This window comes from Maylandia zebra, linkage group LG17 (assembly GCF_041146795.1).
Source record: "Maylandia zebra isolate NMK-2024a linkage group LG17, Mzebra_GT3a, whole genome shotgun sequence".
Lineage (NCBI taxonomy): Eukaryota > Metazoa > Chordata > Actinopteri > Cichliformes > Cichlidae > Maylandia > Maylandia zebra.
The window spans coordinates 20,127,664-20,593,919 of NC_135183.1; the positions used below are offsets into that span (position 1 = coordinate 20,127,664).

The window sequence follows — 466,256 nt, forward strand, 5'->3', positions numbered from 1 at the left end:
AGAAGGACAGTGTTCTCCTCTAATTGTGGCAATGTTGTGAAGAATCACACATGCCACAATAATGTCACATGCCCTTTCTGGGGTGACCCTGAGTCTTTGCAGGCACTGGAACCGGGCCTTAAGCATTCCGATAGTCATTTCAATTCTGGCTCTTGTCCTGCAATTAGCCAGATTATATCGCTGCTGTGGGCCCGGTTCAGGGTCAGGGTAAGGGGTAAGCAAATAGGGTAAACATGGATACCCCCTATCACCAAGCAAGTAGCCAGTGAACTCTCCTAAGACAGAAGGATACACTTCAGTTCAAATGTCCCTGAAGCAATTGGTCTTTATATATTTTAAAGTATTCTCAACTCACCATGTCCAAATTTTGTGCTCAGTGTACATTCACGGAATATTTGTGAGTCATGGACAGAGCCTGGCCACTTGGCTTCCACATTTGTGATAATGTTGGCAGCATCACATATGATCTTCACAGTGCAGAGAACACAAATTAGCATCCATTACTATAATGAAATAATTTGTTAGTTTGAAATGCTACAGGGAACTATGTACCTGTACATTGATGCTGTGGAAAGACTTCCTGTTCACATAGTCTCCTTCATTTACTGAAGGAGCAATGATTGGAATGTGAGTGCCATCTATACAGCCAATCACGCCTGGGAACCGTGAGAATAAATGTAAAATTTAAGTAGTAGTTCAAGTATCACCACATCATGAATTAAGTTTTGTTCATCCTGTTACCTGCAATTTTGTGGCATCCCTCTTTGATAAATCTTGTGGGTCTATGACCGGGGAACACCACAAACGAGTGCAGGAGACGTTTCAGTGCAACTGTAACATTCCTGACTGCCCGACAGACGGTAGCCTTGGAAACGTGCTCAGCGTCACCAATATTATACAGAAAGCTCCCGTTTGCAAAAAACCGAAGTGCAATACAAATAATATGTAATGAACTGAGAGCATGTCCGCGATGTGTCACATGCGTAATTTATGGCCTGAGGATGTTATCCAAATAACTTAGAGATTGTGCTGAGAAACGGTAACGTTCGCACAGAAAATCATCAGGAAATGATAAAATGTCCAAACGCGCTCTAATCACTCTCTCCCAGCGGAGAGCTCTGCGGAGAATTTGTGCTTCACGATCTACTGGCTCTTCAAGGAAGGGGCACGCCATGTCTGACACTTCCTACTGTCAGGTTTCCGACAAAGAGGCGGGGACAGTCAGGGTTAGTTGTAGTAAACCTGCTAGGGGGCAGGTTAGCTTCACGGAGTGTGTCGTCATAGTGACTCACTGAGGCTTCATCTGAACTCGCTTTGTGAAACCGAAAACCCGGAGTTTTCGTTAACTCAGGGTATACTTACTCAGTTTTTCCACTAAACCGGCTTCCTGAAACAGGGCCCAGGTCATAACTTCTTACCTGAAGTTCAGTTCCTCTGCCACTATGACCGGTGGCCGCCTCGGGTCTCTCCTCCTCTTGCCTCCCCTTTCCCTTATCCACCTGCTGGCCTCCACCACTTGCTGATGTTGCTAAATCTGTGGAAGCTATGCCATAGCTACCGCCAAACACTTCAGTTATTTTTACACATTTGGCAGCGTCTGCCTGAAGGGCTTGTTTCTTTTTGGCCCTAATTTTTTCTGCACCTCCTTTCCTTTTTTTGTTCTCCATTTTCTTTAGTTGCTAAACAAGGGGGAGGGTGCATCCGACCTCCTCGGCTGTAATTGGTCCAGCCCAGAGTCGATCATGACCAATTGGCCAATCCAACACCTTTCATTATTTATACCCTTCCAAAAAAAAAAAAAAAAAACGATCAGCCCATAAAAACAAAAAATCGCCAGCGGCCCACCGGGCAAATGCCCGGTATGCCCGATGGCCAGTCCAGCTATGGTCGGGGATGAGTTCCTGCCCCAAGTGGAGGAGTTCAAGTATCTTGGGGTCTTGTTCGCAAGTGATGGGAAAAGACAGACGGACTGGTGCTGCAGCCGCAGTGATGCGGATGCTGCACCGGTCCGTCGTGGTGAAGAGGGAGCTGAGTGTAAAAGCGAAGCTCTCTATTTACCGGTCAATCTACGTCCCTACCCTCACCTATGGCCACGAGCTGTGGGTAGTGACAGAAAGACAAGCGGAGGAAATGAACTTCCTCCGAAGGGTGGCTGGCCTCTCCCTTAGAGATAGGGTGAGAAGTTCGGCCATCCAGGAGGGGCTCAGAGTAGAGCCGCTGCTGCTCCACATCGAAAGGAGCCAGCTGAGGTGGTTCGGGCATCTGACAAGGATGCCTCCTGGGCGCCTCCTGGGTGAGGTGTTCCGGGCATGTCCCACCGGGAGGAGGCCCCGGGGCAAACCCAGGACACGCTGGAGAGATTATATCTCTCGGCTGGCCTGGGAACGCCTTGGTGTTCCCCCGGATAAGCTAGAGGAGGTGGCTGGGGAGAGGGAGGTCTGGGCTTCTCTGCTTAGGCTGCTTTCCCCGCGACCCGGCCCCGGATAAAGCGGAAGAAGATGGATGGATGGATGAAATTATCAATCCATCTTCTCCAGCTCCTTCGGGGAAACAGCGTCCCCCCTCTTGGTAGGAACACCTCCACTGTGGAGCAGCAGTGGCTCTACTTTCTCTGAAGCTGCGCCCTGCCACCCTTCAGAGGGAGCTCGTTTCCATGAAATATCTAGATTCAAATTACACAAAGCAAACCGGACAGAAGGCGTTTTATAGTTCAACAGCAACTTCGCTGAAAAGAAGCAGAAAGAAACTGGCTGCAGGAATGCATTTAAACCACTCGATGGCAGCAGAGTTCTCCTCACGTCACAACATGAAGCCATAACTCCAAAAGATGACTTTAATCTCCAGAAAATGTCCTCAGCACAATTCACAGCTAAAACATCTACCTCGGGGACTTCATGCTCTTTTAGAGGATTTTATTTACAAACAATGAGATAATGCATTTTACAGCTCTTTAAAATAAAAATAAAAACTTGCACAAATCACGTGTGCAAACAAATCATTGTGTGTTTCCAAGCTGACAAACTCAGAGGCTGCCTGCCTTTAAGCTGTAGTCTGTTCGTAGTTTTAATGATTGTTTATTTGAATTCCTGGAGTTTCAGTTTATCCCGGCCAGTCCGTGTTCTTTTGTGAGTCACTTCCTAGTTTTGGTCACCTGTGCTTTTAATTGTTTAACTTCTCTTGACTCATTATTCCTAACTTGTGATTCACGCATGTTTTCCCCTACACTATCTACCTTCTGTTGGCTATTTATTGTCTGAGTCTCCCCTTTGCTGCAGAGCAATGTCGTCCCACATTGCTCCGTGTTTCCTGGTTCCTGGTTTTTAGTTTTCTGAATTTTTGAACTTTATAGCAATAAAGCTGCGCTTCACTCTCTGCTTCTCCAGTCTAGCATTTGGGTCCTTATCTCGTCTGACACTTGATAATACTTTAAACATCTTTCCTCCAAGCTCCAAAACTCCAAAACAGTTTCCATCAGCATCATCAGTGCTGCAGATTTGTCCAAATGTAAACTGCATTTAAACAGAATCACTAGGAGACAAATGATGGTTAGACTGTAGAGCTGCTCTTCAATTTCCACATTAAACATCCCGCTTTAAAGCTTCCTCTGACGAGGAGTTTAAGGTTCCACCAGCCGTGATTCCTGCAAAACATGACATTCATTCTGCACATGCTGGGCAGCTTTCATCTAATCTCTGTGTGTTATTATTCACCACGTTATTCAAACAACAAAAGATTGACTGTCAATAAAAAACACACCTGAGTGCAAAGGTGTGACCAAAGTCAGACCCACCCTGGAGACTGGGGTCATTTTTTAACTGCTAGAGTTTCAGTTTGGTTATGTCTAAGTGATACCAAAACATTGCGGTTTGGGTTAAAATCGTGGCTCAAGAGTTGGGTGTTCGTCTTGTAATCAGAAGGTTGCCGGTTCGAGCCCCGGCTCAGACAGTCTCGGTTGTTATGTCCTTGGGCAAGACACTTCACCTACCGCCTACTGGTGGTGGCCAGAGGGGCCGATGGCGCGATATGGCAGCCTTGCTTCTGTCAGTCTGCCCCAGAGCAGCTGTGGCTACAACTGTAGCTTGCCTTCACCAGTGTATGAATGTGAGAGTGAATGAATAGTGGTATTGTAAAGCGCTTTGAGGGCCCCGAAAAGCGCTTTATAAATGCAATCCATTATTATTATTATTAAAATAAACTCCTTGTGATGATTAGCACATGCACTTATTCATAAGACTGCACAAAGTGACAGAAGACACAAACGTCGACTGCTTTAATTCTTTTAAACCAGGAGAGGCTGGTTGTTATTACTGTTAATCGAAACTCATTCAGTATAATTTTTAGTAGAGCCATGAATGACAAACTGATCTGCGTGTGTGTGAGAGAAAGCTGCCTGATGAAGAGCAATGCTGGAAATAAACTGACCTCTGGCCCGACAAATTTGACACCCTGTATACACGTGCGCATGCACACACACACACACGCGGTTTTCCATTTGTCCTGAACTCAGAGACCCTCTGAGCAGATCAGTGTGTGCCTGCTGAAGTCTATATTCAATTATACAGACAGACGGGGACAGAGGCAGGTAGAGAGACAGTTTCCATGGCTGGTTTTATATTTAGGGGTTTAAACCCTCGAGGGAAGGTAAAATATTTGACTGAGACCAGAACGCACAAACTCCACTGGTCACTCGGAACATTCAGAGCCAATACTGAGTTGAATAGTTTTGTGTCTGCACTGAAACACTGAGACAGAAAGTAGACAGCATAGTTTTGTGCTGCAGAAAAGCATGGCTGCTTCTAATATTACAATGCATTCAGATTACAATGGGTTTGGAATTGGTTTAGATTGGGACAAAGGTTATAAGATATCCAACCTTTAAGAGCTTTTTAGTTTAACTTTTGTATTTAGTAAGCAAAAAAAGCAGGCAAGCACATACAAATAAGTCTTGAGCTGCTCTTAAAAAAATTTCACAGATCTCAAATGTAATGGTAGTTCCAGTGTAGAATGAGGAACCACCAACAGATTCCATCGGTGACTCGTTCCTGTTCCACAGTTTCCAGCCCTTCTAAGCAAAAGAGAGTTCTGGGGTCAGTTTTGGTTCAGAATGGCAAATAGCTATACGGAAGAAATATAATGGGGTTAAAATGTGTTTACAGATTGCAGGAAGGGCTGCGCTGTATCATATCATCACATCAAGGGTTTAAACTCAGATAAAGGCTGGGAATAATGGGTTAAGAAACGTGTAGGGAGTCATGTTGGGGGTTGAATTGGTTAGCTTTGGTAAAGAATACATATAAAGAGGTTATGGTATCAATTTAATGGCATTAAAATGGTTTTAGAGGAAGAAAGAGTTAGAGCACAGAGGAGGTTCATGGATGTAGTGAAGGACATGGTTGGTGTAACAGAGGTGGATGCTGGGATAGGTGATGGAGGCAGTGATTCATTTATTTATTTATTTTTTCCTGTCCCGTTTGGTTCTTTTGCCATCAGAATTATTGTCTAAAGGCAAAGAAAGATGCCCAATGGATTTACTTTACCAAATGGACCATCCCAGCCTTGCTGTATTGGTCTATTTGATTCACCTTTGCTTTTATTGTTTATTTTATTTTATTTTCACTTTGCTAAACACGGGACAGACTTGCCTGGGGAAAGTAAAGGGAGAAAGAAAGAGGGAAAGAAAAACAGCAGGGAAGAGGAACGGTCATAAAGGGCAAAAAACAAAAACCAACAAAACAAACAGACAAAAAATACACATATCAATCACCTGGATCATCTGTTGAGAAAGAAAAAAGAGAAAACAAGCAAAAATAAAAAGAGAGCAATATAATAAACATCATCGCGATGATCTATGGGAATATAACAGTAAATACTAAATATTGAATATTATTGTACAGCACGTAAGATCGACAGCGCACAGTGTGCTTTGAGGTAGGAGCCAAAAAGGGTGTAGTTTGTGTGTGTGAGCACCCGTGTGTACACCTGTGAGCATGAGCGCGCTTGTATTTAAAAGGTTCCTTCATGTAATGATCTGCTAGAGGGTGTGGGGAGCCACAGCCCCGTCCTCCAGGGCATGAAGCAGGTATGGAGGAGATCCAGGCTCCAGACATCCAGAGACCCCCAAAGCACAAGAGACCAAGGAAGACCAACGGAGGGGCACCCGTGCCACTATCCCTGAAAGAGCTGAGGAGAGCCCAGTGATTCATTTAAAGACCACTAAAAGAAGCAGCTCAGTGCAAACTGAGAGAATGGAATGCTTCTTTTTTTTTTTTTTATGTTTTTTAATAGTTTTTTTTATGACTTTTGTGAGAATGTACTTAATTTCACTTTGCATGTTGCATGTTATAGTCATACTAAAGATATTCTCTTTTATGCTATTCCTTAACTCTGAGCTCAGACCTCATTCTTTCAGTGATCACCCAGAGCTTATAACTGCAGCTGAGTCACAGGTGAGGGCTGGTGTGCAGGTCAGCTGGCGAACTGAAAGCTTTTCTTGCAGCTCTTTCTTCATCTGAATTACTGCTGGTGCTGAAATCCAATGCCACACTTTTACTTCACCTTTCCAGCCTTGGGAACAAGATCCATCCAAACTATTCAACTCTGTGAAGTGCAAACCTTCACCTCTATTGAACTACTTGTCTCACATGAGCCACGCCAGATGCACACAACAGGGGGCGCTGCAGAAAGAGGTGAGCAAGCACCTATCATGGCTGAAGGTTAGGGTTTGTTCTGCATGAATTACATTTTGGGGTAATGGGATTCAACAGATTCAGATTAGATTCAGTTATCATGGTTACACTGGAAATAAGAGGGTTTTACAGTAGTATGAATGGTTAGTTACCATGGCAACGGCAGGACAGTGGTCACAGCACTGGCGTCTGTTCAAGTGTAAGAGCCGTTACCAATCCTCATCTGACTTGAACCCGCTAACTCTACTTTTCTCTCCCTTTTGTCTTCGTAATGTAGGTCTGTGGGTCAGAGACCCCCACCTTCTCCACCTGCTCATTTATCAGCCCAGATCATGCTGGGAGAGCTGGAGGGCTGAGGGTGTGGGGGCTGCAGAGTCATCTTTCTGACATCTACTCATATTTCTGCCTGCAGAGCGTCTGCATTCAGGATCAGTTAGGATGAAGCTCACATATACACCAGCTGTTTGTCCCAAAGCAGAATGTAAAGACGCCTAAAATACAAGATGGAGGCAGAACCTGAACTCACGGCTGATTTAAGGAGAGAAAACATCCTGTTGGAGGTCTTCATTGTTCTGCTCAGAAACAGGAAATGGTCTGAAAGGTGAAACAGTGTTGTTAGGTTGAAGATTATTAAATACAAAATGACATCCAGTTTATAAAATACATTTCAAAAGTGCATAAAGCAGGTCCTGCCCGAGGATCGGCTTACTTTTCTTAAACTTAAACTTACACACTACCCTGCCCTTCCCTTTAATCTTATCTGTGCAGGAAAGCATGTTTCTGGTAGTCCGTGGACTGTGTGCTGATGTCCAGGTCACTGTGCACATCCACTAGATGTTGACATGTTCCAGTCTGAACCTCACCTAGTTTAAGTGAAAGGTCTGATCAGAAAAATCCAAGAAGGAATTCATGAAGTTTAAAAACCTGGTTTCCAGTTTTCCAATCTCTGGTTCAGGGTGATTTTCTCAGTCATGTTGAGACCGCTTCTTTCTTCAGTTCTCCGATACTCGCACTCTGCTTTCTGTGATTTCACAACACCACAAACCTCTGCAGAAAACAAACATTACCTCTTGTTTAGAAACTGAGCTGTATTTCACTTAAAGGATCATTGCTGCTGATCAGAGCTGGGAATCCAGATAGAAATGAGATGTTTTCCTAGATTTTATCTGAAGATTCCAGCTTCCAAGTCTGAGAGAAGTGAGACCAGGAGAATGGCTGCTGTGCTTCAAGAATTCATTCCTAGGATGATCCCTTCAAAGTTGATTTCTTCTGTAGAGTCTGAGAACATTCAGAGGAAATGATCTGATCTGTGCAGGCATGACATCATCCCTCATCAAACTTAGCTTGGGTGGGTACTCCTTCACTAGCCACCCTCGGACGTCTAGTCGAGAAGGGGGTCTTGCTGTGGTGTATCGAAGTCGGATCTATTGTCGCTCATTAATGGTCAAGAATTTTTCATCGTTTGAACTACAGCTGGTTAAAATTGGAAATAAAGATCCGTGTTACTGTGCTGTAGCCTGTAGCATATCGTCCACCTGGAACAAATGGTCAGTTCTTAAAGGAGTTCAGTGGCTTTTTATCTTCCACCCTGAAGCTGTCCAGACTGGTTGTAATTGGGGATTCTAACATACACATTGATGATGACTCAGACCTCTTTGCCAGAGGTTTTTTTTTTTAGCATCATAGACTCTTTTCATTTTACACAGCATGTGTCTGGCCCCGCACATACCAAAGGACACACACTGGTCCCTCTCTCCTTTTCTGATGTTTTTCATTTAGTCTTGTCTGTCTCTAATGATGTTGATCTTTTTAATAGTCATTGTCTCTCCATTTTAGATAATATTTGTCCTGTTAAATCCAGATTAGCTCCTGTCTTAAAATCATTCCCCTGGATAAACGAAAGCATTTGCTGCTTAAAGCGTGCATGTGGTAAAGTGGAGCATTTGTGGAGAAAAACTCAGTTACAGGTTCATCTTCTTCATTTAAAAGACCTTTTAGCTTCTCTTAACACTTCAGTTCGATATGCAAGGGCTGCCTATTTCTCTGACTTAGTCTCAAAGAGCTGAGGTAACCCCAAGGTACTTTTTGATGCCATTAGTGATATTGTTGCTCCTGCTCCACCTGCTGTCCCAATTTCATTGAATGATGACTGTGAAAACTTTCTTTCATTCTTTGTTGGAAAAGTTAGCAAGGTGGGGAACAATATCTCTCCTTCTGTGTACCTCTTGTCTGCTCCAAATTCTTTTAGGCCTGTTACTTTAGAAAGGTTTTTTATTAGTGTCCTTACCTGAGGTGGTCAAATTAGTTGATTCAATTAAATCGTCCTCCTGCCCTCTTGATGTTTTATCTGGACCTTGGTTTAAAAAGGTCTTTCAGTCCACTGGTCCTAGTGTGCTTACAATGCCTCTCTGCTTTCTGGTCAGGTCCCTGTTTTTTGTAAAAGCGCTGTTACCATTTACCATTTACCATTTATTGCCAAGATTTTAGAGAAGGTTGTGGCCAAGCAACTCACAGTGGTTTTTGATGAACATTCTTGATCATTTCCAATCTGGGTTTCATAGAGCTCATTCCACCGAAACTGCAATTCTTAGAGTGTCCAGTGATATATTGATGAATTATTATGCTGGCGAGTGCACTGTTTTACTGTTGTTGGAACTGACCCCAGCCTGTCGGCCATCATATTCTGCTAGACTAAAACACTGGGTGCATATATCAGGAACTGCTCTGGAGTGGTTTAAATCCTAGAATCCGTTCATCTTGTGTGCACGATCCTTCTCTGTGGCTACCTCCATGTCCTCTCTCACCTCTCTTGCCTATAGTGTGGCACAAGGTTCTGTCTTGGGACCCATATTGTTTTTGTTGTATTTACTCCCCCTTCAGGAGATTCTTAGCACTGTTAAAGTATCATTGCTATGCAGATGATATTCAGCTATATATCTCCTTTAGGCCATATGATGTTTCTAAACTTCAAATCTTGCAGAGATGCTTAGATTCTATCAGAGGTTGGATGGCTGATAATTATCTTCAACTTAATGCTTAGAAAACTGAAGTCCTAGTCTTTGCTCCTGATAAATTTGTACCTTTGGTAGTAAAAAATGTAGGCCCACTCGGTTCTTCTGTTAAATCTTCTATTAGGAATCTTGGTGTTACCTTTGACTCGCTCTGTCCTTGGATATTCATGTTAAATCTCTGGTCCGCTCCTGTTTCTACCACGTAACAATCATTGCTAAGCTGAGTCCTATTGTGTCATGTTCCAAACTTGAAATGATTATACATGCTTTTGTTTCATCTCGTTTACACTATTGTAACTCGTTGTTTACCTGTAAGGCCTCCTTGGAACGTCTGCAGGGTGTTCAAAATGCTGCTGCAAGGCTTTAGACCAAGGCTTCCAGGTACTCCCATGTCACTCCCCGGCTGATCCAGCTGCATTGGCTTCCCATTAAATTCAGCATCCATTTTAAGATTATAATTCTGACCTGCAGGGCTCTGCACGGACTAACTCCAATTTACGTCAGTGATCTTCTTCATCCTTATATTGCCAGCAGGTCCCCGAGGTCGTTTGACGAGAGCTTGCTGGTTGTCCAGCACACTAGATTGAAAACAAAAGGTGACAGAGCCTTTGTTTCTGTGGCTCCCAGACTCTGGAACTCTCTTCCATTGAGTTTGAGATCTGTAGACTCTGTAAGTTCTTTTTAAAAAAAAAGTTAAAAACCCATCTTTTTAAACTTGCCTTTGGTTGATGCTGTTTTATGTTCTAGCGTCTGTGAAGCACTTTGTGATTTTATCTTGAAAGGTGCTATATAAATAAAATTTTACTTTACTTAAGACCCATGCAGAGTGATCTGAAACTAACAGCTGCACTGAAGTCCAGAGGTGCACAAAAATCTTTCACTGTATTTTCCTCAAGTTATCGTTCAATATCCCTTATAAATGTAGGCTCTCTCAAGAGATTACAGACGATAACCCCCCTTTTAATTCATCCTGACCAAACCAGTTTCATAAAAGGCGGGCACTCATCAACAAATACACGTAGATTACTTAATTTAATAGACTACTCATGCAGTAAAAAACATTGAAACCACAATATTATCTCTAGATGCAGAAAAAGCGTTAGCTGGAACAGTTAACTTGAAATTTTTATCTAAAAATGTTTGCTATTTTTATCGAGCCACTAGCAGCAGCAATTAGACTGGCTATAGCAATTAAGGCCATAAGATGCAAGAACGTAGAACATAAAATCAGTCTCTATGTGGATGATGTGTTGCTTAATCTCCAAAACTCACAAACCAACGTTTCTGAAGTAATTACGCTAATAAACTCTTTTTCAAGAGTTTCAGTTTATTCAGTTAACTGGTCAAATTCTACAGTTCTTCCAATTAATTGCTCCTTCCATAATTCTTCTTCTACCCCACTGCAATCTTGAAATATTAAACATTTAGGTATTAATGTCTTTCCTAAGCTTGCAGATTTAACTAAATTAAACCACATCCCACTTCTAAAGAAAGTAGAAGGCGATTTGGCTTGATAGAAATCTCTACCCACATCACTCATGGGAAGGGTCGCCTCCATAAAAATGATGGGACAAACGGGACAGACAAAATATAATAATAAATAAGCTATGAAAAAAGAAAAATTAATACAGTTATACAAACTATGATTAATGAGATAAAAGGCTTGGCGAAACTAATTCTCCAACTGGGTAACATCAAACTGACTGTAGAAGAAGAAGAGCACATTAGAATAAGACACACATGCACTATATGGACAAAAGTGTTGGGCCATGCCTCCCAATCTTTGCCACAGATGTGTAAGATCAAACATTAAGCCATGCTGTCTTCCTTGTCTTCCAGCTTGTTCTAAATAGCTTGGTGCTGTAACAGGATTCTATGCTGAGGTGTGCAGTGCAATAAAGCTGCCAGCATTGTCTGGCATTAACATCAGCACAAAAACTGAGTGCTGGGAGCTTCATGTGTCAGTAGGGATGGGTATTGAAAAGATTTTCACGATTCCGATTCCATTTTTGATTCTGTTTAACGATTCGATTCTTTATCGATTATTTTTTAAAAAGGAGAACACTGAGGTCAATTAGCTTAGAACTTTGTTTGATATCTTCTCTTTGAACAAGATAGAAATTTAGGAGTAACATGGCCTTACAAACCCAACAGTGAGATCTTAAGAGATCCACAGCCTATGGCTCTTCAATGGGGTGTCACGGGGTCCCGAGGAAAAAATTGTAAATGTAAAACAATTAAATAAATATTCGTCTGTAGCAATAACAAAGTATAACATAAATTATTCTGTAGAAGTTACACAAGAATATCCAGTAATGTCCAGCCTACAATTAAACACATTCACTTACCGAAAACTGGGGGCATCTGCTGTGGCAAATGGGTGCAAGCCTTTGACCACAAACTTAGTCACTGCTCAGTGACATTCGTCTATCCTGGCCTGAAAGGAGACGCTACTGGTAGGCTGCAGCGAGAACTGCCAGCATCTGAGCCAGCCAGACTCTGTCTCTCTCATCATGGTCACCTAAATGCACAGTAATGGCAGGTTTTGTAATAAGGCAGATTGCGCTAACATAATATGCACTGTTAGTTGATTATTTACCTGCCGCATTAACGGGAGAGGACGTGCAAATGTTACCGCTGCTGCTGGGTTGAGATTCACGAGTCCGGAGCGAATTAAAAACACGACATTCATTTAAGGTTATCGCGTGTTTTGTGAGCAAATGCTTTTGCATATTTGTAGTGTTTCCTCCCTTAAATGAAATATCTACTTAGCAAGTATTGCAAGTTGCTCTGTTGTCATCCATTCTTGTAAAGTATAACCAAAGTTTTGAGGCACCGTGTTTACTGCCAGGTAAATGATGCTCCGCAACGTGGTGACGTCATTCGGGGCGACTGGAATCGATAAGGGAATCGTTTGCAAAAATGGCAAACAATTCCAAGGAATTGAAACAGTGGGAACCGGTTCTCAACAAGAACTGGTTTTCGATACCCATCCCTATGTGTCAGCAGCTCCATATAGCTTAAAAAGCACAACCTATACAAAGGTCAGTGCCATTTTTTGTCATTTTAAATAAAGCTCCTTGTTACGTCCCTCTGCAGCTTCTAATCGTCTCAGTGTTTTCAGCTGGTGCTAATTGGCCACACCTAGTCAGGTGTGGATAAAAGCATACCTGAGGCAAGCTTTCCGGCAGTGCACTAGTCTTTGCCTTGGTGGTACCAGCCATTTTAGCCAACCTGGTTTTCCATTTTCAGATGAAACCTCTCCTCACCCACACTCTGTTGTTCGTCTCCTTTTTTTATGTTGCGGCTTTTGAGCCGGGTCGTAACATAAGTGGTGGCTCGTCCGGGATCTTTGGACATTTTAGTGGAGACTGAATGTCAGTTTGTTTTGCTTTTAAGTGGGTGAGTGATGGTGTTCAGTGTAATTGTGCAAACTCCCTTTAGTAAGTGTGTTTCAGCTGGGTGGCTGTGCTGCCCTTCCATCGAAGCACTTGTTTGTTGTTTTGCTTTATTGTTTTAGTTTGTGTTTGGTGGCTATCCTGGGTGGGGGTACGCTTCAGAGTTTGGTAGGAGACTATATCTCTGGTCTGCTGCCTGCTCTCGAGTTCGCGTTTAAAGTTGCCTCGAGCCTGGTACACTAGGGTAGGTAAAGTTAGGGTTTTGTTGTTTTTAGTGTTTTAGGCTGGGAGTTGCACATAGTAAATCAGTGGCACCAAACTCGTTGGCATTGTGTGTACGCCATGTGTGTGCATATGTCAGTGTTGATGGATGCTAATGAGATCCTTGTGAGGTGAGTGTTTTGTGATGTGACCTTTTAGTGTTGTGGGGAATATGGCTATTTTGTTGGATCACTTGTGAGTGTTGTTGGCCAGGTGATGGCAATAACACTGTGGGGTGCTGAGCCACCCTTGATGTGATCATTGTGTGGCCATAGCTCTCCAGTTTGTGGTTGGTCACTAGTGTGCTTGATTTACTGAACTTCTTGGATTAAAGTAACTTGTTGTGGTATAGGGCCACTTGTATGTGACTGTTTGTGTGGTGGAGACAACAGATCACTTAGTTGTGATTATTTGTTGCTACTTTTGGTTTTGTGTTGCAGCAGATCAGGTAATCATTTTGGGTTTGACTGTTGTGCTCCTTTGTGTTGGTCACATGTTACTTTTTGTCTGTTCAGTGTGGCAACTTCAAATCCTCATGCCCATCCATGCTTAGAGATGCCAACTATAACGTGAACACTGTGCTTCTGTTAGCTTTAACTTTTATTTATTTAATTATAAGGAACTGAAGGCTTCAGAGGGGCTTTTAATAAATTTAAGGGTCCTAGAGGAACCCTTTTAAGGGAGGAGGTGTTACGTCCCTCTGCAGCTTCTAATCGTCTGTGTTTTCAGCTGGTGCTAATTGGCCACACCTAGTCAGGTGTGGATAAAAGCATACCTGAGACAAGCTTTCCGGCAGTGCACTAGTCTTTGCCTTGGTGGCACCAGCCATTTTAGCCAACCTGGTTTTCCATTTTAGGATGAAACCTCTTCTCACTAGGGATGGGTACCGGTGTTCTGACATAAACGGTAGTAACCAGACCGAAAAGCAGCGCACATTTCGGTGCTTTATTTCGGTGCTTTTTTTTTCCTGAGCTGTGATACACTTTAGATTCTAGCCAATCATTTTACGTTTCCGAGGATAGTAGGCGGGGCCAGGTACGTACGTTCTTTTATGCAGAGCTACAGATTAAAAATGCCCAAGGCGAAGCGGTCAAAAGTCTGGCTGTACTTCACAGCAAAAGATGCAAACTCAGCAGCCTGCAACAAGTGCTTTAAGCTGATACTGTCAAAGGAGGTAACTCCTCAAATCCGATGAAACACCTGGCGACGCATAGCGTTTTTTTTTGTTTTTTTTTCTTCCCAAAAACCAAGAAATGCACTGTATTTGATAGCTTGCTGCGAGACCTCACACCGAGCGCATCTACTGCGGTGTGGTGCCTGTTATCGGACCCGGAGTTAGCAACATATCCAAAAACACGAAGAGGAGAGTCCTGGCCCCTAGCCCTGCCAGTGTAGCAGAAATGATGATGGCAGCAGCAGCAGCCGTTCTTCTCTGCGTGAGTAATTTACGTTGAGTAGGCTAACCACGTTATTAAATTAATGCATGTAAGGTGAACTAGCAAACATCATCATAGCTACATGCGGCTGTCTTCTTGTTTGATGGCAGATACTCCCTTCACCCTGGCCAAAAAGGCTAAAATGACCAAAGAAAAAGAGGGGAAACAGCTGAACATGAGCGGTTTTTGGACAAAGTTTGTGTTTTTTCCATTGTTTATGCACTGCTTCCAGCCAAGAGTGATACCATATATGCCCTATAGCTGCAGAAAAGGCTAACATTGTTATCTTTTTACAAAAATCAAATCACTTTTATTGTCACATCACATGTGCAGGTACATTGGTACAGCACATGTGAGTGAAATTCTTGTGTGCGAGCTTCACAAGCAACAGAGTTGTGCAAAATACAATAATGTAAACAAGCAAAATACAAGAATGGCTACATCTGAAACTAATAAATATATGTACAATATATAATAGTATATGCATTTCTGGATGTGTATAGTAAATATTTTCCCGTGTGTGTGTGTACACATATTTTACAAATTAAATAGAGTAAACAATATATAAAATATACAGAGTTGAGACATGTGGAAAACAGTGGCATTACTGTACAGTATGGAGTGCATAATGTTAAAGTTCCAGTAGTGAAGCTGAGGTGTCTATGACGTGTTCAGCAGTCTGATGGCCTGGTGAACCAGCTGAACATGAGAGGTTTTTGGACCAATTTTGTGTTCTCCATTCTTTAAGCACCGGTTTGAGCACCGTTTAAGCACCGGCACCGTTTCAAAAGTACCGATTTGGCACCGGTATCGGATAAAACCTAAACGATACCCATCCCTACTTCTCACCCACACTCTGTTGTTCGTCTCCTTTTTTTTATGTTGCGGCTTTTGAGCCAGGTCGTAACACTCCTCCTCTCCTACATGTGTGAAACTTGTGCCCAGTAGTTTTTATGTAATCTTTCTGATAAACATCAGCAATGAGATTCTTTGTCTCTCGTCTGGGCAGAAACATAATGCAGGAATGGCATGTGGGGTAGTTTCTTCATCGCTCCACAGAGAAATTTGATGTTTTTAATTTCGCTTCTCGTTTTTCCGGAGCAGCAGCATAAGTTTCAGTAGACGTCATTATCTGCCACATCTGTTCCCATCGCACTTTCTTTAACGCTCAGACAGTTTCACCGCAGTCAAAAGCTGTTTGGATAATTTCATGCAAAGTACCTAAAAACAGCTGGCTTGAAACCCAAAACTAAAGGCCTAAAAGGTGAAGCAGTTGAAAGGAGGTGGAAACAGAGACAACAAAAGAATTTACAGCAAGCCATGAACGTCATGCACGAACAGCTGCTGCATTGTTGAGTATGCCGTCTGTTTGGGTGAACATTTGTACAGTAGGCGATATTAATTTAGACCCATAATCCTTTTCAGCAAGTCACAGCCTCTCAGATTACCTGTGTGTGTGTCTGCGTGGCCTTCATGACCTCCTGCAGAGTCCTGAGCCACATCCAGTTTTAAGCAGACGCACAGACACTCTTCTTTATTTGGTTCCTGCCGCAGCCACGTCTGGCTTGTCAGGCTTGAAACAAAAACAACAGAGTCCAGATTGACCTCCATCGCCACATCCCTGCTTGCCAGCTCAGAGACGTTCACTGACTCAGCAGCCACTCGGGGAAACTGTGACGGAGGTTTCATGGAAGATAATCAACATGTGTAAAGTTCCATGTGTCTTGCAAGCTGCCCGTTAATCCAGACATAAGACTGTAAACACGGAACAGTGTGGTATGCAGTTTAGTGATGTTTCGATAAGAATTGATTGAGCAATAAACAGAACAAAGTCCAAAATTATGAGCAATAAGAGAGGGTTAGAATGAAAAATTAAAATGGACAAACATAACTCCATTTAGGTCATTTCTTAGCATTTTGAGTCAACTTTAAAATATCACATATTTCACCATAAATGAAGTAAAACAGAGCTTAGTCATTATTTATGGAACTGTACAGTCTGTGTTTTTCCCATTCGCTTCAGTAGTGTTTTTAATGCTGTGACGTCACTGCTGTCTTCTGTTTCTTGTGCATGCCAGCTGCACTGTGTAATGCACAAACACGTACATGCTGACTCACCTGCACCTCTCACTTTGCTTTTCCGACTACCACCAAGTCTGATTGGCTGATCTGGCGGACTGGGCGGGTCCAGGTAAACAATGCCACGTTTATTTTGGAGATTAATCCGACGGCTGAGAGGGTGAGTCACTTCCCTCCTTCTCATCCTGATCCTCTCAAGCACCTGTCGTCTTCAGCAAAGAGAGACTCGTCACTCAGGGTGAGACCGAGCTCCTTAACTCACCTGTCACACCTGAGAACCTTTAATTAACAATCACTAATATAACTTCATTTTGAGGTTGTCAGGGTGTGAAAAATGTGACTCCTGGTGAGTCATTAATAAACGTTCCCAAGTTTTCAACGTGCCGATGAACAGTTTAGACCTGAGACGTCTATTGGAACTGAATCCATGAGTCAGTCAATGACTCACATGATCAAAAGCACCTGCAAAGATTTTGACAATTATTAATTTAAGTACTTATCTTGCAGTAACCATGTGGTGAAAAAGGTAAAAATGAGAGTAATTCTCCATTATTCAACGTTTGGGAATCACATGTTGTAGTTTTTCAAAGTCAGTGACGTCACCAATATTTGTAAAAGGTGTGCGTTGGCGTTGTGATACCAAATCCCACGAACAAACACTTTAGTTTGATAGCGCATCAAAGGACTCGGTGGCACCTCAGTAAGGTGCCACGCCTGTCAAATAAGAACAGGAAACTGAGCCTAGAATTCACACAGACTCACCAAAACAGGGCAACAGAAGATTGGAAAAGTTGCCGAGTCTGATGAGTCTTGATTACTTTTGTGACATAATATTGTCAGAATTTGGTGTAAACAGCATCAAAGCATAGATCCATCCTGCCTGGTATCAAGAGTTCAGATTGCTATTGGTGTAATGGTGTTCTCAGTGCACTTTGGGCCTTTTAGTACCAGCTGAGTGTAACTGAATGTGTGTCCCTCTGTCTATAAATAGATGATCTATACTGCTGGCCCAAGTGCAATGTCTACAATATCTGAATCTAGGGCTCGTATCAGAAATCTCAGACCTAGGGCCTTCTACTTTAGAGTCATCACAGGTTTCCTCAGATTTGCGCTCAATGATCTACTAGGTTTGGGAAGGAGATTGGCAGTAGCAGACTCTGTAAGAGCAAATAAGACTTCCAACCCACATAACACGCATAACCCCAGGTTTGTGAAACAAAGTTTGAGATGGATGGATAGATAGATAGATAGATAGATATAGATCTATATCTATATTCATATATGTGTGTGTGTTCGTGTGTGTGTTCGTGTGTGTAGGGATGGGTACCGGTGTCCGGTGCCATAATGGCACCGGTTCTGACATAAACGGTAGTAACCAGACCGAAAAGCAGCGCACATTTCGGTGCTTTATTTCGGTGCTTTTTTTTCCTGAGCTGTGATACACTTTAGATTCTAGCCAATCATTTTACGTTTCCGAGGATAGTAGGCGGGGCCAGGTACGTACGTACGTTCTGTTAAAGCAGAGCTACAGATTAAAAATGCCCAAGGCGAAGCGGTTAAAAGTCTGGCTGTACTTCACAGCAAAATATGCAAACTCAGCAGCCTGCAACAAGTGCTTTAAGCTGATACTGTGATACTGTCAAAGGAGGTAACACCTCAAATCCGATGAAACACCTGGCGACGCATAGCGTTTTTTTTTTAAAAGCCCAGAAATGCGCCGTATTTGATAGCTTGCTGCGAGACCTCACACCGAGCACATCTACTGCGGGTGGGTTGCCTGTTATGCAACATCCCCCAAAAACACGAAGAGGAGAGTCCTGGCCCCTAGCCCTGCCAGTGTAGCAGAAATGATGACGGATGATGATGGCAGCAGCAGCCGTTCTTCTCTGCGTGAGTAGCTTAATGTTGTTCGTAGGCTAACCACGTTATTACATTAATGCATGTAAGGTGAACTAGCAAACATCATCATAGCTACATGCTGCTGTCTTCTTGTTTGATGGCAGATACTCCCTTCACCCTGGCTAAAAAGGCTAAAATGACCAAAGAAAAAGTGGAAAACAGTTAAACATGAGAGGTTTAGGACAAAGTTTGTGTTTTTTCCATTGTTTAAGCACTGCTTCCAGCCAAGAGTGATACCATATATGCCCCATAGCTGGAGAAAAGGCTAACATTGTTATATTTTAACAAGAAACAGCTGAACATGAGAGGTTTTTGGACCAATTTTGTGTTCTCCATTCTTTAAGCACCGGTTTGAGCACCGTTTGAGCACCGGCACAGTTTCAAAAGTACCGATTTGGCACCGGTATCGGATAAAACCTACACGATACCCATCCCTATTCGTGTGTTCGTGTGTGTGTGTGTGTGTGTTCGTATATATTCATCTTCTTTGGATCAGTTCCCTTTGCTCATTTTCAATGTAGAGATACCTTCAAGTGCAGTAACAATCTCAAATGCATCACAAAAATAATTGAAACAATCAAAATAGATGTAAGACAAGAAAGAAAATACAATATTTCAACACCCCCAAAGAAAAGGAAAATGTGGTACCACTAGACTTTTACTGGTTGTCAACCGTCAGTTTTTATGATATGAGTTTCATTTAGTTACCAGTTTATTTGGGTTTGAGAACAAAAAAGAACCAGGCGAAGAAAAAATAAAAGTAGCAAAAGAAAATGATAAGGTATCTCTCAGGTGGACTTCCTTTTTGTTTTTTCCCTACCGCCTTCCTGGTACGGCAGGTATCACGTGTCCGCGTCCTGATCCACAGCAGTAATGGTGCCTTAAATCTGCGATGGCAGCTCCTTACACAGCACACATGGAATTGTCCCTCAAAAAAAAACCAAAAAAAAAACCCAGTCTGCACAGAAATATGCAGAACATTAGATGTCCATATTCCTTAAATGTCTTTGTTCCTAATGTCCTTGGTTCTTTTTAAATATTAAAATAAATTTGCATCTTGTGGCACATAAAAAGTAAATACACTGGCATTACTCTGCATCACCCGCAGTTACAGCTACAGCACAGCTATTGCACGTGAACTGCGTATAACCACTTAGCTGGCAGCGGCAGAAACTAGCAGGCCTAAGAAAGGAAAAAACAATAAACACTCATAATAAACAAAACTGTCACAACATCGCAATACTATGAAAACACATCTTAAACATCATTAAACAACATTTTCTACTATTCTGACTGGTTAGTTTTTTTTTTTTTTTTAGTGCATTGAACTGCAATTGCGGTGCTAAGTGAGCTAGGCTAACTCACAGAATAGTTCAAAAAGTTCGAAGAAACACTCCGACTCCTTCGAGGTAGGTACCCGTCTGCGGTTCACCGCTAACGGCAGCTCTCTCACAAATGTTAACCTCTTTTTTTCCTTTTAACTGGGAAACCGTGCTTCGCGGCAGCATGGAGTTTTTCCTTGCCATCCTTTTCCCTCTACACCACACCTTCACACACACCCAGTGTTGCCAACTCCTCAGTAAGGAAAATCACTATTGCAAGGCAAATCCAGCATGTCCAAATTAACACTGTCGGATTTGATTTCAACACTATTAAAGTGTCTATATGGGTCCACACCAGAGAGTGTTAATTTAACTCTTTTTGGAGAGTTGGTACGTTAACTCTGATTTAGTGTTAAACACCAAATCTGTCTGGAGTTGATAATTTAACACTTGGTGTTAAGAGTTTATATATTAACTCTCAAAGAGTATTTTCGTTTAACTACATAAGAGTTATCTTCTAATTCATTCTAAAAAGCGGGAATTTTACTGTTCTGAACTTCTAGAAATTTATTTTGGAAATAAACATTTACTAAAAAGATGCAATGGTTTTTGAAAAACATTTATTCTGAACTGTGCACCACAATTTCAAAACATTTTCTGAAAGATGTAACAGTATACATGTTCTCACTTTCATTAGAATTTTGTTTATCAAAAGGTCTGACATGGTAAATGCAAATAACAGCATTCTCATCACTTATTTCTTCAATACAATATGCATGTCCTTCATTCATCCCTTTGTGGAACTTCAACGCACTTCTGCTCTCCCCCATATTCCATCTTCACAAGCATATCCTGTGCGGAGATTGAATAAAAATTAGTTGACACTAATTAATGGCACAAATAATCCAGTAAACAATTGCAGCACAGTAAAAAAAAAAAAAAAAAAAGGAATCCTCTTTGAGCCATTACTTGTGTAAAGTATTTTCCCAAAAAACAAGGACGCAGGCAACAGGTAATACTGAACTAAATGTAAAACCTCAACCTTTTTCATTTTTACCTAATAGAATAGAATAGAATTCAACTTTATTGTCATTGCACATGCACAGGTACAGGGCAACGAAATGCAGTTTGCATCCATCCAGAAGTGCTTTAGTGATATAGATATATTACAATATATATTAGCAATAGTATAGATATGTAAGTATATTACAGAAATGGGTCTATTATGGTATGTTATAATGTACACGGTATGAAGTATGTTGTGAATATTCTATAACTATAAGTATGTACAGGCTGTAGTGAGTACAAGCTATGAACAGGATATAAATATGAAAAACTATACAGAATATGAAATAAATAACTTTACAGAAATCTGAGATATACAGCTATACAGAAATGTGAACTATGGAAGTTGTAAACAGTTGTAGAATTAAAGATTATCGAATGTACAGAATGATTATTTACACAGAGCTATACAGTAGTGCAGTTAAGATAAGTGAGGGTGTAGATAGTTTCTACAGAGGCTATATAAAGTGCTAGTGGTTGTGAGTGGTGGTTCAGTCCATGTTATTATTGTGTGTTTGAGGGTACAGTTGTCCATTGTGGGTGTGTGTATGTTCAGTCCATATGTTAACGTGGGTCAGATGTCAGGAGGCAGAGTTCAGGAGTCTGACAGCTGTGGGGAAGAAGCTGTTCCGGTACCTGGTGGTCTTAGTCCGGAGGCTCCTGTAGCGCCTCCCAGAGGGCAGGAGGGTGAAGAGTCCATGTGATGGGTGACTGGGGTCTTTGATGATTTTCCCAGCCCTTTTCAGACACCGCTTCCTGTAGATGTCTTTTATGGCAGGAAGTGGTGCTCCGGCGATGCGCTGGGCAGTTTTCACGACCCTCTGCAACGCCTTCCGGTCCGAGGCAGAGCAGTTCCCGTACCAGACTGTTATACAGTTGGTCAGGATGCTCTCGATGGTGCAACGATAGAAGTTCACCAGGATGTCTGAGGACAGGTGGTTCTTCCTCAGAGTCCTCAAGAAGAAGAGGCGCTGATGAGCCTTCTTGACCAGCTTGGAGCAGTTGGTCGTCCAGGTGAGATCCTCGGAGATGTGGACTCCCAGGAACTTGAAGCTGCTCACACAGCCGTCCCCTTAATGTGGATGGGTGGATGTGGGTCAGCATTCCTCCTGTAGTCCACGATGAGCTCCTTGGTCTTCTCGGTGTTAAGCAGCAGGTTGTTTCTGTCGCACCACTCAGCCAGACGATCCACTTCCTTCCTGTAGGCGGCCTCATCGTTGTCACTGATGAGGCCAATCACTGTGGTGTCATCTGCAAACTTAATGATGGTGTTGGAACCATCAGCAGGTCTGCAGTCGTGGGTGAAGAGGGAGTAGAGGAAAGGGCTCATCACACAGCCTTGTGGTACACCGGTGTTCATTGTGATGGTAGATGAGCAGTGGTTATCCAGCCGGACATGTTGGGGGCGGTTGGTCAGGAAGTCCAGTAACCATTTGCAGATGAGGGAACTGATGCCCAGGTCTGTCAGTTTCTTGACGAGTTGTGAGGGGTGGATTGTATTGAATGCTGAACTGAAGTCTATAAACAGCATTCTGGCGTAGGTGTTGTTGTTGTCCAGGTGTGAGAGGACAGAGTGCAGTGCGATGGAGACTGCATCCTCTGTGCTCCTGTTCTGGCGGTATGTGAATTGGTGGGGGTCCAGGGTGGGGGGGAGACAGGATTTGAAGTGTGCTAGGACCAGCTGCTCGTGTGCACAAAACTCTGGAGGGATCTATGCTAACGTAGAACCCAGTCAGGACGTCTGCTACTGCTGTTTGCTCGTTTTTGGGGTTTTTTTTGTTTTTTTTATGGGCGATCGTTTTCAGGCTTCAAGTAGCACCATTATACCAACATTTCACATTCTAGACCTTGTTTTAGGTGTATTTGACCAAAAGTTTGACTGAAAATTCACATGCAAGCTTTTTTTCAAGGCTGTGGTATTTGCCCACAAACAATACCTTTCAGCTAACTAAAACAGAATATTATGCTATCAGCGAGCAACATGGCTAATGCCTTTCACACAGCTTTGTCTCAACTCCAAAGAGCCACAGAAGTAAAAGCTCATAATAATAATTGAAACAATCTTTGAAAAAATGACTTACCAAGCATGGCAAACAACTCAAATATGTAGAGCAAAATGTTCTGAAACGGCTTCCCTTCAGCTTCGATTGGAGCCGTGCTGGGGGCGGAGTCTGTGAATTTACTCTATTGGTGTCATAGCCCCTCTAGGAGTTCAGAGTTAAGAGGTCAAGAGTTAATGTTTCCATTGTAACACCTCCAGATTTGACAGAGAAACACTCATTTTTAACACTCGATTTTAACTACTATCATTTTACACCTCAGAGTTACATTAAAAGAATGTGACTCTGCTTAGAGTAAAATTAACTCTACTTTTGCAAGAAGACTATTAACACCAAAACATTTAACACTTTTGAATTTGCTGTGTGGTTGTCCTAAAAGTTGCTAGAAGTCGCTAAATGACGTCATCGCCTAATTTGCATAATTGGTCATGTTAATCCAATTGTAACCTATGTTAGAGAGAGAGAAATAACATCGTGGAAGAGACATAAAGTGAGTAAAAACGTCCTAAATGCATTTAGAGTTTATTTAGAACTACAAATTAAATTTCTTTTAGCAATTATTGGTTTTTTTAATGTCACAATTCCAACCCTGCTCCTTTACCCGGGCTTGGACTGGTAAAAGTGACCCGAAATAGGCACTCTGGTGGAGTTACTTTGTGTGTGTGTTTATAAGTAGTTTTAAACCTTGTGATGCACAAAACAGCAAAAGAGTAAAAGAAGAACTGACTGCGTTACAGCACCCGCTACTTGTTGAGAGTAAAAGCGATACGCACTTTCACGTCTTTTTTTAGCGACTTTTTTCAGAAAAAAACAAACAAAAAGTCGCTAAGGAGTCTGAAAACTCGCTAAATATAGCGACAAAGTCGCTAAGTTGGCAACACTGCGTACACCGAGCTGCAGGTGATGCCTTCAGGGCAAGCCCGGAAATTTAACGATCAGACAAGAACTACGATGCATTCAAAGAACCCTGTACTTCTGAATGCTGTAAATCTTACCAGGGTTACATGAGCATCATTTAAAATGCTACAACCTATCTGAGTATTGTTGCTGACCATGCCCATCCTAAGACCTTTTCTCCCTGGTCTACAGTGGTGAAAAGAAACCTGGAGTTGTTTGATTGATTTTTATTCTGAACACTAAAGAAAATGGTGCTCAGTCAATAAGAAAAATGAGATTTAAGTTATCAGCCTGCTGTCAGTCAGCGAAAAGTCAACCTTTCACATGCTTTAGTTTGTTTTGAGCAGCAACCCCTCCCAGGTGGTGATATAACTGTTTTAAGTTTATCCAGAACGCACGTTAAGTTTTGAATTATGAGGAAACCACTCAAACATCCAGAGTAGACCTTGATTTGAGTCCATTTCAAAGTAAATGAAGAGAAAACCAAGCATCAAAACTTCCACAAAATTTTGATTTCTGGTTGACTTCCACTTGCATTATGGCTTCTCTGAACACCTGCCCTTGAGCCAGGCAGCAGCTGCTCCTGCAGGACTTCTTTGAGCCATTAGCATGTTAGCCTGTTGCTTCAGCTGCTATAATTAGCAGCCATGTCCTTCCTGCTAATCTCCCCCTGCAGCCTTAAACAGAGCACAGCTGCTCCAATCACATGGTTGTACTTCGTTACCATGGCAAACTAATTATCTTGTTAATGACAGGCGAGAAAGAAGAAGTGTCGAAAATAGGAAATGTGTATGCATGGGCGCAGATGTGACAACCTCTGTGTGTGTGTGTGTGTGTGTGTGTGTGTGTGTGTGTGTGTGTGTGTGTGTGTGTGTGTGTGTGTGTGTGTGTGTGTTTAATATCATTATAGGGACAAACATGCTTTCTGGGAACATGGTGATTAACTCAAACTTAACTTTTAAAGAGTCTACATGGGTGTACTGTGAAAGACCTGGAGACGAACCAGCCACGTCCTCAGAATGAACAAGGATGCCATTAGAGAGGTGGGCAAACAAAGACTAGAAAGACCAAAGCAGACAGAGAAAGACAGCTGAAGATGAGATAAAGCCATTGGGTCATATGTGGGCACCTATTGGGAGGCTGGCTAAGGAAACGCCTAATGAGCAACTGGAGTAATGGGTGAAACCAACCTCTGATTTCATTGGGAACTTGCGGAACAGCCAACTGTAAAGACTGAGAACATGACTCTGGGGAGATGAGTTGAAAAGAGGCTCTGTCTATTAGTGGACGTTTTTGAACTTCATTGTGTGTTTCTTCTGATCGTTTGTGGACATTATGTGCACAGCTGGTTAAAAGGATTGGCTCCATAGCCATTTCCTTTGTATAGCTCACTGGGTATAACTAAGCTTTTGTTAGACTTCAAGCATCGATCAGTCAGTATTAACTTGCCAACTACTCTGTACTGCTACTGTCTGGCAGCTTGTTTCAGATTAGAAAGTTCTTAACAAGAAAACCTGTAACAACCAAAAACCAACACATACTGTTACTTGGTGTAAAGAAATATTTCACACTCAAGACATTTTGTGCCCTTTGTTAAATTACAGCCTAACAAAGACATAGTTTCTGTTTGTGCTGCATATTTCCTCGTTCTGTGGAAACGTGTCTTGTGTGTCCCACACCCAGCAGCAGGTTACAGAGTCTAAATGCATCTTTTCTGGAAGCATTTCGACATCAATAATCTGTGTGGTGTAAAAATCCCCAAAAAAGCCTCCAGCTACCAGAGGGCAGGAACAGCTGTGCTTTCAGTGAACATGCCCAGGATTCTGTGAGTCACGAGGGAGGCAACAATGGGAAAAATGTCCAATCTTTACACCTTGTTGGACACGCCCATTGATTGTTACTGGAAAGTTACAGCTCTGTTCATACCAAGAATGCCTTTAAGGTTTTAAAAACTGAGTCTAAAGTGTTCTTGAGACCCAATATTACAAAAAGAAACAAAGGAATCGCTAAGATTTCGATCACGACTCTTTCATAGGAAAAAATCCAAACAGTGCAGCAACCTATTAATGACTCGCCTGGTGTTGTGGATAGATCATCTCAGACTTTGTCATCACATGATGGTGTTTGTCTCCGCCCACCAAGAACTACCATTACTTTCATTATGAACTTTTTTTTGTTAAACACCTGTCCTGTCAGGCAGTTGTAGCAAGCAGAAGCATGTTCTGAATAGTTTGTTGTGCCAAACACATTTGCTTTCCAAAGAGAAGCATTAAAAACAGTCACCCTCTATTGTCCTTAAGCTAATGTGTTTATATTACTCTAAGCTGTGTTGCTAGCTACCAGATAGCATATCATTATTGAGGTTTTGCAGTCATGTGACTACTTACCACACATCAATAATTTTTTTCCACTATTTTGGACATGAAACCGTGTGGAGTTAAGACTCCAAGAGTCCAGTCTGCAACCATCTGGCAACCACTTATTGCTAGAGAAGAAAATACTTTTGATTGCTTTAGTCCAGTGGTCCCCAACCCCCCGGCCGCGAGAGTTGAGGCTCAGGTGTGAAATGTATGGTTTTCAGGGTTTTTATCGTTAACTCTGTTTTCCTGGGTCTTTTCACGTGTGTTATGAATAAATCTTTTTTTCGGTACCGGTACTAGTTTTATTTTGTTGTATTTATCTGCAACACCTTAAAGGCCAGTCCGTGAAAATATTGTCGGGCATAAACCGGTCCGTGGCGCAAAAAAGGTTGGGGACCGCTGCTTTAGTCGACTAATCTGAAAATACTCAGAAACTATTCACTGAGCAGGAGTGAAACTGGAATTGATAACATTTAAAGTAATGCTGAGGATCACATTTTACTTTGAAAAGTAAATTTTCTTCCATACAAATTACAGATGGCCGCTGCGATCGGCATCCAGTCAAAATCTTAATTGTGCAATAAACCAATACAGCCAAAGGTTCTACTATTTTAGGAACTAAAGAACTTGAAGAAGCATGTTGGTTTCATTTTTTCCCCCAGACAAAACAAACAAACAAACAGCCAGTAAATGGTTAATGTTGATTAGTTATCATAGATCCTCTTGTTTAATGTGAATTTGGAGGTTTGACGGGTTTTTATGGAGGTAATTAAGATATTTTGGTCCAACAGAGTAAAACATGAGAAGTACCGTGCTGGTTTTAGGCAACAATAATGGTCATTTTTGAGCTGTCTGATCATTTGTATACTTGAGAATTCAATTAATTATTAATATCAGGTGCATTTTGGATGAAAACTATTACTTTGTGTGAAGGACCTCCAGTAACTACAGGCTCTAAAAATAATTCTGTTCAGTCTCTACAAGGCCACAGCACAGAGGATCTGATGGCTGATATTATGAAGAAGAGGGGTAAATCTTCTCTTAACTTGCTGCTTCTTGGCATCTGTCCTTCACATGGCTCTCATAAGTAAATTTAAATGTAAATAAAGACTTTTTTACACCTGTGACACCTTTACATCCTGTGTGTTCTGTATTCTAACACTTTGTGTTGTCGGCGCTAATCTAAACAGCGCTAATAACGCCGAGCTGGTTGCCATGACAGCGTGCCTCACAGTTTCCTGGCTCCTTGTCGCATGTGATGTTACGTCCTCCTCCTTGAAAACTCTGCATTCATTAATACTTTGGAGACTGTGTTGTCATGGCAACCCCCTTCTAATCGCTCAGCTTCCTCCACAGACTCCTGCAAGTCATTAAGTGTCTGATGGATTTCTACCTGAGATGGAAGAAGAGGAGAAACACTCAAACTCCAAGCTGAATTGTTCTCTGTTTCCAGACTGGAATAAAAAGTTTGTATAATTCTAACTAGCTTGAAATGGATTTATTAGGACCATTCATTCTTTAACACAATATGGACTCTTAGGCAGATGTCTTGCGTTGTCCAGCCTTCTAGAAAGACATTCAATCCTCTTCTTTGCACATTTCTGCCTTTTGTACTATTTTCTGTCACGATGATCCCACATTGGTCCAGTAATGTTGAGGTCCAGGTTCTGGGGAGGCCAATCCAAGACTTTTCCTGCATTGGCAACTCAAATTTGATTCTTACGTGCTTTGTTTCTAGTTTCCATTTCTTACCTCATTTTCCTTTATTACTTTCAGCTGTTTTTTGTTACTCCGGAGTTTCCACTCTACAGAGGCACCGGGGTTGTCAGACAAAGTCTCAGTCTCAGTATGCTTGTGCACCTTGTGGGGTTGTACTACCTTTTAGTTTAACTTCTAAATAACTCTTAGTGTTCTCATGTTTTGTGCCTTTTTTCCATTTTTTGTTTGCAATTTAAAAGTGGGCAGAAAGAGGCACATCTATCCCATTCATTACACTCCGACTCACAAAAAGACAGAAACCTAAAGACGAACAATAAAACTGTTTTATTAATAATAATCCTTTTCTTGCACCACAATAAAATTTAACAAAGGCTCACTAGAAAAGTCAACTTCTGTGTTCTGTACAGTAGATACAGTACGTTGTAAAACTGGCTGCGGCGTGGCACATCAGCGCATTTAACCCCCCCCACCCCAAAAAAACAACTATTATTCAAACACTTTGCACATTATTTACAGATAAGATCCACAATAAAAACCAGCTGGCAAATATCACAGAAATACAGCGCAGCTTCAAGCTATCAGCCGCTAACCTCTGGCTGCAAAGACTCCCGAAGAGAACCTAAATGGCTAATGGGATTGTACATTAACTGGCTAGTGTAGCATTGAGCTAGCAAGATAGCCAGGCTATAGTTGCTGTCCCCTCCAAAATAAAAACAAACAAACAAAAAACCCAACTGGTTGCTACCGGAGGTTATTTAAATCAAACATCATGAGCGTGACTGCAGCCAGTGACAATATTTAGAAAAACAAAAACAAAACAAAGCAATTCATGCTCTTTTGATCTCAATAACAACAGCTGCTTCTCACTCAATCGCCTTTCTGTCCACTTCCCCTTTGCGTTCTTTCATACTTCCTGCCTACCTACCTGCGTGTCTATCTGAGCAGCTAGCTCTGAGCTAGCTTTGTAAAGGAATGCACTTTGGTAGAATCAACCAAATGCCCTGGGTGTTAGTGACAGCGGTTATAATAATAATAATAACTGAGCGATCTGAGGTACGAATATTTAAATTTTAAAAAAAAACAACAACAACAAACCTTTAAAACCACATTAATGCTAATGCTAACAGCTTGCACGAGCACCCTCTGTGTAGAGCTCAACGCTAGCAGGTAAAAATGTGCTACTAGCATTTATTTAGCAATAGGCTAGTGTTAGCATCACTGCAAAGAAAACAAACGTCAGTGCAGCAGCTAGCGGCTGGGCGCTAGCAGTCGAACGGCTAGTGTTAGCTTAGCCCTCTTGTCAGCAGGTGTCACTGGTCTGTACCACAGTGACAGATGGCGACAGTGGGCTGATATGTGTCTATACATTGTGCAGCCATGTTATACATCCCCTGCCCACCCCAAAAATCATCTTATCACACACACACACACACACCTGTGGATGTCGGTACAGGTTAGCTTAAAGCTACTTTGGCTGGTAAGTTGGCATGTTCTGTAATGCAGCAGATAGCAATAACAGGGAAACCATTCACAGGTGGATACAGGTACTGAAATATGGTGGCACTAATTTAGTATTACTACATCGTTTTTTGATTCATTCACAACTCCGGGCCCCATATGGTCTTACCTATGGCAGGAAGTTTGCCATTTATAGTGGGTCAGGACTCAGAGTGACTATACAGAAAGCTATAAATCTGACTTGCTTACAGTCAAAAGTATTAAGAATCAAGAGTAAAACCTCTAAAATGTATCCAGGGCTTGGGATTTGAGCAAAACAGCGGTTTCCTAGATCAAAATGAAAGCCGGACTGATTTTTCACAAGAACACCTCCACAGGGTCAAATGTGGGCGTTTTGGTGTTTGTGTCCACTGTTTGAGCTTTCTGCTGCACTATTGTTTGCTCTGTAAACTGTGCTAAACATGTGTTTGAGTCTCCACTGACCACAAAACCATTGTATCAGATCAGTGAAGACAAGCTGGGGTTTAGAGGTCAAAGGTCACACGGGTTCACAAGGTATCTTTGGGCTTTACTGAAACAAACCAGGAACTGATCAGCATCCAGACTCTAAGCCATTAAATCTCACCATGCTGGTGTGAGTGGCACCAAAGGATACTGACGGACTTCCTGGGAGGTTTTGTTGTTCATTTTTGTTATTGATGCTATGACATCACCTCTTTAAGAGTGTGTGTGTGTGTGTGTGTGTGTGTGTGTGTGTGTGTGTGTGTGAGAGAGAGAGAGAGAGAGAGAGAGACATGGCAATGAGATACTGAAGGCACACAGTTATGACTCTCTGCACTTCATCTCACTGAATTAAAAAAATAAAATAAAACTCAACCAATCAAGTCCTCAGAAAAAAAAACAAACCAACATCAGAGAGGATCCCCCCTTTTATCCTCCTCTTCCTCCTCCAGAAGGGGGACAAAGCTTCCCCTGAGATGGGTGGAGCAGGTAGTGTCTGTTTTTTTTTTTTTGTTTGTTTGTTTTTAAACAAGAGTTCCTTCTGAGCATCATCGTCCACTTCCTGCGTGCTACATTACATCACCAGGCTGATGGTGCACACAGCCAACTGTGGGCCAGCTTTTCTCCTAGTCGTCATCTTCCTAAGTTTTAGAGTGCGTTCAGATACAGCTCTGTGTGTGTGTGTGTGTGTGTGTGTGTGTGTGTGTGTGTGTGTGTGTGTGTGTGTGTGTGTGTGTGTGTGTAAAAGTATGCAGGGTTGAGGGAACAAGCTTTAGAAAAAACCCAAACAAACAAAAAGACCCTTTATACTGCGCACGCGCATACACGCACAAGTACATACATTCAGCTCACACACATTCAAGTATACAGTATAAACTGCACGTAATACATAGATTAGATTAATAAATATTAACGTGTCGCAAATAAATAAAATCATCTCCCGTCCCATTATAAATTTTTCAATAATTAACTCTGATCCGTGTATCAGCAAATGTACTTCTTTTTGGATCTATATAATCAATAATCATTAAATTAATCTGTAATTTTACTGCGTCATTCAGGGCCAGATGCAGTGGCTCACTATGCTTAGGTCCCATTGGTATTCACCTTTAATCGCTCACTGACTGCCGCAAGTTTTAAAAAAAAAAGAAGAAAAAAAAAAGAAAAGGCTGAACTTTAGATGTTATTGCTCGATCCATTCTGACGTAGATGCTCCTTAACTATTCTTTGTTACTTTTTTAAAAGGGTATTCACTACATATCATGCTCCAAATGGCTCTAAAGGCTGTGGTTTAAAACAACCTCGCCATACTTTGAGAAAAACCAAATGGAGGAGCTTAGTAAACCTATGGTACTTTGAAAATCAAAGTTGCTTACACTCATTTTGTTGCACATGAGGATTTGTGTACAAGTTAATTTTAGATAAACTTTTTTTTCCTGGGCTCAGGTGATACGTCTACCGCGTAACGGTCAACAATCATCTTTTATTTTCTCTATACAATGACAAATTATTATTAAATACTATTTAAAATGGCTATTTAAGAAAATTCTTCACTGTCCCCTTTGGTTTACAACATTAAATGTATTTTTTTTTAATCCATGCTCTTTGCTGTGAGGTTTATAATGTTACTATTAAACCAGCTCCTCTCCCTCAAACCCCATTTCGTGCCCTCAGTGCTCAGTTTTGATTCATTACAAAAGGAAAAAACTGGTACTTGTTTACTTCAAACCTTCTTTTCAGGCATTATTTTATCCCCATCAAAAAACAAAGTGTAGATATTAAAAATCTTTTTCATTCTGTCTGTGCTTCGTAAGGCTGGGCAGTGAAGAGCTAACGAGCTATGGCTAAAAACCGGCTAAGGCTAGCCGCCAGACTGCCAAAAAAGGCAAACGTGGAGCCAGCTATAGCTAGCTGACAGATTTAAAATTTGTTAAGCTAACTGCTAGCCAGTCAAAAGGTAAATAGCTAGCAAAGGGACAGCTAAGAAACATGTAGCTGTCCAACAACAAACAGTGCCAGCTAGCAGTTAGCCAGCTGACAGGCACTATGCTAGCACGGTAAAAAAAAGGCTAGCTACACTGTAAAACAAAAGCTAACTAACAAAGTTAGCTACCTAGCAGGGAGTGGGTTCTGCTGGGCTTTTAACAAACACCACCAATCTACCCCTAACTAAAACCCAACAAACTTTTTTTTCCACTCTGACATAAAACAAAGACTAGAAAGCTAATCACTGCACAACTATACCTTTAGAATTAAAAGGATATATCAAACTTAACTGTCAGTTAACCTCATAAACCTCCTTCATAAGGCCCTACACTGTGTTTGGATATAACCTTGTAAGACTGAAGCTGTTAAATTGATTAATCAAACCAGCTAAAAAGATTCTGTACTAAAAACGCTTTAAAAACAGCCTTGTTCCCCCGTCAGCACCATGTTGTTGATGTGTTTGTGAGTTTGGAGCTACAGAGCGGTATAGTGAGTTCTGATTGTCTGAGTGGCGCTGCAGTCGGGTCCAAACAATGTGCGGTTACTTCGTGTCTCACTGCTCAAAATGTAAAACTGAGGATTTGAGGCATTCCTGAACGCAAGCAAGTTCATCTAACTGGGTTTTGTGCGGCGGAGTAGCCAATCCGCACATTTCCATGCCGTGTTTATTCTGAATGCACCCCAACAACGCTGAAAAACCAAACGTTTGTCAAACTGGACGAAACCATTTTATTCGGCTGGTTTGCCATCCTCCCTGCAGCGAGTGGGGTGCATTCACTCTCAGCTGACCAGTTTGGGCAGCACTGTCCTCGGCTGGATGTTTCCGTTGGCGTCCGTGATAGCTGCTAAGTTAGTCCTGGTTTTTGAGGAGGATGACGTGGTGGTGAGCTTTGAGATGGAGGTGATGGCGCCATCAGTAGTGGTCGTGCCACGTTTGGACGATGAGGTCTTTTCTCCAGCCGTGGTTCCTGACGGAGGCTTTGGAAGCCGCCTCCTCAGCCACGGGTGCCGAAGCGCATGACTGGGCGTGATCCTGAGTGCCGGGTCCCACTCTAGACACTGTTTGAGGAAGTCGATGAAGTGCACGTCATCGCAGCCCTTCAGCGCCGTGCTCCAGTCCTTACTGCCCGGGGGGCCGCGCATTTTTCCCCGCCGCGAGCGCCCGCTGTTCAGCACTGTGGTGCCATCGGGTAGCGTGGTCACGGTGCAGTACCGTGGGTAGCCTTTTGATGACACAAAGTTTTTCGCTCTCTTGGAGCCGTCAAGGAGCTTCTGAGTGGGCATTCCCAGGAGTTCGATGATGCAGGCAAGCTGGTCAGCTTCATCTTCGCCCGGCAGCAGGGGGTAACCAGTGAGCAGTTCGGCAAGGATACAGCCCAGAGACCACATGTCGATGGGCATCCCATACCTGGAGCCTGGAAGAGAAGAAAGAGGGTCACCATCAAATCCAGCCTGTGTCATTATTGGCTAGTCGGTCAAACAAAAAGTAAAGCAGTCACATTCAGGAAGTCCAAAGACCGTTTCCTGCGATGAACTGCTTTCAAGAGTTTCCTGAAACATCAGAATGCAAGTAATAATAACTATATCTATTATTAAATTGCAAAGATAACTTGATGCACATTAATTTTAAAGGGAAACGTTCGTTGTTGGTTTTTTTTGTTTTTTTAAGTCGCTGGTTGGTTCTCATTTAAAGTCAGAATAACAAGCTTTTATTCTGTACATTATCTTAAAAGTGAAAAAAAAAAAAACCTCTGCTGTCAGAGCTCAAAAGCGATGACTAGTTTGGTTAAAAACCTTTTTTTAAAAATTAAATACGTAATTTTATATATATTTTATTACTATTTATTTAAAATGTTTAAATCAGTTTCCCTAAATTCAGTCTTCTTCTATATTTTTAATATTATTTTTTATTTAATGGCTTTTATTCCTTTATTGAGTAACTTATAACGTGCCAGTTTATTTTGTCTTCCATATGCGAAAGGAAACGCTGCTCTCAGTTTTCTCAGTGTTTTTCTTACCCAGAATAACCTCCGGTGCTCTGTAGAACCTGGACTGGATGTAGGTGTAAACCCTCTGATGTTCATAACAGCTGGAACCAAAGTCTATGACCTGAGGAGAGAAAGAGAAGCAGTTTGAAAGGGTCTGTGAAGTGAAGAAAGGGGATTTTCCTCTGATTTGTTTACAGCAGCTGACCTTGATGCCGCTGCGTCCCTGCTGCTTCAGTAAAATGTTCTCGGGCTTGAGATCGCAGTGGATGATGCGATTCTTGTGCAGTGCATCCAGACACTGTAGGATGGAGTGGGCAAACTTCCTGACCAGCGGGAGGCTGAAGCCCTGAAACTTGTTCTTCTTGATGAGCTCGTACAGGTTCATGCTGAGGAGCTCGAAGGTCATGCAGATGTGGTTTCGGAAGGTGAAGTTCTCCAGCATGTGAATGACGTTCATGCTCGAATCCTTGTCCTGCTTCTTCAGGTGCTCCAGGATGCGGATCTCCTCCGCTGCCTGCCGGTGGAAGCGCTTCTCGTTGCGGACCATTTTCAGAGCCACATGTGTCTGAGTCTTGTGGTCAAAGGCCTTCACCACCTGCAGGAGGAAAAGGAAGAGCATGACGCCGTCATTAATCTTAGATTAGATATTCTTGATGTCAAAAAACAAAAAAACAAACAAAAAAAAAACAAAAAAAAAAAAACCCCAAAAAACCCCCACCAACTAAAGTCTCGGAATAGAGTATGCAAAGATATTTTTAATATTCATAGTTTTCCTGGTTCTATTCTACAACTGTTATTTCTCTATTAAAAAATTCATCTTAAAATTAAACATGAAGACTCATAACCTGATAACTAAAAGCTCCTTTTGTCGTGGCATTCCTTTATAAAGCAAACAAAGCTCAGCTGCTAAGCTGTGTAATAACCATCTCTACTGTCTTTGCTACAAACTACAACATCATCTGGAATCTTCTGCAGGCATTAAGGTTAAAAATTATTACCACAAAGACGCTAAAACTTGTCATCACTCTTAAAAAGTCAGGAACTAAACATAACCGCAAATAAAATTTAATAAAAAGTCAACAAAAATAATCTTAAAGAAAAAAAAAAAAGGAAAAAAAATTCAGAGACTAAAAAAAACAGGAAATTAGGGGGGGGTCAGCAGTCATACCTGTCCAAAGCTGCCCTTGCCGATGACCTTCAAGACTTCATAGCGATATGCGATGTGGTCATGTGGTACATGGATGTAAGACCCCTGATCATCGTCATAGCCCCCGTTGTTGGCTCCACCGAGGACCCCCTGCCTCTTCTTGGCATTCTGGCCAACAAAATACACTGAGGAGGAAGCAGATGATTGATCAGTTATTGGTGGTTCTCTCCTGTCAATACACCCGACCTCTAATCAATCAGAACGACCATCTGCAGGCGGAGTGGTTAGGGACACTCACCCTCGGGATAGCTGAACATCTCGTGTTGCTCGAATGACGAAATTTTGGACATGAACTGCTTCATGGCCTGCTCCGGGGTCATGGGGTTGACCTTCGGCTTGCTGTCCGTCGACTTGTTGGAGGCTGCGCTGCTCTGGCGGTGGTGGTGGGCAGGCTCTGACGTCGAGGTCTGCCGGTCTGGCAGCGGCAAGCCAGGTCGGGACGAGCTGATTGGAGCCAGCCCATTGGGCTGGGAGGTCAGCACCGGGCGTTTGTTGGTGTTCTCCTCATAGAGCTGAGTGACATGGCCCTGCGACTGCGATGACAGCTGGACGGCATCCGACATCGCAACTTTAGAGCCTCCCTGACCGAAAACAGAGGGAAATATTGGCTAAAAATAAGAGAGAGTCCTCTGCAAGTTGAGCCGAGGAAACCGAGGTTTATTTAAAAACAGTAACTAGCAGGTGGCCACTTTATGACCACTTATGTCGTCTTTGGTTTAAGTTTAGATTCTGGGACTTTATTTTTCTCCTTTTAATTATTCATTTTCTGATGCGTGTCATCCAAATATGGACCTGGACGTGCGCTCTCAGAGAAACGTGGATAATTAACACCCAGAAATGAGTGAATTAGACAAAAACTATTCCCGGAAAGATGAACTGTGTCCGGGAAATTATCCCCCTCTGATTAACAGGCGCCTCCGTCTCCGTCTCATTGTCTCCCTTTGTCTCCTGCTCACTGAGTCACTCCCCGTTGCTGTGGTGACCAGCACACCTGGGTCCTTTCAGATAACAGAGGTGCTTTCTCACACTCACACACACACACACACACACACACACGGCAGAGCGGCTTGGTTCAAAGACCTGGTGCTTAACACAAAAACACAGTAAGTGTGTGTTCTCGTGACCCGGCAGCTGAGGACACGGTGGCACAAACATGAGGATGAAAATCAGGAGATGAAACACTCACACAAACAGGTTTGTGTGTGTGTCTCAGCAGCTACAGTGACATATAAGATGACATGTGGCTCTGCTGACTCCTCCCTTACCTGACTACACCTCGACTCAGTCAGCCAAATGTTGCTTCTTTCCTTCAAGGATTTCCATTATTCATTAATCTGCAGATTATTTATTTTTATTATTAAACATACATAAAAAAGCTAGGTGTAATATTTCCATGTTTTTAAATGGTTTTATATAAGAGGGCTGGGAAATGAGTTCTTTCAGGTGAAAGGTTAGCCACTGGACACCCATCTTGAATTGTGTCCAGGTACATATTCAGGCAGTTATTTTGAAGAATAATCAACATTTCTGTTCATTTCAATCGTTACTGAGAAATAAAAACTGCCGGTACAGAATTATCAGTCAACTGTGATTAAAGAATTTGCCCCAATATAAGATTTTATTTCTTCCAGGGTTCACTTGTCGTTAGGTTGCCCTCATTAATATAATGCAATAAAATTCTTAATGTTTTTATATGCTGAGCTCTAATTTTATTTATTTTTTCTTTTGTGTACCATATTTTTCAGACCATAAGGCACACTGTATTTAAGGCACACTAATGCAGGTAAATTACTTGAGGCTGGAAGATCAGTTTCTGACAATTAATATTTGCTCCTTGATTAAACATGTGACTTTTTCCAAGTGATAAGAAGCCTCCGATTTGCCGTCCTGGACATCAATGTTAATGTCTGGTAAGAGATTCCACTGACGTGCCACAGGAAACGTCATTATCGTGTACAAAAGTGGCGATAAAATAAACAGAGCAAATAAATGATGCATTATTTCTTTTATAGCATTAGTCTTGTGTGTGCGTGTGTCTGCTCTTCACACCAGCCTATAAACCATTTAGCTGTTTAAAGCATCCTGGCACAGGAGGCTATTATTAGCCATGTGGCTGCAGCAGGCTGGTGCACAGAAGTGCTGCTTCTTGGCGCTAACAGTATGCTAACACGCCAACACCGACAGATGACTTCACCAGCTTATTTCTCCCAACGATGAGCCAAGATGAACGGGACAAAACCCTGAGCTGCAGAATCTGAATCAAACTCAAAAAATCACGACCTGCACGAAGCTGCTGACCACAAAGGTCTGAGCAGAACATCTGCCGCTAATCTGTTCATCACTTTTTCTGTTATTCACCTGCTGATGACTATCAGAATAAAACCATGTACCTGAGGCACACTAGCAGACTTAATGTTTATAATTAAACTGGATCAGATTCACATTCTTCTTGGTAACAGCTTCACAGTTACAGTATTTATTTTAAAGTAGGCATTGGTGTAGGGCTGGGCGATATGGCCTAAAATTCATATTGCGATATAATTTGAAGCACGTGCGGTAACGATATATATCACGATATATTATTTTCTTCTGTATAACATATTTTCCACACTATAAGGCACACTTAAAATCCTTTAATTTCCTCAAAAATCGAGAGTGTGCCTTATGTATGAATGCTGGTTGTGCTTACTGATCTCGAACTGATTTTGGCGTGCAGAAATCTGTTAAAAAATGTTTTAGTACAACTTTGGTAAGCCGCACTGCTTGATGGATTGTCAGAGCATTACGGCTGCCGTAGTGAGGAGCTTCGCAGAGCAATCTGGGTCCAAAACTCCGTCCACTTCAGGTCCCAAAGCCAAACGAACACTAAGAGTTAAAAACGGTCTAAATTCTTTCATCTTTAATTAAATCATCAACGTTGCTGCTTTATCGGGTGTAACAATTAAGTTTTACATCCATGAAAACAGAATTTATTAAATTTAACGGAGTTAGAAGTTAACAGGAAGTTAGCTCGCTAGTTTCCACCTAAACATCTCATACCATGTTCTGACTGAGAGATTTTTGAAACTAATTAAAACGTACAGCTCTGCTACCACTTCCGACATAAATGAAGACAGAAAACTAAACAGCAGTGGCGTTTGCAGGGTTACTGAAGTTGGACTACCTGGTATATAATGTTGTGCTACGTGATTGCTAGCGACACAGCTATGTTAGCATAACATTAGCACAGTGAAGCTGGAGGATGAACGCTAACTTTTTTCCCCCACTCAATAAAAGTTAACGTGACAGATTCTGGTGGTCAGGGACAAATGCAATCGCATAGCAGAATGCTATACACGGGCCAAACTTCAGTCAGGAGAACAACTGAGATTATTCATCCACAATACGAGGTTAGTTATTAATATACTGCAACAACGCGGGAATAGAACAGCTGCGAGAGAATTCAACATTAATGAATCAATGTTACGGAAGTGGAGGAAGCGCAGTTTTTGGCTTTCCCCATATTTCAAAAGTGCTTCATCTCTTTACTATGACTGTCGCCCGCCATAATTTGCAGATGATAATGGTTTTAGCCGCGGTGTCACTACCCGATCCGTACCGGAAACCCGATCGGTACCCCGCATGCGCAAATCTTACGTCACTTCCTCTCTTTGCCAACATTGCGACATTCAATATATTTGAATGATACTGTTATCGCCCAGTTAGCTCCTAGCATTTCTCAACAGCTCTGCCTCCTTTTCGACTGCCCGGGACATTTAAACAATGGATAATCCGTATACAAAGAAATTCATGCTTTTCTCCTCAACAGAGAGCGTTCCCCGATTGAGCAACAGCGCCGTAAAATAAGAAGAATGGCGCCTAATTACAGAGTTAATAATGCAGACTTTGTAATATCTCACGTGTAGATTCATCAGCCAGATGAAGTGTTTACTGACAATTGACAGTGATAGCGGACATCATCATCACTATTCCAACAATCCTCTCCTCACAGACAAGCATAAACACACTCGACTATCACTAAATCAGATTTAACACACGTTTGTAATGACGATAATTCAGTTTATAATAGGGTTTATTCGCTCGGTCAGCAGGTGGCGGTATCCTCGTACACTGGGGAGTAAACTGCCATTAAACGAATAGAAGAAGAAGAAAACATCTGCACATGCGCGGTACGGATCGGGTAGACCCGATTTGTACGGTCAGACTTTACACATGCGCAGTAAGGATCGGAGAGTCCTGATCCGTAACTTTCTTTTTATTTTTCGTTTTTGTCTACATTGTACTGAAATGCTTCATTATTGCAAACATTTTAAGATATACTTGTTATTCTTAACATTTTAACAGATACTCTGACTCATAACTATCGTAAAACGCTACGACCGGAAGTAGAAACCTTTCACGCATGCGGGGTACCGATCGGGTTTCTGGTACGGATCGGGTGGTGACACGCTGCGATGCTTTCGACCAAAACAGGCACAGCTTGATGACATCATCAACATGCGCGATAGAGATTTTGACTATAACGCTCTATCGTTAGCCAAATTTATATCGTTTCTATCGTATATCGTTTATGTCGCCCACCCCTACATTGGTGTAGTTCATCCACTTCCTTTAATCTCCTGATTGGCAGCCTCCCACAAACAGAAGATCTGAACAGCAGGAGGAGAGTGGAGCTTCTATTCAGCTCAGCAGACTGCTCAATTTTAATTTTCATGTGTATTGTAAGGTAAAGAACCCCAATGGTCAGGTGACTGCCTGTGAGCAAGCACTCTGTGATGGTGGAAAGGAAGAACTCCCTATTAACAGGAAGACACTGTTGGAGGGGAAGCCATCAACCCCGATTTGTTGAGAGCGGAAAGAGAATAGGGAAGAAAAAAAAAAAAAAAAAGGAGAACCACACAGTAAAAGAGGATATAAACTAGTCTGAGGTACTCAAATGACCTTATTAGTGACATTCCCTATTCGTGACATCACACAGAGCCAAGAGCAGATAAACAAATATAAAATAATTGCCCTTTAGGGATAAATAATGACTTTCTGATTCTGATAGAGCGATCTGAATGACTTCTGCATGCTACCATCGTTGTTCAAAACCTTGTTAGGCAGCTTTTTTTCAACTTTTTCTATCATCATTATTATCCTGCCCTTGCTCTGTGGTTCATCCTCTGTGCTGATAGACTACCGAGTCTCACCTGCGTTCACATAAAGCCAATTAGGGCGGCGCATGGCTTGCTCTCTCCCCTCGCTCCCTGACAGCCTGCTGCGTGCAGGGTTCATAGTCTTTTTCTTCTTCCGTTTGTTTTACCAGGCGGCTCTTTGAAAGCTTTTGTATAATAAGGGCTTCCTAGAACTGCAGCAACACTGTCACCTCAAACATTAAAAGTAGGTAAAGCATAATTGGCCTAGTTGGAAGAAAAATTTTGTATTTTGGTAAAAGAAAACACAGTTTGAGTACTAATTTCATCAAAGCACATTTACACAGTTTGTGAATTTTGGTTAAACCTAAATGAGCAAACTACTCACAGTTCATCTAAGTTTTAAAGATTCTGAGATCAAGAGGAAGAAGTCCAGATACTTAGGCATGATATCCGCTTTATGCTCTTCACATGTGTTATTTTGAACACAACAATGACAAAGAAGTGAAAATAATAAATGATAAAGCAGTGTGCAGCCATACCGTCAAATGATGGTGGTTACTGTTGCGAAGTGGGGGCAGGGCGGCAGGCGACGTGGCCTGAGAGCCGTTGTGACCGGGAGAGTAGACCGGCTCACCCGTTTTGCCTGAAAGAGTGAGAAAAGATGATTATATGACAGCTTTGTTATTGTCATGTGTGTTTTAATGCCTTTTACATCATAAAGACCAATGCCTGTGTTTCAACTAGTCCTGCTTGGACAACAAACAAACAAACAAAAAAAAAAAAAAAAAAAAAAAAAAGAAAAGAAAAAGAAAAGAAAATGCTTGGAAAAAAAAAAAAAGTTTCTTAATTTGAGTGTTTTAGCCTCAGGAGGAAGCCAAGATGGATTTTTTTTAAGTCATAGATGGGAAACCTGACGAGTTACACAACCTTTATTGGGCAGTATCACGAAAATGAAGACTAAAACTGTGGTTTTAAGAGGTTTTAGACCAACTCAGCACTGTGCTGTCTACGAAGATAAAATGAGCTGAATTCACACCATGGTGGAGGAATGGGAAGAATGGAAAAACCTCCAGTTATTCCAGCAGCACAGGAGCTACAGTTATTAACTAAATATCTTGAAACAATATCTGTAAACATTCTACAGACGCAGCTTCACATATGTGAAGATCTGCTGATTTTTATGCAGTTTTTGCAAGAAAAGTTAATCTGTAACTTTTCTTGCAAAAAACTGTCATAAAAATATCACCATTTACTTACTTATTTTTAAATCTGAATTAGCTTAGTATATCATTTTCAATTTTTACCTACTTAGACATGCTGATAAAACTGATAAAACTCAAACAGCTTAATGCCCCAGTTCTCAATTTTAAAGAAAGTTATCTGCATTTGATAAGAGCTGTACGAATAAACTTAACTCTTAATCTTCTTTTTTATTTCCTGGAACAAGAGAAATCTGACTCCACAGCTTTTTTCTGTGATGCTGTAGTCTTTGACCTTGTGTACATTTCCTGTTTGTATTGTACCATCTAATCACTGCACCAAAAACCCTTTTCACGCTGCCACAAGGTAACAAAGATGATGTTCTTCTGGTTTTTGCAGTTGAATTGCTGCGAGTAAACTGCTTCTAACATTTATTTTTATTTAATTGTTATCCAATTAGCTAATCACACAGCAGCACCCCAAAGCACTCAGACATGGTCAAGATGACCTGCTGAACTTCAATCAGGAAAGCAGTATTTACTCAAATAACCACTCGTTACAACCAAGGTATACAGAAGAGCATCTCTGAATGCAAAACACGTTGAAACTCGCAGCAGATGAGCTGCGGCAGCAGACCAGCTGCGGCAGCAGACCAGCAGATCTTTCGCATCCATTTCTTTAGATCCTGGGATGATTTGTTGCTTTTTGAGATCTTTTAGGCTACTTCACTTTATCATACAGGTTCTATTTAAGCAATTTAATAATTCAACAGATCTGGCAGAAATCAGACAATAAAAGTTAATTTATGACTTAGAGGGGGTAATTACTTTTTCACATGAGATGAGTTAGCTTTGGATATGTTTTTTTTTTCTTAATGAATGAAATAATCATTTAAAAACTGCATTTTGTATAGCGATCGAAAATGTGGCGTCATTTCCAGGGTAAAACCGCAAAGGATTGTGGGTACAAGTGGCTAGCGCGCACAGGCTTTTACAAGACAGCAGTCACACCGAGATAAACAGACACAAAAAATGGCAAGAAGCTGTTGTATTATTAACTGCTATAGCCAGTCGCATGACAGCCACTGGAAGCCAACGGGTAAAGCAATTTGGTTTTTATCGGATTCCTTCGTGGAAGAAAAATTGTTCAAGTCATGTTTCCGAAGTCACGAAGAGGCAACGGAGGGCTTGGATTGCGGGGTAAATCCCGAAATGCACGGTGGTACAAGAAATCCCTTTCACTGGAAAAAGCGACTGTCGCTGCCCCCTCTCTCTTCCAGTACTCCAGAGCGAAGATAGCCTTTTCGTCAAGTCTGTCTTTGTACGGACCTGCCGTGTTCTCCTTTCATTTTGTACATAACTGTTTTCAGAGCAAATAAAATGCAGGTAGGGATTAAAACCGCAGAATTAACGGTTACTGGTGCTGGAAATGCTATTTTTGTCCAAGATTAATTTGGTACCCGAAACATGTAAAGGTGACGAATGTGTAAAAACTTTGTGTTGACACATACACAAACATACACATGTGCCAAAAATAAACCTGTGGGAAACACTGCAGTCTGTACAGTACCATGTAAATACAGCATAAGAAAGCTTGAAGTGGCTGAAAGCTTAGCTACCAGTCCGCATGTAAACAGCTCATTGACCGTCCTGCTAAATGCCTTCAAATAGCTCTGGACTGGACTGACCCAAAGCAATCCTGTTCATTCTGGAGTCAGTCCTATAGAGTCTAAGGAGGATGAAGGTTTTAATTTAGCCTCGTAATCTCCAACACAGTGCCTACCTCTCTGCCTCTCCCTCTGCAGCTTCACCTTCTTTAATAGCAACATGACGACAGCAACACGATGCACGGGTCAGAGGTCACAGTGTCTTCTTAACTGAAGAGCCAAAAGTTTAAACAGCCGCTGGGTGATAAAGCATGTTGGACTTTAAACAAGACACTTATCAGCTTTTGCCGCTGTCAATGGTTCACGGCCCGACTCAGAGTGACGACGTGAAAAAGGAGAAGCAGGAAATCAAAACTCAGCAACCAGCAGAGTCTGTTAACTTAAGAACTGCCTCTGAGGGAGCAAAGCAGTCACTTTCACATCACTTTTAAAGGGGAACCAGTGATATAAACAAGAGCAGGCCAAACATTACCACATACTGATTGCACAGGGTTAATACGCAGATTTCAAACAGCTCTGACCTGAACCCCCGAAAACGGTGACAGGACTCCAAGGAGTTTAAAGGGAAAAGGTGTCTAACAACAGTCAAAGTTTTCAAGTCTTCTCTGCCACTTTGGGTCGTTCACGGGAAACGTAACTAATAAATGAAAACATAAAGCAACAAAGAGAAGTTCAGTGGCTGACTCTTCTCGCCTCCACACAGCCAATCAGGACTTTACGCTGTGAGCTTCAGATTGTGTTTCAGGAGGTTATAGACACAAATGCCTGCAGCACAGATGGACGTGGTACAGGATACTTCCATGTGCTACCTGGGAAATATCACATGTAGATGCTCAACTTTCTCAGGATAAAATATTTTTAAAGCCTCATTCTGAAGTAAAATCAGCATTTATCAGATTTCACAAGTAAAGTTGGTTTCAACAAAAACAGCCCAAACTCTGTTTTAGATGGCTGATCAGTAAGCTAACCCACCCATTATGTTGAGTCGTGCCTGTGAGCTTATTTCTGTAATAATTCAATCATCGGTGAATCAGAAAGCTCCAGATCATTAAAATATTTTCCGAACAGCTGGAAATGAAAATCAGAATCTTCCGCTGGCTCGTCATGGAAACAATAAATGGATAAACAAAGAGGACCCTTGCAGGCCACCGTCCGGTGACTTTATGTGTCGGTGCAAGTTGAAGCAGGCAGATGGACCGTACTGCTGCTCTCCGCCTCTAATCCAAACTTAATCCCGCTAATGAGGATGACATGGAGGGTGAGGCAAAACCACATCGGCAAGCCCACAAGGCATGACGCAGGACGCCGAACAACTGCATGATGAAGTCGGAGACTGTGGACTAATTTTTGTTAGTCCAAAACTAAAACTTTTATGTCACACTGGGATTTTAAAAAGCCGCCATTTTTGCCTATTTGATTACATTTTATTGGAAAAAACTTTTAATCAGTTAGCCAGAAACACTGTAGTCAGATCAGGGCTCTAGACTAACTTTTTGCCACAGTTGCACTGTTGCGCCCAACTTTTTTTTTTTCCCCCCTTTCTTAGGTGCACCAGCACAAAAGTTAGGTGCAAACAAATTTTTCATCCGCATCGCTTAACACCGCAGCTTTACACATTCCTTTTTTTTTTTTTTTTTTTTTTTTTTTTTAAATTGCTGTCCATACAGAGAATATTGATTTCTAAATGATTAATAATCTTGTCAACTAGGGCTGCCACAAATTATTATTTTGATAGTTGATTAGTCACCAATTATTTTTGCACTTAGTCGACTAATCAGATCATGCATCCATTGGACATAAAACGTACAGCTTATTGCACCAGCATGCATCTGCTCTTATATAACTATCATTAGTTTACAGCTTTAAGTGTTTAAGGTATGTGCTAACTAAAAATAAAGACAAGATGATGGTTTATTAAATTTTAATGACAACTGCAGATTGTTTCGGTGGAGTTTAATAAACTCAGCCGTCTGCTCCTTGCTATCTAAAATATAACTGGACAATGGGAAAGAGCTGGATGAAGAAATCACTGAGAAGGTGTGGTATGAAACATGGAAAGAACATAAGAATACAACTCAATCATTAAAGTGGAGAGAATTCATCTGAAAAAATCAAATTTGCTACTTTATTACACCTAAGATTAAAAATAAACAAACCAATATACAACAAATGGCCTGTATTTATATAGCGCTTTACTAGTCCCTAAGGACCCCAAAGCGCTTTACATATCCAGTCATCCACCCATTCACAAACACATTCACACACTGGTGATGGCAAGCTACATTGTAGCCACAGCCACCCTGGGGCGTACTGACAGAGGCGAGGCTGCCGGACACTGGCGCCACCGGGCCCTCTGACCACCACCAGTAGGCAACGGGTGAAGTGTCTTGCCCAAGGACACAACGACCGAGACTGTCCAAGCCGGGGCTCGAACCGGCAACCTTCCGATTACAAGGCGAACTCCCAACTCTTGAGCCACGATCGCCCCCAACAACAGTGTTGGAGGCTGTGTGGATGGGATGAACCAGACCATACACACATTTTCTGGAAATGCAGAAACATTCACACTTCCTGGGTCAAAATTCACTCAGCTCTCTGTGATATATTAGTTACATAATTCCCAGAACTTGCCTTGTTTTGTATCTAGGATACTTGGAAGGTACTGTAGATGTAAAGGATCGTTACTTGGCTAAGATTCTCCTTTCAACAGCAAAGAAGGCCATCACCAAAAACTGGCTTAAGACAGAGACACCAGGAAAGAAGCAGTGGAGGACATTATGGAGATGGAGAACTTTACATATAAACTGAAACTGACGGAAGAACACTTTTTGAAGGACTGGGGGGAAATGGCTAACGTACAACAAAAAAAAAAAAAAGCTGAATGAAGATGGACATACAAAAAAGAGGATTTGAAATGAATGATTGAAATGTTTGACACCGCAGGTAGGGTTGCACGATTTTGCATAAAATGAGAATCACGATTTTTTGGCTTAGAATTGAGATCACGATTCTCTCACGATTTTCTTTTCCAGTATAAATATTTATTGCACTTATTAACTGCACATCAACTCCATAACAGTTGAGACTGAACATAAAAACAATAAATAAACATTAAAAACAACAAATGTCTCACGTTTTTCTGTTGCTGCAAAATGTTGTACTGCTTGAAATCCCGTCTCCACCGTTGCTCGACACTGCGTGTATAGAGCAGGTAGTGCAACAAAATAATAGAAAAATAGTTGCTGGACGGCACTGTGTAGCGTTTGTCTAGGGTGTTGATCATTTTCCTAAATCCCTCGTTTTGCACAGTGTTGATGGGAGCCATATCTTTGGTCAGGTGATAAGTGATAGCCTCCGTAATTTCTTTGTGCCTGTGAAAGTTCGACCTGTATAGGGAAGCGCTGTATAAGGTTCCTGTTATTGATGTTTTGGTGGTTGACCGGGACGGATTTTCTCCTGTCACTTTCTCGTCATCCCTGACGTGCTCTCCGTTGTTTTTTCCCTGCTAATTTTAGCATCACACCACAGCTTCTGTATCACGTGGTATAAGGCTCCGCCCTTGTCATTTGTTGAGCAGGAAGAGTGAGCACTTGTTTTCATGCAGATTACGTCCTGGATCAAAATGCGGTACAATCGTCGTCGTCTTTTTTTTTCTTTTTTTTTTTTTTTTTTAAATCGTCGTAATTTGGAAATGAGATCGCACATAAGTATGAATCGAGATCGCGATTTTCTAACGATTAATCATGCAGCCCTAACCGCAGGCATGTTTCCTTTTTTTTTTTCCAATTATCATTTTTGATAAGATAGTTTGTTCCTTCCCCCCCCCCCCTCAAGTCTGTTGTCTGCTTGACGTTTATTCTGCTGTGTAAAAACTATAACTTTAATCTCAGCCAAACCGATTTACTCAGGAACAAATAAAATACTGAAAAAAGCCAAACAATAACATTTTTAAGTTATCTAAGTGACTTGTATATCATGTTTAACCTGAGTAGCGAAAGACGGCGGTGGGTTTGAAAACGATTTGCTGGGAGTCTGGTGTTCTCACCGGCTTTAGTGAGCCTTGAACCCCGGCTAGCCATCGAGCTGGTGGGTAACAGACGTTTTGAAAATATGCGGTGTCTTGATAAACTGAGCAGATATTTCAAGTTTACACAGCTACATCCTTGCCTCAAAATATGTTACACATTTATTTTGTGACCCAGAGAGAATAATAACAGTAATATTAAAACTAACTAGCAGCTGCCATAGTTGAAAATTGAGCAGGGCCACACTATGAATTCTGGGATAGGCTGGGCCACGAAGTATACACCCGACCCATCCTTCAAATCTGGGGAAATCAAGGGCACATTTGTGGGCCGCATTTGTCAGTCTTCGAATTTGGACCGTCTTCGTCGTGTCGCTGTAACGTAATCGGCCTACAAATGTGAGCACAGAAGGATGCGGTTCCTGAATTTGGACACAGCTACGATACCGGACACAGCTTCTTCTTCTGGGTTTAACGGCAGCTGGCATCCTTGTACATGCAGTGCTGCCATCTTCTGTTTCAGTCCGTTATTACACTCTTAAATCCTACTACTTATTCCTGTGTCTTTTGGGATCTTACAAAGCTTCAAACGACGCGTCGACTATTAGTATTCTATGATTTTGATAGTCGACGTAATCGTGACTAGTCGACTAATCGAGGCAGCCCTATTGTCAACACAAAGTTCTCCTGACTACAGTAGCTGTAATGCTCCAACAATCCATCAAGCGGTGCGGCTTCGTAGCTTACCAAAGTCATACTAAAACATTTTGACAGATTTTTGAGCGCCATGTACTACATAAAATCAGTTTGTGGTCAGTAAGCACAACCAAAATTCATACATAAAGCGCACTTTTGAGGAAATAAAAATATTTTAAGTGCGCCTTATAGTCCGAAAAATACAGTGCTGAAAAAGTTATTGTGCTTAAAGTGCTTCAGTGAGCTGAAATTTAAACTTCAAATATCTCAAGATATATAAAATAAACAGATAGTCCAAGTAAGATATTCAGTTCGAAGCTTTTGAGGCACTTTTAATTTTGACTATCTCTGATTGGTTTAGACCACGATATGGGCATAATGTGTGTCTGTTGTTGGCCACACAGAGACTTGCTGAGACTTTTCAATGATCAGAACATAGCATAAGCATAGCAAACAAAAGATCTCCGGTTCGATTATTGGTTACCTGTCATGAGTAAAACCCAATTAGCTTGCAGAAGTGTCCACAGTCTGAAAAAGTTCCAGTAAATGAACGAAGCTGCTGTTTGAAGCCAAAGATGCTAATAAACATGACATCCTCTCTGTTTGAGTCACAACAGCATTTGAGTAATGGCAAACATGCATGACGGTAGGTAACGTTACACTAAAAATACTTGAGGAATGCACCTTACTGTGGAGACAGAGGCGTCTGTCCCCGAAGCATCTCAAACTTTAACAACCTGTTCTGACTGACAGACCAGGCCCTATGGCAGACACAGCCAACCTGAAGAAATACATGCCAGGGCTACCCACAGCCTCCTGCTACAAGCAATTTGAACAAGCTCAAGGCATAATCACAAACAGAGAAAAGGAGCACAGTGGCCAAAGCTACGCTAACAACAAGAATGGACGGTCATACTAGCAGCTAAGACAGCAGGCAGCCACAAAAAACAGCTCAAAGTTTAATATTTGTTTCTTAGTGGAAAATGAAAGTGCTTTAATACTACTGTTATTGTTGACTTTTATCTAAGAAGACGCAGTACAACATGTAAAAGTGACAGATTCAGCCATATTTATCACATCTGGCTCATAAAATATAATAAACAGGAAATGAGCAAAAGCAAACAGCAACAACCAGGGATGACAGAAACTGTACAAAAACACATACAAGGCATTTCATCATGGAGAAACAACGGAGCAAAGAGAGCCCTTACTGCACATTATGACAGCATGTACACGGACAGAAATATACCTCACTGTGAAAACTGTTTTTTCTTGCATATAACCATTTTTGACATCCATCAAAGAGACTATGGATTTTACCCAAAGGAAAATCACCACGACTGTGATCACAAAACGACTTTTATTTTTACATACAGTTTAATTTACTGAAGCTTGAAATACATTTATAAATAAGAGGAAACATACGAGGAAAATGCACTGATGGTTACCCCATTTTTATAAGATGGATAGTGTTTTTCAGAGGTTCAGAGCAGATATTGTACAGCGATACTTTCTGAAGCCGACTTGGAAACAGTTTTAGTTTAGCTGCAATTCATTGCAATAAACTTTGCAAACATTTTTTCTTTTACTCTGAACGTGGACAATTAGATTTAATATTGAATGCCAGTGTATATTTGTTATCAGTGTCTGATTACTTATAATCCATGTCTCTGTCAGGCCTGAAAATACAGAAATCAGCTGACTCCTAATGTTTACTACAACTCTTACTTAACAAATTTGAAAGAAACTTAACCCTTTAAGACCTACCATACAACCAAGTCCGCCAGAGCTTATATTATATTTTTACATGCTGTAGTGTCATTTTCGGGAGCATTTCAAGTTGATATACATCAATACAACCATTATAGCCCAAATTTTAATAATATGTCTGCATTAAGTCCATAGTAATTACATAAATTGCAAAAAAGTGCAATAAACTCCAAAAAAAAAATTGAAAATCGTTTTTTTTTTTTTTTTTTAAAACATACATTTCTAGTTAGAGAAATTTAAGGGGCTTATCCCTCAAAACTGTAAATAGGGCTGCTCAATTAATCGAATTTTAATCACGATTACGATCTGGACTTTCAACGATCATTAAAAATGACTGAGCCGATTATTAGCCCCTCCCTCATTTATCCGCGACACCTTAAAGGCCAGTCCGTGAAAATATTGTCGGGCATAAACCGGTCCGTGGCGCAAAAAAGGTTGGAGACTGCTGATTAAGAGGAGCCGAGGAAGATCTGAAAGCTAAGCAGAAACTATTTGGAGAGGAGAGTGACTGCCGTTGGTTGAAAAGAGAGGTAAAAAAAACTTCAGTGGTGTTGCACACTATTTTATATTATTTTTTAAAGTCATTGTTAACCCTTTAAAGCCGGTCAGAGCAGCACGCTCCGTTTTGTGTAACTATTTTTAAATCCCCATAGAACCTGAACCGTGTAAGCTAGCGCAATAATTTGTTTTGCATATGAAACCGGAGGAGTTGTACTTACATCTTATGCCATCAGCTTGTCCTCGGTCATGGTTTCCTTCCACATATAGCTTTGCAAAAATTGCATAAAAAGCGCTTGCAGGAACAAAAACATAATATTCCAGAAACACGCTTTGCCGATCCGATCAGCTGTTCGTAACACTTCCCACAGTGAAACAGACGTCAGTGTGAACTATTGCATGTCCGCCATTTCCTGGCCGAAACCGGAAGTGACGTCATCATAGGATTGTTTTTTCGTTTTTCCTGCAGTATATAAAAATTGGTGTATCTCCAAAATAAAACTATGAAGACACTCAAAATAAATTTCCTGTTGTAAACTATTTTTTGCAACTTTTTTGTATTTAAAGTTTTGAGGGATAAACCTCTTAAATTTCTTCAAGTAGAAATATATGTAAAACAACCAAAAACGATTTTCAATTTTTTTGTAGTTTATTGCACTTTTTTGCAATTAATGTAGTTACTATGGACTTAATGCATACATATTATTAAAATATGGGCTATAACAGTGGCATAGCAAATTGAAATGCTCCCAAAAATGGCACTACAACATGTAAAAAAAAACAATATAAGCTCTGGCGGACTTGGTTCTATAGTAGGTCTTAAAGGGTTAAATAAATATCGTCAAATAACCGCGATCTCAATTTCAGTGAAAATAATCGTGATTATCATTTTTGCCATAATCGAGCAGCCTTAACTGTAAATACAAAAAAGTTGCACAAAATAGTTTCCCACCACAGGAAATTTATTTTAAGTGTCTTCATAGTTTTATTTTTGAAATACACCAATTTTTATATACTGCAGGAAAAATGAAAATAAATATTACAATGCAAATTTGCAAAAAAACAGCATATGCATCAAAATAAACTATTTCCAGCAGTGCAATTTGAGCTCTAAGCATCCCAGAAATGACAAAGAAAGTCATAAAGTCAAACATAACTTTTAAAAACACCAGTATAGGCTTATGAGGCCCTGATGGTAAAATAAAAATACATTTCCGCGAAAGTGACATCACTTTCGGTTTCGGGCCAGGTAATGGCGGATAGGCGATAGTTCGGGCTGACGTCTGTTCCAACGTAGGAAGTGTTACGAACAGCTGATCGGATTGGCAAAGCGTGTTTCTGGAATATTATGATTTTGTTGTTGCAAGCGCTTTTTATGCAGTTTTTGCAAAGCTATGTGTGGAAGGGAACCGTGACCAAGGACAAGCTGATGGCATAAGATGTAAGTACAACTCCTCCGGTTTCATATGCAAAAAAAATGTTTGCGTTAGCTTACGTGGTTGCAGTTCTACAGGGATTTAAAAATAGTTACACAAAACGGAGCGTGCCCGCTCCGACCGGTTTTAAAGGGTTAAAGTCCTTGCTTCAGTCAGAAAAATAAAATTATCAGCCAATAAAAGCATTAAAAGCAGAGGTTAAATCTGCAGAGCAGCTCAGGCTCTAACTCAGACCATCCAGTGTCCTGCTGGGCTCTCAGCCCTTCATCAACTCTGCAGGGGCTCCTGCAACACGTACTGATAGTGTAACAGGGATCTGTACTGAAGGCGCACACAGCCTGCCTCGATGCGAGCCCGACAAATGCATGCTACCGGAGTGGAAAAGCAGCGCTCTGAATGCAAACTCAACACCGAGCTGGAAATGCCAGAGAGCCGGCAGGCATGCTCGGCATGCTGCTCAACCGGTCGAGTGGGAAAGTCAGCGCTGTGACGCTCAGCAATGTCACAAGCCAGCAGAGGTGCTGGAGATATAAAAGATGTGGGTAAAAAAAAAACTACGAAGCTCCCAAAGTCACAGCATGCTGTCCCTCACAGGGTCCTGTAGATGACTCACTGATATTTAGTTGAACTTCTACACTATTCCCTACTTTTAACACTGTAAAAATAGTGAGTGAAGTATCATAAAAAAAATTTTTTTAAAAACAGACGCCCATGGCTGGGTGTTAATGACACCCAAATTTAGCAGCACATACAGCTGTGGAGTCAAAGTCCCTCAGTTTTGAAGCTGCCGATTGGCTGTTAGGACTCTGGTTGGGCAATCCACTAATGTAGAGGTGTCAAACATGCAGCCCGGGGACCAAAAGTGCTCAGCCAAATGGTCCAACAGAACCTGGGTGGCTTTACAAAGTGTAAAAATTGCAGTAAAGCCATTAATTACTTGTATGTTTTTATCAACACATGCTGCTGTTCCTTTGGTGGTGTGCTAACATTACTATGCAGGAGGGTAAACAAACTGTTTCAGTCATGAAGATGTAAACTGACTTGTACTGCTGCTGTTCAGTCACACATGTGAAGACTTTTCAAACTGTAATTCATCCAAACTCTACTTTTAAAGAGCAGCGGTTAAACCAAGAGCTGGACTAAAGCATCAACCTATCGCCTCAGGAGGCAGGTATGTGCTGGGTATTCATGTTTCTGTTTAATTATGGAAATCGGATGCCGTCATCATACTTATTCAGGCTGCCTCGCCTTTTTTACTTTTCACTTCCCTTTCAGCAGCATCTTTTTATTTTAAAGCCACAAATTCTGCCACATTTTCACTGTTTGGACTTTGAAACCTGATTTCTGGGTAAAATCACCAAGAAAATTAATATCAGAAAATTCACAATTTCACCTATTTTTGCCCTTTAGAAGTCAAAACTAGTCACTTTATGGCACAGACACTCAGATACATGAAGATAAAGACAGGGAAACTGGGAAAACTCGTGTTAAGAAACAAGAATTAAGCAGTAGTGCATTCAAATGGAAAACAAGAACAAATCAGCCCGATGACATCCAAACCTTTCCATTTCAGAATCACTGTTAATTAGCAGCAGCTGGTAAAAACCCACATTAACGAGGTTTGTCGATCTATCTGCGAGAGTGATGATCAGCACTACTTGTAAACAAGCAGCTGTGATGTTTTCAAAGACAGAAACTCTCTGAATGTGGGTATTCTGATAACCAGGCACCATCTGCTTTGACACAGATAACCGAGACAGTTGCAAACTCCGCCCTCCTCTCAAAAGCACCTTTTAAAACCCCGTGTGCTGCTGCAGCAGAGCCAGTTTAACAGACATTTGTCAGCACGCAGCGTCAACACTACGACATCCACCCCATGCTTGTTGGTGTACAGTGAGAAACTGGGACACAGATCTGGAAACAGTGCATGAACTGGCACAAACTGCCAGCACACAGCAGGAAACAGACTCTGATTCAAGCAGCTAATGAACTGATTATAAAGCAGGTGGTTAGACGAGGATGAGGGATGAGCAGGGAAAGCTTGCTACAAGTCTGACAGTTTAAATGACAAAAACAGGACTGTGATCACAGAGTAATTATACTCTGTATCAGTCACTGTTTAAACTTCATTACTGACAGCACATCGCTGGCTTTGAGCAAATGACAGCAATAATATCAGAGCTATGTTACATCTGGCTGCCTGCCTCTGTTTACATCACTGTAACTGAATACAGCAATGTGCAATCAAACTCAACTGCAATGTCTTAGTTCCTAAAGATAGCATAATACATTGCAAAGCATATACTTCATGCTACTACACATAACACCCTTACATTATCCACAAGACAAGCTTCAAATAAATTTGGCACAACTGCCTGACATACACCTTGCTGTATATATGAGGCCTAAAAAGGTTAAATTACCTGTTATTTATTTCATGAAGCACGTGATATTTCTTTTAAATATGTTTATTGTAGAATTAGAGTGAAGATGAGTTAACACTAGGGCTGGGCCATATTATACCGTTCACGGTAATACCGGTATAATGTTAGGCAACGATAGGAAAATGAAATATCGCGATAGAATGGGAGTAAAACGCGCATGCGCAGTGCCTTTGTTTTCATACGCACATGGCCGATTGTTGAGTGAAACAGATGAACCAGAATTGGTTTGTAAAAATGGTGCAACTTCCGTGATGTGGAACTGGTTTGGTGTTTGTCCGTCAGATACACAACAAAGCACATTTTTTTGCAGAACATGCAAGCAGCCGTCGTTATTGTCGTATTTGTCGGACTAAGATGCTCTTAAATCTGGGAGTAATCTGGGTCCTAAACTCCGTATACTTCAGGTCAAACAACACTGCAGCATCACTTAGAGTTAAAAACTGTCTAAATTCTTTCATCTTTAATAAAATGATCAGCATTGCTGCTTTACCAGGTGTAACTATAAAGTTTAACTTCCAGGCATCCATGAAAACAAAAGTTATTACATTTAACGGAGTTAGAAGTTAGCAGGAAGCTAGCGGAAGTTAGCTCGCTAGTTTCGCTAGTTACCTAAGCATGATATAGCATGTTCTGACTCAGAGATTTCTGAAAAAAATCAAACGTACAGCTCTGCTATCACTTCCAACATAAATGAAGACAGGAAACTAAACAGCAGTGACGTTTGTAGGGTTACTGAAGTTGGGCTAGCTGGTATATAATGATGTGCTACGTGATCGCTAGCGACACAGCTATGTTAGCATAACATAAACAGTGAAGCTGGAGGACGAACACTAACACTTTTCCACTTATAAAAGTTAACGTGAAGGTTCTTCATGGTTAGAGACAAATGCAATCGCATGGCAGGATGCTGTAAACGGACCAAACTTCAGTCAGGAGAACAACTGAGATAATCCATCCACAATACGAGGTTAGTCATTAATATACTGCAACAACATGGGAATAGAGCAGCTGCCAGAGAATTCAACATTAATGAATCAATGGTACAGAAGTGGAGGAAGCAAGAAGAATGAGTTTAATAAAGTTTGATTTATCTGACTGCTTTGTTTCGCTTAATGTGCCTTATAATCCCGTGCACCTTATGGTCCGAAAAATGCGTACTGCACACTGCAGTTTAATGTTGCAAAGCACCTCTTTTTAACTTCAGTGGATATTATACATGGTTCTGCTCAGGATATGTCAGCCCATTTCTACTGGAAATGCCTTTTGGTTAAACTTTCAGCAAGGAATTTGCATTTGCACTGTTACATTTTTATAAAGCTTTAATGTACATAAAAACCAGCTTCTTGTTTAAGTGAAAATAAATGGAAGGTTGTCTTTTTGCGCTAGTAATGTTGTGGAGTTGTATTTTGTCTCGCATCAATTATATCGTCGGTTATATCGTTATCGCAAATTTTCAAATATATATCGTGATAAATATTTTTGGCCATATCGCCCTGCTCTAGTTAACACAGTTTGAAATAAACTTGTGAAAAACAACTTAACAGTAACAATAGTTGGGTTGTTATGTAAAAACAAACAGAAACAGGCAGCACAACAAAACCTAGATATTATTACCAAAATGAGGTATATGCCAACACCAATCAAGGAAGTCAAAAGAACTACTACTACTGTGCCAAGTTAATAAGAGCAAATCTTGAAAACAAGAAATACTCGTTTCACCTTGCACAACACATCCCTACGTTATCCTCAGATGCCATAAGGACGTACATACATGCATGTGTATGTATACACATACATGTGTATATATAGCCTGTTTCAGTTTAAGCGTTGTTTTCAATAAATTGCATCCTCAAAAAAATGTTTTGTCTCACTCCCATTTCTTCTTGTTGAAGCTCTACTTGAAACCTTGTTAAGATCCAACAATGCAAAATACAAATCCCACCCAAGTGATCTTAAACTTTTGTCTGGGACTGTAGTTTGTGTATGTGATTCTACTCTTAAACAAGGGTTGTTTGAGACTGGTGTGACTGTTACTAATGCTCAAAAAATCCCACAAGGATTTTTTTGTTTTGTGCTACCAGTACGATAAAGAGTAAAAATAGTATGGTCCACAGTACACGACAGTAAACAACACAGTCAAAATAAAATTGCCACAGGTGACCAGTAAGGGCCTTATACTATGAGAGACTGCAGAAATTGTTCGATTTACAACACTGACAAAAAAAAACAAAACACGAAAAGTAAAAATGAAGTTAAAGGTGTAATTTTTACTTTAAAGGTAAACCTCCATTTACATTTTGTGTCGCACTTTTCAGCGTTTTAGCAGCTGGATGAAATTTGTACACAAGTCAATTCATTTCCACTGAAACTGTGACTGCAGCAATCACAAGTTTTTTGCACACTAGTCGGGGTCTTTTACCCTAGCAACAGGTGAGTTGCCAGGGGACCTACGTGACTGACTTTAGCGATCATTTTTCCAACGATTGCCATAAAAATCCACAAATTGCTCACAAAAATGATATTCATTTTCCACCTCACAACTGGGGTGATCGGGGACTTACTTGATCCCTTCCCTTAGTTATCACACATCTAGAATGGTGGATAAGTTAAGTCACATGGTTAGTGGTCAAGAGTCTCCAAAACCTCAATAAGCAAAACATAAAGCCTGTTTTCCAAAACCCAGTAACCCTGGTTATCACCTTGTCAACCAAGCTAGTTGCTGAATAGTTCCCTAGGTAACCCCTCCTGTGGCTACCATTAGCTTTTACATCCATGTGTGTATATTTAAGGCCCATTTTCACTAGCCAAGATTAGACTACCATTTTATATCACAGTGTGAATTGGTACCTCGCTAACCAGGCTAGCTAACAACTTCCTAGCTCAAATATAAACACATTTTCCATGAGCAAAAGTTAGAACTCCATTTAATATCATGATGCTAGCAAGCGCTAACATCAGCTAACAACTCATTAATATTTTTAAATGCCTTTTCAGCACCCTATTTAACAAGAAAGTAAATTGTACATATTATACATTTGCTCCAAAATAGGGTCACGTCCTTAAACAAACAAACAAACAAACAAAAAAAACAGCAACAAAGGTTTAAAGTAGTAGAGTATTAAAGTAGCTAACCAAGCTAACAATTTCCCAAGTCTGCCCCACATCCGGTTTCAAGAAAACATCTAAATGGGCCAAAGCTGTGGCTTCAAAACAGCAGACCAAAAACCAGCGGCTGTCTATATCCAACATGTCCAAAAGTCTATGAATACACCAGCCAAAAATAGCATCAGTGTAAATAAAGGAGTTTATGGCTAATAAAGCTTCAAAATAACCACTATGGCCAACCTTCAGGCTTCAAAACAACAGTCCACGCAGAAATGGATGGCTACGCCCTTTAATCTGTTTATACCATAAGTAATTTCTGCTGTGACTTCCTCACACTAACAGCATTAATGCAATGCTAATATACCAATCAGGCTCATCACGCAAAATGAAACTGCCTCCAACCATCAAAGTATTTATTGACATTAAGTGTATGATAAAAAAAATAAAAATAAAACCAAGCACAATCGTCAAACCTCTGGAGAGAGAATTAATCTCGTATTAATGGTTCAAACACAGACGCCAGGAGTGTATGAAGAGCTTCCATGCTAGCACAAAGCCACTGAATCCTTATATGAATATAAAGGCAGAATATCAGCTGTAACGCTCAGCGTGAGGCTGTCAAGCTCCTTAAGATTTTAGGAAGTGATAGGAGGGGGAAACCATACCTTTAATGTGGAGCATACCAACTGACCTCTGACCGAAGATTTATTTCTGTCCGTGGAGCCGGAGGCCAAGAATTACCCGGCAACGGAAAACACGCAAAACACACAGAAACCAGCAAAGCTAACATCACACACAGGGCACCAGGAGAGCCAGGACACCGAGGAGTAGCACGGTGACAAAGGCAGCTTGACGGAGAGCAGAAGGAATAACCGAGCAAGAAGAGACTGTGGGAAAAGCTACTGCTGCTGTCACTTCTCATCTGTTTGCTAAAAATTAACCTGACGGACAGAGCTGATTTTCCTTCCTTCACTTCTCCCGCTGTCAGCCCAGCTAGCTCCCAGCTTTTATGCTTAATTTAAAGAGCAGAGACCGAAAAAGGCGAGCCTGGAGGGCTGCTCGTACTGGAGCCACTTAGCTAGCACAGTCCCCAGCCCTCCCCGCTCTGCTCCTCCGTGTCTCACTCACTACCTGCCGTTAAAGACAGCCAGAGAAACACTGGGGCATCTCCTCAACCGTGGCCCGGCTCAGGTGCCTTCTGTCGGATACAAAGGGTATGCTCACCCGTCGGAAGGACCGAGGTTACGGGCTTCTTGGTTAACATGGCGGCCGCTCCTCTCCTCTGGACTCAACTGTGCAGAACACCTCCTCTTCCTCCATTAGCCACCCCTCCTCTTCCTCCATTAGCCACCCCTCCTCTTCCTCTACCTACTCCTCCCACTTCTCCTCCTCTCGCTCCTTCAGACCCCGAGACAATTAGAGACGCATTAGTGCTTCCATCGCCTCATTTAAATATAAACAAACAAAAACAAATAATAAATTAATTTTGTTATTTATAATAGTTTACTGTTAAATCACCGATATATGTTACAGTAGTAGTAGCAATAAATGATGATGATAATAATAATAATAATAATAATAATAATAATAATAATAATAATAGTAATAATAACGGATTATATTAGATTTTCAAATGATAAATAGTACATTGGTGATGATGAATATTAAACACAGTAATTAATCATGTAAAAAACAAATAAAAATGTAAAAAGATAATGTAAAGAATAAAGAAATATATAAGAAATATAAAATGTGAAATAATATGAGATAATATTGAATATTTCTTCATTATATTCATTTTAAAACATTAATCTAATCTAATCTAATCTATTTTAATTTAATTTAACCTCCTAAACCACCCGAACTCTTCCACGGCATGCATTTTTAATTGACCTAATTTAGCTAATTTTTGTTTCTAAGAAAAATGAGAGCCACATATTAGGATATTCATTTAAAATTTCGATAGAACAGTAGTAGTATAATGTCCTCGTAAGCAATGTTCCCTCTAAGCTGCGTGGGTGAGCAATTGCGCACTGCTGACATGGTCTCTGCACAGAAAATCTGCGTTGGGCGCAAAAAATTAAAATTAATACTTTAACAATTCTGTTTTGCAGTGTTAGTCAGTAAGTGACTGGCTGCTCCCGTATGGGATTAGAACGATGCCACTTTATCCCATAGTCCAGCCAATTCACATTCATATATAGGCAGCTAATCAACGTCGTTGACAGGCTATGACAGCGTCCTTATGTGCCGACACTGTTTTAGCTAGCAAAGCAGCGTGGCTGATGTGGAGTGAAGCCACGTGGCTTCTGATGATGACAAGCCTAATGACAATGTGTACAACCAATGGAGATGTGAGCAGGACAGACCGAACAATTGACGGAAAAGTGTGGACTTTATACCAGTTTTTAAATTGTGTTGATAGGCCACATAAAACCAGAGTTATGATAAAAATATTTGCAATGTTTGGTTTTCTTCCTGAATACTATCGTTGTTTATATTTACTGCAGGAGAAACAAACGGCCTTTTATAAGTAAAACGCTCGAAAGCACTCTTCGCCTGTGAGCAAAAACAACGCCCAAAACCCCCACCCTTTCCTATTGGTCGAAAAATGTACCATGTTGACCAATCAAAAAATGATATGGCAACATGGCATTTGGTTGTTTAGGAAGGGGGGATGTTTTAGGAGTGACAGCGGTGTTTTGAGATGTGAGACATTTGCGACGTTTAGCGCAAATCTTGTGTAGTTAGTGTGTAGTGTAGCCACTGTTTTGTTGTGTGTGTCAGAACAATGAGGCGGCTGCTGAATGTTACAGGTGTTACAGGAGTGATACATCTCCTGTTGTCAGGCCTGCAGGTATCAGACTGTTCTCCTTCATCTCATAGTGGAGAGAAATTATTTTTGGGAGTTGCACAAATAATTTGTGTGGCATCAAATTTGATGCAGAACAGCTGATTGTTCTGTAAATAGTTTGAAATGTTTGTTTAAAAAAACGCCTTGGCTGCATTTTTAGGTAAACAGCTGCAAAAAACTTTGTTGTTTGCATAACTCAGTTACTTTTTTGAAGAAGTAACTATATAATTAATTGCCCAACATTGGTCATTGTTTACTGTATTTTGCAGACAGAGAGTTACAGGACTCTCTCCCAGACCACAGACTCATGCTCATAATACGAGGCAGAGCTTTTTTACTTCCAATAGTGTTAACATACTGCACAGGTCATGAACAACATTTATTTTAAATTTTCATTGTAAGTGGGCTAAAGCAGTTAATTAAAAGTAGTCTAACATAAATGTAAATGCTGTAATTTGATTATTCTAATAAACCATGTAACTTGGATGGATTTGATGCTGGCGTGACCACAGTGCACACATCTGCTGTTGCTCACAGTGGTCCACGGGATCGTTCAGGGAGTTTGTGTGTTCGCTCAGACACATGAAAAATTAGAGGGAACATTGCTCATAAGTGGATATCAGGCCCTTGTAGAGCAAAGTTGAGTATTTTGGTCTAAGTAACCCAAAATGTGATGTCCACATATGCAGTGTAGGGACTAACGCGTTACAGTAACTACGTTATTACTGTGGTAACGAGCACGGTAACTAGTTATTATGCCAAAATCAGGAACGCGTTAATCATTACTGGGATTTATATAGGGTCGTTATTCGTTACTTCTTGCGGTGGCTATCGCAGAGATTCCACAGAGGCCAGCAGGTGGATGAGGGAAAGGGGAGGTAGGAGGAGCAGAGACCCGAGGTGGCCGCAGGTCCGAGTGTCAGGTGAACTGAACTTCAGGTAAGAAGTTATGACCTGCAGTCTATCTGGGTCAGATATGAACCAAGTTGAGGTGGAGTTTATTTTCGTTATGCTGACTTTTTCGTACTAGCTAGCATGATGGAGTTTCTATACAGCTGGGTGGGTGCTATGATGTTACTGATGTTGAACTGCTGGTCATGATAGCGGTTTGGATATGTGGTGAGAGGGAAACATGAAGATGAAACCAGGAGATGTCCTTACTGAATCATCAGAGCTGAACAGGTGATGGAGAAACAGGTTTACCTTTTAGGTGACATGAATGAGTTGAAGGGAAGTTATGAGCTGTTTCTGAGAGACAAATAACCCCAGGATCATTTTTTAGGTAGCTGACAGCTGGTAACTGTGCAGGTGCGGATCTAGCAAAGTGTTGCCAGGGGGGCATGTAGGGCATTAACAGGGAGAGGGGGGCACAAAGAAATACTTTTCTTTCTTATTCTCATTTAAAATGTCTAGCTTTTAAAAAATAATTATCTGAATCTTACAACAAATGATTCATAGATTGATGCATATATACCATCAAAACAGTGTACATCACTGTCACAACAGTGTTTGTTTTCATTCAAAGGCTTTACGATTATTCCTGTAATGGTGGGCCGGTCTCTAGTCAAAATGCCCGGGACGATTTTTTGTCCCAGTCCAGCCCTGTATGCAGCTCATCTGCAGTCTGGTGTTACCTACATCTTCCTATTCGGAGGGCAGAATTTCCGAGTTCTGAGTACAATCGAAAGCACCACGACTGCAGTTTTCGTGTTGGATGTAAAAAGCGTACATGACGCTGTGACGTAGGCTAGAATCATGGCGGCGGTCAACGACGGTCTAGGCGTGGGATTTCTCTCATGGAAATATGGACATTATTTTTTCCTTTCTATTGGTAGGTGGCACAGTGCACTTGTGGCAAGTAAGCAAGCTAGAAGACTGGCAATCTTGCTGGGTATCCAATTACGGAAGCAACACATTAACAAGAGAATTCTGAGTAAAACCAAAGTTACTTTCCCTAGTAACTAGTTACTTTGAAAGTAGCGAGTAACTTGAAGTAACTGAGTTACTTTTGACAGAAGTAACTAGTAATGTAATTAAGTTACTAATTTAAAGTAACTTACCCAACACTGCACATATTTGGACGCCAGGTCCTAGGAGGTTAGCATAATACAAAATATGCACTGTTATGACTGTTATTTCGTCTTCTCATCATCATTATTATCATTAAAAAATATATATATGAACATTTATACTTTATGTATTATTTATATTTTAAAAAAGAAACAACTTGTGTCCATAACTATGTTTTGTTTGTTTGTTCATGTTTTTAATTGGTGTTTTTAGTATTATTTTTCATAAACACAATAAAAAAAATCTAAAGTCCTGGGAATTTGAGGGTTTGGTGCAGTATCTTAGCTGTTACGAGGCCTGTGCTCTTCTGGACAGAGACCTCTGATCCTATTTGGACTTTACCTTCCACATCTGCTCCAGTTGTTCCTTCTGCCCCTGGTACTTTCTCTCTCTCTCTCTCCGTGGCAACAATTTTTTTTCAGTGTATTATGAATACACGGAAGTGTATATGTATAAGTGTAATGTTCTCCTATTTGAAGTTGTGTATAATCCATATTATTGGTAGGTATAGCATATGAGATATATTGTTTATCATGGTATGCTACTTTCACTTTAAATGAGTGATCACTGTCTATGTTACACCTGCACAGTGAGCAGCAGTCTGCTACAGGTCTGTCATAAAAGACAGTGACAGAAATGCGCAATGTTACTCATGTAAACAGAACATTAGAAACAAATCTAAAAATAATCTTGGTCAGATTATGAGATAGTGGGCACAACCTTGTGCACAGCCACCATGTCTTTTACACAGAAGAAGAGAGACAGCCAGACTGAAAGATACTCTTTGTGGTCATCTTTTTTTTTTTTCATTTGGTTGTGCCTTTTTGGAGTCATTGTGTAGCTTGAGTCTATGCAACCAGTTTGTATCTATTCATGTACATTGATGTGCAGCTTTAATCAGAGGTTAAAAATAGATCAGTGAAAAAGAACAAGAACATCCTCGAAAGAGTGTCCTTTATCCTTAAGATGCAGATGGACTGCTGAGTCTTGTCCTGTGGACCCATAGTCAGTAGCATAAACTCAGCCACTTATAACATTGCTAAACACCTTGCTACCATCCTTGCTCCTCTCGTGGGGAAAACCCCACACCACATCAAGAACTCCACCGACTTCACCGACAAGGTCCAGAAACTTACCCTGGATCCAGATGAAACCATGGTGTCCTTTGATGTAGTCTCTCTCTTCACTTGCATACCCACCACGGAGGCTGTGGAGACTGTCAGAAAACGACTACAAGAAGACAGCTCCTTGGAGGACAGGACCAACTTCACACCCGATCAGATTTGCACACTGTTAGACCTCTGCCTCACCACTACATATTTCAAATACAACGAAGGCTTTTACAGACAAAAACATGGCTGTGCCATGGGCTCCCCCGTGTCACCTATTGTAGCCAACCTTTACATGGAAGAAGTGGAAAGGAAGGCTCTTGGCTCTTTCAAAGGAAGAGTACCCAGCCACTGGTACAGATATGTAGACGACACCTGGGTCCTTCACTGCGCACATTAACTCTGTGGATAAAAACATCAAGTTCACCAGGGAAGACACAAAGGACGACTGTTTGCCTTTCCTGGACTGCGCTGTGCACATTGAAGAGAATGGCAACCTCAACATCGAAGTTTACCGGAAGCCCACACACACGGACCAGTACCTCCTCTTTGACTCCCATCACCCTCTGGAACACAAACTTGGAGTAATTAGGACCCTACACCACCGGGCAGAACATGTTCCCTCTAAGCCTGAAGGAAAAAAGAAGGAACACACACATGTAAAGGAAGCACTCAAAACGTGCGGCTATCCTAAATGGGCGTTCTTAAAGTCAGCAAAGAGGCACAGAAAAGAAGATCAGACACCAGCGAGGGAGGATAAGAAGGACAGACGCAACAACATTGTCATCCCCTATGTAGCCGGTGTATCAGAAAAACTCAGGAGAGTTTTCTCCAAGCACGACATTTCAGACCCAGCAACACACAGACAAAAACTGGTTCACCCGAAAGACAAAACACAAACAGAGAGGACAGATGGTTTGAAAGAGGAGTGAAAGAAGCCATCTATGTCCACTGTGAGCGACCATCTTTGAACAGAGGCGGGGGTTTACGACACCAACTCTCTGCCATCTATAATCCAGTTTTGAGATCCCTTCCCAGACGCCTTAACGCCCACTCACATCCTGGGCCATCTGATCTCAGGAATTCGCATGATAAGGTGGGGCCAGGTTTCACAATGAACTCACCCGAAACTCTGGCTGATTGGGACCCACACCCAGTTTCACACCTTGGCTCAGGCGATTAGAGGATCATCAGGGGTCCTTTTGTCCCTCTGTGGGGGGTTACTCCCACTAGGTTTATATCTGGGACTCTCCATCATTTGACCTTAGAACTGAAGAAGCTTCTCGGATGAGAGGTGAAACGTCTTCAAGCAACTTAAAGAAGTCCAGACGCTTTTCTTTGCAAGCTCCTTTGACAACAAGAACAGTGAACATTAATAAATGTGATGCCCATGTACTCACCAAGTAATTCTGACCAACTTGTTTTTCTTTGCTGTAAGTCCCAGAAAGCTGTCAGTGATGCTGAGGAGAGCGACGCTCTTCATCAGCCGCAGTCTTCCATATGAGGACATCATCACTTTACAGGCTGTGTGTGTTTATGAAGCTGCTTGGAGACCAAAAACATGTTTATGTGACCGACAAAGAGAGGTTTGTTGCTGCTGCTCCTGGGCAGTGTTGTGTAGATAATAAAGTTTGTTCAGTCACTACGTGAGTGTGTGTGTGCATGTGTGATCTCAGGTTTCATGGCTTTTACTTAAATTACACAGTGTAGCATGCTTGTGTAACACACAGACACACACACAATAGGTCAATTCAGCAGACTGGGACCACACCCAGAATATTCTCAACACCGACTTTACTAATTTTAACCAAGTCTTGCTAATCAGGTCATGATCCCAGACTACAGCTCATTCACCAAAAACAGCCTCCTACAGCAGAGCAGTATCAGTTACCATCAATGAACTGAGCAAAGATGTATCAGAGTGAACTTCCAGAAGAATCGTTTTAAAACACGTTTTTGAAGGAAAGTCAACACTGCTCAACATTAAAAATGGAATTGAATTTGGATCATTCAAAAATAACTGTCCAAATAAGTGCCCGTATTTGTTTCAAGATGGCTGTTGATTCATTGCGTCCAGGTGAAGTGGTTTGATCACATTGAAATGGATCTCCTGATTATCTGCTATACACTTCTAAAATAAATTAAATATGAATCCCTGAGTAATTTGACAAGATTTGCAATAACACAATAGAACTTGTACGGCTTTCTTGAGAATAGAGAATAGAGGTACTTGATTTATTTATTTTGTTTCACACGTGGTACAGCAGTAAAGAGAAATAAGAGAAAGAGTATTAAAAAGCATATCAGGGTGTCAAACTCCAGTCCTCGAGTGCCAGCGTCCTGAAACCTTTCCATCTGTCCCTGCTGCGACACACCTGAATAAAATTAGTAGGTCATTAGGAAGACTACAGAACTTGACTGCATGTTGAGGTGACATGCACTCCCTAATCCTACTCAAGTAAATTTAAATAAATGTAAGTGTTTGCAACAATGTACTTACAAATTACTTTTATTACTCCATGTTCATTCACTGATGAGCTGCTGTAACATGAATCAAATGGCTGAATTGTCACCTCAGCATGCAGTCAAGTTCAAAAGTCTTGCTAATGATTTACTAAATTTATTCAGGTGTGTTGCAGCAGGACCACATGTAAAGGTTTCAGGACACCGGCCCTTGGAGACTGGAGTTTGACACCGGTGGCATAGATATACAGGGACCCAAGTGAAGGATGCCATTGTTAGGGGTAGAACAAACTTATGGCTGTTAGAGCCACCTCTGTTGGGATAAAACATGTGCACAGGTAATGGTAAATGATTAAAAACGGTAGAATAATGCTAAATATTTAAGAAATGCTGCATGAATCTGTGGAGCTGCTCAGTAGTGATGGGCAGATGAAGCCCCATGAAGCACTGAAGCTTTTCATCCAATTGGTTCACCCCAACGCGAAGCTTCATGAAGCTTCATTTGCTCTAGCAGGACACCTACTGGACGTAAAAATAATAGCTGGCATGAATTTGAAGAGTGTGGCATTTTGCACACAGCCTGTAAATGTCAACAACAAAAGGAGTGTGTAAAACACCTATAGTGTAGTGATGGCAGTATACTGTGTATATTTATGCTGGCAGTATGGAAAATGATTATTTGCGGCAAAGTTCGAACCGCTTCATGAACCAGTCACGTGGTACAGCCGGGCAGCGAGGCTTCGGACGTCATCATTTTCAGCTCCTCCCATAAATGAAGCAAGCCTCGATACGCGCTTCGCGGAAACGCCCCCTCCATTACTCGACACACGCTCCGAAGCCTCGATACAGAACGTCCCATCACTACTGCTTAGCCAACGCGTGGCTGCCATCTAGTGGTAAGGCTCTTATTGTGAAGGTGAGAGCTGTCCGGAAGCCACGGCCTCATTGTGAACGCGGCCAACAGCTTCAAACGGATCCATCATGGCGGAGAAAGAGAGTGAAATTTCCCGCAGCTTTCCCCAGACTCAGAACAAGTGGAACCAGCCAGTTCTGGAGAGACTGCAGCAGGGTCGCGGAAGAGGACGGCCTGGTCCCGGACGGCCAGGTCCCAGGCGACCGAGCAGAAGACAGACCGGTGGCCGTAGGTGGCCGACTTCAGAGTCCCCAAACCAGAGGCAGTGTGGCGGGAACGAGCCCCGGTAAATACCCCCCCGTTAAGTTAATGTATTACTGAATTAAAATTTTGATTAAAAATGATTATGATTATTTTTCTCGTCATTTTTAAGTAGATGTCGAGAAGCACCGACAGACAACAAAAAAGCAGAATTTCCCAAAGTGAACTTGGTGGAAAGGTAAGCTAACCAGTGTTGGACAAGTTATTTTGAAAAAGTAGTTATATTTACTTTCATTTCACCTTTAGAAACTATTTATCTTGTCTTGTTTGGTATCGTTCTTTTCAGGACAAACGCACATATCTGAATTTACAGTTAGTTTTTCATTTTGACATACTGTATTAACACAATTTGGTCCAGTCAGACTAACACACAAAATCAGAATAGAGAAAATTTATTTTTACTGTAACAACCACAAACATGTTTTAAGAGTCAATAAGATGCCACAGAAATTATTTGAGTCACTCCAAAAAATAATTTCTGTCCACTATAAGATAGAGGAGCACTTGACAGCAGGTGGTGTATCATTCGTACTGTTTCCCACCTTGAGCCAGCGTTTACACCAGGGGTGGGCGATAAACAAACAAGAGAGACAGGACTTGCGTCAGAAAAGCCGATCAGCTCATCATTGATCAGTTTCATGATTGAAGTAGAAACAGGAGAGGGAGGGGAGAGAATGAGAGAAGACGAAGCAGCATAAAGACACAGAATAACTCCAGCTTTGTCTTTTTTCATTCTAGCTGAAGTCCGGGACAAACTGTATTCCTTTACTCAATATGAAACGCGTAATATTTTCTCTGAATACGAGACAATTCCATTTTTTACGGGACAGTTGGAAACTCTACTAACTAACCTTATGAATAAAATAAAGTTCGCACAACGAAAATAAACTCCACCTAAACTTGTTTTATATCTGACCCAGATAGTCTGCAGTCATAACTTCTTACCTGAAATTCAGTTCACCTGACACTGGGACCGGCGGGCGCCTCGGGTCTCTCCTCCTCCTGCCTCCCCTTTCCCTCATCCACCTGCTGGCCTCTGTGGAAGCTCCGCCATAGCCACCACCAAACAACTGAGTTATTTTTACACATCGACCAGCATCTGGCCAATCCACCACCTTTCAGTGTTTATACTGTTACAAAAAAAATAAAAAATCATCGGCCCATAAAAACGAAAAATCACCATCGGCCTGATGGCCAGTCCAGCTATGGTCGTGTCATCAGTTAACCCTTCGCGTGCCAGCTGTGTCACGTGTGCCTAGGGTTGCCGACCCCTGGTTTACGCTGTAATCTGTCTTGGTGGCTTTTTGGCAGCAACAGTGACGTTCAACAGTCACCTCATTGTTCTGACACACAAAACAAAATGATTGTCTTCACAACCCACTAACTACACACTCCGAAGATGCTAAGTGTCACAAATCTCTCACATCTCAAAACACACTCTCTCGCTTTCTTTGTCTTTTCCTTTTTTTTTTTTTTTTTGGTTGCAAGATTTCTTGCAAGCGCTTTTTTTAGAAAACAGTTTTTCCCTTTTTTTCAGTAGACATAACCATAATATTCAGGAAAAAACATCACAAATATTTTATTTTAATCATAACTCTTTTTTTTTTTTTTTTTTCCCAACACAATTTAAAAACTGGAATGTTGTTTAAAGTCCCCACTTTTAACACAAAAAGACACTCAGGGTTGTCTTGGGTTGACATAGCATCTTGTTGCTATGTCATCTTAAACTGGTCATGTGATTGGTTTGCCATGACTACTTTATTCCTCCTCAGCCAATCAGCAGCACTTGTGTGCTGCCAGGAAGCTGTCTTCAGCTCCTAGTTAGCTGAAGACAGCTTCAATAGTCTGTGTGTTGAAAAATAGTAACTCGTCTGCATCACATTTTCTTGTTAGTAACAGTAACTTCATTGTAAGTTGCTGTGGCGACCGTGGCTCAGGGGGTTGGGAAGCGTATCTGTAACCGGAAGGTCGCCGGTTCGATCCCTGGGCTCTCTGTCCTGGTCGTTGTGTCCTTGGGCAAGACACTTTACCCTACCGCCTACTGGTGTTGGCCAGAGGGGCCGATGGCGCGAAATGGCAGCCTCGCTTCTGTCAGTCTGCCCCAGGGCAGCTGTGGCTACAACCGTAGCTTGCCTCCACCAGTGTATGAATGCGAGAGTGAATGAATAGTGGCATTGTAAAGCGCTTTGGGTGCCTTGAAAAGCGCTATATAAATCCAATCCATTATTATTATTATTATTATTATTATTATTATTATTATTATTATAATAACAATAGAAATAGTAATTAGTTAAATTACTAGTTTCTGAAAAAAGTAACGCTGTTAGTAACGCCGCTACTGTTAATGCCGTTATTCCTATCACTGAAGTTAACATTGACTCTAATGGCAATAATGGAATCAATACTGTAGATATTTGGATCAATCTGCCCACTCCCAGGCCGCACAAAGCCCAGGATAACATAACTGAGGATATTTGGACTGTGAATCATGCAAAATCATGCACAGTAGGGCTCCTTTAAAAGGTACAAGTAAATTTTTGCGACCGGCACAAAAATCCTAAATTTCTGTGGCCTCACCGTGTTTTCTGCTCATCTTTTCTCCAGGATGCCGTCTGAGATTCTGCACAAGATTCTGTCGTACCTGGACGTGTCCTCGCTGTTCTGCATCAGCCACGTCAGCAAGCTCTTCTACCAGCTCACCAATGACGAGTAAGACGAAGCACACCTGCACAGCCTTGCATCAGATGGGCTCAGCAGTATATCCTGAATTTTACGCGCCCGGATTTCCAGCAGTGCCTGCATCTCAGTTTAGTTTTCATTAAATGTGGACTGTGTTAAATATGCAGGGCTCTATGAAGCAGCTGAAAGTGCTTAATACTTTTTAAAAATGTAAATGCAACAAACAGACCTGTGATTGTTTTCTGTCCTAAAAAATTGGGAGGACGTTTTAAATTCACAACATCAAAACCTGCCGAGCTGCAACATGAACACAGCCTAGAAACACTTGGAGTAATACACCCTTGCAGCCAGCAGGTGGAAGGATTCATCTACCCACCAGGTGGTGAGATTAGAAGCTCCTGCACAAACAGCAGAAACATGCAAAAGAAACATTTTTCTCTCCAGCGTCTTGTGGTACAGGATCTACATGTCAGAGTTTGGGTGGAAGCCAAAAGCGGCGGGCAACGTGGCGGTGAAGATGGAGCCAGCGGAGGATCGATCGACGAGCTGCTGGAAGTGGATGTACCTCAGGATGATAACTGGGCGAGAGATGAACAAGTGGAGAGGAGAGCTGAGAGACATCGGCCCATTCACCGGCCTGCCCCAGCAGACTGAGTGGGTGCTCAGGTACAAGCCGCTACCTCTTCAGGTTATTCCAAAAGTGTTTCTGTTTCTTTATTTCAGGCTCGATTAGTCGGTTTCATGAGTTTGTGACCCATAACTGGATAAATGGTTGTTTAAGTCACTAAAATGGTTCCTGGTTGAACTCCGGGGCGGCCCGTGTTTCCTGTATGTGTAATAAAGATTTATTCACTGGATTTTTGCAGGAACCTGAATGTGAGCTGGGAGCTGATGCTGCACACTCACTGGGGTCAGGTGGTCGTGCTGGAGCAGACCCGAGGGCACTACTTCGAGTCCTCCATGATTGTCCACTGGAGCGGAGGCCGCCTTCCATCCTACCAAGACATCAACAGCATCCAGCTCTACGGAGTCAGGAAGGAGAAGTAAGACGGCCACAGAGCTGTATCTCTGTGTTATTCTCTATATTTAAGAATAATAATAAGACAAAACTGGAACCCAGGGCCGCTTTATACAAAAAGTCAAAGGTGTCAGTGAGCAGGCAGCATTCAAGAGCACTGAAGGCTGTCTCTGAAAGACTGCAGTCTGAGGGTTGAATAGTAAGTTTTTATCTGTGGAAGGTAGAATCTGAGATGGGATGTAAGAGAAGATCAGATAAATCCTGGGAGGCAAGAGCATGGAGGGATTTATAGGTGAGGAGAAGGATTTTAACCCTTTAAGACCTACCATAGAACCAAGTCCGCCAGAGCTTATATTATATTTTTACATGCTGTGGAGCCATTTCTGGGAGCATTTCAAGTTGCTATACATCAATACAACCATTATAGCCCAATTTTTAATAATATGTATGCATTAAGTCCATAGTAACTACATAAATTGCAAAAAAAGTGCAATAAACTACAAAAAATGTGAAAATTGTTGTTTTGTGTTTTTTAAACACATTTTCTACTCTAAATTTAAGAGGTTTATCCCTCAAAATTTTAAATACAAAAAAGTTGCAAAAAATAGTTTACAACAGGAAACTTATTTTGAGTGCTTTCATAGTTTTATTTTTGAGATACACCAATTTTTATATACTGCAGAAAAAACAAAAACCAATCCTATAATGCAAATTTGCAGAGAAAACAGCATGTGCATAAAAATAAAATATTTAAAGCAGTGCAATTCGAGTTCTAAGCATCCTAGAAACTATTCAGAAAAGCATAAAGTCAAACATGACTTTTAAAAACACCAGTAAAGGCTTATAAGGCCTACAAGTAAAAAACTACATTTTCCACGAAAATGACATCACTTCCGGTTTCGGGGAGGTAATGGCGGACATGCGATAGTTCGCACTGACGTCTATTTCAATGGAGGAAGTGTTCTGAACAGCTAATCGGATCAGCAAAGCCCGTTTCTGGAATATTATGTTTTTGTTCCTGCAAGCGCTTTTTATGCAATTTTTGCAAAGCTTTATGTGGAAGGAAACCGTGGCCTAGCACAAGCTGATGGCATAAGATGTAAGTACAACTCATCTGGTTTCATATGCAAAAAAAATTATTGCGCTAGCTTACGTGGTTCCGGTTCTACCGGGATTTAAAAATTGTTACGCAAAACGGAGCGTGCCTGCTCCGACCGGCTTTAAAGGGTTAAAGGAAATTTGGGAGTTTAATGACAGTAGGGCTGCCACAAACGATTATTGTGATAGTCAACTAATCAGATCATGCATCCATTGGACTTAAAACGTACAGCTCATTGCACCAGCATGCATCTGCTGTTATAACTATCATTAGCTTACAGCTTTAGGTGTTTAAGGTATGTGCTAACTTAAAAAAAAAAAGACAATATGATCGTTTATTAAACTTTTAATGAATTTTGCAGATTGTCTCGGTAGAGTTTTAAAGTCAGCCGTCTGCTTCTTGCCCCCTCAAATATAACAGGACACCGGAGTAAATTCGCTACCATCTCACACTTCTGTTTAATCTGTGTTCTGTTTGATTCAGCTATGTGAAAACTATAACTTTATTCTCACCAGACCAATTTACTCAGGAACAAATAAAACACTGGAAAAAAAAGCCATACAATAACATTTTTGTGACTTGTATATCATGTTTAACCTGAGTAGTGAAAGACCGCGGGGGGTTTGAAAACGATGTGCCGGGAGTCCGCTGTTCTCGTCAGCGAAGGCATGTAAGACCTCAAAGCAAAGTCCTGAGCTAAGTGCAGCATGTGGAGGGCTTTGATAGGCAGAGCACTCCAGGCTGGAGGTGATGAAGGTGTGATTGAGGGTTTCGTGCCTGAGAGGACGAGCAGAGTCTGGAGATGCTCTGTAGTTGCTAGCAGGAAGTTCTAGACATGGATTTAATGAGGTTCAGACAAACAGGGTTGTGGACCTCTGGTGATGGTTAGATGGAGTATCCACCCATATTAAGGAGCAGATCGACCATGTTCCAGAGTAACGACGCACCATCATTGACCTTTAAAACTGCAACAGTGAGCTGACGTCGTCAACTGATCACAAAAAGTGAAAACTGATACTAAACACCTTCATGGAAAGAATGCTCTGTTAATGTTAAATGCTTTTACTTTTATTTAACTGACTTCATTTTATTTTTTGTGTGTGTGTGTGTGTGTGTGTGTGTGTGTGTGTGTGTGTGTGTGTGTGTGTGTGTGTGTGTGTAAAAATATCTGGTAGTATGAAGCCCTCACTCTGGGCCTTTAATACTTTTATGTCATTTATCAAATTCATTCATCCTTTTGAATTCTGTCAGTAATTAAATTTGATGGTCAGGTGTGCTCTCCTCCTCCTCCAGGCTGGCCTGGCGCTCTCTGATTTTAAACCTGGATATGAGGACCCATCCGTATGAGCTCACTGGCAAAGACGGACAGATCAGGCTTGCGTGTCTGTCGCCGGGAGTCGTCATCGGCTTCTGGAGGGTAAATATTTAACAAAACTCTTTAAAGGAACCAAAACGTTTCTGTGGCTCTGGAGTTTTAAATGCAGGTGTTGTAAGTTTAGATGCACATTTTATAATCTGTTTAACATCTCATGTTTATCTGCTGATTATTAAATTACTTTTAAATCAAGGTGGGAATTTAACGTGTCAATTGCAATTAATTTGAAGAAAGGCGTTTTCCAGTTAGGTCCTTTCGAGACGTCAGTCTTTATTCAGTGGCTGATGAGCTGCAACACATCTCAGCTGCGGCTTATGAGGCAGACCTGAAACACAGGAGAAAAAGCTCTCACATGGGGAGAGCCTCTAGAGGTCAGCGACCCTAACAGTCACATAGTAACAAATAGGAGAACTGCACTGAGCTCTGCGAATGTGAACAGTCTAGTTTGTCTAAGTTGACAGTAATTGGCTGAGAGAAGGACCGTAAATGAGAATGGAGGTATTGTGAGTCCAATGGGGTTTTGTTGGTTGTTTTTGGTTTTTTTTCCACTGAAATGGTCGATGATCACACCGTTTTAACCTAATGTACAAAATAAAGTTGGCTAAGGTTACTCGGAGTTCAAAGGTGAAGCTGGTCAAATACCCTTTTGTTTCTGCGTTTTTTCTTTTTCTTTTTTTTTTTTTTTTTTTTTTTATTAAGAAGAAAAACTGCACTTTATGTTGAAATTTTTATTATTTAAAGACAATACCATTTTGAAAATGTACTTAAAGTATTTAAAATAAGTCTGCTTAATTTTGGCTAGGGATGTTATATTTTTTTCTGTTTTGCATTGAAATGCAGTTTTTCTTATGTGATGAAATGTGATTGTTCAAGATTAATTACTTAATTATAAAGAGTCCCACCCCTAGTTTTAATTCCTGAGTGAATTTCTGTGCGTTTTTAAATGCAGTTTTTCCTGTTAGTGTTCCTAAAATAACAGAACATCTTTAAGTAGTTCTTCTGCAGTGAAGCCTCTAATTCTGTAACGTTAACTTGTATGTTTTTATTAGAATAAAATGAATTATAAAAGTAAAAGAAGATTCTGTGTGTAGGGTCGGGGCAACATAGCCTTCATCATGATCAACCTGCACTTCCACAAGCTGGTGGAGAAGATTCTGCTGGGATCTCCAGTCTGGTAAGTTTAAGGAAGTGGTCCTGCTTTAAAACAGAGGCCAGCATCAGTAGCCTGGCTTTCCTGTGATGCCAAATAATATTAACAATAAATGGGCCGGATTTGTACGTCTGTCATCAGTTTAAGAGAAACTTTGTTTAATATTCAGTTTTGTGTTAATGCTCATTTGTCCCTTCCTGCAGCCCATATTCCGAACCTTTGGACCCGCCCCCCGTGGACGACCGTGACCCTAAATTTGGTCTCCACGGCTACACTCTGCACTTCGTCCTGCACAATACCAGGACCCAGATCATGTCGGGACACTTTTGCCAGCTCTCCTGCAGCACAAGTAATCACGGAGTAATGAGATTACATTCCCTGTTAAGCAGGGAGTCTTTCACAAAAGAGCAGATGTAACTTTTTGTTTGTTTGTTTGTTTTTTTTAATTTAAAACGAGCCAAGAAACTGCACTTTAGACTCTGATCTTAGGATTTACACTCATTTCTGTTTCCTTACATTTGTGCTGCGTTGAGTTATACATTGACTTGTTCTTATAATGTCAGGTAAAGACTAGGGGTGGGCGCCATGTTGTCTGTCGAGGGTTGTTGTTGTGTTTTTTTTTTTTTTTTTTGTTTGTTTTTTTAACAGCTGTTTTTCCACCGTATGTAACGACATCGGTAACTTCCATCCTGTCACATGGAGCGCGGATGGTCACACTTGGTGGATTCACATTATGGAAACTCTACAATCAACAAACTGAGGAGTAAGTGAAAAATTTTAAATCACCAACACTCTCTGGCCTGTGGTCAGTTCAACAGGGACTTGCTGAAATGAAGGTCATCAGCAGGACTAATGTGTCCCAGCACCGATCACTGTCTGGAAGCATCCGTGTGCCCTGGAAGTGGGAGAAGCTGGAAGGCTCGGTAGAGGTACAGCCGTCTGACACACATGATTCAGAGATTTATAGTGCTGTGCAGAGGTCTCAAGCTACCTCTCAACAAGGTGACATAGGATTTTGAAATGCCAGTGTGTATTTTTTATTTATTTATTTTTTAAGGCTTTATCTTCCATTTGTCCAGTTTGCTCTTTATTTTATTTATTTATTTATTTTTTTAGAGACTCACTGCAAATCATGCTGAAAGACATTTTTTTTGGCTAACAGCTCTCTGGGAATCACCTTGGTGCAAAAATACAGTTTTATGTCAGTTTGTGTTGTGTGTTTGGCTAAAATGGTTTCCTTGCTGAGTTGGATGTAGACACAGTACAGCTTCATCCTGTGAGCTTGAATGATTCACAGGTCGGTGTGAATTGCCCTAACAACGGAAAAACCTTATAACGCCAAATTGCAAAGAAATGAGGGTTGGCTCAAGACTTCTGCACAGTACAGACAAAGAAACCAAATGTTTGAACTCGTGCAGACGTGTTTTACACATGTGATGTCTGAGTTTAAGCTGCAGTTAAAGTGTGGTGTTGCGTGTGTTAACGTCGTTGTGTAAGATAAGATAAGATAAGATAACCTTTATTAGTCCCACACGTGGGAAATTTGTTTTGTCACAGCAGGAAGTGGACAGTGCAAAAGTTATGAGGCAAAAATTAGAATACAATAAGAATAAATACAGTACACAGCTGTACAGAATAGAATAAAATAATATACTATATACAGTAGAATAAAATAAATATACAATAAGATAAAAATAGAATACAAATACAAATGTGTGATAGGTGGTGTGATGTTAGTGTGAATAACTTGGCGCGCCGTGACGTCTTCAGAACTGCTGCGTCATGACGTTGACCCTGCTGGACGAGTTCCAGAAACCCTTCTGGTGCGTCAGCACCCCGGTTACCATCTCCGTGGTGAAGAAGTCGCAGTCGTTGGGCTACAGCGGCACCAACTTCCTGATGGTGTACCGCAGCTCTGAGGGGCAGGTGAAGATGAAACTGGTCCGGCTGAAAGAGCAGCAGCAGTTCTTCCTCGTCGGCCTCACGCTCTACGTCTCCATCCTCAAAGTCAACGCTCACTTCAGCACCAAGTACAAAAGCTGAACTGGTCCAGTTTCACATGTTTGTCTGTTTTGAATTAAAAGATAAAAGTTTTTTATTTTAATTTCAGAGAAGAGATTCTGGTGTTAATTTTATTCATTGAGACTGTGAGTGCTTTTGTTCTGGCCTATGGTTTGACGCACAGTCATGTGACAGGATCTCATGTGTAGAATAAACTGCACATTTATTTCATTGGAATTGTGTTTTTTGAGAAGCACTTTGCAGATTAAATATAATTTACATTAAAACCTTCTGTTGTTTGTCCCTTTATTTTATCCTAAATGACTGAAACTGGGAATTATGGATCCCAGTCAGTGGGAGAAAAGCATGGGGGGGGGAAACTCTGGACTGAGGACAGGTCGAGTTCAGCCAGATAATCCAGAGGTCATGTCTGAATCAGTCCAGCTCATCTTCCTTTTGCTTCAGACTTCTTTAAGAGCAATAGACTCAAAGGTTTAGCCAGTAAAGCCAGTCAGATGGCTGTATGAGTGTAAATGTGTGAAGAACTCGCTAAAGATCCATACAAAAAGCTGGAGCTTCAGATGTGACATGCTCTCTGACCTCCACGTCTTCATCATTGACTGATTCTCATTGAAGGCTTCCCTCATCTTTGGGGAAGTGCAGTCAATCTGATCTTTATTTCCTCCCTCAGAGGTCAAAGGGTTGGTGTCAGCTGCATTTAAAGAACTACAAAAGGCTCTTTCTGGTTTCACGGTCAGGCATGAGGCTTTCTATGCTTTAGCGTCAGCAGGTGCTCCTATCACATCTTCCTGCTTCCTCAGTTTAATGATCTTAGGAGGCAGAATGGAGTGTGCAGACAAACCCTCAGACTGAGGTCTGCAGTTCAAATAATTTGATGAAGCATGGCGTCTGTACGCCTCAGCAGCCCATCTGTGCAGCAGAGTTAACAACAGAAGGCTGACGAATTATTAATATTTTTAGTTTGATTCGCTCTTCAGTTCCTGATCTTACATGAGAGAAGAAAACTGAAGGAATAAGGGCGTACAACACAACTGCAGCAACTTAAAAGTCAAAATTGACTTTAAAAGAAAATTCAACAAAATAAGAAAAGGGGTTTCCAGTTACATGTTTGGATAAATTTCCTGCAGACGTCTGAATTGAACTTTAGTCACACAACTCGCACATGCTGTTACTGGACAAAAGGTGGCGCTGTTCTTAAACCACAGCTCAGCTGGGTTTTTAAACTGTCACACAATCCATGTAGATGTGTAAGAATAGAAAACTGGCTGTGTCAATTTAACAAGTTCAGAGTGTGAAACTTACAGTTTTCTATTTTCTCATTTTTAATGTAAATGCTTTTATTTTCGCAAAACAAGTTTTTATTTAATTAAAATATTTTTTTGCATCTCGTTTTGGTTAATGATAACTAGCCTGGTGTTAAACAACAAGCTGGGCTTAAACAATGAATACAGGACAGGAAGTGACTCATATGCATCATTAAATTATTTTTTGGTGAGCAACACTCGATGGTGTTAAATGGAGACCGCTTCGTTTTTGTTGGCAGACGTGAACTTAAAACATCGAAGCAGAAGTTGTAAAAACTCTTTGTGGACAGAGAGAGATGGAGGAGCTGTGAGACTTCACTTATAAACAAACGCTGCTCCAGAGCCCGTTTGTGTACACGAGAGAAAATAATGTACTAAAGCCGAGCTCTGTTTCACTGGCTGCTCAAAATACAGTTTCAGAGACAAGGTTTACCCGCCAAATAAACAAAAATCTCCCTGCATCACTCGATGCTCGTGCTGCAGTCTGCAGCTTGTTTTTCAGAGAGAAACAAAGCTGGAAGAGGCTAAAAAGTAAAAATGTTTCTGAGCTATCACGTGTAATTTAGAGAGTAGCTCTTTATGCAGGGGAAAGTTTAGAAGAATGATTTGTCACATCCACACAGACTCTGTGCAGGTCCAGCGAACTGCAGCACTCTTCATGGCTGTTTTCTCTCACAGGTGATGTGTTTGTTCAAGATGATGAGATATAGATACAACTCATCCAGAAAGTGTTTACAGAGCTTCAGTTTTTCTACATTTTGTTGTATTTAAACCGTATTTTTTATGTTTTATTTTTAATAAAAAGGACGCTCACGCAGACTTTTTTCCGTGTTGTCATTTTGGAGTATTGTCTGGAAAATATTGAGGTGAAATACGGCAAAATGTGGAACAACTGAAGCGCTGTGAGTAGTAGTGAAGGGAAACAGCCATGAAGAGTGCTGCAGTTTGTTAGACCTGATTTCTGTCCCATCACTGAAGTCTGCAGAGTTTTCAGACCTAACACAGAGCAGAGCACACACATGGTCAGTCTTAACGTTCAGCTGTTGTTTTAATGCAACATGAAGTCATTAAAAACATTCAGTGTTTGTTCATTTATGTTTACAACCTCTACTTTTTCAACCTTTTGTAAATACTTGAATCAGGACAAGTGAACTCTGTGTGTTTTCTGGGACTGAGTAGATTTTTAAAGTGACCTTTGAGTGACTCAAAAGTATCTGTAGGATTATTTTGTGTCTGTGTTACAGCCCTAGCAAGGCCTCCTCCTGAAGGTGCCTGTGTGGGCGTGTCCTACAATCTCTTCTGCCTGAGGTGCCACCTTTCTCTTTTACACAGCTGACTCACATCAGTAATTAAAGGTATTTAAGCCCAGGGAAAGGTGAGCTCTGGGCCAGAGTGCCATGTTAGTGGTTGCAGCTGATGAGCTGTGTTTTTGCTGTTTACTGCGTTTGGTGATTGTTTAGTCCTGCCAGTGTTTGGTGACTAAACTCTTTTTTTTTTTGACTTACTCTTCAGTTTATTGACCAACGCCTGAGTTTTGTTTTGTTTCTTTAAATGGTGATAGCGGCTTGACCGTCTCTTTTAGTTAGTATTTGATAGAAACTTTAATAAAACTCTTTAACCAGTTTGCCTCTGTCTCCTTTTTCTGACCCGGACACTTTTTGTTACTTCCCCTTCATCGCCTGGACCCTTTTAGGGGAACGTAACATCTGCACTAAATCATTGTGTGTGTTTATTAATAAGCTTAAAAAGTTTGGTGTTGTCTTCTATCTAAGGGCTGCGTGATTCCTTCTTGACAAGCAGAAATGTGAAAAACCTTCAGCTTTTATAGGCTCGAATAAAAACTTTAGATTTAAAATCAGCTTTAAAATCATCTCAGCTCTTTTTGAGAAATTTTCATCGGTGTCGTCCTGCTTCAGAACTACTAGAACGTCTTCAGCTCATCACGTGTCATTTCCTTCAGAGTGTTTGAAAGAAATAGTTTGTAATTTAATTTTCACATTAGTTAAAGTTTACAAGAAAATCCCAAAAGGTTGATTCTGTCCATATGGATGTAGCACAAGTCCATTAATCAAAGACTGATCAATGGCTATGAGTACCATTCACACAGTTGGGGAATGGCTGCAATCGCTTCATTGTAAGGTGGCGAAAGATGTACCAGAAGTCATGGCAGAGCCTCTGCCATGTTTAACACATGGCTGCAGACACTCACTGTTGGACCTCCCTCCTGGCCTCCTCCATACATACTGACAATAATGTGAGTCAAAAATTTCAAATATGTTTTCATGACTCCATCAGACCTACTGCCACTGATTTTCAGTCCAGTTCATATATAATTCAGCGAACCTCAGGTCAGAGTGAAGCGGCTTAAACAAACAAAAATAAATAATTCTTCTAAAATGGTCCAGTGTAAGGACTGGAAAGGCAGCTAATGTCTGACAAAAGAAGCTTTGAAAGACCTTCAAAAAGCTGAAGAACTACTGCTCGAAACCACTTTAAGGAATCAGTAGAAAGTCTGGCTCCTCGGACACAAATTATCAAGAGATGAGGGGTGGCTCAAGACTTTTGCACAGCACTGAATACCAAAAATGTGAGTCATCTGCTCAACAGTTGAAGCTTGACTCAAACTGGGTCATGCAGCAGGTGAACAACCCCAAGCAAAGCAGCTGATCTCCAACAGAATGACTGAAATGCTGCAGGACCCTCGAGCAATGCTGTGAACAAGAGGTCCAAAATTCCTTCACAGTGATGTGAGACGAGTCACAAAGGGAAACAGTTTCTGCAGGTAGTTACTGCTACAGCTACTGAATCATTGACTGTGGACTCAGTTTTCCACAGCACTGCAGAGTCCTGTAAGAACAGATTTAATCAAAAATGCAAACGCAGCCCTGCTGAATGACTAAAAGGATTGAAGTCTGCAGTTTGAAACACAAACCAGAGACTTGAATGTCAGTTTGGAGATAAAGTCTCAGATAATTGTGTTAAACTTTCTAATGAGCTTCACTTCAGCTCACACAGGGCTGGTGGGCCAGTAATGGCCGACGTCAAGGACTGCAGGGTGTTTTCATGAAAACGTGTCAGTAAGTCATGGCGGTTAACTGCAATACACAAGACCCAACAGTACTGCTCCGGCATCTAATGATGAAACCACGCTCTATCCTCTGGTTGGTGTTTTCTGATTTTAGTGCTACTCAGTTTACTGAAACATTACATCAGGAAGTGCAGCACAGAGGCTCGTTAGCACAGCTGGTTCCTGTTGATTGAATCATCTATTGCTCCAGCTCAAAGCAGGTAGTTTTTGTTATTACTGTACAGTTTTATGTGTCCTGGTGATTAAGTTATTTTGTAATCAGCTGCCCATCGTGTCTTTATTACTTTAGGAAGTTTGCATACAGGTAACATATCAACGCAGTCACTGAAATGAAAATGAAATACAAAGGGACTCAAATACGAAGGGAAACTGCAGCAATTTTTTTTTTTTTTTTGGGGGGGGGGGGGGGGGGGGGGGTGCTGCTAATGTGGGACATAAAAAAAAGACTGATGACATTATCCATCTTTATTAAAGTAAAATTCAGTGTGGATCTTTTCTAGTAAACAGTAAAGATGGCTTTCTTGAAGAAGAAGAAAAAAAATGTTTGAAAACAAATCATTTACACCAGGTGTGTCAAAAATAAGGCCCGGGGGCCAGATTAAACTTTTACTGGTCACAGCTTTTCCTACTGATAAAGACCTCACCCACTGCCATTTGTACTCCAAATGAAATGACAGAACACTGCTGTTGTTGATTTTTTTTTAGCATTTATCAGAGAAAAATCTGTATTTAAAAAATTAAAAATCAGAATTTTAACAAAATCTTCACTTTTGAAATTACAGGAGAGTCTGGACAATGAGCTGCCAGATCTTCTGTAAATTTACAAATTTATTTATTCCATCTTAAATCAGCAAACTTTTTAAAATTTTATGTTTGACCATCTCTGATTTGAACAAAAAAATATTATCATCCAAAGTTTTACCGTATATAATGACCACAGAGAAACTTCAGAAACCTTTTTGTCATCCATCAACCCACTTTCATGTGATTTCAGAATGATTTTGTTAAATATGTGTGTCTTTTTTTAGACCACGGTCGTTCAGATTTTAGGATTTTTTTCTGTTGCTCCTGTCGAGCAGAAGATGGAATGACCCAACAGCAATATTTCTTTATCATGCAGAAAAACTGAGGTGTACAGTTAAAACGGCACTTCTTTGCCTTATATTAAGATGTGTTGGTGTAACTGTGTAGTTACACTGACAGAAAGGTCAGTTTCACTGGTCTGATTCACTTAACATCAAAGTAGCTTATGACAAAAGGAGTCTGACATCCCTGCTCAAACACAGAAAGAAAAATGAAAGTAAGCACTAAGTGAGTGGTGGCATTGCACAGTGGACTAGGAAAAATGTCTCTATGAAACACCATCAGAATAAGCATGAGGAACAAGAAGGTGACACTGAAGAAAAATGTTATGGATGAACTGGACAGTCATGATATTTCCTGTAATAATGTATTTAAACTAGTGTAGTGCCATTTTAAAGGCACTACACTGTCTATATTCTTTGATACTATCAGTGGGAAAATTGAAACCATGTCTGCTCCATTTTGCAAAAAGAGGGCATTAGAAAGTATGAGATCGCGGATGGTGAAAGACGCGCCTTTGTGAGACCACAGAGTCTAAATGTAGAAAAACCACACCTGCATTTGAATGAGTTTTTCTCCTGCTAGCTGCATGCAAAGTTAGAATGGTTGCCGTCGCAGTTTGGATCCCCCCCACTCGACATGCAAGTAAAACATGATCTGCTGGAGGGAGGAGATGTTTGAAAAATGACTGTCTGTGTGTTAAATAAGACCCTGAAGGCTGAAAACCAGTCTCTCTCTGATTGTGCGGGAAGGTTTTTCTTCTCTAGAGTTTAGACCAAACCCTGAACTTTTAGAGTAAAATATGACACCGAACCTCATGTGCAGTGGTCACCGGCATGGTCTTAAATAAGCTCAGGCCAAAGTTACCTGTTCAACCATGTAACTGAATGCCGAGAATAAATCTGTCAGGGAACACTGTACTGAGCGTAAAACTGTGGCCCTTCTGTGACACCTTCCACAAGATCACAACTAAGAACACACAAATCTAAGTTTGAAGGCTGTAAAACTGATGATAAAATAAACAATTCAAACAGCCCCATATGACACCATCTGTTTAACGACTGGAGACCCAATCCTGATGCTGCTGTGTGACATGGGGTCGGTGAAGGGTTGATTACATTTTTGTGCTATTCAGAGGGCCACACTGGACCCTCTGAATACTACAAACTATATTAACCCCTGAACACTCCCATCGGGTTAACAGTGAACCACTCAAATGTTGGCTGAGGGTTTGGTGTGATAAGTCTGTCACAGTCATCTGGACCTTTTGTTTTCAGATGTCCACTTAGGGGTGATAAATAAATAAAGGTGGAGAAGCTGACGACTCTATGACGAGTCTCACGCAGTTGTAAGGATGATTGATCAGATCTGACAGTTGCCGTAGACAGGACAGATGATGAGCGGAGTGGAGTTTTGGCCACCATGAAGAGTCCCGGGGCTGAAGAAAGGGCGGAGTTTCTCTTTGAAGGAGCAGTCAGTGTAGCAATGAATGAGTTGTGCGGATTCAGCATTATAAAAAGAGACCGAATGATTCTCATAATCCACAAACACTCCCACTTTCTTTGGCTGAGAGTCCACACTGAGATGGACACGTGAGGCTTTGTACTCTCCTGCCCTTAAACATATTATCCAGAAGCCGTTCTTGGGGCTCACATACATTGATCCCTTCCTATTTATTGACTCTTTAACGACACCTAAATCCCAGGAGGTTTTCTCCTTAACCTGAACTTCATAGTAAAAGCTTTCTGAAGAGAAGCTCTGATTTCCCACAACATTAATAGCACGGTCAAATCTTTCTGGGTTGTTTGGGAGAGTTTGTGTTATGTCACCACAGCGAACTTGTTTCCCGTCCTCAGACAGGATGAGGTTGGGATGTGCTGTGTCTGGATCCAGTGTCACATCCACTGCAAACTGCCGGAGCCTGTTCAGCTCAGTCACAGCGAGAAACATCTCCATGTCTTTGCTGAGTTTTTCCTTCAGCTGAGTCACAGTTTCTTTGTAAGATGGCTGGGGGAACCTGGCTTCTGTCAGCATCTCATTTGTGAACGAGAAGCTTGGCAGGAAGTCACGTTGGTCTTTGGTAAGCTGCTCCACCTCTGCGCTCCTCTTGGTCAGCTCAGAGATTTCCTGCTCTAGCTGCTGGATTAATCCTTCAGCCTGTTTCTGTGTCATTTTCTGCTTTTCATCGATCTCTCCAATGATTTTATCCAGACTGCTCTGGACAGAGGCCACCAGCGCTTCAAACGCCCTCCTGCTGTCTGAGGTCTGTCGCTCTGCAGACTTCCTGCTGAGCTCTGCTGTGCGTCTGACTTCACAGATCTTCATCTGCTTCTCCTTGATCCTCAGATCAATTTGGGCTTTCATCTCCCTCAGTTTGGCCCTCCTTGTCTCATCATCACGTGGGAGCGCTGCAGAGATCTTGTGGTCTAAAACAAGCCAAAACAGGAAAAGCTGTAAACAACTTTTTTATTGAGGATTTTTCTCGAGCTGTATTAAATGCAATCATTCATGCAACTAATGTGAACCTTTATTTTTCAGCTCTTCATATTTTTACCTTCATTTGACTGGTTTGACAAATCCTGAACCAGATCATTTCTGTTTATCTTCCTTAAGATCTTCATGGTTTTTTGCACAGCTCCTGGACAGCGGTATTTTTGCACCATCAGATCGATCGTATCCAACCTGTCCGCTCCTTCCAGTCGGGCCTCTGGGATGGCTGGAAAACCGTTTTCCATATCCCCCTCCTTCAGGAACCACTTAAAGTTCTTGAACTGTTCAGCTGTCAGATGCTCAAGAGTGCGCCAAAGAGCTTCTTTAGTAGACGTCATTGTGGCTTCCTGATAAACCAAAAAGCAGAAATAGATGGGATGTTTGTGTTATTCTTGTATGAATATGAGCATTACGCTGCTGTGATAAAAGCTTCTTCTTGTGAATTTGTCTGCTCGCATACTTTAAATAAATATTAGAGCAATATTAAAGTGCAGTTAAGACCTAAAATGATTCAGTTTGCTTTGATTATGTCCTAAGTTTAGCTTTTGCAGTGTTGATAGCCTTCTGGATTCTTAACAAACGCAGCAGTGACACCAGATCACCGGATGCAAACTCAGTGTTTTTAGTCCTTTTATCGTTTTAGGGGTCAGTCACTGTGCTGCTGTGTGTGTTTTTGTTCACTCCACACGAGTGAACATTTACATCCATGCATGGACTAATTTGATTGAAATTTCCACTAAATGTAGGAAAAATTGCTGTATAAATCAGGTAAATGAGCAAAAGTTTGGGTGTTTTCTTCTAAAGAAAAGAAGACAATCATCTGTGTCGGGCTCTGTGAGACGAGTCCTGACATGCTGAGTCTCAGAGAATCCAGATTATGTTACAGTTCCTTACATTTTTCTTTAATGCTCCACTGAAATTAATCATTACATTAAATATTTAAGTCTTCTTACCACTTCCAACGTGCCCAGAGAAAGTCACCACAGCTTGCTTTCCTTCCCTGCTTCTTACACGTCACATTCACAGCCTGAAAAATGTCAGTATGACATCACTCCGGACCGTCCTATGAGCTGCGCTTCATTTAAACGGTAACTCAGGTTGTTACACACCACGTGTAAGACGTGTACGGGCAGACCAGACTGCACTATAAGAGTGCAGGAACAGGAAGGACAGCATGTGAGCACATGGGGAACCAGCAGATATTTCCTAAAAATAAGAAAACACTCAGTGAGAAGACAAAGAATGAAACATTTAATATTTCATTAAAGAATAAAGCTTAAAATGACCCCCAGTTCTTTTGACAACGTATATAATCTCCAGCCAAACTTTGAAGAATAGTTAGACGGACCTTCAGCAAAAGGGAGAAGGTCAGGGTGGATAGAGGGTTCAGAAGACCATTGCTGAATAAATGATGGGAAAAACAAAACTGGCAGAGAAAAACCAGCAACGACTCAGAGACTCGAGAAGGCAAAGAAGTGGAGAGCTGATCCAGAGCGGTTCAAGGATTTTTCAAACACCCCAGTTTTATTTTAAATGCTCACATTATTTTCTTTACACACAGAAACACATCGCACATGTCCCGTGAATCTCTCCAGTTCCTTCAGATTCAATGGCCTTCTGGTACGGACCTTGGTCTTCAGTTCACCTCACACATTTTCAGTGGGAGTGAGGGCTTTGTGGAGGTCAGCCAGTAACGTTCACAGTATTCCCACCAGCGTGGTTCAATGTTGGGACGCTCTACTTCGGGTTGTACTTCTCTCGCTTTTCTCTTTAAAAACAACATAAGCTGCGTCTCTGTGACCAAAGAGCTCCAGTTTGAGCTCATCTGAGTAACGTACTCACTTCTAGCATGAATAATCTGTCTCCAGGTTGTCCTTAGCACACTTTAGTCTCTTCTGCAAAAGTGGAGTTTTTCTTGGTCTGCGACCTCACAGTTAATTCCTGTGCAGAGTCTGAGTGATTGTTTTCATTAGCTAACTCCTTCACGAGTGTCTGGGCAGTTACTCTGAAGTCTTTAGATGTCTCTCACTTGTTTTCTTTCCAGGGTCTTTAAATTTTTTTTGCATCCTACATCTGCCAGGCTTGTTCTGTACTGTGTGGCTCTCTTTGAATGACACTTCTCACTCCAGTTCCTGACACTTGGATATCAATCTCCTCCTGTATGAGCATCTATTCTTTTAATTCAAGTCTAAACTGACGTCTTTTGTTTTAGCATTGATGCCTTCTTAGTAACAGCTCAAACCCTCGTGTAATTTTTTTTATTTTAAAAGAATCCTCAGCAGGGGTGGCTCTAGAGAAATTTTCTTAGGGTGGCAAAATCAAAGCCTTTTTTTCCCCAAACACATATGTAGGTGTTTACTTATAGTTAAAATGATTCAAATGCAGTAAGTATACACGTTTTTTCTAAAAATATAGTCTAATTCAATTATTTTCTGTAGCCCACATAATTAAACACTTTAGTTACATAAAAAATGTGAGTTTTGATTTTATGTACTGTGTAGCCTGGTATGATAAATAAATATGTAGACCAATAAGTATAAAATCCAGAAAGCTACACAACATGGGGCGGTTCATTTACAAACACAAGTTCAACTTCAGTTTCACTGTTTTTTGTTAGAAAAAAATCAAATTGTTACATACTTAAATTACACAAAATGTCAGAAATCTGCACTGTCACGAACAAAAATTTACACTTAATTTTTCATGATTTGTTGGATTAACCCACTGAGGTCCAAAATATAACTGGCCATTGTTGAGGCGACTTGATTTTACATTTGTATTTCACCCTCAAATTGTTTTCATTTTATTTTTTCCCCTTGCCTTATTTGGTTTCATTCTTTGCAGCACAACCTCACGACTTATCACACCAAATTTAGTTGTTTTTTCATTGAAATACTTAGTATTACTGATCTGAAATCACACAGGAAATTTAAAATCCTGGTAGTATTTTTCTACTGTAAAAAAAAAAAAACCCAGACATGTTGAGTCAGTTATTATTTTTATAACTTGAAATGCAAATATAAATTGTACATTTTGAAAACTTATGCACACATTTTGTAAAAATATACAACTATTTATCTAAAAATGTGTGCTTTTGTGACATTCCCTCAGGGGACATTCGTTAGTCCCCTCACTGACACACAAAACAAAACAACGACTACACGACAGACTAACTATACTAACTTCACACTAAACGTCACAAATCTCCCACATCTAAAAACTGTCTCTCTCTCACTCGCTCACTCTGGCTCTCTCCTTTACTGTCACTCCCAAAACTCTCCCCTCCCTCTTCCGAAACAACCAAATCCTACATGACTTTAAAAAAAATTTGGTCGACATGGTACATTTTTCCACCGATAGGAAAGAAGTGCCTTTTTTTCTTTTCTTTACTGTTTTCGAGCCGTCTTTAGAAAACGCTTTAAATAAACACACACACACACACACACACACACACACACACACACACACACACACACACAAAACCGTGTTTAGAAAAAAAGCATGGCTTATATATATTTAACATAACTTCATAACTCCATAACTTTAATTACTGGCCTGTAATTAAAATTTAAAAACCGGTGTATACTTTGAAGTCCGAACTTTCACTATGAGCTGAAAAACCGAGTCAACGTGGCTGCAGCTTGTTGCTGCGTCAGCTTACATCAGTCATGTGATTTGGAGGTGCAGCGTGTCCGTGGACCACAGAGGGTTAATAACACTCACCTTCATTCCATTTCCAGAGTGTAACATCCAACCACCTGTGCGAACTCTGAAATCCCCATGGTGTTGTTCAGAATGTGCTCTGGCACAATCATAAGCATTGCTTACTACTGGAAAAAAAGAAGAAGAAGAAAAAAAAAACGGTCTGCGCGATGGGCTGAACCATTTGTTAATGGTGGAGGGGGGTTACACTATGCAATATATTCAGTTTTAGCATTTATATTCACTGTTAACTGTAACTACGCTCAAAGTGTTAATGCTATCTTATTTTAATAAACAACACTGTTATATGCAAAACTAGGGTGGCACTTGGGATGGTAAGAGATCATTTTGGGGTGGCACTTACCCCATGCCACCCTTCTAGATCAGCCCCTGATACTCAGAACCTTCAGAAACAATGACCAGACACAGGTGTGAGGGTATCTGTGAGCTCACAGACAGTGAAGGGGAAGCTGGAGTTACACAGGTGTGCACTCACTCTGCTGTATTTTCATACAGCTGCCGTTAGATGGCGACTTAAAAGCACATTTTACTGACAGAACTTCTCAACAACTATGTTTAGTTTTTATTTAATTCATTCATACTCTATAAGATTAAAATAGGCTAATGATTCACTACACATTGAATGCCCTTCTTCTAAAGGAATCAGCTGGTTTGATAAAAACTTTAAATATGTTTCGACTGTTGGTGTTTTCATTCTAACACCAACAGTATATACAAATATATGCAAAGTATCTGTTTGCATATATTGAGGAAATTCTTTATTTTTGTGGGGGGGTTTTTCAGTATGTATAGTTATAGTAGTTTATATTATAGTAATATAAAGTGAAAGTGATTGTAGTTAGTTAATTTTTACACTGTCTGCTGGAAATTAATACCAGTCTGAGAGGCCATTAGTTTATCGTTTTCTTCCATTTTCCACTGCTTCCTTTAGGGGATGATCCGCGGGTCACTACCGCGGATCATCTGCCTCCATCTCACCCTGTTGCCAGAATCTTACCCTCTGCATGAACCTCTTCTGGGAAATTTAAAATTACAGGTGAGCTGGGAATGATTTGGACTTTTTAAATTACACTAAAAGGTTAAAATAGTTGTGATGATAATATGTGTAATAATCTACTGACACATAAGGTGGCTGATTCTGAGATGAGTGAGAAAATAAGTTGTACCTCTGTGTGTGGGTGTTAGGTCAAAACCAGAGGGAAAGACTCACTAGGGTAGAACAGAAAATCCAACAGTGACTGGAGAAATCCTGGAGGGGTAATCGGGTACAAGGAGGCAGGTGCACTGATTGGGAAACTGGGAACAGGTGAGGAGTGAAAGCCTGGGGAATAGAGTGTACCTGGGAGAGGCCTGAGTGAGTGAGTGAATAAATGACAGAACGGAAACAGAAGGTAATGTGAATGATTAATCTGCCATCTGCTGGTTTACACTGAGGTGTAATTTGCAGCTCGCTGCTTTGTTCTCATTTATTGTCAGATGTGTGATAGAGGAACCAGGAGGAACACTATGCACAAATTCGGGCACACAAACAAATGAAACAAGAACCTGAAATAAGTTTACTTTTCAGTGTGGTGGCCTGGTGTCTTCAACTATGTATAAAAGAACCGGGGTCTAAATTGTGGTTTGGTGATCTGATTTTACCCTGAAACCAGGCTCCGCTGATGGGGAAATGACTTTGTGAGGGTTCAGGAGTTTATGTTTGAGTGAAAATGTACCAAGCAGCCTCTAAGCTTGGTAAAATGTGGAAACTCCAGAGAAGCTAGGTTGTCGCTTTCCTTACCCACCCACCTAAAAAGAAAAAAAAAGTCCTGCAGCTGGAATCAGAAACACCCACTGTATTATCCCTGCAACTGAAAGCCACCTAATCAGGATTTTCTGGCTTTTGTTACAGGTTATTTAAGACTAAAGAACCTTCTCATGCTTAAACTAATCCCATTAATCTTGCTGGAATTTTGGCTTAGTGGCTTCTTCTTGGGTAAAGTCAGATTTATATTGCTGGTTTTGCTGATGTCGGGCAGAAGATCATTCAGATCATCGGATGCTGCTTTACAAGTATAAAACTGATACAGATGGATGTGAATGTTTGAACACATCTATCCATACAACAGCAGTTGACTTATCAGAAGTCAGAACTTACGGATGAAGTGAAACAGTTTGTTTATCCTCCTTTATCCTAGTTGTTGAAGTATCATTCAGATTCTCGTCTCAGCCGAGCAGTGAGTTTAAACATGAGCTCTTTCCATATGTTGATCTTAATTTTATCTGATTATAGTAAACTGGTGGGGGAAAAAACGAGGGAATCCTGCAGGGAAAATGAAAATATAAAAAAAAAAAAAAAAAAGAGGAAAAGAGAGAGGAGATGTGGAAGCAGGAGGAGGAGGGTGCAGTGAGGGACACACCCTGAATGGGTGGAAACAGTAGAGCAGGCTCGTGTGTTTACTGATCTGACAGACTGTGTGTTCACTGTGCAGGAAGCTCGAGTCCTCTGAAGCAGGCGGTCGACGTGAATCGAGGGAAAAACCATGGCTGTTAACAAGTGTATCAAATACCTTCTCTTCTTCTTCAACCTTCTTTTTTGGGTGAGTATTTAAGACAACTTGAGTTCTTACAGTTTATTCACAGGTGATGGATTGGGCAGGTGTTTGCAGGTGGCGTCTGAGTTTTTGAGGCTGTTCAACAGATTTCAACTGAGTCTGATTTAAAAGTTTGCAAACCTGCCGGTTTTATTTGATTTGTGTTTGAAGCATTCAGTTTGTTTAATTTGGGCCTCGTCCCTAAATCAGTTTGACAACTGGCACAGTAGGTGTGGCATGCTGGTTTAGGAAGCTGTGATGCAACTTTCAATACTAAAGTTATTATTTATCTATTTATTTATTTCCAATATATTTCTACTTTTTCTAACTTGATTAAGATTTTTCTTAAATTTGGTCTCTTTAACCCCCAGTCTTTCCCTTTTCTGCATTCTTTGTGTGTCCTGACCTCCCTCTGTCTTTCCATCAATTGAGTAAAACTGGTTGTATCAGATTTTTCTGGCTTCACAAACAGGTATTTGTTCAGTTTCTGGGCATGGCTGTCCCCTCCACCCCTGAGTTGAGCAATTCAGCATGATGGCGCTCCCTGGATGTTTTTGTTTTTTTGCTTGTTTTTAAACATCGCTGTTTGTAGGTCTTTGGAGGTTCACTGAAGTCTTTCTAAAAAGCACTGTTTGCATATTTTCTAAGCAATGTTTGCTCCATCCCACAGATTCTGTGCTGCTAGGAGCCCAACATGTAGCTTGACTGAGTAATTTTTGTTGTTGCTCAACACCAACCTGGTGGTGGCAGGAAACATACATTATCTCTTTTTTTTGTAGGCGGAACAATGGAAGGCCTTTATCAGCTTTGGAGCTGAAGTATTTGAGTTGCCGCTCCCACTAAAAACTTTAAAGACTTTAAGAGCACGTATTTGTGCAAGGCAAGAGTTTGTTTTCCCCGTCAGAGCCAAAACTACAAACGCTGGTGTGCTGGAAACGTAAATCTTAGTCTGACTTCACATGTAATTGTGAAGTTTTTCCCCAACAAGCGAATTGTGCTGTTAGTCAATGAGAACAGCACAAATAACCATAATTTTTCAACCATGACGTGATCAAGATTTACAAAACAGACTTTTTCTTCAGCATCACCATGCAGATAAACCCAGCAGTAAACTGTTCACAGAAGTCTGGTCAAAAACTCAGGTTTCCTATAAACGTTTTCAGGCCTCGAAGTCTTTTTGAAACCACAGCTGTCACCACCTGGTGGCCTTCAGAGAGAATCCAGATCTAAAAAACTTCTTCAGTGACTTCAATGGCTAAGCCATGTTTTTATTTTTTAAACTGGTCTTTGTTTGACAATGAAAGCCAAGGCTGTTGACAATTTAATTTTATCGTCAGTTTGAAGATCAGGCAGATTAAACTGTGTGAAATAAATGACTGCAAGTCTTATTGTCTTCTGAGTCACTTCAGGTGTGTCAGCAGACCGTAGTTTCAGTGAAATCTGTGGGTTTTTAGATTATGGTGTAAGATGATGAACACTGCTCATAAAGCTGGCTTCATATGCTGTACATGATCTGCACTTGTATCCGTCTGGCCAGCCCGTTCTCACTCCCGGGGCGTACCATACCGAGGTTTTGTTGCGTCCCGCGGAACGCAAAGGTTATCTTCCGCGTTCTTATGGTACGCGTCGGGTTGTGGGTGAAATCCAGTGGAAGGACAGTCCCGTGGTAATACACGTTCCAGCCCTATTCTTAACCTTAACCAGCACAGAAATGACATAAAATTGTGTTTTCCAAAGCGTTTTTAAGAAAATGAACGAACATGTGTAGATTGAGTCCAAGCGGTTCTTGTGTTTTCTCATTTTTACAATCTCGTCATTTAGGAACGTGTTGGGTATCCGAAAGCGTAAAATGTTGGCGATTTGTCACCTAGCATAAAATATTACGCGTAAGGAGTAAGAACGTGTTGGTCTGGCCGAGTGGCCCAGTTATGAAGTCATTTCTGTCGTTACAGCCTGACGAGTCGGATACGTCATTGTCTTTGGAGCACAGCCAGTCAGAACAAGCAGAAGCATGTTATCATGTTCATCTCGTGTGTGTGTGTGTGTGTGTGTGTGTGTGTGTGTGTGTGTGTGTGTGTGTGTGTGTGTGTGTGTGTGTGTGTGTGTGTGTGTTTGCTCGCAGGTTTAAACGTTATTCGGTCATAAACTCATGCATGTAGCTTCTGGCATTTTGTAATCCTCATCAAGCAGTGCGTCCTGTTTGAAAGGTTTCCTCCTGCAGCCTGCTGTGGTTATTTTCAGGTCTTCTCTCAGATTCCCAGAACTGAAGTCAAATCGATCCCAACTTAATTACAGCCACTCAGCGGATGTGATGTGTTTACCTAATGATGGTGGCGAGGGTTGAGCAGGCCTCTTATTTTCTGTGGAGCTCGTTTAATGCTGGTTTTCATATTGTGCTCTGCTGAGAAACATCAAAGAAAGATCCTCTTTCACCACCTATCTGCTCAAACACGACTCCGCCTTGTCCTTCAAGGAACTTTTAAGGTCTTTCTGTACAGCACTCAGCCACAGAAACCACTGCAGACCAGCCCTCAGGAAGCATTACTGCAGCACTCAGCACCGACCAGAGGCACAGAGCCGAGTGGCATTAGTGTTGAGCTTTATCAATGTTTTATGTATTTTTCATAACAAAGAGGACGCTTGTATACATTATTATTAAAGCAGCTGTCAGTAAACCTGCTGCTAGAACTGAATATTTCAAAGGAAATCTAATAAGCCAGCCGTGGATAATGGTGAAGTGAGGCACAGATATGGTACCACAAAATGGGTGACCACTCTCCTTTGGGTTTTTTTTTTCCATCTTATAGATTGAATAAGGTAAAAAAATGATTAGATGATGATGAGATTTAGAACATCCTGAATGACCACAGAGACGAACTAGAGGAAGATCCAAATGCAAAACGGCCACACAGCTGGCTCTCCCCTGGGTTCTGTGTCTGTGAGGCCTGTTTTGTGTCCTTCCTCTATTATCCTTGCCACCAATCCAGCTGATTCTCTGTGAGCACTTTCTGAATTTAATTTAATTGAGTTCAGAGACAACATTTGTACAAATCAGTCCAAGTGTCACCTTTTGTTGGGATGTTTGAACAAGTAAAAAAGAGGAACTGTACTGTGTCATTTTAAAATGTTGCTTCCTTGTTTATGTGAAGAGCTTCATTATTTCCTGAATAATAATAATAATAATAATAATAAAAAAACTTAAATAACTGGAAGTTTGGGTGGGTTACCATCGGATATGACTTGACAGTCCACTTGAAGCAGTGTCTCGGAGACCTCACTGAGGGAGGCGTTTACAGTTTCGGTGGTCACATGGCATTGCAAAGCTCTGTGGTTACTAGTAGCCACACTGCAGTGTGTGTGTGTTGTGAAATGACGATGAGTCTCCAACTGTGAATCAGTGCTAAGGAATTAACCACCCTCATTCCTTGCTTTTGGGAACATGCCCAATCATGACGTACTCACTGGTTTTACTCCTGATTTAACCATCTAAATTCTTTTAGTCGGAGTCGATTAAATACCAAACGATTACTGTAGACTAAATCTAAAGTGTAGAAGTCTGTCATGTTTTTACTGATGAGTTGCTCCACATGGTTTATTCTTCTTGTCTTTGACATTGAGAAATGTGTTCACATGTCTCTCTTCTCTTCCTCCCACGCGTTGACATTTTGTCATGCTTTTATGAGAAACAACTTTTGATTTGCGGACTTCCAAATTCCTCTCACCTTTCTGCGTAACATAATTACTCTAGGTGGATCTTGTTTGTCTAGAATATGTTTGACTCGTTTTTCTTCAGTGACAAAAATGTCAGTACATAGATCCAGCACGTATCAATTTGATATGATACCGACGTTTGTATTTGTTTTTTCTATAATATTCAGCACTAATAGTCTGAGGTCAAGATTAACCTGTGTGCATGCGCCCTGTCACTGGGATCTCTAATCTTAATCTTTGTTGGGTTTTTCCCGTTGTGGTGGAGTAATGGTAAATAATTAACAGGCAACGTTACCCTTGAAAGGCACTTAAAGGTTAAGTTGTGCATGTCGTGAAATTACTCATAAAAAGGACAAAACTGTGTGACGACAACAACACGTGAACAGACTTCAGTGGTTTCCCATTACATTAACAGAGCTAAGAGGGCCCCACGTGTCTGCCTCTGTGGGTTGTGGTTAAAAAGGTTTTAAATCAGAATCTGAGTACTTTATTAATCCCTGAGGAAATCGTGTGGTAAATGTGAGAAAGAATAAGTTGGGATGAATTCCTGACGTAGTTTATAGTTCATATAGGCTTCGGCCTTTATTTCCGCTGCTCCCTGGGGCGGGTTCGTCTCTGATAGCATGTTGCTCTGCAGGTTTTCTCCTAACAGAAAGTCTCTCTGCGTGTATGTGCTGTGATGATCCCCTGCAACCGTCGCCAACGCCTCCCAAAGAAAACAATGACTTTGTTTGGGTGTGTTGTTCCACTGATAAAGCAGGTGAAACACTCCTGTGCTGCACGCCCACTCACCTGACAAAGGACGGTTCCCAGTTATCGGTACTGATTTGCACACACTCTCCTGGAAGTTGTGAGACCCAGAACCAAATGTCTGACTCTGCAGGTGGGACACGTCTGTGTTTTTGGCCTCTATTCGTTCTTTACTACATGAGGGCAGATGTCTCAACAGCAAATGTAGAGTCCAAAAACTGAGTTTTGTTATGTTTCACCTCGGGCAGTATCGCCATCAGCAGGGTTTTGTTTGTTGTTAAACCAGACTGAACGTCACTTTGCTGTCATCTGCCCAAAAGATGTCTACGACTTGTTTGTGTGTGATATCGAGGACGATTGAAAGCACGGGAAATGACACAGAGCGTTTTTTTTTTTTTTTTTTTTTGGGGGGGGGGGGGGTTTTGAGGAGCTCCGACTTGTTTTAATTCTGCATATGTTATGAGTTTGTCATTTTTGTTAATCTCATAATGATCTGTACAGCTTTCCTCTGTGCACTTGGTCAAGACTTCTCCCGTCACAGATTTTCAAACAAAATGATTTTAAAAGGGGAAAGCAGCAGCCCAAATATGACAAAACTGTAAACCTTCTCAAGCTTTCACTGCTTCTAATCACCAGTTTTACTTTTTAAGTGAATTAAATGACTTTGTGTGTCAATATGCAGGGGTTACAGCTAAAATGCTTTATGAGTGGGAATATGAGAATATTTTAAATGCTCAAACACTTTTCAGTATAGAAAATGTTTGTGCAGAAAAGGTTTCCCCATAAAGAACTTGAAGTGTGTGTCCTTCCTGCCGTTATGAACTTTTAATGACTTTGTTCTTAGAAATGAGCACGTCCCTCCGACTTCATCTGAAAGTCCATCTTTTGTCTTTTAAATCTAATTGTAGCCACAAGGAGAAAACAACCTCAATGTGTTTTTCAGTGTACAAAATGTACTATAGGAAACAGACGATCTAGGAAGTCAATGCTATGCTGCTGCTTAACATTCCTGTGATTGACTGGAACCTGACCCTGCTGTATATCTGTGACCTTTTTAATCACGGAAATCTACTTTCCCCCAGCTGGGCATGTTTTCGAGGAACTGACCCAGAACACGTGCACAGGGAAAGAGCTGACTGTAACTTTAAATCACTAATTGTGACCTTTTTAAAGTTAACCAGGGTTTTACTTTTAGAGATATTTGAGCAATGTTTGTTCCAGCCGCCTAAATCCTAGACACAGTCCACACGGATCAGTACCAGGGAGATAACACTACTAGCTGTTATCTCAGGTGCAGTTTGAGGTGTTGCATCCTGAGAAAAAAAAAAATACACACACACACACCTACCTTTTGTTGGAGTGTAAAAGGGTTTTTTCATTCCTTTTTGCTCAGTCCCATCTCCCTGTTCTTCAGTTAGAAATATGTGGTTGGCGGCGAACGTTATCAAACTAACCAGACAGATGTGGCTTAATTTGGTTCACAGCTGTGACAATCTCTGCTTACTTATGCACATGTGATCAGGACCTCACATAAAAAACTCTGGAAACATGAGAAGTGTCAGATTTATTTATTTATTTGGGGGGGCGGCAGCTCAAAGTAAGCTGGATGTGACAAAGGATCTTATGGTAACTGGTAGATGTTTTGGTAACCCTAGTCAAACCATTTATTGATTTTTATTTATTTGGACTCTGTCCCTCTATTCCTTCTGTAAGTGTTCTCTTATGATTTTTATCAAATGTATTTTAAATGTATTAATCTTATTCTAATCAGTATGATTGATGAAAATAAAGGACAATGTTGTAATTTTTACTTTAACATGATTAGGCAGTGCTGTGTCATGTCTAAATGTGATGCTGCTGCATAGCTTTGACTCTCATTACTGGAGGACATTGATAATGGCAGAATCAGAAAATCAAAATTAAAACATTAAAAGGTAGATATAAAAAAAAAAAAATTTTTTTTTTCGTCATTTGCACCAAAATAAGCAATTTCAGCAACACTACACAAACAATCTTGTATTTACAAGAAAGTCACCTTTGAGTAGATGTGTCCATTTTATTCCTGCTGGTAATTGTCTGCCCCATGTTAAATATTATCATGTGTATATACCTGGAAATATTGCCATGCATTACAAATTCTGAAAACTTTTCTTTCCCCTGACTTGGATGTTAAAGGTAAGCTTTAGAGCTTTTTCCTCCAGGGAAGATTGAAGTGCTTGTTAAATGTCACAATGTCTATTTTGTTATTGCGCTGCTGCAGAGTTTCACCACCAGATGTCGCCAGATTCTGTAAAATTGGCTCATTCGGTTAATCTCCATCTTCTTCTCCCTCCAGCTGAGCGGTTGCCTCATCCTAGCCGTCTCCATCTACCTGAGAGTCAGCAAGGGTGGAAACCAGGTGAGCCAGTGATGGACTTTAAAGAGACTGCAGTATTGCATAGATGAGCACAGAAGTGCATGTTCTAAGGCTTTGTGCAGGCGATGGTGTAGTATAGTGGTGTGACAGTGGGTCTCTTCAATGGATTCCAGATGATGTGTGGACCTCTCATACAAGAATAAGTCTTTACTGTGTTTATATCATCTGTGGTAACACTCAAAAGGTGACTTTGTTTCATTCTTCAGGGAGAATATGTGGTAAATAAAACTTACTGTGATTCCAGCTTTGCCTTCAGAGCTTTATGTATCGCATCAGAGCTACTCTCATGGTCAGCAACCAGGACCAGTCATCTGAAACGTGCACTCACTTCACATTGCCTTTATCCTTGTGTATTTTCCCATCTGTCACTCAGACATTCATCACATTTTCTCTGATCACACGTAAACTATTCCATAAAGACAAACTTCAACATCCTCTCTAACACATATAGGTGCTTTTAAAACTTTAGATCAACCTTTGACTTTGCCTTTGACTTCCACCTCATCTGTCCACAGATCACCGATCAGTACTTCCCTGCAGTCAACCTGATGATTGCCATCGGCACGATCATCATGGTTCTCGGCTTCCTGGGCTGCTGTGGAGCCTACAGAGAGAGCCGCTGCATGTTGCTGCTGGTGAGCATCACATTTTGATTATTTTGGGAATGTTTTTGGAGGGAGGCGAAGCAAAACACATTACTTAGTTAATGAAACCTACACTGAGGGATTGTACCGACACACATACCTGATGTTCAGTAACTGAAACTTTTGCCAAATGCTGGTGGGTTTCTATCTATGTTGAAGTTATTTCAGCTAAGTTGTAAGATTAAAAAACTGAAATATGTTGGTTTGTTACTATGACACAAATGTTTTTGTCAATTAAAAAGATGTGTGAACTTTAGGTGGACAGAACACACATTTTGCTTAACTTTTCGCCTCAGCAAGTCTTACAAAAATTGTTGATCTATATCATGTGTGTTCCCTCAGTTCTTCATCTTCCTTCTCATCATCTTCATCCTCCTGGTGGCAGCAGGCATCGCAGGAGCTGTGAGCCAGAATAAGGTAAAAATAGTGACTATGTGACTACTTAATTTTATTTTTGATGAGGCTCAAACGTCAAGTTGCGTTTCTGTTTGCAGATGGAAGACTGGGTGAACAAGCAGTTGAAAGATATGTTGCCACTTGCAAAACAACCTGACACGGTGAAAAGTGACCTGAAGAATCTGCAGAAAGATGTAACTAACACACACAGTTTTTCTTCAGTAATACAGAAAGACTTTCCTAGACGCAGTCAATCAGATACACGAGTTAACCTAAATCTTGAAACACACTTGTGGTATTTGAATGTGCTGGTATTATACAGGGTATCTCATTGTATTTACATTTCCTGAAGCCCAACATGTAACCCAAAAATGAATAACCAGTTGCCTGCTGCTCACACATGACCAGGGGGAATAAACTAAAATGCTGGGACATCAAATTTAAGATGAACTGCGCCTGAATACAGATCTACACGTCATGAGATTGACTGTGCATACTGCACACATCCACCAGAGGGCACTGTGCATTCAACTGCCTGCAAGTCTGTCAGTGGTATGATGCAATGTAAATACATGGTGACAAATGTCAGTTTCCCAACCCTGAGGCATCTCTATCAGGTCTTGAACATCCCACGGAGCACTATTCAAGTGATCATTCAGAAATGGAAGGAGTATGGCACAACTGTAAACCTACCAAGACAAGGCCGTCCACCTAAACTCACAGGCCGAACAAGGAGAGCGCTGATCAGAAATGCAGCCAAGAGGCCCATGGTGACTCTGGATGAGCTGCAGAGATCTACAGCTCAGATGGGGGAATCTGTCCATAGGACAACTATTAGTCGTGCACTGCACAAAGTTGGCCTTTATGGAAGAGTGGCAAGAAGAAAGCCATTGTTAACAGAAAACCATAAGAAGTCCCGTTTGCAGTTTACCACAAGCCATGTGGGGACACGGCAAACATGTGGAAGAAGGTGCTCTGGTCAGATGAGACCAAAATGGAACTTTTTGGCCAAAATGCAAAACGCTATGTGTGGCGGAAAACTAACACTGCACATCACTCTGAACACACCATCCCCACTGTCATATATGGTGGTGGCAGCATCATGCTCTGGGGGTGCTTCTCTTCAGCAGGGACAGGGAAGCTGGTCAGAGTTGATGGGAAGATGGATGGAGCCAAATACAGGGCAATCTTGGGAGAAAACCTCTTGGAGTCTGCAAAAGACTTGAGACTGACCCTAAACATAAAGCCAGGGCAACAATGGAATGGTTTAAAACAAAACATATCCATGTGTTAGAATGGCCCAGTCAAAGTCCAGATCTAAATCCAATCGAGAATCTGTGGCAAGATCTGAAAACTGCTGTTCACAAACGCTGTCCATCTAATCTGACTGAGCTGGAGCTGTTTTGCAAAGAAGAATGGGCAAAGATTTCAGTCTCTACATGTGCAAAGCTGGTAGAGACATACCCTAAAAGACTGGCAGCTGTACTTGCAGCAAAAGGTGGTTCTAGTATTGACTCAGGGGGCTGAATAATTACGCACACCCCACTTTTCAGTTATTTATTTGTAAAAAATGTTTGGACTCATGTATGATTTTTGTTCCACTTCTCACGTGTACACCACTTTGTGTTGGTCTTTCACGTGGAATTCCAATAAAATTGATTCTTGTTTGTGGCTGTAATGTGACAAAATGTGGAAAAGATCAAGGGGGCCAAATACTTTTGGAAAGCCTCTGTATTGTGACAGGCTGAACAGCAATAAGGGCTTTACTAGAACTATTACACTAGTTCCAATCCTATTTGTATTTTCTTCCCAGCTCAAGTGTTGTGGTCTTGTGAACGGAAAGACAGACTGGTCTCCAGATCCATTCCCAGAATCCTGTCGCTGCAACGTCACCAACAGTCCCACCCCTGTCCCCGGTGCTGAGTGTGGCTCAGAAGGTTACTACAGCACGGTAAGGCTGTGACTGCTGAACACTGGATTGAGCATCCCAGCAGGAATCTGATTTCACTTTATATCTGAACAAGAAATCCACACTCTTACTTTACTCTCATCGCTGAGACACAGTTAAATGAACCATAATAACCCACGCTGCTCTGCTCTCACCCTGCAGCCCTGCTCCACCCGAATCGTCAACCTGATGAAGGAGAATATGGTGATAGTGCTGGGAATTGCCTTCGGCATCGCCGTCCTGCTGGTGAGCTGACACATACAGTCACCACATCACTTCAGGGGACATTTGAGTTCACTCGATTAAAAAGTCATACTCTAATTTTTAAGTTTTTTTTTTTCTCTTGATAGAAAAATTGTAGAACATGCAAAAAGCAGATTAATTAATTAATTGGCATTAAGTCAATTTTATTTATATAGCGCCAAATCACAAAAACAGTTGCCTGGGGGTGCCTGATTCCTCTTGTAGAACCAGGTTTAGGGAGCGCCAGCTGTCTGCTGCGACCAGCTGGGGGTGAGGGGGAAGGGGATGGGGCAAAAGACCCGCCATGTGGAAGAGACCCAAAGATTAACAATTACCATTTTTATATTTTCTTTTGTCTTATTTTATTAAAGTTTTAATAATGAGTCATTTGTTGTTCCTGCAGATTTTCGGCTTGGCTTTCTCCATGGCTCTCTACTGTCAGATCAGCAAGAAGGACGGACCTACCACCAACGCCTGAGGCACCATCATCTCTGCCCAAATGTAACCACAATATATCCTCTGCTAATCTAACTCATCCTGTGCTTTCACTGTGAAGAAGCGCACTGAGATTAAAGCCTCTTATACACTAGTATGGAGTCCCAATGGTTACCAAAAAATACACTCTATATAATCTGTATTTTGTGTAAAAGGCATTATGTTACCTGAAATGATAAAATAGTTTGTGTCTGAGAAGCAGGCAGCTTTAGAAATTACCCAGTAAATGCAAAGTAAATAACTGTAATATAATTAACTGGTGTTGATTTAGAATTTCCCAAACCTTTAACTGTTATGAGTATGTTGGTTATGATTTGATTGTGTATTTGACGATGTACGGAAGCCAGTTTAAGCCAAAAATATTTAGTCAATAGCCAAGTTGGTGCACAAAATAAAAATTAGTTTCTCATGTTCTCTTAAAAGTGACTTTTTGCTTGTTTGTCACGTTTCCTTTTTTTTTTTTTTTTTTTTTAAACTTTTGAAAATGTCAATCTGGTTTATATGGTTTATTTTATTTTTTTTTAAGGTAAGTGTATAGTCTGGATTTTTCATTTTAGTTTTTGTCTGTTTTTTTATAATCATATTTCTGGTTGTAACTGGCTTCCATATTATTTATATTCTTTTGTGTGTGTTTGTTTGTTTGTTTTTGTTTTTTGTTTTTTTTTTTGAAAATTATTGCAAAGACAATCCTCAGGAAGTTGAAATTGTTCTAACATACCTCTCAGTAAATCTCGCACTCAATCATGGTTATTATTGATATAAAAGTTGTTTCTTCTTTCTCCTGTTAAAAAACTTTCACTGGGTAATAAGGCATGGTGGGATTTAGGTTTGGGTTTTTTTTTTTTTTTTTTTTTTTTTTTTTTTTGCGCGGGGGGTGTCTTGTTTGTTTTTATATCAAATGTCAAGCTTCTCAAGTGTTCCAACATTTGCTTAATTTGCTTCATTTATTTTGTAGTCCATTTTAGGAAAGACGTTTAAAAAAACAAAACAAAAATAAATTCAGCCAACTAAATAAAACTTTCACGTATCCCATAATTATTAAGAAAAACTGAATCCCGAGAATTTACAAGTTTTTGTTTTGTTTTCCCATGGAAGCATGAACGTCAAAAAAAAATGTGATTGATTTTTTTTTTTTTTAAAACCAAAGATTAATGTCCTCAGGCCTGAGGATGCTCAGTGTTTGCCTGGATGAATCTGCTTTGTTCCTGATGCTGTTTAAAGTGGTTTTAATCACTATATCACCTGTCAAACACAATTTAAAATAAATAACAATTTAAACAAATCAAGAAGGGAAATTCAGATTGAAGATAAATGTTCTTCTCATGGGCCATATACAATCTAACCAAAGGTAAGTTTGTTTGTTTTTTGTTTTATTTTTTATTTTTGTCATGAGTTTGAGTTTTATGGTAGTACCAGCTGATTTGCTTTAATTGTATTCAAGAAATGCAGAACATTTTACTGTGACAGGAAGTGGCCTGTTTCCGCACACTGCTCACATTTCCTTCCTTCACTTCCTTCTCATTATAATTGCAAGGAACAGAAACCTTCCTAATGTGTTTTTACTTTTACTCACTCTAATCAACTATCAGATGGGGAGATCAAAGTGAGTTAATGATGGACTTGATCTGAGAAAGAAAATTCTAATATATTAAACCATTTTTATTAATATCATTATGGAGTTGTCACATTTTTGTGTTTATAAACACAATTTATAAAAAATGTAACAATAGAAATGACATTTAGAATTCCAAGTGGATATCACACAGATTCTGGTTACTCCCAATAATTCTGAAATCGGATAAAGAAAAATCTACCTTTGTACATGGACAGAAACAGGACTTTTAAACCCAAAATAAATTAAGTTGTGGAATGCATTTCCAAAGCTTGATGCCTTAACTATTTACCCAATAAAGACAAAATCTGACAACCTTCCCTGTGAGTTCTGACACCTCAGTATATAGAAACATTTGTTTATTTAGCTGCATGTTCCATGCGAAATGATGTGATAGCTCTGTTTAGCTTAGCAATTCAGTTATACTTGTATAGTGGCAAATCACAACAGCAGTCGCTTCAATGTGCTGTGTTGTAAGTTAAAGACTAGGAATGGGAATCGACGAGAACCGTTCCTAGTAGTCAAATTCCTTGGAATCGTTAGTCTGTTTGCCTATTGGTACTGCTTATTGGTTCTTGTACTTGCGCTGCTATCAGCTGATTTCAGTTATCGAGGGAGGAAAATAGCAGGATAGTTTATAGCTGTAGCTCAGGTGGCAGAGCAGGTCAGCCACTAATCAGAAGGTCGGTGGTTCAATCCCAGGCTACCTCCTGGCTGCATGCCAATTATCCTTGGGCAAGATACTAACCCCGTGTTTGCCTACTGGTGGTGGTCAGAGGGCCCGGTGGCGCCAGTGTCCGGCAGCCTCGCCTCTGTCAGTGCGCCCCAGGGCAGCTTTGGCTACAACGTAGCTTGCCATCGCCAGTGTGTGAATGGGTGAATGACTGAATGTAGTGTGAAGCGCTTTGGGGTCCTTAGGGACTAGAAAAGCGCTATACAAATGCAGGTCATTTACCATAGCATGGATGTGGACCTTACTTTTATTTTTATTGCACAAAAGGACAAGAGCATAATGTTGAACTGCAAACTGCATCCAATGACAGAAACAACGGCATTATTCTGCTAACTAACACTTTCAACTATTTTTCTCCCTGGAGTAATTAAATAGCGTAGTGCATTACTTTTAATAAATGTGTTCTGTGTAATATCTGTAACCGGAAGGTCGCCGGTTCGATCCCTGGGCTCTCTGTCCTGGTCGTTGTGTCCTTGGGCAAGACACTTTACCCTACCGCCTACTGGTGTTGGCCAGAGGGGCCGATGGCGCAATATGACAGCCTCGCTTCTGTCAGTCTGCCCCAGGGCAGCTGTGGCTACAACTGTAGCTGCCTCCACCAGTGTGTGAATGTGAGAGTGAATGAATAGTGGTATTGTGAAGCGCTTTGGGTGCCTTGAAAAGCGCTATATAAATCCAATCCATTGTTATTATTATTATTATTATTATTACATTACTTTTTTGAGTAATGACCCAACACTGAGGAAATGCATCCAAATGACAATGACAATGTGCAATGACAATAAAGTTGAATTCTAATTCTAATTCTAATCCTAATTTGCACAAATGTAATGTTTGATATGCTGCTTAGTAATGGTGGTAACGCTCAAAGCGGAGCGGGCAAGAACCCAATGAGAATCAATAAGAGAACTGATAAGGAATCGAATCCTTAAGTGATATCGGTAAAAAGGTATCAGAGTCGTTAAATTCATCTAAATTCCCATCCCTAGTAAAGTAATAACAATAATACATAGAAAATCCCGACAAATATATGATGCCCTGTGAGCAAGTGTTTTTTGAGAATTAAAGTACCATCAAGAAGAAACTTCCAGCAGAACTAGGCACCTTAAATAACTTAACTCGTACCTCGGGAAGGATGGGGTTTGTGGGTGCCTTTTTAGGTGATGAAGTTTAAAGTTAAATATTGGATTAACTTCATACAGCATTTGGTTACTGTTTAAATTACGGAACTTACTTTTCAGGCAGATCTTCAGTAGGATTATGTTAACATAACTTAAAGATAACGAGTTAAAATTTTGTTTTCATGTTACTTCAGCTCATTACTGTTTTCTGGAGACCCGTGAAGGTTTTACTTTAACTTAACTGTAGAGAGCAGAGGTGATGCTCGAGTCTGTTGGAAGCTCTGGACACATCACATATAGCAGAGCTGGACACACTGGCTTTATGCTAGCTAATTTAACTAATGTTAACCTTCAAAATATATGATGCTAGTGGACCATTTAACGCTCATGCACCTCCTGAAGCTCCATTGTTCCACTGAAGGAAAAAGCACCCCAGATTAGTGATGTGCAAATCATGAAAAGTTAAGTGATTCTCAATACTCGAGAATCACTTTACTGACTCGTGAATCATGTTTCACACCCCAACTGACTCACTGACTCATCCCTGTTGCTGACTAATTTTATTAGTAGAAATATATCTAGCTTACCATTAAAATTGTGGGGAAAAAACAACAGCAAGTTTCTTAACAAAAACATTTCTGCTCTGAACTGGAAGAAAAAACCCTCCTTTCCTGAGCTAAATCGTAGCATAAACAAATAACTCACTTACTCACTCACTCACTCCTAGGGTTGCCAACCGTCCCTTAAAAAACGGAATCGTCCCGTATTTAGAAACAAAAGTACATGTCCCGTATTGAGCTAATAAGGGACGCACTTTGTCCCATAATACAGTGAGAATCAAAAGTAGTCTATAACTTTTAATGGAATTAACGCTTTGTTTTAAAACATAATTCCCAGCCCCTCTCCTGCTTTGTGACCAATGAGCTGGCAGCACACTTATGACAATTCGAGTATGACAATTCAGATTACCGCTCATCTCATTGGTCGAGGAAAGGTCGCTTGCGGAGAAAATACCGGAACACAAAAGATGACCACAACAAGAAGCATGGCCAACAGGGAAACAAACGCCGACACTGCGGTGCAAGTCTCGGATGACAGTACACCTAATGCTGGGCAGACACTCGCTTGTGTCCAGATCACGCCGTCTTTTTCACCGACGTTTACGTGTTTGCGCGTGAGCAGTGTGAGCGCCTGTGGTGACACCCTCACGAGCGATTGATGATCGGGAGCTGGTCGTGAGGTGTTAATCACTTCTCTTTACCCCACGTATACTACACGACGCACGATGAAGGCCAAAATCGGTCCGATCACTCAAAAATCGGCTCAAAATGGGCCTAAAACCGCACAGTGTAAGCCCAGCATTAGAGCAGCAATGTTTGTTTCCCTCAGAGAAAGGGAAGAATGGGAAAAGGAAAACACCTGGCTGGAAAAAGTTAATATGGGCATGTGCAATGAATATCAGCGCTATGTGGCCAGAAGTGTGATAATATAACTTATTTTGTGTAATAAACAACTGCAAGGATAGATGATTACAACAAATTGATGACTAATACATAAAAGTAATACATAGATGAATAATGATGATAAGTTAAGATGCGTAATCATGGGAACAAGCGGGTTTACAAACAGGAGCAGCTGATTAGCATTAGAAAAGCTGAAATAATACCTTAGCTGAAGCCAATTGTACTAAATGCACTAAATGTGCACTGTTACAAGAATGTTTTTCTTTCTATTGTTTTCTATTATTTTAAGTTAAGCAGGACAGAGTTCTTTTAAAGAAAGATTTACTTATATTCTCAAAAGTTAAGCATGACAGGCTTCTGTTTAAGAAAGAGACCTGTTTTAGTGTGTTAATGTTGTCATTTTGAGCTAAAAATAAATGGCTAAATGATCATTTGTTTCACATGTGTTCATATCACAAAGAATAGAATATGCATCTACTTAAATCAACTTCAAGTCAAATGGTTAAAAAAATAATTTCACACACAAAAAAAGAGCTAGAAAATTCACCACACTGGGAAGGGTGAAGACAACTGGGTCGCCCGGCCCTGGCCACGAGGTGTCCCTTATTTATTTTTCAGGGAGTTGGCAACCCTACTCACTCCCTTCTGTGATGAATCGTAGCATAAACGAATCACTCAGGACTCACTCAACGTCAGTCCTGGCTCACAGCTCCTTCTTCTTCTTGGTTGGCAACCAATGTTAAGGCGCATTACTGCCCCCTGGCTCACAGCTCAGTGGACATTTAAAAATATATATATATTTGACACATTTGAGGAAAATACAAATAAAAATAAATAAAAATAAATAAAATAAATGTTCCCTTTAGAAATCTTTTTTTTGTGCTTTTTTTTACTCTATAAAAATAGTTGTTTTTCTTTTTCAATCACTCATCTTAGCAGTAGGATATACATGAAAAGAGAAATAAATTAAGTTTGAGTGAAAATGTACATTTTTTGCACTCTCTGGGCAACTGCCTCAGTGACTCAAATGACTCAAAAGAACCCGATTCACTTTGGTGAGTGACTCATTGAAACTCAATTCAGTAAAAAGAATCAAATTTACCACCATTACCCCAGATCATTATGGCGCCCCCATGCAGGATGGTGCGTAGAAAACATCTCACGTTGGATCTGCTTGTCTTGCCATGTTGGAAACCATCAGGACCATCAAGGTTGCATTTTTTCTCATCAGAGAATAAAACTTTCTTCCACCTTTCAATGTCCCATGTTTGGTGCTTTCTTGCAAAGTCCAAATGGTCAGTTCTGTGGTGTTCAAGGAGACAAGGCCTTTGGCGTTTTTTGTTTTTGAAGCCCTTCAGTCTCAGATGCCATCTGATGTTAAGGGGCTGCAGTCAGCACCAGTAACAACCTTAATTTGGGTCAAGGATTGCCCAGAGTCTTGACAGACAGCCAAATGGATCCTCCGACTCAGTGCTGTGGAAACTTTTTTGTCTTCCACTTGACTCTTATATTCCATAACCCATTAAAAAAATTCCAAATGACTGTCTTACTGCTTTCCACCTCAGATGCGATGGCATGCTGCCAGAGACCCTGCTTATGCAGTTCAACAACCCGACCACGTTCAAAAAGGGAACTTAATTTTGTTTTTGCCATCAGAACATCATAACAGTGTGACTATCAGACAGAAAATGAAAATGAATCCATATTTTTGCACAGATTTGTCGAAATGGAAAATCTGTAATTGATGTTATATAAAAATGCTATCATTAGTCTCATTATATATGAGCTTATTAATCAAGGCTAAACCATTTAGATCTGTATCTATAAATTACATAATAATAAGGCATAATGCTTTATAAATGAAGTATTCACCATTATCTCACTAATGCTTAATACAGTGCGGTTATGTGTATGTTTCAGTGTATAACTACCATCGGGTTAGATATTTAGCGAGGGATTGCAGATGAAAAGAAATAACAGTGTTTATTAATCTACACTGTGCCTGTTAAAAATAAACAAATAAAAATCAAAATATGTAATGTAATATAACAAAGTAAGGAATTTTTTTTAAATATTCATTTTATACTTTACACTTTCAATCTGAGTACTTCGGGTGTTTAAATTGACAGTGAAGTTTTTATCTATTTCTTGACATCCATAATTAAAGAAAATAAGATAGCTGACTACCAAACACAAATGACAGGACAAGCAACACCACTGTTCTTAGTGAGTCAAAGCCAAACTGTGTGATGGCGTGAAATTTGGAAACTAAACCTGGCCCCTCCCCTTCTGCATAAAATTTAAATTCCTCAGAAAGAAAACCACCTGCGTTCAGCAAAAACAATCAGGAAGGTGTTGCAGAAACAGCTTGGAACAGTCAGAATAACAAAGCAGCCAAGCCTTATGGTATTAATTGCTCATAGAACAAGAGTTACGTCTGGTATCTCACAGCCGCAATGGATGTTTACACTGCACACGTCATTACCACTGTTTTGGCTAATGTGGCTGATTCCAGAGATATTTTTATATTTCTGCCCAAATCTGTAAATGTCTGCTGGGAAACAACCAGGGACACTGTTTATGACTGTTTCTCTAACACACATAAGTTTGGCCATAAACACACTCTGCTGGTCCATCCCCTGCAGCTATTTTTAACCTAAAGTCAACACAGCACCCAGTTTAATGACTCTGCTGGATTCCAGTCTATTTTACTCCCGTCCTGGTACAGCACTTACTACAAAATAACACTGATATGAAATTGAAATATTATTTTGATAAGTCCAAGCAAATAACTTGATCACAAATATACAAATCAAACTGAAGCCAAATTAACATCTTATTGTAGCTGACTTTGTGCATCAAGATCATGGAATCCAGTTTTCCATAGCAAAACTGCATCAATCACAGCTAGAAGATGTTCCTGGTATCAAAACATAGGTAAAAATAATGGAAAATGTCCAATTTAACTTCGGCTAAAACATCCTTCCAAAAAAATCCTGGAAGCAGTGGTCTAAATCAGTTCAAAAAGATAATCACTTTTGGAGGTCGTATGTGCAATGGCCCATAACAGTATTTCTTAAAGACACACACAAACTGATCCACTAATATAACAACCTTCTGGTGTGTGCTGAGAGTTTGTTATGTGTGAACACATAATGACAATAAAGGATACTTCTTCTTCTTCTTCTTCTGGGTAACGATAATTGCAAGAAATTTAAGTTTGCAGCTCACCTCTCCAGGTAGAACGATGATTTATGCTCAGTTGAGATGCTTTTGGCCCATCACATGCTGTTCTGAACAGTGCTGAAAGGACAGAAGGAAAAGGTGAAGGAAGGAGTTGTGGAGCAGGATTGTTGGGTCTGCAGTTGCCATGCAACAATGAAGTTGGGCTGTTGCTGCTGTGTTTGTTTATGGTGTAAAAATAAACACGTTTTCACATTAGAAATGCTATTTGTCTTCCCTGTGTCCTTTCATCACACTTGTTACTTATTTTCCTCCCTTTCCTCCTGTCACTTTCACTTTCTTTTTCATACTTCTTTGTCATTTACCTTCCTGTTTTCTTACTGACATTCATATCTCTATTTCAATCACCCTCCACGCTTAATTAGTTGTTATTGTTACCTGGAATAACCTCTCCTCTCCTCTTCTCCCCTTCTCTCTTTTCCTCTCAGCCAATCTTCCAAACTTGGTCATGTTATTCGTTCTGCCGCCAAACACGGAGCTTTAAACAACATCCATCACACAGGAGTGGGCTCTGGACTTTACTCTGTTTCTATTTTAACTGGACTCGCTCAGACAGCAGCCATGGCTCGCTGCAGGAGCTACTTGCGAGGACTTGCCATCTGTGTTACTGTGTTGCTACTGGTAAGCACACTGCTAATTGTTAACTGCATGTTTGTGTGGGCTGTCGGAGGTGATTGGATCTTTAAAAAATGAAAATTTTAAAAAGGTAATCTTAAAAAATTCTAATGGTCTAAAATCTTAATCTACTATTTTTGAAATACACAGTGTGTCATTCAGGTGTTGATTACATGTGCTAATTAATGAATTTCAATGTAACTACAGTCTTGTAAACAGAAGGTGAAAAGCAGAAACAGTATGTTTGTTTTTAACTTTTTTTCTTTTACTTATAATTTTGTAGACATGTGATTATTTTGCGTTGAGCACGTACAAAATTTAGTTTCATTCTGGGTTCAAATACATATTTGTGATAATTGTGGTAATAACTAGCAACTGCTTTCTGGTAGCAGGTGCAAGATTATATTTGTCTAATTTTTGGCAACTATTATATGTTGCGTTTAAATCCAATCAATCTTTATTTATAAAGCACTTTAAAATACCCAGCACAGGACCAAAGTGCTGTACATTAAATATGTTAAGAACAATAAAATAAAACAAAACAATAAAAATAAAACACATAATACATAAAAACTTAAAGCAGCCCTATATTTAAAACGAGAGAAAACAGCATAGAATCAACTTTTTTTCTTGTTTTTTTGGGTGAAGTATTTGTTTTCATGTATTCTTAATACTTATCTAAACATTAAAATATTTTAGGTGGTGTGTTATGTTGCCAAAATCTTGCACTGTGTGGTACTCAAAAAGATTTTCTTTTATTTAAAGTAAACATTTAGTCTTGATTTAATCTTTTTATTAATAAATCTCTCTTCACTACACTAAAACACTAAAATAATGTGGAGGTCTTTTAGCAACAATTTTAGAACCTTCACTTTTTAAGTTCATAAGAGGAAGGAAGGAGGCAGGGGACTAGGGAGTGTCATAACCACGGTCTAGGACGAAACAACAAAGATCCATGAGTACATCAGGAAGATGGCCTCACAACTGATAGTGTGCTTAGTGAATACCTCAGGCAGCAGAAACCAGAGAAAGGAGAGGAGCAAGAAGAGGAACCATCATGGGAGGACAAGCCCCTGCATGGTACAGTATGTACCACCAGGAGATAGAAGAAGTGGCTGATATCAAGAAATCCAACTGGTGGTTAAACAAAGCTGGACTGAAAGCTAGCACAGAGCCACTAACCATGGCAGCACAGGAAAAAGCACTAAGCACGAGATCCATACAGGCTGAGGTTTACCAAACCAGGAAAGATTCCAGGTGCAGGCTGTGTAAAGATGCCCCTGAGACAATCCAGCGAATAACAGCAGGGTGCAAGATGCTAGCAAGCAGGGAAACACTGAATGCCATAACCAAGCGGGTGCCATAGTATACAGGAACATCTATGCAGAGTATAGCTTGGACATCCCAAGGTCAAAATGGGATACACCCCTAGGGTGGTTGAGAATGACCGAGCTAAGATCCTGTGTGACTTCCAGATACAGACAGACAAACCAACCGGGCATAGCAGTGGTGGACAACCAAAAGAAGAAGGCCCTCAGTGAAAGATGTAGCTATGAAGCTGTGAAGTACCAACAGCTGAGAGGAGCTTGAGAAGATGTGTAGGGTGAAGCCAACAGTGGTCCCTGTTTTCATCCGAGCACTGGCTGCAACAAATCCCAGGAACAACCTCTGAGATTTTTATCCAGATGAGCGCAGTCCTAAAAACAGCAAAGGTACTGTGGAGGACCCTCAAGCTCCCAGGCCTCTGGTAGAGGACCAAGATCGAAGCAATTTTTTATATATGCGAATACATTTGTGTTATTAACAGAAATTTCATTCCACAGCTAGGCTGATGATATACTGCTATATGTGGTCTTTGCTCCTGATAATTCATGACCAATTGATGCCCTCCTTTTTAGATATAGTTTTAGATTTATTTAGGGAAAACAACCACATCTTTAAAGGAAAATATTTTCAAAATGTTTCTTATAACTTTTAAGTAGCTCAATACTTTTATTGCTTATTTTAACTGTTATTTTATTTATGTCCATTTTTTCAGTGTCTTTGTGCTTTCTTGTGTTTCAGTGAAGCACTTTTATTCTTACAAAACATTAGATAGAAGTAAAGTTGACCAATGCAAATCAAAACTTTGTAGAACAGACGTTGTCAAAGATTATCTTTGAGGCCCCAGCGTTGTTAATATAGCTCTTATCCATCAGAGAACAGTTTCACTTTCCATGTTACATTATAACTTCTTATACAGCAAGTTCATACACTTTTAAACCTAAAAGATTTAAAAAGTAAGTTTTAAATAAAATGTGGATAGAAAACTTGTTAGAGGTTCATTTTGTCCATTTATAAAATCTCTTTTCCTTAATTTACTGTTGTTTATTCACTCATTTGTTCTTCATATATTGCCATCGTGTTTCCCCCCTTTGCCTTGAGTCAATGATTTTATCTGCTTTTTTATTCCTCCTGTTGTACTTCCCAACTTCTCTTCAACACCTGCAATCAAATTTAATGCCTAAAATGACAATCTGTGGTATGATTACAGCAGCTTTTGTTGCCAGTTTGCAATAAATAGAGATTATTTCACAAACACTCCAACATGGGAATTTCTTTCCTGTTTCCTGCTTCGTTACGTATATATATATATATATATATATATATATATATATATATATATATATATATATATATATATATGTGTGTGTGTGTGTGTGTACATATACTGTATACATTTTGCATCTCTGTGGTTGTGAATGCTGGGGCTCAAACTCAGGAGCTTACTTGGTGCTCCACTAAGTTTAAGCAACATCTAGAAATAATAGAAATAAATGTGTGAGTGTTTTTATTGTTTTTTTCTGTTCATTTAAACTGCGTAAGACAAGTTGCAGAGAGAATATTCACTAAGTAAGCCAACAGAGGCTGGGAATGTGGAAGTCAAAGAATGAGACAACCATGAGTGTTTAAGGTGTAGTTGGACTGTTTTGGAAAGTTTCAACTTGCTGACTGTGAGACAGATTACATTTGTGATATAAAGCTGTCAGAGTTCCCAGTCTCTCTGGGGAAGAGAAGGCATTTCACAGGAATGTTTCTGCTGTTAAAGACTTCCTGATCTGTGAACCCAACCAACAGCCACTTTTGTGTAAACCAGTTTGAGTCATTGCCTTTTACTATTTTTATTCTTTATTCATTTTTATTATGCAGGTGTCTGGGTTTGTGATGATTGGTGCTGCTTTTTCCCCCATTGATGATATACCTGTTGCAGAGGTAAAATGGGATTTTTTTCACCACACTTTTTTATACAAGAATCAACTATGTAGTGAAACAGCTCTAATTTCACATTATATTTCCTCAGACTCATAGTTGACATTTTATAACACAACTTCTACTTTCTTGTAAGATTCTGGTGCATACATTATCCACAATGCAACTGTGAGCCTGCCACTTGTAATGTAGCTTGGACTCTAGCACTGATAAGAAGGAAGATAGATAGATAGATAGATAGATAGATAGATAGATAGATAGATAGATAGATAGATACATAGATACATAGATACATACATACATACATACATACATATCAACGTGTATGATTTCCAAAGTTCTTTCTATTTTTTGCTAAAAACAGACTATGGTTAAATAAAGGCATATTTGAATATATATAATAATTATAATAATATAATTGTGTATTGCTGTGCTGTTATTAGTTACTGCATTTAGTAGTTATTTTATACATTTTCATTTTTACATATTTTATCTTTTATATTATTGCTAAATAGTACCCATCCCCCGTCATTTGGTTATAGTTTGCTTCCAAGTAGCCAGACCTTCTTGAAGTCTTTAGAGTGGTCTTTAATATAGTTTCCCAGGATTTCTGAGGGTCTTTCAAAGTTTTCTTTGGACACTGGCTGCTTTATCCTCACTTTCATTCCAGCCAGTATACTTGACAATTTTAGAGGATTGATTTCTTTTTTTAGCCACAGAAAACCAACTTAAGAATAATTCAAGCACAAAAAGGCACCTAACTCGAACAATGAATCAGTGTTATGTGACAATCAACTTCACCAATAAATTAATTTTCAGTAGCATCTTCAAGCACTTCATTACCGGAAGTGTGTCACAAACATGTCCCTTTTTCCTATTTCTTTTGTTGAATCTATAAAAATGCCAAAGATGGCACAGTTTTACAGACATAAAATGATATTTTTGCACCAACAAGGTGATTCCCAGAGAGCTAGCAGCTGAAAACTTGGCATATCTCAACATGGTGTGCTATGTGTCCTTAAAATATCTGAGGAACCTGGACAAGGAGTGGGCAAAAGAAGTGCCAGGCCTAAAGACTAACAACAGCAGATGAGTGGTATCTCAAAGTCATGTCCTAAATAGGAAAAGGACTTGCAAGGATCTGGCACATAATCTAAAAGATGCATCTGGACCTTCTGCTCCACACTGCATCACAAGTGTGTGATTGTGTGTGAATGGGTGAATGACTCTATGTCGTGTAAAACACTTTGGGGTCCTTAGCGACTAAGTAAAGCGCTATACAAATGCAGGCTATACCATTTACCATTTCTGCTGATCCTGTTCATTGCCTCATTAGAAATGGTCTCAGATACTGTTCTGCATATTCAATAGTTGTTATTATAAATATTTGTTATTTATTCCTTTTGTTTAGGTTAAATAAAATATATTTGTTATCTGACGTTCTCTCTTTCAGTTGTTTGACCAGCTGTCCATTAGTAATGGCTTACTGGTCCTGCAGGTGTTTGGTCCACTCACAATGGTTTTGTCTGTTCTGGGCATATCTGCTGCCTCTTTGGACTACAAATCTTTGCTGTTGGTGGTGAGTAACACAAATTCATACATGTGTTTGTTAAAATAAGATAAGATGAGATAAGATAAGATAAGATAAAATAAAATAAACTTTATTAGTCCCACGGATGGAAAATTAGTTTTGTTAAAGCAGTAAAGCAGATAAGATAACATAAAATAAATTTGTACATTTTTTCTATGTACAAAGTTGCATAGAAAAAAATAGAGAACAAACACTGGAATAAGATATCCATAAGATACTGTACACAATAAAATAGAATAAAATAAAATACTATATGCAATCGAATAAAATAGAATACAAATGCTATATACAATTGAGTATAATACAACGATGCCAGAAAAAGAGTAATGCACTTAGTGTTGTTGCTATTGCACATGTGTGGATGTGTGTGTTTGGTCAGTTGAAGTCTTTGTTGTGGAGTCTGACAACAGTGGTGAGGAAAGACCTGCAAAATCTCTCCGTCCCACACCGTGGGTGACGCAGCCTGCCACTGAAGGAGCTGCTCAGTGCTGTCAGAGTCTCCTGCATGGGGTGAGAGATGTTGTCCAACAGGGATGACAGCTTAGCCACCATTCTCCTGTCACTCTCCACCTCCACTGGGTCCAGAGCGCATCCTAGAACAGAGCTGGCCCTTCTGATCAGCCTGTTCAGTCTCTTCCTGTCCCCAGCAGAGATGTTGCCGCCCCAGCAGACCACACCATAAAAGATAGCTGAGGCCACCACAGAGTCATAGAAGGTCTTCAGGAGTGGGCTCTTCACTCCACAAGTTCAAATGTAGCATCTTTGTGAGGATCCTAGCTGATACAAGTATTCCCAACCCCTAATCCCTAATTGCATATATACGAAAACATAATTTTAACCCAAATTCTAAAGCTAAGTTTGAAGCTGCTGTCCCTAAATGAGGCTGACCCCCAAATGCCCCTGTGTTCCAAAAATGTCCTCACTACAAAGGTTATTGGTCCAAAGTGGTCCCCCAAAACATACACATACAAGTACAAACACACACACTAGAGTAGTGGCATTAACCTGTAATCTTTTTTCCAGTTTTCTGCTCTGACATTTGTGGAGTTTGTGGCACTAATGATCGTTGCCTCACCCCTGGTTCAGGTTCAAGCTCAGGTAACTACCTGTTCGTTTCACTTACTGTATTTTTAGACAGTCCTTGCTTTCTTGTCACCAGTGCCCCCTGGAGGTATGCAATGACTATGAAATATGAAACCGTTATCTTTGGGCTGTAAACTGACTAAATAAGTAATAAAGTAATACAGATGAAAGTTAATTACTCTTAAAACTCTGCTTGTGTTTGTGTATCACTCTTCAAACGTTTATATTATTTACTGTAGATGGACTTTGCCGTGGATGAATTGTTTCTCAATGTGACACCCCTACACAAAGCAGCAGCTGACATCCAGAAAGAATTAAATAAGCTTCAGACGTCGGTAAGTGAAACAAAGAAAAAAAATAAGGATAAAGAAATGAAAAAGTGATATAACTTTTTAGTTTTTCCTGTTGTCCTGTTGTCATAGCAACAACTATGACCTAATTTTATAGACATATATGACCTGAATGAGTAATTCAACACCAAGACTAATGATAACCTTGAGCTTTAACTGATGATAATATTTGTGTGTTTTCAAGGACTCCTGTTGTGGTTTGAGGAAATTTGAAGACTGGGATAATCAGCTTCCTTTTTCCTGTATCTGCACACCTCCTACAACCACCTATACCAGTGAGTCAAGGTATGTTAAGACTGGATTTTAGATAGATTAGCTGAATATTGAATTGTAGAGTCATTTTTTATCTAATTTTTTAAAATAATTTCTATTTCATACGTTTAGAAAATGTGTCATTTGCTTGAGTTTTTAGCTGTTTTTCCGAATAAGGTAGGGTACACCCTACAATATAGGGTCACAACAACAGAGGCGACTGTTGTTGTGATTTGCCACTGTATAAATAAAATTGAAATGAACTGAATATTTAAGTTTAATACATTTTTAAATTATTTAGCTGTCGATCAACGTCCCTACCCTTACCTATGGTAAAGAGCTGTGGGTAGTGACCACTCCCCCTGCGGCCCGGCCCCAGCGGAAGAAGATGGATGGATGGGTTGTCTTGGCTCTTAAATTTTGGCTTTCTGTTTTTGCCCACAGATCTCAGCCTGGTAATTCCAGCTCATATGAGCCTTGTGTGATGGTGGGAAGTAACCAGCAGTTTGTGCACTCCAAGGTAAATATTTGCTTCAGGGTTTTGTTCTTCTTCTATCATTAATTTTCACACAGTTCTACTATTTCCTCAGCATCTTTCTTTCTACAATTCTCCAGTGTTTTCTCCCTTTCTCTGGTTATTTTTTCTTTTTTCTTGCTCTCCTTTACTAGTTTTCCTGATTATCCTTTTTTCTTATGTTTTGTTCTATTTTACTATTTTCTATTATACTTTTAAATTTACATTTTCCATCTTCCCACTGTACATCTTCGATCCAGTGGCAGTCTGGTTTAGTCTTTCTATTCTTTAGTTCAGTTAATCTTTTATAATGTTGTTTAGTTATAAAGACAAACAGAAGCAAATAAACGCAAAGGGAAATTTGACTTATGTACGCCAAAAACAGACGTTTTTTTAATCATGTTGATTCTTCACCTTTATATTTTTGGCAGCCCTGTGGTCCCATCCTAAAGAGCTACCTGAGTTTCCCAGTCAAGCTCAGAATAGGAATCATTTCAGCTTTCGCCACCATTGCAGTAAGAAAAAAAACACTCAGCTTTTTTTTTTATCTTACTTTAAAACCAAGATCCATATCTTTTTTTAATATATAAAGAGTTGAAAAGAGAACAAACTCCAGCTGCTTGAAGAAATTAACAAATGCATGAATGCAAAAATTCTAAAATCTAAAAGTTATGATTGTAGATATGTTTGCATGATTGAGGAAGAGGCTATATGGTTGTTCTATACCCATATAAACGTGGTTTATATGGGTATAAAAGGATTAGAGGAGAAATTTAAGTTCATAGAAGTTCCCAAGACATGAATTTTAATTTCTGGAAATGTCTAGTTTATATATGTGCTTGTCTAGAATTTCTGGAAGAGTTTCTCTGATAGTGTCCATCCATTCTAAAACACTGGAAGTTTCAAGAAAAGCTTTTACTCTATGATTTCATTGCAAAATTGATTGTTTGGAAACAGGTTGACCCTAATGGTCCACCTGTGCAATCGCCTTGCAATCAAAATCGTTTGCTCAGATTCAGGGTGTTACACAGAAATTTGATTTCAGTCTCAACCAGCCAAAAGTGCAACAAGAAAAAGTCACCAGGCAACCACTGATTTTTCCCTTTTGCAAGGCAATTGCAGTGCAATTTTTACTGTGATGAATAATGATGTATAAAATATTATACACAGTGTGTGTGTGTGTGTGTGTGTGTGTGTGTGTGTGTGTGTGTGTGTGTGTGTGTGTGTGTGTTGCAGATAACAGCCATTGCTCTGTGTCTTGCTTTGGGTCTGGAGAAATACTGGAAGAAGCCTCCAGTTGAAACTACAGTCGACGACTACGACAGAGTGAAATACCAACCTAAACCTTCCCTCACCTGACCTCTGACCCCCTTTCACCCAAAATTAAGACAACGATACTAATGCGCTTCCACTCTCTGGGCTTCTGGTGCTGATGAGATGGTCCAGAATGAACACATGGTGCTTTATGGAGCTGTTGCCTGAAAATGCTAATTTGGTGTATATGGTGTAAAACATTTCCTTCTTGAAATGTTCATCTTGTGTTTAATGGAAGGGGATCAAAACAATAGATACTTAAACTTTTCATTGTAGCAAAATACTTTCATGTATTCAGTAGCAGAAGCAAATTTCTAACAGCAGCATCCTGATGGCATCAGCTTTAACCACTACAGCTGCTTCCCATATCAACATGGAAATTTCTGTTACTGTTTAAACATGCTTCTGGTATCTAGTTAGCACAAAGCAGGTGCCATCATTAATCATTAATCTTTAGCAGCTAACTTGTGTTTTTGCAGAATGACAGTCTTTTATGGGCATAATCATTGTTTTTTGGAGGAAAATCTAAAGGATGTTAGTCTGTTTTAGACATTTTTTAAAAATAAATTGGCAATCGCTCTATTTGCAAAAACTAAAATAGGAAGTCTGGGTTTTTGGGTCTAGAATCAGTTATAAATAATTATTTTAGTCTTTTAACTCCATTCAGAGGACTGCTTTAGGACTGTTTTGCAAATGCCTCTGGACAAATTGCCACCATTTTCAGAACAATCACAGTAACAGAGGGTGTAACGGCTCTCCTGGATCTGCTCCATATTAATTCTGATTGGTTGTAAAACTACATTTTTTGGGGTAGGCAAATGTTATTACAGGAGCATATTTAAACAGTGGCTTATTTGTCTTGTCTCACAACTATTTAACGGAACTTGTGACCAGTTGTGATGGCATGCCACACATGGTAAGCTCCACACCTCATCACCCGTTGATTCACTTTAGTTTAATTTACAGTCACTACTTTAAAATATTCTATTTATTGTTCAATATCGTTTCTTTATTAAATATATTCATTTTTCCATCACACCTTCCAATGTTTATATGGCGTGCACACATATTAACCTTGCAAGGTCAAAGTTCTGTTTTATGTTATATTAATACATCTTTCTTTGTTTGAGTTACCTGGGGGTTGGTGTCTCCTCCTGTCTGGCAAAAGGTGTGGCAAAGGGCTGGGAGACCTGAAGTACTGCTGACAGCCTAATTGGATTGCACCACATGCTTCATTGCCTGGGGGGTGTTTCATGTTTGTTTAAATGTTTTGTATTAGTTGGTTATATGGCAGCCATCTTGTTTTCCCCCGTGTGTGTCATTTGGTTTAGCTAAACCAGTATTTAAGTCCCCCTGTGTGTCATTTCAGCAGGTCAGTTTACCATATGTTTGTTTGAGGTTTTGGTAATTATGATCTTGAGTTTAGTCTGTTGAGTTGACCTCTTTTATTGGTCTGCCTGTTTAAGTTTTGGCTTTGTTAAATATATTTTCATATTTTTGGGTCAATAAAACCCGTTTTTTTGAATTAAAACCACCGGTGTCCTTTATGCTTTACTGCTTGGTCCCTGACACCAGTGTTGGTCAAGTTACCTGAAAAAAGTAATCAGTAACTAATTACTGATTACTTCCCCCCAAAAGTAATCCCGTTACTTTACTGATTACTTATTTTCAAAAGTAATTAATTACTTAGTTACTTTTTAAAAACACGATTTACAACCTGAATAGGTAATAAAGTGATAGATCTTTCAGCCCAATTCTACTTTTTCTACATAATCCATCATACAAAATGTAATCAAATGGAAAAGTCTCCTTTTTTTAACTTGTGAATTTCCCATTACGTCGTAGCGCACTCGGTGCTTGCTTGGAAGTTTAGGGTTTTTTTCGCTATAAAAAGAAGTTTTCTTCCCACTCACAACGGACACTAATGTTTTTGTCACTTTTTACGGAATCAAACTCAAAGTAAGGTCAGTACTTCCACGCTTTAAACGCTGCATGCTCATACTCTCTCCCGTACTCGATATATTATCCATTGTTGATCTGCACACAGCTGTTGTCACGAACGTCGCACTCGCTTACGTCATTGTCATGAGACATTATCGCAAAAAAATCACGGTTTTAGTAACGCAGTAATGCAGTGTTCCTACAGGAAAGTAACGGTAATCTAATTACCGTTTTTGCGAGAGTAATCCCTTACTTTACTCGTTACTTTAAAACAGTAACGGGTTACTGCCCATCTCTGCTTGTGACACATTAATAAGTCTCTAACAGACTATAATATTTTTGCTGTCATTTAACGGTATGCGCTAGGTGTAAGTTTCTTTTCTCTGTATTTCAGCATGTTTGAAAACTTTCTCCACTTGTGGTATTTATGTGATGTTTGCAAAATCAGTGCCAGTAACACAATCAGCTGTACTGAAAGACTACTGGGGCACAAACATACCTCTAAATAAGGAGGCAGATGCTAAAAACAGCTTTTATTTTCAATATTTGAAGAGTGATTATTATTATTATTATTATTATTTCCAGTATACAGGAGTTCTCTCCTACTCGCCTGATAGCCTGCATCATCTGTGTTTGTTTGGCATTTCAAGCTGCAACCTGAAGATGGCAGCGATGGACATTTTGCAGCAAGTCAATGTGTGGGTGGTGTGCTTTGTAAAATTAAATTCTTAAATCTGAACTTGTTTCTAATCATCTTCAGTGACTAAAACCCTCAAGGAAAAAAGTTTGAAAGTAAAATGTTAATTCCACATGGAAACATTTCTTTATAAAGAACATTACCACAAACAGACATTTACTATTTTATCCAACTGGAAGCCTCTCCTTTTATATACAGGGCTCAAAGAAAATGGGAACACTTTTTAATCAGAGTTCAGCATTGAGCCAATTAAACTTGTGGATTATTGACCTGGTTGGTTAGGTAGTAGAAGTTTTTTTTTTTTTTAATCTGTTTAAGCTGCTTTGGTGCAATAGAGAGACAACAGTGAGACAACCACCAGAACAGGAATGGTTTTACAGGCGGAGGCCAATGAGTCTTTTTTCCTCCTCATCTTTTCTGACTGCTTTTTGTTTTTACTAGTTTTGCATTTGGTTAGGCTCAATGTCACTGCTGGGGTTATGAGATGATACCTGGAGTTTATATAAATAGTCCAACTCCTCCAGGATGGCACATCAACAATACTTGCCATTGCCAGAAGGTTTGCTGTGTCTCAGCACAGTCTCAAGAGCTTAGAGGAGATTCCAGGTGACAGGCAGTTAGTCTAGGAATGTCATGGATCGCTGTGTGGCAGGCAGGATGAGGACCCAATCGCAAAACTCACACACACGGGGATGAACTCAAAAAACACAGCTTTATTGCTGGCCACGAGAAACAATACAAAATAAACTAAACTGGGAAAACTAAAGCACAAGGAGAGAGAAACAGGGAAATCCACACAGCATGAGGGAGAACGCGACGCCGAACAGAGGGAGATGCAGACAGAAATACACAGAGGGTTAACGAGGAAAGTGGGAACACACGGGGAACACAGGTGACACTGATAATCATAACGAGACAGGGCGGGGTGAACTGAACATGACATGTACAGGCGTGAGAGTCACAAAGTAAACAGGAAGTGCACAGAGGTTCAGACAGGAAGAGAGAGAGCACGGGGAAAACACAGACATAACGGGCTGGGGAAACATGAAACAACCACAAAGGGAGACGAGGGCTCATAAATACATAGAGGGCACACAGGGGGAAGAGAGAGCACGGGGAGAACTTAGACATAAGGGGCAGGGGAAACATGGAATAAAACATAAGGAGAGACGAGGGCTCACAGATACACAGAGGGGCACACAGGGGGTAAAAGCCATGAAGGGAAAACACTTAGGGAACAACACAACAGGGCAACCCAGAAAACATGGCCTAAGCAAGGAACAAAATACAAAAATACAAGGAACTAAGAATACTGGGCCCACATGGCCCAGGACCATGACAAGGAAAGCTGGATAGGGTTGTAGAAGGCCCTTAGACCATCAGCAGGATGGTATCTACTCCTTTGTGCAAGGAAGAATGGTATGAGCACTACAAGAGCAAGAATATGACTTCAAAATCAGATACAAACTTCATAACAAGCAGTGTAGACTGGGCACAGTGCTCACTCTGGAGCCCAAGTAGCATTTGAGATAGAATACCAGATTTGAAAGGTCCAACACTGGCCACCCAGCGGTCATAGGAGTCATATCCATGGAGCCACACACAGACACCCTACAGACTAGGCAACAGGACTCTACTGTTAGGTATCAGGATGGACCTATTTTTAGATTCTACTCTCATGTAGTAGGTCCCGAGTTCCCCCTGGTGCACATCAATGCCTGGCCTTGTGGCAGCCTGTAAAAGACAGTTACAGTTCATGGCGGATGAAGGAATTGATATCACTGACTAGGGATGGGTATCGTGTAGGTTTTATCTGACACCGGTGCCAAACCGGTATTTTTGAAATGGTGCCGGTGCTTAAACGGTGCTCGAACCGGTGCTTAAAGAATGGAGAACACAAACTTTGTCCAAAAGCCTCTCATGTTTAGCTGGGTTTTTTTTTAAAAAAGATAACAATGTTAGCCTTTCCTGCAAATATAGGGCATGTATGGTATCGTTCTTGGCTGGAAGCAGTGCTTAAACAATGGAAAAAACACAAACTTTGTCCAAAAACCTCTCATGTTTAGCTGTTTCCCCGTTTTCTTTGGTCATTTTAGCCTTTTTTGGCCAGGGTGAGGGGAGTATCTGGCATCAAACAAGAAGACAGCCACATGTAACTACAACGGTGTTTGCTAGTTCACCTTACATGCATTAATTTAATAATGTGGTTAGCCTACTCAACGTAAATACTTGGGTTGCAGTCACGTGGTTCTGATGACGTGCGGAGGCAGCGCGATTTTTGAGTGGAGGGCGGAAGTAAACATGGAGGACACTGTGGAGAGTCAGGAGAGCAGCTATTGTGCAACTTTAGACCCCGTTTCTCGGGAGAGATATAAACAGATAGTTAAAAAATATATCGGACGTGATCCGTATTCTTTGAAAATGTCCGAATACACCACAGAAGTAAAGGATTTGCCTACTATCGACGCTGTGGATATCACCAACTACTTGGTCCTCCAGACTTCTTACTACACTAGGGAGCAAATGAAAGCTTTCAAGAGTCTGGAGGCGTACAATTTTTTTGTCAGCGGGTGGGTCCACAACCTTGGAACAAAACGTCTCCGTGATGGATACAGTTTGGTGTTTGCAAGGGTGAGTGTTTGTTCTTATATTGCTTTATCTTAAACACGCTAACAGTTAGCGTTAGCGGCTTTAACGTCAACAAACATGCCAAATCCTTAGGACTTCGTTAGAGTGACAGTTGTTTGTTTCAAGGTAAACCATTCTCAGAGGTCTAACGAGACACCTCTGAAGACTTGGGTAATTGCAAAGGAGGATGGAGAAGTGATTGCAGCCCATTGCAATTGTATGGCAGGGTTAGTAGCCTAATTAAGTAGGATGTTATTGCAATGAGAACACACACATACACACACACACACACACACACATATACGCATAGGGCACTGCTAGCATTTTGCAGGTGTACTTCAGTAGTAGTGGGGAGAGAGTGTTTTCTTTTAGCTAAGAATTCATCAGCTAAGAATTTGTGTGATTGCCTTAGATCCCTCATGACACTCAGATGCATTTTTCAGATAGAGGGTAGAACTATTCAGTCATGTCATCACCTAGATAATGATTTCTCTATAGGCTGTTGAGAAAGAGTTAATGAATAAACATGTTACTTCAAATAAAGTGCCATTGCACATTAGTATTAGTAAGCTATGCATCATCAAAATGTACTGTAAATATTGCATTTCATGTTAAAAAGATTATGTGCTCTATTTCCAGACTATCAGAATCATGCTCGCACGTTGGAGCTGTTCTTTTTGCAGTTGAAGCTGGGGTGAAAATGAGAGCGACATGCACATCAGAGCAGTGCAAGTGGCTGATGCCATCTCATGTTAAAAAGGTAAGCCAAAAAGCAAAATGTAGGATAAAGAATGTTATATTGGGACTTCATGTGACAGTAGGATAAAATATCTTCCCCTATACTGCTACCTTGTCGTGGTGGGGAAGCTTGAGTGCCTCAATGACCCTGTAGGCTATACCGGCGGGGGCTTCAAGCTCCTAGTAGATCTAATCAAGCCGGGCATATATAGCGTTTTGGAAAAGAGCTTTTTAAATTTTAATGATCTTCTTTGGCTTAATTTTTCCAGATTCCTGCTTGCCCAGTAACTCTGATTGACTTCTCTTCAGCAAAGTCAAAAAAACGAAAGCTTGAGTGTTCCATTGATGGCTGCACAAGTACACAAAAGGTTGGGAAATCACTTCCATGCCCAAGAGTGCAGAGAGATTCAGAGACATACTGTAGGTTTTTTGAGAGTTTAAGCAAAAACTGTCCAAGGAGTGCAGCACTGATGTCTAGGGAACCTTACCACAAAGAATTTGTCCCCCAGTCTAGCATGCTTCCTAAAACTGTGCCTGAGTACAGAACACCAGAGACACTGCAGCTCCCCCCCAAAGACCTTGAAGAGCTATGCCTGGACTTCCAGCTTGAAGAGCTCACCCTGTCCCAAGTCCAGGCTGTAGAGAGGGCGACTCGAAGTCAGAGTGCAAGCAGTATTTGGTTTAGGCAAAGAGCTGGACGCGTAACTGCCTCTAAGCTGAAACAAGTTCTTAAGACCAACCCCCAGCAACCATCAAAGAGCTTGATCAAGGCCATATGCTATCCAGAGGCATATAGGTTCACCACAGCTGCTACAAGGTATTTAGGGTTTGATGTAGGGTAAGGCAGAGTTAAGATTTGGGGTATGAAACTGTCCATAACTGTAACTAAAAAAGTGTTATGAAGATGGAGGTTAGTTATAGGCTTATACGGCTAGGGTTATACAGGGTAAGAACTAAGTATAGTTTAGGGTAATGGCATATTGTATAATACATCACTTTACTGTTTTACACATCCAATACTAAGTAATAATTTCCTTTTCATGTTTGGCATGTGTACTGTTTATAGTTATGGATGCAAACATGAAGCACAAGCCAGAGGAGCATATGAGAAGCTTATGAGCCAGGAGCATGCAGGCTTCTCATGTATGGACAGCGGTCTCTGGCTGAACCCCAAGTGGCCATACATGGGGTCCACCCCTGATGGGATAGTCACTTGTGACTGTCATGGAACTGGCATCTGCGAGATTAAGGTATTGACTCTGTTGTAGTCAAGGCCATAGGTGTGACATCTTTCCATAAGAATCAGTGAACTGAGTAAAAATGCAGGAAATACCTTTTCTAATTTCTAATCTATTGTTCAATTAAGATAAGATGAGGCTTTATTGTCTGTCTCAAATAGACATTTGTTTTGGGCAATGAGAGATTATGATAACACAGACCACACCCATCATCTTTGCTTCTTCACTGTTTCATCAGATAAATCTTGATTGTTGTTCTCATCACTGTGATTTTAGTGCCCACACTCTCAGAGAGATGCGGTCAACCTGCGCATGCGTGCTGGGGAGAAGGGCTTCTGCCTCATCAGTGACGGGGATAATGTCACACTGGACCCAACTCATGACTACTATTACCAAATTCAGGCACAGCTTCACATTGCAAATGCAGAGTACTGTGACTTTGTTGTGTGGAACCGCAATGACATATTTGTTGAAAGGATTTTGCCTGACCTTGAGTTTTGGGATGATGCGATTCCTAAAGTTGAGTGTTTTTTTAGAAACAGTATACTCCCAGAAATACTGGGACAGCAAGTTACAAACATACATGTGTAATGTGATAAAAGGACGACAACATAATGACATTTTGAATATTGTTATGACCTGATGGTAGTCATTATGAGTTCTGGCTATTGTATTTGCTCTGACGTAGCATTAGAGCACAGATTGTCATTTAATTTTATTGTACATTTAATTGTGTCATTTAAGTGTTGTGTAACACTACACAATGATTAAATGCTATTGAGGCAGCATAATAATACATTGGTGGTTTATTTACAAGATTAGACTTTTAAACAAATAAACAAAATAGATTGCAATCCATCTCACAGTATAATACTGTACAAACTGCCAGCACAATATGACAGTTGGAGAAAAATATTTCATTTGAAAACATTTACAGACTAATCAGGAGTCAGGACTTAGGTACTACTATTACTCTACCCTGTTCTACTTATCACCAGAGCCAAGCAGCAGATACTGGACACTACTCTTCCTCTCCACCCCCTTCTGTGAGCCGTGACAGTGACAAGACATTTAATTTTTTTTAACTGATTGATTACCACCCACCCCCCTTACTCCAGTGGGACAACAGACTCGGAGAGATTTGATAAGGCACAACAAATTACCCCAATCTTGTCGATCAATGCATGTGTCTCACCTGGCTTTGTGGACATGTTCTCTATTGGCATAGCCCTGCTCTGCAGAATTTGATATTTCCTCCTGACTAAACCTATGACTCGCTCAACATGGATACGCAAATTGGCTATTTTCCTTGTCTCTGCCACTTCATAGGCTGACAGCTGTTTTCTCCCTTTAGTGAATGCCGGTGTCTGTAGTGAAGCACAGTAAAACCCCACATTATCGCCAATATTGAACCCACGATCTGCAAGGACAATATCTCCAGGTAACAAGTTCTTTAGGAGGCCACTCTCTATTGTGATCTGCTTATCGCTAATTCTCCCTCCCCAGGCAGAAGATATGTAAGTGACGTAGCCTTGGGGGGCAACACCAATCAAAAATTTTACAGTGTGATGGTGCTTGTAGTTGGACCAAGTTTGAGCTTGTGCAAGAAGATTAGATGGTCTCTCAATAAAGACTTCAAAGCAATCAACAATCACAGCCACTTTACATCCAAATGCCTGTCTGAAACTCAGTGGCATCGTAGCTTGAAGAACATGTCGCTCTGGCCACTCAATTAGGAACTCTAACCTTTTATGAAGTATGTCAATTACTTTATGCCAAACTCTAGAAGCAGTGGACAGAGAAATATTGAACCTGAAAGCTAAATCTTTCAGGGGCAGATTTAGTCTCAGCCTCAGCAAAACTAGTATGAATTGTTCAAATTTGGACAACAAAGACATAGGTCCCGAGGTGATATAGGGCTCGCACAGTTCAAAAATCCGAATTAAAACTAAGAAGTTGGGGAGCCCTGTGTAGAACTTTGTCTTGTCTTCATTTTTTTCAAAAGCCTCCTGGCTGAACTGTGTGTCCAGAGCCTTGCTCCGAAGATCAACCAGCTCTGCTGTGTTCTGTCTCAAAACATCCTCCATCTTCTCGATGTCATCCATCGTCAGCTCTGTCTGGCATCCAGCATCCGCACAGCCTGCAATATAACAGTGGGGGAGCATAATCAGCATAATAGAGGCAACCTCAATTTTTACTCATTTTCACTGTAGGAGTTTTTTAGTGGGCTATTAGAATCTGGTGTAATGTGTTTAATTCACTATGTTAATTTAATGTAATTATTTTTTTTAATCAACAAAAAAACATGTTGCGTCTAAACAAAAAATATATTTATATGTTTCTCACCACAGAAACCTTACATTACGGATATCTTTACTTATCTGTGAAAGGAGACTGTCTGGAATCTGGCAATATAAGAACCACAGCAGTGTACAAAAACCTGTGGTGTGTGCCTGACGGTAATAAGTGCCACTTTTTCTTTTTTTCTGAATAAAATGGTATGGATTTACTCTGTGATTAAAAAATCACAAACATGTAATATGTAACTTGGACCATAATCATTACAGATAATGGCATCTTTTTCTCTTTGACATGATTCTTGTTTGTTTTACATCTCAGCACAATATCTTACCTGGATAAGTGAATGTCTCATTCACACTGAAGTCTTCTGGTTGTGGATTCTCAGCTGGAAGCTGCAGTTCGGGGTTCTCCACTGTCACTAGGCTCAAATCCGGGCTCTCAGCCGTCTGTTGCATATCCAAAATCGCCTCTGCACATCGATGCTGTTCTGCCTTAAGCTTCATTCTTTTATCTCGTTTGAGAACTGATTCCGATCTGGGTTTTCGTTCGTAGCCGAGATTGACCGTCGGAGCCCAGTCCTCCGACTCTTCGTCATCCAAAGCACTTGGGCAGCCTATAGTCCCAATCAAGTCAATATTAGACTACTAACTTAAAAGCACTAAGTAAACGAGAATTTAACGACAACATAATGCTAATAAGTTCGTTTGCAAACATAACATTACCTCTGACGAAGTGGTCGCTGCAGACACGGGCATTGGCAGACTCTGCTCCTCCCGACTGTAAACGTAAATTTAAAATCCATTTTTTCCTACGTTTTTCGGTTAGAATTTTCCATTTTTCTCCTCTTCGTTGGGCTATTTTTGGTACCCTAAAATACCGTTTATCAGTTTCTCGGGTCGACCTACTGGAGCATCCGTAAACACAACAGGACAAAGGCATTTTGCGTACTGTCTGTCTGTGATTTTGCGCTGATCTTTTTCACTTCCGCCCTCCAGTCAAATTTCGCGCTTTACGTCGACGTCACGTCTAGGTCAAATGAAACCCAGCTATTACACACGGACAACATTAAGCTACTCGCCCAGAAAAGAACGGCTGCTGCTGCCATCATCATTCATCATCATTTCTGCTAAACTGGCAGGGCTAGGGGCCAGGACTCTCCTCTTCGGGTTCTCGGGGGATGTTGCTAACTCCGGGTCCGATAACAGGCACCACACCCACAGTAGATGTGTTGGTGTGAGGTCTCGCAGCAAGCTATCAAATACGGTGCATTTCTCGGCTTTTAACAAAACGCTATACGTCGCCAGGTTCGTCATCAGATTCGAGGTGTTACCTCCTTTGCACAGTATCACAGTATCACCTTAAAGCACTTGTTGCAGGCTGCTGAGTTTGCATCTTTTGCTCTGAAGTACAGCCAGACTTTTGACTGCTTCGCCTTGGGCATTTTTACTTTGTAGCTCTGCTCTAAAAGAACATATGTACCTGGGCTCGCCTACTATCCTTGCAAAGGTAAAATGATTGGCTAGAATCCAAAGTGTATGACATCTCAGCAAAAAATGCCATCCCTACCACTGACTGCTCCCTCACCTGACCTACATCCAATAGAACTCCTCTGGGACGTTATGTTTCGATCCATCCGATGGCACCAGGCTGCACCTCAGTCTGTCAAGGAGCTCAGTGATTCCCTGGTCCAGCTTGGGAGAAAATCCTTACAGCACTATACATCATCTGACTAGAAGCATGCCCTGACATTATCAGGCATCATTTTGTTGCATCACTTTGATTTCAGGGGTCTTTTTGAAATTCAGCCCACTGACGGTTGATCTTCATACATCCTTTTGTTCTTAAGACATTACCCAGTCAACACCAGTGCAGATACCCTGGATGATTTTTTTCCCATTGAAATCATTGATTTGTTGTTTTTTTTAAACAAAGTATATAGAACCAGCTTTCCAAAGAAATTGAAGACTGAAAGTACAAAACAAACCTCTCTGCATTGAATCATACTTGTTATCAATCTCTGGCTCTCTTCCTTTCTTTTATCCTGTCTTCCTCCTCTCGCCCTAACCAGTTGAGGCAGATGGAAGCCCCACCCTGAGATTGGTTCTTCTGGAGGCTTCTTCCTGTTATAAGAAAGTGTTTCCTTCCCACTGTTGCCAAAATGCTTGCTCACAGGGGATCATATGGTTATTGGGTCTTTCTCCGTATGTATTATTGTAGGGTCTACGTTACAATATAAAGCACCTTGAGGCGACTGTTGTTGTAGTTCGGCACTGTATAAATCAAATAAAATTGAATTAAATTGAATTATTAACATCTTTATGTTCCATCAGGTAATGACAATAAAGAATATAATGCAAGCAGGAGCTACTGAAGGGGTAGCTTCCGCCACCATGGACGAAAATCATTGTGTCAGAATGCCATTTAAGCTGTCCATTAGTGAAGACATATAATACAATAAACTCTTAATTGTTTTAAAATCTATCTGCCTATGTTAAAATAACCAACACATTGTTGTGGTTTGAAGTGTTGTAGTATCATGATAGATTTATTTATAGCACAGAACATAAAGCAAAAGCTGAATAACATTTAAAATGAAGTTAAACTGAAAGTACTTATTTGAAAAAAAAAACTAAATAAAAAGAATGATATCTAACTATATGAGTATATACTTACACCAGTATTTACATTGTCCTTCATTAAAAGCATCAGTATTCATATTTTTTCATTTATACTTATATTTGTAAAATTGATCATTGGTTGTTATAATAGTACTACTACTACTACTACTACTAATAATAATAATAATAATAACAACTGTGTCCCTTTCCCCCTTAATAATAACTGTGTCCCTTTCCCCCTTGATGCGTTTTTTCTTCAGTGCAGCTGTTAGAAGAATACACTTAGCATACTCTTAGAAGAGTTCACGCTCCAGCACTAACAGTCATCTAGACTTCTTCTCTTTGGATGAAGCTTAACTCTCCATTTCACCTCCCAGTAACGCACACGTTGCTGCTGCTTCAGTCTCTCGGGATGATCAGGACACAGCTCATCCACTCACATACACTGTCACCATTGCCAAGATCATCATTCCCAGCTGTAAATCAGAGAAGAACCGGAGATTAATATTTTGTTTACGGAAACTCAGTTTATTCGCTTTGTTGATGAAGCACCTCCAGTAAAACATGCAGCAGAGGAGCAAATGTGCGGTGTAACCGCTGTCCTCTCAGCTCTCATGTTAAGATGTTGGAGTGAATATATTGAACTTCACACAGAATTTCTACATCAAGTTTGTTTCACTCAAATTCACAGTGGAAATGAACCGATGAGAATCTTTAATACTTCATTGCACTTTAATGATGAGATTCTTGCTGTTTAAATGAAACAAAGAATTTCTGTGCATTAATGAACATCTCATCAGCTAATAAATAAACATGCAGGCTCTCACTGAATATATCTAGATGAAGCCACTGACGGGGAAAAAAATGCAAATGCAACTCTGAACTTCAAAAGAACTTCTGCTCTGTATGAAGACTAGATGCAGATACTAGATTATTAAATGTAACAGTGGTTCTCTGAACAACAGTCCGCAGATTTATGCTCCCACACTCTGATGAATGAGAACCTGTTTCTTTAAATCTTATAAGACTGTCAGCTACAATCCAAGTTTATATCCTTAGACTTGAACACAAAAACAGCAATCATCTTTACAACAACTCAAACACATGCTCACAACAAAAGCTACAGTAGGCTGCAAAACCGGCAGAGGGAGATATTTAATGTCAAGCCATCATCATCATCATTTTTATTTATAAAGAACCTTAAAACAAACATAGCTGATGCTAAGTGCTATAGATTGGAACTAAATAATAACATTTACACAAGATATAAATGAAAGCCAAATAAAGGAAAAAAGTAAAATAATTAATTAGTTAGTTAATAACTAATTTAATTCAAAGCCAACACTTGGATGATAGAGATTTACAAGAAAATTTTGATTATATATGTGTTGACCTTTCATAATAACTGTGTTTAGTACAATACCAATCAACCTTTACTAACCTTGGGGTATCCAGTTTATAGTGTAGACTCCTCACAAGTTTAGAGAGTTGCTTAACGTCTGAATCCTGCAGGTTGTTGTCACTCAGGTTCAGGATTCTTAGATGTGAAGGACTGGACCTCAGAGCAGAAACCAGTGCAGCACAGCTGATCACTGACAAATTGCAGCTCCTCAGACTGGATAAACAATAAAACATCTACATATAATCAGTGATAAATTATATCAAATGTGTTCAGGTTACTTCCCCAATTTTTGTCAGTATGTAAACTGTACTGCACGTGGGAAAAGCTACTGAATAAAGTCTACTCCAACATTAAACAAGGATACAGCACCATAACAACACCCCACCTGTGCTAGTTGGACCAAATATCCTTGTTTATGTTACCAGCCTGCCTACCAGAAGGAGTACACCACATCTATACTCTGCTATATCTAGTACTGCACAGACACCATCACCACGGCATCTGGGTGTATGCCAACCAAAGGTTTGGAAGGCAAGTGCAGTTAGGACCCTGTTGAGGAACAGAAACACTGCCTTCAAGTCTGGTCATGTGGAACTGTACAGTTCAGCCAGAGTAAATCTAAAAAAGGGCATCAGACAGGCCAGGCTGGATTATAATAATAAAATTGAGGACTACCTCCACAGCAACAACTTGAGTCGGCTGTGGCTGACTTATTAACTACAAACCCAGACCCAATGCTGTTGATAGTGACGCTGTGCTTCGGGTTGTTGTCACTCAAGTTCAGAACATGAACCACTTCTTTTGAGAAACTGGCCAAAAGTTATATCATCCAAGGACTTCCACCCATATTCGACAACACCAGTTTGCATGCAGGGATAAGAGATCAACAGACGATGCCATAGCCACAGCTCTAAACAGGACCCTGACCCATCTGGAATACAAGGATATTTATGCCAGGCTTCTTTTCATCAACGTCAGCTTGGCATTCAACAAAATCATCCTTAAGAGACTGATAACAAAACTTATCAACGTTAGCCTCCCACACTTCATTTGCCTCTGCATTAGTGGCTTTCTCAGAAACTCACCCACATAGAGTCACAGTAGGGTCTCACCTCTCCCCAACACTCAGCCTCAACGTCAACTTAAAACAGGGATGTGTGCTAAGTCCCCTACTGTATACGCTACACCCATGATTGCACTCGCACCCACCGAAACAACTCTATCAGTTGTATGTTGTTAGGGTTGTATGTCCACTTCTCAAACTTGTGCAATCAATAATCAAGCACACACACATATCTACATATGTTAATATGTACATATTAACCTCCTAGGACCTGGCGTCCACATATGTGGACATCACATTTTGGGTTATTTAGACCAAAATACTCAATTTTGCTTTACAAGGGCCTGATATCCACTTACGAGGACATTATACTGCTACTGTTCTATCGAAATTTAAAACGAATATCCTCATATGTGGTGCTCATTTTTCTTAGAAACAAAAGAGAAATCAGAAATCAAAGAGAGAAATCAAAAATGCATGCCATGGAAGATTTCAAGTCTTAGGAGGTTAAATATGTACATATTTAATCATGCTTATACTGTATTTATTTATTAGAAACTCTTATTTTCTATTTCTATATTGTTATGAATAGATTGCTTTCTTTGCTTTCCTTGTTTTTCTTTGCATTGAATAGAACAGCATATAATATCAGTGTGTTTTTTGCATAATGACAATATAAAAAAAGATTCTAACGATTCTGATTTAGCTAAACATTATTTGTCCTTATTAAATGAGCAATCCCTAATTTCTGATTTTCTTTGTATCTGTGTGTATCCATAATGTAATTATGTATTAGAGAATTACAGAAAGTGAACCGACCTCAGAGTCTCCAGTCTACAAAGAGGAATCTCCAAAAAACCACAGAGATGCTTCACTCCTGAATCCTGCAGCTTATTTACACCCAAGTCCAGATATTTCAGATTGGAGGGGTTGGCCCTTAAAGCAGAGACCAGAGTAGCACAGCTGATCTCTGACAAACTGCAGCACCACAGACTGAACAAAGAAAAAAAATGTGGATAAAATCAGATACAATTCAGCCACATATGGACAGTTTTTAAATTTGCACATAAACCATACGTTCCCTCATCAGTAAGAATTTCTTATTCATTAATCATTATCATTTTCCTCAGTTTTGAAGGAGGAAATTAACTATACTATACACATAAATTATAAGATTTTGTGATAGCAGACAGTAAGCAAACTGACATCAGAGTCTCCAATCTACATAGAGGAATCTCCAGAAAACCACACAGCTGCTTCACTCCTGAATCCTGAATCGCGTTTCCACCCAAGTCCAGATGTTTCAGGTGGGAGGGATTGGATTTAAGAGCAGAAACCAGAGAAGCACAGCCAATCTCTGAAAAACTGCAGAGCTCCAATCTAAATAGAGAATAAAACATGCAGATAACATACAGTATATTTTGGTCATTTATACATGGAACTCATGGAAGTCTATCAAATTTAGGTTTATCAGTAGTCACAGAATAGGTTAACTGACCTCAGAATGTCCAGTCTACAGTTTGAACTCTCCAGAAAACCATATAGTTGTTTCACGCCTAAATCCTGCAGGTCATTAAAGGCCAGGTCCAATCTTTTCAAATGGGAGGGGTTAGACTTCAGAGCTGAGACCAGAGCAACAGTGCTTTTCGGTGACAAACCGCTGAGCTCCAATCTAAGTAACAAATAAAACAATAATAAACAAATTAGATGTGGAAAGGTTGGTAATTTGAAGTTCAGGGAATCTTCTGTATACGGATGTGACTGTTTAGCAGGCATATGAAACATTTATTTAATTTAATAACTAACAGTGGCTATTCATTTTAATATCTGTGCCCAACACTAGTCTTTAGTGACCACAGAGCAATTTATATTCCAATAAAACGTTGATTTTTAAATGGATGCTACACAATGGAAATGAATTAATAATGAAATTTATAATAGTAACAGAGAGTAAATGACCTAACCTCAGAGACTCCAGTCTACAGTGTGGACTTTCCAGAAAACAACACAGCTGTTTCAGTCCTGAATCATCCAGGTTGTTGTTGTAGCTCAGGTCCAGATCTTTCAGATGGTAGGGGTTTGATTTCAGAGCAGAGAATAGAGCAACATGGCTGATTGCTGACAAACTGCAGCTCTCCAAACTGAATCGGGAATAAAACACGTTATTATAATATTTTTACCTTCTCTCAATCAAACGAGTACTTAGTATCTGTCTTTCTTTCACTTTCACTTTTATACTCATGTTTGGTCAGAGCGTGAAAAGGTGTTTGGCCCCTTCCTATTTTATTTTTTTAATTGCATATTTGTCATACTTTAAATATAAAGTGATTTTAAATTATCTCTTTAGTTTTAATATTACACTGATCTATTATTCAAACAATATTATGCACACCAACCTAGTCCTTTGTGAAAAAAATAATAGACATGGGTTTCATAGAGAATTGTGAAGCTTTCTGTGGAAAAACCGGTCTTGTGGGGAAAGCTGGCATTCATCCTACTTTAGATATAAATGACATCATTTCTATCACATCATTTCATCATTTGGTCAAATTAATAACAAAGTGATCATCCTGATTTGGTACCAGGAAAGAGAGTTGCAGTCTCACACACCTCTCTGAAGTTTCCCTCTTTATTTTATCCCCACAGAGACTGTGTCTGCTCTCAGATCATCATCAAACAAACCAAAAATGAGCATATTAAAAAATAATAATATAACACCCTAAACTGCTTCAAAAACTAAAACAATTAAATGTGGACTATTAAACATTAGATCTCTCTAAGTTACTGTGAGTAAATGATTTAATAATTGTTCAACATATTGATTTTTTCTGCCTTACAGAAACCTGGTTATGGTATAATGAAAATTTAGTTTGTATAAATCAGTATACTGAGTTCAACTAACTTTCAGAATCCTCAAATTTAGTCCAGTTCAATTAGATTTTATTTATACAGAGCCAAACCACAAAAACAGTCACCTCAAGGCAATTGATATTCTAAGGTAGACCCTAGAATAAAAAAGCACAGGTTGAGGAGGAGTGGCTGCAATTTTTCAATCCAGATTATTTATCAACCATGTTTATGAAGCCAGTTTTAGTTCTTATCTATTCCCCTCCTGGTGCATACTCATACATACAGAATACCTTTCAAAATATATTTTGGTTGGTCTGTCAATTTACTTTCTGGCCTTTATTTTGCACTCTAAAATTTGAGTTAATGATTAAACATGTATATCTTTAAAACTATTGACTGAGTTGAATATTTAACTGGTCTTAGCATAAAAATTAATTTCAGAAATTTGTGATGGATACATTTAAAAAACATTTGAGTATTAAATTAAAAAAATGTAAAATAAATTCCAGCACCCCAGCAAATAAAATCACAAAACAAAATATCATTGTTTTAAGTTTTGAGTACTGTGTCTGTCAGGTTTCCTCTTTCCTTTTGATAGTCCTTGTCTCTTGTGTATAACGTTCAGTTTGCTTCCCTTTCCTCTTATGTCTAATTTGTTCCACCATGTTTCCCAGCTGTCTCCACTCCCTAATCTTCCCCTTGTATATATACTTTCTCAGTCTCTGAGTATGGAGGTCTGTATGGGAGCTGTTAGTGCAGAACACCACATGAAGAAACTAAAGGCAAGACAACCTGACACATGGCATTGCATCAGGTAATGTAGAGTGTAGGATTTAACCTATTAAACTATGTGCACAATCTGGTGCCGAAATTCGAGTCCTGGATACCCAAAACCAACATACCGTAAAGGAACTGGAAAAAGATGGGTCACTCCATCTGACAGCTCTAGAGTCAGGTTATAAGGGGAAAGCTTTACAGTTCAATTTATTGAAATATCTTCAGAAATAGTAATCAGCGAACTAACCTCAGAGTCTCCAGTCTGCAGTTTGGACTCTCCAGAGCAGCAAAAAGGTTTTTTGATTCTAAACCCTGCAGGTTGTTTCCATTCAGGTTCAGCTCTGTCAGGTGGGAGGGGTTGGACATGAGAGCTGAGGCCACGATTGCATAGTGAGTCTCTGACAGTTTACAGCCAGAAAGTCTGTGATGACACATATTACAGAACAAGTTATTATAAAGAACTAGTGTTTTGTGTGGCATGTTCCAAAGTAAGATGTTATTGAACAAAAGAAAAAGAGCACAATGGTGCAAACTGAATCCAGACAGAGACAAATTAATATCAGCTCTTTCCACACATCTGCAGACAGAATGCTTACACAAACCTAGTGAAGTATACGATGTGCAGCCAGAGGCGGAGTTCAAGTAGTACCAATAAAATCGGAATAACACCTCTGAGCGCAAATTGGATCACATCTTGGAGAAGCTCACCGCGTTCGTGAGTTCTCAGAATCGGCTCTTTGAGCACAAGAATGACGAGACCACGGAACGTAAGTTTGATAACATCATGGAGAAGCTCACGGCTCTCCAACGGGAGATTGAGAGACCAGTGTTGGACTGTTAGAACAGCTTTGAAATTCATATGAGTTGTTCGCACTAAAGAAAAAAAAACACCATCACTTCATGCGGATACCCCTTTGGCGCCAGCTGCGGTCTCAAGGCTGGAGCTGAACAAAAACACCCTGATAACGACTGTGTTTAGACTGTTCTTCACATTCTATGCAAGGCCACCTGGGTTGGCTGGAAGTAGGGCTGGGCGATATGACCCAAAATTCATATCTCGATATTTTTTAGCTGGATGGCGATATAAGATATATATCTCGATATTTTTTTAAAGCCATAAAGTAAGAACAAAAAGAGAGTTCTTAGTCAAAGCGGTGTCCCAGATGTCACACAGGCACTTTTATTAACATACAGCATAGATGTACATGAAAAAATTACTCAAAAATAAATTATGAGCATTTATTAAATAATAATGCTCCATAAATAAAATAAAACAATGTTGTTTTTATGCATAACAAAGAGCTCACAATTGTGCAGTCAAAATGTAAACTAAAAGACGCTGAGCATAATAACAAAGCCAGATTTCTCAGCTGCTCTGTTCCCAACTTCTCCTGCGTGACTGACAGCCTGGAGTTTGAAATCCGCTTTGTAACCATGTCTCTGAATAGGTGCCATTTACACACACAATATGGTAATATTACGTTGAAGCACAGTACGTATCACTCCCCGAGGTTCCTCTGTAGCCGTAATGCTCCGACAATCCATCAAGTGGTGCAGCTCCGTAGCTTACCAAAGTTGTACTAAAACATTTTTTGACAGATTTCTGCACACCTTGTACCACTTCAAATCGGTTTGCGGTCATCAAGCACAACCAGAATTCATACATAAGGCACGCTGTCAACTTTTGAGAGAATGAAAGGATTTTAGGAGGGGCTGCACGGCATTAGCGTGGTTAGCTCGTTAACACGTTAACGCCGTCCAGCCCCACCGACGGGGCGATGCGCAGTAACTCGTTAAAGGAGATTTGCCGTGTCCATCTTGTCGCTGCCTGTAGGTGAAGCAATGGGGGAGGAGGGGGAGTTGTGTTCAGTGAAGGAGAGAGGCGAGGCGGAGTAACGTTGCATAGAGACAAAAGTGGACGAAAGAGAGGCAAACTTGTGGCTCCACAAGTATAATTATAACGTAACATAGACTATATCGATATAAAGGATTTTGTCACATCTTATATCTCGTATAAAAATATATCGATATTTTTAAAAAACTCGATATATCGCCCAGCCCTAGCTGGAAGACTGTTTACTTAGCCTGGCAGGGCGAAGGACACTGTCTCAGCTGAACTCTGGACACACACACACACACACATATATATATATACACATACAGATGTACAGTACACTCACCCCCCTCCCGCTCCAAACGCCTTCGACACTTATTCCCCTCCGATGCTGACAGTGGATCAAGGAGAACAGCGCATAGGCTGCAGGCCCGGATGTACTGTCTACATTGGCTGTCTCTCACCCTTTACCCACCCCTGTTGCTTGTCATGTGTTTCTTTGGTGTATTAAGAGTTTTTTCATGCTATGTGGAGAGGTGTTTTTTTCTGTTCTCAAACTGATCTCCCTATTGCAGCTCAGTCTGGGGGAGTTATTTTTTTCTCCTTATCTTTCCTCATGTTGTGCTTTTTCCATGTTATACCCCTCTGACCTGTCTTCCCCATGTGATGTTTGTGTAATGTATGTATGGTTGGAAGGGTAAGATGACGCTGCCACAGCTGGCAGCCTTAACCCAATTTCCCTCGGGATGAATAAAGTATGATCAATCAATCCATCCATCCATCCATTCGCTTCCGCTTATCCTTTTTCAGGGTCGCGGGGGGCGCTGGAGCCTATCCCAGCTGTCATAGGGCAAGAGGCAGGGTACACCCTGGACAGGTCGCCAGTCTGTCGCAGGGCCAACACACAGGGACAGAAGGGACAGACAACCATTCGCACTCACATTCATTCGCACATTCACACCTAGTGACAATTTGGATTATCCAATTAACCTATCCCCACAAGCTGCATGTCTTTGGACAGTGGGAGGAAGCCGGAGTACCCGGAGGGAACCCACGCAAACACGGGGAGAACATGCAAACTCCACACAGAAAGACCCCGGCCTGGTGTTGGAATTGAACTCAGGACCTTCTTGCTGTGCGGCAACAATGCTAACCACCGTGCCACCGTGCTGCGTCAATCAATCAATCAATCAATATTGATGAGCAGTTAGGCTTGTAGCACTGTAACCTCAATTTCTAGGTACAATCAATATGCCTATTTTAAGTCTCTTTGCACAAGATTTCATCTTTGTTTTTTGTTTTTGATGCTATGCTTAAACATTAACAACAAAAACACAGACATTAAATAAAGTTGTTAACTGTGTCCTCATTAGGATCGAGCAGGGGTAGGGAACTCCAGGCCTCGAGTGCCGGTGTCCTGCAGGTTTTAGATGTGTCCTTGATCCAACACAGCTGATTTAAATGGCTAAATTAGCTCCTCAACATGCCTTGCAGTTCTCCAGAGGCCTGGTAATGAACTAATCATTTGATTCAGGTGTGGTGACCCAAGGTGAGATCTAAAACCTGCAGGACACCGGCTCTCGAGGACTAATGTTCCCTACCCCTGGGATAGAGATTTGTGTTAACATGTGTAACATGAAACAATAATTCTCCTCAGTCTCTCTCAGACCTGAAGATTTTAGTGCAATTTCACATTTAGTCTATTTACTGTGGTCGTAATTAGTTAAAGTTTGTAAGCAAACAGTAATGCGTCGTTACAATGCATTGTTACAGTAATTCTTACTTAAAAAACAAACAACATTTTCAGAGCAGCTCAACAGCATCTGTGAAAATCTAACCAGTGTATTGTTTGCAATAGAAAAAATGGAATTATAAGAAAGAACAATGTGAGCATTATAGTAAGAACTTTTGAACACCTTAGCTACAAATTTACATTGATTTACAATGTTAATCAGATATTTACTCACTGAGCCTTTCTACAGTTCCTCACAGCAGGAATCAGTCTCCTTCGTCCCTCATCCGATGTGTTATACTTCTTCAGGACAAACTCATCCAAAACCTCTGACATCTGCAGCATGTAGGCCAGAGCTGAGCAGTGGATCTCAGAGAGCTCCTTCTCTGATCCGTTTTTGCACTTCAGAAACTCCAAGATCTCCTGATGTACCGTGAGTTCATTCATTTCCATCAGACAATGGAAGATGTTGATGCATCTGTCAGGAGAGGTATTCTCATTGGTTATCTTGCAAAGGTTGCTGATGATTCGCTGTATAATTTCTGGAGTGCTCTCTGTCTCGCCTAGCAGACCTCGTAAGAGTCTCTGGTTGGACTCCAGAGAGAGACCATAAAGGAATCGGACCAACAGGTCCAGGTGTCCATTTTTAATTTGGAGGGATTTCTGCATGACTCTGCTCAGAAAGACATCTAAAGACGAGATGTCACCACAATAAACATGTTCACCATTCCCTAGAAAATGCTTCAGCACTTCTGTTTTTCTGTTAGTATGACAGTGAAACATGTAGACTGCAGCCAAAAACTCCTGAATACTCAGATGAACAAAGCAATAGACTGATTTCTGGAATATCACACAGTCTCGTTTGAAGATCTCTGTACAAACTCCTGAGTACACTGAGGCCTCTGTGACATCCAGACCACACTGCTCCAGGTCTTCTTGGTAGAACATTATGTTTCCTTTCTCAAGATTTTCAAAGGCCAGCCTCCCCAGCTTCAGAAGAACTTCACTGTCAGCCTCTGTCAGCTCTTGTGGACTCGTCTCATATCCCTCATGGTACTTGTGCTGTCTCTTTGTCTGAACGAGCAAGAAGTGTGAGTACATGTCAGTCAGTGTCTTGGGCAGCTCTCCTCTCTGCTCTGTAGTCAACATGTGCTCTAGGACTGTAGCAGTGATCCAGCAGAAGACTGGGATTCTACACATGACGTGAAGGCTCCTGGATGTCTTCATGTGGGAAATGAATTTGCTGGACACCTCTTCATCACTGAATCTCCTCCTGAAGTACTCCTCCTTCTGGGCGTCAGTGAAGCCTCGTACTTCTGTCACCCTGTCAACACATATCGGAGGGATCTGATTGGCTGCTGCAGGTCGGGAAGTTATCCAGATGAGAGCTGAGGGAAGCAGATTCCCTTTGATGAGGTTTGTCAGCAGTTCACTGACTGATGACTTCTGTGTGACATCAGACACAAGCTTCCCTTTAGTGAAATCCAATGAAAGTCTGCTTTCATCCAGGCCATCAAAGATGAACAAAGGTTTGCAGACAGTGAGCTGCTCTGCTGTGACCTTCTGTAATGTTGGATGGAAAACATGGAGCAGGTCCAGAAGACTGTACCGGTCATCTCTGATCAGGTTTAGCTCCCTGAATGAAAGCAGAATCACCACACTGACACGTTGGTTCTCCAAACCTTCTGCCCAGTCCAGAGTGAACTTCTGCACTGAGAAAGTTTTTCCAATGCCGGCAATGCCATTCGTCAGAACCACTCTGATGCATCTCTGTTGGTCAGGCAAGGCTTTAAAAATGTCATGACAGCTGACTGGAGTGTCATGGAGGGCCTTGTTCATGGAAACTGTCTCCAGCTGCCACACCTCATGTTGGGTATGAACCTCTTCACTCTGTCCTTCTGTGATGTAGAGCTCAGTGAAGATCCTGTTAAATAGGGTTCCACTTCCTGTTTCTTCAGTCAAACATTTACATCTCCTCTCCAGATTAGCCTTATGTTTGTCTAACAACTTCTGCAGCAGACGACTATCTGCTAAAAGAATGAAAATCAATGAACATAAAGCAAAATATATATTATAACTGGATGTTATAGAAAAATGGACGGGGGGAGACAGGGAAAAGGAAGTTTCTTCTCAACCAGACCAAGGGGGAGGGCTACGCCTCAGATTTTTGGACCAAACCAGTCCCTCTAGGCTGGTTGGTGTAGTTGAATGCTGAATGACTTTGCAGGCCTAACGGATAAAGTCTATTGGTTTTCCTTACCATTTATGGATTTGGACCATTTCAGCTGTGCATTTGTGAGTGAGCTTTATGCAATGCACTAGAAGAAGACAAGCCACTATAGTTGCTGATGCACTTGAATTGTTGTTCTTTTTTTTAGAATTCAATTTGTTAAGAATAAAGGCCCTTTGGGTATATTTTGTGCTTTGTCCTTTGCTCATTTGGCAAGACACCAGATTTTATTTTAGCTTTTAATACCTGAACAACACAAGAAGTCCAGCTTTCAGAAATGAAATAATCAGACAGAGCTTACTTTCATAGTTTCTCTGAATGCTTGAAGAGCCTTCTAATGAAGCAGACTGGTGCAAGGTGATGGACTGTCTGCATCCACAGCTGGTAGAGACCAGATCCTTTTTAAAATCCTGATAGGAAGTACAGCAGGACATCTGCTCCTCCACACTGTGAAAACCACGGAACAATTATTCTGATCAAAACAAAGCACAGTAAAGCCAGAAGTGCTAAAATTTGATACTAGCACTGACAAATATATATCACGGTCATGATCAGTCTGTAGTTCGCTGTTGGAGCCAATCACAAAGCATGGAAAGGCTGCAGAGACTAATTTAATTGAGAGGGGAAAAATGCAAGCTTTCAAGAACAAGCCTGGAGCCTTATTTAAGACCCAGAATGGATATGAGTATAGTTGGATGTGCTACATGGAAATGTGGTTAAACTCACACTTCTTGGAACATAAAATTTCTAGCACATAGAGTAGGACACACCTACACACACCAGAGATGAAGGAAACCATCAGACTGAAGAAGAACTCCTGTTGGGCTTCGGGAGCATGGAGTGTCTGACCCATTGCTAAGGGCCATTCGAAACTGAATTTTCCCCTTGTCGAGTTTTCTCCCAGTACTCTGGCTTCCTCTAACAGTCCAAAGACATGCAGTTAGTGGAGTTAGGTTAATTGGTGATTGTAAATTGCTCATAGTAGTCTGTCTCTTTGTGTTAGCTTTGCGATTAGACTGGAAACCTTCCCAGGGTGTACCCCACCTCTCACCCACGACAGCTGGGATAGGCTCCAGCTTTCCCATGGCCCTGAATGGGACAAGTGGAAGTGAATGGAAGGGTTTAATGGCCCATCTTAAGTTTGTCATTGAGCATCTCAATGATTCCAAGAAGGCTCAAGTAAAAGTCCTGTTTCAGGTGAAACCAAAATCAAGGTCTTTGGTGTCAACATGACCAACCATGTTTGGTATAAGAGAAATGTTGAGTAGGACCCAAAGAACGGCATCCCCACAGAGGCAGAAACAATATGCATTGGGGCTGTGTTTCAACTATGTGTACAAGACAGCTTCAAAAGCAGTGTTGGATAAGTTACTTTAAAATAGTAACTTAGTTACATTACTAGTTACTTCTCTCGAAAGTAACTCAGTTACTTCAAGTTACTCGTTACTTTCAAAGTAACTAGTTACTAGGGAAAGTAACTTTGGTTTTACTCAGAATTCTCTTGTTAATGTGTTGCTTCCATAACTTTGCCAGTCTTCTAGCTTGCTTACTTGCCACAAGTGCACTGTGCCACCTACCAATAGAAAGGAAAAGATAATGTGCACATTTCCATGAGAGAAATCCCACACCTGGACCGTCATTGACTGCTGCCATGATTCTAGCCTACGTCACAGCGTCATGTGCGCCTTTTACATCCAACACAAAAACTGCAGTCGTGGTGCTTTCGATTGTAGTCAGAACTCGGAAATTCTGCCTTCTGAATAGGAAGATGTAGGTAACACCAGACTGCAGATGAGCTGCATACATGGCTGGACTGGGACAGAAAATCGTCCCGGGCATTTTGACTAGAGACCGGCCCACCATTATAGGAAAAATCATAAAGCCTTTGAATGAAAATAAACACTGTTGTGACAGTGATGTTCACTGTTTTGATGGTATATATGCATCAATCTATCAATCATTTGTTGTAAGATTCAGATAATTATTTTTTAAAAGCTAGATATTTTAAATGAGAATAAGAAAGAAAAGTATTTCTTTGTGCCCCCCTCTCCCTGTTAATGCCCTACCTGGCCCCCCTGGCAAAACTTTGCTAGACCCGCCCCTGCACAGTCACCAGCTGTCAGCTACCTAAAAAATGATCCTGGGGTTATTTGTCTCTCAGAAACAGTTCATAACTTCCCTTCAACTCATTCATGTTACCTAAAAGGTAAACCTGTTTCTCCATCACAGCTCTGATGATTCAGTAAGGACATCTCCTGGTTTCATCTTCATGTTTCCCTCTCACCAGATAACCAAACCATATCATGACCAGCAGCTTTTTTGCAGCTGTGGCTCCAGAAAACATCAGCTGATACTAGAAATTAATATTAAATAAATTCTAACAACAGCTGATCAAGCTTAAACGTGCTGCTGTTGTTTAGCGCGACATACGCTGGTTTCCTCTTTTGGCGCAAAGTGAGCGATAAACAAACAAGAGAGCCGATCAGCTGATCATTGATCAGTTTCATGATTGAAGTAGAAACGGGAGAGGGAGGGGGGAGAATGAAAGAAGAAGAGGCAGCTGTGCAGCAAAGACAGAATAACTCCAGCTTTGTGCCTTTTTCATTGTAGCTGAATTACGGGACAAACTGTTCCTTTTCACCTCAATACGAAATGCGTAATATTTTCTCTGAATACCAGACAGGACGGTTGGCAACTCTAATAACTTATGAACAAAATAAAGTTCAACATCATTAACTTCATAGCACCCACCCAGCTGTATAGAAACTCCGTCATACTAGCTAGTACGCGGTACGGAAAAAGTCAGAATAACGAAAATAAACTCCACCTAAACTTGGTTTATATCTGACCCAGATAGACTGCAGGTCATAACTTCTTACCTGAAGTTCAGTTCACACTTGGACCGGCGGCCGCCTCGGGTCTCTGCTCCTTCTGTGTCCCCTTTCCTTCATCCACCTGCTGGCCTCCACCACTTGCTAATGTTACTGAATCTGTGGAAGCTCCGCGATAGCCATCACACGAAGTAACGACCCTATCTAAATCCCAGTAACGACTAACGCGTTCCTGATTTTGGCATAATAACTAGTTACCGTGCTCGTTGCCACAATAATAACGTAGTTACTGTAACGCGTTACTTAATAACGCGTTAGTCCCAACACTGTTCAAAAGTGGCCAATGGGTGGGGCCATGTAGTGCAAAATCTTAGACAAGGACTTCCTTCCTTCAACCAGAACACTGAGGATGGGTCATGGTTGGGACTTCCATCATGACAGTGACTCAAAGCATACCTCCATGTCAACAAAGAAGTAACTAAAGAAGCACATTAAAACTCGAAACTCAAGTCTTGGTTTGAAACAAGTTTGCTCAACCAGTCTACATGTATTTTGTGCACTTTTTCGAAGGTATCAACTTCTTGGTTTGTCCACTGAAGGATCCTTCAGGAGAATGGAGTATATGGCCCATTACTATGGGCTCTGCAGTGTCTACATGTTGCCTATAGCAAGAGCTTGGTTTGCATTTCAGGGAATAAGTCAAATATTCTAATTTGTGAAGACTTAAAGTTTACTGTATTTTACTATACTGTACATACTATATTCACTATTTAGGATACAAAGTCTACTAAAAACAAAGGTTTATAATTATGTATTGCTTAATTTGTGTTTTTGTGCAGTTGTTTGTTTTGCTTTGTTTTGTTTTAACCATCATGCCTCTAAAGAGACTAAAGATTTGAAATCTTTATCATCCAAAATCTGATCTTTATGTCAGGAAATCCTGCTTACTTATATTTAACTGTGCATGTATACAGATACATTAAAATAGAAGAACTCCTTATCAGTGAGCTTTTCACATCAGATACCCACATAGCAAAATTGGTATGGCCCGGATCTGGCCCACACGATGTGCTTACACATGGCCCACATACCGCAAAGAATGACGGCCCTTTGTGGGCCCAGATCTGGTTTGCCAGAGGTGGCCCACACATGGGCCAGCACAAGGCCAGTTGCAGACACACTGGTGGTCCTGTGCTGGCCCAGAACAGTTTCAGGTCTGGCCCCAGCTGTCAGCCTAATGTGTACCTTAATTAAGCCTTGTAATAACAACATGTGCATAATAGTGCAAACGTAACATGACAAAACTCTGTTCAGACAGTGAACATACTGATTCTTATAAAACATTTTTCAACTCTCCCAGATTACTCAAAGTGCTCTATACAACATGCCACATTCACCCAACCACACACTTTCTCTTAACTGAGTGCTTCCTAACTACATTCATACACATTCACACTCACGACATGCAGACTGGAGAAGCCAGGGATCGAACCACTAAGCCACCTGAGCTACAGCCACCCACTGGCAAAGATGAGTAAACCCTCACTAGGTTTTGGATAAAGCGTACAGTCACAAAGCTGTCAAACATGGCATTTGGGTCTTCTAAACAAACAAACATGGCATTTGGGTCTTCTAACTAAAATAGGAAAATAGGAACATAAATAGTGCATCATTGCTAGACATGGCCCACATTTGGTTGACATACACCCTGCCATAACACCAGTCAGTCAGAAGTGCCGGCTTGATGCCGGATCCCGGCCAGAGCTGTTTTCTATGGGCCTGGGCCAAATTAACCAAACCAAAATCCGGCCAGATATGGCATGCCATCGCATAGACAGGAGCGTCATTGCCAGACCTGGCCCACATCTGGTTGACATACACCCTGCCATAACAACCGTCAGCCAGAAGTGCCAGCTTGATGCCGGATCCTGGCCAGAGCTGTTTTCTATGGGCCTGGGCCACATAAACCAAACCATAATCGGGCCAGATATGGCATGCCATCGCATAGACAGTGCCATCTATGCCAGGCCTGGCCCATATCTGGATGACATACGTCTTATCATACCAGAAGTCAGCCAGCAGTGCTGGCTTAATACCAGATCCGGGCCAGACCTGCTTGCTGTGGGTAAGTTTTTTTTCGTGTGGGGAAATACACAGATTTTCAACATCCTCACAGAAGATTTGCATTGTTAGAGTTGAGTGAAGGTGGTCTAAGAGTTACTGTAAAACAACAGTGGTTCTCTTATCATGAATTGTCTTCAGCTTCATTTACAGAATAAACACTGCCTTACTTTGTGTTTGAGAGTCCAGGTTCTTTACTGAAGATTGGGTTTTCATCTTTGGACTGGTTAGTCTTCAAAGACACACAGCTGGATCTTGAAAGCTCTGCACTGTGTCTGCGTTGCTGACTGCTGGAAACACAAACAGAAAAAATCATACATTTGTCTTGTGCATGTTCCTGTTGTTTGGTACTGAGCTTCTTCTCCCTCAGGGTTGGGTTTATGAGGCTAAAACATGTGATGTCTTCAGTAAATGTTTAATCTTTTCCTCTTCAATCCTAATCCTAAACTCTGATCATGACTGTGTAAGGACTGAGAAACAGTGAGAGTGTAGTGCTGAGAGAATAGTATTACACTCTGATTATTACCGTCCCCTGTGTAGTCTTTCTGATCAGACCCAAATCTTTGAAGCAGCAGCAGAAAGAATTTCCACTGAGCAGCCTTTATATCATATAAAATCTGACGTTAATGCATGTTTTTATGTTATCCTGCTCACTTCTCCCACCGTACTTATGTGCTTGCTTGTGTATAGTTACAATGAAACAGAAGCACTCCTTCACTCCTTTGTCAGTAAGTTTATGTTGTGCTTTTTAATCCAAATAATAGTATCTCCTGCCAAATGATTCATCTTCCCCTTAGTTTACAGAAGAATCAGTGTCCTACTTTATGTCTGAGGGTCCAGGTTCCTTCAGTTCACTCATCGTTAGTCTGAGAAAGAAAGCAGCGAAACAAAGAATGAGCACAGAACAATTATCATAATAAACATGTTTGTCACACCCAATACTGGTAGCACAAGAATTACACACGCACGCACACACAGTAAGTCAATATTTTCCTTTGGGCAGACAATCAAACAAACATTTTTGCTGACTTTCTTAAGTTTTATTCCAACTTGAGAACAGTCAGAAACTCAAAAAAACGTTTTTGATTATTCTGACAGAACATGCAGTCGCAGTTACACTCACCTTGCTTTATTTCTCCTGCTCTGTCAACTGATCTCACTTTTAGTTTCGTTCTCAGCTGAACGGAGCAGCCACTCCCCTCTACATTTAATCACCTGACTACATAACAGGTGTGCGATGCAAAGATTAGCTTCTGTTCTTGCACTTTGGCATGAGGCCTTGGTCTGCATTACTGTGGCTTCTTACCCTCTTCATCAAGTATGTAAACAAAGGCACAGACACAGGCCCTTACCTCATTTGTGCATTTCTAAAATTGTGATTGAACCATTTTGCTTTTCTACTTGTGCTGTGTCTTTGTCTTCTTTCTTATTGTTATTTATTTCTTCTATTTTCTCCCATTTTCTTTTTCATTTGTGTCTTTTCTTCTGCCTGGCATCACTGACATTGCTATATTCCACATGTACTGTGAATAATAGTAAAATAATAAAAATAGAAATCAATAAATTGGTAAAAACAAAACAACAAAACAAGACAAGCAAAAGGAGCCTATAAAGAGTTTCTATAGCGTTTGATGGAAAAGCAAATGTTTGAGACAACATTACAGTGAGATCATAATTTTGATTGCAAAGGCTGGCGGGCAAGATAAAAAAAAATGAACATCTACACACTGCCAGCCATCAGACACCCTGCTGGGATAATAAGCTGGCCAAAGGAGGCGATAGAAGCCACATTAAGACAAGGGAGCTCCTGACCATATGTGATGAGACAAGTCCAGCACCTAGAGACTGTACACTTAGCGGGAGGAAGGAAGCTGAGAACTTGTGAGTACACAGAACCACTATCCAGGATGAAACAACAAAGATCCATGAGTACATCAGGAGGATTGCCACAACTGATCATGTGCTTAGTAAATTAATGAGAAATCAGAGAAAGAAGAGGAGAAAGGAGAAGAACCACCATGGAAGGACAGGCCCCAGCACGCATGCACCCCTGTTAGATAAAGAAAGTGGCAGATATCAGAAAAATCCTAGTTGTTGGACAAAGCTGGATGGAAAGACAGCAAAAAAGGCATTAATCATAGCAGCAGAGGAACAAGCTCCATAAAGGCTGGGGTCTACCAAACCAGCCAAGACCCCAGGTGCAGGCTGTGTAAAGTAGTGATGTGTCTTTGAAGTGAACGACGCAAGCCGGCTCCATGGGTTGTTTTTTTTTTTTTTCCTTTCTCTCACCCTCTCTCTCTCACACTTTTTTCCGCTTCACTCCGCACGCGAGCCTTGTGGTTTTCGCTGGGCAGAGGGGGGAGGGGCGGTAGTTACACTCCAGGAACAGAGTGGGAGGGAAAGAGAGAGAAAGAGAGAGAGGGACAACAACTTCACATTAGAAAGGTGTAGTAATCATCCACAACTATTTTCGGTTGTGGATGATAAAGGATTCAGAAAGTTTATTCATGCAGGTCCATATGACAGAGAATGTGCATCTTCTTTTTGTTTTCATATTTTAATTTATATTTAATTGTGTTGTGGTTTGCAGTGTTTTGTGTTGTTTCACTTTTAAAAGGAAAAAGCTGAAAATTTAAATAGTTAAAAGTTGAAACGTAAATAGTTGGTTTTTGTATTATATGATTTATTTATTACATTTTATGTGGAATGAATGAATAAAAGTATATTTACGGTGGCCCCTAGAGACAAAGCACGTACAACTCCAAAACACGTACAAACTCCAAAACACGTAAAAACTCCATAGCACGTACAAACTCCAAAGCAAACTCCAACAGAAGTGCTCCAGGATGCTAGGGGCAGTGTTGAGCTTTTTTTTACTTAGAGGCTGCACAAGCCAGGAAGTACCAATGACTGGATTTGGTGTGTGGTAGTAACAGGTAAATGAAAACTTTTTCAAATTATTTGAATATATATAAATGCTTATGTATAAATACACAAACAATACACATATGCTTTCAGTTGTGTAATTTAAGTGATCTAGGTAGCTCTTTTGCTACCTGATTAGCAGTTTTGGAAGTTCAGTTAATGCTAGAAATGTGTTTTGGAGATTGTACGTGCTTTGTCTGTAGGGGCCACCGTATATATTTATACATAAACATATGTAAACAAAACCAAGTTTTTTTTACATCAGTAATTCCTTTTGTGCATAATTTTCTATTGTTGTTAATAATAAATTAATTAAAGCAACAAAATAACCTGAAGAGCCGGTTGGGAGCCGAAAGAGCCGGCTCTTTTTAGTGAGCTGAGCCAAAAGAGCCGGTTCTCTATAAAGAGCCGGAGATCCCATCGCTAGTGTAAAGACGCCTCTGAGACAATCCAGCACATAACAGCAGGGTGCAAGATGCCAGCAGACAGGGCATACATGGAACGCCATAACCAAAGTCCCAAGGTCAAAATTGGAGATGCCCCCTACAGTGGTTGAGAATGACCGACCTAAGATCCTGTGGGGCTTCCAGATACAGACAGACAAATCAATTGGACATAGTACTGGTGGACAAGCGGAGGAAGATAGCCGTATTGACAGACGTAGCTATACCGACTGACAGCAACATCAGGAAGAAGGAAGATAAGAAGCTTGATAAGTACAGAGGGATCAAGGAGATGTGTAGGGTAAAGGCAACAGTGGTCCCCATGGTATTCAGAGCACTCAAACCCTTAAGCTCCTATGATCAGGGCCACTTTCCTCTCCTTGTGGGCTCCATAATCTCCCACTATGGTGATCATCATAGTGACGGCGTAGAAGATGAAGAGTTTGATGGTGCAGCCCTCCAGCAGCAGACTGATGAAGGAAGTGTCATGAAGAGTTTACTTGGCTTTGTCAAAGAGCATGTTTGTCTTTTAGATACATCACTTTGGGATTTTTTATATTTATTTACACTAAGCAATACCTGCAGCTCTAAAGAACCGACTCCAAAGCTTAATACTGAGCTCAAGTATGAGAGATCATGATTGTTATTGGCCTTATAAAAGTTTCTTGATTATGGTGGAAATGAGTTTGAGGCAGCTGTTGATATGAGCCATGTTTGCAGCTGGAAAATATAGTAAAAATAACAGCACTGCTCCCAGAGTGCAGAGGAGTTTTATTTCTCTGGGGAGAAGGATTTCCAGTAAACCAAAGAGAGGGGCACGTGTTGGTTGGATTTGAAAACTTCTGTGAATGTAGGGCCAGTCTGAATATGACCTCCTACGATCAAATCCAGATGTGGAAGGAGAGTGAATTTACTGGAACACTGTAAGCACATTTTATTTTTTAAAATAACACATTTACACATATAATTAAGTACAGTGATGTAGGTTATGTCATTTTTATGCTACTTATTTTCATGGAAAATGTCTGGTGTTCACATTAATTACATCTTCCATATCAATAGTACTGGTAATGGGTTTTGACTGTCTGTACAATTATGCATACAACCTGCTGCAGTTGTTTTTTGTTTGATTTGTGTTGGAAAAAGTTCCTTTACAGCAGTGAAACAGAAAAAAATTTCAGACCAACAAGGTTTCTTTTTTCCCCTTTTAATCCTGTAACATGGTTAGATTTACAGTTTTAATCAGAAGAAAACACGACACATAGAGACGTCAAAAATGCAAAGATATACAAAAATATTTCCCTTATAAACATTTTTACAAGCAGCTGCATCATCACAGCACTCAGGTTTCAAACTGCAAGCTTGGAAGATTCTGTCCTACTAACAAACTTCACATGAGGTCGCAAAAGAATGTGGCTTTTCTTTTAAATACATTTAATTTTACCATGACAAATCGAATCAGTAACATTAACACTGCCTTCCACAAACACAGCAGGTTACACGAGTCCAGCTGTGAGTGGTCTCAGGGATCTCAAGATGGCTGATAGCTGGTGGAAGCTGCCAGCTCTGTTCAGAGATGGAATGCAGGAAATTCTGTGAAAGAGATTTTAATTTAGAGATTAAAGACTGTTTTTACAGTAATGGTAGTTAAGGTGAAGACTTTAGAGCCAAAAGTAGGTGAATTTTCTTCAGCAAAGAGTGAAGAAGCTGGAAACTAAAAGGGTGAAATTGTACAAATTTCATTTTGAATTTAAAAACTTTTTTTTAACACAAACACAGAAAAGTCCACGTGAAAAGAATTATTTCTATGCATCAAAGCAATTTTGGCAGATAAGAAATTAAGAAATAAAACTGCCATTTTGGGTGATATTATGCTCGATTCCCTCCTGAAATGTTGGGATGGTGTTATTCAGACTAGTGGGCTGGAGAAAGCAGTTAAGCTATTGAGATGGATTTCTTATGACTGACTTTTTGGCCCAATATTTACGATAATAAGTTTAGTATATGGGTCTCAAAAGGTTTAACTACTTATTATTCTCTTACCCATGAGGGGGCATTCTTGAGCTTTGAGACATTAAGACAAAAATATGGACTAGGTCAAGACCATTTTTACAGGTATTTACAAGTCAGGCATTACTTTGATGAAAACATTAAAATTATAATAGAAAACAGTGAATTGGGCTTTGTGGAGCACTGTTGTTATCAAAAAATTAAAAATTAAAAACAAAACAAAAATTTTTCATGCTGCTTGAAAAATATTTCACTTTGAAATTCAAGAAGAAAAAAAAACAGGACTGTATGAAAGAAAAAAAACAATGCATCGTACTTTGGCTAGTATGCCGGGGTGTTGTGCAGCTCCTCGTATTTTGGTGGCATCATGGAGACCACAATGGTGTGTCTGTTTGGGTAATACAGCTGGTGAATCATGATGGAGGACAGAATCATGCCAAGCAGCTGTCGGGGAACACAGGAAGCTGAGTTAAACATCTGCAGGTTGTGAAATGTTGATTCTGATTCTGTATTCATAATGAACTAATATTATAATGAACTTAGACTCAAACTGCTATGTATTTACGTACAAGATGATTTTTCACAAATTTAGATTTTAGTACTAGTTTACTTTTTGTTCCACTACAGATGCTGTAATTCTTCAACATTTGATGGAGAAGATGGAGAATTCAAACTTTGTAGAAAAAATATATTACATGTATACTATGACTTTCTCATTGTCACATAAATAATAGCAGGGACTAAATGCAGAGAATGCAGATGTGACATTTATGCTACCGAATCCTTGAATAATTGATAATACTCACAGCTAGAACAGCCAGAGTGAAGCTGACCACAAGCATGATGTTGTAATGAAACTGAATGTGGTCCATGATCGTGGGAAAGCAGGTCTGAAAATAGAAGGAAAAATAAAAACTGTCAAGTTCTGATATAAACTGAGGAATGATTTAAGCTTTTCAAAAGGGTGCTGGGTCGCTCACCTTAGTGTAGACGGACATTCTCTGCAGCATGAAAGTCTGGAAAATTTACAGAAATAAAGACGTTACAAACTGTGACACACCGTGACCAGTGAAGCAAGTGGGTGCATCGATACTCACGTTGTTTTCGACAGTCTGACACTTGCCCTCCTTCTCCTCCTCCTGGCTGCATACACAAGAGTCGGGGATGTTCTCCCAGTCTTTGTAGCTGAACAGACCACAGCAGTGAAACTACAAACACCAGCAGGAGAAGAAAGAAAGAGGAGAGTTACTCATCTTCAGGAGGATCATCAGCTGGAAATAAACGTTAAAAAGTGTGTGAATTTTTTTTTTAGAAAAAAGTGATCAAATTACTTGTGGACAGTTTGCCTGCTCTTATTCTGAAAGCTCACTTGCTGCCAACTATCAACTGTATATAAATAATGGCACAGTGTATTATGTCATGTTTCAAAGGTCATCTGATGTTATTTTACATCATCACCAGTTTGCAAGTGCCAAATCTTTTATGCCCTGATTGAGTGCATCTTTTTTCCATGAATGTAACTTGTATTTAGCAACAACAAAAGAAAAACTCATTTTAAAAAGATTAAGAGATTGCAGCGAGCAAGTTAGAATAGCTCACCTTCTCCTGAATGACCTCAGCCATGTTCCTCACATCCTCTGAAGATTTGTCCAGAGGCACAAACCTCCTGAAAGTCTGCTCCACGATGCCTTTGAGCTGCAAAAATCAAATATTTTTATAGCATGTATTACATTTATATTTTAAAAATTAAAGCATTTTAATGGTTATGAAAGATAATATGGGTAAGGTAAAGTAATGAAAAAGTAATGTTGATTATTTTAAAAAAAGCATGATTTAAAAAGTTTTTCCAGTTAAATCAAATAAATCTCTTCACATGACTTCGTCCAGCATCCTGCCTTTACCTGAGGATGAATGATGGCAGCAGGGATTCCAATTATGAGCATCACCAAGCATCCAATGACCATAAACACCAGGAACTGCAGAGGAAAATTCATTCATTTTCTTAAACACTTGCATTATCAAATCATGACTATTACATTTGTCACAGATGGTCTTCATTAAGCAATACAAACAGCCCATAATGGAATGAGACTAACAACCCATATGGAAAAGATATATATAAATCTTATAAAGTTTGTATCTGTCTTGTGTGAAACTTGTATGAAAAGCATACAAGAGTGAAAACAGATATAAGATCCCTAGAAAAATTATATAAATGAAACTTGTATGTTTTGGATACTTACTAAAACAATATATGAAAGTGGCTACTTTCATGGGTAAATCATATAAGCCTTATATGATTCATTATATGAAGTAGGCCACATCTTATGCAAGTCTTTTATAAGTTTTTTCCATTTCTTTTCAATGTGGGAAGATAAGAGAAAGCAAAACTAAACACAGCAAACAAGATGGGAGACCACCAAAATAAAACCGTTCTCTGCTGCCTGTTGGAGCGGGGGGCCTAGGAGGAGGAGTTGGCTGTCCGATTGGGGTCTGGAATGTGGGGCCTCCCTGCTGCTGCCGAGTCGGGTCGGTCTGCTTCTCTCCACCCCAGGGAAAAGGGAAACACTACCTGGGTCTGGGTGCAGTTTCCCCCTCCAGGGGCAAGGGTATCTAGACCTGGGGCTTAGAGTACGCTTGGGGAGTGTGATTGTGTGTACAATGTCTCTTTGTGTCTGTCTCCACGTTGGGTGAGTGATGAGTAATTGCATATGAGAGCATGAGGGTGGGAATGGATGTCTGTATCTGTGTGTGCCTGTATGTCTGTGTCTACATGTCAGGTTGGGTATCAGACGCCACCTCTCTAGGGACATCTCAGGCCCTCCAAGGTATGGAGGCCTATCTCCCCCACCACTTCCCCTGCCAGTGGCAGACGCCCTCAGACATCAGTGCATTGGTTGTTCTTTGTATCCGGGCATGGGCGTCCAGGTACACACCGGCTCACTCCTTGGTGGCTGCTTGTCGGGGCCTGGAGCCTGGGTCTCGCTCGGGCCACTTCGGGGGTGGGGTGCCCTCAGCCTCTCGACCTGGGGCTCAGTCACTCTGGCACAGCTGGCTGCTGGCGGAGCTCACGGGCATGTCACTGCAACCCCCCCTGGCTTCTGCTCCACGGCTGCTGAGTGGCCCTTCATCTGGGGCTCTCATCAGCTCTTTCTGGGACAGTGGCGCGGCTGCCCCTCTGTTGGTCTTCCTTGGTCTCTTGTGTTCTGAGGGCCTCTGGATGTCTGGAGTTTTGATCTCCTCCATACCTGCTTCATGCCCTGGAGGACGGGGCTGTGGCTCCCCACACCCTCTAGCAGATCATTACATGAAGGAACCTTTTAATACAAGCGCGTTCATGCTCACAGCTGTACACACGGGTGCTCACACACACAAACTACACCCTTTTTGGCTCCTACCTCAAAGCAGAGCACCATACTGTAATGCAAAGATAATAAAAATGAGAAAAACCCAAAACATCCCCAAAACTTAAAACCAATGACAGTCTGAACTCACCATGATCAGGGCCACTTTGCTCTCCTTGTGGGCTCCGTAGGCTCCCAGCAAGGCGATCATCATGGCGATGCAGCCCACCACGTAGAGGATGAAGAGTTGGGTGGAGCGACCCTCCAGCTGTGGACAAAAGTGTCACGAAAGGTTAGTGGGCTTTGTCTGTTTGTTCCCACATGTTACATTTATGTTTGAATGTGTCCTCACGTTATATCCTCGAACGTCCATGAAGAACTGATACCACAGAGCGAGGGCGATGGCTACTCCACCAGCAAGCTGAACAAACAGAAACAGTCTGGTTAGAGCTGCTGGATCCTTTAAACACAACCAGGATATGAAATGACTGCACAGCCACACACGTGGACGAGCACAACAACAAACTCTGAAAGTAAGAATAAACGTGTTGAGTTGATGTCGGTTTATTTTACTCTTCTAAGCTTCGGTTTCATTTAATTGTAAAAAAGGAGGCAAATGTGGTTGTTTTTGACTGCTGCGTCTGCCTGCTGACTGGTTGATGTCTTTAAGGAGATTCTGGATTAAAGTCTGCGATTATCATTTCCTAAATAATCTCTTTACTCACCATGAAGAATATGTTGAAGACAGTGAAGATGTGTTTGAGGCAGATGTTGATCTGAGCCATGTTTGCAGCTGGAAAAGTCCAAAGCCCAAAGTCCAGATGAGCTCCGACTGCAGCGAAGTGAAGTGAAGTGAGAGGAGAGCAGCTGAGTGAGCTGCTTTGAAGGGTTTCAGGGCTTTGCTGGGCGGGACGTCCGATATGTTAGAGGTGGAAACTTGTGTGGAATGCTTGTTTAACAAGGGGAGGTTCAAAGCAGGGTCTTCCTCCTTCCAGTAAATCCAGCGGAAATAGTTGTTGCTGTGAGCAGGGACGGAAGCTGTTCACAGACTGGCTGGAGTGGAGGAGAGGGCGGTGTTATGCCCCGTTTAAAACAATCCAGATGTGGAGACATGACTCATTTTACTTTTATGAGAATCTGTCGTCAGCAGGAGGAGAGATAACTTACCGAAAGTCAGTTTATTCCTCTACAGCTCAAAGTAATTTTTACTGCATCTGCACACAATGTACTCAGAGTTTTCTTTTAATAAATGAGATATGTTTATAAGGGTACTGCAGTTAAGCACAAAGATTTGTATATAACTTTTTATGTTGTATCATATCTGCAGTGGTTTCAAATGTAAAGCAGTATGAGTACTGCACTCAAATACAGATTACATCGTCTTTAACTTCCCTCCTTATTACTTTTATAGTTGCATCTTATTAAATAATACTTTTTGTTTTATGAAGTAGGTTTTGTAGTTTTTTGTGTCTTTGTAGTTTTTTGTGCATATCACACTTGATTTTTTTTTTTATTGATTCCTAATCATTTTTCATTGTGGAATACTTCGACCCACAAAGACTTTGAGCGTCCACAGAGCACTTTTAGTCCTCCGAGTGTGAACGAGCTGTCAGACAGAGCAAAGCAATGCAAACACTACCCTGAGTCCCACGTCACTGTTTTGGAATCTGCAGCTGTGAAAAAAACAGAAACTTGTGAGATGAAAAAATGATCACTGAATGTAAAATTTGGAATTGATGCCTACAACATGTTGCAGCGGTTGATTTGATTTGTGTTGGATTTTGTAGTTTGTGCCATCATGCAGTTGTTTTTAAATCCTTTCTGTCTTCTCATTTTATTTCTAAAGTTGTAAAGTTTCATGTTACCCTTTTGCGACCCTTTCCTGTTCAGCAGTCAGCACTAGAGCAGGGCGAAATGACCAAAAATATTTATCACGATATACATTTGAAAATTTGTGATAACGATATAACTGACGATATAAGTGACACTAGACAAAATACTTTACAACTCCACAACTTTATTTGTGCAAAAAAAAAATCAACGTATTTTCACTTAAACAAGCAGCTTTTTTTATGTGCATTAAAGTTATATAAAAAGTTAACAGTGCAAATGCAAAATCCTTGCTGACAGTTTAACCAAAAGGAATTTCCAGTGGAAATTGGCTGACATATCCTCAGCATAACCATGTATAATATCCACAAAACTTAGAAAGAGGTTATACACACACAATACCGTAATATTATGTTGATGCACAGTACGTATCACTCCGCGAGGCTCCTGCCTACGATGTCCGTAATGCTCTGACAATCCATCAAGCGGTGCGGATTCGTCTTAGCAAAGTTGTACTAAAACATTTGACAAATTTTCGAGCGCCGTGTACATAAAATCGTTTCGAGGTCAGTAAACACAACCAGAATTCATACATAAGGCACATGGGATTATAAGGGGCACTGTCGATTTTCAGAAAAATCAAAGGATTGATTTTAAGTGCGCCGTATTTTCCAAAAAACAAGGTAATAACGACGGGCCGCTAGCATGTGCTACCAAAAATAGTGCTTTGTTGTGTATCTGACGGACGAAAGCTAAACCAGTTCCACACCACTGAAGTTGCAGGATTTTTACAAACCAATTCTGGTTCATCCGTTTCATTTAACGATCCGCTTTCGCCCTTCTCATTCTCCACCATGCTTTTTCCGCCATGTGCGTATGAAAACAAAGGTACGCATGCGCGTTTTACTCATATTCTATCGTGATATTTCATTTTTTTATCGTTGCCCGACATTATACCGGTATTACCATGAACTGTATGATATGGCCCAGCCCTAGTCAGCACATTTAAAAACTGCAGTTGAGCCTAAAGTGCTGTTTTTCCTTTTCAGGACAAAGATATGTAGGAAGCTAAAGAGCAGCAGAGAAATGCCAGGAAAGAGAAATTGAGGGAAGGAGGGACAACTTTCCTTGGAAGTAGACATGTGGGAGGTACGAGATTAAGTTACTGTGACGCAGCTCAGAGGAACAACAATGAAGGCTTTGTGGGGTTTAAAGGAGAAACGTTATTTGCAGGACAGGAAGAATTCATGAAACTGTTTAGTCGTCTTGTGTTAATCTAATAAAATAATAATTACAAATATATTATTATTATAATATTCCACGATGAGCTGGAAGTGGTATTACTGCAAAGTGGGATTATTTAGTTTTAATTTGGGACAAATACATAAAGTCTCATGCTTTATACTGGATTGAACAAATATGATGAGTTGCACCAGAAAAACAAAATTAACAGTCTCACTTATAAATAATCCTGTTGTTTTCAGATGTTACTCTAATTTAAACTTAAAATAATCCTGTTGACTATTTTCATATTTGTTTAACTTTTGAGACCTGAGTAGTTTCTCTCACATCATCAAATTTTTTAAATAAGTATCTGCGATTTGCCGAAAGAGTTATATATTGATTACTTTTCTGTCCGTCCACCGATTTTAAGAAACCTTGTCCTCGCCGGTCAACTCACCATTCTCTTTCTCTCTCCTCTCTGTCATGTGTGTCTATCTGTTCTGGTTTTGGTGCAGAAGCAGGACTGTGTGAAGGCAAGGCAAGGCAAGTTTATTTATATAGCACAATTCAACAACAAGGTGATTCAAAGTGTGAGGTTTCCCATCTTCTGCCTTCACACGCCTGGATTAATCACGCACCTTTTCCTGATGCCCTCGTTGTGGCCTCTCCGTAAGGGAGCGGCAGCTCTTGAGTACTTGCTGGATTGTTGTCCTACTAAGTTAGTGCGACCCAAGTACAAGCCAAGCCTTGAGCTTGTGTTCCCACTTACCTGTGAGAGAGATACTTACAGTTGTACGTTCCTCTTCTGAAGTCTTGCAGTCATTTTCACATAATTTCAGTCTTCTCATTTTATTTCTAAAGTTGTGCCTTACCATTTTGTAACCCTTCTTGTACAGTAGTTCATACTGTCAGGTTCCGTAGATCGGACTCACGCGCAGACCGCTAGTGTCTTCAAAAGGTGCATTTATTTACAGTGTTTCCTACAGTGGAATTCATATATACACATAATAGTGTCAAAGGAAAAAGGGGCCGGGGTTCCAGGGTCCAGGAGTGAAAGAGGCAGGAGTCCAGGAAGGGAAAGTTTCCATTCAGTCCTAGCACATCTCCTCTCCTTTATCTCTCTTGCTCCCGTTCAGTCGCCAGGCACAGGGGAAGAACAAGTCCAGAGGCAATCTATGCACAGGCAGAAAAAAACCCATTAGTCTCCTGGTTCAGACATGCTCATAAATTGACTTTACAAAATACAGGACGACTGACGCTGATGACTCAACGATCCAGCGACGAGTAGAGCAGACTCGCCCTCTTAAGAAGGGTTCCAATCTTTCATGATCAGCGACAGATGTGCTGATCACCTCCAGGTGCGTAGGCCAGGGGCAGGAGCCCATACTGAGCTCCGCCCCGGCAGGAGAAAGAGAGAATGGAAGAGGGCGAGAGAGAAAGGGAGAGCAGAGGTGAGAGAGAAAGGTAAACAAAAACAAAACACCTGACGGCTGTCAGCTGACGAGGAGCGGAGACCATGACAGTACCCCCCCCTCAACGGGAGCCCCCCGGCGACCCACCAGGCTTGTCCGGATGCAGGCGGTGAAACTCCCGGAGCAAGGGCACATCCAGAATGGCCGCCCGAGGGACCCAGGAGCGCTCCTCCACGCCATAACCCTCCCAGTCAACCAGATACTGACAGCCACGCCCACGGCGCCGAGAGTCCATGATGCGAGTGATGGAGTAGGCCGGCAAGCCATCCACGAGCCGGGCGGGAGGAGGGGGCCTGGAAGGAGGGCACAGAGGACTAGACCGGACAGGTTTGAGTTGTGAAACATGGAAAACATCATGGATTCTCATATTGCGAGGGAGTTTTAACTTCACAGAGACAGGATTGACCAAGGCGGAGATTTCAAAAGGGCCAATGAAGTTTCTTAGATTCAGTCCTGACCGGAACAAAGCGGGTAGAAAGCCATACCTTCTGGCCGACAGAGTATTCGGGTGCTGGAGTCCGGTGCCGGTCTGCGATGCGTTTATTGTTCTCCTTCGTGCGCAGTAGGGCCGCTTGAGTTGCCCGCCAAACTCTGCGACACCTGCGCAGATGAGCCTGGATGGAGGGTACAGAGTGCTCACCTTCCACAGCAGGAAAAAGAGGAGGCTGATATCCCAAGGAAGCTTCGAATGGAGACCGGCCGGTGGCAGAGGCAGTCAAGCTGTTATGGGCGTACTCGATCCACGGCAACTCCTCACTCCAGATGGTTTGATTGGTGGAGGCGACGCAGCGCAGGGCGGTCTCCAGTTCTTGGTTGGCCCGCTCGGATTGGCCGTTGCTCTGAGGATGATAACCCGAGGATAGACTGACCTTTGCGCCCAGGGAGTTGCAGAACTCTTTCCAGACCCGAGAAGTAAATTGAGGCCCTCTGTCGGACACTATGTCTTCCGGGATCCCATGCAGGCGGAAGACGTGAGTGGCGAGTAGGCGTGCAGTCTCTAGAGCTGTGGGAAGCTTAGGCAGAGCAATGAAATGAGCCACTTTAGAGAAACGATCGATTATGGTGAGAATGACAGTGTTACCTGCTGATGGAGGTAACCCGGTGATGAAGTCCAGTGCTATGTGAGACCATGGCCTGGAAGGAGTGGATAACGGATGGAGCTGACCCGCCGGGGGTTGGTTCGATGGTTTGTTTCGGGCACAGACCGTACAAGCAGTGACGTATTCCCGAGTATCTTGGGTGAGTGAGGGCCACCAGAAGTACCGCTGGAGAAACTTGACGGTGCGATGTATCCCTGGGTGGCATGAGAACCGGGCCGTGTGAGCCCATTGCAGAACCTGGGATCTGACAGAGCGCGGAACATAGAGTCGGTGGACGGGCCCCCCTCCCGGATCCGGTTCGGCTATCTGAGCCGCCCAGATGGCCGCCTCGATCTCCCAGGTGATGACCCCAATAGTACAGGTTGCCGGCAGAATGGAATCCGGATCCGCCTTTTCGTCAGCAGCGGAAAACTGACGGGAGAGAGCGTCCGGCTTGACATTTCGGGAACCGGGTCTGTAGGTGATTGAGAAGTGAAAACGGGTGAAAAACAGGGCCCATCTGGCCTGTCGAGCGTTGAGACGTTTCGCCGTTTGAAGGTAGGCCAGGTTTTTGTGATCGGTCCAGACCACGAAGGGTTGAGTGGTGCCCTCCAGCCAATGCCGCCATTCTTCCAGGGCGAGCTTAATCGCCAAGAGCTCCCGATCGCCCACGTCGTAGTTACGTTCTGCAGGGGTGAGACGACGGGAAAAATAGGCACAAGGGTGCATCTTACCTTCCCTCTGTTGGGAAAGGACGGCCCCCACCCCTGAGTCGGATGCGTCGACCTCTACCACGAACTGAAGAGTGGTATCAGGTTGGACCAGGATGGGCGCTGAAGCAAACCGTTTCTTGAGCTCCTGAAAGGCTGATTGGACAGCGTCACTCCACTGAAAAGCAAGCTTGGGAGAGGTTAACTGAGTTAATGGTAAGGCAATCCTGCTAAAGTCCCGTATGAATCTCCTGTAGAAGTTAGCGAAGCCAAGGAAGCGTTGCAACTGGCGACGGTTGTTTGGTTCTGGCCAGTTCACAACAGCCTTGACTTTCACAGGGTCGGGTCGAAGATCTCCCCGCTCGATTATGTACCCTAGGAAGGCAACCGAGGGCACATGAAACTCACATTTCTCGCTTTTGACGAACAGCCGGTTCTCCAGAAGGCGTTGCAGCACCAGCCGGACATGGGTCTCGTGTTCCGCCTGGGAGGAAGAGAAGATCAGAATGTCGTCTAGATAGACAAACACAAATCGGTTAATAAAGTCCCTTAGAACATCATTGACCAGAGCCTGGAATACTGCAGGTGCGTTAGTGAGGCCGAACGGCATGACCAGATACTCAAAATGTCCAAGGTGGGTATTAAACGCCGTCTTCCATTCATCGCCATCCCGAATCCGGACCAGGTGGTAAGCGTTTCTCAAGTCCAGCTTGCTGAAAATGACGGCGCCCTGGAGAAGTTCGAAAGCGGAGGTGAGCAGAGGCAGTGGATATTTATTCTTGACCGTAATGTTATTGAGTCCCCGAAAGTCAATACAGGGTCTGAGGGTCTTATCCTTCTTTTCCACAAAGAAGAAACCTGCTGCGACGGGTGAGGAAGAGGCCCGGATAATGCCGGCAGCGAGAGATTCAGTTATATATTTCTCCATAGCCTCCCGTTCCGGCAGCGAGAGGCTATAGAGGCGGCTGGTTGGTAAGGGAGCTCCCGGCAGCAGGTCTATGGTGCAGTCATAGGGCCGATGGGGTGGCAGCGACTGGGCTCGGTCCTTCCGAAACACCTCAGCGAGATCGTGGTAAACAGACGGCACATCTGCTAAGTCGGAAGACCGCGGTGGCTCTGGGCCGGTGACAGATTTGTTAGGAGGTACGGCAGCCTTAAGGCAAGTCATATGACACTCCTCTCCCCAGCCCGTAATGCCTCCTTTCTGCCAATTAATCGTGGGGTTGTGTTGCTGGAGCCAGGGATGACCGAGAACTAACGGCGTCTGAGTGGAGTGAAAAACAAAAAAACTAATCTCCTCCGAATGATTGCCAGACAGTGTGAGGGTGAGCGGTTCAGTGATGTGTGTGATGTCGGGGAGGCGCTGCCCTGATAAAGCCGTGACGCGTAAGGCGTGGGGTAGTGACTCCACAGTCACACAGAGTCGTTTAGCTAGTTCAGAGTCAATTAAATTTTGTTCTGCTCCAGAATCAATAAGCACAGAAAGTGAATGACACTCGGAATGGACCAGAAGCTTAGCCGGCAGGGCTAAACGTGGAGGAGATTTATCCTGATTCAAACCGCCCACCAGTACTCCTACCATCACTGGCGGGCGCGGCCTTTTGCTCGCGACGGACAGGAGGCAATCATGTGTCCCTTATTACCACAATACAGACACTCACCGGCTGTGATGCGTCGCTGACGTTCTGCAGCAGTTAGGTGAGAGCTGCCGATTTGCATGGGCTGTACCTCTCCGTCGGCGCCCCCTGATGTCCGGGAGGACCGGTAATCGGCCGAAGCCTCCGCCCATCGCGGCCCTGCGGCCTCCTGGGAACTGGAGTTCCGTGCTTGCCTACGAGCTCGTAGCCGCTCATCCACCTTAATACATAACGACATCAATTCGTCAAAAGCAGTGGGTAGGTCCCGCATAATCAATTCATCTTTCAGATCTTCCCGGATGTTATTTAACAATGTGCTCCTGAGCGCATCCGGTCCCCAGCCGGTTTCTTCTGCCAAAATCCAAAAGTCGATTGAATAATCTGCCATACTCCGCTTACCTTGCTTAAAGTTAAGGAGGCGGAGCGCCGCAGCCTCGACTCCAGAGCCCTGATTAAACACAGTCTTAAAGTTAATCACAAACCTCTCAAAAGAGATCTCCGGGTTGGAGTTTAACACGACCTGGGCCCATTTCAAAGCCCGGTCACGAAGCATCTGTACCAAGAACGCAATCTTTGCCCCGTCATTGTTATGAAAACGCCGCTGTTCGCGGAAAATCAATGAACACTGGGCCAGAAAGCCAGAGCACTTCTCTGTCTCCCCTGAAAAGGGCTCAGGCGAAGGCAGAGGACCGTCAGAGGATGGGGTGGCTGCCGATGAGGGACCGGCCGTAGCCGCCGCGAGTGTCTCCTGCTGGGCAGGGCGAGCCGGCTGGGAGGTCCCTGGCTGTACTCCCCCTGGCGTAGTCAAACCGGAAACAGCTTGAGTTAGTGCAGCGATCTCACCTCGCAGCTGATGTAACATTTGTTCGTGGCGAGTCAGCGCCGCTTCTTGGGCAGCCAGTGCCTGACCGATGGTATTCTGATCTGCTGAGTCCATGTTGTGGCTGGATCGTTCTGTCAGGTTCCGTAGATCGGACTCACGCGCAGACCACTAGTGTCTTCAAAAGGTGCATTTATTTACAGTGTTTCCTACAGTGGAATTCATATATACACATAATAGTGTCAAAGGAAAAAGGGGCCGGGGTTCCAGGGTCCAGGAGTGAAAGAGGCAGGAGTCCAGGAAGGGAAAGTTTCCATTCAGTCCTAGCACATCTCCTCTCCTTTATCTCTCTTGCTCCCGTTCAGTCGCCAGGCACAGGGGAAGAACAAGTCCAGAGGCAATCTATGCACAGGCAGAAAAAAACCCATTAGTCTCCTGGTTCAGACATGCTCATAAATTGACTTTACAAAATACAGGACGACTGACGCTGATGACTCAACGATCCAGCGACGAGTAGAGCAGACTCGCCCTCTTAAGAAGGGTTCCAATCTTTCATGATCAGCGACAGATGTGCTGATCACCTCCAGGTGCGTAGGCCAGGGGCAGGAGCCCATACTGAGCTCCGCCCCGGCAGGAGAAAGAGAGAATGGAAGAGGGCGAGAGAGAAAGGGAGAGCAGAGGTGAGAGAGAAAGGTAAACAAAAACAAAACACCTGACGGCTGTCAGCTGACGAGGAGCGGAGACCATGACACATACAGCATTTTAGAGTTGACCCTAAAGTGCCGTTTCTCCTTTTTAGAGTGAAGAGATCTAGGAAGATGTGGAAGCTGAAAAGCTGCTGAGAAATAAGCAGTATTCCATTTAAAACGATGCTCAGTTGGTGCTAAGGAGCCCAGTGTGCCAAGAATACATATCCTGCACACAATTATCAGCAGCAGCGTGAACCACTGATAAAAGGCAGGATGGATCTTTTCCTGTTGTTTATGTCAGATTCTGACTACAACATCTGAATGTGGGGGCAGAACTCATTTTCTACTGGAGTTCGCCTCTGCATCATGTTTAAACACTCCACACAGGATGCTCTGCAGACTGTGACAAAGCACAGCTGTTGCTGAATATAAAAGGCCCCTGTGGTTCACTTTTTATTGCCTGTAGTTTACAGTATAATGACTAATACTATAATAATTAAGTAATTGTGACTCTGACAGTGAAGAAAGTGAACCTGGCATGTTTGATGGAGATTTAGCGCAGCTGTTCAATTCAGAAACAGAGGATGAGGACTTCGATGGGTTTGATTGATGACGATTACCGGTAAAATAAATGTGAATACCAAATTCAGTTTTGCTCCCGCTCCATTTTTAAATACGCAGACTTGTATGCTTGTGTCTGTTGTTGTTGTAAGGCGGACGTAGTAGAGGACACCATGAGAACATTAAAGGGGGAAGTGTGGGCGTAGATTATATATAAAACCCACACCCTATAATCAGGTGCGCCTTATGTGTGTGTTAAATACAGTAATGGCACACATAACTGAGACTGCGCATTTTAGTACCGTGCGTGAAAATACGGTATCTGGAAGATTTTGCCTCTGAGGAAGATTTTATCTTTGATTGGATCTTTGATTATGGAAATCCTATAAAAACTGAGAGAAGTACTCAAAATGACTAAATAAGTAATGTAATCTTAATGACTTTTATAAGGTACAAGGGGAACAACAAGTGAATGTCAGTAATTCAACCATGAAGGTCACTGGCAAATTTGTTCACTCGAAGATAAACTTCTACTCTTCATGTGTAACTTCACACTTGGTTGGTTGACTACCCTCTCGGTAGAATCACAGCTGTCTCTGATCGCTGAGGTGAGAGGGCTAGTGTTCACTGCTTTGATCTCAGAGGACGACTTTCTCTCTTACCCTTCGTGTCGTCAAGACACATTAAGCAATCTTCTAATTGCAGCAATTCAAGAGCCTGCTGAAGATTATTGTTTGCTGAATACATACCAGCAATCATGTGATAGGTTTAGTTATTAATAGGAGCTGACTTATGATGCATTACTAGGAGTAGCATTCCAAGTTAGCACAGTGTCCACTCTGCAGCTGGACTGAATTTCTACAATTCCTATTCTGGGTCTGATCCATAAAATCCTGCTGGAAAAGACAGACTGATATCTGAAATGTATACCTTATGCTGAGTACAGCATAGGGTATACAGGTGTGCTCTCCTTTGATTTGATTCAAGCCCTTGACAAAAGTGGAAAGGAAAAACTAATTTTTAAAAGTCAGAAACCTCTGGTAGATCCAGGTTCCCGGAAGGGGCAGCTGCAGCTGGAGTTGTTGGTTTTTAAATTTACTGGCAACGAAGTTTAAAGCTGAATTTGACTGTATAGTTACTTCTTCATAGCTGTTCCTTTATTAAAGAAAAGAAAACATAGGGGTGGATATGAGGGAATATTCCTGCAGATTTCCCATGTGTGGGACTAATAAAGGTTATCTTAAGTTAGATGTGTTTCTGATTATTAGGTAGAGAGTATAATTTACTCACTGCACAAAGTGATGTCAGAGAGACATCTTATATAAGTCATTTTTGCATGTTGAATTTTGGTCCACTAAAGTGGTTGTTTTGTAAGGCTAGGCGACGTTGTGTTTTTTTTAACGTGTAATGAATGTCTGGCGTTATCTTCCTCTCATTGTAGCAGAGGCTCTCAAACTGGTGTTCCCAATCCACAGATTGGGTATAAGCAAAAAACCTATGGTGGCACCTAGATACATGTGCATCATCCGGGGTTGAGTTAATTAGCGCAATGGACAAATATTTAAGTCCATCTACTTCATCGAGTAATGCAAAAGCCAAACTAGCTAAAGTATCACAATAATTAATTTGTATTTGGCTTTATCGAGAATGACAATGGCAGACCAAAGTGTGTTTGTGTCTTCAAGAAGTAAAAAAATAAAATAAATGAAGCCAGCAAAGCTAAAGCAGCATCTCATCACAAAGCACCCTGAGTTTTATCAGAGTTAGGATTATAAGAGGCCCTTTAACACACTCTGTTAGGGAGTTTTTATTGTTTTATTTGCTTATGGTTCAAAAGTTATGTTACACATATTTCACCAGACACAGTTTTCTGTAGAAACAGGAAGCTGACCCTGTGACACTGGGATTTACCGCAAGAGACCAGCACAGAAATGCATATCCGCAGAAGTTGACTTGCATTATATTATTCTTAGAAATTGACTTGCAACACACATACTTTGTGACACACACACACAGCTTACACACACAGACAGCATCAGGACCTGCGTAACAGGAAATGTTATTATATTTGCATATTGACAATGTAACCTATAAAAATAAACGAATACTGCAGTTCGGTGTGATTTGCTCTGAGCTTTTCACCCGTGCAGCACGTTAACCTACACAAGTGTCTAAGTGTTGATTATTCACCTGACTGTTTGTTAACTGAATATCACCGACACACTCACTTCCTCTTACAAAGCTCAATAAAACAGGATACTTGTAAAAATGAACCCTGAAGGGTTTTAAGCCCTGAGAATTTCAGGACAATATATCCTGTAACTTTGACGTTATGAGGGGAAACATTGCATCCGTAAAATGCCATAAAATAGTAAAAACTAAGGTGATGTTCTCTAATTCATATGTAAATAATGAGATTCGTGGAAGATTTCAAGTGCTTTTTTTCACTGTTGACTGTGTGCCTTTGTGTAAACCTGAGCAACAGCTCGGCCAATGACAGGCGAGGAACAGCACAGCCTTATTTGCATACAGCGGAAATAAAAGAGCCACTCTCAGCTGACGAGCACATTCTCCGCTGTGAGGAAGTGAAGTAAGAAAATGCCTGAACCCGCCAAGTCAGCGCCCAAAAAGGGCTCCAAGAAAGCCGTGACCAAGACCGCCGGCAAGGGCGGCAAGAAGAAGAGAAAGACCAGGAAGGAGAGCTACGCCATCTACGTGTACAAGGTGCTGAAGCAGGTCCACCCCGACACCGGCATCTCGTCTAAGGCCATGAGCATCATGAATTCGTTCGTCAATGACATCTTCGAGCGTATCGCCGCTGAAGCCTCCCGCCTGGCCCACTACAACAAGCGCTCCACCATCACCTCCAGGGAGATCCAGACCGCAGTTCGCCTGCTTCTCCCCGGTGAGCTGGCCAAGCACGCAGTGTCTGAGGGCACAAAGGCCGTCACCAAGTACACGAGCTCCAAGTAAACTGCATCTTTACTTAATCCCGAACAACGGCTCTTTTCAGAGCCACACATCTCTTCTAAAGCGTACATGTCCTGACTTTATTTAATTTGTAGCTGTCATGATGGTGAAACATAAATTACAGCTTGTGTTACTCTTGTATGCTTCGAATAAAAAAAGAAGAGAGATTTCAAGGACTTAATGATGGACCACCTGACCAGAACAGTCCTAACGCCATCACTATATCATTTAGCATTATTACTATTTGGTTTTGTAGTTTTGTTTTTTTGGGGGGGGGGGGGTCCAGTTTTGTGGTCCCTTGTCTGCGAAAAGCACTGAATAAATACACTTGTGGGTTTCTCAGAAATAATGACATGTGAACAAGAGCTTATTGAGCTCATCCTGGTGAGGCAAATGTTTGGCTTCAAATCACAATTCTGATCGTAAAATCCTGGACAGGATTACAAATACAATAAATAAACGCGATTCGTTTCAGTTTCACATTTCAAACTACAGTGACATCCTCCGTGTGTGTGTGTGTGTGTGTGATCTATACATGTGTTAATCGTTTTAATGTAGTTCAACACTTATGCTAGACTCTGGGTGAAACGTTAAGAGGGTGTGTGGTTTTTGTTACAAATACGGACACTTGGGTTTAGTTTGAAATAAAAATGTGAACTCCACTCAGACATTGTGTGTGATTTGGTGTGAGTCTCCCTTCGGTTAGACTTAATTTGTCATTTAACAAAAGACCACATTTCCACATTTAGAAAATAGAAGAGTGGGCGGAGCCGCTGAGCTTCGAGTCGCCGTCACACCGTCTGTTTTCTCTTACGTCCGCCGAGCACACATAATAACACGGCTCCGTGGAGTTTAACTTCATTCGACTTTGCTCGTTCAGAGAAGAAATTATAACCATGAGTGGAAGAGGCAAAGGTGGCAAAGGACTCGGGAAAGGAGGCGCCAAGCGTCACCGTAAGGTGCTCCGTGATAACATCCAGGGTATCACCAAACCCGCGATCCGTCGTCTGGCTCGCCGTGGCGGAGTGAAGCGTATTTCCGGTCTGATCTACGAGGAGACCCGCGGAGTGCTGAAGGTGTTTTTGGAGAACGTCATCCGTGATGCTGTTACCTACACGGAGCACGCTAAGAGGAAGACTGTGACCGCCATGGATGTGGTGTATGCTCTGAAGAGGCAGGGCCGCACTCTGTACGGCTTTGGCGGTTAAACTCAGTCGCCCTAATCCATCAAACGGCTCTTTTAAGAGCCACACACTTCCCTTTAAGAGCGTTGTTCTGCGATCTTTTGGTTTTTGTCACTTTTTACTGCCTTTTTGTGTTTTCTTTTGCACTCTGAATATCTTATACGCCATTAGGTGATGAGAATTGTCAGGTAGGAAATACTGTACTGCATGATGGTGGACTGCACTGGTGCACTTGAGGGAGATACCCGCCCATGTTGACGTGCGAGCATTAGTGATGGGATTTCTGGCTCTTGTTAGAGACCCGGCTCTTCGGGTTATTTTGTTGCTGTAATTTATTATTAGCAATAATATAAAACTATGCACAAAAGGAATTACTAACGTAAAAAAGTGGTTCTATTTATTTTTGTATATAAATATATGCGGTGGCTCCTAGAGACAAAACATGTACAAACTCCAAAACAAATTTCTAGTGTTAACTGAACTTCAAAAACAGAGCCACCTAGATCACTTAAATTACACAATTGAAAGCGTGTGTGTGTATGTGTATATATCTGAGCACAAGATCCATAGAGGCTGGGGTCTATCACACCAGGCAAGACCCCAGGTGCAGGCTGTATAAAGATGTCCCAGAGACAATCCAGCACATAACAGCAGGGTGCAAGATTGCTAGCAGGCAAGGCATACATGGAGCGCCATAACCAAGTGGCCGGCATAGTGTACAGGAACATCTGTGCCGAGTATAACCCGGAAGTCCCGAGGTCAAAATGGGAGATGCCCCCAAGGGTGGTGCAGAATGACCGAGCTAAGATCCTGTGGGACTTCCAGATACAGACGGACAAAATGGTGGTGGCTAACCAACCGGACATAGTGGTGGTGGTAGATAAACAGAAGAAGACGGCCGTAGTGATCGATGTAGCGGTTCCGAATGACAGCAATATCAGGAAGAAGGAACACGAGAAGCTGGAGAAATACCAAGGGCTCAGAGAAGAGCTCGAGAGGATGTGGAGGGTGAAGGTAACAGTGGTCCCCGTGGTAATCGGAGCACTAGGTGCGGTGACTCCCAAGCTAGGCGAGTGGCTCCAGCAGATCCCGGGAATAACATCGGAGATCTCTGTCCAGAAGAGCGCAGTCCTGGGAACAGCTGAGATACTGCGCAGGACCCTCAAGCTCCCAGGCCTCTGGTAGAGGACCCGAGCTTGGAGGATAAACCGCCCGCAGGGGCGTGCTGGGTGTTTTATATATGTATATGTATATATATATGTATATGCATGTATATTCAATTCAATTCAATTTTATTTATATAGCGCCAAATCACAACATAAGTCGCCTCAAGGCGCTTCATAGATACAGAGGAAAAACCCAACAATCATATGACCCCCTATGAGCAAGCACTTTGGCAACAGTGGGAAGGAAAAACTCCCTTTTAACAGGAAGAAACCTCCGGCAGAACCAGGCTCAGGGAGGGGCGGCCACCTGCTGCGACCGGTTGGGGTGAGAGAAGGAAGACAGGATAAAAGACATGCTGTGGAAGAGAGACAGAGGTTAATAACAGATATGATTCAATGCAGAGAGGTCTGTTAATACATAGTGAGCGAGAAAGGTGACTGGAAAGGAAAAACTCAATGCATCATGGGAATCCCCCGGCAGCCTATGTCTATTGCAGCATAACTAAGGGAGGATTCAGGGTCACCTGGTCCAGCCCTAACTATATGCTTTAGCAAAAAGGAAAGTTTTAAGCCTAATCTTGAAAGTAGAGATAGTGTCTGTCTCCTGAATCCAAACTGGAAGCTGGTTCCACAGAAGAGGGGCCTGAAAACTGAAGGCTCTCCCTCCCATTCTACTTTTAAATACTCTAGGAACAACAAGTAGGCCTGCAGAGCGAGAGCGAAGTGCTCTAATAGGGTGATATGGTACTACAAGGTCATTAAGATAAGATGGGGCCTGATTATTTAAGACCTTGTATGTTAGGAGCAGGATTTTGAATTCAATTCTGGATTTAACAGGAAGCCAATGAAGGGAAGCCAAAACAGGAGAAATATGCTCTCTCTTTCTAGTCCCTGTCAGTACTCTTGCTGCAGCATTTTGGATTAGCTGAAGGCTTTTCAGTGAGTTTTTTGGACATCCTGATAATAATGAATTACAGTAGTCCAGCCTGGAAGTAATAAATGCATGAACTAGTTTTTCAGCGTCACTCTGAGACAGGATATTTCTAATTTTAGAGATGCTGCGCAAATGGAAGAACGCAGTCTTACATATTTGTTTAATATGTGCATTGAAGGACATGTCCTGGTCAAAAATGACTCCAAGGTTCCTCACAGCGTTACTGGAGGCCAAGGTAATGCCATCCAGGGTAAGAATCTGGTTAGATACCATATTTCTAGGCTTTTCAGGGCCAAGTACAATAACCTCAGTTTTATCTGAATTAAGAAGCAGAAAGTTAGCGGCCATCCAGGTCTTTATGTCTGTAAGACATTCCTGCAGTTTAACTAATTGGTGTGCGTTATCTGGCTTCATGGACAGATAGAGCTGGGTGTCATCTGCATAGCAGTGAAAATGTATGCTATGTCTTCTAATGATACTGCCTAAGGGAAGCATGTATAATGTAAACAGAATTGGTCCTAGCACTGAACCCTGTGGAACTCCATAATTAACCTCAGTGTGTGAAGAGGACTCTCCATTTACATGAACAAATTGGAGTCTATTAGATAGATATGATACAAACCACTGCAGCGCAGTACCTGTAATACCTGCAGCATGTTCTAATCGCTCTAATAGGATATTATGGTCGACAGTATCGAATGCTGCACTAAGGTCTAGCAGGACAAGCACAGAGATGAGTCCACTGTCAGAGGCCATAAGAAGATCATTTGTAACCTTCACTAAAGCTGTTTCTGTGCTGTGATGAGCTCTGAAACCTGACTGAAACGCTTCAAATAAACCATTCCTCTGCAGATGATCTGTTAGCTGTTTGACAACTACTCTTTCAAGGATTTTTGATATGAAAGGAAGGTTGGAGATTGGCCTATAATTAGCTAAGACTGCTGGGTCTAGAGATGGCTTTTTGAGTAAAGGTTTAACTACAGCTAGCTTGAAGGCCTGTGGTACATAGCCGATCATTAGAGATAGGTTGATTATATTTAAGATCGAAGAATTAATTAATGGCAGGACTTCTTTGAGCAGTTTTGTAGGAATGGGGTCTAAAAGACACGTTGATGGTTTGGAGGAAGTAATTATTGAAGTTAACTCAGAAAGATCAATTAGAGAAAAAGAGTCTAACTTAACATCAATGGTACTAAGAGTAGCTGTAGATAATATTACATCTGTGGGATGATTACTGGTAATTTTTTCTCTAATGATAAAGATTTTATTTGTGAAGAAGTTCATGAAGTCATTACTAGTTAACGTTAAAGGGATTGTTGGCTCAAAAGAGCTCTGACTTTTTGTCAGCCTGGCTACAGTGCTGAAGAGAAATCTGGGGTTGTTCTTATTTTCTTCAATCAGTGATGAATAGTAAGATGTTCTGGCTTTGCGGAGGGCTTTCTTATAAAGCAGCAAACTATTTCTCCAGGCTAAATGATGATCCTCTAAATTTGTGACACGCCATTTCCTCTCCAGATTACGAGTCATCTGCTTTAGGGTACGTGTTTGAGAATTATACCACGGAGTCAGGTACTTCTGATTAGAGACCTTAGTTTTCACAGGAGCTACAGTATCCAGAGTCGTACGTAGTGAGGAGGTGAAATTATTAACAAGATAATCGACCTCTGTTGGGGTAGTGTTCAGATAGCTGCTCTGCTCTATGTTGGTACAGGGCATTGAAGATGATAACAGTGGGTGGATTATATTCTTAAACTTAGTTACAGCGCTTTCAGAAAGACATCTACTTTGATAAAGTCTACTCTCCACCGCTGTGTAATCAATTATTGTAAATGTAAATGTTATCAGGAAATGATCAGACAGGAGAGGGTTTTCAGGAAACACTGTTAAATGTTCAGTTTCTATGCCATATGTTAAAACAAGATCTAGAGTGTGATTAAAGTGGTGGGTGGGTTCTTTTACATTTTGAGAGAAACCAATTGAGTCTAATAACAGATTAAATGCCATGTTGAGGCTGTCATTTTTAGCATCTACATGGATGTTAAAATCACCCACAATAATTATTTTATCTGAGCTCAGAACTAAATTAGATATAAAGTCTGAGAAATCAGACAGAAACTCTGTGTAAGGCCCAGGTGGACGATAGATGATAACAAGTAAGACTGGTTTCTGAGTTTTACAGCTGGGGTGGACGAGGCTAAGCATCAGGCTTTCAAATGAATTAAAAGTCTGTCTTGGTCTTTCATTAATTGATAGGCTGGTGTGAAAAATTGCTGCCACACCGCCCCCTCGGCTTGTGCTTCGAGATTTCTGGTAGTTAGAATGACTCGGGGGTGTTGATTCATTTAAACTAACATAATCATCCTGCTGCAACCAGGTTTCTGTAAGGTAGAGTAAATCAATTTGTTGATCAATTATTAAGTCATGTACTAACAGAGACTTGGAGGAGAGAGACCTAATATTTAATAATCCACATTTCACTGTTTTACTCTTTGGTTCAGATGTGGATACTTTATTGTTCTTTCTTTGTAATTGTTTATGTTTAAGTTGTTTGTTGCTGGTTTTTAGTTTGTTTTTTGTCTGTTTGGGAGCCGACACAGTCTCTATGGAGATGTTTTGTTTTGTTTTTTTTTGGGGGGGGGGGGGGGGGGGGGGGGTAGCAGGAGGAGAGAAGCTGCAGAGGGGCGTGTAAGACTGCAACTCTGCTTCCTGGTCCCAACTCTGGATAGTCATATTTTGGGGGGTTTAATAAATTTGTCCATATTTCTAGAAATGAGAGCTGCTCCATCCAAAGTGGGATGGATGCCGTCTCTCCTAACAAGACCAGGTTTCCTCCAGAAGGTTTGCCAATTATCTATGAAGCCCACATCGTTTCTGGGACACCACTCAGACAGCCAGCAATTTAAGGAGAACATGCGGCTAAACATGTCACTCCTGGTCTGATTGGGGAGGGGACCAGAGAAAACGACAGAGTCCGACATTGTTTTGGCAAAGTTGCACACCGATTCAATATTGATTTTAGTGACCTCCGATTGGCGTAACCGGGTGTCATTACTGCCGACGTGAATTATGATCTTACTGAATTTACGTAAGATCACATGTATGTATATATATATATATATATATATATATATATATATATATATATATATATATATATATACAACAACTGAGATAATTCATCCACAATACGAGGTCAGTCATTCATATACTGCTGCATGGGCTGGGCTGTAGTTACATCATAAGGGTTTAAAAATTGAGCTTTAAAATGATTGGCAGTAATAAAAGCCGAGGAAGGCCAACAGTGATCACTGACTGTTTTTAGGAGCTTTTTGAGATTAAATAGAAGAAAATACATAACATTAAACATGTTAACAACACAAAAGCCATATTGAACACAGACTACTTTAGGCCCGGAAGCAGGATTCGTCACGTCATCACTTAAAGACTGGCTACCTTTCTAATGTGAAGTTGTTGTCCCTTTCTCAGTCTTCTTGGCCTGCATGTTGGGCAGCACACCACCCTGAGCGATCGTCACTCAGCCCAGCAGCTTGTTCAGCTCTTCATCGTTGCGAACGGCCAGCTGCAGGTGGCGGGGGACGATTCTGGCAAGAGCATAGATTTGGTTTTGGCATTGGTGGGGGACGGATGATTCAACCACCGAACACTGCCCTGCTTTTGTCTTTGCTTCTTGATAAAAAGAGGAGAAATATACTTGCCTACATATGCTGTTCTACATGATTTTAAACCATTTAAAAGTACAATTCATAGTTTTATATGTGAATTATATAATGTCAAATTACTATTAAACAAATGACTAAGAATTGTAGACTTTAGTTTACTTCAGCCATATTCCATCATAGTAAATCAGGTATCATACAAAATAAAATTAGCTTCAAATACAGTGATGACAATAAAAGAATATGACTTTAAGGACTTAACAACATTACTTCAGTTATAATACACCAACATCTCTTATACATTAGCACTAAGGGAACACTGAATGACCTGGTGGTTTTTGTCCATAAAACTACTCATCTAAGATTACCACAAAGTAAAAGATCTCTCAGCAACATTGTGCAACATTTTATGCACACTATTGCCCCTATCAAATAAGTGAGCTGGGATTTTTTTATTCTAAACATGAACTCCTGTTACAGCAACAGACATGGATTACTGGTGCCCCACACAACAACTCAATGTCCACTATGTGAAGGAGCCAAACACATGCCTGCTCCTCTCGTTAACTGAGATAAACTGCTGGCATATTGGTTTTATATACTGTCCAGTCTCTCCTGGTGAACATGGCCTACAGTAGCATTGTTTAATCTCATTTGAGTCATTGTTGATCTCGTTTTTAGTCTTGTGAGAGCACTGAAGCTTCTTTCAGCCTCAGCCGAGGATACTGGGATGACTAAAAGCAGCCTGACAATTGTCACGATAATAAATACTAGTTAATCTATAGCACCAAATCATCAGTCAGTCACCCGTGACCTCGCCTCTTCACCTCAGTCCGAGCTACAACATGGCAGAGCTGCCTCTGTCACCTAATAAATAACAGGGAGACATTCCAAATACATGCAGTCACACATGTGCTTCAAAAACAGTAATGAACCACCAAGTCATCCTCCAATTTCACCTGTGATCTTGTATCACCATTACTCTCTGTTGGTTCTTCTATCACCTGACAAATAGGACATACATGACAATAAGAATAAAATGGGTAGCTGCTTCAGTGTTTCTGTCACTTTGTGTAGATCTTGACTCATCAGTAATGTTTGTAGGGTGAGTGCATTTTTAAAACAGTTTGTGCAAACTGCACTACAAGGTGGAATATTTGCAGAAGCATGACGACCTCATGATATTTTGTCTCAAAAATTAACCCTATGACTATGTCAGTACCATTAGGATGAAATTGTGTCACCAACATTTTAACATTAGACATAAATTTAACAGCCTCTGTACACTAATGTTAACATGTTAGGCTTACTGGCATGTCCATAGTATTTATAAAAAAAAAATAAAAAAAAAGTAAATAAGTAAAGGAGGGAGACATTTAAGGATAGAACAATTCATGCTAAAAATTAATGAAGCATTTTTGTAACTGAAGTCAGTGATTTCCACGTTCATGCCGACTGTAGTTTCTGGTATAGAAAGAGCATGAAGATTAAAGTGTGACTATAATATTGATGTAATAGTAAGAAAGGAGCGAGCTCTTGGTGGGAGGGAGGTGGCTCTGAAAAGAGCCGTTGTTTGTAGGTGAGCGAGTAGCTTAAGCTCTCTCTCCGCGGATGCGGCGAGCCAGCTGGATGTCTTTGGGCATGATGGTGACCCGCTTGGCGTGGATGGCGCACAGGTTTGTGTCCTCGAAGAGACCGACCAGGTAAGCCTCACTGGCCTCTTGCAGAGCCATAACGGCAGAGCTCTGGAAGCGCAGGTCGGTCTTGAAGTCCTGAGCGATCTCGCGGACCAGGCGCTGGAAGGGCAGCTTGCGGATGAGCAGCTCGGTGGATTTCTGGTAACGGCGGATCTCGCGCAGAGCCACGGTACCGGGCCTGTAACGGTGAGGCTTCTTGACGCCTCCGGTGGCCGGGGCGCTCTTACGGGCAGCCTTAGTGGCGAGCTGCTTCCTGGGGGCTTTGCCGCCAGTAGACTTGCGAGCGGTCTGCTTGGTTCTTGCCATTGTTTCTCACTTTTCTTTTCCTGTGTTAAGGGCAGATTTTGTAGCAAACAGAGGAGACTCGCTGCTCTTAAACTGTGTGTGTCTGTGACGCGGTGCCTCCCCGGCTCATGATTGGTGAGGGGCTCCACGTGGTGCTCAGCACCGTTCAGAGGAGCACCGCCCCGCCTCGGTGTGTGCTTCTCATTGGAGAAAAGTGCATTGTAATTGCGCGCTGCCGCAAGCCTCTCTGCGATTGGTGCGTGACGAAGCTGCGCGCGCTCTGCGGAAATATAAGCGAGGCTTTGAGCCGATCAGGCCACATTTCTTTTGAGTGTTGATACTACGAAGAGAAGAACCTGTCAAAATGAGTGGACGCGGAAAGACTGGAGGCAAAGCCAGAGCTAAGGCCAAGACTCGCTCATCCCGTGCCGGGCTTCAGTTCCCCGTGGGTCGTGTCCACAGACTGCTGCGCAAAGGCAACTATGCGGAGCGTGTGGGAGCTGGCGCCCCCGTTTACCTGGCAGCTGTGCTCGAGTACCTGACCGCTGAGATCTTGGAGCTGGCTGGCAACGCGGCCCGCGACAACAAGAAGACTCGTATCATCCCACGTCACCTGCAGCTGGCTGTGCGCAACGACGAGGAGCTCAACAAACTCCTGGGGGGAGTCACCATCGCTCAAGGTGGTGTGCTGCCCAACATCCAGGCTGTGCTGCTGCCCAAGAAGACCGAGAAGCCCGCCAAGGCCAAGTAAATGCAAAGCGTTCAGCTTCACCAAAAAACGGCTCTTTTAAGAGCCACACACACCTATCTGAGCAAACCTCCTTCTTGCTGTTACTGTCTGTAACTGGGATATGTAGATTATGCATCTTGATTTATTTTGAAATGTACGTTCATTCATATCACCTTACATGGTCAGGGACTGAAATCCACCTTCAAAATATACTATCATGAGTGCTTAAGCAGTGTTTGTTTTATTCACAAGAATAGAGGGTCTTAGTATAAAGTCAAAATTAAAAAAAGTCAAAAGCTCTCAGTCTCTCCTGCTGTGTGGTTAAGGCTCATGCCTTGTTCAACCTCATTTACATTAGGGATCAGCTGTTAAGCGCTGCTGCAGGGTGCAGCTGGGCTACCGGCAGACAGACCCTACATCCCCAGTGAGGGAAGGAAACGGGTGATGTCTCCCGAGGACACCTCGGATAAAGTACAAGAGATACAATCAGTGCTTTGTCAGTGTTTACTCAGCAGTCAAGGACAGCAATATTTGCATAGTATTTTTACTGACATGTAGTGCACATATGTTTTGGGCAAAAACATTTTTGAATATTAAAATATGAACATTTGTAACAAAAAATTGACAAATTAGCCAGTTCCAATGTAAAACTTTATCTGCCTATTTAAAAAAAAAAAAGAAAAAGAAAAAAAAAAGAAGATAATCTTCTCACAAACTGGTGTTTGATTTTGAAACAGGAAAAAAGTGGGGAAACAACTGAAAAGACTAACATTTGAATAAAACCTGAAAGCAAGTAAATACTTTCTATGCTGCCTTATGGTAAACTTTGGTAATATTGATAAAGAACAACACTGGCTGACGATGAAATACAGTCAGCTGGCATGGTGACACTGCCAGTATTAACCTGCAGGGCTGGACTGGGACAGAAAATCGGGCATTTTGACTACAGACCGGCCCACCAGGTATTAAAGCCATAAAGCCTTTGAATGAAAACAAACGCTGTTGTGACAGTGATGTACACTGTCTTGTTGGTATATGTATGATTTCTATACATTTGACATCAGATAAAAACTTTGGTTGTAAGATTTAGATAATTATTTAATAAAAGCGAGATATTTTAAATGAGAATAAGAAAGAAAAGTATTTCTTTGTGCCCCCCTCTCCCTGTTAATTCCCTACCTGGCCCCCTGGCATAACTTTGCTAGATCCGCACCTGCACAGTTACCAGCTGTCAGCTACCTAAAAAAGGATCCTGGTGTTATTTGTCTCTCAGAAACAGCTCATAACTTCCCTTCAACTCATTCATGTCACCTAAAAGGTAAACCTGTTTCTCCATCACAGCTCTGATGATTCAGTAAGGACATCTCCTGGTTTCATCTTCATGTTTCCCTCTCACCACATATCCAAACCGACATCATGACCAGCAGCTTTACAGCTGTGGCTCCAGCAAACATCAGCTGATACTGGAAATTAATATTAAATAAATTCTAACAACAGCTGATCAAGCTTAAACGTGCTGCTGTTGTTTAGCGCGACATCTGCTGGTTTCCTCTTTCTGGCACAAAGTGGGCGATAAACAAACAAGAGAGAAAAGCTGATCAGCTCATCATTGATCAGTTTCATGATTGAAGTAGCAACAGAAGAGGGAGGGGGGAGATGAGAGAAGAGGCAGCTGTGCAGCGTAAACACACAGAATAAATCCAGCTTTGTCTTTTTCCATTCTAGCTAAAGTTCGGGACAAACTGCGTCTCTTCTCAGCTCAATACCAAACGCATAATATTTTCTCTGAATGAGGGACCATTCCATTTTTAAGGAGCCGTTGGCAACTCTACTAACTAACTAACCTTATGAATAAAATAAAGTTCACTATCAGTAACATCATAGCAACTGAACAGCTGTACAGAAACTCCGTCATGCTAGCTCGGGCAGTATGAGTTATTGCAACTGACGGTAAAAAGTCAGCACAACAAAAATAAACTCCACCTAAACTTAGTTTATATCTGACCCAGATAGACTGCAGGTCATAACTTCTTACCTGAAGTTCAGTTCACCTGACACTCGGACTGGCGGCTGCCTCGGGTCTCTCCTCCTCCTGCCTCCCCTTCCCTCATCCACCTGCTGGCCTCTGTGGAAGCTCCGCCATAGCCACCACCAAACAACTGAGTTATTTTTACACATCGACCTGCATCTGGCCAATCCACCACCTCTCATTGTTCATGCCCTTAATAAAATTGTTCATGCCCAACCTCAATGCTCATCTTACTAATTTAGAATAAATAGGATAACACTAATTATTAGCTTCATAACTATGACTGTAGACACTCATCATGGTTCACTCGCTTGATAATTAAAACTGTTTCTACGCTCATGGAAACGGACAACACGTGGTACATGACACATATGGCAAGATCACAAACCTTGTCAAACACAATAGGAAATCATAACATGAGGAGCGGGACAGGTGGAGTTCTTTGGTGCTGCAGGAACTATCCAGGTACAGAGGGAGGAAAATGTGGAGCTGTTTGCGACATGTTCAGCACTGCTACTGAATTCGGGACATTTTGCAAAGTCACTTACGTCTACGCTTAGGTTTGTGTCTATTGTGAGTACAATAAAACAATGATTACAATACAATGTACTTAGGTTTGCTTAGATGATAGGGGGCAGCTGGAGATCAGAGGAACAGAAAATGATTCGTAAGTGTTGATTTTGTTAGAATGACTTTGTCAACCCCTGTTTTAAGGACAATAGTGGATTTGTGTGCTCGAAGCATTTCATGCGACCTTAAAGCTCTCAAGAAGGACATTGAGTTGCTGAACCCTGACCTCTAACGTGCCAAATCAGTTGGCTTATCTATAAACTTTTTCCTTTGAGTGTCGATACTACGAAGAAAAGAACCTGTCAAAATGAGTGGGCGCGGAAAGACCGGAGGAATTGGTTATTAGTTATGTAATCATGCCCCCGTATGCCCCATTATCGTTTGCTTCAAACTTCAGCAATTTATGGGTGAGACTCAAGTACATCGGAGACGGGGACCCCCCGACCCGTGATTATGTTGCTGAAGAGCTGATATTGCAAACATCATGGCTGAATGTGCAGGACATATACTCCTTCATTGCTCTCCCCAGTAAACGGGATTTTGAGCTGTGTTTCACCGAAGAGGCACCCTTACGTCGCTTCTTAGAGATCTCCCTTTCCAACGCATCACATCCGAAATGGAAAGACTGGCAAGTGGAGTCTTCTGTCCAGGTAGAGGTAGTGACTCTTGTTGTTAAGTTCTGGACTGGAAGGATTCCAGACCAAGATATCGAGTTATATCTTAAAAGGTATTGCGAGATTCTTCAACCCCCAGTCAAGCCAGTGGATAAATTCGGATTCTGGTATGGAGTCCGAAAATACAAAGTTCGGATGCGTAGAGACGAAGCTGGACATATAATTTCTATTCCGAATTCCATCTCGTTGGGCCCCTACAATGGCAGGATTATTTATCCGGGCCAATCGGTGAGGTGTTTCATCTGCCAAGGTCCAGACCACCAAGCGAGAGAATGCCCCACTGTCAAATGTTGGAAATGTGGTGAGCTGGGCCACAAGGCTAAAATTTGCCAAAACGAAAGTGAGTGCTCCCTCTGTGGTGCGAAAGGACACACTTTCTTTAAATGCCCCAAGTCTTTTGTGAATATACTTAAATCTTCCCAACAACCTCGACCTTCTGCCACCATGGATTTCCCTTCTTTGGTGGACCCTTCCCAAGTCTTGGATCCCCCTGTGAATGACCAGGTGAGAGAGCCCCCTCCCTCTACTCCTCCCCACCTTCCTCCGACAACTACCTCACTGTCACTCCCAGTTTCGCCTGGATTGGACAATCCACAAGTGGATGAACAGGATACCCAGTCTAGCCCTGTTCAAAATGAGTTACCATCTCCACTGTCTCAGTCAAGTAAAAAAAGCGACGAGAGTGATGAAGAGCTAGATGGTAACCTAATCATAGAGACATCGGATGGTGAAGAAATTGACAGCGAGCAGACACCTGAGGACGACGGAGATAGCGAGGACCATGGATCCTTCCCTCTCTCAGAGGCGGCATCTCTGGCTCTTGCTTCGCTGCCCGGGGAAACGAAAGTAAAACGGAAGATCTTCTTTAGTGGAAGTCACCCGGCCCTCAACGAGCTCGTCAACGAGGATACGAGAGGAAGCAGAAAAAGGAGCGTTTCTGCTTCTAGCTCTGGAAGAGATAAGCGGAAGGATAATAGACCAAGTCCTCCGTGAGTAATATTTCTGAGATGGTCTCTCCTTTAGTAAACCTATGAGTAACATCAAAATAATAACATTTAATGTCAGAGGTCTCCAATCAGATAAGAGCAGGAAAAGGAAGGTTGATTTCTTAAAAAGACTTGATTATGATATTCTGTGCCTTCAAGAGATGAGATTAAAGACACACGTAGATGTATGTGAATTAAATAAAATGTGGAACACTGCCCATTCAATAATATCGATAGGGGAAGACAGCTCTGACGGAGTGGGTATTTTCTTTAAAAAAGATGCGGTGAATATAATCAAAAGAAGAGACATAATACCGGGACGACTCCTCCTTGTTGATTGCTGTTATTACGGGCAAAGGTTGCGTATTATTAATGTTTATAATGCACCGGAACGAACGAAAAAGATACAATTGTTGAAAAAATTGAAGTATTTATTAGAGATTGGTTTTAATATAATTCTATGTGGAGATTTTAACATTGTTACTGAAGCAACTGACAGAATATCCAAGGTTGAATTTAGAGAACTGCGGGAAAGCAAATTGTTGGTTAAAGTCTGTAAGGAAGCAGCACTCCGTGATTTATACAGGCACTTGCATCCACATACCGTCCACTACACTAGATTCGATTCGTTAACTAAAACAAGGATTGATAGATTCTACATATCACATAATGTTCAAGGTCTGAAATATGACACTCTTTTAACAGACTTTTCTGATCATATGGTGGTTATAGCAACAGTGTCGTGTTGTCCCCATGAATTTTTGAACTATTGGAAATTGAATACATCCTTGTTAGCAGACGAGTTGCTTGTGTCCGAAGTTAAATCTGAAATTAGGAAAATATTACATCTTAAGATTTTTACTACTTCTTTCTCGGAACTTTGGGAGCTTCTTAAACGACGTATGTGTCAATTTTTTAAATTTAAAGCAAGAGAATTAAATCATGCAAAGAATGTAAAATATAACGAAGATGTGTGTAGATATATATATTTAAGAAATAAGAAGGAGAAGGAAGAGGAGGAGGAAAATCAAATGATGTCTCTTAAAGAGGACATTGATCGAATCAATAGAGAAGTTTTATTTAATATGTTGCGACGTACTGACTTTCACGGGAACAGTGATTATATGATTTTTAATAATCAAAAGAAAAGTCGGAATGACTTTATTGTCTCAATTAAGGATAAACATGGAAAGTCAGTTTTTAAAGAAGAGGGGAAAAGACAAGTGATTAGAGACTATTGTTCGGAGATGTTTTCATCCATAGTTACAAACAGCGACGCTATTAACAATTTTTTGAGTGAGGTTGAACCATTAGATTCTGTCATTTATGAAACTTTGACTGGAAAAATTAAAAGAGAGGAAGTGGAGTCAGTAATTAACCAACTTAGTACCGATAAAACACCTGGTCTGGATGGACTCCCCTCTGAATTTTACAAAACTGTGAGTAAAGAACTGTCTGAATTGTTAACTCAGTATTTTAATGAAGGAATAGAAAGAGAAACAATGGGTAAATCGTTTTATGAAGGAGTTATGTGTTTATTATATAAGAAAGGTGATAGAGAAGATATTAACAATTATAGGCAACTGACAATAATGAATGTAGATTATAAGATTTTTGCTAAAATAATTATGTCTAGACTAGAGGATGTATTAGATATTATCACTGAAAAAGAACAAACATGCGCAATTAAGGGACGATTGATGTGGGATAATTTAAGTATGTTAAGTATGTTAAAATAAAATAAAAAAACAAGTCACCGGGCACATGCCCGGTATGCCCGATGGCCAGTCCAGCTATGTTAACCTGAAACCAAATCTGCAGCTCCATACAGCAATGTTACGACTTAGATTATATCTTATAACGCATAACTCTTATGTTAGCTGCCCTCAGTAGCATACTGTCTGAAATATTCGACGGCTGCAATAATTCTTTAAGTGTTAATTTTTCCTTGGTATTCTAATTTCACCGAAGTTTACTAAACTCAACAAACTTAATATTACTTACCGGGACATTTATTCTGTCCTCATTTTCTTTCACCGAAAAATTGTTTCCTGCAGTGCCGTCTTTCCTGCTTGGCTCTCCTACCTTTGCTAACGTGATGCACATAGCGCAGAAGCAGATGCTGCATTCACTTACACTCGGATATCTGAGCTTCACCGTGAAAACATAATCTGACATTTGATATTTGATTGAATTGTATTGTTTTGCCTTTGGGGTGGCACCTGGGGTGGCCAGTCTGGTTGGGGGGGGTGGCCTGTGCCCCCCCAGGCCACCCCGCTGGACACGCCATTGTATGTGACCCTATCATACAAGAAATACACCTTTAAAAGTTATCACCTACATTTTAAAATATTCTGTTAAAAAACAACAAATGTGATGGAAAATATTACGGTTATAGATGCATGTTATTATCTATATATGAGATATGTTTCACTTGTATTTTTATTTTTTTGAAAGCCTTGGAAGTACAATGTATAGTTTATTGATACCTAGCCAATATAATCCATTTGAAATGCTTTACTCAACAACCTTACCTGACTAAATCTAGGCCAGCTGAATTGATATTCAGTGATTTTAGGGACACACATTTTACTCCAAGCTGAACCCAGACAGCTATTTATTTTACCATGTATTTATTTCATTACTAATTTCATAACCAATTTGATTCATGTACATTTGAACAAATTGAGTTCTGTTGGGTTAAGGGTGCGGGGAAATCTATTATTTCAAAATACAATGTTGAGGTGTACTTCTTGACCTCACCGATCCTTTTGATATCCCAGCTTAAGAAGAGTCCGGGGCTGGCCTGTGTCCCCCTTCTCAGTAGTTTTCCACTAATTCTATTGTTCAGTGTCGGGGGGTTGTCCTCTCCCCAGGCTAGTAACTGTGTAACACTCATTTTACGACAGGCAGACCCCCACAGTCAATAAATTCTTCCCAACACGCCAAAGTTTATAGATAAGCCAACTGATTTGGCACGTTAGAGGTCAGGGTTCAGCAACTCAATGTCCTTCTTGAGAGCTTTAAGGTCGCATGAAATGCTTCGAGCACACAAATCCACTATTGTCCTTAAAACAGGGGTTGACAAAGTCATTCTAACAAAATCAACACTTACGAATCATTTTCTGTTCCTCTGATCTCCAGCTGCCCCCTATCATCTAAGCAAACCTAAGTACATTGTATTGTAATCATTGTTTTATTGTACTCACAATAGACACAAACCTAAGCGTAGACGTAAGTGACTTTGCAAAATGTCCCGAATTCAGTAGCAGTGCTGAACATGTCGCAAACAGCTCCACATTTTCCTCCCTCTGTACCTGGATAGTTCCTGCAGCACCAAAGAACTCCACCTGTCCCGCTCCTCATGTTATGATTTCCTATTGTGTTTGACAAGGTTTGTGATCTTGCCATATGTGTCATGTACCACGTGTTGTCCGTTTCCATGAGCGTAGAAACAGTTTTAATTATCAAGCGAGTGAACCATGATGAGTGTCTACAGTCATAGTTATGAAGCTAATAATTAGTGTTATCCTATTTATTCTAAATTAGTAAGATGAGCATTGAGGTTGGGCATGAACAATTTTATTAAGGGCATGAACAATGAGAGGTGGTGGATTGGCCAGATGCAGGTCGATGTGTAAAAATAACTCAGTTGTTTGGTGGTGGCTATGGCGGAGCTTCCACAGAGGCCAGCAGGTGGATGAGGGAAGGGGAGGCAGGAGGAGGAGAGACCCGAGGCAGCCGCCAGTCCGAGTGTCAGGTGAACTGAACTTCAGGTAAGAAGTTATGACCTGCAGTCTATCTGGGTCAGATATAAACTAAGTTTAGGTGGAGTTTATTTTTGTTGTGCTGACTTTTTACCGTCAGTTGCAATAACTCATACTGCCCGAGCTAGCATGACGGAGTTTCTGTACAGCTGTTCAGTTGCTATGATGTTACTGATAGTGAACTTTATTTTATTCATAAGGTTAGTTAGTTAGTAGAGTTGCCAACGGCTCCTTAAAAATGGAATGGTCCCTCATTCAGAGAAAATATTATGCGTTTGGTATTGAGCTGAGAAGAGACGCAGTTTGTCCCGAACTTTAGCTAGAATGGAAAAAGACAAAGCTGGATTTATTCTGTGTGTTTACGCTGCACAGCTGCCTCTTCTCTCATCTCCCCCCTCCCTCTTCTGTTGCTACTTCAATCATGAAACTGATCAATGATGAGCTGATCAGCTTTTCTCTCTTGTTTGTTTATCGCCCACTTTGTGCCAGAAAGAGGAAACCAGCAGATGTCGCGCTAAACAACAGCAGCACGTTTAAGCTTGATCAGCTGTTGTTAGAATTTATTTAATATTAATTTCCAGTATCAGCTGATGTTTGCTGGAGCCACAGCTGTAAAGCTGCTGGTCATGATGTCGGTTTGGATATGTGGTGAGAGGGAAACATGAAGATGAAACCAGGAGATGTCCTTACTGAATCATCAGAGCTGTGATGGAGAAACAGGTTTACCTTTTAGGTGACATGAATGAGTTGAAGGGAAGTTATGAGCTGTTTCTGAGAGACAAATAACACCAGGATCCTTTTTTAGGTAGCTGACAGCTGGTAACTGTGCAGGTGCGGATCTAGCAAAGTTATGCCAGGGGGCCAGGTAGGGAATTAACAGGGAGAGGGGGGCACAAAGAAATACTTTTCTTTCTTATTCTCATTTAAAATATCTCGCTTTTATTAAATAATTATCTAAATCTTACAACCAAAGTTTTTATCTGATGTCAAATGTATAGAAATCATACATATACCAACAAGACAGTGTACATCACTGTCACAACAGCGTTTGTTTTCATTCAAAGGCTTTATGGCTTTAATACCTGGTGGGCCGGTCTGTAGTCAAAATGCCCGATTTTCTGTCCCAGTCCAGCCCTGCAGGTTAATACTGGCAGTGTCACCATGCCAGCTGACTGTATTTCATCGTCAGCCAGTGTTGTTCTTTATCAATATTACCAAAGTTTACCATAAGGCAGCATAGAAAGTATTTACTTGCTTTCAGGTTTTATTCAAATGTTAGTCTTTTCAGTTGTTTCCCCACTTTTTTCCTGTTTCAAAATCAAACACCAGTTTGTGAGAAGATTATCTTCTTTTTTTTTTCTTTTTCTTTTTTTTTTTTAAATAGGCAGATAAAGTTTTACATTGGAACTGGCTAATTTGTCAATTTTTTGTTACAAATGTTCATATTTTAATATTCAAAAATGTTTTTGCCCAAAACATATGTGCACTACATGTCAGTAAAAATACTATGCAAATATTGCTGTCCTTGACTGCTGAGTAAACACTGACAAAGCACTGATTGTATCTCTTGTACTTTATCCGAGGTGTCCTCGGGAGACATCACCCGTTTCCTTCCCTCACTGGGGATGTAGGGTCTGTCTGCCGGTAGCCCAGCTGCACCCTGCAGCAGCGCTTAACAGCTGATCCCTAATGTAAATGAGGTTGAACAAGGCATGAGCCTTAACCACACAGCAGGAGAGACTGAGAGCTTTTGACTTTTTTTAATTTTGACTTTATACTAAGACCCTCTATTCTTGTGAATAAAACAAACACTGCTTAAGCACTCATGATAGTATATTTTGAAGGTGGATTTCAGTCCCTGACCATGTAAGGTGATATGAATGAACGTACATTTCAAAATAAATCAAGATGCATAATCTACATATCCCAGTTACAGACAGTAACAGCAAGAAGGAGGTTTGCTCAGATAGGTGTGTGTGGCTCTTAAAAGAGCCGTTTTTTGGTGAAGCTGAACGCTTTGCATTTACTTGGCCTTGGCGGGCTTCTCGGTCTTCTTGGGCAGCAGCACAGCCTGGATGTTGGGCAGCACACCACCTTGAGCGATGGTGACTCCCCCCAGGAGTTTGTTGAGCTCCTCGTCGTTGCGCACAGCCAGCTGCAGGTGACGTGGGATGATACGAGTCTTCTTGTTGTCGCGGGCCGCGTTGCCAGCCAGCTCCAAGATCTCAGCGGTCAGGTACTCGAGCACAGCTGCCAGGTAAACGGGGGCGCCAGCTCCCACACGCTCCGCATAGTTGCCTTTGCGCAGCAGTCTGTGGACACGACCCACGGGGAACTGAAGCCCGGCACGGGATGAGCGAGTCTTGGCCTTAGCTCTGGCTTTGCCTCCAGTCTTTCTTTTTTTTTTTTTTAAAACTTTATTTAAAGTAAACAAGTTTACATATAAAATGCACATACACATACAATTACATATACAAAACCTTGAGCACATACAAAAGGGAGAAACAAGGAGGAAAATCTAGCATCTGAGTCCACACAACGCTCACAAGACTTACAGTTTTAATTCGTTCCAGGGGAAAACTTTCCCAAGTTTCAGGTCCATTGTTCGTCTTCTCCGAAGGTCTGTAATGATATGTTTACTCACCACATCACTACTTATCATCTTTTGTTCTAACACTCCTTTGGTACGGGTTTTCCAAATATGTGTGTTTATTACACACATTACTAACCAAAAGAGTCTCCTTTTGTCGTCACACATTTTTTCTTTAAACAAACCATATTTAACTGCTTTAATATTAACATCCACATCATAGCCAATTTCTGTCATTTTCTGCCTGATCTCAGTTGTCCTATAACAATCCAATAGGAGATGTTCTAGGGTCTCATCTTTATCACAACCTGTCATAGGGCATTTCATGGTGGTAACAAAACAACTCCATTGTACCACCGCCCTCACAGGGAGACGCCCGAGCGAGATGAGCCATACCACGTCTCTCATGTTTTCAGATAATAGTTTGTCTTGTATATTTTTAACTATTGAAAGGTTTTCATCTTCATTTGCATACTTATATTGAATTACACCTTCATTTTTGGTTTCATTAATTTTTTTATAAATATTTTTCGTATTATCTTGGAGAAAATTTAAACCATAATGTTCCCATTGACTTGATAAGTCACCGAACATAAGTCTGTGGTATGGAACACCCGCTCTGGCCCTGCCCCTTTTCTTTTGCCACAATTCCTCTTTCCCTCGAACCCACGGGGCACCCCGAGAAATTGCGCTTTGAGTAATTTTTATAAAAGGAATTCGCAAAACAATCTCTAAGTCTGGGGCTCCCAAACCCCCGTGTTTCCTACTCTTGTACATAAATTTCCTCTTAGTCACTTCTCGATTGGATCCCCAGATAAATTTAATGCACATCTTACTTATTTTCATTACAGTTGTTCTCGGGGGAGGAAAAATTGCGGCAAGGAAAAGAAGTTTCGAAATTATGTGTGTTTTTACAATATTAATACGTGTTTTATAATTTGTATCTTTATTTTCCCATTTCATAATTTCCATTTTTATTTCATTTTCTTTCTTATTCCAATTTAGTAAACTAGAGTCAGTATTATCAATCCATATACCCAGAATTTTAATCTCCCTACAAAGAGAGATCATCATTTTAGGTTGTCTGGTCGGATGTCCAAGCCACACCCCTTCAGTTTTGTCTTGGTTCAGTTTGGCACCTGATGCCTGTTCGTAGTGGTGTAATATCTCCATAACTGAAGACAGCTCGTTTTGGTTTCTAATTATCACCGTCACGTCATCTGCATACGCCAAAGCTGCGATTTTAAGGGATTTATCAAGGACGTATCCCTTGATCCGTTTATCATCATTTATCCTTTTCAATAAGGGATTAATTGCAAGGACATATAACGCAGCACTCAAAGGACATCCTTGTTTAACCCCGCACTCAGCACTAAAAGGGGATGAGAGCTTTCCATTTACCTTAACTTGCACTAGGGACTTTTTATAAATCAATTGGATAATAGAAATAAATTGGTCCGGAAAATTATAAGCTTTCATTACTTTCCATAAATAAGAGTGGGAAACAGAATCAAAAGCCCTCCTTTGATCTAATCCTAAAATGCAGAGTTCTGAATCCTTTCCATTATAAATAATTTCTCTTAACATACTTAAATTATCCCACATCAATCGTCCCTTAATTGCGCATGTTTGTTCTTTTTCAATGATAATATCTAATACATCCTCTAGTTTAGACATAATTATTTTAGCAAAAATCTTATAATCTACATTCATTATTGTCAGTTGCCTATAATTGTTAATATCTTCTCTATCACCTTTCTTATATAATAAACACATAACTCCTTCATAAAACGATTTACCCATTGTTTCTCTTTCTATTCCTTCATTAAAGTACTGAGTTAACAATTCAGACAGTTCTTTACTCACAGTTTTGTAAAATTCAGAGGGGAGTCCATCCAGACCAGGTGTTTTATCGGTACTAAGTTGGTTAATTACTGACTCCACTTCCTCTCTTTTAATTTTTCCAGTCAAAGTTTCATAAATGACAGAATCTAATGGTTCAACCTCACTCAAAAAATTGTTAATAGCGTCGCTGTTTGTAACTATGGATGAAAACATCTCCGAACAATAGTCTCTAATCACTTGTCTTTTCCCCTCTTCTTTAAAAACTGACTTTCCATGTTTATCCTTAATTGAGACAATAAAGTCATTCCGACTTTTCTTTTGATTATTAAAAATCATATAATCACTGTTCCCGTGAAAGTCAGTACGTCGCAACATATTAAATAAAACTTCTCTATTGATTCGATCAATGTCCTCTTTAAGAGACATCATTTGATTTTCCTCCTCCTCTTCCTTCTCCTTCTTATTTCTTAAATATATATATCTACACACATCTTCGTTATATTTTACATTCTTTGCATGATTTAATTCTCTTGCTTTAAATTTAAAAAATTGACACATACGTCGTTTAAGAAGCTCCCAAAGTTCCGAGAAAGAAGTAGTAAAAATCTTAAGATGTAATATTTTCCTAATTTCAGATTTAACTTCGGACACAAGCAACTCGTCTGCTAACAAGGATGTATTCAATTTCCAATAGTTCAAAAATTCATGGGGACAACACGACACTGTTGCTATAACCACCATATGATCAGAAAAGTCTGTTAAAAGAGTGTCATATTTCAGACCTTGAACATTATGTGATATGTAGAATCTATCAATCCTTGTTTTAGTTAACGAATCGAATCTAGTGTAGTGGACGGTATGTGGATGCAAGTGCCTGTATAAATCACGGAGTGCTGCTTCCTTACAGACTTTAACCAACAATTTGCTTTCCCGCAGTTCTCTAAATTCAACCTTGGATATTCTGTCAGTTGCTTCAGTAACAATGTTAAAATCTCCACATAGAATTATATTAAAACCAATCTCTAATAAATACTTCAATTTTTTCAACAATTGTATCTTTTTCGTTCGTTCCGGTGCATTATAAACATTAATAATACGCAACCTTTGCCCGTAATAACAGCAATCAACAAGGAGGAGTCGTCCCGGTATTATGTCTCTTCTTTTGATTATATTCACCGCATCTTTTTTAAAGAAAATACCCACTCCGTCAGAGCTGTCTTCCCCTATCGATATTATTGAATGGGCAGTGTTCCACATTTTATTTAATTCACATACATCTACGTGTGTCTTTAATCTCATCTCTTGAAGGCACAGAATATCATAATCAAGTCTTTTTAAGAAATCAACCTTCCTTTTCCTGCTCTTATCTGATTGGAGACCTCTGACATTAAATGTTATTATTTTGATGTTACTCATAGGTTTACTAAAGGAGAGACCATCTCAGAAATATTACTCACGGAGGACTTGGTCTATTATCCTTCCGCTTATCTCTTCCAGAGCTAGAAGCAGAAACGCTCCTTTTTCTGCTTCCTCTCGTATCCTCGTTGACGAGCTCGTTGAGGGCCGGGTGACTTCCACTAAAGAAGATCTTCCGTTTTACTTTCGTTTCCCCGGGCAGCGAAGCAAGAGCCAGAGATGCCGCCTCTGAGAGAGGGAAGGATCCATGGTCCTCGCTATCTCCGTCGTCCTCAGGTGTCTGCTCGCTGTCAATTTCTTCACCATCCGATGTCTCTATGATTAGGTTACCATCTAGCTCTTCATCACTCTCGTCGCTTTTTTTACTTGACTGAGACAGTGGAGATGGTAACTCATTTTGAACAGGGCTAGACTGGGTATCCTGTTCATCCACTTGTGGATTGTCCAATCCAGGCGAAACTGGGAGTGACAGTGAGGTAGTTGTCGGAGGAAGGTGGGGAGGAGTAGAGGGAGGGGGCTCTCTCACCTGGTCATTCACAGGGGGATCCAAGACTTGGGAAGGGTCCACCAAAGAAGGGAAATCCATGGTGGCAGAAGGTCGAGGTTGTTGGGAAGATTTAAGTATATTCACAAAAGACTTGGGGCATTTAAAGAAAGTGTGTCCTTTCGCACCACAGAGGGAGCACTCACTTTCGTTTTGGCAAATTTTAGCCTTGTGGCCCAGCTCACCACATTTCCAACATTTGACAGTGGGGCATTCTCTCGCTTGGTGGTCTGGACCTTGGCAGATGAAACACCTCACCGATTGGCCCGGATAAATAATCCTGCCATTGTAGGGGCCCAACGAGATGGAATTCGGAATAGAAATTATATGTCCAGCTTCGTCTCTACGCATCCGAACTTTGTATTTTCGGACTCCATACCAGAATCCGAATTTATCCACTGGCTTGACTGGGGGTTGAAGAATCTCGCAATACCTTTTAAGATATAACTCGATATCTTGGTCTGGAATCCTTCCAGTCCAGAACTTAACAACAAGAGTCACTACCTCTACCTGGACAGAAGACTCCACTTGCCAGTCTTTCCATTTCGGATGTGATGCGTTGGAAAGGGAGATCTCTAAGAAGCGACGTAAGGGTGCCTCTTCGGTGAAACACAGCTCAAAATCCCGTTTACTGGGGAGAGCAATGAAGGAGTATATGTCCTGCACATTCAGCCATGATGTTTGCAATATCAGCTCTTCAGCAACATAATCACGGGTCGGGGGGTCCCCGTCTCCGATGTACTTGAGTCTCACCCATAAATTGCTGAAGTTTGAAGCAAACGATAATGGGGCATACGGGGGCATGATTACATAACTAATAACCAATTCCTCCGGTCTTTCCGCGCCCACTCATTTTGACAGGTTCTTTTCTTCGTAGTATCGACACTCAAAGGAAAAAGTTTATAGATAAGCCAACTGATTTGGCACGTTAGAGGTCAGGGTTCAGCAACTCAATGTCCTTCTTGAGAGCTTTAAGGTCGCATGAAATGCTTCGAGCACACAAATCCACTATTGTCCTTAAAACAGGGGTTGACAAAGTCATTCTAACAAAATCAACACTTACGAATCATTTTCTGTTCCTCTGATCTCCAGCTGCCCCCTATCATCTAAGCAAACCTAAGTACATTGTATTGTAATCATTGTTTTATTGTACTCACAATAGACACAAACCTAAGCGTAGACGTAAGTGACTTTGCAAAATGTCCCGAATTCAGTAGCAGTGCTGAACATGTCGCAAACAGCTCCACATTTTCCTCCCTCTGTACCTGGATAGTTCCTGCAGCACCAAAGAACTCCACCTGTCCCGCTCCTCATGTTATGATTTCCTATTGTGTTTGACAAGGTTTGTGATCTTGCCATATGTGTCATGTACCACGTGTTGTCCGTTTCCATGAGCGTAGAAACAGTTTTAATTATCAAGCGAGTGAACCATGATGAGTGTCTACAGTCATAGTTATGAAGCTAATAATTAGTGTTATCCTATTTATTCTAAATTAGTAAGATGAGCATTGAGGTTGGGCATGAACAATTTTATTAAGGGCATGAACAATGAGAGGTGGTGGATTGGCCAGATGCAGGTCGATGTGTAAAAATAACTCAGTTGTTTGGTGGTGGCTATGGCGGAGCTTCCACAGAGGCCAGCAGGTGGATGAGGGAAGGGGAGGCAGGAGGAGGAGAGACCCGAGGCAGCCGCCAGTCCGAGTGTCAGGTGAACTGAACTTCAGGTAAGAAGTTATGACCTGCAGTCTATCTGGGTCAGATATAAACTAAGTTTAGGTGGAGTTTATTTTTGTTGTGCTGACTTTTTACCGTCAGTTGCAATAACTCATACTGCCCGAGCTAGCATGACGGAGTTTCTGTACAGCTGTTCAGTTGCTATGATGTTACTGATAGTGAACTTTATTTTATTCATAAGGTTAGTTAGTTAGTAGAGTTGCCAACGGCTCCTTAAAAATGGAATGGTCCCTCATTCAGAGAAAATATTATGCGTTTGGTATTGAGCTGAGAAGAGACGCAGTTTGTCCCGAACTTTAGCTAGAATGGAAAAAGACAAAGCTGGATTTATTCTGTGTGTTTACGCTGCACAGCTGCCTCTTCTCTCATCTCCCCCCTCCCTCTTCTGTTGCTACTTCAATCATGAAACTGATCAATGATGAGCTGATCAGCTTTTCTCTCTTGTTTGTTTATCGCCCACTTTGTGCCAGAAAGAGGAAACCAGCAGATGTCGCGCTAAACAACAGCAGCACGTTTAAGCTTGATCAGCTGTTGTTAGAATTTATTTAATATTAATTTCCAGTATCAGCTGATGTTTGCTGGAGCCACAGCTGTAAAGCTGCTGGTCATGATGTCGGTTTGGATATGTGGTGAGAGGGAAACATGAAGATGAAACCAGGAGATGTCCTTACTGAATCATCAGAGCTGTGATGGAGAAACAGGTTTACCTTTTAGGTGACATGAATGAGTTGAAGGGAAGTTATGAGCTGTTTCTGAGAGACAAATAACACCAGGATCCTTTTTTAGGTAGCTGACAGCTGGTAACTGTGCAGGTGCGGATCTAGCAAAGTTATGCCAGGGGGCCAGGTAGGGAATTAACAGGGAGAGGGGGGCACAAAGAAATACTTTTCTTTCTTATTCTCATTTAAAATATCTCGCTTTTATTAAATAATTATCTAAATCTTACAACCAAAGTTTTTATCTGATGTCAAATGTATAGAAATCATACATATACCAACAAGACAGTGTACATCACTGTCACAACAGCGTTTGTTTTCATTCAAAGGCTTTATGGCTTTAATACCTGGTGGGCCGGTCTGTAGTCAAAATGCCCGATTTTCTGTCCCAGTCCAGCCCTGCAGGTTAATACTGGCAGTGTCACCATGCCAGCTGACTGTATTTCATCGTCAGCCAGTGTTGTTCTTTATCAATATTACCAAAGTTTACCATAAGGCAGCATAGAAAGTATTTACTTGCTTTCAGGTTTTATTCAAATGTTAGTCTTTTCAGTTGTTTCCCCACTTTTTTCCTGTTTCAAAATCAAACACCAGTTTGTGAGAAGATTATCTTCTTTTTTTTTTCTTTTTCTTTTTTTTTTTTAAATAGGCAGATAAAGTTTTACATTGGAACTGGCTAATTTGTCAATTTTTTGTTACAAATGTTCATATTTTAATATTCAAAAATGTTTTTGCCCAAAACATATGTGCACTACATGTCAGTAAAAATACTATGCAAATATTGCTGTCCTTGACTGCTGAGTAAACACTGACAAAGCACTGATTGTATCTCTTGTACTTTATCCGAGGTGTCCTCGGGAGACATCACCCGTTTCCTTCCCTCACTGGGGATGTAGGGTCTGTCTGCCGGTAGCCCAGCTGCACCCTGCAGCAGCGCTTAACAGCTGATCCCTAATGTAAATGAGGTTGAACAAGGCATGAGCCTTAACCACACAGCAGGAGAGACTGAGAGCTTTTGACTTTTTTTAATTTTGACTTTATACTAAGACCCTCTATTCTTGTGAATAAAACAAACACTGCTTAAGCACTCATGATAGTATATTTTGAAGGTGGATTTCAGTCCCTGACCATGTAAGGTGATATGAATGAACGTACATTTCAAAATAAATCAAGATGCATAATCTACATATCCCAGTTACAGACAGTAACAGCAAGAAGGAGGTTTGCTCAGATAGGTGTGTGTGGCTCTTAAAAGAGCCGTTTTTTGGTGAAGCTGAACGCTTTGCATTTACTTGGCCTTGGCGGGCTTCTCGGTCTTCTTGGGCAGCAGCACAGCCTGGATGTTGGGCAGCACACCACCTTGAGCGATGGTGACTCCCCCCAGGAGTTTGTTGAGCTCCTCGTCGTTGCGCACAGCCAGCTGCAGGTGACGTGGGATGATACGAGTCTTCTTGTTGTCGCGGGCCGCGTTGCCAGCCAGCTCCAAGATCTCAGCGGTCAGGTACTCGAGCACAGCTGCCAGGTAAACGGGGGCGCCAGCTCCCACACGCTCCGCATAGTTGCCTTTGCGCAGCAGTCTGTGGACACGACCCACGGGGAACTGAAGCCCGGCACGGGATGAGCGAGTCTTGGCCTTAGCTCTGGCTTTGCCTCCAGTCTTTCCGCGTCCACTCATTTTGACAGGTTCTTCTCTTCGTAGTATCAACACTCAAAAGAAATGTGGCCTGATCGGCTCAAAGCCTCGCTTATATTTCCGCAGAGCGCGCGCAGCTTCGTCACGCACCAATCGCAGAGAGGCTTGCGGCAGCGCGCAATTACAATGCACTTTTCTCCAATGAGAAGCACACACCGAGGCGGGGCGGTGCTCCTCTGAACGGTGCTGAGCACCACGTGGAGCCCCTCACCAATCATGAGCCGGGGAGGCACCGCGTCACAGACACACACAGTTTAAGAGCAGCGAGTCTCCTCTGTTTGCTACAAAATCTGCCCTTAACACAGGAAAAGAAAAGTGAGAAACAATGGCAAGAACCAAGCAGACCGCTCGCAAGTCTACTGGCGGCAAAGCCCCCAGGAAGCAGCTCGCCACTAAGGCTGCCCGTAAGAGCGCCCCGGCCACCGGAGGCGTCAAGAAGCCTCACCGTTACAGGCCCGGTACCGTGGCTCTGCGCGAGATCCGCCGTTACCAGAAATCCACCGAGCTGCTCATCCGCAAGCTGCCCTTCCAGCGCCTGGTCCGCGAGATCGCTCAGGACTTCAAGACCGACCTGCGCTTCCAGAGCTCTGCCGTTATGGCTCTGCAAGAGGCCAGTGAGGCTTACCTGGTCGGTCTCTTCGAGGACACAAACCTGTGCGCCATCCACGCCAAGCGGGTCACCATCATGCCCAAAGACATCCAGCTGGCTCGCCGCATCCGCGGAGAGAGAGCTTAAGCTACTCGCTCACCTACAAACAACGGCTCTTTTCAGAGCCACCTCCCTCCCACCAAGAGCTCGCTCCTTTCTTACTATTACATCAATATTATAGTCACACTTTAATCTTCATGCTCTTTCTATACCAGAAACTACAGTCGGCATGAACGTGGAAATCACTGACTTCAGTTACAAAAATGCTTCATTAATTTTTAGCATGAATTGTTCTATCCTTAAATGTCTCCCTCCTTTACTTATTTACTTTTTTTTTATTTTTTTTTTATAAATACTATGGACATGCCAGTAAGCCTAACATGTTAACATTAGTGTACAGAGGCTGTTAAATTTATGTCTAATGTTAAAATGTTGGTGACACAATTTCATCCTAATGGTACTGACATAGTCATAGGGTTAATTTTTGAGACAAAATATCATGAGGTCGTCATGCTTCTGCAAATATTCCACCTTGTAGTGCAGTTTGCACAAACTGTTTTAAAAATGCACTCACCCTACAAACATTACTGATGAGTCAAGATCTACACAAAGTGACAGAAACACTGAAGCAGCTACCCATTTTATTCTTATTGTCATGTATGTCCTATTTGTCAGGTGATAGAAGAACCAACAGAGAGTAATGGTGATACAAGATCACAGGTGAAATTGGAGGATGACTTGGTGGTTCATTACTGTTTTTGAAGCACATGTGTGACTGCATGTATTTGGAATGTCTCCCTGTTATTTATTAGGTGACAGAGGCAGCTCTGCCATGTTGTAGCTCGGACTGAGGTGAAGAGGCGAGGTCACGGGTGACTGACTGATGATTTGGTGCTATAGATTAACTAGTATTTATTATCGTGACAATTGTCAGGCTGCTTTTAGTCATCCCAGTATCCTCGGCTGAGGCTGAAAGAAGCTTCAGTGCTCTCACAAGACTAAAAACGAGATCAACAATGACTCAAATGAGATTAAACAATGCTACTGTAGGCCATGTTCACCAGGAGAGACTGGACAGTATATAAAACCAATATGCCAGCAGTTTATCTCAGTTAACGAGAGGAGCAGGCATGTGTTTGGCTCCTTCACATAGTGGACATTGAGTTGTTGTGTGGGGCACCAGTAATCCATGTCTGTTGCTGTAACAGGAGTTCATGTTTAGAATAAAAAAATCCCAGCTCACTTATTTGATAGGGGCAATAGTGTGCATAAAATGTTGCACAATGTTGCTGAGAGATCTTTTACTTTGTGGTAATCTTAGATGAGTAGTTTTATGGACAAAAACCACCAGGTCATTCAGTGTTCCCTTAGTGCTAATGTATAAGAGATGTTGGTGTATTATAACTGAAGTAATGTTGTTAAGTCCTTAAAGTCATATTCTTTTATTGTCATCACTGTATTTGAAGCTAATTTTATTTTGTATGATACCTGATTTACTATGATGGAATATGGCTGAAGTAAACTAAAGTCTACAATTCTTAGTCATTTGTTTAATAGTAATTTGACATTATATAATTCACATATAAAACTATGAATTGTACTTTTAAATGGTTTAAAATCATGTAGAACAGCATATGTAGGCAAGTATATTTCTCCTCTTTTTATCAAGAAGCAAAGACAAAAGCAGGGCAGTGTTCGGTGGTTGAATCATCCGTCCCCCACCAATGCCAAAACCAAATCTATGCTCTTGCCAGAATCGTCCCCCGCCACCTGCAGCTGGCCGTTCGCAACGATGAAGAGCTGAACAAGCTGCTGGGCTGAGTGACGATCGCTCAGGGTGGTGTGCTGCCCAACATGCAGGCCAAGAAGACTGAGAAAGGGACAACAACTTCACATTAGAAAGGTAGCCAGTCTTTAAGTGATGACGTGACGAATCCTGCTTCCGGGCCTAAAGTAGTCTGTGTTCAATATGGCTTTTGTGTTGTTAACATGTTTAATGTTATGTATTTTCTTCTATTTAATCTCAAAAAGCTCCTAAAAACAGTCAGTGATCACTGTTGGCCTTCCTCGGCTTTTATTACTGCCAATCATTTTAAAGCTCAATTTTTAAACCCTTATGATGTAACTACAGCCCAGCCCATGCAGCAGTATATGAATGACTGACCTCGTATTGTGGATGAATTATCTCAGTTGTTGTATATATATATATATATATATATATATATATATATATATATATATATATATATATATATATATACATACATGTGATCTTACGTAAATTCAGTAAGATCATAATTCACGTCGGCAGTAATGACACCCGGTTACGCCAATCGGAGGTCACTAAAATCAATATTGAATCGGTGTGCAACTTTGCCAAAACAATGTCGGACTCTGTCGTTTTCTCTGGTCCCCTCCCCAATCAGACCAGGAGTGACATGTTTAGCCGCATGTTCTCCTTAAATTGCTGGCTGTCTGAGTGGTGTCCCAGAAACGATGTGGGCTTCATAGATAATTGGCAAACCTTCTGGAGGAAACCTGGTCTTGTTAGGAGAGACGGCATCCATCCCACTTTGGATGGAGCAGCTCTCATTTCTAGAAATATGGACAAATTTATTAAACCCCCCAAAATATGACTATCCAGAGTTGGGACCAGGAAGCAGAGTTGCAGTCTTACACGCCCCTCTGCAGCTTCTCTCCTCCTGCTACCCCCCCCCCCCCCCCCCCCCCCCAAAAAAAAACAAAACAAAACATCTCCATAGAGACTGTGTCGGCTCCCAAACAGACAAAAAACAAACTAAAAACCAGCAACAAACAACTTAAACATAAACAATTACAAAGAAAGAACAATAAAGTATCCACATCTGAACCAAAGAGTAAAACAGTGAAATGTGGATTATTAAATATTAGGTCTCTCTCCTCCAAGTCTCTGTTAGTACATGACTTAATAATTGATCAACAAATTGATTTACTCTACCTTACAGAAACCTGGTTGCAGCAGGATGATTATGTTAGTTTAAATGAATCAACACCCCCGAGTCATTCTAACTACCAGAAATCTCGAAGCACAAGCCGAGGGGGCGGTGTGGCAGCAATTTTTCACACCAGCCTATCAATTAATGAAAGACCAAGACAGACTTTTAATTCATTTGAAAGCCTGATGCTTAGCCTCGTCCACCCCAGCTGTAAAACTCAGAAACCAGTCTTACTTGTTATCATCTATCGTCCACCTGGGCCTTACACAGAGTTTCTGTCTGATTTCTCAGACTTTATATCTAATTTAGTTCTGAGCTCAGATAAAATAATTATTGTGGGTGATTTTAACATCCATGTAGATGCTAAAAATGACAGCCTCAACATGGCATTTAATCTGTTATTAGACTCAATTGGTTTCTCTCAAAATGTAAAAGAACCCACCCACCACTTTAATCACACTCTAGATCTTGTTTTAACATATGGCATAGAAACTGAACATTTAACAGTGTTTCCTGAAAACCCTCTCCTGTCTGATCATTTCCTGATAACATTTACATTTACAATAATTGATTACACAGCGGTGGAGAGTAGACTTTATCAAAGTAGATGTCTTTCTGAAAGCGCTGTAACTAAGTTTAAGAATATAATCCACCCACTGTTATCATCTTCAATGCCCTGTACCAACATAGAGCAGAGCAGCTATCTGAACACTACCCCAACAGAGGTCGATTATCTTGTTAATAATTTCACCTCCTCACTACGTACGACTCTGGATACTGTAGCTCCTGTGAAAACTAAGGTCTCTAATCAGAAGTACCTGACTCCGTGGTATAATTCTCAAACACGTACCCTAAAGCAGATGACTCGTAATCTGGAGAGGAAATGGCGTGTCACAAATTTAGAGGATCATCATTTAGCCTGGAGAAATAGTTTGCTGCTTTATAAGAAAGCCCTCCGCAAAGCCAGAACATCTTACTATTCATCACTGATTGAAGAAAATAAGAACAACCCCAGATTTCTCTTCAGCACTGTAGCCAGGCTGACAAAAAGTCAGAGCTCTTTTGAGCCAACAATCCCTTTAACGTTAACTAGTAATGACTTCATGAACTTCTTCACAAATAAAATCTTTATCATTAGAGAAAAAATTACCAGTAATCATCCCACAGATGTAATATTATCTACAGCTACTCTTAGTACCATTGATGTTAAGTTAGACTCTTTTTCTCTAATTGATCTTTCTGAGTTAACTTCAATAATTACTTCCTCCAAACCATCAACGTGTCTTTTAGACCCCATTCCTACAAAACTGCTCAAAGAAGTCCTGCCATTAATTAATTCTTCGATCTTAAATATAATCAACCTATCTCTAATGATCGGCTATGTACCACAGGCCTTCAAGCTAGCTGTAGTTAAACCTTTACTCAAAAAGCCATCTCTAGACCCAGCAGTCTTAGCTAATTATAGGCCAATCTCCAACCTTCCTTTCATATCAAAAATCCTTGAAAGAGTAGTTGTCAAACAGCTAACAGATCATCTGCAGAGGAATGGTTTATTTGAAGCGTTTCAGTCAGGTTTCAGAGCTCATCACAGCACAGAAACAGCTTTAGTGAAGGTTACAAATGATCTTCTTATGGCCTCTGACAGTGGACTCATCTCTGTGCTTGTCCTGCTAGACCTTAGTGCAGCATTCGATACTGTCGACCATAATATCCTATTAGAGCGATTAGAACATGCTGCAGGTATTACAGGTACTGCGCTGCAGTGGTTTGTATCATATCTATCTAATAGACTCCAATTTGTTCATGTAAATGGAGAGTCCTCTTCACACACTGAGGTTAATTATGGAGTTCCACAGGGTTCAGTGCTAGGACCAATTCTGTTTACATTATACATGCTTCCCTTAGGCAGTATCATTAGAAGACATAGCATACATTTTCACTGCTATGCAGATGACACCCAGCTCTATCTGTCCATGAAGCCAGATAACGCACACCAATTAGTTAAACTGCAGGAATGTCTTACAGACATAAAGACCTGGATGGCCGCTAACTTTCTGCTTCTTAATTCAGATAAAACTGAGGTTATTGTACTTGGCCCTGAAAAGCCTAGAAATATGGTATCTAACCAGATTCTTACCCTGGATGGCATTACCTTGGCCTCCAGTAACGCTGTGAGGAACCTTGGAGTCATTTTTGACCAGGACATGTCCTTCAATGCACATATTAAACAAATATGTAAGACTGCGTTCTTCCATTTGCGCAGCATCTCTAAAATTAGAAATATCCTGTCTCAGAGTGACGCTGAAAAACTAGTTCATGCATTTATTACTTCCAGGCTGGACTACTGTAATTCATTATTATCAGGATGTCCAAAAAACTCACTGAAAAGCCTTCAGCTAATCCAAAATGCTGCAGCAAGAGTACTGACAGGGACTAGAAAGAGAGAGCATATTTCTCCTGTTTTGGCTTCCCTTCATTGGCTTCCTGTTAAATCCAGAATTGAATTCAAAATCCTGCTCCTAACATACAAGGTCTTAAATAATCAGGCCCCATCTTATCTTAATGACCTTGTAGTACCATATCACCCTATTAGAGCACTTCGCTCTCGCTCTGCAGGCCTACTTGTTGTTCCTAGAGTATTTAAAAGTAGAATGGGAGGGAGAGCCTTCAGTTTTCAGGCCCCTCTTCTGTGGAACCAGCTTCCAGTTTGGATTCAGGAGACAGACACTATCTCTACTTTCAAGATTAGGCTTAAAACTTTCCTTTTTGCTAAAGCATATAGTTAGGGCTGGACCAGGTGACCCTGAATCCTCCCTTAGTTATGCTGCAATAGACATAGGCTGCCGGGGGATTCCCATGATGCATTGAGTTTTTCCTTTCCAGTCACCTTTCTCGCTCACTATGTATTAACAGACCTCTCTGCATTGAATCATATCTGTTATTAACCTCTGTCTCTCTTCCACAGCATGTCTTTTATCCTGTCTTCCTTCTCTCACCCCAACCGGTCGCAGCAGGTGGCCGCCCCTCCCTGAGCCTGGTTCTGCCGGAGGTTTCTTCCTGTTAAAAGGGAGTTTTTCCTTCCCACTGTTGCCAAAGTGCTTGCTCATAGGGGGTCATATGATTGTTGGGTTTTTCCTCTGTATCTATGAAGCGCCTTGAGGCGACTTATGTTGTGATTTGGCGCTATATAAATAAAATTGAATTGAATTGAATATACATGCATATACATATATATATACATATACATATATAAAACACCCAGCACGCCCCTGCGGGCGGTTTATCCTCCAAGCTCGGGTCCTCTACCAGAGGCCTGGGAGCTTGAGGGTCCTGCGCAGTATCTCAGCTGTTCCCAGGACTGCGCTCTTCTGGACAGAGATCTCCGATGTTATTCCCGGGATCTGCTGGAGCCACTCGCCTAGCTTGGGAGTCACCGCACCTAGTGCTCCGATTACCACGGGGACCACTGTTACCTTCACCCTCCACATCCTCTCGAGCTCTTCTCTGAGCCCTTGGTATTTCTCCAGCTTCTCGTGTTCCTTCTTCCTGATATTGCTGTCATTCGGAACCGCTACATCGATCACTACGGCCGTCTTCTTCTGTTTATCTACCACCACCACTATGTCCGGTTGGTTAGCCACCACCATTTTGTCCGTCTGTATCTGGAAGTCCCACAGGATCTTAGCTCGGTCATTCTGCACCACCCTTGGGGGCATCTCCCATTTTGACCTCGGGACTTCCGGGTTATACTCGGCACAGATGTTCCTGTACACTATGCCGGCCACTTGGTTATGGCGCTCCATGTATGCCTTGCCTGCTAGCAATCTTGCACCCTGCTGTTATGTGCTGGATTGTCTCTGGGACATCTTTATACAGCCTGCACCTGGGGTCTTGCCTGGTGTGATAGACCCCAGCCTCTATGGATCTTGTGCTCAGATATATACACATACACACACACGCTTTCAATTGTGTAATTTAAGTGATCTAGGTGGCTCTGTTTTTGAAGTTCAGTTAACACTAGAAATTTGTTTTGGAGTTTGTACATGTTTTGTCTCTAGGAGCCACCGCATATATTTATATACAAAAATAAATAGAACCACTTTTTTACGTTAGTAATTCCTTTTGTGCATAGTTTTATATTATTGCTAATAATAAATTACAGCAACAAAATAACCCGAAGAGCCGGGTCTCTAACAAGAGCCAGAAATCCCATCACTAATGCTCGCACGTCAACATGGGCGGGTATCTCCCTCAAGTGCACCAGTGCAGTCCACCATCATGCAGTACAGTATTTCCTACCTGACAATTCTCATCACCTAATGGCGTATAAGATATTCAGAGTGCAAAAGAAAACACAAAAAGGCAGTAAAAAGTGACAAAAACCAAAAGATCGCAGAACAACGCTCTTAAAGGGAAGTGTGTGGCTCTTAAAAGAGCCGTTTGATGGATTAGGGCGACTGAGTTTAACCGCCAAAGCCGTACAGAGTGCGGCCCTGCCTCTTCAGAGCATACACCACATCCATGGCGGTCACAGTCTTCCTCTTAGCGTGCTCCGTGTAGGTAACAGCATCACGGATGACGTTCTCCAAAAACACCTTCAGCACTCCGCGGGTCTCCTCGTAGATCAGACCGGAAATACGCTTCACTCCGCCACGGCGAGCCAGACGACGGATCGCGGGTTTGGTGATACCCTGGATGTTATCACGGAGCACCTTACGGTGACGCTTGGCGCCTCCTTTCCCGAGTCCTTTGCCACCTTTGCCTCTTCCACTCATGGTTATAATTTCTTCTCTGAACGAGCAAAGTCGAATGAAGTTAAACTCCACGGAGCCGTGTTATTATGTGTGCTCGGCGGACGTAAGAGAAAACAGACGGTGTGACGGCGACTCGAAGCTCAGCGGCTCCGCCCACTCTTCTATTTTCTAAATGTGGAAATGTGGTCTTTTGTTAAATGACAAATTAAGTCTAACCGAAGGGAGACTCACACCAAATCACACACAATGTCTGAGTGGAGTTCACATTTTTATTTCAAACTAAACCCAAGTGTCCGTATTTGTAACAAAAACCACACACCCTCTTAACGTTTCACCCAGAGTCTAGCATAAGTGTTGAACTACATTAAAACGATTAACACATGTATAGATCACACACACACACACACACACGGAGGATGTCACTGTAGTTTGAAATGTGAAACTGAAACGAATCGCGTTTATTTATTGTATTTGTAATCCTGTCCAGGATTTTACGATCAGAATTGTGATTTGAAGCCAAACATTTGCCTCACCAGGATGAGCTCAATAAGCTCTTGTTCACATGTCATTATTTCTGAGAAACCCACAAGTGTATTTATTCAGTGCTTTTCGCAGACAAGGGACCACAAAACTGGACCCCCCCCCCCCCAAAAAAACAAAACTACAAAACCAAATAGTAATAATGCTAAATGATATAGTGATGGCGTTAGGACTGTTCTGGTCAGGTGGTCCATCATTAAGTCCTTGAAATCTCTCTTCTTTTTTTATTCGAAGCATACAAGAGTAACACAAGCTGTAATTTATGTTTCACCATCATGACAGCTACAAATTAAATAAAGTCAGGACATGTACGCTTTAGAAGAGATGTGTGGCTCTGAAAAGAGCCGTTGTTCGGGATTAAGTAAAGATGCAGTTTACTTGGAGCTCGTGTACTTGGTGACGGCCTTTGTGCCCTCAGACACTGCGTGCTTGGCCAGCTCACCGGGGAGAAGCAGGCGAACTGCGGTCTGGATCTCCCTGGAGGTGATGGTGGAGCGCTTGTTGTAGTGGGCCAGGCGGGAGGCTTCAGCGGCGATACGCTCGAAGATGTCATTGACGAACGAATTCATGATGCTCATGGCCTTAGACGAGATGCCGGTGTCGGGGTGGACCTGCTTCAGCACCTTGTACACGTAGATGGCGTAGCTCTCCTTCCTGGTCTTTCTCTTCTTCTTGCCGCCCTTGCCGGCGGTCTTGGTCACGGCTTTCTTGGAGCCCTTTTTGGGCGCTGACTTGGCGGGTTCAGGCATTTTCTTACTTCACTTCCTCACAGCGGAGAATGTGCTCGTCAGCTGAGAGTGGCTCTTTTATTTCCGCTGTATGCAAATAAGGCTGTGCTGTTCCTCGCCTGTCATTGGCCGAGCTGTTGCTCAGGTTTACACAAAGGCACACAGTCAACAGTGAAAAAAAGCACTTGAAATCTTCCACGAATCTCATTATTTACATATGAATTAGAGAACATCACCTTAGTTTTTACTATTTTATGGCATTTTACGGATGCAATGTTTCCCCTCATAACGTCAAAGTTACAGGATATATTGTCCTGAAATTCTCAGGGCTTAAAACCCTTCAGGGTTCATTTTTACAAGTATCCTGTTTTATTGAGCTTTGTAAGAGGAAGTGAGTGTGTTAAAGGGCCTCTTATAATCCTAACTCTGATAAAACTCAGGGTGCTTTGTGATGAGATGCTGCTTTAGCAGTATATGTCTGCAGCCGCTGGCGCGCGCACTCACAACAATGGCTGAGCGTAATTGTGTGGACGTATTTTACCTCCACAAACAGCTGAGACGTGGTTTGCGATACATGTGGCAAAAAAGTGCTCCAAGAGTGAGGTGTTGTGGCCATACTTGCCAACCTTGAGACCTCATAATTAGGGAGACATTCAAAAGGGCTGTTTGGACGTGATAAATAAACGTGATAAATAAATTTTACAGTGTTTATTTATCGGATAAAATACGTTGAGAGCATCCTGTCGAGCTGCATCACTGTGTGGTTTGGAGCCAGCAATGCGTCCTGTCATAGAACCCTCCAACGCATAGTGAGAGCTGCAGAGAGGATCATTGGTGTCTCTCTCCCCTCCCTCCAGGACATTTACAGCACCCGTCTCACTAAAAAAGCCCTTTGCATAGCGGCTGATCCCACGCACCCAATGCAAAGCTTCTTCAAGCTGCTGCCGTCAGGGAGGAGACTGCGGAGTCTCCAGGCCAGGACCAGCAGACTGAAGGACAGCTTCATCCATCAGGCTGTCAGGAAGCTTAACTCCCTCCCGATTCTGCCCCCTCTCCCCTCTTCTCCTCCATGGTCTCACTGAACTCTGTCACACACACACACACACACACACACACACACACACACACACACACACACACACACACACACTCTCTGACTCACTCACTGGCCTGCACCAGTTACCAGTCACTTTGTGGAGCATTGGACTGCCACTACCTCATAAGACTTTGTTGTTATACTATCTCTTACTGTACATTACTAAATCTCCATTTGCACTATTTGCCTATTTGCACTACTCTGCCTGGTTTACACTCAATGTCATTTACCCTTACCTGAATATTGTATATTGTATATTGCATAGCTTTCTTGTTAATTTGTATTGTATTTATTTAAATTTTTACTTTTTAATTATTTTATTTGCATTTTTTAATCACTCTCTTATATTTAAATGTTCATTTGCTATTTCATCTAGGGTTTGAGAGTAACGAAATTTCTATTCTCTGTATGTCCTGTACATGTGGCAGAATTGACAAATAAAGTTGACTTTGACTTTGACTTTTGTTAAATGTCACCGTTATTATTGGCCGGCCCGGAAACAGCGGGGGTGTCCAAATTCAGAGGCTGCTTCCACCTGAGGACCCAGCCTTCGCGGTCTAAACAAAGCCGGGTAGTACGACGTGAGCTCCCTCAGTGGAGTGAAACTCAGCCGTCTGCTCCTTGCTATCTAACATATAACCGGGCGCTGCCTTAAACTCTCGACCGTCTCACACTTCTGTTTAATCAGTTTTCTGTTTGACGTTTATCCAGCTGTGTGAAAACCCCAGAGGATATGGAGGACCACAAGAGCCACGTGCATCAAAATAAAAAATTCTGTGCTTAATTAATGAATTTTGGAATAAAATCCGTATTTGTAAATTCATTTTTGAATTCCAATTTAATAAATTGATTTTTAAAATTCTTTTCAAGTCTTCATTTCAAAAAACATTTTCATATTGTTTAGATACAATAAATAAAATAAGTTTTTGTACAAAGTATCGGTATCGGATCAGTATTGTCGATACCACCCTGAATATTACTTGGTATCGGATTGGAAAGGAAATCAGTGGTATCGCACATCACTAGCGGCCACGGTTTTCACAATCAGCTCGCCCACACTGGGGTCGACCTTCTTGGGCTTGGAAGCCGTCGTCTTCTTCTTGGCCGCCTTGGCCGGGGCGGCAGCAGGTGCGGGAGCTTCCTCGGACATTTTCCCCTTTCACGTCTGATCAAAATCATTCCCTGTACAATTCCATCTTATGCATAGCACTTACTACAATAGTTGCATTAAATAAAGGGAGATAGAAAGGTGGCTACGGAGCCATCGAATTAGGAGTTAGATTGAAGATAGCTTTGATGGAAATTCCTCTTTGGTCATAGCTAGGAAAGCTGGATGCGAAGGACACAGCAGAGCCTGCCTGTGGCATAGGCTGACCTACAACAGGGTGGATAGGAGCTTTTATTGCTTTATCACATCATTACAAGACTTGTCCACAGGTACTTTTTCGCATATCTTACACATAACAATTATAGTTTAATCCTTAGAACACAACTCAACAAAAAGTTTGAAATAGTCCCTAAATTTAGGTTACATTTACTTTTATTCACCTTATCCTACTGCTAGCAAAGGATGCATTTAAAGCAGGCCAGTATGTAACAGTTTAAATTGAAGTTACAAAGATTACATTTTTAATTCTTTTAAAAACATATTTAAAATCAATATTTGGCACAACACAAGTCCCATAAATGTAACAGTTTTGACTTTTCACCTAATAAACTGTAAGTTTAAGTTTTGTTTTGCTTTTTTTTTCGGTGGAAACAAGAAGAGAGGTCGCTATCCGTTTGCCTGATGGTGTATCTGAAAGACAAAGAAGAGGATCTCTTCAGAGAACAGCTGGTAGGTGAATCTCACATTCTTTTGTGTTATATTTTTAAATGGCACATAAAATACTGACATGTTTCCATTTAACCTACTTGCCAGGATCATGAAGAACAGTTCCGAGAAGAGCTGGTAAAGGTTGTAGTCACAAGACGTGCAGCAGTCTGGAAAACCTTGATGTGCCCAGAGCGTGTGCCTTAATGATGGGGCTTATATACGCTCTCAATCTGAGCTACCCAAAACAAGTAAAGAACACTCTAGAGCAGGGGTGGGCAATCTCAGTCCCCGAGGGCCGGTGTCCCTGCAAGTTTTAGATCTCACCTTGGGTCAACACACCTGAATCACATGATTAGTTCGTTACCAGGCCTCTGGAGAACTTCAGGACATGTTGAGGAGCTAATTTAGCCATTTAAATCAGCTGTGTTGGTTCGAGGACACATCTAAAACCTGCAGGGACACCGGCCCTCGTGGACTGAGATTGCCCACTCCTGCTCTAGAGGTATTCCAGAAGGTATTTCTGGAACTTGATGGACTTAAGAGACATTACCCGTGGACTGGCTTTAAGTGCAAACTTCTGTCGTGAAATAAATGTGATTTTTTTTTTTCCAAAAAATCAAAACAAAAGAAAAAAAAGAAAGAAATGTGAATTGGACTGTGGTATTCTGATGTGCCTCTCATGTTTTTGTATGCAGTCCTAGATGAGTGTGGTTTTGAGAGAGGTTCGTAATCCATATAACCTTAGCTTTGGACAGTTCCGTTGTTGAACATCAAAATCATTTGTCATTTCCTTGATTCTGCGACAAGTTGACCAAGTTGATACCAATTTAAGTTAATGTTAATGTACATGAAGTACATTTTTTTTGCCCAGTCATTTATAATTAAAGGGCTGCTGTAATGTTTCATTTATGTTGTATTGACACAGAAGTGTATTACTTTGTAAATGTTTTGTAATAGAATAATCAATTGGAATAAGTGAAATGGCTATGTGTGATTTTTTTATTTTTTTTTTTAGAAAAGTTACTGTAGAAACCTAAACTAATTGGCATGGATAATTGTGAGTAGGATATATGTAAAAACTAATGTAATTTCTCAACTTAATATTACCAGAAATTTGAAATTAATATTAGGTCGCATAAACGTAATTATGCTTTTGGAGGTCAAAGTAAATCATGTTGGTGTGTTAAACCGGTTGAGTTAGCCAAACCTAAAAATTACTTGCTGGATTTACTTAATAATATGCAAAATTTGTAACTTAAAAAGCTGAGTGGAAATTGTTGCCTCAATTTTTTAAGTTGAGCCAACAAAATATTTTTTAGATAGTGGTTGCTACGTTGTTTCTGACAGTCTGACACTTGCCCTCCTTCTCCTCCTCCTGGCTGCACACACAGGACTCGGGGATGTTCTCCCAGTCTTTGTAGCTGAACAGACCACAGCAGTGAAACTACAAACAGCAGCAGGAGAAGAAAGAAAGTGGGTTTTTTGTTTTCTTTTTTAAAAATAAGGTTTTTATTGAAAGTTGAATACTTTTTCTTTTTTTGTTAAATTCATTTTCAACTCAAAGCATGTGTTCATGGATTAATAATACATTTTGAAATATCGATTTATAAATACAGTTTTCATTATCAATTAAATGAATAATGAATTACATATTAAATGATTTCTCAATGTGTTGTGTCACATTTCAAATTCAAAATTTAAAAAATTATTTTCAAAATCTTTTTAAAATAGAAAAAAGAAAAATAAGTAAATGGATTCAAACAATAAAGATTTATTTCCAACATTTAAAATGCACGTGGCTCTTTTTGTCCCCCATATTACCTAACAATTTTATCAAGAGGAAGAATCATAAGAGGACAGCTACAGCTGCAGGAGTCACGGCTCACTGAACCTAACAAGCGTTGCTAGTGGGTTGTATCCTTAGAGGATTATGGGATTGTACTCATTTAGATCTTTGTTTGGTCTGGAAAAATAATTTGCTACTCTACATCTTATTATTTGTCACTGTTTGAGGAAAAAAGGAAGAACCCCACTAACCCCTTCTAACCCCTTCTATAAATCTTTCTACATTACCTTCGCTGATTTCTTCCTTTAAACCATCAATGTGCCTTTTAGACCACATTCCTACAGGACTGTTCAAAGAAATTTTGCCACAAGACTTCAATTTAAAATCTGATTAATCTCTCTTTAGGAACAGGCTACGCATCACAAGCTTTAAAGTGGCCGTAATTAAATCATCAATTGACCTAGTTATCTTAGCTAATTATAGACCAATTTCTAAGTTTACTTTTACCTACAGAGTTCCTCGCACCACAGAAACATTATTAGTGAAGGTTATTATTAATGTTCTTATGGCCTCTTATGGTAGGCTCATCAACTCAGTATTGGAGTTCCACAGGGTTCGGTGGTAGGATCAATACATTTTATAGCATACGTGCATCCCTTCTGCAATATAATTAGAAAAAAACTGCATAAATTTTGATTGCTATGCAGATGACACCGTGCTGTATTTATCTATGAAGCCAAATATAGAATTCTGCAGATTAAACTAAAAGCTTATCACAAAAAACCTGGTTCACTTTTAATTGCCTACTTTTAAATTCAGACATAAATTGAGGTTTATTGCACTCAGTAATAAAAATCTTGGAAACAGGATCTCTAACCGGATATTTACTTTAGATGGCAATTAGATGGGTCCAATAACACTGTGAGAAATTGTAGATCTCTTGTTTGCCAGCATATGTTGTTCAGCGCACTTATTAAACACATTAATTTGCACAATATTGCTAAAATTTGAAGCATCGTGTCTCGTGGTGATGTTGAAGATTGAGTTCATAGACTTATTTGTTTTTTATTATTTCGCTCATATTTGCGTCTCTCCAATGGTTCAATTAAATTCAAAGTTTATATGCAAATATGAGAAGGATCATATCTTAAAGACTTCACATAACATATTATGCTAACAGAGCAATTCAGTCTCAGACTGCAGGCTTCTCAGCTCACCAAGTTCTACTATAATGGCAAAAAAAAAAAAAACAACTGAAATGTTACTGAATGTAAAAATCAATGTGATATATTTATTTTATTTTTTTTAATCAGTCGTGGATCGGGGCGATCGTGGCTCAAGAGTTGGGAGTTCGCCTTGTAATCGGAAGGTTGCCGGTTCGAGCCCCGGCTTGGACAGTCTCGGTCGTTGTGTCCTTGGGCAAGACACTTGACCCGTTGCCTACTGGTGGTGGTCAGAGGGCCCGGTGGCGCCAGTGTCCGGCAGCCTCGCCTCTGTCAGTGCGCCCCAGGGTGGCTGTGGCTACAATGTAGCTTGCCATCACCTGTGTGTGACTGGGTGGATGACTGGATATGTAAAGCGCTTTGGGGTCCTTAGGGACTAGTAAGGCGCTATATAAATACAGGCCATTTACCATAACCTTTGTCAGTCAACAGTCTGACAGTCAACAAAAATGCAGTGAGAATAAGTTCCTTTTTTGTACAACAGAAGAAGATTTCACACAGACACAGACTTTCTTTTGTCACCATTTAATCCTGTAAAACCTTTAGATTTACAGTTTACATCAGAAGAATCAAACATGACACAAAGAAGACACTAAAAATACCAAAACAATATACAAAAATATTTCCCTTTATAAACATTTTTACAAGTAGCTGCATCAACACAGTTCTCAGTTTTCAAAATATAACTTAACTGTCTTTGTATTACTAAGAAACTTCACATGAGATAGAAAAGGAATGTGGCTTTTAATTTCATCAAATGTTACCATCGCAAACAGAATTAGTAACAGTAACATTGCATTCTAGAAACATAACAGGTCACATGAGTCAAAGGTGTCAGTGAGCAATGATTTGGCTGGGAATGGTCTCAAGACTGCATAGTAGGTGGCTAATAGCTGGTGTTGTAAGCCATCACCTCTGTTCAGCTTTGGAAATCACTAGATTCAGTTATTTTTCCTTTTTAGACATTTTCTCATTGTTAATGTGATGAAAATAAGGATTTCTGATAAAGGTTGAGTTAAAAGAGTCCAGTCAAATTTTAGACGTTTTCATTTCAATTTAAGCTTATTAAGTATCGTTTTTCAAGTCGCTTGAAACTGATGATCTCAATTTAGACAACTTCATCATGAAGACATAAGGCACAATGATATAAACCTCAACCAAATATGTCATTTTCAAATTCAAGAAAACAGACTCGACAGGGCTCCAGAAATCTGTGCACCAAGCTAGCAAAAGAAATAAACTCTGTCATACTTTGACTAGTATGGTGGAGGTTTGCACATCTCGTTGTATTTTGGTGGTCTCGTGAGGATCATCATGGTGTGGCTGTTGAAGCGATACAGGTGGTACACCATGATGGAGGAAAGAATCACACCAAGGAGCTATTGGGGAACACAGGAAGATAAGTTAGGCATCAGGTTTTATTTAAGGTTAAATTTTAATGTTATTAAATTCTTTTTTTACTTTTTGGAATTAGATTTTGTACTAGTTTCCTTTTTGTTCAGAAACAGATGCTATAATTTTTCAGCATGTCAAACGTGGGGGTATCAAACTTTGCTGAAAACAATTTTAAAACAGATTTGACTCCCAATATCTGACCACAAAAACATTTCTGCCTGATGGTAAAAAAGCTGAATTTCTCCCCACTGTGGCACAGGGTCTAAGGACCTCACAGTCAACAAAAAGTTATAACCCTAATTTTAGATGTGAATAATAAATAGTGACTAACAGTGACTAAAAGGGGAGAATGCAGATTTTAAGTTACAGATCAGGCATTTATGCTGCTGAATCCTTAAATAAGTGATAATACTCACAGCTAGAATAGCCAGAGTGAAGCTGACCACAATGTTGATTTTGTTAGTAAACTGGATGTGGTCCATGATGGTGGGAAAGCAGGTCTGAAAATAGAAGGAAAAATGAAAACTGTTAGTTTCTGTCATGGACACACAAATGACTTAAGCTTTTTCAAAACGGTGCTGGGTCGCTTACCTTAGTGTAGACGGACTTTCTCTGCCGTGTTAAAATCTGGTAAAGCTGCAAAAATAAAGACGTTACAAACTGTGACACACTGAATAGAAGTGAAGCGAGCGGGTGCGCCGATGCTTACGTTTTTTCTCAGAGTCTGACACTTGCCCTCCTTCTCCTCCTCCTGGCTGCACACACAGGACTCGGGGATGTTCTCCCAGTCTTTGTAGCTGAACAGACCACAGCAGCGAAACTACAAACAGCAGCAGGACAAGAAAAAAAGAGGAGAGTTACTCATCTTCAGGAGGATGAGACGACAGCTGGAAGCAGACTATAAAAAGTATGTGTGAGGGTTTTTTGTTCAACTTTTAAAAAAAACAACCACAACAACAACAAATTCGAGACAATGATAATGTATCAAATTACTTGTGGACAGTTTACTCGCTCTTATTCTGAAAGCTTGCTTGCTCCTAACCATTAACTGTGTATAACACAGAGACCTGCAGTGATGGGAAAAAGAAAACACGTCTTCTGTCAGTTCCAAGGTTTTACATATCAGGGCTTAAAATACATCTAACCCAGGGTCTTCATTTATAAAAATCACATTAAAATGCTTGAGTGCTGTGTGAAAAACTAAGAACACCCACCGTTTAGTATCATGCAGCAATAACTGGCAAACATTACTTGTTGCAGCCTTTCCATATGGTTTTATTAGTCTCTCACATTGCTGTGGAGGAATTTTGGTCAACTGTTCTGGTTAACGTCATTAACAAGTTCATTGATGGTTGTGGAGACAGCTCTCTGGAGGTCCCACAACACCATTTCAGTCAGGTTGGGGTCTGGACATTGACTGGACCATTACAGCACCATGGCTCTTTGCTTTTTCAGCCATTCTGTTATAGACAAGCTGTTGTGCTTGGGATCATTGTTCTGATCATACTCGGACATACGTGGACAGATAGCCTCACATTACACTCTAGAACACTTTGGTATACAGAGGAGTTCAAGGTTGACTCAGGGACTGTAAGTTGACCAGATCCCATGGCTATAAGATTAGCCCAGTTGTTCTGAGGTTTTAATGCTGATATGATGTCTTTAGTTTGGACCAAACATGCCACTGTTCATTATGACCAAAAATCTTCACTTTGTTCTCGGTCCGAGAACAAAGTGAAGGTTGCAAACCTAAACTTTGCTGCTATGTTTTTCATTTTAGAGAAAAAAGACTTCCTCCTGGCAACTCTTAAAGTCACTTGTTCAATCTTTTTATAATTGTACTGTCATGAACTCTTTATTCATGACAGCAGTAAGAGTTAAGTTTATTGTCACACACTCTAACAGTGTTAGAGTGTGTGACAATAAACTTAACTCTTACTGCTGTCAGTAATGAAAGTAGAATGGGAGGGAGAGCCTTCAGTTTTCAGGCCCCTCTTCTGTGGAACCAGCTTCCAGTTTGGATTCAGGAGACAGACACTATCTCTACTTTTAAGATTAGGCTTAAAACTTTCCTTTTTGCTAAAGCATATAGTTAGGGCTGGACCAGGTGACCCTGAATCCTCCCTTAGTTATGCTGCAATAGACATAGGCTGCCGGGGGATTCCCATGATGCATTGAGTTTTTCCTTTCCAGTCACCTTTCTCGCTCACTATGTATTAACAGACCTCTCTGCATTGAATCATATCTGTTATTAACCTCTGTCTCTCTTCCACAGCATGTCTTTTATCCTGTCTTCCTTCTCTCACCCCAACCGGTCGCAGCAGATGGCCCCGCCCTTCCCTGAGCCTGGTTCTGCCGGAGGTTTCTTCCTGTTAAAAGGGAGTTTTTCCTTCCCACTGTCGCCAAAGTGCTTGCTCATAGGGGGTCATATGATTGTTGGGCTTTTCTCTGTATCTATGAAGCGCCTTGAGGCGACTTTTGTTGTGATTTGGCGCTATATAAATAAAATTGAATTGAATTGAATTAACATAGTTTTGTTGAATAAATAATGGCACAATGTCATATGTCATGTTTCATAGTTCACCTGAAGTTATTTTTTTTACCTAATATTAAGACCTGCTAAGGGGAAGATTACAAGTATTATGTCCTGATAGACAAAACCTTCGACTTTAAAGAGGGTTTACTTTCATTTTCCCATGACTGTAGCTCGGGAATAAAGCCAACACTCAAGGGCCCTAAATTCACATTAAAAAATATAACATCTAAATAATGAAAATTAAAAAACAAAATAAGATATTTAAAATAAATAAAGAGACAACCCTGAGCAGGTTAGAATATCTTACCTGTTTCTGAATGTCCACAGCCATGTTCCTCACATCCTTTCGAGATTTGTCCAGAGGAACAAACTTGCGGAATCTCTCCTCCATTCTGCCTTTGACCTGCAAACATGAAACATTTTTATATCATAAATTAAATTTACAGGATACAAAAATGTTTAATGTAGACAGATCATCATTAAAAAACATCTGACATTTCAAGGTAATGAAAATGTGTCTGTATTAACTGAGTTGACTTTAAAGTACATATTTAAAAAACATTTCCAGTTAAATCAAATCAAATACTTTTATGTACTTGACTCCAAGCGTCCTGTCCTTACCTGAGGATAAGAGCTGGCAGCAGGGATTCCAGTCATCAGCATCAACAGACATCCTGTGAACATGAACACCAGGAACTGCAGAGAGGTACACAAAGACTTTTAATCTGATATCTTCAGTATGTGGAATTACTGAAATTACTTTACCCTGACCACTTTCACAAACATGTTGAGGCTTCAAAGTCACATTTCAGAAACAAATCATTGAAGCGACACTGTTACATCATCATTATTTATGGTTTTATAAGGAAGAAAAATAAGACAGTGCTGATCAGCTGGACAGTTCTAACACTGATAGAGTCCTCAAACTATTTTTCACAGCAGCTCATTTTAGAGCATTTGGAGCTAAATGGCTTCATTTAGGTTGATGAACAATTTCTTTTCTTTATTAAGTCAATGAGATTGTTGGCAGCTAAATGACTAAACTTTCATTCTGAGGTTGTGGAGATCTTTGTGCTCACCATGATCAGGGCCACTTTGCTCTCCTTGTGGGCTCCATAGGCTCCCAGTACAGCAATCATCATGGTGATGAAACCAATGATGTAGACAATGAAGAGTTTGGTAGCGTGACCCTCCAGCTGTGGACAGAAGTGTCACGAAAGGTTAATGGGCTTTGTCTGTTTGTTCCCACATGTTACATTTATGTTTGAATGTGTCCTCACGTTGTATCCTCCTTGAATGTTCATGAAGAACTGGCACCACAAAGCGAGGAGGATGACAACTCCACCAACAACCTGAACAAACAGAAACAGTCTGGTTAGAGCTGCTGGATCCTTTAAACACAACCAGGATATGAAATGACTGCACAGCCACGCACGTGTACGAGCACAACAACAAACTCTGAAAGTAAGAACAAACGTGTTGAGTTGATGTCGGTTTATTTTACTCTTCTAAGCTTCAGTTTCATTTACATGTAAAAAAAAGGAGGCAAATGTGGTTGTTTTTGACTGCTGCGTCTGCCTGCTGACTGGTTTGAAGTCTTTAAGGAGATTCTGGATTAAAGTCTGCGATTATCATTTGCTAAATCTCTTTACTCACCATGAAGAATATGTTGAAGACAGTGAAGATGTGTTTGAGGCAGATGTTGATCTGAGCCATGTTTGCAGCTGGAAAATGCAGTCAAAATAACAGTACTGTTCCCAAAGTCCAGATGAGCTCCGACTGCAGCGAAGTGAAGTGAAGTGAGAGGAGAGCAGCTGAGTGAGCTGCTTTGAAGGGTTTCAGGGCTTTGCTGGGCGGGACGTCCGGTATGTTAGAGGTGGAAACTTCTGTGGAATGGTTGATTAGGAAGGGGAGGTTGAACGCAGGGTCTTCCTCCTTCCAGTTAAATCCAGTGGAAATAGTTGTTGCTGTGAACAGGGAGGGAAGCTGTTCTCAGGCTGGCTGGAATGGAGGAGAGGGCGGTGTTATGCCCCGTTTAAAACGATCCAGATGTGGAGACACGATTCCTTTTAGTTTCATGAGAATCTGTCGTCAGCAGGAGGAGCTGACTTACTGAAAGTCAGTTTATTCCTCTACAGTTTAAAGTAGATTTTACTGCATCTGCACACAATGTACTCAGAGTTTTTTAAATAGTGAGAGATATATTTAGAGGAGTATTACACTAACACACAGCGATGTTACATCCTTTTTATGTTATATCATCACATTTCTGCAGTGATTTAAAATGTAAAGCAGTATGAGTACTGCACTCAAATACAGATTACATCGACTTTAACTTCCCCCCTTATTACTTTTATAGTTGCATCTTATTAAATAATACTTTTTGTTTTATTTATTTTTTGTTTGAAGTAAGTTTTATACTTTTTTGTGTCTTTGTAGTTTTTTGTGCATATCACACTTGATTCTTTTATGATTCCTAATCATTTTTCATTGTGGAATAATTCGACCCACAAAGACTTTGAGCATCCACAGAGCACTTTTAGTCCTCCGAGTGTGAACGAGCTGTCAGACAGAGCAAAGCAATGCAAACACTACCCTCCAATGAGTCCCACGTCACTGTTTTGCAGAAATCTATAATTTGGGAAAAATACATGAAAAAATGTGTCATTATTGCCTCGTTAAGCCATGGAAAAATTCAAGTGTTCTTATAATGTCCCGTGTTTAAACTCGCACAAATCTTGTGTACACCATTGCAGTGTGAGTGTGGTGGTTTCTTACTGGTCATTATTGGAGCTTAACACCTTCTTGTACAGCGGCCATTTGGGGCCGTACGTAACATTAGCATAGTTTATTTTGTGCAGTAAGCGCCCGATGAATCACAGATATCTACCGTTTTAAGAGGATAATAAACATAATTTTAAGGATCCTGTATGCTCTGTGTAATATGGATAACTGCAATAACTGTAGCATTAGAGCAGAAGGTACCTTCATCTGACAGTGCTGATCCCGATAAGTATGAAGACACCGTGACTTTGGGAACAGGTAGAAAATATTCTTCAGAGTTGAGCCATTTAAATAATTTATGTGTAGTGTAAAATATAGACACACAGAGAAGACAGAGGAGATGTGATAGTCTAAATCAAATCAAGACATTCAGAGTATATCCGGAGGTAGCCTAATTTATTTCAGCCAATCACGACAAACTGCATACTGTGCATCAAAAACTGTTATGTAATAAAACTGTTTAAAATTAAATTGAATTAAATCCTCCACTGTGAAAAAAGTAGGCGAGGTTTGTGTTTATGCAGGGGCAGGACATAAACTCATAATCCTAGCGGTCACATGCAAAGTTTTAAGGCGTGGGGCAACCACCTGTCATGGGAACCCAAACTTCAATAGAAGAGTAGTAAATTTAGGTCAGAGTAATATCACGTCTTTTACCAGTTTTAATTTAGCTTTGATATAAAGTGAGTAAATATTTATTTGTATTTTATATAGATAAATTACTATACATACTTGTAATTTCACACTGAATTTCTGTTATTACTGCCGCCCACCTGCACTATCTATACACACAACTAGGATGCCCTGACCAGCACTTTGTGCCCCGTAAGTTGCCAGGAGAGCTGCACACAAGACAAGTTAGCATTTTTACATGGTTAGTGGTTTAGATTGTTACACTCCAATTTTTCCATTAAAACAAGACAGATTGAGGATGCCTCTCTCTGGATGCTGCCGTGGCCCGTGACCTTTCTCTACTAACCAATTACTAAGAATACAATAACTTCCTTTTTTAAACAAACGTCAGTGAAACAGAACAAGATTTTAATACAACACAGATTTTGTTTTCTTATCTTTTAATCCTGTAAGACACTTACATTTACAGTTTGCACCAGAAGGATTAAATATGACACAAAGAAGACTCCAAAAATAATTTTAAAAAATACAGAAATATTTTCCTTTATAAACATTTTTACAAGCAGCTGCATTAGCACAGCCCTCAGTTTTCAAACTACAATCCTCAAATTCTCCAAGCTACTAGCAAGCGCCACGTGACGTAACAAGGGAATGTGGCTGTTCTTTTATCCAGTGTTACCATTATCATGGTAACATGTTATCATGTTGACATTGTTCCTGGATCAGCAATACTAATTTGAGTCCTGGTTTAACATTCCAAGTAACCAATCACATTGTAGTGATGTCATCACTGTCACTTTTGGCGTTGCTTTTTGAATCATTTTACGGACTTTCAGTAGATACACCTGCGGTATCACTTAGAAGTTCCTGCGCCACTATCGTTCTCGAGTTATGGCATTCACAAACTTGAGTGTCCACACCGTCTTCCCGCCCAGCAGCATTAGGATAATACCCGATCAGCCTTTTATGACTGAGGGCTAACAACATGCAGTGCACCAAGGTAGCTAAAGAAAAGAAGTCCATTGTATTTTGACTAACATGCTGGGGCGTTGTGCAGCTCCTTGTATTTTGGTGGCATCATGGAGATCATGATGGTGGGTCTGTTGGGGTAATACAGCTGGTGGATCATAATGGAGGACAGAATAATGCCAAGTAGCTGTAGGGGAACACAGGAAGTTTAGTTAAACATCGGGTTGTCTTCAAGTTTTTGTTTTTAAAGTGAACCAATATTAGTGACTAAGCTGCTACATGTTTACCCAGAAGATTTTTTTTTTTTGACTGAAGAAGATTTGAGTAATAATTAAATTTTTGTTCTGCAATAGATACCATACCTTTCTAACTTTGAACATGGAGAATTCAGACTTTGTTGGCACATATTTACCCACAATATTATTGGGTGGGTAGTGGGAGGTGAGAGACTCAAGAGTGACCTTGGTCTTCCTCCCATTAGGGCCTACATGGATGACATGACCATTACAACAACAAAACCATGTACTAGGCGATTGCTACAGAAGCTCCAGGAAAACATAGAATGGACAAGAATGGAGTTTAAGCCAAGTAAACCTTGCAGAATCTCCATCATAAAAGGAAAACTGACAGCCGAGCAATTCTATATCAGTGGAGAACCAATTCCAACAGTCTTAGAGAAGCCCATAATGAGCCTGGGACGGTGGTATAATGCAGACCTCAATGATACGTGGCAACTAAAACAACTAAGGCTTAAATTGGCTGACGACCTCCAGCGGATTAACAACACTGCACTCCCAGGAAAACTGAAGCTCTGGTGCTTCCAGTTTTGGTTATTACCCAGACTACTGTGGCCGTTGACAATGTACGGGGTCTCACTCAATCATGCCAATCGACTAGAGGCTAGTGAGATCCTACTTTAAGAAGTGGCTCGGACTTCCCAAGTGCCTCAGCAGCATTGGACTCTACAGTGACGGGATACTGTCATTGCCTATCCCTAGCCTGGTTAAGGAGTTTAAATTTCCAAAAGTGAGGCTTGAGATGTCACTCACGGACTCCCGGCACCCCATAGTGAGAGGCAGTGCTCCCACCCTAGCAACGGGGAGTAAGTGGACCCCAGCCACATCTGTGCTACAGGCGAAATCCACTCTTCAGCATTGTGACGTGGTGGGTCACGTCCAACAGGGCAGAGGAGGATTTGGTCTTAGCGCAGTAACACCTCGGTGGGAACAGGCATCTGTAACCGAACGTCGGAAAATGGTAGTGGAGGAGGTGCGACGACAGGAGGAAACAGCCAGACATGCCAGAGCCGTGGCACTGGTCAAACAGGGTCGCTGGATGAATTGGGAAAGTGCGGAAAAGAGGAAACTCTCATGGTTTGAAATCTGGGGCATGGAGTCTAATAAACTAAGTTTCATCATCCGAGCGGCATACGATGTGCTACCTTCCCCAATAAATGTGCAGCTGTGGTTTGGAAAGGACCCATCCTGCCCCCTGTGTATAGTCCCAGCCACACTAAAGCATATCTTGGTTGGTTGTAGGACTAGCCTTACTCAGGGCAGATACACATGGAAACACAACCAGGTTCTCAGGTGTCTTGCCGAGAAAGTTGAGTGCAAAAGAAAATCCATTAACGCTAAACCTTTCACGAACCAAGAGGAGCGTCAGTCTTCATCAACATTTGTCCGGGAAGGAGACAAACCGAGGACAAGCCCCTCAAACCCAGACCTGGGCCCGCTGAAGGCCGCCAGGGATTGGCAGATGCAAGTGGACTTGGATCAGAGGCTAATTTTTCCCACAGAGATCGTAACAACTACTTTGCGACCAGACCTCGTCCTTTGGTCAACTTGGCACCTGAAGCAGAGCACAGAGGCTGGAAGATCAAGGTGCGCCTGGTGGAAGTGAGGTGCAGGGGCTTTGTTACCAGTACAACAGCAAAACTGCTTAGAGAAACTGGGATCAGAGGACAGGCGCAATGGCAGGCTATAAGAGATCAAGCTAACACTGCTGAGAGGACCAGTCACTGGCTATGATTAAAAAGGGCTGACATCACTTGGGCAGCTAAGGCAGTCAGCTAACCAGGAGAGAAAAGAAATATTCCGCTCTTCTCCTCTCTGCTCTTCTTCCCTTTTCTGGGAGGCAGTGGGGAGGTAGAGCGTACAGCCCGATCCGGCAGGGAGGTGTGGGAAGCCAGATTGGGTGCCCCCCTTCCAGCTCTTCTCTCTACTCTCTCCTATCTTGTCCCTTTTGTCCTACTTCTCTCTATCACCTTTTCTATCTCTTTGAAGAAGTTAGGCCCAATAAATGCTAAAGAGGTAAGTATTATTTCTCAGTTGCAGTGAATTGATAAAAAGAAAATGTAGGAAACTAAACAGAAGAAAGAAGAAAAGAAATAACAATTTAACATAAACCAGTGACACACTCCAGGGCCTGATCAACCCTGGCAGGGCCTCCTTGGATGAGGGTGTCTAGTGAGAATGGCCGAAACACCTGATGAATGCAAGGTCCACTACTGATGATGTGTCCCAAATTTAAAATGATAATCTAGATCGATCTCTAACCCCTAAACCTAACCAAGGAAGGAAAATGGCAGATTAGCCTGGGTAAAAGACCGAAAGTTGAGGCAAAGTTTCTGGGCTGCCTTTCCTCATAACAGCCATCCCTCAAGAGTCTCTCCATCTAAAGCAATGCATTATCAGGGACTGTAACATCTAGTCCTTTTAACTGAACTATATATGACTTTTTGAATGTTAGGTGCCTGAATCACCACCCCCTTCACCACCATGCTGATGGTTAATATAAGGTGTTTTTTTCCAATGTGACACTTTCCATTATGACCAGAAATTTCCATTTTAGTCCCAAAGTATCGTCTTTCTCAAATTCTAAAGTCATGAACTTTATTATTTAAGTTGTTAACAGGCGTCTGTAGAATTTGACTGTAGTTTGTGGGATTTTTGAACTTCCATCCACTCCTAGTCAAATCGTTTCCTTGTGTTTAAACACACCTGATTGTCCCAAAACAGTAAACTGCTTTTATAGAGGTGCTCGCACTTTCTGATGATCAGCCCTGCATTTGATTGGCAGCAGAGGCTGCTACCTGCCCCGGCAGAGAATGCAGATTGCAAATTATAGAGTGGACATTTACACTATTGAATCCTTGATTAATACTCACAGCTAGAATAGCCAGAGTGAAGCTGACCACAAGTATGATGTTGTAATGAAACTGGATGTGGTCCATGATGGTGGGAAAGCAGGTCTGAAAATAGAAGGAAAAATGAAAACTGTCAGGTTCTGATATAAACTGAGGAATGATTTAAGCTTTTTCAAAGTGGGGCTGGGTCGCTCACCTTAGTGTAGACGGACTTTCTCTGCAGCATGAAAGTCTGGAAAAGTTACAGAAATAAAGACGTTACAAACTTTGACACACCGTGACCAGTGAAGCGAGTGGGTGCATCGATACTCACGTTGTTTTTGACAGTCTGACACTTGCCCTCCTTCTCCTCCTCCTGGCTGCACACACAGGAGTCGGGGATGTTCTCCCAGTCTTTGTAGCTGAACAGACCACAGCAGTGAAACTACAAACAGCAGCAGGAGAAGAAAGAAAGAGGAGAGTTACTCATCTTCAGGAGGAACACAGAGGAATTCATGGTCCACTCAGTGACTGTGGTATTGTGTTAACTCACACCTGACCAACAAACTGCCAAAGCTTCTGCTTTTATAGAAGTGCTCACACTTATTAATGATTACCTAATCAAGTGCATTAGAAACAATAAGGACTTAGTTTACTTTTATACAATTTAACTTACTTCTTTTTATATAAACAGAGGCACCATACGGTGTAATATGTCTCGTTTGACATCACATCTGAGGTTATTTTTAAGTGATTATAAAACCCGCCAAGGACCACATTGCATTTCTTAAACAGTGGATACTTTATTTTTTCCATGACTGTAGCTTTTGGTTAAACATTAAATATAAATACAGGAAAATAAAACAGGTGGCAATATCTTACCTGTTCCTGAATGTCCTCGGTCATGTTCCTCACGTATGTCGAGGATTTGTCCAGAGGCACAAGCTCGCTGAATGTCTCCACTCCAATGCCTCTGAGCTGCAAACATAGACATTATGTTTACATCGATTAGATTTACATAGTAAAACTTTTAAAAAGCATCTTAAGGGTTCAGGTAATGGTAGAAAAAAAAAAAGAGTTTATATGTGCTGATGATTATAATAATGTAAAAAAGGTTTATAAGTCGGTCTTCATGTCAAATGATTCGACCCCACAGCAGCACATCCTGGCCTTTACCTGAGGATGTATGATGGCAGCTTGGATTCCAGTTATTAACATCAGCCAACATCCAATGACCGTGTACACCAAGGACTGCAGAGACATGCAGGGATACTTTTAATCTAATATCTTTAATCTCTGGGGCTAAGTAGAAAACAGAGTGATGGAATTATAACTTTTACAGCATTCTGAACTAAATGGCTTCATAAGATTTATTGAATCATTTCTTTTCTTTAATTTAATGAGTGGAAAATGTAATCACCGTGATCAGAGCCACTTTGTTCTCCTTGTGGGCTCCATAGGCTCCCAGCGTGGTGATCATTATGGTGATGCAGCCTACGATGAAGAGGATGAAGAGTTTGGTGGCACGACCCTCCAGCTGTGGAGAGAAGTGTCACGAAAAGGTTAGTGGGCTTTGTCTGTTTGTCTCCACGTGTTGCATTTATGTTTGAATGTGTCCTCACGTTGTATCCTCCTCGAATGTTCATGAAGAACTGGCACCACAGAGCGAGGACGATGGCCACTCCACCAACAACCTGAACAAAAAGAAACAGTCTGGTTAGAGCTGCTGGATCCTTTAAACACAACCAGGACATGAAATGACTGCACAGCCACACACGTGGACGAGCACAACAACAAACTTTGAAAGTAAGAAACAAACATGTTGAATTGATGTTGGTTTATTTTACTCTTCTAAGCTTTGGTTTCATTTACATGTAAAAAAGGAGGCAAATGTGGTTATTTCTGTTTTACTCACCATGAAGAATATGTTGAAGACAGTGAAGATGTGTTTGAGGCAGATGTTGATCTGAGCCATTTTTGCAGCTGGAAAATGCAGTCAGAATAACAGTACTGTTCCCAAAGTCCAGACGAGCTCCGACTGCAGCGAAGTGAAGTGAGAGGAGAGCAGCAGAATGAGCTGCTTTTAAGGGTTTCAGGGCGCCTCACACAGAGAGGCGTCATGGATATGTTGGATAAGGAAACTTCCAAGGAATGGATAGAGAATACAGGAATCATATTTAAGAACTTCCTCTTTGTTTTTCCAGGAAACCTAGTGGAGATCACTGGGTTCAGAACAAAGGGCAGTGGAAAAATTAGTCATTCAACAGGAGAGGCTGCTTACTGTAAGCCAGCTTATTGACACAGCACCTGAACAAAATGTATTCTGTTTTTTTTTTTTTTTTTGGGGGGGGGGGGTTAATAAGAAATGTACGTTTCATAGGTTGTAAGTATATTCTCCTGTAATCCCAAAATAAAAATGTTTTGGGATTGAAAATTCTTTAGGTTATTTAAGTATAATGATTAAATAACAGACATCAGGGCTTTTATTACACTATTTTCTGGTTCAAATGTCTTTTAACTTCAGGAGTTTCACAACCTGAAACAACGGAATGAAACAAAGACACGTCTGAACATTAAATCATAATTTTTAACATCTCATAGTCGAGCTTTTTGCAGCACCTGACACTCACCTAAACCTGGGTCATCCGTGGCACTAACATGACAGAAGGCTGAGTGAGGAAGATAGCATTTTACAGCATTTGGAAATGGAGTCATACTCTGCTGTCAGGGGATGAGGTGGAAGAAGGTCAGATATTGGAAGCAAGAACATGGAAGCTCAAAGGAGGACATAGATGAGGACCCTGAGCAGAGTTAAAGTGGCGACACCCAAATATCATTGTGGATCAGCTAGGGATCTGCCAGCCTGTGTGGTCTCACGTTCCAGAGGTTTATCCTCTGAGCAGGGATGGTGTGACAGCAGATCACACTCTCCCTTCTCAGGCTCATCAAAAGCTATCTTTGGCCTTCTTCCACCTCACCTTCTAATGTCTGGAGGTCTGACGCTTCTTCTACATATTCATCCTTCCGTCTGCTTCCTGACGCGTGGATACAGGTTGATGTTCGGCAGACTGAAGTAGCTTTGTTGCATTCTGTTTAAGAGGTCCCAACTTCGGTGGGACAGTGGACGTGCTGTCCTTCTCCTCGTTCTTTACAGTGACAGTCAGTAACACACAGACAATGATATTCAACTAAAAAACAACAAATAGTCTGAGGTAAGGCAAATACACAGCATTTGTGACATGAAATATGAAGAGAAGATGGGGGAGAATTCGTACAACACGCAGTTGTGTAAAAACAGTAACTGTAAAGACATTAGAAAATAACTGTAAACTGCTACGTCCACACTAGCCCGAATAGATTTTTCGTCTGAAAATGCTCCGCGTCCACACTGGCGTTTTCAGTCGTTTTCACAGAGTTGTGCGTCCACGTTGAAACGACCGAAAACTCTTACATTCCAGTACTGCGCATGCGTGAAACGCAAGATGATTCGGCCTGCCTCATTTCTGTATGCCGTTTATTTACTTTGCGGCTCTTTGAAACGTCGCGGCAAAATGTCGAGGAAAAGCACAGAGTTTTTTAAATGGACTAACAATGAAGTGGAGTTGTTGCTGCGAGTAACATAAAACTACAAGGTTGGCAAAGCGAGTGAGATTTAAAGAATTTGAAGAAAAGCTATCTGGAGCATGTACAGACTGATATTAACCTTTAATAGGGCTGTCAAAATTGAGAGCAAAAAAACCCAACTGCTGTATAATGCCCTCCACTCTCTTTGTTTAATTGGTCACATGACTGCATCACATGACTAACATGCGTCATCGTTTTCAAATGTCTGTTTTCGCTGCCCACACTGCGCATAAGAGCGTTTTGAAAACGCCGTCCCAGTGTGGTAGTGATGGGATTTCCGGCTCTTTTTAGAGAACCGGATCTTTCAGCTTGACTCATTAAAAAGAGCCGGCTCTTTCGGGTCCGAACCGGATCTTCAGATTGTTTTGCTGCTTTAATTAATTTATTATTAACAATAATATAAAATTATGCACAAAACGAATTACTAATGTAAAAAAAGTGGTTTTATTTATATATGTTTATATATAAATATAAGCGGTGGCCCCTCGAGACAAAGCACGTACAAACTCCAAAACATTTCTAGCGTTAACTGAACTTCAAAACAGAGCTACCTAGATCACTTAAATTACACAATTGAAAGCATGTGTGTATTGTTTGTGTATTTATACACAGGCACTCCTATATATTCAAATAATTAAAAAAAAAAAGAAGTTAATTTACCTGTTACTACCACACACCAAATACGGTCGTTGGTACTTGCTGGCTTGTGTCGCCACTAACAAAAGCTCAACACTGCGCCTAGCATCCTGGAGCACTTCTGTTGTCTTTTGTACCTGTTTTGGAGTTTTTACGTGCTTCAGGGTTTGTACGTGTTTTGAAGTTTGTACGTGCTTTGTCTCTAGGGTCCACCATAAATAGACATTTATTTATTCACTCCACATAAAATGTAATAAATAAATCATATAATACAAAAAACAATTTCATTCAAACCCATTTCAACTTTTAACTATTTAAATTTTCAGCTTTTTCCTTTTAAACAAATTTAAAGTGAAACAACACAAAACACTGCAAACCACAACACAATTAAATATAAATTAAAATATGAAAACAAAAAGAAGATGCATATTCTCTGTTATATGGGCCTGCATGAATAAACTTTCTGAATCCTTTATCATCCACAACTGAAAATAGTTGTGGATGATTACTATACCTTTCTAATGTAATGTTGTCCCTGGCTCTTTCTCTGTCTCTCCCTCCTGCTCTGTTCCTGTGCTACTGAGTGTAACTACCGCCCCTTTCTCCTCATCCCAGCGCAAAGCACAAGGCTCGCATGCGGAGTGAAGCAGAAAAAAAGTGTGAGAGAGGGTGAGAGAAAGAAAAAACAAAACAAAAAAAAACACCAAACCCACGGTTTGCAATGAGGACCCGGATCGCGTCGTTCACGTCAAAGACCCGGCTCTAAGAGCCGTTTTGTTCGCGACCGACACATCGCTACACTGTGGACGGTAGGCCAAAACGGAGAGAAACGATGCGTTTTCATACGAAAAAGCATTAGTGTGGACGTAGCGTTAATAGCAAAAATTCACGTGCTTTACCTTGTGGTAATTACCAATCCTTAGGACACGGTTATATTTCTCACCCGATACAAAAGGTGTGAAGATTGTTGGGAATTGTATTTCCAAACTTAAAATATGTGTGTTTGTAATGTAAATAAATGACAGACCCGTGGTTAGAGAAGTAAAACTTTATTTAGTTTCACAGGAAACATTAAATTTATCTTATTATCCAAAAAAAGCTTTCAGAAACATTTCTTAAATAAACTTGAGTATTTTAAATAAATAAATATCAAAGATGTTCAACACTCCATTTTAACGGCAATAATTTCTCAATAATTAAACAACTTTCAAAGAAATTTCCAGAAAAACCTGAAAACATGTCAAAGAAATTTCCAGTAGTTAAATATATGCATGAAAATGAATTTGGGTTCCTTTCAATGACACTTCCCAAAAAAGGGTCAGAAATTAAATGCCGCTAAAATAAAGCACTGCTCGATGTTAGCACCCCCGGACACTTTCAGATGTCGGCAGCGTCATGCACCATGCAGCGTCAGAGCCCTTTGGGTTTTTAATCCGGTTAAGGTGACCTCATCTCAAGGGAGAAGCTGAGATGCAGAACGAGGCGATCCAGGAGCGAGCGAGCTTGGCGGAGGCGACAGAGAGCTGGCGCAGAAATGATTCAGGGTCGAGTGCCATTTACAAGACGCGGCCGATGCTTCTAAAGTTTGCATCATACAAAATATAATTAACACATTCTAAAAATATCTCTCTTTGCCACAGAGCGCCACACCAGCCTCAAAATAACTGACAACAAAAATCTCTCATTTTTTAAAATGTCTTCTTAAAAAACCTCAAAGATCTACAAAATGTCTGAAAGCTAGCTGTGGAGATGTTTCCATCAAATTTCAAGGTGACACAAAAACATTCAACAAGTTACAACTTCTCACATTTGAGCTCCACCTCCATCTGTTTTCTGATTGATTTAGTGAAGAAAATTTCTAAAACTTTTCAGAAATAGCCTCTGCCAAATTTAGTTTTCACCACCAGCAGTTTCTTCATTCATTTTAGCATTACTTCCATTTTTCAATATATGCTGCCATTAAATGAAGTTTACATTTACTCATGCACCATCTTGTGGTGCGAAATGGTATTACATTAAGGTTGAACTCAGCCTTGGTTTAAGGTGGCATCTCTTTAACACCACACACAGGTGTTTTGAGAATAAAGTCATAGCTGTGTTTCTTAATATTCACCAATATTTATAGATTTAGTTAATTTTGTGAGGTTCTAAACTATTTTTAAATAAAAAGTCTTTAAAATGCAGCAGGAAAAAGAAAAATCTCAGATCTAATATTCTGGTCTTTTTCCACTGCTGTTCATATGAAATTCTGGGGGCTTCTGTTTGTAGGACTTTCATAATGATGGTGGAGCTTTAGAGGGCGTGGACCTGAGATTGACCAGTGAAGATGAGTGTTTATGTAAGCTGCGCCAAAATACAGAAAGCAAAACAGAAGAAACGATACCAACCATTTAAAAAAAAAAAAAAAGAAAGAAGAGAAACCCGAAGCAAAGGGAAGCTTGGCGTTACCCGACAGACCCTTGACGGGCTCATTCCAGAGGTTCAAGGTCAGAGAAACAGTTCAAATAGCAGAATTATTAACTTTTTCAAGAAAATCTTCTCAGTTTTGAAGAAAGTGCCCGCATGTGCCCGAGAACTGAAAGTTTATTTTATTTGGGATTTAGTCAAAGTATCTGCAGTTATTCTGAAGTTTGTGGAAGTCCACATGTGAGAACACCAGCTGTGAATGCTCACATGAATGGGCGGTGTGTGGGGGCAAGGGCGTGGTCTCAGCTGAGGTAGGTGAGGATGACAGACTGGATGGGCAGCCTGCAGACTGGGCACAGTTTGTTCCTCTTCTTCAGCTTCCTGGCGCAGACGTAGCAGGACATAAGGTGTCCGGTCCGTCCGTGCACGATGCAGCCATTCTTTGGTCGCGACTGACAGATGAGGCAGGGGTCCAGGCACGAGTCCGGCAGACGCCACTCCGCCGAAACGCTGCGCTCCATATCGGGGACTTGCATGGTAGGAGGAGCAGCTGGAGCTGCAGCTGGAGCTGGGGAAGGTGGGAGAAGCTCCTGAGAATCAATGGAGGATGAGTGTGAGGAAGAGGAGGGCTGGGATTCGGGAGTCCAGAGCTTCTCCTGTGAATAGGAGGAGGAAGGCTGGGAGCATGAGAGGAGATCCTGGGAGTTTGGTGCGGAGGAGGCGGAGTCAGCAGCGGCAGAGGAGCAGGTGGAGTCGGACGCACACTGTGAGTGCAGAGGAGGAGTTTTTAATCTTTTCCCATCTGGAACATCGACTCCGTTCTCCTCCATGTCAGAACCTGCAGGACACAAATCAATCAATCGATTAGCAGCTTGTCTGTCACCGAAGATAAAACTGACAGCAAGCTGCAGTTCCTCTAGTGGCCACTTGAGGAAAAAGTGAGCCAGTCAGCACCTGCAGGTTCTCACCTGAACATCTCTGTGCTCTTCTAGAGCGTTTTTAATTAAATTATTCGATTTCTAATACTACTACTACTAATTATAATAATAATAATAAGAGACTTGAAAATGATTTCTACATTCATTTTGTGATTGGCTATTCATTAGAAAGTGTGTGCAGATAGGGATGTGCATCAAAAATCGAGTATCAGCTACATAGATCTGAGATGAGGTGTACAGCAGCAGCTTGTCTCTTTTTCCTCTCTGCCTAATGATTGGTTTTCTAAATTGTCGCTTCGGTATTCTGATGTAGACAATCATCACCAGTGGTTTTAGGTAGGCTGTGTCTGACTAATATGAAATAATCTGAGTGATGTGTAATTCTGCACAGGTGTGTTGACATTGGCACACAGGGACATCTGACCTGGTTTTATAGACTGAAGATATTCTGGGGGTTTTCTAACCTTTACACTCGTCTTTGATTCACTGGAGATTTCCCTTTGTTATTTGAAAACACCGGCTCTGTGCTTTTTTTGGTTTTTGTTTTTTTTGGGGGGGTATGTTAAATGAAGGAGTCCAAACTTGATTGACTTTTGAAACGTCTGTGTCCCCCTTCTTTCGTTTGCACCTTTTTGACAGCATTACTCTAAAAACAAACTACTTTGGTCTCTGTAGTCATGATAAGATTTACCTGGAGGTTCTTTGGCAGCTGATAGGTTGGTCGGCTTTGTGGGCAGGGCTTTAGGGCTGGAGGAGGCACAGTTGACGGACACATCAGGTAGCCAATCCTGGCGCAGATCCCAGCAGCGGAGGCAGTTTCTGGGCAGAGGAGGGTTCAACTCATCGCATTTCGCACAGCGCCAGTAATCCTGAGAGGAAAACACTCCATTACACCTGAACAACTTGCGTAAGTGTGTGGCTTTGTGTCATCTGTGTGTTTGTGCAGCAACTCACAGCTTCAGTAATCTCTGTGTCTTCATCAAAGGAGTCGTCGTCATCTGCTTCGAAGATTGTGACCTCATATACCTGCAGCACACAGACAAGATGGCTATTAGTATCGTTGTCGAGCCAAGGTAGATGTTTAATGGCCAGCTCGGTCTATTAAGTGGTTCTTACCTGATCATCAGCAGAGAGAGAAGCATCATCTTCATTGTAATCATCTGAATCTATGGACTCGACTTCAAATTCAACACTGAAGTTGTCGCTGTCAGAGTCTGACGCTGCGTCCGTGACCTCTGACCTCCCAGACTAAACACACACAGAGTCCACATTACACATTATACATCAACACAGGCTCAATAAACCACTGATTGTGCGTCATGCTCACTGTGCTGTGCGAGTCAGATGATTGGCTGCTGTGTCTTTCTCGCCCGCTCCCAAGTCCTCCAATCACACACCAGGACAGGCTGTCGTCGAACGTCAGCGAGTAGCTGTCAGACCGTCTCCTTTTCGTGCCTCCCTCTTCCTCCTCCTCCTCCGAGTCTTCTTCAACATCCCCCTCGTCTACACTGTGTGAGGGACCTGCAGACAAAAGGTGGGCGGAGTTTGGTTAAACAGTTAAACACCTTGAATGAAATGGTGGTGGAGTTAGTGCTGGTACATCTTGAGGAGAAACTCACCTGGCTCATTGCTCCTGCAGCTCCACCTTCTCCTCCTCCTTCTCCTCCTCCTGTCAGGCGATGAAGAGCAACCTTCTGTTTCTGCCGCCTGAAAGCACAAACACGTTTTTGAGCTGATTTTCAAACTTTTAAACTCTTGTTGGGCCATAGAATAATCACCAAATTCCATGTGACTTTTAAATTAGATCATACACATTAGATATGTTTATGATCATCATCCCCAAAAGGTTCAATTTCTCCCAAACACAAAACAAAAAAGTCACACAAAGGCAAGAAGGAAAGACTGGAGCCTCCTGGTGTGCAGCCAGATGTGTCTGAGTATGTGTGTTAATAGGATAACGTGGCTTGTGTTCTAATGACACAATTGAGTTAACTAATAATACAGCAAAACACTTTGTTTGTTGGTTTTTGGTGTTTTTTTGTCTGTAAAAATTCTGCTGCAGCTCGTTCGTGGTTAAAGTGTGCGTTTGGATTATTTAGCCACAAACAGCAGCAGCACAAATTCAAAGTTTTACAGTTTGCCTGCTCTTTACGTTCACCGCCACCCTCTTGGATTGTTAAGCTGGGGTTACTGGGACTGCTTTTACTTTCTGAGTTGGAAATCTGAGTTTCCAACTCAATCAGGAATTCACTATAATAGCGTTTTGAGTGCTCAGCAAGAGTAGAATGTTTCTTTCTGTAATTCAGAAGGAAGTCTGTGAAAGTGTCGGTAAATATATTCCTCAGTGAAGACTGCAGCAGTGTTTTTGCTTCTTAGGTGGACTCATAACTGGAGTTGAGTGCACCTGGAAGTAATTCTCTCGTAAGCTGGAATGGTTCAGAGGTTGGAGCTTGTAAAATGGTCCAAAATAGCCTGTGTGAATAGCACAAGGTGAAACTTTACTTCGAGTTTATTCTAAACTTCTTAAATGCTGCGCTCACAGCGAGGGAAAGGAAGCTGAAGGTACGTAAATGTGAAGGAACAAACCCGGGCTAGAAATACCGAAGGTTTATCTGGCAAAAACACAATAGACGTAGAGAATCCAAACATGGTGTGCGTCTTACCTCCGTCCTTCTGTCTGTCTGGCTGCTGCTGTGCGGCTCACTCAGACTTGTTGTTGATTCTAAAGAGAGTGTTTGTCAGAGTCAGACCAGCAGGATATCATCTATATATACACAAACACACACACCCTCAATATTTAGAAAGTATGCCTTTATCCTCCTGAAGGAAAAGCAGGTGGAGGTCTAACATTTCTTCCCCAAAAGTCAGAAAAACAAGTTAATTTGGAGTCAATTGGTGTTTACACAGAACCAAAACAGCTCAATTTTAGCCCCTTGGCTTTCCACCTGTGGGCACTTCAGGGGATGTAAGACTGGATATTTTCGGACCACAAAGGTGTAGCTGTATTTAATAATGTGCCTCGTGTGCAAAATGCGATTCCTACCTGGACTACTGACAGCCACCAGGTTCTTGGTGATCATTGCAAACAGAACCCTGAAACAAGAAAACATCACATATTTTATTTAAAGGGGTTTTTTTTCCTTTTAGTGAGTCTGAAGGACCAAAAGCTTCATCCTCTACCACTCACTCACCGCGGCTCTTTCACGGAGAAGCTGTCGACTCCCAGCACACGGCCCAGAGCATCCTGGGCGCAGTGGACGATGTGTTGCTGCTTCTGGTCGTACAGCTGCTTCTGGATGATGTACTGACCCAGGTAGAACATTACCTGCAAAAACACAGAGATACATCGTGGGATGATTGTAGGATGCACAGGCTAATTATTACATTTGGGTGTTTTGTTATTGTGGTTTTTAAACATCAGCAATTTTACCACCATTACAAGACTGCAGTCAGATTAGCTGAAGTTATGCACTCTGAAAAAGGATAAGCTGAGTTTCTTCTCTTTTCTCTACATCCAGAAAATACTGTTCAGGTGTTCTTTGTTGATCACACATATAATTACAGCGTTTATCTTGCCTCAAAACTGGAAACTCTGCATGTTCCTGTTGGTTTTGGAGCTTTTGATGAGCAAACATGGAATTTATTAGTAAAGTATTTTCCAAAACAAATTTTATTTCCTTTTTAAACGCACCAAAAATCGTTAATATGCATGAAAAATCCTAATAATATGGGCTGCTTGTAGCTTTTGTTAGTGGGCGTTTTCTTCTCAACATCTAAGCTGCAGCAACAAATGAGAAAAAAGAAATCCAAGTCACAGATGATGAGCTCACAAAGAAAACAAAACAATGTATAAATAAATAACGGTGCAAAAAAATAATACAACCGCAGGGTCTGTTTATAGAGCTTAACACAACGAAGACCACTGCCCCCATTTGGATTCCACGATGGTGGAGCTAAGGTTTGTGAACTGCAAAAGAGAAAATCAAAATGACACTGAAGATTGGCATAAGAGTGGGATGCAAATGACAAGGATTTAACCTTCAAAATAAAAGACCACGGGCAGGGGGACTGCCCAGAAATTAAAAAGTGTCTATATGTGGGAAGCACTGCAGACATGAGACTGAGAGGGAAAAGGAGTCGAATAGGGAATCCTGGAAAAATCATGAGGATGAACTAAAGGAGAGCTGGGGTGAGTCTCAAAGTTCTCCTTTTTTCACGCCGTCTTCATTAAAAGGCCAAAACACCATTTTTCCTGCATTGGTAATAGATCTTCGCAGTGACCAGTAATTTCCAGCTACCACGCAGCTCGATCACACCAGTGTACCATGGAAAAGAGCAGCTTGGTCACAATCACGATATCAGCAATAACGGCAGAGTCTGAAACTTTCAGGGGCAACCAGCAGTGACGTGTCAACAGAGTACCACAAATGTCAATGACAGCAACGACAGCGTGCGAAATCACCTCCGGCAACTCGGGGTGGGCGGGTCCCACGCTAGCCTTCAGACTTTTCTAACCTTTCAGAGAAGCAACTGAAGCGAATAAGAGCGCAGTTCAGTGTAGTAAATACAATAAAGGGGTTACCTAGGCAACCAGAGCCTGGAACATCCGCTATTGACGCGCGATGAGCAAATTGCTTCCTGTTTAGCTGTACGAAAGCAAAAAGAACAATCAAACACTTAAAATAGTTTTCCACTTATAGTTTGTAAAGTTTCTTAAGACTTTCTGCAACTTGCTTTTTTATTCTGTCTTTCGTTACATCCTGCCTTTTTTTAAAACATTTTTCTTTTTTTGCATGCCAAAGAGCAAAGTGAACTGGACTCAAATATCTTGTAAGTGTGCACAAACTTGGCCGAATAAAGATGACATGCACGTTTCTGATAACGATTTTTAAATATGTAATCGTAACACCACCAGAGACAATATATATCACATTTTATAATTTTTACTTTGCTGAGCTCATCCTGCATTCTACTTTACTGAGCCGATTTTATTACAGCTGTGTCTAATGTTTTGGCTGCTGTGATAGCAGATTTTTGGACAGAAAAAGCATATTTAATCTCACGCACTATCTGCAACGTATGACTACAAACTTCACCACAAGGTGGCAATGTTTCATCATAAAGTGTGCAAATGCAGTATGAGGCAGGTGTTTTAGGCAGGAGGGGGCAGTGGTAGTAAAGGAAGTTCTGGGTTCATTCATTCATTGCTGTCTGTGAATGCAGGTCCGGTAACAGTCCTAACACCACCTGACGACACCCCTCACACATCAAAGCCAACAAAAAGACTGTCTCAAAGCTCCCGGTGAAATGTGGAGCAGTAAATGGAAATGCTGTACCTCCTTCATGGTGAAAACATCTTTAGTGGCTCCAGCGTGCTGCAGCAAAGAGCAGAACTCTACCTTTGGTCTCACCTGAACACACACAGAGAGGAAAACGTTAAGTCACACAGTCAGTGAAGAGTTACGAGCACATGAAGAAGTCGGGAACTTGCCGCCCTCACCAGTTTGTTGTCGTCCTCCGTGGTCCAGGTGTTGGTATCACTGTCGGCTGACATGGTGAAGCTGATTGTCCCTGCACGCCAACACACAGCAGATTATGACAGATTACATAAACCAGTACAGTATTTTTTAAACATAATAGATTTGGAAAAAGCGCTCCTAAAGTAAATCTTTTTCACAGCGTAAGACAGATTAGGCATTCATCATTAGCATTAGTTATATTTCTTTGAAGTCCTCCCCCTCCATCTGCGGCACTGCAATATAAACCCGGATACAGAAAGTATAATCCCAGGCTTACTGTATAAATATTATCATCTTCTTCGTCTGTGTTTAATCTGCCTGGTTTAAAAAGTTAATTTAACCTTTTAAGATGATGCAGGTTTGTTTAAAGCAAATCAAATCACTTTTATTGTCACATCACATGTGCAGGTACACTGGTACAGTACATGTGAGTGAAATTCTTGTGTGTGAGCTTCACAAGCAACAGAGGTGTGCAAAAGTATAATAACATAAGAACAAGCAAAATATAAGAACGGCTAAATCTGAGAATTATATGAATATAAGAGTGTATGCATATTACTGAATGTGAATACTAAATGTGTATGTGTACGTGTGTGTGTGTGTGTGTGTGTGTGTGTGTGTGTGTGTGTGTACACATATTTTACAAATTAAATAGAGTAAACAATAAAATATCTAAAATATACAGAGCATGCCGACCGCCTGGTGTTGACTGAGAGCAGCCGGTTCCTTTTCTGTGTTTTTATTTTGCTTACACAAAAACACATCTGGAGGAAAAACCTCGGCCCTGGACGAGGGCTGCTGAGCCTCCAACTGTGGATTATTTAACTGAAGAAACCACTCACGTGTCGAGCTGATACTTGAATCAGATATCAGTAATGGAAAAAGCAGATCAATATGGCCAATCTATTGAAATCTGTCCTCTGATTATTAGATTCATTACTCTGTGATGCAGCAAAGCAAAAAATAATCATTTGTGCATTTACAAAATTCATCTTATTCATTTAAGACTGGTACGGGATTTGAATTCTGTACTGAAAACACCTGCAGTCAAGGTACTTGTACACTAGGAATGGATCAGTGCATCTTCACCTGAAAGTCTGAGGCACCCTACCTGACCGAAGTTTGTGTATTTCCCTATTTGATAAACAAAAAATGCCAGCTGCCGTTAAATCCCGAAGAAGAAGAAGCTGTGTCCCAGAATTCATAGTGCAGCCCAGCTCAGTTTCCAACAATGACGGCAGCTAGTTAGTTTTAATATTACTCTTATTATTCTTTCTGGGTCACAAAATAAACGTTTAACATATTTTCAGGCGAGAATGTAGCTGTGTAAACCTCAAATATCTGCTCAGTTTATCAAGACACCACATATTTTCAAAAGCTAGCGCGATAGCTAGCCAGGGGCAAGGCTCACTAGAGCCTGTGAGAACAACGGACTCCTGGTAAATCGTTTTCAAACCCACCGCCGTCTTTCGCTACTCAGATTAAACATGATATATAAGTCACTTAGATAACTTAAAAATGTTATTGTTTGGCTTTTTTTAGTATTTTATTTGTTCCTGAGTAAATCAGTTTGGCTGAGATTAAAGTTATACTTTTTACACAGCTGAATAAACGTCAAGCAGACAACAGATTATCAGATGTGTGAGATGCTCGAGAATATACTCCGGTGTCCTGTTATATTTTAGATAGCAAGGAGTTTATTAAACGTCACAGAAACAATCTGCAAATTTCATTAAAATTTAATAAACTATCATCTTGTCTTTAGTTTTAGTTAGCACATACCTTAAACACTTAAAGCTGTAAGCTAATGATAGTTATATAAGAGCAGACGCATGCTGGTGCAATAAGCTGTACGTTCTACATCCAATGGATGCATGATCTGATTAGTCGACTAATCGCAAAAATAATCGGTGACTAGTCGACTATCAAAATAATCGTTTGTAGCAGCCCTAGCCGTAAACAGCTTGTTTAGCGACACCACAAAACAAACAATAGCGTAACATGAAACCATAGATGTTTTCATATCGTTATATCGAACAGCCCTAAAGCCTGGTGATTTTTATTTTTGTGGAGGGCAGAAACCTCTTTGAGCAATAATCTGATCTAAATACTGAGTTCAACTGTAAACTCAGGAGCACAGGTATCAGTGCAGATATTGCCTGTGACTGTAATTAACAGGACATTTACTGATGTAAGTGGCTCATATTTACAGTATCTGATCAGTTGTGACCTGACATGGTGTTAAGATGAAAAGCTCTAAAATCAAAGTTATGGAAGATCTCTTTGTTTCTGTGATGTACAACCGGAATATAAATAACCACAGATATGTGCACAGGCTCCCAGCCACACTGATACCGAGCCAGGATTTCATAACCGGTGCATCACAAATTTTCATTCAGAGCAGAATGTCACTTTTCAACATTTTTCAACAGGCAAATAAAGCAAGAAAATGTAAAAAACATCACACTGTCAGACTTTAACAGAATTTACTTACCGATATAAAACACATATTTACAGAAAACATTCAAAGAAGCTTGTACTAACCTTTTGTGTCAGTTTTGCTTAAAAAGTTACTGAATCTTTGCTTGTTTTTAACAACACAAACGTGTAGTCCTGACACAACACCTGACAGACAGATCAACTCAATAACCATCCAGTCTTTTTGCATTAGCACCAGGTTAATGCTTAATTAATCAGCTGTTAAAAGTCTAAAATGTTTTCCAGTATTCAAGGAATAAAATGAAGTCCTTACCTTACCTTATGTATATGCAGGGGAAATAAATCCGTTTTAGCAGCTCATCTTGTGCAAATAAAGGCAGATAAAGTGCAGAAAGAGTGGAGCAGGGCAGAGCTGCAGCCTCTTATAGACCTGCTCAGACATGTCAGGACTAGACCAGTTTAAAGGCCTGGCCTAGTCTGACTGGGGCCTATCATGCCCTGACTCAGCTGTACTGTAGGACTGGAACAGCTGATTCAATCATAGAGCTTCTGTAGACAAGCCAGGGCTAGTCTGCATTGACTCATCCTATCAAAGTTACATAACCACACTAACCAGAGTGCTGGTTATCTCACTAACCAGGACTAGTCTTAGCCAGATAACCAGTGCCAAATCAGGGGCACAACACCTGCTTGATCTGAGCACAGGAAACCGGGAAGATCAGCGCAATACGTAATTCTCCAATTTATTATTTATTCCAACCAAAAGTGTTTTTTTACATATACCTTTTCTTTCTGGTCTCAAGTCAAAAACACAAAATTAGACCTAAAAGACAATATATTGAAATAAGTCATAAATAAGAGTTCTTCTATTCTATTTCTATTTTTGTTTAATTTTCGGTTTTCAGTTCTTTTTTTCCTTGTTTATTTTTTATTATACATTCAAAAATATATATTTTTAAATATTTTTCTGTGTTTCAGTGTTAGTTTCACACTTCTGTTTTTTAAAATGTTGTTTCTAAATGTAGCTTTTTGAAATGCACAGACTTCTGTTAAATAATGTAACATAGACAGGTTGGCTTAAAGGCCCATTCAGACTTTCTTTTAAATCAAACACTGTAAAATCTAGTTTTTATTTTGATTAACAAAAATGTGGTTTCAAACTTTTTAGTTTAAATCTGGTTAACTATGATGACTAAGACTGGACCTTGTTCTTTCGGTTACTGTAAAAAGACACTTATTGATTGGATTTTAAATTTTCCAACAACCCTGTGAGAGCCTGTGAGACTTTGCTGGAATTCAAATTCAAATTCAAATTCAAATTTTATTTGTCACACACACACAACCATACACAGTATGACATGGGGGTGAAATGCTTGTAGCTGTACAATGCCCGACCATTAAATGACAGCAGAAAAGTTTTACAATATTTACAATTTACTACAAAAATTTACAAATTAACTTAGGAATTTACAGTAAAGAATGTGCAAATAGCAGAAGAGATTATAAAGATAAGGATTATAAATTATAGGAATTATAGGATTATAGGAAACTGTAAAAATAAAAAAACAAAGCAAAAACAGACAGCCCTGTTTCCACAGAGGTGCAGGACTTTATTTTAAAGTGCACCCACACAGTTCAGAGCTGTAAACTACAAATGGCAGTGGCTCAGAGATGGAGAAGACCAACCTGACCACAGTACACCGGGGTCGCCAGACATGACAGCAGCACTCAAAAGTCACGCTCAACAAAAAACAGCCATAAGTTTATCTGTTGATTTACCAGCTCACCAGGGACATAAGTTTAAAGTTCACATTTTTCTAATAACGATTTCCTTTTTGTTTTTGCAGGAATAATCAGCAAACAAAAACAAAACATACATGACATAAAAATATTAGTATGGGCCAAATTATGTGGTATTCCCAGGTTCAGGTTTGCTCTTTGCACCCAACTCATTTGACAAAAAAAAGGAAAAAAAAAATGCATCTGACGGTTACTGCTAAATATCTGATCATAATCTCCATTAATCTTGGGTAAATTAAACCTCCAACCGGGATCAAAATTGAGCTTTAGGATTGGCTTAACGCTGTCTGCATATGTTCATTTTCAGATCGCTGGATAAACAAAAGTGTCTGATTCTGATTTAAAGCAGCAAACAGACCAGAAACTGCTGAGAATACGAGATATTCTCAGCCATCTTAAAGCAAATCAACATAATTTCATTAACAGCACAAAATCCATCAGATCAAAAATGAAAACAATTGTATTGTTTTTGGCTTTGGCTGTTCAGGTTTTTTCTTTTTTTCTAAGTTGAATAAATCCAGAGATAAATAAAGATGATTGTTTTATGCTTTTTTACTGAACTATGTAGCTTTTATTAACCCTCTTATTTCTTGTAATGATTTAACTTCTGAGGTGTTTTTGTTTTACTAACAGCATGTGGTCACCGTTTTCCTATTAAATTACTAATCTATTGATTTTGTTTCACATTGTCTACACATTGCTGTGGCTGTGACCTCTGTACCTCACAGTCTTCCACCTGGAATAAAACCACATTATGAAGAAAGCTTTGTTTGCCGTTTCAGACCCAGAAATTAAACTGCATGTAATAAAATTTAACACAAATTGTTAACACAACTATGATAATCTAATTAATGCAACAATGTGAGGCAAATAAACATGTTTAACCTTATTTTATGAATGATTATTATTATTAACTTTATCTGCATTGAACTGTGAACATACACAAAATGCTTAAACTAATTATCTTACAGTGCTACTTTCACTACTTCAGCCTGAGTAATCTTATTGTTGTTCCTGTGTGCACCACTTCCCCATGTCTTCTGTTTTTATGAGCACATCACTAGTATCTGATATTGCATACAAATAAACTTCTTGTCTTTTAAGGATCCTAAAAGAGCTGCCAAGGTGAAGCCAGTACACTTTGTACTTGTTTGGCTTTGCTTTTGCCCTCGAGTGTGTAATTTTTCCCCGCAAACAGCTGACCGGCTGTGTGAGTCAGCTGCTAAACCGTGACAACTCAGAAAGGCAGGAAGGTTTGCCCGGACATGTCCCGCTCACTCTCCTCTGTCTGAGTTTGTGTCTTACACACACAGATCTGAGAGAGCCCGGCCGGAACCTTTCATCACCTCTAACTGTATTATCTCACACTCATCGGAGGAAAATTAATGAGCAGATACTTCAAACTGACCGCAGACTTCAGGAGCTAAAATTAAAGGCCGATTATTGTTTTGTCTGCAGAACGAGGTACTAAAGAGCTCAGTTGCTGGCTGCTAACAGTGGATAAAAACACATCTACTTATAACTTTATGCATGAAGCAAAAACAAAATTTAGTAATACATTACCATAAATCAGATATAAAAACGTCTCAATCTGAACAGTTAAATCCAATTTTCCCTGCGGTATTGACGGCTAACGCTGAAGCTTTAAATATACTTTTTACATATCCTTTAAACAGTAATTTAAAAAAAACGCAGAGACTAGAAACCCACCGAAAGCATTAGTGTTAAAGCACAAAGAGTTATTTTAGAGTGATCGTTTTATCTTACCAGGATTGAGCAGACGGACTTGAGTTGCTAGAAAGCAGCGTCCACGGCGCTACTTCTCAACGCGTGTCAACTTGATCAGGAAACCCCGAGGCTCCGCGGCCTGCTAGCCACAATATGCTATCAACTTGCTAACGCGGACTTCTGCTGCAGTTAGAGCGCTAAAATCTGGCGCAGAAAAGTTTAGCTGTTATTTACGCACATTTCTAATTCACTTATGATGAAATAATATCCAACAACGACGTTAATCCAACAATTTCCCGGACAGTTGAGCCACTTCTACTTAGTGTTTACAACGCTCGCCACTCAAAGGCTGTGACTTAGTCAGATGGCGCCCCTAGTGGCTAGGAAGCCGACACTTTCTCAATTCAAATCCCCAAACACACTGATACGACAATAAAACCATTAAACTCATCCAATCTGAGCAGTTTGGGCCATAAAATTCCTGTTTATGTAAAAAAATAAAAAAAAAAAATTAAAAAAAAATACAAGAATAAATTATTAATTTCAAAATAAAGGACAGTCTACATTAGCAGGACATGTTAAAAGATCAGTAAATTGCTAATTTGTTTTTATGAAATTATTTTACCTCAAAATTATACATATGATCGTGCTTTATTAATTTCTTTGACATGACCCAGAGCTGTGGGAAGTGTGGGGTGAAGTGGAGGCTGTAAAAGTATTCATGTTACAATCAAGTCATATTTTTGAGGTTGATGTATATTTTACCCCAGTAGCACATGGTTTGGAAATATTTCTAACATAAATAACTGTATAGTTTTTAAATAAAGAATTTGTTTATATGTACATATATTAATTTTAAAACCCAAATTGGCACCTGTGGCAGCTCTCGTGTACTACTGCTTCTAATTAAAATACACAAGGCACTACAGGAAACAGGCTTTTATTTTTTTTATTTTGCAAAAAACAGACAATCGAAAAACAAAACAAAAATCAGCAGCGCTTTAAACACTGCTATGTGTGTGTGTTTCTTCGTTCATGGCTGCAGTTCGTAGCCCAGCGGGTCGACTCCTCGGTCCAACAGAGCGAGAGACGACTCCCTCAGTTTCTGCAGAAACCTCCTCAGCTCCTCCTTAGAAAACACCTGAGAGCAAGCAAAGAGGAACAAAGAGTTAAAACAAAGAAACAGAAACCAGGAATTTCTACAAACTTGAGTTTCACGTTCCAGTACAGCTGATGTGAATATGATCTATCAACTCCGAGTATGTTCACCCCAAGTTAAGTCTGTCCGTAAGTAGGGAAAGAAAATCTTCATCATAAATGGACCTCCAATACCACGATTCACCATGGCAACGGGTCGTTTTAGAGGAATATTGAATATTACCCCATATTTACCCCACTTTAATTTTCATCAGCTGAAGATGGAATCCTAATTTTATTTTTGATTTTAAATGTAAATAATCAGCTGTAACCCAAGAGGGACAAAACTAAATAAATACAAGTAAGAATACTGGCACACTCCGGTAAATGCGCCTTAGGCATAAATTTGTAAATCCCACATTGCCTCGTTTTCCAGTTAGTCAGCTGTGAGACATTTTTCCATCACTGACTAAGTACAACACGATCAATGACTGATCATTGAGATCACTGATCAGTGTGATCTGTAGCTTTGCACAGATCTGTTTGTTTCTCAGTCATGTAAATATTTTAGAGGCACAGACAATCTGAAAGCGGCATCACTGTCCAATAATGTCTCTGTCCACATATACTGACGAATGATTATAAAAGTGTGCATGTTAAACACATCTCCATGGGATTCCAGTGCTTGTAAAATCATCTGATGGCCTTGTTCTGGGCTTGGACAGCGACTTCATGAATGAGAAAATAAAACTGAGTGTCAGTCAGGCGGTTCAGGTGTAGCAGGAGGGGTGGAGTCAGAGAAAAAGATCCTGCTGAAGAAAACCTGTCTGCTCCCATGGTAATTGACTCAGAGTTGAAGTCAACTCTCTTTCTGGAACAAAAAAAAGTTTCCTTTCAACTCAGGATTAACAAACTCAGTTGATAGCTAAACCTGCTTCCTGGAGTAATACCCTGACAAAGAAAACATAAGTTAACAGTCGGAAGTTCATGCAGGCTTCAGTTACCTGGTAGAGGCAGTGCTGGTCAGACGAGATGATGTCAGCGAGCCGCAGCGCCTCCTGGTGTCTCGAGGAGCTCTGCAGCACGCTGAGCAGCAGCAAGCTAAGGCGTGGAAGACACAGAGAGCGCAAAGCTGCCATTTGGTGGCTGCGCTCTGAGTCTGGCTCCGAATCCTGAAAACACAACCAACCAAATATTAAATTACCACATGGTCATGTTATGAATGTAGCTGATGCTCCTCAATTAATCTTTTAGAGTTTGTGTGTGGTGATTTAAGCAGTAACCTGTCTGTTGTCGACCATCCAGCCTCCGTCCACGAACAGCAGAACATTGTAGATTCTCTCTTTCACATCTTCCGTCAAAGCATCCAGACGGCAGGACCAGGCAGACAGTGAGGCCTGAAAAACCAGACAATGCACATGTGGAACATCTGCAGTGGTAACGTTTTTATTTTTAAACACTGATGCCATAACTAAATAAAAAATAAATTAAAAAAAAAAAAATACCTGGTACTCCTTTTCCCTCATCTCATTGGCTACCCTCTCAGTGAATTTGGCCTCGGGTGCCGGTGCCGGCTTCTGTGGGGCTGAACTGCTGTGTCTGAACCAGTCAGTGAACGCCTCGTGGGCCTCCTGCAGGACCATCAAAGCACACATTCAGTCCAATACATCTCAGTGAACTGGGTTATAAAAACAACATGAAGAGAGGTGTTGCTAACAGACCAGATAGGCTCTGATGCACAGGTGCTCTCTGATGGCATTCTCGTCCTCAGCAGGAAGCGGCGTGGTCTGACTGATTCCTGACCACTGGGAGCAGATCTCCCTCATCGAGTCTTCCGGGACTTTAGAGAACACCGCCTTGGCTGCGTCATGTTTCTGCAGAGCTAAGGCACGACAGACGAAGGAAGTCAGCTGACCACTAAATCGCAATTTAATTGGAACAAACAAAACCATCAATAAATAAACAGCTAAAAGAAAAAAGTACCCAAAAAATTCCTCATGATGGCATTTGACTGCTTCAGGGACTCAGCTCGGTGGGCAGGGTCATACAGGAGCCAATCAATGACATCAATCTTCCTTTGGTCCTCCTATCAGAGCACAACATCACTGCAGCCATGTTTACATGAACAAAACATCTTCAGCCTGATGAACACTTGGATTAGAAGATCACTGTTCATATGGACCCTAAATTAACTGGTCTGATCAAGACGTGCTTGAACAGAAAACATCATTCAGACTCGTCAAACGGAAACAGACGTTGTTGCAGCTGTGTGAATTTCTCCTGTTATCTCTCTGAACTTCATACTATTGTTTCTGCTTGTGTTTGATATAGGCCAGCTCCAAACAAACTGCCATAAAATACATAATCCCTAAAGGGAATTATGTAAGTATTCTATTTCTGAAAAGTGGAGATACGGCGCATCAATGACTCAGCAGACTTGTGTATATGGAATAATATTTATGTCAGAAGTTCGATGCAAGAAAAAAAAAAAAAAAAAAAAAAACCGTAGCAAATTAAATAATTTCAAGGGTGCAGGTATTCATTGCAGAGTCACTCTCTCGCAGGTAACTTTCTGTGAAAACTCAGTCGAGTCGAGCGGGAAGGATTCAGATCCAAGAGCAGAATTACCTGCAAGAGCGTGAAGCTCTCATAACAGTCAAACCACACACTCTCCAGACATGGTGCGTGATGGCTGCTGAATTTAATTGTGCAAGTGGCCCTAAATATCTTTTCCCGTTTCCACACATTTCACCAACACTGGAACATTCTGCATACCTCTGCTAAATAAGGCAGTTTACCTTTAAGATGTTCCACATATAAAAGTTTTATGTAGTTTTTAAAGGTTTAAACCAAAGTTGTGACACATGGCTTAATACGGTGGTTCTTAAACTTTTTGCTAGCCCCCCCCCCTTTTTTTTTCTTTTTTAAATATACACAAGAAAATCCCCGACACAAGCACATCCTCCAACCACACACATAACAGAAAAACAAACCATCATTATGGTGTAATTACTTTAAGTACAGTTGTTTGTTGATTTTTTTTTTGTTTTTTTACTGTGTAATACTATTCAACACTACTATCAATACATTTTTCAAAAAATGTCTCTGTGCAAAATGGGTTTAAAAACAAACAGCTGTGGGATACTGTTTGTTATTTTAACCGGGGGAACAAATTGTGGCAGGATCAGCCTGATATTATTTGTATCCCACTGTAACTTTCCTGTATAAAGAGATAACATCGCCAAAATTTCATTATAAGAAGTGTTTGTGAACTAAAAATCAAGAATGTGGGATACTGTTTGTCCGTGATTTGGACAGCCCAGTGCATGCTCCCAAAGCAGGGGAAACAAATGCAGGTGCAGGTGAAGCCAAAGGCAAGCTATGCGTCACCATATTTTCTAGTCTTTGGCTTGAAAGGAAGTTGGTTTGGAAACATATGTGGCAAAGGTTCGTTCATCTTCTGCTTTGCATTTGTGTGGAAGCCCCATCAAAACCCTGTCCATTATGCTAGCCGTGTCCAAGCATTCTTTTTGTTTTAAATTTATACTGCCCCCCCTATGCAATGGCTCTGCGCTCCCCCTACTTTAGGAAACACTGCCCTAATATATTCCCACACGTGTGCAAAGTTACATTTGTTATAATTTAGACAAATTACTGGAATGACCTCATAAGAGAAATTAAATCCAAAGTGAACACTTTGGTCGTTACCTTCGTAGTTCCCGTCTCCAGCGTCTGGCTATGGTGCGTGAACTCTGTGTCGTCTGTCTCTCTCACAGTCTCCACCACCAGCTTGGTTACGGCAGAAACATCCAGACCTATGCACACACATGGTCAGTTTTCTTTCAGTGATAAAGGGTCTGCTCTTACTGACCTCAGTGTGTGTCTGTCTCACCAGCTTCAATGGCGAGCTGCAGGCAGTGGGGGCGGAGTTCCGGCTGGGTGACCGTCTCCAGGAACGCAGCATATTGAGAGATTGCAAGGTCGGCGGGAAGCTGGCCGACGTAGCTTGCCACAAGGTCTGTCTGCTGATCTTGGATCAGAAGGGAGACGTACGCCTTCACCACATCAATGCACACCTCCTCCTAGAGGCGAGAGGCGGGAACATGACATTTAAAAATGTGAACCCGTAAACAAACTGATTATCCTCGATGTGAACGCCTCATTCACATGAGCTGGTATTGAAGTTCTGCTGCGGCTCCAGATTTGTATCCTGAATTTTTTAGGATTTGGGGAGAGTTTGAGGAATTTGGGGGGTTATAAAAAAACAAAACAAAACAAAACATAAAGCCCATTTGTTGGACTCCACAGTGTTCCTCACACCCAATCAGCTCAATTCTTTACACTCAAAATTCAAAATTTGTATTTAAAAAAAAAAAAAAAAAAAAAAGGCTGGAAACATGACCAAAAATGAAAAAGTGATTCACTGTTTGCAGTTTTGTTGATTAATTATTTATTCTTTGAGAGTTTGTCAGCTCTGTCTTCTTTACTTTAGGCAAGAAGCTGAAAGATACATTTAAAAGTAGGGCTGCTCAATTAATCGAATTTTAATCACGATTACGATCTGGGCTTTCAACGATCATTAAAAATGACTGAGCCGATTATTAGCCCCTCCCTCATTTATCCGCGACACCTTAAAGGCCGGTCCGTGAAAATATTGTCGGGCATAAACCGGTCCGTGGCGCAAAAAAGGTTGGAGACCGCTGATTAAGAGGACCCGAGGGAAGCTCGGAAAGCTAAGCAGAAGTTATTTGGAGAGTGACTGCCGTTGGTTGAAAAGAGTTTAAAAAAAAAACTTCAGTGGTGTTGCACACTATTTTATATTATTTTTTAAAGTCATTGTTAACCCTTTAAAGCCGGTCAGAGCAGCACGCTCCGTTTTGCGTAACTATTTTTAAATCCCTGCAGAACCTGAACCGTGTAAGCTAGCGCAATAATTTGTTTTGCATATGAAACCGGAGGAGTTGTACTTACATCTTATGCCATCAGCTTGTCCTCGGTCACGGTTTCGTTCCACATATAGCTTTGCAAAAATTGCATAAAAAGCGCTTGCAGGAACAAAAACATAATATTCCAGAAACACGCTTCGCCGTTCCTATCAGCTGTTCGTAACACTTCCCACAGTGAAATGATGCACATGCTGTTTTCTTTGCAAATTTGCATCATAGGATTGTTTTTTGTTTTTCCTGCAGTATATAAAAATTGCTGTATCTCCAAAATAAAACTATGAAGACACTCAAAATAAATTTCCTGTGGTGGGAAACTATTTTTTGCAACTTTATTGTATTTAAAGTTTTGAGGGATAAACCTCTTAAATTTCTCCAAGTAGAAATATATGTAAACAAAACAAAAGCAATTTTCAATTTTTTTTGTAGTTTATTGCACTTTTTTGCAATTTATGTAATTACTATGGACTTAATGCATACATATTATTAAAATATGGGCTGTAACAGTTGTATTGATGGATAGCAACTTGAAATGCTCCCACAAATGGCACTACAGCATGTAAAAAAAAATATAAGCTCTGGTGGACTTGGTTCTATAGTAGGTCTTAAAGGGTTAAATAAATATCGTCAAATAATCGTGATCTCAATTTCAGTGAAAATAATCGTGATTATCATTTTTGCCATAATCGAGCAGCCCTATTTAAAAGTGAGGTTAAAGTTACATTACATCAGATCCAATCAGCTCTCAGTATCTATAAATTAAATACAGGCTAAAGCGAAAAATTTCTCATAAAATGACCAGTAAGAACCTTTAACGTGAATTTTACCTTTAGTGCCAAACCCAAGGAGCGGAAGAACAGCACAAGGTGAGTCATGAAGCGCAGCAGGTGCGAGGGGAGGGGTTTAGATGCAGTTAGCCAATCGGAAAACTCCTCCAACAGGCCTGAATGAGACACAAACAAAGGGGTTCATGAGAAACTGGAGCTTACATGTTTGATGCGACCCATCGGGTCAGAGCTGGTCTTACCATCCAGGTCCCCCAGGATGACAAACTTCTGGATGACATGATAATGCTCTCTCGTCTCCTCCAGCACCCTCTGCGCACAGAAAAATAAACAAACAAACAAACAAACACTGGTTTACTGTGCTGTGCAATTTCAATATGTCCCACCAATCACATTCAGTTAGAACCGGTTTTACCTTCGACTCAGATGCTTGAAGCTCCTCAAACACTTTCTCCATGGTCCAGCTGCAAGAGGAGGCAGTAGATCAGAGACGAAGCAGTTTTTTTGTTTGTTTTTTTTTAATTTATTTTATTCTGTGTGTGTCGTACTTGGCCTCCAGGTACTCCCGTGGTAACGTCTCCACCTCATGATGAGCCATACCCGAAGACATGAGATCCTTCTCAACCAGTGAGTCTACCATCACTCGGAAATACGCCCACACGCAGTCCTCCCACGATTCGCACACTGCCAGCAGCTAACACGCAAACACACACACACAGTCAGGTCTGCCATTATCTAAGATTCGACTGACCGTAAACACAGAGGTGACTCTGAGCTGCTGATTTCTGATTAACACAGAAACTGGTTATATTACCGGTTTGAGGTTCCCACTCAGGCTGGCATAGATCGCCCTCTCATATCTGTTTAACTGCTCCTAAAACACACATTTTATTTTGCTTTATTCTTCTCATTTTCAAGCTTGACTGAACACAAGCTCAGCCTTCTTATTTCTCACACATTTGGTAATGCATGACGTACCTCCTCGGCCATTCTCCAGCAGCAGGCCTTCCATATCCCTCTTTGTGGGTTTCCTTCAACTGGCTGCAACTCGATACCACCTGCAGAGAGAAGAGGACAAATAGACAGTCATTCAGAGAAGGATCGTACAGGTATACTTTGTATTTAAAAAGGTGGGAAAAGTCCCAGAAATTCCTTTAATTAGGGTCCTGTTGCGTTTCCTTATTTCTTGTCATAAATGCTGTTACAATGGTGGATGTACATATTAAACATGGATACAGTTAATGATCACTGTGAGCAGCAAGCCCAGGCTTCAGGAATTGTAATTATCATGGTGGTTCCTCTTCCTTTCTCCAATTAAAGCAGGTGTGTCAAATTTAAGTTTCTTCAGACCTCCCCAATGGCCATTCACACTACACCAAAGTTATTAAGCAATAGGTAAATAACTAAATGGCATAAAGACAGAAAGATGTTATTTCACCATCTACCACAGATTTTTTTTTTTAAAACAACTTGTACACACACACACACACACACACACACACACACACACACACACACACACACACACACACACACACACACACACACACACACACACACACACACACACACACACACACACACACACACTACCTGTCAGCCTCCTAGTAGACACCCCTGTTATCATCAATTTTAAACTCCTAGGTCACCTTGCTCCTCAGGTATCACATTTAGAAGATTTTTAAAAAACTGGACCTTTGACCTTGAAGTCAAGGTCACTGAGATTCAAACCAGTCTGAGATTTTTGGTAGAAGCCCCTATTAATTTGAGCTCTATATCACTTCGTTCTCGAGTTGTTGCACTCACTCAGCAGGGTGATGTCACCACTCCATCAGCCTTTCAGAGCCGAGGGGCAAAAAGGGCTATTTCTGTGAATTACAAGATTTCTGCTTTATGCATACAGGTCAGTTTGGGGAATAAGCTTCCTGAACTTCAAATAGTAATTTTACATTGTTTTTCCTTACAGATTATTCCCAATTAATCTCTGTCATGCTGACAGATTCCGCTCTTTCATACAGCAGCATTTCTGTGTCATTATGTTGAAAAACAGAAAGGCTCAGATTTCTTACAGAATTTCTCTCATTGCTTTGGATGGCTGAGCACAGATATTTAAACTTAAGTAACATCACTCCTTGTGCTCGTTACTTTGGGGCCAGACAGTACCTGAGGTCATGTTGGGGTCATGGTAGAGTTTCCAGCCTTCCAGAGTTGCTGCTCTCCAGGCCTGACCACAGCGTTTGCACAACCGTTGAGCCTGAAAAAACACAAAGACAAACCGCTGAAGAAATGAACAGCAAATGAAACTTCACAGCATCCACCAGAGACCATCAAAACTTTTCATTATGTGCTCCAAGCTCCTCTCAGCTTTCCTGTCCTTATGGTGCACCTAAGAGATAGGATAATCTTACCTGAGACATCATGGAGGATCTCCCAAAGCACCAGCACGACACCAATAAAGTGCACTATTAAATTATCTGCCTCTGATTACCCTGAAGCCACCGGGCTTTACAGCTTTCCTGGTGGAAATCCTTCAGAGCTTATATATTTTCTGGATCATAGCAGAGAGAAACACAACTAAAAGCTTGACTTGTTTCAGCTTTTAAAGAAAACACTGAGTGTGTTTTGATTTTTTGTTACCCTGACTGAAGAGGCTGGGATGAGAATTAGAGCGTGAACCTGAGACTACGGTTCCCACTCCGGGTAGCAATGAGTTTCAAGACTGGTTTCAGTCTTATATAGCACTAAGTTGAATTTGTCTGGAAGGTGAACTTTAATAAAAACATTCGTTTATTGATGCCCCTCTATCCCCTGCTGTGCGTCTCAATGTCTCTTCACCTCCTCGGTCATCCCCGCTCTAATCAGTGTGAACAGGTTCTTCAGCAGCCGGGCGTCGTCCTCTCTGTCCAGATCAGCCAGGGGGCGCTGCTGCCGGAGGGGGGCATCTGGGTCCTAAACACACAAACGTTATGAACACATTCAGAAACATAGGGGACAAAGAAATTATGTGATTATGTTTGCAGTAACAGGCCTCACCAGCTCAGTGACCAGAGGGACTGTGAAGGTGGTGCCACTCTTCCTTCTCATCTTCAGTGCGTGGAGAGTATTCTCCCTAAAACACAAATACCCCACCGAAGACTTTAATGCACATAACAATGTGGGCTTTATGCTTTCATAAATAAACAAAGGGGCTCACCAGCACACATTTTTGGCGTAGTATTCGATGTTATCAGAGAAATCTCCAATCTGATCCTTGGCAATGCTCTCCAGCCAATCAACAACCAGCTGCAACACAGCAACCACCAGGGAAACAATTAGCCTTACAATCAGCTCATTAGATCACAGGAAATATAGAGTCCAGATACCATCAAGATCAAAAGACTTTACCAAAATTTCCACGCTTATTCATTCACAAAACCATGACGACACTGACTGTCCGATTAGTGGCATTCAGTCTCTTGACTAGGGCTGGGCGATATATCGAGTTTTTTAAAAAATATCAATATATTTTCATACGAGATATAAGATGTGACAATATCGTTTATATCGATATAGTCTATGTTACGTTATAATTATACTTATGGAGCCGCAGGTTTGCCTCTCTCTCGTCCACTTTTGTCTCTACGCAACGTTACTCGGCCTCGCCTCTCCTTCACTGAACACAACTCCCCCTCCCCCATAGCTTCACCTGCAGGCAATGACAAGATGAAAGCGGAAATAGCGAGTTAACTCGGATCGCCCCGTGCGTGGGGCTGGACGGTGTCAACGTGTTAGCGAGCTAACCGCGCTAACGACATGCAGCCCGGAGGGGCTGCACGGCCTAAAATCCTTTCATTTTCTCAAAATCGACAGTGCGCCTTATGTATGAATTCTGGTTGTGCTTACTGACCGTGAACCGATTTTATGTGGTACACAGCGCTCAGCAATCTGTCAAAAATGTTTTAATATGACTTTGCTAAGCTACGGAGCTGCACCGCTTGATAGATTGTCGGAGGATTACGGCTACCGAGGAGGAGCCTCGCGGAGTGATACGTACTGTGTGTGTATAAGGACCACAAATGGTACCTGTTCAGAGACGTGGTGCAGCTGTGAAATCTGTCTTTGTTATTACGCTCAGCGTCTATTAGTTTACATTTTGACTGCACAATTGTGAGCTTTTTGTTATGCACAAAAACAACATTGTTTTCTTTTATTTATGGACCATGATTATTTAATAAATGCTGATAATTTATTTTTGAGTAATTTCTTCATGTACATCTACGCTGTATGTAAATAAAAGTGCCCGTGTGACAGCTGGGAGACAGTGTGACTATAAATCTCTTTTTGCTCTTAACTTAAAACTTTAAAAAAAAAAAAAAAAAAAAAAAAAAAAATCGAGATATATATCTTATATCGCCATCCAGCTAAAAAAAAAATATCGAGATATGAATTTTGGGTCATATCGCCCAGCCCTACTCTTGACGTCACATTTCTGGATCGACTCGGCTCAGCTGGAACACCGGCTGAGTAGGTTACTAAAAAAAAAACAAAAAAAAAAAACAAAAAAAAAAAACAAAAAAAAAAAAAAAAAAAAACACACACCACTACCCAGTACCAGGTAATACCACCTAATGGAAAACCCTAAAAACCAAGATTTGAGCTGAGCCGAGCAGGTACTCGTGGGAAAGGGCTTCTTATGAATTAAAACAAATAAAGTAAACCACAACCACCAATACTAAAGATCCTAAAGACTTGGTGTTGCTACAATGGAAATGTAAGTACACAGCTTTAATTTCATGTGGTACAGGTTCACTTTAGTTTTGTACAGGAGCACAGGATGGTCGGGTTGAGATCAATAAGCTACACAAGTCCCGAGAGTTGAGATAAACTCATTAATGGTGCAGGCCGGATCCAGAAGGACCCAAGTTAACTCACCATTTTCATCTTTGAATGATTTACTGTTAAAAATCTAACAAAAAGACAGAAATCATGTAACCCTATTGCAGCTAATCCATGATTAAATCTGCCCTGTAGAACAGACACAGACGCAGCCCCACCACACTAACACCGGTGAACATCCAGGGAGTGGACATTGACATAGTGGACTCGTATAGGTACCTGGGTGTTCATTTGAATAATAAACTAGACTGGAGCCACAACACTGATGCTCTTTACAGGAAGGGTCAGAGCAGACTCTACCTGCTGAGGTCATTTGGAGTCCAGGGAGTGCTTTTAAAGACCTATCACTCTGTGGTGGCATCTGTCATTTTTTAGTTTTGTATATTGGAGCATCAGTTTATCAGCAGCTGAGAGGAAGAGGTTGGATAAACGCATTAAGAAGGCCAGCTCTGTTCTGGGATGCACCTGGACCCAGTGCAGGTAGTGGGAGACAAAAGGACTCTGGCCAAAATAACTTCTCTGATGGACAGAGTCTCCCACCCCGTGCATGTAAATGTTGCTGAACTGCAGATCTCCTTCAGTGACAGACTGCTGCATGCTCAATGCACGAAGGAGCGTTTCCGCAGGTCCTTCCTCCCTGCAGCTCTCAAACTGTACAATCAAAACTGCTCCCAGCAAACAGAGGTTTACATCAGCGCTGTAACTTGCACTATTTTATCAATCGATTCACACTTTAACCAGAGTTTGCCTCTTAATTTCATTTAAATTTATTTAATTTAATAACGGTACAGTACTCTGTTTTTGGTAACCATTGTCCTTGATATAAATTGTGTAGGTTTCTGTTCTGTGTCTTGTTTGTATATGTGTCTTTCTTGCTGCTGTTACACCCAAATTTCCCCTTGTGGGACAATTAAAGGATTATTCTATTCTATTCTAGACAACCTGCAAACCCTCATCACTGTAACTCTTTCTTTTGTGCGTGTGTTAGCTACCTGGCTCTGTCGTATGACAGCATCTCTCTGGAAAAGCTGCTCCACTACAACCTTCTCGCTCTCGCTGGGCACCTACAAACACAAACAGGTAATCATTGCAGCTTCCAGAAGACTCAGATTCCTGCTGTGATTGTGTTGTTTACTGAAGCTAGAGCTCTGTAGTTTTAAAAGAGGCCAAAAACAATCCAGAATACGTTACTCACAACCATGTCTGTCATGAGGTCATCCTCCAGCGCCAACTGGACCCGATCTCTACATGAACACATTTGATTGTTGAAAGTTGAGCAGACAGCCAATTAGTTACAGAAAGTGAATCAGTGAATTAGGTACCTGTAGAGCGAGGTGATGAGCCTCCAGGTGCAGTTCTCCTGCTGCAGCAGCCAACGGACGCCAGCTGTTTTACTATTCTGACCCGCTCTGAGCACCACAGACTGCAGCACATCCACCTTAAGGCATGTGACGGAGGACAAGAGAGCATTTAAAATTAGCACAGCACAGCTTTCACACCACATCAAGCAAACTCGCCTACCTTATCCTGGCAGAGCGCCTGATAATCATCCAGCAGCTCAAACACGGCAGAGGAAGAGTGTTTCAGAAAAGCCCCGAGGAACTCTGGGAAAAGACTGGCAGCGGCTTAAAGGAGCAAAAACCGGAGCGTTAGCGGGAACAACAAGACACCTGCAGAGTAACTGGGCATGCTCAGGTGATTTGCTCACCAGCCTCTCCTGGGTCATCCTCCTTTAGGAGAGCTGAGCTGAGGTTCCCCATATCTTCTCTGAAGAAACTCGTGTTCTCCAGACCCGAAACAGGCGACGTGTACATGCTGTTAGTCCAATCACTGTCGTCCAGATTCTACACACACAGAGCATCATTATGGAGTTGGCAATGAGTTCAACATAAATATGATTGTAAGTAATACATCATTAAGTTCAAGCAGAGTTTGACAAAACTGATACACTGAAGGTCTGGAGTATCTGAGCAAGCTAACTGGTCAGCAGCTGGCCTGTTTGGGTTAGTGACGACAGCATTTCCACCAATCACAACTTAACTACCTAAACAAAACCCACACTAATCAATATGTTTTTTCTGCTGTCTGTATTTTCACATTAAAGAAAGTTTGCGACATCACTGACACAAAGACACCATTCTTTGTGTCATGGAAAACAGTGGAAGTGCAAAGAACTCACGTTTTCATTTATTTAACAAAATATATATACATCAATAGAGAAGTGTGTGTGTCTTACCAGACTGCTGAGTGCGTTTCTGGGCGTGTGTGTGTATCGAGGCGTTCGGCCTCCTGGGGCCAAAATGGATGAAACATCTGGAACTCTGGGAGTAACTGAGACAAACAGATGAATGAGAAGAGAGTGGAGATTTAGTCAAATATAAATGCTTCTGATACCTGTAGAGTGAGAGTGAGTGTGTGTCTTACCCGCCTGTCTGAAGAGTGAAGCAGGTGTGTTCCTGAGCAGGGGCCGGGCTGGTGTCACTGTGGAAATGACAGGGCTGCCGCTACCGGGTGATGGGACTGACAGCAACAGTCAGGAAAACAAGCAGCTTCTACTTTATCAATGAACACTGTAGCAAACAGCTCCACACAACAAAACCCCAGATAAATTAAGCACTTCCAGTCTACTTATGCCACCATATTAAACACAGATGCAGGCGGCAATCAGTCAGTTTATTGCATTAGAAAGGTGAAATTTTAAAAAATCCACTTTTTTTTTTAAATTAAAAAAAAAAAAAAAAAAAAAAAAAACGATCAAGAAAGATTGCTGATAATCGTCATCATGATACCCAGAATCTCTTGCTGGGATTTTAGGATTTGTTGCACTTGCTTCATACTACAGATCTTAACCATGACTCAATAATCACAACAATTTCTGCACCATACAATAACACACCAACAGGAGCTCATTTATAATCCAACCCATACACCATGTCCCACCTGGACTGTGTTTATGCATTTGTGTGGAAGCTCCACCAAATGAAGCACTCCAAACCAACCAACATTGATTGAACTAGGTTATAAAGCCCTCCAATTCTGAGACTCCACCATCTAAAATGGACAAGACGGGACAAATCACAGTTTAAATCGTAGGGTTACAGGTTCCTGTTCCCATTTTAGAAAGGTGAATGTACCATAAAGCTTGCAGCTACATTTCCACCTTTCCCCTTTATTAAAAGACCCATCAGCAGCTGCTGGGTTGAGTGGGTTGGTGTAGGGGCTGGACAGGAATCAGGTTAAAGTCTTTCTGCAGCAGGATACAGGCCACTTTCTTCCTCCTCCTGCGGGCAGCAACCGTTACCTCGTCGTCTCGAACCACCGGAGACGGCAGCTCACTCTGAGCCCTGAAGGACAAGATGAAGCACAAGAAAGCACCTTACCTAGAGAATTATAAACATATTAATGTATGTGCAGTTCAGAGGCTTTTACATCACTGAATTTACATCTTTTTTTCTTTCTCTGCTCTCTTTAGGGGTTGCGATATTAGATCATCTCCCTACCCGTCATCCTTTCCCAAAAATTCTCCTCTCCAAGTCCACCTTTACACCATCCGTGAATCTCCAGAGACCATCTTCAACATCCTTTGTCGAATATATGCACCATCCCTCCTCTGCACATGTTCAAACCATCTCAGCCCGAGCTGTCCTTGTATCTAATCCTGTCCATCCTGGTCACTTCAGCTTGACAACCTATTTTTTCAGTGCCACCGTCTCCAAACCATACATTTTGGCAGGTCTCACTAAGATCCTGTAAACCTGCCCTTTCGTGAAGCCATATTGCTTCTTGCTTTTTAATCACCTCACTTCTTAGCTTCAGCATCTCTTTCCCCAGAGCTTCATGGTATGGCTCATCATCTTTATCTCTCTGTAGCTGCCACAGCTCTGGACATCAACCTTGTTCTTGACATTATATGTAAATCTTTAAATTACTAGAAGCAGTCAAAAGAAGACAAAAGACAATTTAATTTTCTAATCACTTGTCAAAGGTTACTGTTAGGTTCAACACAAAAAGCCGTGGCACTTCCCGACGGTTCTCTTTAAAAAACAATTTTAGTCACTGGCTTTAACTGTGCCTAAACTAACAAGAAGCGTCACAGTTCTGTGTGAACCCATGCAATGTAAATAAAACAACTACAGCAAACAATTTTGCCACGATATATATAGCCGAGAGCATATCAAAAGTTAGTACTCATAAAACAACAACATACTGCAATCTTTATAACACTTAACGTAGTTCAGTTATAACCTCGTAAATCTATCTTTACGTAATACTTCCCTAATTGCAGTAGTTCTTCCAAAATACTGGCTGCTAACAGCTCTACTAAACCACTAGTTCTTATTTTATTCACCCTAGAAAGCAGCTCTTGTTACCGACTGTCAACTGTACCAAAACCAGAGCATTTAGCCGGTTAGCATCGCCACTCACTGTGAACGGCAGCATTAGCGCTGTTAGCATTGTTAACGTTAGCTAGCAAAGTTGAAGTCCCTGAATTTAGCACACTCGTGGACTAAATAAAAGGCCAATGGTCTGTAATCACCAGACACATGCCCAACTAACCATACATAAGAGTAAAATGTGTATAACTGCTGAATAACGCTTAAAAATAATGTTTTTACCAGTCCATAGCGGTGAGTTGTCAGTTCCCGCTTCACGAGGTTTAACGGGGCTGCTTCTTCTACATCTTTTCAATTCTCAGCAGACTGCGTCTCTTAATTCACACTGCTGCCCCCACGAGTTGTAATTAGATTGCATCCAGCCTTGTATATGTTTCCACTGTTTTTTTGTAAACTTAAGTATTTTATTAATCATAGAAAAAAAATCTAAATCTGATTACGTCCAAATCTATTGAATCACTAAAAGAGAACCTGTCTGATGTAAGCTAAAAGATCTCAAAGCAACACATAATGCCACGATATAAAGAAATGAATAAGAACCAAAGTCACTGACATCGATCAGTGTAGAAAAGGTTACAAAGATATTTCCAAGTCTTTGGGACTCCAGTGAACCACAGTGACATCTATTATCCACAAAACTTGCAACAGTAGTGAAAATTCCCAGGAGTTGTCAACCAAAAAATCTTCCAAGAGCCCATCAATGACTCATCCAGGAGGTCACAAAAGCCCCTGAACAACATCTAAAGAACTGCAGACCTCACCTTCCCCAGTTAAGTTGAGAGTTTATGATTCAACAATAAGAAAACAGCTGGGCAAAAATGGCGAGTTCCAAGGAGAAAACCACTGACCAAAGACAGGCCAAAGGCTAGTCTCATGTTAGCCAAAACACATCTTGATGATCCCAAAGTCCACAGAATATTTTGGGAAAAATATACTTTTAGAAGGTTTAAGTCCTGTTACACCTCACATAAAACTAACACCACATTTCATAAAAAGACCATCATACTAACAGTCAAACATAGTGGTAGTGTGAATGTCTGGGGCTGCTGCCCTTTAGGTTCTTTGTGTGGCCCAGTCAGTTTGGACTTAAATCAGACTGAGATGCTTTGGCACGGACTTAAACATGCTGGAAAACCCTTCATTGTGGCATTCTGAAAATTCTGCACCCGGCTTAGTTTCTCTATGGAGGGAGACATCTGCCACATAGACCACCTCTGCGCTCCTCTTCCCTCCGGTCCGTTAGCAGCCGCTGTTGCTTGATAGACACAAACGGTAAACGGTGTTAAACTGGGAGGAAGCAGGAACATATTCACTCACTGGGTGTTTTTTTTTTCTTCTCCTGCTGCTAGAAGTCACGGCTGTGTTACGATCTGCGGAAGAGCAGGGAAGACATTCCTCCGGCACAGCAGCGGGGATTTGGGCACTGCAGAGGCCGGGAGAGGAGCTTCGAACGCCGGGGAAGACCGGTACCTCTCCGGGGTTTGTTTGGCGGCAGCAAGGCGAGACGGAGGAGAAGCAGGGAGGCAAATGGAAAGATGACCCGAGGTAAACTTTATTCAGTGCCTGGCAGACAGACAGAGAAGCGGATAAGTCTTTTTTTTTTTTTATATATATATATATACTACGTATCGTTTTAGATGTGAGTGGAGCTGTGAACTTGAGTAGCTCTACCGGTTTCCACCTAATGGTTTTAAGTAAAACATAAAGTAAGACCGAGCATCAGGCAGAACTCCGTTATTTTAACCGTTAACCATTACAAACGGCAAAATGTTCCCTCCGGTAGTCTGAAGGCTTGGAGAGGGCTTAACGATTATTATGCTATTTACGACACTGGATTACAATTTAAGGAACTTTCTTTTGTGTGCTTTCAGTGTATTGGAGTAAAAACACCTATATTAATCTCTAATATTCAGTTAGGTCCATAACTATTTGTTCACTGGGACGCCTAACGTGGCTTAGCCATTATTACCCTAAAAACACAAATAAATCTATGATAGAGAGCAGAAACTTCATAAGTCACCAAGTAAACGCACTGCTCAGCAGCACCCAAAGGCCCAAAAGGCCACTACAGATAATAAAAACAACTTTATGACATCTAACCAAATAAAAGACTTGGGCAAGTGTATCACAGTCAAAGTCTATAACTAAGGGATGACTTCATGAATGGAAATGGAGATGATTTACAACAAGGTGCAAATACTGGTTACTATTAATGCTTATTATTGAAGTGATTGCTTACAGAAACATGAGGATGGATTGCAAAGTGTAAAGGGTTGTACTCGCTCCTCACAATCAGACAAATGACACAAAACTGATCAGATAGCTTCAAAGTGGAAATTCATAATGACCTAAAGAAGGCTGCAAAAGTAAACTAAAATAATAATAATAATAATGTGATATTCTTCATTGGACAAGTCAGTCACCTGATCTCAAACCAATAAAACAGCCTTTCTGTGACTGAAGACTCAATAAAACAAGCAGCAGCTGACAGGAGCTGAAGTAAAGGCATGGCGGAGCATCTCAAAGTAGTAAATGCAGCATTTGGTGATCACTGACTTTCATCCAAGTACCAAAAATAATCCCTATATTTAAGTTAGTTTGCTCAATTACGTCTGAGACTCAAAAATTGAGGTCTATGTATAAATATGATAATATATTTACCTTCATATAGTTAATTCAGTGCTTTTGTTAAACCTTTTAATGATTTTTTTTATTGTAGTTGTTGGATTCTCAAAATAGAAAAACACTTATCTTGTTTGTAGCTTGTATTGTACCATGAGCGTCTTGACTGTTTTTTTTTTAGTTTTAGACTTTCTAACACTCGTATCTCTCTTTGGCCAGTGTGAGCAGCTCAGCTAAGTTCAACAAAGCTCCGTCTGAGTAACTTTAACTCTGAGGCCTCCCAGATCATGGCTGCCAGCTTTTTAGCCAACAGGAGCATTGTTGCTGGCCTGCTGGTCAATCTATTCTCCTCCATCTGTATCGTCTTCATCAACAAATGGATCTACGTACACTATGGCTTCCCCAACATGACCCTGACCCTCGTTCACTTTGTGGTCACCTGGCTGGGACTCTACTTCTGCCAGAAAATGGATGTTTTTGCTCCAAAAAGCCTTCCGATTCGCAGGATCGTGTGGCTGGCTCTGAGCTTCTGCGGGTTCGTGGTATTTACCAACCTTTCCCTACAGAACAATTCGATAGGAACGTACCAGTTGGCTAAAGCAATGACCACTCCCGTCATCATCCTCATCCAGACCACCTACTACAAGAAGACCTTCTCCACCAAGATTAAACTTACACTGGTTAGCAAAGTCCCATCTGCTTGTTAGAGCTGTAGAAACATGCCAATCTGAATGATTCTTACAGGATACTGGGGTTTGGGTCACTTTGGGGTAAGTGAAAAACAATGTCAGCACAATCTGTTCCCCTCTCCTCAGGTACCCATAACATTAGGAGTGATACTGAACTCGTACTATGATGTGCGGTTCAACTTGCTGGGGATTGTGTTCGCGTCTCTTGGAGTTCTGGTGACGTCACTTTACCAAGTGGTGAGTAAATGTATATGCTGACAAAACACTCCACAGAGACTGAAGTAAAGTAATTAACTGTTCTCCACATTTCTCTCTCAGTGGGTGGGGGCAAAGCAACATGAGCTCCAGGTGAACTCCATGCAGCTTTTATACTATCAGGTGAGACCCAGCCTCAAACCAAGTAAGAGATCACTGAATACTCAGTATCTAGAGTTAGATAATCTAATCAGTTTTCCTATGTAATACTGCTTATTATGCGATGGGGGTAGAACTGGACTGCTTACTTTGCTTGCCTTGAGTTGTTGGTCATTATTTATTATTGTTTTGTCTGTGGATTTTATAAGATGTTAGAATTGATTTGGAACTCTATTTTGGAATTTGCAACAAGACTTTTGTACTTGTTGATTTTATTTATTTATTTTGACCAGAGACTTGATTTTAGATTTATTTCCTTTTATTGGGGCCTGAGGTTTGTAGCTTTAGTTTAGGGTCATAATTGGAGACTCGCTGGCTTGTCTCGACTTGGAACCAGACTGAAGATGCAAGGCTTTGGACTTTGTTCCCTTTCATTTGGGATTTGGCCTAAGACTTTCAGATTTAGTCCCAGGACTTCTTTGCATTTTTTTGGAACTGGAGTTGGAAATTAGATCTTTAATATTTGTTTACTTGCTAATATTTTATTTTGGACTTGTTTCCCTTTTCTTGAAACTTGTAATGCTAATGATTTATTACAGGACTTGTTGATGAACAACTGGGCTTTTGATTTTGGACAGCAAACTGGATAGGGACTTTAGACCCTGGGCTTAATTTTTGTACTATTATTCATTTCATTTGGATTATTTCCTAGGTTTTAATAAGTATATTTCTAGGAATGTTTGGCCTTACATTAAAACTGGAATTGGGACTTGTTATTCTTTTCTTGGGATTCTTAGAGACTTAAAATTTTCATTTTTGATTTGCAGGTTGCTCAATTGTGTCTTGATTTGGATTCATGATATTTTCTTGGACCCGCTGGTACAGAATTATGTGGGACTTGTTACGAGTTGTCATCTAGAGTTATGTTGGTACTTTTTGATACTTTCAGATGATTTGGGGCTTTGACGTTGGCCTATGGCTCGTCCTGTAACTTGCTGATATAAATTATTCAGGACCTGTTACCGTCATATAGGGCTTCTTCATAATGACTTGCAAATTGCCTCTAGATCTGCTGATGTTTGGTTTAGAGCTTGTTTGTACCATTCAGTTCCAAATGATGGTATTGGAATTGGACTTGGAATTAAAAAGTACTTTGTCCACTAGATCTTTAGTACCACGTATTTAACATAGTTTTCAAGGTTTTTGTTTAAAAAAAAAAGACAACTTTAAAATTAATTATTTAAAATGTATTAATTAAAAGATTGTTTGACGATTGTCACCTCACCAACACAGTGTAGACTAGAGCAGTAAAATCAAACGTTAATCAGCTTCAGTGTCTATTAAGCAATGTGTCTTAAAGACACATTACAGGTCAGAGACAGATTAGCTGAGAGCTTTGGAGTAATAGTAGGATGTTATTTATATTTTATACTTGTTATAATGCAATGGCTGTAGATTTTTACTGCACAGACTGTCCTTTTAGGCTCCTCTATCGTCAGCCTTCCTGCTCTGCATCGTTCCACTGTTTGAGCCGCTGACTGGATCCGGAGGAATATTTGGACCCTGGTCTTTGCCTGCTCTGGTCAGACTCAACATGACACACACACTAACACACCATTTAAAAAGACGCACACAACTGCAGCTACATGATCTGCAATTGGATCTAATGTCTGGGACTTTCCAAGTAATAGTCTGCCACATTTTATCAAAGACATTAAAAGCGGGGCATTTATTCTGCCTGTCTGTTCTGCTGATAGTCACATTGGTCAGTTGGTTATTAAATACTGCTATATGTATTAATAGATAGAAGTGTTTAATTTAATACATTGACTCATGTTCCAAGTCTTAGTTTGAGATTTGGAGCAGCTGGTAACAGTGTTTTCCTTTTCTTCTGGCTGCTTTCTTCTTCCTTCTAGATGACTGTGCTGTTCTCGGGCGTGGTGGCTTTCCTGGTCAACCTATCCATCTACTGGATCATTGGAAACACCTCACCTGTTACGTATCCTCAAACACTTGTGGGCCAGAAGAGGTCTTGTAATGTCAGTGGTTGCTTCAGTTTGTCAGTGGTTGCTTCAGTTTGTCGTGGATCTCGTTGGAGTTTACTTTAATAAATAAGTAAACTGAAGTAATTTGTGCAAATATGAGGCTTTCTTTGGACTTCTTGTGTTCCTGATCTCCTTCAGGGGAGACATTGGTTTTCTCTGGCAGCTTTGGGAGCTACATATGTATCAAACTTTCTAGTCTTATTGAAAGGGTTGCAGAACTTCTTAAAATGGTGTTTAAGAAGTTCTTTACAGTGAACCTGTTTATGTCTTGGAAAGATTTAAAACCTCCTTGAGTCAGTTTTCGTGTTTCAGCGTCTTGAAGTCTTTGTGAGGAGCTTTTTAGGGATTCAAGAACTCCAAACCAAACACCTCTTTAAGGGTTGAGAACTTTTATATTAAAGGTTTTGTGTCTTCTTGATCATTTTGCTGTTTTTCTTAGGTTTTGAGGACTCACCCAGGTTTTTGGAACTTTTTTTTTTTTTTAAGAATTTTTTAAGGCGGTTTTAGGTTTCTGGTTTTATTGGTATTTTGTGAGGAGCTGTCCAACCTAATGCTCATCTAAATCAAAAGTAGGCAGTTGATGTAGTTCAGGCATCTAACTAGTGTTTTTAAGGCATGTTGAACATGTTATCCTTCCAGAAAGTCACAAAAGAGAGAAAGGCCTGTACATTTCTCCATTGATTGCGTTCCTTACACCTCTGACCCAGATAAGTGGTAAAAAAAAAAAAGCAAATTGCAATTAAACATCTTGAAGAGGTCTTCAGAGACTTCTGGAAGAGTTGTGGTCTTTTCAGAATAGTGCTGAGGGGTTTGCCTCAAGGTCCTTCTGGTACAAATATTTCAGATGACATTCATAAATGTTGTTATCCTGATTCTAGTTCACAGCTATAACATGTTTGGTCATTTTAAATTCTGCATCACACTGGTTGGTGGATACCTGCTCTTCCATGACCCACTCTCACTCAACCAGGTGAGTCTTCCTGTGCTGCTCTGATGAGTCAAACCAGGCAGTTTTCAGTTTCCAAACCTTCTACTCTCCTCCCGTCTCTCACTCAGGCGTTGGGGATCCTCTGTACTCTGGCAGGTATCCTGTCCTACACTCACTTCAAGCTGATGGAGCAGGAAGAAGGGAAGAGCCGGCTGGCTCAAAGACCCTAGGCCATCTTTACATGTTGGTCTGCTGCACAGACTCCTGCTATTGGCCATCCACAGTGAGACCGGCTGGAGATACCTCTTTAGATATTTTTACCATTTTTATTACAGGTATTTTTTTAGAAGAGAAGGGATTTCATCGTGGATCGTGTCAGATTTAAACGTATATGGCATGTTAACACTGCTGTTCGTACTACTTCCACTGAGCTTCAGCAGCACTGATCCAAAGTCTTAAAGAAACCTGAAACTCATAACAAAGGCAGCTCCTCAAGTGTTAAATCACTCTCATCACGCAGCTTTAACACAGATGGATGGAGGTGTGGTTTAAACCAACCAATCAAAAGAAGGCTGCAGTTGAGCTCTGTGAAAGATCCTTCAGGACACCAAACCTTCGTCTACTGCTGGAGGCTGAAAAAAAATTGCAATTACAGTAATATTAGAAAAATTGCATCATCATCTGCTGTTTTTCTGATTTTTGGTACTCACATTAGCTGTAGAGTTGAAGGACTTCGACATTTATGATAGTCCAGACATGAAGGCAGAAGACATTGATGGGAATCCATCAGCAATCTGCATGGACATGTTTAAACAAGTTTACATAGTGAATACTTCTGTCAGGTCCCACCTGTTATCCATCAACCACTGGAAGAAACCAATTTGATTTGAAGTGAAATTTGAAGGATTTTACTTATTAAATCATCTCAGTGACTTACAGATCATGAACACAGAAACTCAGACACTGTTGGGGCTACAGCAGTTTCCAAAGAAGTCGTCAGTGGCAGAAGCTTTTCTGTTATCAGCCTTTCTGTATAAGTAATTTCCATAGACTGATGAAAATTAATTTGATTGCAAGTCAAATACCAGTAACTTACAGGTGGTATGAAGTGATAAATGAGGTTCAATATTCAATAATCAGTTACTAAATAACTTCTCCATAAACTTCTAAAATTTGTGGAAGACTTTATAATCAGGCAGAAATGGGTCAAAGTGAACTGGTTTATAAAATGATGGTTTCTTCCATTTCTGAGTCTCTGGCTCCTGTTACTGAGCTGAAAAGTGACTCGTTGCAGTTCTGCAGGACTGAGTTTGCTGTGTAAAATTTTTGTGGATTTTGCAAACGTTATTTGTTTGGCCCTTCAAATCAGACACTGCCCTGAATGATTCATTAATCTGTTGGGGGGTTTTGTTGTTGTTTAGAGTCTGCGATAGGTCTAGTTTTATTTCAGATTTAGCCACATTCATTGCTGATGTAACTTTTTAAAATTAGTATTTTTTTGATAAAATTTTCTTAGCTTGTGTAGCTGTTATTTAGAGACATATTGCATTGTTTGGGTTTTTTTTTCCTGATCCTTTGTCTTGACCCTGTTGATGGTACAGGTGGGATTTTGGGGACGTGGCTCAGCGAAGCATGACGATCTGCTATTGTGGATTACATATCTGGAGAAATATTCAGTTGCTCAAAGAACTGTTGAAATAAAACTTTAATCTTCTGCATCTACAGTGATTTCTTCTTCATGACACTTTGTGATGTACAGCAGCTTCTGAACATGTAGTCCTCAATCTGACATCCTCGTGCTGAGCATGCTCAGTAGAGCTTTCTTGTTTATATTTCACTGTATTAAGCAAATTCAGCCTGCTGAATAAAAACAAATTTAGTGGCAGTTTGCATTGTTTGAGGGTACACAAGTATCTAGATGTGGTGCTCCTGAAAAAAAAACACCATCCGTTAGTCTTTATGATCTTGTTTACTTGCTATCATAAATATGCTTTTAAAATGACTTCTTTTATTAAACGTGGCCAAAGTCTGAGCTAAAATTTCTGACATGCAGTCTTATCTACTCTTCACTTTGTATTAAGCAAGAAGGAATGTTGCATAAACAGACATCTTGTGCACAGAACCTCTACGCACCTGCTGTTCAAACCTGTGTATTGGAGGCAGCCAATGAGAAGAGAGTTGGTTTAAAGGGTGAGGATGAACTGAGTTTGAGCTTTACAGCAGTAGCTTTGCATGTCTGTAAAATATGGAGTTGGAAGTTAGCAGAATGGTTTAAACACCCTCTTTAGGAAGGGCAGCATTTTCATCATTAATCGTCCAGACATGACATCGTAAAAAAGCACACGGTTGTCATCTGTAATAAGCATGTTATAATATAACCACACCTAAGTGGAGTTCTCCAGTGAATGGCTTCGCTGTGGAGCGTCCCTGGGTTTCCCCTCACATGCATGTGTGCCTCGTTCATACCGTGCCAATAAAGCTGCAATTGTAACATACACACACACACAGCAAGGCTGTGCCAGGAGGGAATTTCAGATGAATGAACAAGTGGAAAGAGTGTGTTTAAATAAATCTCTACTCTCTGAGGAATGAGCAAAACCCGAGAACTGTTATTAAACTGCATACTGCGGGCATCCTGCTGCTACCACTGTGGGTATGTATAGATGGTATTCAGAAGTGTTATTTTTGGGAAGAGAGGACTAAAATGCAGGCTCTGGGAGGCCGAATAAAAATAAAAGGAAAAGTTAGCTTTAAAAGCTGATGAAATACATACTGCTAAAATCACAAGAGGAATCAGAGACTTGTGAAAAGCACAATGAGAGAAAGTGGAAAAGAGGGAAAGGCAGAACTAGAGCCACAGCTGAATAGTTCATTTCTCTTGGGAAAGTTTCTAACTGAGTGAAGTGTCCCTGAAGCGCAGCCACAATAAGAGCTGTCTGAATTCTGTGAATACTTGGGAAAAGTACTTCAGCCTTGTTGTCTGTCTTGTTGTATCTGCCACCGTCTTCTAAACCATACATCCATTCTCTTCTGCTTATCCGGTTGAGGGTTGCTACCATAGGACGGGAGTCAGTCTGTCTCAGTGCTAACCACTCCACCCTGTCTTCTTCCCTCTTTCGTGCACTGTCGGTTGCTTTGGATGGTTGCATATATATATATATATATATATATATATATATATATATATACATATATATATATATATATATATATATATAAAAATAAAAAAAAAACACTCAGCACGCCCCTGCGGGCGGTCTATCCTTCAAGCTCGGGTCCTCTACCAGAGGCCTGGGAGCTTGAGGCCTGCGCAGTATCTTAGCTGTTCCCAGGACTGCGCTCTTCTGGACAGAGATCTCCGATGTTATTCCCGGGATCTGCTGGAGCCACTCGCCTAGCTTGGGAGTCACTGCACCTAGTGCTCCGATTACCACGGGGACCACCGTTACCTTCACCCTCCACATCCTCTCGAGCTCTTCTCTGAGCCCTTGGTATTTCTCCAGCTTCTCGTGTTCCTTCTTCCTGATATTGCTGTCATTCGGAACCGCTACATCGATCACTACGGCCGTCTTCTTCTGTTTGTCTACCACCACTATGTCCGGTTGGTTAGCCACCACCATTTTGTCCATCTGTATCTGGAAGTCCCACAGGATCTTAGCTCGGTCATTCTCCACCACCCTTGGGGGCATCTCCCATTTTGACCTCGGGACTTCCAGGTTATACTCGGCACAGATGTTCCTGTACACTATGCCGGCCACTTGGTTATGGCGTTCCATGTATGCCTTGCCTGCTAGCATCTTGCACCCTGCTGTTATGTGCTGGATTGTCTCTGGGGCATCTTTACACAGCCTGCACCTGGGGTCTTGCCTGGTGTGATAGACCCCAGCCTCTATGGATCTTGTGCTCAGAGCTTGTTCTTGTGCTGCCATGATTAGTGCCTCTGTGCTGTCTTTCAGTCCAGCTTTGTCCAGCCACTGGTAGGATTTCTGGATATCAGCCACCTCCTCTATCTGCCGGTGGTACATACCGTGCAGGGGCCTGTCCTTCCATGATGGTTCCTCGTCTCCCTCCTCTTTCTTGGGTTTCTGCTGCCTGAGGTTTTCACTGAGCACTCGGTCAGTTGGGGCCATCTTCCCAATGTATTCTTGGATGTTCGTTGTCTCATCCTGGACTGTGGTGCTGACACTCACCAGTCCCCGGCCCCCTTCCTTCCGCTTAGCGTACAGCCTCAGGGTGCTGGACTTGGGATGAAACCCTCCATGCATGGTAAGGAGCTTTCTTGTCTTTATGTCAGTGGCTTCTATCTCCTCCTTTGGCCAGCCTATTACCCCAGCAGGGTACCTGATCACGGGCAGGGCGTACGTGTTGATGGCCCGGATCTTGTTCTTACCATTCAGCTGACTCCTCAGGACTTGCCTGACCCTCTGCAGGTACTTGGTGGTTGCAGCCTTTCTAGCGGCCTCTTCATGGTTCCCAGGTACTTGTAACTGTCCTCTATGTCTGCAATGTTGCCTTCTGGTAGTTCAATCCCCTCAGTTCTGACTACCTTCCCTCTCTTTGTTACCATCCGACTACACTTCTCCAGTCCGAACGACATTCCAATGTCATTGCTGTATAGCCTGGTAGTGTGGATCAGTGAATCGATGTCTCGTTCACTCTTGGCATACAGTTTGATGTCATCCATGTACAGGAGGTGGCTGACAACTGCTCCGTTCCGTAGTCGGTATCCGTAGCCAGTCTTGTTAATGATCTCACTGAGGGGGTTCAGGCCTATGCAGAACAGCAGTGGGGGTGGGGGTGATGATATCTCCCCCCCTGACCTGGCGTCCTGACTCCTCCTTGCCGTAGCATTTGTGTTGTACCTCGTCAATCTCTAGCTGTGAGAGCAGTCCCTTCTTTCGAATGTTGGAACACTGAGCTACTAGTTGTTTTGCCGTCATTGTGGATGTTGGGTATCGAAGAATCCATAGGTCCCTCATCCTATTCATGTAGCCCCTTCCGCCGGGGTTACTTGCGTAGTAGCATTCCAACAACGCCCTGTTTTCGTCTCTTGCCCACCGATGCCTTCTTGTTCCAGTAGCCCACTTTTCGTCAGGGTGCCCTGGTTCCTCAACACCTGACGCAGACCTTGTTGATCCGGGCGACGTCCGAGCCGGCACGCCTTCATATTTATCTGTCTCGCTCATGCCTGCGGTAGGCTTGCTTAGCATAGGGGGTCTAGCCTTAGGACCCTTACTGGATACAGACGCCCCAGGCAGGAATCGAACTTGCGATCCTATATATATAGCTATATATATATATATATATATATATATATACACATACATACATACATACATATGTATATATAGGCTGTATCCCAATTCAGGGTCTGCAGCCTTAAAGGCCGCATTTTAAGGCCGATTACGTCACCGCGACGCGACGAAGGCTGTCCCAATTCGAAGGCTGCTCGAAATGCGGCCCTCAAATGCGTCCTTCATTTCCCTGAATTTTAAGGACGTGGCGGTGTAGACTTAGGGGCCCAACATATCCCAGAATGCATAGCGCGGCGATGGGTGTGGATAATTTTGCCGAAAAAAACGGCGGACGAGGGGCGCTTGAAGAGTAAACTTTAAGTAAGTACTGAATATTATGTCACTTATTTATGTGCAAATGTTTAATAACGAAGAACATGAAAACATTACTGTTGGCCACATGTCGGCAAAGTTATGTGACATTAGTGACGTTTGTACAAACTTGTTTTTAAAGCCTTTACTTTAAAATATACACCATTCAATAGCTGAGCTTAATCTTACAGAGAATGATCAAAGCTTATGTAGAAACAAACAAACAAATGAACAAAAGATTTTCTCCTGCATTTCTGTCAAACAATGCTGTATGTAACGTTTCCAGCTGTTAGTATCATGGTTGCTAGGCAACCTGGGCAGCGCAACGGAGGCTAGACCGTCCCATTTCACAAGCCTCGCATTTCCGGCCTTAGCGGTCTTTAAGAACGCGGCCCTTGTGGACCGTTAAGGCTTTTTTTTTTTTTTTTTTTTAGTAATATTAACATACAAACAAAATGCACCATATATTACAGATTCAGAGAATAAACATTCCTTACATATTAACAACTTTCATACATAGGAAAAAGAAAATATTAAGATGGGGTCACATAACTTAACAGATTATTAACTTACTAAATCAAAATCTTCCACAAAGGAAACAAAAAAAGCAGCCTTTTTATTTTTTAACTAAGGTCAAAGATTTAACCAACAGGTTTAAGTCGTTTTTCCAGTAAGCTAGTGTTGGTTTAGTCTTAAGAAAACGACATTTATGTATAAATTGCTTGCACATGATTAATAACATATTAACACCATAATTAGTTTTCTTTTCTTTCAAAAACACTCCAAACATTATCATATTTAAGGTAAATAGGGTAATTTGAATCCCACTGGAATAAAGCCAGGTATGAAAATCCAACCAAAATATTTGTATAAAATTGCACAAAAAGAATAGATGGTCCAAATCCTCCTCTTCTGTTTCACAAAATACACAATTACCCGTTTCTATTTTGAATCTATCACCAAGGAGTCTATTTGTCGGGTAAATTTTGTTCAAGATTTTAAATTGGACTTCTTTCCCTTTAGGAGGGATAGGGAAGGTGATATAATCAGTTCTTATTTTTTCAATTTCTTCCCTTTGGAAATCTTTTAATATGTAATTACGTCTAAGTAAATTTGGAGAATAAAGACTCCTTAATGAAGATCTTAGAAACTTATTATTGCATTTAGCATCACAAAATCGAATGCGATCTATATATAATTGCCTTAACTTGGGGGAGATGTCAGAATATATTATATCATTTACAACTATGTTTTTAAGTGACAATGGAATGGATTTTATAACCCGATTAAATTTACTTTTAGAACATTGGATATTAAACTTTTGGCAAAAATCTTGATGTCCTAGAACATGTCCTTCCTCATCTACAAAATGGGCAATTGCCCAAACACCTTTTGATAACCAATCTTGAATAAAAATAGATTTTCTGTTCATCAGTATATATCTATTGTTCCTATTATGTGGAGTGAAATTATGTTTAAATAACATTTTCCAATAAAGAAGGACCTGTTTATGGAATTCAGAGAGTTTAACAGGTAGCTTAGTAATTTCAAAGTCACATTTTAGGAGAAAATCGATACCCCCCAGTGTGTTAAAGACCTTACTTGGTATAAAATCCAAATGGAGTGTGGATTATTTAGGAAGGATTTTAACCATTTAAGTTTCAAAACACCATTCATTATATCAAAATCAATTGCGTTTCCACCGCCTTCAATGTATGGTTTAACCAAATCATCTTTAGATATATATTGGCACTTATTTCTCCAAATAAAATTAAAATTCATGCTATTAATTATTTTAATAACTTTATTTGATATTGATAAAGAGTAAGCTGGATATATAAATCTAGATAAACTATCCATTTTGGTTAATAATATTCTTCCAAAAATTGTGATGTCTCTTTGTAACCACTTATTTAAGATTGTCCTATGGACCGTTAAGGCTGCGTACTTTAAGGCTGCAGACCCTGAATTGGGATACAGCCATTGTCTGACCTGTTAGTAGTCTGGAATGCTGGCTGTTGGGGAGACAATAATTTTAATATATAATACAATATTATTCACGTCTTTGAAGATTAAATTGTTAAGGTAATCGTTTAGAAAGCCCAGAATAAAAATGCTCTCATGTATCGGAGAAAATGTAAGGTAACTTATACATTTTTAATCAGGCATAATTTGGAACTCCAAAACGAGAGGGTCCTGATGCTGTTCACCCGGAAACCAGCACGGATGAACCGATGTTTGTTTTGCTACGGCTAACAGGTAACCCCGCTCATCTTTACATATTATTTAGAAGAAACTAGGCTTCTCTAAACAGGGAGTGCTTGCTGTATGTTTGTAAATATGCGTTGTAATTACTGTCTGTCAGTTTTGCGCTGTCTAAGCGTTTGTTTGTGCCTGTTTTCGCTAAGTCCATTTGAGCTAAACTCGCTAGCCGTGCTAACACTAGCTCTTTTTTGTTATAAATTTGTTTGTTCGTTTAAAAACGTCGCAGCGTCTGCTGGGCGCTGTGAACGCGGCTTTCTCCTTGTCTTTTAAAGTGAAGCTTCTGCTAAGCTGTTCACACGGAGGAGGCTGACGCAGGTTTGGCGGATAACAGGCGGAGTCTGCGTGGGCGGCTGTCACGCTGACTTTAACATTACAAGTTCAACCCCAAAAGGTTGATTCTGTTGAACGTAGCGTTTACAGTGGAACAGCATTACACGTTTAATGTTAATCTCTTCTTTTTTAAAAACGTGCACGAACCAAACGGCGTTTACACGCGCGGACAGGTGTCAGCTTTAAGGAGCTTCTCGCTTGATTTACCTGCTCACCTGCAGGGCCCGTTCAGCCGTGTTTACGTGGAGTTTCTGTCTGAATGTTTGATTAAACTGAATTATTTTTTTTTATTTTAGGCCCTTATGACATCTCATCACGATGACCCTTCCTCCATTTTGTGTCTGGAGACTTTAGACGTGACTTTTAGATTATATCAATCCTGAATTTGTTTTAATGTGTCAGGTAAACAGGAAATCGTTGGGCTTATCTGTGCGGTTCACACACAGCAGTACAACGATAGTCTGTGTGCATGTTTAATTTTAGTTACTTATTTTTGATTTGTTTCAAAACATCTTCAAAATGAATTGATATAGATGTATCTGTCTGCCCCTTAAATTTTTGTAAATATGTTCTTATGTCTTTTCATGGGCCAACGTTGAAGAAATGACACTTTGATACAATATAAAGAAGTGAGTGTACAGCTTGTACAACAGTGTAAATTTGCTGTCATCTCTAAATAACTCAACCCACACCCATTATTGCCTAAACCGCTGCCAACAAAAGTGAGTAAATGAAACTGGCCCAATTGATTCATTTATTTTTTTGAATGTTCCGTTGAGCACTGTAACAATCAGAATTATTGTCTGAAGGCCAAAAGAAATGCCCAAAGGATTTATTTTTCCAAGTGGTCCACTTGATTATTATTTATTTATTTGATTTAAATTGTTATTTTTAACTTTTAAGTTTTTACAAACAGAACAGACATGATTTTTCATGTTGTCCCATGGAAAAATATAATAAAATCTTTACAAAAATGTGAGGGGTGTACTTGTGAGATACTGTACATCGTTTCCTCACTTAGTTCACTGCTATTGAGTGTACCTGCAGCCCCACCCACAGTGAGAGTCCAGAGGGGTGTACTCTGAAGTGAGATGAATGGTTTAGTGAGCTGTCTTGAGATTCAAATCATAGGTTTCAGTGTCTCTCTTTTTAGTTGGCTAAATCACCATGGTAACTGATGCTGAACACATCACTGTGTTGGGAGCAGGTTATTATCAGAGTTTCAATTTAAAATGCAGGTGCCATATTTTCATGTATTCTCTTATTTACAGTATGTTATAAGTGCACTATTATCTGCAGATAGATGTTATATGTGCAGCTTATTACCTCAGTAACATCAGGAATGAAACTCAGCTGCAAAGTACAGCACTGTATGTCACAGTGTCAGTGGAATGTGCATGTAAAAAAAAAAAAAATTAAAAGTATAAATGTTTTTATACTTGACTGTATTATTCGGTGTAAATGTAACTTGGACCCATATAAGCTGAGTTTGTTTGATCGTAAATGGTTGGTTTGTTGATTTGAGGATTTTGGACAACAAGTTCCATACCCTCCTGAGGGTTTTTTCTTAAATTGGATGGTCGAATAGAATCAAAGGAAATCAGAATATTTAATAACAAAGCTGATAATTAATATTTTAATTTTAATAAGAGGCTGATGGTAATATTTTCAAAAAAGCACAGATTGTTGTATGATTCTTTAACTTATACAGCAGCATCTATTGCCATTAAGCTTTTCTCGTTGTCCTTCCTCAGTATGCCTGCTGAACGCAAGCGCTCAGTAAACATGGATGAGAAAGATGTTTGCACCTTCAGCAACAAGGAAAAGGAGAAGGACAGGGAGGCTGAGAGGAGGCCGGCATCTGCTCGGGACAAGGCCAAAGACGAGGCCAAAATGAGCGGCAAAAAAGACTGCGGCAAGGAGGAGAAGAGGAAGCGGCTGGAGGAAGAAAAGAAAAAGAAGGAGGAGAAGGAGCGGAAGAAGAAAGAGGAGGAAAAACTGAAGGCAGAGGAGGAGCAGAAGAAGAAGGAAGAGGAAGAGAAAAGGCAGCAAGAGGAGCAGGAGAGGAAGCTTAAAGAGGAGGAAGCCAAAAGACAACGTGAGGAGGAGGCTGCCCTCCTCAAGTAAGTCATCTTGATTGTTAAATTCTGAGTTAATAGCGATTTTAGCAATGTTTAAAATGCCATTTAGATCAATTCTACCGCTTACTTAATCTTAGCCACACTTATTGGAGGAAGGTGTGGACACACCAATGTTAACAAATCTGCCAAGCGCAGGGCTGTGGTCTTGGTCCACATCATATAGAAGAACAACATTATCGTCAAAATCCAGCACAAATTTTGGTCAGTGGTTATGCTGAGGCTCATTAGTATATAAGCATAATAAGAGTGGGGAAGGCATACAAAGACTTGTTTTTAAAGTCTGTAGAATAATACACTGCACTAAAATTCACAATAAAATGGAGATTTGGCTACATAAGAGCTGATAAAATGGCGGTTTGACCTACATCTTTATCCCAAGATGAATCTCTGTAGTTTTTCTAATTTAGCATTAATAAATTTGAATTCAAAGATGATCTTTAATGGGATCCTAATGTACTAGAAATACAAAACCTCTCCACATCAGTGCTTCATCTGCTTGTGCACAGTTTAATCTGTTGGGTTTAAAAGCTGTAAATTTGCATGTAATAAATGAACTACACAAAATTTCTAGATTCCCTAAAATGGCTGTAGTTGAGTTCAAATGCAAGCTGATCAGGTGAGTTTATTTGAATATCTCCATGTGGCCTTTGTGTAAAATACTTAATACAGTAACATGTAAAAAATGTGATAAAGCTCAGCCACTTAAACCTTAAGTTAAAAGTTTGTCATACACTGTGTGCAGATGAAAGTTTTCTTTTGTGTCTCCTACTTTTAAAAACCTGATACAAGAACATGTGTTTTTATGTTTTAAAAGCATGTTGATGTCAGCATGACCTTCATTTAAGAAATAAACATAAGAGGAAGTGATGTGTCTGCTGGTCCAGCGTGTATATGTTTGACTTGACTTTTCGCAGAGCCAGAGTTGATCACCACCATCCATCTCAACCCCTGATGTTAGTCTTAGGGCCACTGTAGCACCCGAAACAACTGCACTGGTTTTACTATCTTTCTTTAATCACGCCTCTTTCTGCGGGTCACCCCATCTCTACAGGGAGAAGGAGGAGGGGCATCAGCTGTACCAGGAGGCATGGGAGCGCCATCAGTGTAGGAAGGAACTGCGCAGCAAGAACCAGAATGCCCAGGAGGGTCGTCCTGAAGAGGCCTTCTTTAGCCGCCTGGACTCGAGCCTTAAAAAGAACACCGCCTTCGTGAAGAAGCTGCGCACGCTGACCGAGCAGCAGCGAGACTCACTCTCCAACGACTTTGCCTCACTCAACCTCAGCAAGTACATCGGTGAGGCTGTGAGCTCCGTTGTGGAAGCGAAGCTGAAGATCTCAGATGTCGGCTGCGCGGTCCATCTGTGCTCGCTCTTCCACCAGAGGTACGCCGAGTTTGCCCCGTTGCTCTTGCAGGCCTGGAAGAAGCACTTTGAAGCCAGGAAGGAGGAGAAGGCACCCAACGTAAGCAAGCTGCGCACAGACCTCCGCTTCATCGCCGAGCTCACCATCGTCGGTCTCTTCACAGACAAAGAGGGTCTCTCGCTCATTTACGAGCAGCTGAAAAACATAATTGGGGCTGACCGCGAGACGCACACCCATGTTTCCGTGGTGATCAGCTTCTGTAAGCACTGCGGGGACGACATTGCTGGGCTGGTGCCCCGCAAGGTGAAACTGGCGGCCGAGAAGTTTGGCTTGGCTTTCCCTCCCAGCGAGATCATCAGCAGTGAGAAGCAGCAGCCCTTCCAGAATCTTCTGCGGGAATACTTCACATCACTCACCAAACACCTGAAGAAGGACCACCGGGAGCTGCAGAACATTGAGAGACAGAACAGGTGAGGTTCAGCTGTTACGGGAAACCACTGCGTGATTGTTTGAGCATACCTAACTTTTTGTCCTCTTCAGGCGGATCTTGCATTCCAAAGGAGAGTTGAGCGAGGACCGACACAAGCAGTACGAGGAATTTGCCACTTCCTACCAGAAGCTGCTGGCCAACACTCAGTCTCTGGCTGATCTGCTGGATGAAAACATGCCCGAGCTGCCTCAGGACAAGACTGTGCAGGAGGGTGTGTGGCCTCACATTTTTTTTTCTTCCTCATATTATACCCTGTCAATTTTTTGTTAATATCTGATATTATCATGGCTCTGCTGTCACAGAGCATGGCCCCGGGATCGACATCTTCACCCCCGGGAAGCCTGGAGAGTATGACCTGGAAGGAGGGATCTGGGAAGACGAAGACGCTCGTAACTTCTATGAGAACTTGGTGGACTTGAAGGCATTTGTGCCCGCCATCCTCTTTAAGGACAACGAGAAGAGCAGTCAGGGCAAAGAGAAGGAGGATGCCAAAGGTATGTTATAAAACACCCATGCTTACAAAAAAGGAAGAGATTTGTGTACTTTGTCTTGACCGTGCTGCTGTTGGGTTCAGATGGCAGAGAGGGGAAGGATGCGGGCAGCACAACAGAGGAGCTGGAGCTGGAGCTCGAGGCTCTGGACATCACAGATGAACCTCTTGAACTAGAGGGCTCAGACGAGGTGGAAAATGAAGAGCTGGCCAAAAAACTGCTCGATGAACAAGGTAAACAGGATTTTCCAGAAAACAGCTACTGTACTACTTCTATGATGATGTGTTACTGCATGCTCATTGGCTGACAGTGTTTAATCACAAGTTAGCCAATGAAAATACACCGGTTTGTCCTTTAATCTGATTGGACTATAATTTACTAAATGAACAATAGGACTTAAAACTAGCCCATAAACTCATCAGGAAAATGGTTACTGAGGTCAAAGATCAGAGGAGCCAAAGGCTGCTTCATCATAAACGTCTATACAATGGCTGTATCCCAATTCAGCCTTAAAGTACGCAGCCTTAACGGTCCACAAGGGCCGCGTACTTAAAGACCGCTAAGGCCGGAAGTGCGAGGCTTGTGAAATGGGACGGTCTAGCCTCCGTTGCGCTGCCCAGGTTGCCTAGCAACCATGATACTAACAGCTGGAAACGTTACATACAGCATTGTTTGACAGAAATGAAGGAGAAAATCTTTTGTTCATTAGTTTGTTTGTTTCTACATGACCTTTGATCATTCTCTGTAAGATTAAGTTCAGCTATTGAATGGTGTATATTTTAAAGTAAAGGCTTTAAAAACAAGTTTGTACAAACGTCACTAATGTCACATAACTTTGCCGACATGTGGCCAACAGTAATGTTTTAATGTTCTTCGTTATTAAACATTTGCACATAAATAAGTGACATAATATTCAGTACTTACTTAAAGTTTACTCTTCAAGCGCCCCTCGTCCGCCGTTTTTTTCGGCAAAATTATCCACACCCATCGCCGCGCTATGCATTCTGGGATATGTTGGCCCACTAAGTCTACACCGCCACGTCCTTAAAATTCAGGGAAATGAAGGACGCATTTGAGGGCCGCATTTCGAGCAGCCTTCGAATTGGGACAGCCTTCGTCGCGTCGCGGTGACGTAATCGGCCTTAAAATGCGGCCTTTAAGGCTGCAGACCCTGAATTGGGATACAGCCAGCTTCTTCAACAGCTCGCAGAAGCGCTCTCTGCTGGCCTTTAGAAGAAATGCAGGCTTAAGTCACTCAAGTATTGGCTTTGTTTTTTTGTAGACCACTAGATGGCACCTACTCCATCTTTTATGCAGTCTGTGAGATTTACTGGGTCTTCTGCGAGTAGGTTCTACAGCTTGGAATGTATGAATTTACCTAATGCTTGGGTCAGAAGTGTAACAGTGGACAGAGAGGTGGTTTGGACATGTGCAGAGGAGGGTTGGTGGATATATCAGATAAAGGATGATGAAGATGGAGCTGCAGAGGACAAGAAGGAAAAGAAGCTGCAGAAGGAAAAGAAGATTAGAGAGGAAGGATGGATGTAGTGAAGGAGGACGTACAAGGGTTGGTGTGACAGGAGGATGATGGCAACAGGATGAGATGGGGGCAGTTGATTCACAGAAGCAGCGCTGACTTACAGTTGATTTTGTAATATCTAGGAGGTAAGAAATCTTATGAACTGACTAGTTGCAGTAGTGGCATCCTCTTTTTTTTGTTTCACAAAAAGGAAGACTGCATGGATATAGGACTAAAAATATCTTAATTCAGAGATTAAGAGATGTGGCCTAATACTTTGAGTTTTTAAAATGGTGCAGAAATCCTTGTATAGACAAAACTATGAACAATAAGTGGAACATACACATTGCATTGGTTTCATTTGAACTGCATACAAAGTGAACATTTGTTTCTGTCTGTGCAGAACAAGAGGACGAGGAAGCTAACACGGGGTCTCACCTGAAGCTAATCGTGGATGCTTTCATCCAGCAGCTTCCCAACTGTGTCAACAGAGACCTCATAGACAAGGTGAGGACAGACACACTGATCCAAGGAAAACAATGAGCTTCCAGATGTTGGATAGTTTGTAAAGGTTTATGATCTCTGGTGATTCCTACAGGCTGCCATGGACTTCTGCATGAACATGAACACCAAGTCTAACAGGAGGAAGCTTGTCCGTGCTCTCTTCACTGTCCCCAGACAGAGGTAGGTTTCATCTGGTTTGGCATTTACCTTTAATCACCACAAGGGGGTGCTATCATCATGACTGATTGTGTGATTGTGAGCGGTGCACTGAGTCATTCTCCTCTTGCAGGTTGGATCTCCTGCCCTTCTACTCTCGTCTGGTGGCGACGCTGCATCCATGCATGTCAGACGTGGCGGAGGACCTGTGCTCCATGCTGAAGGGAGACTTCAGGTTTCATGTAGGTTCTCTGCTCACTTACATCAGGTTTTAAATAGATTTGTCATACTTTGCTTTTTTCCATCATGTTTGCATTAAAAACACTTGCCAACATTATGAATCGAATCTGTGTTTCTAGATTCGGAAGAAGGATCAGATCAACATCGAGACCAAGAATAAAACCGTCAGATTTATCGGCGAGTTGGCCAAGTTCAAGATGTTCTCGAAGACAGACACACTTCAGTGTCTCAAGGTGGGTGAAAGAAGCCACTGTCTGAGTCACATCAGGCTGTTTGTCTTTAAATCCCTGTACAAGAAAACAAACACTTTTAGCAACATCTCTGCTCATCCAATCAGATCCCAAACAAAATGCCACATTAAGATGAAAATGTGAAAAACTAAACTTACTTACCTTCATCCTCACTGTGATAACAAGCACGAAATGCTTCCAGAGCTCACTCTGCTGTGTGCATGCATCAGAATAACAACACAGCCGGCGAGACGACATCCAGCTTAGCTATTATAGATTTCTGTCCATGTCTCCTCCTCCTCCAGATGCTGCTGTCTGATTTTACGCACCATCACATAGAGATGGCCTGCACACTGCTGGAGACCTGCGGCCGCTTCCTCTTCAGATCCCCCGACTCTCACCTGCGCACCAGTGTCCTGCTGGTCAGTACTGGTCCTCTTCACTGGGCTTCTGTTCACTTTGAAGCAGATAACTAGAATGTGATATAGAAAAGGACAAAAACAGAGAAAATATTTGAATATAAAGATAAATGAGTGGTTTTTAGCCTGACTTTTGTCCCATGTGTGCTCCAGGAACAAATGATGCGCAAAAAGCAGGCCCAGCACCTTGATGCCCGCTACGTAACCATGGTGGAGAACGCCTACTACTACTGCAACCCGCCGCCCATGGAGAAGACGGTGAAGAAGAAGAGGCCGCCGCTGCAGGAGTACATCTGCAAACTGCTCTATAAGGACCTGTCCAAGGTCACCACAGAGAAGGTGTTGAGGCAGATGCGCAAGCTGCCATGGCAGGACCCCGAGGTGAAGAGCTACCTGATCTGCTGCATGGTCAACATCTGGAACGTGAAGTACAACAGCATCCACTGTGTGGCCAACCTGCTGGCTGGCCTGGTGGCCTACCAGGAGGACGTGGGGATCCACGTGGTGGACGGTGTCCTGGAGGACATCCGGCTCGGCATGGAGGTAAGAAGAAGCAAAATCAAGTCTGAAAACAAGATATGCTTTTGTGTTTCATCCTTAACTGAGCCCTTAGTAGTTTATAGGACTGTAATTTGATTCTCTGATCAGTAATTTCTATATTTATTGCCATTAGGGATGCACTGGCCCAACATTTGGAATGTATTATCAGTCTGACGCTGACCCAAAATGTTTGTTCTGGTATCCATGACAATGAGCAGACTGAATGTGTGCAAAAGGTTTTATTTAACTGCAGACTGTGGAAAGATCAGACCATGGCGAAGCTTGCGTTCTTTTTCTCTCTCGAGCTCGCTTGTTTACTTTCACTCCGGTCACATTCAGTCAGAGATCATATCGAAGAAGCTAGAAGGACGTTGCTCCTTCTTGCTGTCGATATTATTTCTCTTCAGCTTTCTCTTGAGAAATCTAGTCCTTTTTTTCATTTATGCTTCACTAATAAGTGCCAAAGAGCGGGTGTTCTTTATATTCTTGAATGTATTTATTTCCTACATTTTCTTTTCTTTTTTTTCTTTTTTTTTTTTTTTACATGTTGGGAAAACTGTTTCAGTTGGCCCTGATGTTTGCTTACACACACAAAATAAAAAGGATCTCCAGTCGAGTGATAGAAATTATTCATGTTCATGTAAGGCTACAAACTAACTGCAGTTATCTAAAAAAAATACTAAAAACTAAACTAAAGATGTTTTTACTTGCAAAACTAAAAAGTGGAAATTCAAAATGAAAATCTGAGGAGGTTTTTTTTTTGGTTTTTTTTTTGTTTTTTTGAGTTGTAATAACTGTTCTGGACGTCTTTAACCTCGCTGTAACTTGAAGCTGCAGATGCTTCGTCTGTCATATATTTGGGATGTTTAGTGCAGGAGAGGTGAGATCAGGAGCATTGAATGGACAGGACGATCAAAAAAACCCCGATGCTATCTGCTTGACTGGCAGCTGATTGAAGCGGACACCTGTGTTGCTGTGTCATTTGTGTCTGCTACGTGTTGCAGGACATGTTGGAATGTTGTCGGACTCCATTTGCTTGGCTGAGGTTGTGATTTTACAAAAAAATAATTGAACACAAACAGTCGTGCCTGTGTCACAGCTGCAAATGCTTACTTGCATATTTTAGAAGCCATGCTTACAATTTGACCCTGATCTGGCCTCCATCTGACCTCAAAACAGTCGAAATTCAAGCATTTTTCCTAGCAACCAGGACGTTGGCGGTCTTGAGCCCTGCAGCAAAAAGCTTTAAGAATTTCCCTCCATTTTCTTTTTCTTCTCCCCTGCAGCATCCTATATTATATTGTTGGACATCTCAATTTAGGATCTCCTCTTCTTCCCTCGCTTCCTAGGTCAACCAGCCCAAGTTCAACCAGCGGCGGATCAGCAGCGCCAAGTTCCTGGGCGAGCTCTACAACTACCGCATGGTGGAGTCGGCCGTCATTTTCCGCACCCTCTTCTCCTTCATCTCCTTCGGCGTGAATCAGGACGGCAGTCCCAGCCCTCTGGACCCCCCAGAGCATTTGTTCCGCATCCGCCTGGTCTGCACCCTGCTTGATACCTGCGGCCAATACTTCGATCGAGGCTCCAGCAAGAGGAAGCTAGACTGTTTCCTCATCTACTTCCAGGCACGTAACCTCCTAAAGTGCCTATACTTTATGTTCGGGAACCCTGATATTTTCTGTAAATCTACTGGGTATAATCACTGTGCCACTGTTTTGAGTTTGACAGACCTGTGAGGTCTGCTCAGGAGGTGTTCTGGTCAGGGGTGAAGTAAGTGAGATGTTGTTGTGTGTCTGCAGCGGTACATATGGTGGAAAAAGAGCCTGGACGTGTGGACCAAGGACCACCCGTTCCCCATCGATATCGACTACATGATCAGCGACACGCTGGAGCTGCTCAGGCCTAAGATGAGGCTCAGCAGTTCCCTGGAGGAGGCCATCAAGCAAGTCAGCGACCTGGAGAGAGAGGTGCTCGTCAAACTAGGTAGGAGGGTGACGCTAAGTAATCATCTTTAATGTGCGTGGAGCATGACGCCGTTGGTGTAGCAGCTGGTGTTGCCGGTTTGGTTGCTCTCCGTTGTCCTGGCAGAGCAGCATTCCCCAGTGTGTGGGAGGGCAAGCGAGCATGCTGTGTCACTCCTCTCTCTGCCTCTGCTTTGTCTGTTGAGCAGGTTTGAATTCATTGTTTAAAATGCCGAATACATGCATTCCCACTCATTACAGAGACTTCAGGAAGGATCTTTTAAAATCAATGACGACTGTTTCAGACTTCCTCTGGACCTCAGTTTAATCTAGCCTGATAACCTTGAGAGATCTGATCTCACCAAAGATGCATTTGTGTGCTGTTGATAAAACATGTGACATGCACTCATTTGTTTTGTTCATTTTGTCTGTTGAGTGTCTGAAATGTGACGATTAAGAGATTTTCTTTCAAGTGCTGTCTGTACACGTCTTCTAGCACTCTCATGTAATTCTTTGTTTTTATATTCATCAGGTCCCAATCAGCCCAAATAGCAAAGAGAAATTAAAAATGTATGCCATGAAAGAGTTCGGGTCTTAGGAGGTTAAGATTCACCACTGAGGTGTAAATAAGCTGCAACCCCTAACACCTCTTTCTCGAACCCCGAAACTACAATCTTTACGACACAGAATCTGAGCTCAGAGACAATACGAATATTCAGGAATGTAAAAACCAAAACACAATCAGGACGATGATATCTGGAGAGGAGGAAGAAGGAAGTGTTTGCGCAGCAGGTGTATCTGACTCTGCGGCCTGATAACAGCGCAGCAACGTGAGCTTTGTTTAACAGTTTCAAGGTGTTGACCTGGAATGTGCTGAGAAAAATGTAAACCACAGCTGCGCCCTCTGAGAGCAGGACACCCTCGCAGATCCTGTACTCAAGTAAAAGTACAGATACATGAGCTGTAAAGTACTCAGTTATTTAGAGTAAAAGTGGGGGGGAAAGTAGTTCCTTGGAGTCGGATTCCTCCAAAGAGGCATTAATGGGAGAGAGATAAGGTTAACAGCTGCTTTGCTAATACGTCCCCATCGGTGTGATTAGCAGCACAAGCCAGAAGTACCTCAAAACTGTATAAAAGTACATGTAATCAGCAGCTTTCCATCACTGTTGTGTTTATGTGTGTAAACCTTTATGCAGGTAGATAAGCAGTAAGCATGTGTTTGTGTGTGGGAATGTAGGAGAGGAGAGTGATTGATGAAGGCCCCTGAAGCTAAACAGTGGAGCTATTGTTACCTTTCATACTTCAACCAGGATCGGACATTCCTCAGTCCTTGAGTCACACAAGACCTGATCTTCCACTCCACGCCACTGCCAGACTTCATTTCTTCGCCGTTACCTTTTCTTGCATAATTATGCTCTGTGACGAGCTTCATAGACACAACAATTTTTCTCTGGAATATTTGTTCTATATATAACTGAGGGCTTTGTTTGAGTAAAGCTGCTCTCCCAGGCTGGGCTGGGCTCGGAGACATTTATGATATTTCTCCTGATTGTTTTAGTCTTACGTGTCCTAAAGAGGAATCTTTCCACGTTTTCTTGTGCAGGTCTGGCCATGGAGAAGGACGGCCGCTCCAGTGCCATGAGCGAAGGGGAGGGTCTTGACGAGGAAGATGATGACGGGGACGATGATGAAGAGGGAGGCGCAGAGACCGAAGAGCAGTCAGGCAATGAAAGCGAAATGAACGAACAGGAAGAGGATGTGAGTGTTGACTCCCCCATTCTGGCGTTCTTCCTCAAACAAAATCCATCTTGCAACAGAACAAACTTACAGGAAATGCTAAATATTCAACCCTAGTCTAAAGTCTAAAGTTAACAGTGGCATCTAGCATAGGGTGGTGGAGCCCAGTGCCCAGAAGTGAAACATCTGGTTTCAAAACTCCAAGATGGTGGTCAGGTACCCACCGCAGTATTCTCCTGGTCATTAGGTGAACTAGGATAATACCCCCACATCCAACACGGCCGCACACTCATGCACACCCGGCTGCAGATCAAAAAACCTGAGAGCTGCATGGCAAAAACAGAAATATAGCTATGACTGTTTTTTTTTGTTTTGTTTTGGGTTTTTTTTCTCCAACAGGAAGGGTCAGAGAATGAAGAGGAGGAGAGGGAGGAAGAGGAAGAAGAGAACACGGATTACCTGACCGACTCCAACAAGGAGAACGAGACTGACGAGGAGAACAATGTAAGCAATGGGAAATGTCTGTGTATAAATCTAGATTTAATACATTTTGTTGGTTTAAAGATTTGTGCTTTTGCTGATGTTGATTTGCTGCCTGTGTGTGCAGGAGGTGACCATCCGTGGCGGCGGGCTGAAGCACGTGGCATGCGCTGAGGACGAGGACTTCATTCAGGCTCTGGACAAGATGATGCTGGAAAACCTGCAGGTATAGCGTCCTGCCGCCACACTGGCCATGAAGTACTTTTTATGCTGCAAAAGGCTTTACTGACTTAAACGCACACGCGCGTACACACACACACACACACACACACACACACACACACACACACACACACACGCACATGCACTCTGAATATTTGATTGAATTCTAAAAACATCAAAGAGATGAGTGTAATCATAATAACGACTAAAAACGCATGCACAGTTTCATAACTACATGCAGCGTTTTTCTTTTAACAGCAGATTTGTAGCTTTTGGCCTTTATTACACTGTTTTTCTTAGTCTCTTTTATGTGAACATGCTCACAGCTAGTTTGAAACCCAGGTAGCCTTATGGCATTGGTAGCCATCTTGCTGATGTAAGCCAGATAATGATGGGATATTCTGGACATGATGAATTTGCTCAGTGAAAAGAAGCACTTTACAAACATAAGAAAACATAGAGTAGTACAGGTCTCCTCAGCTTTGATCCAGACCTCGCAGACTGACTCTTCACTGTGTGTTGTGTCACTGCAGCAGCGTAGTGGCGAGGCGGTGAAGGTGCACCAGCTGGATGTTGCCATTCCTCTGCAGCTGAAGAGTCAGCTGAAGAAGGGACAGCCATGCATTAGTGAGGGAGACTCGGACATCTCCGATACCATGCAGTTTGTCATGCTGACTCGCAAAGGCAATAAGCAGCAGGTAAGGTGGCATCTATGTGCCAAGCTATTGCACTTCTTTAAAAATCAGGCTGGTCACAGCAGTTTGTTGCAGGTGAAAAGTCTTTTTTTTAACCACATTTTGATACCGGGTTCATCTTCTACCCTTCTCGGCCAAAATAATCTTCTAAGGGTTTGTAACTCGATTAGTATGCTACAGTTATTTGGCCGATCTTCTGTGGAATGATCCTGCAGGGTACACTGAGTCCTGCACTTAAGGTTTCTAAAATATTCCACATTAACAGTAGAATTTACACGTAATGGCGATGAATAGTGGAGCGATCAGGTGTGAAAACTGTCTGCACTCTCGCTCCTGCAACTGCAGGTTACAGTAACAATCTCCTTTAGCTGCCACTCACAGAGTGCAGGACTGTAGCTCCTGTAGTTCACAAAAGCAGCCTATGTGTTTGTTAGCTCTGCTAATTTGTTCTCTGCAGGATGAACAATTTTAAAGTTCATCCTGGTTGTTCTTTAAGGAGATGGTGTGCATAAATGAATGCTTAATAATGGTGTGTGTGTGTGTGTGTGTGTGTGTGTGTGTGTGTGTGTGTGTGTGTGTGTGTGTGTGTGTACTTTATCTGAGCCAGTTTCAGTGTCTATCTATTCTAGGGAGGGCATTTCTGCAGGACTGTTGATGTTGCTTCTGTCTGAAGTTGATTCAGCAGCTTTATCATTCAGAGTCATGTTTGCACCCCTGAGGTGGATGTTGGTACACTAATGAGTCTCTTTTTTCTCCGTTTCTGGTCTTCATGTCCTTCTGAGGAAAATTTCCTGCTAAATGCCCCTCTGTGTTCTCTAACTGTGCCCATTATGTATGTAAGGCTTCCTGAGAGAAACAGTTTCAGCACTATAGATGGAAAAAACTGCGTGTATGTCAGCAGGCGTCCTAACACACATACAGAAACACACACGTGTGTGTGTGTGTGCGTGCGTGCGTCCGTTAAGGCCAGCCGCTGCGTGGTGGAATGTGTGGTTTGAGGGCAGAGGCTGGTTGTTGTGCTGCTGGGTGTGTCCAGCACTTTGCCTGTGCACAGAGGTTTCATGCAGCGTTCAGCCTGCTTGAAAAACAGCTGCCAGAAACGCCAACGCACACAGGGCGTCTTTGTCGGTGTGTCTGAGAGATCTGTAGCTCTAGAAATCTCATGCTCAGCCAGTTGAGGGACTGATATCAGTTTTCAGAGAGTAAGAAATTCTGCTGTCAGTCAAACACTATTGTAACTTCACAAGATGAATCACTTTCTGGCCTAAAGAAAACCGCAGAGTACACCCTACAGAAAGACTGTCAGAAGCTTTCTTTCTGCACGCTTCTTCGAGCCCTCTACCGTTTTCCATCTGTCTGAAGGTGAAGCTCTGCTTCAGTCGACCGGTCTTTCCTCGATTCTCTCATGCGTCAGGAGAATCCCAGTGAATGGATTTTCATGATACAGTGTGAAGTTAAAATAATTTAAGTTGAGATCTGCCTGTATTCGCGACGTCTGGTGTGAATTCTAGTTTACATACACTTTGCATGTAGTCATGCTACACTGTAATTAATTAATTAATTAGTTAGTTTAAAAAAATTTTTTTTTAAAAATGCTATGCTGTAATTACTAGAACCTGACTGAAATACTACTATACTTTATACTTTGAGTCCTGAAACAAACTTTCTCTTTGGGGACAATAAATTGCAAGTTGCCAACAGTACATTGACAGAGCTGAGGGGGGCTGAGCAGCGATGCCTACACAAAAAGACTGAGCTGATATGTCACTATCAACTTCTATCAGATACCGGATAGACATGGAGAGACATCTATCGGTATCTGATGGATGAATACTATTTAAAAAGCACAGGTGAGACCAGAGAAACACCCTTCAGCCAGGTTATTAGTGTTGATGTTGCGTAGTTTATCCACCAGAGGGCACTCTGCAACTTACAAGCTGATCCAAGCATAAATAATTAATCTACGATTTGAGACAAAATGATAACTTTAAACAATGCTGTTGAATTATCGGAATGTGAACTTATAAAAAAATGCCTTTGTCCAGCTAAACTGTCTTTCATTCTCCTGAACAGTATAAGATCCTGAACGTGCCGCTCTCCTCCCACCTGGCGGCGAATCACTTCAACCAGCAGCAGGCCGAGCAGGAGGAGCGCATGAGAATGAAAAAGCTCACTCTGGACATCAACGAGCGGCAGGAGCAGGAGGACTACCAGGGTAACCATGGAAACTGTTTGTTTATTGTTTGTTACCGCATCTGCCCAGGTTACACGAGTGGATCGGCTTCTGTTTCATATCTGATCTGTGAAAGCAAACGGTGACCTTTGACCTGAAATCAGGGTGTGTTGTTTTGCTTACCCAGTGAGTCCTTTGAAGTTCTTTCTCTGTGCAAGGTCACACTGACAAGAAAAAGCTGGTTCATTTCCACCTTAAATCTGCACAGATTATTATAGTTGTGTATTGTCGGGGGGCGTGGTTAAAAGGTGAGTGCATGAGTTTGATTCATTTTTTTTCAAGGTATTAGGTTTTTATTGGCTTCTAATAATTACTCTAGAAATGTAAGAGTCCTGATAAACCTTCACTTTCTGCTGCTGCCGCTTACCTCAGAGGAGCTTTAGTAGTAGGAGGTTTATGGGTTCAGACTGGGCCTTTGCAGGGGGGATGTTTTCAGTAGAGGCAACAAGTCTGTGGTTAAATATAATTTGGCTCTGAGTGAAACCTCTAAGGGAAATGACAACAAATCCATTTGTAGTGATTTAAAGTCAACAAGGACTAAAGAAGCTATGGAGACCAAACTAGGCTTTTTATTTATGCAGTAAATTTGTCATTTAAATGTGAAAGTCTGTGGGTTTGGCTAGTGGCCATCAGCGGAACTGCAGGTTTTGCTACTTGTTGGTTCCACATAGTTCAGTCCTGGACGTTGCTGATTTTATTCCACTAAGGTGCAGTGTATACATGTTAAATCTTCACCGTAGTCACATCGTTTTAAATCAACTTGAATGACAATGTTCTGTTGGTGAAACTGCAGGGCAACAAAAAACAACAAAAAACAAATGCCCCTCGCAGGTTGCAGGTAGGCTCAACACAGAAGCTTAAATTAAGCGTAAGGACACTGGACGTGCTTCCTGTTCATGTAAATGGTAAATGGCCTGTATTTGCATAGCGCTTTACTAGTCCCTAAGGACCCCAAAGCGCTTTACACATCCAGTCATCCACCCATTCACACACATGTATTCAGCAGCGGCCTGATAAAAGCCATAATAACTGCTAACACAGGACAAGATCAGTCATCCATGCTCGTAGTGTTTTTTATTAGTCATCAGTTTGTGTCTGCTTGTTTTTGGTTTTTGTCTCCTTGTTGTCATAAACTGTTGAAATGTGAAATATTTTTCATATGTAGACCATATGTAGACCAAGATGGCGCCGCGGATGGTCGCCCTGGTGCTTCAGTGCGTTACTTTTGTTTTGTTTTTGTGCATTTTCTCTGTGTCTGGGCACTCCTCTGGATACTCGTACACCAGAGAAGAGCTCCTTAACTACAGGACTACAACGCCTGTGGATTTATTTCCAATATTTGTCGCATCTGCGGCAGATTTACTGCTGACTCTGACCAGGAAAGCGAGACGCCGAAAGAGAGGGAAGCGAGCCGGCGCACTCGTGCGTTTGAGGAGACGCGGACTGCGAACTGCTCTTCCTGGGATCTTCCTTTCTAATGTACGCTCACTCGGCAATAAGATTGACGAACTGGCCCTGATGAGAAGCATGAACAGAGACTTTGCCTCCTCCTGTGTCTTATGTTTTACGGAGTCGTAGCTCAGTGAAAACATCCCAGACTGCGCGCTCAAGCTGGAGGGCTTCCATCTGCTGCGCGTGGACCGGCAGGCCGCTCTCTCCGGTAAGTCCAAAGGTGGAGGTCTCTGCTTCTACATCAATAGTGGCTGGTGCACAGATGTGATAGTGATTGCTCAGCACTGCTCTTCCTCTCTGGAATATCTTTTTATCATCCACTGCAAACCGTTTTATTCTCCGCGGGAGTTCGCTTCATTCATCCTGGCCGCTGTTTACATCCCGCCAGACGCAGATGCGCAGGCAGCTCAGTGCGCACTCGCGGAGCAGATTCTCCACACGGAGCGGACATTCCCGGACTCTCTCATCATTGCTCTTGGGGACTTTAACAAAGCCAATCTGAGCCATGAGCTTCCAAAATATAAGCAGTATATTAAATGCCCGACCAGAGAGGAGAGGACATTAGACCACTGTTACAGCACGATCAGCGGGGCCTTACAGGAAGGGCCAGAGTCGTCTCTATTTTTTGAGGCGACTGAGGTCCTTCAACATCTGCCAGAAAATGCTGAGGATTTTCTATGAGTCTGTGGTGGCCAGTGCGATCCTCTATGCTGTTGCATGCTGGGGGAGCAGGCTGAGGGTCGCAGATGCCAACAGACTTAATAAACTGATCCGTAAGGCCAGCAATGTTGTGGGGATGGAGCTGGACTCCCTCAAGGTGGTGTCGGAGAGGCGGATGCTGTCCAAGATAAAGACAATGTTGGATAACACCTCCCACCCACTCCATGACATGTTGGTCAGTCACAGGAGCTCGTTCAGTGAGAGACTGAGATTACCGAAAAGCACCACTGAACGACACAGGAAATCATTCCTGCCTGTGGCCATCTCCCTGTACAACGCATCCACTTAACACACTGTTTGCTGCTACAACTACACATGTTTCTTTTCCAAATATTTATTTATAAGTGACTTATGTATGTATGTATGTATATATATGTATATATTGTACTATTCTTAGTTAGCGTATTGTCTGTCTTGTCTTAATGTTGGTTTAAAATGGAGCACTGTAACAAAAAATAATTTCCCCCAGGGATCAATAAAGTATTCTGATTCTGATTCTGATTCTGATTCTATCGCGCGGTGCCCCGCGCTTCACTCGGACTTTCTGACCACGTCATGATCCACCTAATCCCCGCGTACAGACAGAGGCTGAAGCTCTCCAAACCTGTCGTGAGGACTAAAAAACTGTGGAGCAACGAGGCTGTGGAGGAGCTTCGCACGTGTTTGGAGACCACAGACTGGGACACATTGAAGGCTGCTTCTAACAGCTTGGACGAGTTTACGGACACTGTCACCTCCTATATCCACTTCTGTGAGGACAGCATTGTGCCATCACGCACCAGGGTGAGTTATAACAATGACAAACCCTGGTTTACTCCTAAACTCAAAAAGCTGTGGCTGGAAAAGAGAAAGGCGTTCAGAAGCGGAGACAGGGACTGCTACAGAGAGGCCAAGTACAGGTTCACTAAAGAAGTGGACATTGCTAAACATCAGCACTCTGAGAAGATGCAGCAGCAGATCTCAGAGAATGACTCGGCCTCTGTGTGGAAAGGTTTTAGGAATATCACAAACTACAAGCCTAAAACCCCCCACTCCACTGATGACTTGCTCTTAGCCAACACCCTTAACGACTTCTACTGCCGTTTTGACGAGCCATCAGGCAGCCTTCACACCTCCAACGGCCCCAACAATAGAGACACTTTGGACACTAATTCCCCCACCTCTCCCCCCTACATAGAGCCATCACCACCTTCAAACCGTTCACCTACAACACCCCCCTCCTCACCCCACACAAAAGAGGATTTCACACCACCTCCTCCCACCACAACTCTTCATATTCATGAAGCAGATGTGAGGAAGCAGTTTAAGAACCTGAATGCTCGGAAAGCTCCCGGCCCAGACGGCGTGTCTCCTGCCACCCTCAGACACTGTGCAAACGAGCTGGCCCCAGTGTTTTCTGGCATTTTCAACTCCTCACTGCAGGCATGTCATGTGCCTGCCTGCTTCAAGTCCTCCACCATAATCCCTGTCCCCAAGAAACCTAGGATCACTGGACTAAATGACTACAGACCCGTGGCTCTGACATCTGTGGTCATGAAGTCTTTTGAGCGCCTAGTTCTCTCCCATCTCAGGACCCTCACGGCCCCCCTCCTGGACCCCCTGCAGTTTGCATATAGAGCCAACAGGTCTGTAGACGACGCCATCAACATGGCCCTACACTTCATCCTGCAGCATCTGGACTCCCCAGGAACCTACGCCAGGATCCTGTTTGTGGACTTCAGCTCTGCCTTCAACACCATCCTTCCAGACCATCTCCGAGGCAAGCTTTCCCAGATGAATGTGCCTGATCCCATCTGCCGGTGGATCACTGACTTCCTGACGGACAGGAAGCAGCATGTGAGGCTGGGAAAGAATGTCTCGGACTCCCGGACCATCAGCACCGGCTCCCCTCAGGGCTGTGTTCTTTCTCCTCTGCTCTTCTCCCTGTACACCAACTGCTGCACCTCCACCCACCAGTCTGTCAAGCTAATCAAGTTTGCAGATGACACCACCGTTATTGGGCTCATCTCTGACGGGGATGAGTCTGCCTACAGGAGGGAGGTTGAACGTCTGGTGTCCTGGTGCAGCCACAACAACCTGGTGCTGAATGCCCAGAAGACAGTGGAGATTATTGTGGACTTCAGGAAGCACACAGCCCCACTCCCCCCCCATCATCCTGACTGACACCCCCATCACCTCTGTGGACTCATTCCGCTTCCTGGGTACCACCATCACCCAGGACCTGAAGTGGGAGCCCACCATCACCTCCGTCATCAAGAAAGCCCAGCAGAGGATGTACTTCCTGAGGCAGCTGAAGAAATTCAACCTGCCAACACGGACGATGATGCAGTTCTACACTGCAATCATCGAGTCCATCCTCACCTCCTCCATCACCGTGTGGTACGCTGGAGCCACTATCAGGGACAAACAGAGACTGCAGCGTGTTGTGCGCTCTGCTGAGAAGGTGATTGGCTGCAGACTCCCATCTTTGCAGGACCTGTACACCTCCAGGACATTGCGGCGTGCAGCTCGGATCTCAGCTGACCCTTCTCACCCTGGACACAGTCTGTTTGACCTGCTCCCCTCAGGCAGGAGGCTCCGGTCCATTCGCACCAGAACCTCTCGCCATAAGAACAGTTTCTTCCCCTCTGCTGTTGGACACATGAACAATAACCGTATGACTGTTCCCACTACTAACACATGACCCTACGCTGTGTCACTGCATCATTCTATGTTTGGCACTGATCACCACCTGCACTCATGTATATATCTTTCAACGTAGCACTCTTAATTCTTATTCTCATGTATATATCTCATGTATATCTCATGCACATATCTTTCCACGTAGCACTTTTAATTCTTATCCCTACTTTTATTTTTTTCCATGTCTATTTAAGTGCTATTTATGACACTATGTTTGCACTGAAGCACCGCAGCAATTTCCTAATGTTGTAAACCTGCTCAACATTTGGCAATAAACCCCATTCTGATTCTGATTCTGATATCAGTTTTCTGACTGAACTTCCTTTTTCCTCTCCATGTCACAGAGATGATGCAGTCTTTGGCCCAGCGTCCGGCTCCAGCCAACACCAACCGGGAGCGCCGTCCCCGCTACCAGCACCCGAAAGGCGCTCCCAACGCTGACCTCATCTTCAAGACCGGAGGAAGGTGAGGCTCGGTCCCCAATCGGCGACAGTCTGGCTACAGGTTGTGTCAGTTTAGTGTTTGTTAAGTTCACCGTGCACTGAAAGCGCCTCGTTGGTGTCTCTTTGAACAGAGAGAAAAGAGCAAGAAATGAAAGTCAGGAGAAGCGAGACAGGCAGGAGAAGCAGGAGAGAAACCAAAGATATGAGTTGGAGTAGGCTAAAAGAGCCAGAGCTGCAGCAGTCCAAAGGCGAGGCTTTAGCAAGCAAAAAATCTCAGTATTGAGGACATCTTGTTCCTATTTTCACTGAATCTCATTTTTTAAGTGCAGACAGTTCAAGTAAGTTTATTTAGTTATATTTTTTTTCCCTTTAAAAATTGAAGTCTGCAAATAAAGATCACTTCCTGGTTACATGTTGACATCAACACCGCTTCGTGCATCTTTGTTGTATCTCTAAAACCAAAGCACAACACGAGACGTTATTATTATGACGGTATATCTGAGTGGCTTTAAAAAAAAAACCTATTATATTCTACTCCTCTTTATCTTTGCTCTATTTTGCAAATAGTCATTGATCATTGTTGGCCTCTCTGTTTTTATTACCACTGTTCATTTTAAAGCTTAGCTTTTAAAACCAGTCAGTGCAGCAGTATGTTAATGACTAACCTCGTATTGTGGATGAATTTTAACAGTTGTTCTCCTGACTGAAGTTTGGTCTGTTTACAGCATCCTGCCATGCGATTGCATTTGTCCCTAACCATCAGGAACCCTCGCGTTAACTTTTTTCGAGTGGAAAAAAGTTAGCGTTCATCGTCCAGCTTTACTGTGTTTATGTTATGCTAACCATAGCTCTGTAGCTAGCCACCACATACCATATCATTATATACCAGCTAGCCCAACTTGAGTATCCCTACAAACGTCACTGCTGTTTAGTTTCCTGTCTTCATTTATGTCAGAAGTGATACCAGAGCTGTATGTTTTATTTTTTTTTTCAGAAATTCCTCAGTCAGAAAATGGTATATCATGTTAAGGTGGAAACTAGCGAGCTAACTCCTTGCTAACTTCTAACTCAGTGATGTGGCAGTGTTCGTTTGACTTTGGGACCTGAAGCAGAGTTTGGAACTGGAAACTGCTAATGACGTCAGACTTCAAGACTGGATTTCCATCTGCAGCAGGAAGCTGTTTTCACATTAAAAGCTCTAAACAGCCTCTGTAGTCCACAGTTAGAGGCTAGCTGCTGCCGGTTGGTGGAGCTTTTAGGTGGTGGAGAACAAAAAACAAAGAAATCTTGGACTTAGAGCATAATGAAAAAAAAATTTTTTTTCGGTGTCTGAAAAACAAATACATCCTGTTCTAATATTTTTGTCCCAATGCTAACAGCAAACAGTAGTTGTGTTCTAGAGACACACCAAACTCTATGTACAAAAACAGCACTTTTACTTTGTATAACACACAAATAGTCTGTCCACTACCTCAATCATTTAACTGATGTATGAAAAACCCCAAAGTCAAGAGTGGAATCCAGACATTAAAAAAGAAACTTGAGCAGGAAAAGCGTTTTTCATATATTTAAGGAGCAGGTTTGGTCATTTCAGTTTAGTTGTGAATGTTTGTTTTTTTTGGGGGTTTTTTTTTTTGTTTGTTTGTTTGTTTTCAGTGATAGATTTAGAAGATGGTTTTAGTAAAATCAGTATAGAAAATAAACTTTTTGAAAGTAGCTGACGCTCAGTCTTGTAGATCAGGGGTCGGCAACCTTTCTGATGATGAGTGCCATCTAAAATTTCCTCAGAAGTCAATGTGCCATATGATTGCATTAGCAATAAATTTAATAACACTCTATATGAACAGTTACACACTATATAGAACAACTTTATAGAATTATATTTGTTCGCAGATGTTGGCAGCTATCAGCAAATAGTTATCAGCTATTTTGAAACAAAAAAAAGACACTTTTTATCCATAACAAGAACTCCATAACAGCAAATGAACTGTACAATAGAAAATGCAAATGCTGTTTATGGTCTCCTCACAACAATACACCTAAACCTGGTTTATATCTGACCCAGACAGACTGCAGGTCATAACTTCTTACCTGAAGTTCAGTTCACCTGACAGTCGGACCGGCGGCCGCCTCGCGTCTCTCCTCCTGCCTCCCCTTCCCTCATCCACCTGCTGGCCTCTGTGGAAGCTCCGCCATAGCCACCACCAAACAACAAGTTATTTTTACACATCGGCCAGCATCTGGCCAATCCACCACCTGTTGTAGATATTTAAAACCTCGATAATCGAAACCTCAACGTTCAGATTTGTAATAACAAGCAAATACAAAAACCTCTTCTGTTATTTTGTCTTAGGTTTTCCAAGTTCAAAAAATTGTCTGAATTGGTTTGAAGTTTTTTTTTTTCTTCTTTTTTTTCAAAGGTCTAGTTTTTATTTTAATTTTATTTAACAGAAATGTTTTTTTTTCACAGTAGTTTTATTTTGAAGGGGTCAGGCTTTAGCTTTACTTTCAGCACCTCTGCAGTAAATGTCCTACTCTGTCCTCCAGGAGACGCTGATGGGAGTCTGGGCCCAGGCTGAGCAAGCGAGGCAGAGAGAGAATGAACCAGCAAAAGAGAGAGAGAGCGCGCGCAAGAGGAAAACGAGAAGATCGGAAGGGAAACCGGTCGAAAACAAGGGAACGAGTTCTCCAGACACCCCCTGAAGCTGGGGACAGACCAAACCCCTGACATGAACACACACAGGAGAAGGAGAAGAAGAACTGACAGGGGGAGGGAATTGGGTCAGAGGTCAGGGGGTCAGACAGGTGGCTCTCTTTCTTTTTTGTCTGTTACCTGAGATGACAAAAAAACACAACTGTCTGAACCAGAGAATGAATTAGAAACAGCTGACCTGCAGACTGATAGCGAGATAGGCGGGGAGAGGCGAGATCGACTCACCTGCTGCCACCACTGCACCAGGCAGAGGAAAAAGTGACTCGTCTTTAGGAGTTCAAATCTGCGAGTGCACAACTTTTACACGAGACTAGCAAGGGATTTTTTTGTTTGTTTGTTTGATTGATTGATTTTTGACTCCATGAACAGCTCGGTCCAATTCTGTGCGAAGCAGCAAAAGACGAATGAGTTGGGTGTTCGTAAACTGACCAGTGATTCAGAGAAAGACGTGCTAATCGAACAGCGACCGATGGTGTGCAACGAGCTGATTTATAGCTTTGTGTCGCTTCTTAGTTTTACTTAAATAAAAATGAAACCGTGGACATGTCTCACAGGTATTTTTTTGATCAACAGTTACATTTTTAAAAGACGTATGTCACAGTTATTTTCTAGAGTTCATTACAGTTCATTTCTAATCATCACATAATTGTTATTGATTAGGTACTTACTCTCCTATACACTCTACAGATTATAGCAAGACCTTTAAAGGCGACCTATTAGTCCCATTTCCTGCTTCATGTAATTATTCTTGGATCCTCTCAGAGTAGCTTTGCATGATTCACAGTTAAGTCAGCTGTCTTCTGATTGGCTGCCCCCCCCCCCCCCCCCCAAGCCGGTGGGTGGGGCCTGTGCTTTTGGCTCAAAACTTGTAGAAACACTGACCTCATTATTAGAATTTTTTTTGTCTTGTTTAATGTGAACACCAGACATTGGGACCGGAGATTTAAGATGGAGAATAAGAAGACGTTACAAAGGTCTCTATTCCTAAACGAAATACCTTAACACAACTGTCTTTTTTTGTTTTTCTTCAAAAATGTGCTATTTATTGACAGTGTGGACAGTTAACAGAGGATACCATTGTATCCACTGCTTGCTTCAGTGAGCAGTTATTCAGTGAGTATATCACAGAAAGTGTCCATCTGACGAATGACCACATTTTGAATTCATGATGTTAAAGTATTTTCTTCCAGATGTTAACCAATCAGAAGAAAGTGGGTTTTTAGGGATGCGGGAATCTTTAAAAAATCTGTCTCAGCCTAGTTTGGTGAAACTAACAAAAAGTGAAGATTAATGCTCAGAAATGGGTACAGACAGTTTAAAGTTATATTTATGTAGAGGCAGACACCCGTGTCCTCTTCGTTTTTGGTCTTAATGCTCAGCTTACTCATGCCCCCCCTGCAGACGTGACAGCAGTGTCAGGTCAGTGCTTTTGCTGCTCTGCTGAGAAATCTCCAGCTCTCGCACCGTCGAACACTTTTTGATCTCTGCTGCGTTCAGACTTGTCAGGATTGAGTGACCTGCTCAGTGGTGGACACCTGAGTGTACATATTCAGCAGTTCTTCCACTTCTACCCAGTTTGATGATGATGTTTTTTAAAGTTTGCTAACATCCAGCTTGCTTTGATTTGTGACTTGTGTAATGTGACAAAAGTTTTTCCAGGATAACCGGGTGCCTGAGAGTCTTCCTTAGTGATGACGTGACTATAATAGATAAATATAACTTGTTAAGCCTCTAGATATATAAATATATCCCCTGTATGCTGCTACATGAACCTTTTCTGCAGCAGCTCTGTGTCTTTGCTATAGTAAAGATTACCCATAACTCAAGTTTGTCCCTGTCCAAGCTGATATTCTTTTACAGCAAGGAAAAAGCAAGAAACAGCTGCCTGCTAAAGCTTTGTCTCAGCTCATGACAAATAAAATTTACCACAATAAAAGCACAAAGTCGTCTCTCTGAATGAGGTCAGTCGTGTGTTTGAGGCATGCGAGGGTGCGCCTGTTTGTTGAGGTCTAATTACAAGGCAGCGAGAGTGGGTATTTCCTCTTTTCCCGCCCACGCCCTCCTCTAAACATTACATATGTGGAGCGCTGGAAACCATGGCCGGATTAACCGGTTAAAGGGCCATGGGGTAATCCACCAACCTATACCTCTGGGGGTCAGGTGAGTTGGAGTTTGGAGGCCAGGTCAACACCTTTGGTGCTTTCTTTGAGTATAATAGGAGCCCACAGCCAGCTATTCCAGGATACGCTCTGAACGGGTCACCACTCTGTAACTCTGATACGAGTCAAACACATGTGGTGACATACGGTGGTCCACATTTTTCCACTTAGCTGTCAGTGATTTGTATTTCTCAGGTTTATTTTCTTGTGTGTGTTTGCAATAAAACTAGAAAACAGATGGATCATAGAAAGCCTCATTTTGATTATCACAACTGGGATTCAGTCTGATTCTGTTTCCAGAGTGGAGATGGAAATGTGATGTTTGGAGGCAGACAGGAATCAGTATGACTATTTGGCTGACCCAGGGCCAACAGACAACCTGGTGATGGCGTTTTCCAGTGAGCAGACTGTTTTCTTTCTCACAGTTTTCACATTAAATTAAACAACTGGATCTTTAAATTTGTCAGATTTCTTCTGACCTGTGCTGCAGGCGGACAGCAAGCAGGGAGAATCAAGAGGGGAAGTATTCATCTTAAAGGCTTAGTTACTTTTTTCAGTTACACAAGTGTCCATTTTAAAAAAAAAAAAGTCTGATCATCTGTTTCTTCGGTGCTTCCAGTGGTCCGGTGTTTGCAGAGGGAACAAACACCGGTTGTTTAGGGTTGTTTTCCTATGTGACGCGGTGCCGAGGTCACATCTGGGGCGGGCATAAATGTCGCGTTTGTTAATGTTCATTCAGCTCAACCTGACTGGAGAACGTGCACAATGTGAGCACCAATGTAATAAATGTGTTAAAGTTAAATATGAACACAGTGCCCACAGAGATGGGCAAGCATGCTCATCAAGAGAAACAATGGCAATAAAGGCAGAATATCAGTCATCTTGGGCACTGCCACTGACGCTGCATATACCCCCCCCCCCCCCCCCCCCTCTCTCTCTCTCTCCCACACACACACACGCACACACCCCTCAGGAATGAAAGCCTCTGTGTCAAAGGCTTATGTAAGAGTCTGCAGTCCAGACAGCTTCTTTAGTGTTGCTGCTGTTTAAAACACAAGCAGCCCAGTGTGAAATGTGGAAAATGGGTCAGAAAGTCCTTCCACAATAAAACATGAACAGGGAGGGGCTCGAGGTGCTGCAATGCACTATAAAAAGGAGCAATCCAAAGTTTTTAGATGTAATACATCACCAGCTCTCTGATTGGCTGACCCTCACAATAGAAAGTTTTAAAACTACAGATAGGTGGGGCCTGTGTGTCTGAGATTACCATATTAGGGATATCCATCTCTGTGACGTCTTAAAGCTCCAAAACAGCAGGAAATCTACAGAAGAGAGAAAAAAAGATTCACAGTGCTACAATGGTCAGTCCAGAGCTGAACCTGATTAAATGCTGTGGTGTGACCTTCAGAGATGTGCATAAACAAATCTTGCAAACCTCAATGACCTGAAGCAATGCTATAAAGAAGAAAGGGCAAATATTCCTCCACAGCTATGTGAGAGGCTGATAAAGTCATACATACAGTCACATATTTACTTCAAGTTATTGCTGCTAAAGAAGGCTCTGAATCATGGACGCTGCACAGTCCTGCAAATTAACATCTAAGGAAAGAAAACGAGGAGTTAAGCTCATGTTAACAACTTAAAAGCTGGAAAACTGTCAAGATTTCCTGCTCTAGTAGACATGCTGTACCAATACGGCTTCCATGTTGGCTACAAGTGCAAATGAGGTACCTTTGAGTCTTCTATGGTTTCAAAGAGGCTGTGCAGCTTTGATGGGTAAAATCCTAAAAAAAAAAACCTAAAAAAAAAACCTCCTCTCAGCTGAAACTACCCAGTCATTAAACAGCTGCTTCTTTTTCACATTCCCCAGTTAATCAGGACAAAACAGACAAAACATGCAGACAGATGTAAGATTGTTCAGTTTAATGGGTGCAAATATTCGAGCAGATGGACTATGTACAGTTTATAATGTGGATATTTCAACAATCAGAAAGAACACCAGGCTGTTCAGTTATAGCAGCAACTTTCACATGGCCGCTCAGCTTCCCTTTAACCACACAAGAGGCACTTTTTATCCCTAATCTGTGCAGACGTGACCACTTCACAGGAACATTTCCTCATAAAGTAGCTCCATACTGCAGGTATGCACCATTAGATACTTCAACATGACTGTAGCTGAACTACAGAGAACCGGAGTCTGTAAACATAAGTTTATAAAATATATACTTCAAAAGTTACTGTAGGTAAACTACAGAGGCCGGAGTCTTGATAAACACATACACACACACACACACGCGCGCACACACACACACACACACACACACACGCACACGCGCGCGCACACACACGCGCACACACACACACGCGCGCGCACACACACACACACGCACACACACACACACGCGCGCGCACACACACGCACACAGAGTTAAATAACACATTTTCAAATGTCAGAAACAACATATCGAGGATGTATTTCTAGACTGTGTGGTTTTAGTGCTCGTGTTTTGTCCAATGCTATGTGCACACCCATCCCTAAAGAGCAGTTTTTAAAGTATTCCCTCTGTGTAGTAAAAAAGTAAAAGTCCTGCCCTCAAACCCAGACCACCAGTCTGTGGTTTGGTGAGGGAGGTTTGTTCATTGGAGTAAAAATATCCCCCTGCTCGGCTCGGCTCCTCATCTTCAAGGAAACAGCATCTTTTCTTTGTTAGTCCCATACATAAGATCCCTTTTTGCTCTTTAGTGCTGATTATATTAGAAGTTTTTAAAAAAAAAGAAAAAGTGCTTTTAACTGGAAAAACAAATACACACTAACATACCACTGACTAGAAAAAATGTCCAAAGTCAGTAAAGAAAACCAGTGAAAACAAGAAAAAGGCTCCCGTGTAACAGAGGTGATAAAGACTTCACAGTCTGAGAATCCAAGTTTTAAACAGAAAAAAAAATCCCAGTGAAAATCTATCCAACCTTAAATCCAAAGAGGCTTGAGAGCCTCCAGATTAAACTAATGCTTTTGGTAAAAAGGCTAAAAAAACTCTGGACGTTCACAATCGGACTCGTGTCACAAACAAAGCTGAGACAGGAAGCTAAATAAATGTTTTTTTCCAAACTTTTTGGAGAGATTTAAAGCAGTTTAGCTCAGCTGCACTGTCTATCTGTAAATCTGTAAAAGTCTGTCTTTATCCACTCAATAGAGGGAGCTATAACGAAACAACCTCCACCAGCAGGTAAAAACTGAGGATAAATCCAGAAAACAAACAAGAGTTCATCAAGACTTTTTCAGCAACCCCAGTTTCCTCAGTGCCTCTCTGCGTGATTCATTCATCTCCCCTCGACCAGAAAACTGCACCGTGATGCCTTGGGGACGGAACATCGAGTTGGATCTTCGCCTGTTGTCTGCGGACAAGGACGTCGCAGGTTTCTGGGGAACAATGTGCCGAGGAGGTCTCGGGGCCGGTGTTGGGGCTGGAGGTTTGGAACCCCTTGCTGGGTTTTCTGAAGTGCGATATAAGCCGGTGACTGGGTTGAAGTTTCGGCTCCTTCCTTCGTAGCTGTTGTGCTCGGGCTGCAGCAGCTCTGATTTGTAGGGCAAGGTTTGACCCCTGTCCATGTGTGAGCTAAGGATGTCGGGAAGCTCGGTCCTGGAGCCAGATAGGGAACCGGGGGTCATGACTTTGCTCTTTCCCCCGTAGGTGTTGGGATCACTGGGGTTGGAGAGTGCAGAAGCGTGGGTTCTGGGTTCATGGCTTGTTGTTGAGGGTGCAGATTCACTCTTGGAACCAACAGAAGGGTGGACCACGATGGATTTTCCTCCGTAGCTGTTAAGTGCCAACGAGGTCACCTCAGATGGCTGCTGGGGGATGGATACTTTGTTTTCCACAGGAGGTGGATAGGAGCTGCTCTGTGCAACAGCTGGACGCGACAGGCTTGGTTGGGGGTTTCTGTCGTCATTGCTCCTAGAGGAAGATGTCCTCCGAACCTCAGGTTTCCTGTCAGCATGAATCAGGGTCTGAGGTGGGGTAGTGACATGGGCTTTGGGCGATTTGGGCCCAGTCTCAGTTGTTGTTGGATGATGAGCCTCCAGTGGTGTGGGACTGCTGCCTGCACCTGTAAGAGGAACCAGCGGGGTAATGTTAGGGGTGATTTGGACTGGCATACCCCCAGACATAGCTCGATTTCTGATTAGGCCTAGCTTAGACAGGGCCTCCATTCTAGATTTGTCTGGTGTGGGGTCACTGAAGGAAATGCTGCGAGTAGGAACATTTCGAGGCTTCTTCCCTACAATGTGTAGAGAATCGTCCTGCAGCAGAGGTTGATTCATACCTAGGTTTGCCAGCATATGCGCCTGTTTCTCCTGGATGCTCACATTAGGTGGTGGCTGGTTTTGACGGTCCTTGCTGCCAACGATCATGTTGATGTTGTCAGGGTAGTGGGTAGGCTTGGCAGATGTAGGAGGACCCTGCTTCACTGGATGATCTGTGCTTGGCTTTTCATCCACGCTGAGGTGGTGGAGTGAAGGAAGGAAGTTAGCTGTTCCTCCGGACTGGTTCTCAGCTATCTTCTTGGCAATCAGCACGGGGGTGGGGACACTGCCTGCCGGGTGGTAGGGTGTGTTCGTCTGCCCGGACATGCCACTCGGGAGGGGAGGGTTGTACTCTGAAGGCAAGCTGTCCATCGGATTGTGCCTTGGCTTTGTCTCAAAGTGGCTTTCAGGGGGTGGCACCATAGTCTGAAAGCCTGGTAGAAACAAATTGAAGAAGTTTCAGTCACCGTGATTTAGTAGTTTAGAGATGTAATTTAATAATCTGCTTCATCTACATAAACAATTTTAAATATTGTAACTGACTACCCCAAACACAAACGCCAACTGCTGTACGCTACCTCGATGGTTGGGACTGAAGATCGGCTCTTTAGAGTGCACCAAATCTGCTTCCTTGTGGACCAAGTCAATAATATCGTGATCTTTGGGGTTGGTATCGTAGGGGTTGGCGCTCATAGCCACAGGTCTAGTGACCTCTTGAGTGGCGTTTTCAAAGGGCCTTGCTCGCACAAGCCTCCAGTCGTCCTCCTCTAAACTTGCCTCCAGCGAATCAATGGTTTTCTCAAAGAACTGGATGCAGTCCTGCTCCTCTTGACTCAGGTCTTGATCATCCTGTGAAGAGATATAAAACATTTCTGCTATGTCTTCTTTGTTCCTTAACATTTTTGCCTCAAAGGTTAAAGAGTCAGGTTACTGTGAATCACTGTAGCACACACAGAGAGAGGTTTCTCCACTATTTATAAAGGGAGGGGAAGATTTGAAGGTTGCCACTTAAGAGGGAGGCACTCTGGGTTTCTGATTTAAACACTTTACACACCATTTTTCTTGTTCTTGTTTGTTTTAGTGTGCAAAAATATTTGTGTACTTCCTGTATGTGAAAGTACATACAAAGTATGAAAAAAAGATTTTGACATTTTGAAACATTTTTAAATAGAACAAGCGAGTATTTGCTGAATCATCCTTTTTTATTCTTCATGATTCAGTGATAAATGTTATTGGTTCACCGTCACCTGACCTGTGCTTCTGTAAAAATATATCTGCACCTCATGTGCTTGCAAGCGACTACACATAGATAAATGCAGGTAATGGTGTTGGCCACGTGCATGAGCTACGCCGTAGCCTTTACATAGATTCACTGCAGATCTATTTATGAAGTGTTACTCTAATAATGACGATAATTTACTAACTGGATTTCAGGATTTATTTAATATTACCTCAAACTAGTGACTGAGCTAGTAAAGCTATCAGGATATCATTTTACTGAGGTCAAAGGGCAAGAGAGCTGAGAGTCATTTTCCCACTCGCCCCCTGCTGACCAATGAAAAGAATACATTGGCTGATTTTTTTTTCAGCAGTCATCTTGGCTTCATGGCAGAAATTGAGGAGGCGGGATTGCCAGACACCACCTGTCATTTTGTTAGTGCACTGTCTCCAAACCAAACATTACAGGTCTCACTACCATGTGTTAAACCTTCCTGTTCACTCTCGCTAATAATTCTGTCACACTTGTCTTCACCAATCCACTCGGCCTGCACTCTCTTCTTCACCTCTCCTGTGCACTGTCCGTTGCTGCGGATGATTGACTCTCGGGTATTTAAATTTATCCACCTTGTTCTTTCTGCCTGCCGCTCATGCACACACACACATATTCAGTATTGCTTTTATTCCTCTTCTCTGCAGAAAATACCTCCACTTTGTTTAGTTTGGCACTAGCACAGCAGCTCTTTTTCCATTTACGGTAAGTTCAAATCTAGGCATGTGTTCAGTTTTGAAGATATCAAAGTTGAATGTTTCTCTAAATCTTTTTTTTTTAAAAGGGCCTTAAAGCTGAGTTCTTTCCTGCAGCCAGCAGGCTGACTTTCATATGTGCTCTGCTCTAGTTTCCAAGAATCAGAAGAGTCAGAAAGGTGGATTATCCAAATATGCTCCCAGGTGTGCAACAATGGCAAAAAGGCTTGACTTGAGGGTTTCGCAGAATTTCTCAAACCTGCCTGTGACCTCACAGTCACTACATCTGCCCATTTTCCTGTTTATGACTGAAACATACTGAAAAAAGACTGATTATTGTTCTTAATGCAAAACAAGACAAAAAGGCCTGCTGTGGTGCTGCTTATGTCTCCTCATCACTGAGCTCCACATATATGGGTGCGAACGTTCCACGTATGACTCTCACACAGTAGGCATGTGTAGAGGGAACACAGACTTGTTTGTTCTTCCAGACTTCTTTTCCCACCCTGTTTCTGGCTCAGCTGGCCCTCCCTCTCTCTCCTGCTGGACGGCTCCCTCACCTCTTCCTCTTCACCTCCACATACTCAGAACCACCACAGCAGGGTATCCAGTGACAGCACTCAGTGGCAGTGGCCGCTGATTTTGCTGAGGTCTTTCTGTGGTCCTGATAGGATCGAGGCCACCTATTTAAACCAAACCACATGGCTTTAGGGGATCCCCTGACACAATGTGTAATGGACTTAAAAAATAAATAAGAAAAAAAGCCTTGTTATGTGAACAAAGTGGTTCGTTATCATTTTAAATTACAGCTGGCAACTCTATGAAAGAGTCTAAACTCTATTTTCTTTCAAAGCTCTTCAATAAAACTGATTTTTGCACGTGTCACCCGTGACTTTCGCTGGTTCAAATGTTCAGTGTTTCTACAAACTTGACTTCGCAAAGAAAACTCAAACACAAAAAAATCTGAATTGAGACATCTTAATTACTGAACTGGGATTCATGACCCAGGACTTACACGTGAGTACCACTGCTCTGAAAAGTGGACAGCAGGACTTTTACACCTTATTTGTTCTCTGTGAAGGTAATGGCCTTCAGGTTGCAGTTGAAATGAAAAGTGCTACGACCAGATTACCGAGACACCTGCAAAGACAAAGACACCTGCAGCAACACCCTCGTGAAACTAATAAGAGACAAACATGCAGATCTGCTGGTTTCAGCTGCCATGAAAGTCGTCCATTGTAGCGAAGCAGCTCAGGACCTAAAAAACTGCAGCTTAACCGGTTCGGCTGTGTCATGTGCTGATAATGAATCTCATCCCTGAGGCATGTGAAGGGATTAAGTTGTTAGGCAGGTGTAGCTTCCTAGCTTCTGAAATGACTGGCTGCGTTGTGTAAACATGACGTCGAGGCCTTATCCAGCGTGAAAATGCAGCTTGAACAATTGGGTGTTCACCTGATACGCAGACTCTGTTTGCTGTGGTTAATAGGACAAAAAGAACAGGACTGCTCTTTTCTCTGCCATGATGTGACCCGCTATTGACCACACAGGGGAATACTCGTGCAGGAGCCAATTAGCAGCTTTTTCTAAAGGCTGGTGGTCTTTTATAGTTGAAAAATAGCTCCAAAATGACTGTTTTACCAACAGGAAGACTGATATTGCTGATTCCCTAAGAGAACGTTAGACATCTACATCTGTCCCTGTGCAGAGATAACAGCCAAGATCAGAGTGACCTCCAGTTTTATTTCAATTCAACTTGGCTGCAAAGCCATGCTCCTTTTGTTCCTCTGTTAGTTGTTCAGGGGCAAAATACAAAAAAAAAAAAAAAACCCAGACAGTAAGACCTCTTCTGGTTGAGCAGGTTACCCTTATGCTGAAGGCTGACACAGGGGACTATTGCCCCATGGACACAACTGAACTACTCAATGGACCGATTCTTCTTTAAGATAGAAAAACTGTTGTTTCATGTCACCAGGTTTTGACAGATTAAAAACTCTAATGGGACTTTCCCCCCTTCCCTGACTTCTCTTGTGGTAACAAAGTTATTACAATTGCTTTAATTAAAAAACCAAAAAAAAACCCCAAATCTGTTTAGTTTTAGCCTGTTTCCTGTGTCGGTTTGCTCATAAGAATGTGTGCTAAATTACAGAGAAGCAACAAAAAACTCAGCTGTGAGTAAACCAGAGTGGTTTTTGAGTACTCACGCCTGGTCTGGAGCTCCCATTGACCTTGTAGTAGAGGTGAGATTTTTCCTGCAGACGGAAGTCCATGTCTGGTTCTGCTCTGTAGAATCATCTAATCTGCATCTGAACGAGAGTCTGCAGACACAGAGGAGAGCATGTCAGCTCAGGCTTTAGACTTCACTGAAGGTTCAGTGTCAAACTGTTTTTTTTGCTCCTGGCTCCATGTGATATCAGGAGTATGAGCTGCAGCCAATCAGAATGAAGTTGGCTTAAAGGGGAGGAGCTAAAACAGCTGCTCTAGAATGAAAGAGTATTGATAGTGCAGTTGGCTTGACATAGATACATATCAAGGGTTGTGCTTTTTTTTGGGTGGGTGGGGGTGGGGGGGGGGTAAATGTTTGGATTTTTTGTGAAATATTGGACATGTTTACATATTTTGGCCTCAAACCAAGAAGGGAGGTTTTAAAATTACTCGCAACTTCTTAGGTGCTACTGCTGCTGTATAATCAATAAAAATATCCTTCAGCCACCTGGTTTTGTTATTACATGCAAGATTTCTACATCAAGTTTGTAGCAGATTTACATTTGGCCCAATAAAGAAGCAATAAAATGTAAGATTTAAAGACTGCGAGACAAAACTATATTAAGATGAATAAAGTATGCTTGCATTTGTAAATTTATTTGTAAAGCCCTCAGTTTACAGGTTACAGATTTTTTAAATAGTTGGCAGCAGTTGCAGAAAGCAGCAGTTTTCTTGTTGTAAGGTCATAAAGAGCTGGATTAATCTTCAACAGCATTAAAAACCTGTCGGATAAATGTAGTGTTTCCCTCAGGAACGTAACGGAGCACAAGGGTAAATTTAGTCCACAGCACCTGATGGACCAGTTAACCGAGAGCAGGAAGCTGCAGAACAGGATCGCAGAGCCGAAACCAACGAGCTTCTCGGCCGACACATTCCTGCTTGATGCCGCGCTCATGACAAGAACAAAGAGAAATGCTGCTTGATGAGTTTGAAAAGACAGAAATGAGGAAGTGGCCGGAGGGCCAAGAAAAATCTAAGTATAGATGAGGCGGTCACAGTGAATGAATCTGGGTCTGAAACCAGCCCGGGTTCACATGGGTCCTCAGTCACAGCTCAGCAGGGCATTAGGTTTAGTACAAGCACAACACTTTGTTACCTGTCACACAGCTAAACCGGATCTGCAGGTGTGGAGATCAATTATGAACCAATTTATCTCCAAGTTGTGTAAAGAAAACCCCCAAATCAACATAACTCAGATTGAAAGTGTTCAATCGTGAGGCACAGGCTCATTCTGAATATCATTGTTGGGTTAACTGCCAAAAACCTTAGATAAAAAATTAAAAACACTGCAATGGTACTTCTGTTTAAGTCTTGACTACTTGAACCCAGACTGTTCTCTTTCCACCACTGTTAAGCTATTATTGTTATTTTATAAAGACTTCTACTTTCTTCTTCTTCTTCTTCTTTTTTGATTAGATAAAATATGTATCCTTCTAATCTAGAATAATTTCACGGTCACAGTTAGGGAGCAGCTGGGTTGCTCTGGCTCAGGACTTGTAGGTGTTAAATGGTGAGTCAATGATGAAACACAGAGGAGTGTTACTGCACAGTTATGAATGAAACCAAGCCCAGGCAGTTACGCGCACTCATTCCTCTGTTATCAATATTAATATTTCTCCTGAGTCCATTATTTTTAAGCATCTTTAGATTTTCTTTGGTTTATTTACATTTCTCCATGATTATTGACAAATTGATGTAAACGACTATTTTTTAATGTTTTTTTACACTGACATGCTGTAAATGATCTTTACTTTCAACATTTGAAATACAGCACATTTTTAATTACTCGTGAACTTAACTTTTCCTTTAAAGGATAACGAATAATACATACTTTTATGCACACATCCCTGCTCATGGAAATGATTATTAACAGTGAATCCTTTCAGTTTTCACGAGATCGTCACAAACTGATAAAACAGGCTTTACATGTGTCTCTCATTCTTATAGGAAGTCTGTCCATATATTCTGAAGTGTCTTCAGTGTATTGCATTTTAACCTTAAACATCTATCAGACAATCACTAAAAAATAAATTTGCCTTAGAAAACGTTCTTTTCCATTTTACACCTGGACAAAAAACAAAACAACCCCCCCCCCCCCCCCCCAAAAAAAAAAAAAAAACTAAATGCGGTGAAATGCAGGAAAGTGAAACTTACCCATAAAATCCTCGCACTAATCATTCTGAAGTTCAAACCAGAAACTGGACAGATGACTTTCCTCCTTCACAGAGAAGGCAGCAACATCAGCCTCTAATCTGGCTGGAAACGATAGTCCGAGCTCCGTGTGCGTAATGACACCATTCGGCTCGTTACGCATTACTTAAAAACACGGGGGAAACTCCACCCCCAGAAGGGTGTGTGTGTGGTTTATTCAGGTGTGTGACACAGTGGAAATATATTACACACACACACATACACACCTCAGAGTATCATAGGGATGGGTTCAGAAGCAGTAGGACATGTGAGCTTTGTTTCGTTTCGTTTCGTTTTGACATGTAACTGAACGCATCACATTCCTGTTATTCTTTTGGGACAATAGAAGAACAATAGAAACAGTTTACATCAAATATAGATCAGCCAGCTCCCTGAATCTGCATCTTTATATATCTATATCATATCTCCACATTACACAGTTACAGAGTGACATATTAACTGACTCCTCCGGAGAATGTGTCGCCGTTTTACACTAAAGAATCCAAATTGTGTGTAAAATACTTAAATTTAGCTCCGCAGTCATAAAACGTAATATGACGTCACCGACGGGACTCGCTGTGCTGCTCACTGAGTAACTGTAACTTGCAGATTACTCAGGTTTTGAGTACCCTGATTCCCCCCCCCAAACTTTATATAGACTGGCTGACAACAACACAAAAAGGAGCACTAAGAAAATAAACGGAAAAAAAATAAACTCAAACACAAAATGCCAGAGCTTTAAAATCGTTCTAACACACTCAATTATACAAGTATAATGTTTAAAAAGGTGATCGAGGCTTTTTAATTCTTATTGTCCATTATTGAGTAAATATTTTGCATTATATACAAAAGTAAACGGAGAACTTGAATTTATGAACCACTGTTTCCTATCGGTTCCACAAAAAGAACAATTTAAATTGATATCACCTTCAAGTCTCTGATGGTAGTGGTTAGTTGGATAGAACCTATGAAGCATTTTAAAAGAAACGTCCTTTATTGGTCATAAAGAGTTTTTGTGGTAAAAGCCAGACTTTGTGCCACCAGTTATTTTCCACAAAGCTGGACCAGTATGTTTGAGAAGAGGGCGAACATGTGCAGTCTCGAGGAAACAGGATCTAATAGAGGACAGCTCCAGAGACCCGAGGAAGCATTCTTCGCGTCTCCGTGTGCTGGAAGTGCGCACCCACAACAAAACATAGCGTGTCTTTAAACTTGGAAAAATGGGACTTGTTTGCCCCCTGGTGGCTTTTAATTCTTCTTCACTGTTTATCACTGTTCACATGTTCACTTCACTGTTTATCTTCATCCTCACACACAGCCTCTCAGACTGGAATGAATTGAACATTTAAAAATTAAAACCACTGGAGACCTTAATCTCAAGGAATATACCACCTATTTGTTCATTTTACAAATTTAATCTCATACTCAGGGACCTTCAGGAAATGCTATCCCCATTCCCAGCTACAAATTATTATTAGTGTGAATGCTTGAAAAGCATTCACAGTATTGTTGTTGTAATCTTTATTATTATTTTTTCCTATTCCCTACGTTTTTCGCCGACTATCTCCTTCAAAACCGTTCAACTTAGAAAAACCATTCAAACACCATTAGATTCCTCTTCTTTTGGAATGGTGTGCTTCTATTTTTCTCATTTTTAACATTTATATTTTTAATTTTATTTAACTTTTTTCAACAAAAATTTCCCATGTATTTCAATGGCGAGACCCTTCAAATTCTCATTCAAGTCACTCATTTTTAAACCCTTACTACTTCCACATACGTTGACATAGAGCCACCATTCAAACTTTAAAACGAAGACAAGACATTCAACTATTCACCTTGTATTTATCTTTTCAATATCTATTATACTTTTTCTTCAGTTCCAGTTTAAGTTTCATGATGTTTTTTCACCCGTTTCAGAGTTTATAATGGGTGTGTATGGGACGGAATGTTGGGGCTAGAGTGAGACAGCTCAACTGCTAGAGTGAGAGGAGCAAAAAAATTAATCTTAAAATCTTTTTTAAAACTGCTGCTGTGTCCACAGCGTTTGCTCTACAGGTATGATTTTACCCTCAAAACGTAGCCATCGCTGTCCTCTTTCATCCAATGTGTTTACTATTGTACTAGGTGTTATGGTTCTTTCATAAATGTCACCAATGCACAGCCTCCTCCCTCCAACTCTTCCATAGACTCCAATGTTAAAATGGCTCACAAGGTTAGTTTGAAAATCAGAAGAGCATGGTGTCTTTACACTGTCACCACGTCCATATAATAAACTCCACAGGCATGAAAACTGAGAATTCAGTAGACTAGAAGCTGCTGTCGCTCACGGTGAAAGAATTTTGTCAATACGACTTTTACTTTTCATTTGGGAACGATTTGTTTCGGCCTGACTTTTCTGTTCATTTTAAGCAGCAAAAGTGAGGCGCATGTCTGTGTACGTGTGTATGGAGCCATTGGGTGCGGTCACTATAGCAACCAGGCTCACACCTGCCTGCTTAACGAGCTCTGCCTGCCACTGTGCCAAGATTCATCTTAAGCACTTCTCTTTCAACTGCTGCTGTGTCCACAGTGTTACAGCCATCATTTTACCCTCAAATTGTCGCCATTATTGTTCTCTTTCCAACACCGTGTCTTTCAAAGCTCAGGCATTTAAACTTTTTAAACTGTGTGGATCAGAGTGGAGGGATCACATTTGAGTCATTCAGTGATTCAAAGAATATGACCTTTTAATATTCATTCAGATGTTTTCTGACTCTAAATGTTCTTTTCTCATTTCTTAGGGTTTTCTAATTTACATTTAAAACATTTTCAGTTTTTTTCCAACTTCTTCTTCTGTGTAACCTTCACCTTTTAGCAGTTCAGCACTTTTGTTTTCAGGTTAAATTCGGGGTTTTTTTTTATCTCATTCAAAATTTTTAACTTAAATTCTGTAATTAATTCATTTCAGTGCATACATTCAGATTCAAGCATTCACACTGCAGTTTCTTCAGAAAATGCACTTTCTAGTTATTATTATTATTATTATTATTATTATTATTATTATTATTATTATTATTAGTAGTAGTAGTAGTAGTAGTAGTAGTGGTAGTACGTTCAATTTTGTTTATTACAACTTAAACTTAATAAACTTGGATTTTTGTCTCTGAATATTATCTCGCTCCTACTACATTTTTAAATTAATTAAAAAAATAATTACTGCGTGTGTTTATTTTATTTGATTATTCATTTTATGTTTTCACAACTTTAACATCGTAAATTGAACAACAATTTAACTATCGTAAAGCATTATTCCCCTCACTGAGCTATATTTTTATTTTATGATACATTTCATATATTGTGCCTTTAGTTGCATAAATCTGAATTTTTATTATCTCAGAATATTATTTCTCTGTCCAAGCACAATATTTTATTTATTTAATTATTATTATAATTATTTTATTTTACAACTTTTAGTTCACAAGTCCAGACTTTTTGAGCTACATATTAATTTGAATGCATTTTTCTTAGTCTTTATTTGTTTCCTCTTTCACGAGCTCTCTCTCTCTCTCTTTTCTTTTTTTTTACAATTAAATTAAATGTAATGTCATTTTATTTGTTCATGGGCCTAATGCCGAGTAATGAATTCCTGCTCTCTGCACGGACTGCTCTGTGACGAACTGCTTGGTGGCTCTGTGGTTTCCCAGCGGACCGTGAACGTACCTTCCGTCAGTTGGAGCTCCGCTCTGCGTCAACAGCCGCTCCGGTGAGTGTCTCTCTGTTTGTTTGTCTGTTTTTCGGGCTGTTTCGGCACGTTACCGTGAGGCAGACTGACCGACTGGGCTGCTATGCACGCGGGGGTCCGGTGAGTACACCTTTAAGGCCTCGTTACGGTTTTTATTTTAATCCGTGAGTCGCTGAGTTAAGCGAACTTGCTCAGCACCGCTAGCTTAAGTGCTATATACAAAAAGCATCGATGCGCCCATTATCGGACAGCGTTTCTCTTCTCCCTCAGTATCACTCCGTCACTCACTCAGTTTTCTGAGTTTTAAAGCGAATCCGCAGTTTCATAAATCCGTGCATTCATCTGTTTTATGTAATGAATGAAATTAGCCAGCCCTGGCCAGGCTTAGAGCAGTGGCCGATAATGGAAGCAGGGTTTCCCTCTGCAAGCGATTCCCTGATGTTTACTAAATGAGAAAGACGGATGTGTTTGGGTTTTTGGTTTTTTAGTAGTTCTCTTCTTGTCATGTGCTTTATTTCCGTGTTTTTAACACACCTGTGCCCACACTCACCCTCTTACTAATGTCAAGTAATTGGCCAGCAAACGTTAGCTGCTCAGCTAATCCTTAGCCCGATGTAGCAGCGAAACCCGAAGCTCCGCGCAAAGACGCCGCTGTCATGCATCTTTCACACGGCGTCAGGTGACAGTCCTTAGCTCTCTAACTTAAGCCACCGCAGGTGCTCACGTATTAATGCATTAGCATGATAGGTAACATCACGTAACGTGCTATCCGCGGCTAATCCAGTGCTAGTTGTCCACAAGGCACCACCTGAGAGCAGGAGTACCTTACCTGGAAGAGTGACCTCAAGCGTACAGGTGACACTGTAAGCGGGGTGCAGGGAGAGCTGGAGGTCGGGTTAATGAGCAGAGACGCTGTTGCAGGTGTAAACTCAGGTGACTAGGGCTGCTCGATTATGGCAAAAATGATAATCACGATTATTTTCACTGAAATTGAGATCACGATTATTTGACGATATTTATTTAACCCTTTAAGACCTACCATAGAACCAAGTCCACCAGAGCTTATATTATTTTTTTACATGCTGTAGTGCCATTTGTGGGAGCATTTCAAGTTGCTATACATCAATACAACTGTTATAGCCCATATTTTAATAATATGTATGCATTAAGTCCATAGTAATTACATAAATTGCAAAAAAGTGCAATAAACTACAAAAAAAATTGAAAATCGCTTTTGTTTTGTTTACATATATTTCTACTTGGAGAAATTTAAGAGGTTTATCCCTCAAAACTTTAAATACAATAAAGTTGCAAAAAAATAGTTTCCCACCACAGGAAATTTATTTTGAGTGTCTTCATAGTTTTATTTTGGAGATACACCAATTTTTATATACTGCAGGAAAAACAAAAAACAATCCTATGATGCAAATTTGCAAAGAAAACAGCATGTGCATCATTTTACTGTGGGAAGTGTTACGAACAGCTGATAGGAACGGCAAAGCGTGTTTCTGGAATATTATGTTTTTGTTCCTGCAAGCGCTTTTTATGCAATTTTTGCAAAGCTATATGTGGAACGAAACCGTGACCGAGGACAAGCTGATGGCATAAGATGTAAGTACAACTCCTCCGGTTTCATATGCAAAACAAATTATTGCGCTAGCTTACACGGTTCAGGTTCTACAGGGATTTAAAAATAGTTACGCAAAACTGAGCGTGCTGCTCTGACCGGCTTTAAAGGGTTAACAATGACTTTAAAAAAATAATATAAAATAGTGTGCAACACCACTGAAGTTTTTTTTTTTTTTTAAACTCTTTTCAACCAACGGCAGTCACTCTCCTCTCCAAATAACTTCTGCTTAGCTTTCCGAGCTTCCCTCGGGTCCTCTTAATCAGCGGTCTCCACCCTTTTTTGCGCCACGGACCGGTTTATGCCCGACAATATTTTCACAGACGGCCTTTAAGGTGTCGCGGATAAATGAGGGAGGGGCTAATAATCGGCTCAGTCATTTTTAATGATCGTTGAAAGCCCAGATCGTAATCGTGATTAAAATTCGATTAATTGAGCAGCCCTACAGGTGACATTTGTGCACATGCTGCACAAATGTCACTGAGCTTGGTATCAGGTTTCTCTGAAGTACTACAGTGTGTCAGGACCACTGAAGGTAAGAAGAGGAAACCCCAGGGCTCAGAAAAAATAAAAACCTGGCAGATTAATGAGAAAAAAACAGTACAAATAAAGAAGAAAACACCTGCCACATTTATGGCAAGAGATGAGGAAAATTATCAGGAAAAGCTGGCAAATTTTCAAAGAAAAAATGGTACATCTAGGAGGAAATTTTATGAGAATAAACTGGCAAATTTCCAAGTGAAAAAATTGTGACAAAAAAGTGAAAAAAATTGCAATTTTGTGGGCAAAATAGGAAAATTTACGAGACAAACTGGCCAAAAAAACCCAAATAAGTATATCTGCAATAAAAAAAATCTATGAAGAAAAGCTGCCAACTTCACACAGAGAAAGTGAAACGATTAAAAAAAAAAATCTAAATTTGCTGCTTAAATAAATTTATAAGCGAAACCCTGTAAATTCACTAGAAAAAAGTTCAATTTTTGGAAAAAAAAAATCACATTTCCAATTTTAGGAAAAAAAGAAGCTGGAAATGATTTATTTTTAAATTGCCAAATAATTAAAAAAAAATTAAAATGTAGTAAAATGTGTGAATAATTACCAGTAAATGAATGCAAACTGACCTCCCTTTGCACTTTATATATCGAGGGGTAAGTATAAGAATCTCCAGGCTTAATCCTATTATTGAACAGACCCCAAAAGGATTTTAACGTCTGGCTTGTTCTGCTCAGTCTTTAAATCCTGATAATTCAGTTGATACATCTAATTATGGGAACAACCATTACCTGTACACATCTGTAAGCACACAGAAGTTTCTGTCAGGCCTGGTTGTCGTATGTTTGGTGAAGCAGGTATTCCTCCAATGACTGTCTGTGTCACGCTCTTATTTTTTGGAGATGTATTAAAGGATGCCGTTCACCTGCTCTTCTCTGTGTTAAATGATAAATGCTGGTCAGTGCCACAGAGCCCCGACACCTTTATTTTGACCCATTTGTCACCATAATCCGTTGATGGTGAGCTTTTCATTGTTGTGGTCAGTCGAGCTGTTTGGGATTCGTGTAAACGCTGCCTGCTGAGACACAGGATGAGCCTTCATCGGCCGGCCCGAGTAACCAGATCCTTGCGCGACGTGTCGGGTTACCACGCCAAGCTCTGTAGGACTGGTCTCTATGGCGACAGGCAGGCAGGGAAGAGGAGTCAGGCTGTTTTTAATGAAGGTGGGGTTTCACCTGTGTGTGTTGATGTCCATCACCATGTGTCATACATCCTGGATGAGTTTTTGCCGATGTGTTTTTCTAGCAGCACACTGTCAGACGTGAGCTGTCTTTCTTTCTTTCTTTCTTTCTTTCTTTCTTTCTTTCTTTCTTTCTTTCTTTCTTTCTTTCTTTCTTTTATATTAATATTTTATGGGATAAATAATTAAACCAAAATACCTTAAATGATCTAAAATCAGCATCTTTCACAGTATTTGATTGTTTTAACTCTCTTTGTTGGTCGGAAGTTGTGATTGGTTTGTGGAATTTGGCTCTTTAACCTCAGACAGATATATCATAATCTGACATTACTTGCTGATTTCCGTGCCCCTAGTTTGAAACCACAAACCTCCTCAACAAACCGCACAAGAGGAAACAGGAGATTCATTCATATCAGGTATCATCAGCAGTTTTTTGTAGTCTGATGTCTGATTGGCCTTGAATGCAACATTAATGCCTGCTGTCAGCTGCATTCCAGCATCAGTGAAACTCGGACCAAACAATGACACAACTCAACGTTAACAGAGTCCGAGACACGGCGTCACAGCTGAGGATCATTTCCCAGCATGCCTCACTGCGGCGGGAACAAAACCCCTAATCAGGCCTAATGACGGGCGCAGAAAAAGAGATGACATGATGATACTGACGGAGAAACAAAGTACTCACTCAGCATGCTCTTAAAATACAGCGAGGGAGTGACAGCAGCTTTATTTGTCCTTAAGTCTCTCTTTGTGTTTACATTCATCAGAGGAGGACACACCCACTGAACACACACACACCAGGTGGAGCAGGTGTGACCGGTGTGCTGTTCAGCCACTCTGCTGAGGTATGCAAAGCAAAGGAGAGAGACAAAGAAGTAATTAATTACTTTGAGAGCACATCACGGTGATGCTGGTTAATGATATAGTAACTCGGGTATGAAGTTTCAGAGGGAACTTCTTGCCTGCCTGCTGAACTTTGACTCCAGCCTTCATGAGTAGGGATGGGTATCGTTTAGGTTTTATCCGATACCAGTACCAAACCGGTACTTTTGAAACGGTGCCGGTGCTTAAACGGTGCTCGAACCGGTGCTTAAAGAATGAAGAACACAAACTTTGTCCAAAAACCTCTTATGTTTAGCTGTTTTTTTTGTAAAAAGATAACAATGTTAGCCTTTTCTGCAGCTATAGGGCATATATGGTATCACTCTTGGCTGGAAGCAGTGCTTAATCAATGGAAAAAACACCAATTTTGTCTAAGTGTTTAGCCGTTTCCCACTTTTTCTTTGGTCATTTCAGCCTTTTTGGCCAGGGTGAAGGGAGTATCTGCCATCAAACAAGAAGACAGCCGCATGTAACTACGACGATGTTTGCTAGTTCACCTTATGTGCATTAATGTAAGAACGTGGTTAGCCTACTCAACGTAAATTACACACGAACAACATTAAGCTACTCACGCAGAGAAGAACGGCTGCTGCTGCCATCATCATCCGTCATCATTTCTGCTACACTGGCAGGGCTAGGGGCCAGGACTCTCGTCTTCGGGTTCTTGGGGGATGTTGCTAACTCCGGGTCCGATAACAGGCACCACACCCGCAGTAGATGTGCACGGTGTGAGGTCTCGCAGCAAGCTATCAAATACGGCGCATTTCTCGGCTTTTAACAAAATGCCATACGTTGCCAGGTGTTTCATCAGATTCGAGGTGTTACCTCCTTTGCACAGTATCAGCGTAAAGCACTTGTTGTTGGCTGCTGAGTTTGCATCTTTTGCTGTGAAGTACAGCCAGACTTTTGACCGCTTCGCCTTGGACATTTTTAATCTGTAGCTCTGCTCTAAAAGAACGTACGTACCTGGGCCCGCCTACTACGCTTGCAAAGGTAAAATGATTGGCTAGAATCCAAAGTGTATGACATCTCAGGAAAAAAAGCACCGAAATAAAGCACCAGAATGTGCGCTGCTTTTCGTTCTGGTTACTACAGTTTATGTCAGCACCGGTTCTGACATACCCATACAGTTCTGATACCGGTACCCATCCCTATTCATGAGCTGTACATTAACTTTGGGCAGTTTGTGGAGGAAATGCAGTAATAACTCCACATTACTGGAAGATAAGGGAGCTGCATGGGTTAAACTTGCAAGAGGCCCACCTCGTGCCTGCTCCCTACTTGAAAACGGCAAGTTCAGGTGGACTTTGTATCATAGTGCTGGCAGATGAAAGACGAACTAATGTCTAACCGGAAGATGTTTGAAATACAGTGCTGTTTTTCTTTGGTGGTGGTGTTTTGGCTTGTTGAGATTGGTGTGTGAAGTCTTGTTGGTCCTTGCTACCATTTCTAGCTCAGAGATTTAAAGATTAGCAAGCTTTAAAATATGAGTTTTCTGTTTGGACTTGGCACCAATGTGTTGGTGCCAAAAACTGCAGTTCCTCTAACGGCCACTTGAGGTTGCCTCCAAGGTTAAAATGTCCTGTTTATCGCAGTGAAGCAGCAGTGCTACTGCCATCAGACCAGGCTCAGAGGGACGAGGTGCAGGATTGACACATACAGTCAAGTAATTGTAATGCTTCCTGATGAGGAAGACTAAAATTTCACTCACCAAAATGCAGGACGCCTCATTACTAGCCAGATAATCCAGTATGAAAAGTGCCAACAGCACAAACAGTCCAGAGGTCGAGTTCAGGGACTGTCAGTTAGACAGCCTTCAGCCTGTGGTAGCACATTTGTACCACCTGCTTTAACATCGGAGTCTATGGGAACTGACTCAGCATTGGAGGCGGCCTCAAGTGGATGTCAGAGGAACTGCAGTTTTTACTCCTAAGCCTGAAGGCTGATGGTGTCCTGTCATAACCCGGGCGGGCAGCGATGACTCAAGATTGGTGTAGGAGCGTCTACTAGAAATCTTAGGCGAGCTGAAACTCATGGACATTGACCTCAAGGTCAGAGATCAAGTTTACTGAAAATCTTGTGAACACACATTGCTGTATATAGACGTTTGAGGAATAACAGTCCGTGACGTGGGGTCATGTGTCTGGTCATGACAGTGCAGGGACTGAGAGAGCAGTCAGACATTAAGGATGAGTAAATTATGTTTGCTTCACAGGTGTACTTCAGCCTAATGTCTCCCTGGCAGCCATCAGTATTTTTGGCAGTTTGGCTTTATTTTCTACCAGTGCAGTGAGCTTGGTGTTTTTATTGGTGTGAAACCTGCAACAAAGACAAAAGGGGACAGAGCCTTTCAGTCTGTTGCACCAAGGCTGTGGAACAGTTTACCACTACAATTACGTTTGCTTGACTCTGTGGATTCTTTTAAAAAACAGTTAAAAAACTCTTCTGTTCAAACAAGCCTTTTGTTGATCTACATATTTTTTATATATATATATATATATATATATATATATATATATTTATTTATTTATTTTTTTACATTATTTACATTTGATCTTTTACATTGTATATAATGTCTATTGATTTTATTGTTTATTTTAATATTTGTGTACAGCGCTTTGTGATTGCCTGTCTGTGAAAAGCACTTAATAAATAAAGTTTACTTACTTACTTACTAACTAATGCTCAGTGGAGAAAGGGAAATCATTTTAAAAAAGCTTCAGTTTAAATTAAAAGGCGTTATTGTGAGTTATTGTGTGGATACGTCTCAATTAGGGATGGAAACACTGGCTTCGAAATCCAAGAGAGTGTCCCACTGAGCTCCTGTGCTGTCATGCTGAAACCATGAGTGATGTCTGTACACTGTGTTCAGACCTGGAGTTTAATGAAAACTGTGCAGGAATCAATAAAACGACGATTATAATGTTTCTTAAGAAACTGAAAAACACACAAACCCTCCTTGAAATCAGCAGTTCAGCAGCCTGACAGGTGAAGTCTGGGGCAAAGACATCTCCTGTTTCCGCCTGTGAGATTAATTAATGTTGAAATTTCTGCCCACTCAGCTCGGCTCTCATTTAAGGTTTGGAATCCGGACAGTAAAACGGTAAATGCAGGGATCGCCTCATTCTCTCTAAATGTTACGAGTCAGCATCCATAAACCAGCTAATGTTAGCTCACCTGGAGCTGCTGCTGGCTCAGGCAAGTCTTAGACTGCAAAAAGTGCCTGAGCTCTTGCTACCTCCAGTTTTTTTTTTCTTTGAGGAGTAGTAGGGGTTCATTTAAGGATTTTAAAAATACCATTAAAAATAAAGGCATTTAGTGGATATTTAAAAGACAGAGTGACTTCTAAGCCTGATGATCTTTAGGATCGGTTACCAAGACAAATATTTTAAACTCACTCACAGCAGAAAGTAAAACTAACCTGTCTCTGTGCCTCTTTCCCTGTTTTTCAGGTACAGGACAGTCTTTTCCTGTTGGCGTGTGCTGAGTCACTCCTTCACCTGAGTTTTACTGACTGCCTGTCCTTGGGCCTCCACTGAACCTCCAGATTTCTCCATCCACAGCTGCACCATGGTACAGTGAACAGAAAACAATTTGAGATCTGAGACACTTTCACCGAGCGTGTTAGCCTGTTTAAAAAAAACCCAAATAATTTTTTTATTTTATTATTTCTTCAGGTCATCAAACAGCCGTTAATAAGGTCCAAGGCTGTTTCTGCTGTGAGCACCATGCAGATTTTGTTTCCTCATTAATCTGCTGAAAAGGCTTCTCTGTGCTCACCTTAAGTTTAACACCTCTGAATTTAACACCTGAACTCACCTGCAAGAGTTTGACAGTTTCAGGGTTTCACATGAAAAATAATCACAAGATTAAAACACACTGATGTTTTCTTTAATTCTGAGGTGGTGATTTGAATTATGCATGCCGCAGTACTCTATGTGTCCAGCTGGGGCAGCAAACAGAGTGCCAGACTGTTACTTTTTTTTTCTTTTTTTTTTTGCGGGTAGATGGTATTTTATTTTGTGGGGGTGTAGTCGTGAACCTGTTTGCAGGAGCACATACAGAATCAGCTGAATTTCAGACCACCACTGCCTCTTACAAGCTTCGCATAAACTGGACATAAAGGATCCATTTGAAAGACTTTTGTATTTGTCTGCGTTAACGAGAAACTTTTTAATTGCAAACTTGCAGCGAGTAGAGCGCTGACGGCTGCTAATTCACCAACAAACATCTTTTGAAGCCTGTTTTTTGGGTCCCCCCCGCTGTTAGTCACCAATTCTCCATCTGCAGTCTACTGAAGCGAGACTGCTGCAGCTTTCACACGACTCACGGCTCTGTGTGTGTGTGTCTGTTCAGAGTGTATGATGTCTGAGAGCAGTTGCTATGGCCTGCAGCAGCGGTCAGAACAATGCAGAGACTCTGGAGGGGTTCCACGAGGTGAATCTGGCCTCGCCCACCACACCTGACCTTCAGGTAAGGTCGGAGCTCCAGCCGTTCCCGTTAGCTCCCTGCATGCTTCACGTTTCAGGAGGTCCACTCTCGTAGTTCATCGTTCATCGGGTATAAAAAGGTTTTTGTTTTTAGAAATCTGCGCAGCCTCCAAGTCTTCTCTTGTGCATGATTTAAAAAAAAAAAAAAAAACAACCCTTCGCTGTCGAGGATTTTTTTGTGTCCTGTGTGGAAAAGTTCATTGTGTGTTTGTGCGTGAAGATGAAATATCATAAACTCACTGTTCTGGAATTTGTGTCACCCTGACTGCTTGTGTTTGCCCTGCAGAACCAATCGGATCAGCGCCCGGCCATCCGTCACACCACCCCGCCCACTTCTCTATATCGCACCCACTCTCTGGGAGCGCCTCCTCCGGGCCTCCCCACCTCACTGCGAGCAGATCAGCTGCCCACTCAGCCGGTGTACTCGGCACCGCGGCACAGCCACAATGGAAGGTAACAAAAACACAGGCGCCTGCACCCAATCGATGAGCCGTAATCCGTAACTCACCCGTGCTGTTTCCCCGCACAGCGTGCCAGGCCTGGAGGCAGAGTCGGCCGAGTTCATGTCCGGAGAGGATGGGGAGGAGTGTGGTGCTCTGAGCGACAGCCTGTCACGGCTGCGCAGCCCGTCGGTGATGGAGGTCCGAGAGAAAGGATATGAGAGGCTGAAGGAGGAGCTCGCCAAGGCTCAGAGGGTAGGGTGCGCTCACTTAGGGTTATGTCTTCATCACGCAGAAGACATCACAACGTCAGCTTCCCCCAGACTAATCTGACCTGAAAGTGACCTAATCATGACTTTAACTCAAGTTCTCGTGTTTTTAAGCTTTGAAGGAACCGTTCACCCCAAACTCAGGGATGCTTTTGTCAGGAGAGACAAAAGAAATAAGATCAAGAGCAGAGACATGAGAGAGGACAGAAAAAAGATGAAAGAAATCATTTAAAGATGGGCAGTCTTCAGAAATTATGAAACCGTAATTCAAGAAATAAATACAATAAAATCCACAGACGTCTGCTTTGGCACTTTCATTAGGATTTATTTTATTTCTACCAGATCTTAGCCACAGTGCAGGAGGCAGTGCCCGTTTACTGTGACGACAGGATGTAAACAATGATCACGTCTTGCCTCAGCTGAGCTGTAATTTACTGTGTGCTTCTTCAGACTGGAAATAAAAAAGAAAATAGTTCCTGGAGGAATGTTTGAGGTTTTTCTGAGTAACTGAGGGACGTTACTGCCACGCAACAAGACGAATGTTACTGTGTTCCTTTATGTTTGTGTGTGTGTATTTGTGTGTGTGTATTCACTACATCTCACCACAGCGTTCATTACTTTAGAGCGATATCGTGTAATTTTCAGAGTTTTATTTAAAAGCATGTTTTAAATTATTTTTTGCGTTAAACATGTTTCACTTATTTTAATTTCTTCATCTCTTTGTTCGTTTGTCGACATGCTTTCATTTCCACATGTTCATTTGGTTGTCTTTCTATTGTGTTGCTGTGCGTGTGTGTGTGTGGAAGGAGCTGCTGTTGAAGGATGAGGAGTGTGAGAGGTTGTCTAAAGTCAGAGATCAGCTCGGCCAGGAGCTGGAGGAGCTCACCGCCAGTCTCTTCCAGGTCGGTCCACCTACCCTACGTCTGTGTCCTCTACTTCCTGTTTCCTTTCCTCCTCTTCCTCCTGAGGCACCGGACAGAAAGAATATGAGTGATTGACACAGGCAGTGTGAAAGAGGTGTGACGGGTTTAACACAGCTTTTAGGTGAACTCTAAACATTTAGTTTTGTCACCCATCAGGCATCGCAAGTTTCCTCTAAATATGGGCAGATAATTGAATTTGATGAGAATAAAGTTAAATTATCATTTTTGTTCAGTCTAGCTTTTGTGTTGTATTATGTTAAAAATGAAGTGCCGCCTTTTTGCCTAACAACAGATAGCCCTGCTGAAAAGCTCAAACTCGACCACAGATCGAGGCATAATGCTAAAAACCTAAGAATGTTTCCACGAGTGTCTCCTGTGACATGTGAGGTCCAGAGCCGATGTGTCTGTGCTGAATGAATCTGTCCGGCGAGCCCTGAAAACGTGCTGCTCCAACTCCTCTTCCTCCGTGCTCTCGTTCACTCTTGGCTTTCTCTTGCAGGAGGTGTTGGGACTCTGTGTGCTTGTGCGTGTCTGTAAATGCAGATTACCTTTATGTTCCTGTTCTGTGTTTTTGAGTTTATTTATGATATTTCAGTTGCACTGAGCTCGTTTAGCTGCTGATTCACCGTCTGTGTGTTTTCCAGGAGGCTCACAAAATGGTGAGAGAAGCAAATGTCAAACAGGCAAATGCTGAAAAACAGCTGAAAGAAGCTCTGGGCAAGGTGAGACCTCACCACTCCACATCAGACCAGACTGTTTACCTGCTTACTCTGAGGATTTCTGTTTCTTTCTTCAGATCGACGTCCTCCAGGCGGAGGTTCAGGCTCTGAAGACTCTCGTGCTCTCCTCCCCGACCTCCCCGGTGGGTGAGCTTCCCTCTGTGGGAACAGGAGGAGGCGTGAAGACTCCCTTCAGGAAGGGCCACAGCAGGAACAAGAGCACCTCCTCCGCCATGCTGGGGACTCAGCCCGACCCGTCGGCCACGCAGCCCATTGTACGCGAGTGTCGGGAGGTAAGAGGTGCAGCAGGAGGAGGAGTGCTCACGCTCCCAGAGCTTTTTCTTTAACAGCCGATGATGAGACTGCATGTAGTTTCTGACTTGCAGGTGGACGGTCAGCTGTTCAGCGAGTTCAAGGCATGGAAGGAGGAGCCGACGTTCGACCGAAGCTGCAGCTTTCTGGAGAGAATTTACCGTGAGGACATCTACCCCTGCTTGACCTTCAACAAGAGCGAGGTACATGACGACCTCCCGAACTCTTAAAAGCGCTTTATTAGGAGTAGAAAGACATGCAAACATGCACCCATCTGAGATTTCAGCACTGATATTATCATTTCAGTTTTTTTTGTTGTGAAGGTCAAAATGTTTAGAAGGTTTAAAACTTCTGATCTGATCTCACAAACTCAGTCACTGTTTAGCTCAGATGATTAAAAGATGTTAGGTTTCTGTAGACAAAGCTGCAAAAAGTTCGTTAAAGGTGCGTGCATCTGCCTTCTGGGTACACTGTTGCCTCACAGTAAGAAGATTTGAGCGTGAGTGGGTGGTGACCTGGCAAGGCGTGCCCCGTGCTCGCCCTCTGCCAGCTGGAAAAGGCTTCACCCGGTTTGTCTCGGTATGCGTTTGATTTGATTGTTTAAAAAAGTGCAGTTGACAAATGTGCAGGGTTTAGAAAATCCCAGGGAAAAGCCGGGGCCGCTCTGAGTCCCCTGGAGATGCATGTTGACATGAATCAGAAAGATTCTGATACCTCCTGTGTCCGTTAATGCCCTCCTCTCCTCTCCCCCAGCTGGGTTCGGCCATCTTAGAGGCCGTGGAGCAGAACACACTGAGTGTGGAACCGGTCGGCTTCCAGCCGCTGCCTGTGGTCAAAGCATCGGCGGTGGAGTGTGGAGGACCAAAGTGAGCACGTGCACACACTTGAACTCAAACACACGCACACACTTTCTCCCCTGCATTGAGCTTTCACTCCTTCATCATCACATCTCCATCTTCCGATTTCCTCCTCTAGTGGGCGCAGGTCTGAGCTCGTCACGTAAGTCTGACACTCTCCCCCATTAGCTTTTTCCCTTTCTTTAGCCTCTCCTCAGTTGCTCCCCACCTTCATCCGGCTCTTCCAAACCCTCCTGCTAACTTATTCCCTCCTTCTAAACTTCTGTTCAGGATGTCAAAGCCATCCTGTCGTCCTCTTCTCCTCCTTTGCTGCCTCAAGCCGTGTTAGTTTTGCTCCTGTGTAGTTTCTGCTTTGTAGGAGTTTTTTTGTTTCTTCCTGTTAAAGTAACAGCTAACTCATGTTTTTTTTTTTTCTTTGTTTGTTTTTGTTTATGTCCATCTGGTAGAAAATGTGCCCTGAGCGGTCAGACCAAAACCTGCAAGCACAGAATCAAGTTTGGAGATTCGTCCAGCTATTACTACGTGTCTCCCTACTGTAGATACAGAGTGAGTGTAACACCCAGCCATCCACTCACACCTGAAAGCTTTACCTCCCCTTTATGTCCGGTCCATCTTTCCTGAGCCAGAACATTTTCTAAATTACTCCAAAGCTCAGTGAGCACTAAAACAATCCTGCCAGCTTCTTCCACCATCACTGTAAAAGTAAGAAAACAACTCTGGAGGTGATTCAGTGCATGTTACTGCACTTCTGCATGAGCAGTCCCTCTGCATGAGGATAAGAATGAAGAGCTTTCAGAATGACTAAATAAAGCAGCCATGCCTCTAACTTTAAGTCTTACACTTGTTATAAAGGATGAAACTATCCAGAGACACAAACTGTTTTCTCTAAATGTGTTTATTTATTCTTCAAAGTTTTAACTTGGAGCCTCAAGTGAATGTCACAGGAGCTGTAGTTAGAAACCTCCCTCCATGATTTTTATTTTTTTTAAGTGTTTTTTTTTAAATGTAAATGAGAAATAAGAACATAAATCTGAATACTTTAAATCGTCTAAATTAACAGAAACCTAAGTTTTAGCAAAATCACTAAGCTTATAGTTCAGCATGTAATCCTGTCCTCACATTAAACATAAGGAATAAATACGTTAAGTCTATAACTCTTTGTAGCTTTGCATGACTTCACCTGAAGCTCAGAAACTGTTGACTGGTGTTTTCAGCAGTGTCCTCTCTCCTTCAGATCACGGCGGTGTGCAACTTCTTCACCTATATCCGCTACATCCACCAAGGGCTGGTCAAACAGCAGGACGGTAAGAAACGCGCCAGTGGATTCTTGTGGTGGCTCGATATCAGTGTGATTAAACTCCCTGCCTCCCTCTGTGTTTGCAGCAGAACAGATGTTCTGGGAGGTGATGCAGCTCCGCAGGGAAATGTCCCTCGCCAAGCTTGGCTACTACAAAGACCAGCTGTGACCGGGGCCGTCCTCCACTCACAGCAGAGTCTGAGCTGAAGCCCCGCCCCACCCTGGCTCTTGCCCCTCCCCCTTATTTTGTGTGAGTGTTTTTTGTGTGAGAGAGAAACTGTTTTCAATCATCACAAAAAAAGACTGAAGACTGTGATTTTGGTGCCGGTGGTCATTACTGATCTGGACTTCTTTGGGTTCTGAAACATGCAACACTCCAGTGTGTCAGAAAACTGACATGTTTCTAAAAAAATAACACTACAGACTGTTTGGTCATCAGTTACATGTGATCTCTGGAGAGATGCATGTGGGTTTTGAAGCCTCAAAGCGAGAAAAATATCAAAAATAGGTGTTAGAAAGAAATATGAGAATATCTGATAAAAGTCATATTTCAAGGGTGAAGTTGAACCGTAGAATAAAGTCATTGTTTTAAGAGGAAGAACGTTGTAAACAGAATCACAGAAACTGTGGAAAAATAACCCCTTTTGTTTCCTGTTGTGGAGACGTCTGTGGCACCTAAAGTGGACGTTCGAGGAACTGCAGGTCGTGCTGCGCTTCCAGGTTGGCTTCATTTTCCTGCTAGTTAACAGGACACATCTTCCTTTTTCTTTAGGATGATTTTTCAAAATAAACCGCCATTCATAACAGAAACCGTCATTATGGATTTATGTGTGGTGGCTTTCAAAGCAGACTTCACTTTCACCTTAAATACTACATGAAAATATTATTTCAGCAGTAAAGCTTTAGTAAAACTGCAGCTGTTTAAAATGTAAACAATTTAGAATATTTGGGTATATATATTTATAAAACTCATCGCAGGGAACAAGTGACAGCTGATGTGACAACGTCTCAGCTGAAGAATTCAGAATTACAATTCTTCATTTTTACAACCTAAATTTTGAATATTTTTTCTGTAAATGTTGAATTTAAAATAAATTCATGACTTATTCTTAGTTATAATCCTTTAAATTATGTATTTACGTTCCTGCAATTTCAGCTTTACTTAGTCAAATTAAAATGAACAATTTTTTCAACCTCCAAATTTTGACAATGTAATAATTAATGTTAAATTAACATGAATTTGAGTATTTTTACTTATTCTTGTCAATCTTTCATTATTCATATATCAAAAATTACAGAGTTTTTTTTCCTCATGTGAAACACTAAGTTGACTCACTCTTAGCACTTTGATTTTTCTCCATTGAAATTCTGCTCTCAGAATGTTTTTTTATTTTCAAACAACTTAAAACTGTTTTCCAGACTTTACATCAAGTTATTGAGCTCTTTAATCACCAAATTTTGGGGCTTCTTGGGGTTTTTTGGGTCTGAAAAGTCTGAGAAATGTCAAATTTTGAGTTAAAGTAATTATAGCTTTGCTACAATACACTTTCCTCCACTGTTGGCGAGTCTATCATATATTTTCAGAGAGGGGAAAAAAGGTCAAGTTGTTATTATTTAGTAAACTTTGAATAAGCTTGTATTTTGAGTTAATTTAGAGGTCTCGATGATGGCAGAGTGGGATACAGTGTTTTTGCTTTTTACTTACAGAAAAAAGCTGCAGAAATAATCGAACATGTATCTGCAGGAGGAAGGACTTGATGTCGGCTCTTTGAGTTTCTGAGGGTTTTTGTTTTGTTGCTGGACATTAACATATCCTGCTGTGAAACAGGGCGCTCTGCAGCGAGCTCCGTGTGACCAATCAGGACTCGTGTAGATAATAAGCTGTGTGTGTGTGTGTGTGTGTGTGTGTGTGTGTGTGTGTGTGTGTGTGTGTGTGTGTGTGTGTGCGTGCACGCGCACCTGCTGTTCTGTAAACTTTATATATATATTAATTTAATCCTGACGTCTCTCTCTCTCTCACCTGTTCATAGTCAATGTCACTCTCCCGGTTTGGTTTAGTGCCTTCTCTCTCAGACACTGAAATAAAAACAGTAATACCTCTGAAAATGATCCGTGGACTCCTCCACATTTTCTCTTCTTCGACTGAACTTTTACACGGCTGCATATTAACGACCGACCTTGCCTCCTCAAACGTACCCTCATGTCTCCGCCCACCGCGGATCCTCAACCTGAACTTTTGAGAGCAGTTTAACCTTAATGCTCCATCTTCCCTCTGCTGCTGTGTTCATATTCATCTAATCACAGCTCTGCAGACACCGTCACCAACCTTCCACCCTGCTGCCAGTTTTCTTTGTTTACGTCAAAATTACACCAGTTTCATTTCCTGATTTTATTTTATTTTTTTCACTAAATGGCAGAAACGTCATCTCATCTAAAACAAATCAGTCACATCCAGACTGAGGGGTTGGCAGTGAAGTTTAATACATCCATGGCCTCCTGAACATGTCATGTTTAAAAACACAGTGGCTTTGAGCTGATGGTGTGGGTGCAGCTGATGGTGCAGGTGTGGCTCAGTTATTAAAACCTGTCTTTTTTTGTTTTGTTTAAAAAAAAAAAAAAAAAAATGATGTTGGTCTCAGATGTTTAGTCAATGTTTGAATAACACTAATTCAGGCAGCCAGCAGGTCATAAAACAGGCAGACAACTGTGAACTGTGCTTTTTAGTGTCAGTCTATCGAGGCCACGCACCCCAGGCCAGCCCCGGCAGGATGAGCGCGATGAGGACAGAGGAGAACAGGTTGACTGCGTTGTTGTCTAAGATGGGTTTCCCGCAGATCCACTGGGTGGTGGCGGAGCTGTAGCTCACCACCTTCCCGATGCTCGCGTCAAAGCCTGAGGGGACACAGGAGAAAAGTCAGAAAATCTCTGCGTGTCACTGCACGAAAGGAAATCCCAGCTGCAGAAAACGTTACCAAAAAATTAAACTCTTCTTTTTTTTTTTTTTTTAATTTTTTATTAGTCTGCAGATGCGGTTTACTTGTTTCAGTCAAGCTAAACAGGGACTGAGGTTTAGGAGAGCCCCTCTGAAGCTATGTTTTAATTCTGTTTAATTTTTAGTGAAATAAGTTTGAACTCCATGAGCTGGGATTTGAAGTAAAAGCTGCTTGATCTCTGAGGGCCGCTGAGTTCAATGGTTCAACTTCACTATTATAGGGAAAGAAACTGCAGAACTTCACTCTAACTGGGCATGTTTAATACTCTAAAAGGAAGCCACTCACTGTTCTCCTGCTTCCTCTGATCTCCGTATGAACGTCAAGCTTCAGCATCAGATTCAGTTCAATCTTATTTTTTACAGCAGCAAATCATCGAGGAGCTTCACATTGTGAGGTAAAAACCCAACAATCAGACGACACCATATGAGCAGGCACTTTGGCAACAGCGGAAAGGAAAAATCCTTACATCTGATTTATAATCAGCTCAAACTGAACTTTAATCTCATCTCTGTAACTCAGCAGTCAGACTGCAAACATTTGCTGTACGTTGCTGAGAATTGGTGTTTAAATCAAACTGATCTGTGTAAAGCTTCAGACACTGATCAATCATTGATCATGTTGTAACTGATCACACTGATGAAAAACATCTGTTGCAGCTGGATCTTGGAGATTATTGGAACAATTGAGTGAAGATGAGGCTGAAATGGAACTAAATGGATTTTAAGGGCATTTTTAAAAGAGGCTGGTTGTAATCTGATTACATTTCATATTGAAATGTGAGCCCGGATTGAGATTCAGTCAGTAAATGATGTCAAACAACATTTTAAAGGTTCAAAGTATGAACGCGACATCTGAATCTGTCTGACACATCTGGGTTTGCGAGACAGAATCCGAGGCTGTGTGGCAGATCAGGAAGTTTCTCTACGTATGCAAACACTTAACAACATTCACATGAGATCTGGCTCAAACCCACCTGAGTACTGCATGTGCGCCCCCAGGAAAGAGTCCAGCATGGACCCGAGCAGGCCGGCCACGCCGCCGTACACGACGATCGGCCACTGGGGGTCGGCCAGGTGGAGGTCGCTGACTGTTAGCAACTGCGTCACAAAGTAAGCCACACCCACTGCTGCCCCACCGAGGAAGCTGGCAACCAATCCTATGGGAGTAACGCCTCCGTTTGTTCCTGCAGGGAAAAAAAAGCCCCAGAAAAATGAGGCAACTTATCTAAAAATGATTTTCAGCGCAAAAGGATGCATGATTAGGTCAACTGAAATCTAAAAAAATGATTTCATGTTTTGTTTACTGCTGATCTTCTGTACCTACAGCCTTTTAATGAGATGCCACACAGCATGAAAAGAAGTGTTCATCTGTGGACTCTCTTCAGATAAATCAATGTGACAAGTCACATTATTAATGAAGCTCACAATCACGCCTCCTCGTCCTGATGAACGGTTGTGAAAATCTAATCTGTGTGTTTGGCTTCATGGAAAAGAGTCAATTCTCAGGAGTCCTGAGCTTCACAACTTTAAAAAAAAACCCAGTCTGATCTGAACTGTGCTGTGGGACTTTTCCCCTCTTTAACACAAAGTGGAACATTCACATCATTACCCCACCCTCTTACTGGCTCCTCACCTGTGGGGACTTCCTTCCAAGTGGTTATGAGTCTCGGCTTTGATAGGCTGAGGACTGGCCCCACCTCAGATGCCCAGGTGTCCCCGGTACTGCATGCGAGCGCGCCCAGTAGGGAGAGGCACATCCAGGAGGCAGAGTACTGCTTATTGAAATCGATGGGGATCTCACCTGGACCCACCTGAAGCACGAGCAGGAAATGAATAACTTTACTAACATTACACTCACACAGAGCAGCTTATTTCCTGTGCTTCTCAGTTTACCTCGATCATGTAGAGCAGCGCCAGCTCAGTGGGAACACCTCCATTGCAGAAAACCTGAACCCAATTCCTCTGACCTCCTAAAAACAAGTAATTCACATTTAATTCAAACTGTTCCAGGACAACTGTTTAAGCAGCCCAGGTAAAAGGCGGTGGGTCAAGGGGAGTCACTAATCAGATGCTTCATTTTTTTTTCTCAGCCACAGATCATTTAAAAAACAAACTCGTCACATTGGCCCATTAAAAAAGCAATAAATAAACATATTTAGTATAATAATGTAAAATATGTTATTAGTTTATTTAAATTTCATATGAATAAACTTAATATGCAAAATAATTAAATTTAAAGTTACATTTTCACCACTAGATGCCAGCAGATTACAGATTATGGTCAACAGAGGTCTATTTCCTAACCCCTCCCAATTAAATAGAGATCCTAGCTATGGTGGCTGCTGGACAAACGCATTTTGGCCAGCTACAAGAGATCCGAGTATTAAAGTTAGACTGTACTCCATAAAAGCTGTGACCGGAGTGCATGTTTCTACTGTTGTTTGTGAACACACTTCCTGATTTGCTGTCAGTGTACTCTGACGGCAAAGTGACCCTTTCCCCCGACAGTGAAATACGTCAGTTCACCGTTTACCTCAGCTGTGAATGCCGGGTAAGAAGCATCTGCCTTTATTTACTCTGGGAGAGGCTGGAAAACTTATCTTAGCCTATAACTAGCTGCTGTTGTTGTTGTTTATCCATCTCATGTCTGATCTGTTGACGATAAGTAATTGTGAGAATATCGGACATAAATTAGCTATTTTACGTATGTTTTCGTGTGTTAGAGCCCTGACTTCAGTTCAGGAGACGAGGCTTAAGGTGAGGAGGAAGAAGATGATATTTTATTAAGATGACTGTGATGTCTGTTACCTCTTTGTTTCAGTTTGGGGAAAGGGGATCCCTTCTCAAAAGATAAAACACAGAGCTGATTGTAAGTTTATGAGAATGCATCATTTAGTTAGAATTTTTTTATTTATTTTTTAAACACAGTAATTACGCACATATTAACTTTTTGTTAAATAAACTAAAAAAACCCTAAAAAAACCCAACAAAATCCTGTTCCCTCGCTTAGACACACCTGTGCATGTTACAGGTGTGTCTGTTAGAATTGTTGAGGATGGCAGCAAAGTTTGTTATCAGCTTTAAATTTGGTTTCTTACAAACACAAGTGCATGCACAGCTTCAGCTCCGTTTCAGTCAGTGGAGCTGCTGATGGACGCTTTACTTCACCCACAAGCTAATGGTCGGATGCTTTGTGCTGCTAGTTTGAGTAAGACATCAAAAGTGTTTTCATCTCTCATTCTCTCTGTGGCTCCGCCTCCTCACTGTGTCACAGAGCTTCCACCAGTCTCTGCAGCACCTGTGAGGCCTTTACGTCTCTCACCTTCTTTGTACTCGGCGTCGATCTTCTTCTTCTGCGCTCCTCCCCAGCGGGTCAGTCTGGAGGAGGTGATGAAGAAGGCCAGCAGAGTGGAGAAGAAGCTATAGTTTGCCATCGTCAACACAAACCCCACCAGGAGGGCTGAGGGCACAGAAACGCATGTTAGCGCAAGCTCACCAGTCATTCAGAGCGTGCCGTTCTGTTGCCAAATGTTTAAAAAGAACAAACCCAGCTGAAGATGTCAAGCTTTACAAAAAAAAAAAAACAAAAAAAAAAAAAACACCCCATAAAGATAGTTTCATTTTGCGTTTCCTGGAAGGCAGAAAAATCACCTCCCTTCTTCATATACTGTAGATCGCCTGAGCGTCACAGAGGCATCATTCAGCAGTGTAATAAATCAGATCAGTATCAGTTCTTTTCATAATTGCCTCGACTTCAGGCAGCAGCCTCGTGACTCAGTTTTCAGAATTGTGAGGTCTTTTGTGGCTCAAAGGAGCTTGCAAAGAAAAGCGTCTGGACTTCTTTAAGTTGCTTGAATGTCAAATCCATAAAAAGCAAAAATCAAAACTCTCAAGGAAAACTTCAAGAATTTAATGACTGTCACTTCACATGTGAAAACTTACAGTGCTGTGAAAAAGTAACTGTCCCCTTCCTGATTTCTTAATTTTTTGGCATATTAGTTATATTTAAATGTTTTGGATCAAACAAATTTTAATATCAGAGAAAGATAACCTGAACAAGTTCAATATCTACTTTTTAAATTATGATTTCATTTATTAAGGGAAACAGTCAACCAAACGTACCTGGCCCATGTCAAAAAGTAACTCATGAATTATTTGTAATTAACTACCGAGTTCAATTTCACTGCCTGACCTGCTGAATGAAGAAATATCTCAAATAGAACCAACACATCATGCCAGAATCTAAAGAAACAGCTGAGAAACAAAGTCATTGATTTCAATCAGTCTGGAAAGGGTTACAAAGACATTTCTAAGGCTTTGGCACTCTAGTGAACCTCTGTGATTCTTCCCAGGAGAGATTGGCTAACCAAAATTACTCCAAGACGTCATCAACGACCCATCAAAGAACCCAGAGCAACATCTAAAGAACTGCAAGGTCACAGTTCGTGATTCAACAATAAGAAAGGGATTGGGCAAAAAATGGCAACAGTAGGAGAGTTCGAGGAGAAAAGCAGTGCTGAGCTAAAAGAACACAAAGGCTCGGCTCATATTTGGGGAAAAAAAAAATCTGGATGATACCCGAGAGTTTGTTGAAAGCATTCTGTAGATGCTAATGCAAGATTTCATCAAAATAATATCATACCAACAGTCAAACGTAGTGGTTGTGGTGTGATGGTTTGAGGCTGCTTTAGGATGCTTAATGGAGCCATGAAATCTGCTCTATACCAGAAAATCCTGAATGAATGATGGGAGCAAATGCTTTTTCACAGAACTGTAAACAAATTCCACAAAATAAACATCAAATGGAAGATATCAGCAGTAAGCTGAATATTTCAAACTAAAGACAGCAACGTGAGACGTGTGGAAAAATTCCCTCTGCTTGTCTGTTACACATATTTTCACAACTTTATCGAATTCAGGCTCTGGTTTACATTACAAGTACCGATTCAGGAATGAAAAGGTGTCTAATGTGAGAATTGAGTCCGTTCATGGGGCGATTTTGTGACAACATTAATGTGGATTATGAGTTTTAGATCTTTAAAGTCCATGACTGTGGCCAGAAATCCAGTTTTCTGCTCTTTAACTCAAGCATATGAGAACAAGTCTTCTGTGACCAACATGACTTCAGTTTTATGGGTCACATGACGAGATCTGTGCGTCATCTGCAGATTCGTAGTAAGAGGTCTAGTTGTTTTCTGGTGCGAGAGCTGGAAATGCATTACAGTCCTTGGTTTTAAATGCATCGCTTATGTAAGTATTGGAGAATCCTCTTTATTTTAAAAGGTCATAGAATATCCCCCTTTAAAAAAAAACTAACCAAAACACGCTCACCCACCACTTTATTAACCAATCACAATGAAGCAACTTAACACAGTGTAGACACACACCAAACATCACAACTCTTCTAATGTTCACTCGAAATGACTTCATAACGGCTAAGCAGCGAGCCAGGAAGCCAAAACGACATCACGCAGGTGGGTAAAGGTGATGACAAATACTCACCGGCCAGCGCTCCCGATCGGTCCAGACTGCGTCTCTTCAGCGCTCGCATCGTCACCGTGAGGGGTACCAAGATGGAGAACAACCAACGCCACGGCGACACAGGCTGCAGCGTGCCTGAAAACAAACACACACACCAAGACTACCATCAGCACCTCTCCACCCGACTGATCGTTTGAAGGATTTACTGAAGCATGTAAAGATCCGTTTTTATTTTTAAATAAAAAAAAGTTTTTATTTAAATATTAAAAAGAAATGAGATGCACTTTTTTTTTAAAATATAACTGATTAAACTGCAGCTGCTGCATATTATTCTGGCTTTTTCTGGCTCATTGTGGGCTTTGGAGGTGATCAACTCCAACAACAGTGTCAGGTCACTCAAAGTGTAACAATCCAGTAACTGTGTCTTAATTTAAAACCATGCAGGGACTGATTTCAGTGGGGACAGCTGTAGAAGGGAAATCTATCTGATGATGATGATTTCAAAATAAAACCGGAGAGACGTGAAATGAGCTGATGTGCTTCGATAATGTAAGCTGTTGAAATAATTTAAATGTGGCAGGTGCAGCAGGTGGAGATGAGTGCAGAAGATTTACAAGATGGTAGTGAGACCCACTGTGATTTTTTGTGTGGGGACGGTGGTACTGAGAGAAAGACTGGAGGCCAAGGTGGGGGTCTTCAGATTTTCACTGGGAGTGAGCAGGAGGAGAAGCTTAGAAATGATATGACGGACAGCTTAGGAGTGATGGAGGATATTGGACAAAGGATGATGAAGATGGAGGAGAAGGAGGAGGAAGTAGTATAAGAAGGAGAAGAAGAAGGCAGAAGAGGGGAGGAAAATCTTGGTGGAAATGCTGTAACATCTCTAGTCATTTGTGAAGCTGGTGGCCAAGCTACAAGGCCTGGGGCTTCCATACAGCACCTGCATGTGGATCAACAGCTTCCTCTCGGGCCGTAGACAGAGAGTCAGAGTTGGCCATCACACATCCTCAGCCCTGAGTCTCAGCACTGGCTCACCCCAGGGCTGTGTGCTCAGTCCACTGCTCTACTCTCTCTACACACACGACTGCACTCCTCGCCACCACAGCAACATCTTTGTGAAATTTGCAGATGACACCACAGTGGTGGGGCTCATTTCCAAGGGAGACGAGTCTACGTAGAGACGAGGTGGAGCAGCTGACGTCATGGTGTAAGGCCAATAACCTCCTCCTCAACACTTCAAAAACCAAAGAACTCATAATAGACTTCAGAAGGAAAAAGGCAGAGATCCAACCACTATTCATAAATGGGGACTGTGTAGAAAGGGTGGCAAGCTTCTGCATCCTGGGAGTCAATATAGAGGAGAACCTTTCCTGGAGTGTGAACACCTCCGAGCTGCTGAAAAAGGCCCAACAGAGACTGTACTTCCTGAGAATTCTCAGGAGGAATAACATCACACAGAGACTGCTGGTGTCCTTCTACAGAGCCACCATTGAGAGTGTTCTAACTTACTGCATATGCATCTGGTACACTAGCTGCACAGGGGCTCAGAGGAAAGCACTCCAAGGGATCATTAACACCGCCCAAAAGATCACTGGCTGCCCTCTCCCCACACTGGAAGTTCTACACAACGCCCACTGTTTTAAAAAGGCCCAAAACATCATAAAAGACACCTCACATCCTGGCCACTCCCTGTTTGAACTGTTGCCCTCAGGCAGACGGTACAGGGCAATCAGAGCAAGGACTAATAGACTCAAACACAGCTGTTATCCAACTGCAATAACACATCTGAATACTACAAAAAAATGTCCATCACGCCACTCTTGTGTTAATCTATGCACGGTCTGAAGCATGTGTGTGGGAACGTATGTGAATGTTTTACTGTTACATCTTATTAGTATTTTAAGTATTCTATCCATTTTATTTATTGAATTTTATTGTTTTATTTATATTTTGATATTGCTAGGGATGATGCAATGATCGGGGACCATTCTTCATTTCGTTGTTCTCGTGACAATGACAATAAAGTTTCTGATTCTGATTCTGAAAATCTAATGCTTGAAGCACAAACAAATGCTCAATCACAAACATTTGAGTAACAGCACGAAACCCAAACTTTACTTATAATGTTGCTCAAAAGAAAGACCAGAGACCCTGACTCATTTTTATTCACCAAGTATGTGCACACATACAAGGAACTGAGTTTCTTCCTGACAGCTGTCAAGTTTGTCTTTCAACATACGCCTCGTGTCCTCATTGCCACGCTCTCTCTGTCCATGCATGACTGTGAAAAATGGTACTGAGGTCTGTTCAGCTTTTAACCCACTTCAGGAGAAAAAAAAAAAATAATCAAAGTTAGTGTGAAAGGTATTCAGGGCACATGGAGGGGCACATGATTTAATGGATTAACTTCCTGTTTGAAGGCAGTTTTAAGGAAAAGAAAACCCTTAAAGTGAAAACATTCCCAGGAGGACAGCTCACCGTAGAACGTGCTCATCGTGAGGGAGAGGATCCAGAAGAAGAGAGAGAGTGCCAAAGTGGCACACAGCACGATCATGTCAATCATCATGTTGATGGACTCCTTCATCAAGATGTCATTTTCAGTGTCCATGCTGAGGGACGGCCCGTGCTGCAGGACAGGAGGACAGAGTCACGTCAGTGTTTGTTAGATAGTTTCTGCTGCTGTAAGAAAACGATACTGCTACTTCAAGTTGGTCAGAACATGTTTAATAACAAAGTAAAAGTTCTCATTTTGCCTAGACTTTCATTTCTCCTTCATAACAGTGCCTCAGAGCAGAAAATATAACCCTAATACAGCCTAAACTTCTTTTTATGCTTTATTTTGCTGTATTTTGCTTGCATTGTAAAACTACACAGCATTAAGGTTTGTTATTTTCTGTATTAAGCACCTTGAAGTTACATATAATAAAATATGCTAGTTAAAAAAAATACCATTCCTTGGAATAGGTGGCACTTATAGGAATCATGTTGTGCAGAAAGAGTCACATGACATGTAAAACTCGCCTCCTGGAGCCTGAAGCAGAGAGCCCAGCTTGGTACACCTCTCAGGTAACACCCTTATGCCGCCTCATTTCAAACCTCCTGACTCTCCCCTGGCACTGGCTGACCTCAGGCTAGCCTGTACTCATCCTCCCTCTGCTCTGTTTAAATGAACTGCCTGAGAACCACTCTCTTAATTTGCCATGAAGAGAGTCATGAGGAGAGCGGAACCAAAACAAAGCGCCATCAGACCTCCCTAACATTGAAATTATACACCTAAATATGAGAACTAAGTGTTCTCAAAGCAGAATAACACTCTAAAATAATATCAAACACCGGGCTGAAGTGTCAGTTTGGTACATGGGAATATATTTAAGCGGTACTTAAAAAACTTTTTTTAAAAATACATATATAAACTCACCGTTTATCTCCTGAGCCATCACGACTTGTCGGTTACACGCCCTACTTTAACGAGAAGGTTAGCTTTCTATATTTTAAGTGGAACAACTAACAGTAGTGTTTCTTACAAATATAATTAAAGAGAAAAAGATTTTAGCAGTGAAACCAAACGGAATTCAGAAGCTCAGCTGAAGCTTCCAGGCTAAAACACCTACCGGAGGGAGAAAACACGACGGACCCACTTCCGGCAGCCAGCCACTGAGTTCTTAAAGGGACAGTAACCCAAATTACAGCTCTTTTTTTGTTTTTTGTTTGTTTTAGGGTTTTGTTTTTGTTTTTTTAAATAGGTCGGCATAGGTAGAAACACGACAAAGCACAGGCGAAATCGGAATATTTCATCAATTAATAACTGTGTTTAATTGATAGCTGTATTGAAGATATTTATGAAGATATTTCTGGTTTAAAAACTTTTATAATTTCGTGTCTACTCAGAAGACATTCCAAAGGTTTCGTGTTTTAAACTAAAAAAAAAAATCAAATTAAGGCAGTTGAGTCCCGTATAAAAATGAAAAAAGAAAAGAAAATACTAACGCTGCACCCCATTAGAGTCATCCATCTCAGCTCAGACTGGATAATTAAACACCCACAACGTTATTTTTAAAGATCTTGCTGAGGTGCTCATGATCCTCCTTACAATAATTTGGCAATATTTCTGGAATTTGACCAATGAGGTTCATGCCTTTTGTATATCTAGTTTTCCTGGCATGTAAAGGCATTTAAGATAAGATAAGATAAGATAGAACTTTATTAATCCCTCGGGTGGGTTCCTCTGGGAAATTCGACTTCCAAAAAAAGCACAGCAACGACCGAAGTTACAGTTACAGAACTGTTATATATATACATACACACACACACACACACACACACACACACACACACACACACACACACACACACACACACACACATATATAAATACAGAGACAAATATAAATAAAATATACAAAGGGGATAAATAGAATAAATAGGAATAAAAAATAAAAATACAAGTGAATTGCACATTTCAAGTATTGAGTCTATTGCACTGTTGACTATTTACAAAAAGTATTGCACAAAAGGTATTGTACAGTGAGGTGCAGAGGCACTACAGCTTAGTTGTTCCCCCCTCCTTTGTCCTCCTGTTTCCCCTCCCTCTCCCCTCCAGAGAGGAGTTAAACAGTCTGATGGCGTGAGGGACAAAGGAGTTTTTAAGTCTGTTAGTTCTTGTCTTTGGGAGAAGCAACCTGTCACTGAACAGACTCTTCTGGTTGTTAATGGCCGTGTGCAGAGGATGCCCAGCATTGTTCATAATGTCCATCAGTTTCTTTAATGTCCTTTTCTCTGACACTGTCACCAGAGTGTCCAGCTTCATGCCGACCACAGAGCTAGCCCTCCTGATCAGTTTCTCCAGCCTGGATGAGTCCCTCTTTGCTGTGCTGCTCCCCCAGCACACCACAGCATAGAAAAGTACTCCAGCAACCACCGACTGGTAAAACATCCTCAGGAGCTTCCTGCAGATGTTAAAAGACCTCAGCCTCCTGAGGAAGTACAGTCGGCTTTGGGCTTTTTTATACAGGTGCTCTGTGTTGCATGACCAGTCCAGTTTATTGTCCACCCACAGCCCGAGGTACTTGTACTTGTTGACCACCTCCACCTCCTCCCCCTCTATCTGAACTGGCAGTGGACCTTCTCTGGACCTCCCGAAGTCCACAACCAGTTCCTTAGTCTTTGAGGTGTTGAGTTGCAGGTGGTTTGTGTGACTCCATGCGACAAAATTTTACTGTGCACACATACGTGGAACTTAAAATTACATTGACGTTCGTCTTTTGGATGTTTGAAAAATCTTGAAACCGATTTTGAAACATGTGGAGCAACCCTGCAAAAATTGGTGTAATCGAGTTTTTGTAGTGTTGCTTGTTTGGATTTGCAGCTTACTCTTTAAGAAGCTGGACTCAAGTAAAACATAAGGCAGCAGATAAATAACCCTTACAGACAGACTACATGGAAAGCGATGTCCTACCGTTTGATGAAACAGAATAATATCTATAATCATTCTTGCCATTCTTCTTGGAATTTCTGAGCTTCCAATGATCTTCAAGAGCTTTAAAGCTCCGCTCAAAATGCAGCCTTTAATCTATGATCCCATGGGAAATACTTCTCTTCCTGACAGCAGAGCACAGAGAGACCTCTGTTCTTGTCTTGCATCACAGCAGAATTTTTTTTATCGGGTGTCTGATGAAAAATCAAAGATTGACACACTTAAGTCAAATCAATTATGTCCTATTGAGAATACAGTTGGAGATTTCACAAGCTTCAAATAACAAGAAGTATCTATCCACCGGTTTGATCATTTTCCCTTCAAATACCTCTGTAGTTACTGTGCGAATTATCATTTTATTGTGTGACGATTCGTGGTTGCTAGAGGATGAATCCTACCCACTCTGGTAATCCTCTGACATGGCCTTAATATTCTGTGAAATCTTCCCAACTCAAACTGATTGAAAGGCTTAAATCTTTCCACATTGTTGATCATGGTTTTCAGATGATGAACGTAGGTACAGCTGAGGTACAGCTGATAAGAAAGGTCAGTTTACCTTCAACTCTTCTGTCCTTATTTTGGTTTATGTGGGGTGATTTACTATTTACCACTACGAATGGAAAGTCAGTCTGAGGCTCAGGGGATATTCACTGTGTCACAGGTATTTGCACATAAATTAAAGTCTAATTATAGTTGACTGTGAAGCTCAGCTCAGCTTTAACTACCACATTGTTGAGATCAGATGTATTTCTGTTCCACTGCATTTGTACAGGCTAATAAAAGTGATTCTGTATCTGCCAGCATTTTAAAAGCTTTTCTGTGTAATGAATGTGGAGCAGTTTGTACACATTACACACTTTTAATACCAGGGTTAGAACAGATTGTGTCTCATCATAAAAACACCTCGATTTTTATAAAACCCCATAAACCATTTATGATGCAGCCTGGTTTTTCTGGAAAGGACCAAAAGATGTGCCAATTATGCTCATTTCTGAGAGGGACAGCATCACCACAGCAGTGATGTAGAATAACTGTTCCATCTTCTTTTTACTAGTAACTAGTTTTTTTCTTTCCAGCATTAAAAACTTAAAAAAAAGTTTCTGCTTTTACTTGATTACGTGTGATTTTGTTACTTAATATTTTCATTTAAATGTGTGCCTTTTTACTGTATTCTATTTATTTTGATTGTACTTAATTACAATATTGTTATCAAACAGTATATATGACATAATTTCATATCTTTTTACCCCGTGTGTTTAAATGCGTTTAAATAATGTTAAAGTTCTGTATCAAAAAATACCAATCTTGGGATTTTAAAAAAGTATATTATAATTACTCTTTTTTTGTTTTGTTTTGTTGTTGTTATAATTACTTAAGTTTCAGCCAGCAGCAGAAATTGAGACTCATCAGACCACAAAACATTTTTTAGTCTTGTATTGCATAGTTTTGGTGAGGCTGTGTGAATTGTAGCCTTTGTTCTCTTTTCTATTTTTAGATGGCAAGAGTGGCACCCAATGTGGTCTTCTGCTGCTTTAGCCTGTGTGCAAAGTTTGAGTTTGCAATGCTCTTCTGCATACCTTAGTTATAACAAGTGGTTATTTGAGTTACTGTTGCTTTTTCTCCCACAGAGCTGCAGTTTACTTCATATTTTCCTCTTTTTTGGACTGTCCTCTGTAAATCCCAGACATGGTTGTGTTAGAAAATCCCACCAGATTAGCAGCTTGTGAAATACTCAGACCAGCCCATCTGGTACCAACAACCACGCCACGTTCAACCCAGTTAAAATAATGTTTTTTCTCATTCTGATATTCAGCCTGAATGTCTGCAGGTCATCTTGACCACATCTAAATGCATCGAGTTACTGCCACAGGATTGGCTGAATAAATGTTTGTGTTTGTGTTACCAAAGAGTTGAAAAAGTCTACCTAATAAAGTGGCCGTAGAGTGTATATCCAAAACTATAAAGCAAAATGATTTAATGTTTTTAACAAATTACAATAGACTAAATACTCAAAACAAGAATTTGTTTAATTATATCTTCCTCCCACTGATTCACACAGGTGCACAAACCTGCGGATAATTTACAGCTCAAATTTCTTGTAGCCTGGTCTTATGCTCCAATATTAAACCCACACACAGTCATAGTGGTGATTTAATATCAGTAGTTTATTTTGAATACACACCATAAATGACTATCAGTCAAAAATATTAACTGAGATCAAACTATGAACACACACACACTACACAGCAAATCCAGCATGTCCAAATTAACACTGTCGGATTTGATTTCAACACTATTAAAGTGTCTATATGGGTCCACACCAGAGAGTGTTAATTTAACTCTTTTTGGAGAGTTGGTACGTTAACTCTGATTTAGTGTTAAACACCAAATCTGTCTGGAGTTGATAATTTAACACTTGGTGTTAAGAGTTTATATATTAACTCTCAAAGAGTATTTTCGTTTAACTACGTAAGAGTTATCTTCTAATTCATTCTAAAAAGCGGGAATTTTACTGTTCTGAACTTCTAGAAATTTCTTTTGGAAATAAACATTTACTAAAAAGATGCAATGGTTTTTGAAAAACATTTATTCTGAACTGTGCACCACAATTCCAAAACATTTTCTGAAAGATGTAACAGTATACATGTTCTCACTTTCATTAGAATTTTGTTTATCAAAAGGTCTGACATGGTAAATGCAAATAACAGCATTCTCATCACTTATTTCTTCAATACAATATGCATGTCCTTCATTCATCCCTTTGTGGAACTTCAACGCACTTCTGCTCTCCCCCATATTCCATCTTCACAAGCATATCCTGTGTGGAGATTGAATAAAAATTAGTTGACACTAATTAATGGCACAAATAATCCAGTAAACAATTGCAGCACAGTAAAAAAAAAAAAAAAGGAATCCTCTTTGAGCCATTACTTGTGTAAAGTATTTTCCCAAAAGACAAAGACACAGGCAACAGGTAATACTGAACTAAATGTAAAACCTCAACCTTTTTAATTTTTACCTAAACCGTGTGCACAAAACTCTGGAGGGATCTATGCTAACGTAGAATCCAGTCAGGACGTCTGCTACTGCTGTTTGCTCGTGTTTTTTTAAATTTTTTTTATTTTTATTTTATTTTTTATGGGCGATCGGTTTCAGGCTTCAAGTAGCACCATTATACCAACATTTCACATTCTACACATTGTTTTAGGTGTATTTGACCAAAAGTTTGACTGAAAATTCACATGCAAGCTGTTTTTCAAGGCTGTGGTATTTGCCCGCAAACAATACCTTTCAGCTAGCTAAAACAGAATATTATGCTATCACCGAGCAACATGGCTAATGCCTTTCACACAGCTTTGTCTCAACTCCAAAGAGCCACAGAAGTAAAAGCTCATAATAATAATTGAAACAATCTTTGAAAAAATGACTTACCAAGCATGGCAAACAACTCAAACATGTAGAGCAAAATGTTCTGAAACGGCTTCACTTCAGCTTCGATTGGAGCCGTGCTGGGGGCGGAGTCTGTGAATTTACTCTGTTGGTGTCATAGCCCCTGTAGGAGTTCAGAGTTAAGAGGTCAAGAGTTAATGTTTCCATTGTAACACCTCCAGATTTGACAGAGAAACACTCATTTTTAACACTCGATTTCAACTACTATCATTTTACACCTCAGAGTTACATTAAAAGAATGTGACTCTGCTTAGAGTAAAATTAACTCTACTTTTGCAAGAAGACTATTAACACCAAAACATTTAACACTTTTGAATTTGCTGTGTAGGGGAGAGCTATTGAAGGAAAGAGAGATTATGCCACCTACCGAGCAGCGACGAGCGGAGGAGGATCAGAGGAGATGTGGTTTGTGCGAAACTGAAGCAGCAGTAACTTTTTAAGAGGGGGGCTAGATCCACCCCTGGAGAGAGAGAGAGCCTTAAGAGAGAATTAGAGAGAAAGACCTTATAATATTCTGTATTTCAAGAAGTGTAGTTGTTGAAAGGGACTTCAACACCATGACATGATGTTGGAGCTTAGTGAATCCTATGGGCTCAAATTGTGGTCATAAATATTTTGTACTTGTAAATCAAATGTATATTTGTGAGTATTTGAGTTTTGTAACCTTGTAAACCAAAATATGTGAAAATGTTATGCTTGTGCATCTACAGATGAGAATTTCTGTGTGTGTAAAAAAAGATTTGTGTTTGTAAAAGTATTTACACAAGTTACAATTATTTTTGTTAAGGTCTGGTTACAGATATAAAGCAAAAAACTACATGTAAAACTCTGTGCTCGGGTTCCCTGGCTGCATGTGGCTTTCAACTAACACATAGATGCAGAAACATAACATTTTTCAAATATTTTGGTTTACAAGGTTACAAAACTCAGTACACAAATATGCATTTGATTTACAAGTACAAAATATTTATGACCACAATTTGAGCACATATGAGTCCCCAAAGACTCTTGGAGCAAATGAATCCTGAGGGAAATCAATGGGCAAGCCAAACTTTAAACCATAGACTGTATATAAAAGATGGGATTAGTCACTGCCAAGCCGCTTTTTTGGTACTGGAAGTGACCCTATTAGGACAGGCCTAAGTTGTTTCTTGCATCAGGCTGTAACCATATTTATGTCTGCTGGGAAGTTGGACACGTTAACATTGGAGTCTATGGCAACTGACTCACTGTTTGAAGCAGCATCAAGTGGCCACTAGAGGAACTACAGGAACTTCATCCCCTTTGGTGCTTAGATTTAGTCAGGGGTGTCCCGCTCCAAGCCTCAAGGGCCAGTGTCCTGCAGGTTTTAGATATCACCCTGTGTCAACACACCTGAATCAAATGATTAGTTCATTACCAGGCCTGTGAAGAACTTCAAGACATGCTGAGGAGGTAATTTAGCCATTGAAATCAGCTGTGTTGGATCAAGAACACAACTAAAACCTGCAGGACATCTGCCCTTGAGGCCTGGAGTTGGACACCCCTGGCTTAAGTGATATTAAGGTTATATATCTTCACCAACACCCCTGACAGCAACATCAATTTTACATTTATTTTTAGTCCTTGCAACATATTTCAGGGCCCGGTTAAAAGCCAACAAGAATGAGGACATATAACAGCAATATATATGAAACAAAAACAAAAACCAATTAATATAAAACATATTCAGAGTGTTATTTAGTACAAAAAAGCACAAAACAGTTCTGTTAAATAACTGTGTCAAAAACATTAACTGTAGATAAAGTATTGGGAGGTTTTCCACAGTTTCAGCCCCACAAAAGATAACTTTAATATGCTTTCAATAATAAAAGTGAAAAATAAGTCTAAACCTGGGATTTGGTTCATTCCTGTTGTTACTTAGAGGGGATACATGATGAAAAATAGTAACGTGCAGGAAAACTGGGAAAAATATTGGCGAAAATATTTTTTTAAGTCAAAGAACAATATAACTTCACTTCTTAAAGTTATGTTGTATTTAATTTACATATTAATTTATATATTTGAACTCCTGGGATTAATAACTCATAATAATTTGTCAGTTTACTTTTGTAAATTTGACCTTTTTTTCTTGGAAATTTGAGTTTAAAAAATCTGGATTTTTATAACAAATTAAAGACAGTGAAAATAAATTAACAATAAAAGCAGGGGTGGATCTAGAAGGGTGGCATGGGGTGGCAAGTGCCACCCTAAAATGATCCCTTGCCACCCCAAGTGCCACCCCAGTTTTGCATATGACAGTGTTGTTTATTCAAATAAGATAGCATTACCAGTTTGAGCGTAGTTACAGTCAACAATGAATATAAATGCTAAAACTGAATATATTGGATAGTGTTCCTCCCCTGCACCATTAACAAATGGTTCAGCCCATAGCAGGACAGCTTTTTTCTTGTTTTCAGTAGCAAGCCATGCTTTTAATTGTGCCAGAGCATATTTTGAACAACACCATGGGAATTTCGGATTTTAAACAGGTGGTTGGTTGTTACACTCTGGAAATGGAATGAAGGTGAGTGTTATTAACCCTCTGTGGTCCACAGACACGCTGCACCTCCAAATCACATGACTGATGTAAGCTGACATAGCAACAAGCTGCAGCCATGCTGACTCTCTATTTCAGCCCACATTGAAAGTTCATACTTTAAAGTTTTTAAGTTTTAATTACAGGCCAGTAAATCCAGAGTTATGATAATGTATATAAGCCACGCTCTTTACTAAATACTGTCGTCACGTTTTTGTGTGTGTGTGTTTTAAGCGTTTTCTAAGGACAGCACGAAAACAGTAAAGAAAGAGAAAAAAAACCCTATTTCTTTTTGGTGGAAAAATGCACCATGTCGACCAATTAAAAAAAATAAGTCAACATGTGGGATTTGATTGTTTAGGAAGAGGGAAAAGTTTTAGGAGTGACGGTAACGGCAGCGAGACAGAGCAAGGGAGAGAGAGAGAGCTTAGATGTGGGAGATTTGTGAAGTTTAGTGTGGAGTGGATTCTTAGTGTGTTGTGTTGTCTTGTGTAGTTGTTCTGTTGTGTAGTCGTTGTTTTGTTTTGTGTGTCAGTGAGGGCACTATGTCACAAAGGCACATTTGCAATGTAAACACTGTCACTAAGTAGAAAACCAGCGGAGTGATACACCTCCTATTGTCAGGCCTGCCAAGTGTTGGGCCTGCAGGTTTATCCCTGTGCTGTTCTGTCTTTTGGTGGAGAAACTTTTTCTTTTTACTGGCACACATCATTTGTGGGGCATCTTAGTGCGACACCTGATTGTTCTCTCATTTTAGTTTTAGTAATATTTTTAAATTCTTACACAAAATGAAAAAACAGCAGGTGCATTGGCTGCATTTTTAGATAAATAGTTAAATAGTTTACAAAATGTACAATTATATTATATTTGCATTTCAAGTTGTAAAAATTTACTCAGCATGTCTGTGGGTTTTTTTACAGTAAAAAAATACAACTAGGATTTTAAGTTCTTTGTGTGATTTCAGATCAGTAATACTAATGCCAGTGAAAAACAACTAAATTCAGTTGAGCTGAAAAGATACCAAACGAGGCAAGGGGAAAAAAATAAAATGAAACAATCTGAGGGTGAAATACAAACGTAAACTCAAAAGGAGTCAAAAATGGCCGGTTGTATTTCAGACCTCAGTGGGTTAATCCAACAAATCATGAAAATTAGGTTTAAATTTTTGTTCATGACAGTGCAGATTTCTGACAATTTGTGTAATTTAAAGCATCCAACAGTGTGATTGTTTTCTAACAAAAAACAGTGAAACTTAAGTTAGACTTGTGTTTGTAAATGAACCGCCCAATGTTGTGTAGCTTTCTGGATTTTATACTTATTGGGCTACATATTTATTTATTATACAGGCTATACAGTACATAACATCAAAACTCACATGTTTTATGTAACTAAAGTGTGTAATTATGTGGGCTACAGATAATAATTAAGTTATAGACTATATTTATATGAAAAACGTGTATACTTACTGCATTTAAATTAGTTTAACCATATGTAACCACCTACATGTGTGTTTGAAAAAAAAAGGCTTTGATTTTGCCACCCCATTTGATTTCTTTGCCACGCTCATGCCACCCTAAGAAAATTTCTCTAGATCCGCCGCTGAATAAAAGACCCCCTCCTCTATCGCCCCCAATTTAGGAGGTTCTTCATGAATTGACGTCCGCGGCTTTCCGTAGTGTTTACATCCGGCGTAGTCAATATGGCGTCTTGCACTTGGCCTGTTAGCTTTAAATAGACGTGTTTTAATTTCTTTGTTTCACGTTTATATTTAATGGGTTTCCTGGGATCAGTATGTAAAATTAGCCTTTTAACCACACTATTTATCAGTTGGTGTTTTTTCTTACACACACTTCCCGTTGCTAACAGTTAGCTCGGGGGTATCTGCGAACCATGGAGGTGGAGGAGCTGCGGCCCGTTCCCCGGGAGCGGGCCATCCTGGAGAGCTTCTTCGCCCAGCTCGGCATGTTTTCCTTCGACCGAGCAAAGGACTACGTGGAGCGGGAGAAGGACGGCAGCAGGAGCAGCGGGAGCATCTGGAGCGCGCTGCTGGCCGCTCTGGCTCACCTGGCCGCGGCGGAGAAGGTGTACCACAACATGACGTTCCTGGGACAGAAAATAGGTAGCTTTCTCTGCTGCTGTGGTCCCCTGTATAACTACCACCATAACACGGAGGGTGTGGTGGATTAAAGCAGATAAAATGGAGTATATATGGGGTCTGTGCATGTACTAAGGTAGAATAATTCGTCGATGTGTAATTGATTTCATTGACATTAAATGAAATTAAAATGATTTTTTAAAAAACGCGCAAATCTACGAGGGGAAAAAGTTTCAGGTGAAAATGGCATATTTGTAAGAAAAAAATTCAGGACAATGGAGCATGTTTATAAGTAAACGAAAGTCTAGGAGAAAAAATCTATTTGTAAGAAATGATAGCAAATTTAGGAGAACAATTGCAAATATGAATGTCAGTTCATGATAATAAAATGGCCTGTGGCGCTCATGCTGTGGAAGGAATGTTGGAATTGTGTGGTTCCCCTTAGAGCAAAGGGTCACTGCAATCACTACAAGTCTGTTCTGAGCATTCACCTTTAACCTGTGGTGAAATATTTCATGCGAGTGGTCTCCTTCAGAATGACACCTTCTTTAAAACGTCAAATATGGGAATGTTTTGGGAAATCTGGGTTCAGTCCATAATGGTGATTTCAGGGTTTTTACTCCTTTTTCCTGCTGTGAACATAAACATTTCTAAGTATTTATCTTTTTTTTTTTTGCTCCTAATAAACAGCTTTTAAATGTAGTGCTGTGCATGCAGAGTTTTAGGTTTTATAATTTGTTTTATGTCCTCGATGGATGTCCTGCATCACACCTTGCAGAACGTTTGTTCACAACAGCTCCAACTGTTTTTATCGCTGCTTCAGTCAGAATTTTAATCCAGTCTGAGCTGAGACTTATTATGTTTTCATCTTCATTATAAGTAAGCAATGATTTCTTATTGTCCATTATTTGTACTCAATTAAACATTTAAAACTCCAAATTTAATTTCCACCACCAGGTGGCGCTGCAGCACCTAAGTGTTTCTGTAGCTTGACACACACCCCTCTCTCTGCAGGTGGCCAGTCCTTCTTCAGCCGGAAGGACTCCATCCGCACCATCTACACCTCGCTGTACAACGAACTCAGGAAGGTGGTGATGATGGGGCGCCACGGCCAGTTGAACTCCTCCTCTTCCGCCTCCTACCTGGAGGACCTGTTATCGCACCTTTCAGAGCAGCTCTGCCACTTCATCCAGGCCCGCATGGAGATGGCTGACCTGTACGAGAAAATGCACTCACTGGGCAGCCAGAAGAATGTCAACTCTGAGGAGCTGGTCACAGTGCTCGAGGTCGTCCTCCAGAAATACAGCTCCAAGTGTGTATCTGATTACAGATTACTTTTACTGAAGAAAATCTTTTAATTTTGCAATGTAAGAGTTAAATGGAACAGTTCGAAACTACTACAACTAACATAGTTGTAGCAACTAAGACTTCCAGACCCAGGTAGTTTGGTCCTTTGATGTTGATTATAAAAAAGCGAGATTAAAAAAACCCCAAACATGTACGGTTAAGTATTTGGACAACGACACAATTTTGACACAGACCAGGTGACTGTGCATAGAAATGTCTGTAATTCCTAAACAGGTAATGCAGTATTTAAATTAAAGTCCTAGAATTAAAGCTGGAAGTCAGCACTTAAATCATTTCTTCATAGTTTAATTTAAAACCTGCTGTGGTGGTGCACACTGGCAAAAATTGTGTCATTATTCAAAAGCTTCTGGACCCAAGTGTAAAAAACAAAGAGCGAGAGAGAAAGGGAGAGAGTGACATATTGAGGTTGTTGAAGGGAAACTTTGAGCTCAGGAATCTGGTGTTTTCCCCAGAGACGTGTCAGCAAAGTGGCGTGCTGCAGCCACAGCAGGAACAGAAAGCGAGTGAGCTGTTGACGGAGCTGCAGCGGAATGCGGCGTGACGCGCCACACGTCAACGGGTCAGCCAGCCATGAACCGGCGAGAAACTGTAACGTGCTTGCTCTCTCTCTCTGCCTTGTCAGCAGATCTGGGGGAGACGTTTGTCTCAGCTGCTTTGAGGTTTCTGCAAATTAGGCCAGAAGAGAAAATAAAGGATTCTGTCTCCTCAGAGAGATTTTATTTTGGCACCCTCAAAACTTTTTCACATTTTGCCTTTGCAGGTCTGTCAGCACTGTTCAGAAGTGATTGTTTCACTGGAGCCTCAGTGTGTGTTTGTTTCAGGCCTGGAAAAGATGAATAATGTCAGACCCAACAGGAGGAATAATGACTGACTGATGGATTGGTTCCTTCTTTACTTCCTCACCTCCTTCTCTTTCTTTTTTGCTCTTCCAGGTTTCACCATCCCATTGTGGGCCGGGTGGAGGAGGGCTTCCAGATGGAGGTGGACGTAGTGACACAGCTGCTGCGCTGCCAAGCCCAGTTGTCCGAGTGGCACTTCCTGCCCGCCCTGCTCAGCCTGCACGGTGCCAACTCCAAGCTCCTCACCTGGGGTCAGCTGTTCCAGCGGCAGAAGGAGACTCGCAAGCACCTGTTCGGAGGTCAGTCCCAGAAGGCAGTGCAGCCTCCGCACCTCTATGTGTGGCTGCAGCGCTTCCAAGCGACACTGCTCGCCAAGTTCAGCTTCTACTTTCACGAAGTTCTGAGCAAGCAGACGGTACCGGCTGACATGAGGGCGCAGACGGCCCGCACCACCCCGGACTACTACGGCAAGATCTCCACCTTCATACGCAAACACGATGCCAGCAATGTGTCGCTTGTGTTTGACAACCGCGGCTCGGAAAGCTTCCAGGGTCACGGCTACCACCACCCACACTCGTACCGGGAAGCACCGAAGGGCGTGGAGCAGTTCCCCGCTGTGGTGTCACTGCCATCGGGAGAGCGGCCGCTCACACACTGGCCCAACGTCATCATGATGATGGGAGACCGCGCCGCTGAACTCAACACTCTGGACAAAGTGGTGCACTTCTATGATGACAAGGTCCAGAGCACATACTACCTGACGCGGCCGGAGCCGCACTTTACGCTTGTCGTCATCTTTGACGGAAGGAAGTCTGAGAAGGATCTGCACCTCACCGGCTTCTTGCAGGAGATTTCTGGCTCGCTTCGGAACTCCAAGCCTTTCAGCACCCTCAAACCCGGTTCAAAGGGCTGAACTGCACATCGACAAGACGCTAAATTTTTACATGGTCCGGCGTTTTCTGTGGTCCAGCTGGCGCTTTTTGCTGCTTTCTCAGTTTGCCAAAAATGTTCCAGACCAAAGAGATTCTAGGTGCTCTGAATTTATTTGACCTGACCGTGACAGGATGACCACCACAGCACTGCTTGTGCTCAGAGCCTTTTAATTATTTGGCATCATGCGGTTTTAACAGGTTTATGTTTTAATTCGTTATACATTACATTTGTTGTGCTTAATACAGTTTAAATAAAGATTTGAAATGTAAAACAGTAAAGTTTCAATATTTACTTTTTACATATTTTTTTTTTGTATTATTTATTTATTTTTAATATCCTTATTTGTTTTAAACTCTTCTTTGCTGCAGCTGCTTTGGCTCCTCCCCCTGTTTGAACCAACTTTGTTCTGATTGGTTGCCTCTCACAGGACGGGACTGCAGTGCTCAGCTATGTGCTGAGATCACTACAATAAGGATATGTGACATCATTTCGAGACCAGACAGTTTAACCTGTGAAGCTTTTGGCTCACTGCACATAAAGTGATCTCATTATGTGAAACTTTGGCTATGTTTAACAGGAATATCCATCACTGGAACAGAAAGCTCAATATTTTAGAGGAGAATTAAATAAATTTTTTGTGAGTATCGTCTGAGATTAAAAATTAAAGAGTGTTCATTTACTGATGCACATACACCCACTGGCCCTTTTATTAGCCCACACATTCAAAACAATCCTCCTGAAGTTCAAGCTAAACATCAGAATAGGGGAGAAATGTGATTTAAGGGACTTTGAACAAAGCCTAAAACTGCCCATCTGCTCTCCTGCACAACAGTCTTTAAAATTTACAAAGAAAGATTTGAAAAGAGAAAATGTTCAGTGAGCGGCAGTTTCTGGCCAAAAATGTCTTGGTGATGTCAGAGGAAAATGGAAGCCAACAGTATCTGAAATAGCCACTCACTGCAACCAAAGTATGCAGAAGAGATTCTCTGAAAGCAAAACCGGTTGAACCTTGCAGCTAAAGGGGAAACCGGGTACCACTCCCGTCAACTAAGAAGAGGAAACTGAAGCCACAGACTCACCAAAAACTCAATTTCTGCTGCAACTTTCAGATGGTGGGCGCACAATTTGGTGTTAACGACATTTGGAGAAATAGTGGAAAAAGAACTATGAAAGGGTTAAATGGCAGCAATTTACTGAACACATCAGGAAGTTTATTGAGTGGGAGAAAACAGCAAAGGAAAGGATAAAATCGATGAGAGGCTTGAATGCTAGTTTAGGTTTATTTATAATATAAATACAACACATTGATACAATCCATTTGGCTATATGAGCTCATCATTAGGAGGCTCAGTTTTCAAATACAGCAACACTAACAGACAAAAACCATTTCCTTTATTATCAAACACATTCAAAGAAACCTCCCTTTGAGTTAAAATGCACCAACATGTTATGATGCTACATGCCAAGTACACAATCCTATACATCAAAGTGCAATGTTCACAATGGGTTAATGCTAGAATTCATAATTCAGAAATCTACTAAACACTTTATGATTATTTCATTCGGAGTGCTGCTGCTCTTCGCTCAGGACATGCGTGAGTGGATTCACAACTTCCAAAAAAGGATTTTAAAAAAAGGCACTTCCACATACACACACACACACACAGACACACACACACTCACAGATGTGCATCCACAGCCTATCTCAGCACGTCATGTTTCATTTTAATCACCACACTCACAGCCCAGTTGGAGGCCACATTCAGTGTGCTGTTCAAGTGTTTTTGGGCGTTTACACACAAAGCCCCACCCTGTTAGCTTATTGTGAGTTTAAGGTTAACTAGTGACTTCAGTGTAACGAGCAGGTAAACCAGTATTTTGACAAACACACAGATAGTGGCATGCTTTTTGCACTCGTTTTCCCCAACTTCCACTCGCGTGTTCTGGCACTCCTGGCAGGCATGAATTATCTATTATCTAATGCTATTCTAGTACTTCTGCACTTACAAGGGAGCAGAACAAGGGCAGGCAAGCAGAACACACACACACACACACACACACACACACTTTACAAGGAGTATCAGGGTCACACAGAGGAAAAAAAAATATTACAAGAAATTCTCTTTAATTTTGCAGAACAAAGTCGAAACTTGAGGAATGAAGCTGTAACATCAGAACAGAGTTGAAATAATTTAAGGATCAAAACAAACTACTTGTGTAGGAAAAATCTAGTCAGTTTTGCTAAATGCTGGAAATTATAAAAACTGTGCGGTTAGAAGTTAAGGATTACGGGGACAGGGTTGGTCTTGATTCTAATTTCAAAATCCCATTTTAAAACTAAAAATACTGTCAAGAATAAACTCAGCATTTTGCGAACAAACCTAAAGCACTATTTCTGGAATAAAATTGAAACGGAAGCTACTTTCAGCTGTTCCTTTAATCACCACAGTGAGTAGCTCTGCACGTTTGATATGGCAGAAATCTGAAACATTATTTTGAGAATAAATTCAAAATAAAATATCTTTATTAAAGTTGAGATGTTATGCTGAGAAAGTCAAGATTTAAAAGTAAACCTGAAAAACTAAAGCTGAAATACTGTTTTGAGGACAAGTCAGAAATTTCAGAATAAAGTCAATATTCTGAGAATTACATTTTGAGAATAAACTCAAAATAAAGCGTCCATATTAAAGCTGAAACACTATTCTGAGAATAGATTTTTATAGAAGTCAAAATGTAAGCGTACTATTTCCAAAATACATTTGACATACTGTTCTGAGAAGGAATTTGAGATTTTGAGAATAGTCAAAATCTTCCAGAATAAAGTTATTGTTCTGAGAATAATGTTGAAATTCTGAGAATAAACACAATTTCCAGAACTAAGATTTGAGAAGAAAATTTAAATTGAAAATAAAGAGTTGCAACATTGTTATCAGAATAACGTTAACATTTCAAGCCAGAAATGTTGAGAATAAACTAGAAATGGTTATTCTAGAAGAAAGTTGAAATGCTATTCTGAGAATAAATTTTCAGACAAAATGTGAGAGTCAAATTTGGGAATAAAATAAATTAGTGCTGTGAGCGTTAATCTTGTTAAAATGACGTTAACACCATAACTATGGGCTCAAATTGTGGTCATAAATATTTTGTACTTGTAAATCAAATGCGTATTTGTGAACTGAGTTTTGTAACCTTGTAAACCAAAATATGAGAAAATTTTATGTCTGTGCAAATACAGATGAGAATTTACGTGTGTGTAAAAAGGATTTGTGTTTGTAAAATATTTACACAAGTTACACATTTTTTGTTAAGGTCTGGCTACAGATACAAAGCAAAAAGCTAGGTGTAAAACTCTGCGCTCAGGTTCCCTGGCTGTATGTGACTTTCAACTCACACATACAAATTTTCAGCCAATTTTTCTTCCTTTCAGCTGATTGGTCAATGTCATGTCAATCACATATTAGCAATCCAATCAGAGAACAGATGGGTTTGGCTGTTGGAGGGGTGCTTTACGGAGCTTCAGGTCCTGGAAGATTAAATGTTCTTTTACATGCCAGCCCAGCGTTTTCCTTCATCTCCATGAAGGAAAAACAGTCTGTGCGTGTCAGAGTTCGGTGATTTTTGTCTCAAAGGTTTGCGTGCTTATACAGACATCCAGAACCCTTTCAGCAGCGCTCCAGACCTCGGGGGAAAGCAGTGTTGTGGAAATCTTCACTAGTGGGGATAGTCACAAAGCTTTCTTCATTATGAATTAGCGATACATGTTTTTATTGAACATTTGAAGATAAAACAACACAAACTCTTGTAGAGGACATAAACTCAGAGATAGAAACAATAAGGAGCAGGAGCATCTAGTTCACGTAGCGCTGCCGCAAAAACCTAGACAGCTCAGTAGCCAGCGCAACAAATTCTGGATCCTTGGGTCTTAGTTAGCAGTTAGCATTAGCAGCACACGCTGTGAAAGGGCCTTTATGCTGCGCACTGTAACTCACAGCAATGGTCCCGGATCAGCCCTGATTTTTGTGAAACTAATCCTAAAGTAATAATGGTATTTCTAACCATTGATATACCAAAACTTTATCCTTTCAACAGCTACCGAAAGTTAAGGGACCTAGCTTGTATGAGCCTTATGGGATATATAGTGGACTTCAGCACTAAGCAGGAGAGGAACTACCAGACCCCCGTCATCAACGAGTGCCCAGTGGAGAGAGTGGACAGCTTCAAATACCTCGGAGTTCACATCACGCAGGACCTGTCATGGTCCTGTCACATCAACACCGTGGTGAAAAAGGCCCGACAGCGTCTCTACCACCTCAGACGCTTGAGAGACTTCCAACTGCCCTCCAAGGTGCTCAGGAACTTTACTCGTGCACCATAGAGAGCATCCTGGCGGGAAACATCTTAACCTGGTTCGGGAACAGCACCATGCAGGACAGACGAGCTCTACAGAGGGTTGTGCGGTCAGCTGAGCGCACCATCCGCTCCGAGCTCCCTGACCTGCACTCAATCTACAGCAGGCGGTGCTGGACCAAGGCCAGGAAGATCGTGAAGGACCTCAGCCATCCCAACAACAGACTGATAACACGGAGATTTGCCGTGTTAATGCGGTTATGGCGTTAACATCTAACGCTGACAGCACGAAATTAATGTTTCAAGAATACATCTGAAATACTCTTTTGAGCATACAGTTAAAATCTTCAGGATAAAGCTTAAATTTCAAGTTCGAAATTTAATGTAATTCAGTCCAGCTTTATATTGTAAGGGAAGGACCCCACAATAATCAAATAAACTGAGAATAAACTGGTAATACTAATTTTCAGAGTTAAAGTAGAAATATTGAGAATAAAATGTTGAGAATAAACTCAAACGTTTTCCATAATCAATGGGAAATACTGTTTAGAATAAATAGAAGCTCCTTAGACTACGATGACCTGACTAAGAACCTTAAAGTTGAGTATCAGAATAAAACTGTCGGTCTACAGAACACCTCACGTAGATTACGTCACACTTACGAAGCATTTTCAGTCACTCTGAAGTTTTTCTCTTATAGCTCACAAACACTTCATCACCTTTCGACTCTATTCCCAAAATTTAAAAAATAAACATAATTTTTTTTCTTAACTTGGCGTTGATGCTCCTTGATACACACTTACAACCACTCACAAACACACAGCAACAAAATCGTACAACCACCCCACCCCCTACCCGTCCCAGAAAAAGCTCTAACCAAACTCCACCACTCACTCCACCACCCTGTTTGAATGAAGCTCCGGTCTGGGCATGAGGTTCCCCCGTCTGAAAACACAAGAAGGCTGTTAAAAAGTTTAGCGAGCTGCTGCCGCGGCTCGCCGAACATTCAATAGATGGCTGAACAGTCGTTAAAATACAGGAAACATTCATTAAGTAGCTGGACGTTGGTTAAATAAGTTTTCTTTCACTGACGACCTCAGGAGGCGTTTTCGTGGTTTTGAGGTGCAAGTGAGCTTAGCAGCTGAACCGAGTGAAAAAATTAAAAAAATAAATTATAAAGTCCTGCAGACGTTGTTGAACCATCGTTTGCCGCGTCCTCTTCCCAATCGAGTCGCTTGTCCTGGATACAGCATCCAATCGTGTTCGTTTCTTTTTTTTCCTTTTTTTTCTGGCAACAGTCACATCACTTAAACTACAGTTTTACTGGAGCTGAACTACACTCCCCAACTCCCCCCACACCCCCCACGCGTCTCTCTCTCTCTCTCTCTCTCTCTGATTACGATCTCACACAGGAAGCCCCGCCCACGCTCGTACTTGCATCTCCGCATCAGCAGTTCTTTTAGCTAACCTTTGATAAATGCTTCGATACATGGAGAAAGTAAACCCCTACACACCAAGAGAGTACACACCAACCTGACAACACATAAATATCATGGCATATCATATCATAAGTCATGTCATATATTATATTTTATTACTACATTAAAAGCCTTTTTCGTCTTTCCTACCATTTCTACCCTCATGTTGATTATAAACATTAAGCAGTACCCTGATCTCCTCTTCTGGCCCATTTTTGGCCCGGGTAGGCCTGATTCGGCCTCTTATTGGCCTGGTTTGGCTCACATGGTGCAGGATTTGTCCAGTGGCGGGGGTAGAGGCGGGGTGCTGCTTTTAGGTGGAACCATAGGTTTGGGTCTCAGGGCAGGTGGTCGCAGCGGAGCCCCGATGCGAGCGGCTGCCACCGGCTTGAAGGAACCCAGAGCGTCAGGGGATGGGTTGGCAGGTCTGGGAGGTCCAGATGGAGGTCCAGGAAGTGGACTGATGGGGCTCAGAGGACTCAGGGGGCTTGGGGTGCCTGGGGTACCGGGCGTCCCGGGAGTTCCGGGGGTGCCGGGGGTTCCCGGTGTGCCTGGTGTGCTTGGGGTGCTGTGCGGGCTGGGAGACTCGGAGGAGCAGGTGGTGATGGGGCCGTTCTTTATCTGCTCCAGGGTGTCCAGGACCACGTCGGGGGCCGGACGGCAGCCCTGTCGCTCCAACTGCCTCAACTCCCCCAAAGCCACACTCACGGTCTCCTCGATGTCCTGCAGGCGGAGAGGATGATTGAAGAATAAGTTAACAGTTTTAAATGAATCCATTCACACATCAAGTTAGATTTTGGTTCCTTGGATGATTCTTCAAAAATTAATACATGTATATTTTAGGGGACCTATTACGTTCTTTTCCAGCTCCATCTATTATTCCTGGAAAGTAGCTTTTCCATATTCAGAGCTTAAAATAATCCTTACTTATCTTATCCTCTCTTAGGCTTGTAAAAGTAATTTAATTTTGACAAATCAGTTAATTCTAATTTAACTTATGATTATTAAAACGAGAAAAATCAAGATGCAGCTGTTATTGTGCTGCAGTAATGTTCTTGTTTCCTTTATCTGTCAAAAAACGTATTCATTCAATTTAGCACAGTTCATTTAAATCAACTTAATTAAAAAGACAATTTATTTGAAAGTTTAATAAATCCACATTTTTCCAGAGTGTGAGTAATCATGGTAAAAGTAATTATCTCAGTATTGGCCAGAGAAAATGACTTTTTACTCTGAAACAAACCATTTTACCTCCTCTCCTTTAAATGTGCTTTTTTCACTATTGGCTGCCCCTCACAAACAGAGCTAAGAGTACAAAAAACTGTCTGAATGAGAGTGTTGTATTAAAAGCCAAACACACACTCACAGTTTGGAAGGTAGAGTCTTAAGTCGAACTGTATCTTTCTGTAGTAAATCATGAAAACCTCTGACTGAATCTTGAGACAAATAACGTAACAGATAAGATTTTACTTTTTTAAAAATAACACAAATATATTATTTCTGCATGATTTATCACTTTCTGGAACCTGTCGGTGTTCTGACTTAACATGGAAGCATTTCGACCTCAAAGAAGACCCCCATTCACTTTCGCCTCCAGATTAAAACGGCCCCTAATGATGTCATACAGAGCAAGAGTAGAAAAAAAACTGCCTGAACCAGAGTGTTTCGTTCACAAGGATTGCTTCGCATACGAGGACCTCATGATTTGAATTTTGTCTAAATATTAGAGAAATTAAGAAACAGCAAACTTTTTGAAGGAGTAAAAAAATCCAAGTAAAATTTCTAGAAAACTGAAACCACAAATTTAGAGCTACTAAAGAATTTATAGCGTGTCACAAGAAGGACCAGTTTGAAGCAATTCGATATAAAATCCCTTAAAGCTTTTTTATTTTTTTGCTGTCCAGAACTGGGTTGTATTTTCTCCCACTGGCGACACTGTGAGAAGCATGGAGCTCACTCAAGAGGCGTTGTGGTACTACTGTGATTAAAATGGATGTGTCATTGTTGCTGTTCAGATTTGGCAGAGTCGTAGCTGAGAATTTTTAGAGTCTGATACCATCAGTGTCACTTGCTCACTGATATATAAATGTGTTACTCAACCGTGGATTTAGGATTTCAATCAGAGATAGTTAGGTGAATTTCTGCTGTCTGTTTTCAGATCCCCCTCCAGTCTGGTGACACCTGCATGCAATGAAAACAAAGATTTTTTTCAATATTCATCTCACGTTACATGTTTTCTAGGCGTACCTGTGCCAGCGCGTCGGGGTCGAGAGCTCGGGATCGATGGGAGTCTCCAAAGCCATGCTGCCCGCTGTTGGAGCGTCGTATAGGTGTGTCCTCCGGCCTCCGCAGAGAATCGTGTCGGCTGACCGTCATGGTCACAGCTGCAGAGCGGCGGCGGCGCTCCGGGCTGTCTAGGGGCGGGGTCAAGCCCTGGCCCCGTCCTAGCAGCAGGTCCCTGGGGCTGAAGTGACCCGTCACCGGAGGAGAACTGCGCTCCATCACGCCTCCGTTCCCGTGGTTGTCGTTAGAGCGACAGAGGGGGCGGCGGAATAAACCATCAGTTCGCTTCCTCCTGTGGCTGTCAACAGGAAGTGTAAACAGCATTAACTCAGGTAGAATGAAACAAATCATATTCAGCAACTACTGAACTACATGCTATCTTCCCTTTGGAGAACCCGCAAGCTCGTCTCTGCTTGTACCAAAGCTTCTCTCATGTTATTTTTAAACTCAAATAATTAAACAGCTTTGTGGATTTTATAAATTCAGCTACTTATATGTAATACTTAAGTGACGCTTCAAGTTTTCGAGTTTTACAAAAGTCCAGTTTGTATAAATCTTTACGTAACTGCAGATGAACCAGGAAATCATGGAAATGCTCCCATTTTTATTATACACATTAGCAGCCGATAGGTGATGGCGTTAGGTGTGGGGGTTTTGTGTTTGTTTGTTTTTAAAAGAGTCCAACATAAAAAACACAAAATTTTATGCAAAGTGTTAGAAAGCTTTCGGTCTAAGAAGCATGTCCACATAATCACACTGGTACTGAAGGCTTTTTAAGCCTCTTGCACAGATTAACTTAGCCACACTTGGGCTGCCTTCCTTGACGTGTTGTGAGGAATGACTACGAATAAAATAAAAGGTGTCTGGAGTCTGCAGATGGGGAAACTGGTCACATGAGAACAGCTGTGACACCAGCGTGATGAGATCCGCAGGTATTTTTAGAGGTGAGAGAACAGGATGGGCTTAAAACACGCCGCAGAAAATCCTCCCAGGTGTCATGATAATGAAAGGTGTCTTACATGACAGACCTGTTGTAGGTCTCTGGAGGTCTCATGTCGGTCGGGGAGCTCAGCTCGCTCCTAGACCGCTTATCGTCGGTGCTGCTGCTTCCTCCGTCGCTGTCGGCTTTCTGACTGAGTGTGTCTGACATGGCGTCGGCCCTGAAGACACAGACTCTCAATCAGGAAAAATCACTCTGGAAACTGGAGAGCTGAACTAGCACAGCGCACCAATCATCAATTAACTGATCAATAGTATGTGGTTAGTGACTGCCTCGGCCCAATCAGTCTGTTAATCAACAAGGTGTACAATCCAGTGAGCGGCAATCCAGACAAATCCATCACTGCAGCTCTTCAATGAGGCCATCGAGCCACTTATGCTAACAAGAACTTCTACAAAGAAAGATTTCAACTCAAAACTACGACTAAACTAAACCGTTTACACACACAATGCATCCCCTTTGTTCTTGCTCTTGTATTGGAAAACTGAAGATAAAAACTAGGTAAATACGAATATTAAAAATGCAAATAAGACACTAAACATCTGTCTATGTATATCTATACACATATGTCCATATAAATTGATATCTATGGAAAACAGAAATACTTATACTAAAATAAAGCTTGAACCAAACTGAAATATTTTGAAAAATATTTTGAAAAATGCTTGAGTAAAATTAAACTTTGCAAATAGTTTATGCTGTGATAACATTACAATGTAATTTTATAAAATGTGAAACGGAAGTGAAGGCTAAATTATGTCTAGGAAATATGTAGGAAATAAAAATAATTATACTATTTTTTGTAATTTTTTCCAATCATCTCATGTGGTATAATATACATGTTACATCGTGACGATGCGGCACAAAGAAATGCAAATGAATTTAAAATGCTCTTGTTCACGTACACGCTGTATATAAACCCCCAAATTCTCAATGTAATGTTTTTATATCAGAATATTATAAATTATTACGCGAATAAAAAAATGAAACAAAAATGAATCAAGTGTTAAAAAATTTAATGCCCTTTCCTTTCTTCCTCATTCTGATCCTGTCTACATGCCTAATCTCTACATGCTAAATGCACTGAGCTGCTGTTGTGTGATTGGCTGATTAGACATCTGCATTAACAAACTGTGGAACAGTTGCGTGTGTATTTATAAAAACAATTCTGGTCACATTTAAGATGTAGCCACACAAAAAACCCCTGAATGCATTGGCATTATTATCCTGTAATTTAGCAAAATCATTAAAAAGTAGATAAACAGTACAACATATGCAATTCTGAATACTGGCATGAACTCAATAAACGACAACAGTTTTTGTAATTTATAAACGATATTTTGCAGTTTTATGAGGACGCAAACCAAAAAGAAGCATCATTTCAGAAGCCTGCAATCAGGAAAAAAATCAAATACATTTGTTTAAGTGAAAAAACACAAACTGAAAATCATTGTTTTCTAAACATTTTAGCACATTTAATGATGAACTTTGATTATTTTATGGATTCGAGTATTTTCAGACTGTGCTGCAGCTTTTTTAACTTTGTGTTTTTGATGTGTACAAACCATCTCGGGCTGTGCACTCGCCTGTCCTTCACCACGATGTACTGATGAGGCACCAGGCCGTGGTTGCCGTTGTGCCGGCCCTCCCACCAGTCATGTGACGCGCGCTGGAAGAGCTGTAGGGAGGCTCCCTTCTTGAAGGAGAGCTCGCGGCCCGACCGGCCCACGTAGTCGAACCTCGCCACCGCCTCCACAGCTTCACCCTCTGCCAAAGAGACAGAGAGAGAAAAGAGGAGGAGGTGAAGATAAGAGCCAAACATCGAACTGCAGGTGAACCTGAACTTGTCAATCAACAGTCCCTTAGGCTTTGTTCCGCCCACCGCTCCACCAATCAGAAAAGAGCTTTAAAAAGAGTCTTTTCTATTAATTCAGATGGAGAGATGGGGAGGAGGGAGGGGAGGCTGGGTGGGGTGTGGATGAAAGGAGGGAAGGAGAGTGGTGGTAGTGTCTCCATGGCTGCTGTTGCCGTAGCAACCACTCTCCAGCACCACCACCACCACCACGAGGGAGTACGAGTATGGGAGTGTGGGCGATTGCGTGAAGGTCAGGGGTCATGCGTACCCTCGTCGCTGGTCTGGGTCTCGGTGCCGGCGTCGGGCTCGGCCTCCTCCAACGCTCCCGGCTCGCTGAACGGACTCTCGCTGTGGGAAGAAGAAGCAGCAGATTGACACACACCCGTCCATTCAGTGTGGGAACAAAGGGAGAAACACGCACAGCAGGAGGCGAGCCCGCTCATTGGAGTCTGAGGACGTTTACGGCTACAGTAGAATGTCAAGATTCAGAAGATGGTGGGAAAAGAGAAGCTGTAGGAGGTTTCCCACAGCAGAAGGATTACTGTCTGCTCCAACACCTCGTGTTCCTGACAGGCTGCCAGGTGTCTGCTCAAACTAACAGCTCAATTTATTCAAAGGCCCCACCCTGCAGTTAACCTTTATTTATATACATTAAACACCATTAAAAGAATGCAGAATTTCCTATAAGAAATTCCTCGTTGCAGTACATGTAGTGATATACATAGATCTACTGCTGAGTTACTGTGACAGTAAAGGAAACCTAAAATGTTCTGGTTCAGGTTCTGCAGGGTGTTTCTTTCTTTGCCCTTTTAAGGAGCTCTGAAGTATTTTCCTCTGTTTAAAATAGCTTAAAGAGTTATCAACGCAAGCTGAACCACAGCCAGACTGTACTTTGGTGTCATTTTTACTTCCAGCAGCAGTGGGACATAAGGTAAAGCCTGTGGAAATGAAGGAAAGCTAAAAAGAAATATTAGACATTAAACAACTGCACACATCTAGAGACATCTCTACACACCCAGTGGAAAAAAAAACATCTGCCCCCTTGTGGTGAAAGCTTTAGTTAAATCCTGCAGAGGTTCATTACAGAAGGTACCTTTAAGAAGATTTGTTGTGTTTATTCTTGATGAACATCAGAATTATTGATGTCCCCGTGAAGTGCGGGTCATACTGCATGATATCAATGTGTGATTTATTTCTGCATTTTGAATTAAAGGTGAAATACCAGGGAACACGTGGTTGAAACTGTCAAAGTAAGAATTTACCAAAATATCAGAAATGAAACAGTTAATCTGAAAACATTAAAATATAAAAACAAAATTCAAGGCTGGCGAAGAAATGGGCATATAGAGGTCTTAAATCCTGTTTTGTTTTGTTATTAATAACATAAATGAATTTAATTTCTAACAGAGCGTAATAAAGGATAACATCCTGATGCTCACCAGTACTGGTCTCCAGTCATACACTTCTCATACACTGGGCCGGGCATCTCCTTGGTGTCGGGGAAGATGTTGTCATGGTGCAGGATGACCGTTTTGATGACCTCATTTACGTGTGCCTGGCAGGCCACCTGGTCCAGGGTCTCCGGTGTCGGCAGTAGGGTGGGGCCGAACACAATGGCCAGGTTTCCAGCATCCATCATGTTCTCATCGTTGTACTGGGAAAGGCTGCAGAAACGTGGGCAATGTGGCCAAACTTTACTTGTTTACAATTAAACTGTTAATTATCAAAACTGAGAGAAACACTGAATTTAGAAATTTAAAAAGTATGACTCCTTTATTAATGTTTCACTGTACACATGTGTCTAAATATTAGAAATATGGCTCTGAGGAGCAGTGAGGAAAAAGAAAAGTGAGCACTAAAAAGACTGTAAACAATTTTCCTCATCTGTCTTAAACTGACATTATTTTTATGGAGTCTAGTTTGAGAAGTAAAGGGAACTATAATTTTCCCTGAAATAAAATATCAAATCTTGCTTAAATAATAACTGTTTAAAATGAGACTTTACTAAAATAATTGCCAATTAAACTTCTGTCGATTAAGTGATTGATCACCATTTCGCTCTAATTGAGACCTACAGTGGCACAACAGTAGGTTTCTCACGTAACCATGGTTCTCTGATACTTAATAACAACATAAAATCGTGATTTTTTTTCTGACTTTTTAATCAATAAAAGTTCTCTTCTTTTTGTCTGAATAACAGTTCACACCTTAAAATACAGAATATACCTTCAGATAAGACAAAGAAAAACCACAAATGTTTTTGTTTGGTATTGCATTTTAAGCATTTTTGATGCTTAACTATGACTCACCAGATTAATTATGCAAAAGTCAGTTTTACACTTCTGTGTTGTTTGCTGGTTTCAAAAGGTGACAAAGCAATTTGTAGGTTTTGATTCATACACAAGACTGTAATGGAGAATACAATCTCTATGCTTTTTATTTATTTTTTAAATGGAGTCTGGTTTGAGAAGACAGCGTAAGAGTTCAGGAGTTAGTAGATTACTTACATAAAAGATTAAATAATAATTAAATAATTAAAGATTAGTTATTGATGTAACCACAGTTCTATGAAGTTTTATGAAAAATAATAAAATGATAAATTAAAATGAAACATAAATGTTTCTGAACTTCGAAGCAGCAGCCCCGAAACCTCAGAAATATGTAATTTATGATCACATGAGATTTATTAGGTTACTGCTTTATTTTTATTATTATTACTTGCTATGTTCTTTGCATTAATTTATAAAGTTTTGTAATTTTTTAGGCTTTGAAAACCTATAAAATAAATGCATCCAATGAATTTTTATAATTATTTTTAATTTAAAAAGGAAAAAAATCCTGTATTTTCTGAATTATTTTATTAAAGAATATTCTAATATCACCAAAAAGGTCCTAATATTGTTACTCTCTGCATGTTTTTTAACGTTCTCTCTTCTACTATGAAACCATGCAGCAAATTTCCTGCAAACTACGACTCCACAGCTCTTTATGTGATGCTCTGCTTTGCCTTATTATTTTAAAAAAGCTTGCCTTAATACAATATAAATACACTTCTAAAGCTAAAAGTCTGTATTCAATAAACTCTGGCATTTTTCCATTATTGCAGCTTTCATTTCAAATAGTGATTGAAATATCTTCTCTCCGCTCGACCGTGAAGCTCCTGGTTTAATAACACTGAAGCTGAATGCATTTCAGAGCCCTGCTAATAAACACACCAGTACATCACTCGCCTGGTACATCGCACCAGCTCATCACACTTCCTGTTCACACCTCCTGCCTCTCCATGCTGCTCTCTCATTCTATATTTATTTGAGAGGCTGCAGAAACAAAATGAGCTGTGTTTTATCATCTATACAAGTGTGCACTTCGAACCCTTTTCACTACAGGAGAGGCATCTCCCCACCCAGCTGGGAAAACACAAAAATGGGCAATTATCATAAATGTGAGGGCCCGGTTTTGTATAAGTGGATACTCACTGGTTCAGGAAGGCGAACAGGTAGCGCATCACCACCAGCGTCGCCCTTGGGACACCCAGCAGGATCTTACGGATACACTGCGCTCGCTCGTACAGGTTTTCTATCCCTGCAGCAGGAAAATGCACATAATCTAAAGTCATTATGAGTCCCTGAGACATCACGAGGTGTCTGTAACACGATGACACATCCTGAAACACGCCAGTCGGTGCCGCAGAAAGGGAAGCAGGCAGCTCCATGTCTCTGCTGTGGAGGGGATGGGTTTCAAAGAGACAAAGAGACACTAACGAGAAACAAAGACGAGGAAACCGAGAGGGAAAGTGACTGCGTGTGGGCTGAATAGATAGACAGAGATTCATGCTGAGCTTCACCGCAGCAGATGGAAGCTGCACAAACGGTTCAGACTCAAGTGTTAAAGCAAATGAAAGTCGAGCTTCACAGACAATCACTTGATTTGAACATTTCACTGGGACACAAATAACCAACTGTTGGATCTTTTCACATTTCACTGCATCTACACCACCCAAGTTAGTTGGAGCTCTGCATAACTTCATCCACTATGTAGCTTGTATAGGTTATACTTGTTCGCCATGTGCAACAAGTATATGCTAGCATCTAGCAACTAGTGCATGTCATCTAGTGTTATGAAGGTCCATCCCAAGCTCTTTCAGGATTTTTTTAACTAAAAGAGGGACATTGTCAATAGCACTTTAATAGTGCTTAATGAAAGTGCTTTAATTAAGCACTTTTTATAGGTAAAAAGTGCTTAATTAAAACTTTACATTTTTAATTAACCTCCTGTTAGGAGTGATAGTTGGTCATATTTTCCCATGCTTTCTCCTAAAAACACTGCCTGCTTCATCAGTGAGAATGATAATGTGGTTAAGCTATATTTGACAAGAGTTGAACGCCATTAAGTGGCAAAAACACACTGAAATTTGACCAAAGTTCAGTCAAGAGAACATCCAAAATGAGCCCATCCACAGGACAAGGTCAGTGGTTTGGATTATTTGCTATGAAAAAGTCCCGATCCTTAACTTAATATAAACATCCTAATATTAATATCAAATCTTTGTGATTCTTTTCTGAATCGTTAACATATTCGGTGGATTTTTGGTTGCTCTGTGATCAAACCATTTCTTTTACATTATTTTTCTGTTTTTATCATGAATGATTCAGTCTGTCTATGCAGTACTTACTGACGCAGGAGATGAGGTCATTGAACCTGTCCTTGGGAAACAAAGGGTTCTCCAAACCCCTGAAGTAGAGCTTCAACACTCCAGCCACAGAATTAATGTCATGGTTGCTTTCCTCGTCAATCAGCGGATCGTTACCTGCATGAGAGGCAGAAGAGAGAAATCCTCAAATACAAGTTTGCCGGCGTACTTATCACATGACAGTCGAGTTACCTTCCCGTTGACCTCTCACCTCTTTCAAACGAGTTCTTGATGTCATTGACCTCCACTTGTGATCCTGATACCCGGAATATGCCTTGATGCTGAAGACCTGTTGGGAACAGCAGAGGGATGGAGGTTGCACATAGTCACAGTCTAAGCCTAGCAGATCTGTCCCAAATGCTGAGAAACAAACGTTGACATAAGTTGTAGTATGAACACTTGCTAGTTTTTTATGGCGAAGTGCCAAAGACTGATTTATATATTGATTTAACAAGATAAAGTACTAATCAATGCATGAATCTTGTAGTTCATATGCCTACTGACCACTGACCACATAGAAATTGTAGTTGATAACAGAGGGATGCTAGTAGCTAGCTTCAAAAGCTATTTATTAGCCATGTGACACCAATGCCTTGGAAGCAATGCCTAGTTGATAGTATTGGATTGCTAGGGACTAGAGTAACATTCTGCCAAAAACTGGTGTTAGTTAGGATTGTAGTTCTTAATCTAGAATTGGTAGCTGCCAACTTGGGCTACTAGGTGCTATCCTAAGGATCTAATGATGAGTTACATCAGTTGCATATTCAGTAGGCGGCCAAGAAGTCACTGCTGAATAAACAACACAATCACAATGTCTATGAACTCTTGGGTTGGACTGTTTCGTGCATTTCATAGGCAGACAAAAAGAGCTTTTATTCATGGTCTCTATCTGTTATTTTGCTATTGATTACTTAAAATGTAAAATATATCACGATATGAATATTTGAGTACATTTTATTTTACATGCCACCAAAAGTACATTGTAGAACACACCATGTTGAGTATGAGGCTAAATTCAGTTTTATAGCATAATTACAAAAAAATGATTATCAGCTGCAGCTTGGGAATGACTGAATTAAAATGAAATCACTGTTTTGTACTTGTTCAGCTGTCAGGGGCTGGCTGTGATGCAGTTTTGTTGTTTGCAGAATGAAGAGAGTGAAAGGATGCCAACACGAGAGTTTGACAGTTAAGATTTAGGCGGCTTTATGTGATCAACAAAAAAGGATTTAACTGCCTCCTGCAGCACCGTTCACAATGTCCCTCTTTTAGTTTATAAGTGTAAAACACCTCTGGACAGCCCACAAATACACGCAACAACATTTCTGAACCAAAATTATAGCTGATGGAAAGCAGGAAGAAGGACTGCAGTACATTAAATTCATACCTTCCAGTCATTTTCTTTGCTGTAACTAACAAACGCTTCATCCCTTTCTCTAATTTAGCCCTTCATCTGTCAGCATCAGCCACTACAGCATTTATTTCACATTGTTTAAAGCTGAAAAGTGACACTCACCATGTAGGTTGATGTAGCGGATGCAGCTCTCCACAAGCAAGGGTATGGCTTTGGTTGAATCCTACAAAAACACAATTGGAGTGCAGAGTATTTTTAATTTTGTTATATTTATAAGATTCTTGAAGATCTTTTTCATGTACATTAATGTATTATGTGTAGACAGGTTGTGGACATGCACCAATCAACAGACATGCAAAAACATTACATTTATATGGTATATCCCTTGATTATGAGATTAATGGCTCACCATAGCAGAAAAGAGAATTGTGGTGTAAATTGCTTTATTATTGTAAAACTCGCGGGGTGGCTGTAGCTCAGGTGGCAGAGCAGGTCAGCCACTAATCAGAAAGTTGGTGGTTCGATCCCAGGCTGCCTGCTGGCTGCATGCCGAATATCCTTGGGCAAGATACTAACCCCATGTTTTCCTACTGGGTAGCTTGCCATCACCAGTGTGTGAATGGGCGGATGACTGAACGTGTAAAGCGCTTTGGGGTCCTTAGGGATTGAGTAAAGCGCTATACAAATGCAGGCCATTTACTAACATGTTTATGTTTGAAATGTAGTTTTTGCTGTGTTACATTAATACACTGATATTACTACTAATGTTTTATGATCGATATTGTGTGTGCAGCTTCACTGTCCTGCTATCTTTTAAGCCAACAATTGATCAAAAAGTATGCATAAAAAGTTCAAGAAGTTATCTTTCCTGCCCCGAGTAATGTCTGACATGGTGCAGGTGCAGGGACGGGTAATACTATGGGTAAATGAATCCTAAAAATGAGTCATTATTGCTTCTTAAGCTTGCTGTTCTGAGGGCAACATTAATACACTTTCATTGCATTGTAGATGACAACCTTATTTATATTGCTAATATTTCTGCTTATTGGTTACACTCCTCTGGGCTTTCAAATCCAAATTGTAGCCTTTGACAAATTAGCAGATTGCGCTGCTGATATCTTGCACTGACTACTGTTGAGGAGAACATGAACCCCCCACCTCCCCAAATCCTCAAAACCTGGATGAGGTCAAACTTTACCTGGTGCTTGCTGTGGGAGTTCTTCCGCCCACGGCTGAAACACGTACAAAAAGGAGAAAGAAAGCAAAAGATGAGAGTTTTAGAGAGCCAAAGCACAGCAAAGAGATACAACACTTATTATCGATGCGACAGGAAAGCACCTTACCTTGTAGTCAGCAGTTCAGCTTTGTATCCTGCAAGAAAAAAAGGAGAAGATTTAAAAGTGAAGAAATGCTGATCAGAGTCTGTCTGACAAAGTACAAGACTAAAGAAGACTGAGAGAGACTCTTACCCTCTGCCAACGCTTTCTTTAATATATCGTGTTTAGCCTGAAGTTTGGAAATAAGATTACTTCCCTCCAGGTACTCACGGAATTTCTGAATATAGGAAATCACATAAATGACAAACACAAAGGCTAAATTATACAAACTAAAATAAAGTATGAGTATGCAGAATGCAGTGATTACAATACACACTGTACATTAGTGCAAGTAAAGCAGCTAAAAGCACAATGAACTTCACATTGAATCATCTAGTAAGCGAATGTAGAGACACCACCAGAAGATAGACGAATCTGAAATTTAAAAAATGTCATAAATTAATAAAAAAAAGCAGGACAGCATTTTGTGGTGTTATAAAGGAAACTACGTTAACAAAACACTAATATAGAAATCTAAAGTATAACTGTATTCTGCAGCTGTAACAACTTATTTGAAATCTGATTTATCTGACTAACTGTAGTCTGTTTTGGATGTCATGCCACCGTTTACTCTATACTTATTTAATATTTGCTACTTTCAAAACCGACCTTCATCTAATATGAGTAACTTGGGGTGAAAAACAGTGTCAAATAAAAAAAAAACAACAAATCTGCTCTGCTGGGCTTACAGAGAAGTAGAAGAGCTCGGTCTCCTGCTGGTTCGCCCGTCTCTTGGCCAGACTGGGTTTGTTCAAGTAGCCGTCCGACACGCTGGACTTCACCGACTCGGAAGACGGGCTGTGGGTGAAGCTCTGGGAGACGTCAAAGTCGTCCAGCACCGTCATGTCCTGCAAGGTGGTCAGAGTTGCACCCCAGGTCTTCTTCACCTGAAAGGTGGCAGAAAAGTGGAACAGCATAGTAAGTATCCACGTTACATGTTACTCTCAATATGAGGTCCAAAGAGATGTCAGTGAAGATAAGGGAGGCCATCATTTGGCTGAAAACCCAGAATAAACCTATCAGTGAAACTTTAGAAGCCATCAAATTAATGTACTGGTCAGCTCAGCATCACAAAAAATTCCTGAAAGACCACAGACGACAACTATAGTGCATCATGACAGAATGATTTTCATTGTTAATCAAAACAACTTCACAACATTTAACAAAGTCAAAAAACACTTTTGAAGTGGAAGGCAGATCATTGTCAAAGTCTACAATCAAAAGACACCTTCATGAATATAAATACAGAGGATTTATGATTTATGACAAGGTGCAAACCACTGGTTACACTCAAGGAAACATCTGAAAGAGCCTGCTCAATTCTGGAATAAAAGGAGAAACTGAATCAAGGTGAATTTGTATCAGAAAAGTATGGAAAAGGGGAGAAACAGCTCGTGATCCAAAGCATACCACATCATCTGTCTGACATGGTGGCGGCATCGTTATGGCATGAGCCTGTATGGCTACCAGTGGGACCAGACCACTAGTGATAGAAGCAGCAGGATGAAATGTGAAGTGTACAGAGCTGTACTCTCTCCTCAGATTTGGCTGAATGCTGCAAAACTGATCAGACAGAGCTTCTCAGTGCAAATGGATAATGAACCAAAGATAAAGAAATGCGATATTCTGCAGTAAAGGTCATGCAGAGCATCTCAAGGGAGCAAACACAGCATTTGGTGATGTCTGCTGGTCTACTGGACTCGAGTTTTTCTACCGATATTAAATGGAAGAGCAACTTTGTAAGATCTGAACACATTACTCAGTCTCAGCACAGCTCCATGGATCAATGCATCTGAATTACTGTCATTTTTTTATGGGCGTGGCTTTGTTTTCAAAAATGCCTAAGGAGGTGCAGTGTTTACATATGCTACATATGCAAAGAGTGTTTATATTTACAGCAAGAGTAATGAGTCTATGAGTGTTTTTAATTTGTGTTTGTGTGGGTTGTAAGCCGCTGAGATGTGCAGATGCAGCTCATTAATCCAGACTCCTTCAGCATTTTTATGCCCTTCGGGGTGAGTTAACAGCTGCCCTCTGTGCACAACAACAGCGAGGACACCGGCAGTCTGCAGCACCACACAGCTATCAGATGGTTCAACTTTATTTTTAGAGGCTACATATGCCACATTATCACCCCATTAAATCTGTATAAATTACCATAACTTTGTGCAAAGTTTATAACTGTTAGAAAGTTATTAATAATCAATGAGGGGTTTTGGCCACTTTTACCAGAGTCTCTATGTTGTTTTAATTTCTAAAGCTGGAGCTAAATATCTCAGATGGACAACAGGACAGATTAGTGCAAACATCAAGTAAATTTGTGTCCACAGTGATGATATTTTTTTAGCAGCTCAAAGAAATCTGTTGTTGAACTTACTGGTAGGCACTTTCTTGATCAGCGCTTTAAGAAGGATTAGGGGAAAAAAATAAGAAAAAGAGGTAACTTCCTGTACATGAGATGAGACCATAAAAATAAACACAAAAATGTGAAGTCTTAGTCCAAATACCAATAAGTGCCCCAGGTATTATTGGGCAAATCTGCAGTTCTCTTTTAGCAACGAATGATGGTGTTGACTCAGTCTCAGGTCCACCTTATATGGGCCAGATTTCAGGTGAGTTATGTCATCTTAGCCAACATTAACACTTGCAGTAACACATATCAGGCACAGATGACTTTTGAGCCACATTACAGCTCTAACTGCACCATAACGGTCAAAAATATTCCAGATTAAATTCTTCCATCTGGGATTAAACGTTAGATCAGCTTCTGTGTGGGCCTACTGAAGTTGCTTAGAAAACATGGCTTATAAACCATCTTAGTGTAGTCCTAGTTAGTAACTCAAAATAGAGTTAATGTCAAAATGGTTTTCCTGAGTTTTATGAGGTGTACTTGTGTGTCTGACCTCCTCATTTTCTATCTTCAGAGACGCCAGGCGGGTCTGAAGCTGTGTGAGGCGGAGGCTGAGCTCAGACTGGACCTGCGGCTGGGAGGTGATCTGGGCCACCTGGTATGAAACAAAAAAGAAGACAATTGGAAAATGGCTGTTCAGAGGTCTAAATTCTCTGTGGTGAACATTTAAATTTAATAATATGTGTCAGACTCTTATTTTGAAAGGACATAAAGAGGGGCAAACTGACTGTGTCGCCCATGTGGGCCTGGAAGCTGAAGTTCTGTGGGGGGCAGAAAGCAGTGGGGTAGAGATCAAGCAGACGCTGCCTGTCACGGGCAGGGTCCAGGCCCTCCACAGCCCCCTCCAGGACCTCCAGACCCGCCCTCCTGGAGGCTTCAAGGCTCAGTTCAGCTGACAGGTAGGTCCTCAGTGCCCGGCTCAAAGTGGAGTGGTACCCAAGGTCACAGCACTGAAACAAAGATGGGGATTTATTCACGAGAGGGAAAAGACCGCATGTATTTTGTAGAAATTGGTGACGTTTATTAAGAGAATTAAGAGTTGCAAGGCAATTCAAGTACTACCATAGTTTCAAGTGTAATAGATGTAACATTCGCCATGGGAAAAATCTAAAGGAATTTTATTCCTATTAACAGAGGCCCTAAAAATAATCTCATAAAAGCTCTCTCCATACATTTTAAAACTGCCTTTAAACAAACAAATTCCTACTTAGGCTTACAAACCTAACAACCTTTTTAAGTGATGAATATAAGGTTTGAGCCACAAATACACTCTGTAATTTACTCACATCTATGATATCGGGCAGGTCGTGGATATAGTATTTGAACACCGAGGCGTTGGTGGCCTCCAGAGTCAGCAGATACTCATTTCTGGCTTTCACGGTCTTCAGTTTGTTCTCTGAGTACTTTGCCTTCCTCTAGTAAAGAAACAGACATAAAGAAGATTAAATGGTTGGTTTCTGGTTCTTGTGTACCGATTCCCCTCGTTTGTTCTGCAAATGCGATCAACAAGAAGAAAAAAATAGCTTTCATAATTAGTCCTTTCTGCTTTCAAGTCATGTTGAAATCAAGAAGTGGAAAGTATTAGGATTACATAAAGAAAGTATCTCATTCTAAAATATCTCATGCAGGAACAGGTTACCCATCTGGTTGCTTTGGATGACACCTGAGAGGAAACACAGTCTCCTTTCTCTATAAAACTGTTACCTTCTCTCTCATTTTCTCCATCTTGCGGGCGGCGTTGCGTCTCTGGTGGCGCTCTTCTATCCGCAGGCCAAACACAGGCTCCACCCCTCCGCCAGTCCCTGACACGCCCTTCACGCGCCCCTCCTGCCGCTCCGCCTCCCGCAGCTTGGTTTCTGCGCTGATCGTCTCCGCGTGGTACATATGATATGTCTTCATCACCTAGGCAACAGCAGCCCATAATAGCCCAATCAAATAGGAAAACAGCAGTGCGCTGCAGCCGGGGTCGACTGTCTTTTTTTTTATCCCCCCAAGGTTATCAGCGCTGCTCTAATCTGATTTCTAGTGTTTGGACAAGGAGCTTTTAAGGCCAGCGCTCTGACCTGAAGAAAAACCTGATAATTGGCAGCCAACAGGAGGCAGACTTTTTACTTTAAAGCAGGCTAGAAGGATAACGTCAGACAAAAAGCAGAAGAAAAAATGAATGGATGAGAAATGTGAGGCAGAAAGGACAATTTTTGCATTTATAAAGGAAGCTCTCAGAGCTGTGAAAAGAAGCCACTGACTTTGCTTTGACAGTTCCCTGTTACTACCATTAAAGGAACCTATTCTGCTCATTTCCAGAACCATATTTTCATTCTTGGACTCGAATAGCTCTGCAGGGCGGTGAATCAACTCTGAATCACTGCTCTGCAGCCCCTCATCCTCTGGAACTGCCGTATAGGCTTCTTTCCTCCTTCAGCCAGCTTTCTCCTGATTGGCTCCTCATTGTTAAAAAAACAGTTGGAACAGCAGGTGGGTGGGGCTTTCTGAGACAACCACATTAGGAATATCTGCTCTCTATGACACCACACAAATCCAAGAGTAGAAAAAACCTGGCTGAAACCTATTTTTTTGCTCACTGTGATTAATTGCACATGCACTGACTTCATTATTTGTAACTCTGGCCATGATTTAAATGAACATTCAAAAGACAGGAAAGCAAAAGCATAACAGGTCCTGTTTACCTGTTTAAAGCATTGAAAACAAAAAGCTTTAGACAGAAAAACTGTAATGCCAGCTAATGTTTGAAAGGTAGCATCTACTAATGTGTGAAAAACTGCAATGAATCATTTTTGATAACTGGAAATGAGGCTTTTGAAGTGGCCCACTCCTCTTTAAAGAATTGTTTTAATTCAGCCACATGGGAGGGTTCTCCAGCATAAACTGCGTGTTTAAGGTCATGCCGAAGTATCTCAGTCTGATTCCAGACTATGTCTAGGCCACTCCAAAACAGCTTTTTTTTTGCAGCCAGAGGTGAACTTGCTGCTGTCTTTCGAATCGTCCTGCTGCAGGACCCAAGTGCCCTTGAGCTTCAGTGCACAAAATTATAGCTTCAGGATTTTGAGGCCGCAAACATAATTAATGGTTCTATCAGTCGTCCTGAAGCAGCAAAGCAACAGTCATACAGACAGACCGTCATACTACCACCATCGCCACAATTGACTGTTGGTATGATGTTCTTTTGCTGTGTTAATTTTATGTCATCTGAAAATGTATGTGTGGCAAATGTGGAAAAAAAAAACAAGCCAATTCAATTCAATTATATTTGTATAGCGCAAAATCACAACAACAGTTGCCTTCAGTGCAACCAGGCTCAAAGAGGGGCAGCCATCTGCTGTGACTGGTTGGGGGTGATGGCAAATGATTTGGAGTGACTAGGAAATCAGGAAGGGGGTAAATACTTTTTCACAGTGCTGAAGATGCAGAGGTGGGAGTGGGAGGGGCAGTTAGTGAGCCAACAAAAGACTGTCAGACACTTGCTGTTAGTGTATTTAATGTGTCATTTTTGTGCATGATTATTGTGCAACCCATTATTGAGGAATGACCCCAACACCAGCTATAACAGCTTTAAAAACCTGATTGAAATTTTACAAGAATCCTTCCTTGGTCTGGTTTTTTACTGCTTTATTACCTGATTAACCGTAAATGAATGAAATGTTTAGAAGTGCATTCTTTTCTTGTTGCATTTGTAGACCACATAAAAATGTGTTTAACACTAACACATTAAAAAACTTGTGTCTTAAAGCCTTGGAAGAATAACTTTTGTTCCACTTACGGTGTAAAGCTCATTCAGAAGCTTCATGAGGTCTTCCTGAAGCTGGAAGAGGATCTCCTTACTCTAAAGCACACAAATGAGAAGAGAAACCTGTTACCAGCATATTCTCAAATAAAGACATTCACAGATTTATGCACCATTTTAGAATTGTCTCTTTATACAATGACACTTACAGGAAACAATCCTCTAACAACTCACATCTTTTTGACCTGAATGATCACAACATTAACAAGCATAAGAAGGGCCCCGCCTACGTTTGAACCCAGGACCCTTTTGCTGTACTAAGTGCCAAGCCAGACGCATTATAGGTCGTTTGAATTTTTCTCTGTGTGAAAAGAAACCAAACCACAAGGAGAAAGCTCATCAACCGATTTGGACCAGAGTAAACAAACTTAATTCATTTTAACTCCTACACCCAGAAAAAAACAAATCCTCCGGACTTTGAGGTGATAATTCTCCTTTCATCCACTTCATACTCAAATACAAGCGGAGGTCACAACTGAGAGGTGATCCTGAATCTATGTTTTATTTTATAAGTAGTTTCTCTGAACTCCTTTATAAGTTTGCTATACATACTGTATAAATTTATTATTATATTTTATAAATAGCCTAGTTTTGACTACTGTAATTATTAATGCTTAAATCACTTAATTTTTAAGGTAAAACATTTAAAAATTCACTTTTCCCGTGATACAGCTGCTTTTTATAGTTTTTCAGAGAACAGCTGCCCAATCACATTGTCACTTTATAAATTGTTAATATAAACTACGGATTATAGAAGTGGCTCTAAGCACAAGTACCTCAGTACTGTGCTCGAGTACAGCACTAAAGTACCATTAATGTATTTTTACAGTGCTGGAAACCATCCGTGTGCGCAGACCTCTGGGGTTGTTATTTTTTCATACGGCTTCTTTAAGTCGCAGAGTTGATTTTAATAAAAAGTAAAGTCAGTATTCCCCTGAGCTCTGCTGGAGTTTGGCAAATTAAACACACACACACTGGTGTACTTTTACCCGCCTCCAACTTTAGCTCGCCGTGTTCATTATTAATCTGGCTTCCGGCTCGTCTTTTATTCATGCTAACTAAAGTGCAGCTACTGCCAGCAGCTATAAACAGCAAGACCTCCATCACATCGCCGCGTCCTCTCAGAAACTCTCCTCTGAAGAGGAAGAGACAGACAGCTGAGTGGCCATGACAACACCGACAGCCCTGTGGCCATGGCGACAAGCTCAACTGATCTTTTCTCAGCGGGCGCTATGGGAACGGGATTCATCCATCCTGGGATTCCTCAGTCATTTAGCATAATGTAATATTAATGCTGCCACATAGCTCTTTCCCAAACTGCTCGGCTGTTTAATGCATGAGACAGAAATCCAGTCTGAGAGCAGGCAGCGGAGCGCGGCTTGTTTCATTTATGAATTCATTTGTTTGTGTGTGGTCAGATTCATTTATATATCTGCTGCTGTTCAGCCTGCCTGATGGATAACCACTGTTTCTGTGCAGGGGCACACACACAGTTGAGGGAGAGGCGCTCAGATCCTTTGCTTAAAGCAGCTGCTAATCAATATTCTGATGGCAATAAAGTATGAGCTGACGTGATGAACTTAATGAGAATGAACAGCTGAGCTGAGTTTCAGCTTGTTTTTTTGCTCTCAGACTCTGAGTTTGCTGTTTTTCTTCTGATAGTGTCTCAAAAACATTCTTAAAGGCAACTAGAGTGCATCAGTTTGTAAGTTGCATAAAATTTTGACCGAAAAGTCCTTTGATATTAAGGAAATGTAGCAATTACAGAAACATTCTAAGGAAAAACCCTTTTTTTGGAAATCATTTGAGTGAGATGGATACAGGTAGATAGGCAAGGAGATAGTGAAAGTACCGTGGTCAAACGTTCAAAGTAACTGACAGTGCACAAGGCGGCTGAAGGAGAGAGTGCAGGCAGGGTGGAGTGGGTGGAGACAAGTGTCAGAAGTGACAGGCGACAGAGGGAAAGCAGCGAGAATGAAAGGAAAGGTTTACAAGATGGTAGTGAGACCTGCTGTGATGTTGGGTTTGAAGACGATGGGACTGACAAAAAGACAGGAGGCTGAAGATGATGAAGACATTAAAATCTTCAATGGGAGTGAGAATGCAAAAATAAATGTGAAGATTTGACTGGTTTCATCGGAATAATGTAACGACACAAGTCAGCACAACACTAACTTTTGTAGACTTTTCTGTTTTGTTTTTGATACTAACTCAAAAAAAACAACTGCTTATTGATCTAATGGTACTTCTTTAACTTCAGCTTAGAAGAATCCACTGTGGTGCTATTGTTACATATTGAATAAAAGTGAAAACTTAAAAGTTGTGTAACAATAATGTCCTAAAGACAGGAAATCGACTTTTCTGGTGCAGCAACAAACCTCATTCTGTCGTATGTAAAAAATATTCCTGCACTGATTTTCATTATTCTTAGATAAATAAGGTTTTTACGACATATCAACAGAAATATAATTATGAGACCAGGCTACATTCATTTATTTGACAAAGTAAACAAAATTAGTCTAAAAATGCTCCCGAGCAAATACATACAAAGCATTAAAAATAAAGACCTCTGTTCTTTTAGAAGTGGAGAAACCTTTACTAACAGACTAACACATGAAGGATATTTTGTTTGCATAAATATCAAAGTATATAGTGATGATAATCTTGCTCACCCTCTTCAGCAGGCGGGCCGAGTCCTCGCTAATGTGTGTGAGGCGGGAGATGACGTTGTTTAGGTAGAGGTCACTGAGGGTGGCATGGTCCTTACTCTCCCTCCTCACCTGGAAAACAGAGATTGGTATAAAAGAATGTAATAGTAATAATAATAATAATAATTAATAACAACAGTAGCAATAATAATTTACTAATAATAATAATCCTTGGGGAATTATACAAGATTCTGAGAACTATTCTATTCAGTGCAAAACTGTAGGTAAAAAGACTGAAAAAGAATAAGTGTATTTAAAAATAAATAAATGTGGTTTTAAAAATTATACAATGCATAAAAGCATTAAGGGCAGACACACATCTTTAGGACATGACTGGACTTAACGGAACGCCATTTCCTATAGAACAGCTATTGCACTCCTTTATTTACAGCAGAGTTCTGATGGTCCACGGGGAAGAAGCTGTTTTTAGCTCCGGCTCTTTATGTATCTGTACTGTCTGGTCTGTCTGGAGGCAGCAGGTTGGACAAGTGCAGTCCAGGGCGGGAAAGGTTTTGCATTATTTTCTTTGCCCTGCTGAGATACAGAGAGCTGGAGATGTCCTCTAGAAAGGGCAGCTGATGCTTCTCTGGGTGGTGCTGATAAACCTCTGCTGTTACCACACTGTGATGCAGTACACTCTCAAAGTGGAGCGTTGGAAGGCCACCAACAGTTTCTCCCTCTGTGTAGTTCCTTCAGAGCATTCTCAGTAAACCTGGTCTCTGATGGGGTTACTGCTGATTCTCCACGATGTTGGTTCCCATGAATTTGAGGAAACCCTGACGTAGAAGAGGGCTAGCAACACCCAGATAGCTCTCTGTATGCTGACTCACCTCCACATATGAATCAAACTTTGTCGGAGGTTTCATCCTGTTAAAAAGGAGTTTTTCCTCCCCACTGTTTCCAAGTGCTTGCTCAAACAGGACTGCCTGATTGTTGAGGTTTCTCTCTATTATTTAAGTTCTTTACACTAGTCTCTTGAGGCAACTGTTGTTGTGATTTGGTGTTATAAAAATATAATTGAACTAAATTAAATATGTGTACAAGGCATACAGGAGAACTCAGCACACAGCTCTGAGGAGAGCCAGTGCTAAGTGTGATGGTGGCCAGCATTCACTGTTTGTGGATGGTTGGTAAGGAAGTCTTTAATCCCAGTACAGATGGGGGCGAGGGGTCTAGGTCACATATTTTACCAACCAGTATATACGAGACGATTGTGGTGAAGGTGGAAGAGCATTCCAGGATAATTTCCTGGGTATTCAAAATGGCTCAATGAAATCTGGAGGGCTGTTTGGTGCATGAGCTCACTCGTGCAGGTCAAAGTTAAGAGGGAGGCAGTTTTTGATGTATTGAGATACAAGTCTCTCCAGACATTTCATGACTACTGATATAAGTGCTATTGGTCTGTACTCGTTTAGACTGTTGATGGCTTGTCTCTCTGGGACAGGAATTGGGAACATGTCAAGGAAAGATTGAAAGGATTGAATAAAACCTCTAATAGTTGGTGAGCACAAGCTTCAGCCACTTTGCTAAGTACAAGATCGAATGCAACAGCTTTTCTTACATTTAACAGCACATGCCTCATTGTATATTCATAGCTCAGAGATTTCAAAAAGACTTTGAGGAGATTCACAAAACCATAAACTAACCTGATTTAACAGCAAATACCAACAGTTGACTGGTGAGAGCAGATTCTGGTCCTTTCTGGAAGAGGGAAAGTGAGAGATGCCTTAAACATAGCAAAAACACTCATTTATACAACTTATATGTGGATTATTAAAACTGTGTGGAGAGGATCATTTAGATAAAAGATAAATGCATTTGAGTTCAAGCCCTTAATATCCACTGTTGGCCTTTTCTTTTCCGTTAAGTAGCTATCCTATGCTTCATTGACAGATAGTAAAGGTTTGAACAAACTCCCCGGTAAACACATATATTAGATCAGTGGTTCCCAAACTTTTTTTGCTGGGCCCACCTTTGTTTTACAAGAAAAATGTTTGCGCCCCCCCCACCACCCGCACAAACACATCCTCCAACCACACACATCCATATTTTGTTTTCAAACTCCATTGCGGTTTATTTCACACCTCAAACATTTAGTAATCTGTTTCTGATGTGAAATAAAAATTTATTTTAAAATTTATGTGAAATAAAAGTATTTAAAGATATTTTGTGCTTCATTTTAAGAAATTTTCTATCAACAGCCTGTATTTGAATGCAAAATTCTGAATCGTATTTTATTTTTATTTACATCATTACATCATTACTTTATTCATGACCTAAATGTATAACGTCCAAATACCCAGGTGCCGATGTATGTTATAGGATATATAACATTTTTTAAAGAACAGAGAGCAGTAACTAAAAAAAACACCAATGCCTTTTTCTTTTTCTTTTTTAAATGGGGGCACATGAGGACCAAAAATAAACAAATATCAAGAAAATTGGCAAAGATAAGAAAAAATTATAAACCTATAACCAACAAATATTAAATATCTTAATATTGGAAAAGTTTTATTAAATTTGTTGTATTAAAATACATTTAAAGTACCTCGAGCAAACATACTTATTCTGAGTGGAACTTTTCAGAATCATGTATATTCAATTATTTTATCATTGTAGCCATTAATTATTTTTCTTATTTATATATCACTGGGAGGTTTTATATATATTGAAGCAATTTATCTGCAAAATAATAACTTACTATGTGGTTAATCTTATTCTGGAGGGGCAAGAGCTTTAGCTACAATGCTAATAGAAGCTATCAAGCTTTTTAAAAAGCCTACTTAAAACACTTTTCTCCATAGTTTTAAATGTTTCTTATTGATGTGAAGTGCTATAAGGCAGCGGTCCCCAACCCCCGGGCCTCGGACCGGTACCAGTCCGTGAGTTGTTTGGTACCGGGCCGCGAGAGTTGAGGCTCACGTGTGAAATGTATAGTTTTCAGGGTTTTTATCGGTTTTCAGCGTTATTTTGTTATCGTTTTTATCGTTTACTCGGTTTTCCTTGGTCTTTTCACATGTGTTATGAATAAATTTTCTTTTTTTCGGTACCGGTACTAGTTTTATTTTGTTGTATTTATCCGCAACACCTTAAAGGCCGGTCCGTGAAAATATTGTCGGGCATAAACCGGTCCGTGGCGCAAAAAAGGTTGGGGACCGCTGATATAAGGGATTATTAAAATGAATTAAAATGAATAAACTTGACTAATATCTTTGGTTCAAAAAAACATGGGAAAGTAAGTAAGTAAATTAGCTTAAGCTTAGGCTAACAGCTAGCAATAACCAACTCAGTTTTAAAGCTCCAAAAGTTATAAAAAATGAATATTTATGGTAAAGTAAATCCCTGATATGTCCCCTTTCAGTAAATACATTTTTGTGTGTTTCATTTAATACACAAATATGTGCCCCCCGAAACATGCAAACATGCATGCGTACTCAGGTAAGCAGGCCTACTTGTATTGCTGATGATCTTTCGTGCTGCGTGTTTTGGCCATGAACCTCTCGGCTAGCTTCTCCAGGTTTCTCGAATACTCTGTTTCGATTTCAGCCTTCTTCCTGAAGAAATCCTGGAGGTCCTGAAGCAGCTGGACCCGCATCTCTGTCTGCTGCTCCAGACAGCGCTGCTGCTCCACCAACTGGGTCCGCACATCTGCACACGGATAATTAAGAAAAAAACAAATATACTTAACGAATATTTGTTTTCGCAATCGTTTCTGTCCGCTGGTAAGTTAGACCTAGTTGTGTGGAAAATTCATAAATATATATTAATACTACATACACCTATACAAACCAAAATGAAGCTTGAGACTTGGCGACTCTTCCAGAGTTTTACAGATTAAAAAGAAATCTGTAGGATCACCTTCTTTTTCTCAAAATTAAAAACATATCATAGTGATGCTGATGTAATGCAGTTGTTACATCATGTTGTTTCTGTTGGCTGACTTTATATAAATAAAAATATAATAAATATAAATACATATGTGAACAAAGGTCTGACTCTTCACATCCTTCACATTTAAAATAATCAGACATTCAAAGACCGGAACTGTTGATGCTGAGATAAAGCAGCATTTATTTTAAATAATGAACACATGCAGTGTCCAGGAATTAAGCTAAACTGAAAATAAGGGTTGCAGTGATTAACTGGAGATTGCCTGAACTCCAGAGCAGTGTCTGCAGAGACCTAGACGTGAGATCAAAGATTGCATCATCCTGCTCCAACCACATCCTCCACGTAGCATCACCTGCCTTAACCTGCTCTGCACAGTGATTCAAGCCACTGGATGGGGCAGACTCAATCAAAGGAGTATCACACTGAAACCATCAAATATTTTTACATAAATTTATCTTGCACCATGTCACTCCTGATTCAGAGTTTAATATGCAGATTATATTCTATACTTACTGTAGTAAATGCTTTAAAATGGTTTCAGTGATGGTAAATTTGATCACAGATTTGTCAGTCTACCAGCCACATATGTCACTGAACTAGAAGTGATATACTACTGAGCCCACTTTGACCTTGAGACTGATACAAGCAGTCTAAAAACAACTTCAAAAGAGAAAATCGTGATCCCAGGAGGACATGAGCACACCAAGACGTGAACAGGTCAGATTTAAATAGACAGGCACTGGGTAGCAGCTGCTTAATGATCATCTAATCAGTTAATTTGGTCAACAGAGAGGCAACCACTGAGAGACAACTCATTTTTTTTTATCCCTTTCATCCAAGAGAATGATTTAAAAGTGTACAATGCACTTGCCCTTTTTTGTAAGCTCAGCCGCTGATATTCAGCCGCTTATTTCAGCTTGGATTTCCAGGAGATTGCTTGTAGTTGTGGTTGTCCTCAAAATCATTCAGCTGCCTCTGCAACAGTTCTTTCAGCACTGTTTGCTGAACGCTCTCTTTAAAAGTGGGACTCACTGGAGAGGCAGCTCGTTATTGCTTTATTGTTTATTTGCCACAAACTGGGCCTGTATTTGCAGAGGAACGCCTTTTATATGTTATTAATGTTATTAAGAGAACACAGATTTCTCCTGCAGTGAAAGAACAAAGTCTATCGCTTAGGCGACCGCTACAGTCAAGATAATGAGTTTAATTGATAGGTCTGGTTCTGGTTTAACATGCTAAACTGCAGCATTGATTAACATTGCTTAATTTTCCTATTCTTCCTCATCTTCACTCTCTTTGTCTGTTCTACCTCGTGCAACTGCTGATGAAGATGATGACCATTTTTCCTCTGAGGAGTCACCTTGGACGACATCCTGTGACCGCATTAAAATTATTATACCTAAAAACCCACATTGCAAGCACACACAAACACACACTTTGAGTCCTACAGCGTGGTAAAGCCTGGCTGCATGCTTCACTGCTCGTGCCATTTCAGAGCTCGATCAATCTGCAGCAGCAGGAAGAGCGAGCACAGAATACACAGTAACTCCACCTGTCTCTCTCACACACACAAAACACACACACCAATCCCAGGGCTCTCTATCCACTCCAATACCTGTTGTCTTGGCAACCACACACTGTGTGTGAACCATGTGATGAGGAAGGTGAAGACAAGAGCTTGCATCTGCCGCATCGACACACACACACACACACACACACACACACACACACACACACACACACACACACACACACACACACACACACACACACACACAGGGGTGGAGAGTTTTATAGACTGACCATTTTTCTGTGGAAATCCATAAAAACATGTGCAGCAAGCAGTGTGTGTGTGTGTGTGTGTATTGATTCTGGCATTGTTTGATGTTGTTTGCTTACTAATTTAAAATGGCTGCCATCTCACGCTGCTCTCACACATTGTGTTGAGCCGCAACAATTTCATATGAATGAATGTCTGCTCCACTGCTCCGAAGCTGCTTCACATCTTACCCCGGGCAGGGGGGAGAACACTCTGTTCTGATTGGCCCGATGGATCAGCGGTTTAATTACTTCTTTAAGTTGGTGTCGATGCCACGTTCACTATGTGTCCTTTAAACGCTAATTATGAGCAGCCAAGTGGAGAAGAAAGGTCTCTAATGTGCTATTCCGGGTCTAAGACATCGGAAGTGTGGCGACGGGGAAACAAGCTGCTACTGAAAACCATAAATGGTTTCATAATAATAACAACATATTAGATTCTGGTCTGTTATGTGGATTCATGTCTGGCTCCAGAAGGGGGCCACAATTTCCTGCTTCCAGATGATTTTATCCAGCACTAGATTTCAGAATTTCACTTTCACGGAGGTTTTTTCAAATGGAATTCCAGGATTTCTGGGCAATGAGGGGAGATCCAGGAAGTGTTGGAGGGATTATACATCTATCCTGGACTGGAAACAGGAAGAAGCAGATGTGGATTATGCTGAAGAGAATATTTTAGGAAGCCTGCTGCCATTATAACTTTGGATATGTGGAAGATCATATGATGCTAAGACTCATATCAGATTATCTATGCTAATCTTGGGTTCCTGGTTTCAAAAATAATGTCTATTTTGTTCCATCATGTCACATTTTTTCACAAGTGGCAATTCTAAACACGGGCCAGATTTCACTAGCTGGGACTACATTCTCATTTTAGGTTTGACAGCATTTCTAGTAGGTGATGGCAGATGGCTTGAATAGAGACTGAGGTTTGGGGGAGGCCTCAGAGGGGACTGGTAGTGTCTCCCAGGCCAGACAGATCCCCAGAGAGGGCATCCCCTAGAACAGGGGTTTCCAACTCCAGTCCTCGAGAGCTACTGTCCAGCAGCTTTTAAATGCATCTTTGTTCCGACACACCTGAATCAAATGAATGGCTTGTTACCAGGCCTTGTTGCCAAACTTGATGGCATGCTGAAGAGGTGATCCAATCATTTGACTCGGCTGTGTTGACAGTAGCTCTCGAGGACTGGAGTTGGACACCCCTGCCCTAGAACCAGTAATGCTTGTATGTTACAAAGGTTGAAGACTGTTCCAAAAAATATGACTGGCAGGCAGGCAGGTTTGATAAGCAACGATAAGCAATCATTTGCAATGATAAGCAACCCGTGACCTTGATGGGGTGGTCAGGGATTCCATTGAGTGGCGCATGTGCTGGAAAAATTTGGAAGGAATGGCAGGAGAAGAGATCAGAAGAAATTCTGGACGATGACAGACATTGATAGAGGAATAGCGATGCGACTCAACTCTTAACAGAAACTCTGCTGCTGGGCGCATGCTGGGATTTTTGATGCTCCAGGTAATGACCCAACGGCTTGTGAAGAAATGTGAGTTTGTCTTGAAGTAGCTGTCCTGAATGACTGTGTCCAGGAGAGAGGGTTTAAGTGATGCTAGTGAAAGCATTTGAGAAGTGAAGGTATGCCTTGAGGAATTATGCACACTGTGGAGTCCGGATCTCCTAAAAAAGAGGCGCAGCTTTTATTTGTGTGAGAAAGCAAGAAAATAGGGAGCAATGGCAGAGAAACTGACAACGCAGTGCCAAGAAAAGTTTGCTGCTGTTTACTGGAAAGGAGGGATAGTGGAGCAACAAACTGGCAACCCGGTGCCAGTTTGCAAATGATGGACAGATGGCAGAGAAAGAGAAAGTTTGTCCCTCTCTCTTTTAGGACATGTTGTAACTGGGCTACTGTCCAGCCTGAAACCTTAATGGAAGGATATTTTCGAGTTTCGAGTTTGTCCTCTTTAAATCGAGTTTCGAGTTTGAGATTTGAATCTGCCAAAGGAAGGGACTGAGATACTTGGGTCGAGGCTTAGAAAAACCTCTTGGCTTCAGGGACCAAATTTTCTTTTCACAGACATCATGAGAAGGATATTCTTTCATTCTTTTAAATGGATTTCAGTTAAAGTAACATTTTTAAACTACAAGGTGGGCCATTTATATGGATACACCGTAATAAAATGGCAATGGTTGGTGATATTAAAGTCCTGTTTGTGGCACATTAGTATATGTGAGGGGGCAAACTCCTCAAGATGGGTGGTGACCATGGTGGCCATTTAGAAGTCGGCCATCTTGGATACAACTTTTGTTTTTTCAATAGGAAGAGGGCCATGTGACACATCACACTTATTGGTAATGTCACAAGAAAAACAATGGTGTGCTTGGTTTCAACGTAACTTTATTCTTTCATGAGTTATTTACAAGTTTCTCTTTGTTCACAGCCATTGACATGTCGAAGAGGTTAACACGTGAGGAGCAGAACGAAATTGTGTTGATATCGGGTGAATGCAGTAACCGGGTCATTGCAGCAGATTTCAATGCAAGACACCCTACGAGACCACCCATCTCCCATGCTACAGTTAGCAAACTGCTTGCTAAGTTTTGTGAAACTGGTTCCAAAATGTGGACGCAAGAAAGCCCACAGCGTAGCACTCGCCACATGTCACTGGAGAGTGGCATTAGTCGAACATCCCTTCGGCAGATATTAGCTACTCACAAATGGCACCCTTACAAACTCCAGCTACTGCAGCATCTCAACGAGTATGACCCAGATCCCAGAGAATAAAGTTATGTTGAAACCAAGCACACCATTGTTTTTCTTGTGACATTACCAATAAGTTTGATGTGTCACATGGCCCTCTTCCTATTGAAAAAACAAAAGTTCTATCCAAGATGGCCGACTTCTAAATGGCCACCATGGTCACCACCCGAGGAGTTTGCCCCCTCACATATACTAATGTGCCACAAACAGGACTTTAATATCACCAACCATTGCCATTTTATTACGGTGTATCCATATAAATGGCCCACCCTTTAGTGCCAAATCACAACAACAGTTCTCAAAGTGTTTTATATTGTAAGGTACAGACTCAACAATAATAAGAAAAACCCCAACAATCAAACGACCCCTTTGACCAGACACTTGGTGACAGTGGGAAGGGAAAACCCTCTATTAACAGGAAGAAACCGCAAGTGCAACCAGGCTCAGTTGAATAACTGCAGTCACTTTTCACCAGTGCTAGTTGGTCATTCTGTTCAGTTAAACGAAACCTTTGAAAATATACAACTATGCAGAGAAAAAAAGGGCAGTGTTAGTAGTTATTGTTTATTATGCTATTACACTGACCGGTTTGAAATTTACCATTTTTGAAACCTCAAACTTCATCATCCTTTTGAAAGCAGATGTGACAAACAAGGAGAAACCCAGCGACACTGCACGTTCACACAGCAGCAACTTGTTAATCATACACCTGCCCCACCATATGATTAGCAAGTCACTACCATATGAGTCACACCGTATGAGTCATACACCGCTTTACTCTATAAATGGGACCACATTTTACAAAAGGAGCATCATTTTGTGTTCAATAAGACTTGAAACTAGACAGCACCAGTGTGTTTGATGGGCTACACTCCCATACATCCCACTATATTGCAACTGAAAGAAAAACAACTGGATTCTCGCCAGACTGAACATTTTTAAAGGATAGGACTTTTTATTTAGAGGTAAATGTAAGCTGATGCAGTATTTATTATTTATAACTGTTTTGTGCAGTCGTACATTGAAATGAGAACATACGACCATACAACCACATTTCTATCCACTGATTTATAGTAGTAATTATTAATGGCAACGACTGAAATATATAATTAGAAAAAAGGGGTTTTGTGAGTTTCAAGTGGTTGTTGGTAGCTAACTTTAAAAATATAGCCTTTTGAAATCAGATGATTCTTAGTGACAGTTTTATAAATACAAAGCCAGATTTGATTTAAGAGCTCACAAACAGAGTGACCTTCCCAATGTGATAATAAAATATTAAAATAATGTTATCCAACATCTAACTTTGAAAGTTTTAAATACTGCAATATTCAATTTATCCAACAATATTAAACTTTCATTATTTACTAGTTCGGGTACAGTACAAAGTAGGAAATGTTTAAGTTAAGGGTCTATAACATAAATAATATAGATATAAATATAATATCGACAATAAAAATCAAAACTTTTCTGTTATTTTTAAATGTTATCTTTAGTTATACACACTCACATATGTTATCACCATGCACACACTTTCTCGCTACTCCAACACCAAACACTGAAACATGATGCAGTAAATTTCTTTATTTCATTAATAAAACAAACTGTAGGAGGCTCTTTCTTTGCTCTTCTTGGAAATCCATTTCACACTTTCCACTGGGATTTCTGATGCCACATCAAAGAGTTCAAACGCTAACTCTGCCTCCAAAATGATGTGAGACTGCGTCTTTACACAAACGTGCATCAAAGGCATTGATACGACCTTTTGTTGAGTTAAAGTCCTCCTTGGATTAAAACTTAACTGCAATCAAATTTAAATAATACAAATATTAAACAATATAAAGACGCATTCAAGATGAACTATCAATTATTTTTATTTCTGTTGTACCTTTTGTTGAGTCTGAAAGTCAAAATCAGAATCAGTCCAGCTAATTTAACTACAATTTGAACCTGGAATTTTATTGCTCATTTAAAGAATAATTTTTAAACATATACATAATTTTATATGTTCATATTTTTCTAAATCCCACATTCCCCTCTGCAGTCCATCTCAAGCTTTTTACATGAAATTTATTCATGGTCACCTGATTTGCTAGAGGCACGGCCAAATTTTATAAATTCAGTTTTGAACAACACGTGTACAGAAGCCCTCTGCTGCACAGCTGAGGCACCTGCAGAATATTTCAGGATTATGTCAAAGTGACTCGATCAGTTAAGAATTGATTAAAACAAGAGGAGCTAAGGTGTTAAATTTTAGCTGTGCACAACCTTTAGCAGCTAACATCTTCGTATAGTCTTCTGTGTTACACTTCTGCTCTCCTGCTTTGCTTGTTTTCTACTCCAGTCACCTGCCTGCAGTCATATGACGTCCTGCTGTGACGAGCAACTTCAATGCCACGCAGTCTCAAGGAAGAAGACCTTACAATGTAGAACATGGCAACTTTCCACATTTTCAATTCCAAACTCTCCTTTTGCTTTATACATCTATTAACAGAGTTCTTCTACTGCAAACGAACATTGAGGCAATTTACAGTAAATTCCAGGATTCCAACCCTGCAATCCAATCCATGTAAGATTTATTTTCTAAACGATAACTGTACTTGTTTTTGTGAAAAATGTCTGATATGTGTTTGAAATGGCGGCAGAGCACATTGTCTGCTAATCAGAAGGTTGCTGGTTTCATTCCTGTTAGATAGACCGCAAGCATAGAAAAAAGTGCTTGTATGAATGTGTGTGAATGAGCTTCAAGTGCTCACGCAGAGTAGAAGAGCCACTTATAAACAGAAATAAATTAAAAAAGTATCTAAATTCAACATTGGTTTTGTAAGTAATGAAAATTGTTAACTAATCTGTTACACTACTTATTATATTCCTTTCACAGTACTCTGTAATGTGACCTGAAATGCACTGTCACATAATCACCAGTTAAGAATATTAAACTAAAGCTACAGTCCCACACACTGACGTAAATCCGGATCCGAATGAGGACACACAGGATCTTTCGTTTCTTTGAACACAAAGCAAAGCTGAAAACTAGCCCAAAGACACTTCAAAGCGATCGCCACAGAGATTCTACCGTGGAAACAGAGACCGGTACAAATGGAGGCTGCAGGCCTGACTGCTCATCACTGCCTCTGTTATGCTTATTTTATGGTCCTGTGGTTGTTTCAGTCTGGGGAGGTTTTTGCCAACAGAGATAAGTTCACAAACACGCTCTGTGCCAGTCCTCCAGAATCCCAACTGCAAATTTCTCAACATGGATGAATGTAGTTGTTGGCAAGTGGGCAAGAAAAAGGAAAGGAGCGACAGTGGAGTTCACCAGGAATGTGAGACGCAGGAAATAAACACCAAAAATAAAAAAGTACAGCATGGAAATTTCAAACAGTGGCTAAAGAGGAGATTTTGTTTTTAACTGTTGCTCTCTGTATGTTATAACTTCGCTATTCTCCACGGCTGGCTTACAGACCAACAACAGCTGTAGCAAGAGTGGCCCACAGACCAGTCGCAGCACATAGTTCATATACTGCCTCCATCAACAACTCTCTGCAGGTAGACCGGCAGCCCTTAACTGCCAACACTAAAGCATAATTTAGCTGTTACCCGTTGAAGATCAGGCTCTGGCTGCAGGACTGGGGTCCGCATGCAATCCTTACATCACTCATGCTTTCAAGGCGACCCCCCCCCCCCTCCTTTTTTTCTTTTTTCAGCATAAGTAACAGCATAATTGTAACTGTAATGTGATTACTGAATTTAGAACAGTACCGTTACACTACCATGTTACTGAAAATGTAATATGACTACAGTAACGCATTACCGTGTAGTGCATTACACCCAACACTGTTAATCAATGAGCAAAAAAAGTGGGGCTATTATTTTGGTGATATTGCAAAATAAAAATCAACAAATCCAGATTTGTTCCAAAATTAATCAACATAAGACCAACTACATTAACCCTTTGCATTAAACCACATCAGTTAAGAACAACTTCTTTTAATATGTAGCAGTAACAGGAAGTGGGCCCCTTTTACGCTTGTGTGGAACGGTACTGATCAGTACTGTGAGGCAGTGAGGCTGCAAAAACAGCCGGACAATGGAAGGAAATTTTGGAAAAAAATGACGGACGTTTCTGAAAAACTGCAGAGAACAATTTAAGGTAATAATAATTTTTTAAAAAGCCAGACAACCCTGAAGAAAAATCTTTAAAACCAGCCAATACCAAAGAAGAAGGTTGCTTGAAGAGAGTATGATAATTAGAAACATTCCCATCTCAGGTTATATCAGGCAACACTGAGTCTATTCAACAATGCAACACAAAGTTGTTTTACAAGCAAAGATTTAAAAGGAGGGTACAATCTGGTTTATTCTAAAGAGAAGAACACAAAGCCTTACTTTGTCTAATATGACAGGAAACTAAGTGTTGTTTGGATTATTTGCATTTTTGACTATAATCAGTAGATCTAAAAACCAAACACTTCGTGATGAATTAACAAAAATGTCCTAAAGAAGATGTCTGTGTTTCTGTCTGTTTGCTTTATAGGAATACAAAAATATGAGGCTTGCTTTTGCAGAAGAGAAGGAGGATTCAAACAGATCCACCGAGGAGGCGAGATTATATAAATGAAACTTCTTGGCTGGGATCACAGTCAACTGAGAGTGAAAGAGGATATCCGCCGTGCGTACCTTTTGATCTCTGAAATGCCTCTTCTTAGAAACCTCCTCGCGTGTCCTCGTAGCACCCCGACGACTAGACTCACCCTCTTTGATCAGACGAGCTACAGTCAGCGCAGAATAACGTAGTAAAACACTGACAAAGGGGAAAACATGCAGGAGTTACCTAGAGTGTAAAGAATTTGTCTTGTTAAATCTGTGGACTGATTTGATCTGAAAGCTCCCTGGAGCTCGTTTTATTCCTTTTGCACCGGGGATGGCGTGCTCGGGTCATGCACAGTCAGAGGTCAGAGCACAAAACCACAAAATAAGAATGAAGTGAATGTATAATTATTGATACATCCATTTTATTTGTTCAAAGCGACCTTTATTAGAGTAATAGTCAATTTAAATGCTTCTTAATCGCATGAAAACTTTTACGTTTGTGCATCTACACACCATCAGCATCATCCTAAATTTAGATTACCTGCGTCTCTGTTATGGAGTCCTGGATAAAGTTAAGTGAGATTAATTTTTAATCACCTTTGTTGCTCTGTGTTTGTGAGATTAGAGCATGGACGAGATCCCAAACGGCTGAGAATTGAAAAACAAATAAAGTAGAAAAAGACTGGTTTATGCACAAAAACCTGCCTTTTTAGTTAGTTTATTTAAAATTAGGACTTTGTGTCAAAGAACAGACCTGCATTGACCCACAAGGCTGTCTTTGTCAACAAACAGAACAGAATACAACATATTTTATTAAAAATTCAAGTTTATGTTTGAACACTGAAAAAAATCTAAATCTACCAGTCGTCACAGTTTTATATGGAACAAAATGAAAAAGTACTGCATGTGCCTGCAAATGGTCATGTACAATATACAATAATAATAATTTTAAAAATAAATCAGCCAAGTGAAATGACTCATTTTAGAAAAAGGGGCTTTAAAAGATCTTCATATTTAAAACTGGGCCACAGTAGTCTGTAGGTTGGTAATGGCTTACGTACGTTAAAACGATCTCCAGGGGCTTTATTCAGAGTAACAGCCCTTCTCGGTTGGTCTCCTTTCTCATCCAGAAGAGTGTGTTCAGCTTTGGCGAACTGGGTGTTTAACTCACTAGGCTCAAAATGGAGAAAGAAGCTAACAAGTAAATCGAATAAACCCTACTGTGAAAGCTTTGGAAAAGTGATGTGGAAGTAAATTGGTGCATGTGTCTTGACTTAATTCTGTGGTTTCTCTCTACCAGCTTCTCAAACACTGAAGATTTGTTTTGTAACACAATAAAATGTGAACTATTTTGCACTCTGAGAATTTGCAATGCGATTTCACCATTCTATACATTTTAGAGACCAAATTACTCCTCTTTCTGTTTCCAGTTGGCTGACTTCCTCTTTCTTGTGTACTTCCTTAAAATGGCCGAAGACATCTTTCAGATGGTTGATGAGGCTTTATGAATTATTCTTCAAGAATTATTAATCATGGCGACTTTTATCTATCTTGACCCTTTCTTTGTTAATTTTATGGAGAAACCTTTTCTGTGCAAAAGTTGCATTCGCATGAGCTTTCATTATGTGCTTCTAAAATTGGAGGCACTCAGACTTGTTTCATGCATCTGTGCAGTAATGGCGACCTGGCAGTGAGAAGATCAGGCCAGCTTCAACAGGCGCAGTGAAACCCTGAAATGGCCTTTAGGGAGCTATTTGATTGATCATCATTCTGCAGCATGATAATGAGCCTCACCATCCAGCTAGTCATAAAGAACTGAACTACCTTCAGCTACAAAGAGTCCTACTACTGATTTTTCAGGCACTCATAAGCTATTTTCACACATGAACTCTGGAAAATGGCTGGACAATCTGGTCAATAAAGCCCAATGTTGTACACAAAACAGGACAGAGCCCACTTCATGCTGGTTCTCAATACTGGAAATGCTGAGCAGTTTCATTCCAGGCTGTTTTCCAGTCAAATACCTGCTCTATTCTTATTTTACTGCAACTGGACATCACAAGAACTTTGTGCAAGAGAGCTGGGAGGTCAAAAATGGTTTAATGTTCAAACGGACTGTTTAAGAACAGCTTTGGAGTAGGACTGGAATGGCACAAACAGACTGAAAGCTGAGTGTTGTGAGTTCTTTGTGTGAAAGATCCAGACACTAACAGTAAGAAACAAAAAAGAGCTAGAACGAGTAGTAGTACCATCGACATTCTTCTGCACTTTTATACTGTTGTGGTGAAATCTGGGAACCCATTGATTCAGTCTGGTTACTGAGCATCTTGGACTAATAGCCAGTGTTTCGGGACTTCCAGGGCATAAAGATCGCGATCCAACACACAAAGGTGTAAGCTCTACAAGTAGAAATTTTATTCTTTTGGAACATCAAGCGTGGACATCGCCTGTCTGGACCGAAACTTCCTGCCTGTTAATAGTTCAACTCTGAATGCAGAAAAATATTTTTAAAAGGGTTAAATCCTCATGTGATAGTTGGCAATGCTTTTGATATCTTTTGTCACCACATGGATAGCTTACCTGCATACACTGATATCTCGCTCAAGCAAATCAAGACAAACAGCTACAAATACGAAATTTCATGCATCATCTAGAAATTCTGCATATTCTTCCGATTATAGAGAGTAAGTGTAGTTCAAAAAGGGTAGGAGAAGGCAGGAGGAGGTTTACGACACCATCTGACCATGTGATGTGCAGCATCAGTGAGGTTGAGCCACCTTCATGTCACACTTAAAGGAACTGCTCGGCCATGAAAACCCATGCAATGAAGCTCCCGGCACACGTTTTTTTTGTTGCTGATGTTAATGTCAGAGAAGGCTTAAAACTGCATAGTTATGGAGTCAGCACAACTCCGCTCTGTAACTTTACCTGGTCTACATGGCCTGAACTAAACAACGCAGAAGCACTGGAGATGCTTTGGCCCAAGGTGTACCCTGCCTCTTGTCTTATTACAGATTGGAGAGGATCTGGTCTTTAAGGACCCTGAACTGAATAAGAGCTTAAGAAAAATGGATGGTTCCTGTCCCTGGAGCTATTTGTACTAAAACTGCTATCTGGGTGGGGATCTCTAACCAACATATTGTCCCTATAAAGTAAACAACATGCTGCTAAAGCTGACATTTTAATACATTCATATCAGCAGTTTTGTATTTCAGACTTAGCTCTGTAGATACAGGAAAGTGGATGGTGCCAGAGTATTTACTGAAAGGTTTAAGATCTTTGCACAGATCAAAGAAATCTAATTCTTTAACAATATGCTGAACAGTTTTCTGCCTCTGCTACCGTCTCTTCTATCGCACACTGCCCTGAAAATGCAGAGACAAAACTGCTGCAAGCCCTCTGTGCTGACCTGCCGAGCACCTTGAAAAGTGACTTTGTGCCATTATCCTTCAAACCATCCTCACGCTTGCCGTCCTATAAATACAGCATGTGTGAGCATGATGTCAGAAGAACAGGAAGCTCACGCCGTGGTTGTTACCACGACAACCAGGTTCAAGGACACAGGGGCAGAGTAGTGCTGGATCATCATTAAGAAATTCACACACAGATGAACGTACGTGCACGGTGATCGGGGCCTCTCATTTGGCACTTCAGAGCATTTAAAGTGAAGAGTCACTTCCTTCCCTCTTCTGTAATTATTCACCTGTCTGCCTGTCTGTATGTTGGTGTGTCTGTCCTGCAGGTATGCAGATGTGAAGTTACTAATCAGCTGCGTGCAGGCGCAGGCAAAAAAAAAAAAAAAAACCCAAACTTGCAGCCGTTGCAGCAGGAAACACTTTATATCTGCCTCTCCTCTCCTCCTGCAGAGCTCCTTTTTTCCCTTTCCCCCTCCTTTTTCTCATTAAAACGTTCCTCATCTCGCTCGTTCAGCCAGAGGAAGCGTGACACGCTGGAGATGAGGTGACGGGGTGAGTGTGCTCAGTGCAGTTCCAAATATGTATTGTCAGCACTGTGCATAATCTCCACCACTACCTTTACATCAGGCTCAACTCACCTCAGTGAGTAGACCCCACCTCCCCAGCGGCAGCAGCCACCTCCTGTGTATACATTACACACCACCTCCTGCATCCACCAATCAGGAGGCAGAGCAGGGAGGCAGACTTGGAAAGCACATAGTTACAATGGTGGATCTATACGTTTGGCTCTCGGCAGGAGGCGACAGGGGCACCGAGATAGTCGGCCGTCCGGAGAAGGAGGAGCAGCAGGGGGCTTTATCAGAGCGGTCATTATGATGCAGGGCATCCCCGAGCGCGTTCTGGCAAGACGCCAAGGCGAGGGCACACAAACACAAGCAACCACAAACAACACACAGTCACACACACACACTCCACTCTCGGGGGCTGTAATGGCCACTCTCCATTAAATGTAATCACTCAAAGTCTGTGTCGATTCATTGGAAAAGGTATGAAACACACACACACACACACACACACACACACACACACACACACACACACACACACACACACACACAGGGCAGAGGCAGGATTCTTGAATGAAGGTGCTTGGATTTTGAACATTTCCAAAGATTCGGCATGTGATTGAGGTGAGAAAACATGAGCGGCTCCTTTTAAAGCGTGGGCGTAGGTGACAAGTGAAGATGGCAGCCTGAGTGTGAGGAGCCATGTGGAGCTGCACAAAAATGAGATGCTGCTGGCATTTTGCAGGCGTTTGAATGAGGCTGTTAAAAGGTCAGACATTTGGAGGTAAAGAGGAACACACACACAAACACACAGACGTAGACACAGGTGGATTTTGGCTGATCTCCCATCATCCACCCTGCTTCATGAAATGAAAATGAAGCAGCTTGTAAAGAGCTTTTCATAAAAGGTCATTTGACTCGCCCGCCCCATCGGAGCAGGGATGGAAGGAGGAAGAGGAGGAGAGGGGGTTGTCCCACAATCATGGAAACCACTATTTAAGAGTTTTTCCCAATCATCATCATCACCTGAGCGTGTCCCTGGGGTATCAGGTGCACACACACGCTGCTGCAGTCACAGTCTCAGAGGAATACAAATACCAGACAGCCACTTGCCTCAGATCTGAGCGTAAAACCACACACACACACACACACACACACACACACACACACACACACACACACACACAGACAGTGGGTGAAAAAGATCAAGAGGATCTGCAGAATACATACACCCCTCTTCTTCCTCCTCCTCCTCCTCCTCTCCCCCTCAGGCGCCATGCAGCACTCAGGATGAACCCAGAAATCCTGACGTCTCACGGTGAGGTGTCAGCTCCCCTACAAACACACCCTGCACGGGACTCAATGCATGAGCGGTGAACGTGCTGGCACACAGGTGTGTGTGTGTGAGAGAGAGTTTAACGTGAGCATGCAAAGGTGAGAGAAAAAAGGGTGGGTGTGACAGGGAGATTTAGGTGCAGATGCGCGTGGAGATGTTCACACATGACGAGAAATCAGCTTACCTTTCACATGGCTCTCGTATTCAGCAAGGATTTCTTTGTCCTTCTTGCTTTTGTTTGAGTTTGACATGTCGCCACAGCGCAGGTGACTGACCGGCAGGTAGACAGGAAGAAGAAGAAGAAAAAAAAAACACACAAGAAGAACAAGAAGAAAATTATTTCCCTCCGCGTGCACCGCCCGAGGCTTCACCCGCAAACATGCTCGGATCCATCCAGTGCCGCAACAACACAGCCAGCAGTGGCCCCGCACCTCTCCACGCTGAGGAGCAGCAGCAGGAGGAGGAGGAGGAGGGGGGAATCACGCACACTCAGAGAGAAATTACCCACTCGTGACCGCAGACGCCGCCGCCGCCGCGAGGACGAACAACCAGCTGATTAAACTTGGAAAAAAAAGAAAAAAAAAAAAGAAGAAGCCCGACTTCACCGCGTGCAATCACACTCGCGCGCGTGCACACGCATGCACCGGTCTGCAGGGAGGGAGGAGCGGGAACACGCCCACTAGGTAGACGTGCGCTGGACCACACACGCATACGCGCGCGCGCGCACACAGAGGGTCGAGTGTCCCTGTTTAAATGTTATCCTCACCCCGCCGTGACCGGCACGCGCAGACGCACCAGCCCTGCGCGCGTGCAGATAATTCCAATAAGGGGGGAAATAAATAAATAAATAAATGAAATGCCGGTGAGGAAATGGGTGTGTCCGCGCGGTAGGCGGAACCGGAGGCATGATTGACAGCTTCGGCGGCCAGTGAGTCAGAGAGAGAGAGAGAGAGAGAGTGTCCAGGAGCATCTGTTAAAGAAAATTACATTCAATTTTTTCATGTTTTATTTCTCCAATTCAGTAGTGCTAAATCACAACAACAGTTGCCTCTGGGTGATTAATATTGTAAGATAAACCCCCACAAAAATACAGAAAAAACCTCAACAATCAGATCAGTGAGCACATGGCCACAGAGGGAAGGAAAAACTCCCTTTTAACAGGAAGAAACCTCCAGCAAAACCAGGCTCAGGGAGGGGCAGGCATGTGCCGTGACCTCTTGGGGGTGTTTAATCTTTCTATTTAAAATGATATAACAACAACAATAATAATGAGCTTATAGCACTCTGTAAACTCCAGAGAGCTTCACCAGCAGGATAAAACAAACACTGGAAGACAGTTAACTGTGGACAAAGTAACAGAAAAACACAGAAAAAGCAGTTTGAAGGAAGTCAAAACTCAAATAAAATCAGGAGGATGTTTAGCTTCCGACTGGGCCCCTGGAACAGACTAGAGACCTCTGCGGTCTGTACAGGTGCATCTGGCACTGAGAGGTCTTTGTTGTATACTGATAAGAGAAACCTGTCTAAAACACTACGTATCTCTGCAGTCACCGTCAAAAGAATTTCTAAGATGACAAATACATGAATGTATGATTCTTTGCAGGAGATCCACAGAGGAAGTAGCCAACAGGCTATAATTTCTGTTTTTAAACATAAGTAAAAAAAAAAGACTTCACACTCTTTCTGCTGCATTTGGACTGTATGAATGGAGCAGCGTGATATCAGCTCAGACAGAAGCCGCACAGCCTTTTAAAACTGAGTTTATGGTTATTTGACGCCACCTGCTGGCTGTATTTGATAATGAGCTTCACCAACAGAAAGCGACTGTATAAATAATTCTTGCAAGAATCAGCCAGTTGTCCCTTCATTTTGACTTGAGAGAGAAATCCACATAAACGTTGATTAAAAACGCAAGAATATACACTCTATACAATGTACAAGTACACTAGAATAACAAATCGGGTTTGGTGTCTTATTCATTTTATTTAATGTTCATCATGTTGATGTGCATGATGGATTTACTAATATTTAATTTTCGATTATTTAACACAACAAATAGCTTAAATAAAGCAAAAGAGCTCAATTAAACTCAATAAAAAATCACAAAATAAAACTGCACCATAAGGAAAAATTTACAAAAGCGAAAGAAACACAATTAAATAGAAAATGCTACAAAGTTGAATACAGTACAATAAAGTGGCTCTTTTTCATGTTTTGCTGTTTTTGTACTTGTTTAATTAGCACTAGGTGGCAGCAGAGTGTCTCAGATCTGCTCTCTAACAGCTTCACAGTCGAACAAGAAACAAGAAGTCAGACCAGCACAGTCCTGAGGTTCACTCACCTTTTTTCACAAAACTGACCTCCAAATGAAAACAAAATTTAAGTGAAAACAAAAATATTTCAGAACTGTGGGGTTTATTGACCAAATGGAGACACAGGACGATCCACAACATAAAACAAACAAGAAACAAAGAGTTTTTCCAAGTATTGTTTTGTTCTTACATCTTCTACGTCTCCTAATCACTAAAAGTCATTTAAAGGTTGTTTGTGAACATTTTAAATTTCTGTAGTAGTTATGCCTCATTTATTGTTCCTTTTGTGGCTTTTTTTTTACACCTCTGTGGTTGATTGACATGTGTTTTTGTTAGTAGTTTTGCATCTTTTTGCCATTGTTTCACATTACTCTTGTTATTTTGTGTGTTTCTTTTGTTTTCCTTCATCTTCATGTTGGCATTTTATGCTATTCAATTCAATTCAGGTTTATTTAGCCCCAAATCCCAGCACGAGTCACCTCAAGATGCTTACAAAGGTAGGGTAAAAAGCTTAAATTAGTGGAGAAAACCACAACAATCAGATGACCCCCTATGTGCAAGCACTTTGTGATGATGAGAAAGAAAAACTCCTTAAAAGGAAGAAACCCCCGACATAACCAGGCTCAGAATGGGCCAGCCATCCACCATGAACAGTTAGGGGTGAGGGGAAAAAGAAGAAAATAAAGGGAGACAGAACAAAACACAGACGAAGGGAGAGAGAAGTCAGGAAGGTAAAAAGTGAATGAACTAGTTTTTCATCATCACTCTAAGACAGGATGTTTCTAATTTTAGAGATATTGTGCAAATGGAAGACAGCAGTCTGACATATTTGTTTAATATGCACATTGAAGAACATATCCTGGTCAGAAATGACTCCAAGATTCCTCACAGCATTACTGGAGGCCAAGGTAATGCCATCCAGAATAAGAATCTGATTAGATAGCATATTTCTTAGATTTTTAGGACAGAGTACAATAACCCCAATTAGGAAGTAGAAAATTAGAGGTTATCCAGGTCTTTATGTCATTAAGACATTCCTGCAGTTTAACTAATTGGTGTGTGTTATCTGGCTTCATGGATAAACAAAGTTGAGTGTCATCAGCATAGCAGTGAAAATGTATGGTATGCCGTTTAATGATACTGCCTAAGGGAAGCATGTATAATGTAAACAGAATTGGTCCTAGCACTGAACCCTGTGGAACTCCATAATTAACCTCAGTGTGTGAAGAGGACTCTCCATTTACATGAACAAATTGGAGTCTATTAGATAGATATGATACAAACCACTGCAGCGTAGTACCTGTAATACCTACAGCATGTTCTAATCGCTCTAATAGGATATTGTGGTCAACAGTACCGAACGCTGTACTGAGGTCTAGCAGGACAAGCACAGAGATGAGTCCACTGTCAGAGGCCATAAGAAGATCATTTGTAACCTTCACTAAAGCTGTTTCTGTGCTGTGATGAGCTCTGAAACCTGACTGAAACCCTTCAAATAAGTCTCTCCTTTGCAGATGATCTGTTAGCTGTTTGACAACTACTCTTTCGAGGATTTTTTAGATGAATATATTGTTGTGTGTCTTCTCTTTGATTTTGTGTCTTTTGTTTTTTGGTAGTTTTCCATCCATTTGCTGTGACATTCCATCATTATTACTAGTTTAACATCTTTTTGCCATTGTTTTGCATAACTCTGATAATTTTGTCTGTTTGTGATTGTTTTGTGCCCTTTCTAGTTGATGCTGTTGTGCATCTTTTTGCACGAGTTTCTCTTCTTTTCTGTTTTTATTTTGTGCATCGTCTTTAGTCTTTGCTTCTTTTGCGACTGTTTTTACATGTTTTATTTGTTTGTTTGTTTTAACATATCTTCCCTCTTTTTTTTTCCTTTGCATTTTTCTTTGATTTTGTGTGGCTATTTTGTCTGTTTTTGATTGTTTTGCACTCTTACTGACAGATGTTTTGAATCTTGTAGTGTTTGTTTGTGTGGGTGTGTGTTCCTGCCTTTCTGTGATTGCTTGAATCAGAAGAAACATCAACAATCAAACCAAAAAAAAGAAGAAAAAAACCACACACCACACATGGGGGTACTGGATAATGCCCCTGAGAATATACCTTCCTTGAACTATTGCTTTTAATCATTCTAAACTGTTTCCTCATTTTGTTTGATTCCTGCTTTAAATAACCCAGTTGATTGTATCAGCTGCCTCACTGTGGCACCAACATATGCATCGCATGCTCTTTGCATCCATTAAGAGCAGGGACCTAATGGTTGTGTTTGCTGTATAGCTTCCTGTTGCTCAGGCTTATCTGTGTTGGGCAGAAAAACACCAGTCAGGGTCTGCAGACCTGAAATAGATGCTCAGGGTCTCTATATTTATGCAATAAGTCCACAAGGACACAGAGTGTTAACCAAACTTTCTCCCTTCTTTTCTCACCTTGAGATTCAACAAAAAATTGCACTCACTCAAAGACCTCACTGCCTTTGGTTTCAGTTGAAATGTATTATTAACCGGATTGTGGAGCAATAAAGGTTATTGAAACGCCTGCCTCACTTTTGGCCTAAAAGATTCTTGCGGAAAGAGCATGCTTGAGATTTCATCAAATCTCAAGACCTTAACCTTCGATGTCAGCTTGACTCAGAGTGTCTGTGGCTGAGCATAGAAACTCCACTTAGAGAGGTCGAGATGTGTCTGTGACTGTTCCTGGGTAAATGGTTTGGCACTTATATAACGCTTTTCTACGCTTACAACCAATCACACACACACACACACACACACACACTTCTATACCTAAATGCCTCGTCTAACTTTCGTGCACACACTCAAACTTTGGTTCTGATTGGTAGACTTCCTGATCCACAGCTGCCCCTTGCTGCTTAAAATATATATGTCATCATACTGGTTCATAAATTGTCCTTCATTGTGAAAATCAAGAAACTCTGAGTGTAAAACTATTTGTCTGACTAATTCTCATAAATAAAATATCTCCTGAACAGGGAGAAGGAAGTCTGGCACGATCATCCCCTCACAGGCATGACGTGATCTGAAAGTTTTGCCTCTTTTTATATTTACTTTTCATCTATTTTTGTTGTTTTCTATGGTTTGATTATTCTTTTGCATCTTATTGTAGTTGTTTTGTATATCTTTATTCTTTTGTGTCGTACCCATTCATGTACTTACGTTTGCATCTTTTCAAAACAGCTAGCAGATAACGTAGCATTTCACTTTCTTGTCCAAATACGCTCACCCCTGGCTCCAATGAACTCCAATGAAACAACATTATTGTTATTATTGTTATAAGTTATAACTATTAAGCAATGCCATGACTCAGAAACACAAGGGATAATGGTGGTAATGTTTCACGTGTGTGTGTGTGTGTGTGTGCGGAGCTCATTTTTATGCAGGTGAGATGGCTGCTCATTTCCTTTTTCACAAAGCCACTGATGTTTTATGTGACCTGCCACTGTAAGCTGCTTAACTCCTGCACACACAATTCACTCGGTCCACACATTGTTCTTTCTCTTATATATCAGCTTTTAAAATATTTTGTTGTGAGATAAACTCTCTGACACCACTTCCCTCTGGTGTTCTGCAGTCAGTGCAGAAAACAAGATAAAAATCTGAACCTTTCTTCTTCTTTTTTTTTACCATGAATACTCCCACCTACACACAAGCCCTAACGTGAGCTGTGCAAAAGAGGAAAATGAACAATTAATTTCAGAACAGAAGCAAGGAGACCAAAGACGACAGAGAGAGCGAGAGTTACTGAGAAGCTCAGTCGCCCTCGGCCATCAAGTACACCACACTCCCACCAGTCGCTTTAGAAAAGCTTTCCAGCCACAATTATCCTGTTTCTGCAGTCAGAGCGCTGAACTATAATCCTTTACTTTAGATTATTCGTGAAGAAAAATCATTAAGTTTGGTAAAAGCAAGACTAGAAAATTATCTAAAGACTATAAATTAGGATAATACAGAATTTGTTTATTATGTTTAGAGGCCAGACGAAGGCCAAGTCTTTTCTCTCAGCCAAGTTCAGGTTGTAACTGTTGCTTTTTAAACAAATTGCTGACCAGAAGGTAACAGAGAAAGAGAATCTTAATGGGCTTAAATGAGCTTTAAAGCTGCTGGATGTTATTTACAAGCTGCTTCCTGTCAAGACGCCCTCACCATCTCTACTTCTACAAGTCTCAGCATCATGTTCAGGTCTTCAGGTTACTAAGTAACTTTTTTCTCAGCATGTATCCAATCTTTTACTGTCCTGTGCTGCCCCCCTGGCAGGCTGGGGTTGAAGAAGGGGGTACAGGAAGGGAATTATACTCCTCAGCCTCTATGAGCAGGTGTGTGATGGAGATGAGAGTCTGTCTATTGGCCAAATCCAGCTCTTTATCCTCTCGAGGATATTCAAGTGTGTTTGGTTCTTTGCCCAACTAGTCTACACATTCTTTGTGGACATTCATTCCTTGGGGCGCCATATGGGCGGGTACTCTGGGAATATGGGATATTTGGCCTGTTGTCAGAGTGCCATGAAAAAAATATTTGCTTCCTGATTTCTTAGTTTTATGCATATTTGTCAAGCTTACATAAATTATAGTGTCTGACAAAGATAGTCTGAATAAATACAAAATGCATTTTTAAAATTATGATTTACTGTATTTGGAGGAAAAAAGTTATCCAAACCTTCCTCGTCCTCTTTAGATCGTCATCATTGACATGGAGTTTCTGTACCTCAGGGTCTTGTTCAGGGAGAGGGGCTGACAGATGGATCAGAGGGATGGTGAAGCTGTGATGGACTGCTGTGCTAAAGAGAGACCTAAGTAAGTAAGTGAGGTTGTGACTCACCTCCTAGTCAGCTCGTCTTTTAAAACTTAAATCTCGTTTCTTCTTTCATGCAGGAATAAAAATCAGATTTTTATTCTTCTGTGGTTTGAATATTCTGTGCTAAGGTGGATAAGGTGGATAAATATGCACACACACACACACACACACACACACACACACACACACACACACACACACACACACACACACACACACACAGAGCTCGGTCCAAACCTCCTGGTACTGATTAAGACTTTAATGTCCACTTTGGAGAAGCTGCAGGGATTTCTGTGACAGATCAGAATAAATTCCTTTAACTCCGTCACTCGCGCTCCCGGATTACCTGATCTGACATGATCCGAGTTTTATTACAGTCGCACTGAGTCAGTCATCAAACAGCGACGGCCTCAGGGAAATGTTGCAGTTTACATCTGCTGCACACCCTGTGCCAACAGATACAGAATAATCAGAGGTGGTCATCATCATAAAGACTCACAGGTTGAGAAAAATGATTCCTGGTTAGCTTAGCATAAAGACAGCGAGGCTCATCACAGGGTTTGTTTCGGGCATAACATGACCGAGAGGCCTGATAATTGTCCCTGACCTAAGTCGTCTTACTGATGTCCAACCTTTACTACACAGTTACGAGGACACTATGGACTGACTGACCTGCTATATTACATGCAAACATGAAAACTCCTGGATACCTGGATTACCCTGAACGATTTCACAGTGACTGGAGGAAAAACAATATATAAATTAACATGAGGGCAGTTATTTCCCTCACACACAGCAGAAATAACTTCTTTTCAGTCTTACTCACAGTTTCTGCAATTCTCCTCAAGTGTATTCGATATAAATCTGGATTATTTGCTGTGTTCCCCACACAAACAAGCCTAAGAGATCACTCCAGCTCTCCTCAAACAAACATGGCAGAAAGGATTCATCTGGCGGCGAGAGCATCCTGAGCCAGACAAACACACACAAACACAAGCAGTCGATGTGAAGATGTGGGTGGCATCTGCAATTAGTCATTTATCATCAGACCACAAGGCTGAAGAAAAACAACATAAAGCTTGCGTGCTCACTGTGTCACGGCCTGCAGAAAATTGCGAAAATCATTTCAATGAAGAATGAGTTTCATTGGAATGAGCTGAGACAGAGGGGTCAGTTTTCTACACTTATCTGGGGCTGAGTCATGGGGGCAGCAGCCTAAGCAGAGAAGCTCAGACCTCCCTGTCCTGAGCTACCTCCTCCACCTCATCCAAGAGAACATCGATGCCTGCCAGGCCAGCCAAGAGATGTAATCTCTCCTGGGTCTGCTCTATGGTCTAATCCTAGTAGGATGTGCCCAGAATTCTTCACCTGGGAGGCATACTAATCAGATGTCTGAACCACCTCAGCTTGTTTTCGAAGTAGAGGAGCAGCCATTCAGGAGGATGTCTGAGATCTTGCCAAATGACTGAACTCCTCACCCTATCTCAAAGATAGGGGCAGCTACTCTTCGGCCTGTGTCTACAACTTCATTCCTTCAGTTCCTACCTGTAGCTCATGATGACTCCGATACCTGCTGGGCCGGCTGGTACTGGAATCCCACAGGCTAACCAAGTCCAATAGGACTCCTTAAACCTCACTGCTCCCTTCATCTTCACTTATCCTTTGAAATAAACAGTAAAACATTCACCAGAAAAAACATACAAGCTCATGTAATTGTGATGTTTGAACTGTGATCACATGAAGGACGGCATGTGGCGAGTTAGTTAGATCTTTGCTTTGCAGCAACCTCATCAGTTCTCTAAATGCTTCGGTACTTCCTTTATAACAGTCTTTAACAGGGGAGACACTAAAGCATCCTTTATGAAAGGAGCCCATACAGAAAAGAAATAGTAAAAACTTATATATGATTTACTCATGAAAGTGGCCACTTTCGCATTACTTTCATACATTGTTTTAGTAAGTATCCAAAACATACAAGTTTCATTATATAATTTTTCAAGGGATCTTATATCTGTTTTCACTCTTATATGCTTTTCATACAAGTTTCACACAAGACAGATACAAACTTTATAAGATTTATATATATCTTTTCCATATGGGAGAGTAGATAATGAGGTTGCAACAATTAACGTGAAAGACCACTACACTCATCGTGTGAGCGGTAATGAAAAGCCACAACCTGCTGATGTGTTCTGAACTTTAAACCTGTTGCTGAACGTCACAGTGCTGTAATCAAATCTGCCTCTTATGAACACAGATCTATACTGTATACGTATATAAAGCTCCACAAATAAACACTGCAAGCTATATGAAACCAATCAAAGTGAATTTAACGTTGGCCCTAACTGAGTTTACATTGGTCTATTAGTTTGGGATTATTATCAGTATTATTTAATTTGACCACAGTCACGGAAAGCTTTGATAAAGGAAAACATAAGTGGACAGGATACGCAAGTCATCTCCGTGTGGTGAGCATTTTTATTTTACTTTATAAGTCACTGCCCACTGATATTTATGCTTTTGTGTGTGTTGTGTAGGGTTAGAGTCAGAAAACAAAGTTTCTAAGAGGAGCTTTTTGTTGTTCCCCTTCAATGTGAACAATATATGATTATTAAACAGTCTATGCAAGTGCAGTCGACTTCTCTATGTAAGAAGTCTCCTTCACACATTTACCTCATGGCATAAAGTCAACAAAGATAATACAGTTTATGAGGCAAAAACAGCGTTTGGACAATTCTAATGCATTTGAAAGTGAATATTAGGTATGACCAACTTTATTCTTCAGAACTCTGAGGAAGATTTCTGTAATTTCTTTAAATAGTCTTCAGTAATAGTTCTCCAGGGGTTTTGAAGGACATTCAAAGCTTTTCTTTGGGTGTTTGCTACCTTCTGTTTTGTTCTCTGTTGAGGTCTGGGCTCTGGGGAGGCTCTGTTAGAAACACAATATAAAGAAATCAGGGCTGGCTCAAGCCTTTTGCACAGTACCATAAATATTCACAAAGAAAAATAAAAATGATTGGAGTCCAGAGCAAAGGACGACAAGGACACGATCAATGAACTTGTCAACAAGTCAACTGCATGGGGACTTTTCTTTCCAGCAAAATCCAAAAGTTCACTGACAAAAGACAACAACAGAATTCCTGAACTCCAGGCGGACATCTGTCTAAATACATTTATTAAAAATTTCAGAAACAAAATATCTGAGAGTGGCTGAATGGATGGATTGCCATTAGAGCGGTGTTTGGAAGTCCTGATCACATTTTTCTGCTGATCCAAGTGTTGAGTTTCTGCAAACCAAATTTCAGTTCAGTGTTTATTGCTGTTTGCCCCTGCCTTCACATCGCAGCTGCAAAACAAACTGAGGCTGTCTGAATCAGAACATATGCTCTGGATTGTAGTGAGTGCAGGAAACTTAACAGTGAGTGAAATTTCAAAATAAGAGCAGAAGCAGAGGAGGTGGTCTGCTGGTAAATTATGTGGGTATGCTGTTGGGTCTGGAAGCAAATAATAAGAAGCAAGATGATGACAGACATTTACAGAGGTGTTTTCTTCAGATGAGAAACATTTATGCCCATGAGCCTGAATTTCCTGATGGCTTTGTTTTCACAGCAGAGTGAAGGTGTTAATGATGCTGTACGATTGAGCAGCTGCTTAAAATTACACCAGGATGACTTCAAACTGACCTGTTAACACTTCAGTTAACAGTTTTTATTCCCTGTTCACACCAGATTACACCCCCCCCCCCCCCCCCACCGCCCCCCCAAACCAGTTAATTAAAAAGGATTCATTCAATAAAATCAAAACAGTCTGCAGTTTGTGAAACACTCACAGCCTCTGACCGGTTTTTCACCATTTCTATCAGTGTATAATAAAAGGACTACCATCCAGTTTTAAAGGATAAATAAGTCCACATTCAGAAGCGAATTTTTTATTCTTAATTTTAAAATTAAGAATAATAATTATTTTAAAAAAAGGACTGGCTTGGGTAGGTTTAGGAAAAAAATCAGGACACTTCTGATTTTAGGACACACTTCACGACACTTATTCTTACTGAAAATGAAACAAGAGAAGCCTTTAATGGCTAAAGTAAAAATTTAAATAATAAAATCCAACAACAAAAATGTAAAAAAACAAAACAAAAAGGCAGAGAGGATTCAAGACATGACCAGAGCGAAACATAGGAGGGAAAGGCACAGCAGGAAACAGCCAGGAAGGAGCAGATTATCATAAAGGGAGGGAAAAGACAGGAAGTAAAAGTGGTATTAGATGGAACAGAAACTTAACCATCACAATTAAAAAGGAAAAAGGAAAGAAAAAACATGTAACATAAAGCATAAAGGGGAAACCTGAACAATAAGTCAGGGAGAAAACAGAAGGAGCACACAGAGTCGACTATAGTAATAACTTTTTTATTGAATTCAACAAACTGATCACATGATTATGCAGTGAAAATATTTTATTGATGCTACGCATTTTGCAGATTACGTAGACGACAAATTATTCCAGCCATAGACTGCATAGGTGATTAATTAGGGTACTTTGTAACAACCTCCTTATGATTGTGCTGGTCACAAGCAGATGACTACGACTGTCCAGAGTTTGCATAGGAGACGGCAGCTTGTCTGCAAACTACGAGCTGAATGGTTGTGAAACTTAACTTGAAAGGTTCACCTTCAAAGTAAAATATGCACTTTAGTGCTTTGGTCGACATGTTTCAAAACTTTTACTTTGAAAGCTGTTTTAGGTTTTCACACTTTCACTCTGAGGCTACGTCCACACGTACCCGGGTATTTTTGAAAACTGAGATTTTCTGTTTTCGTTTTAAAAAAAGAATCCCGTCCACACGTAAACGCAAAAAAATGAAGGAAAACACTGCTATGAACATGCCAAAGCAACAGGTGGCGATATATTCCTAATCGTGTAGAAATGTTGGCCAATCAGAAGTCTAGAAGCCTCGGTGGGAGATAGTAAACAAAGATGGCGCATGGAAGCAGAACCAAGTCCTATGTGTGGAGGGACAGTAACTGTGTGTGTATGTGTAAGCATTTAAACACTGCAGAGAGTACAAGTAACAGTAACAGTATTTTGTCTAAGTCCCCCATTTTAGAAATTCATTTCACCGAAACAATAACGTGGCGCACAGTGTGACGTCAAACACAGGCGCACACCTTTGACGCTGCATTTTCTCCGTTTTCCTCGTCCACACGTAAATGCAAAAACGGAGTTTTCAAAAATATCCACCCTGGCCGGCGTTTTTAAAAATCTCCTTTTTCAGTGACCGAAAACGCCGTTTACGTGTGAACGAAAGGTGCAAACGCATAGAAAAATCTCAGACTTCAAAAATACCCTGGTACGTGTGGACGTCCACACTAACGCGTTTTCGTTTGAAAACGCATCGTTTTCTCTCCGTTTTGGCCTCCTGTCCACACTGAGACGGCGTTTTCCCCAAGGAAAATCGCAGCGTTTTGAAAACGCTCTCGAAAACGAATACATTTCAAAACGGAGCTGTCCCGTCCAGTGTGGACACTCGAAAACGCAGACTTTCCAAAACGATGACGCATTGTAGTCATGTGATGCAGTCATGTGACCAATTAAACAAAGATAGCGGAGGCATTATACAGCAGTTGTTTTGATTGCTCTCAATTTTGACAGCCTTAAAAACATTCATATCAGTTTGTACATGCTCCAGATAGCTTTTCTTCAAATTCTTAACTCTCACTGGCTTTTGCGCATTTCAATGTGGATGCACAACTCTGTGAAAACGACTGAAAACGCTAGTGTGGACGTGGAGCGTTTTCAGACGAAAACACAGTTTTCAAATCTATCCGGGCTTGTGTGGATGTAGCCTAAGAGAGAAGCCGGTGAGTGTTTGCAGACATGTCAGCATCTTTTATGCAAGGTAGAGATGACTGAGGCAGTCTTCTAGTGACCAGCGCAATCGCATGGAGGTTTCCGGTGCAGCAGCATATACCTTTTTGTGACCAGTGGCACATAGCGACCGCAAGTAACCATTTGGCAACTAGTTGGGCAATAGACATTTTACCTTAGCGACCAGTATTTCTCAGATGCTCTCTATGATCATGTGACCATACAGTGTCACATGTCCAAAAACCTGAATAATGATGACATCAAACATGTTAAGTTCACCACGTAACAACAAAACAAAACTTACTTAATGAAACAGAAAAATGCAGTAATGCTCGTTTTTGTTTAGAGACTAAGTTGCACATCAAAAGTCAAATTTTCTGAGTTGTCAAATGGTGAACATGCAAAGAAGATTACTACTTTTATTTCCTCTTACTCTAAGGCACATGTGTCAAACTCAAGGCCCGCGGGCCACATCTGGCCCGGCGGACATTTATATCTTGCCCACGAGATCATTTTATATAGATTTATTATTATTGTTATGCATGGCCCGGCGACATGAGGTGCTAACAACACAAAAACAAAAGATCCCATAATGCAGCGCTGCAGTCTCCTTGTTGAACGCTAGGCAAGGTGTGCGAAATCTTGTGTCCAGACAAAACGCAGATTTTGGCAAATGTGAGCCTGAGCAGAAATGCGATTGCTGATCGGGTTTGTGAGATGGCCACTGATTTAAGAACACAGTTGTGTGAAAGAAGCAAAAACTTTATTGCATACTCTCTTGCTGTGGATGAAAGTACAGACATGATGGACATTGCACAGCTGGCCATCTTCATCCGTGGAGTGGAAATATTGAACATTAAATCGATGCACGGGACAACGACAGGCAAAGACATTTTTGAAAACGTATGTCAAAGTGTAACCGACATGAAACTGCCCTGGGACAAACTTGTTGGACTTACAACAGATGGAGCGCCGGTGTTGTGCGGTGAAAAAAGTGGACTAGTCGGCAGGATGAAAGTAAAGATACAGGAGAACTGTACCGGTGAGTTAACAGCATATCACTGCATCATACACCAGGCTGTGTGGTAAAGTCCTAAAAATGGAGCATGTAATGATCACCGTAACGCAGACCATGAATTTTATCTGAGCTAAAGGTTTAAATCACCATCAATTTCAGTCTTATATGTGGGAAATAGATTCAGAGTTTGCCGACATTCCTTATCATACAGAGGTCCGTTGGCTGAGTTGTGGAAAAGTTCTCAATCGAGTTTTTGAGCACAGCAAAACTGTCAGTTCATGGACATGGCATGTATGATGCTGTGAAGGCATTTCAAGTGAAGCTGTCACAAAGGCACCAGTGCAACTTGCCTCACTTTCCCTGTTGCCAAGTAATGTTGAACCAAGTCAGCGCAACAGTGTTCCCAAATGCGCACTTTACTGATAAACTGAGCGCACTGCACACTGAGTTCGCACAGCGCTTTGGAGACTTTGAAGCACAAAAAGAGAATTTTGAGCTGCTTCGCAACCCATTTACGTGGAAACTGCACCTGTGCAAACAAAGTACGGCATTGAATGGCCCGCACAGTTTATTAGTTCCATTCCTGAAGCAATGCCCAGCTCCGTCTACATGCGGCTCCAACCTTGTGTATGCTTTAATTAATTTTTTCTGGGGTTTTTGGCAGCATGTTCATATTTATAGCTTGCATAATTTTGACAGGATATATTTTTATATATTTTTTAACATACCATAATAGACCCATTTCTGTAATATACTTACATATCTATATTATTGCTAATATATATTGTAATATATCTATATCACTAAAGCACTTCTGGATGGATGCAAACTGCATTTCGTTGCCCTGTACCTGTGCATGTGCAATGACAATAAAGTTGAATTCTATTCTATTCTATTTATGAAAAACAAAATATTTAAAGTTAAAGTTTATTTTTTAAGTTTATTTATTCTGGAATAATATTCCTGTCTGTTTTTATTCATATTTATGTTTAAAAAAACATTGTTTTAGTGTGTTCAATAAATGTTTATCTTGTTTGGCCTGCGACCTAAAGTGTGCCTTGAGTTTTGGCCCCCAGTGCAATTGAGTTTGACACCCCTGCTCTAAGGCATGGTATGCTCTTTGTGCTGTTTGGACTTGGAGACTGGTTTCGCTTTTGATTCCAGTTTTCAGCCTGAATTTGGCACCATTAAAAGAAGGTCAATCAAGCTGCCAGCAGCTCCTGTTTGAACTGAACTCTTGAGTGTACAGACAACTGCCACTGGATTACTGGGATACTGCAGAAAAACATAAAACACGTCATTTCTCAGGGCAGGTTCTGCACAGTCCTTCTGTCGTGATTTCTGAGCATTACTCAGGCTTTTTCTAGGGTGAACTTGACGTAATGAGAAATATGTCAATTAAAACAGGAACCTGGCTCTGTAAGAAGACTCAGTGACTGTCAACCTTCATTATTAGTGACAAAGAAGAGAAACGCTCACACTTTACCCTTCTGGATCTCTACAAGTCTGCACAATATGGGGACAGGGACAGAATCCAGGGTAACCACATGTCTTTTGTCTCAGACATGTTCCCCATTAAGCTTGGATTTATTTTTATTTTTTTAAAGTGTGTTGAAAGTTTTCAGAGCATGACAGAGAGAGGCTGGGAGAGCACTTTGGTTGTATGAAGATCAGTATGTGTCCACATGACTGCGTTTAACCCTCTAATGTTCCAGATGTAAACACCCCGTGCCACATTCCTGCTCTAATGCTTTGGTTTTTATGTCATAAATACACAAGACATCACAAGCAAAGAGTTGTAGGAAAAGAACAAAACAAAATAATGATTTATACCAACCCAGCTGGGATGCACTTGAAACAGGCATGTGAGTGATTAATCACAGTAGTAAAAGCTGAAAAATACGTTAATTACTGTGAATAATAGTGTAATAAGAGCCGCGGTTTAAACCTGGAACAGCAGCAGCCTCCTTTATCCAGCTCTTACATGTGGATAACAAGAAGCTTCCAAACCAGTCGAGACACATAAATCCTCCTGCTATCCGGGGTCTGCTCCAGAATATCCCCTTAGTTAGAATACCTCACCTAGCAGAGGCATCTTGGTCAAATGCCCGAACAACTGGCTCCTTCTGATGTGGAGGAGCTCATTTCTGCCACTTGTATCCTCAGTCTCTTTATTCCAGTTCAACTTCCTAGCTGAGGGCAGGAATATAAATTAACCAGTAAAGTTTTTCTTACCCACAACAAACCAGCGAAGTCTACATCAACCTTTCTGTCAATGAACATGACCCTTGAATGCACCTTTTCCATGGGTTCAGACTAGAAGGTGGTAATGCCCTGCCATTAGTGTTCCACTATCAGGGCAAAAACTAACGGTTCATCCTGAATCAATACTTCAACTGACTGGTGGACTCCTCTCTCCAGTACCCTGTATTAGACCTTATTAGGAAGACTAAAACCCAAGTGGTTACGTAGACCTTGTTCATGCAGTTTTGCAGAGGCACATCAATCGAGACTACGTAACAACCTGTGCTTTAAGTTACGTTGAAACCAAGCACACCATTGTTTTTCTTGTGACATTACCAATAAGTTTGATGTGTCACATGGCCCTCTTCCTATTGAAAAAACAAAAGTTGTATCCAAGATGGCCGACTTCTAAATGGCCACCATGGTCACCACCCATCTTGAGGAGTTTGACCCCTCACATATACTAATGTGCCACAAACAGGACTTTAATATCACCAACCATTCCCATTTTATTACGGTGTATCCATATAAATGGCCCACCCTGTAGTTTATGAAAGTTTTTCCTATTTAGCATGTGGCTAAAACAAAACCCAAACTTTACTCTGGTCACGTCAAAGCAGTGTTAATAACAGTTATTTATCTACACATCCAGCACATATCCAGTACACAGCAGCACAATAAACGTAAAAAGTCACATTTGCTCAGTTTTTGGTCCACCACTAATATCTTGACTCTTTCACTCTTTCCTTTTGTTTTTACATGTGGATATACTGGTTATTCTCACATACCTCCTCCTATGAAAACGAAGATGGTAACTAAAACAAATAAAATAATAAAATCCTTCTCATTATCACTGATTATTTTTCATCCAAATGAAGAGTCTAAAGGGTCTCTGGGGACTTTTGAAAGGCTTCCAATTGTATTTGTTGAGGAAACCTGATATAATAAGGAGATAACATGAGTGGCAAACAGTAACTATTGTGATTATTTTCTGTCCATTGTCTTTGTTCACTTTGTGTTTGGTTTCTTAAGCCTGGTATTTAGAATAAATATTGCTCTATCAGTACATTAAAGCAGAATTATTTCAGGACGAATGGCTAACAGCCCCCCCCAGCCTCCCTCCTCATCATCCTCTCTCTTACTGTGCTAACACTTATTGAAAACAACGAGTTCTTCTCCCACATTCCAGCATTTTATCCAGAACAGGGATTACTGGGGTTAGTGGGAGCGTGTCAGTGTGAAATCAGCTAAACCAAGAAACACACAACTCTAATCTGACAGCGAGAAGAAGTTTCCAGCTCAGCTATGAACAAAATAAACACGCCCTTATTTTACACTGAACTCAATGTGTTTCTGTTGGATAGATACAAGTTCAGGGTTTCAGGAAAACGCTGTTGGGTAGAATCCGGTGAAATTCTAATATCTGTGACCTCAGCTGGGTGAATTTTATTAACTCTGGTGATTATTTCCCCTTTTTTAATCTGGCGCCATCGCTGGGGGAAAATGTCATGACCACAACTTCAGTTTATAACACTAAACCTGCAAATGTAGCAGCGCTGCTATATTACTTTATATTACTGCTGATTAGTATGCAAACAGCTGGAACGACACACGGAGAAAAATACAAGGTATTTCTCTAAATTTTATTTTTTTGGATCTAGCTGGGACCATATTTGGTGAAATGCAATGAGAGAGCAGAATAGTGATAATATACATTTAAAAAAGAATAATTTTATTGAGTAAAATCACTTAATTAGCAGATAAATCTGTTCAGCCACTCAGCTGCTAGCCTTTTCTCTCTTCTCTCTTTCTCGCTTCTCTTTTCCAATCTGTGGTTGGTTATGTTTGAATTTTCTCTCTCTTAACAGGGAGTTCTTCTTCAGCTGATCAGCTGATGGTTGGGTTTCTATTATAGTGTTTTAGGGTCTTTGCCTTACAATAAAAAATACATTGAGATTGTTTTTTTGTTAACAGGTGCTGAATATAAAGATTTCAGAATTATTGATTTATGAGTTGGTTCAAAAATAGGATATTTATTTAACAGCATATGCACTTATATTGAGATAAAAGGAGAAAAGAAATTGAAGGATAAGCAACTAGGAAAAAAAACACGAAACAAAAACTCCCACTGCCACTGGGGGTGTGATTATTTCTCAGGTCCATCCATTCTCTTACTGCCACCGGGTTGTATTGAACCTTGGTGTGATGTTTACCTGTGCTTTTAAACTTGATATAAATAGATTAGCTCTGTTGCTAAGGCAAGCTTTTTCAATTAAGGCTGTTTAGGAAAGTGAAGGTCTACCTTCCTCTCATGACTCTGAGAGAGCAGATCACACTCTTATTACCTCTTGATTAGACTGCTGTAATTCTTTATACACTGGCCTCAATCTCTCATCACCTGCAAACTGTACAAAGTGCAGCCTTTTGACAGGAAAGAAACGCTGTGACCGTGTCACAGCTGTTTCGGCTGCTTAGTCCATCTCATGATGTTTTTAAGTGTCTCGATGGTTTGGCACCGCCCTGCTAGACCAAACTCATACATTGTTACACTCCCACCAGAGCCCCGAGGTTTACAAACCAAGTCCTTCTGGTAGAGCATGCCTGAAACACCTCATCTCAGAAGTGTCCTAGTGGTGAATTAAAAATGACTTGTGATCCTTACAGACATAAATCCAGTCCAAATGGCCTTATAGTCAAGATTTCAAAGACACATTTTATGCGATCCTAATCATGTTTGGACATCATCTCATGCTGCATTGCTGGTTAAACTGTCCTGAATAAAGTGATCTAATCTTGGATCAAACCAGGCCACAAATGTTTGCTCAAATCTTATCAGTATAGCTTTTGAACCTCGTGAGGGCATAAAGTTATTTAGTTTTTAATACATGCAGTAAAGTAATGCTCTTATATTTTATCAGAGGAGAACAGGCTGTATTCACCATGGCAACCAACACAGTCACTGAGAAATGTTCACATCAGCTTGCGGATATGACAGCGTCTGACTGCAGCAGCAAGTTTGACATAGTCTCCAGTGCTTCAACTTCTTGCCGATGGTTGGATGACTTTCCTTGTGCAGCATGTGGCCACCAACTCTGCAGAGCTGCACAGAAACTAAGTGGACAGCAATTTTAAATGTATGCCAAGTCCAACATTTTTCCACCTATCAGTGTCTGCTCTCATCTCCCTCATCTCCTCTGTGCTTCTCTCAATCAAATTTTCAGTGTGTTAATTAACCCCTGGCTCATTATCCGCCCTCCACAAAGGGATTCATTTCATTTTAATTTTATTTCCTCGGCCAAAATAAAGCAAGCAGGGGTGGACAAACTAGTACGCTTCACAATGGCAAAAACACAATATTACATAACACACAATAATATATTAATATGATTAATATGATAATACTTAATCGGCAAAGCCGAAGGGTCCCAAAGGGTCATGATGCCCCCAGTGTTCACCTTCACTCATAAAATATCCAAGAAAGAAAGACAAATTCTTCAAATCTGATGCAAAATTGCTTCCAAGAGGCACAATAACAGCAGAGAGTGACCTAAAGTGACCAGAATAAGACGTAAGAAGACACAAACAATGGGCTAAAATATATAGAATCACAAATATACACAAATGAGCGAGACAAAGCGATACAGAGTCACAAAATGGCAAATTTGAGACTTAATATGAAAACAAAGAGGACAGAAAGAACAAATTCAAGCACACTAAGCCTGAGCTGTTTCCTGTAGCCACATGGAAGTTCTGTACTCTTGTTAGCGTTTGCATAAAAGTCAGATGTGGCATTGAAGAGCACTCATTGCTCATGTATATGTCACATAATGTCCTGACTCCCTCCACTCACCTCCAACCAGTCGCAGATAGCTTCCATGAAGCTGGTTCTTCCTGTTAAAGGGAGTTTTTCCTTCCTACTGTCGCCAAACACTTGCTCATAGACGGTTGTTTGATTCTTGGGGTATAAATAAAATTGTATTTAATTAAATAATGCTGATTTTGACATTAGGTGATGCTATGACTCAATGAGTCTATGGGAGCGTGTAGACATCTCCCGGCCTGGATTTTCATGAAATACGTTAAATTTGGTGAATGTTGGACAATGTAAAGTAAGTTGGACTGACCAAATACGATGTGAATAAATCTCCAGGAGGAGTTTTTAAGTTAAAGAAGTTATAAAAGCTCTGAAATTGAACCTTCCTTTTGATTCAGGAGTCTATTTTTTGTATATCTCTAACTGATACCTATGTGTTACTGAATTCATATACGTCTGTAAAACATAGCAGTGAGGCTACTTAGCAGTAATTTTGTTGCCTCTATATGCAAAATGTGGAGGAATGTGTACATTTGCACACCTGACATGCATGCATAATATCATCTTTTAAAAGTTAGAACTATAAACAGGTTCTTTATGGGTTGTTGTTTTTTTTGGTTATATCTTGTGTTTCCTTTACTTGCCCATTTCTTCCCTCAATTGCCAGTTGCTTTCTGATCGGTGTAATCAGATTCTTAGGGTCTTTTCTTTACAACTTAAAAGGCCTTAAGATGACTGTTGTTGTGAACTGCTGCTCTATATAAATAAAACTGTCTGCAAGCCCTGATTGTTTCACTCTGCCCAGTTCCCACAGCTGTGTTGGAGCTTCACCTGATCAGAACTCGAGTGTCAACATGACCCAGCAGACAACTTTCCGGGCATGTCAGGTTGCCTGTATTTAATTGTCTAAATAATTTCCTGTGGCTGCTGGACGGTTCGGCTATTTGTCTGTGTCTCTGCAGAGGGAACCCATGAAGTGGATTAATGCCTGGCAGATAGCAGAGCAGCTCAGTTTGGACAGATTTTCAGGGTGACACAGCTGATCAGACTTAACTCTTATCATCCTCTAAACACGCCCAACTGCACACACAGTCCGTCCTTTCATGTCCTACACGGCACAGATGTGTCCACAGTCAAGAGACATGAACTGAACTCAAAGCAGTCAAGTCACGTAAAAGGCAAAACAAGGAAGCGACTGACAGTATGATTGCAAAACTCCCAAAACTGATATCTGTCATAATAAATGGTATCTTCAGTAGTTATGTGTAATGGTCTGATTCCTGCTTATAGGGCAAGGACTGCTTTGTGTCTGTAGGTAATCAAACAGCAGAGCAAATAAAAAAGATGCGGAGTACCACAAGGCTCCATCATGGGGCCTCTTCTGTTCAATATCTACAACTCCCACTCCCACTGACCCAGATAATGAATGGTTTGTTATTGTTTCAGCAACTTTATCAGAGTTTAAACTGTGTGTGTAAAATTTTGTTATTTTGTTATGGTTTTTTCCTGTTTTCTTTTGACTAGCTTCCTTATTCTCATAAACAGATAAATGTTAACAAAGCAAAAATATTGATATTATCTTAGGATAATGACAAAAAAGTAATTTCATTGAAAACAAGTGCATGCTAAGTTTACTGACTGTCAATTAATTTGTATTTTTAAAATCCTAACATATATGATTGACTATCAAAGTCAATTATATCATTAAAACTATCAAAATTTTTATTTTAACACAGATTAATGTGTTGTATATATGGTGTATGCAATTTACCACTGAGGACACTGCAGCCTGCAAAATGCAACACAAAGCCACTAGCCTGTAACATAATTTCTCCTTTGTCCTGTATTTAATTGTCTTTTTGTCCTGTAATGTCATATGTAAGATCATATGCATGGAATAAAGAGGGATTATAAATAAGTATATGTTAAAGTAATGTTTATATTTGCTTTTGTATCACTCAAATTAGGCCCTGTTATACTACAGAATTTTTCAAAGTCAAATATTTTTCACATAACAAATTGACAATGAGAAAAATATTGTCAACTGCCTTGTGATTTTTGTATTTTGTACTCGTGTGATTTATTCTATGGTTTCTAGTTTTGATCCCTTGCCCTTCATGTTTCTCTGTGCCCCCTCTGTTCTGTGTAAAGTCCATGTTTCTTGGTCTGTGTCTTTGCATGTTTTGAGTTTCTTGTGTTTTCTGTCACCCTGTAGCAGCACTCATGCAGCCCCAAACAATGACGTTCCACTACCATGCTTGACTGTAGGCAAGACACACTGTCTTTGTACTCCTCACCTGGTTGCCAACACACATTCTTGACACCATCTGAGCCAAATAACTTTGTCTTGGTCTCATCAGACCACAGGTAATCAATGTCCTTAGTCTGCTTGTTTTCAGCAAACTGTTTGCTGAAAACTGTTCACTCAATATTCTTATAGCCTGGGCCATCCTTACATAGAGATTTTTTTTCCTTTTTTAGATCCTCAGAGAATTCTTTGCCACGGTGTACCATGTTAGACTTCAGTTGACCAGTATGAGAGAGTGTGAGAGCAATAGCAAGCAAGCAAGCAAGCAAGCAAGCAATTTATTTATATAGCGCTTTCAGATCAGCCACGAGATGAACACAAAGTGCTGTACACTTGACATGCCAAACATGATACATTGAGCATGTTAAAAAAAATGAGAAAAATAGTAATAATAATATAAGATAAGTAATATATATATAAACACATTTAAAACAATAAAATCAGCACATTAGATTAAAACAATAAAATCAGGGTCAGACTGTGTCATAAGCCAAAGAGTAAAAATGAGTTTTAAGATGTGTTTTAAAAGTGGACAGTGAAGGGGCCTCTCTAATGTGCTGGGAAAGATTGTTCCACAGATTAGGAGCAGCAATAGAGAAGGCCCTGTCCCCTCTGAGCTTCCTCTTGGACCTGGGTACCTCCAGGAGCAGCTTGTCAGCTGACCTGAGAGACCTGGGGGGTGAGTAAAGATGCAGAAGCTCAGAGAGGTAAGTTGGGGCAAGACCATTTAAACATTTAAACACAAACATGAGAATTTTAAAGTGAACTCTAAGATATACAGGCAGCCAATGGAGTGAAGCCAGGACGGGAGTTATGTGCTGTCACGGTCCGGGGCAGCGGCCGTGTGGAGAGCGGAAGGAGGACTCAAAACGCAGCACTTATTCAGGTGTGAGGGTGATTTATTGATAATATCCAATATAAAGTGGGGATGGTAAAACAGAACTAAGGATGAACTAACTGGGAGAAACTACACAAAGAAATAGCAAACCTGAGCATGAAGGGAGAACAGCAGGGAGAGCACGCAGGGGATTACACCAGGTATGAACACAGACGACGCGACGAGGAGCAGAGGAAATCACACACTATAAGTACACGAAGAGACACTGGGAAATCACACACAGGTGGGGGAAACAGCTGGACCTGATTAACCTGACGAGACAGGGGAACACTAACACCAGGGACCAACAGAGGGAGCACAAACCCAGAACCCAGTGTCTAAAATCCCAAACACAAACCATCCCAAAACAGCCATGAATAATAATGAAAGTAATAACAATAAAGAACATAAACATAAAGTCACTGAGTCATGGTCGCAGGACCATGACATGTGCTCTCTTTTACGAGTTCTGGTTAAAAGTCGTGCAGCAGAATTTTGGACCAGCTGCAGACGAGAGAGAAGATGCTGACTAACTCCACAATATAGTGCATTACAGTAATCTAAACGACATGAAATAAAAGCATGGATTACCGTTTCAAGATGCAGCTGAGATAAAATAGGTCTTATCTTTGCCAAGCACCTTAGATGATAAAAACTGGACTTGACAGTACCCCTAATTTGACTATCTAATTTAAAATCACTGTCCATCTTAAAACCCAGGTTTGTAACAACAGATTTAAAATACTCTGCCAGGGGTCCCAAATCAATAGCGGAGGGTTCACAAGGTCCACTAGGACCAAACAGAATGACCTCAGTTTTGCTGGAATTGCATCTTAGAAAGTTTAGGGACATCCAAGATTTAATGTCTTCTAGACATGCTAAAAGTGGCTTAATAGAGAAGGCATCGTTCTGCTTCAGAGGCAGATAGATCTGACAGTCGTCAGCATAGCAGTGGAAGGATATTCCATGCCTTCTGAGGATGGTTCCCAGGGGCTGTAAATATAATGAAAAAAGCAGAGGCCCTAAAATTGAGCCCTGCGGGACCCCAGACTGAAAAGTGGCAGAGGAAGACTCATACCCTAAAAAGTTAACACTAAAAGTTCTGTCGCAAAGATAAGACCTAAACCATTTCAAAGCAGTACCACGAATGCCTGCAAGATGGTGCAAGCGAGACAGTAAAATGTTGTGATCTACAGTGTCAAAGGCAGCTGTTAGGTCAAGGAGGACAAGAACAACATGATTGCCAGAGTCACAGGAAAGGAGGATATCATTAAAAACCTTTAAGAGTGCTGACTCCGTGCTATGCAAGTTTTTAAAACCTGATTGAAAGACCTCCAGGATACCATTCTCATTTAAAAAATCCATCAATTGGCAATGTACAATTTTCTCTAAGATTTTAGACATAAAAGACAACTTGGAGATAGGTCTGTAGTTAGCCAATACAGTGTGGTCCAGGGCAGGTTTCTTAAGCAAGGGTTGTACTACCGCATGCTTAAAATTAGCAGGGACTACACCAGATATTAAACTGCTGTTTATAACACTAAGAACAGCCTGGCCTATGCTAGGAAAAATCTCCTTAAAAAATTGTGGTGGGACAGGATCATTTGGGGAACCAGAGGGCCTCAGGTGGCCAACCACATCCTCTAAATAAGAAAGAGACACAGGCTCAAACTGGTTAAAAACAGCAGAGCAAGGGATCAAGACAGAGGGGTCAGACTCAGGAGAAGAAATGAGAGCCCGCGTGGTTGCAACCTTCTCAATGAAAAAACACATAAAATCATTAGACAGTTTATGAGAGGCCTCCAAACAGTCACTTTGTGGAGCATTTAAGACTAAGTCAATAGATTTAAATAACACACGTGGATTGTGACTGTTGGAGGAAATGATCTTTGAGAAGTATTTTCTTTTAGCCTCTTTGATTGCATCCTGATAGAGGCGCCAGCAGTCCTTTAGGATTTGAAGAGACACCTGCAGCACCAAATTCAACACACCTTCTCCCAGTTTGCAGTTATTTGAGTTATTTAGAGGGAACAGCAAATTTACACTGCTGTACAAGCTGCACACTGACTACTTTACATTGTATCAAAGTATGTATGTATTCAACATTCTCCTATGAAAAGATGTAACAAAATATTTACAAAAATGTGAGGGGTGTACTCACTTTTGTGAGATACTGTATATCAATAATTTTTATACACTGATTACAGCTAAAACCTGAGTGAACTTCATCACTTGGACCAACTTCATCAACATGAGCTCATAAAAATATTATTGACTGGAAAAGAATAGTGTTACACCAGTGTCATTTAAGCCAAGCCAGAAATCTTGGATTTCAAGGGTTAAAAGCAGCAGGATTTTGATAAACCCCTAATGCACAGACTGAGTTCACACTATTCACCAAAGACTATCTCATAATACCTAAAGTATCCAAAAGAAGTCAGCAAGAGTTCAAAATATTCAACTGGTAGGAGATTTGACCAAAAACAGATTGTGGTCTGACAGTTCTAGGCTCTGTCTTTATAATTATGTGAAATCTGAAGGTTACTTCAAAGGGATTTTTTTTTCCCAGTGTTTACTCAGCATAACCACAACTGACTGGGACTCTCTGGCACAGTACTAAACTGCTTGGAGCCTCATTTAAAGAATGGGAACTTTTTTGTGTTTGCAGGTAATTACACACCGATTACTAAAGAAATAGTCAAATTGCTCTTGAAAGATTGTCACATAATTGCTCAAATAGCAAAAAGTAAGTTGCTAAGTGGATGAAATGTTCATGTTATGCAGACTCATCCAAAAACACATTAAGTGCTGACAGTTCAATGTCTTGGATTCACATTTATGCGAAATTTGAAAGAAACTTCCATCTTTGCCCAAAAAAGAAAAACACAGAACACAGCTGAACTGTTTTGAACTAAATTGTTTTGAATAATTTTTAAGGACAGGGGTGCTTTGTGTCTGTAGGAAAGTATAAGTACCTCAGGAATCCATTCTTGGGCCTTTTCTGTTTATCTACTGCTCCCACTGGCTCAGATGATGGAGAGCAACAAAATGTGTTTCCATAAGTGAGAAAGTGATGCACAGATTTATATATTCATGTCACAATGAGAGTAAACTGCACACATTTGGTGGTGGAAACATTTGCTAAAGCTAAACAAAGAGTAAACAGAAAGCAGTGGGGTTTTTGTTGTTGTTGTTTTTTTTTTAACTGGGGTAGTTTTAAAAATCAGTGCTCAGCTTCAATCTGCAAACCACATCATAGCTCATATAGCAAAAAAAGAGGCTGAAATGTTCAGGTGGTAGCAGTAAATGCAGACTCGTCCAATAACAGATTAACTTCTGACAGTTCAAGGTCCTGGCTTCACATTTATGTGAAATTTGAAGGAAACAAAAAAGGATTTTTATTTTTTATGTGCACTCAACATGACCATAGCTGACTGGCAAACTGTGTGGCCATCTGGCATGGTACTAAACAGGGTAAAAGAATAAACTGAAATGCTCAACTTCAGTCGGTGAAGCTAATAACTACAAACCAACTCAGAAATCTTGGATTTCAGTGATTAAAGAGCATTTGTCTCTGCAGGATTTGGGAAAAAAATAAAGAGAGTGGGTGGCTGAAATGTTCAGCTGGTAGAGGTATGAATGCAGTTTAAGTTCAGATAGTTTGAGGTCACATTAATGTGCAGTTTGAAAGAAAATGAAACTTTTACCTAGAAAATGTTAAAAGGTGCATTCAAGTACACCCACAGACTGCATCTAAAGAGTGGATTACTGCAATGTGGAGCTGAGGTCCAAAATGAAAGGTATGAAGGCTAAACTCTTTGGCTAAACCTGCTTTGACAGGTATTGAGTGTAGTAAAAATAACATTGGGAGATTATAACGGACAAGATAGTACATGTTAGCCACATTTAGATTAATCTAAATATCAGTTGGTATTGGTATTGGCTCGATACAAGTGCCATTGGGTTGATATTTTGTTTCTATCCTCCAAGTTTAGGATGCAGCCCACTGAAGTGTTCTAAATTATTTGGGGGGGGGATTAAAAAATATGCCTCAAACATGCAGTATGAAACATGTCTGAACTTTTTTGTGTTGATTGTCACGTCTGTTTACAGGTTAAAGGTATTGGTATCATAGTGGCCCTGTATTTACTTGGTATTTGGTCGATACCAAAATTTGCAGTATAGCACTGCATTTCATCCACCACACATGTGTGTGCCTGCTGTATTTTATCGCTTATCATTTTATACTATTTGTTATTATCAAAAGATATGCCAATTAGCATTCATTAGCTGAATGCTAACAGAGCAAAAGTATTCTTTTGTTCCAGTGTGGACACGTTATCAGTGCTGTCTGTGAAAACTAAACTAGAACGTGAGGTTTTGTTTATTGAAAACCAGTCATGTTATCTCATGAGCTCCCTTGCTGCAACCCAAGTTAGCTCCACAGTGGGATGAAGGAGAAGTTGGGTGGGGTTGTAAAGAAGCCACGCCCTAAAGCAGTGTCTTTTAAGCTGTGATTTATTTATTTATTTTTTCAATTTGTGTTTATGTTGTACATCTAGATAAAAAAAATCTCAAAGCAGCCCTTTGCTGTGCTGAGTGTTTATTCAAAAATGAAGAAATTTTCATGCTGTGACTCCCGAGTGAGTCTCCACAGCTGCTGGTGTGTGCGCTCAGTCGGATCCTTGAGCTCAGTGGCTGTTTCGTAACTTTAATTAAAGGGTCGTGTTGGAGTCAGATAAAAGTGCTGCTAATCAAAGCTCATTTCTTCCTTAGCTGCACCAGCCATTAACAATTCTCAGAAAGGTCATTACACATGTAATCATGTTTCAGTGCGTGTGTCAGGGACATGTTTTTCTACTCGCTAACTAGGGTGTGTGTTTGTGTTCTTGTGATTCTAACTTCCAAACATGCCAATCATTCTGTGAAGGGCAGCTTCGCTCCCAGCTGAGAAGTATCACTAAACTAAAGCTATTTCTGTCTCCAAAGGGACTTATCCACACTTATCCACGCTTTGATTACCTCTTGGCTGGACTGCTTAACTTCCTGTATATATACAAAGCTTGAAAATAGTGCGGCTGCTAAAGTACAGAAGTGTATCAACGATCTAGAAACAGCTCACAAATATATTACAGATCCATTATTTGCCTCCAGGTCACTGAGGTCCACACCTCTCACTTAAAAAAGTCTGTGTGTCCACTGTCGGTGCTTTTTTGCTGCTCTTCTAGACCAGCCTGATTCAAAAGCAATGGAATGGAAATAATAGCAAGGCTGAGGCTGAATGAGAGGCTAAGGTCGGCTCGGTGGAGAGTGGGTTGAGAAGTAAAGTGTAGGTAAGGCTTTGGTTCTGTGTGCTAGGTTTAATGAGCTGGCGTGGCTAGAGGTTCACCACAGGGAAAGGGATGATTTCCAACACAAGCTGCACAGAAGGGAACCAGGAAAAGGATGAGAAAACCGCATCAAACTGGAACGCACAAAGTTTCAAAAACATCATGGACAGTCAATTTAGCATCAAGCTGGTGAAAACTATCTGGCAGAGAACAGCTGCACCTCCTAGTCCTCAATTACCCAGAGAGAAGGCTCTGCTTACAACTCCACCTGAGGGCATGACAGAAGGAAAGAAAATCAGATCAGAAGAAGGCCACACGTCTACCTCGACTTTAACATAGGGTGGTTTTTTTAATGTTTTGATCTTTTATGAATAGTTGGATTCTACCGTGAACAGTGATATCCATTTCATGGTTACATGAAGAATCCAGTTGCAGTAGCAAAGAAAGCTTTCTCTGACTTGGAAAAGACATTATGAAAGATTTTTGAGACAAGAAAAAGCCTTTGCTTCCATTACAGCTATGTCCACATATGGAAGCAAAACAAGGACAATAAACAGGAAAACTGTGAATACATCACTGCAGCATATGTGGCTCATCTGGAGGATGAAAAACAACAACAAATGAGTTACTTCACGGTGTGAGAGACAGGGCATCTTGGAGGACCATGACCCCCAACACCGTTTATCAAGACACTTCAGAAGAAGATGTTTTTGAGTGTAATGAATTGTGACATACAAATAAATGTGCATTGTTTTTTTTTTCTACCTTCAATATATAAAAGGGGAATGACACAGATCGTAGGAGGAGAACTCTTCTAAAAGAAATTCATTGAGCATTGTTCCAACTGCAATGATAAAAAAAACCCCAAACATCTGTAAGCATTCATAAAAATATGGACAGGTGATGCAGCTGTGAAATGATGGCTCCTAAATGAGGGTGTCTCTTTCAGTTAAAAACCTGTTGCCTCAAGCCATCGCCCCTTGGCTGCACCACGCAGGCTCCACGCAGGCAGGAGGGCGTGAGGCGTGACGAGATGAGTCGAGGATGTGCAAAGGCGGAGAGGCACAGAGATGGAGAAGCGATAGGAGAAATGACTGAAATGCAAAGAAACAAATCAAAAGTTGAGAATAGAAATGATACTGACTATGACAGTAAAACCAAACAGAATTCAAAACTTCGACATAAACACTGATCGAAGCATCACCAAACTCTGGGGTCATGATGCTTTTATTGTTGCTTTTTTAGACTTTTCAGGAAAGCATATAGGAAGAATAATTTATTTGGATTGCAAGTCCAAGAAGTAAGGAAGCAAAATCCAAACAGACACTCTGGACAGAGCCTGATCCAAGAAAAGGGAAATGCCAGGATAGCAAAAAAACCACCTGAACATAATCAAGGTAATGAGATGGGAAAGCCAAAGGGAACAAAGGCTTCACAGAGAAACACAGAATCAGGATACTAAGAAACAATAAAAACGTGTGAATAAGAAAGCACTCAAACCCAGAGGAGCCATTAACCAGAATATTAATTAGAAATAGAAAATAAGCCCACAGACCATGAAAGTTTTATTATATCTATTAAAATTAATCACACTTTGTGTTTTTCTTAGCTGCCTGAACCATTCATGATGAGAGAGGCTACTTATCTAAAATCATGTTTTAATTCATTTTTAATAGTGTGTTTTTTTCTTTCTTTAACTTGGACTTTAAATCTGTTCTCCTCTACTGGAACACGCTTGGGGTTGTTTTTAAGTGTACATTATGAATAAACATGATTTGACCTAACTGAATTTTATCCACACAGGAGTGAGTGAGGACATTTTGTCTCTTTGCGTTATGAAGGATTTTCACTGTCCTAAAGGGGGAAAACGTGACAAAATGCTGAATAAGAATATTAAATGGCTCCTGTGCTGGGATTGTGTTTATAAACTAATGGTTACACCTCAGGTCATTGAATCTGCAATAATTCATCATCAGGGATCCTCATGCTGATGTTGAGCTGCAATAATGAATGGCGGCTGTTTTTTTTTTTTTTGTTTGTTTTGTTCAGAGGCTGTTAATGACTTCCTGCCTCTTAGGAAATAAATGAGAAAAGTTTAGACGACAAAGATGACTGACTTTGTAAGCAGCTGCCATTTTTTCAAAAGCTTCCTTAGACTTTACAACAATAAATGGTAAACGAATTGGATCTTATAAGGTGCTTTTCTGCTGTACCATCACTCAAATCGATTTAAACACCAGGTCTCATTTACCCATGTGCCTTTCTTCTAAGTGCTTTTTACTTAACATTAACACTCCAGTGCAACTCAGGATACGTGCATGCAAATTGGAGCAGCGAAGGACCGAACCACCAACCTCCTGCTTAGTACAACCACCCCAGTGTCACTTGTCAGTCCTTCTCAGTCAACATGGATCCTTTCTCCACTTCATCCGTCCAAGTTCTCATTTGAGCATTTTCAACAAACAGCTAGATCCACACTTGTGGCACCTCCACCTGGGCTCATGCTCTCGAGGCGTAGCTCTTGCAGCTCTTATTGCTAACAATGCCCAGTTATGGGCCAGACGCTCTGATGCCATCCATTTTCAGGTTTTAGTTGATTCAACAGGTCAGTTGTTATGTACGCCTTAGAGGATTCCAACTTCCATGGTCACCGGTGTCCCGCAGGTTTTAGATTTCACCCTGGGTCAACACACCTGGATCTAATGATTAGTTCATTACCAGGCTTCTTGAGAACTTCAAGATACAGTGAGGAGGTCATTTGGCCATTTGAATCAGCTGTGTTGAATCAAGGACACATCTAAAACATGCAGGACACCAGCCCTCGAGGCCTGGAGTTGCCCACTCCTGCCATAGGCACTAAAGCCTCAAGACCAGTTGGTGAGTGGTTGCTAAGGTTGCTACATTAAAACCCTTCTTGCGATTGCTTTGGCCACTGTGACAGCAGAGCAACTCTGCTGTCACTTCCTTCCCTATCCCGTCCCACTTTTCAGCCAGGCAGCATTTGGCCGATTGTCCGGGCATTCGCATCCATTTTTGTGCAGTAGGTGAAAAGCGCTTCCCGTGGGGTTACAAATGAGTATATTTCAATTGTTTTATAGCCCAGGCCACACGTCAGTAGTGCAATCAGCAGGAACATGTTCTTCATTTTCTGCAGGTTGTGCAGACCTGAACTACCCGTCACATTTGACTTGGAGGATGCTCAGATGGGGAAAAATGCCTAAATATCAGGAACGCTGAAGGTCCACAAGGAGACGACCTTGAAGGGGAGACTCATCAAGTTTAAATCAGAGTTACGATATTTCTGCTAAATTGGGGTGGCTGTAGCTCAGGTGGCAGAGCAGGTCAGCCACTAATCAGAAGGTCGGTGGTTTGATCCCAGGCTGCATCCTGGCTGCATGCCAAATATCCTTGGGCAAGATACTAACCCCATGTTTGCCTACTGGTGGTGGTCAGAGGGCCCGGTGGCGCCAGTGTCCGGCAGCCTCGCCTCTGTCAGTGCGCCCCAGGGCAGCTGTGGCTACAATGTAGCTTGCCATCACCAGTGTGTGAATGGGTGAATGACTGAATGTAGTGTGAAGTGCTTTGGGGTCCTTAGGGACTAGAAAAGCGCTATACAGATGCAGGCCATTTACCAAATTAAATTTTAATTGCACCTCGCATTCTGTTTTTTCTATGTGTGTTGATAAAGACCCGTGAAAATAAAATGGTTTATCTGAAGTGGTTTAGCCTCCTGCTAAAATTGTAAATACATTTTTAAAAAGCAATGAAAGAATAAATAAATTCTATAAAAATAAATAAATAACAAAACAAATACAAAAAATGAATTGTAATAAAAAAGCATGACTTATGAGGTTTAAGATATAATTGAGAGGCTTTGTTGTTCTTGGTTTATCTTACAAAGCAACACTAACATGTGAATTTGACATATCTAGCCTTCAGTTCAAACTGAATCATCAAAATAATTTTAAAGAGAGGAGAGTTTGGTGCACAGGGTGAATTCACCATGATTCAACAAAAGAGCACAGAGAGGATAAAAGAAACTTCCTCCAACAAAACAAGCAATCATAAAACCGAGGAAAAGATTTGAAATTGAAGTTTTGAGTTTTGAGACAGGAAAACGCAGCTTTGTTGTTCTTTGATTGGCCTGTAAAATTAGACTACGTGCATTTTAAATTACAGCATTTTCACAATAAAATTTAATTAGAACCACAAAAACATTCATTTATGTAACATCTTCAGTTCAAAATGACTCATCAAAATGATCAAAGAGAAACATTTTATCAAACCGATGATTACGAGAAGTTCACAAATATTAAAATATATGAAAAAACTGGAAAAAAGAAGCACCCAGAGGTTAAAATCACCTTTTCTGTTTTTCATTGTGTTTCCTAAAAAGCAGTTTGAAAATGTTTAATGTCAGGGATTTCAGATGAGAGCTGTGGTGGAAGCTCACGTTGGTAAACAGCTCTTTCTAATGTCATATCTCCCAAAAACACACTCAGTAAGAGCTGCAGCAGCAGACAGAAACGATGGTCCGTTTCTCACCGTGAGGTTTTAGAGGACGAACCCACTCAGATGCTGTTTGTTTGAGGTTGTTTCCCACTGAGGGATGTCAGACTGTGGCGATAAAACCTGTGAATCTTTTCCATGCAACATTAAGCAATTTTGAGTTACTTCGCTTCCTTTAAAAAAACAAAACAAACAAAAAACAACTTTATGTTATTTTTATTCCTCTTAGAGGGAGATTTAGGTTTCTGCATCATTTCTCTGACTGATGGAGTTCCAGTAAATTAAAGAAAAGCTCCTGCTATCAGGTAAAAATTGCATTTGGTCTGAAATGTATTTAAAACTTGAAAAACCAGCTTTGTTTCAGGTCTGTGACAGCAATGTAAGTAAAGTTACAAAGTTATATGTCTGATATACGGGAGTTAGTTAGTACGTGCCAGGTCATCAGCCAGACTTTGTGGAGATGTGTGATCCACATGTCTCAAATCATTCATTGAGGCTTTGAATGTAGCACTATATTTTAATATGTACACCTTACAAGTTTTCTTTGGTGGTAATTTTACACATGTTATAGTTTTGAGTCTCTATGTGCGCTTTTTTCTTTGTGTTTGCTTTAAACTGTGAGGTTGTCAAGTGTGTTTCTTTGCGTTGTTATCAGTCTTTCTACAAAATTATCCTTGTGGTGCTTCTTTCTTACATACACCACTTCATTAGGCACACCCATTCAGTTGCTTGCTGAATATGCAAATATCTAATTAGTCGATTACATGACAGCAACACAAAATATTTAGGCGTGTAGACGACCCGCTGAAGTTCAAGGTGAGCATCAGAATGACAAAAGAAAGGTGATTTAAGAGACTTTGAACATGATGGGCTGGTCTGAGCATTTAAAAAACACTGCTCATCTGCTGGAAATTTCCCACACAATCATCTCTAGGTTTTACTGAAAACAGTATAAAAAAGAAAAAGAAAACAGAGAGAGACTATAACCAGTGAGCATCAGTTCCACAGGTGAAAATGCCTTGTTGATGTCAGAAGTCAGAGAAGAATGACGAGACTGCTCTGAGCTGATGGGAAAGCAACAGTAACTCAAATAACCACTCGTTACAAACAAGATATGCAGAAGAGCATCTCTGAATGCTGCAACAGCAGAAGACCACAACCTGTCAGGTAAGAACAGATAACTGAGGCCAAAATTCAACAGCTTTCCAAAACTGAACCCCAGGCACAAGGGACGAATAACTAAATAAACAGGAAGTGAAACGTGATAACTAACTGGGGAAAAACACAGACACAAATGGACAAAAAATTGACACAAGACCATAGAACTAAATTCTAAACAACTGGGAGCTGGTGGTCCCTGGCAGAAACGCAAAGTAAAACAATAAAACAAAAAAATGTTTTATAAACAAAACTATAACCAGGAACTACAGAAAAGATAGCTGTGAAGCAAGAAGCAAGGTAAACTAATGATCACCAAAATATCCAAAATTCAAAATAAAACAAAACTAGTACAATGACAGAGGCCTACTTGACGTGAAAGCATGGATCTATCCTGCCTCGTGTCTTCACCAGTTTAGTGTCTTTGGCATAGAGGGACATAAAAGAAACATTCATATCGTAGATGGGCTTTAAACTGTTTTCTGATTAATCATTAGTTTTTATTTAAGTCTTCTTTTTATGTCTTTATGTTTTATCCTGTCTTACTCAACGCCACCTCTTGCCTGGTTCTTCTTGAGGTTTCTTCCTGTTAAAAGAGTGTTTCCTTCCCACTTTTGCCAAGTGCTTTCTCATAGGTAGTTGCTTGATTGCAGGGTTTTCTCTATATAACTGTCAGTTTCAATCACTCTTTTAATCACTCTCCATTTGCTCACCTGCTCCAGCCAGCTTTAAATCTCACCAGCACAAACCACCCCTGACAAAGTGCATGATTACACTAAAGCTTTTGCTTTCCAGCTGCTACTTTGGGGTCCAATTTAATTCATTTTAGGTTCATTTTGAGCCTCTTTGTAAAACATTTAGGACTGTTCTGAGTCACATTTGCATGTTTTGTGTCTTTCTTAAGCTGGTTTGAAACTCTTTGTGGTCCTTCTCTAAATTTGGAGTTATTACAATAAGCTGTAAAGCTTTTCAAAGAAGAAGCTCTTGCTTCATCCAGAAGCTCATGAGTCATGTGTTTTGGTACAAACTTCCAGTAGAAAAGAGGCTTTGATTCATTTGTGGCCAGCACTAAAGGGTTTGAATGGTGGAAGAAGTTCTGGCATCTCAGTTCATATCAGTTCTGGTGTGCTTTCTTTCTGGCTTCTCACAGTTTGGACCCGAGGCGTGCTGTTGATTTAGGATTGAATTATTGTGTATTGAAGTGCCCAACCTGGACCCAGGGAGATAATAGAGAAGCCCAGCACACTGACTGGGATAATGTATAGTTAATTAAAGTGTACCGAGAGCTAAACTCAAAGGGGCAATGAGTGAGATTTAGTTAGAGCCTCGGAGCAGAAAATCCACATCTGTGAGTCCTGATAGCGTTGTAGATCGATACTAATGATCTGCCTGGAACAGATGCTGATACTTCTGGCTCCAGAAAACCTACATAATCTATTTTGGAACAAAAATTCCTGAACTGATGATGTTAAGAGACTCATAGCCTTCAGGGACTGACAAACACGTAAATGTATAGGCTAAAAATGTGGTAGGAGACAGAAAAATGTGAATTTTGTGAAAAAAATATTCTGACACAGTGCTTATTTGTCCACATCACCTCCAGAGAAAGAGTCAAAATTAGGAAAAGTGTTTATCAACATATCAGTCAATCCATCCATCCTTCCATCTGGGTGGGCTGAAGTCTTTCCCAGCTGCCATAAGGTGAGAGGCAGGGTGCACCCTGGACAGGTCAGAACGCACCAAAAGCTAAAATTACCCTCATGGTTTTTTTTCTTTATTAAACTACCAAAATAGCTACAGAGAGACTCAAACATCCCTAAAGACACACAAAGCACTGAAAAAAGACCACTGTGGCTATGCAAATGGTAACCTGCAGTTTCTCTAGTGGTCACTTGAGGCTGGCTTCAAAGGTGAGTCTGTCCTCATAGCCTCTTTGCATAAACTTTGCAGCAGAAATAAACATGTTTGCAGCCTGACACAAAACGCACTTGTCTCCATGAAGAATTTCCTCCTTCATAATGATAATGAAGACAGCAGATTTGCTTTTATAAGTCACCCATTTAGTTTCTATTACAGCTTAAAGTTAAAGTAGTGCCACTTTGAGTTCAGTGGCTCCACTGACCTCTTCGTTGTGTTTGCAGTTTCGCTACCTTTTGGAGCATTTTTTGTTTCGACTTGTTTCAAACATAAGAAGTTTGTACTCACTTTGGACTGTTTAGCAAATATCTGCATCTGTGCCTTACACCTTTATAACCAAGCTTTCTAGTATTTGCTAATAATTTACTTATTTTACTTAAACCTTTAGTCTGTAGCGCTCAGTGTATCATCCCATTTTTTATGAGAAAGTTATGAGACTTTTCCATCATCCTTCTGTTTTTTCCCCCTGAAAAACAAATAAAACCCACAATACATTTTAGGCAATTTTCATCTTCACAAGTTTTGAAAGAAATTTGTCAAATGGTTCAATAAACTTTCCATTCTCAAAAACTTTTAAATTTTGGGGGATTTTCTGGCTTTTGTTTCATGATCCAAGCGTTAAACCACTTCACATCAGCTTCACTTGTTCTGCCTAAAATCTATTTTTTGACTCAAACTTTGTGTCCACTTGTTTACCTACTTGCCTGCCTTTAACGGCAAGCTGCCTTTTTTTTGTTACAGATTTGGATTTTGGATTTTATTCTGCTTCAGGAGTCAGACCAGTGTCAGGCTTGAGTTAGCTTTAAGTGAACCAGTCTGGGGGCAGAAAACGACAGTGGCCCTGAGAGTTCAAGCGCATTGCAACTTAGAAAACAACAGCTAACAGAAAAATACCTCGAAAGCACAAAAAACAAAACAACCGCGAAACAGAAGGAAAGTGTTTCTGGGGACATAATAACGTGACGGAACAGTGACAGAAACAAAAACGTGAGACACACTTTAATCACACGACTCATATAATACTGTAGACACACGTTTGCTATTAACTGTTTACTGTTTACTTTGTCACTTCTTTGAGCTGTTCAAAGAAGTGACAAATATTTTTCTTCCCCAGAAACACTTCCATTTTCTATTTTTAAAATTTGCTGAGTTTTTGTATTTCCTGGTGTTTTTGACCTCTCAGGGACCACCACTGCAATCAGACCACATGTGTCTAAAATATCTTTCTCTGATGTCATGCTGGCTATGTCCATCTTTTATATACAGTCTGTGGTTTAAAGCAAGCGATTGTTATAGATTTTGCTTTCCTGTTTGGTATTAGCTGAATGTTTTTGTTTATATAATATAAATAACTGAAGCTAGACACCATGTTGTGATTAGGATCGCACCAGCTGAAGTAGATCCTGTATTTTGAACTGAGCTGTACACCTGCTAAGTTTCATGTTTGAATTTTGCACATTTTGACAGACAGACAAAAACACTTCTGCCGAGCTCCTGAACTCTGGCTTTGAGGTGGTTTCCCCTGCTTTGCTGAGGTCTCCAGGTCTCCAGTGAAATCAATATGTCTAATATATGCGTGCTTGGAGAAAATACTGATTTTTGTGGCTTTGGTCACATAACCCTTTCAAAACAGAGAATGGAAGTGTGTTTGCCGTGTGCACCTGTATATCATACACATGTAACATGCGCCTTTTCCCATGTGTGCCTTCCTCTGAGGCCTTATCAGTGTGCACGCCGGCCTGGGCCATGCATCATTTTCCATACCAGCCTGACAGCTTTCCTAATCACAGCGTAATTAATCTATAACTCCTGACAGCCCTGACCATTACCCACCATTGTTTAAACACAACACATTATGTAATCGTCTGCATCAGCAGCTGGCTCTGCCTCTGACATGAAAAACAGTCCGCTTTCTCCACCCCTCGCTCAGCTTGCGTTCTTTGCATATAGATTGAACATTAAGATACTAAGTTGTGGCCTTGTAAGGCAGCAAGTGCAAGAAGTGACGGCGTTATTTACTTCATTGGCAGAGGACGGCGGGACAACGAAGTTCTGCCACAGAGGAGGAGAATTAAAGGTCCCGTGAGGCAAATTTGTTTTGGAAAATGTGCGGGAAGCCTTTAAGCACTGCTGTTTATTATTTCTAATGGTTGCGGTGTCATCTTTTTATTTCTATTATGCACATAAACTGAAAACAAATGTGGATTCACACTTTATTCCTCATAAGAAAATCAGCCTGTTGGCAAGTGGGCTTCTGATGCTCATGGAGGGATTTTATTTACCTTTTGGATCTGCTGTTTTCAAGCATCATGGTTTGCTTCTGCCTACTGCACATGCTCAGTATCGTTTCATCCACCTGCAGGCGTTACATGTGATGCCACAAAATGTAAACTGACAGCTAAGCCGTGGTGTTGTATCTAATGGTATTCATTATTTCACCCAAGTTTGGTGGTTTTAATTTTTAATTTTTAACTTTTTAAGTTGGATTACTGAATGCTTGTTTGACCGCATTATAAAACACTTATTAAAGACTCGCAGAAAAAAAACATATACAAGTAAATGTAGTCGCTCTCAAAGTCTGACTCAATTAATTTTATGATATAAATAAGTTATACCGTAAATAGAAATAATAAAACAGTTCTTTCCACTCAGGCACACAAAACATATTTCTACAGTGCCATACATTTGTTGTCACTGTGTGCATTAAAAAGTCCATTATTGCACATTAAAAATCCATCAAAGGGTTTACTCCTGTAACTGTTGTTGCATGTGTTGTAATTGGTGTGTGGTGTGTGTTGGTTGGAGGGGGGGGGGGGGGGGGGGGGGGGGGGTTTCAGTCATTGTTTCGGATGATAATGGCTTTAAGATGGAAAAGTGTGCGTTTTCTTGAGGGTAACAGGTCAGACAGATTAAGCTGAGTCTTCCAGGATGCTGAACATGTCTCCAGGGCAGCCAGCTGGTGTTTTCTGATGTTTTTATCATTTTTTGCAGAGCTGAGTGAGGACAATTTCAGTGGAGCACCAGTAGAAAGACACCAAGAGATGCTGTGTGAGGTTCACCTTCCTGAGCACTCTCAGGAAGTGTGGACACCTTCTCCACCTTCTCCCCGTTGATGTATCAGGATGTGTGTGTAACCGGGTCATAAATGACATATTCTTATAATTATACAAAATGTGTCCTAAACCCCAAACTGTTTGTGGTATGCCAGACTTCTAACACCTCCAAGCCTGTAGTTATCTTCATTATCAGCTCATTATCAGCCCCTCCTCATCCTTTTCTTCTTCTTTGGTGCAACCCTAATTTTGTGGTACCCGTTTGGCCTCTCTCCTTTTCTGCAATTCCTCTGTAGCAGAGGTCAGTGTCATTTCTTTTCTAACACTAATTATATCTTTCTCCACCCTGATGTTTCTGATTGTGTGTTTTAGTTCATTATTGTCATCATTACGCCTGTTTTTACTAGATGCTGTGAATATGTGGAACGTGTTTGCCGTGTGCAGGGACACACCGGTTACACACGGAGATTCTGCTTCCTCCCAAAGTGAATAATCATTTCTCTTGCCTTTTTTGTTGTGTTATGGGATGTGACATGCGCAGTGTTGATCCTGGTCAGACATCTTGGCGCAGTCTACTGGGTGGGATGGTCTCAAAGGCAGAGCTGTAGTCCCCATGTTGCTCCACTGATATTTAAAACACAAAATACTGCTGTGTTTGACCAAACATATCATTATGTTATGATGAGAAAATATAAATATACCTTTGATTTTGGTAATAAAATTATCCTGGACAGGTCACCGGTCTCTTCCTGTTAAATAGTGTTTTTCCTCCCCACTGTTGCCAGAATCTTGCTCATGATCATTGTGATTCTCTCTCCAATAATATGGCCCGTGGTGTCCAGTGTGCACCCTGAGATGTGACATTTTGAATTTCCATTATGTAATTTTAATTTACTGGAAAAGGGGTTCACAGCAGGGCAAATGGGAAAAATTTTGAGAGTAACAATAAAATATTCTGGGTCACAAGACAGCAGCAGCAGTTATGATCTTCTGATTTCACATATTTGTAGCTTAGGAAAAGTTTCTGACTTCCAGAACTGGAATTTTGTGGCTTTTGTTACTTTTCCAAAAATGTCAGAGATGAAGTTCAAAAACTGAAACTGACAAATTATTATAGTGACATTTACAAAAAAAAAAAAAAAAAAGAGTCGATCTTGAAAGTAAATTTTTAAAGACTAAATAAATAATCGTTCTTTCTTTTTTTTTAATCTGGTATCTTCAGTTTTTATTTTGTCCTCTATGTTCGTCTTTTACTCCCCCCCCCCCCCCCCCCCCCCCCCCCCCCTTTCACTTTATCCTAAGCATGGAGCTGGTGGGAGGGAGTAAGGTGATGAAGTGCGCGTGTGTGGGGCTTTGGATACAGTGAGGCATGCAGAGGGCTGGTTCTCGGGGGCAGTGTACTTTAAAAGGGGCTAGATCTGCTGCTCGGATTCAGGTTGGAGTTTTTGTGCACCTCGCAGGGAAACAGATGGATCCCTTCTGGATTTTTAACCCGTGAATTCTTCTCAATAGTCCCGTACACGCTGGAAGAGGGTTACGGTTACGCACAAGCGCGCAGACACCTCCATGCGCCCGGAGGAGAAACGGTGACCATGCCGCTCCCCTCGGTGAGCTCCTGCAATGCCACGCACCAAAACTGCACCGATAGCTCTAACTTTACGCAGCAGCTGAAGAGAAACGACACCGACCCGTTCGGACGTAACGAGGAGGTGGCCAAGCTCGAGATCACCGTGCTGAGCCTGGCGTTCGTGGCGGCGGTGGTGGGCAACCTGAGCGTGCTGCTCGCCATGTACCGAGCCCGGCGGAAACCGTCGCGCATGCACCTGTTTATGAAGCACCTGTGCCTGGCTGACCTGGTGGTGGCCTTCTTCCAGGTGCTGCCACAGCTCTGCTGGGAGGTCACGTTCCGCTTCTATGGGCCGGACTTCTTGTGCCGCATCGTGAAGCACCTGCAGGTGCTGGGCATGTTCGCCTCCACCTACATGATGGTGATGATGACCGTGGACCGCTATATCGCCATCTGCCACCCGCTGCAGACGCTTCAGCAGCCCACGCAGCGCGCCTATATCATGATCGGCTCCACCTGGGCGTGCAGTCTGGTCCTCAGCACCCCACAGTACTGCATCTTCTCCCTGAGCGAGGTGCGCCCCGGCTCAGCCGTCTACGACTGCTGGGGGCACTTCGTGGAGCCGTGGGGGGTTCGCGCGTACATCACCTGGATCACGGTCGGGATCTTCGTGGTGCCCGTGGCCGTGCTCGTGTTCTGCTACGGATTTATCTGCCGTACGATCTGGAGGAACCTCAGATACAAAACCCAGAGAAGAAAGAGCGCGGAGGCCAGCAAAAGCGGGATGCTGAGCCGGAGCTCGGTGAGCAGCGTCAGCACCATCTCCCGTGCCAAATTACGCACGGTCAAGATGACCTTTGTGATCGTGGTGGCGTACGTGGTGTGCTGGGCGCCTTTCTTCACGGTGCAAATGTGGTCGGTGTGGGATGAGACATTCTCCTGGGACGGTGAGTGACCTGCTGACAGGACCAGAACCTTACTAAAAATATAAATCACACTTGTGGCAAAGTGTGAGTAAAGCGAATGGGCAGACTGAGGTTTAAGTAAATTTAGCGAACTTCACAGGTTTGAAATTACAAAGCTAAAGGCAGAATGCAGATTTTTAATTTAATTTAAATTGAATCACAACTTCTTGTGAGAATAAACAGAAGCTAACAGCTCCCTGTAACATTGTTATTTCAGCCTGTACACACGTCCACGTGTCTCCGTTTGAGCCACATCTTTTCTGGTGAGACATGTGTTCACCTTTGAGCCACAAAGAGGCACATCCCCTCAACATATGAGGCAAAAATGCTTTGCGCTCATCTACAAATTAGCGCACTTGTCCACCCCGGTCTGCAGTCAAATTTTCTGCTTTGTAGCAACTTTAGACGTTCCACCTTCCCTGGAAGGGATTTTAAGGGAATTAAAAGAATGCTAAAGAGCAAATTTTCTTTAATTAAGATGTCTTTGGTTCAATTATTGGCGGCTCCAGTTAAATAAAAATCACAATGCAAAGCCTATAAATCCAAATGTAATATTGCTATTGGTAGGCACGTGTTTAGCCTCGTGCCCGCATGCAGATGTTATTTTGCGCAATAATTTAAACGTGCTTCAGTGCTCAATAACTTTTTTTTACAAGGTGGTGAAACAATTTTTTTAATTAATCAATTAATGTAGTTGATTTGGGTTTATTTAACAAGAACAATGTGCACTACATATATTACAACAGATGCTAAGGGCTCATTTTCCTTAGATCATCCGATGGTGCAGATTAAAAAATGTGACATATTGAAAAATGTGCGAAATGAAGCACCTTCATAAAACAAAGTGTACTCATAATGAAAGTACTTAAAGAAGAAGAAGAAATTACAGTTGAAGAGCAAACCATCAACAAACCCACAGATACATTTCTTCAGTGCAAAGAAATTTAAGGCATGTGAGCCAAAGCTTCGCACAGGCAGTAACTGCAGACCTGAAGATATTTCAGCCACATTTTCAAACTAAAATCGAAATTTTTCTTTTTTCTGTGAGATTTTCTGGTATGAAAAAAAAAAAAATTCCAAATCTCTGCAGCCTCCGGTGAAAAAACCGTTTGGTCCAAGTGATGTTTAGACTTTTCCTCAAATAATAATCATAATTATATACCCAGTGTTGCCAAACACGGCAAAAGTTTTAGCATAAAAATGTTAAGGCGATAAACATAAAGGTTAATATGTTGCCATCACTCTAAAGATGCAGCTGGAGATGACTTTAATGACCTGATTTACTGCTGGTTAGTTTTACCTTCTATCTATCTATTTATAAATTTTTAACATCAGCATAAAAATGAGTAACTTAAATTTTAAAACTATAACACGGAGTACAAAACACAACATTCTCACTCAAAATAGAAAAGGAGCAGAACATAACATCAGAACTGCATATCAGTAAAACACCTGAGTAAGGCAGGGATAGCTCAGTAGGTAGAGTGGTTGCCCCATGATCGGAAGGTCGGGGGTTCGATTCCCCTTAACAGCTACCCTGAGGTACCCCTGAGCAAGGTACCGTCCCTACACACTGCTCCCCGGGTGCCCAATGGCTGCCCACTGCTTCACTGAGTGAATGGGTTAAATGCAGAGAGCAATTTCCCCACGGGGCTCAATAAAGTACAATAATGTACACACCTTCTTCTTCTAAATATACTTTGTTACATTCCACCACTGGAAAAATATTTTGCAAACACAGACAGTGATTGAATCAGTGAAGTCATGAAGCATTTCTAAACTCTTTAATTAAGATCTTGATCATAGCTTACAAAATAGAATATGCTGATAATCTTTTGGCAGTTTGGTAAACATTTGGTCAGTTTATAAATCGACAGATTCTAAGCCAGTTTACTGTCTCGCATATTATAACATTTCTCTCACACGTGAGGCTCAGTTTGGTTAAAATCTTTCATTTTAATTTGCTCCACTCTGCAGCAGTTTGGGTTCAAAATGAGACAAAGTGGTTAAATTGTTCCTTGCACTCAGAAAGGGATTATATTTAAAAAGTTCAGAGCTCTGACTGGTTTTACGCCAGAAAATGATATAACCCTGATGTTCCCTGAAAATGAATTCCTATCAAGCTGCTGGAAGCAGCACTCATGCCCTCACCAGTCAGTAAGGCTCTGTATGACAGTGATAATGAAATTCTTCAAGTGGGTGAGCAGACCAGGGCAGCCTTTTCTCCTTTAACAGACTCCGAAGCTGCAAAATAAAATTCATATCCTGACTTCTATCATTGGAAAATTACTCAGCACTGACATGCACAGGCTTGAGGTTTAATAAAAAACGTCAAAAGATAAAAATAAAAAAATTTCACATATCTCCTCTTTTAATTTATTCTGTGGTTAAGGTTGGCCACAAGTTTCTGCTTTCCAATTTCTCTGTGACCTGCCACACTTCTCTATATTTTCTACTTTTTAATTGGTATTTGAAAAAGCTGGAAACTTCACACATGGTTAAACTGGCTCAAAGCTAAACAAAGAAAGCCTTTAATTGGCCTTTAATTAAAACTTAAATAATTACAATATTGCAGGGAAATCTTCCAAACTTACACAAATGCCAACTCTTTCCTTCCAAACCATATCTGTTATTAAAGCATGCATTTAATGGCTGAAGCAGAGATGAAGCTTTCTAGTATCATCATATAGGGACCCTGTTGGGCTTGTTGGGTTCTGCTGGAGTTTCTGTACAGTTGAAAAACTAGAACATATCAGATTTGAGATTCATTTTCAAATGTTTTAAAATGCCAAAAATTCAAACAATGATCAATGTAGTGGTGTTGGTCAGTTGGCAAATGCTTTTAAGTCTAAATTCTGGTATTTGGTCATCAGGAACATGGGCATGACCAGGCTGGACCTCTATTTCTTCCAGAGCTTCATTAATTCTTTGTGGAAAAGATTCAGCAAGGTGCTGGAAACATCATTTTTGGATCATTCTGACACGACAGCATCAAACAGCTGCTGCAGATTTGTCTGCTGAACATCCACAATGCGAATCTCCCATTCCACCACATCCCAAAGCTGAGCAGGCAACATTTTTCCAATTTTCTGCAATCAAGAAGACCCTGTGTGTATTGTAGAGTCACTTAAATCACTTTTATCTCAATCCTGCTGTTCAGTTTAAACTTCAGCAGGTCATCTTCATCGTGTTTACGTGCCTAAATGCACTGAATTGCTGCTCCGTGATTGGCTGGTTACATATTTGTGTTTCTGTCAACACACACGGGCGGGGCCACACTGGGAACCAGCGATCATATCAGCAACTGGATGTTATGTACGTTGTTTAATGACATTTTTGTCCACATAAAGGCCCCAAAAAGTCAACAAAAGTTCAACAGATTGCAGAATAACAGTTTTATGACAAGAAGCACGGCAAGAGAAACTTCTGATAGGCCAGAAAGTTGAACACTTTTGTATTTTCTACAAATTTACATAGTTTTAGCTGTTCTTTTAAATGTACCTTAGGACATTTGTGGTGATTTGTATAGAAGTATACTTCTAACAAACTATGCAGCTCATTCTCTCAATCATTTCTCTCAAATAGAAGACGTTTTGGCTCATCTTGAAAGAAAGGCAGCTCTGAAATGCAAACGTGAGGTCATAGTTCACAGGACAGAGGTCAATATAACATTTAGAATCCCTCGCTGTATCCCAATTCAGGGTCTGCAGCCTTAAAGTACGCAGCCTTAACGGTCCTCAAGGGCCGTACTCAAAGACTGCTGAGGCCGGAAGTGCGAGGCTTGTAAGGTTGTGAAATGGGACGGTCTAGCCTCCCTTGTGCTGCCCAGGTTGCCTAGCAACCATGATACTAACAGCTGGAAACGTTTCATACAGCTTTGTTTGACAGAAATAAAGGAGAACACATTTTATACATTTGTTTCTACATGAACTTTGTGTGATTTGATAAGTATCTGAGGCTGAGACCCCAGGACTGTAAAACATGATTGTTGGGCTTCATTTCTTTACTGAACAGTCATTTAAGATTGGCTAGTAAATAACAATTAGCTAATGTTGTTCATGAGACTAAAGTCATCTCACTTTGGTAATGTAAATATAATATGGCCAATATTATGGTTATTATATTAATCATTATTAGTTATTACAGCAGTGAGTTTGAACTCCGTGTCAAATACTGAGCTTCAGTAAAGAGTAGAGTTGCATTTATTTATATTTCCCATCACCTTAAATCTTCACTCAAAGACAAGTATCTTTGACAGTGTATCTATAGATGTATTATATATAAGAGACAAATATTGTTCTTTTAATATGTTGGCATTACTAAATTTGGCTCAATGCTTACATATATGTGTAAAAAGCAAATGTACGAGCTGTGAAAACCGTTTCTGATAGAATGAAGAGTAGACTGATATATGAAATATTCCTTTATTGGGTGAGAAAATCAGACCATGTCATAACTGCTTTAAGTCATACAGAATAGATATCAGAGCCTTAAACAGGCTGGCTTCTGCTAAATGGGTCAAACTGGGCACAAAGTATACAAACACATAACATCCTTATAGAATATGATGTAACACTATAGATCAACTTACCTCAGAATATATAAAACATATAAACAATTACAGCAATATGATGCAACAAACACAGCAGTACTACTAATCCAAAATACTCAAAGCTTCATAGAACTGAAACAAACATTTTTAGGTCCATTCTGCTGCTGATACAGACTTTAGGTTTCTGAATATTAAACTTGTTTCTGCCTTTCATAGTGTTTAACTTGAAGGCCCTGAGTACTTTCTCCCACACTGAAAACACTGGAATGATTAAATTATTTAATAAGACTGATTCAGGACAGACAATTAGTTATTTTAAACTTTCCTAGCAGTCCTTCACAAACAGGGAACAGTCTGTCTATTCTCTCCATCTGTCAGCTGCTGCTGGCTCTTCCTCCTCCTCTTCCTCACACACTGCTGAGTTTGTCCTGGTGGATCATCAGGGGTGCAAAGCCTCACAGATGATGTGCAGCAGTGGGTCCCTCAGTCTGTGACGTAATCGGCCTTAAAATGCGGCCTTTAAGGCTGCAGACCCTGAATTGGGATACAGCCCCTGTATACCAGCATCATCCGGTCAAAGCAGATGGCCGCCCCTCCTGGAGCCTGGGTCTGCTTGATGTCTCTTCCTGTTAAAACTGAGTTTTCCTTCCCACCGTCGCCAAGTGCCTGCTGATTGTTGGGATTTCTTTGTATTATTGTAGGGTCTTTACCTTAGAATATAAAGAACCTTGAAGGAACTGTTGTTGTGATTTGATGCTATATAAATACAATTAAATTGAACTGAATTGAAGGCAGCAGAATTTTTATAGAGTTTTAAATATAAAAGTCTTTTTATTAAAGTTTTACCTTATTTGACCTTAAGGAAGAGTTCAGAGGTTCAAAGTAACGTGATATTTAATATCCACATACGTATGGCTATATGTTGTCAATACAAACAATGGCAGTTCAACGAAAAGTTTTAAATAGCTCGACATAGCATTATCTTTACTTTGACCTTCAGATTAATCTATTCACCTTGAAGGAGAGGTCAGAGGTCAAATGTGACATGATATTTAAAATCTTTATGTGGTACTTTCTATGTGTTGATAATACACAGCACACTTATAAGAGGTTATATACGTTATAAATCACTAAGTTGACCTTGAAGACCTTGGTGAATGTAAGTTATCGTGCTTACAAACAGAATGATACGCTGACTCTTCCAAACACATGACCTTGGAGGACATAAAAACAGGAGGCCTGAATATGATAGCAAGGCCAAATAATGTATTTTTAGAGTAGTTAATGTATGTATTTCTATTTGATGCACTCTTGTTTGAATGCCTCACTGGACTTAACCATTTGCTCTGCTGTAATGAAACTTGTCTCAGCGGCTCCATCACGTCAGTAATTATTACCATTTCTATCCCTCCAAACCTCTGCTGCTGTCTCACCGCAAACGATCCGTCTTTAATCAGGAGAGAATTGCTGAGTCTCACGCGGCCTTCAGCATCAGCTGTCCTTGTTATCGGTGGTGCAGGAGAGCTGAGCTGGTCTGTTAATACTGGCGTTCGCTCGGGGTTGCTTTGCAGGTCACAGCTACATGAAGGCAGCCAAACCTTATTAAGAGCTGCCCGGCAGGCTGGCAGTACTCCAGTGTGTTTCAGACTAGTACATGTACTTTAAGAGGAAAAACACTTTGGTTTAGTTGCTGACGTCTCCGAGTGTGCTTCATAAATCTCTCTTCCCGTTTCCCCTGCAGACTCTGAGAATGCCGCTGTGACGCTCTCCGCCCTGCTGGCCAGCCTCAACAGCTGCTGCAACCCCTGGATCTACATGATCTTCAGCGGTAACCTGCTGTCGGACTTCGCCCGCAGCCTGCCGTGCTGTTGCCACCTGCGAAACCGGTTCCACCACCAGGATTCGGACAGCAGCATCCGCCGGACCACGCTGCTGACCCGCCTGCAGGGTCAACGCCCTTCAGAGCCTGTCAGAGACCTCAACCACACCCCCAAAAGCTGCCCGCCAATCCCATCTGCATCCTGACCCCCAGAAACACTACCTTTGTGTGTTTATGTGTGTATGTGTGTGCGTGGTTAGTAAAACTGCAGCAGGTTTGAAGCAGTGAGGGAAGGTATGACATCATCTGAGGGTGCGTTCACACCTACCCTCTGTTTTTTTGTTCCAATCCAGTGGGAAAGTTTACTCCAAAGGACATTTTTGGTGTTTGGCTTGTTTGGGTTCACACAGCTGAAGTTTAATAACTCATTTCCAGTCTGCGGGGTTGGAGACTGTGGGGATAGTAAATAAGTGCTGTACAGTACAGGCAGTGTGGATGTATTTCACTTTGAATGCACTATTGGGTGTGTTTCCTTGGAGAGCTGCTCTCATTGAAGTATTTAAAGCATGTTTACGAGATCATTTTTTAAGACTTGAGGTTAAGTCTGGTGTTACTCTGCAGTCCTTGAATTAATTCATGTACAAATCCCTTCCCTCTCAAAAAAAAATGTGTTTGTCCCTTTCTGCTTCATACTTTCTCGCTTTTGCTTTCTCCCTCTGAACATACAAAACTTAAAAAAAATATTTCCAGCTCTTAAAGCCTCAATAAAATCCTCTTTGTTGTGCTGTTTTCTAAATTTAACAATCAAACAGGAAAATAGTGCATTTTGGGGGGACTATTTTCAGTGGCGGATGAATTTGTCTACATTGGGATATCCATGACCTCACCTGATGTCATTCCGTATTTAATCAGTCAGTGCCTCTATCACAGTGTACTTAATGAAGCTATGAAGTTTAACCTTCATACTGTGAAATCATTGTTTTAAGAACGCTGGAGTGGAAAGGTACTTTATTAATAATTATTTAATTCTTTTAGTTATAAAATGTGGAAAGTTTGGGTTGAACTTTTTTTTTTTTCAAAATTAAAAAACCAACCAAACAAAAATACTTTCACAAAAAGAAATTAGGTTAGAAAATCAACTCATATTTACCTTTAAGGAGCTGGAATGACTCTGGGACGTGTATCCACACTACCCTGCTTAAAATTGTAAATCCTAATTAAAAGTGCTATTTGTTCAGTATAATTAACACTGCCTCTGTGAACATCTGTTTAATTATTAATTTTTATTATGATGCTCTGATGCTCGCTCATGCTTTGCTGGCTTCTGTAGCAGCTTTGAGCCTCTTTAGAGACTCATTCTCAGATGTGTTTGTAGATATTGAAGATATTTCATGAGTGTGATGTTTTCTGTCATCTCTGTATTGCTCTAATATGTATTGCACGTGTTGTAAAGGCAGATAAAAGCTGTTGTTTGTGTCGTCACGTGATGTTCGACTGCTTTCTGTCTGTAACAGGAGGGTTTTATAGGTGATCACTTACCTGCTTTTAGTAACTTTCACTAAGTACAAAAGCAGTGAAGAGCTAAAGTAATGAAAAAATATTAGTTATAGATCTGTGGATTGATCCGGCCTGCATAAGTCAGTAATCTTTCATAAAGACTATTATGATCATCAGAGTTATGGGTTTCCTGCAGTGCCACCATAAAACTGGAATTTCAGGGGTTTTAAGTGAAATATCCAAACAATAAATTGAGGTTCTTCCTGATAGGATCAACCTTTTTCCTCTAGAACAGGGATCACAAATTCAGTGGCTTGCGTGAGAAACATGATATCATTTTAATTGATAAAGCTCAAGCATGTTTTGAGGCTCCATGAAGATTTTTGTCTTTGCTCAAAAATGTTTCTTGATGGTAACTGTTTCTGATCTAACCTCTTTAGATCTGGTTCTCTTTGTGTTCAGAGTCAACATGTTCTCCAGTGTGAACGTGTCAGGCTTGAGCTTAATAGTGAAATATTTATATTTTCTGGCCACTTGGAGCACCAAAAAGCCAACAGTGTGAGCTCAGTGTAGCTCAGACGTTTATATGTTTAACAAACAAATGCTTATCTCCACATATTACAGCACAGCATTATCATCCATTTCCAGCTGTTTTTGTCTCCGTCTGATAAACGTATCAGGATCAGATAAAGACTTTCCTAAAGTGTAACCGTGGTGACATCATCAGCTGGTTTGTGAGACTGCATTTTGAGTGTTTTTGCTAAAGAGTGGACCTGAGTGACCCGAGTGACATCATGAACTCACTGCTCGAGAGTTGACGTGGTTTAACCAGCAGACGAAAGGGAAAAATGAGCACTCCTTAACTGGTTGCTGGAGGTTATAGAAAATGGCAACTGGTCTGCAAACACTGGCTAACTAGCAGCTTACCAACAACATTGGCATTCAAATGGCGTGACTATTACTTTGAACAAACATTTACTATTTCCAGTTTGCACTGTCCTTTTTAAAGTTTTACTGTCACTCAGCTGGTAGTTGGTGAGTCTCTGCAGACATGTCACCATCTTCCATGCAAACTAGAGGCGACTGTGGCAGCCAAAGTGACTGCAAGGAGGTTTTTGACAACCAGCTGGGGAACACACACAGACAATGAGTGTCACAGACGGGTTGGTCACCTGTTCTTCCATTTGCGCAACATCTTTAAAACTAGACATATCCTGTCTCAGAGTGACGCTGAAAAACTAGTTCATGCATTTATTACTTCCAGGCTGGACTACTGTAATTCATTATTATCAGGATGTCCAAAAAACTCACTGAAAAGCCTTCAGCTAATCCAAAATGCTGCAGCAAGAGTACTGACAGGGACTAGAAAGAGAGCATATTTCTCCTGTTTTGGCTTCCCTTCATTGGCTTCCTGTTAAATCCAGAATTGAATTCAAAATCCTGCTCCTCACATACAAGGTCTTAAATAATCAGGCCCCATCTTATCTTAATGACCTTGTAGTACCATATCACCCTATTAGAGCGCTTCGCTCTCGCTCTGCAGGCCTACTTGTTGTTCCTAGAGTATTTAAAAGTAGAATGGGAGGCAGAGCCTTCAGTTTTCAGGCCCCTCTTCTGTGGAACCAGCTTCCAGTTTGGATTCAGGAGACAGACACTATCTCTTCTTTCAAGATTAGGCTTAAAACTTTCCTTTTTGCTAAAGCATATAGTTAGGGCTGGACCAGGTGACCCTGAATCCTCCCTTAGCTATGCTGCAATAGACATAGGCTGCCGGGGGATTCCCATGATGCATTGAGTTTTTCCTTTCCAGTCACCTTTCTCGCTCACTATGTATTAACAGACCTCTCTGCATTGAATCATATCTGTTATTAACCTCTGTCTCTCTTCCACAGCATGTCTTTTATCCTGTCTTCCTTCTCTCACCCCAACCGGTCGCAGCAGATGGCCGCCCCTCCCTGAGCCTGGTTCTGCCGGAGGTTTCTTCCTGTTAAAAGGGAGTTTTTCCTTCCCACTGTTGCCAAAGTGCTTGCTCATAGGGGGTCATATGATTGTTGGGTTTTTCTCTGTATCTATGAAGCGCCTTGAGGCGACTTATGTTGTGATTTGGCGCTATATAAGTAAAATTGAATTGAATTGTTTGCAAAACCTCTGTATTTGTAGATGTGGTTTTAATTTAAGAGAGCCGTCTGTGAAACTGTAAAGTGATTGGCTAACACTTTGCCCATCTGGCCAAACAGGAATTTGGCCTTTAGGTGAAAATTACAGTTGGGATCAGCAGGGAGTTCAGCAGGGATTTTAAGTCCAGGAGTGATTACCTGATTTTCAGGTTCAAGATGTCTCCTGCAGTGTTTACTGTTACTGTTAGCACAAGACAGTTTTTGTCTCACACGTGGCACGTAAACGTGAGCTGCTTTTCTCTTAACAGCTGCAGGTGTTCTAATGATGCTGCTTTTCTGAGGTTCAAACATTTCTGAGGTTCTCCATTTCTGACATTGCTCTGCAGTAACAATAGCAATTGTGATGGCGTGTTTTTGGTAGCTAAACAACAGATTGGTGCATGAATGGGTTTAACAGGAGATGGATATCGTTACTCTTGCATAAGGCCGAGATGCAGCAGGTGCAGCGGCCACTCACCAGATTTAAATGACTAAATTTATCAGCTCATGCCCGACAGCTGCCCAAGGACACTTCAGAAAATTACATGGGAATATTAAACTTCAGACCTTTTTTTTTCTCTGTGCAATATCTCGGCATAAGTATGCCTCTCATAAAAACACTTCAACAGGATTTTTCCTTGTTTTTTTTACCTCACGCAGGGAAACAGGAGTAATTGGAAGCAGGTTGGGTGCATGACATGCAACAGATGTCTGAAATTGAAAACAAATAAAAAGGTTTCAGCGCTTCAATCAAAGGCAAGGCAAGGCAAGGCAAGTTTATTTGTATAGCACAATTCAACAACAAGGTGATTCAAAGTGCTTTACAGAGACATTAGAAACAAGAACAAATAAAAAGCATGATTTAAAATTGATTAAAACAAGCAAATAAACTAACTAACTAATTAACAAACAAACAAACAACAGTATATAAAATCAAAACAGATAAAATCAGAACAGTAGATAAAATCAGTAGTTAAATGTAAGTTTTGAAATTTAAGCTTAAAGTGTGGATTTGGTGCTTTATTCAAATGCAGCTGAGAACAGGTGAGTCTTCAACCTGGATTTAAATAAACTGAGTGTTTCAGCTGATCTGAGGCTTTCTGGGAGTTTGTTCCAGATATAAGGAGCATAAAAGCTGAATGCAGCTTCTCCGTGTCTGGTTCTGATTCTGGGAACTGATAAAAGACCGGATCCAGATGACCTGAGGGATCTGGATGGTTCATACTGGGTCAGGAGGTCATTGATGTATTTTGGTCCTAAACCATTCAGAGCTTTATAGGCCAGCATCAGAACTTTAAAGTCTATCCTCTGACGGACAGGCAGCCAGTGTAAGGACCTCAGAGCTGGACTGATGTGGTCCACTTTTTTGGTCTTAGTGAGGACTCGAGCAGCAGAGTTCTGAATGAGCTGTAGTTGTCTGACTGATTTTTTAGGTAGACCTGTAAAGATGCTGTTACAGTAATCAAGCCTACTAAAGATGAATGCATGGACTAGTTTTTCCAGGTCCTGTTGAGACATCAGATCTTTTATCCTTGATATATTCTTGAGGTGATAGTAAGCTGACTTTGTTATTGTCTTAATGTGTTTTTCTAAGTTTAGGTCTGCATCCATCACTACACCCAAATTTCTCGCCTGGTTTGTGGTTTTTAGATGTATAGATTGAAGTTCTCTGGTGACCTGTAATCGTTTTTCTTTGGCGCCAAAGACTATTACCTCAGTTTTGTTTTTGTTTAGCTGGAGAAAATTGTGGCACAACCAGTCATTGATTTCCTCAATGCATTTACCAAGAGCCTGTACAGGGCCTCGGTCTCCTGGTGACATTGTGATATATATTTGTGTGTCATCTGCATAGCTGTGATAGTTTATTTTGTTGTTGTTTATAATCTGTGCCAGTGGGAGCATGTAGATGTTAAACAGAAGGGGTCCCAAGATGGAACCTTGGGGAACTCCACATGTGATACTTGTCTGCTCAGATGTGAAGTTACCTATTGATACAAAGTATTTCCTGTTTTCTACGTATGTTTTGAACCAGTTTAGTACAGTTCCTGAAAGACCTGTCCAGTTCTCCAGTCGTTTGAGTAATATGTTGTGGTCAACTGTATCAAATGCTGCACTGAGATCCAGTAAAACTAGGACTGACATTTTTCCACTGTCTGTATTCAGACATATGTCATTGAACACTTTGGTCAGAGCGGTTTCAGTGCTGTGGTTCTGTCTAAAACCTGACTGGAAGGCATCGTAGCAATTATTCTGTTTTAAGAAGTAACTGAGCTGTTGAGAAACTGCTTTTTCAATGATCTTACTTAAAAACGGGAGATTTGAGATCGGCCTGTAGTTGTTCATTTGTGTCTTGTCAAGATTGTCCTTTTTCAGTATAGGTTTGATTACAGCAGTTTTTAGTGATTCTGGAAACACACCTGATAATAAAGAAAAGTTGACGATCTGTAACAGGTCTGACTCTAAAGTCTTTGAGACCTTTTTGAAAAAACTTGTTGGCAGGATATCTAAACAGCAGGAGGAGGAGTTCAGTTGACCTAAGATGTCCTCCAGGTCTTTGCTGTTAATAGGTTGAAACTGTTTCATGGTGTTTAAACAGTTTTTTGGTGGACACAGTACATATCCTGGATCTGCTGTTGATGTACCAATTGCTTGTCTAATTTTTTGGATTTTTTCAGTGAAGAATTTGGCAAAGTCATTGCAGGCCATGGTCGAATGAAGTTCAGCTGCCACTGACACAGGGGGGTTTGTTAGCCTGTCAACTGTAGAAAATAAGACCCGAGCATTATGGCTGTTTTTAGTGATGATGTCAGAGAAGTAGGACCTCCTTGCATTCCTCAGTTGTAAATTATAATTGTGAAGTTTCTCTTTATAAATGTCATAATGAACCTGGAGGTTTGTTTTTCTCCATCTGCGCTCAGCTTTCCTACACTCTCTTTTTTCATTTTTCACCAGTGTGGAGTTTCTCCATGGAGACTTTTTCCTTCCAGAGATAACCTTCACCTTAATGGGAGCAATAGTGTCCATTACATTTAACATGTTAGCATTGAAGCTATTGACGAGCTCATTGACTGACCCTCTGGACAGGTCAGGTGTTAATGGGAAGACCTGGTTAAAAATTGCACTACTGTGTTCAGTTATACACCGTTTTGTGATCACTGTTGTTGATATATTTGTGTGGGCTGAGATTTTACTTTCAAAGAAAACACAGTAATGATCAGACAGGCCCACATCAGACACAGTAACCTTTGAAATGCTCAGGCCTTTGGAGATCAGTAGGTCAAGAGTGTGTCCTCTATTATGTGTGGCCTCTGTTACATGCTGAGTCAGCCCAAAGTTGCCCAGAGTGTTACTCAGGTCTTTAGTCCCTTTGTCCTGAGGGTTGTCCACATGAATGTTAAAATCCCCAGCAATAATTACACAGTCGAAATCAACACAGATCACAGACAGCAGTTCACTGAGGTCATTAAAAAAGTCTGTGCAGTATTTGGGAGGCCTGTAAACATTAAGAAACACAACTTTGGATGGGGCCTTCAGCTGTAAAGCCACATATTCAAAAGACTGAAAACTTCCAGGAGATAGCTGCTTACATTGAAATGATTCATTAAATAAGACAGCAACCCCTCCTCCTCTCCTGCTCGCCCTGACCTCACTGATAAAACTGTAGTTAGGAGGGGTCGTCTCGATGAGAACAGCTCCACTGTTACTTTGGTCCAACCAAGTTTCAGTTAAAAACATAAAATCAAGGCTGTGCTCAGTGATTAAATCATTAATTAAAAATGTTTTCCCAGCTAGAGATCTAATGTTTAATAAAGCCAACTTAAGTGTTTTAGAGGTATTACTTGTCCCCTCGTGTTTGGGAGCAGTCTGTGGCACACAAGGTATGTTTACTATGTTTAAAGATCTTTTAGAGTGCAGCTCTCTGTGTTTTGACCAGGCCACATGTCTCCTGTTACCTAAAAGTACAGAAATTTTAAAACCTTCTAGTAAACAGGGTCCCAGCTTCTCCTGGGAAAAGTCATCACTGCCATAATCCTCACAGCCCGGACCCTCCACACATCACGCATCAGACTGCGGAGACAGGGCATGAAGAGGAACTAAGGGGGGCGAGGCTGGGCAATGTGACTTCGATTGCTCTGTTGAGGGTGGGGCTCGATGGCGAACCTTTGGCCGCTCTGGTGGGGGGTTTATGGGGGACAAAAAGGGATTGGGACGGGGGGTAGATCTGAGCCCAGCATTGACCCGCTCCATCATCTCCTCAGTGAATTTCAGGTGTGGGGAGGAGGGAGAAAGGGAGGGGGAGGAGGGTGATGGCCTGTCATGGGGTTTGGGGGACTGGGGAAGGTCGTGGTCCCTTGTCCTGGTCGTTGGTGTTGTTGAGAGAGTTGGAGGCAAATAGGGACCCCTCTTCTTGCCTTAGATGTCTCTCCTTTCTGAGGCTCTTCCTCAGATGCCATGGATGTCTCTCCTTTCTGAGGCTCTTCCCGGGTGGGGGCAAATGGAGCTCCTCCTCAAGGTTTCTGCTGGGCTTTGTCTGTTCTTGGAGTACTGTTTGTTCCTCTTTATGAGATAACTCCTCGTTTATCTCAGCCTTGGCACCAAGCACAGATGGATGACGTATGGAATAAAACAAGTTGGAGGTGAACAGTTTCACCCCTGACTTGTTAAAATTAAATCCATTTGCTTTGAACAGATGCCTGCGTTCCCAAAAAATATTAAACTTGTCGATAAAATGCACTGAGTGGTCAGCACATGCTGATATAAGCCATTTATTCAGTGTAAACAACCTGCTGAATCTCTCGTCTCCTCCTCTGACCGGCGGTACAGGTCCACTGATGAATACAGCTGCATTCAGAGAGTTTACAGTATTTAATAATCCAGTAAAGTCCCGTTTCAGAACCTCCGACTGTTGTTTGGACACATCGTTTGACCCTGTATGCAGAACAATGTTTGTCACAGTTGGATATTCATCTGCAATTTGAAGAATTCTCTCCTTCAGGTTGTTGACCATATCGTTAGGAAAGCAGAGGACTTTAGTGTTCTTACCGCACATCCTTTGTACATCCTTTACGGCAGAGTCACCCACAATCAGAGTTTCAGGCCTAGCCTTTAGCTTTCCCTGTGGCCTTTCACTTTTCAACAGATTTTCAGACCTTATTTCACTGCTTTTAGATGGATGGTTGTCCGATATAGATCCAGGGTCCTTTGATAGTGGAGCAAATCTGTTCTGCAGTTTCACATTCAGTTGTTTTGGAGGTTTGTTGTTAACCTTCCTATTCACGGTTGTCCAGTCCTGTTTCCTCCCGTATACAGGGGTAGAAGAGCTTCTCTGTCTCGTAGGAAGTGAAGGCCAGTCGGTTTCAGAGATTTCAGCTCGCTGTGCCCTGCCTGTGATTAGGGTTGCCAACCGTCCCTTAAAATACGGAATCGTCCCGTATTTCGAAACAAAAGTACACGTCCCGTATTGAGCTAATAAGGGACGCACTTTGTCCCGTAATACAGTGAGAATCAAAAGTAGTCTATAAATGTTTATGGAATTAACACTTTGTTTGAAAACATAATTCCCAGCCCCTCTCCTGCTTTGTGACCAATGAGCTGACAGCACACTTATGACAATTCGAGTATGACAATTCAGATTACCGCTCATCTCATTGGTCGAGGAAAGGTCGCTTGCGGAGAAAATACCGGAAGACAACAGATGACCACAACAAGAAGCATGGCCAACAGGGGAACAAACGCCGACTCTGCGGTGCAAGTCTCGGATGACAGTACACCTAAAGCTGGGCAGACACTGTGCGATTTTTTTCAGTCACGTTATTCAGCTCCTGCTCAAACTGCACGATTGACTCACAGGGGTTAGAAGTTCGTATGCCACGATGTACTCTCACACTATACCGCCCGATGCTCTGATGCGACCTGAGTGCTCACACTGTGCCAACATAACATGAAGGTTATAACAGAAAATCTGTCGCTCGCTCTCTCTGTCTTTCACTCACACACACACACCACCACCATCAACTTTGCTAAATTGCTAATGAAAAACATTGATCAGGCAGCTGTGATTGAGCAGCAGTGTAAATCCAACTATTTTCACGGTTGTTGTGGTCGTGATAATTTTGTGATGCCACATCGAAAAGGCTCGGATGAGCTTTCCAAAGTTGTGCCTCCATCGCTTGTGTCCAGATCACACGCTGCACAGCCGTGCTGCAACGTCTTTTTCACCAACGTTTACGTTTGCGCGTGAGCAGTGTGAGCGCCTGTGGTGACACCCTCACGAGCGACTGATGATCGGGAGCTGGTCGTGAGGTGTTAATCACTTCTCGTTACCCCACGTATACTACACGATGAAGGCCAAAATCGGTCCGATCACTCAAAAATCGGCTCAAAATGGGCCAAAAATCGCACAGTGTGAGCCCAGCACTAGAGCAGCAATGTTTGTTCCCCTCAGAGAAAGGGAAGAATGGGAAAAGGAAAACACCTGGCTGGAAAAAGTTAATATGGGCATGTGCAATGAATATCAGCGCTATGTGGCCAGAAGTGTGATAATATAATTTATTTTGTGTAATAAACAACTGCAAGGATAGATGATTACAACAAATTGATGACTAATACATAAAAGTAATACATAGATGAATAATGATGATGAGTTATGATGCGTAATCATGGGAACAAGCGGGTTTACAAACAGGAGCAGCTGATTAGCATTAGAAAAGCTGAAATAATACCTCAACTGAAGCCAATTGTACTAAATGCACTAAATGTGCACTGTTACAAGAATATTTTTCTTTCTATTGTTTTCTATTATTTTAAGTTAAGCAGGACAGAGTGCTTTTAAAGAAAGATTTACTTATATTCTCAAAAGTTAAGCATGACAGGCTTCTGTTTAAGAAAGAGACCTGTTTTACTGTGTTAATGTTGTCATTTTGAGCTAAAAATAAATGGCTAAATGATCATTTGTTTCCCATGTGTTCATATCACAAAGAATACACATCTACTTAAATCAACTTCAAGTCAAATGGTTAAAAAAATAATTTCACACACAAAAAAAGAGCTAGAAAATTCACCACACTGGGAAGGGTGAAGACAGCTGGGTCGCCCGGCCCTGGCCACGAGGTGTCCCTTATTTATTTTTCAGGGAGTTGGCAACCCTACCTGTGATACGTCCTCCCCCTTCCAGGAGACATGATTTATGTCTTGGTTTTGCACCAAGACAGTCTAAGGGGGGATTATCACTTGAGGATTTATAATAATGCACAGAGTCTATTTTCTTGGTCATGTTATCTGTGCTCCTTAGCTGTGTACTAGCTTGCTCATCGCCATTGTTTTGAATCAAAGGCAAGGTTGCAGAGGTGTGGACTCGAGTCACATGACTTGGACTCGAGTCAGACTCGAGTCATTAATTTTATGACTTTAGACTTGACTTGAAAAAATGTTCTAAGACTTGTGACTTGACTTGGACTTTTACACCAATGACTTGGGACTTGAATTGGACTTGAACCGGTTTACTTGAAAAGACTTGATATTTTACCCCAAATATAAAATTTAACATGCATATTATATAGAGATTGAAAATGTGACGTCATTCACGGGTAGAACCGCAAAGGATTCTGGGAACTCGTGGCAAGCGGTACTAGGCTTTCAATTAAAATCAGTTATACAGCGATAAAAAGAAACACAAAAATGTCAAGAAGCTGTTGTATTATTAACTGCAATAGCCGGTCGCATGACAGCCACGAGAAGCTGACGGGTAAAGAGATCGGTTGTTATCGGATTACGTCGTTGAAGAGAAATTGTTCGAGCCATGTTTCCGAAGTAACAAAGACGCGACGGATGGCCTGGATTGCAGCCATTCTAAGACCAAATATAACGTTCCAGAACACTCCAGCTCACAGGTTAGTCTGCTCCAAGCATTTCCACAAAGGTCAGTCTGCTGTTGTAGTTAATGCGTCATTTTTCTTAACATAATTGGTGATATAGGTTACAAGCAAGTCTGGCGCTGAACAGAAATTGTGGCGCTATGCTCCTTTATTTATTGTGCATAAATAGTGAATTGTCCTGACACAATATTGCGTTTCGCTTCTGTTATTATGGTACATTGACAAAAACATATACTTTTATTCACAGGATAAAACAGGTTTTTTGTATCACTAATTGCCCAGTACGATTACAGCATACAGTATTATTGTCACTGCTACATTTCTGTGATGCTACCAGAAATTATTTCCACTACTAATTAATTACCGTTGAGCTCAAAGGTCCTATTAATAAACGGTTAAGGAATGTGTATTTATGACGACGATTTGTGAGACTGGTAAACTTATGATATGTACGATGGTCTTTCGTTCTACACGGTGCATTTCAAGGTCCTGCACCCATCCGGCGGTAAACTGTACCTGGGCTTGTTGCAGTGACCTGAAGTTACTAAACTTCATGAGTGTATGCACTCACTCCAAGAACCGTATAATTATAAATATGCATATAAATATGCTAAGATGAGATAGCTGACTTCATCTAACTAGCAAATGTTGTCCAGGCTACGTTGGTGATGCAGTTTTTTTTAATATGTATGATATTTTTGTCATGCGATTTTAAAGCTGGTCCTACAACCGCATCCAAGAATAACATGCAGCTTATCTCAGAACCGTCGGTGAAAATTATTCTTGGAGCTAGGTTTAATTGAGCTGCATTTTAAAGAGGTGCAATTTCACAATTTGTGTATATTTTCTAAGTTCACTATTTTGTCATGTGTTGAGAAAAACACAGATTTTAAAATTACATGGTCTAATATTTACATTTAGCATAACTGCAACATGCTTTTTTTTTTTTTTTTTTAAAGACTCGAAAGGACTTGAAATTCAAAGTTTCAGACTTGAGACTTGACTCGGACTTTTACACCAGTGACTTGAGACTCGACTCTGACTTGCCTGACATTACTTGAGACTTGACTTGAGACTTGAGGATAAAGACTTGAGACTTACTTGAGACTTGCAAAACAATGACTTGGTCCCACCTCTGCAAGGTTGTTTCATTTCCACACAGTCCATTTACCTCCACGTTTACTTCTAAGCGATGAATTTTTGTCTCCAGTACTGCAATCTTCTGCAGGAGACTGTGGTAGTCATCTGTGGAGAGGGAAGGCATCTTGTTGCTAGTTAGCCTAGCGGTTAGCACTGGGATTACAACCAAAACCGTGAGAACATGGCCGCAGGATGCTATTCCGATGCTTCAGGACTGTTTCCACTGCACAGACTGGGATGTATTCAAGGTGCAGGACACTGACAATCGTGTCGCATTGGACAGTTACACCTCCACTGTCTTGGACTACATCTGTTTCTGTGTGGACAATGTAACAACTTGGAAACGATTCCGTGTGTTCCCTAATAATCCACCCTGGATGACACACGGAGTTCAACAACTTATTCGAACAAGGAACAACGCTTTCAAATCCGGGGACCAGGAGGCATACAGTGCTGCCAGGGCCAACCTGAGAAGAGGCATCAAGACTGCCAAGCAGCAGCACAGGAGGCGTATCGAGGCCAGGTTTGAGAACAACACAAACCCAAGGCAGGTCTGGGAGGGCATCAGGGCTATCACGGACTACAAAAGAAGAACACCATCACCCTCAGCCGACAGTTCTACTCTGGCTGAGGATCTAAATCTCTTTTATGCCCGTTTTGACAGGGAGAACACCGACCCTGTCCTGTCCCCTCTCCCCTCAACCGACCCTGCTCCGGTCCTGAGCACTCATGAGCTGAGGCGTGTGTTCCGGAGCATTAACACCAGGAAGGCGGCCGGGCCGGATGGAGTGCTGGGCCGGGTGCTAAAAGACTGTGCTGCGGACCTGGCGGACGTCTTCACCTCTATATATAACACCTCGTTGTCCTGTTCACTGGTACCATCCTGTTTCAAAGCAGCAACCATCGTTCCCATCCCAAAACAGTCAAATGTCACATGTCTGAACGATTTCAGACCTGTGGCACTCACCCCCATTCCCGCCAAATGCCTGGAGAGACTGGTCATTAAACACATCAGAGCTGCTTTTCCACCATCCCTGGACTCGCACCAGTTTGCATACAGGGAGAACCGGTCAACCGAGGATGCGATCGCCACAGTGCTGCACACATTACTGAAGCACTTGGAACACAGGAACACCTATGCACGGCTCCTCTTTGTAGACTACAGCTCGGCTTTTAATACCATCCGGCCATACAAACTCCGTCCCAAACTCCACCAACTGGGACTTAACTCCTCTCTGTGCAACTGGATTGTGGACTTCCTCACTAACCGTAGACAGAGTGTCAGAGTGGGTAAGAACACCTCTTCCACCCTTGTGGTCAACACCGGTGCCCCTCAGGGGTGTGTTCTGAGCCCTCTGCTATACACTCTCTTCACCCATGACTGTATTTCCTCCCGCGCGTCCAATCTCATTGTTAAGTTTGCAGATGACACTACAGTGCTCGGACTTATATCCAACAATGATGAGACAAACTATAGGACAGAGGTGCAACAACTAGAGTCATGGTGCCACGACAATAACTTGGTCTTAAACACCAAAAAGACCAAGGAGATCATTGTAGATTTCCAGAAGAGGGGTCATAACAACCATCCGCCTCTCTTCATTGGCAGTGAGGCGGTGGAGAGGGTGAGCAGTTTTAAATTCTTGGGGGTAACTGTGACCGAGGACCTGTCCTGGGGCAACTATATCACCTCAGTTGTACGGAAGGCCCAACAGCGCCTCTACTACCTGAGGAGACTGCGGAGCGCACACATTCCCAGATCTCTGATGTTGAACTTCTACAACTGTGCCATCAGCAGCGTTCTGACGTATGGATTTCTAGTGTGGTTCCCCAGCTGCACCAAGGCCGATCAGCAAGCACTCCAGCGGGTGGTGAAAGAAGCTGGCAGAATTATTGGAACAAGTCTGCCAGAGATCAGTAATATCTTCCCCACTCGCTGTCTGAGGAGGGTGCACAGTATCCTGCGGGACCAACATCACCCTGCGCGCCACCTTTTCCATCTGCTGCCCTCAGGGAGAAGGTACAGGTCTATACAGGCCAGAACATCCAGACTGGCCAACAGCCTGTATCCACAGGCTGTGAGGCTCCTGAACTCTCTGCCCCCCTCTCACGGACAATAACCATATCCAACTTCTTAATAGCAATGAACTGGTCTACATTGGTGCATCATATCTTTATTCTCTTCCCCCTCCTGCCCCCCCCCCCCCTCTTTCTTAAATAGATAACTATCATATCTGATATCATATTTCACAGTACAATAATATTGAATGGGTTGCATTGTTGTATTTTGTCATGTTTCTCAGGTCTTTGTCTGAATTTCTACGAACATTATTGCTAAGGATTGTCTTATTGCATTGGAGTCACACTGGGTTAAATATGTACACTTGGGTTTTAAGGGGTATTTATTATTTTCTTCTTTTTTTTGGGTTGTATGGAAGCCCCAAACGCAATTTCATTGTTCTTGACAATGACAATAAATAAATAAATACTAAAAATACTAAAATACTTCCAGGCTATTGAGGCTGCTCGGTGCCCAGACGCTGTAATCAGGCTTCAGCTGTGTCTAGGCCACAGACACACGGAGCGCTGAGGACAAGGTAACCATAAAATGTTGCTGTTTCTGTTAAGAACACTCTAGTCCTAATGATCTACAAGTGTCCAGAAGTTATCGCAGGTAAGCTCACACGGGAAAAAGGGAAAAAAGGGAAAAAATCAGCATAAAAATCAATAAAAATCAATATAAGAAGCAAAGCATTCAAGAGCAAAGAGATGAAGCGTCCACACTCACAAAGGGGAGGAGCAAAGTTCACAAAGAGTTCATCCTGTGATTTTTGATTCATTCCTTGCAGGAAAAGTGAGAGCCTCCAGGCTGAAGTGAACCCCTGAGAGGTGGCAATGAAAGGAACTATAATTTCCTGCCTGAGCCAACTTGATTAGTTTGAAAGCACCTACAAACCAGAACTTCAAAAGGTTCTTTGTGTACATGCTGAACACTCTTGTTCCAGGATCACATCACCCCCACTGACCTCTTAGAGATGTGTTTTTGTCTGATTTCTGCCGTGTAAACAGACACACAGAGCCAGTGCATAAAGGTGGATCTCAGATGAAAATTCAGACTGACTCTCATAACTCAGGACAGCTGAGGGGAAACAGGAATGCAAAAAATGCTTATCTTTACGCACCAGGGCCTCATATTTCAACCCAGGCTTGAGCCTGCAAATGTAAGGCAGCTCAGAGGCTTCATAGGAATCATATCTATGAAAAGAAATCATAAAAAAGAAACACAGAGGGCAGACAGACCTATATCAGCAGCACTTGTTTTCCTAATTTGGTCAGTTGTCACCTGCAATCTAACCACAAAAGACATTTGATTTCATTTTAAAAATGTTCTCCAAGAAACTCTGGTAATTTATTCAAGTGAAGACTAAGTTTTTACTTATTTTCTATAAGCTGTTCTAACAGTGGATGTTCATATTACCCATGGCCAAAGTTTCTAATATTGAGGTGATTGTGTGTGAGAGTAATATCTTTGAGACAAATGCGTTTTTACATAGTTTTTTTCTACTCCTTGTCTGTCTGATGTCATAGAGAGGGCACGTCCCTAATACAGTCATCTCATTCATAGGCTGTATCCCAATTCAGGGTCTGCAGCCTTAAAGTACGCAGCCTCAACGATCCTCAAGGGCCGCGTACTCAAAGACCGCTGAGGCCGGAAGTGCGAGGCTTGTGAAATGAGACGGTCTAGCCTCCGTTGCGCTGCCCAGGTTGCCTAGCAACCATGATACTAACAGCTGGATACAGCTTTGTTTGACAGAAATGAAGGAGAAAATCTTTTGTTCATTTGTTTGTTTGTTTCTACATGAGCTTTGATCATTCTCTGTAAGATTAAGCTCAGCTATTGAACGGTGTATATTTTAAAGTAAAGGCTCAAGTTAGTACAAACGTCACTAATGTCACATAACTTTGCCGACATGTGGCCAACAGTGATGTTTTAATGTTCTTCGTTATTAAACATTTGCACATAAATAAGTGACATAATATTCAGTACTTACTTAAAGTTTACCCTCGTCCGCCGTTTTTTTCGGCAAAATTATCCACACCCACCGCCGCGCTATGCATTCTGGGATATGTTGGGCCACGAAGTCTACACTGCCACAGCCTTAAAATTCAGGGAAATGAAGGACGCATTTCAGGGTCGCATTTCGAGTAGCCTTTGAATTGGGACAGTCTTCGGCGCGCCGCTGTGACGTAATCGGCCTTGAAATGGGTACTTTAAGGTTGCAGACCCTGGATTGGGATACAGCCACAGACTCCCCACCTACCAGCTCTTTAAACTTTCTCTCTTTGTGGAGCAGCCAATGAGACGAACATTTTCTTAAATGGGGAGGAGCTTAACCTGGGCACTGACATCAAGTATAAGGTAAAAAAGTATTATTTGTAACTGTGGATCACACAAAGCTGCTCTAGTACAGTCCAAGAATAAAATCTAGAGCTGGAAACAAGTTTCCAGAGACCACTCGATATCAAAGACAGCAGCTTATAGCAGTTGACATCAAACTGCATTCTGCGCATCAACAAATGATGTTCAATTCCTTCTAATAATCTCTCTTTATTGAAAAGAAATTAAGGAGCCATATAAAGCTGCATTCGTGCAATTTTCTGAGAAGGAGAAGTTTCTGACTTTAGTTGTTTATTTCTCGACCTCTTAGCTGTATTTGGTGACCCTATTGAGGGACCTGACCCCTATGTTGTGAAGCATTGTGTATAAACTAATATTGAACATTAACAGAATTAATACTGATGTATTAACAGCCTCATATAGTCACATAAATGCATTTGTTATAAATTCATGAAGCGTTTTACACTGAATGCTTGCAGAGCAGTATTTGCAAAGCGGGCAGTAATTGTATATAAAACACTCAAACTGCTTGCTGCACTTTAAATCGTAACCACTGTGACAGGGTAAAGGGTTTGTTCACATGGTTACTGTAATTTCCTGTTCACTCTGAAGGCATTTCTACTGAGAATCAATCACTTTGTCTGTGGAGGACGCCATTTATGAAAGAGTTGAATGCGGGAAATCAGAGAAAGGAAGTGTATTATTAGGAAGGAAGCAAAGGTGAATGTGGCAAAGCAAGGCCGGTTTAAAAAAAAAAAGAAGAAAGAAAAAAGGAAGCTGCTTTCAGCATTAAAGACATTGGGCGAGGCTACATCCTGTGGTGGTATCTTTGCACAGACCACCCTGACTCCATTTCCTTGAACTATGTTTAGTACGTGTGTCCATTTCCTACACACTCTTCCCCAGAGATCTTTTTTTTTTTTTTTTTTTACAGATTTTTCTTCTTCTGACAGAATTTCTGTTCCTGAAGAAAACTCAGAAAATCCCATCAGTGTGTAGAAATTATATTGTTACAGTCCCAGATGATCCCAGGGTCAGAGCTGGCCCACCAAAGTGTGAAGTCTCTGTGAAAACACCAAAACACACAACAAAGAGTCAGTGATAGAGAAACTGTTAAAAGTCTGTTATTTCAGTTTAAGAAGAAAATCAGTGAGTCATCTTTGTATCCAACACTTATCTCTGAAAATGAAATGCTCGTGCCGGACCTCTCAGCTTCATGTAGTCTTATTATAATCATCTAGACTTATACCAAAGTAACAAACATTGACATAGATGGTGGCCACATACTGAACAATATTAGCTTGAATAACAGCTGGTGTTGTCATGTTAATAATGCCAATCTGGAAACACAGATGTAGTCAGAAGTTTACATCCACTCATCCTGAGCATGAATGCCATTTAATTTGGGACTTTTAATGAGTTCTTTGAGCTTTTCTTTTTCCACAGTGGAATGATTGTACAGGATACAACTTTAATTACTTTAAAAGTTTAGTTTTTTGGGTCAGAGGTATGTATTTGTACATTTGTAGTTCATTAACAAGCTTCTGGCATAATTCTGGCTGGATATTTGACCACTCTTCTTGGTAGAATTGGTAAAGTTCACTTAAATTGATCGTTCCCCTGGCATGGACCCAGCTCTATGTGCAATCCACAAATTTTCAATAGGTTTGAGGCTTTGGGAAGGCCCTTCCACAAGCTTAATGTTAGCCCGCTTTATCGATTCCATAACCAGTTTTGGTTATTTGAGGTCATTGTCCTGTTGTGTCCAAGTTTAAACTTCTAGCTGTTGATTTGAGGTAAAGTTGAAGAATTTGGAAGTAGTCCTCCTTCTTCATTATTCTAAGCATTTTGTGCAAAACAGTCCCAGTGCATGATGCTACTACCACCATGCCTGACAGGTGGTTACTGCTCTTAGGTTTGGAAGCCTCATCTTTACTCCTTTAAGCATACCTGTTGTCATTGTGGCCAAATAGCTCAAACTTCATCTTGTCTGACCATAGAACTTTTCTCCAGAAGACACTTTGCTTGTATATGTGGGTAGCAGCAAGTATCATTCAAGAGTGAAGGTGTGGATTTTTTTTAAGGACAGGCATCTTTACTGATCAGCTCTGTAACTTTGGATAGTGATGTGGTGTGACTGTCCACAGTGATGTGGAGTTCCAGCGGTTTCCAGGTCGTGGCAGGCTTGAGAACTGGTAGTTCTTGGATTGTTCCTGAACAAGAAAAGGGTGACAGTTTGGATTTTTTGTCCAGACCTTGGTTAAGTTGTGA

The 466,256-nt window shown here is 41.1% G+C and overlaps 30 protein-coding genes and 3 long non-coding RNA genes across 64 annotated transcripts in view; 13 read left to right on the forward strand and 20 right to left on the reverse strand.

Moving 5' to 3' along the window:
• The window catches only part of LOC143413350 (uncharacterized), a 1,178-nt gene extending 449 nt beyond the window's left edge, over positions 1-729 (reverse strand). Inside the window, exons 1-3 of the long non-coding RNA XR_013093966.1 lie at positions 553-729; positions 356-467; positions 1-275 (exon numbers count right to left, since the gene is read on the reverse strand). The exon at positions 1-275 is cut by the window's left edge and continues 449 nt beyond it. This is a non-coding gene — a long non-coding RNA (uncharacterized LOC143413350). The remainder of the gene's footprint in view (positions 276-355; positions 468-552) is intronic.
• Positions 730-28,502: 27,773 nt separating this feature from the next.
• On the reverse strand, positions 28,503-58,724 carry dyrk2 (dual-specificity tyrosine-(Y)-phosphorylation regulated kinase 2). Of its 4 annotated transcripts, XM_004566454.6 has the most exons (8): positions 58,252-58,439; positions 41,011-41,114; positions 40,526-40,701; positions 35,572-35,914; positions 35,295-35,458; positions 34,332-34,721; positions 34,157-34,247; positions 28,503-33,553 (listed from the first exon to the last, which is right to left on the reverse strand). In XM_004566454.6, the coding sequence occupies exons 4-8, from the start codon at positions 35,894-35,896 to the stop codon at positions 32,919-32,921; spliced, it is 1,605 nt and encodes a 534-aa protein (XP_004566511.1). In that variant the 5' UTR covers positions 35,897-35,914; positions 40,526-40,701; positions 41,011-41,114; positions 58,252-58,439; the 3' UTR covers positions 28,503-32,918. The 4 variants fall into 4 exon arrangements, with proteins under 4 accessions (XP_004566511.1, XP_004566508.1, XP_076732145.1 ...); XM_004566451.4 differs by lacking the exons at positions 40,526-40,701; positions 58,252-58,439 and adding an exon at positions 58,535-58,724; XM_076876030.1 differs by lacking the exons at positions 40,526-40,701; positions 58,252-58,439 and adding an exon at positions 57,976-58,196.
• Positions 58,725-65,757: 7,033 nt separating this feature from the next.
• LOC101478082 (F-box only protein 15) lies at positions 65,758-76,589 on the forward strand. 4 transcript variants are annotated; one of them, XM_076876033.1, is made up of 12 exons: positions 65,758-65,817; positions 65,972-66,144; positions 66,723-67,005; positions 67,093-67,158; positions 69,585-69,689; positions 70,104-70,325; positions 70,526-70,702; positions 73,070-73,193; positions 74,243-74,325; positions 74,505-74,650; positions 74,950-75,064; positions 76,072-76,225. In XM_076876033.1, exons 3-12 carry the CDS (start codon positions 66,788-66,790, stop codon positions 76,085-76,087), a joined length of 1,272 nt encoding a protein of 423 aa, XP_076732148.1. In that variant the 5' UTR covers positions 65,758-65,817; positions 65,972-66,144; positions 66,723-66,787; the 3' UTR covers positions 76,088-76,225. The 4 variants fall into 4 exon arrangements, with proteins under 4 accessions (XP_076732148.1, XP_076732147.1, XP_012778796.3 ...); XM_076876032.1 differs by lacking the exon at positions 74,950-75,064 and adding an exon at positions 75,112-75,230 and having other exon boundaries at positions 65,764-65,817; positions 76,072-76,589; XM_012923342.5 differs by lacking the exon at positions 74,950-75,064 and adding an exon at positions 75,112-75,230 and having other exon boundaries at positions 65,765-65,817; positions 67,096-67,158; positions 76,072-76,589.
• Positions 76,590-81,165: 4,576 nt separating this feature from the next.
• On the reverse strand, positions 81,166-88,137 carry LOC101468921 (putative E3 ubiquitin-protein ligase TRIML1). Of its 2 annotated transcripts, XM_024805677.2 has the most exons (4): positions 88,012-88,136; positions 85,242-85,494; positions 84,353-84,635; positions 81,166-84,224 (listed from the first exon to the last, which is right to left on the reverse strand). In XM_024805677.2, the coding sequence occupies exons 3-4, from the start codon at positions 84,624-84,626 to the stop codon at positions 83,161-83,163; spliced, it is 1,338 nt and encodes a 445-aa protein (XP_024661445.1). In that variant the 5' UTR covers positions 84,627-84,635; positions 85,242-85,494; positions 88,012-88,136; the 3' UTR covers positions 81,166-83,160. The 2 variants fall into 2 exon arrangements, with proteins under 2 accessions (XP_024661445.1, XP_076732376.1); XM_076876261.1 differs by lacking the exon at positions 85,242-85,494 and having other exon boundaries at positions 88,012-88,137.
• A 1,131-nt stretch (positions 88,138-89,268) lies between these two features.
• LOC101468263 (tetraspanin-8) lies at positions 89,269-102,861 on the forward strand. Its single transcript, XM_004566448.3, has 9 exons — positions 89,269-89,402; positions 90,483-90,590; positions 97,381-97,443; positions 97,977-98,096; positions 98,448-98,522; positions 98,600-98,695; positions 100,315-100,452; positions 100,612-100,695; positions 101,096-102,861. Exons 2-9 carry the CDS (start codon positions 90,534-90,536, stop codon positions 101,168-101,170), a joined length of 708 nt encoding a protein of 235 aa, XP_004566505.1. The 5' UTR covers positions 89,269-89,402; positions 90,483-90,533; the 3' UTR covers positions 101,171-102,861.
• Positions 102,862-109,636: 6,775 nt separating this feature from the next.
• LOC101467956 (uncharacterized) lies at positions 109,637-120,108 on the forward strand. The gene is made up of 9 exons (XM_004566446.4): positions 109,637-109,980; positions 113,164-113,226; positions 114,677-114,802; positions 115,838-115,912; positions 116,137-116,232; positions 116,432-116,532; positions 116,944-117,019; positions 117,445-117,528; positions 118,250-120,108. Exons 1-9 carry the CDS (start codon positions 109,921-109,923, stop codon positions 118,370-118,372), a joined length of 804 nt encoding a protein of 267 aa, XP_004566503.1. The 5' UTR covers positions 109,637-109,920; the 3' UTR covers positions 118,373-120,108.
• A 3,087-nt stretch (positions 120,109-123,195) lies between these two features.
• Positions 123,196-126,308, forward strand: LOC143413360 (uncharacterized). Of its 2 annotated transcripts, XM_076876259.1 has the most exons (6): positions 123,196-123,596; positions 123,720-123,820; positions 124,233-124,353; positions 124,601-125,148; positions 125,398-125,581; positions 125,846-126,308. In XM_076876259.1, the coding sequence occupies exons 1-6, from the start codon at positions 123,219-123,221 to the stop codon at positions 126,158-126,160; spliced, it is 1,647 nt and encodes a 548-aa protein (XP_076732374.1). In that variant the 5' UTR covers positions 123,196-123,218; the 3' UTR covers positions 126,161-126,308. The 2 variants fall into 2 exon arrangements, 1 of the variants encoding a protein (XP_076732374.1); XR_013093993.1 differs by lacking the exons at positions 123,720-123,820; positions 124,601-125,148.
• A 49-nt stretch (positions 126,309-126,357) lies between these two features.
• On the reverse strand, positions 126,358-128,809 carry LOC143413361 (uncharacterized). The gene is made up of 3 exons (XM_076876260.1): positions 128,593-128,809; positions 128,202-128,483; positions 126,358-127,709 (listed from the first exon to the last, which is right to left on the reverse strand). The coding sequence occupies exons 1-3, from the start codon at positions 128,807-128,809 to the stop codon at positions 126,679-126,681; spliced, it is 1,530 nt and encodes a 509-aa protein (XP_076732375.1). The 3' UTR covers positions 126,358-126,678.
• A 1,617-nt stretch (positions 128,810-130,426) lies between these two features.
• Positions 130,427-148,190, reverse strand: LOC101477801 (NACHT, LRR and PYD domains-containing protein 14-like). The gene is made up of 11 exons (XM_024805788.2): positions 148,150-148,190; positions 147,499-147,618; positions 142,678-142,823; positions 140,382-142,176; positions 136,828-137,001; positions 134,918-135,094; positions 134,452-134,625; positions 134,160-134,333; positions 133,773-133,946; positions 131,930-132,103; positions 130,427-130,964 (listed from the first exon to the last, which is right to left on the reverse strand). The coding sequence occupies exons 1-11, from the start codon at positions 148,185-148,187 to the stop codon at positions 130,955-130,957; spliced, it is 3,156 nt and encodes a 1,051-aa protein (XP_024661556.2). The 5' UTR covers positions 148,188-148,190; the 3' UTR covers positions 130,427-130,954.
• Positions 148,191-151,887: 3,697 nt separating this feature from the next.
• LOC101467651 (tetraspanin-8) lies at positions 151,888-156,997 on the reverse strand. The gene is made up of 10 exons (XM_004566445.6): positions 156,776-156,997; positions 156,403-156,471; positions 156,202-156,318; positions 154,608-154,682; positions 154,306-154,401; positions 153,804-153,914; positions 153,687-153,722; positions 153,513-153,596; positions 153,023-153,150; positions 151,888-152,289 (listed from the first exon to the last, which is right to left on the reverse strand). Exons 1-9 carry the CDS (start codon positions 156,833-156,835, stop codon positions 153,028-153,030), a joined length of 771 nt encoding a protein of 256 aa, XP_004566502.2. The 5' UTR covers positions 156,836-156,997; the 3' UTR covers positions 151,888-152,289; positions 153,023-153,027.
• An 11,650-nt stretch (positions 156,998-168,647) lies between these two features.
• On the forward strand, positions 168,648-169,704 carry LOC106675210 (histone H2B 1/2). The gene has a single exon (XM_024805586.2). The coding sequence runs from the start codon at positions 168,671-168,673 to the stop codon at positions 169,043-169,045; it is 375 nt and encodes a 124-aa protein (XP_024661354.1). The 5' UTR covers positions 168,648-168,670; the 3' UTR covers positions 169,046-169,704.
• Positions 169,705-169,885: 181 nt separating this feature from the next.
• Positions 169,886-170,458, forward strand: LOC101467337 (histone H4). Its single transcript, XM_004566444.4, has one exon. It carries the CDS (start codon positions 169,939-169,941, stop codon positions 170,248-170,250), a length of 312 nt encoding a protein of 103 aa, XP_004566501.1. The 5' UTR covers positions 169,886-169,938; the 3' UTR covers positions 170,251-170,458.
• Positions 170,459-177,558: 7,100 nt separating this feature from the next.
• Positions 177,559-178,056, reverse strand: LOC112436224 (histone H3). Its single transcript, XM_024805589.2, has one exon. It carries the CDS (start codon positions 178,004-178,006, stop codon positions 177,596-177,598), a length of 411 nt encoding a protein of 136 aa, XP_024661357.1. The 5' UTR covers positions 178,007-178,056; the 3' UTR covers positions 177,559-177,595.
• A 231-nt stretch (positions 178,057-178,287) lies between these two features.
• LOC112436222 (histone H2A-like) lies at positions 178,288-179,016 on the forward strand. Its single transcript, XM_076875820.1, has one exon. It carries the CDS (start codon positions 178,350-178,352, stop codon positions 178,734-178,736), a length of 387 nt encoding a protein of 128 aa, XP_076731935.1. The 5' UTR covers positions 178,288-178,349; the 3' UTR covers positions 178,737-179,016.
• A 9,468-nt stretch (positions 179,017-188,484) lies between these two features.
• On the reverse strand, positions 188,485-189,343 carry LOC106675751 (histone H2A-like). The gene is made up of 2 exons (XM_076876177.1): positions 189,297-189,343; positions 188,485-189,137 (listed from the first exon to the last, which is right to left on the reverse strand). Exons 1-2 carry the CDS (start codon positions 189,341-189,343, stop codon positions 188,765-188,767), a joined length of 420 nt encoding a protein of 139 aa, XP_076732292.1. The 3' UTR covers positions 188,485-188,764.
• A 7,251-nt stretch (positions 189,344-196,594) lies between these two features.
• LOC106675469 (histone H2A-like) lies at positions 196,595-197,317 on the reverse strand. The gene has a single exon (XM_014410109.4). It carries the CDS (start codon positions 197,259-197,261, stop codon positions 196,875-196,877), a length of 387 nt encoding a protein of 128 aa, XP_014265595.1. The 5' UTR covers positions 197,262-197,317; the 3' UTR covers positions 196,595-196,874.
• Positions 197,318-197,554: 237 nt separating this feature from the next.
• Positions 197,555-198,052, forward strand: LOC106675468 (histone H3). Its single transcript, XM_014410108.4, has one exon. The coding sequence runs from the start codon at positions 197,605-197,607 to the stop codon at positions 198,013-198,015; it is 411 nt and encodes a 136-aa protein (XP_014265594.1). The 5' UTR covers positions 197,555-197,604; the 3' UTR covers positions 198,016-198,052.
• Positions 198,053-205,155: 7,103 nt separating this feature from the next.
• On the reverse strand, positions 205,156-205,731 carry LOC112436223 (histone H4). Its single transcript, XM_024805588.2, has one exon. The coding sequence runs from the start codon at positions 205,676-205,678 to the stop codon at positions 205,367-205,369; it is 312 nt and encodes a 103-aa protein (XP_024661356.1). The 5' UTR covers positions 205,679-205,731; the 3' UTR covers positions 205,156-205,366.
• A 181-nt stretch (positions 205,732-205,912) lies between these two features.
• LOC101467042 (histone H2B 1/2) lies at positions 205,913-206,969 on the reverse strand. The gene has a single exon (XM_012923370.5). The coding sequence runs from the start codon at positions 206,944-206,946 to the stop codon at positions 206,572-206,574; it is 375 nt and encodes a 124-aa protein (XP_012778824.1). The 5' UTR covers positions 206,947-206,969; the 3' UTR covers positions 205,913-206,571.
• Positions 206,970-213,355: 6,386 nt separating this feature from the next.
• Positions 213,356-218,647, reverse strand: LOC101466773 (tetraspanin-8). The gene is made up of 9 exons (XM_004566442.5): positions 218,434-218,647; positions 218,058-218,129; positions 217,857-217,973; positions 217,399-217,473; positions 217,085-217,180; positions 214,951-215,061; positions 214,833-214,877; positions 214,658-214,741; positions 213,356-214,225 (listed from the first exon to the last, which is right to left on the reverse strand). Exons 1-9 carry the CDS (start codon positions 218,491-218,493, stop codon positions 214,103-214,105), a joined length of 783 nt encoding a protein of 260 aa, XP_004566499.2. The 5' UTR covers positions 218,494-218,647; the 3' UTR covers positions 213,356-214,102.
• Positions 218,648-220,637: 1,990 nt separating this feature from the next.
• LOC101477518 (tetraspanin-8-like) lies at positions 220,638-227,041 on the reverse strand. Its single transcript, XM_004566482.3, has 10 exons — positions 226,921-227,041; positions 226,206-226,328; positions 225,913-225,984; positions 225,711-225,827; positions 225,467-225,541; positions 225,173-225,268; positions 224,625-224,735; positions 224,508-224,543; positions 224,333-224,416; positions 220,638-221,350 (listed from the first exon to the last, which is right to left on the reverse strand). The coding sequence occupies exons 2-10, from the start codon at positions 226,263-226,265 to the stop codon at positions 221,228-221,230; spliced, it is 774 nt and encodes a 257-aa protein (XP_004566539.2). The 5' UTR covers positions 226,266-226,328; positions 226,921-227,041; the 3' UTR covers positions 220,638-221,227.
• Positions 227,042-229,583: 2,542 nt separating this feature from the next.
• mdm2 (MDM2 proto-oncogene) lies at positions 229,584-243,749 on the reverse strand. 4 transcript variants are annotated; one of them, XM_004566439.3, is made up of 12 exons: positions 243,420-243,749; positions 237,395-237,465; positions 237,231-237,305; positions 235,086-235,219; positions 234,938-234,987; positions 234,558-234,616; positions 233,514-233,601; positions 233,222-233,415; positions 233,011-233,142; positions 232,849-232,920; positions 232,586-232,763; positions 229,584-231,794 (listed from the first exon to the last, which is right to left on the reverse strand). In XM_004566439.3, exons 2-12 carry the CDS (start codon positions 237,446-237,448, stop codon positions 231,259-231,261), a joined length of 1,572 nt encoding a protein of 523 aa, XP_004566496.1. In that variant the 5' UTR covers positions 237,449-237,465; positions 243,420-243,749; the 3' UTR covers positions 229,584-231,258. The 4 variants fall into 4 exon arrangements, with proteins under 4 accessions (XP_004566496.1, XP_004566497.1, XP_004566498.1 ...); XM_004566440.5 differs by lacking the exon at positions 243,420-243,749 and adding an exon at positions 240,171-243,360; XM_004566441.6 differs by lacking the exon at positions 243,420-243,749 and adding an exon at positions 240,166-243,360.
• A 555-nt stretch (positions 243,750-244,304) lies between these two features.
• Positions 244,305-259,864, reverse strand: nup107 (nucleoporin 107). Its single transcript, XM_004566437.5, has 27 exons — positions 259,737-259,864; positions 258,382-258,464; positions 257,545-257,640; positions 257,357-257,451; positions 256,829-256,964; positions 256,642-256,745; positions 256,443-256,558; positions 256,316-256,364; positions 256,113-256,184; positions 253,439-253,527; positions 253,279-253,354; positions 253,081-253,194; positions 252,409-252,499; positions 251,224-251,303; positions 251,060-251,119; positions 250,794-250,939; positions 250,661-250,709; positions 250,488-250,557; positions 250,288-250,403; positions 248,410-248,599; positions 248,226-248,332; positions 246,501-246,603; positions 246,239-246,399; positions 246,023-246,148; positions 245,801-245,914; positions 245,522-245,689; positions 244,305-244,521 (listed from the first exon to the last, which is right to left on the reverse strand). Exons 1-27 carry the CDS (start codon positions 259,742-259,744, stop codon positions 244,414-244,416), a joined length of 2,727 nt encoding a protein of 908 aa, XP_004566494.3. The 5' UTR covers positions 259,745-259,864; the 3' UTR covers positions 244,305-244,413.
• Positions 259,865-260,608: 744 nt separating this feature from the next.
• slc35e3 (solute carrier family 35 member E3) lies at positions 260,609-267,870 on the forward strand. Its single transcript, XM_004566438.6, has 9 exons — positions 260,609-260,748; positions 260,864-261,059; positions 262,356-262,816; positions 262,952-263,062; positions 263,144-263,203; positions 264,663-264,761; positions 265,096-265,178; positions 266,110-266,194; positions 266,281-267,870. The coding sequence occupies exons 3-9, from the start codon at positions 262,424-262,426 to the stop codon at positions 266,380-266,382; spliced, it is 933 nt and encodes a 310-aa protein (XP_004566495.1). The 5' UTR covers positions 260,609-260,748; positions 260,864-261,059; positions 262,356-262,423; the 3' UTR covers positions 266,383-267,870.
• A 37-nt stretch (positions 267,871-267,907) lies between these two features.
• On the reverse strand, positions 267,908-268,945 carry LOC143413354 (uncharacterized). Its single transcript, XR_013093971.1, has 3 exons — positions 268,537-268,945; positions 268,286-268,388; positions 267,908-268,012 (listed from the first exon to the last, which is right to left on the reverse strand). It is a non-coding gene; the product is annotated as an uncharacterized LOC143413354 (long non-coding RNA).
• Positions 268,946-271,748: 2,803 nt separating this feature from the next.
• Positions 271,749-299,725, forward strand: upf2 (UPF2 regulator of nonsense mediated mRNA decay). 5 transcript variants are annotated; one of them, XM_014409292.3, is made up of 22 exons: positions 271,749-271,767; positions 273,924-274,017; positions 276,108-276,476; positions 277,546-278,325; positions 278,396-278,556; positions 278,648-278,839; positions 278,920-279,069; positions 280,759-280,862; positions 280,954-281,039; positions 281,149-281,257; positions 281,375-281,488; positions 281,791-281,907; positions 282,058-282,447; positions 283,794-284,069; positions 284,244-284,427; positions 286,009-286,163; positions 286,542-286,646; positions 286,750-286,848; positions 287,378-287,542; positions 289,613-289,754; positions 294,971-295,091; positions 297,617-299,725. In XM_014409292.3, exons 3-22 carry the CDS (start codon positions 276,109-276,111, stop codon positions 297,624-297,626), a joined length of 3,828 nt encoding a protein of 1,275 aa, XP_014264778.1. In that variant the 5' UTR covers positions 271,749-271,767; positions 273,924-274,017; position 276,108; the 3' UTR covers positions 297,627-299,725. The 5 variants fall into 5 exon arrangements, with proteins under 5 accessions (XP_014264778.1, XP_014264779.1, XP_014264776.1 ...); XM_014409293.4 differs by having other exon boundaries at positions 297,620-299,725; XM_014409290.3 differs by lacking the exon at positions 297,617-299,725 and adding an exon at positions 295,201-297,236.
• A 2,124-nt stretch (positions 299,726-301,849) lies between these two features.
• proser2 (proline and serine rich 2) lies at positions 301,850-315,278 on the reverse strand. Of its 6 annotated transcripts, none has more exons than XM_076876228.1 (5): positions 315,215-315,278; positions 308,411-308,524; positions 304,823-305,093; positions 304,265-304,678; positions 301,850-304,048 (listed from the first exon to the last, which is right to left on the reverse strand). In XM_076876228.1, exons 2-5 carry the CDS (start codon positions 308,474-308,476, stop codon positions 303,210-303,212), a joined length of 1,590 nt encoding a protein of 529 aa, XP_076732343.1. In that variant the 5' UTR covers positions 308,477-308,524; positions 315,215-315,278; the 3' UTR covers positions 301,850-303,209. The 6 variants fall into 6 exon arrangements, with proteins under 6 accessions (XP_076732343.1, XP_076732345.1, XP_076732342.1 ...); XM_076876230.1 differs by lacking the exon at positions 315,215-315,278 and adding an exon at positions 314,936-315,116; XM_076876227.1 differs by lacking the exon at positions 315,215-315,278 and adding an exon at positions 314,364-314,490.
• rab3ip (RAB3A interacting protein (rabin3)) lies at positions 314,274-330,042 on the forward strand. Of its 8 annotated transcripts, none has more exons than XM_076876233.1 (15): positions 314,320-314,406; positions 318,512-318,589; positions 322,079-322,199; positions 322,983-323,099; positions 323,403-323,569; positions 323,646-323,811; positions 324,632-324,727; positions 325,393-325,470; positions 325,545-325,760; positions 325,854-325,982; positions 326,533-326,645; positions 326,755-326,778; positions 327,083-327,182; positions 327,871-327,940; positions 328,020-330,042. In XM_076876233.1, the coding sequence occupies exons 4-15, from the start codon at positions 323,010-323,012 to the stop codon at positions 328,100-328,102; spliced, it is 1,332 nt and encodes a 443-aa protein (XP_076732348.1). In that variant the 5' UTR covers positions 314,320-314,406; positions 318,512-318,589; positions 322,079-322,199; positions 322,983-323,009; the 3' UTR covers positions 328,103-330,042. The 8 variants fall into 8 exon arrangements, with proteins under 8 accessions (XP_004566484.1, XP_012778818.1, XP_012778819.1 ...); XM_076876234.1 differs by lacking the exon at positions 314,320-314,406 and adding an exon at positions 314,437-314,505; XM_012923362.5 differs by lacking the exon at positions 314,320-314,406 and adding an exon at positions 318,297-318,421.
• A 348-nt stretch (positions 330,043-330,390) lies between these two features.
• tmem19 (transmembrane protein 19) lies at positions 330,391-340,061 on the reverse strand. 2 transcript variants are annotated; one of them, XM_023153141.2, is made up of 9 exons: positions 340,018-340,061; positions 339,825-339,868; positions 338,885-339,032; positions 336,428-336,541; positions 334,248-334,385; positions 332,819-332,895; positions 332,559-332,736; positions 331,900-332,109; positions 330,391-330,825 (listed from the first exon to the last, which is right to left on the reverse strand). In XM_023153141.2, the coding sequence occupies exons 3-9, from the start codon at positions 339,012-339,014 to the stop codon at positions 330,665-330,667; spliced, it is 1,008 nt and encodes a 335-aa protein (XP_023008909.1). In that variant the 5' UTR covers positions 339,015-339,032; positions 339,825-339,868; positions 340,018-340,061; the 3' UTR covers positions 330,391-330,664. The 2 variants fall into 2 exon arrangements, with proteins under 2 accessions (XP_023008909.1, XP_076732350.1); XM_076876235.1 differs by having other exon boundaries at positions 339,825-339,865; positions 340,018-340,053.
• Positions 340,062-344,448: 4,387 nt separating this feature from the next.
• Positions 344,449-345,757, reverse strand: LOC143413268 (uncharacterized). Its single transcript, XR_013093904.1, has 3 exons — positions 345,697-345,757; positions 345,312-345,432; positions 344,449-344,697 (listed from the first exon to the last, which is right to left on the reverse strand). It is a non-coding gene; the product is annotated as an uncharacterized LOC143413268 (long non-coding RNA).
• Positions 345,758-347,738: 1,981 nt separating this feature from the next.
• kics2 (KICSTOR subunit 2) lies at positions 347,739-353,770 on the forward strand. Its single transcript, XM_004566419.2, has 4 exons — positions 347,739-347,874; positions 349,753-350,005; positions 350,996-351,293; positions 352,282-353,770. The coding sequence occupies exons 1-4, from the start codon at positions 347,869-347,871 to the stop codon at positions 353,099-353,101; spliced, it is 1,377 nt and encodes a 458-aa protein (XP_004566476.1). The 5' UTR covers positions 347,739-347,868; the 3' UTR covers positions 353,102-353,770.
• A 617-nt stretch (positions 353,771-354,387) lies between these two features.
• On the reverse strand, positions 354,388-399,526 carry LOC101485500 (SLIT-ROBO Rho GTPase-activating protein 1). 4 transcript variants are annotated; one of them, XM_012923330.3, is made up of 23 exons: positions 398,982-399,526; positions 383,877-384,072; positions 382,071-382,125; positions 380,389-380,496; positions 377,693-377,755; positions 375,619-375,816; positions 375,201-375,329; positions 374,643-374,864; positions 374,408-374,509; positions 372,194-372,391; positions 371,598-371,682; positions 371,472-371,499; positions 371,327-371,360; positions 370,291-370,351; positions 368,986-369,063; positions 368,757-368,891; positions 367,561-367,666; positions 365,524-365,748; positions 364,353-364,432; positions 363,816-363,996; positions 362,258-362,389; positions 361,194-361,527; positions 354,388-359,669 (listed from the first exon to the last, which is right to left on the reverse strand). In XM_012923330.3, the coding sequence occupies exons 1-23, from the start codon at positions 399,046-399,048 to the stop codon at positions 359,208-359,210; spliced, it is 3,279 nt and encodes a 1,092-aa protein (XP_012778784.3). In that variant the 5' UTR covers positions 399,049-399,526; the 3' UTR covers positions 354,388-359,207. The 4 variants fall into 4 exon arrangements, with proteins under 4 accessions (XP_012778784.3, XP_004566475.3, XP_004566474.3 ...); XM_004566418.3 differs by having other exon boundaries at positions 362,249-362,389; XM_004566417.3 differs by having other exon boundaries at positions 363,795-363,996.
• Positions 399,527-439,403: 39,877 nt separating this feature from the next.
• LOC101485029 (arg8-vasotocin receptor) lies at positions 439,404-448,406 on the forward strand. Its single transcript, XM_004566414.3, has 2 exons — positions 439,404-440,530; positions 446,842-448,406. The coding sequence occupies exons 1-2, from the start codon at positions 439,609-439,611 to the stop codon at positions 447,123-447,125; spliced, it is 1,206 nt and encodes a 401-aa protein (XP_004566471.3). The 5' UTR covers positions 439,404-439,608; the 3' UTR covers positions 447,126-448,406.
• The last annotated feature ends 17,850 nt before the right edge of the window (positions 448,407-466,256 follow it).

Bases quoted from the DNA above. Each gene is read 5' to 3' on its own strand.
- LOC112436223 (XM_024805588.2), bottom strand. From the start codon at position 205,678: ATGAGTGGAAGAGGCAAAGGTGGCAAAGGACTCGGGAAAGGAGGCGCC.
- LOC101478082 (XM_076876032.1), top strand. From the start codon at position 66,788: ATGGCGGAGAAAGAGAGTGAAATTTCCCGCAGCTTTCCCCAGACTCAG. The intron at 73,194-74,242 runs GTAAATATTTAA...TTCTGTGTGTAG, and splicing joins TCGTCATCGGCTTCTGGAGG to GGTCGGGGCAACATAGCCTT. The intron at 75,231-76,071 runs GTACAGCCGTCT...TGACGTCTTCAG, and splicing joins AGCTGGAAGGCTCGGTAGAG to AACTGCTGCGTCATGACGTT.
- kics2 (XM_004566419.2), top strand. The intron at 350,006-350,995 runs GTAGCTTTCTCT...CTCTCTCTGCAG, and splicing joins GTTCCTGGGACAGAAAATAG to GTGGCCAGTCCTTCTTCAGC. The intron at 351,294-352,281 runs GTGTGTATCTGA...TTGCTCTTCCAG, and splicing joins CTCCAGAAATACAGCTCCAA to GTTTCACCATCCCATTGTGG.
- LOC112436222 (XM_076875820.1), top strand. From the start codon at position 178,350: ATGAGTGGACGCGGAAAGACTGGAGGCAAAGCCAGAGCTAAGGCCAAG.
- nup107 (XM_004566437.5), bottom strand. The intron at 256,965-257,356 runs GTAAGACACACA...CTGTGTGTGTAG, and splicing joins GAAACGCACTCAGCAGTCTG to AATCTGGACGACAGTGATTG. The intron at 256,746-256,828 runs GTGAGCAAATCA...TGCTCCTTTAAG, and splicing joins GGATGACCCAGGAGAGGCTG to CCGCTGCCAGTCTTTTCCCA.
- rab3ip (XM_004566427.4), top strand. From the start codon at position 323,010: ATGGCCTGCAGCAGCGGTCAGAACAATGCAGAGACTCTGGAGGGGTTC. The intron at 325,471-325,544 runs GTGAGACCTCAC...TTCTTTCTTCAG, and splicing joins TGAAAGAAGCTCTGGGCAAG to ATCGACGTCCTCCAGGCGGA. The intron at 325,983-326,532 runs GTACATGACGAC...CCTCTCCCCCAG, and splicing joins TGACCTTCAACAAGAGCGAG to CTGGGTTCGGCCATCTTAGA.
- LOC101477801 (XM_024805788.2), bottom strand. From the start codon at position 148,187: ATGAGTGAACTGAAGGAACCTGGACCCTCAGACATAAA. The intron at 135,095-136,827 runs GTTAGTTCGCTG...TTCCCGATTCAG, and splicing joins TGCAGACTGGAGACTCTGAG to TTTGGAGAGCTGCAGTTTGT. The intron at 134,626-134,917 runs GTTAGGTCATTT...TTTGTTACTTAG, and splicing joins TGTAGACTGGAGTCTCTGAG to ATTGGAGCTCAGCGGTTTGT.
- LOC106675468 (XM_014410108.4), top strand. From the start codon at position 197,605: ATGGCAAGAACCAAGCAGACCGCTCGCAAGTCTACTGGCGGCAAAGCC.
- LOC101467337 (XM_004566444.4), top strand. From the start codon at position 169,939: ATGAGTGGAAGAGGCAAAGGTGGCAAAGGACTCGGGAAAGGAGGCGCC.
- LOC101467651 (XM_004566445.6), bottom strand. From the start codon at position 156,835: ATGGCTCAGATCAACATCTGCCTCAAACACATCTTCACTGTCTTCAAC. The intron at 156,472-156,775 runs GTGAGTAAAGAG...CTGTTTGTTCAG, and splicing joins TCTTCAACATATTCTTCATG to CTTGCTGGTGGAGTAGCCAT. The intron at 154,402-154,607 runs GTAAAGGCAGGA...TGATTTTTGCAG, and splicing joins CTGCCATCATTCATCCTCAG to CTCAAAGGCATCGTGGAGCA.
- mdm2 (XM_004566439.3), bottom strand. From the start codon at position 237,448: ATGTCAGCCGACAGTGATACCAACACCTGGACCACGGAGGACGACAAC. The intron at 234,988-235,085 runs GTGAGTGAGTGG...TTCTTGTTTCAG, and splicing joins TTCTCCGTGAAAGAGCCGCG to GGTTCTGTTTGCAATGATCA. The intron at 232,764-232,848 runs GTGAGTTGCTGC...TTTTCCTCTCAG, and splicing joins ACACAGAGATTACTGAAGCT to GATTACTGGCGCTGTGCGAA.
- LOC101485500 (XM_004566416.3), bottom strand. From the start codon at position 399,048: ATGTCAAACTCAAACAAAAGCAAGAAGGACAAAGAAATCCTTGCTGAA. The intron at 380,497-382,070 runs GTTAGTTTATGG...TCTGTTTTCCAG, and splicing joins GGTATTTGCTGTTAAATCAG to GTGAGGAGGGAGAGTAAGGA. The intron at 362,390-363,794 runs GTTTGTACACAT...CTGTGTCTTCAG, and splicing joins CGAGTGCACAGCCCGAGATG to GGCCGACGCCATGTCAGACA.
- proser2 (XM_076876228.1), bottom strand. From the start codon at position 308,476: ATGGACTTCCGTCTGCAGGAAAAATCTCACCTCTACTACAAGGTCAAT. The intron at 304,679-304,822 runs GTAGCGTACAGC...TGTTTCTACCAG, and splicing joins CTTCAGTCCCAACCATCGAG to GCTTTCAGACTATGGTGCCA. The intron at 304,049-304,264 runs GTATGAATCAAC...TTCCTCTTACAG, and splicing joins GCATATGCTGGCAAACCTAG to GTGCAGGCAGCAGTCCCACA.
- LOC101468263 (XM_004566448.3), top strand. From the start codon at position 90,534: ATGGCTGTTAACAAGTGTATCAAATACCTTCTCTTCTTCTTCAACCTT. The intron at 90,591-97,380 runs GTGAGTATTTAA...TTCTCCCTCCAG, and splicing joins TCTTCAACCTTCTTTTTTGG to CTGAGCGGTTGCCTCATCCT. The intron at 97,444-97,976 runs GTGAGCCAGTGA...ATCTGTCCACAG, and splicing joins TCAGCAAGGGTGGAAACCAG to ATCACCGATCAGTACTTCCC.
- LOC101467956 (XM_004566446.4), top strand. From the start codon at position 109,921: ATGGCTCGCTGCAGGAGCTACTTGCGAGGACTTGCCATCTGTGTTACT. The intron at 109,981-113,163 runs GTAAGCACACTG...TTTATTATGCAG, and splicing joins GTGTTACTGTGTTGCTACTG to GTGTCTGGGTTTGTGATGAT. The intron at 115,913-116,136 runs GTAACTACCTGT...TATTTACTGTAG, and splicing joins TGGTTCAGGTTCAAGCTCAG to ATGGACTTTGCCGTGGATGA.
- LOC106675469 (XM_014410109.4), bottom strand. From the start codon at position 197,261: ATGAGTGGACGCGGAAAGACTGGAGGCAAAGCCAGAGCTAAGGCCAAG.
- LOC101466773 (XM_004566442.5), bottom strand. From the start codon at position 218,493: ATGGCTCAGATCAACATCTGCCTCAAACACATCTTCACTGTCTTCAAC. The intron at 217,181-217,398 runs GTAAGGACAGGA...TCATGTTTGCAG, and splicing joins CTGCCAGCTCTTATCCTCAG to GTCAAAGGCAGAATGGAGGA. The intron at 215,062-217,084 runs GTAAGATATTCT...TGCTGTTTGTAG, and splicing joins CTGTGGACATTCAGAAACAG to TTTCGCTGCTGTGGTCTGTT.
- LOC112436224 (XM_024805589.2), bottom strand. From the start codon at position 178,006: ATGGCAAGAACCAAGCAGACCGCTCGCAAGTCTACTGGCGGCAAAGCC.
- LOC101485029 (XM_004566414.3), top strand. From the start codon at position 439,609: ATGCCGCTCCCCTCGGTGAGCTCCTGCAATGCCACGCACCAAAACTGC. The intron at 440,531-446,841 runs GTGAGTGACCTG...TTTCCCCTGCAG, and splicing joins TGAGACATTCTCCTGGGACG to ACTCTGAGAATGCCGCTGTG.
- tmem19 (XM_023153141.2), bottom strand. From the start codon at position 339,014: ATGGACACTGAAAATGACATCTTGATGAAGGAGTCCATCAACATGATG. The intron at 336,542-338,884 runs GTGAGCTGTCCT...GTTTGTTTTCAG, and splicing joins CACGATGAGCACGTTCTACG to GCACGCTGCAGCCTGTGTCG. The intron at 332,110-332,558 runs GTGAGGAGCCAG...TTTTCCCTGCAG, and splicing joins TTGGAAGGAAGTCCCCACAG to GAACAAACGGAGGCGTTACT.
- LOC101477518 (XM_004566482.3), bottom strand. From the start codon at position 226,265: ATGGCTCAGATCAACATCTGCCTCAAACACATCTTCACTGTCTTCAAC. The intron at 225,828-225,912 runs GTGAGGACACAT...TTCTCTCCACAG, and splicing joins ACATTCGAGGAGGATACAAC to CTGGAGGGTCGTGCCACCAA. The intron at 221,351-224,332 runs GTGAGTATTAAT...GTTCCCCTACAG, and splicing joins TCACTCTGGCTATTCTAGCT to CTACTTGGCATTATTCTGTC.
- LOC143413360 (XM_076876259.1), top strand. From the start codon at position 123,219: ATGACGTGCGGAGGCAGCGCGATTTTTGAGTGGAGGGCGGAAGTAAAC. The intron at 123,821-124,232 runs GTTAGTAGCCTA...CTCTATTTCCAG, and splicing joins CATTGCAATTGTATGGCAGG to ACTATCAGAATCATGCTCGC. The intron at 125,149-125,397 runs GTATTTAGGGTT...TACTGTTTATAG, and splicing joins TTCACCACAGCTGCTACAAG to TTATGGATGCAAACATGAAG.
- LOC143413361 (XM_076876260.1), bottom strand. From the start codon at position 128,809: ATGCCTTTGTCCTGTTGTGTTTACGGATGCTCCAGTAGGTCGACCCGA. The intron at 128,484-128,592 runs GTAATGTTATGT...TTGGGACTATAG, and splicing joins CAGCGACCACTTCGTCAGAG to GCTGCCCAAGTGCTTTGGAT. The intron at 127,710-128,201 runs GTAAGATATTGT...GTTATATTGCAG, and splicing joins TGAGACATTCACTTATCCAG to GCTGTGCGGATGCTGGATGC.
- dyrk2 (XM_004566451.4), bottom strand. From the start codon at position 58,574: ATGTTAACCAAGAAGCCCGTAACCTCGGTCCTTCCGACGG. The intron at 35,459-35,571 runs GTGAGTGTCCCT...CTTCCTCCTCAG, and splicing joins GATGTTCAGCTATCCCGAGG to TGTATTTTGTTGGCCAGAAT. The intron at 34,722-35,294 runs GTATGACTGCTG...TTCCTCCTGCAG, and splicing joins GCAAGGGCAGCTTTGGACAG to GTGGTGAAGGCCTTTGACCA.
- LOC106675210 (XM_024805586.2), top strand. From the start codon at position 168,671: ATGCCTGAACCCGCCAAGTCAGCGCCCAAAAAGGGCTCCAAGAAAGCC.
- LOC101467042 (XM_012923370.5), bottom strand. From the start codon at position 206,946: ATGCCTGAACCCGCCAAGTCAGCGCCCAAAAAGGGCTCCAAGAAAGCC.
- LOC101468921 (XM_076876261.1), bottom strand. From the start codon at position 88,038: ATGTTACACTCTGGAAATGGAATGAAG. The intron at 84,636-88,011 runs GTGAGTGTTATT...TTGGTTTATCAG, and splicing joins ACTCTGGAAATGGAATGAAG to GAAGCCACAATGACGTCTAC. The intron at 84,225-84,352 runs GTAAAAATATGA...GGCTTGTTTTAG, and splicing joins GTCAAACCAGTCAAATGAAG to ACCACAAGATCTCTGCAGCG.
- slc35e3 (XM_004566438.6), top strand. From the start codon at position 262,424: ATGGCTGCCAGCTTTTTAGCCAACAGGAGCATTGTTGCTGGCCTGCTG. The intron at 263,063-263,143 runs GTGAGTAAATGT...TTTCTCTCTCAG, and splicing joins TGACGTCACTTTACCAAGTG to TGGGTGGGGGCAAAGCAACA. The intron at 264,762-265,095 runs GTCAGACTCAAC...TCTTCCTTCTAG, and splicing joins CCTGGTCTTTGCCTGCTCTG to ATGACTGTGCTGTTCTCGGG.
- upf2 (XM_014409290.3), top strand. From the start codon at position 276,109: ATGCCTGCTGAACGCAAGCGCTCAGTAAACATGGATGAGAAAGATGTT. The intron at 278,840-278,919 runs GTATGTTATAAA...TGTTGGGTTCAG, and splicing joins AGAGAAGGAGGATGCCAAAG to ATGGCAGAGAGGGGAAGGAT. The intron at 280,863-280,953 runs GTGAGGACAGAC...TGATTCCTACAG, and splicing joins ACAGAGACCTCATAGACAAG to GCTGCCATGGACTTCTGCAT.
- LOC106675751 (XM_076876177.1), bottom strand. From the start codon at position 189,343: ATGGACCTGAAACTTGGGAAAGTTTTCCCCTGGAACGAATTAAAACT. The intron at 189,138-189,296 runs GTAAGTCTTGTG...AAAAAAAAAAAG, and splicing joins CCCTGGAACGAATTAAAACT to AAAGACTGGAGGCAAAGCCA.